The sequence below is a fragment of the Eulemur rufifrons genome, chromosome 5 (assembly GCF_041146395.1).
Source record: "Eulemur rufifrons isolate Redbay chromosome 5, OSU_ERuf_1, whole genome shotgun sequence".
NCBI classification, from domain to species: Eukaryota; Metazoa; Chordata; class Mammalia; order Primates; family Lemuridae; genus Eulemur; species Eulemur rufifrons.
The window spans coordinates 6,081,340-6,658,055 of record NC_090987.1 but is presented as its reverse complement, the minus strand read 5'-3'; the positions used below and the strand labels follow the sequence as shown (position 1 = coordinate 6,658,055).

The 576,716-nt window shown below is 36.6% G+C and overlaps 2 protein-coding genes and 1 non-coding gene across 3 annotated transcripts; 2 read left to right on the top strand and 1 right to left on the bottom strand.

Moving 5' to 3' along the window:
• The first annotated feature begins 165,516 nt into the window (after positions 1–165,516).
• DOK6 (docking protein 6) lies at positions 165,517–479,515 on the top strand. Its single transcript, XM_069467878.1, has 8 exons — positions 165,517–165,582; positions 254,982–255,089; positions 273,164–273,278; positions 340,764–340,883; positions 350,674–350,863; positions 387,564–387,702; positions 409,979–410,096; positions 479,376–479,515. The coding sequence occupies exons 1-8, from the start codon at positions 165,517–165,519 to the stop codon at positions 479,513–479,515; spliced, it is 996 nt and encodes a 331-aa protein (XP_069323979.1).
• Positions 276,361–276,467, top strand: LOC138383594 (U6 spliceosomal RNA). The gene has a single exon (XR_011233649.1). It is a non-coding gene; the product is annotated as a U6 spliceosomal RNA (small nuclear RNA).
• A 19,766-nt stretch (positions 479,516–499,281) lies between the features above and the next one.
• CD226 (CD226 molecule) lies at positions 499,282–560,913 on the bottom strand. Its single transcript, XM_069467877.1, has 6 exons — positions 560,868–560,913; positions 560,226–560,564; positions 522,126–522,473; positions 506,128–506,230; positions 501,890–501,947; positions 499,282–499,395 (listed from the first exon to the last, which is right to left on the bottom strand). Exons 1-6 carry the CDS (start codon positions 560,911–560,913, stop codon positions 499,282–499,284), a joined length of 1,008 nt encoding a protein of 335 aa, XP_069323978.1.
• Positions 560,914–576,716: the final 15,803 nt, after the last annotated feature.

The window sequence follows — 576,716 nt, the reverse complement described above, 5'->3', positions numbered from 1 at the left end:
AGGATGATAATAGAACAAACTAAGCCAAATCCTGGAGAAGTTATCGGTAGCCAAGAGGTATCACTTGCTTGAAAAATGAAGCTCTATCTAATTCTTGATTAATGATATTTGTAGCACTCCAGTGAGGCTCAAGTAGGAACACAGGGACTCTCACCATAGCCCACCCTTCCGCACACCTCAGTGGCAATCTTGCTATAAGGTGTCAAGAAAAAAAATAAGTTGTGGTGAAGCCACCAAGTGTACTTCCCACCCTTATCTAACTGGCAATGCAACACTAAGAACTATCCAGCATAGAGAATGATGTGACAGTAATATACCTGTCTAGCAGTAGGTACATAAAAATGCTTGATTACCAAATTAATATCATTCCATCAGGATTTACCTGTGACTTAAAGATAAATTGATGGTAGATACCTGGTAAAATAAGTATTTATTAAATTATTTAGAGATTATTGGGTTGCTTTAACAATTTCTAAGGACAATGTATTTGTTTCTTTAAACCTTGTACCCATGAGTGGAAATCTGCTTATTTGTAAAATGAAGGTCTCTCAAAATGTTCCTTCATTTGTTAAATTACAGTGTTCTATCAACTCCCTGCTCTTATATGCTATAATACCAAATAATCTTTTTGAAAGCAGTAAAAACAAAACAAAACAAAAAGCCTGGATGTCTTCAGGCATCATCATTGAGGTGCCCTGACCCTGTTCAGAAGGGTCACAAGGAAAGAAGAGGACCCCAAAAATTCAGAGAACTTTCACTCAGGCAGGCAAGAGGCTGAGGTTCAGAGGCGACACATCACTGCTGGTATTAGTGGCTTGATCACTCTCGGTACAATCAGAGACTTCCGTGTATTCTAGCTGAAATGGACCTTAGGGGCCATTTGTTCCTCTCCATTTAAGGTTTATCAATAAGAAAACAAAGGCCCAGAGAAATTAAATGACTTGTGCCACAGTCAAGCATTTTGCAGTATTGCCTCTTCACTTAAACGGGGCTTTTGTGCTCACTCTCTCTGTCTCTAAATTATCGACTTTAGAAGTCATCTAACTTCTCATTGAAAGCAAAACAAAAGGAAGCAAAACTGAGGACCTTCGTATGAGTGACCTTTTTACCATTACACGTCTTTTCTATAATATAGCTGGACTTTGATGGAGGGATATTTTTCCAAAGAAGGAAAATAGCTCACCTCTCTAAGACTTGGGAAACTAAACACCACAGAACATTCTATAAACCAATAGTGGAATTATAATAGATGATGGATATTTAAATTTGTATTTGAAAAAGACAGAAAAGCAAAAATAGAATGTGAAATCACCCATGATTTTGCAAAATTAAAAAATATTATATGAACTTGAAAGTGAAAGCTCTTATTGCAATCAAAGCTATCAGAAGTCACCCCTTTTAGCCTTTTAATAAAATATTATGTATGTTTCTTAATAAAATAATAATGCCTACATCATCAAGGCAATCTTTTAACTATTCAAAGTTTCTTACATGTATCTTGGTTTTTTTGCTTTATTTTAATATTTTGAAGCATGAGTGTCAGAAATCTTGAAAAGAAGGTGACTCTAAAAGTAAAAAAATAAAAAGCTATTTTTTGTGCTTATATACATCAATCCTTGAAATGACCTGATACAATTAAACTTGTTGAGGAAAATTTCAATATTTCCAGTTTCAGTCTGAATGTTCTTGCATGTGAGAGTATGAACAGATATGTGTGTATGTGTGCACTTGCATGTGTTGAGAGGTAAATAAATGGAAATTGAGGAAATAGAGTCCACTTTTCACCTATAAGCTGATATTTTTCTCACTGCTAGAAATATAGCTTTAAAATGCATAAAAGGTAAACAAACCTAAAAGTCTCATTAAATGTTTTTTGTCTTTGTTTGATATTTACATTTCAATGCTTTATTTGTACGTCCCTGTTACTGTCCTAACCTGGAGGAACATGTAGCCTCCACTCTCCAAACTCCTTACAAGACAAAACAGAAGCATAAGTAAAGGCTACATTAATTCTAATGAGTACTGATTTCATTCTTGTATTCACTTAATAAATCATTTATAGTGCAACCATTTCTTTGGAAAGTTATTAGGACTAGGTCACTATTAACAGCTTTAGTCTAGCTTTCAAAATTCAGCAAGTGGAAAAAAGACTTCCTGTGAATCTAAAGTGAATTAATTTGCATAATGAACTTTTTCTGTTCATCCATGGACAGGGCAAGAGAATTCTCTGAAAACTGTTAAATTATGTTTCTGCTTTGTTTCAATGCACCTGAAAAGCACAAAATTATAAATCTCATCTGGTAGAAAGGATACTAGCTATTCAACCTTGCTAAGATCCTTACATCTTTTGATAAAGTTGCTCTGTCAAAACTAGCTATATCATTGGCAAAATTAACATAGGTGAAAGCAAGGATAATGTCAAAATTTGACTTTTATTCAGAGAGAAGTGAATAGCTAGAGTGGCAAGATTTTGAGCAGAGCAGTAACATGACCTGGCATATTTTAGAAGGGCCGTTCTAACCAAGAACAAAGAACGGAGAACAGACACAGAAACAAGGATACTAGTCAGGAGGCTATGTAGTAATGCAGGAGATAGAGTGTGCCGTGCAGAGACTGAGAAGTAGTCAGGCATGGGATATTTTAATTATTTAGAAAGTAGAGCCAACAGACTGGCTGTATGGTGTGAGAGAAAGAAATGAGTTCACACTGACTCTTTCCTGCAGGATGAACATGGCGTCAGTTGAGACGAGAAAGGCAGTAGAGGGAGGAAGTTATGGGTAGAGAGCAGGAGTTCAGCTTTGGATCCGGACATCTTGAATTTAAGAGGTACATTTGATTCAGGTAGAGAGTTTGAAAAGTCAATATGAATTTTGAAGTATAAACATGAAGTAGGTTGAGAAACCAACATGAATCTGAAGGTCAGAAACAAGGTCAGGGATAAAGATATGAATTTGGTATTAATATACATTTAGATAAAATCTGAAGTCATAAGACTAGATTCAATCATAAAGAGTAAATCCAGGCATAGTATGGCTATATAAGAGCATAAAATTCAAGTTTTACAAACTTTTTAACATTCTGTAAATATCGTTTTGTAACATATTTTTTCTCACAGAAAAAAATACATAACTGTACCAATGTATACTCTAATATAGTCTTTTAAAATTTATTTCTATAAATTTAAGGGGTACAAGTGCAGTTTTGTTATATGTACATATCAGGTAGTGGTGAAGTCTGAGCCTTTAGTGTAACCATTGTCTGAATAATGTACGTTGTATCCATTAAGTAATTGGAAGTATTTTTGAAATAATATAAAGTCTATCCATGTCAGGTATAAATCCAGTGATTTTCATAACTTTTCAGAGGGCACAGACATCACAATAAATCAGTTTTTGAACATGTTCATCTCCCCAATAACATCCCTCATGTCTATTTAAATCCTCATTCCTGTAGTGGCTATTAGTACAAAGATTCTGTGATATGGATATACCACAATTTATTCGGTCTTCAGTTATTGGACATCTAGAATGTTTCCTTGCTTTCATAATTCAAAATAAACTTTAATGAATATTTTTGTAGCTAAATCTCTGAAAATAATATTAATTCTTAGAAATACAATAATTGCAAAATTGTTCCCAACTTGAGGGTTTTGGTAAATATGAAGAAAGGGATTTCAAGAAAAAAATTCTGGGAGGCCGAGGCGGGTGGATCGCTCGAGGTCTGGATTTCGAGACCAGCCTGAGCAAGAGCGAGACCCCGTCTCTACTAAAAATAGAAAGAAATGATCTGGCCAACTAAAATATATACAGAAAAAATTAGCTGGGCATGGTGGTGCATGCCTGTAGTCCCAGCTACCTGGGAGGCTGAGGCAGTAGGATCACTTAAGCCCAGGAGTTTGAGGTTGCTGTGAGCTAGGCTGACGCCACGGCACTCACTCTAGCCCGGGCAACAGAGCGAGACTCTGTCTCAAAAAAAAAAAAAAGAAAAAAATTATACAGTTTTATATTCTTACTATAATATGAAAGTACTTTCTCTCTAAATATTTTCTAAATATTTATAACTTAATTCATGAACTGTTGTATTTGGTACTGTGTTGATTTACATTACATTGGTTGGGAGTGAGGTTAATCATTTTTCACTTATATTTCTCCATTTTAATTTATTATTTTGGCAATTGACTATTAATATAGAAGATTTTACACAGACAGTAATATGTCCATTTGTGTATATTCTGATTTCATATTTTTCCCTTTCCTTATACATATATATGAGTTCATTATGTCTATAATTGTCACATAAGTTACAAATATTTTCTTCACCTGATATTTGACTTTTAAATTTATGTATTTTTAACATATAGAATTTTTTTTAAGTGTATATAGTCAAAACTATAAACTTTTTTCTAAGTTATTTCTAGTATTCTTGTTATGTTAGAAAAACACTTTTCCAACTGAAAATGTTTACATGTTTTCTATATTTCTTAGTGGTATTTGTTTTTAAGGTTTCCTCTAATTTGGTTAACAGATAAATGTTAATTATTTTTAAAATTCAGATCTATAATTTATATGGAATTTATTATTTTTATGGTATAAGATTGGGTTCTAGCATTATTTTCTCTCCAAACCAATAAACACAATATTACTTATCGAAGGACCCATCATTTCTTCATTTTTACGTACTCTAGGAGGGTTTCATTCAGGGCTATTTCCTAATACATATTTAATTTTTTTCCTCTACCTTTTGTTAGATTCCATTTCCATGGTCATCCATTAGTCATGTGTTATATGGATGTTTATTCTTCAAAGTTTGTTCAAATCTCTAATTATTTTACTATCTTTTTTTCTATGTTCTCACTGTGTTTATCTTAAGCCTATTGTCTATATTAATAAGTTTGTCAGTTGACTTCATTCCGTCTTTTGTGGGGTATGTACTCTACTTATTCATTCTATAATGGTATGCTTTTGTACCTCAATGTGCTTCCTGTACTATCCAGAATGCAGGATGGCCCCCAGTGATCCGATCTCCTGCTATTCACATATTGTACTGGGGTTGGACCATACAACCAGGGGGGTACAACAGCAGTAATAGTGTGCTATTTAAATAATGGAGTTGGGAAGGACTGCAGCTTCCAGCACGTGTCTTTCCTCTCTCTCTCTCATCCCTTCCCCGTGAGGAAGCAGCTGCTTTGTCATGAGTACACCTTGGCGGCTTAACCCCCACGTGGTGAGGAAGGGAGGACTGGTGAATAGGTAGGGAGGAATAAGACCTGTTGCCAGCCATGTGAGCAGAGGTGCCCCAGCCCCAGCCCGGCCTGCAGGACTGCAGGTGCAGCCCACGGCTAGGTGGACTAACTTTCTGCTGCCTTTGTTGTGGGTCTCTCTTTTCCTTTTGGTAAAAATGGAAGGTTAGTGTTCATGGTGACTATTATTCCAGATTTAGATGTACTGAAAATTGGGAAGTACTTTCAATCTTTCTAAATTATCTCCCCCTTTATAGCTCCTCTATCCCCCGCCTGCCATGAATTAATAACCTTGGCAACAGGGCACTGAAGGAATTATTATTTACTCCAGGAATGAAACATATTCATGAAATGTGTGAATTTTCTTTGACGTATACTTGTGAAGTCTTTCCTATAATTAAGAAAATTACTGCTTTCTCTCCCTTTAAAGGAACTTTTTCTCCATAGGTAACAGGGTAACTTTTCCAGCTAAGAAAGCTAAAATGATATGATGCCAAACCTACCCATAACAGTTAAACTAGTTTCACAATTTAGATGCCTGTCTAAAGGAACCATAAAATGTCCTTTAATACTTTTGCCTTTCATACTATAAATACGATTAGATGAGTCTGAGATATATTTTACAAGTAAGTATCAGTTAATATCTGTGTAATATCAGATCACACATATCATTGATCTTCAGATAATATTTTCTATATAGGAAACATCTAGTCATTTAGCATCCTGCTTCATAATTTGGTAAAAAAAAAAAAAAAAAAAAAGAGAGATGAAAGATTGCCTGTGTCTAAAGCAAGTATTTCCATATGGATTAATAATGTGTAAAAGTATTATTTACTTCTGAATTACCATTATCAGTAGGATAAAAATTAATAAGTATATAAAATGGATACATTGGTGTTTAAAATGATGCCCTGTTTAAGCCAAAAAGGAAGCTATACACACTTTTTATTATCAGCAAGCATCTCTGATCTTTAATTACACATGAACATCTTTCCCATATCTCAAGAAGCAATTTTGAGTTATTTCTGACTGAAACATATGGGAGATGACATATGAACAACAGTTTTCCCTAAATATCTATTTTGTTCATTGTTTTGTTTGTTTTTGTTTATTTGTAAAATACATTTCAGGGTCTAAAACTTCAGACAAAATATGCATTATTTTTATACATATCACATTTATTTTAACTGTGGTCAAATAATTTACTCAACAGTTTACAATGTTTTTTGTTGTTTTGTTTTTATCTGAATCCTAGACACAGTCCATTGGAATCCTCTGAGGTAAATTCTGTGACCTGCATGGTGATAGGGCCACTAAGTTAAAATTTATCTTTAGGCAAATATAAAATATAGGGGAGACTTTAGACACACATATCATGTTCCTAAGCAATATTCATCTGTATTTTTTTTTTCTGTCAAGCACTCTTCAGGTTAGGTTTTGAGAGTTAGATTGGCCTCTCTAAACAAGTTATGAAGTAGTCTCTCATCCATGTATTCTGAAAACAGTTGCGGAAATTTAGTATTATTTGTTTCTTCATTTTAATTTCAGAATTTACCAGTGAAGCCATCTGGATGGGTAAAGGAGTTGTAATTACAGTCTCAATTTCTTCAATAGTTTTAGGAGTATTTAGATCTTTTAATGCTTTTTAAATTGTATATGGCTGGAATTTGTTTCACATAGCATAAGCAGATATTTACCTTTTTCTAGTGAGTCGAGACCTTTTTTTAAAATTTTGTGACATATGTATTTGGATTTTTGCACAACTTTAGTTTTTTGTTTTCATTCGCCTCATTTTTGTATATATTTTCTCTTTTTCTATCTGTTTATATAACAGCTGTGTTTTTAAATTTTTATTAATTTCTTGTATTTTTCTTATTCATCTTTCATTCTTTTGAAAATATGTATCTTTTGATTATTTCATTAGCTACTTGTGAAATCATTCCATGAGTATTTAACTTAACAAAGTCCAGGATATTGCAGTGATAATAGTCGTTTGCCTTAAGAAAAACATGGCTCATTCTCTCTGGCCACAGTTGCCAGCTTTCAGATTGGTCTCCCCTCGTTTCAGAGGAGGGGAGATGATGGCAGGAGATGTATATGGAATCCATCCCTCATGTCATAGACGACTAGCAATGCATTGAAAAGTTTGCCTTATCCAGGATCTGTTTTTTCTACAGCAAGACAGTCCCTCAGAATATCCAGTCTGCCGTAGCAGCAGAAGTAGAAATCTAAAAAAAGTATACTTTGATCTTATTCCTTTCATCTCATTAAAGGAGAATTATATGCAAACTACAGTCTGTGGATTCTGAGTGAATGCTCAAATAATGCTTTTATAAAAATAAGGCACATGGATTATGTAAGTCCACTTTCACCTACCTGAGAATTGTCTTTTTAAATCAGTTTTCCAGAAGCTTTAATCACATGGAGTATTACTACTTAATATTTTGATAATTATAAATAGACTTTCTGTCCTTATATAAAACTGAGGTGAACCATACCAATTTTATTTTGTTTCCTGTGCACTGAACACCTTTGGGGGGGAAAGTGCCATAATTTTTGGTCTGTGCTTCCATAAAATAATGGAAAATGTACTGACATGCTCCCTTCTAATTAGAGGTTTTTTAAAATATAATTACTTGCAAAACTATGTTAATTATTCTATTGTTAAGAAATTTAATAAAAAGTTGACAATTAAGAAAAATATAGAATGGTTTGTAAATCTATCACTTAAAGAGATGCAATTTAAAATAAGAACATACAAATGCATATTTGGTCACTCTATATAAGCATAAATATTCCTTTGGTAGCACTCATTGATTCAAATTATCCAAGATTCTGATATTTAGTTTAGACTGTCAGAGGCCATCTAACACATTAGAAATAGTACACCATGGGAATTTTAAAAAATGCATATGTAACAGCTCTGATACTTTCTTGATAATTTGTATTTAAATACTTTAAGACTCCCTTTTCTTATTTGTAATATTTGCATAATAGAATTTTACTTTAAGAGTATAATATGCTCTTCTTAATACATTGCTTAAATCTATTGATTTGTTTATCTAAGCTCTTAGTCTATTCCGGGGCATAATTGAAGTGGTTACCACCTTTTAAATTGTGTAAATGCATGTGTATCTACATTTAAGGCTTTAACAAAAACTTGGAATGCCTTTGCAATGTCTGCTAGCTTTTCCCAGATATTTCTGCTTATTTTGTTTGAGATACAAATTAACCAGATAATTTTACCATATATAGACTTAGAAGTGACTGGGACAGAGATCCACATTGTTCTTTTTTTATAGTTACCTGCAGTTATGATGATTACCTGTTGCATAGCACAGAAGGCAAAGGAGAAGTCTGAGACATTTAAAAATAACTCATAAGAATCTCTGATTTTAGAGATAAATTTTTTTTCACATACGTTGGCCAATTTCCCTCATGTTTTATGAAAATTTATCACCAAAGATTAGGAGAGATTCTATTCTAGTTTGCGTGTCACTAATTGATAGGTTAATTTAAAAAAAAAAAATTCGTAAAAGAATAAGGAAATCAAGAGGGTTGTATCTGTCAAAAGAAATTTTGAATAAATTGCCTTTCTTTTCTGTCAAGGCAAGAGAAATTAAGTGTCATGTATTAGTAACACTTCTCCTGACTTCTTAGGCCTCTGCTTGCCTTGAAATATTTTTTTTAATTCCTACCAGAGTTGGGAAATTCCTATCCTCCCAAACAAGTCATGTTAAGAGAGAAAGACAGAAATGAATCAGTCTCCCTGTGCATGATCTAATCACAGCTTTCTCATCTCAAAATAACTTGCCTCTCTCTTTTATCTCAAGATTGTTGGTGATGTCATGCAATTACTTTATCTTTTTCAGTGGAGTGAAAAAGAGCACAAGTCATAGAGACTGAAAAATATCTCATCTCTTTGTTCCCACTTTTTTTTTTTGGTAATTATACATGAATTTTCTCTTAGCAACATATGATAGCTTGAAAACATTGTGCAAAATATCTGACCTATCCTTCACAAAGGGATGGAGTCTAATTTTCCTCTCCTTGAACATGGCTGAACTTAGTGCCCCACTTCTCATAAAGAGCATACATTGGAAGTGCCTTTGTATGATGTGTGAGGCTACATCAGAAAAGATGATAATACGGGTTCCACCTGGCTAATCCAGCTACCCATAGACCATCTTGTTGGTGGAATCACCAGACTAGACCACATAAAGACAGATGCTCAAGCAGCCCAGCTGCTCAGCTTCCAGCTGTTTGAGTCTCATCAGCATCAACTGCCAGACGCAAATACTTGAGTGAATGAGCCTTCAGAAGATTCCAACCCTCAGTCTCCATGCATGCCTCTAACTGAGGCATCAGGCACAATGGAGCAGAGATATTCCAACCTTCTGTGACCACCTTGAATTTCTGACCTAGGAAATCTGAGCAAAATAAATAGTTGCTTTATGTCATTCATTTTGTGCTCAGTTGTTTTAGAGCCATGGAAATACAATTGACTCATTCAAACCGTAATAGCATGTTTTGGTGACTAATAAATCCATCATCTCTAGATGGAGAAAAGGTTGTCACATGACAAGGGTCTTTGCTAAACAACCAATATCACAGGGTTCTTAGGCACCCCAGGTTTACAATGGAGGTATCCATATCCTTTAAGGCAGAGCCTCCCAATCTTTTTGGTGCCAGGGTCTGGTTTCATGGAAGAAAATTTTCCATGGACCAGGGTTGGGGGAAGGGATAGTTTCTGGATGGTTCAAGTGCATTACATGTATTGTGCACTTTATTTCTATTATTATTACATTGTCACTTGCCACTCACTGATAGGGTTTTGATATGAGTCTGCAAGCAATTGATTTATTATGGTCTCTGTGCAGTCAAACCTCTCTGTAATGATAATCTGTATTTGCAGCCAGTCCCCACACTAGCATCACTGCCTCAGCTCCACCTCAGATCATCAGGCATTAGCTTCCTCCCATGCACAGTTTATGTAGGGTTTGCACTCCCATGAAAATCTAATGCCCCTACTGGCAGGCGGAGCTTAATTGGTGATGAGCCATGGGGGAGAGCTGTAAATGCAGATGAAGCTTTCCTTGTTTGCCCACCTCTCACCTCCTGCTGTGAGGCTGTTTCCTGTCTGTGGCTGGGGTTGGGGACCGCAGCTTTAACAGTATATAACTTTACTTGTTAACTCAAGAACTTGCAGTCCATCATCTAACACAGTGCTTACTTGCTAACACATTACTTTTTAAACTTTTATGTTCCAATTTGTTCATTTGTTTATTAAAACAAATACCAGAAACTGAGTTCTCATTATTGAAGCAACTGTTTCCAAGCAGTAAAAAAAAAAATCAAGATTTTTGGAAATCATTTATGACAGGCTTTTTTTTTTTTTTTTTTTTTGCTATTGAGCCATACAAAATGATATAGCAATATAAAATAAAATGTTCACCACTTGTACTAATTTATTTATTAAAAAGTACTGACTTTGTTAATATTTTCTAAGTAAAAATATCTTGGCTATACACAACAGATGCTTCAATTCTTCTGTGCAGACTCAAACCACAGGTAGGAACATTTTATTTGAGTTGAATTTTTAGCACTGCTTGTGAGAAATATGAAATATGTTTTGCATATTTTATTATATAATATTTGTTTCTAAATTCATTTAAAAAGTAATTCTCTCTTTTACTAAATTGAACTTGTTGGTCACAGAATATCTGAGAATATATTTTGGCCATCAGTCATCTTCTTTATTACTACATTTCATCAAAGATAGCAGTGGATAACAAAATAGGTTAATTTGAAATCTATCTGCTCTTCCTCCTGTGTATTTGCTTCCATAGTCTTCTTCCCAGTGGGTGTTGGTACTGGCAGCAAGGGACTTACAGGAGGAAATCTGAGAGGAAAGAATTTTGGAATACAGATGAAGCATATAATAAACCTTTAAGTGACTATGACTGTGGCCACTTTTATCCAATCATCTTTTAACCTAAGAAGAGCTGAGCAGGACAGTCCCAGTCAGGGTCTACCCAACAGGACTTCCCTTAGCACTAGCACCTCCTCCTTGTTTAGAGTATGGTCCTCAGCAGCATCTGTCGCACTTGGGTGCTTGTTAGAAATGCAATCCCCGACTACAGGTTTACACAAACGCAATCAAAAATCTGCATTTCAACAAAATCATCAGGTGATTTGTATACTCATTAATATTTAAGAAGTGCTGCTCTAGTACCTACTTCAGTTTCATATCAGGTCTTCATGGTTTGTGTGATTATAGGAATGACAATGTTTCTTCAGATTTACCTTTTAAATAGTAAATCAACAAAGGATTAAGTTCAAATGGTTTCAACCACTCATGATTGATGTTTCTGTATATGTGTGTGTGTGTGTTTCTCCAGCCACAAAATGTTTAACTACAAAAATTGTTTTTTGAAAATCCTCTTCTCAGTGGGACAATCAAAGGAATTAAAAGATTTAAAGATACTTAGTCTTTAATGGTTGATAGAGTCCAAAATCTCTAGTCTCAGGCTTTGTTGACTAACCTGTGCAATTATCCCCATAAGCATAAGTTTTTACAGCAATCAGAGGAATCCTGAATTTCATACATACAGATAAACGGATAGATAGACATAGACATAAATATATAGATAGGTATATACATATATTTATACACACATATATACATACACACATACCATTAAAAATAAACATTCTAAGATAATAAGAATAGAGGCTATCAATTAGTTGTACTCTTTGAGATTATTTTTATTTATGCCATTTGCAATTTTGAAATTACATTTTGTAATAAGAATAAATAAAGTAATAAAAATATTTTATCATTTGAAAAATATACTTGATTCCTGATACCTACTGATTAATCTCCATATAATAAAATACCTAAAGTATGAGAAAGTTTATGTAGATGTTACTTGATAAAAGGTTAAAATACAAAATTTATTTAAAAATGAACTCATCCCAGCCTGAGCAAGAGCGAGACCCCATCTCTACTAAAAATAGAAAGAAATTATATGGACAGCTAAAAATATATATAGAAAAAATTAGCCGGGCATGGTGGTGCATGCCTGTAGTCCCAGCTACTCGGGAGGCTGAGACAGGAGGATCGCTTGAGCTCAGGAGTTTGAGGTTGCTGTGAGCTACGCTGACGCCACGGCACTCACTCTAGCCTGGGCAACAGAGTGAGACTCTGTCTCAAAAAAAAAAAAAAAAAAAAAAAAAAAACAAAAAAAAAAAAAAAAAAAAAATGAACTCATTTATCTAAAAGTCATTAAGGGCATTTCAGAAATTGATTGTTTGATATTTTAATAAGAAAAATAAGTTACATGCAACATTTTATAAGCAATTTATTTATTGAAACTTTAATAAAGGTTCTATAAAAGTATTGCAATCATGGTTCAACACAATAATTAATTCAATGGAAATGATGTAAAGGGTAATAATGAACAAAAATAAATCCTTTTTAATAAATGTTACAAAAAGTTTCAAAATTACAACCTAGTATGAAGTTGAATAGCTGATCAATGCATCTTAAAAATTACACAAAGAATTAAAGAAAACATTGTCAATATTCTGAATATGAATGCATGCCATATATTCTAATATGATAATTTTTAAAAAGCCAAAGAACATCAAAGACTTACGTTTGCCTTGCATATGTATCAACAACCTAAACTGAAATCTGTATAATTCCAATCCAGGAGTAAAGATTGATTATGAAACAAATGGTATTTGAGTAGCTAATAAATAACTAGCATTTTGTTAAGAAATAACTGATCCATTATGCCACAAATATGAAGCTTCGGGATAAATATAATTATGTATTCCTGGTTGACTGCCTCTAGCAAGACCTCTGGGTTTATACATGTTTTCACAAACTCTAAAGTAAGTTGGTAATTGTGTTTATTACTGAAAGATATGTTAGACCTTATGTATAGGGAGCCATTCTTATGCACAGTTACTGAAGGTTTACTACCATTGTGAAGAAGTGGGAACAAATATTCAAGTGTTTGGAGAAGACAGATTGTTCAAAATTCTAGCTGTCAAAAAAAACACAATTGTTCTATCACATGCTCTGTGAAGGCTTTATAACACCAGATGAAGTGTCAAAATGCATACCATCAGAATAAAGTAGAAGACCGACCTATGAAGGCAGGGCAGGACAGACTACTAGGTTAAGTGGCACATTAAACCACAGATTCCTCCAGGGGGTGGATAACAGGTCAGACAGCCCTCAAATAAGCCTACAAAGAAGTGCTTGTGACAAAGACTATTTATTACATAAACACAGACACATCCGTCCATCCGCACCCACACATAAACACAGTTTCTCTTTATTTCTAACTTTAAGATATTTTATGAGAGACTAATGTAGTAAGAAAGAACATATTATGAGTATAAAACAGACTGAGTGGAAACAAAATGTGAAGGAACACCATCTGGTAGTTAACAGAGACACACATTATCACTTTATGTTTCGGCGTCTGGACATGCCAAGCAGTGGAGAACCAGGTGTTTGCACCAAGGGCAGTCAGAAGTAGTGTGGTTCAGATTTGCTTTGGTACCCCTTCCACATCCATGTATTTTACAGTGTTGTAATTTTTTAATGGTTTTTAAAAAATTCTTTATAGATTCTAACAAAGAATTATGCAAAAGAGAGGGTAAAGACTACTTAGCATTTCTTTTTTCCCCAACTAGGACTGAAATTATAAATCAATTTGAGCTAGTGTTCATGCAGAGCGTGCTCAATTCATGCTGAGGTTCTCACTATGAACTGTTCAAAGGCCTGTCTTAATCGTGGCCCCATGCAGTTCACAGTCTAGCAGCAGCTTCTTGTAACTTGAAACATCCTTTAAGAATTTATTGTAAGACTTAAGCCTCTTCATCCTATCCCTTCAGACTTTATCATATTGCTTGTTAAGAATGAATGGATTTGTTTCAAAAATTATGCTTTACCAAGTTGATAGTTGTAGTTCTGTGTGTGTGTGTTTGTGTGTGTGTGATTGTAATGACAAAGTGAGTTACTTCCCTTACTGTGTGACTATGAACATTTCAGCCCTTTACATTCCAATTATACTGAGATAAAGAGAAGATTTAGGGCACAGGGGATGGGCTCCTTCAAATATTCTAAGGGGTGTAATATTAATAGATAGTAAATATATACTCTGTAGCTCCAAAACTCGGAACAAGAAAACCTGGGTGAAAATATCAGAAAAATCTACTTGATACAAAAACATGTTCTCAATGCAGTGCTCAAAATGTGGTGAGCTCAGAACTATCATAAATATTCAAGGTGGGGCAGAAGCAACAACAAAAATTTCAGCTACATAATCACTGCCTGATCAAGACACTGAAAGGATACAACATCCACCACAATTTTGTTGGGCCTCATATACTCATTGTGATGATTTTCCCATGTGTATTGAATTCATTTCCTATAACTTCTATTGCAGTTCTAGGTAGGTTTCTAATGACACAAAATGAGGAGAAAAAGTCACAGTACCAAAAACTGTTGACTTGAAAACAATAGCATTATATTGTTTCGCAGTTGTGGAGGATAGAATTCTGGACTAAAAGTGTCAGCAGGGTTCGTTTCTTCTCTGAAGGCTCTAGAAGAAGAGCCTTCCTTGCTTCACCTTAGCTTCTGGTGGTTACTTGTAATTCTTGGAGTATTTTGACTTGTAGATGCTTCACTCTAATATCTCTCTGTCTTTTTGTGTCTCTTCTCCTTTTCTTCTAAGGACACCAGTAATATTGAATTAAGAATGTCGATGAAAGGCTTTAGAAAATTATTGATGAATTCAATGTAAACAGCAAGATAAAAACAAACACCATCTTAATTCCTTTCTGCTATGCTAAATAACTCTTCCTCTCTTTTAATACAGACTATTTCCATTTGTTATCTAATTGCCATTAGTTGTCATGATTGAAAAAAATACACAAGCATGGAAAAATTCAAAGAATCTTTTAGTTAATCACTACTTACTCATTATAGACTGGGCTCAGCACTCCTCCTACTAGCAGTTTTACTGCTCCTAGGACATTTGATTCAGATTGTGAGGCACCTATATCCTTTAAGTGTGATACCTCATATAAGAAGATTCACTAATCTCCACTGAAACATATCACATTTCACTGATGGCAATTTTTTTCCAATATTAATAGTCCATAGCATTTGTCATTGTATTAGGCAGTCTGAGACTTAAATTTCTCCCTCCAATTTTTTTTACTTGTAATTTTTGTACTAAAGAAATTGAGATTATGTCTTCAAGTAAAGGTAAAAATGCTATTTTTAGTTTTGGAAAAATTATAATTTAATACAGAGAAACTGTAATCATTTATTCATGGTAATTTCTTGCTGCTTATGTTTGTAGGAGGAATCCCTGGAAAGTAGAGTATCCCACGTGGACCTTTCTCAAAATGTGGCGGAGTTCATTTTTATTTTAACAATTGTTGCTATCACTAAACAGACTTAATTGGCTTGTATTTAGTCTTTAACTTGTCTTTTGGTTTTTAATGGTATGCCCAGGCCAATGATAGAATTAAATATTTTTAAAATTAAATTAACATTTAGAATTTAAAATCTTCAATTCACTTAAAAAATCCTTACTAGGAAGTCCCACCTAAATAAATACGCTTCAAAATATAAATCCTTGAAGAGCAACCCAAAATGCCTAAGTGTAAACACAGTATTTACCTCAGTGTCTTTTACAAAATCCTGCAGGAATTAATTACTGCTTTCAGTCATGGAACAATGCCATCAACCACAGTCAACAAAGGAAAATGTGTCCTACTTTTTCACTCTAAACATAAGATAATCATTAACTTTCAAAATATTTCATGTCTAAGTTATCACAAATCATTGATTCTAACATTTTCCTATTAAATGCTGTGCAATTTGATATCAATGATAATATTTTATACAATATGCAATAAAATGTAAATCCACATAGAGAAGTGCCTTAAATGAACCAAAAACTTCCATCCTAAATTCTGTCTATAAAGAATATTCACATTTGGAAATGTTTGATAGTGTTCTCTATTAATTAATCATGTATTCTTTAAAGAAGATTGAGTTAATTGAATATTAAAGAACACTTTTCATTATGATCACATGATTGGTTAATAAAGAAAATTGTTCTTTTTCAATCAATTTAATAGTCTGTTAAAGTATAGTTATGAAACATTTTTTAAAACAAAAATTAAAAAAATAAAAATCCCAGTTTAACAACTAGAAACCTGAAATTAAAGCAACAAACTTTTATAAATATTGATCAAAACTTGTCTAAATTTAAGCTTCTTTATTTTGACTTAGGATTCAAACTATAATAAGAGATGTTTATCTTACAAAAATAATAATTCCAATCTGGGCACAATGAATCTCCTATATACATTTACAGTTGAGATTTAACAAAAATAATGATTATCAATTCTCTATCATTTTGACTTTTCGAATCCATTTTAAGGGTCAGCCAGAATTGGAAAAAGATGAACATTAGATTATTTTTCTTATCCTTTCAGTTTAAATATAGCTGGATATTTTATCTCAGTATCACTATGCCACTTTGTATTTATTTTCAATTAAAAAATATTTTAATCAAAATATTTATCTTTCTTTTGCTTATACTTTTGTTACACTTTTTGCTGCTTAGGTAATCATTTGTTAATATTAATATTTTTAACTGGGAAAATACCACAAATAGAAAAAAACAGAAAATGATAATGCACAGCTTAACAAATGAAAATGAAAATGCACAGCTTAGTAAACAGAAAACATCTTTATCCCACTACCCAAATGGAGAATATAGCTCTGTATCCAGGAGATCACAGCCCAACACTACTAAACGTAGCCCCTAAATTGCAATGGCAGTCCTAACTTTTATGAGTTTTCCTATTTACACTTCCAATAAAAGTAGAAGAAATGCTATGAATCTATTGTCTATGTACATGTATATTATTAGAAACACCTTGATTTTAAACATATTGGCACATCACATTGAGGTTGAAACAAATTTATTTCAAAACTTACAGCAAAATAAATTCAAGCATTTTACTGGCATTCCATTCAATCAAAAGATAGAAACATTGAGAGGTATCATAGTAGTTGGATGGTTAGATAGGCCAGTCATTTTTGAGCTCCTAATTTGGTTAAAATTTTGCAAAGATTGATCTTTTGGATGGCTTCTTCCTCAGCTTAAAGTGTCAGAAGGAAAGATATTCACCATCCTGGTTAAAAAATCTCCAAATCTTAGATTTTTTTGGTAGAAAGGATGATTAGAAAAATATTGTACTTTGACCATGGTCCAAAAAGGACATTTGAGTCTCGTATTTATAATATGTATTCAGATATACCCTTTAGTGATTATACTGGAACCAGAGAACAGTTTCTCCACCATTCTTGCTAACTCCGTCCATATGCATTGTGCTTCATCATAAGAGTTAAGTTTTTATAAAGATCCACAATCTTCTCCTCCTCTCTTGGGAAGTCCTAAGTTAAAACACTAAGAATCAGAGTGTGAGTAAAGAAAAATAACACGATTATATGTGAGTGGATAAGGTGACTCAACTTCCATTAGGACCTAGTAAACTAATATTACGTGGTTTTTCTTTGTGCATGTACCACCTTGTTCAGAGAGTTGTCCATAACATGACAGGGATACCAGGAAGTTCTGTGTAGTCCAAAGTTCCATTACTTGTAAGTATTTTGGTTTAAATAATCTTATCTCTTAAACAATATTTTCATCTTAAAATGAAATAGCTTAATCCAGGATTTATTTTTAAAACTAAGTGGATCAGCTACAGTGCACCACTGGGGGTTTCTATTGTGGGGAGTGAGTAGGAAGGAGGTGGAATCAATTTAGAGCCCTAGGCACATGGCAGAAGGCACACGGGGCCTGGAGCCCACAGTAGGGGCTCTGCAGCACCTGCAAGATTTTCCAGAAAGAAAGCCCATTGGAAAGTAAAGAGAGGTGCAGGAAGGGAAGTAGAAAAGTAAAAGTGTAAAAACCAGAATTTCCCTGTTTAAAGCTAGTGCCAAAACAAAACAAAACAAAACACAACAACAAAAAAAACTCTTCCTGAATGTTGAAAAGGAAAACCTGACCATTAGTTACATAGAATATAAACACATTTGTATGCAAATTTTCAATGAAAATAGAAAATGATATAAACAGTAATAGGAGAAAACTACCTCCAAGTATGCTGACTTGGAAAACAGCAAAGAATTTCTCCCATCATTTTCTGGAGGCCCAGAGTAAGGCTTCTTCCCTACAGTACCCACTCTCTCTGGTGGCCCACTGTGAGTATAGATGTGCAGAAAAGTTTGGTTCAAAGAACCTGCAGCTGTATGTTGAGAAGGTCAAAATTTATATGACTACACTGAATGCTTATTTAGTGCAACCAAGAATGTCACTGATTTCTAAAATTAAAACCTAAGAGAAGCCTCAGTAATGTCACTATGTTTAGCTCCTGGAGCAGTTAAAACAAAACCTGTTTATGTATCTGTAAAGAGAACAAATTCTGTAGTTCATGAACTGAAAAAAAGTAACAGTGATTTTTTTAAAGTTTTAAGAAGTCTTAAAGAAAATCACTTATTTTGTTTCCAATGGACATGTAAAAACAAATCATACCTCCAACCGCAGGTGAGCCCCAGGCAGAGTCACAGTCCTTGTTCAAACTGAGGGGAGTTTCATGCAAGGGGATTCCACACATAATTCTAATAACTTAAGAAATGTTTTTTGGTTAATGAATGATTAAGCAGGTTAATGAAGCTCCTGCTTCTCTATTGAATTCCATGTTCCTTGCAGTTCTGACAATTTCTTTTTTAAGGCTGAGAAAGATAAAAGGGTCCTACTTTTCTGAAGCTATGGAAATAATACTGAAGCCTACACTGTAGATTAAAGTGAATTTCAGTGAAACATTTGACAAAGACTTGATAATGTAATAAACCATGTAAGAATTGAAATGATGAAGCTTCTCTTTTCTCATTTTTAAAATAATTTTTTCCTGCAATTGTTAGTATATCATATAAAGTTTTGATTATTTTCTTATATGAAAAAGGTTTTTGTATTTATCATAAGTACCTCTGTGTCAGTTGTTTCACTGACCTTTACCATTACGTAGAATTTTCTGGAGTTTTTATAGATGAGCTGAAACTATTTTTAATTTATAAAGGAGACAATAGAAGATAATTATACCTTACTTGGAAAATGCCTAATGTAGGCAAGGTATTTTTCATGTGGTATATTTCTGTTCCTGGGGTGAAGTATATGTAGAGATGCTTTAGGATGAGTTTGTAAAAATGTAAGTTAGAGGGACATAGTGAAGAAAAGCCAGAAACTCCGTATTATTCTTTATTTGGGGGTATGATATCAGATTAAAAGGAATGTTGTTTTTACTGACAACAAAATTGTGCACATTAAACTTTAAACATGGCATCTAGTTACTAGGAAATAAAGATCTCCTTTTCCATATATACTAAGTAAAGCATTTCATCTCCACAAGTCATTAGACCTAGCCATTTTTAATGAGAAACTGGCATACTGAAATAAAAATTAATGTTATATACTTTTAGTTTTTCATATCTCCTATGCATTGAACATGTTACAGGGTGTTTTGTACAGGTTTTATCCTAGAATCACACTGACAGAATTGAACAAATCCTAAGAAGCCCAAAGAACAAAGTCAGAGAGCAATTCATGTTGGTACCAAAACAGAGAAAACTATACTAAGTATGAGCCTCCAGAACTTGATCTGAAAATGAAAGCCACACATTCAAACTTGTCTTTCAGTTTGGATTTTAGGCATCATTAAGGAAGATGAAAAGGGACCCATGCATCCTGCTTATTTTAGTTATTTAGCAAACCCATGTATGGTACTTACTATGTCCCAAGAACTACTGTATATACTTTACAAATATGAACTCATTTAATCTATATAGCAAACCTTACAAGCCTGCTATTATTATCCAGCATACTTTACAGATGAGGAAACTTAGGCACCAGAGGTATAACAAGCTTCCCAAGGTCACACAGCCAGCGCGTAGCTGAGGTAAGATTTAAAATCAGGCACTGTGGCTCCACCATTCACGATCTTAACTTTTGCCATGTTATTTCTACAAAGTCATTTGGTAAAAGGTGTCAAGTTGTATTTTTGCACGTTTCCTTCCTTATCAAAACACACACACACACACACACACACACACGGACACATACGGCTAGTATTATTTACCTTTCTTTGATGAGACAAAGTCTACAACTTCATTATGTATCTTTTTCATATGAATTTTCTCTACATTTGAGAAATGGATATATTACTACAAATTCAAAAAGGACCATAAAACAGAATAAAAAATCATGAACTTTCCAAATGTTAAACATTGTCACCATGGATAATTACATGAAATTGAATTCATCCACAATATTTTACATTATCAAGGACTGACAGTCATGAAAGAATAATTGTCCATATTTTATTTCCGGTGGACAGGAAAGGTACAGATTTATAATGTAAGTTTAGCATGAGGAAGTACTGGAGATGAATTGTCATCAAGCTTCCTTCCAATTCTAGGATTCTTTAATTGCAGTGTGCATTAATATTTCCCCTCCTCCTCCTCCTCCTTTTTTTCTTTGCTTTTTGGGAATTACTTCTACTAGAATAGCACTGTCTTACAGAGCATGTAGCTTGCAATATACCCTCTCCCTGAGATAGAGGTTCCTCTTCCATCTTGTATGCATGAAAATTCTTACATGAGGGATAATGGCATAATTTTTACAAGGTTAGATAATAAAACAGCCTCAATTACAGATAAGACTGTCATCTGCATTTTAGTTTTGAAACAGAAGACCAAAACACACTATGCATATCAATGATGCCTTTCTCTTGGTGTCAACATTCATATTTGTTTTTAGAAACTATGGATTTTTAATAAGTAACTTGAAACATTTATTTTTCTGAAACTCTTTCCAATGATGTGTACTGTGTAAAAAAAAATCACCCAAACTGATAATTTCACAGTGATGCATGTGCAGTAGAAGAGTTTTATAATTTAACTCATGTAACCTTGTTGCAGGAAAGTAAGAGAAGTAGACACTTTAGCTGTTAACAGCTGAATTTCATTTTGTGATAAAGCCTTTACCCTTCCTGAGTCACACCTCGCTAGAATGTGAGGCAAGGAGAGGAAAACTTGCTACCCACTTACAGAACAACTGTTATTTTCTATTGCTGCAATAACAAGTTATCACAGTAACAAACTACTCCAAACTTAGCATCTTAAAACAAAATTTTATCATCTCACAGTTCTGGAGGTCAGAATTTAAATGGCTCTCACTGGGCTTAATTCAAGGCTTAGCAGGGCTGCGTTCCTTTCTGGAAGATACAGGGAGAATCTTTTTCCTTCCCTTTCCCAAATTCGCAGCGATCCCTAACCTTTTTGGCACCAGGGAGCATTTTCATGGAAGACAATTTTTCCATAGACCAGGGAGTGGGGGAATGGTTTTGGGATGATTCAAGCACATTGCATTTATTGTGCACTTTATTTCTATCATTATTATATTGTGATACATAATGAAATAATTATACAACTCACCATAAATTGGGGACCCCTGTGAGGCCACCTGCATTCCGTGGTCCATGGCCTCTTTCTTTCATCTTCAAAGCCAATAATGTTGCATCTGTCTGATCCCGTTCCTATTATCACGTCTCTCTCTAACCACAGCTGGAAGAGGTTCTCTGATTTTCAAGGATTCTTGTATTTAGATTGAGCCAACCTAGATAATCCAGAATAATCTCCCCGTATTAAGGTCCTTAACCTTATCCTATCTGCAACACCACTTTTTCCGGGTAAAGTAACATAATCATAGGTTATGGAGATTAGGGTATAGACATCTTGCTGGGTGGGGTGACGAGCATTAATCTGCCTACCACAACAAGAAAGCATTTTAATGTGTTATTTGAGGATTGGAGATTCTTTGAAGACAAATGAACAAATTTATTATGCAATGTTTTCAAATACCATTTGAAGGCAGTATCTAGGCATCAAAGTGTAGAGGGTCAAAGATGGTGGCCAGTTCTCTGTTAACTTCATGGACAATGAACAGGACAACACAAAACTGGTGTTATAATTTGGTGGAAAGGAAAGGCCTTGAGGGTTTGCATTCTTTAGTGTATATTTACTGGTCATGATGTGTTTTGTTTGTCTCCCATAGTGTGAACTCTTTTCATGTATGAGGGATTTCATATCATACAGAGCATTGAGGGAAGAGTTTTCTGCTTTCTGTTCTAGACTGTCTGTCACTTCCTGTTTCTGCTCCCTGGCAGCCACATTGTGGCCATATAATCCACACTCTCCCTGTGCAACCTGCCCATGCCCAATGCCCACTGGCCAGGTTCACTGCAGTGCCACCATGCTGCCATGTCAGCATGTGCCTTCAGACGATTTCTACATCATGAATTGAATGTGATTCCTGTAGCTGTGTGTGTGTGTGTGTGTGTGTGCGTTTGCACGTGCACGGCACGCACGCCTGTGTTTTTCCCATCTTCTGAGCATGGTTTTCCAGCTTTCTGTTGATTCTGTGAGTCTCCTGATATCCTTAAATAAATTTCATCTCTGCTTACATTAGCCAGAAGAGGGATCTGATATTTACAAACAAGAATGAATAGCTGAGTCGATTTCTTCTTATCCCCAAATCCAAGGAAGTAAATAATTGAGCAAGAAATAACAAACTTGGGTCTACTGACACATTTTAGCCTGTCTTGAATATATTTAATATATTCTATGATTCCGATCACCAAAATTCTGGTAATGGAATTTTCTATAATATAGAATGAGAATTTTAAAATAGCTGTGATTTAGAGGTTATGTATGCATAATTTTTTTTTTTAAAAAAAGGTAAAAGCTTGAGTCCAGATATTAAAACACTTTGCATCATGGTGCATTTAATGAAAGGAAAATAAGTATGCTGGTTTTGCTTTCATATATACTAATGAAATGAATAAATGAAAATAACTTAATTTGAAAGTCAGATTGCTATATTTTAGACAACCAGAATAATGGAGACAGGAGTAATGCTGATTTTCTGAACACAATGTAAGTGTAGCATAAGAAATTTGCTTAGAGAGGGATGACATTCAAACTTAATATCATTTTCAATTATTGTACTAGAAAAAATTCATAAAAGGATGCTCTTATTGTTTGCTTGCTATTTAAAAAGGGGTATTTTTTGTTTATTTTTATCTCCACTCCATGGCTTATAAATATTTCCACATAGTTGAGCCTATACTGGCCTATGACCAAGAACTCCTGTTCACCACCGTAGTGGGCCTCTTGGTCTAAAAAAATGTCTTTTTTTTCTTTTTTATTTATTTATTTATTTTTATTTCAGCATATTATGGGGGTACAAAAGTTTAGGTTATGTATATTGCCCTTCTCTCCCCCCGCCCTGAATCAGAGCTTCGAGTGTGTCCACTCATTATGCAGTGCACTCATTATGTGTGTATACACCCATCCCCTCCATCTCCCCACATCTGCCCGATGAGCACATTTAGGAATAAAAAATGTCTTTTTAAAGAAAGTAGTGAGGAAGAGGGAGGGGAGCGGGTGGTAGAATGTTTGGAATTAAAGAACATGACAAGTTCTGGAGAAAAAAACTTATTTGTATGTTTACATTGTTAAAGCAAATGAAAAACACATCTGCTGTTGGAGCCATCAACACTAATCCTTTCAAAGTAGTGTAAGCTTTTCCTCCAGACTTTTAAATGTGTAGCCAAATGCTTTGGTCTCCGTGACAGAATAACAGCCTATACATCAAAATCTGATACTGCTATTTAATTATGCCAACAAATGTAGATGATCGAAGGAAACATGTCCAAAGTAAGGAGGAGTCAAATTAGAAAGATTTAAGTGAAGAGATAGGTCTGTTCAGTATGGTGGTGAGTAGGTGCTCCAGCAAGATGTATAATGTGCCAGTAGAGAGCACAAATGGGTTGGTTTCAAAATCTAGAAGAGTTAATATTCCAAACAGGAATGAAATGGGCAATAATTTGGAAAACACGACTTTCAGAATTAATTGTTAAAAGAAGCATTCCATTTTAAAAAGTAGGAAAGGGTCAATTGACCATTGTGAAGTCAATAGTACTGATAGAAGTTATCTTTCTTTCAATGAGTTTTTCCATTAATCTTTGCTCATTAACCCATTTAAAAGTTGGTCATTTTCTGCATCACAGTACAATGACTCTCAAGCTGTCACTTAAGAGGAAGTAAGTTTCATTATACCAGACATCCAAGCAGAGAATTGATACAGTCTGAATTAAAATATACAATAAAGAGGGTAACTTGAATTTTAAAAAGTAGGCTTGCCTATCTAATTTTGTCAATTTAATGATAAGGAAGAACCCCTCAGGGACATCATCTCTGTGAAATCTTAGGAAATTTAGAATGTCCCAAGTCTCTTCTTAGAGAACCAACTAAAACAGATCAATTTGGTGCCTAATTCCCATGCCTAATGAAGATAATTATTTATCAATCTTTCTCCTGTTAAGAATAATGATATTTTAGTATGCTTTCATACATTAAAATATTTCAAATATGTATTGATGACTAGCATTTCAGCACAGTTATTCCTGGTTGATTTTCTTCTTAAAAGCTATTACTCAATTGTTTTTTAGAACTGAAAGCTGCCATCAATGAATTGTATTCCATTATTCTAGGTCATCATAGCCATGAAGATATAGTCCTGTTAAAGCTGTTCTCCTCTGCCCATCAAATGAGACATTGATGGAGATCTGATGAGATTGAATTCCTTTTTCTGTGTTTTGGTTGAACTGAACCATATAGATCTGTGCTCTTTAAAACCAGTTTTGAAAAGTGTGTTTAAGTTTCCTTTCCATTTATTTCTGCTTCAAAACACATGAGGTAGAAGTCAATAATGTAATCATCTCTTCGTAAAATAGATCAAAACACCATTCTCTCTGTTGAAGTTGAATTAAAAAATAGAGTGAAGGTGTACTTGACTTCCAGTTTGGTCTGGGATAACATTTCTTGAGTATTAATCTTAGTGGAAGGTTACATACTCTGATTTTGAGAAAACATGTAACCCAACATTAAGGTACCTATGTAGCAAGAATCCCTTATGTAATCGCCTCTGTAGTAAAAATGCCTTTAGTCTTAATCAGAGCATTTGCTTACATTATTTAGACTTAGTTTTTGAGTTACACAAGGTCCATTTTTACCGTCCCTTGCTGAAAACAGAGTTCAGATGTTTTTATGTCACCATTGCTTGGGTATTTTCACCAAATACTGATGCTAAAATGTGCTTGTCTACTCTTGTTTTTAACCATTGTTCTTCTCTAGTTTTCTTAAAATTCCATATACCTTAAAATTAAAAGGCACTGGAAAACTGAAGCTACATGTTGTTGTTGCCGTTTTTCTATTCAGGCATCTTACTCATTCCAAGATTATGAAATCTATATTTAGGTAAACTCAGATGAATATAAAGATTCATCCTCTGGTTTGATTTTGTCATTAGGAAAAAAAGGAACACTTCCATCCTTAATAGAAATAGGTAAGCATAGGAGATCATCATTAAGTAAGATACCTGAGATGATATGTTGCTAGTTAGACACACAATTTTCTTGTCTCTATTTTTGTAAGAGATCCAAGATTTTATTCATAAAAAAATAACATACAGATGCCCACGCTAAGAAGAGAGAAAAGCAATTTTACAGCAAGAGAAACTGTCGCATATTTGAGTTCTAATTAAGAAAGGAAGCATGTGAACAGGAGCGATAGCTAAGGCAGGCAGGAGGGCAGGTGGCACCGAGCCCACGCAGCACATCTCTAAAGGAATATGGCAACTGCTGTCTGTCTCGTTCCAATTACAGCACATCAAATAAAGGGCTTGACTCTATGGTGGGATGCAGCAGAATGTAAAGGAAGCCTGTTTACTTTTTTAAACATAATTATATTCATTAGAATGTGATCTGGAAGTCAGTTATTTCTTTAAATTAAAAAAAAAAAAAAAAAAGATTCACCAGTTCAGTCCATCTCAGAAGTGCCAAACACAAAGGTAATTTCAAGGCTAAAATCGTTAAGTAGGGAAAACATTGCCAATGAGACAGATGTTATCCTTGGAAGTCCTCTCTCCTTTTTTGGGTAGCATCTGAGCCTTCTTTAACCTTACCAAATGATGAAAAATAAAAGAAGACAATAGTATTTGTAGTTTCCATGAGAAAAAATGTGTATGGCAACACACGCCTGTGCTCAAGGTCTGCACGTACATAATAAAAAATAAGAGGTGCATTGGTTTCTCTTATATTTTACAAAGGCGTGCTCATTTGCTTGATTGTGTAGATAACGCAGCATTGTTCCATCATCACCTCTTCAATCCCTTATTTATAATGCTTCCTGGAATCCTACTGGGTGACATAGGGATGCAGAATTTGATATTTAAATCACATCCAGGACTAGATATTACAAAACACATTATGAGTCATAGCTAATATCTGTAGAGCTTGTGTCTCTATTAATAGAGATGCATTCTATAATGTCAATTTTGAAAATTCCCTTTACTGATGGAGTTAGGAGGATTTACTTCTCAGTGTCCTTTTATCAAAAAGCTAATGGGAGAGGAGGGATAATATTTAATTCCCTCAAATATTTCTACATGTATGTGTATTAATGTAGTTGTTGATACAAGAGAAAAGCACAAGAATTCCATTTGCCCACACCCATAAATTGTGAGAACTAACTACAAAGTAGATACAAAGGTGTGCATCTGTATGTTTGTGCTTTCTGTGCACAGCTTTTCATGATAATATTGAAAATGAAGGAGTAAACCATAATTAATTAATTGGTTAATTAATGAAATAGTAAACAAAAATTGCTTAAACTAAAAGCAAGTTATTTGGAAACATGGAAATAAATACCAATTGAAAACGCTAAAAAATTAAAACAGTTGTTTCTGGAAAGTAAAAATTGAAAGTGCAGAGGCTGAAGCAGAGCACAGCTTTTAAATAAGAAAACAAGGATTAAAATAATAAGAACATTCAATTAAAGTTAGGAATCAAAATAAATAACCACAAAATTGAAACAAGAACGTAAATAAAATGCATCCTTAAATGCAAAACTGTGTAGCCACTGCAAAAGGAAGATTTACATTATTTTGAATTTTAAAGATATTTCAGGTTTATTATTAATTCAAAAAGTGGCAAATCATGCTATCCATATCTTAAGCATTGAGGAATCACCAGTGAACGAAAGAAAAAACAATTATGTGTCCTCCAGACTTTACATATTATTGAGGGAAAACACAAAAATAAATACAACATTAACTATAATATTTCAAATGATCATCAATTCTATGGAGAAAAACAAAACAAGTTAAGGGATATGGGGTGTAAGGGTGGGGGAGGGAGAAGCTGTGGGTGTTTTCTTTCCCAGCCCTCTATGATAATAATCTATATATATGAAAAGATTAGAAGGAAGGAGCGAACCAAGTCACATGAGTGTATGAGGAAAGGCATTCTAGAACAAGAGAAGTGAATATAATGTGCAAAAGCCCTGCAGCCTTTGTGTGCTAAAGCAGACTAAAAGTGCTCAGTGTTGGACATATTTCAGAAAAACGGGGAAAATGGTAGAAGATGAGATCAAATAGGTAGCTGAAGGCTTTTTAGACTAACATAAGATATTTTATTTTTCCTCTGAATGAGATGAAAAGCCATTAGTGAGTTTTGAAACATACTATTAAAATTCTAATTCTCACTGAAGATTGAACAGATGGGTAGCAAGGATCCCATCAGAGAGGCCAGTCAACAATTAACTGTATACTATAAACCTTGGTAGTTTGGACCAGAAGGGTTATGGTGAAAGTGATGAAATGTGGAAGGTTCTGGATGCCTTTTGAAGTTAAAGCTGAAAGTATTTGCTATTAAATTTAACTTAGGCAAGATGAAGACATTGGTATAGGAAACATCCACCTTTTTTGACCTGAGCAACTAGGGGGTCTACATTTCCTGACGTGAAAAAAACTATTAGAGAAAAGGTTTTTAGTCAGAGGGAATAAAGATAATACATTTTTGGACATTTTAAGTTTGAGATGTGGAGTGGAAATCAAAGTAGGATATTGAATATACAGTTTGATATGCAACTTCAAAATTTGGGGAAGAGATTTGGGAATAAACATAGATCTTTAAAGCATATGACCAAATGATACTACTTTTGAAGTAGAAAAAATAAGTTATCAGGTTATATAACTCTTTAGAATCCAAGGAGGTAAGACAAAAATCAACACAATTATTTCAAAGATATGTTATATGTATCATCTTTTTTTAATATTGTGATAGCAAGAAGCTAGATATCATTCATTTTTTAAAAGGCTGACAGAGGTAACTTATTTTCCTTGAAAAATCAGGGGACTTCAATAGAAATCTTTATCTTAGTCTATTTATGTTGCTATAACAAAATACCTCCGACTGGGTAATTTATAAACAACAGAAATTTATTGCTCACAGTTCTGGAGGCTAGAAAGTCCAAGATCAAGGCTCCAGCAAATTCAGTGTGTGCTGAGGGATTGTTCCTCATAGATGCTGCCTGCTGTGTCCTCACGTGGCAGAGGGTGCCAACAAGCTCCCTCAGGCTGCTTTTATAATGGCACTAATCCTATTCAAAAAGACAGAGCCTTTATAACCTAATCACCTTCCAAAGGTGCCACCTCTTAATACCATTACCTTAGGGATTGGGTTTCAACATATGAATGCTGGTGGGGAGCACAAACTTTCAGACCATAGCAACTGTAACATGTGTGTTTTAGTGCACAATTTTTCATATTTCTTCTATGTTATCCATATGAACAAGATAGAAGAATTAAAGCTAAACAAGAGTGACAGAGAGTTAGTTGATGTCAAACTGGAGAAGGTTTAGTGCAAGTCTCACCTTTTCTAGGGTATTCTTCTTAACTAGACTTTGTAATAGTTTGTATAAGTTTTTAATTATAGGTGCTGACAAATTTTAATGAAATATAACCTGCAATAAATATGTTAAGTCTTATAATGGAATTACTAACATATTTAGCTTAATCCTATATCCTGAGGTATAAATATGACTAAGAACATGTCCTTTCATTTAAAAATATACTTCACAGTGCAGAAGATAAATATACAAACAATCAACAGTAAATAAAAAAGTATAAGTACTATGAAAATAAAAGAAACAAATAAGTACCTTGCCTAGAGAAAATAAGTGTGGCATCACAAAGGGTCTGGAAAAATAATTAAGAACAAATTGATATAAGGTTATTCTACCACAGCGTTTTCAAAGTGATAGAAGCATGAGAAACACCATATATTAAAGGATTAATATATTAATATTAAACTGAGAGAGGGTTTCATGAGGTTAGAACATGTGCTATGTCAGGCAAAGGGTGAAAAGTCAGGGTGGGAAAGAGAGTTAGACCCATCTTGAAGAGCACAGTTTTAAAGAATAGTGAAGGGAAAATTTATAGAAAATAATGGCAAGTTTAGATTAATATTTTTATAGATAAGCTGGCAGCAATGTGTAGGGGACAGATAAAGGATCTAGTGATGCTTAAACAGCTAGTATGTGGAATGAGAAAAATAGTACAAGTATAGCTTTATAGGTTGTGGAAATGTATATGTCACAGAGTTGGGAAGCTTGGAATAAAACTGAGAGACACATAGGTGATACAACTTATTTGACATCTATTTTTCTGCCATAATTTGCTCCATTAGTGGAGGAATAATATATAAAAATAACAATGATTTTATTACTAATACTAGTACTAGTAATACTGCTAATAACAACAACAGTGGCTAATGTTGCTTAAGCTGATTATGTGCCATTAATCATACTTGGAGACTTATATAGATTATTATATTTACTATTTTACATTATTCATAACCTCTTCCTCATTAGTCAAACTTAAATACAAAACAAGAGTTTTCTAATTCTCTTCTTGTATCTTCTGATGTATAAAAATAAAACCGTTATCTGTGACAAATCAATAAATGTTGTTCTTTAACAGAATTCAAGATCATCTTTAAAGATATTCAGTTTTATTATTTTCAATACACATGATAATATAAACCATGCAAAGGAGCATTGTCTAGATTTTTGGGATAATCTGACATTATTAATTTTATTTATAAATATATATACATATTTAAACTGAATACATTATGTATTTATTTTAAATACATTCACTATAGTAATTATATATATGAATTTACTTTAAACACATTTATATATAAAAGTTTGTCTCATAAAGAGAATGGATTCTGTATATTAATAATTTGTAATGAAAGCTAACTCTCCAATGACCTGCTCTGCCATTCATTTATTATTTCATACAATCACATATTTATTTATTTTGTTAAGGTGAATCTTAAATTCTGTAAAGAATATATTATAGAGCATTCCTATGTGAAGACTGCCCCCAAACTTAGCAGCTTTAAAACACAAACATTTATTATTTCACCCAGTTAATGGAGCTGAGGAATCTAGATCCAGGTTATCTGAGTGGGTGCAAATAAGGATCTCTTATGAGGTTGCAGTCAAACCCTAGGTCTGAGCTGTCATGTCTGAACATTTCAGAGTTCTGCTGATGCAGTTGGGTTTCCAAGCTTAGTCACGTGGCTGTTGGCAAGAGGCTTCAGTTCTTTGCCATGTGAATCTGTCAGTAGGTTGCAGATGGCATTAGTTCCTCAGTTAGTGATCCAAGAGAGAGAACGAGAGAGCGCACTTAAGATGGAAGCCATAGTCTATTTATAACCTGATCTTAGAAGTCGCTCACTATCATGTCTGCATTTCTATTTAATAAAAGTAAGTCACTAAGTCCAGTCCACATTAAGAATAAAGAAATTGAGCTCCATCTCTTGAAGGGAGAAGTATCAAAGAATTCGTTGATATCTTAAAAATCATCACCAAGAGTATCTTATCTTCAATTCAGTTCTTATTTTGATTATTTTTTAGATAGTACAAAATCAGCATATTTAGTGTATTTTCCTTTTACTGATGTCACAGTTTAAACAAATACATGTAATATTTAAAATTAGGATGGTACAGTAGAAAGTACATGGACTTTATAAGCAAGAATACCTGAATTTGAATCTCAACTCTTCCCCTTATTAAATGTTACCATGGGCCAGTGTGTTTATACTTGTAAAATAATTATAATAGTAACTAACTCTTACTTTTTTTTCAATTACTCTTAGCTATTATGATTACCTTTACAGTTTTAAAATTTATCAACATATATTTCTATTTATATACCTTAAAATAATTTTATTCTGATGGTCAGTAATAAAATAAGAAATAAAGGATTCATTATATTACTGAGAGTTTAGTTACACAAAAATCCATATTTGCATATACATAAAAGTGGCAATAAAAGTTTATTAGTGGTTTTAGCTGACAGGAGCATCGAGATGCACAGTGCACCAGGAAATGTACCATATGCCATGTTACACCTGGACGCTGTGTGGTTGCTCCTTAATCACCCTTCTAATGTCATTATAGTACCTGAATATTGGAAGACATATGGTATTTTGCCTCCTTAGTGGTGTAATTCCATCCTAGACTTGGTTGACAGTTATATACTATTAATCTTCTGCCAGCTTTAAATATGAAGATGTTAAATATAAAACTTTTCTCTACAGAACTTCCTCTCGGGTATTTTACATGCTCTTCCATTATTGGTGTCTACTTGTATCAGGAGTTCCATTATCTGTGCTTTGTATCTCTTCCTAAACAATTCTTAATAAAAATAGCCTTTGGTATGAGCACAATTTTAAAAAATAAAAGAATAAAGCAATTTAGCTCCTTAATTGCTGTCCATGCTACATTAAAATATAAAGCCCTCTCTCCAATCTTTCGATTCCAAGATGCAAAATGCTAGAAGTTCTTAGGTCAAGCTAATCTGAAAAAAATACCATTTTACAAATTTTCCAGAATGCATGAATTAGTGGAACTCAAAAAAAACATCATTTTTTTTTTATTTGAAAAAGTGACCCGAGGAGGTTTTAACCAATGTCAGAATCAGCTTGAACCTCAATCTTCACCTTATTTGATAGCAGGGTGTGAGGACAAAGGGAATGAAGTAGATAATGCCATGTTTGGTTTTGTAGGCTCAGGATTAACTAGTGACATACTGCATCATCCTTAATTTACTGTATGGGAACAAACTTGCCATTTCCAACATATAGTTTGGGAATCTAATGACCGTGGGGATGAGAGTGAAGGTTTAAAAAATAATTGGTTCTAAGAAGAGCTACTGGCTCTCCCCTCCCTGCACAGAACTTTGAGCACACGGAATTAACTTCTTGAGGTTAAAATTGAGTCAAGATCAGCCTGACATGTAAAATAATGGTAAATCCTGTGCCACCACCAAAAGTACCAGAGAGGGGGGTTTATTTCTGACCGCTGAAGCAGAAAATCTTAGTAACTCTTCCTATTGATAAATTATTGAAGCATAATTGCTAAATCTTAACATCCCATTACTATAGAATTTTATTTCAGGCATACAGTGGATTAAACATAGCGTTGTGGATGGTTATAGACAACTATCAATTAATCACATGTTTCTAGAGAATAAGGCTCATTCTGAGTGGCATGTCACTGGTTTGTAACTGACCATGCAGACCAACCTGAATATAAGATTGATAAAGTTGAATCCATATGAGAAAGAAAGATTTGTTTGTTCATTTTTTTGTGTGAGAGAGTTTCTGAGTAGAGAAATGCAAGGACCATTTAATAAGCAATAAATATAGAAGTTAGCTAATAAACCTTGTCTCCACTTAATCAAATCTTGAAAACCATTGTTTTCAAGGAAAAACCTTTAATTATCCATCTGTATCACTCAGAGAGTGTACAGGCTGGAGATGAAAAAATACACCAGGAATTTGAACAGTGAAAATTTAACATGTAGAACCTGTTAACTAGGTGAAAGGTAGTTATCTAATAAAAGAGGCAAAAGAGAAGTTTAACACAGAAGAGAGATGGCAGCTGTGGAGATCTATAGCCATCCCCACAACTGCAGGAAACATGAGCAAGAAAGATGCTGAGAAACTTAGAGGAGGGCCCACAAGGTGATTTAGATGCCCAAATGTCCTAAATTAGAAGATGATGTGGCTGCTGTAGGAGCACGTCACCCACTGGTTAGCGGGTGGAGGCTGCCCACATAGGGAACACTAAGGGACCAGCAGGACTCAGTGGCTCCTAGGCCACCAGAGGAAGAAACAGAAACAGAAGCCCTTCCTTCCTCCTCCAGCCCCACAGTCTCCCCTCAGCACCCGCTATAAGCAGACACTTACAAGGGGCCAGCAGGCAAAGGAAAAACAGTTTGCAGAATTTGGTCTGGGATCACAAATTTGGACAAAGAATAGAAGGATTTTGAGCTAAGAATGAACAAATAACTGACAAACTAAGTATGACCATAATTGAATTGTTCTTGAGAATTTTTGTTTTGCCAATGTAGTAGTTTATAATCCCTTGAATCTTTACGAGGTACTTCTTTCTATATTAAATTATACTTAATGGAAAAATTTAAAAATATTTTCTACAATCCCATGATCTAAAACAGGGCACACTAAACCTAATGACCATAAATACAAATGATGCAGAGCCAACCCATCCCCTTATGATGGTGGTTTCATGATACTTGTACCATTCTGAGGAACATACGTATGTTTCCTCTGTTCCAACTTGTCCAAAACAGCAATAAGTATATAATTCTACTTATTTACTTACTAACTGCTATTTTTTCTACTATAAGTCGGTCTTCTGCTATGTTATTTTGAAATAAGATCAATCACTATTAAGTGCTTACTTAGCAGTATTACTAACTAAAAGGCACTATGATACGGTTGACCACTTAGGGATCGATTATGAAGTCTCCTTATTAATCTGGTACAGAGTAGCCACCCAGTAAATACAGCATCAAAGGCATTATATTGTTATTAGGGTTTTTTTTTTGTTAATACTAAAATAAAATGATTCCTAACGTGTGTATGTGTGTCAACCTCTCTCTAGAAGTGGTGTGGATTTTTTCACAAAAAGTATGTGCACGTTCCATATTGTTGAAAAGGACAGAAATGTGACTCCTGCATGTACAATGCACTATACTCTTACTGCCTCCCCCAAACAAAGAAAACTAAATAGATTCTCTCAGAGCAGTTTTCCAATAAAATTTCTAATTTTGTATTTATTTGTTTTCATATAACTGAATCTGAAAGCTCATTTAACTGGAACTGCTACACATTTCAAAGATTTCAAGAGTTATTATTTTCTAAATGCCATGTATGCCATTTTCATAAACTTAAAGGTCCATACTGATAATTGACTAAAATTAATTTATATTTCCATTAATCAGGAACACTAAATATATTTTAATCACCACCCATTTCCCAAAGGGCTCATTAACTATAATAACTGAAATTTTAAAACAGAAATACACATTTATTATTAAAAATGTCCGGATGTTAACATTCAAATAGCACGGTTGTTACCAAAAAAAAAAAAAAAAGTGAAATTGCTTTGAAATATATGGACTGTATGTATTCTAGGGAAAATATGGGCCAGGATTTTGAGTTTATTATTTTTATGCAGATTTTCCAGTTGGCTATTCTGTTATTTTCCTGATTTCCTTCATCTCTTGAGACACACAGAATGAGGATTAGTACTGAGTGTTTGTAGTTTTGTTACTTTGGAACCTGAGCTCTGATGTCTTGAAATAAATTTCCATACCAGCACCTGGAACTTATTAGTGTCAGTTAAAATATTAATGCAACTGTAAGCTAAAGCTCTCCTGAAGGTTTTTAGGACATTATTTGATGACTCTATTACATATTCTAAGTAAGCACTGTTAACTATGATTTGTATTAAATAATAGAACACATGAAGTTATATCTAGTCCTTTAGGTAAAAAGACTATGTAATTTACTCAGCTCTACTCATTTTCAAAATTTTACTATATAAAACATGTATAAATTCTAATAAACCTAATTGATTTTTTAATTTAATGTTTTAGTCTACCATTTTGTCTATGTTTTGTAATTAAAATGGCCTTATGTATTTAAATTATTAACCACATGAAGTTATTATTTTCCCATATACTTTGGGGGTAACTATTACATGTTAGTCATAAAAAAGTACCTCTGGAATAGGTCACAGCCTAGAAGGAAAAACAAATGCAAACAATGATAATGCAGAGGAGGAAGTGAGGGGTAGTTCACAACAAACACCAGGTTGAACTCTGAGGTCACCATGCTTGACTTAATTTACATTTCATGGAGAATTCTGGGAATTGATTTTATCTTTTCAAAAGGGGAAAGATTTCACAAACTATACCACAAAATAGACAGTGGTCTTTTCTTTCCATGATGATTTTATAAACTGAATTCAAGAAGCTCAGAGCTGTGAGGGGTAAATGTTCCTTGAAAAGCATCCTAAGTCTAAGTCATTTGGAAAAGTGGGGAGTTGGTCATATAATAATTCTGGAACATTTCAGTACTATAAACCACAAAACTCTCTTAGTTAAATATGGTTATCTTTGGTGATCTGCCACTTCCATGACATGTTACAGGTGAGGAAAATGTGTAAGTGCAGGGAGATAAAATGACACTTAGCCTACGTTAAGTAAAGCATAAATATTTTTTTATTGTACATAAAGTAATCAAAACCTTCTCAGAGGAGGAAATTTTCCAAGGGTCAAATAATCCAGTAATGTACATGGTTGGAAGCTTTGCCTGAAATATAATTCTCATTCAAATAGTATTAACTCCTTTAAGAGCAAAGTGTTCTTATTTATTTGAATTACTTCAGAGCTTTTTTGGTTTATTCTAGATCAGGGCCATTTAGTTTCTTATTCACATTTTTCCTTTTTTTCAGATTAGAAAAGTGACAAAGATCTCTGTTTGAAGTTAAGTGCAAAAGCACCTGTGAGGATTCCACAGAGGTGGAAAATAAAGAGGTGGAATGCAAAATTAGTCCACAGAGCATCTGCAGCTTAGTGTGTGTCGGGGGGATGGATGAAGAGAAATTAATAAAAGTACTAGAGAAGGGCAACATTGAATAACTAAAGTGCACCTCAGAGTTAAGCTGAGTGTAAAACAATATTAATTCTTGGAAAATCTACAAGGAATTTTCATGCTTAGTTGTTTATTAAATTCTTTTTATATCCTCTGTTATAAAGAAAATATCATTTTCTTTTAAAAAAAAAATCTTAATTTCAACCTAGCCCCTCACTTTTACTATCTCAAAGTAAAATTGCAAAAACTGAATGTGTTATTTAAGAGGTAAATAACTGGATTTTTAAATTTATGCCTATGGTGGAAGTAACACTTCAGTTTAACCTCCCTCGCACCGTTCACGTGAGACAGAAGCTGTTTCTTTAAGCATCCCCTATGCCCATGTGTTTTCTAACAGTAACGTTAATGGTAAATAGAAATATTCAAAATACTTTTAACCATGGAAATAAAGTGAACTTTTAGATTATCCTAAAAATAAATGTAAGCAGTGCTAAGTCTTGTTGAAAAGGATCTTCTGGGATGGTCGTGTCACAAAAGATTTTGTGCTGGTATAAAAAATAGATCACCCTACAATCAGCTTATACTGAAATTGGCATCATTTTCATTCTCCTTTCTCATTCAACATGTAGGTTTTTCTAGCTGTCTTTCACTTGTAATTATAATCATTTAAAATCTCTGGGTTATTTGCTATTTTTGCCACTGAATCTGTGTGGTTCATTATTTCACTAATAAGTCTGCCACATAATATTCAAAAGATAAATATTCACAAAGCTCATTCCATTGCAGAAGATTTATGAAATCAGTAGCTTTTGTAAGCACAAGACATTTTTTAAAGTATAGCTATATTTATGAGACTTTAAGGCTAATTAATTTTTCCTCTCACTGAGTTCAATTAAATGTTATATCCATTCCTTTAGCAAAAATTCCAGTGAATGCCTACGTGCAATTGGTGCAGAAGCCTCCAGCAGGCCAGTCAACAGTACTTCTCTTTCTTCATTCTGGACAAATTAAGAAATAAACAAAGAATAGCATACCATGGCTAAAATATTAACATCAGCTCTGTTACTTATAAAGGCTCTGTTAGAAATTGTGGTTTAATGGGAAGAAGGACTGGCAAGTGCATCCTCAAATGAGGCAGTTACCCACTGATGAGTGGCAGAGGAGGTTCTACCGCTGAGGTGGAATGTCCAATTCCTGGGCACACCTTGCTCCTTAGAGGATAGAGAAGGCAGGCCTTGAGTCCAGCATACTTAGTAATGAACCACACAGATTCAGTGGCCACTGAATAAAGGAGTAAACTGAGGGAAGGTTGTGTAGTAATGGAGTTCCCACCAGGGCTAGGGCAAAGCATTTCCCCCAACACTAGGTTTCAGGACAGCAGAGATGAACAAGGCTCTTTGCTTTCATGCGAGCAGCTCACACCCTACAAGGAATGCAGCCAGAAGAGAAAGAGACTGCCTCTGCCTGACAGAGTGGGCTGAAATTGCCTGAGAAGATGATATTATGATTTTGTAGTTCTATTTTTAGTGGTTCTATTTTAGTCAGAGACAGTGAGAGAATCTGGCTAGAAAGAGAATATTTTAGGCAAGCAAATATTCTCAAGTAATAACAGTACATATTTGAATGACCATGCACAGAAGATACCTTCCTTTACTGATGTGAGTATTAACACCCTACAGTTTATTCTGTCTGCATGGATTGCCATGAAAAATACTTTATTTGTATTATTCATAGTGTATGTTTATTGAATGATATGTGCTAAACATTTTGCTTAGGTAATATACATGATCTCATTTAGTCTTCCACTAGGAAATCGTGATTGTTATTAGCCTCATAGCACAGATGGAAACATTGTTGTGTTGATACAGTATAATTAGCTTGCATAAGATTACAAAGATTTTAAATATCAGATGTGAAAAAATAATCCATGCTACCAGAGAATAACATAAAAATATTTCAGGGAACCTTGGAGATCAAATGTGATCAGGTCTCTGCCTACATTTCTAGTTTGCCTCTCATAACCCAGCCTCATTGAGATTCTTTCAGTTACTCAAATGTTGCATTTTCTTTTTTATTAGTGCCTAGAAACAGTACCTTGAAAGGAAAACATTTAAAATACTTATTATTTTTATTTACTTAATATTAAGTATCATATCAGTTATATAGTTATGTCTAAGAGTTACTTAAAATAAAAGCTCTTTAACATCTTTTTTGATAACAGATTTAAATTCATACCTTTAAATTAAAATTCTGGCCCAACACTTTATCTAAACTCAAATGTATCTATCAAATTCACTGAAATGAAAGTCAGATTTCTCATTTACCATGTTTTTTAAACAAAAAGCTTCCTAGTTTTAATTTGAATTAATTTCCAATGATAACTCTGACACACTACATAAATTTAGTGTTCATTATTGAAGTAGATCATCTCTAAGTCCAATATAATAGGTTGTGGTATGTAGCAGTCGTATATTTAGTATCGCCATCTTATCACTAAAACATATGTTCTCATAGTTTACTCAACAAATTCTTCCCATAAACAGATTCAGATTTAAAGTGAGCATTTGCTTAACAACTTAACCAAATCAAGGACTATTTATTCTTCTTTTCACATCTCATACTCTTTGTTTTCCACAAATATTGCTGAGCACTTATTATATTTGAGTTACCATACTATATTCTGGGATTACAAAATGACAAATGACAGGAAAACCATAGAAGCATTTCTATAGTTAGTGACAGAAGTTCAGTGAAAGAAGTAAGAACATTAGGAAAAGTTAAATGAAAAAAGTAGAATGTAAACTGTTTTTTGAAGAAATAGCAGAGTAATAAAAGCGAAGGAAAAGGCAAGCCACTTTGGGTAAGTCAACCTTCAGAGGTAGGAGTTCAAATGATGAGTCCAAATAATCTGATTTTATGAGAGTAGACAGGAAGATGAAATTCTCCCCTAAGGCTGCATGAGACATTTAAGGTTTAGGAAGACAAGAGAGTGACATTTCCGAAGAATCCCGGATCAACATTTCTCAGTAGCAGAGCTAATAGAGACAGTGACCCTGTTCATCTCTTCTACAACAGTCAGCATCTTTTTGCCATTTAGAAAACTATTTTAACTCCTTTCCCAAATCTCCCTGGAGAAGGAAAGCAATGGTTTTCCTTTCAAAGGAGGAGTGTTTTTTGTTTGTTTGGGGTGTTTTTTAGGAAAAGGAAAGGGTGGGACAGAAAAGGCCTGCATTTCTTGCATCCCAGTCATGATCAGATTTCCTGAATACTATGGAACTATTTTTTACAAAGAAATTCTCAGTCTGAGAACTGAGTTCTTAATGATCCTCTGCCTAGAAAATCATCCCCCTTATTACCTTCATCAGAACTGCTAGAATCGGCTTTCTAAAATTCGAACCTTATGAAGAAACTACCCAACTCAGAACCCCTCAACTCCTCTCCCCATGTCACAAGATAGATTCCAGCCTTCAGTGTGGCAGACTGCGCTTACCAGGTGGGGCCTGGCCTCCGTTCTTCCTGCCGAATACCCCAGGTTTGGGAGCCGTGCTGGAAGGCAGTATGCTCTTGATGGGACGCAGTTGATGAAGTGGTGGCCCTGCCACTTTCTGGTCTGATCTCCCGAGAACACATTCCCACTTTACTATAGGTGTGTCACCAACTTCGCTGTCTCTCCTGCCTCTTACTTGTGCTCCCCACTTTTTCCAGAACCCTCTTCCACCTCTCATCTTTAGACTTTCCCTGACCCACAGGCCACCCCTTTTCAAAACTCTACTAAAAGGTTACTTTGTGAATTATTCTTTGATCTCACATGTAATAAAATGTTTCCATAGAAATTCCTACACACTTTAATGACAGCACTTTCCTTATTGCCCTTAATGTATTTGTACATATCTGTCTCCCAATAAAGCTTTTGAGGCCCTAAAAGCAGAACTATGTTATTAATCTTTGTATTCTCAATGAAAAGCATAATTTTTGGAGTAAAACTCCTTTGCACATAAAAGCTTCTATAAATTGTTATTCAACACATTGAAAGAAAACTCTTTTCAGGACTCTCTTCTGTGATTGTTTTTTACTGCTAGAGTCTTGTTATAATACTTTCCTGCTATTACGATTTGACATGAGAACTTTTGTGTCCTTGCTCTATAACAATTACCCCATGAATACTTTATTAATTATTTGGTTTTAATGGAGTTTTATAGTTGGTTTAAACCATGGACATATTTATATTTAACATTCCTTAAGAACATAAACTGTTCAGGTGTTTCAGAATGAACACAAACCAGGGACTTTTCTGATCTTGGCTCCATTGCTAAATAGCTATGACCATTGACTTATTGGGACCTCCATTCCCTCATCTATAAATTGAAGATATGGACAGAGGATCCTGAGGTTCCATCCAAATCTAATATTTTAATCTGAAATTGAGGTAGAATACATTGCAAATACATTATATTGAAAAAGGCTATGTATGATCTGAACTCATGCATAATTTCCTGGTGGTTTTTAACTAAACATGCTATGACTGAAAAAAATACTCTGGCAAAATATGCCGAACTGACTGGGTGAAAAAACATACAATTATGGGTTTATAGTCCATTTATTTTCTTGCATTTGTGCATTCTATTACTCTAATCTGGTGAATCATCTTGTTTAGACAGCAAATACAAATAAATCGTGATGAACAAATTAATTTATATTAGGAAAATAGTCACTTTGATAGCGTTTCTAAATAATTTCTCTTGACTACAAAGAAAATACTTTATTTTCCAATGTTTACACCTTTTTGATGATAACTTGAGCTTTGCTTATTCCATATGATAGTGATAAAAATATACATGAAGCTAGCTTTGGGAATATGTAAATAATTTCACTTTTCGTGTTTTGAATATCTTCTTCAGAAATGGAAACTATTTTTTTATTATGAGCAGCAGAATTATCCTCACCATGTCGACTTATTTGAGATTATATTACTAAATGGAGCATGGGAGATGAAATATGAAGTGGAGCTTGTGTGATTTCTAACTTCCTTTCTGATAAAAGCACCAGGGAACTATTAGGCAATCTTATTTTTAAAGTGTATGTTTGCAGGGGAAATAAGATTTCAATCCTCTCTCTTTATAGGCAACTCTACACAGGCAATCAGGGAGATTGTATCAGTTTCATCACTGCATTTTTTCCAGAATTTGTAGAATTGCACTGTCTTGTAGGTATGCACAAGTGATCTTAAGGGTTCTGCTTCATTTAAAAAAATTTTTTTTAGACCCTGATTTTTTTCCTCAAGATTAAAAACACTCTCTTTATCGTTCTGTGGATTGTAGTATTTATAAGAATAACATAAAACTGTTTCTGATTATATGTGTGATTATTTGAGCCTTAAATAAGGATATCCATTGAATTAAATATTAACATGAACTTGAGTATATTATTGAATGTGCATTTATCACAAATTTGCCATTATTATTCAGTGTAACATACTCAGTTTGTGTCAAAAGTCATATTTGTTTGACTTTAAGATTTTCAAAGAATTTTATTTACCATGGAGCATTCACAGACCTTCTTTTTATAAAGCTTAAGGAGTTTTAATAGGTAAAAAAACAAATTACGTATTTTTCAGGGAGGAGGGAAGGCAGAGTTGATTTAAAATAAAACAGAAGCCTGCTGCTGCTTTACTTTGTGAAAGGTATAATTGGATATAAATATTTATAATTAATAGCTATAACTCTCCCTCCCAGAAGAGCTGCCTGCTATCTCTGCTCCTGTTATCATGTCTTAATACCATCTTTTCTTGTTTTAATTGTGATTTTTCTGGAAAGATAAAAACATATAGAGTTTAATATTGCAGAAAGCCATATAATAGTAACTCAAATTTAACCACTATAATGTATGTTCTCCTATATTTTCCATCTATTAAAAAAAAGCTTTACAGACATACTGCACAAATTCCCTCCCTCTCGTCCATCATATTCCTTCTATCTTTTGCCAGAGATACCGAGTCAATGTGTTTCTATCCATTTGGGATTTTATATATACATTTACATATATATGTCCATAAACAATATATATTGCTACTAGTACTTAGTAATCAGGCACTGCCTGATTTTTCATGTTTTGTATTCACTTAAAATTATATATCTGAAGTGAACTAATTTTGATAAATATACGCTTTATTTATTTTAGTTTAATCTATCATTTGACCACACTAAATTTATTTATCTATTCTTCAATGGATGAATGTTTGGATTGTTTCCACATTTTTTACCCCCCAATACAATGCTGATTGAAGATCTCTATGTAGTTTGAAAACATGTGAACAGTGTTTGCTCAAAGGTAGATTTTTTCTAGTTCTGGAATTCCTGGGTCATAAGGTCATCATTTTCTGCTCCTAAATCTTGTGATAAACAAAAGAGGGCATGCAAATTTTATCTTCATAGTATCATCTCTTCTGTGTCATTAACAAATAAATAAATGAATAATTAATTTCTAAAATCTTACTAGTAGGGAGATAGTAACTTTTCTGAGGCAAATTATAAATTGTTCCATCTTGTGACTGCAGTGATGATTATTTCTCTTTTAAAAATGTCCTTTCTTCTTGACTCATAAATGAATAAAAAGTAGTGAGGTGTTTTGACGTGTAATAGATCCAACCTGCAATCCAGCTAATGAGAATTTCTTCACTGCTTTTAAAATTGCAAAGTTCCTAATGCCTCTTTCTAACATATGACTCTTACAAGCAGTTGCTGCCCTGTATTTATCCTACGTGTGTAAAGTATAAAAGGCATGCAAAGAGAAGAAAAGGTAAATAGCTTTTTCTAAGATTGGTGTTCTCTCTAATAAGAAGTTGTTTGGGCCCTTGACCTGGACATGTCAGAAAATTTGACTTGTGAGAGTTAGAGCTGTCTAAATTATGCTTAACATCTCCAATAATTGGTGTTTGAAGCTATAAAGTTTAAAAGTATAAAAGAAAAACAAATGATTTGAAATTGAAATGTTTTTGAAGATTAAAATCTTAAAAAGGTACTTAATACATAACCAATTAAAATATCATTTTTACCCAATTATACTTTTTATTTGTGTGTCTTTCCTTTCTCAGTGAAGATCCTGCTGATAAGAACACAAGAATAGTGTCTGTATTTATTTATCCATTCCATTGATACTTATGGCTTATATTTATAACTAAAGAAAATAAGAACACCATTGTGATAGTGAATTTTATGTGTCAACATGACTAGGCCATGTGTCCAGTTGTTTAGTCAAACAGTCCAGATGTTGCTGCAAAGGTATTTTTTAGATGTAACTAGCATGTAAATCAGTAGACTTTGAGCAAAACAAACTCCCCTCCAAATGTGGGTAGGACTCACTCACTCAGTTAAACCTGCAGTCACCAGACACCAGTACTGGTCCGTGGCCTGTTAGGAACCTGGCCACACAGCAGGAGAAGAGTGGCAGGCAAGCAAGGGAAGCTTCATTTGTATTTACAGCCACTCCCCATCACTTGCATCACCATCTGAGCGTCACCTCCTGTCAGATCAGCAGCGGCATTAGATTCTCATAGGAGCGCAAACCCTATTGTAAACCGCGCATGTGAGGGATCTAGGTTGCGTGCTCCTTAAGAGAATCTAATGCCTGATGATCTGAGGTGGAGCTGAGGCGGTGAGGCTAGCCCTAGAGAGTGGCTGCAAATGCAGATTATTATTAGCAGAGAGGTTTGACTGCACAGAGACCATAATAAATCAATTGCTTGCAGACTCATATCAAAACCCTATCAGTGAGTGGCAAGTGACAATGTAATAATAATAGAAATAAAGTGCACAATAAATGTCCTTGAATCATCCCAAAACCATGCTCCCCCACCCAGGTTTGTGGGAAAATTGTTTTCCATGAAACCGGCCCCTGGTGCCAAAAAGGTTGGGGACCACTAAGTTGAAGGACTTAAGAGATAAAAATTGAGATTTCCTAAGCAAGAAACAATTCTATTTCAAGACTACAAAGTAGAAACCTTGCCTGAGTTTTCAGGCTACATATTGAGGACTCAAGACTGCAACATCAACTCGTCCCTGAATTTCCAGCCTATTGGTCTGTTTGCTCAATGAGACAGTTCCTTAATATCACATGCTCACTTAAACACGCTCTCTCTCTCTTTACATATATGTGTGTGTGTATACACACACACACACATATATATACACACACACACGTGTGTGTGTGTGTTATACAGGTTCTGTTTCTCCAGGTAATCCTGACTAATGATGTATCATTTAAATACCATTTACACAAATACTTTTGTATATATGTAGTAAAATATTGTATGAAAATATCAAAATTAAGATCAATTTACTGATAGACCTAAAATACAGTGACTTGATTTTTTCTTAATACAGTGACTTTCCAATTAACAAAACCTTGCTTACTTTTTTATTAATCTTTCATGTTTCTATGTGCTTTAATTGTTTTTCTGTTTGCTACACAATGGTGTTCAATTGAATTAAAGAAAATTCTAAAGTATTAAGAAAAATTAAAATTTTGATATTTTGTTTACTATATATTATTGCATTAATTTTAAATGTTGCATTCAATATTATTTATTATTTATATTAACTGCTGAGTTGTTCACACCTTCTAAAACTTTGCTTCCAACCTGAGTACTTTATTTGCCTCTTCACAGTGTCATTCATTCTCAGAGAGGAAGAGGTGCCTCTTTTTATCCTGGTTGCTGTTGCTGTGTTCTAGGATGTTCAATCATTAATGCCCTACAGAGTTTATTTTACCCTGGTGATGCTAAAGACTTTATTGCCATGACCTCAGACTATGGTTGTTCCAAAAACAGACTGGTTTGCTGCTCATTGTTTCTACAGCTGCTACTCTCTCTCTCTAGGCAAAGGCACAAGAAAACATAAAATCACAAAGGGGTATCGCTTTCCTCACAGACCCAACTAAGTCACACATAATGCCATAAGAATTAAGTGTTCCTTGCCAGTGAACATACTATCCACTCATCATCCCCCATAGAAATCAAGCAATCCTTCCTTTCCTCCATTCTAATTTCCTCCCCCAAAGAACAAGTTTAAAGAAAAATGAAAATAGTATTTCTAATTAACTGCATGAAAAAAAATCCTGCTCCAAACTAATAGATGTTGTTTCCAATAGTACCAACAAATAAACTAATAGTCTCAAATATTATGTATAGTCACATCTTTTACTTAACTCTTAAAGACTATGCTAAAATGTTTACTTTTGTAATATTAGTTACAATACAATGGAATGAACTCTCATTTCCTCTATTCCACGATTTCCCTACTTTTCCCCACCACTATACTCTTCACTATTTAAAATTTTATATGTAGACTTAGCATTCAAATGGCTTGTGGAAAAGTATGCTTGTTTAATTATATACTAATATATACATTATATATTTTATGCCTTTATTTGTTGGTCAGTCTATGATTGAAGTCCTAATATACCAGTCTTTGTACCTGTTTTCTTTATTAATTATTTTTCCTCTGATTTCTCTAACTTGGAAATAATAGAATCATATTTTACTGTGGTAAGAAGATTAAATAAAGTAATGTAAGTGATAATACTAGAAACACAGTGAGTGGTCAATTAAAGTTTATTTTCTTCTGACTATACATAACATATAACTCCGTTTTATTTGGAATTTTGTTATTGTTCATTCACCTACTGTGATTCTACCTTTTTCATTACTTACATTATCAAGAGAGTATTTATATTGATAAATTTATCTTTTGAAACCACAGGTAAAATGTTGTATGCCATAGACTAATTTTGACCTTCATAATGTAGCCAGGTTAATTACAAGTTAATGAAAACCATTTATTTTGCTTACAATAAGGTGCTCAACAGGAATTTTCTCACCTAATTAATAGTGACTTGCTATATGAACTTCTGACATTTTACACCCAATTCAAGGCAACTTCAGAAATTAAATATCCACAATATATTTGAGTATGTCTTTGCCAGTAATAACAAATATAGGTAAAGAATATTGCATAAATAAACAGTGCATGGTGGTGATTTTTTCCTTGTCCCTGTTTCTCCAGCATGATGTCAATTAGCCACGAAGCTCAATAAGCAGAATAAAAGGGTTAAAGCTATTGCAGTAAGAAGAAACTTATTTAAAAATTCCTGAAATTTTCTATAAGGATTTATCAATTTGTCAATAGTCTTTGAAAAGTTCCTATTTTCACAAATCAGATCTTGAAATGAAAATAAATAACTTGTTCAGGAGACTGTGCTTATATGACATATGCTCTAAAACTATATATATATGTTTTAAACAAATATGTAAACTAAATATCTATGATTTGAACTATATATTGTTTATACACAAACCAAGTATAAATATATATACTTCTAAACTACAGATATGATTTAAAATATGTGTTTGTGTGTGTATAGTTTTAAAACATTATTTGCCTAGTTTTGACATAATCTAATCTGACACTTCAGAATTTCAAATGACTTTCACATTTAATCAAGTCAACAGTTTGCCATCATATATAACTTGACTTGTCTAAACTTTTGTAATTCTCATAAATAACACTGCCATTCTTCCAGGAAACTCAGCTAAGAAATCTCAGTCACCCTTGACTAATTTCTCTTTCAGAATCCCTACGATAAATCAATCATGGGTAATACTCGGTAATTTGTTTTTAACTGGAAAGGGATTCAAATTAATAATGTGTTTAAACAGAATTTACTGCTTTATAATTCAATCCGAGAAAACCAGTTTTAAACCATGAGATATTCAAAAACTGTTGTGATAACCATCCAAATTCCCCTACCTGAGATTAACATTTTATCATATTGCTCCTAGAAACCTTAGTTTCCCATCGCATAGTAAGACAATTTCCCCTTGAATCAACATTTCCAATCCCTTCCCCCTTCTTCACTCTCTGGAGACCATTGCTCTAGCGAGTCTAGATCATTAAACTAAATTTATTATATTATTCATAATTTTAATATGTTTTTAAAATCTTACATAAATTCTATTATTCTAAAAGATAGTTTTGAAACTGAAAATAGTCATTATAATTTATCTTTTAAAAATATCATTATGTATTCATATAATTATAATTTTTATCTACATTTATATATGAGTGTATGTGTATGCGTGTGTAGCTATATATACACATATAAAAATTCATTTTAACATGCATATAACCAAATCAGTTATACTATACCTATTCTTTAATTGATGACTATCTCTGTTGTTTCTATTTTTTTCACTAGTACAAAAACTGCTTGAATGAACAACCTTGGGCTCTTCTTGTTCATATGTGAGAGTTTTCCTGGATAACATATCTAGGATACATGATAAACTCTTATTTTAATAATGTAAAATACATACAAATGATTCAATGTTGCATATGATAAACATGAGACAATGAAAAGACTAGATTCTTGTGATAGAATTGTGCACAATTCTTTTATTCAAAATAGTCTTTAATACTATTATCTTCTTAGTGACTAATAATAAAAATTAACAGTTAAAATAAAGAATATATAGCTAGGCACATGGCTGACGATATAAAGAAAACATTTTCAACCACTGTGAGAACTAATGTGGCCATATGATTAAGTTTTTAATCAATGGTATGTGAGCAGAAATCATATATGCCAGGTACAGTTCTTGGCTTTCAAATGAATGGGACTGAAGTCCCTTGGTCCCTTTCTCTTTTTCCCAGAAAATGGAAAGATCTATCGCAATAAGCTAAGAAATAGAAGCCATTTTGGAGGAGGTGGAGTTACTCTACAGGGCCTGGTCTACCTCCATCAGATTATTATGTGAACAAACAAAAATTTCCAACTTGTTTCATCCACTCTTATGGTTGATCTCTTTGTCACAGCACTTTAACCTATACCACTCCTGACAGAAACATTCAAACGCGAATTTTCAAAGGCTTAAATTTCAGTGAGGAAGCCAGTTCAACCTGACTGTCTTTCTCAAAAATATACTTGCAGCATGTTATGTTTTATTAATTTACTGAAGAAAGAGAAGACACTAGAGTCTCCTCATGGCCCATATTTTTAAGCTGAAAGTGTACTGTGTTACTTTGTACCTCGTAGAGTCTGCATCTGCCACAATAGTCAATGAATTCTGACTGTCTTGACTGAAATGCAATCAACCAAGAACAATAAAACTGTTAACTATTTTATTTAACAGGGGATATGTTTTGCGATTTTGTTTATTTTATGTATTTTTGTTATTTTTGTTGATGTTGTTGTGATTTCCCCCACAGGCCAGTATCTATTACATAATTTCAGCCCTACCACTTTCTGTCGGTATGCCAAAGCATATTCTCAAATTCATACACAATTCAAAAATATGCAATTCAGAATGCCTTAGTGTCCTATTCTAAATCAGTTCATTCAGCACAAGTGAGCCTGGGTGAGTAACATCAGCTGTGCATAAATAGATGAGAAATATGTTCCTGGTTTGTTTCTAAGGAGGAAGATGCAAACTGCACAGAGTTGCCTGGGTTACCTCCAAAGTGGCAGATGTTCTGACACCAGGAAAATAGCTGAGCCTATCAGTGTATCACAGTGAGATTTCACTTGTCTAATTAATTTATTCATTTTAATAAAAACATCATTGTTAGAATTATTTTTAAATGATAAATTTAAATAATTTTGAATTATTTACTATTTTTAATCAAACATCAGCTCATCAGTGATGACTTTCCTGACTATTCCACCTATAATAATATTCTATAGAAGACTCTATTCTAGCCTCCTTTCTATCTACTTTTATTAGAGTACTTTAATTGTACTTACATTATTAATATCATTTTAAATATATATATGTGTTTCTTAACAAACTATAATACAAGCTCCACCCTTCCCCTTGGAATGCAAGTTCCATAAAGTCAAGAATATGGTATTTACTGCTACAGCCACAGTGACTAACACAGTAGCTTTGATATAAAAACTACCAAATAAATATGTTCTGACTAGACTAATGAACTTTCTGGGTTATTTTTATATTTTTTTTACCTTTGGGGTTAAAACAAGGACAGATTATAATAGGAACAAAGTAATGACTACTAGCTAATTGTAACTTTGATATATTTTAAATTGATGGATATTAAATTTAGCTAAAATTCATTATTTTGTTTGTTTTTAAAATTTTTATCATGTATACCATGGAGTAATACTTAGCCATAAAAAATAATGAACTAATAACCCTTGTACTATCCTGGATGGAGCTGGAGCCCATTTTTCTAAGTGAAGTATCACAAGAATGGAAAAACAATCACCACATGTACTCACCATTAAATTGGTACTAATTGATCAACACTTATGTGCATATGTGGAAGTAACATTCACAGGGCATCAGGCAGGTGGGGGTGGGAGGAGGAGATGGGTAAATTCACACCTAATGGCTACAGTGTGCGATATCTGGGGGTTGGGCATGCTTGTAGCTCTGACTCGGGTGGTGCAAAGGCAATATATGTAACCAAAGCATTTGTACCTCAATGATATTCTAAAATTAAAAAACAAGAATTCATGATATCTTTCTCAGATGTATATAAAGAAAACTAATAAAAACTAAGGATTTAGGAAGATTTGAATAACAAAAAACATCATACACTGTCATCAATTTACAAAAATATTCATTATTTCAAACACTCATGGAACACTCCCAAAGACAGGGCATGTATGAGGCCACAAAGAAAAGCCAGATAAGTATGCAAAGTAGGAATCATACAGGTTAGTCTCTTGCCCCAGAGTGCCACAAAAATATATACTAACCACAAACACCGTATCTTTCCCACCTTGTCTTGTTTTACTCCATCTCCCCATGGAATCTCTATCTTTATTTGAAATCACATAAATGCTAGCAGTCTTTGAACATCTCCATTAAATAAGAAATCAAAACTAAAATTACAGTTACTTAGAAATGAATAAAATTGAGGGCATGATTAAAAAGTTGACTTCTTCATTCTTTCTGTCTCTAATCTACTCAGCTGCTGCATCCAAGTCATGTCTCCATCACCCACACCCGAACTACTTAATCACAGTTAATCACGGTCAACTGTAACTTCTCTCTCCTTCCTGGACCTCAGTCATGGGTAGCCCTGGGTGACTAAAACAAGAAATTGTTCTTAACATTTTTTCCCGTTTCATATTTTTCACTTGTATATCTAATTCCCCTCTATTTAGTGAATAGTCCATCTTTCCCTAATGATTTGGAATACATTCTCATTCTGGAAACTGTTTTTTGTTCAATTGTTATATTATTCCATTCTCATATAGGCACTGCAATTTTTCTAAAAAAATTTTATCTACAATATACGTATGGCATGATTGGATAACAGGTGGGGCAACTGCTTCTTCATTGAGAGAGATGTGACCCAGGAGGTTGTTTGAGAAACAAGTAACTTCCATTGGGTTTTAGAGGTTTAAAAAGAAAAGTCAGTGGGTTTTAAAAAGCTGTTAAAATGATATAACTTCAGTTCATACAGAAAGATTTACTAATTAAATTTAAAGTGCCTTGAAACTATAATTTAAAAGATTTACTAGAAACCATTAAATTCCCAAGACAGCCAAATTTAAATATTTATCCTTAGGTGATTGTGGAAGCAGTATCATTCCTTAGTCCATAATATTTTCAGCAATGTTTCCAAGCAAACCAGCAAATATAGATATATACACACACATACACATAGTTACACAGGGCTTGGAGCTGTTTTATGATATCATTACCTGCAATTCCTTCCTATTTCTACTGGTGAACTAATTAGCTAGATATTCATCAAGCCTTGATTTGGGGAGGGCGATAAGCATATAAACAGCAGAAGATAAATATTTGCATGTAACACATCTGCTTTGTCAGCACTCGGATTCTGGCTCTATTAATTTAGAAATAGTAATGTAGCCCACAGAGGCTATATCAGGATGGTTTATATATTGAGTTTAATGCTCTTGCAAATGAGTGTACATTTACATAGTCTACATTGTGGGAGTGTTAAACCATTCTTATAAAAAATATTAGGTAATAAGTATTGTATATCTCAAAACAGTTAGAAGAGAGGACTTTGAATGTTCCTACCACAAAGAAGTGACAAATATTTGAAGTGATAGATATGCTAATTACACTGATTTGAGCATTACACAATGTATACATATATCAAAACATCACATTGTACTCCATATATATGTACAATTACTATGTGTCAAAATAAAGATAAAATAAAATTCTAAAAATATTGGGTAATAACTAGCATGATGTCATAATATTTGAATTAAAATTATATGAAACATTATACTAATTGTTATGCTAAATTTGTATTTAATCACAGTAACGAGTAAAAGGGTAGGTAACAGAAGTGTAACAAATTATCCACCTAGCCAGAATTTATTTTTATTTAGACAGAATTCTGTTTGGGTACTTCTTACCTGTTCTTATCCATGCTGGACACAGGAAACTTGGCCATATTGTTTAATAAACTATCACCACCTTTCCTTCAGATACATTTTTGAAATTACAGAGGTAGGCTTTGTTTAACTTGTAATTATATGATGATTACAGTAAGTTGAGTTTTCAATAACTAAAGCCAAATTTTAGAAAGAGTTCAATATACAATTTAATTTATACTACATTAAGCCTAAATATAAATAAATATAATTGACAGTATAACAATAATTCAGATAAACATTTCCATTTAATCATCCCTACATAGGTGGTGTTACTATCACTTATAGTCATCAAGACAATTATTTTATGATCCTATCTGGACTGTTCAATTTTTCTTGGTCTACTCACCCCCGATATATTCTGTCCTGAAATGTTTATTCTTGCTTCAAGTCCTTTATTATTCATCTCACAATAATTTTTGTTTGGTAATACACTATTCAAAGAACACTCATTTAGTGCTCCATCTTTTGTTTTCTGCTGAAGGCTTTCCTTCCCCGCAAAGTATTCTGCCAAATGTCCACCATCGACGTTAGAAATGAGTAACAGATGTGAGAGCTCCGTGCTGGTGTTCTCTCTGTTGTGTCTTTCGCTGTTGCTTAGTGGGGCATTTCCTTTCACACAATGATAAGGAGAATTTATAGAATTTGTTTTCTTCATGGGAAGAGTCATTTGCTCACTGAATTGATGCTGAACAAAACCAAGTGTTTTGTGTGGCACAGTCCCACATCCGACTCCTGTGTGACACTCCCTTCCTTATGAGGTGACCACAAGGAGCCACACATTGTTCCTGAAGACACAGCAATAAAGGAAAAGCAAAAACCCTGCCTCCAGCACACTTACAGTCTGGAAGCAATGAAACATTCCTCTGGCAGTGATATTTATAGGACGTTATTGCCTGAATATTTTAATATTTTGGCAATGTGTCAGAAAGATTAAAGAAAGGTCCTCACCATGGGCAAACCAAAATTTTAAATTGTGCAATTAGACTGTACACTTCAAATTCATGGTTGAAATCATGATCATTAGCATCATACCCATCGATTCAACAAAATAGAATCAAATTCCTCTTTTGACTCATTGACAAAGATATCTAAGAACTTCAGAAGAAGAGAGCATAATGTAAAAATTCATGTTTTTATAAGTATTTACAAAGAATTTCACTATACTGTTCACCAAATAGTCCACATATTCATTCTCCATCTATTAATTGTTCACATGGGTGAGATTTCTTTAGTATTTTATTCTTTGTACCGATATTTGCCACTAGGGAGAGGAAAGCTGCTATATTCATTTCTTTCATTGTATATTTGCCTGAGAAATCTCAGAAAGAGTTTCATATTTGTTTCTTTGAATATCTCAAAGAATTAGGTCACAATGAATATCTCCAAGGTGTAAGATAAAAACCATTAGGTTCAGCCCATGCAGCAAAGATGAACTGGGGGGGGAAAAACAGTAACTTTCTTTGTGCTTACTCTTGAATTTTTGTTGTTATTTTTCTCTATAAGAATATTTTCATTTATTTGTTGATGCATGCAACTCAAGCTCTTTTTATTTCTATTTATAATTATAAAGGCTCTAATACTACAGGTAAATGTCGGCTGGCATATTAAAATTAATTTAAAAAGCTCACCTGTCATTTTATTTTTAATCCTTTTCTCCAGGAGCTCTGTGTGTGGCTAAATCTGATGATGTTAATGTCTAGAATGTGAAGGAGGTTAAAAAGACTCATCCAAAGCAAACTGCTGTTCTTAAAATAAGATTATCTTATTTCTATGTGCCATTCCTTTTTTAAAAGAGGCTGCAAAATTTTATATTGATTTTCATAAACAAGTGGACTCCACTGAAATAGCTTGAACAACTTAAGGCAATTGCTATATGGCAATTTCATGATTTTTTGTCAATTTTGTACAAACAGCAATTTGGGGCACTTCTATATTCAATAACGTATTGGAGAAGCTATAATGTTTATTTTGCACCTTCAACTCATATTAATATCCGCTGATAAGAGAATAGATAACTTTTGCTAAGAGAAAACATAGCTATGTAAAAGTGAGAATTAATGCTGAAACCCTTATATGCAAACATGTTGATGAAAAAGCAAATATCCAATACATAGCAGAAATGAAAAATTAAAGATGTTCAGAATCATAAATGCAAAAAGAGTTAGGAAGGTCATAGGTCATTCTTTAGAAAGTTTAGCACCAAATGTGTTTTACCAGATGAAAATTGAGAGAAGATGCTTAGTTTTATATCTTAAACCATAATCTTTCCAAAAATTAGAAAACAAATGCATAATTCTCTTATTTATAGACATCAGTAGCAATGGAGTAGTTATTTATGATTATCAAATACTAAGAAAACATGTGAGCGAACCACCTAATGTAAACTATCTGTTGCTTCTGGGCTACGGTACATGTTTGGACAGGCCAGATGTGAAACATGACAAGGGGACAAAAATCATTTATCAAATAATATCGAGTGACAGATATTTCAAAATAGATTAGAAAGCACCGGGAGTGTTTTCAGGAAACTTCTAATCCAACAAGCCAATCTACAGATATAACTGGACACATTTATAGCTGTAAATGAACAGGTTAAGTAATGGATGTGAAGCACCATGACAGGGTAGTGTGGGACACCGTATGTGCTGGAGATCAGAGAAAGCCCAGAGGGCGGAGATGGTAAAATAGCCTTGAGTGATGAAATGATTGGGTGTGCAAACATGGAGAGGCCTGCGGCAAGGTGAGAGACGAGGCCCTGAGAGGTGAGGACAAGGGAGCTGCAGGACAGTGAACAGTACAATTTGGCTGAAATAGATGATGTGTAAAGAGGTATCATGAAACATAAAGAAATTGAGAAGTTGAACATTGAAGACAAAGCATGGAACATTAAACTAACTGCCAGGTTAATTTTTTTTACTTTATTTTTTAAAACGATGGAAAATTGAGAACAGTTGAAAAATTTGTCAAGAGAGAATCTTCTAGCAGTATAGTATAAAATGTGTTGAAATGGGGAAAAGATCAGGACAGAGGAGGCCTGTTGTGGAGAAGGAGATTTGAAAGCTAAGTGGTTACATAATTTCCAAATAGTTGTTTTGAAAATGTCTACATATTTTACATTGAAGGTAACAGAAGCAATAAAGGAAATTTATGGTATCAGCCATAGTCTTTGAATGTAGAGTATTGTAAACTCAGTGTCACTTATTTGAAAGTGAATGGCAAACTTCAGACATTTGTCTTTTCAAATACAAAGCTAATATGCAAAAAAGTTTGTATAGCTCTGAATGAATTTGTACATTCTATAATTACCTTATTCTAATTAAGATATAGGGAAAATGGAAAAGTGGTCAGTAGTTTAAAGATTAAACATACTTTTAAATTAATTGTAACACATTAACATTCCTCAACCTAAGATAATATGTGCAGTCTAAGATAGAAATAAAACCACCATTATTAAATAATATTTTATTTTCCATTTTATTTTAATTAATTTACCTATTTATTAATTTTGAGTGAGGAAGCTTTGAGAGGGATGAGAAGATGCATGTTTATGAAAACTTAGTAATTTGTAAAGGTTGAGAAGGGAGATCGATAATATATGATAGGTTTCAGCAACATCAACCTTTATTAAATCTGCAGCTAGATCATTTTTGTTTTAACATATCTCCCAAAACTAAAGATACTTTCTAGGCAAGCTCCAGTTTCTGAGTTACATTTCATTATGCTTAAACATTCAAAAATCCTTAAACAAATGTTATCTAGTAACTTATTAGATGACCAACAAACCTATAGGGAGGCATTTTGTCATATTTGCAAAATGTATAGAAATGGTTAAATAATTGGCATGGTTCAGATAAATATAAATTTATATTAATAATTATTTATAACCAATGGAAAATCTTTTCAACACCCTGTAACTATTGGGAACATGTAAGTACACCACCTAAAGTGAAATCAACTGACACCACCAAAAGACCATATGCCTCTGTGTTCACACGGTATTTAAAACTTTACAAAGACAGCTGGCTTTATTTCATAATCTAATTACATATAAAAACATTCAGCTAAATATTGCAATGCTTGCCAAAAATTACTTTAAAATCTTCATCTTCCTTAAGCTCTGTGTTATTGAATTTGCATGTTCCATTTCTCCTATCCTCATACTTAACTTCTTTGTTTCCCAATATTACTGTTTAATAAAACATCATTTACTTCACCTAATATATTTTTCTGCCTAATAAATTAGTATGGATATTATGTAAGTGATCAATAAAATAATATTATGATGGTGGACTATTTATATATACAATATGAGGAAAGAGGAAGTTTCACAGCCTATCACGTCTTTATAATGTAAAAATATAATATTCATTCAACAACAAAACCTCATTTGACAATAAGTGAATGTATGCAATAGAATTTTTATCCTAGTAATGCATAATTTCTTCACAGTACTTATAAAGCATTCTTAAATTTTGGATGAATGGAGATCCCCTTGTTTGATAAATTACCTCTGTCACCCAATTCTTTCTTCATAGTTACATTTCTTTCAGTATGATTTTATGCCCTACTTATTAAAATTTGCAAAATTCAACATTTTCTGTCCATATACTATGCTTCTATGAGTTTTGTTAAAAACTACTTTTTGTTATGGGGGAAAAGATGTTGATTAATAGCAAAATGAATGGTTTTCTTTGTTTTATTCTCTTAAATATTTGAAAACATTTTCATTTTCTCACAAAATTATATTTTAAAACAACCCTGAATCCTTAATACAGTCACATCATAGGAAGAAAAATGCTTTTATACACTAGTCATGCATAATGCATTTATGCTAGAGAAAAGGACCATGAACAGAATTTACAAAATAAATGAAATGTGTTTTAAAGAGACATTAACATGTTGACTTTAGGCCGGGCGCGGTGGCTCACGCCTGTAATCCTAGCACTCTGGGAGGCCGAGGCGGGCGGATCGCTGGAGCTCAGGAGTTCGAGACCAGCCTGAGCAAGAGCGAGACCCCGTCTCTACTAAAAATAGAAAGAAATTATCTGGCCAACTAAAAATATATATAGAAAAAATTAGCCGGGCATGGTGGCGCATGCCTGTAGTCCCAGCTACTCGGGAGGCTGAGGCAGTAGGATCGCTTAAGCCCAGGAGTTTGAGGTTGCTGTGAGCTAGGCTGACGCCACGGCACTCACTCTAACCTGGGCAACAGAGCGAGACTCTGTCTCAAAAAAAAAAAAAAAAACAAAAAACAAAAAAAAAAAAACATGTTGACTTTATAAAAAACAAAACGATATATTCATGATTTGAGGATTGCTCATTTTACATGAATCAATTACAGAGCCTTGAATAGGGTACTCTTTTTTTTCTTATTTCAGAGTATTACAGGGGTACAAACGCTTTGATTACATAAATTGCCTTTGTACCATAGGACACTCTTTTTGGTTGGTGCTATTGTGCATATTTTTTAAAATCTGAAATTGCTTGCTTTAATTTATGGGGGAAGTCTTTACATTTTCAGAATTTAGAGAAAAATGTTCACTCTGTCTTTTTAGAATATTTTTTTCTAAAGTACTCACTCTGATGTTGTTTTATTTTAGTGCCTTGATATTTGACACCAAAAAAAAAGAAAATGCTCTAAATTACCAACAGCATTGTTCTATGGTTGGCCAATGAAGAGAAATACATGCCTTAAAAATGGGCTTAAACAGCTTCTTAAGCATCCATCTCTCCAGTTATTCAACCTTTCCATCCTCAGCTATGGCCCAACTGGGCTACTCACCATTCTTACCATATTCTTTGTACTTTCACAGTACAGTTTTATTTTTAGCCCTGGAATGCTCTCTCATCTTCTTTATTCCAAAACATTGTACATCTGTTTTACCTAATTCAAAATATTTCTCATTTATAAAGCATTTCTTGCGCCATTCGTTTCACCTCCAATAATCTTTCACTTTTCTGAATCCAGCTCTTTTTGTCTATAGCACTCACTTGGGAATTGGTCTTGCTTTATTTGTTATTGTCTGAACTAGATCTTATCTATTAATACTTCACTGCATGTCCTTGAACTGAGGAGCCATATCTAATATTGTCTTTTATTTTCTGTTTTCTAATACAATCTTTTAAGCAGTAAAATTCTATTATTTAATTACTTGATCTAAATTAGAGTGGTAAGCTTTATTGTTCTAATTATACTTAAATGTATAACCCCCTACCTAGATCTCAGGGTTATTAGATATAGGAGAGGATAGTTTAGCTTTTCCACATTTCCTGAGAATGCAATGGACCTGAGGCTGTCTCTTAGGAACTAAGCACCCAGGTTACGCTTCAGAGAAGTGTTCAAGGAAACTTTTGGCCTTATATCTCATATCAATTTGTAAAAGAGATTCATTTTATAAAATACTTATCTGTTAAATTGAGACATATTACTAACATATTTTACATATATATGTAAAATACATATATATCTTTTATAATTACATATATAGCATTACATATGTATGTAAAATAATTTATATAAAAATATACAAAAACATTCTAGGTGGGAAATGGGCTTAGATAGGAAAATCAAACTAATTCGGTGAGGTTTCAGAATCATTTTCCAGAAAATGTTTTATTGTTACCTGAAGTTTAATTGAAGCAGCATTGATCTTGAAAATATCTTAAACCAAAACAAAAACTCAAATAAATTGAACTAGAAAACAATAACATTTAAACTGTAAAGCTATAAGATCTTGTAAACTATATAAATATTATAAACTATGAGAACATTGGTTGTTATTATTCTCTACTTATCTTTTGTCTGAAGGTTAAGTTAGATAGAATGATGATATCACTAGTATGGTAGGAACAATGTGTTCTGTAACAAAAATGGAACTCAAAATATGCATCATATTTTGAATATAGTGTGATTTGTAAGAGGCAAATAATATCTATTTTCTTCTTACAAATAACCTTAGATTCTCATGATTTAGTTTTGACTGAGAGGCTTAGAGAGAAAATCTTAGGATCAGAGAAGATGAGTTTTTGTTTCAAATTCTAATTTTGCTGCTTTTGTCTCGTAAGCAATGTGAACCTAAGTGAGGGAATGGACCTTTACTTGCTACCTCTTCTTGACAACAAACACTGTACAGGTTTGAGTGGCAGACCTGGTTTTGATTGCATCCTATCAGGGACGTGGAGATCAGACAGGTGTACACAGTTCTCCTTTCTTTTGTAGTGTCAGCTGCTGTCATGAAAGCGAGAGGTGCCCTTCCAATATGCCCAGCCAAAAACCTTTGTCAGCGAAGGAGATGGTAAAGCTCATCTACTACGCTGACGTTTGCACATAAATGGAAGTTTTCCTCGGCCACCCCATGCACTGCGAACAAGCAGGAAAGGAGTAAAAATAAAGGAAAAAAAGCTGTGGGTCACAAAAGGATAGGGACAGTTCATATTAGAAATAGTGTAAGACCTTGTCTATCAGTGTTGACAAGGCTTAAACTGAGGAAGGCTTAAAATCATTAAATTCAAGAAGTCAAACAGAAAACCAAAATTACTAGTCACCAAACATTTTTCAGTAAAGTTTAAAATCATAACATATTCTGCTAAATAGGAGAGTTTAGAAATGCAAATATCAATCAAAGAAAAAATATACTGAAAATTGAAAGTAGATTTTTCTTATGTATTTTTCTTATTCCCCACAGGGAAACCCAGGGAGCCCACTTATTTTCAGCTTCTAATATGTTGACATTTGCATTTGAATTATTTTAAGTCATAATTTCACTTTTGTGATTTTATAGTGTTGGTAATATTTCAAGTCCATGTAGGTGGTGCAACTACATTCTTTTTTACTTTTTTTTTTTTTGAGATTTTTGAATAAAGTTTTCTAGTACCCTAAGCCTTTCCTTTTCTTCCTTCTCACGCCTTAATAACTTTAAATATGTATCCACTGCTCTATTATTTTCATAATCTCATCTTCTTTTCAAATACACAGCTCCCTAATAGCATAATACCTAATGAAAGTTTTTAGAATTCTACATTCAGCAGAATGTAGAGTAGGGAGAGCAGGGAGGTACTGCTTTGTTGTTTCCCTGTTCTTAGCTCCTGGCAATGTATTTCAGGTGCAGATATTTATTTCCTGTCTCTCCTCTTTGAAATGTAATAAAGTAGTGATATCAACTTATACTTAGAGTATTTTAATGGCTCCTGAATTTTACTTTAAAACTAAGTATATAATTCCAAATTCTACTCCATGCATTTACCTACAAAGTACCTATGTGGGACCCTTGCACTTATCTTTTAAATCTCTTAGGCAGGAAAAGATTAATGAACCTAACATTTCTCTCATACACAGGGGTGAAATGGACTGTTATAAAATCTTTGTGGGAGCCTCTCTGATTTATGAGAAGAAGGAAAATCCACTCTATTAAAGGCATAAGCCTTGGGAATGCTCTGTTCAAAACCATTTAACCTCTGGGTTATCCCTGCCGTGCAGACCTGGGAGAGCACCAAGGCAGGGCCAACAAGTAGACACTATCCTGAGATTACTGAAAGGGGCACTTACTGGCCTCTTTTCCCCCGGGCCTTGCTTTGAATAGGAAAAGGCAGCTGCTGTCAACATGGTACGAGTCCAAGGGAGCCAGGAGGTCCTCTTGACCAAAAATAACTATCAAAGTCCTGCTTTGTCTTCACAAATTCCAACCTCATTAGCCCTTTTAGTGCCCTTAAGTCTCTTTAGCTTACTTAAGACATTATTTCAGTTTAAAAGGGTAGTGAATTTTCTATCAAATTAGCCGAGATGAGTTTATCCAATTATCTATTACCACCATCGGCAAATGAACCTTGGAGAAATAAGATGAGTAACAGTAGAGGTGATAGAATAAGACAAGCAGTTTCCAGGAGAATTGAAGTTTATCAGATGGGGTTAATGTTCTAATTTCTAATCAGGGGGAAGTTGAGGTGAGAGAGTAAGGTTAGAATGTACTTTAAGAGAAATGGAATGCTGCATTTTGTGGAGAGAGCTGGGTGTTCCAGTTACCTAGTGACAGTTTAGGTTTTGTACCCTTTTTAAAAAGAGGTGAGTGAGTAATACCACAGCATCTCCTTTTCCTTGGAGGAAGAAGAAGTTTTTACATATGCATAATGTGGGGAAAGGGGGGAAAAAAACTTAAATCCTTTCTGCCCCTGGCCCTATGCCCACATTAAATATCACCTGTATATGGCAATGGGCAGCTGTATTCCCCACTGCAACTGGACTTCATTAAAGCAGCAGATATGGGGATGGGAGGGCAGGTGGGCAAGCAGAAGAGGTGCCAAGCAGGTAGAGTAGAAGGCTGAGCCAGAAGAGTCACTAACACTCTCAAAACACATAGAGGCATCTCACTGTTTTTGACCAGTAGCATCTAGGAACAAGTTACCTTCAAGAAAAATTACATCCTGCTCTTTGCTCTGCACGCAGCCATTGTTTATTTTGTGTTAAATCATGTAAGGTAGCTCAATAATACATTTACTGTAGTGAGAACTGAAAAGAATTACTTGTTAAACCAAGGGAATGATTTCTGGAGAAAAACGATAGTGGTTTTCTTAAATTAAATTTTCTATTTGCTGAACAGAACTTTAATGATGTATTTTTAGTCAATAGTCAGCACACTTTCATACAGATTTTTAAGCATAACTTAAAGACAACAGAATACTTATCTCACAGTAGTGAATTTTTGGAAAGCTTGGCTTTACATATATAGATTTTAGGTTAGGTTTGCAGGTAAGGTGATTGATTTCCAGGAGAAAACATGAGCATTCATATTTGGTCTTAATTCGAAGGAGGTATGGTCATGCATGGAATTTGTTACAATGATCTAACGAGTTTGGTTTAAGCTTGCCTTTCTCACTGAGGTACTCATTAGATATGTGGCTATACACACAAAGTGTTATCCCTGTTTCATTATTATTGTGATACTTTTAATTTTGACTAACATTCTTTCATCCATAGACATTGCACTAGGAGTTGGAGGGATAAAATTAAACAAAAGGGCCTCTGTCTTTGAATAACCTCACATTCTAGAAGGAAAGATGAGCATGTAAATATATAATTTTAAGCCAATAATGTAAAGGTCTAATCTGCAAAATGATAGAACTGCTAGAAAATGAAAAGGCTAAATTGTGCCTGAGAGGAATAATATGAAAGCCAAGTGATGTTTATTTTCTGGGCTTATATGAGAGAAGCTTCTTAGACATAGTCAAAATATAGACAAAGACTTAAAAGTGTTACTATTTATTTAAAAGGAGGCCTATGGCCGGGCGCGGTGGCTCACGCCTGTAATCCTAGCACTCTGGGAGGCCGAGGTGGGCGGATCGTTTGAGCTCAGGAGTTCGAGACCAGCCTGAGCAAGAGCGAGACCCCATCTCTACTAAAAATAGAAAGAAATTATATGGACAGCTAAAAATATATATAGAAAAAATTAGCCGGGCATGGTGGTGCATGCCTGTAGTCCCAGCTACTCGGGAGGCTGAGACAGGAGGATTGCTTGAGCTCAGGAGTTTGAGGTTGCTGTGAGCTAGGCTGACGCCACGGCACTCACTGTAGCCTGGGCAACAAAGTGAGACTCTGTCTCAAAAAAAATAAAAAATAAAAAAATAAAATAAAAGGAGGCCTATGACTAAATTAGAAAAAAAAAGAACTCTTTGGTAAAATGAAATCTGTAATCGTTTGACAAATAACTGCAACAGTTATCTCCACAACACAGTTGGAGAGAGAGACAATAGCAGATGCACCATGCAATTTAGAGGCAGCAGATTGTAAGAGGTTTGGAGAAAAACAAATTCCACACAATGTCCCCAACCAAGTCTTGTTGGATGAGTAAGGTTTAAGCTGTGACATGAGTGAAGGCCATCACACCACACTTGGGGTACCAGGCATGAGGTGGAAAGGAGCAGAATGTGTGTTGAGTACTACAAGCAGTTTAGGACCACAAAAGTGTAATGCAAAGCCTAGAATGTCAGGGACAAAGCCCAAAATGCAGAAGGAGCTTGGTTAAGAACTCATGAACTCATGAACTACCTTGTACGCCGTGCCCCAGAACTTTCACTCCATCTGATAAGCAGTGAGGAGCTGTAGGCAAGACTGAAGCAGGCTGTAACCAGTCAGGTGCATCCAAGGTCGATCACTCCAAATAAAGTGTGCTTGGAAATGGGATATAATGCAAAAAAGCACTCAAAGAGGAAGAGTGTTGTTTATGTTTGATTTTAAAAGCACTGTTAAAAGCTTCTGTAAAGGGAAAGATTTACCTTAAAGAATGTTCACATTCTCTGGACTGCCTTACCACTTGTAATTGTTTCTACAGTTGGTGCTTTTTTAATAATTTGGGTCACACATTGTCTTAGATGTAAGTATAAACTGGAAAGTGCTTCTAAAACAAGCTGATTAATGGGCCCTGGCATGGTGTGTCCTTTAAGGAAAATATATCTAAAGATCCCACACTGACCAAAAGCAACAGGATTATGTGTATGTGTATTAGAGAAGAACTCTTATGATAATAAAAAAAAAAAGAACAAAAAAATTTAGAAGTAGGAGCATTTGGACATGAACACAGTCATAGGGGAACTGGAGGTCAACAAAGAAGTGACAAGAGTTTCTACTTATATCCTGGTTTTTAACTAGAATATAGGGTTAAATATCAGTTTTATTAATATTAACAATTTATATTAATATTAATGTTAGTGTCAGTAATACAAATTATGTTAATCATTTAATTTATTGAACTTATGGGCAAAGTGATATGTTACCCTACTCATAGGATGCTCATTTCATACTTCTAGTAATTCAATGAAATGGGGTACTTTTATTCATATTCATTTTTGCAAATGAGGTTATAAAGCTCAGAGAAGTTAAGTAACCCATCTGTAACCACTGAAATAGAAGTGGTCAAGCCTGCTAGGATGACTCTCCAACCTGTACTTTAATCGTGATGGTGGTGCCATTAATTAAGAAGGAAATGCAGAAGGAAGAGCAGGCTTTGGGAAGACTATGACTTCAGTTTGACAAGGAGTGTAGAGTTTGCATTGCTATAGGACCCCCATGTGGCTATGTGGCAGAGAAAGTTGACCGTAAGAGATTGAAGACCAGGGGCAAAGTGTCTACCTTTGACTTCATGTTTCAGCAACTCTGAAGTGCTTGTTCTTCTCTGAAGTCTTGGTGTCATCTATCTGTCTCTGCCTTTGCTTATGTTGCACCCTCTAAATTCCTCACTCTCCGCAAGTCTCTCCTCCCATCCAAATCACTTCTACTCCTTTATGGCTCACTATAGACCTCGTTTCTTCATTGAGCCTTCCTCGATTACTCAGGGCCAAGTGGCATTCCCGTTCTATGGAGTCATTGTACTTGTACATTGCATTCATTTTGCACTCTCTTTCCCACGCTGCAATTGAGGCAGCTTGCTAATGTGTCTGTCTGCCTTTCCTAGTGGACTGTTAACCCCTTGAGGGCAGAAACTGTGCCTTGGATATTTTTGATGCTCCAGCCTGTTTTTCAGCATCTACTAGGGTTAAAAAGAAAATACTTTTCTTGAAAGTAAGGTTGTAGACTAGAATGGTGAAGCCTGGTTATCTATGTTATAGAAATGATTTGGGGCAGAGGCTAGACTAAGAACTCTATTGCTTGAGTTTAAATTACTGAAAGATATAGTAATACTTCAATTCAATACAATAAAAACATACCAATATTAAGGTGAATATATTCACTGTGAGTGAGATATTTTAGACATTTTTAAGGAGAGGCCTAATGACTAATAGTCACAGATATTAAGACAGGAATACTTCAGTGGGTATAAAATAACTATATTTTATTATCTGCTATTTACTCTTCTATCTCAAAAATATCCTGTAATTTTATGTTGGTTTGAATGAGTAGAGTTGAGAGCAGGTCCTTCAAGACATGTCTCTCTAAGAATACCCTTAGCAAACAATTCCACGAAGATGTGGCCTTCTGTGCCATGTGAATAAAACCATAGAGTCTGGCATGACACAAGGATCTGTGGTCAGTCATATGTTGGCCTGTCTCTGTGGGTGGTGATGGTGGGCAGGGCAGAAGTTAGAAGAGAGAGGACTTGTTTATCTTTGACACAAAATGTCCACCCCTGAAAACGGCATGCAAAACCAGGGATAATCTATAGTATATCGACAAGACAGGACAGAACCAAGAGATTCTTGTAACAACAAGCATTTCCTAAAAGGGAATTTTCCCAGAAGACTTTAGTGGAAGAACTGATTATTGACATAATGAAAAGGTTAGTTTCCAAGAAATCTTATAAATATCAGGCAGCATTGTTGCAGTGGAAAGCAACAATGACCTCGATAGGTTAAAAGGGCTGAAGACACGGCTTAAGAAATAACATGTGAGAAATCCCAGAAATAGAACCTTTGTGCATGCAGAAAGGAATTTTGATAGTACTGAACGTTGATATAGACTCCTGGCCTTGCCTTCATATCACACCCAGGCCAAAATCCTGGCCACTGGCAGGACAGCACCGGCCCCCTGCAGGTGGTATATGAGGTCCTCAGTAATAGAAGCAGGAGTAATGGTGCCCAGTCAACAACAGCAATAATTTAGCCCACACTGTAACCTCCAGTCACTCTTCTCATCACTCTATGTTATTATCACAGTCACTCCTCCCAACAATCTTGACTTAATAAATGATATTATCCTCATGCTGTGAGTGAAGAAAGTGAAAATTAAAGAGGCTGAGTAACCATGCTAAGGATGTACACAATTAGTAAAGCTAACTTTAAAACAGGAACTCTGACCCCAAAGCTTGCACTCTTCATCACAACATGCAAATGCTTCTCTACAATTGGGTGGAGAATGACATGTAACTTACTATTACAGCAGACATAACAGGAATGGTGTTGAAAATATTTAACAACACTTGACAATGACCTTTTGCTCAGCAAGCTCCCCCCACTCCTGCCAAGGGCCTTGTCTCTGCCAATGAAGTCCTTCCAGGACTACAAGGGGTCTAGTGGGTGGGCAGTGATGGACACAGTTCCACAGGAGCCCTGATAGTATTTTGGTGAGTTTTATGGTGGCCTCTGTCAGTGCCCACTAGGGGCCACCAGGGCTGAATGGGGAGGAAGGTAGGGAACAGGCAGGTTTCCCTCCAAAGTCACCGTGGAGATTCAACAGAAGTACCCGGGAAGGGAGATTTTTACAGGTCTGATTTACAGAGAGACAATGACCAATCAGAACAGTAGCCAGCAAGGAGTTGGTGTAGGGAAAGGGACTGGCACAGCAAGGGAAACTTTTAGCAGTGGTTGGCTCAGGATAGTAGCTTTTTCCCAACCAGTAAGTATTGTAACAACCAGCACAGCTATCCTGGTTGGTATAGGCTGCCTCTCCAATATGTAGGCTACAGAGGGCAGGTCTAACATTAAAGTCTAGTTAGCCCTTCCTCACTGAGGAATATGTTGAAGCCCTTAGCTAGTCTCTCTTCTGATTGCGTCAAGATTTACTTTCTTCTGTGTTTGGCTGGTTTTCTGCTTTCTGGCCTCTGGACAGGCTAACACCTGATTCTTTTGGTGTTCTTATTCCTGAGTTCTGCTTTTATACTTGCTCCACAGTATAAATTTGATCACACTATAGCTAAGGGTGCTTACCTCTATGTAAGCTATACTAGCTACTGGCTTCTTTTTATATTTATTACTGAGAAACAGCTCTACTCTATGCCTTGGACCTGTAGATTTGTATTTATACGCACTTATCTGGCACTCTTCTTGGCTGCAGATGCAGGGAGATTTAAATTCTGCTCCTTCTGCAGACTGGGGTGGAATTACATTGGGGGAAGGGTAGCTTCTTATTTACAGTACAATCTAAAAACAGATTTCCTCATTACACAGAAACGTGACCAGCTCAAAACTTCCTATATCACAGCTTTAACACACCGGCCTGCCCCCATATTTGCAGCAGCTCAGGGTTTTTCAATTCAAATTAATCACTGCACTCACATTCTGCTATGTGCCACAGTAGCAGGTAATTTACAAGACTGAACCAGCCTCTTGCACAGTGGTTAGAGAACGGCTAAGTTTGTGTTCCTTCTAAGCCATCCACCATACTTGCTTGGGTTGTCTCTGCATTGAACCATTTTTAAACCTCATTCCAGTACTTGGATTGATATAATTTAATTTTCTTGCTTTAATAATAAATGTTCTTTCTGGCCTATGATATAAATAACTAACTTGTTTTGGCTTTGTCTGTTCCTTGGCCAGTTTTAGCTCCCGTTTTGTCTTATGTTCTTCAGCTAACAGTGGTTTTGAACCATAAGTCTCTCCTCTCCCTTTCTTCACCTTGGATATTCTCTTTAGGGCTCTCATTTTACTCTTTTTTCCCATTCCCTCTTTTTAAAAAAAAAAAAAAAAAATTCTCTTTTACTATCTGTGCCTGCTGCCATGTTATTGCAAGTCTCACTTCCAGGAATCCACAGAACTAGTTTTATTAATTCAATCTTACTTAACAAAGTACTTAAGATTCTCCATTGATATTTTAACACAGGCATATCCAGTCTTTTAATCTGAGATTAGGCCATACAATTAGCATCTTATTTTGGATGTGTTTTAATCAAGAGCTGATTGAACATAGATTTGACCCAATTTCAGGGTACCAGGCCAGGAGGAAAAGTAGACAAAAGATATTTCTGTCATCCCCTCACCACTCACCCCTGTACCACCCATATTCCACTCCCTTCAGAAGGATAAATGTACCTATGTCATATGCAAAATTTTAGGAGGCTTTTCGGAACTACTCACAGACTGGGGCTACCTGTCCTTTGATTCTTGGAAGCTGGTTTGTTTACTCCCAATAACCGCTGGAAAATGAGAGAGCCACTTGGAGACAGCTGTGTGGGCAAGGGCAACTCCTCAACCTTCTTCAATGCACCTCCCATGGAGCCTCCCACGTGGCCATGTCCACATGCCAGAGAGTAAAACCAACACTTCTCGTTCAATGCTTCTATGGTTGAACCTTCAACATAGCCATGCTCCAAAAAAGTTAGACCTTTACATGTGAAAAATATTTTGAAAGTTGTAGAGGTATTTAGGTTTTCTAGAACTTACAGAGTCAGCAAGTTATAAAACACTTAGTGTGACAACTAGCCTTAAATCTGACCAAAGAGGGCAGAAAAAGGCAGGCTGCTCTCTAAAAGACAGTTCTTTGGCCAGCAAGACAAAAACCTTCTTCCGACTTCTATTTTGCTGACTGCAATCAATGTTATATTAGTCCCCAACCTCCCAAATGGCTGCATGACAGATGAGAAACTAGGTGGCAGAAAGGAGAAAAAAGACTCCTCACATAGTTGTCGTTGCCTCAACGCAACATGTGGAACGCTCTCTCTCAGCCAGGCAGAGGAATCAGGATACACCCAAGATGGTGGAGCTGAATGAGGTAAACTGAGTCATTTCTGGCTTTCAGCTTTTGAATCCCAGCCTGTTCCCCCCTGAACCACTGGCGTTTATTTCAGCAACAGAGCATCACAGTGGTTCCTGAGGAAGTCATCCTCACCTGGGGACTGTGTGCTCCTAGGAGTAACACCCAGGAGATGGCTTTTGTGTGGGTTTATTATTCAAAGTACTCTGGAACTCTGGATAAATGAGAACTCCCATTAGCCATTGACACTAGATCCCCAGAATTGAACACATCTCTGGAATATGGGTTCCAGTATCAGTCCAGACCTCCTTAGACCTGTGGTTGAAAACTCCCCAGGAATCTCTGAGCCCCTTGGAAGAGTCAGAAAACCAAACCAAACACCACTTAGAAGTTATGATTCATTCATTCAGCTTGGTCAGATGCAACTTATTTGAGGTAATTTAATAGACTAATAGTAGATAAAATGAAACAAATTACAAATCTAATAAATCTAATTCCCATGTAAGACTGTAGCCAGACTCCAAAAATTTTATGAAGGGCACTTTAGTCTGATTTCAAAAGAAAATGTATAATAAGAAGTAACAAAAATGTAAAATGTACTTATTTTGTACTTCACCTTTGATTACTTTCACTTTATGAACACTGGCATATTACAGTTATTGAACATTTTTATGAAAATTGAGCAGGAATATATCAACTTTAATAAAGTCAAAGCCAACAAAAATTTTAATAAATTAAATACAATTATAACCATATTCATTTTTAAAATATAGTTACCATATTAAACATGATTATAAAATTTAATAATTTCATAGATTTTAAGGAATTCTTATGATATATGGGGTAAAACATTTAATTGATTTGAAAAATAAGATCTTTGAGAAATCATAAAAGACAATATAAGACTTCATGTCAGATTTGTAATTTATCATCTAGACAAACGTATTTCTGAGTGACCATTCATGATTTTTTGATTCTGAATTATTCACTTTTGTGAAGTATTTATGTAGGAAATCTCATCTCTGTTTTCATGTCTGACCTAAACCTTTGTGGCTTGGTGATGGTCTTTTAATTGATTATTTAAAGTGTGCCTCTTCTAAATCATTACTCTTTTCTGCCTTTTGTCATGTGCTACAAGATATTTTCAAAAAAAAGTTCTGTACTTTCTTTAAGATAATTGAAAAATATCTTTGTCATCTAATTACATTGTTAACCACATCTTTTTATGTTCTTCTTACCTTTATCTAATGTTTAGCACATACTATTAAAATGCTCAGATGTTATCTTTTGTATATTTTTTCTCATCAATTTCAATCCAGTGACTATGATTAGCATAAATAATTACTTGAACAAGAAAACTGAGCATTTTATGGTGTGATTGTAAGAAAGAATTATTTTACATCATAATTAGCACTGAAAAAAGTCCAGAAACCAGGATTCCTGAAAAAATAAAAGCTCTTTGGAGGATAATGTGTAAAAGAGGGCTGAATAGTCCATAAGCAGTTCCAGAGAAAATCTGTACACTTCACCCACTCATTTTAGGGGAAATGTAATTTTACAGTAAGAAATATATACAATGTTATTTTGTTCCTGGCTCCATTCCCTTGCAGGATCTCTTCATTGATTTCTGTAAAGAGCATTCTCCGTGATAACAAGCATGCCTTTGTATGTGCAGCCATTGATCTTGCAAGCTCTCTTAATGCTCTCTGTAATTTCTGTGATTATAGCAAAGGTCAAGTTCAGTTTGGCAAGCATTAATTAATAGTCCTTTACATGCCCTGCACTACAAAATGTGTTGAGGATACAAATCAGCAAACGAGATCACCTTTTCCTGGAGAGTCTCTCAGTCTACTTACAACTTCCTAAACTGATCATTTCTGTATAATGTGGAAAATGTCATGACAAAGTTTATCCAGGAAAGATAGGCAGAGAATAGAATAGTTCATCCAGCCAGAGTGAATTTTTAGAAAGGGCTTTTTGAAAGAGAGGATGTCTGATATGTGTTCTTCAGAATGAAGAAGATTGTGTCAGTTGAAGAAAGTAACTGTGTCTTGTTAATGACAACAACAAAGATGAAGGGAAAATAATCAATAATTAGATAAGCATAACTTTTAGAAAAGAATGCTTAATGAAATGAATAAATGGCATATCAAATAATAAACCGAGTTATTTCAGTACACAAATTGCCTCTGTGAGTTTTACCTACCATTACCAGACAGTTATCATTTTCAGCAGTGTTCAATATTTTAGTTGCATAGAGAATAACATCAATCAGAGTCAACATTTAAAAGTCAGTACCAAGATATTTATTTAACAGTCCTTTACAAAGATTACCTCAGTAAATCTCACATTACTCCATAAGGTAGATGTTATTATTGTGCTCATTTTATAGCTAAGGTAACTAAGGGATAGAGAGTCTAAGTAAGTTGGCAATAAAGTTAAGTTGCATATCTAGCATGTGTTAGGGGATTGATTCAAACCCCGGGAGTCTGTCTCCAGACCCTCTTACCAAAATATGCCATCCTGTCACTCAAGATCCTGACAGTTTTCTACCTAGTGAGACATTAACTTGAGAACTTGAGATGGAGAGAACAGATGAAGTAACGAGTAGGGGCTTAAACACTATCAATTCCCAAGATTGGATGTGACTCTCACAGGCTGGAAGGAGCAGAACATGGTAAAAGCAGCTAGTCCATGTGCCAAAGAAAATTGATCAGAATTCCAAATGCGCCCAAGCATGTTGGCCTAGATATTAGCAGAGAATAGAATTCAATAAGCAAGTAGTGACAAGTTATGGCCATAAATGACCAAGAAGGGTCACCATCTTTTTTGTGGCCTTTTCAGAGCAAAGGGCCCACACATCCCTCAGGTTTTCTTTGACACCTGGCAACATCCATTTCTGAAGCTATGTCAAATCTATCTTCTATATATTTTTTGGTTTTGCATAAATTAACGATAAAGGCTTTTGTAATCTTGCTTACTTATTTCATGTTTGCACATATTTTCTCTCCAAAGAGCAGACTGTATCTTACATTTCTTTATTTTTCCTCCCTGATTTTAGAATAGTACTATCCATGTTATTTGTACAGTGAAATTATATTATGTGCATACTAAGCTTAAGTAAATTTAGTTATATGTGGAAGAGAGAAAGGAGGGTAGAAATTTGAAGAATGAAGATGTTGCCCACCTTCTAATCCATGATTAGAAGAGAGTCTAAGTAAGTTGTCTAATACAAAGAAAAAATTGAAAAGGTTCGTGAAAATAAGTGAATAATAGAATGAAAGTATTGGAGAATAAAACCCTCTAATAAAAATGAAAGGCATCATTACTAACTAACAATAGCGTGAAGTTAGGTGATTGGTCTCCCTCCTTTTACGATGTGTTTTCCCTTTGTATTTGAACTGTATGGGCCTTTTTGTTGTTGTTGTTGTTGTTGTTGTTGTTGTTGTAAGGCATAGACCTTCATTCAGTTACCTTAGGATCAGGAGCAAAAGGGAGTTTGGGCAAGGGTTCAGGTGAAGAAGTGAGATGGAAGGAAATTCAAAACAGGGACCCCACATCTCACCTATCTGAATCTGTGCATTGGAAATCTGGCGGGAACTCTGCTTCTGAAGGCTCAAAACCCTCTCTTCTTCATGGTGGTTCTCCTTCTTTCTGCACGTCTACTCTGTTACATTTCCATACCAGTCACTTCCTCTTTACCTAAGTTTGCATATGGCTATGAGCACACTTGGCCAACACTAAATAGCCAACCTCTCAATTTTTCTAATTCCCCAAATAGTAACTACATTGACCTAAGTTATCCTTTTTGCAGACACCACAAGTCATTGGTTATAGCCTTTGAATTAGGAGTGCCCCGGTGGCCAGGGCTGGAGAATTCATCTTGTGTGTACCATGACAGCACAGGTGGAAGTGACTATGGGCAAATGGACACAACAGATTAGGGAAGTTACCGCAAACCAGATCCAGTGGATTTCACTTCATCATTCACATAGTTGTTAGTTTAACCCTAACTTTGAAACTTTACAAGGTTGTTGTATTTTATGAAGGGGGGCTCGTGCTTGAAATCATCTACTTACTAAGTTAATTTTTATGTTCATAAACAGATTGGGAAATATCATGAAGTTGCCCAGAGTTTCTAATGGATCAGCAGGTCCCACTTGCTGGGAAACTCCAAGCTTATCTTGGAAGAGTCTATGCATGAACTGAAGTTGAGTCCATTGCTCTGCTTCTCTGCTGTCATCCTCACTGCCCCACAGACAAGGATAAGCCCTCTGATGGCCCTTTGTAGTTCTTACAATGCTGCCTTATGTCTGTCAATATGCAGAAATCCAGAAACTTAAACATAAAATAGTAAATAGCATAAAATACCACTAACTTGCAAGAACCAAAGTTCTTTTCTTTCTATCTTTTATCTAAAGCTTAATTCCCAAAGTGAAAGTGTTGCATTATTCCTTTTGAAGAAATTGATGTCATAATTAAATCCTAAAGCATTAGTTATATAGCTAACATTTCAGTCCTGTGAGCCAACCAAAGCCAATCTCAGAAAAATCCTATCTCAGTCATTGAAATACCATTTTACTGGAAAGACAGATTTTCCATTTTATCCTGGTTCCCAGTTGCCACTCTGTAAAAAGCAATTTGAGTCACTATTTAGACCATAAACATACTTTCTAAGGAGCATTTTTGGCTATGCGTGAGCAGTAATAAACACATAAAGATTCTTTCCTAGGGATTGGATTTGCAATGCATTTCAATTTATATTAATAGATCTGCTTCCTCATTTTTAAAATGAAGAGGTTAGACTCGCTTATGTTTAAGTTCCCTTCCAGAATTAAAATGCCATGATCATATAATTCTGCAATTCAGTTAAACATTCCCTTTTCAAACAAAATGATAAAAACTGAAGTAAAATTTGAATTTGGTAAGAAAGATCACATTTCTTCTCAGTTACCTATTAATTTTCACCTCTACTTTCATGGACCCTATCTTAGATTCACAGAGCTGTTGGTGATCTTTCTCCAACTGCTTTAAATTATTGCTTCCTTCAAAGCTAAGCATTTGTAAGGAGAGCTTGAAAAGAGGAAAGCCTTCAAGATACCAGGTGATCAATTACCAAAAGCGAAATTTCAGGAAATGACAGGTGGTCTTTCAATTGACATAGTGTGCCTTATCTACGCACTCTTTCTGGGCTAAGCTTTGTGTTTTGGAGAGTTAAACTGGCTCTGAAAACAAAGATTTTTCTGTTGTTCTAACTGATAATCAGTTAAGTAAAAGAAGTCAAACAATTATCTCATTTATCAGTCAACATATGGCTTTTTATATTTGTTCTGAAAGCAGACTAGAAAAAAATAATTAAGTACAAATATATAATGAATTCTTATCATGGAATAGAGTATGTTGATGTGCATAGAGTTTGGCAAACAATGAGTTTGGCAAATAATAGCTCGTTTTATGAATAAAGTTGTATTAAAACAGCCACGGACATTTAGTTTTGGATCATTTAAGGCTGCATCTGCACTACTATGGCAGAGCTAAGTAGTTGCAAGAGATTAAATGGCCTCAAAGCCAAAAATATTTACTATCTGTTCCTTACAAAAGAATTTACTGACACCAGAACTACAATGACAATAATTTTACTTTTAAAAATAATTAAATATATGTCATTTAGAGAGAGAAGGATCTCAACTGAAGTAAAATACATCATTTGGGGAAAATGATACATCAAGTGTTTGTGCACCACCCACGCCTCTTATTTCAGACGACAAGTTTTCCTCACGGTGTCCGCAAGAACACAGCAGCACCACTGCCAATGTTACCACTAACCTTTTCCTCCATACTTCTTAGGGCAACACCTCACAACACCTAACCCGGTACTGGAACCAAAAGTTCTACTTGGGGCTGTTCAACACCAAGGGCAGCTAAACTGCTGCCAAGTAGCACCTTTTCAAATCAGATTCTCGGCATTCTCTATCACGGTGACTCAAAGCCCTGACTCTCCCTCCTGCCCATGAGCAGGCTGTTATTTTAGGTACCTATAGCTAGTAAAAAAAAAAAAAAAAAAAAAAAAAAAGGCTTTTTGCCAGCAGCATTCACAGATATTTTGCCAGAAGACATCTCCTTTCACTATATATTCCTAGAGATCATATAATGTAAAATATTAACTATAAAATAAATTTCATGGGTTCTTTAATACTTGACTTTTGATTTTCTTATTAAACAAAGGAAAATATGATAGCAAATCAAGACAGACTATTATTTATACTGAATTGTGTTGATATAAATAAAATAGTCAAGAATATGACTGTATTTATGGGTCATATTTAATTTTGCTTAAAATTAAAATATATTTATAGAACAATCTCTGACCCTACTTGAAGTTTCCTTTACATTGGAAGGTCATTTTTATAATGAATGCCTTTTTTATTTTTTAGAGAATACAATAGTACGTTCTACAGAAGGTTGGGGGGCAATATTAAGATATCATATGGTGGTTAAGATAATACCAAATGTCTGATTATCAAATCACATTCAAAGCAATTACTGATAATTCAAAGTATACAGGCAATTACAAGACATAAGCAACGTATGCAGAAGTTCGAGACCACTGCCAAGGCTCATGGGGTCCATACTTATTACGTTAGGGTGCAATATGCTGGTTCAGACTTCATATTCAAAGTTCTAAGCTATGTATACAGGATATTGTTTTCTTAAAAGGAGCCATTTTGGTTATAAAACATCTCCAATTTATACCTCCATCAATTAAAAGGCCAAGATGACATTTTCCAGGAAGCCATGCCCTGATAAATCAATAAATTCCAGTTTTGTTTACAATAAGCCTCCTAGATACACCAGATTATGTGACTAAATACATTTCATAGATAAAGACTCTGCTTTTTCTGATAGTGAACACCATTAGTGTGTTTGCCAGAAAGTTTCATTAATATAAACACAAGAGAATTTGACCAGATCATTTTTTTTTTTTTGCATCCAAGGAGACAGGAAAGAGGTTAAAGTCCTACTGTAAATATTTTCCTTCGTAATGATTATATATGAATTTCCTAAACTGGGACACTGTTGACAATAGAATTTATGTTTTTAATTATCCGATTTCAACAAGTAAAAACCAGCACTGTCTGAGACATACCAAGGCATGTTCACACTAGACAACTGTAACCAAGTAGCGCTAACGGTAACTTACAGATTAAACACAGAACAGACGTGGGAAATTATTAAAGAACAACATAGGCTAGTAATAAATATTAACCTATAATCTTAAATCATATACTTTGTTTTGCCTTAGCAGGTGGGAGCAAGAGTCATTGTTGAGATAATGAGTTGAGAGATGGCCCCAAACTGTGGGTCTTTTTTGTTGTTTTGTTGTTGCTTTCTGGTTTTGTCTTTCTTTTCTTTTCTTTCTTTTTTTAAAATTTATTTATTTATTTGTTTGTTTGTTTAAAGCTTCCCTTTGCATGACCTAAATAAAATTTCCTATATATTATTTCAAACTTTCAAAAGTTCTATTCAATTTTAGGAACGAAATAGGAAACAAAGTCTTTTCAGCAGTTGGCTTAGACAAAGTCTCTTCTAAATTATGAGTGTAAGGTGAAAACAAGTCTCTAAGATTTGTATTAGTCAAAACATATAGCTTCCAAGTGAAGGCTAGAGGATTGCTCTGCATACTGCCTGGAATATGACGGCCGACTCATAGCATGTCCCAGCCTAGAATCTAGAGGATAGCTCCACACCTTCACCCTTCTGCAAGTTCTGTATTCATGGGGGAGCATGTTACTGCTTGGAAGTTACCCAATCTTATAGGTTTTGCATTTGGAATTATACATTTATCCACTAGGTAGTATCACAGGCACCATGTTGTTTAAGTTAGATTGCTTTTGGACACAGTAACAAAATGCTTGATTAAGATTGGCTTAAACAACATTTATTTTCTCACTTAAACATCGACTGGCAAATCAGTTACAGGAGGCTCTACAAGTTCATCTATTACCTGGGGGCTTTCCATCTTTCTTCAAACTCTAGGATCTTGACTTTCATCCTGAAACTTGCTCTCAGAGGAATTAAAAATAAATCAGCCACCACAATCTCACAGAGTTTATCCCAAGGCAAGTAAGAAGGCAATTTTTTCTCATGGGCCTACTTTTATCACAGAAAAATTCTTTACCAGTAGCCCAACAGACTTATTATTATATTTTCTATAAATTGAAATAAAACGTTTTTAAACAGTATTATAATCTCTCTGCTTACCCTCTTCAGAAGTGAGAAAAATCATACTGAGCATTCTTAATTTCATGGCAATATAATCATTTGCATAAGCTTAACAGGAATATGTCCTCCTTTGCTATCAAGACGTAATTGGCAAAATCGTATATGCAACCAGGGCTTTATTGGAAATTTCATATTTGAGATTGTTTTAGATTTAATTCAATATAACCAGACACTCATATGGTACAGCGCATGGATGCACACAATAAGCACAGTCTTTTACCAAATCATGAAAAGGGGAAAAATACAGGTTTGAAGAGAAAGACCCAACCTGAGTAACTATTTCAGTAGCTATAATAAAAGAGAAATGTTAAGAAAAGAGTCATAAATGACTCAGAGTACAGTTTTAAAAGAAGATAGATTGATCTCTACTTCCAAGTGAGAGGACACCCAAGCCCTAGACGGATCCAGGGCTTTCAGAGAGTGTTCTGAGGAAATGCCGTCCTGCTGCGGACTCAGAACAGGGAGTGTTTTACTTGGTCTCCGATTCCTTACCCTGCCTCAGTCTCTGGGTCTGGGTCTCCCTTCTTCATTGTTCCCCTCTGTCACTCTCCTGACACCACCAAACTCAAGGTGAGCTGCCAGCCTCTAACGCTGAGGGACCTTTACACCCTACTCTTTTATTTGACATTGTTGTCATACCTTTTTTTGTGACACGGTCTTTTCCTTAACTTCTTTGACACCAGCCTCTTCTCTCCTGCAATCGTCTATACATTTTTCTCCTTGTGTTCTTAAATTCTTCCTCTTGTAAGTGCCACATGAATATTGATACTCATGAGGTCTTATTCCCCATTTTTTCTTAGATAATCATATTCAAACTGAAATCTTTAATTTTTACTGGAGCATACTGATAAATTCTGTATCTCCAGTTTCACTTCTCGACTTTAATAATCTGTTGTTTCACAGGTGCCTCAAATTTATGTCTTCCCAAGGGCTCCTTTATATAAAAATTTACTTTTTCCTCAGAAACCTTTCCTCACTGAAAGGCAGCACTGCTCACTCGGTTCACCAGAACAGAAAACTAGAATCTCCCTAATCTACTTTATCTTCTTTATCAATATCATTTGGTCACTTCCTAAGTCATGTTAATTCAATTTTTAAATTCCCTGAAACATATTTCCTTCTCTGTGTACTTATGCCACTATTTCTGTTAAGCCGTACATCATTTCTACGTGTATTGAGATTCCTCTGCACGGTGTTAAAGCAAAAATTGCACCAGACGAAGCTAAATAGGCAAGGAAGACTGTATTCAAAGTAGCTGCAATAGGGGATAGAAACCAGAGTCAGACTGAGCTCAGACTGGAAAGTTTTTAAAAGATTGAGAGATCATGGGCCGTCTGTGTTTGCTAACTGGCTTTACCCCAAGAAGTACATTTAGTACATTTTCTCTCATGTTCACTACATTAGGAAAGGAGGAGAGAGAGAGAGAGAGAGAGAGAGAGATTGAAAAGAGAAAGTAAAAACAATTTTGCCTAGTCAAGGAAAGTTGGAAAAAATAATACCCAATTTGATACTGGAAGGCAAAATAAGAATTATTAGGTTCATAAATGTAAGGAAAGTGTTCCAAACAGAGGGTGCATCAGGAATACACACCTGGAGATATCACAAAATCTACTGTGAATGAAGTATTTTAAGTAAATCAACATTTACTTAAAACATGAAAGTCAAAGTTGTGAGTGGTATGAAATTTGGTGAGGTGGGTAAGCTTCAGCACGGAATATGGATTTCAGAGGAGCCAAGTGGATGTTGATAAGTAGGAGGTGGTTATAATACTCTATGCAATCATGTATCAAGACAAAATCTGAGGATATATATTATCACGGATCTTTGGGAGTTTCAAATATGTAATTTGTGGCTTTAGTTTTGATTATATATTTGAGATCATTGATGACCACCGTATACCCAACCACTGACACGTAATTTCAGCAGCTGCAATTCGGACTGTGATTTAAATGACAAAACTCTTCAAGTGGTAGCACTTTAATTGCCACAAACTATAGAGATAACAAAAGAGGCACAAAAACAGGCAAAATAATATATTTGCTGTAAGTGAAGGTCATATGGGAAGGTACAAGTGAAAGTTTCAAAGAAAATCTACACAAAATAATTGGAAGAATCATGTGACTGCCCTCCTACATGACAAAACAAGTGCAGTGAATCCTAGAGAAACAGGGAACAGCAGTAAAATACAAATCTGAGAGGGGTGATGCAATTTCAGCACAATATAAATCATCAAGTTTAAGTAATACCTTGAATTTCATCTTAATTGATTTATAATTTTATTTCTATTTAATTGGTAACTAAATTTGTATTTTTTTGTTTTATATAAGTCACGTCCATGAAGAATTTATATCTAGATTCATGTTTTTATATTTCTGTGTACTTATGTAACATAGTAAAAATAATTTTATTCAATCTTTTAGTCTGCAAGAGCTTATTTTCCTTTAAGGAGGATTTGGAGCTTGTTGCTTTCCAAGTAGAAGGTTAACATTGTGACTTTCCACTAGAAAGTCACCACTTCAGTTAGCAGGACAAGGAGGGAGAAGGGCATGAAGAAAAGGTCTGGAGGGACACCTCTTACCTGAAGAGACTTCGCAGGGATTGGTGCCCTCATCTCACTACCCTCCCTTCTCTGACCATCTGCTGGGATTTCCATTGGCCAATCGGAGGGAGAGGAAAATCCCTGTTGATGTGGCAATAAGTCAGTGTCCTGGAGTGAGACAAGGTGAGGAAGGACAGATGGATATGGGATGCCAAGCTGGGGATACCCAGCACAGCTGCTTCCCAAAGCACAGTTTTTAGAAAATGGAAAACAAGACATTTTGTTGGTGAAAATATGAAGACTTCTGTTTATGTTCTTTGCCTAAATGTATGTGTTTGTAGCTAAAAAAAACAGAATGGCTGTGAATCATTTTTATGAAGTTAAAAATTTTGAGAATTTAACTTGTTAATCTAAAAATTCTCTCTCTTTTTAAAAGCACCCTCTTATATTTAGAAAGAAATTTAACTAATGGGGTGATAAGGGCAGGCTGCAAGCCAAGAAAGTGATAAAAGGATTAAGTAATCCAAGGCTAAAAGGTCTATATTTTTTCAAGAGTCAGTTTTAAATCTTCTAATAGCAAAAGTTTAGATTTTAGAAAGGTGGGAGGGATCGATATCTCCTCATCCTTCATCCATTTGTTAAATAATTGTTTATGAATCTTTTTGTGTTTCTAAAAAATATTTTCCTAAAACATGTTTTCTACTTTTAAAGGTAACTTTTCAATTCCATTTAAATTTTAAAATGTGATTAAAAACTATACATTATATAATAAAACTAAAAAGTTTATTGTTTTACCTTAATTTTTTTAGAAGAATATTTTGTTTTTCTTCATGGAAATAAGCAGTTACTAGCAATACAAAATTGAGAATTTGGGACATAGCATAATCTAGTTCCCTGCAAATATTTGCTTTTCTTCACTGAAACAAAGTAGATAAAGTCTTATGCAAATGTAACAGGAATTTAGGATTGTCATTGAAATGTTTTAAGGTTTAAATGATTTAGAATTTCACAAACTGACAATACCCTAAAAATTGGAATCTATAAACAGAATCTATAAAATGGCACTTTATTTTACTTAATATTTATATATACTTTGTTAATCTTTCCTAGCATTGTTAATTAATTTTTGGAAGTCAAAATTTACTTTTCACACTAAGGATTCTTATTGTTAAAACAGGAATAAAAACAAAGGCATGTGAGGTAAAATTAGATTTTGTCACATTATTCAAAAGGAGATTTTTGATCAAACCTTACAGCATGTGTCTATGTACCCTGTTTCCTACTAGTCATGCAAAATTCTAAGAGAGGCATCATCTTCTGAATTTCCCTATAGGAAATCTAGAGATTTGGACTGCTATTGGGTCCAGAGGATACCATCTGAGAGACATAGTAAGCACTGGAACAATATAAATATTGTAGTATAAATGGTATAATATACTAAAGAGCTATTTTATATCATAATATAAAAACAAGCTTATGATAAATCCATCTGTCCAAGGTGCATCTGGAACATATGCAGGTGCCAGAAAGAAAATATGTTTCCAAGGTTGATGGAATCATATCAAAGGTACACAGAAAAAGACTCCCATTGAATGAAGTGTTGACAATTTGAGCATCTAAAGATGAATAAATACTTTAGATAATTGAAAAACGTATAATCTATAAAGACATGAGTTCACAAGGATACCTCACAAAAAGAAAAGGTAATGTAAATATTCTAAATAAAATAGGATTATAGTTGTTGGGTCTTTGCCTTCACATGCTTTAGAAACTCATTATAATAACACAATTCTTTGAGGGAGCAGAAAAAGTACATGAAGGACTTTATATAAATCTATGTGTTTAAATGCCTATAGTATATGAAGTAAAAAGAATTTGGCCTTTAAAGTTAACAGCATCATTATTCATATATAAAGATTGAATTGAGAAATTGATTTAGACTTAAGAATTTATGGTGAAATTTTTCAACAGTATTGCAGCCTCTAAGAGAATTTAGGTTCATTGCGTTCATATGAATAATTTATTAAGTTCTAAAAATTATTTAGTATCTAGGAAAGATTTGTTTAAAAAATCAGAGAATTGAAGTACTTTAAAAGGAGATGGAATTTTTAAAACCTAGATTAAGAGATGAAAAGATATTTAATTAGTTAAGTTTGTGAATGGGATCAAAGATGAATGTGATTGCTAGATGTTTGCTAGACATAAATTGAGTGATAACATTTGCAAGTGAAATTAAAACCATTGAAGAGCATATCTATACATCTACAAAGAGAGACTCAAAAACACCAGGGTCAGCTCTAAAGAGCTTCACAGCAATCTTGAGACCAGGGTGTGAAGTGGACCCCTCCCCCAAGGATCTTCCTCCCCTTCCCTCTTCATGTCTCTCTCCCTCAACTCTCTGTTGCTGAGCTGGTTGATGGCAAAGACTGATAGACTAATGATTACATAGGTATAAATATGTGGCTTGTAACACCACAAAACGGAGAGAATGAGAGAAAAAAAAAATTGTCTCCTTCCAGTAACAGAGATACCTACAAGTCATGTAGAGTCAGAGTTAGAGAAAAAAAAAAAAATGAAGTTAAAGTAACTATTAATACAAAATCTTTTCCCGAACAAAATTGAGGCATCTGCCATGTGTACATTATCTGTGTTCCCAGCTGTTTTGAAGTTGGCTTACGTACATCTCTGGATTCCCTGGCCCCGAGTCTGTACCACAAGCTTTCTTTCCACGTAAGTGTGACAGACCCCTGCTCTTCTATAACTAGGCAATTTTTTGAGATGGCTTTCAGTTGCAAATACTAAGCAATATTGAGAAACTGGAGGGGGACACTTGCTTAGATACTGGCCAGAGAATATTCCCTCCTTTTCCTTCCCAGTGTGCAGGTCACAGTAAACAACAGCCTTACTTGAATTCTCAGCCCGTGGTCCTTTTTCCCCTGGCAAGGGGAGGGCACTCTATGCACCTCTGACACCATGATCAGAATGAACTGTGAATTGCAAACCCTGCCTTGTGACCTAGCTGTGTGTCAACCAGAAAATTCGTTCATCTCTCTAAATAACTTTTCTTATCTGATAAATGGTGCTAATAGTGGTTACAATTTCACAAAGTCAACTGAGAAAATACATGGGAAGCACCTAGAATACTGCCTGGATATAATAAGCTGCTGAATATGTAACTATCAGCAATAGTTTTATTAGAATTATCACACTGTATAGTGGTGGTTTTTCCTTTGCTGCATCCTTGCTGACAGTAAGATCGCCAAGGGATGGAATAGTCTGTGTTTTTATTTCTGAATGCCCAGTACTTAATATTGAGGTACTTGATACAATTTATAAGTGAATAAATTAGTACATTAAACAATTAGCTGGTAAAATTATCTTCCAAATACCTTTTAGTGATGGTGTTGTATGACAGAATGGTAAGATGAATACTTTAACTTTGAGAAACAGAAGTTTTGGCATTCAAAGAACGAGCTCAGAAACTTTTAAATCCAAAGTAGCTTGTAGTAGCTTCTATCAAGAGAAAATATTCAGGACACGTTAGTTCTATGTTTAGAATAGAATCAGTTGTAGTAAATAAGGGAATATAATTTTTTGTGGTTAATGAGATAATTTATGTGAAAAAAGAACAAACTGGTATAAAGATGTGGGATACTATCCATATCGATCTATCTCCTACCTACATATCTATCTGTCTAAACATTGTGCTTTAAATAATAAATATGAAGATGATATAAATAGCCAATGCTTTTTATTAGTTTTAAAACAATTTTATTCTCATAGAAAAATATAATTAAGTTTAAAAGAAAAAATATATATACACACATACACAGAGAGAGAGAGATCGAGACAGAATGATATAGATGATAAATATAAATGCAGATAGATAAAAATACACACTGTGAAGAACACTTAAGTGAAGTGCAGATCTTCTGTTGATAAGAAGGTAATGATGCAGGGGGTGGCTGTTCTACCAGGGAGAGGCTACGACCATGAAGAGCAATGTTTCATGTCAGTGTGTACATCAACTGGAAATTGCCTTGGGCCAAAAGAGAAACCTGCAAAAGAGCGGTTTGAGTAAATGTGTTTAATGTGGATTGAGGTGGATTCTGGAACTAGTTTCATTGCTGAAGGATCTCACAGCCAAGGCATCCTGATTGTCCTCACCTTTTCCTCATAGTTGTCTTGGGGTCATAAGATTACTACTTTTCCTCCAGCATCACATACTCATGTTATTCATGAAGAAGACAATTGAAGACAAAAAAAAAAAAAAAAAAAAAAAGGCTACAGATGAGAAAAAACAAAAAAGCATGACTCTTGAGGTGCTGGCTTTTGAGGAGCTTTCGTGTGAGGAATTTCCCCGTGCAACAAATCCCACTTAACAAAGCCTTGGAGCCAGCCAAAGCTGCAAAGGCCATGGGGAAAAGTAGTTTTTTAGCTGGATCCATTACCATTTCCAACAACGTTGTGTTATTGCCAGCAAAGAAAACGCAGTGAATGAATGTTGGACTGATATTTTGCAACCTCTGAAACTATTCATTTTCTTTCTTTGACGTTGTTATGTTTTACTAAGTCATTTACCAAAGTGCCAAATAAAACACATCCATTATTTAAAAATCAACCCTGCTAAGGTCACCAACATTTTTTTATTAAGACTTTTGTTAAAAAAGAAGCTTTAGGCTCACAGTACAATTAAGCAGAAAATACATAGAGTTCCCAAATACCACTATCTCCCCCTCCACACACACAAACACACAGCCGCACACACACACACAGCCTCCCCACCATCAACATCTCTCATCAGTTCATACATTTGTTAACAATCAATCAGTCAATATTGAAACATAATTATCAAGCAAAGTTTATAGTTTTCATTAGGGTTCACTCTTTGTGTTGTACATTCTATTCTATATTGTTTTTCTTTTTCATTTCTTTGTCCTTAAAATAACGATAGCATTTGTCCAAAATATTATTAATTCTAAAAATATCTTCCTATTTCAGTTTTCTTATTCACAATGGGAACCATCACATTTTTCAAAAATTTATTCAAAAGGTAAAGAATAAATTTGAGCAACAGAATTTTCTCTTTTACTCCTTGAATCATCCAAACCTAAAGAATGCCCTAGAGTAGATTCAGGATTCTAAAATGTTCTTATTTGGGGGGAAATGTTAAATCAATTTACATGCTTTTTATGCTTTATTTTATCTTTGGTTACAAAGATATTTCTCAAATGGTTTATGTTCCAAGGGATGCGTTACATGCCACTGTGACAGGTTTCACATTACAGATGATAGGGAGAGGAAAAAAAGCAGAACAAGCCAACACAAATAAAAGCATAAGGGATTTTAAATGCCAGGGGGAAATAAAGTATATATAACCTCTGCATTTCTTTTTAGAAAGAATGTAACTTGGAAATACTGCTTTTGAAAGAGAAACAACTATCAAAATACTGAGTTAAAATTAGATTACACTGCCTTATCCTCAAACTTTTTTAATTCCTTCCCAACATAGAAGAGAAAAGATTAAATAAAGATTTAAGTCATTCATTTAGCACCAAACCTTCAAGTGTCTAACACTACCATTTTTAGGTGTTTACACAATTTTTTTAAAATGATATATATTTCAGTATATATTATGATAACTGTAGAAAGCTGTCAGAAAATAGGCATTATTGTGTTCCCTCTTTTTTCACATTAAGACAAAGAGTTTCAAAGAAAAATTCCCATCGTTAACATTTAATAGTACAAGTCCTATGGGCCAATACATTGTGTTCATATACACTGAGATTTTTTTAAAGGAAAACTTTATGAATATCATTTACAGGTTTTCTTAGCCTAGTGTATACAGTCTTTCAAAGCATGTCAAATGGTTTTAATTCATGTGAAGTTATCTGTAACATGAAAAGAATTATACTACTTAATTTTCCTTTCCATGTCAGAAATTTTTAAAAATGATAAAAAATACAAAGTTTGTTATGTTCATACTCCCTGATGAAATTATTATTTTATGGGGCTCTTTATTTAGAATTTGGTCCATGATGGCACTTAAAAAGAATAAATTGTAATTTCTTTCACTTAATTGTTCCCTAAGGAAAAGGAATAAAAGAATGCGTTTTCCTTTGGTGAAAATGGTAATTGCAAATGCATTTGGACTCAATGATAAGTGTTTTTCACTCATTTAGTAATTTCTATTAATTGAATAATTTAGTCTATTCTGCAATTCAAAGAGCTTTAATTATTTGGAGGTTGAAAGCCAACGGGGTACGTGTGTATGTATGGGATGTATGGTTGTATGTGTTTGTAAAACCACTGGTTTTATATGTTGGTCTTTACAAAACTGAAAAGTATGGGGGTATCATTAAGGTTTCTGTTTGTCTTTCATACAATTCTATTAAAATTTAATTTACATACCATGAAATTCGCCCTTTTAAAGTGTACAATTCCTTGGTGTTTAGTATATTCACAGAGCTTTGAAACTATCATCATAGTCTAATTTTAGAATAATTTTCTCATCCCTGAAAGAAACCGGGAAGAAACCAAGCAGCAGGTTTGCAAGTGCACTGCTTACCAACTTGTCTGCGTCTGGTGAGGCAGAACGCCCCCCACAACAAGTTACATAAGGCAGATTTATTGCTTACAGATATGCAGCAAGAGACAGCAGATGTCTAGGATTCAGGATGAGTAGATCCTCCAAGGCTCAGGAAAGCTGCCAGGGGAGAGGGAGTGCCCTCTGCGCATGCCGCACGTGCACTGCAGCTGAGGGACCCCAGAAAACAGCCCACCCTGGGTTTCACGCCTTGAGAGTCACAAGATATGCTGGGCTAAAGATGTAAAAGAAATCCCATTTCTGGGCGGGACCAGAACAGCGCCTGGGCTGTTCCAAGTAGCTCCTCCTTATCTCAAAATGTTGCATTCCCACTACGTTCTGTAGTTATTCTCCAGAGCTACAAGCAAAAAAGAGAAGAGAACTGGCTCTGTCTCAGGCTGCCCAGAGAGCTGTCCTGCAGTACCCATTAGCAGTCACTCCCCAGCTCCGCCCTAACCCTTCTCCTGACCTCAGTCCTAAGCAGCCACTAATCGATGGGCACATTTATTTTTGCTGCCTACATCCAAGGTCTGGGCTATGTATATTTCATGTATTAAACTCAAAATTTATTTTATCAAAAATCATATTTTGTTAGGATATTAGTTTTCTATTCCTGTCATAACAAATTTCTCCACTTTCAGAAACTTGAAACAACAAAATCTATCTCACACGTCTGTAGGTCATGCATCTCAAAGACTCAGCTGGTTTCTCTACTCCAGGCCTTGTAAGGCCAAAATCAAGGTGTCAGCCAGCGAGCCTGGGCTCATATCTGGAGGCGCTAAGGAAAATCTGTTTCCAGCCTCATTCAGGTTGTTGGCAGAATTCAATCCCAGGCAGCTGAGGGACCAAGGTCAGCATTTCCTTGCTGGCTGTCAGCCAGGACGATTTTCAGCCTCTAGGGGCTGCCTAACCTTCCTGGCCTTAAACCCAGCAACATCCCCCTCTGCAGCACCTCTTTGCTTTCCTTTTGTGACTCCAGCCTGAGAAAGTTCTCCTCTTTTAAGGGCTCAGGTGATTAGATGGGGCCTACCCTGATAATGCAGTCTAATCTCCCCATTTTAAGGTCCCTAATTTAACTAGATCTGCAAAGCCCTTTTTGCTAGGCAACGTATTTGCAGGCTTTGGGGATTACAGTGTGGACATCTCTTGTGGGCCATTCTGCCTCCCCCAGCCAGTAGTTTATAGGAAGATGTCATGCAGTATCGACCACAGAAATTTAAACGTAATGAGACAGCAATACAATAATTGTGGGTTTTTAACAGTCAAAAAAATTGGTTTAAAAAATGCAGCATATTTAATCCTTCAACTGATGTTATTTTCATGTTTGATATCTCTGCCTGTCTTCTTGCAATTAACTGGGAAAACCAAGATGTCTGTGAGCTCCTGGAAAGAGATCAATTGTCTTTAATCCCTAAAAGACCCTAAACTTTTGTGGAGCCTCCTAACTTCTTTCCCTCATTTTCTCGGGACTTACCCTGCAAAGGTCATAAGAACCACAGTGGCAGACAGCTTCTCAATCTTTTCTGTTTGTGTCTCCCCATCCTTCCTGACCCTCAGCAATCTTTACATGGTGGAAGAGACTCAGAATAGAAGTTCTTACTCATTGCACAGTAGCTAAATCCAACAAGACTCATAATAGGGTATGGCCCTTGGAATCGAGTTCAGAGATGGCCCATTGCCTCTACAACATGTGATTAGGTGCAAAGTGAAATATGGTGAGAAGGTGGTCGCTGCAGCCCTACAAGGTAGTGGGGAAAAGGCTTATCTGCTTATATTTTGAAATACTGTAATCTCAACCACCTATAAAATATTTAAATTTAGAAGCTTGTTTTATCTTGTCTATCTTATTTGGAATAATAAACCCTTTCAAAGATGTATGTTATTTATAAATTCATAATTAGTTTTTGTTTAAAATTAGTAAAACAATAGTTATATACACAATGAATAGTCCTGTTGTATCTAACTTAAACTCACATATTTTAATGACAGTTTTTAAAATATTGCTTTTAATCAAAAATAAATGCATACATCCTTTTACTTTCTTACACCTTTCTTTTCCAAAAATTTACTCTGCACAATTCACAATTTTAAGAAAACTTTCTTTATTCTAGCAAAGCATGACCTGAACTTATTCAGGAAAGTTAACATTAGAATATCTATTTTCTCAATTTCCTTTGCTAATTAAAATTCCCATTATACTCTTTTCCAAATACTTCCAAAGTGAATCTACATAATTGCTTTAGGAACTCCTCCAGTCAATCATTGCTGTGTAATCAATGACTCTAAAACTTGGTGGCATAAAAAGCAACCTTTTTAGTATACTCATGGTTCTATGGGTAGGAGTTTGAACATGGAACAACAGGAACCACTTATTTCTGCTGCATGGTGTCTGGTTTGGGGTCGCATACAAAGCTGGAAAGGCTAGACTGACTGCACAGGAGTAATATACCTGACACTTGATTCTTCTCCACCAATGTCAGCTGGGGCACCACCTTTATGCGTAGAGCGTATCCTTGGCTGGATGTCTGCAGCAGCCAATATTGCTCCCTTTCCACAATGCCTTTCCTCATGACTATCTCCGGCTTCCTCAAAACTCTCAGATTTCTTACTGGACACCTGGCTTCCCAGAGGGAGTGTTCCAGAAACCCATCCTAGCCATAGATATTAAACAGCATCACTTCTGCCATATTTCATTGATTTACACATTGCAGGTCAGGATTCAAAGGGAAGAGATTATACCAGGATACGAATAAGAGGAACTGTAGTTCATTTGAGCACAAATGGCTGCCCTAGAAACTAAGAGAGAGTGCTAATTTCTTCTTATTAAATGTTTCAGTTTTATCTGGAATATTGTATGTTCTAACCACACTCATTTTGTTTTATTTGCTTTGTGAATAAAATCACAGAAAAGGAAGTATAATACTCTATGTCTTAGTGGTTGCCTTAAAAAATATCCTCCCATGGTAGAGTTGCAAAAAATAAAATGAAAATTAAAAATAAAACCACACTCAAAAAATATTTGAGTTAATATAGTTAAGTTTAATTGTGCTGTTACTGATAAAAGATTGCAGAGAGAAAGATCAGAAGCAGTACTCACACACTTGGACATGTTAATTCATTCTGTAGTTTCCCACAGAGTATGGCTCATTTAGATTTTATGGTGAAAAAGGGTTGTGGTTATGACAGGTTCAGATTGGAATTGAAGATATCTCTGTGATACAGTCTCTTTTGTTCTTTCCTAAAAATGATAATCCTGAGAAACATGAGTATGTCAAAGCTGAATGGAGGGGTATGGAGTGTGTGGAATTGCATGAATCCCTCTTTGCCCACAAACTATTCCCTCTTAAATTAAAGTTTTAGACACACACTGACTACAGAATTTTTTTCACTGCCATCATAAACATTCTTTCTAGCTGGCCTATATAGGGCCCACTGTGAGACTAGCTTCTTTTACTTACACACATATCTATTGCATATGTAAACATTTCCAACATCCCACTACAGAAAATGCACATATTTAACAATTCACAGTATAGATTGTATTGAGAGACACCGTGCTAACCATTTCCACAATTCTTATCTCGTCTCCAAGGCATCTTCAAAGCTACTGAGTTTTATCTTTGGAAAATTGTGGATCCCTGTATTACATGTTGTTATACTTAGGGCCCATTGGACCTCATGCCTGCAGTATACAAAGGCTACTATGTTCCATGAAGTTATCAGAGAAGTGTTTAGGCAATATCATAACTCATAAAATGGCCTCTGAACCACATTCTTCAAATGTGGGGCACTATAATGATGCTCTTTTCTCTGAGCATGCTGCCAACAGGGATAGTGTTGGTCCATTGTTAAAAAATATTTATTCACTATTGTACAAATACAATAAAATCCCAATTCTTTACGAAGTTCCCAAACCGTGTCTGCAGACCTTCCATACCATTCTTCATCCTATAAATATGCTTTATATTCTAGTCTTGCCCAATTACACTGCATTCTGAATGCACCATATACGTTTCCTTTTTTAATAACTTGGCTTAAATTATTTCTTCACATTTAAATGTCTGGAATACATATTGCCTTATCTTCAATTATCCAAAGCTTACAGCATTCAAATGAAATTAGCCCTTCTATAATTTCCATATTCCATATCAGAACTAATTTTTTTTTCTGGACTCCTTTAGGACTTTTGGTGCCTCTGTTGCCTTTAATTTATTTTAATTTAATATAGTCTATTGTAGTTGCCCACTCTACTATTCTTGAAGTTTCTTATTGTTAGCTAGAGGCCTAGACTCCAGTACCCTAGCACTGATGCCTTGAATCTTTTATATGCTTAATTACTGTTGATACATGAATAAACAAATAAATAAAGAGATATAATGACCAAATGTAGTGTTATATTCACCATTGATTTTTGAGTAAATTAAAACATTCATAACCCTAAAAGAGGGCAGCCATGAAGCAGCATGCAATGAGACCACTGGGAAGAAACTTCAGGGACTCTATCAAATAGCTCACATATAGAGGGGTGATTTTTACACATTTCCATATAGAATCTGCAAACATACTAAAGATAATCTGAAGTGCTCTGTTTGATAAGCATTGTCTTATAACTTTAATTGTATATGCATAGCATTTACTCTAAGCTTAAATGCAAAATAAGTTTCAAACATGAATTTAGTAATTATTTTTCTTTCACTGCCGTTTCACCTATTCTTTTCAAATAGCTGTGAACTGGGATGAGAAGACATGAGAAAATGGAAAAATTCAATGTCAAAATGATTTATTGTAGGACATATTCTCAATGAAAAAAACATAAAAGAATGGAGTTTCAAATGCACATATTCCATGAAAATGAAAAACAATAATACTTAAAATTAAAATGCTTTGTAAGAGAAAATGCTACTAGGTGAGAGTTTTGTGAAGTTTTTATATTGTTTTTCAGTTAGTTTTAGGGAAAGTAGAACAAGTATAACTTTCCCATTTCTATGGCTCAATATAATATTCCCTAAGCTAATTAAAAAGTTGTTATTCAGCCAGGCGCGGTGGCTCACGCCTGTAATCCTAGCACTCTGGGAGGCCGAGGTGGGCGGATTGTTTGAGCTCAGGAGTTCGAGACTAGCCTGAGCAAGAGCGAGACCCCATCTCTACTAAAAATAGAAAGAAATTATATGGACAGCTAAAAATATATATAGAAAAAATTAGCCGGGCATGGTGGTGCATGCTTGTAGTCCCAGCTACTCGGGAGGCTGAGACAGGAGGATCCCTTGAGCTCAGGAGTTTGAGGTTGCTGTGAGCTAGGCTGACGCCACGGCATTCACTCTAGCCTGGGCAACAGAGTGAGACTCTGTCTCCAAAAATAAAAAAATTAAAAAACAAAAAAAAGTTGTTATTCACCAGAAATACTGCTAGTTTGTATACTGGTTGAACAAATATGTATAATTCACATAAGAGCCCCTTTTAAATTTCATTTGCCTTTAAACTGTATTAAAATGTTATTTATTTAATCTGCTATTAGAATATACTTCATATAAAAATGTTAATGGGTACAAAAATATAGTTAGAAGAAATAAGATCTAGTGTTTCATAGCACAATAGAGTAACTATAGTTAATAATTTATTGTATATTTCAAAACAACTAAAAAAGTAGAATTGAAATGTTACTAATGCAAAGAAACGATACATAAGCTCAAGGTGATGGATATCCCAATTACTCTTATTTGATCAATTACACACCATACACTTGTATCAAAATAGCACATGTACCTCACAAATATGTATAATTCTTATGTATCCAAAATAATTTAAATAAATAATTTAAAAAAGAAATATATAAACATATGTAATAGAAAATATATATTCCAATACTAACTTCTATCCAGCTATAATTAAAACTTTTCTAGGCTTTTCATTATTGAAAAGAAAAATGAAAATTTCAAATTAATTTTCGTACAAAAACTGTAGGTGTTTGCTTAGAGATATTCTTCTGATTGTTTCTTTCTATTTTTTAACTCTTTCCTTAATAACCATTTCCTTCCTTCCTTCCTTCCTTCCTAGCATTAGGGGAAAAAACAAAGACTTGGTCTAAATGGGAAAGTAGACTTTTGAAACCCATGCATGTAACACATATTGTGCTAAAGCTGAGAAGTCTCTAGTTCTCACCTATCCTTTGATTTTCAGAATCACGTCTTATTTCCCTCTGGATATTTAAGAGATGTCTCAAATTTGAATTCTCATGTCATGTTTAAAACCAAACTTTTATTTCATCACCTTTTCCACCGATTGCCTCCTCATTCTTTTCTGAACGGCATCCGTGTGATTGTTCAAGCCATAAAACTAGACGTTACCACCAGCCCTCCAATGGATGACCCTGTTAATTGGCAACTGTAGCCTTTGCCCAATTTCCTTTTCTCTGCTTATTCTTCACTCCACAGTCTTGACACCAAGATACCTACATTCCCCTTGCTCTGTGCAGCCAGAAGTTGCCATGTAACCATATTCTGGATGATGAAAAACAGAACTAGAGTTTTGTTTTGTTTTTTTAGAGCTTCCAGGGTGGTTTTATGGTCCTGATCAAAAGCATAGATATAGCTCATGCCATTCAGTCCCTTCACATTTTCCTTCTTTCAACAGGTGAACATGATGCCTAGAGCTGTGATTGGCTATCATGTGACAAAGAGGCAAGAAATAGATGAGTAAAATTTCCTCCAGTGAACGATTCAAGAGCAGAAAAATAGCTTGGATCTTTGATGGCAATAGTAAACAACACAACCATGACCATCAAATGCTTAGTACCAGACTAAGAGAGCAAGATAACCACCATTTGTTAAACCACTAAGGTCAGGCATTGTGTTACTTGCAGCTGAAAGCACTTCTCATTGACGTATCTTTCTCCTTAATTCATGCTCCCCTCCCATCTTCCATATCAATCCACAACTAAATCTTCTAAATTCTACCTTCAAAATATATCTTAAGTACCACAATCTTAATGCAAAATTCTAGTATCTCTGTCCAAAATGACTGGGTTAGCTTCCTAACTGATCTATCTTTCCACTCTTAAATTCTACATATCTGTTCTCTATACAATCTGAAGAATGATATTTCTCAGAGTTATTGTACACCGTGCTTCCTGTTCCCACTACCTAGACTACTCTTTTGTGGGTCTTTACATGTTTGGAGCCTTTTAATTCTTCAGTTATTACAAACATCTACGCTGAAAGGAGTCTTACCTGACCACTTTATCAAAAGCAGCCCTTTACAATCATTAACAGATTATAACATCTTGTTTGCTTCTTTCATAGCACTAAGGTAATCCAAAATTATTTTTTTTCTTTGTTTATTGTTGACTGTTGTCATCTTCTTGCAACTAGTCTAGAAGCTGCCAAATTATCTTATTCAGCATTATATATCCAGTGCTTAGAATAATACTGATTGATAGTAGCCACTCATTATATATTTGATGGATAAATACATTCATGTATGGAAATCCAAAAATATCTGCAAAACTGAAATGTTTTCCTATCTGATGTCTCCTTAATATGTTATCTACTAATATTAAGTTTCTGCCTTTTAGTAAATGTATGCTGAAATTTATACATTAGTTAGAATTAATTGTTAACTTCCTCCTGATAGATCCCTGAGGATAAGTCACTGCCAAGGGGAAATATTATGGAATGATACATTGCTGAGATTTGTCAGGCCTACACTAACACTTTTCAGTAAAAAATTAACACTGGAAAACTAATATGAAAAGGGACCACCGTGGGGAAGGTGTAAGATATACAATGTTAGAATTGCAAAGGCACACACACCCTACTTCGCAGCCTTTTCCACTGTTGACATCCTAGGATATGGTATCACAAGGAAGAGGCCCTAACTGTGTGATTTCTAATTCCCAGTGAATAAAACCCTGTTGAGGGTTGGTTTAACAAACAATGCATTGTGACTGCAAGAAACATCTAGTTTTTCTTGTATTTCCCCAATGTCTGCCTCACCTTCCCTACTTCTCTTAGGCCTGGCCTTCCTGAGTGCAGTGATCTAACCATTCCTTTAGTTTTTAATATAACTTAGAAAAGTTGCATTTTTATTATTGATTATGCTATTAAATACAGAGAATGAAACAATTGCTCAGAGAAAGAAATAACTGTGAATAATTTTAGCTTGTACAGTTTAGAGATCCAACCAAAATATGAAACCTGGTTCAAATGGTTCACACACAATTACTAACTTTTGGTTCTTTTCATTTAGTTTTAAGATTATCACAATTGAGTCTAAGGTCAAAATGATGGGGATTCTTTAATACGAACTGTAAGGAGAGTTTACATGTTTCAGGTCTGTTGGGTAGCATCATGCCTCCCAGAATCTATGTCTAACTCTTACTCCTTGGCATGCTTTTTTGTTAAATACTGCCTTGAATAGTCCACTTTGGCATTGACGTGAATGCTCTGGCCTCTCCCCAGGGCCGTATGCTTCAGAGCTCTCGGTTAGGGAAGGCCAATGCCATGGGGCCTTCTATAGTCTCTAACATATCGACTGATTCCACAGCCATCAGAGACTTCCCTCCGTCTGGAATAATGAACTGAAGACATCAGATAGCACACTGACATTTCTACTCTATGCTGCGTCATCATGATGGAGTAGGAATTTCTCTCTGTGACCTATCTCCCTTTGTCTATATATGGTGTGGAGCACACAGCTGCTTATGCCACTGTTAGGTTCCTCAACCCTTCAAGGTTTATATAACCATATCGCTTCATTCAAGGCTCAGCTCAAAGGGTTGGGCACAAGGTGAAACTTAACACAAATGTCCCCTATGCCAACAGAAAATTCCTTTCCCTCTACTTTCCAAACTCTAGAAATAGAAAAAACAACAACAACAACCAAAAAAAAAACAACCTTAAGAATGTGTTACTGTAACTGTTGATAAGCCTAATAACTCTCCCAGGGCAAATAACAGCCCCCTTTGTTTGCAGTTGTAATAGCTGTGTTTGCAGGGTCTAAGAAAGTACTGTATATGGTAATATCTAAGTCTTTGTTCTACTTCTTCTGTACAAGTAAGATTATTTTGTGCTGAAAGAAAAATGACATACTCATTTTATCTTAGCTGCTGTGTATTTATTATAAGCATATTCTAAAAAGTATGAAATCATAGTATAGCATCCCATCTTATGACCTGTAAAATTCATAGGCCAATCAAAAAGTTCTGGCTGGAATGATAATGCATCATCATTGGGAAGTTATCTTTTCCCCAATCATTTAGAAAAAATGTGTTTCATTGTCAATTGATTATTTGTAAATATCTCAGGACTGGGTTACACATTAACTCATCAATAACCAATAGATCCAGTGCCTTGGAGGCAGGCATCTCCTGTATGCCAAGCCCTGTGACTCTTCCTACTCTTTCTCTTTCCAACCACCTTTTATGATCCCCTCATTGGTTGGTATAATTTTTGATTGCACACTCACTTACTTTCTAAGCAGAATGGACAATCAACATTCTGCTTGAATGTATGTCCAGGATATCATTCCTGAGGTCACCTCTGTGAATGTCCAGTATACTAAAATCTTTCCTTGTAAAGTTTATGAACAAGAGTAAAGTCTTGTTATTTTATGTCAGATAATCATAGGAAACTTTCTTTGAAACCACATAATGTGTCTATTTGATGGACTCAGATATTTAGAACCATAGGTATATTATATGGTGTTTAAGGAACCACATAAATAATTATATGCTAATTTAAGGAACATGTGTTTTCAGTGACACTGGGCATCCAATGTTGTTATATTGTTTTTATTTTATAAGAAGAGCTTTTGGAGGGTATATATAACTTTCTGGAGGCAAATCAACTTTGTTGCAAAACATGTAATTTATCTACCAGTTTAATGTGTGGCTTGGGTTGCAAAATTACCTGGTAATCTGTGATCGAGAATTTAGACTCTACTAGAATCCTACAGCAAGCCAAATTCTATTTTTCAAAATCAGAATTATTTATACACTAAATATAACATGGTTTTCTCCAAATCCCCAAGAGACCTTTCTTGCAATTCTCCTATTAATTTTGTCACAGGCTTCAAATTGCATTCCATCTGCTCCTGATACTTCAAGCGCTGTTGAACCTGTAAAGATTTCCCTTTATTGGAGTAAGCAGCTTTTCTGGTTATATGATTAATGAGTTGGATAAGGTCACCCATTCAGAATTTATAAGTCTTTAAAATCCAAAAATCACACTGATCTTTCTACCACCTTCTGGGTGGAATGATGTTCAAGCCACAGCACCTGGTTCTTCACATTAATGAGGATATATCCCTGTGGACCCTAGATCACTGGATGCACAAAAACTTTAGAAATGTAATGGGTCTTCACAAGGTTTAGTTTGCATTCTCTTCCATGCGTAAAGGATTTATCAGTCTCTACTTGACATAAATTTAACAGACAAGGACAACATCCTAGGAGAGAGTAAATCCATCAAGTTGTCAGTGGACAACTTTGAAGTACAAAACTAGGAACTTTACATAAGCTTAGGGCAGAATCCTGAAGTGTATTATTGCTATTTTTGGGTAAAAATGAAATAGTTTTGGTCATTTAAGTGAAAAAAAAACAACAGATAAGGAATGGCTTCACTATATCCCCAGCCCTGTACCGAGTACCAGGGGAGATATGTTCCAGTAACAGCATCACATGCAGAGTAGCATCTGTAAGTAGAGTTGCTCTTGGCTAGGTTTTGGGTCATATGTATAACAGATATCCTTCAAAGGCAAAGCTGGGAAACTGAACAAGGACTTAGAGAAATTACCATATTTGCATGCCTTTAATCACAGTGTTTACTGAGGTGAACTTAAGAAAGAGATTACTCAATAAGTTAAACTCAGTGTCAGAGGATTTTTTGGTTAGTCTGATTTTTTTTCTTCTCTTAGAATCACATGGAGACAGATTTCTGAAAACATGAATTTTCAAAGATATTACAAAAAAAAAAAAGAATCACTCCCTCCCCCCCCACCCCCCACCCCCACACACATAAATGCATCTACTGGAATGGCTGTCACTACTCTGGTGAAATTGGGTTTTTACAGTGATGAGTTGTAGTGGAATAGAGAGGTGATGAGAGAAGTAATAATATCTTGAAGACTTCCTCCATACAATTAAAGGTATATTTCTTTTTCTCAAGTTAAATGTGCCATAACATATTAAAATGAAGCATAGAAACCAATGGGAAAGAGATAGTCAAAAATGTTCAAGATAAAATTGCTTATTGTTCTGGAAAAACATAATCAAATTAGTCTTACCTTCCTGATAGGCCAAAATAAATTCCAAATGAACTACAGAATTAAATGTAATAACTTAAGAAGAATTTGGCCACTCATTTGGTGCCTTCTAAACTGCCTTAGGGCACTAACATTTTAAAATACAATGACATTTTCTTTCCTATCTAAACCATACAATTCTTGAGCCCTACTATACCTTGCCCACTCCCAGGTTTAATTACAGAATTTTACATAGAAAGACAGCCTTACTTTCAGATTAGTTCGGTGTAAATATAAGTAGTCATAATCTGATCAACCTTGCCCCATTTAAGATTTTCTTTTTGTAAGTACACAGAATACACAACTAACCGAACAAACCCCATCATTTTAAAAGGACATTAATGCAGCATTTAATTCCCAAAGAAATACATTTCAAAAGCATAATGTGTAACCCTGAAATTAAGCAAATCCTGATTCTCATTCTCAAGTTCCCCAAAGAAAAGAGATGAGTCATGTATCATAACATAAATTAGAGGTGAGTAACTGAAAGACTGCCGGTGGAGGAAATAGGATGGCCCGGATGTATCTCAGTGGAGTCATACTGATCGCAAACACTGATTCTACCAGGGCTGAGTAGCCGTAGGAACAACGTAATGGCTGTCCTGTGCATTAGTGCTTTTCTCCTGGTCTAGCCTCCTAGCCTACAGGTGCCTCCTTTCCTTCCTGTGGATGGAGGCTACAATGTTTGGTTGACTAAATAAGCCTTCTTTCTCTATTGCACTGTAAGTAGAGCAAACATTTCCTTTTTAAATTTATGTAGTGTTTTTTTCTCTTCTGGATTTTCAAGGTACATAATTTGCTTTCCATTTTCAACTTTGAGTTGCTAACACTATCCATGGCTTATTCTTTTGGGGAATGTAGAGATATAAAGGAACATGTGGGACATAAAAAGAAATTACTTTTGGACATAGTTTGTATAACTTATGTACATATTTTCAACAAGATTTTTTTGTGTGCATTCCTACTGGAGGTACAGAAAGAGGGGACATTTACCACTCTCATAACTTTTACACTGTACTGAGATTTAGCAGAGTTCTCTATGATTGCATGTGATACATGCCTCTTCAATTTACTATGTATAATATGATAGCTTACATTTTCCAAAAGTTAGATAAAATTTCACATAAAATAAAATCATGATCTCTTTCTTTAATATTTTTTCTGGACATTAAAATTAATGGAAGGGTATCAACTTGAACATACCTGCAGTGAACTATTCTATATAACAGAATACTCCCGACTCATGTTGAAACTGAAACACATCATCACCACTAAAGCATTCTCTAAACTTATACTTGGATAACCTTTTCCAACAATACTATAAAAATAATAATACAAAAAATATCTAGAGCTACTCTTTCCCACTAAAAATCTTCAAATCATTTCTGAGAGTAAAGAACTGATCATACCACTTTTAAACTTCTTGTCACTAAGTTAAAAGCACATTCTTCTACCTATTTCATGTCCATACCTATCCTGTGTCATTTCACCTTAGCAATTAGGCTCTCTGATGTGGAACATGGTTAAATTCATTTTAGAAAATTGAAGTACAGCTCCATCAGTTGAATTGTCCTTATTTATCCTGACAGTACTATCTTCAAAGACTTCCATGAGGCTGGTTAAGCTTCACCTCCATGCAGCCTAAAGTTTCTGTGGTTGGCCTTTATCAAAATTCCTTGCTTATTTTATTTTTCATGTTCTTATACACAGCACACACTGTCTTGCTTTATAATTCTCAAATTTAAAGCATAAATATTAATATCCCACAATTTAAAAGTACTCACAGTTTTGTAGTGCATGGTGGAAATGCATATGGAAACTGAAATATACATACATATCTTGATGCCTACCAAAATTATTATGATTGCTGTAGTTGAAATAATCATTAAAATAATTCTGTCTAATGTATATGCTGTGATTATTAAAAATAGAAGACTCAAATATATGGTACTTTATGTAGATACTGTAAAAATGCTATATTTTTTAATTTTTTATTGATATATAATAACTACATATTTAGGGGGTACATGTGATATTTTGATACATATATATAATGTATACTGATCAAATCAGAGCAATTAGGATAATCATCACCTCAAAATTTATCATTTGTGTTAGGAACATTCTAAATCTTCTCTTTCATATTTTGAAATATACAATAAATATTATATTACAAATATTATAATGAATATATTTTTTCATAGATGCACACTGGAACTTATTCCTTCTATCTAACTGTGTTTTTGTACCCATTAACTGACTTCTTTTCATCCCCCTCTATCCCCTACCCTCCTCAGCCTCTGTTAACCATCATTCTACTTAATACTTCCATGAGATCAACTTTTTTAGCTCCCACATAGAAATGAGAATATGCAATATTTGTCTTTCCATGATTGGCTTATTTCATTTAACATAATGACCTCCAGTTCCATCTACATTGCTACAAATGACAAAATTTTATTCTTTTTTATGAATAAATCAAATGGTAGCTCTATTTTCAGGTTTTAGAGGAATTTCCATACTTTCTTCCATAGTGGCTATACTAATTTACATTCCTACCAATAGTGTACTAGTGTTCCCCTTTTTCCTTCATCCTCACCAGCATCTGTTAATTTTTTGTCTTTTTTAAAATAGCTATTTTAACGGAAGTGAGATATCTCATTATTGAAGTGATTGGCATTTCTCTGATTGGTTATGTTGACCATTTTTCATACACCTGTTGACCATTTGTATGTCTTCTTTCATGAAATGTCTATTCAGATCATTTGTCTATTTTTATTTGGGTTATCTGTATTCTTGCTATTGAGTTGTTTGAGTTCCTTAAGTATTTTGTATATTAACATCTTTTCAGATGTCTGCAAATATGTTCTCCTATTCTTCACGTTGTCTCTACACTCAGTTGATTGTCTCCTGGGCTGCACAGAAGCTTTTTAGCTTCAAGATCAATAATTATCAGATAAATGCAAATCAATACCACAATGAGATAACCCTTCCATCCTGTCAAAACATCTATTATCTCTGAATGTGTTTAAAAAACAAACAAACAAAAAAACCCCAAAAAACATTTTCCTAATCACCAACTCTTAGCCTTTCCATCCTCTTTCATAAGATAACAATATTTGCAGAACCTTTACAAGTCTTACAAAGACATACTATAGGTTGATTCCCATTTTGAAATGCAGAATCTATACTTGTGGGTTTTATCTGAAACTGAAGACTAAAGTAGCTTCATTCTAAAATGCTCTTTTGATAAAAGTGTATTTATTTAAAGTATATCTTAAGGAGTATTTTTCTTCTGGTTATGTGTTTGTTGAGCACTTGAGTACCCTGAAACTAAGGAATTGAAAGAAAGGGACCACTCACTGTTTAGTAGAACTTGCAAAGATAACTAATCAGGCAAAAAATTGACCCATCAAAAATCAATAAGAAAATATGGTAGCTAATAAGTCAAACATTATAAGATTTTCCATTTGTCTATGTGCCCTAAAATGACAATAGTTTGTTTTTTCATTATGACTCACACTAGCCAACTATCATTAGTAAAACATTTGGATATAACTAAATTATAAACAACTCTGTTTCCTTCTCCCTTTCTAGTCTCAATACTACAAATAATTATTTTGGTTTTTAAGATCAGTTATCCCAAGCTTATTTCAAATAGTCCATTGATTTTTTTTTCATATATTGGAAGATGAAATGAATAGTATTAAATAAATAGAATAACTTCTAATTTAACAGTTAAATTTAGAAATGACCCAAAAGAGTGAAGTCTGTATGAAGGTTTTAGGCAATAGAACATTATAAAGGAAAATATCAAGTAATGTGAGGATTTTGCTTATGATATAATATCACATATTCCAGCACTTTCCTAGGCAGTGAATCATTGCTGCCGAAGAGCAGTATAGAAATTGAAAATTTGAAAAATGACAAAACATTATAAAAGAGAATCATGAGGTTAAGTGAACTGGCAAATCTAAAGTGAAATCACCTCAATCTAAATGACAGACACAACTTTGTGAAAATGTGAACATTAATTCTGAACAAGTACTGTTCATCAAGTATGGTTTTTATGACTTGCATTGTAAAACTACTTGCTTTCATGAATTAATTTTATATATTTGCATTATTCTGTCATAAAGCATTTAGCAGCGTCCCCATATACTTCTTCCCTTCCAATATCAAAAGGTATTTTTCTAGATTGTAATATTGATAGAAGGCAAGTAACAAAATATGTTTTTTTATTGGTTTACTAGCATTTTTAAAAGATCTTAGCATGCTTATAAATATACTGATTAAATCTTACAATAATACTCATACTATAAGAAGTACTATAAGAAGGAATTTCATTATAAATCTCATTTTGGGGAAGATATGATACTTTGGAACTTTGCTTATTTTCCCAGAGTCAAGGACACTTCAAGTCCTGAAAATGATGTGCTGAGTAACAGAACAACAGAGTCAGACTCAGAAGGGCACAGAATATGCTGTTGCCTAGGTGAGATTTTAGGCAATTAGATCCCTGCTTCCAAAATATGCTTTCCTGACTTGCTCAATGATGGCTGAAATTCTTCCCAACATGGCCAAATCCTCTCCAGAGAATTAACCAGAGTTAATTGAAAATCTTAAACTGCAGGTAATCCTGCAGTGATAGTGCATTCTTTCTTTGGTTCAGATTTCAGCACAGGAAGAAGTTATGAGGATTCTGAATGCCTTGATGGAAAATGGAGTTTTCATGGTTAAAAAAAAAATAATAATTTCAGAAAGAGACTCTAAGGTACCCATATTGAATAATTTTCATAGTCGTATTGGAATTTTGCCTTCTATTGCTATAACTCTGAGTGAAGGATGGCTAATAGCATGATATGGAAATGGGCCATTAAACCATAGAGGTTATCAATGGCAGCTGTAGATATGAATCATTCAAACACAAACATACTTTCTACGTTGTGGGAGTTAGATAAATCATATAATACTATCATCATAATCATTGTCATCATCCAGCATTTATTCATCTTTTAGAAGGTGCTATGAATGATATAAAAGGCACTAAGGACAAAAAAGAAACAGTCTTACAGCAATCTCATAAATGAGAATTTAAAAAGTGACATTTAGGATAACAGTGAAACTTTTGTTCTCTCTTTAATTCATTACATCTTCTTTGTCTAAACTCATCCTTACTATATTTAAACTAATTTCAAGGTTGCTATTTTTGAACAATAAAGAAGCAAATATTTATAAGAAATATACTGCAGAAGAGATGAAAATGAGTGAATCAGAACTGGTCTATACTGTTAGTATTTATCAGAATAGTTTGGCAAGTGATTGTGACAAATGGACTACTAGCTGCCACATAAAGTTGAATTATCATAAAGTTTTCTATCTACATAATGCTTTCAGTTTAATATTTAATTCCACTGTAACATTCAAATTCATGACCACCAAGAACACAATTTTTATGTATATAAATTAGGAAACTAAAAATCAGAGAAGCTAAAAGTTTTTTCCAAGGCTTAAATGTCTTCTGTCTTAAAGTCCAGGATAATTGTTTTATGTACCATAAAGAACATTATTCACTTGTTCAGTAAAAATTTGGGGCAAAATATGCCATTCCTAACTTATAAATTATAAACATACTTCCTGGCCTAAAATTCATGATCCAAGGAGCACTATGTTAAGTAAGTATTGAAGTATTATTGTTCAACTATATTGTCATAAAATATGAATATCCAAAAGTAGCTTTCCAAATTTTGGAGTAATTGAGTAAAGTATATATTTTTATTTTTGTTCATGAGAGTATATCTTACCAAATTGCTGTAAACTGTAGATAGCTTAAGAGGGAAAAAATGTCCTTAAATCTGGAAAACAAAACATTTAAGTAAAGAATGAACAATGCTTCAAATTAAAGTCATTAAAACATCTTCATCATTCAATCTCACATAACTAATTTTTATTTTACTTGATATTAATTAGCAGTTTCATGCACTCATCAATTTCTACATCACAGCTTTGAAAACGTTTACTTACTCCATTGGTAAGATCTTAAGTCACACCAGGTCATACGTTCGAGTGAATTTTTAAATTTAATGTGTGTGTAATTATTTTTTAACTTTATTTTAAATGGTCTTCATTTTCACAACAGTGTTAAATTTATAGAAAAATTGAGTAGATAGTGCATTTACCCTCCACTCAGTTTTCCCATTATTAACATCTTGCATTAGTATGGTACTTTTATTAAAATTAATCAAGCAATACTGATAAATTACTATTAGCTAAAGTACATGCTTTATTCAGATTTCTCTAGTTTTTGCCTAATGTCCTTTTTCTATTCCAGTTGGGCATCCAGGGTACCCTATTACATTTAGTCATCGTGTCTCCTTAGGCTCATTTTGGCTGTGACCATTTCTCAGATTTCTCTTGTTTTTGGTTTTGATGGTTATGAGCAGTACTGGTCAGGGGTTTTGTAAGATGTCCTTTTGCTGGAATTCATTTGAGTTGTTGCTCATGATTGGACTAGGGTTATCTGTTTTGGAAGGAAGTCCACAAAAGGAAAGTACCATCTTCACCACATCACATCAAGGATATATGTTATCAGCATGATTTGCCACTATTGAGGTTTATCTTGATCAACTGGATGAGGTGATATTTGTCAGATTTCTCCACCATAAAGTTACTCTTCCCCCTGCCCTGCCATAACCATACATTTTAGAAGGAAGTCACTATGCCCAGCCCACACTTAAGAAATGCAGTTAGGCTTCTTTTTCTTAAGGGCTAGGGTATCTACATAAATTATTAGAAATTCTCCTGAGTGGGAAAATTACAAATCACTTCTACATTTATTTATTTATTCAACTATTTATTTATATTATTAAGAACTCATGGATATGTATTTTATACATTGGGTTATAATATAATAATGTTATTTATTTAATTATTTTTTTTAACTCAGGATATTATGGGGGTACAAACATTTTGGTTACATGATGCATTTGCCTCACTCAAGCCAGGACCACAAGCATGTCCTTCCCCCATGCAGTGCACCCCATCTCCATTAGCTGTGGGTTTACCCACCCCACCACCTCTACCCCTGATCCCCCCACCCCCCCCACCTGACCGGCACCCAGTGAGTATTACTACCATGTGAGCACCTTAGTGTTGATCAGTTAGTACCAGTTTGATGGCAAATACATGTGGTGCATGTTTTTCCATACTTGTGATACCTTGCTTCAAAGGATAGCCTCAGTCTCTATAAAGGATAACATAAGAGGTGCTAGATCACCATTGTTTTTTGTAGTTGAGTAGCATCCCATGGTATACATATACCACATTTTATTAATCCATTTATGTATTGATGGTCATTTGGGTTGTTTCTACATCTTTGCAATTGTAAATTGTGCTGCTATAAACATCTGAGTGCAGATGTCTTATTATACAATGTCTTTTTTTCCTTTGGATAGATGCCTAGTAGTGGGATTGCTGGATCAAATGGTATTTCTATTTTTAGCTCTTTGAGGTATCTCCAAATTACTTTCCACAGGGGTTGTACTAATTTGCAGTCCCACCAGCAGTGTAGGAGTGTTCCAATCTTTCCACATCCACGCCAGCATTTGTTATTTTGGGACTTTTTGGTAGAGGCCATTCTCACTGGAGTTAGGTGATATCTCATGTAGTTTTGATTTGCATTTCCCTAATGTTTAGAGACATTGAGCACTTTTTTATATGTTTGCTGGCCATTAGTCTGTCTTCTTGTGAAAAGTTTCTGTTCATGTCCTTTGCCCATTTATTGATGGGGTTGTTTGATTTTTTCTTGTTGATTTTCTTAAGTTCTATATAGATTCTTGTTATCAGCCCTTTATCAGATGTGTAGAAAGCAAATATTTTCTCCCATTCTGTAGGCTCTAAGGACAGTTTCCTTGGCTGTGCAGAAGCTTTTTAATTTGATCAGGACCCATTTGTTTATTTTTGTTGCTGCTGTGATTGTTTTGGGGGTCTTCTTCATAAATTCTTTACCTAATAATGTTTCATTTATATTGTTGCTTCAATCATTCAAATACTTTTTATTACAGGAAGATAATGCTATTAAAAATATTTTAACTAAATTATTAGTAAAGATGTGATACAAAGACTGCATCTATTAGAGTCAGGGGCTATATAAAATTATTTATTTTTCAATTTCAAAAGACTAAGGGAGTACAAAAGTTTTTGTTATATGGATATACTCTATAATGCTGAAGTCAGGGCTTCCAGTGTGCCCAGCACAAGGACAGTGTTCATTGTACCCAACAGGTAAGTTTTTATCCCTCACCCTCCCACCCTCCACCTCTCTTCATTTCTGAGGTCCTTAAAGTCTTTTTGCATCCACGTATACCCATTGTTTGGCTCCCACTTATTAGTGAGAATATGTGGTATTTATTTTCCATTCCTGAGATGCTTCACTTAAGATAATGGTCTCCAGCTTCATCTAAGTTGTTTCAAATGGCATTATTTCATTACTTTTATGACTGAAAAATACTCTGTAGAATATATATATATATATATATATATATACACACCACATTTTCTTTATCCACTCATGTATTGATGGGCACTTAGCTTGATTCCATATATTTGCCATTGTGAATTGTGCTGTGATAAACATTTAAGTGCAGGTGTCAATTTAATAAAATTATTTATTTTCATTTGGGTAGATACCCAGTAGTAGGATTGCTGGATTGAATGGTGGGTGTACTTTTAGTGCTTTGAGAAATCTCCATACCGGTTTGTACAGAAGTTGTACTAATTTAAAGTCTCACCAAGAGTGTATAAATGTACCTTTTCTATCTATCCATGTCAGCATTTACTGTTTTTTTAATTTTTTAATAATGTCATTCTGACAGGGATACAGTGGTATCTCATTGTGGTTTTAATTTGCATTCCCCTGATGATTAGTGATACTGAACATTTTTCATATGTCTGTTGGCCATTTGTCTATCTTCTTTTCAGAAAATTCTGTTTATGTCTTTTGCCAACTTTTTCATGAGGTTGTTTGTTTGTTTCTTGCTGTTTTGTAGCTTCTGGATATTAGTCCTTTGTCAGATGTATAGTTTGAGAATATTTTCTCCCATTCTGTCAGTTGCCTGTTTATTCTTTTAGTTATTTCATTTGCTGTGCAGATGCTTTTCTTTTTTTTCTTCTTTTTTTTATGTCAACATATTATGGGGGTACAAAAATTTCGGTTATGTATATTGCCCTTGCCCCCCCACCCCGAGTCAGAGCTTCAAGCGTGTCCATCCCCCAGATGGTGCACACTGCACCCATCCCCTCCCCCCCAACATCTGCCCGACACCTGATTAATGTCGTTCCTAAATGTGCTCCTAGGTGATGATCAGTGAAACCAATTTGATGGTGAGTACATATGGTGCTTATTTTTCCATTCTTGGGATATTTCAGAAGCTTTTAAGTCCTATTTACTTATTTTTGTTGCTGCTCTATTTGCCTTTGTGGTCTTAGTCATAAATTCTTTGCCTAGACCTATGTCTAAAAGATATTTTACCATGTGTTTGCCTAGAATTTTTATGGTTCCATGCCTTACATTTAAGTCTTTAATCCATCTTCAGTTAATTTTTTTGTATATGGCAATAAGTAGGGGTCCTCTTTCATTTTTCTGCATGTGGCTATCCAATTTTCACAGGACCATTAATTGAATATAGTGTCCTTTCCCCAGTGTATTTTGTTGTCTGCTTTGTTGAAGATCAATTGATCATAGCTATATGGTTTCATTTCTGGGGTTTCAACCCTCATGTTGAGGGTTGTCAACATGAAAGGATGCTGGATTTTATGAAATGCTTTCCTGCATTTATTGAGATGATCATATGGTCTTTTTTTTCTTCTGTTTATGTGGTGAATCACGTTTATTGATTTGCCTATGTTGAACAATCCTTGCATCCCTGGGATGAAACCCACTTTGTCATGGTAGATTATCATTTTGATGTGCTACTGAATTCAGTTTGCTAGTATCTTGTTGAAGATTTTTGCATTATTGTTCATAAGGAATATTGATCTGTAGTTTTTGTTTTTTGTCATGCTCTTTCCTGGCTTTGGTATCAAGGTGATACTGGCTTCGTAGAATGAGTTAGGGAGGATTCCCTCCTTCTCAATATTATGGAATAATTTCCTGGCAAGTGGATCATGCTCTCCTTCACTCTGAGTGCCTCCCATCACCTCTCTGATGATTCACTATGATCTCCCCAAGAGGGTCTATCTGTAGGTGGGCATATACTTGCAACTTTTGATCTTCTCCTTGAGAGAAGTATGTGTGGGGTGCATCCCATTCACCATCTCAGCCTAATCTTGTTCATGTGATTTTTATTTTCTATATTCTATTTTTCTCTGGTTTCCAAAATTTTTATGTGAGTGCCATGATATACTTAATGGCCGGGGAACAAATAAATGCTCTATGATAAGTTTTGAGCTTGGTATACACAAATAAAAGAGTAAATGAATATTCTTGATAGTGAGGAAGTAGCACAACAGTTGCTATGTTTTCCTTTTAAAGCTAGACTTGTCAGTAACTTCAGGACTGCTGCTAAACTTGCCACTTAGCCATTCTTAATACTTCTAAAATTATTTTAATTATGTAAATAAAATTAGATAGTCTGGATGTGTTAGTCCATCCTTAGTCATTACTATTTTAGAATCATAGAAACGTGCACATTCCCTACCAATGACATAGATAGAATATTTATTCAGGGCCACCTTTTTGAATAATAGCAGCTATATTTCTTTCTATATCCTTTATAATTTGACAGCTATTGACTAAATTGATTTAACTAGAGAAGTGTTCTTCATATTTGAACTAAAATACAAAATACTGAACAAGTAATAATAGAATAATTACTTTTAGGGCTCCAAATTCTCTGCAGGCATATTTTGCAGAATACAAATGATATAAAATAAAATTACTCTTACAACAGTGATAACTTGAGTCCACATCTTTGTTCAGGAGCAGTTTGAATATATTAAATATATAGATTATTGTGAACAGAAATGCATATATCTCTTTGCCTGATCTCATTGGTCAAATGTATTATCTAATATTCTGTACAGTTATATAAAGAAGGATTAAGTGCTCAATGCATAATTATTTTAGCTAGTTTCCATCTGTTTGTTGACTTCAGGTCTTTTCTCCAACTTAACACTACAAAGAAATTCTCTAAGTAGGCCTTTTGTGTGATGGATGTTTCTTGCTAACAGTTTAACAGGTTTAGTGTTCACCTTCAAATTCACAGAACCAGCATTTTGGCTGCTATGGTTTGAATGTGTTTCCCAAAAGCTCATATATTGGAAACTTTATCCCCATAATCATATGCTAATGGTATTTGGAGGTGAGGCCTTTGAGAGATAATCAGGATTTGATGAGGTCATGTGGTTGGGCCCCCTATGATGGCATTGGCAGCTTTATAAGAAAAGGAAGAGAGACCTATAAATTACCCAGTTCATGGTATTCAGTTATAGCAATGAAAAACGTACTAAGACACTGGCATTATGTGACCTCCAAATATATGAAGCTGTCTTGATTTCTGTATTCCCTCAGTGTAATGTTGAATAACTTTTTCCGAGTCATACCTTTGTTCAAGGAAATGGAATTTTTAAGATTATGAAACCACAAGCAAATTGAGGTCTGACAAAACCCACATTGTAAAAATCTAGCACCAGTTTGACGAAATAGCACATGTGTACTTGCTACCTGCAGTCTCTGCAAATGATCAGACAGAGCAATGGCAATGAGATGAACGGAAAAACCACTGGCAATACAATAATGTGTGTCCATCAGCCAAAATCTTGACATTCTCAACAGCCTGAGTCAAAGCCAAAATCAAATAGTTGAGAAGACCAATTAAAAAGAATTATTCACTTCCATGAAATTTAAGGCTGGTTCAGCATTATAAAATTTTACATTAAATAAGTTAAAGAGCAAATTAAAGAGGACATTTAATTCATTCCCTTACTTCTAATTAGGAATGTCCCTAGCCCCAGTTAACTTTTCCAAAAGACCCAGAGAATATTAAAAGGTCCCCTTCAAAGAGATCGCTCATTGTTTCTCAATGACCTGTTCCTGTCTTTAACAAGTCATAGGCAAGTAAGAAGTTTATTGGTTTTGGACAAAGGCCATTGCATGATTTGCAAAGCAAAGAATAGACACAATATGATCTTTGAAAACTATTTTAAAGATAAAAACTAAAGGAACAGAGAGAATGATTTTTTTTCTCAGTATAGAAATAACACTAATCTCTCCAAGCTAACCAATTTCTGGTGCAGAAATTCTCATTTACTGCAAGCTACAGCCCCTGTGATTTTGCACTCCCTCCACCAGTCCCCATCCTCTTACCCCTTCTGGCACATGTACCCATTCACCATATTTGTGGGACCCCTGTGTGGATAGTCACAAACCGCATTCACTGCTGGTGGATGCTGTTGCTGAATCACCAAATCTCACACTTTTCATCCATTGGCCCAGAAGGCATGTCTCGCATGGCCAGCTGCCAGTCACCTGTCAGGCACAACAGGTATTGACATTTAATTCTACCTCTACTATTTGGACCCTGCTCACTGACACTGTAGCATCAGTTCAGGTGCCTGGCTATGGCCCCAAAGTGACTCTAGTTTCTGCTATTTTGCTAAAGGCTCCTCAGCCCCATAGGTTTATTGTACATGTTTTATATCCAGATAAGTCTGAATCAGGCTGGAAAACTACATAGGATTATGCAAGATTTTACTTAAAAAAAAGAGATCAATACATCTATGTTCTCTAGAAAGACTAATGAATATAGATAAGTATTAAAATAATCAAAAATATTTTATGAACTTAATGCTATAACAAATAAAGAGATGACAGCATATGATTTTATAAAAAACATATAGCAATTTTATGCTTTGGGGGATTATTACTTTCAGATGAATGTGAGTTTTAATTGAGTAAGAACAATACCTTACTTTAAGTTTTATCTAGCAGGATTCTACCAGGCTGATGTTTGTGTGTATACATGCATTTGCAAATGTACATATAAATACAAATGTACAGCCAGTGTCTTCCTTTTCTCCATTTCCAACTGCTTTTAATTAAGACATTTATTCTTTGACTAAATTATTACACAGCTGCCTATGTCTCCCTTCTTTTAGTCTCCTTGCACTCAGTGTCAGACTGTTTTTATAAAAGTCTTTCTCACTACTTGCTTGCTTTAGTGACTAACCTGAAGCTTTTTAGCACGACATGAAGGCCCTTCTAGATACAGCACTCACCCTTCCTACTGTTCTAGACACACAGAACAAATTTGCTGATTCCAAGATGTGGCAACCTTTTCTACATGTTGTTCTCTATCCTTGCCTGTCCTACCACTTTCCTCTTGCCCTTGTCTGACCTCCACAAATCATTCTAAATTTACCTAAGCTATCACCTTTCTGTACAGTGTTCCTGACCCTTAGTACTGTGCATACTCTTTCTTTCCTGTCTTAGCATCCTCTGACTACTACGACTGCAGCATTTATAAAGTTATTATTAAATCTTTATTTACTTGATTTTCTGTATTTGGAGACCATAAATTCCCTAATAGCTGGCATGTGAAATTGCTCATAAATGTGTTATGTGAATGATAAAATAATTTAAAATTTATTATCTATAATGTTCTCTTCCCAACTCCAAACTTCAATTAAATGATAAATGTGTTTGAACTACATGGAAATATTAGAGGGCTGAAAAATTCAAGTACACCCGAAAGCATGAATCTTTCTTCTCTTAAGTTTGTCAATTAAAGCTTATTTTTTTCTCTTTATTCATTGAGAATAATTATTTTTCCTCATTGAAAACTATAGAGTTCTTCAAAATCATGAAGAATCTATGACAATATTGACTTTACATCCTCAATACATATGGGCAAAGCATTGTACTCATTGTACTCATTGTACTCATTCTGTGACTAAAAATATCTCAAAGAGTTAGTAATTTGTCAATTTTAAATAGCAGGAGAAAACCATTTTTAACAAATTTTTTCCTCATTAAAATGTCATCAATGATGTTAAAAACATGAGTTCTTTATTCATATCTCTTTAGAGAACATAATGGCAATTTCTTTGTTTATAGATAAAAACTCACATATTTTGAGCTCTATGGAGAAGAAATTATTATGACACACGTTTGCATATAGCACAAAATATGAAAAACATGCTCAGCAAATACATTTTCAAAATGGAATAAAAAGATTAATCATTTTGATAAAATTACATTCACATTAGCACCTAAGCATTTAGGATTTCCTGTCATTTAAAACATTTTTAAAGAATCCATTATAAAGTGCATTCTTTGTTCAAGAACCAATCAAAGTATGTGTGTTGGGGGGAAGCTGAAAAGCTTCTATAATACCCTAATTCAAAATGTGACAGTGATATTAAGGGAAATGTAAATCATTTGGTCTCATGAAATCCTCATTATTTTTAAGAGATGTGAAATAAAATATTTGCCTTACTCCATAGGGTTTTTATGTGCATGAGTTTTCATACTTATCAGAGATTACTGCAGAATAATGAAATTCAGCTCCAAAACTCATCTAGAAAAAATAATTTTAAGTTAATAAAACTCTTGTTTGAGTCAGATATGACAATTGAAGAATGAGAGTATATTATGGTACACTTTCTCTGTGCTCTCAGATCAGCAGGGCTTGGGCACATCAAGAATCACAGAGCCACCCCCAGCAGGTTCCTCATCCCCACAGGGCCAGCCAGACTCTCAGAGGGTTGCTGCCTTGATGTTAGCAATTCTCCTTCATTCCAAGCAGCTCCAAACTCTACCGTAGTGAGTACTGTTCTTGTTGAGGGCACAGACCTCAATCACTTTTATCTCAAGGTGAGATGGAAGATGTCACAACATGTAATTCTTGCTCTAAGGGCTCCCAGTGAAGAGCAGGGCTCTGCTCCCGTTGTACCGGGGGCTGCAAATTACATCAGTAATTCATAGGCTTGGCTCTTGTAAAGTTGACATCCATGTGTTGTGACAGCCTAACATTAAAGATTTCTGATATTTATTTATTTAATAAGAGGTGCCTGGGATGAGGGTATATAACTTGATGCTTTTTATCACCCCAATAAGAGGTGAGAACTCATATTCCCCTTTTAATTTTTAAGGCACTGAAGGTGTACTCCACACAGCTTATGCTTCGGCTGCAATAATAATTTACCATGGCTTAACTTTTGTTTGGGTGCACCATCCCACTCTCATAACATTGAACCTATTTTTACCAAACATGTATAATTTGTATTCTGATTTTCACCTGAAGAAAATACCTAGACATCATAGATTATCATTACAATTACTGGTAGTTAAAAAGTTCATATTGTGCAACTAGTATGTATGTGCCAAGCCCATGATAGATGTTATGGAAATCAAGACAAACAACACAAAACACTGGCTCTGAAGGATTTTATAATATTTTTACATGAAATTCAATTATGTTGAAACTACTATGACATAACGTGTTCTAATAGATAAGAGGAGAGGGCAAAGCATTTAACTGAGTAGGACTTTACTAAGTAGAAAATATTAATACTTGACATGAGTGGCATGTTTGTAATGAATCTTAAAGAAATTATATGAATTCAGCAGGTAAAAAAAAAAAAGAAAAGAAAAGATGTCAACTGATGTGAAAATCAAGCACAAAAGCGGGAAGGTTTGACAGAATGTCATGATCTGGTGGGATAAAGAAAAGGGAGCATGGTCTGACCTTGCAAAGACGTTGAGTGTTACTTGAGTCTAGTTACTTAGACTTTCTGAAACTTAGTTTTTATTATTTGTAAAGGGGAGATATGAATTGATAAATACTGATAATTTATCATTGAAATGATCGTTGATAAAGAAAAAATAGAGAAAATTAGTGCAATGTCTGGCAATAATAAGTTCTCAAAATATTAATTGTACTTGTAATAGTGGCCATGAATGTCTGCAGTATGGGCAGCTGTTTTGGTGGTGGTATCAGAAATCCAATATGTTTAGAGTATAGAATACTAGAATATGAGGATATTTAGCAGCATTTGAGGGAGTTGGTTTCCACCAAATTTATGTTTTATGATGATCCCCTTGAGTGATAGAGTGGAGATGTCTACTAATAAATGCATATTTCATGCATTATGTCATGTCCTCATTTCCCTCATCAAATTATCAACATGGCCTTAATCCTGAGAAATGACTTGAATTTCTTCTCTGTCAGCTACCCCTGAAATAAAATAACCTTGAATATCCCTGAGGCTAGAGAAGGAAAGCTGTACACTCTGAAACAATTTCTTTATCCTTTCCTTTCCCCCAACCTGCTTTGTGAGCTAATATAACTGCAACACCTTTTGTTATGTTTATAGAACTGAGTTTCCAGCAAGATATTTAAACATCTTATCACAGAAATGCATTCAAAATCATAGGCATTATTTGAGAGGATATAGAATGAGAAGAAAATTTAATATCAGTCTTTATAATCAATTATCTTAACCTTTTAAAATTTGAAATGTAGTAAATTGTAAGCTCTGAGCTGAAACACTCTGATGAAATGAAATGAATTCATAAACATTTGTACCAAATTTAATAAAGAGAAAGTTTGAAGCCTGAATTAGAGCCAAAATCAATGGAACACAAACACGAATAGCACATTCGTGTAACACATGAGGCCATGAATATTGTGAATATTTACTTTGGCACATAGAGGCTGAAGAGAAAAGAAAAATAGGATTTTATTGCATTTATATATTCAGAAGGAATTCATCTAAACCAAGAACCAGCAGCAATATTGATTCTGTGTGTCTATATGATTCTTTCCTGATTAGTGAAACTCTAGTTTCTTTTAAACCATGATATAAGAAATACAGTTCCATCTGTCTATCATATTCTTGAAAGTCATATATCACTGTTAATGCTGTAAGAAATAAGGAAAGAAAATTTTGGCAAAAGTTATTCCAGATAAATTACTATAGAAAATGTGTATGTTATCTCTAAATTAAAGTTCTTAGGAACCTATAGCACACAAAATTATAGAACAAAGAGAGCTACTTAATTCTTTGCAAGAAAATAAAATTAAATAGCAGTTTGGATTTTGGCAGAATTTTATATGAAATATAGGTTTCAGTCATATTTTTAGTTAGAATAAATATGCTAGATATTTAAATAGTGTGATTTAGTGTTTTAAAGATTAATGTAATTCTAGATCTTAGAAAGAAGCAATTTTGTACAATATACTTAATTGATCTGACTAATAATTTTGGTTATTTTCTCACTCAGAAAAAACAGTAACATTTTTCCATTTGTATAGTTTTCCTTTTAAAGTACACAGATAAGAATGTATCCAAAATCATTTTAAAATGTTTACCTAGAGCTCAGAAATACTTGATAAAACAGATTTTACCTAATTTTTTATTTATATTTATTTAATATAAAATATTGTATAAACTGGTAAAATAGAAAAACTATATTCTGTAGAGATATGTCAGTATTTTAATATTTATATACGTTATCAAAGAAAAAGTGTGTATTTTTACTATTTTTTTAAATATAAGAACATCTAATATTTCATTTACTCTAACATATAGAGAATACTTTATTCTCTAGAATATGGCAAGGTGAAATTACCTTCAAAAAGATAAAATATTTAAAATAATTTGTAAGAAATTCTATGTTTCCCATTTTGCTAGACATTTAATAAATCAAGAAAAATAGCAATTTATAATATATCCATTTATTTTCATGTAAAAATTACAATCACATATGTCACTTTTCTTACTTGAATGAAAATATTTATGCACAGTCTCTTTGCCTATGCTTGGCAATTTCTGTGATTCTTGTTCTATGACCCTTCATCTCAATCATGAACAATGTAGGCCACCTGCACTGAATTAACGTCTGTACTAACTGAGTAGTGGGGAGTATTTTGGAAAAGTGCTGTGGGTTTCTTTTATTCAAGCTCTTTGAATAAGTTTTGTTTTCCACATTTCAGATTTCTCAGTGTTTAAATAATTAAATAACCAATGATTTTTTTTTTTTACCTTTCCCCAGAGGATGTCTTTATGTGTAAAAAATACTTTCTCATCAATAATTTCATGTAACATATATCAGCTTTTTATTTGGAAGTATGATAAGGGTTTATCATATAACCATTATGGATAAGAAGAAAGAATGAAGAAGAATGAAAAGCAATGACTAGAGCTGGGAAAACTGATTTTGCACATGGTTTCCATTGCGGAAACAAAAAGATGCATAGAAATCAGTGTGATAGCTTACTCTTGAACAGAAATCATAGAAAGTCAAAGTAAATAAAATGACTTCTTTAAAATTTCTAAAGAAAAAAAATCCTCTATTTTGAAATGTGTTAAATATATCATTGAAAACTGAAAGAAAAATAAAAGGGATTTAAAGCCAAATAAAAACTGTGAGAATTCTTCATCTGTAAACCTACAATGAAAAATAAATAGATAACACCAGTAAGATATTTAGCCTGCAGGGAAATGATACTAGTTTTAAGAACAAAGTTGAAGAAAGAATTGAAAATCACCAGAAGATTGAGTGTATAAAAATGAGGATAAATCTGCAAGAACACTGACTATTTAAAATAAAAGTAATAATAAAAATAATGAATGTCTAGTGATATCTAAAACAGAGTAAATTATTTTATAACAATGGCTAAAAGGAGATTAGTTGAAATATAGCTGTAATTAATATAAAATGTGCTTGTCTAAATCCATTTTGTGTTTCTATAGCAGAATACCTGAGGCTGAGTAATTTATAAAGAAAAGAAGTTTATTTATTCTAGTTTACAATTCTGGTGGCCAAAAATTCTAAGATTGGGCAGTTGCATCTGGTGAGGACCTTACGCTGCTTCTACTTACAGTAGAAAGCAGAAGGGTAGCCAGCATGTGCAAAGACGTCACATAGCAAGAGAGGAAACAAAAGAAAGAAACCAAGGAAGCCACCCTCTTTTTAACAACCCACTCTTGCAAGAACTAATCCATTCCTGGAAAAGGCAGAACTCACTCATCCCATGGGAAGGTGTGAATCTATTCATGAGGAAATGCCCCCATGACCCAAACGCCTCCCACTAGGCTCCACCTTTCAATATTGCCACATTGGGGGTTAAATTTCAACATGAGTTTTGGTCAGGATGAATCAAACTATTGCAATGCTTGTTCCCATCTTTAGGATAATCATTGAAAAAATAATTCAATGGTACATAAGTTAAAAAAATTCAAAGCTTCCCCACTAGGATCAGGAAAAAGGCAAGGATGCCCCTCTCACTACTGTTTTTCAACATTGCACTGGAAGTCCTAGCTAATGCAATAAGAAAGGAAAGTGATATAAAAGGTGCACAGATTAGAAGGGAAGGAATAAAACTGTCTTTGTTTGCAGATGACATAATTATCTATGAGATAAGTCTGAAAGAATCAACAAAATAACCCCTGGAAATAGTAAATGATTACAACAATGTTGCAGGATATACAAAAGTCAAACACTTCCCTACATACAAGTAAGGAACAATTAGAACTTGAAATTAAAAGCAGAATACCGTTTACATCAGTACAGCCAAGAATAAAACACTTAAGTAAAATAAACAATAAAGGACTGCTATCCAAAATACACAAAAAACTTTTAAAACTCAACAATAAGAAAATGAACCACCCATTTAAAAAATGACAAAAGATCTCGACAGGAGCCTCACCAAAAAAGATATAGGGATGGCAAATAAGCATATGAAAAGATACTCAACATCATATCACATCAGAGAAATGCAAATTAAAACTATGAGATGCACTATCTATTAGAATAGCCAAAATCCAGAACACTGACAATACCAAATTGTAGAGAGGATGTGGAGCAACAAAAATTCTTATTCACAGCTGGTGGAAATGCAAAGTGGTACAGCCATTTTGGAAGACACATTTGTAGCTTTTTACAAGATTAAACATACTCCTACCCTGTGCTCTAGTGATTGTGCTCCTTGGTAGTTACCCAAATGAAATGAAAACTTACATCCACACAAAAACCTGCAAGTGAATGTTTGTAGCAGCTGTATTTATAATTGCCCAAACTCAGAAGCAACCAAGATAATCCTTCGATATGTGAACAGATAAACTGAAGTACATTCAGACAATTGTCTGTTATTCAGAGCTGAAAAGAAATGACTTTCAAGCCATAAAAAAATGGAGGAAACTCAAATGCATATTACTAAGTGAAAGAATACAATTGAAAAGGCATACACATTTTTATGATTCTAAGTATATAACACTGTAGAAAAAGCTAAGCTATGAAAATAGTAAAAAGATCAGTTGTTGCCACAGGTTAGTAGGCGGGGACAGATGAATAGGCAGAGCACAGAGGATTTTTAGGGCAGAAAAACTATTTTGTATGATACTGTAACAGTGGAAACATGACATTATACATTTGTCAAAACCCACTGAATATACACCACCAAGTGTAAATCCTAGTGTAAACTATGGACTTTGGGTGATAATGATGTGTCAATGAAGGTTTATTGATTGTTATAAATGTGTCACTGTAGTAGGGGATGTTAATAGTGAGGGAGGCTGTCATTTCATAGGGTCAGTGTGTATATGGAAACTCTGTACAATTATGCTGTGAACCAAAAATTGTTCTAAAAATTAATTTCTATTGTTAAATAATGCAGTGAAGGATGGCTATGTGAGCAAGAAAAAGAAAGTTATACCTTTTGACTATAGAGTTGCAAAAGAGTCTATAAAACTCATTCAGATTCTTAGTTGTGTATATGTTACATGTCTTCAAATTGAACTTCACTGTTGTTTCAAAATTGGTTAGTTCTTTGAGCTATTCAATTTAGCTTCATAAAAATATTCCTGAAGTGTGCTGTCTTGAGGTAGTACTTAATAAAAGTTTTAATGTTCTAATTCTAAATTTAGGAAACACTGCATCATATAACACCATATCACACACTGACAATCCTTATTACCCTGTGAAAAAACTCTGACTAGTCTGGTGGTAACGTATCCCCTCTTACCTGTTCCAACACAGCCTTTCCTAAGTTTATTTAAGCATGAAACTCAGTTTGGGAAGAGATACTTTGAAAAGCTTAGAAAGGAAAAGCAAATATAGGAAATGGAATGTTTATTTTTGTGTAAAAATATGATAGAAAAATTAAGGAAATTCCCAATTCTTTTGGCGAAGAGCTATCTGCTCGGCTCTTAAGGTTAAAAATAACAGACACAAAGCTTCTGCACAGCCAAAGAAACAGTCACGAGAATAAACAGACCACCTACAGAATGGGAAAAAATTTTTGCATACTACACATCAGATAAAGGACTGATAACAAGAATCTATTTAGAACTCAGGAAAATCAGCAAGAAAAAAATCAAACAACCCTATCAAAAAGTGGGCAAATGACATGAATAGAAATTTCTCAAAAGAAGATATAAGAATGGCTAACAAACATATGAAAAAATGCTCAACATCCCTAATCATCAGAGAAATGCAAATCAAAACCACAATGAGATATCACTTAACCCCAGTGAGAATGGCCTTTATCAAAAAAGGCCTCTCCTGTGGAAAGCATTATGGAGGTATCTTAAACAGATTCAAGTAGACCTGCCATTTGATCCAGCAATCCCATTATTGGGCATATACCCAAAGGAAAAAAGGTCATTCTGTAACGAAGACACATGTACCTGAATGTTTATAGCAGCACAATTCACAATAGCAAAGATGTGGAAACAACCCAAATGCCCATCAATACATGATTGGATTAGTAAGCTGTGGTATATGTATACCATGGAATATTACTCAGCTATAAGAAATAATGAAGATACGACATCTCTATGGTTCTCCTGGAGAGAGCTGGAACCCATTATATTAAGTGAAGTATCCCAAGAATGGAAAAACAAGCATCACATGTACTCACCAGAAAATTGGTTTCACTGATCATCACCTAAATATACATCTGGGAACGACACCAATCGGATATCAGACTGAGGTGGGGGGTGGGGGAGGGGATGGGGGTATGCCTACACAATGAGTGCATTGTGCACCGTTTGGGGAATGGTAACGCTTGAAGGTGCTGACTCGGGAAGGGGGGGTGGGGAAGGGAGGGATATATACCTACATGATGGGTGCAACGCGCACTATCTGGGGAACAGACATGCCTGGAGCTCTGACTTGGGGGGAAAGGCGGTACATGGGCAATGTATGTAACCTGCAATTCTGTATCCCCCATAACAATAAGATGAAATAAAAAAAAAATAAAATAACAGACACTTTTAACCGTCAGTATTGTCAATGTCTGTATCTTCAGCACTCATGATTGCAATTTACCACTCCTGGGTTTGTCATAACAGCTACTGCCAAGCAAGCCGTTTCCAGTACAAACAATGCATTGAAAATTTGGCCTTCAGTGTTTATGTGGGTGTCCCATATATCCTGTGACACATTCATGTCTTTAATTAATGAATGACAAAGAATGCAAAAAGTAGTTTCTCTGCTTCTAAAGAGTACAGTAGGAAAGAGGGGGAAAAAAAGTAAATTTGCAAGTTGAAGAACCCTACAAACACTGCCTGAGCCTGGTGATCAAGGTTACTATCAACAGTAATAAATCATGCTGATAATATGAACCGTTGATATACTGTGATGAGAATAGCACTTTGCCTCACGTGGTAGTCTTCTTTCCAAAAACACATAACCCGTGAGAAAAACATCAAACAAACATCATGAGAAAAACATCAAACAAACCCAAATTGACAGACATTCTACAAAATACCCAACCACTACTTGTCAAAATCGCCACCAAAAACAAGGAAAATCTGAGAAACTCTCACAGATTAGAGGAGGCTAAGGAGACACAACAACTAAATGAAATGTGGTACCTGGAAGGGATTCTGAACAGAAAATGATTTTAGGTACAAAATAAAACAATTCTGAATAAAGTATGGAATATAGTTAACAATACCATGCCAATGTTGGTCCCTTAATTATGGTAAATGCACCACAGTAATGTGTTACTAGTAAGGGACAATGCGTGAGGGGTGTACTGGAACTCTCTGTACTATTTTTGCAACTTTTCTTTAAATCTAAAGCTGCTCAAAAATAAAACTGTGATTATGTTTAAAATCATTTAGCACTTTTGATTGGAGTAGCAATATTCCCTCTAGAGAGAAATGTGTTGAGAGATGTTTTATTCCTTGACGTTTATGGGCAAATAATGCTTTGAAATCTCTCCTTTAGTAACATTTTTTTCAACTTGATTGAAATTGCTTGGATTTCATAACTTTTGAAGAGTGAGTGAGAGTAGCTTTCACTATTATTTCTTCATTTTCCTACTGCTTTTATCAATAGGTGTATTCTCAGAATCACATCTGCTCGTGTCATGGAAAATGCATTGCTCATTGGTTTCCTCCCTGACAACGTTTGAGTAATTACCTCATGTTTTCCGGCAAGTTGTGAGACCAACTCTGAGTAAGGACATATTTCAAAACAGAAGGTAGCAAATGCACTTTAGCAGGGCAACCCGAATAAATGGAGAGAAGTCAGAAAAAGTAAATAGTGATCCCCGTATCTGTGACACTTCAGCCCCAGCTACTTTCCTTTTTACCTCTGGGGGAATCTGTTTCCTTGCCTTTCCCAGCTTTTAGGAGCCACCCACATTCTTTGGCTTGTGGCATCCTTTCCCCCTTGACTAGGTGAGCAACACATCACATCACTGACCTTTCCTCCATAGTCACATTGCCCTCTGACTCTGGCGCCTTCCTCTTCCACTTTTAAGGATCCTTGTGGCTACAGTGGGCCCACCAAGATAATCAGGATAATCTCCCTGTATCAGGTTTTTGACTCAGTCACATTCACAAAGTCAATTTACCATGTAAATAAAGCATATTCATAGGCTCCAGAGATTAGGATGTGGACACTTTGAGGGGCTATAATTCTGATACTACATTCATCTATGGTAACAGGAAGGAAGATACTACAAATATAGGTAGGTTGGCATATTTACTGGGTAAAAATATGAAGCGGTTTTTAGCTTACTGCTTATAATTTATCATTGAATTAAGACTTAATTAGCTACAAGTGATCATGGAAAAAGAAGTACTGAAAGTTTGATGAAAGAAAGAATTAAATACTATTTTGGCAAGCGGCAGAAGTGGGAAAGTGAATTGCCTAGGCTAGTATCAGAATTTGAAAATCTTGCCTGAAATCTGGGATGATAAATTTAAGATGAGACTATTCAATATAGTTGAATATTTTCTCAATTGGATTTCACATGTTCATATCAAGTAGATAGATATTTGGGTCAACCAAGAGAGCAAGACAAGGAACAAGGCACTTGAGGACATATACAGAAGAATGTTTGTTATCATGGACAATTATACCTCAGCTGGACAATAAGAAATGAGAATACATGGGCAATAAGGGTCACTGAAACAGTAGCTTAGAGACCTTAATGTGACTGAAGGGTTTTGAAAGTGGTCAGTTCTAGGATAAATGATCAGTAAAGACAAGAATTAGACAGTAGGGTAATTAGAAATTTAAAAGTGGAACTAGTTTAATTCGTAATAAATGCAAAGGCAAAGGAAGGTATGACCCTGGGAGTAGGTGCTACATCTGGGTAGAAGAAATAGTCAGAAGCTCAGGAGCAAAGAAACGGCGAGGCTGGGTCTGTATTGTCATTTCCCTGTGTCTGTGTGTCCGTATGAACATGCGTGTCTTCTTTCTTTCTTCTCTTTTTCTTCTTTCTTTTTTTCTTTCCTTCTTTCCATTTTTACTTTTAATTGAAAAATAATAATTGTACACATTTCTGGGGCACAATGTGATGTGATAAATGTATACATTGTGTGATGATTAATTAAATCAGGGCAATTAGCATATCTATCTCCTCAAACATTTAGCATATCTTTGTCGGGGGAATATTCAAAATCCTCTCTTCTAGCTATTTGAGATATGCAAGATCTTATTGACTGTAGTCATCCTACTGTGCAACAGAACACCAGAATTTATTCTTCCTTTCTAATTGTAACTTTCTACCCTTTGATCAACCTCTGTCCACCCCGAACTCCCTTACCCTCCCCCCTTACCCTCCCCTCTCTCTTGTAACCACTGTTCTATTCACTATTTCTGTGAGATCAATTTTTTTAGATCCCACGTATGAGTGAGATCATTTGGTATTTGTCTTTCTAAGTCTGACTTATTTTGCTGAACTAAAGTCCTCCAGGTTCATCCACATTGTCACAAATGACAGGATTTCATTCATTTTTATGGCTGAATAGTATTCCATTGTGTATATAGACCACATTTTTTTTATCCATTCATTGATGGACACTTAGGTTGGTTCCGTATCTTGGCTATTGTGAATAGTGCTGCGATAAACATGGAAGTGTAAATACCTTTCTGACATACTGATTTGATCTTCTTTGGATATATACCCAGGAATGGGATTGCTAGACCATATGGTAGTTCTATTATTAAGTTCCATTATTATTTTTTAAAGGAACCTCCATACTGTTTTCCATAGCGGCTATACTAATTTAGATTCCCACCAATAGTGTGTAAAGTTCTCATATGGCCATCTCCTCACTAATACATGTTATCTTTTGTCCTTTTGATAATAGATATTGTAGCTAGAGTGAGGTGAGATCTCATTGTAGTTTTGATTTTCATTTCCCTGATGATTAGTGATGTTTAGCATATTTTTATATACCTGTTGGCCATCTGTATGTTTTCTGCCAAGAAATGTCAGTTAAAGTCTTTTGGCCATTTTTAATCAGATTATTTGTTTTGTGGCTATTGAGTTATTATTTGAGTTCCTTATATATTCTGGATTATTAATTCCTTATCAGATATTAGTTTGCAAATATTTTCTCCCATTCTGTTGTTTGTCTCTTCACTCTGTTGATTGTTTCCTTTGCTGTGTAGAAGCTTTGTGGTTTAATGTATTTTTCTTTTTCTTTCTTTTTTCTTTCATTGTTTTTATAGTTTTTAAGGGAAAGTATTTTAATACAAAATTTGAAATATTATTTAAATTGAGTTGTTAATATCTATCATACTTAAAGAATGGTCTTTAGAATTTGATTTCCAACAATTTTCTCAGTTAACCTTATTGTAGGTATTTTGCAGTAGGGTAGTTATAGAAGTTATGAAATAGGTATATACAGTGAATATACTCATACAAAAAATGTACTAGTCCAAAGAGCTATTATGTTGATGTGAGGCCTTTATTCTGATTTGCTAAATTGTTAAAGACAAAAAGGCTTTTGATATAATTAAATCATATATGAGGATTTTATTCCAAAATGAGGTACTAAACAAGTATAAAATTAATTGTTTGATCATGTCAGCTGACACAGTTGCAGGGTACAAGATGTTAACCTTGTCTATAAGCTCAGCACCCTGCTGAAATGCCTGAGGCCATGCACATAACTGGGTAGAATAACAGGGCTCAGAGGCAAGGACAGCCTGGGGACAAGGAGTCCTCACATAAGACATGACTCATTTCTACAGTCCCACATCCTTTAAACGCCTTACTAATTAACAGTGAGACCGTCATATATCATGATACAACAAGCATCTAGGGAGCAGAGCACCATTTTAAAGAGATACGATTTCTTAGCTCTTATTGAGACATTAAATTCTTTATATTACTCCTTTTTGTTAAATAAAGACATTATTGATATCATACAGAATGATATTTTAAAGTTGAACTCTACTATGAGATTAGGCTCTAACCCTCAGGGATAAATTCCATGATTCTCTAAAATTAATTTATTGTCAAAACTATAATTAATAGCTCACTAAAATCTCTAGAACCATTACAGCAACACAAGAACTCCTAAAGTTCCAACTACATGCTCATAAAATTTTGATTACTTCTTGTCATTGTGCCATCTGGTAGCCTGGTTATAGCTACAGCTTAAAACTTATTGGGGATTGGCTGATTTTTGAAGTTTTCTTCAGTATTCTGATAATTCAACAATTTAGGAATAAAAATATAGTTTTTTCATCTAAAAATATATGAATTAGTTCTTCATGTATTAAAATGATAATTTAGTTGGTTCTCTTAATATCAAGTACTACTATAAGTACTACATTTAACATTTATTAAATCAGTATTGAGATAAAAGGAAATTATACATAAAGGTATAAATAAGGGCATTTGGAATAGTATTAATATTTCTGTCAAATAATGTAATTGTCAATAAACGTAAATCTGTCTTCTTTTAAACAAGCTTAAAATTTTTATACAATCTTTGATATCTTAAAAATAATAATAGAGAAAAGATTGTCTTTCAAGAGAATATGGGATCTATGTACTGTTCTCAAGTAAGGATATTGGTGGAGCTGTCAGGTTTTAGTCTGAAAATGTCAGTTCTTGACACGCTCATGGCCGAAAAATGACCAGACACACCAAAGTAAGGCAAGCAGGAAAATGAGGTGTATTGAGGAGAGAAAGATAGGATTATAGGGCAAGAGTGGATATAGGTTTACAGCACATGGTACATATACCACAGATGATGACTGGACCCTTTGTCACAGCAGGGCAAGCAAAAGGAAGGGCAAAAAGAAGAGCTGGTTATGGTCTGCGTCTTGTTTTATAGTGTCCAGATTGGGACCTCCCTTGTTGTCCAGAGGTCACCATGGAACCATTTTGATTGGACAGTTGGGAGTCACATAATCTGAGTCAGAACTATGCATGTAGGCTGTTCTAAGTCAATATCCAGATTCTGTGGTACCTACACCGCTTGGTCCATGGGCTAGAGAGCCCTCTGCGTTCTTTTGCATCTGGCGTGCCAAGTTCTGACTGGCAGATTCATAGGGTGTTCCCTCCTCCCCCAGGTATGGCAGTTGCTTGAGAGACAGGATTAGGGTGGGGCAGGGCCAAGATGTGGACAACAGCACTCACTTTTGTCCCTAGGAGACCCGGAATCCCCTGCTATCTACCTAACAGAGCTATTAAGCCAACAGGGCTGGATGAATAAAACTCCAGCTACCTTTGAGAGGGCAATTGCAGATCTTTAGATCAGATGAGGATCTAGAAAGCAGCATTTGTGGAAAAAAATGAACTGTGAATCCTGATGAGATAGTTCCCCAGGGATCCATAAAGCCATGACCACCACCCTGGGAAGGAGTATGACATTGTCTGGTCTTCTTGGCCTCTGTCTGCTGGTGGGAGTCAAGACCTGCCTCTCAAGTGTTCCTGAGAGGCAGAGAAACATCCTCATGTTGTTCCAATCTGCCAGCTGCTAAAGGAAGCTCACAGAGAAGACCACATCCTCGTCCATGCATGGGTCTGTCTGACTCATGCCTCAATCATAGGAAAAATGCCTCAATCATAGGAAAAAAATGTAAAGATAAAATAGAAGAAGAAGTAAACACACCTAGAAACAGATAGGCATGGCCTGGTTACCTGGTAATCAAAATTTATCTGGAAAATTTTAACAAAAATATTAAGATAAGAGAATAAAATAACAAATATAGAAGATAAATGAGTTTTTCTAATATTATGATTGCATACTTAAAATTCAAGAAGTGTAAAATTTATTGCATTTAAATATTTTGGTAAAATAACTGGATCTAAAATAGAAAAGAGAAAAATATATTTCATCATAGTAAGAATATAAATTATGATATACTCAGAAACACATTTAACAGAGTCCTATACCTGTATAAAGTAAAAACTACCATTAATTAAAAGATATTCTATTCAAGGCAAAACACTGTCATTTATTTCATAGCCTAAAATGCAAAATAAAAAAAATGTGTACTTTATTTTAAAATAATGCTTTCCTCTTTTGAAAATGATAAAAATATATATTTTTGTCCAAAAGTTATATATTTTTAGAACATTGACTATATTAATGGAAAGATGAGATAAATCATGTTGATAAAAGACTATCATTATAGAACACCCGATCCATTTCAAATAGATTCTACATTAATCATCTACTTAAGTCTGAATGTTCAAGCAATCAAAATTTATCATAATAATTCAGACTAAAAATAAACATCAACAATGTGGGGTTGCATTTTTACAAAAATATAGTCTGGGTTCAGAAACTCCCCCTCACCCCAAAATGGTAAAGCTAGTTTTTCAGAGGTAACCACATTTAATGCAAAGCACATACATTAAATGGCTAAGTAATATTAGTCTTACAAATAGGTTAGTTTTGCTAAAAAAAAAAATGACCAAGTGTTAAGCTTGATTCAAATTACCATGGTAAAATGAACATAACCTAGATCATATGACATGTATGTACGTGTATGTGTGTGTGTGTTTCAAGTCACTATTACATAATTAAATTTCACAATTTAACTGGGAATATTCTATAAAAAGAAGACATAAACAATGCATGCTACCAAGATTTTACAAGCTGGCTGAATAGCTAGGACAAATTTACTCTCTTAGAATTTTCCAACTTTGTTTTCTAGAGTTTTGATATCAACTGCCATGGAGAATGTGTTGAGGGTGAGAACAGAAATAGACCCTCTGGTTTCTTCAATAAATGCAGTTCTATTTTTTTATTTCTTTTATACACCCAGGTTTCATGTGAGATGGCTTTTGTAAAAAAAAAAAAATTGCTGTAAAATAAATAATATAAATTTTGAAAATATTTTCATTGTAAAATAAATAGGTAAGTAAATATAAATAAATTTAAGTATATATGTATATGTTAAAGTCACTGATTGAGCAAGAGATTACTTAAGTGAGGTTTTTATTCTTAAAGAACTACCTTACTTCTATAAGCTATTAGAAAAGAAAAAGTATAAAATATAGTGTGAAATAGGATTAAGGAGAACAATACTTCTTGGAGGAGGTAATTAGACTGCGGATGGAAATAATCAATAAGCAACTGGAAATATAGATTTAAGCCAATGCAAAGCAGGAAAAATTATAATGGGCAAAACTTACATAAGCGATTACTTTAAAATGAAAATGTACTCATCCTATTGCTAATTGAATAAAATCCAAGATTATGTCCAGCTACTGCCACTAGAGGCATTATCATCGCTATTGCCCTCAAATTTTAGGCTTTCTGAATGGATGACGTCTATTCCTTCTTTAACTTAGTTCTGTTAGATACAAGTGTAGCAGATCAAAAAATACATTTAAATATCTCCCATGTCAATGAAATTATTAAAGACAGGATATGAAGAGAAATAATATCTGTTTTGTAAGAGGAAAAGCCTTTCATTGTTCACCTCACTTAGAATCTAAGTCATATCACTGTTACACAGAGATAGAAAGAGGAGGCTACACTTGTATCTAACAGAACTAGGTTAAAGAAGGAATAGACATCATCCACTCAGAAACACCCCTTGAGTGTGTGGGAGGGAATCAAGAACACTTTTGGATGTTACTATAATGGTTAGGTTACCAACTAGTTGACTTTAATCAAAAGGGAGGTTTTCCTGGCTGAGTTTTAAATAATCAATCCATAAAAGAGAGACTGAAGTCTTCCTCAAAGAAGAGCTTCTAAGCAAGAGAAAATGCCCTCATGATGGCCTTGAAGAAGTAAACTGCCATGGTACCGAGAGGGCCTCGTGGCAGGAAATGTTGAGCAATCTCTAGTCTCTGAGAACCTTCATCCTACAACGTCAAGGAACTGAACTCTGCCAAGTATCAATGAGGTTAGGAGAGAACTCAAGCTTCAGATGAGATCACAGTCCCAGCTGACTTCGGGATTTCAGACGCTAGAGACCCTGAGTGAAGGACCCACCAACCTGTGTTGACTTCCTACTCAAATAAACTCTAGGATAATCAATGTGTCTTGTTTTAAGCTGGTAAGGTTTTGACAATTTGTTACACAGCAACAGGAAATATAGGATTGTAGTTTCCTAATCCAAAGTAATCTTCTGATTTCCAGTAATTCGTAAACATTCCTGATTTACCTAGAATCTCTCTTCTTGTTTATGGATAGTTGAATTTTCCCTCCCCTTTGCCCTTTCTAAGTATTTTGGTGAAAGGGGGTGCTAGTGCCTGCCGTCCTGAGGGAGACTCTTTCAAGTGCCAAGGGGAGCTCAAGCCTGGGCCTTTATCATGGGATGATCTTCACGAAGGTGGTGTTTAAACTCTGGAATATCAAAGAAAGATAGAGAGAATATACAGGATAAATTATACGCCTTTTATCTATGTGTGTTCCCTCTTCAGCAATTATAGGTTGGGTTGGCTGCTCTATTCACCAGTTCTTCCTTAAGCAAACTTCCCATTTTGTGGGACTATGTACAGGGCACCAGTGTCCTTCCCATAAGCCTCCCTATAGAGCCTCAATAGGGACTATCTCTGGTAGATAAGATTATCATCTAGAGTACTAAAGGTGATTTGGGAGAAAGTCCTGTTACGTTGTTTTTCTCTCTCATTGACAGGAAAAAAAAAATCATTGCCTCTTCTTCTTCTTTTATTAGTTCCTGAGCTGGGAGAAGCTGGTTGGCTATGCTATGTTTAAAAGTCAGAGACTTAGCCAAAACATTTGCCTTCTGTATCCCGTTTCAAGCCACATCTGATCCATGACTCTTGTAGATATCTTTGCTTCCCAATACTTAGTGAAATTGCATATCTAATTTTCTAATCTCAAGACATAAAGTAAAAACCCTTAATATAGCCTTCTGATAAACGGTTAAAATACTTTAAAGGATCAATGTGTCTCCATTTCTATGAGGATTTCTATGTTGCAGTTTTGAGGCAGAGTTGCTTCTTCCTCAGCAACTTCAGTTATTACGCTTAAGCTGTCAACTGATTGAACGAGGCCCACCACACTAGCAAGGATAATATTTACTTAAAATCAACCGATGGTAAATGTTCCTTAAACATAAGTTACTTACTTTAATCAACAAATCAAATAGTGTGTGTGTGTGTATATATATATATATATATATATAGTATATGTTGGAATACATATACCTTATGAAATGGCTAAATCAAGCTAATTAGCATATGCATTACTTCACATACTTATCATATTTTTTGTTGTGAGAACCCTTAAAATCTACTTGCAATTTTCAAGAATATAATACATTTTTATTAACTATAGTCACCATTATAAATGTTAATCACATCTACAAAATACCTTCACGGCACTAGACTACTAGACCAAACAACTGGGTGCCAATTAGCTTAGCCAAGTCGACACATACAGTGAACAATCAAACGACATAAACACATGCATTCTGAAAGTGCATGCCCACGGTTAACTGAGGCACTGTTCCTTCTGAGGACACATGCCGGTGCTTCAACGTTTAGGTCCATCGACCTCCTTCATTACATATCTACTGTCTCCACTTCTTGGACCATAGTATGGTCAGGCTTATAAAATTTCACTTACCATGTCTTGTCAGCAGCTCTGAATCAAAATTACTTGCATTTTCATTACCGGATGGCTAAAGCAGCAGAATGAGCAGGCTCTCCATTGGACTGTCCGAGTATATTGATCTAATCCTTAGAAGTTTCTTTAACAGTCCTGGTACTGGAATGGGACCAGTTGAACGTGCTGTATCAGCCAAGGACCTGCTTCTATTTTATGAATGTGGCCATCCTTTACGGAAATCCCATATGTGTGGGGCTGACTGGTAGTTGGGTGAATTATTAATATCCATGCTTCTTTTCTAACTCTTTCACTTGTCAACTGGGTCCTTTCCAATCTTGCCTAATCTGCAATCGCCCCTCTCTTGCATAACCATTGTTTTTATTTTATTAAACTATTCCCATTATCTCTTAAACATACTAAAACTGCTCCCATCTTTTAAAAAAATCTCCACTGACCTCTCATCTCCTCTTGGTTACCACTCCAAATCTCAATTCTTCTTCACTGTGAAATCCACTTTCTGCCTCCCCTTTTCTCTTGCGTGCACTCTAATCAGGCTTATATCCCTAACACTTGACTAAAACTGCTCTTGTTAAAGGTCTCACATCATCACTTCCACATGGCCAACTCCAAATCAGACTTTATCTCACCGCGCCTGTCAGCACTGAAGAACACAGGGGGACACACTTTCTTTATTAAAACATTCGCTTCACTTGGCCTCCAGGAAACACTATCTCTTGATTACCCTCCAACCACACTGGCTTTTACTTTTTAGTCCTCTTTGATGACTCCTTATCTTGCAAACCTCTAAATGCTGGGGCACCTTAGAGACTAATCTTTCTACCACTTCTCTTCTTTATTCTTTCTTGCTAGATAATCTTATGTAACACATCACCTTAAATTTCAGATACAGATGAAATACATATTAAATACTCTATGGGAATGAAAGAATTCTGGAAATCTGGGAAACAATATAAGACCTCAATCAAATATTTTTTTCAAACCTACTATAAAAGACCTCTTGGTAAGTAAGGATAGTAATACTATTTACTAGAGGAGTAGTAATGGTAAATTTTTATCTATAATAAGTTTTTAGCAGGATATAGCTGGTCTTAAATTTATTGTATAAGAAAATTGGACTTTATGGATTCATAGAAGAATTTCCAGATGAAGAATGTTAAGTAAACTATATGACTAACAGGTTTGAGATGATGTGTTTAAGATGGGAATGTTCCATAATGAAATTGGCTTTCCTTATGAAAAATAACTTTACATCCATTGCTCACTTTGTCTACTAACCTGGAACTAAATTGCATCCTAATAAGGAAAATTTAGGAAATTATTTTACCGGAAGTGATCTCAGATGGTTTCAGACTTCTCCAAGTAAATGCTTAATTTGTGTATGGTGATTAGCTATGACCGTTTTATTGGTAGCAAAGTTTGATATTAAGTAACCTATGCAAGTTTTCTGAGTCTGATTTAACAAATTTGGTTCCTGCATATTTTCAGCTCAAACAGCTTCGTGGAACTCCATAATCAATCACCTAATTCATTTAATTGAATGTACTGAATTGAAAGTTTTATGAATGGTTTACTCAAGGCAGACACAATGGCATTCAAGAAGCAGGATCCTCTGCATCAGGAAAAAGAAAGAAAAATTCTCCTCAGCCAATGGCTGGACACGATGTGATTGTTAGAAATGTATTTTCATTGGACAAAGTACTGGTTTGTTTATTAGCATAATGAATGTTATAAACAGCCTCTCACTGACAAAAGTTAAAGGTGATCAAATTCTATGATTAGCTAAAATGTTTTAGAGACACTCCTCACCCTAGAAAAAACAGACAACAGAATTTAGGGAGACCTGGGGCATTCATTTTCTGTTATAAATGGTGCCTGAGACTTGGCCACTGTTAGAGTCCTTGCCTCTGCTAAACAGTTTTGTCACTAATCTGCTGCCACTTCCTCCCTTCGGTAAAGTCGTAGAGTGTAGATTAATGTTTAAGCAGTGGTACATCACTTCAAGTTATCATGTTCTGTGTCAGTCAGGATAGGCTATTATGTGTGGTAAAAAAAAAAATTAATTTCAATATCTCAATGGCTTGAAACCGTAATGTTTTATTTCTCATTTGCTCTGCCTGCTCAGCAATAGTCATGTGAAGCATCTGTTCCGATGTATTAAATATCTTCATGGGAACCAGGCTGGATAGAGTAAACCCCATTTGAATTAGATTGCTAGGGCTGCCATCACAAAGTACCACAGCCTGGGTGGCTTGAAACAACAGAGATTTATTATTTCACAGTTCTGGAGGCTATAAATCCAAACTCAAGGTCCCAGCAGGGTCATGCACCCACTGAAACCTGCAGGACAAAAATCCTTCTTTGCTTCTTCTAATTTCTGGTGTTTGCTGACAATCCTTGGTGTTCCTTGGCTTGTAGATGCATCACTCCAAATGATGTCTCCATTGTCACAATACATTCTCCCCTGTTTGTCTGTCTTCTCCTCTTATAAGGACACTCATACAGGATTAGGGGCCCACCCTGCTCTTCCCCAGTATCTCAGAATGTGACCTTATAGCATGGTTTGGAGTGGAATAGTAAGTTACATGACAAGCTAAAATCCCTGTGCAAACATATTGAAGAGAAAAGAGAAGTGAAGCAGGACAAAAGAGAAAATAAATGTGTGTAATGTACATTATAGAACCAGCTACCTCACAAGACACAAGCTGGTTGCTCAATCATTTTGGGCATCTCTCTAAAGCTTTATGAAAACCCTCAACCATAGAAGACCTAGAGAGGGGAAAGGAAAGCATTTGTACCCCAAGCCTGTCATCTTCCCTGCTCCAGTCAATGGGAAGTCAAAGCCTCTCTGGGTCCAATTTGGGGTGACCTGGTCACTGGACCCACCCCAGATCCCTGTCTAGGCTTGTTGCGGGCTGTGAAGAGCCCAGCCCTCAGCTCTTGGGGAGCTGAGAAGTCATGTTTAAAGAGGGAGCCACCTCAGCAGCTAGACTCCGGAGAGGGATAGCAACTCGACCAGGACCCTCCTCCTCGCTGTTACCCCCTCCTCCTCTCATCCTCTCCCATATTTTTAAACTTGAGTTGTACTTTTTTCTGTTTTTCATAATAGTGATTTTGTAGTAATTTATTATAATTAAAATGGATACAATATTGACATTTCTTAAGTACTTGTTATGGGCCAAGTACTTAGCAAGGGACTTTAAAATGTTTTAAAATTAAATTTAAATATAAAAAGTACTATTGTGCTATAGAGATATAACTCTTTTCAGAAATTCACATATATTATTTTACATAAATTCAATAGTATTAAAATAATCATGCCACATATACCACTGGAGGGGTGGTGAATAATCTTTTTATTTTCTTCTTTTTTTAAGCTTCTTTCACTCCTTGATTTTAAATTTTTACCACTGTGTACACAGAAAACAAGTCACCATATCATCATATCCAGCTGTATGTCCTTGGTGATGTGTTTTTGTATATTTTAATGTTTTTATCTAAGTTATAGAATCAGAAACATACAGCTCTGTGTGTTTTTAACACAAATTCATTAATAGTTTTTTTTACCGTTTTTATTTTTCCCACAAAATGGTAGTAATAAAGCTTCTTTGTATTTCACTTTTCTTGCTCAATACAACCTGGTGGAAATCCCTCTTATTGGCTGATTTAGTTTTAATTATTTTTAATGCCTTCATATACTCTTGAGCATATTGTAATTAGTTCAAACATTCCAGGATTGATGGGTATTTACTTGGTTTCTTGCTATAGATCGGCATGAACAAATCTGATACAATCAACTGGATTCATGTATTATACATACACATTCCTATCAGTTCATATTTCATCCAAATATGTTAGAGGATTCCAGCATGGAGCAATTATGCTGGAATAATTGAATAATTCCTGTATAAGTGGAATTGTTCCTAAGGGATAGAACCCTAATAGTGGAATTACAAGGTTGGAAGGAATCTGTGCAGTTAATTTCAACAAAGTTGCCAGGATTGCATTTGAGTAAATAAGCAATCTGAATGCAAACAAAGACCGTTGTGTAGCTGATTCATCAGGTTGAAGCAAGTGCTAATGACAAAGATTTTTTGCTTGGCCAAACTTTAGTCAGGTTTCTTAACCTCCTCCCAGGCTCATCTGTGCATTTTCTTATAAAATCTACCTTTAGCAAAGAACCTTGGTAAGTCAGTTTAGCAAGAACCTCCCCCCCACCCCTCCACTTTCTGGCCTGTGATTATCTTCAATATCTAATCAGGTTCCTCATCCTCCACTATCCTCCTGGCAATGTCTGATCACCCCGTCCTGTCTTTAGCCAGAATCCTCCCCCAACACCCTGTCCCTGGAGTTACCTCTTAGTAATTTCTCATCCGCTGACCCCCAACACTTCTCCGTAGCTATAAATTCCCCCTTGCTCATGCTGTATTCGGAATTGAGCCCAGCCGTTTTCCCCCATCTGTACCTATCACGATGGTGCTGGATAAAGTCTTCCTTATCATGCATTAACAAGCAGCATTGAATAATTTTTCTTTCACACTAAGACGACTCAACCACATTGAGTAGTGTCGTGTCAGTGTGGACTCCGGAGGGTGACTCCCTGGGGCATGATCACAGTGCCCTGCTTCTCATTGTCACCTGGGGCAAGTTGAACGTACTTACTTTCCTTCTTTCTACCCTAGTTTGCTCATCTGTAAAACAAGGATAATACAAGTACCATCTCGCAGGCTTGCTGCAAGGGTCACATGTGTGTACATACAAAGTGCTTAGAAGAGCACCTGGCACCACAAGAGTGTCATATAAGTATTTCACAACCATAGTCATCATCATTATCATCATTTTGTACCCAAATCTCAGGCTTCTTTTTCTGATTTATTTCCATTCCATGTAAAAAGATAACGTTCATCTCAAATCTGAGTTTGTTTTTAGCACCTTCCATGTTCCCATCAATATTGTCCCAGACACTGGGGATTTCCTGCCGTATACCTTGCAGACTTCCCACAAATTTTGCCCACAGCAATGGTGAACTCACAAGCTCTCCTCTCAGTCACCCGCATCCTTCTGTTCTCTGGTTCCAGGAGGGCTGTATCAGCTCAAGCTCTGGGAGTTCCAGAACTGCAAGGGATTTGCCGTCCCCTCAAGAGCAACCCTTAACCACTGAGACAAAAACAAATATGCTTCGGATTCTCTGGCCCTGGGAGGAAAAACTCTGAGGCATTTTCTACGTGGTTCATCAGAAAGATTCCCAGGATGGCTTTCAACTTGCCACCAGAGTAACCGTCTCATTGACACAGCCTCGGTGGCTCTGCAGACCCCGGCCCACCCTCTTCTCACGTTCTGTCCTCCCACACCTGTGCTTTCTGGAATCACCCCCCAAGTAAACAGCCTGTCCGCAAGTCTTTGATTCAGGTCCACTTCTGGATTGCCTGAGGTAAGAAAAACCTCAAGGTTGGAAAAATTGTGTGCAGATAAACTTTTTATTTTTTGTCAGAAAGTAAGTTCTGGATTATATTACTTTTTCCTATGTGTTCCTTTGTTCTTCTGATTTTACATGTGTGTGTTTATATATCTGTATGTGTATATGTATATATGTGTGCACATATGTGTATAGATATGAGTATATGTATACATACGTATTTGTGTGTATATCAATCTGTTCAATATTTTTGCACTGTGCATTAAATAACATTTGCATCTAATCTACCAACCAGCCACTATAGGAGAAAACAGTGACCATACTTGAATTCATCAACCAAATTATTTAGTTGAAAAGTATTTCTTTTTTACTCTCTAGAAATTATTTTTGTGGGTATATGGCTCCATTTAAAGCTCTTGAGGTGTTCTTATTATTTTTCTCAAGTTGCATACTTCTTCTGACAGCTTTAATTTGCTATCTATGGTTTCCTTGTGTTCTGCACTCTGGCTGTCTCAGAGAATCTGTGTTTCTCTGTGGATCCACTGAAGCTGAAGAGAACCCTCAGTGGCAATGGTTCCTCAGTGGCAGGATCCATACAAGATTTTGGGTAAGGCCTATGACTAAGGGTTATCAACTCCCTTTCCTATTTCTGAAGCACCTCCCTGTTCTCAGGCTCTTTGTATTTTCTCAGGCTCAGCTCCCTCAGTGTCTGGGGAACCAAAAAGATCAGACACACACACAATGGATTGACTTTGAACTGCCCTTTTTGCAGGCACAGATCTCTGTGTATCAAACTTTCCCCAAGATCTACAACTTTGTGTTCCCCTCCCATTATCTCCCAGCGCAAGTCTCCAGATACCACGTGTCCTGCAGAGGGACAAACAAAAAGCCCACACCAGCTTTTTCCCAGTAATGCACACAAAGCTCAAAGCTTCACTTACATCCAGCAACCCCTAAGCCTTGGCCAAGGTTTAGCCCAGAAGACGCGACAGATTGAAGTTGAGAGTGAAAGGAAGGAAAGTCTCAGGCAGGGCAGCGTAGACCCATAATGCCCTTCTTGAGCACCCTGGGCTTTTATTCCATTATTATTACTTTTGAGGGGCTGTATTATCACCAAGTAAACTTTCCACAAGGGTGACATAGCATAGTTGCTAAGGATTCAGCCTCTCGACTAGAATTACATGGATTCAAGTCACAGTTTATCCACTTACCATCTGTGTGATCTACACATCATAATTTAAACTCGTGTGTCTGTTTCTTCTTCTTCTTTAAAATGTGGGTAGTGGTATTTACTACTCAAAATCTCCCAGAAAAGACCATAGAGTAAAAATCACACCTCTTTACCAGATTCTAAACAGTTTAGGAATAAATCACAACTATGTATGTCAAACCATCATATATTACTGAAGGTAAATTGAAATGTGTATCTTGATACAAGACAGATGTTAACTAAACCTCAGAATTGTATATAGTTACTATTCATTTACCAGCAAAAGAAAATATGTTCTCACTGTGGGCAGCTGATGCTCAAAAGATAAAAAAAGGCAGAGCTGCACATTGCACATCTAGTTATTCTTCCCAAATTTACCAACTGACAGTGGAGAGAAGAGTATGTGCAGAAGCTCTAAGCTGTTCAGTGAAAATCTCTCTTCATGACAAGAGAAAGCAGGAAAAGGTGTGTCCCCTGTTACACTGAGGTTCACAACTATCGGAGACAGTTTTTATTCTGAAAATTCTTTGTGCCTAGTCCTTATTCATGTTGTAAAACAGGCTGTGGCTCTCCCAGATGTTGAAGGTGAGCCCTGTTTCTACCTTCATGAAGCTGTTCGTCTTACGCCCGATGCAGGTGTTTTGGATACCTTCCTGGGACCCCTGCTGGTCGGGTTAGATTTGGCCCCATCAGGTCTTTAACATGGATCAGAAAAATATATTTCTTAAATCAACTCCTTGTTCATCCCATTTCCATTCTATTTCTTTTAGTATTTAAAATTATGTCCAGCCACAAAGTACTGAGAGTTTAGAAGTCAACAGTAAGACAAAATGCATAAACACGATGCATAGTCTCCAACTAAAAATTTCAACTGAGATATTTCCCGAGTTTTAATCCTATGCAATTATAAATTCCCAATAGTAAATTAAAGTTCAAACATTTAAGCCTTTTCCATGTTAAAATCCAAGGATAAAATATCCAAAATCATTAAAATCAATTATCTTGTTCTTAGAAGTTAAAAATCTAAAATCCAAAATGCTTATGTTAAATTTAAGTAAAAAAAAAAATTGGTCTCCTAAATTTGTTACTCAACTTTATCTCACTAAGAGGCATTCTTGATGACTGCCTGGAGGTGTGTTCCTTTCAGCAGCTAGTGGTATCTCTCCTTCTAATGGGTATTATTCCTTCAGGGCTTGAGAGATTAGATATGCAACAAATCTCTCAAGAGTTTCATTTTCATTGATTCAAAAGTGTTCACGAAATAGAGAATATTATTAATTTGCTGTCCCATCCCCATAAAATTTAGAAAACAAGATAATCATTTGATCTTATAATAGTTATCCCAGGCAAATTTGTATTCCCAGAACCCAGTACTTAATTTTGCCAAAGTCCATAGGAGAAATCAAATAAAAGAGGTTCTGCAAAAATAATCTCCATGGAGTTACCCTGGCCAGAATGACAGTCATTCCATTCCTGCTATTCAGAATCCATGCCCTATAAATTTGCATTTATTTGAAAGCAGTAATCCTGAAAAGCATTATTTTTAGCACTATGCATTTGTAGATTCTGAAGGAAAGGCTCACTTTATGCCTCTATATCCTTTATCATACACTGGCATTGAAATGCATGTAGTTTCTTGGAAGTCTAGAAAATTCCAATGAAAAGGGCACCAATCAATAGGTAATATTTGAACTGTCTTTCTTTTACAATCAAAAGTAGTAATTGCTTTTTATCACCTGACTCCCATATTTCTGACTGAATGTTACACAGAGATTAGTATCTATCTGAAACAGGACCCATGATTTTTCTTAGCAGGCTTTCTCATTCCTGGGCCATAGCGGCTGATTCCACTACCTCTTATGATAGGATAAATTAAAGCCTGTGAAACTGGCCTCCTAGTAATTGGTTCTCCTTCATCCCTTTACTTGTTTCAGTTGGAAAAACACCTTTAGATTCCTAATCTGGAAATGCTATTTGATGCTTTTAAAACCTGTGCCAAAAGAAACCTAATAAAAACTGATACTATTGCACGTTTTCTTTAAGATATGGTCTTTTATCCACTTTTTCAACATTTCAAGTATTGAAAAGCATTACTTTATGTTGCTATTTTTTTTTTCTCTACAATTGTGAAATGTGCTTTTCATGTTTGATTCCCTCTACCATTGCCTTATTCTTTTCAGGAAGGGTCAACTGGACCCACAAGAATTTAAACTTATTTTTTAAATAATGTTTATTTCAAAATATGAGGGGATACAAGTGTTTTTGTTACATGGATTAATTGTATAATACTGACATCAGGGCTTTTAGTGTGCCCGTGGGCAGAATAGTGTACATTGTACCCAACAGGTAAATTTTCATCCCCCGCCCTCCACCCACTTCTCTCTCCCCTTCTTCCTTTCCAATGTCCTTTACACCACTTTATGACCATGTGTGCCCGTCATTTAGCTCCCACTTATTAGAGAGAACATGTGGTATTTTTTTGTTTGTTTTTCCATTCTTGAGATACTTCACTTAGGATGTTCTCCAGTTCCATCCAAGTTGCTGCAAATGACATTGTCTCATTCCTTCCTATGGCTGAGTAGTATTCCATGGTATATATACACCATGTGTTCTTTATCCACTCATAAATTGATGGGTACTTAGGTTGATTCCACATCTTTACAATTGTGAATTGTGCTGTGATAAATATTTGAATCCAGGTGTCTTTTTGATAAAGTAACTTCTTTTCCTTCGGATAGATACCCAGTAGTAGGATTTCTGGATCTAACAGTGGGTCTACTTTCAGCTCTTTGAAGAATCTCCACACTGTTTTCCACAGAGGATAGAGGTTGTACGAGTTTATAGTCCCACCAACAGTATATTAATATATGCATTCCTTTTTCACCATATCCATGCCAACATCTATTGTTTTTTGATTTATTGATAATGGCCATTATGATGAGGGTAAGGTGATACCTTATTGTGGTTTTAATTTTTATTTTCCTATTGATTAGTGATGTTGAGCATTTTTTCATATGTCTATTGGCCATTTGTATATCTTCTTTTGAAAGAACTCTATTCATGTCTTTTGCGCACTTTTTAATGGGGTTATTTGAGGGGTTTTTTCTTGCTGATTTATTTAAGTTTTTTGTAGATTTTGGATATTAGCCCTTTTTTGTCGGTGTAGTTTATGAATATTTTCTCCCATTCTGTAGGTTGTCTATTTACTCTGTTGATTATTTCCTTTACTGAGCAGAAACTTTTTGATTGAATTAAGTCCCATTTGTTTATTTTTGTTGTTGTTATATTTGCCTTTGGGGTCTTAGTCATAAATTCTTTGCCTAGGCCAATGTCAGGGGAATTTTTCCTATGGTTTCTTCCAGAATTTTTATGGTTTCAGATCTTACATTTAGATCTTCAATCCATCTTGAGTTAATTTTCATATATGGCAAGAGATAGAGATCCTATTTCATCCTTCTGCATGTGGCTATCCAATTTTCCCAGCACGATTTATTCAATGGGACATCCTTTCCCCAGTGTATGTTTTTGTCTACTTAGTCAAAAATCCATTGGTCATAGATATATGGTTTTATCTCTGGAGTCTCTATTCTGTTTCATTGTTCTGTGCTCTACCTTTATACCAGTAACCTGTTGCTTTAGTTACAATTAGCCTTGTAGTATAATTTGTAGTCAGGTAACGTGAAGCCTCCAGATTTGTTCTTTTTGCTTAAGATTACTTGGGTTATTCGGGCTCTTTTTTGGTTCCATATGAAGTTTAGGATTATTTTTTACAGATCTGTGAAAAATGACGTTGGTATTTGATGGGACTTGTGTTGAATCTTTGAATCACTCTAGGCAGTATGGACATTTTAACAATGTTGATTCTACCAATCCATGAACATGGGATGTTTTTCCATTTGTTTCTGTTATCTATGAAAAAGAAAAATGCAGCCCTGCCATTAACCAGACGTGGAGATGGACGTAGATAAAGCCAGTGGCAAAGTTCACAGGCAACTGTGTTTCTCCCAAGATCACCCAGCAGCTATGAAATGGCATAACAGCCCTCTCCTGAAGTGACTACACTTTTATATCAGTGATGTTCCCAGACACACTTTGCCATTCCCATTTATTGCCAAAGAGTCTCACCTGGTTAGAATTCTGTCAAACGTGTTATCCTCTTGCTTTGTTTGCATCATATTCATGCAGTTGTCTTCTAAGCATTTCTATTTTGAGAAGTGTAAGTCCTAAATCAAATTATTGAGTCAAAAAAGCTAGTCTCAGAATAGAAGTTAGTGCTTACTATAATTGGCTACACAATTATGTTTGGGCTATTTTGTTATGTGGCTAGAATTTATTGTTAAAACCCTATATTAGTGTATACAACAACATTTCTAATTAAAAGGAAACTTGTCATCTCTCATCTTGAAGTTCTGAAAAACTGCCATGAATAGAGTGGTTATTTCTTAACAATCGCATCAAACCTGCATGTGGAATATACAGTTAGATCCGTAAACATAGATGAGGATGATTTTTGAAAAGTCTAGAGAGAATTGAACTTTTCCAGTTTAAAAATCAGCTGAAGCCTTAGAAAATTGTCTGAACAAATATAGCCAGAGGTTTCTAGTAGCCTCCAAACAGAGCTGACAGAGAACTCTATTGCAGAAATCAGTCTCTCTGAGCCACAATTCTGACGTGATTTTCTAAACAATATGTTGCACCCACAAAAAGTAAGGCTCTGCCAATACCCCTTCCCTTTAATTATCTTCAGAGTTACTATGGTCATCTCCCAAACTCTAATTTTAATCCTAGTAAGCAGCTTGTCGTTATACACACTATCAAATTTAAGGCTGCATAGCCCTTAGCCACAATCACTGGCTGAATGCCCAAAATGAAACTTCATAACAGATATTCAAATCTATGAAGAAAAGAGCAAGTATACTGGCAACATAGCTAATATTTGGGCTAACTATATACTTTTGCATAATCTACCCCCATGCATACTTCCTCTTAACTATGATCCTGGCTTCATTTGGTTATTCATAATTTACTACATAAAAAAAATGTAAAAACCATATTTGACAGTCTTAATAAGCTGTCAAATTTTTGAATTTCTTAATAAGCAATATATTTTCAAACTACTTTGTACCTGCATAAGCATGTCTTTTTTTACTCAATGATTGTTCCTTCTCTGACTCAAGTTATTTCTTATGATTTCACTCTTCCTTTCTTCTTCCTCTCCGCATCTTTTCTTCTTCTTTGCTTCATTTTCCCTTCTTGTCTTAGGACCTCGGGAGCAACTAGCACTACTTTATTGATGCTGACCCTTGAATCAAGGCTACTCTCTCCACTAGCTCAAAGTCAGGTAGGCTAGCATGGAAGTCCTTAGGAAATAGGGAAGGAAAACCATGTTTCTAGTTGGACTGGATCAGCCTGAAAGATACTCTCTCACCTCCAGTGTGACAATTCTAGTCTACCGTTCAGCATCAGATCATTGCCTGGACAAATTCATTCTCAGATACCTACAAGTGCATTCTAAAGTCAATATGAAATACATTTTAATAATTGGTAACACTTGGGTTGTTTCCAAGAACTCACTACTAAATTGGAACTAATCAATCAATACTTTTAAAAATGTGCACATATGGAAATAACACCCATTGGAAATCAAGCTTGGAAATCAAGCAGGTAGTAGAGGGGAGAGGGATGGATAAATTCACACCTAACGGGTACAATGCACACTAACTGGGTGAAGGGCACACTTATAACTTTGACTTAAACTGTACAAAAGCAAATTATGTAACCAAAACCTGTGTACCCCTATAAAATTCTAGAAAAAAAAACAAAAACTCATCTAGGGAAAAAAATAATAATTGATAACCATGGTCTTAGAATAACTCTACAGAATCTTTTACAAACTAATGAACATTTTGATTGTTTTCAGAGTTTCTTTTGTTTCCTTAATTGATTTTTACTACAACAAAGAACTTTTGCATTAAATATTCTTGTACATAGTCTTTATTATCAGTTCTGTTATTTCTACATTTCCATAAATAAAATGATGGGTCAAAGTGATTGTGTGTGTTCAATGTTAACATTCGTGGCCAGATTGTTTTCTCTAAGTGTTACAGTTGATCACATTTCCTCTAGCAGTGTATGAGGGGAAGTGGGGTGGTGTGATTACAGGGAGATAGACCCAAATTATGCAAGAGACTTTGTAGGCCAAAAAAAGGAATTTGGGCTTATTATAAGTTCAATATGAAGCACTGAAAGTCTTTAAGCAGAGGAATGACATGATTTAGAAATATTACAAAAACACTGTGGTTTGATTATGGGGAATGTTTTGAAAATGTAAGGTAGCAGCAGAAACCAGAGTGTAATAAAAATAATATAAAGGTTTTTTTTCAATTATATTTATCATGAAAATATTTTGGAATGAGTTTATAATGTTACAGGGGTCCTCTGAAATTTTTATTTAAAGCAGTTGTTACACTAAAATGTCTGATTTAATCTGTACAAAATATATACCATATACTTGTTTTTAATAAGTGGATTCCAAAATAAATGTCTATAAAATACAAGAATGTTAAGTTGAAATAAGAAAACAAATAGAACGAAATGCATGTAACAGTGCTTTCATGGAGAAATCTCCCCTCATAACCCCATCTGAAATAGATCTCTGTCTCTGTTATGTTCTTTCATATCAAGCATCCTGTTTTTATTTTTTTTTTATTGTGGAGCTTCTCTGATTTTCTAGTTATGTATTCATTTGTGTTTTTATCCATCTTCCTATCAGACCTAACCTCCAGGGCTGTCTGTTCCCAGCATCTACTCAAGATGTAGCATATTGTAAGTGTGTGGCACACAATACACACAAGTAAGCATTTGTTAAATTAATAAGTCAATATTTATATCTAAAAGACCAAAGAGCAAAATCTATTTGTCTTTATTTCCATAACTCTAAGAGAAAGACATTGGTAGACACTTTTCAGATCTAAATGAAAGAAATTACAGAATCCATTGATTTAGAAATCTATTTTATGCAAATAAATGCATCATTCTATTATTTCATATGCTTGTATATGAGTCTGGGAAAATTGCTAATGCAGATCTGTCTTAAACAGGCAACATGTTGATGGTATATAGTCACTTTTTATTATAATTTGAATATAGTTTGTCCATCAAAAACCAATTTATTTTCTAAATGACTTCTGCCTCCAGTCAGTATTCCTCTAAACAGCTTGTCCAAATGGTTATAGGAAGATAGGAAATTATTTATTATTGCATTTGGGAAGTAATTAGAAATTAAAATATGTTGGACATGCATGTGATTGAATGTAAACATGAGGGAAGGGTTCAAGTGAATTTCTGATAAGTAGAGTTAAAATTAAAATAGAAAATTTTGGAGGAGAAACCTTGCCTAATAAGTCTGCAGCTAACAGATTGGAAAAGTTCATAATATCCATGTGCATTAGCTGCTTCTAGATGATTTTAACAGGATTCCATGACATAAACTGAGGTAAGACTTGGTCAGTTACTGAGGAAAATGAAAGAGAACAGAGTTTTACTAAAAGAGGTTCTTTCTTTTCTAAAGAAGCACTTAAAATGACTGTGATTCCAATAATTTGCAGCTTCACAGAATTGGAAAACCCAACTGTAAGTGTAACCCAAGGAACAGGAGATACAATGTGCCATTCCAATCATAACAGTCTAATTAAGGGTGTCTCCTTGCCCAAGTCTATTATTTCACATGACCTCAAGGTATATGCCATTAAATTGGGCGGAGAGGAGGGGAGATGTCCAAACACAAACCCTAAGAGAGGAAATTCATCAGGTTAATCATGTATGATTAACTTCATGTAGAGTTTATTGAAAGAAAATAGGCATTAGCCTGCCAAAGCTTGAGGAAGTTGTATTGCCACAGAAATTTTAAACATTTTTGAAAACTGTGATAGTTTAATTTTTGAAGTTATCTTCTGCCCTATACCTGTGTCAGCCCCATGTGACATCTCTCTACTGTGAGCTTCAGATTAGACCACCAAGGATCACGGATAAGGAAGAAACTCTCACAGTCTATGCAAGACAACAGACAAGTGAGCTATTCACACATAGGAAGGGGAAGGGGGGGGATTAAAAAGGAAGAAAGTGTTTAAAAACCTGCCATGGATTATGGACTTTTATCTCATTCTTTCTGTTTATAAGTAGATGCTGGCTTGTTCCTGTTCCATCACTGTATGAGGGTTGACGTGGTCGGCTATGACACATTGGTGTGAACCTATTATCATTTATCCCTCTTACTGATGAGAACTAAGCACAATAACAAAATATGAACAATCCTAACTGCCTATAGACTCTGAAAAGTAAGCAAAGACAGATTGTCAGGAGGAATCAGAGCTTGGAGAACCAATTGCAAGCATGTAGATTTTCCTGTTAGTTTTTTGTTTTTTCACAGTTTTATCCTGAGCGTGTGTCCCATTAACAGAGCAGCAGGATAGTAGTGATGGCTAGAACTTCTTGAGAAGTTCCACATTCTGGCCAGAGAAACCAGAAAAGAATGACCTTGCATTCCAGAGAGTGCAGGAGAATTCCAGAGCATTGAGAAGCAGAGAAGGGAAACGCTAATTTTGAATATGAATGTGTTCAAGTCTCAATCTCACATTGAGCTAGCTACACATTTACCAGACAGACACAAATCAACACAGCAAAAGCTTTGAGAACTGATGGTTATTTGAAAGTCAGACCTATCAAATTGACCCCTGGATTATGCATGTATAAAACAGATCAAGCCAAAATAGCAAAGCTGTACAGAACTGAGATCTGAACCACTGGCAAAGTCTCAGAATTTTTATTAATGCATTAAACAAACTCAAATGAGCACAGCAAAGATTTTGAGAACTGACCAGAGATTTTACCCACAAAATGCAAGTTAGAAATTGTGGTTCTTAATCTGACTGTGTTGATTTCCTGCTAAAACAAAAACATCAACATTCTCCAGAGGATTCTAACAGGATCTTAACAATGTAGCATTCAAATGTGTGAGATACAATCCAAAATTACTCAACATGCAAAAAGCCAAAAAAATGTGACCAAATCTCAAGGGAAAAGACAATCAACAGATTCCAACTGTGAGTAGATAAAATTATTGACATCATAAGACCAAGATTAAAGATGCTTATAAAACTATGCTCCATGAGGTGAGCAAAAATATATTTGAAAGGAATGACAAAATAAGAATTTTAGCAGAGAAATAGAAATGGTAAAAAAATTGAAAATAATTTAAAAACCAAAAAATACAATGTCTAAAATAAAAAAATACTTGAGGAGATCTTAGTTACACAGAGCTGACAGAGAAAAAAAAAATTAATGAACTTAAGATAGCACAATAGAAATTATCCAAATTGCAAAACAGCATATGAAAAGAGACTTGGGGAGATGTTTGGACAATATCAAAAGATATAACATTTGTGCCATTGTTGACTCAGAAGGAAAAAAGAAGAAGAGTGGGGCAAAAAATCTGATTTAAAAAAATAATGAGGCCGGGCACAGTGGCTCACATTTGTAATCCTAGCACTCTAGGAGGCTGGGGCAGCAGGAGGATCGCTTGAGCCTAGGAGTTTGAGGTTGCAATGAGTTAGGATGACACCACAGCACTCAGAACAACAGAGTGAGATTCCATCTCAAAAAAAAAAAAAAAAAAAAAAAAGACCAAAATTTCACAAATGGAGTAAAACCCATACAATTACTGATCCATGAAGCTCAGTGAATTTCAAAAAAATTCAATTAAAAAAATTACCTGTATACACTATAATCTTACTTCCAAAAATGGAAAATAAACAAAACCATCTTCAAAGCAGCCAGAAAAAAATGGTACTTTGTATGCTTGGCGACTACTATTTGAATGACCACAAATTTCTCATAAAAAGCATGGAGAGGCGGACAGTGGAAGAGCCTTAAGGGAAGAATAAAAAAGAACTTTCAACCCAGATGTCTATATCCAACAAAAATATCCTCCAGGAATTAAGTCAAAATAAAGACATTCTCAGATGAAGGAAAAGTAAGAGAGTTTGACACACGCTGACCCTCTCACACAAGAAATTCTAAAGATCTTTAGGCTGGAGGGGAGCTATCCTAGAGGTAAAAAGGGTTCTCTAGGAATGGAGGGGAAAGAACAGCATCAATAAATATCTGCTTCAGGAAAGAGACTCCTTTTTTCTCGTAAGTCCTTGAAAATGTGTATGAGTTCTGATAACAAAATTACAGCATTGTCTGATGGGGCTTTCAATATATTATAGATGTGACACAAATGACAATTACATCTAGAGGTCAGTGTGATGAGCTATGAGAGAGCGTATGGTTGCAATTTTCTATATATTTAGTAAACTGATAAATTATGAATCCTAAATTTAACTGTGAAAAGTTAGTGTGCATGTTACAATCTTTAGAGCAAGCAAATACAATACAAAAATTTCTTAGAAAACAAAGCCAAACAATAAATTTGAATGAAATACTAAAAATATTCAAATAATATAAAAGCAGGAAGAAAAGGTAAAATAGAGATGTTTTTAAAAACATAAAATGATTAATGAAATAGCAAAACTAAATTTAATCATGTTGGTACTTACAGAATTGTTAATGATAGAAAGAATAAAAGTCAAGAGCTTAATATATGCTGCCTTCAAGGAAAAACACTTTAAATATAATAAGACAGATAGAATGAAAGTAAATGGCTGGGAAAAAAAATGTCCTATGCAAAATATAAGCATAAAATGGCCAAAGTGTGGCCGGGAGCAGTGGCTCACGCCTGTAATCCTAGCACTCTGGGAGGCCGAGGCAAGAGGATGCTCGAGGTCAGGAGTTCGAGACCAGCCTGAGCAAGAGTGAGATCCCATCTCTACTAAAAAAATAGAAATTAGCTGGACAACTAAAAATATATAGAAAAAAATTAGCCGGGCATGGTGGCGAATGCCTGTAGTCCCATCTATTTGGGAGGCTGTGCCAGTAGGATTGCTTGAGCCCAGGAGTTTGAAGTTGCTATGAGATAAGCTGACAACACAGCACTTTAGCCCAGGGAACAGAGCGAGACTCTGTCTCCAAAAAAATAAAAATAAATTAAATAAAGATGGAGTATGTTACTGTCAGTTTCTGTGTTGACTAGATTATGCAGTAGGGAGGGGGGAAGTAACAGTGCCAGAGAGAGGGTTACACTGTTGGGAGTTACATTCCTGAGTAAGTGAAACAGAATGAGACCCATTGCTCAGGCAAGTAGGACTGCTCCTTCACAGTACGAGAAAGGAAGCGGAACACATGAGCTTGATTTCGGGACGGTGGCAGGTGCCGCAGTGGGAGCTTTTGCCAGTTCACTTCTGATTGTTTCTCTTTTCTCAGTGTAATAGAAAATGAGATTATGAGATGAGTGTGAAGAAGAGAGAGAAGATGTGGACTTTTGAGAAGAGAGGAGCTAGTAAATTGTCATCTGGTGAGTGTTAATTAGGCTGGAATTATATAGCATGATTTCTTGGGCAACACTTAAAACTCAATTACCAGTTACAGATTTATGATTAATCCAGTTTTCTATTGCTGCTGTAACAAATTACTGCAATTTTAGTGACTTAATGCAATGCAAATTTATTTCCCAACTCTATAGGTCAGAAGACTAAAATATGACCAAAATCTAGGTGCCATCAGGACTGTGAACCTTTCTGGAGGCTCTCAGGGAGTATGTTTCCTAATTAGTAGAGTTGTTGGAAGAATTCAGTTCTTTCCAGTTGTAGGACTGAAGTCTGTGTTTTCCTGCTGGCTGTAAATAATTCCAGTTTCTACAAGTCCAGCAACTTCCTCCATCTTCAAAGCCAGGAAATGGTCAAATCCATTTTATATCCTTGCATCTCCCTGGCCACAGTTGGAAAGAGTTCTCTGATTTTAGAAACTCATATGATTAGATCAATCCACACTAATCTCCCCATCTCAAGGTCCACAGCTTTAATCCTACCTGCAAAGTACTTTTGCTATGGCACACATTCACAGATTCCTAGAACTAGGACGTGAACATCCTTGAGGGTCCATTATTCTGTCTACTGCATCCTGTCAGGATAATTGTGTGTTGTTCTCAAGCTGCATTCATCTGCACCGGTAGAGCCTCACGGGAGGTAGACATTTGGACTTAAGGATAGGGCAAAGGAGGTGGAGGGTGTATGCAAGGGAGTACTTAAGATGATTTACACTGAGATTATTACTGGGTGGGTGTGTGGCAAGCAGAATGAGTCCTGACAGAAAGTAGATTATATGTTCAAAATTGTTTAGAAGAATGTGTTATTGAAGGGGCTACTTAACAATGTGTAGGTATACAGAAATCTCAAAGTTTGTGGCAGTGGAATAATTTTGCCTGTAACCTGGGAGGATGAAGGGGAGAAACATACCAGCATCTATGTTGCGATAGAGTTGGCACCCTTGAGAGAAGCAGGGGCATTTGCCCCAGGGGTATAACCACCTGAGCATGACATCCCAGGGAGCAAACAGAGATAAATCCCTGACTTCGCTTTGCTCCCTTCTGCTTATGTTCTGTTGGGGTTACCATTGGCTACACTCAACCAGAAGCCAGGGAGTGGCATAACCTGTAGAGATTAGCCTCCCAGGCAGAGAGGGTGGGAAAGGATGGAGAATGGATCATGCTAGACAGGAGGTGGTGTGTGCAAAGGTGAGATGAAGAATATGGGTGGTGTTAGCGGAATGAGGGACATTGAAACTGCCATAGATGTAGAAAATGTAGGTCCTAGTAGGGTTAAGAGATTATTGGAATAAGCTGGAAAGAGAGGCCTTAGTTCTTAAATAATGGGGCCCTTGATGCAGAAATGATGCTGTATTTAACACGGTCATACTTGTGTGACAGCAGCAGAGTGCCATTCTCCCTTAACAGTGGGAAATAATTTTACATTTGAAATAAATTTTACGTTTTGTAAGTGCTAATATAATGTTTCAAAATTAATTCAGATTTTCTACATATTTATATGTAGAAATACAAGTGAATTATTCTTAAATGAGCTTTTAGCTTTTCAAGTACTAAACACATAAAATTTCATCCAAAATACTTTAAAAATTATGATTATAAATTTCGTAAAGCTGCAAGGGCAGCCAATGCATTTTTCAACCTGTAGCTCTTTGCATGCTCTATTTCTGTGCTCAGTTCAAACTCCAGGGTTGCTGTAACAGCTAATCTCTTCCTCCAAGACACAGCAAATCTTATGTTCACTGGCTTCCATTTTCTAGTCCTAATACCTTGGACTTTACATAACTCTACAGACATTTTCTAATAGAGTGATGCTATAATGCCCTTCCCTCTCTTGTCATTAATTACTTTTCTAATCAATTTACAATCCTAGTTTCTTTGCTTGTACTTCCCATTATAATTCTTCCAGATTTTCTTCAGTTTGTCATAAAATTTTCTCCTTTATTCTTTGGAAAATACTCAGAATAGCTTATCCTAAAAAAAATTATTTGCTTGAATAATGTATGTCTTAAAGGATCAAGGTGATATGAAATGCAAATTTATTTCAATTTTTCTCCTGAAGGAAAGACCTAAGACTTTTATTTAACACATATGCCCATCCTTTAAAAATAAATACTTTTGTATGGGTTTATACAAAAATGAATAAAATGAGAAAATAATGTTTGCCATTCAATATGTCAGCCCCATGATTTAGAATCTATTTATGAGGAATGTCCTCCGCTCAAATGTTTTTTCCCACAGTGAATACCTTAACTTGGTTCCACTGCCTATAGGGGAGAGGTGGGCCATTTGTTCTCGTGGATCTTTGATGTGAGAGGCCTTAGACAGACTTGAGATGGATGCAGACACAGGTGGAGACATAATTAGAAATGGGCACATAATATTGAATACTGTTGTGAGTATAAATACCTATTTCACAATTTTGGCCAGATCTGAAAGAGTCAACTTCTTTCAGGACCTTTCCCGAATCCTCAGCTCAATAACCCCACCATCTCCACAACCCCGTCCCTGCACACTTGGTCCAGGGTTCTTTGTCTTAACATGACTCATCTATTTCTTATGGAGCCAGAGTTTCACGAGAAAGTATATGGTGGAAAAAAAATTTTAATCAAGGCAGCATTTAGAATTTATTTTCCACATTGACTCCAGTCAAAGGACAAAGTCTGATTTTCATCATAAAACCAAAAGCTGGAATGTCTTACTCCTTTTTATCATATTTTCATTTGGGAGAACAATAAGGCTAAATGCATCCACAATTTACTGCTCTCTTAAAGAAAGCAGTAATGGGCTTTTGGAAACAACCTTCAGAGAACACTTAAATATTTAGCAACATTAAAGCACTCTGTTTTTTCTACTATAATTTAATGCCCCTAATATAAGGATTATCCACATACAAATGCTTAAACGTTGAGTACCTCTACATTAGTCACTGAATAAAGTTTCAATTAAATAAATGTTTATGGAATCTCTATTATGTGACGGAGTACTCCAGGTGCTAATTAAAAGGTACACAATTCATTTGCAAATATTAAAATACTAAAAAGACAAAAAGTATAACAGCAGGGAAGTATGTCCTTCACCATTATCACCACCAAACTTTCCACTTCTTCTTGTTATCCTAGTTCATTACTCCTCTACTTCTACACCTTGGGTTCTCCAATCTTCATATTTGACAATCTGGACATAACAGTTTTCTGCTCTCTGGTCTGATCACACAACTTTGACCCCATGAGTTGACGCCTGTGTCACAATTAATGTCACTGTTGCTTCTCTGAAGTTTTCCCAAATACATAAATATCAATGCATTTTATTTCCCTTTCCTGGTTTCTAACAGTCATACTACATTTATGATGCTTTTATAATCAAAAATCAAACTTGTTTGAAACAATTAATTGCGACCAGGAGGTCATATCCAGCGAGAATTATGAAGAAGGTTATGGACTTCGTAAGTTCACTACCAGAAAAAAATAAAGGCTATAGGGAAGCACCACAATGAAGTTAAAGATGTCCCTCACCACCGGGGAGGTGTACAGAAGAACCATTTGCATATGCACCAGGAGTCTAGTGGATTTGAGTATCTTATGGGTTATCCACAGACCGGAGAGCAAAAGAAGGTGAAGGATGACACCCCCCCTGCAGTGTCCCTACACCACCCTCTGAATGGCTCTGGACTATGTAATGTGACTATAGAAGCCCCGATGCACCTCCTTTGCCCCGCAGTTAGTGTGCTTGGAAAGGCGGTTTGGCAGCAAGGAAATCATATAGTGCAGAGTAAGATAGACATGTTGAGATCTTGGCCAAGTTCTTTCACTCAAATTCAGCTTTCTGAATTAGTCTGGAATAAAAATACTTGTAAGATTCAGGAATAAGGGAATAAAAAGGCGTATGTGAAGTATCTGTGAAAAGTGGGCACTCAGTGAATGATGGTTTGGTTTCTTTCCCTTTCTCATTTCCTGAGGGAAGTAATGTCAAGCCCACCCCTTGCTCTATTGAATGGACTGAGCTGTCTCTACGCTGGCAGCAAAACTGCAGATGGAGGAAGAGGGAGGAAAATACTGAGACGGGAGCGACAGCTGGAGGCAGCTGCAAAGGCTGCTGGTTAGAGACACAGGCCCCCGCTAAGGTCCTAACAGAGACACAGGGGACAGGGAGTGTGACAACCATAGGGCAACATGTTATGGTTTAGAAACGTGTGCCATTAGCTGAGAATTAGCAATACCAGGGTCACACTGGGGCTGTGGCAAAGACTGTCCTATTGTCAGTGGTGTGACAGCCTCACATTAATAAACACATAAACTGAGCATCAACGCAGAGAGGACAGAGTCGAAACACACAGCAGTAAGAAATAGTGTTTGTGGTGAGCTTTCTCCAAAAGACCAGATGTGATGTTCCAAACCTCTGAGAGTGACAAAAAGTGTTCAATCTTTAACCTATCTAATGAGAACAAAGAGATCTAAGGTTATTAGAAGTCGTTAAAAACCATTTTTGTGACGGCTTTTATTTGGCTTGAAATTTTACTGAGAAAAGACTATAAATTAACTTTTTTGTTTCTGAAGTGGCTTTATCAGTTTTTCCTGATCACCATTCAGTCCTCTTTTATAACAAACCAGTTTTCTGTGATGGAATTAACTGTCCTCTGTCACATGCAAATCAAAGTGCTTCTCGCCCTCTGTAGATGCTGAAGGGGTCCATCTTATACTGGGAAAGGGAAGGGAGCAGGCTGCGGCATAGACATCCGGCGAAACAATGCATCTGGAAATTGCGTTGCTAGAACCAAAGGAAAGGTTTTAACCTGAGGATCGGAGGCTGATGAGCCTGTTCTTACCACAACAGTCATGTGCTTCTAGTCCCTGAACACCTGGTTCCTAGCCATCACCAGGACTCCCAGAATTCAACGCCCTCTCCAGACTTTTCCAATACATTATACTATGCTTGAGTCAGCAAGAAAGAGCTCATGATGCTTCCCTTTAGCAACCCCTCATCTGATGCATCCTCCGGGATGGAAATTGGGGAGAACCCTTACTAGAAGCAGAGACCGGAAAAGAGAGCGTGTGTACATTACCGGAAACACCAATGGCTGGAAAATCACTGCCTCGCGATGCAACCAATTCTATGTCTGGATTTGCCTAATTTTTAAAAATCTCTTCCCAATATTATACTGAATCTTCTTCTCTGTCACATCTTAATCAGCAAGAGATTATAAAAACTGAAGTTAATAGGTCATTTGTGACTTAGGAAAATAGACTTCATTGAACTCCCAGGGCAAGAACTGAATTTGAAAGGGTTGGGTGAGGGAGGGCTGTGGATTTGGGAGGAAGTGAAGCAGCTGATGGAGCAGGGGAGAAATGGAATTCTGATTGGGGGCCGTGGCCAGTCACAGAGAACGTTTTCAAAGGCACGGGAAGCAGGTGTATTTTTAGGTGGACTGGGTGGAGTTGACAGGCATCAGCTGAGGAACAGCAGGAGGAGGAAGAGGATAATGAGGTGCACAGAGAGAAGGAAGCTTTCCTAAGCAGAAGGGACCTGTGCTCAGGGGAAAAGACATGAGGGATAAGATGAATGAAGATGCAAGATAATCAAAGAGATGTGAGAAACCCATGTGAAATGTCTTTCATTTTTGTAAGGTGAGTCATAAGTGTATGGGTCTGTAAGTGATCTTGGAAGCATCTAAAATAACCTGATAACTGTATGCATTTCTTCTTCAACATTCAGCAGAAAGAGTCAGAGAAACTTCTAGTGGTAGGGAAACACCATCTCATGAGATATTATAGACTGTTTCTTAGTAAATTGAGAAAAAAATCCTTGTATATACTATACTTCCATTTATCTCAATTTAATCCTCTAAGACCACAAAAATTCTTATGTATTTTTCAAACATTCACTCCAAATACTTGAGGATAATTATAATGCTTACTTTAGTAAAGAAATTCATCCAAACATATCTTTTAAAATACAGCCTACCATCTGTATTTTAAAACAATCTGTTATCAGAGACATCATCTGTTTTCTCTTCCTCTTTTCCTTTTTCTTTTTTTCCTTTTTCTCTCTCTTTCTCTTCGTCTGTTCCTCCTTCCTTCCTTTTCTCTCTCCCCTGCAATCTCTCTCTCCCTGTATCTATATCTCTTTTTCATTCCTCCTTTCTTCGTTTGTTTCTTAATTTCTCTCGTCTTTGTTTTGTGTTCCTGCCATGCCTGTATCCTTAAGTAGGTGAATGTGTGCGTAGTTCTGTGCCTTTCCTACACAGGGCAATCAGTAACTACCATATCTTCTCTCAGACATGTTCCTTTTGAAACGTGCACTTTTCTATATGCCCATATTTTAGATATCAGGACTTAGTGATATCTATGATTGTGTCTTTCTACTTAGATTTGAATCTCAAGTTCACGTCTCTGATGTTGTGCCATCCAAAGTCATGAACATGATTTCTGACACACTTTACAATACTTTCCCCCAGAAACTGCTAAAACTCCCTTCTATTGATTTTCTTTATCTGTTGACAGAAAAGATTTCCTGCATTCTACCAATATTACAGATATATCAGACCCTTTTTTCTCCCCCTCCTTTTAAGTGTACATTCCTTGTCATGAAATCAATAAAACTCAAGGAAAACAGATATATTTTTAAAATCTTTACAACAGTCATATGGCCTTAGAGAAGAATCCATGTATTCGACACTGGACTATATACCAGAAAGCCAAATCCTATATTGTTCACCTTATATGTAAACTTTGTCAGATCTCAACTTCACATGAAAATAAGTAAAGTCCATTATTTGTCCTTAAAACTTTCCTGGCTTTATCAGGATTTCATAGACATGTTTGATACTTCCTTTTTATCAGTTATTCTCTGACTATAAAATTTATTACCACATTGATTTATTCTATAAATTTTATTGAGGATTTATCTTATTCAAGTCACTATGCTAAGTTGTATATATGAAAAGGCAAATTAGGCATTGTCATTATTTGAATGGACTGCTCAGTATATTACATAGGATATGTAAGTTAATGATTACATTAGAAAATATTAAATCCATCAATAAGAGTGATTATTTTATTATACAGAATAAAAAAATTTTTGATTTTTGCCTAAAGACATAAAGATGTCAAAAACAGCCTCAAGAATATATGTCATTTCATTCGAGATCCTAGGAAGGAATAGTAGTTAGATTTTTTTATAATATTATAGACCTGCCATCTGGGTAGAATGCGTATCTTTGGATTGGACATATCATGTTGACATACAACCATTTTCTATATCTTCAATAATGATTCTTCAGCCATCACAATATAGACTATTTCATTATGCTATAGTTATAAGCAAAATGTCCTTTCCCTAATTATTTGCCTTAAATCTGATAGATGAGGGCTGTCCAGAAACTATCCAGCCATTGTTAATATAACGAGAGCATATTACGTGGCTGGGCCCTTATATTATGGTATAAATGAAGAATATTCATAAATGGCCAGATGCTTCCTCAAATGTTTTTCAATTAATCTATTTTCCTTGCCTTACTTAAATTACTTGTTTTATAATATATCTGTTATTTCTCTGTTCTGATAGAAACCTGTTCCAACTGATACTTAAAATTCAGAAAACATGAGCAAGATAACCTCTGACAACCTTTCTGGCTTTCTTTTAGTTGTTTGAATTGTTGAGAGGATTGAAGAGGGAAGACACTGATGAATCACTGGGGTTTGTGTAACTTGGTGAGAAATTGCCTCTCCGAGTCATGACGGACTCAGGGCCGCCATGGCATTGTCTATAAAATCTCCTATGATGCATTAAGCCAGGTAACCTGTCATTCAGCGGTAGTGTATTTTGGGATATCCTCAAAGGAAAACAAAATTCTACCATCATCTTTCCTATACTCAAGTATAAATTTCCAATAGCTTCTCTCTTCTTTAAAGTCAATGTTCCTTTTATTTTAAAAACATGTTATAAATACTCTCTATAAGTTGCTTTTGCATATTTACATTCAATTCCTATTTTTATTTATTTATATAAATACAAGTGTTCAGGGCCCATACTGAATATGTTAAAATTTTTCCCCCGTATGAACAAGAAACTATCTATGATATTTATCTGAGTCTACTATTAGAAGGTCAAATGCAGACTTTGGTGAAGTGAATGTTCTTTTTCCTTTATCCTCTAAATGTTTTTAAAATAGATTGTAATAATTGAAATTATAGGTAATGCAATTTATATTTGTAATGTGCTTTAAGGTTCTATTGCTTTCATTCAACTGTCACTTGATTATTATACTAGCCATATAGAGCATTTTATTTGTATTTTATTTAATTTTACCAAAGGAACTTAAGATCAAAAAAGATAAATGACTTTCCAAACTGTCCCAGTTCACAGAGTTTATAGGTTGCAGAAATAAGACTCTAAATGAGAGACTGTGACTTCAAATCCTAGAATATTTTACAATTTCAGGCTGGTTCTGCCTCACATAGCATAGCTCCATAATGAATGATGATATTAAAAACCATATTTATTGTACCAATGTTGGTGAATTTTGTATATTTAATATTAAAGGACCTGAGAATAAAATACCTGGGAATCAACTACAATAACAATGTTGACAACAATTAGTAAGTTATAAACTTTGTGTATGAGAGAGAGAGAGAGAGAGAGAGAGATATAGTTTGGTAATTAGATTAAAATAACTAAGCTACTGTTGTAGTAGTTTACCTGTTCTCTGAAGTGAAAAATAATGAGGATAGCTGTGGTATATGTATATGACACCTTTTGTCTGTGATTTAAAATATAATGTTCCAAAAACTTCGGAGAGGAAAAACTACTATTTGTTTTATATTAATATCTACATCATGGGCAAATTGTAGGGATGTCTTATCACCTAATATCAATTGACATCTGAATTTATTGATATTCATCTTCGTTAGCTGGGAAAACTGAGGCTCATGGAAGTTATATTTTGTCATGTTCTGTTCATGCTATTTCCACAAGAAAGACGTTTTCAGAGATGAATTGTGAGTGACAGAGATTAATTATATTTTTGGAAAACAAAGAAGCTGAACATCATAGGTAAAAGTTAGCACCAAAGATTTTTTAAAGAAGCGATTAGAGACACAACACAAATCTTAAAAAGCTTATCATGGACAAGACAGATCTGCAAATACAGTGTCTATCTACCGAGTCCTAATGGGAAGTCAGCCCTCAAAGGCTGTGGGATCCGAGATAGTAGCCTCCTTCATCTATCATTCTCTGTCCGTGTTTTCTGTTCGAAGGGCTCTTGTGCATCCTGCTGCCTCATTGAAAAAGAACTTTTCCTTACTTTAGTTCCAGTATATCTGCTATACTTTAAAATATCAATCCACTATAGAAAAATCTCTAGATTAAAATAAAAGCTCGCAGAGAGTTGAAAACAAACAACAGGCTCTATAAAATTAGACATCTCTTGCTTAAAAAAAAAAAAAAGAAATCTCTGCATCTCCATTTGACTAAATAATTTTTTCTTGAATTACATGTCTCGTATGTCAATCAGGATTATATATGAATGAGTATGCCAATTAATTGACACAGATCTTTTAAATTCCAAATTGAGTTTTACAATTAAACATTACTGTCTAAAACCTTGAACCTAGTTGTTTGTTTTAATGGGAACTAGAAACAAAATTTACAAATATTTTCTTCTATGATTAGAAAAGAATTAATTACTGTATTCAAATTTTAATAATAAATCATATCATAAATTTAAATGAACTATCAAATATATTTTAAAAAATAAAAAATATATTGGAAATAAACAGTCTATCCCAGATTATATTTTAAATCTTGTTTAGATGGAGAGGGAAGAAATTGGTAAAACTTAAATTCTGTCGTAGTCAGAGAAAAGCAAAAACAGTGTTTCAGTTTCTCTCCTTTAATTATTAAAACAAAAATGCTTTTGAAATATTTTAAATAAATTGTAATATTAAAAAGAGATTATATCTCTTCCAAAATACTGATGAGGATAAAAAGGAGGAAAAACTAATCCACCAAACAGCATATTAAAAAAAAAAAAAAATCAGATCTGGGCACAGTGGTTCACACTTGTAATCCCAGCACTTGGGAGGCCAAGGCAGGAATTATCCCTTGAGGCCATGAGTTTGAATCAGGCTGATCAAGAGTGAGACCCTCATCTCTACAAAAAGTAGAAAAATTAGCTGGACTTGGTGGCACGTGCCTGTAGCCCTAGCTTCTTGCAAGGCTGAGGCAGGAGGATCACTTGAACCCAGGAGTTTGAGGTTGCAGTGAGCTATGATGATGTCCCAGCAATAGAGTGAGACCTTGTCTTAAGAAAAAACAAACAAACAAAAAAAGCAAAGAAAATATCATAAAAGAAGAAAACACAGAACGAAAAATACTGATGTAGAAAATAGGAGTCTTAATAACTACATCAGTCACAAAAGGAAAGGATTTTAGGATTAGATTAACAAGAAAAATCCAAAAATGTACCAAAAATGTACTTTTAAAATGCAACAAAAAATGTAACCCACATGCATACAAGAAAAACAGAATAGATTAATTTAGACATCTTTAGTAGTACAAGACAGACGTCTTAATGAAAATATCAAGCAAAAGAGAACTCAAGGCAAAATGTGTTAACACTAAGTAATTTTGTTAACAAGTGTATACTAAAAGTAAGGGCAAAATAGAAAAAAAACTTATGTGTTAAATATTGCATCAAAATGTACATTGCAAAATAAAAGTTAATAAAATAGAAAAAATATACAGGGCATTTATTGAGTGCATACTATGTGATAGGCTTGAAAATAGGATTGTTCTATCATATAGCACTCATAGACAACTCTGTGAGTTATACTCCTTGCATCAAATAAAAATATGTGAGGCTCAGCAAAGTTACATCAATCTCTAACTCCAATGTCATGTTCTCTTCCCTGTAAAAAATCTTATAGGGATAAATTTGTGTGGCAACAGCACAAAGAAAAGTGTCAGAAACAATAGTTGAGGTTAACACATTCAACTTTTTTTGGTCAAAGTAAACAAAACATTTACAAAGATATGGAGAATTAAATAATATAATTAAGATCATTTTACATGTGCACATTTTGAGAGAATTTATTTTCTAAACCCTTGGGAAGATTTTGAAAAATTAGTCATATTCTCCTAAGAGAAAATAACAGTGTTCAGTTTTATAGGATTATGATTATATAGTATTCATTTTCTGATAATAATGCAATAAAATTTGAAGTTAACATAAAATTGTATGTAGGCCTTACATTTGTTTACTAAATAGCTATTGAACCAAAAAATAAATCAAAATCTTCATATCTGATGGTGTAGCAATTACTCTAATCATAATGAAAACATCACATAGTACCACAGTGAATATACTCAAAATTGACCTTAGAGGAAAGTGCATAGCTTTCAATGGTTTCACCATTTAAAAACAAACAAAAGTATGTTATTTAAGCATCTAATTTAAAAGGCAAGAAAGGAAAAATAATAAATTTAGCAAAGAGAAATAGGAAAAAGTACTTCCTTTTAAAATGATGAACTTAACTAATATGTCATCTCCATCCTTTTACTTCTAAAATGAGGGTAAAGAAAAATACTTTTAAAATATATATCCACAATAGTGAAGAGAGCTGGAGGGGAGCCCTCAAGAGATGCTATTTGAGCACCTCTAGACTAAAGAATGTGGGTGGAAAGGAGCTGAGGGGTGACAGAGTGCAGAGACAGTTGCAGTAAAAAATAAACAAAGTGATTGCATTAAGAGGAAAGTCAGCCTGCTGGGCACCACTCCTCAGAGGCTGCAGAGTTAGTGGGTAGAGCAGAATCTACAGTGGAAAAAGGAAACAGAACAGAAAATAATCAAAAGACAACATGGGGCAGTCATCTTCTCACCCGCCTACTAATCTATTTCACTGAACTCTCTGGAAATCTGGCATTTTACCCAGAGCAAAAATTCAGAGGGATCATCCCTAAAGAAACTGAATTAATTGACAGGGAAGAACAAAGACAACCAATGTGAGTGCCTGGGACTGAATAAAGTCTCGTCCTGTCATTAGCGACGTTGCCAACATAAAGGATGGCTCTCCATGCTCTCACCTTAAAGGTAAGGGCTGCTCACACATGTAGGTCTGCCATCTTGCCTTCTTATTCCTTAAATTAAAAAAAAAAAAAAGTGCCCATCAGGTGTCACTAATTAGCTGAAAACTATCTGAAGCATGAACTAGGAAGATCAAGATTAAACAAAAAGACAAAAGTAGAATCAGTTGAAACAGAGAATTTGAAGAGCAGAAGAAAACTTTAAAAATAGAATAAACATCCCCAAGAGTCAGAAAAGTTTGCATCTAAAAGACTAGACTGCTATAAAAAGGAAAAATCAGAACAACAAAACCTCTGGTTAATGAGAAGTATCATGCCCAAATAAAAGTAAAATTATTCAATAATGAAATGGATTAAAGACAAAGTCTAGGACACATTAAATAATAAAGCAAAAAGCAATAGATTTTTAAAAAGCAGACAAAATTGAATTAGTAATTCTAATATTTGAAAATTAGGAATTAAAAATAATTAAAATAACAGAATAAAATACTTAGAGTTGTATAGAAAGATTCTGGTCTTTAAATTTAATGTACTCATAAAGTGCCTGATGAGAAAAATGAAAATAAAATAAAAAACAGAAGATTTTGGCTCTCTCTTTTGCTACTTATTGCCCCAAGCACTTATTAATAATTTCTGAGCCAAGTAGCTAATAAGAGTTTTTAAGAGCTGGGTGCAAGTGGAGAAATTGTACCCTATTGTAGTCTATAAAAATCAACTAGTTGTCATGCTCTTTTCTGAGGTCTGAAAAGCAGCAAAAGGGTAAGACTGGGAAGCCACCGATTCAGGAAAGATCTTGGTCCACAGAGATCCTCAGACTTCCAAAGGGAAAGGCGGTGTAGTCCTCATGTGAATGCAGCAGGCCTCCCTGACTGCAAAAGGACTAACAAACAGCCAAATCTGTGGGCTGAGACTTCCCTGTCCTTGACACTGGAAGACCACAGAGAGACCAAAAGCAAGTCAACTTTTTTCACATTTGTTTTTAGGGTACCGAAAGCCTGCCTGCTTCTACATATCCAGCCCCCAAGGTAGAGAACACTGTATTTTCCTTCACAGCAAGATCTCACCATCTAGACAGAAGCCATTCATAACAAGTGGAAGTGTCCAGAAATCAACGGGATCAGGCAAACGAAACAGAACAAAGCCCATGAAACACAGCTGATGGCAGGGACAGATGGATATGAATAAAATAATACAAAGAGCACATGAGAACACTGAAAGGACAAAAGGCTTCCAAGAAATATAAACATGATTTCCCAATTCAATATTTAAAAGATGAGTTAAAGAGAACGAAATTGCTGTTAATAACACGAGTGCTAGGAATGTCTCAGAGAAGAGACCCAAAGAAATGAGGAGATGGAAAAGAATTAGGGAAAACAAAAAAAGAACCAGATTCTAGGTTCAGGATATAATAAAAATTCCAGAAAGAGAAACAGGATAATATCTGAGTAGCAAGAAATGGAACCAGTAATACAATTCATAGAAAATATTTGAGGCATATTAATAATAAAACAAAACCATTAACACATTCTAGGCCCTCTTAGTTAGAAAGCACACAGGCCTCTGTTGGTATGTTTCTGAAATTTAAGGGTGAAGAGAAAATTTTACAATATGCAAGGCAGAAAGAAAAAAACTTACAAAGAAAAGGTCAAGTTGACACTGCATTTCCTATCTGCACACTCTAAATGGAGGACTACGGAGTAAGACATACGGACCATAGAGACACAGGACTGAAAGCCAAGAGTCTGTACGATAATCAGCCAGTTATCATTCACTTGCTGGGGACGAAGAAACATGTTTAAAGAGACGTGAGAATTCACAGGTATATGGCCCACATACCTATTCAGGAAAATGCTTAAGAACAGACTCTATCCAAAAATAGGGGCAGAGGACCACAAGAAACACTTAAATACCCAGTGATGGGGAGAAGATAAAAATGGTAGAAAAGAATATTGAACACTTTGAGAGAGATATACATGTATAAAAGTGTCTGTTTATGCATGTGTGTATGTATGTAAATGTGTCTTGGAATGTGTCATATAGTGTTAATTAAGGAACAAATTATGAAAAATAATAAATATTAATCTCAAAAAATTATAATTGGAGGAGAGAAAGAGGTAAGGGAAAGAAAAATATTCTAAATCTCTAATGGGAGTAGCAAAAAGGATAAGAAAAGGTGGAAATAAAACTGTTTTATTTCCTTGGAGCTTAAGGAAAAATGGCATATTTTGGTGGGGGAAATGTTAGAGAAATTTAATAAAGAAATTTAAATAACAAAGAAAGGCAGAAAACAGAGAGGAAGGAACAGAAACTGGAGCTATATCACTCAACGTGCCTTGTTTGATAGGTTTGACTTTGGAAACTTGTAAATATTTCACATGATGAAAATCTCAAAGAAAAAAAAGCAATCCTTAAATATGGAATCTGTTAACATTAATTTGAATTGGAAATATCCTTAAAAGCTGAGAATTTTTTTTCTTTAAAAATATATTTCTAAAATAAAATCATTTCCTTGCTTTGTAACTGAAAAGCTTAGAACACCCCTAGCAACCAGATTGTGGGAACTGAATTTCATTTCCCATTAAAACAAACAAAGATTTCAAGAGAAAAAATGAATTCCAGAGCTAGAGATGGAAATGCCCAAGATGAGCATGTGATACTGTGTGATTGATCAAAAGGCTGGTAAGGTTCACGGGGACCTGTTACAAACACAAAAATGTCAATCGAAGCAGCTCCTCTGGTCCAAGATTGGATTATTCACACAACAAAAAGAATAATGACTGTGATGCACTGAAATACAACAAATATGCAAAACTATAATTTTGAAGATGACATTTCCAAGGAAGTAGGGGTTCATTCTGAGTTTGCTAGAATCCACTCAATACTTCTGAAAAATGGCTGATAAGGAATTAAGGGTATACCCTGCCTTGCTTATATAGTATCAGTTTCAGGGCAATCCTCTAGTTTGCAAGGGAAAGTTTTGTTTGTTCGTTTTATTTTGAGTAAGAGAATAACAGTTCAGAAATTCAATAACAAAATCAAATTAGAAAATCACAACTTTGCAATTCCTAAGGAAATAATGGATCTAAGCAATGATCATCAGTGGCTGGAAAAACTATTAGGTGGAATATTGGTGGAAAATTGTATAATTTTATATTTTATATGATTTATATTTTATAAATATTTTATAATGTATGAGTCAGGCTGGGAACACTTTAGTCTTCTAACTGGATAGCCTGACATTTTGTTCCTTTTGACGTGATTCAGTGGAATATACACCTCTCTTAAGAATTATTCTTGCAAAAAACAAAAAGAAATATGTAAATTTGTAAGTCATATTAATAGCTAACAGGAAATGTGGGGCTCGGGGGGAATATATTTAAATGATGGCATGAGGATATAATCAGTCAAAGCCAGAATAGAGAAAATTTTCACGAAAAATAACTTAGTGTGTTTTTTTTTTTTTTTGGAGACAGAGTCTGGCTCTATTGCCTGGGCTAGAGTGCCGTGGCGTCAGCCTAGCTCACAGCAACCTCAAACTCCTGGGCTCAAGCGATCCTCCTGCCTCAGCCTCCTGAGTAGCTGGGATTACAGGCATGTGCCACCATGCATGGCTAATTTTTTCTATATGTTTTTAGTTATCCAGCTAATTTCTTTCTATTTTTAGTAGAGACAGGGTCTTGCTCTTGCTCAGACTGCTCTGGAACTCCTGACCTTGAGCGATCCTCCCGCTTCGGCCTCCCAGAGTGCTAAGATTACAGGCGTGAGCCACCGTGCCTGGCCATAACTTAGTGTTTTCAAGACGTAACCAAACAGCACAAAAAAGAAGGAGACCCATACACACTAATTGTTATATCAGAAATTAAAAAATAAAAAGTAAATATAGAATATTTAAATCATGTTACAGTGTTACAAAAACCTTAATAAACATAGTAGTGTAGGCACAATCATTACATAATCATTAAAAGCCACACTATTACCTGAGCCTTATGTAAGCACTAAAATTGCTGGGGAGACAAAACTAATCCTTGACTTCACAGATCTTACAATTGACTCGTGAAAACAGATTATATAAATGAGGGGGAAAGTCAGCGGCCATGGTAATTACGGGAGACCCAAAACCGATTTTGAAATTGTGGCTCTGCCACTGAACATCTCTGAGCCTCGGTTTCCTCATCTAGTAAATGGCAAGTATCCTTCATTTAACATATATAGTTCCAAAGAGGACTGGATAAGGTAATGTTTTTAAATCACTTGCAAACATAAAGTATCTATATTTTAAAAAATTTAGTCATGCAGTAGTACTAAATGTGAGCAATAGACATGCCCCATTCATTTAAAAGAGGGAATTAACAGAGTTAATTAGGAGTTAACACAAATTTTCTGGGAAGGTCAGAGCTGGAGCCCACTCCAGAATGAGAGCATAAGGAACCTCGCCCTGTTATTCTAAGTATTTGCTCCAGCATCTGGTACTTTGCATGGTGGGTAGTCAAAAAGGAATGGAAAAAAAAGCTTGCTACATAATTGAATGAATAAGAATAATGTGCTGTTAAGGCAAGTTAGGATTTCCATTTCCATTGGGTTACATGGGCCCCACATGGAGACTCTTGGGTGAGGCAAAAAAATTGCCCTTGGGATGCTAATTTGATTGGGATGAAGGACGTACTACCTTGTTCTTCAAGATTTTATATATTTTCTCCCCCCCCCCAAAAAAATCAAGTTCAGTTTCCTTACTCTCTCAATATTATGTTTCAAGTAGTGCTAAGAAATTTTAAATGAGAATCTGGAAAAATACTGCTTGTGTAATAAGCAGAAATAAGCATTATCTTTTGAACTTTTATCAAATATAAACTCTTTATAAATGAAGTCCCTATAAAATTTTCAGTCATATTTTTTCTCAATTAAAATGATCCTTAGCTACTAAGTACTAAATGGTCTAACCTATAGTAAAATCCATATATTGTCTCCATCCAAAATTCAGTACTCCCTTTTTCCTTGAATCTTAAAAAATATTTTTAAAAAATTAAAATGCCTTTACAATGGGGAAAAACCTTTTAAATACCATGTGTTCCTGCATTAAGGGGAGAAAGTTCTTCATTCTTTTGTTTTTCCAGGTGGAACATTTCAATACATCATTTGCATCCACTGATAACAGCTGTGGTTTCCATTGCCCCAGAAGAGCCACGAGCCACTTTCAGTCCTAGTTAACTAAAAGCCATGCACGAATCAACCACGAGTGGTCGGTCTTCTCTGCTTCTTCGGCAGAGGACGCCGGCGACCAGCTGCCTCCCCTGATTGCCTGTCTCTTCGGCAGCAGGAGGATTAGACACATGCGCACGATTGGTCTCTTTGTGTACACCAGGAAGGGTTTGGCGTCGATTTACAGTTCCGAACGGGGCAAAGACCTGTGCTAGGAAGGGCAGCCTGTGCTAGGAATAAAAACGCACTGTAAACACGGCACTGAAATACACAATAGTCTCGCTCCCGTGGGCCTCCTGCGTGGGAAGTCTCCCCGCCGCCCCTTCCCCGGCGTCCGGGTTGGGAGTGCAGATTTAGAGCCCCGAATGGGGAGCCTTGTCCTTAGGAATTCCGCACCCGGGGGAGCGTTGCGGGCAGGGGAGCGGGTGGAGAGCGGTGCCGGGGCGCGGGGAGGCGGGCGCAGCGCCCCGCCCGCGCCGGAGTGATGGAGCGCGTCTTCCGAGCATCTTCGAGCCCAGCCACCCCGCGGGCCGGGGGGAGGGAGCCGGGCAGGCGAATCAGCCCGCCCCCCCGTCCCTCCCCCTCCCCCCGCGCCGGGGAGCCGCGATGGTGCGCTCCGGCCAGCTGTGCGCCGCCGAGTGAGGCGCCAGCCCGTGGGTGCTGCCGGGGGCGGCGGCGTGGAGGGGGCGCCCGCAGCTGGCGGTGGCGCGGGCCGCGGCGCTCGGCTCGCGGCGAGGGGCGAAGGTGAGGACCGGAGCGCGGAGGGCTGGCGCTGCTCGCGGCGCCCGGCCCCGTTCCCCGTCCGCGGCGGCCCTGCCACCGACCCCGGGTCCCTGCCGGCAGGAGCTCGGGGAGGACCGGGCGGCGGCGCTGCTGCTGGCGGCGGCTGGCTGGATGCGAGACCTGCCCGGACCCGGCGGCGGACGGCGGTTCTCGACTCCGGAAAGCGAATCGCGGAGCGGACGAGCCCGGGCGCGCTGGCCATGGCCTCCAACTTTAACGACATAGTCAAGCAGGGCTACGTGAAGATCCGCAGCAGGAAGCTGGGGGTGAGTTGCTCGCTCGGCTTTCTCCTTCCCCTGCGCTCGTCTGGCCCAGCTGGCGGCTGGATGGGGGGCGGGGGGAGGTGGCAGGGAGAGGTGACCCGTGCGGGGACAGGGCAAAGAGGAGCCCGGCCCTCCTGCAGACAGCCCGCTTGTTGCTCAGCCGGCCTGGGGGCCCGCACCTGCCTGGGGGGGCTCTGCAGACAGGGCTGAGGGCTCCGGCAGCGCCACGGTCCCCATCCTTAAGTGCGAGGGGCTGGTTGCGACCATACCGAGAAGTCCGTAGACGAAAAGGATTGTTAGTTCCAAAGAAAAATGTGTCTCGGTGGAGATTTATATACGGTGCAGTCCACAATGGTCTGTTCTCAAAAGTGAGCGCCTTTCGGGCAAACCTGCTCTGTGTGCAGGAGCATGTGCGTCTGTCTCTGTGTGTATGTTTGGAATCACCATTTTCTGGTCCCAGCTTCCCAGGCTCATTTCGAAATTCTTTTCCTGTGCTGCCGGCTACTGCAAACGACTTTAACGCACCCTTAACGGTTGCCCGCTGGCAGGCGCCTTGCCCTGCGTGTGCTCCCCCCATGTGTACCTGCGCCCGTGTGCGGGAGGCAGGTGTGTGCTCACGCACTCGCCCGCTGACACCAGAGAATCCGCCACAGCAAAGTTTATGGAGACCTTTTCCCACTTTCTTTGGAGAGACGCTCTGCCTGAGTTGGGAAAGAAACAGTGTAGACCCCAGGGGTTCAAAACTTCGCTGGTGAACAGTTGAGGTGGAAAGAGGGACGCGCTGAGTAGGGGACTTGGGTGTGGACAGGAGGGGGCGGGAGAGGACGGACCCGCACCTGGGCAGAGAGCTGTCCAGGCTTAGGACGCGGGGGGGGGGGGGGGGGAGGGCGAACCGCAGGTGGACACCCCCGCCCCTCAGGAGCGCGCGATGGGGATGTCAGGCGACAACCGAGACCAGGCCGGTCCAGAGCAGGGAAGGGAGGGAGGGAGAGGGAGGGAGGGAGAGAGACTGTGCTCCAATTCTCCGGTTGTCTCTCTACCTCACTGTCCTCAAAGTTCCAGTTCTACGAAGCTCTGGAATACTGAGGCGAGGAGGCCTTGAGCTAGAACATTCCCTGTGTTCCCTGCTGAATGGATGAATACTTCAACTTGAAGAAGGGAAGAGAAGGAAGGGAGAAATCCGCTAATTTTCACATTAAAAAAAAAAAACCAGAAAACAAAAGGAATGTAGCGCTGGACAAAGGTACAGTAGAGTCCAGAAAAGAGGGACGATCGCCACGCACCCAGAAGGCGCTTGGTCGGGAATCGCAGGTGTGGATCGGAGGAGGGAAGGCAGACTTGCCTCTTTGTGCTGCCTCTGCTGGGTTTCGCAGCACAGGTGCAGACTGTATCCCAGGGACGTAAGGGCCATTCTCAAACTTCAGCAGATCTGTGGAAGGCTGGGAGGCTGCAAGAGGAAGCGCGTACAAAACTGGGTGACAACAACGCCCCCTTCCCCCAGCCCAGAGCTGCTGTGCACCCACCAGGGCCGGAGAGAGGCTCTGGGTGCAGACCCTCAGCCAGGATTCCAGGCCTTTTCTTGGGTAGAAGAAAGCGCCTCATTCTTTTCCAGGGAGATAAGGACGTACCCACGGGAAGAGCTGCGGTTGTCCAGGAGGCCAGTTGTTTCTAGCAGCCGGGACGCAGAGCTCAGATCTGTCACCCGCACAGATGTCAGCCAAGGAAGGTGGAGAGCAAGAGCTGGAGGGGAGAGTCATCTTCCTAACTTTGACCTTTGAAGCCCTTTGCTCTCCCACCAGATGCTTGCTCATCCTTCTCCCCCTTGCGTCTTCCTGAAATCGCAATTATGTCTGACACCTCAGACTGTATAAACTAATGGATGAATTAAGTCCCCAGGCGAGATGTGTCTGCTTTCACAGAGTCACCGTGCACATGAAAATGAAACTGAGGACTACAGCCCTGAGAATCCCCTTCCTGCTGGTGCGCTTGGCCTTGGAGTCTATGGGATTCCTTTCCCATCCAAGCTTTCCAGGATTTCACACCATAAAAACCAAATATGTAACCTAATTATAACATGGGATCCAAGGAAAGTGCATTGAATGCTTCTTGGGTAACTATGGTATTAACAGCCTTTGAAATGTCATTTTAGAACACATTACCTCGTAACGATGTGTGCTAATGTATATTTCTACCTCCAAAGCATCTTTTTCTATACTCACTGTTTAGATTGCCTTTGTAAAGTGCAGCCTTCATACAAAACAATAAAAGTGTGTTTATATATAAATTAGTTGCTTTTGTTTTCCATTTCTGCCTGAGAAATATAAACTTCAAAGTTGCTGTTGAAACACTTTTATTTTAGTATTAAATCAAAATATTAAATTTGCCTTGAGTATTTGGAAAACATTTATTTTTTAAAAATTTAGAGACTTTCCTACTCAGAACATTCTAATATTCAGAAGAATGAATTCAAACGACAAAACTTCATGCAGATGGTTCCTGGAAGCTTAATAAGTTGAGTCCCGTAAAATAGTGATACTAAACAAATATTGTGTGCCTTAAAAAAAGTCATAGTCCAAACATTAAAAATGGGAATTATCCAAACATTAATATTTCCTGTGTATATTTCATAATACATATTCCTAATTTTATGGACTAAAAACTATGAACTTTTCCAAATAAAATATTATTTTTAACTCTACAGAGACAAGCTGATTCTTGTATAATTTATGTCCAAAACTAAATTTCAAAGTATAAATAATGCTTACTGAATATGTATAGATTTTCATTTATTATGGACAAACCTCATACTTTCAAAAATCAAATTCTGTGATATTCCATTGGAAAAACATCCTGGGTATGAGGCTAATTGCATTAGAGATAATTGTGACATGAAACATATTTTATGATGAAATATTCTTATGTGCTCTTTAGTCCTCACAAATTAATGTTTGGTGTAATTCTGAGTAAGGACAGTAAGGCATTTCTTGCCCTCTAGGCAGTGGGCCAACCCTTACAGAGGTGCTTCCAGGGTTCAGTGGTGGAAAGGTCCCTCGCCCTGTGTCTCATTAGAGAATCTAGTCAACCTGTTGAATACTGTCCCTTAGCCCACTGCTAGGGCAAAGCAGTAAGTGTTAAAGAAATTTTGAGTGTTGGCTTTAAAATTTGGCTTGATTCATTAATCAGCTTTTTATTCCATTTAGGAAAATAATTTTGAGAAATAAATAGAATCATTTTTTCTGAATTTTACTATCGCTTTTTAAAATGTTTGTTAACTCATTAAATTTTTATAGGTATTAAGTTGTTAAAAGTATAATGACATGACTTATAAAGAGTCATTTCTTTAAATTCTGTAGTAGATTTTTGTCCTAATGTACCAGTTTCTATGAATATGTTGTTTTCTTTTTGCAAGATTTAGAATTGTCTAGTTTTTCTATCCATTTTATCTGTTGCATGATTGGTACTATAACTCACAGGGTACCATTGTAGTTAGTTTTTGTTTTTTTTTAAGAAAATGGTACCTAAAAACACTAATAAAAATAAAAGCAAGCATATTGGTCAACATTGTTTATCTTTTAGGCTTGTTTATCTGTTTTCTTCTGACCTCTGATTGGTTAAATTTAGTAAGCAAGGAATATATTGCAAAATATCCAATCTGTTCATGGTGTGTGGCCAAACTAAGAACTCAGTCATTGAAAGCATTTATAACCTAATACTTTGCTTATTGACATTATAAGTTTATCAAAAATAAATGCAGCATTACGGAGTGATATCATCATCATCATCATGATCATCTTCACAATCATCATCAACATCATTGTACAAATTCCAGACTGCTAAATTTGACTAATCTAGACTCAGGCCTCCCATCATTGTTATCAAGGAATTCTATTCAAATACATCAATGTGAATATCCACAGACACATTCTACACCGGCAGAATCATATTTTACACAGCCTTTTTTCTATTTCTTACTCAAAATTAGGTGAGAGATTGGTATAGGTATATGGTATTGGTATAATATGTGCTCAAGAAGTGTCTCATGATAAGGTAGGGGGTGTGTGTGTATTCATTTACACATTCAACAGATTGAACTATCCTGGAGTGCCTACTGTTCATCAGGTGGTGTACACTGGTGTGTGTGTGTACGTGTGTGCACGTGCACGCATGGGCACGTATGTGTGTTACAGAGTCATGTAGTATTAAACCCTACATCGTTACTAATTATAGTATATTGGGCCAGTAATCGTCACTTTTTCCAACTTGGTCCTAGGGGAAGGCAGGGAAATGTAGAGAAACACACTTGGAGTTGAACTTTTTGATGAGTGCTAATTTTATGAGCTTAACATCTATTCAGAATTTTATTTTTTGCATATTTTCCATTTGTCTTAATAACTTATTATGGATTCATCTACCTCTTGCCCTTTCTTCCTCCTTGATTAAAACCTTATGACACCTCTATTCCTGGCTTAATGATTATTGATCTCCTTTCTGTAAACACTTTGAGTTTTTCTTTCCTTTTACAAACAGCTTTCATCTGATTGAAAACAGATGGAAGAGAGTAGTTGTTCATGAGAGATGATTATGAAAATTTCAATTATTTGACCTCTTTATTCTAGACCTTTATTCATAGTAACTGTTAATATATATTCCTAGTACTCTGTACCTTTGCCATTTATTTCTGTATCTGTATATATGCCTGCAAATATTACTGGTTCTTAGAATTTTAGAGTAGAAAAAGATCTTTTATATCTAGTATCCAGTCCATATAAATTACATTATTTGCAACCGTATGTGTTTGTGTATGACATTTCAGCTACGCTTAGAAGCTCTACTGTCTGCATTGTTGAATTTTTTCTTTTCTTTTTTAAGTCCCTGTTCATATGAATATGCCTGATGTTCATTGCATTTTAAAAACTTAAAGCCAAAAGAAAAAAAGAAAAGAAAAGAAAAGTAATTCCAAGAGTAAAACCAAACCCAGACATATGGCTGGATTTTGGTTTTAAATGATTGTGCCTATGTCATACCTGGGAGAAGCTGGTAAGTCGGGTGAGATATAAAGATTCACATTTCAGTTTTTATCTTGATGGATTTACAGATGACTGCTGGCAAGGTGAACTTTAAAGATTCCTTTTCTCAAATAACAAAGGTTATACTCAATACTTAGAGAAATCTTTCAAATGACTGAAATTAATAAATTGTGAGCAGGGTAATTATATAGCAGTCACATAGCTTTGAAAAACCTACACTCTCAATTTTCTTAAATGTCTTTCAAAAGTGCACAATCATGGCTGCTATTTTAGATCAGTGTAAAATAGCATAAAGGAATTAGTTTAATCTGAAGCCTATGTATTTGACATAGATGTCATCTTTATAAATTTTTTTATTAGTAACCATTATCCTATTTGCATCATAAGCCACATAAATACAGTTGAATAGGACTGTTAAGTATTTGTATCTTTAGACTGTTTCTATTTACATCAACTTCATTTTGTAAACTGTAGGAGATAAAAGGCAAGCAATACCAACAAAATAAAAATTACCTGTATTTCCACCATTTACAGATAATCTCTAGATTTCACACATTTTGAAGTGCTAGTTTTAAGGAAAATGTAATTTCTGTCAAATGAGAAAAAGAATTAAAAGGGAGCATACTATAGTTTCTTTAGCCTCAACCTTATTACTTTTGCCTCACTGTACTCTCGGTATTTTCTTTTTCTTCAAGATCTCATAACTTTGTCCACAGAGCCCACCAATTCTAGATAGAGAATATTTTCATTAACTTTCTACGTAAATCCCCATTAGTTTTATTTTAAGATACAGAACAGGATTATCCCCTGAGTAATTCATTTTTATATTGTAACACTATTGCTCAATGAGGATATTGCACCTGTCAGTCAAATTGGATGGAATATGAAGTGATATTTTGCTATAGGCAGAGAACAAATTCATTTAATAAATAAAACTATATTTTCATGGTTTTGATATTATTAGTGATGGTTGTAATCTTTGAAAATGTGCAAGATATTTTGTCTGCCATTTTGCTGAATTAATTGCAAAAAAGTCTTGGTTAATATTTTTGGCTTAACAGTAAAATTACTGGGAACACAAACACATTGATGTTTAGTTTGAAACTTCATAATAGAAACATAATTATGCTGCATTTTATGTGTACTATGCATTTTACAACTTACAAACAATTTTCACATATATTATTGTATATAATTCTCCCAGAAGGTTTTTGAATGTGTACTTATTTTTTACCCCAATTTTTCACAATCTAGAATCCAAAAGAAGTAAAATGAATCAACCAGAGTTACAGAGACTCAGGTTGGGTTTGTGTGTTTGTATATCCTCAAACCTTGGTTTATAATTTCAAGTTCTATAATATCTGCTATGCAGCAGCTACCACTTTGCAATATATGTAGACAAGTAGCAACACAGTATGTGTACTCTGCAAAGTAAATGTGTTTTCTTTTATTGGTAACTTGGTATAGAGCTGATATGGTCATTCACTTTACTCAATGTTAAGTTATTTAGATTGCAGATTAAAATGCCATTTAATGAAATAATTTATGTCACAATAGAGCAGTTCTTTACAGGTATTTGTCCCGGCCACTCTGAATGGACACAATTTCATTTTCATTGATACCAGTCCCAAACTCAGCTAAAAAATAGACCAGCTTCCCAAATTCAGCTGAGAGTGTCAAGGTAGAATTTAAAACATTTTTTAACATACTGCAATTTATTTATTATTTCCTTTATTTGTGGAAATGATCTTTTATTTAAGGTGGTTATATAAAAGATTTAGTGTAAATTAACTCAATGAAAAGTGAATTTGTTTAAAGAAAAATATAATTAAAAAAACTGTACAGATTTGCTGGGATCTGGCAAATCAAAAGTTGTTATATGGTGATGCAGTCATGCAGCACATAGTGTGACAGTGTTACCCAAGTGCCTGGGCATTGGGCAGTACCAAACTACACTGTGATCTCTGTCTGAGAGGCTGGGTTTTTGTTTCTCTGTTTCATTGCAGTGTTTCAGACTACTGAAAAATATTAGCAGCTCAGAGCTAATTTTGTATTCTTCATAGGTCTGGGTTCATGGATGGAAAAGACAGTTGCTACAGTGCAACACCTTGCTCCTGATATCTAAGAGGTCTCTTATTTTCTTTCTTTTGTTCTTTGTTCCCTACTTGAGGAAATAGGGCATGGAAGGATGGGTAGAGGGAGAGAAAACTGAGATAATATATAGTACATACCTCCTACGTTCATGCAGATAGTATGTGCTGTTGTGGTTTACAAAGAAAGTCACTACTAAGCTGAGAAATCATGAATGAAGGGGGATTTGTTAAAAGTTCCATGCACAAGAAGTAGCATATCCAAATGAGAATATGTATCTGGGTGGGTGTGGAGTAATGAGATAAAGACACAAAATAAGGGTGCTTGTACTGTTGTAATAACCTAGGAAGTTACTGATATGTTTTGTAAGAGGGGTTAAATATTCATTCTCAGATTTCCAAGATCCCTGAGACTAGGGAGTAGAATAGATTGTAGTGAATAGGACTGTTGGCAAGGTGACCAACTAGAAGTGAGTTTTAGTACCTTGAAATGTGAAATAATGAAAAGCACTGGATAAGGGCTAGCTGGGATTGAGAATCATTGCCATACAAGTGTTTTGTTTTTCTAGCTCTAGGAAGAAATAAGTCTTTTACTTACTATTATTTGTATTGAGAAATCATCTGGCAGTCTTATTTTTGTCTCTTGGAAATGATTAGTCTTTTTTCCTCTGACTTATTTTAACATCTTCATTATCTCTGGTTTTCAGGAGTTTTGCTATGATATGTGGAAATGCAGTTTTCATTCTATTTATCTTTCTTGGGGTTTATAGAGCTTCTTGATTCTGTGGCTTGATGTCGTTCTTCAGTTTTGAGGTGTTATCTACCATTACCTCTTCAAATATCAAATTCTGCTCATTATTTCTCTTCCTTCCTTCCTTGTAAGGAAAAAGAGATATGGTCGGTAATTTCTCTCCACTTTTCTCTTTCATCTTTTTGTCTCTCAAATCTTCAGGATAGGTGCACTTTTCTAACATTTCTTTCAGTTCACTCATTTTCTATCCAGCTGTGAATAATCCACTGTTAAAACTATTCATTGTTATCAATTTTTATTATTTTATTGTCAGGTCTAGAATTGTCATTTGGTCCTCTTTTTTTTTTTTTTGGAAATTTCTTGTAAGAGTAAGTTGTAAATTTTGTCTTTGGTTATCCTTAATGCCTCCAAATAGATGATTTTTATATATGTCCAACGTGTCTGATCATCAGCCTGTGTGCTGTCCTGAATTACCTAGTGCATCATTAACAGAAATGGAACTTTCTCAGCTGGTTGAATATTATGATTTCCTTGTGTGGAGCTAGAAGTTATGTGATCCACCAGAAGTCCACGGAAAATCAAGAGAGTTAATTATAGTGCTCCTCTCATTGTGAGAGCCTCACATTGTGGTAACTTTGTTTTAGAATATTTTCAAAACAAATTATCTAGCTCCATAGTAGAACTAGGGTTTGTGACAATTAAGGTGAAGAATATGAAGATATTTGAGTGATTAAGACTAATCAAAACCATTTTATGTAGTATGTGGGTGTCTGACCTTCTGTATAAAAATAGGTGGGAGGATGAGACAAAAAGCAGGTATAAGCCTGCTAAGCATTTGACAATGAATAGAGCCATAGTCTTACTCCTTAACACAGTGGTTGTTAACCCTGGATGTATACTACGACCACAGGAGAAGATTTTTTGAGGGTTTTTTCCTTCCCTGTTTTTTTGTTTTAGTAAATAGTAATACAAGACCCACTCTCAGAAATTCTAATTTAATTGATCTCTGGGCAAGATAATTATTTGTGTTTGGTTTGGTTTTGGTCTCCCCAAGTGATTCTAGAATAAATGAAGTACTTTTCACCAGAATAATTTTCAAAGCCATTGTTTGTCACCATATATTACCATGGAACTCTAGTGAGCTATAATAGGCTAAGTAGATTAAACTATGTCTCTATAAGTAACAAAACAAATCAATAGTATGAATGGCTGTATTCGCCATTTGTCATCTATTTTTTTAACCCAGTATTTGAGTTTCTTTTTCACACTTGGAGAATACCCTCACATTACAGATGTTGGAGGCAGCAAATAATGCTTTGCGTTATGGAAGATGAAATGTCAAAAATATTTGTCTCCCATTCAGCTAGGTCATGAGAACATAAACTAGGTTTTAGCTAGCTCATGAACCTAGCTCGTGAACCTAGGGCAGACTTTGAGTTAGTGACAAGAGAGGCAACTCAGTGGCGGGATCTTCACAGGGAAGACAGAGTAATCGTTTCTACTGGGTCAATTTATTGATGCAAAAGTAGAAACAATGCAAATTATTACATCTACTGTCTAAAGGCAATATTCTCATCAGCCCACTTTAGTGATTTTAGAGATCATTTATGGTTGCTTAGTCTTGAACCTGATTCTCCAGTTCTCTATTCCTAATTTGAAATAATGAAAGATTTAATAAATTTATTTCTGTCTAAATCTGCTTCTGTTGCTTGCAGTTAATGCATATGACGGATAAAATGGCATTATTGGAAGCAACCTATTTAAATTTTAGCATATCTTAAAATAATTAATGTTTTAGAGTAGTGAATATTAAATAGCTGTCCTTAACAATATGTAGGCAGCAGAATTCATCATCCCTGCTAGTCACTCCTAGCTTTGATATTACAGCATCATTAGTGAATTCTTTCTTTCACTCATGAAGATTTTTAGGAGCTTAGATGTAAGGATACATTCAGATCATACAATTAAGAAAAAGTTTGTGTTAAATAGGGACCCACACAAATATACACAACCAATTTTTGACAAAGGTATAAGGATAACTCAATAAAGAGGGATAACTTTTCAACAAATGTTACAGGAGCAAAAGGATATCCATAGGCAAACCAAATTAAACTCCACATAAACCTCACATCTTATAACTCAAAATAGATCACAGACTTAAGTGTAGAACATAAAACTATAAAACTTTCAGAAAAAACATTAGAAGAAAATCTAGGACTAGGCAAGGAGTTCTTAGACTTGACACCAAAAGCATGATCCATAAAAGGAAAAATTGACAAATTCATCTAATCAAAATTAAAAACTTTTGCTCTGTGAAAGACCCTGTTAAGAGATTGAAAAGACAAGCTATCAACCAGGAGAAAATATTTACAAGCTACATGTCTATGACAAAGGACTAGCATAAAAAAAACAAAAAAAAAAAACCTCTTGAAACTGTATAATAAAATAATAAAAAACAATTCAATTAGAAAATGGGCAAAATACATGAACAAATATTTCACCAAAGTTGATATATGAATAGCAAATAAGTGCATGAACAGATGTTTGACATCGTTAACCATAAGGAAGATGCAAATTAAAACCACCATGAGATATCACTACTGGAAAAGGCTAAGGAAAAAAAAGAGTGGCAACACCAACTGGTGGTGAGAATGCATTGAAGCTAAGAGCTAAGTCACTCATACATTACTACTGGAAATGTAAAATGGTTTGGACACTTTGGAAAACAATTTGGCAGTTTCTTAACAACTTAAATATGCAACTACCATAAGACATAGCAATTGAATTCCTGGACATTTATCCTAGAGAAATGAAAACTATGTTCACACAGAACCTATACATGGATGTTTATAGCTGCTTTCTTTGTAATAGCCCTAGACTGAAAATAAACCAGATGTCTATCTTTGGGTGAATGGTTAAACAGCCTGTAGTCTACCATATCATGCAATATTACCCAGCAATAAAAAGGACCAAACTGTCGATATACACAATAATGATGAATTTCAAAAGAATTATGTAGAGTGAGTGAAAAAACACCAATCCTCAAAGGTTATATACTGTGTGATCTCATTCATATAACATTCTTGAAATAACAAAATTGTAGAAATGAAGATTAGTAGTAGCCAAGGGTTACAGACAGGAGAGAAGGAGTGGTGTTTGTGTGTGAGGTGGAGTATTTATAAAAGTGTAACATGACGGAGTCTTTTGGTGATGAAAATGTTTTGTATATTAACTGTATTAATCTCAATATCTTGGTTACGACATGGACTATAGTCTTATAAGAGGTTATCATACAGGAAAATTAGGTAAAGGGTGTACAGGGTTGTTCTGTATTATTACTCACAACTACATGTATAACTACAATTGTCTCTAAAAAAGATTTAAAAATATAAGAAGGGGCACCAAGATGTAGCCCCATCTTACAAACATTGTAAGCAATCTGTTGGGACACAGTTACAGTGAGAGTAGTGTAGAAAATTGAAAGAGGATAGTCTTTTAGAATCAGTCGGCTGGGAATTAATTCATAACTCTGTCAATAACTATGTAATCCATAGTGAGTTTCAAATACCTCCAAACTTCAGTTTTCATAATTGTAAAATGGAGATAAGAATACCAACCTCACTATGTTTTGTTAACATTGAGTAAAACAGTTTTTACAAGATCTAAAAACAGTGCTTGGTCTGTGATGCTCAAAACCATTGAGAGGTAGAATTCATTGGCAGATACTGCAACCTCCGGGAACAACATTTTCCAAAAGGAACACACATCTTGGCAGCCCTTCTGCACTGGGGTTTCATGAGAGAAGAAAGCCTAATGCCCCAGGGCTACCGATGTATGTAATGAGTTAATTTTTTCCTATATGGAAAATGGTAGTAACTGTGCAATTCTTGTGAATTGAGGAAAATAATTACACAAATCACTTTTTTGTAATTGTTAATTCTTTCATGAAACTCAGGTTGAGAGAAGCTGGATTTTGATCAATGTACTGTTAATTTCCACACATCAAGAACATAGATAAAGAGAAATGGTGCCATTCCGTAATGGTTTGAATAAATAGAATGAGGCCCCCTAGCTTCCAATGTGGCTTTTAAATGGTTATTACTATCATGAAGATAGGCACCAAGTACTTATTTTACCACAATTTTAAGTCAGTAGCTAAACTCAAAGCCTGATACAGTGAGTTCATATAGATAGCCATATTGATACTATGTAATGTTTTAGGTTGCTTTTTAAAAACATCTGTGCAAGCATGCATAATTTCATTTTCAGCACCAGACAGAGTATTTACAAGACCAAATCTGGTTTTTGAAAAAAAAAAATCTAAAAGAGGAAAGCAATATTTTGAGGGTCATACAAAACAGGTCAAAAATATTTACCTCAACTATAAAATTAAGATATTAGATCCAACGTTATTAAACATGTAAAAGATTACTTTAGGGATTACAGAATTTTTAGAGATTTTAGATTAAATTAATATTCACGTAAACATTTCCAATGAATACACTCATAATTTACTGAGCCTATCATGTGGTTAGTGTAATTAACACCTAATCACATTTAATTAACTAATCACATTTCAGAATGCCCTTTCCTGTAGGTACTCTATTTTGTTCCCCCTTCCAGATCTCTAGAAAAGTTTTTCTCAAGAAAAAGTGAAATGAGAAAGAGAGGGAGAGGAAGGAAGGAAGGAAGGAAGAAATAACGAGCAAGGGAGAGAGGGAGGAAGGAAGAAAGGAGACAACTATGTCCTTATAATGAATGAACAGTTTTTACTGAACAGTTTTATTTATTTTATTTTTTTTTTATTTCAGCATATTGTGGGTGTACAAATGTTTAGGTTACATATATTGCTCTTGCCCCTGACCCCATCAGAGCTTCAAGCATGTCCATACCCCAGACCTTCTGCATCACACTCATTATGTATGTGTATACCCATCCCCTCCCCCTCCCCATCTGCCTGAGGCCCGATGAATGTTATTACTATATGTGCACTTAAGTGTTGATCAGTTAAAACTAATTTGTTGGTGAATACATGTGGTGCTTATTTTTCCATTTTTGGGATATTTCACTTAGTAGAAGGGGTTCCAACTCTGTCCAGGATAATACAAGGGGTGCTAGATCACCATTGTTTCTTGTAGCTGAATAGTACTCCATGGTATACATATACCACATTTTCTTAATCTACTCATGTATTGATGGGCACTTGGGTTGTTTCCACACCTTTGTAATTGTGAATTGTGCTGCTATAACCATTCAAGTGAAGATGTCTTTTTATAGAATGTCTTTTTGAACAGTTTTATTGATACAGTAATTATTCTGAAACTCAAGCCATAATGACATAGAAAACATAAATTTGGATTTTGCATGAAATTTAACTATCTGAATAAATGTATGAATATGCAAGTATGATGTAATAGTATAGCTATTTTCATTGCCACATGTGAAAATTGGACAGAAAAATAGCTCTTTTTTTGGAGACAATGAGAATTGTTCCCCTCAAAGTGAAGACTTTTCATCTTCTATTGTTGAGTTTTTCCAATAAATATAGCAGAAAATTGGAGAAACAGCTGCTTTCTCTTCTTAACAACTTAGGGACCTCAGTATGTATGCTCTGTTTCAAAATTTCACCTATTTAAGAACATACTCAAATCTTACTCTCTCCAGACTATCTCACCTATCCTCCCCAACCTAGAATTTTTCTGCTCTCCCTGAGCTCATGGAGTATTTATGTGTAACCTAGGGCCACCACGTAGGGCTGTGAGGGTTGTGCCCAGCACAAATCCAAGTGACTTCATTCACGTGGACTATGATGTGATTGCTCCCTTGAAGTTGTATGTATAACCTTGGCCCTGTTTAACCATGTTGTTTTCAAACTTCCATATGTTTGTCTTTGTTCTCCTAAACCATTTTAGGTTGTTGGAGGGTTAGGGCAAATATGCTATTTTTTACTTTAATTTTTTATGGATACATTAGGGTACATGTGAAATAGTGATACAAGGATACAATGTGTAATGATTAAATCTTGGTAATTGCGATATCTGTCACCTCAAACATTTATCATTTGTTTGTATTGGGAATATTTCAAATCTACTCTTCTAGTTATTTTTAAATATATAATAAATTATTGTTAACTGTAGTCACCCTATTCTGCTACCAAACATGAGATCTTATTCCTTCTATCTAACTGCATTTTTGTACCTATTAACCAACCCCTCTTTATTTTTCCTTGCCACTAAACTTTCCAATCTCTGGTAAACACCATTCTATTTATTACTTCCATGAAATCAATTTTTTCAGCTTCCACATATGAGTGAGAACATACACTATTTGTCTGTCCGTGCCTGGCTCATTTCACTTAACATAATGCCCTCCAGTTTTATCAGTGTTGTTGCAAATGATAGCATTTCATTCTTTTTATGGAGGAATAACATTCCATTGTGTATATGTACCATATTTGCTATCCATTCATCCATTGACAGATACTTAGGTTGCTTCCATATGTTGGCTATTATGAACAGTGCTGCAGTAAACATGGGAGTGCAGATATCTTTTCAGTATGCTTATTTTCTTTCTTTTGGATATATACCCCAAAATGGGATGGCTAGATCATATGGTAGTTCTATTTTCAGTTTCTTGAGGAACCTCCGTACTGTATTCCATAATGGCTGTACTAATTTATATTCCCATCAGCAGGATATAAACATTCCCTTTTCCCCACAGTCTTGTCAGCATCTCTTATTTTTGTCTTTTTGGTGATAGCCATTCTAACTGGAGTAAGACGATATCTCATTGTGGTTTTGATTTGCATTTCCCTGATGATTAATCATGAGCATTTTTTCATATACCTCTTGGCCAATTGTATGTCATCTTTTGAGAAATAGCTAGACAGATCTTTTGCCCATTTTTAATCAGATTGTTTGTTTATATTGCTATTGAATTGTTTCAGTTCTTTATATATTCTGGTTATTAATCCCTTGTCAGTAGAAAAATTCAAAAATATTTTCCCCCATTCTGTAAGAATGTCTCTTCACTTGCTGATTGTTTTCTTTGCTGTGCAGAAGCTTTTTAGTTTTCTATGATCCCATTTGTCCATTTTTGCTTTGGTTGCCTGTGCTTTTGATGTTGTACTCAATAAATCTTTGCCCAGACTGGTGTCCTGAAGTGATTCCGCAATGTTTTATTCCAGCAGTTTCATAGTTCCATGTCTTATATTTAAGTCTTCAATCCATTTTGATTCTATTTTTTATATATTGTGAGAGATAGGGATCTAGTTTCATTCTTCTGCATATGGATCTAGATAAGTTTTGCTGTTTGTTTATGGACTTTTGGTACTATTTCACTTCATTTTATGTTAATGATAAATGGATATTCTTTTAGTACAATATCTGATAAATTTCATATTTTTACCTAAGCCTGATATATTATGACAGTTTTCTCACTGAGTTCTCGGAAATATGTAAAGTAGAACTTGTATTTAAATATTAAAGAGCTTTAAGATAAATATAAGGGAAATAATTTTTTAATGTGAGTCAATAAATGGCTGTTTCCTAAACTTACTATGGAAGTAACAGTAAATTAAGAAATAATAGTGAAGTGAAGCTTTCTTTTGCCTAAGTACATATATGTCAATTCTTAGCTGGAACTTTTCCATGGCTTGTTCTCTCTTTGAATTGAGGAAAATGTAAATGTTAATCATTTTGCAGTTGCAATTTAGTGTTCTCTGTGAAATGAAGTTTATATAAGCTACATTTGCCCATAGAATACCTTAATTACAAGGAGCCAAGTGGTTTGAACACTCCATTGACTCCAGAAACAAACAGTAGTGCAAAACTTCTCTGCCTTTGATGTTGAGTCCTAGAGCCATCTTGGCTAAAATTTTAGAAAACACCATTACTTACAAGAAGATAAAATTCAGTGCCATTCCAATGAAATTCTCTTTTGTACCTCCAGTAAAAGACAGATCACTGAGCTACATTCCCATCCCCAAAATGCGATTAGCTATCTTGATACTCATAGTGATATCTAGTCACAACCCGTTTTTAATGGGCATTAAAAGTTCCCAGAATACAAAGTAATCTCCAGATTTACAAGCCAGATTTATAAAATATTTCCGACTTGATATGCTTATTATATAATTATCTAAATAGAACATATTATTTTTCCTCCTGAATTAGCTACACTGTTCACATATAAACATATATAAGTAGATATTTCCAGTAACAGTGCCACTCTTCCTAAAATTATTCCGTATTAAACCTCAGAGACAAAGCTGACTCTTCTCTTTCTCTCACTCCTCACTTCCAATCGAATGCCGTGTCTCATTGGTGCTGCCTCAGAATGTCTCTGCCTTCTGTGGTCTCTGTCCGGTTGAATATTCTGTTTCTCTAACTTAAAGCACAAGTGTTGGTGTAATTTTCTAATAGTTCTTTTAACTGCCTGCTCAATTATCCTTGTACTCTTGCTAGATTAATTATTCTAAATTACAATCTGAAACATATAATGCTTCCTCTTAAAATTTCCCATGGTTTGTCATTACCTGCACTAATAATTAAACTTGTAATTCAAAGCTAGTCACAAAACCTACCATTGTTCTATTCGTTTTTTTTAATGTATTATTTCAAACATACCAGAAATTATACAGAATCATATTACAAACATCCATGTGTGAACTACTGTATTGTACCAATATTACCAAGTACAATTTTTTTTCTTTAAGATAGAAAAATGTTGAGAGTTGAAGACTTGTTTGAACCTCTTGTTATTTTCACACTCAAAAGTTGTATCTGGTATTTACCTATGTTACTACATGGATCTAGTGTGTTCATTTCAATCATTGTATTGTCCTCTATTGCATAAATGTGTCACTCTTCCTGTATTAATGGACCTTAGGAGGTTTTGTGTTTATGCTATTATACACCACACCTCAACAAACACACATATGATTCTCATTGATCACATATATGCACGTTTCTCCAGGGTATGTGGGTGTAAGCAGAGCTGCTAGTTTTTAAAAGATGTACATTTTCACCCTACTAGATGTTTTCCGATTGCTCATTAGTAATTGTTCTAATTTATAAGCCCAGTACCAGTGAAATAAGAGAAGAACATCTTTTTTCCTCAGCAACAATTGCTATTGCCAGATTTCTTTAAATTATGAAATATTTCAAACATAAACTTTTCTTAAAAAATAATTTGCTATATGTGTTTCATATTTTTTAAAGAAACAAAATGGATAAAATTGAAGCCTGCTATGTCTCCTAATATAGTTACTTCATAAGTAAATTCATGTTTATAATTCTATGCACAGGTTTTCTACATTTATAACATTTTTGTGTGTCTTTAACTATTATATGCTGTTGCTTTATATAGTTTCAACTTTATGTAATTTGAGTTTATGTAATTTGAATACAGCATGTGACTTCCTGGTTTTGCTCAACGTTATGTTTTTGAGATTTAATAGTTGTGATATATAGAGTTGAGGTTCTTACTCATTTTTACTTCTACATACCATTGCTTTGTATAAATACTACACAATTTGTATTTCCTTTGGGTTGCAGAATGGTTGTTGTTTTACCAGGCATCAAAACAACATTAATCTCCTTGTACATCTCCATCAGAGCTCTTAGGTGACCAGGTACATTGTCAATGAGCAGTAATATTTTGAAAGGAATCATTTTCTGAGCAGTAGGTCTCAAGAGTGGGCTTAAAATTTCAGTAAACCATGCTGTAAATAGATAAGCTGTCTTCCAGGCTCTGTTGTTCCATTTATAGAGATTGGTAGACCACATTCAGCATTTTCCCTAAGAGCCCTAGGATTTTTGGAGTGATAAATGAGCGTTGGGTTCCCCTCAAAGTCACCAGCTGCTTTAGCCCCTAACAAGACAGTCAGCCTGTCCTTTGACGCCTTGAAAGTCAGGCACTGATTTCTCTCTAGCTATGAAAGTCCTAGATGGCATATTTTTCCATCTAGCACTGTTTTTTCTACATTGGAAATCTGTTGTTTAGTGTAGCCACCTTCATCAGTGATCTTAGCTGGATTTTCTGGATAACTTGCTGCAGCTGCTGTACCAGCACTTGCAACTTCGCCTTGCCACTTTTATGTTATAGAGATGGTTTCTTTCCTTAAACCTTGGGAACAAACCTCTGCTAACTTCCATTTTTTTCTTCTGTAGCTTTCCCACCTCTCTCAGCCTTCATAGATTGAGCAGAGTTAATTTTCTCTGGATTAGGCTTTGGCTTAAGGGAATGTTGTAGCTGGTTTGATCTTTTATCCAGACCACTAAAACTTACTCCATATCAGCAATAAGGCTGTTTCACTTTCTTATTTATGTGTTCACTGGAGTAGCATTTTCATCTTCTTCAGAAACGTTTCCCTTTCATTCACAACTTGGCTAACTGTTTGGTGCAAGGGGCCTAGTTTTTGGTTTATCTCAGCTTTTGACATCCCTTCCTCACTAAGCTTAATCACTTCTAGCTTTTAATTTGAAGTGAGAGATGTGCGACTCTTCCTTTCACTTGAACACACAGAGGCTACAGTAGGCTTATTAATTGGGCTCATCTCAATACTGCCATGTCTCAGGGACTGGGGGTCTTTAGGAGAGGGAGAGAGATGGGGAACAGGTGGTCAGTGAGGCAGTCAGAACACACACAATGTTTATTGATTAAGTTCGCCATCTTACATGAGCAGGGTTTGTGACACCCCAAAACAATTACAATAATAGCATCAAAGATCACTGATCACAGATCACCACAGCAGATATAATAATAATGAAAAAGTTGAAATATTGTGAGAATTATCAAAATGCAACACAAGACATGAAGTGAGTACATGCTTTTGGAAAAATGCTGCTGATAGACTTGCTCGATGCAGAGTTGCCACAAACCTTTAATTTGTAAAAAAGAAAGAAACAGTAACATCTGAGAAACACAATGAAGTGAAGGGCAATAAAATGAGGTGTTCCTGTAACTGTTTTCAAAAAGGTATTTAGAGTCACCACGAGTCTGTTCTCTGCCTTACCATATGCTTGGGAATATCTCTTGCAGGGTAACTGGAGCCCAAATATATTTCTTCAGTTACAGTCTTTTTCACTGAGACCCCTGTAGACACTGGTCCACTGTCTTCTAGCATTTACCGTTTCTGTGGAGAATTTTGGTCTCTCAGTTGTCTCTCTTTTTTACACAAATGCTTTGCTTCTGGGAGTCTGTTCTTTTAAAAATATATATACCTGTGTTTTCTATGAGAAGCATTGAACATGAAACAAAAAAGATGGACTTGATGTAGAATTATGATCTTTGAAAAGAAAAACTGTACATTGTCTTATTGAAGCTTTGATACCTGTACTGAGTTAGTGGGTAGTGAATTTCAGCAGCTTCCTGAAGTATTTCAGACCCCACTATTTAATTTTTCAATAGGCAAATTAAAAAACTAGTTGACTATTTTAAACTTGTAAAATTATAATAGAAGAAAGAAAGATATTAAAATTAGACTTTTCAAATTAATTATCCATACTATCTCATTTCTGGTAAAGTGTGTGTGTGTGTGTGTGTGTGTATGAATTCAATCTGTCCTCATAGCCAACAAAAAATACTCTTTATATCAATACCAGATGAAGTTAAAGTAACATTTTATTACTGTTACTGTCATCATACTGTGTTATTGTCAAACATGGTATACAGGTATGACAAACATTATAACAATGCTTAGTTTTTGAAATTCAACAATTAGGCTGTGCCTTTCCTATCTTGTTCACAAAGATTGCATATATGTTTTGACAGCCATTTTCCTTTGAGGATCTCAATTCTTTCATGCTTTCTGAAAGATTTTTGCAATTGAAGACATTGGAAGGCTAGAGAATATAAATTCAATAGAACATCTTTGTACATAACATTTGTTTTTCAAAGTATTATGAATTACCTATTTTGAACTATGTTTCTTATAAATAAAAATTTTTTAAAGCTATACTGAATCTACCCCCAGTGATTCATTCAAACGTGGGCAGTAGCATAGGTAACTTAAATTTACAAGGTATTTCTGAATTAGATAATTATATTCTTTGGGCCCACCAGAACATGCATTGGACAATGTAGCAATAAATGTAGATGAAAATGTATTCTTTTTATAATAGACATAGCAACAACTAGGAGATGTACAGAATTCTGAAAGGCACTACAGGTGTTCTGTGATACAAAGGGACCACTCAGCCGCGGAAGTAAAACACTGATATGCATGATGAAACAGAGTGTGATGAGCGCCTTAAGGAAGAGACAATCGGGTATTTTGGATATTGAGAGAAAAGAAAAAAATGTTCAGGCTGAAAGGAAGGCAGAGTTCAGAGAAATACTTCAGCAAAGAGATAATATCTAAGCTGGGGATTAAAATATGGTTACTTTGGAACATGCAGAGATGGAGTAAGAGAAGAAAATAAAGAAGTCAGAGGATTTGGATAATCCCAAATTGTATACAAATCCTGCACAGTTAAGTAGTCTTTATTTTACTTTGTGTTTTTTTAAATCACCTTTAATGTTTTGGATTTGGTTTATTCTCTCTCTCTCTAAAATACAGTTAATTTGCTCATTTTATGAATATTAAAAACATTATTTAAAATTATATTTTATTTCTTTTTATTTTTAAAGTTCTTTAAGGATTTTTACTGTGCTTTGCAAATAATCTTTCAACAATAGAAATTTAATTTCTATTTGCTACTTGGTATACATTGCTTATAGTCTTGAAGACACTTGTATTTTCCCCTTATAACACACATCACAATCTGTGTGGATATTTAATTAGTGTCTCTCTACTCCACTAACTGTGAGTTTCATGAGGTTAGGGGCCATTTCTCTTATTTCTTACTACATTCTCATTGCACAAAGCCGACCCTTAGCAGGTGCTCAATAAATACTTGTTAACTTAATATACAAATGAGTAGGGAAAAATGTCCCTTCACATTCACTTTATATAAAAATAATGAAGATCCCTCAAATTTTTTCATTTGGAATAAGGAGGATATAAATAGGGCAATCTACTTCACAGTGGATGCATCAGTAGATTCAGAGACTGAACTAATGTCCTTCAAAGTAAAAAGTTATGTTTACATAGAACCTATAGATTTCTGAGTATGATTTTTCCATGTTGTTAATTTTAAAAGGTATCTATATTTGTAGAAAGAATTTAGTGTCTGGACATGAAATTTGACTACTTGATGAATGCATAGCTCCCCTCTTAGCAAGCAACTAGAAACAGATTGTTTAAGAGACCTTGCAAGAGTAGCATAGCATAGTGGGTAAGGGTATGGAGCGAGACTGACTCAGTTTAAAACCCAGCTCCAGCACTTCCTGCAGTGCAACCTGGAGAAATTTATCTCCTCTTTGTTTTCTAGTTTTCTATTTTGCAAAATGCTGTTGGGTGATGATTAAATGAATTAGTTATGTAAATAATTTAGAATAATGACACAAGTAAAGTGTTATTATATTATTATAAGCACCAAGGAGCCCACTCTTCTGGCCACAGCTGGTTAGGACGAGGGTTGCTCTTTCTAAGTTGGGAAAACATGACCCCATATCTGCTTCTTGCAGCCTTCAAGAGAGTAACTAATCAGGTGTCATATTTGTTCCATTTGTTTCCAGTTTCTGTTATCTGACATGATTGCACTTGAAACGGTGTAAACTCCTTAGCTTGACTTCGAGACCATTCAGGATCAGTCCCTGACTTGCATCTCCAGCATTTTCCTGTGCTACTTTCTACCTCTTGTACCATACACTCTAGCCACAAGGGATCTTCTCTTGACTCTATCTTGCTGGAGTAAGTTGCTGATATTGCTCTCTAGACATAGATGGGCAGCATTCTTGCTCCTGCATTTTGTCAGGATAAATCCTCAGACATCATCTCCTCTAGTGGTCATGGTCCCCAATTTCGGGGTAGAGATTAAGTCCATGTGCTCCGTTATTTGCTAGTTTTTGTTACTCTTATATAGCTATGTAAAGAGCTCATTGCTAAAAAATTGGTACAAGATAAGCCTACTTTTGATGTAATGCATCTATGAACAATATTTTCCATTCCCACTGAAGAACAATCAAGTTTGAAGAATAATCAAATTTATGGTAGATACTGCATTAGAAACTTTTGCGTCACTATTGTAGAAACGTGATCTAATATGCAGAAATGAGGAATGAAGAGCTTTTCTCTTAGTTATAAACCTTGACATAAATCTATAGAGAAAACCAAAGAAAGAAAACAACCAGGTAATAAATTTATGTTTTAATATTATAAAATATCAAAATACGTTAGCATTTGAAATAAGGAATTTGTCAGTAACTGCTAATTCAATTTATTATCAAACACGTCCTTGTTTCTTAGATAATATGTAACTATGTATGAAAATAGTCATGGAACATTTTCAAGTACATTTAGAGTTCTCCTTTAAGTACTTGTGCTGGGTAGCTACATGAAAACAAAACAAAAATCTAGCTGAAACTCATTAATGTATAAAGGCACAGAATACCATAGAAGAAAGATTAGTAACTCCTAGGTATACTTCTAACAGTAATTGTAATGTCTCCCAGGATTGCAGCACATACTGAAAGCCATTCTTGAAGGTCAAAAGCCACTTGACCTACTTTATTTCTTCAGTCAGCAAAAAACTTTTGTATATTTAAATGTGTGTGCATGTTTAATATACAAAGCGAATATGGACTGTTTTTAATCAGAATACTTATGAATATTCCATTCCAAAATAGTGAATTCTTTTCCTGAGTAACTCTCTCCCTGCCCCCTTTGACATTATATGTGGCATATGCATTAGAATCGTGTGGAGTCACAATTGTATGTTGAGATGTATTTGATCAATGCGGCAGTTAGTTTTTAGATAGGGATGTAAAATAAGATCATAGAGATTCAGGATTTTAACTGATGGCAGATGAGAAGCATAGAACATTTGGGGGGGGTAAACACCACAGCATACAATGTGAAATATTGGCAATCCTTCTCTTTCAGTAAAATTACCTGCAGCTGTATTGGTAAATAATTTGTCATTTAGATTCAAAAAGCTAAATTATGGGCAATTTGAACTCATTTATCTTTTTTAAATCCATGCAAATAATGACAACATTAATCTTTTTTTTCTACAAAAAAGAATGAACTAATTTGAAATGTCAGTTTTCTAAAAAGACTTACACTGACTATACTGACTATAGTGTATCTAGATTAAAAATCAGAATTTAAAGGAGGGATTTAGGACTGCAAGTTTGTTTGAAATAGAGGAGATACAAGACTTCAGATTAGTTTCCACCATATAAAAAGAAACATTTATCATTTGGCCATTGTAGTCAAGAACCATATCTACTACATCAAAATGTGCTCTCTTTTTCATGATATCAAAACATTGTTTTTATTCCAGGAAGGTATTTCAAAAATAAATTCTTTTGCTAGATGCCATTTAACTTATAATTTTCCAAACTCAATAAATTAAATTTTGTAACACCTAAAATTAGCCTTTATACTTTGTAAGACTCATCAGTTTTTCTGAATGGTTTGTACTTTTTTTTCATTTGAAATCTATCATCAATACTGGGTCAAATGATATTATTGTACCCTGAAATGACACAATAATAAGGAGATAATATATGTCAACATCTCAATCATATATCAATAAAAATATACATATATTGATATAATATATTGATATATAGAGATGCCAATAAGTTTTTATGCAAGTATAAGTAAATATATATATATATATATATATCAATTCATTTAAGCTTTATGTAAAATTACTGATTGGGCTTGATCAATGTATTTGTACATGAATATATCTTAATGTTTACATGTACATATTACATATCCCAAAACAATAATTAAATATTGTCATGCATATCTTTCATGAACAGCAAAGAAATTATAGTGAACTTATTGCTATCTCAAAAATTCATTGGCATGAGAAATTTATGTTGTGACTTTTTCTGCTTGTACTATTTCTCAACTATGCCACTGAATCTATTACTTTTTAACTTATAGAGAACTGGTAAAATAGCAGCTTCTATCCTAAAAACTGTGTGGCCCTTTTTCCATATTTCATAAGCATTGTTTTTTGTATTTTTTATTTTTTTTAATATATAATTTTTTTTTTATTTCAGCATATTATGGGTGGCAGGGGAGGCAAGGGCAATATACATAACATAAGCATTGTTTTAAAAGCACACCTGTGTCTTCCCTGAAGTCTCATCTCAAGCCACACCATTCCTACTTTTGAATTTCCAAAGTAGCAACACTTTCTGCTTTACATTTGATATTTATAACCTGTCTTATTTCTCTCTGTGTGTGTGCACATGAACACACGTGTGCAAAATAAAATAGTATTCTGTTTGAGGAAAGCACAGAAAAGCCTTACACTAACTTACATTTCCCAAAGTGCCTTCCTCACGGAGTTGCTCATAGGAAGTACAGAGTATTTCTGGAATGGCGTTGTCATCATCATCATTATTGGTAGAAAAGGTAGTAGTGATATTGTAAAGCAAGCACTTTCTTTTTTGGTTCTGATGAATATATATACTTCAGACACATATTCTCTCTCTCTCTCTCTCTTTCTCACATACACACATACACTTACAAATATTTTATTGGAAATGTTTTTAATCAGAAATGCTTCCCAGAAGTACTTTTATATTTTACTAGTTTGTTTTCTCTTTTTTCCAAGCCTCTTCTATTTTCTTTAGCTTATGAACTGTCATATTCTTCATCACTCAGAGCAAATAACCTCACCTCTTCCTCTGCCATGAGTACATATAACAGGAGTTGGTCAGCTTTCTAATAAACACCCGACAATCTTACTGGTATTTAAATACCTATTTCTTCATCCCATCTGATTATAGTGGAGCACATACCCCTACTTGGTCTAAATTCCTTCCAGCTTTTCTCTGAATCACATCCCCTCTTGGAGGCCCTATTTAATTTATTGTTATATAAAGTGTATTCCCCAATGTTTAAATTATCTCTCTCACCACATGTTCATTCCCAGTGGCATAAACATCTTTTCAAAAAGCTCTATAAAAATAAAATTTAAAACATTTTTGATCTCATAGCCCCTTCCAGTTGTAGCCCTATTTTTTCTTGATAAGCAAATTTTTGAAAGTATTTCACACTTGCCTGTGTATGTCTATGGGTGTCCTAAGAATCTGAAGTAGAAATGGCTATCCAGTTCATCACTGTCTCCTTTAGTCCTCTCTGACCATCTTGAAAATAAGTCATCCTGTAAAATTCCCATCTGTCTTCTCTCTTCTACCCTCAGGAATAGCTCAAAAGCCTTAATCCTTGCTGTGTCCTATAAGATCCTCTCTGATGTGCCTCCCACATCTCTCTGTTTAAGCCACAGTGAACTAACTTTGGCTCTCAGATAGCTTCCTTCTCGTTCTTGTTCATCTCTAGATCCCTACACCTGTCCTTCCTTCTGCCTAGAATATTTAATACTTCTCCTGTACTCTCTCCTTCTCTTGTTTGGTTAGTTACTAATCATTTTTCCAGTAGATAGGGCATCTCTTTTAGAGCATCTTCCTTGACATTCCACAGCGTGTTACATATCCCCTGTGTGCTCAGACACCACTGATTATAATTGTCTATTTATTTGTCTGTGTTCCCCACTACCATACGATTTATGAAGCCATGCATCCTGTGTGTTTTTTTTTAACCATATGCTTTCAAAATCTAGCAGAAGTCCTGTCAGATGGCAGTCATCCACTAACCACTGATTAAATGAAATGATAGTTATTAGGCTTCTTGCATAGACTATATTTTGTATATTTCCCTCTGTGTGTGTCCTCAAACTACTCTTTGGGCTATGAAGGTTAAGAATATTTACAAAATGTATCCTCAGACATCGGCTTTCCATGAATATTTTGATTACATTATTGCTTCATTCCACTTTGGTATTAAAAATTCTAAATGTCATGGGTATTTAAAGGTATATGTATTCAACACATTCTTGTAAATGATAGAAAGCCCCTGTCCTATTTGTGCTAGATTTTTTTGGTCTTTATTTTTATGAAAAGCTTCAGTGAATTGCTTTGGCTTTAAAAATGTTTTTATAGAGCATTCACGGAGGGTATTAACTGATTAATCCTTCTGCTAGAAGATTATGAAACTCTCAAATCTGTGCAGAATTCAAGAAATCCAGATTAATAGCATTTAACCATTGGAAAGGTGGCTTCTCTTGGGAGTTTGAGCAATTATTTTAACTCTATGCCCAAGTAACTTGAGCCATTAAGAAATGTCCTGCTTTTTAAATTCTTTGAGCCATAAGAGATGACTGGTAGGTTTGCCTGTTTTTCATTACCTCCATCTGTGCGTTCTTTTCAGTGTGTTACTTGGAATCTAATCTATGGCTAAGCACTTTGAAATACAGCTAGCCACTGTCTTAGTGCATTTAAACTGCTATAATGAAATAGCTTAAGTTGGGTAGATGATATACAACAGAAATTTGTTTCTCTCAGTTCTGGAGGCTGGGAGGTCCAGCATCAGGGCACCGGTGGTTTTGGTGTCTGGCGAGGTCCTGCTTCCTGCTTCGAGACGGCGCCTTCCTGCCCTGTCCTCACATTGTGGAAGGGATGAGAGGTGTCTCTCAGGCTTCCCCTACAGGGACACTAGTCCCAATCAGGAGGACTCTGTTGTCTTGACCCAATCACTTCCCAACAGCATCACCCTGGGAATTGGAACGTCAACACACCAATCTTGGGGGACACAACAATCAGACCGTAACAGTCACTCTCTGTCCTTGTGAGAGCTCTTCATCCGTGCTTGGTGCTTAGAGATGAACGGCAGGATTCCTTGTATTGCTGTTTATCGCTGGCCTCTCCCACTCCCTCTTTAGGAATGTTTTCTGTCAGATGAAACACAAAGTTTTGTCATTTAACTAACTAACTTATCCCTGAAGCCTATTCACTTGAGAAACAAGTCCACCAGCACTTTCCAGTTCTGTCTGCTATAAGTAAGATGTCTTTCATTATCTTTTGTATTGTGTGTGTGTCAGTGCGTGCGTAAGTGCATGTATGTCTGTATATGTGTTTGTGTGTGCCTGTGTCAATACGTGTCTATGTGTGGCTGCGCATATGTGTGTGTATACGTATGCATGTGTGTTTGTGTTTCAGTGTGCATGTGTGTCTGTGTGCATTTGTGAGTATGTATGTGCATGCACGTGGATACATGTGTGTGCAAGTGTATGCATGCACACGTGTGTGTATGTGAATCTCAGTTTTGTCCTGTTTCTTATTTAGATTTTATGCCTCTATGTCTGTCTTGTCAGGATAGTGCTTAGCATCCCATTGACACCAAATAAAGCTTAAACTGTAATCATTGTAATTACTGCTGCTTTTGTTTGAAAATAATATTTACTATAGACTTTTGTCAATATTTTGTTACTTAAATTGATTCCTCCTGTGTTTCTAGCATTCTGAACTCTGGACTCAAAGGCAGAAAGATCTAGGAGGCCATCTAAAGATTTGGTAATTTTGAAAGTGCACAGTTTGTCCTGGGCTTCCAACATAATTGTAAATTGTAGCACACTTAATGAGTATAATAACCTAACAGCATGAGTGTTGTTTTCATAAACATGTCTGCGTAATGATAGACTCACTTCTGAAAAGAAATCATCTAATCAATGCAGATTCCAGTTATTTGTCACATACCCTGATGTGGGATTGACATCCTGATGTTGGATTTTCCAAAAACCTTTCTAGGCAAAAGCTTGTGTCAAGAGATTGTAAACAAGATATGCATCACAATGCAGAGGGTACGTTCATTTTTCTGTTTAAATTTCAGCTATTATAGTCCACTTTTCTATTCTTGGAGGAAAGATCTATTCCCAGTGTTGTCTACATCTTAATCTTCAGATATGCTGACAGTTTGGTGACAGCAGCTTGATATTTTTTAAAATGGGACTTTAGATTATGAGAACAAGAAGATAATACACAATTGCACTTTTGTTTCATCATCTCCAGTCTAGGGCGGAGATCTTCAGTGAAGATTTTTGCCATGACAAATTAATGAGGGAAGATGATTTATAAAATATTATAGGGACATCATCTATAAAATTCTGTAACTAACACACTAGTGGATATCCTATATTTACCAATGAAATGTTTGCATTTTGCCTAATTGTGAGTGAAGCCAATGTTAATTACAGAACAATGTAAACTACAGAATGCATTTAAAGATATATTATTTTTAATAACATAAAATTAATCAGAGCACTTAAAAGTAGTTTAGAAAAGTATTGGCAGTTGAAGTACTTGGAAGATGTGCTTCCAAGAAGAACAACAAAAACAAAACCTTTATTTTTAAATTTCAAATCACACTTTTTGAAGGAAATGCTCTTCAAATGTACTCAAATTAACTTCTTTTTCAGATTATTTTTTTCCTTACAGAATCTTTATATGACATAATTGGTTATTACATACTAATTGATAAATGAAGTTAAACCTTAGTTCATTCATTCAGTTCCATGTTCTTGAAGTCTAAAATTTGTTGAACTCAATTATGGTGGGTATATAATTGAAAATGAATTTGTTGATTTTCTTGTATGGTATGTTTGATTTCTATTCTGGATTGGAGAAGCTTTAGTTTTATTATAATATACAATAATGGAAAGCAGATATTGATGAATTGGTATCCTCATTTAAGTCAGAAAAAATTGGATTCATTTTTTTGTACTTTTGTGATATAACTATAAAATTAAGCAAAATTTCTAACGAAAGTATCCTATTATCTCTTTTTTAATTTAACTTTTATTAAGGCACAGTTAAAAATTATATATATTTATGGTGTACAACATGATGTTTTGATATATTTATACATTGTGAAATGGTTAAATCAAGCTAATTAACCTATCCATCAACTCACATATTTATCATTTTTTTTTTGTTGTGAGAATGTTTGAGATCTACTCTCTTAGCATTTTTCAAGTGTGCAATGTTATTTTTAGCTGCAGTCACCATGCTGTAGAATAGATCTCCCAGACTGATTCATCCTAACAGGAACTTTGCAGCCTTTTAGCAACATCATCCCATCCCCCACCCCCACCCCTGGCTCCTGGAAACCACTGTTCTATTTTCTGCTTCTGTGAATTTGCCTATTTTAGATAGCTCATAGGTGGGATCATGCAGCCATTTTTTGTTCTTCAGTACCTGGCTTATTTCACTCAGCATAATGTTCTCCAGGTTCATCCATTTTGTCACAGATGACAGGATTTCCTTCTTGTTTAAGGCTCAGTAGTATCCCACCATATAACTGTACCACGCTTTCTTTTTTCATTAATTCCATGTCTTGGTTATTATGAATAATGCTACAATGAATATGGGAGTGCAGATATCTATTTTAGATAGTGATTTTATTTTTTTGAATATGTATGTCCAGAAATGAGATGGCTGGATCATATGGTAGTTATAGTTTTAATTTTTTGCAAAACCTCCATACTCTTTAGTGACTGTTGTATGTTTTTACACACATTTTCTGCATTTAGAAAAGGTTTTCAAAAACAAACAAATAGAAAGAGAAAGCTGAATGAAGGGAGAAGCCCAAACTTATTCAATGATTAGTTAACCACATATGTTATATCTCAGAGATCCTGAGGAAGGGAGGGAGGAAGGAAGGAAGGAGACCCTTTCTCCTCTCTCCGTATGAAATGTTCTTAAAAGGTGAATAATCCAAGTTATTATCATACTGATACTGGGGGAAACTGTAACTTCTTTTTCTTTTCTTTCATTTTTTCACTTTTCTTTTTTTCCTAAATAGGAAAGCAGGAAAGACCATGAAGGCCCTCAGTGGAAGTAATAAATAAATAGTAATAAATAGGTAGCAACATCAAAGAGGTCATAGTGAGTAATTTTAACCTTACTAAATTTTTTTAGTAAGTATCCATTCTGTCTGCATACTTATAATACAAGCAAAATGGTGGCCATTATCTTATTTAATAATATTATAAAATAAAGAGGAGACTAAGATTAAGAAAATAACTGAATGATTAATGAAAACATACAATATTCTATCATACTACCAAGAGAGAAGAGGTCATGTTGCAAACACAGTCCTAAAGTTATTGACAATTCATACGTAAAATCATAGGACCTCGTTTAAATGACAGAAGGTGAATGGAATAAAAACCAAGTGCTTACTCTAACATGAATTAAAAAAATTGATAATGAACTGAATAAGAATTTATTTTGAATCAAAAGTGTGAGATGGCTCTGTTCTATAAGAAATAGAATTCATTGAAACAAGTGATTTCAAACACCATTTTATAGTTATCCAAGGAAATGCAGAGTTTTCTTTCCTAGTCTATATTCAACTAATATTTGGTTTATAATGTTGCATAAAATAATAACTTAGTGCATTTTTCTATAAAGTAATCTAGATATTAGCAAATCAGTTTATTTCATATCTCTTGCATAATAAAAAATTGGTGCTTTTTAATAAAACATTTTCTTCCAACCTATAGAAAGATTACTCAAAAAGTTTGTGTAAATATGCAAATTTCCTGTATCATTTGCATTAATTATTATGAGGTACACACTAAGAATTAGTCTTGGTATTTATACTCACCATTATTGCTGTGATGTCTACATTAGAAATGATAGGCAACATAGTTACCAGAAGGACTTCAAGGGGATATGATAGCTTCTGAGTATGCAGAAACGGTGTGCAGTTTTGAAAAGCACTATGCATGCAATAGGCAATGATTTAACTTTGAAATTATTTTATTACATTTTCAAATGAAATGGAAATCCCTGTTTCTTACTGTGTGCCTCATTATTAATTCATCATTTATCCTCCTTAGGTGATTATCATGATGCATATATCATTTGCGGCTGGTATTATATACGCAGTTGCCATTATATAATGGTGGCAATTTGATATTTCTCATTACAGTAGAATTACTTTCCTTGTAGACCACAAAGGAGGTTTCTGTATTTCAGGAAGCAAATTATGAATACTTATTTAACAAATAGAAACATGTCACTGAGCAGATTCTCCCATTAAATTCTGCTCCACTTAGAATTTGAAACACTTAGAATTTAAAACTCAGTTAAACTCAATACATTAATAACACACACAATAAATTTAACTGCTTACTATGCACCAGGTCCTAGGTGAAGTAATAAACAGTGTCTATACCCTTGAGAAGTGTATGGCTTGATATATGGGTTTCCACATATTCTATCAGTTTATTTGTGCTCCATTTCCTGAGATCTGAGAAGCAGGGACATGGCTGGATATTGAAATAGAAGCTGCTGGACATGGTGGCTCACACCTGTGACCCTAGCACTTCGGGAAGCCTAGGAGGGAGGATCACTTTGAGGCCAGCCTGAGCAACATAGCAAGACCCTGTCTCTGCAAAAAATATAAAGCTTAGCCAGGCATGGCAGCACACACCTGTAGTCCCAGCTACTTGGGAGGCTGAGGCAGGAGGATCCCTTGAGCCTAGGAGTTTGAGCTTGTAGTGAGCTATAATGATGCCACTACACTCCAGCCCATGCTGACAGAGCAAGACCCTGTCTAAAAAAAACAAAGAGAGAGAGAGAAGTAGAAGCTGAAAGACCTTAAATATTTTATAGTTAATGTGATATATAATAAGATCTGGGGTCATTTTAAGTTTCAGATTTAGTGACTGGTGTGATAATAGTCATAGATTTGAACAATTTAATTGTTGCTGCATGCAAGATGGACTATAGCAGACAGAATTCGTAGTACATAGAGACTAGCTTGAATACTACTAGAGTAACACCACTCTGGATAAAAATGGAGAATTTTGGGAAACAAAAGCAAAGAACCTATGGCACACTTCAGAGCAAGCTGCATCAGGATTTTATAACTACTTGGGTATTTAGGACAAAAGAGGTGTGTGAGGAATGGTTTTTGAAGATGACATCTTCTACATCTGAGAGGTCAGAGGATGCCGGTGATGCTACCAAAGGAAGCATGGGTTTGCATACGAGGTTAATGAGCTTGGTATTGTTTATACGCACTTCAGAGTAACAGCAAAAGGAAAAGTGATGTGGAGCAAGAGCCCAATGAGTCAGAGCTAAAAATATAGGTTTATTGATGTCTGGTGTGTGCTGAGTACTGATAATTTCATAAAGTAGGTTTTACTTCATTTCATTTCTTATTAGTTTACTTGATTGTTAGATTTATACAAGTTTAAATAAGAAAGTTTTTATCCTTATCCTTAGTTTAAATAGTAAACTATTTTAAATTGAAATCATTTTAATTTTGTGTTTGCTTTGTAGATTAGGGAAGGTAATTAAAAATTTCATAGAGATGGTAATCTATTTTTTGTTGTTTTTGTTTTTATATGAAAACATATATTATCTATAAACTACTCCACAAAGTTGCATTGGAAAAGATGCCAGTAACAGATTAAAGAACAAAGCATAAGAGATTTTTTATTCATTCAACTAGTAGTTGTCGACTTCGACTTAGGTGCTGGGTATAGAGCGGGCTGGTTCCACAATACAACTTTCATGTTAGAGGAGGAGGAGGATAGAGATTAAACACTTAACACATAAATTAAAAAAACAGATGTAGAGAAATGCTACAGAAGGGTTTTTTAAGTGTGGTGCAATAGAAACGAAAGCTGTCTCTCGTGGAGGGGGTAGTCAACAGTGCCTCGGAGGAGGAGGCTGTCTCTAGGCTCAGGGTGAGGAGGCAGCTGGTGGATCGGGGCAAGTTCGTTCTGAGCTTAGGGAAAGCACGTGGCATATTTGAGGAGCAAGAACGAGGCCAGTATGGTGGGTCACAGGTAGAGCTGAGTAACATGTTAGGAAAGGTCAGCTTGGGAGATTAACCAAGCAGGACTTCGTAAGCCAGGGCATGCATGCTATTTGGATTTTATCTGAAATTCTCTGAGAAGAAACTGGACAGCTTTAAGCAGGGATTTGTCCTTATCTGATTTATGTTTTTTTTTAAAGATCGCTCTGGCTGCTGTGTTGCAGGTGGGTGGGGATTGCGGGCAGAAGAGAGGAAGAAATCGAGGAGATCATTGAAGTTGCTGTTGTGATGCTATAGCTGACAGAAAGTTCTAATCAATAAATGTTGAATGAGTGGGTGAATGAACTGTCTTTTACTTCACAAAAAATTGCCTTTTGCTCAATTCAAATGGTTCTTGGTTAGGCGGGAAATATAGAGAAACTTTCAAATCACCTGCTGAAAGTCGCCTGTGCTCTTACTAATGAATTCTGTTTTACCCTAATTTCCATTGCAAGTTTCAGGGAATCTGGTTTCTAATCCTCTGGTTGATTCCATTTTATCACAGTACTTTATAGTGTTGATTATGGAATAATATTAATAACAATTATTATTGTACTAGTTTACACTTATGTATTCAGCAGGGACTATGATCAGTGCTTTTCATGTATGATCTCATATAATTTCCCCCAGCAGCCCTGTTAGTTAGGAAACATAAATATCCCCATTATACATATAAGAAAACTGAGACATAACTTCGCATAGGAAATGGTTCCTCCAATTCTTATTTAGGAAAAAGCCAGAACTTAATGTTAGAAAACTACGTAAAATATTTGTTCACTTGAGATTAAAGAGATATATCAAAAACAGGTGGACCTACCTAACATTATATTTTAGGCCGGATTCTGAGTGGAAAGAAAATGATCTATTAATAAAAGTTGATTTTAAAAAGTTAATATTATATAACTTAAGACATTCTTCTCTAGGAAATTTATTCATTAACTTTGGCACATTTTCACAAAAAAAGGAAATACCCTTTGCCACCTACGGTCTCAGTCAGAATGGAATTATAATTTCTTCCCATGAGTAGAAAAAAGTATTTAACATTCTTAAGTAGAGATATAAAAATACTTTAGTGAATTGCTTAATATTCCATAAAGTACTTTGAATGAAGGATGACACTAACATGATTAAACATTTCTTTTGCATCTGTTCAGTCTCTTGTGAATATGTGGTAGTGACCTGATTTTAATTTAATTATCAGAAGCATTAATAAATTTAGACATAAATCAAGAGGGAGCAGGTCAATTTCAAAAGTTATTAATAAATTGGCACACTCAAAACTCATTTAATTCTTCAGCATCTAAACTAATGAGATGTTACAGTCTATTTGTTGACATATTAATATAACTGAATGTCTTTTTTATTAAGTATGCACTACTTTAAATGGTAAAATAAATATAATTTAATATAGTAATAATTTACCTAACTTCAAAATAAGTAACTTTTAGTTTTTAAATAATAGCTTATAGATTCTATATCATTTTATATATGCTTGTTGATGTACAATTTATAAAGTTAAAACCAATAACTGATACATGTAGGAAACTGTTTCTTTTTATTTCCCAAATTTCATCTAACTGTTGAGATGGTAAAATGAACGTCAAAGATAAGAACATTAATTGACTATCATAGTGACAAGAACTCAGCAGATTTTTTTATGTGCTAGTTGTAGATCCCTGATTAAGTTATTCTATGGAAGTGATTTATCTAACATTACTAAAACACATCTATAATATTTTAAAATCATGTAAAATTTTGTGTATTCTCTTCCATAATTAATATCCTCTGAACTGATATCAATCTATTTAAAGCTAAAAACTTATTTAATCTATTTGAGTTAAGATATAACTTTAAAATAGGCACAGGCTTATGGACCGAAGGACAGCAACAATCCAGATATGCGGTATTGGGTAGAGCAGGTTTCTCCTTTTCAGGCAGTGGAGACGGGAAGAGGATGCCCCTGTCAGGGAAGTGTGCCTGGGGAAGGCCCTGGAGGACCCTGTGAAGAGCTCACACATAGTCCTGAGGTGGGTGGATGACCAGAGAAGCACAAGTCCTCTCCTTACACAGTGGGAAGTGAAGGAGAGAGATACTTGCCCTTCTTCCCCTACATCCCCTCCTCAAATTCGGCACCAGAGGAGTGAGGCTTTGGTAGAGAGTTTGGAGACCCAGCCCAAACCAGCACACAGCTTTGCCCACCAGGCACTTGAAAGAGAAGGAAGGAAACGGCTTTTTCTCATTCACATCCCAGAGGCTCATACTTGAGAGTGGAGAGCAGGGGAGACGTCAATCACATACGAGGTGAATCATACTTGGCTCAGTCCTTTACAACTGAAAATTATCAGAAAACTTGGGGTTCCCCTAAGTTTTGTAAATGCAGTGGGACACGATAGTTTTAATACACCACATTTGAGGGAAAGAATTGAAGAAAAATTAAATACATTTATGTTTGTATGCCATGGAATTTAGAACATTAAATACACTCATTACATATATGATGGAAAAATGATTCCATTCTTGGACTGAAGCTCTCCATTGTCAAAATGGGAATATATAGGAAAGTTGAAAATGACAATACAAATTAATATCTCATAGCAGCATAAAAATGACCCATTTTAGGAGTTTTAATTTATTTAGCATATTCGTATCTCTGGTAGCCAGGATATTTCTGTTTTAAAATTGTTCTGGAAGATAAGAAACTTTATGAAAAAGGATTATATCAAAGAATTATATAAGAAATATGAATACTGTAATTTAAAATAACCTCTAAATGCAGTATCTAGTTATCAATTGCTGTTCTTTAATGATAGAGGGTCCTGAAGTCCCCTCTGTCTTAGAAGAACTCACATTCTGTACAAAATAAAATCTTAGGAAGCCACTCTCTTGGAAGTTACTTTAGGCGGTTTAAAAGTAATGGTTGTCTATCTTTTCATAGTGTTTGAACAGACTATAAAATAGTCATTTTCCTGCTGATTTCTTCTTCTGATCGTTACTGCTCTTTTCTTCTGAACCCTTGTAACACGAGAGTCTGTAACTCCTTTCTCCTCAGTAACTGCAGGGGCCATTCAAAGCTCAAGAAACTCTTCCCTCCAGAGTACGACAATAAGCGGTGTAGGGCAGACCTGTTTAATTAGAACAGCGCCTTGGCGCTGTTGTGGGCTTTACTTATGTTCGCCTTCGCGAAATTTACAAACGAAAGGCATTAGAAGTACACCAGTCTTTGTGTTTTATTCACATTTGCTGTAGCACCTCCTTTGTTAATTACTTTCCTTTAGTGATTAAAATAATTTTTCTGTCCATTAATCTGCATGTCAAATTGAGTATGTTCACTTGATTGACTTAAACATCTATGTATTTTTATTTTTCAAATTAACAATTTTAACTACTTAACAATCAATCCTAATGTTTTAGTTATCTGCTATATCAGAAACCAGCAGGTTGAGGGAACCTGCTCTTGGCTGACATCCTTGTGACCCTAATACATAGTGAATTGTTGTTGGCTTAATTTACAAATCTTAAGTCCTAAGCCTTACCATAAAATGTGAATTAAATATTCACTAGGTCTCTAAAATCCAAGACTGGCTGAAATATTATTCTCGTAAAGCCCTTTGATCAACTTATTTCTATGTAATATGTATATGTTTTTAAAAGATTCAACACTCCCTATACTTTCAGTAACTGAAGTATTTTATAGAAGAAATCCAAATAAATGTCTGGGCTTTATAAGTATGCAAGGAGATATTCAGTTGATTTATTTTTGTTGTTGGGAACAAAGCCTAAATTTAGAAGCAATCTTTCTTTTCTAACACTCTCCTAAAATACTTTCAGGCATTTTCACTTTTTGTATTTTATATTTGTTCCATGAATTAAAAAATTAATATGGCAAAATCTAGAAGGGTTTGAAGCTCTGTCTGTCATGAAGTAGTGCTGAACCATTGCTCCTGCAGGAGATGCAGAGTTGGGTTCCAAGAGCCTCTGGTCACGACATTCTCATCAACTGATCGATACCTAAACTTGTTTTAAGTGTGTTTCCCTTCGAAGACACCTCATTTAATACATATTCTTGATTCATTAACACTGAACTTGTGGCGACAACACCATAACTCCTGCCTGAGTTAGGCTTATGTGATACGTACTTTCTCCCTAAGACGCGTCACAGCCTTCTCATGCTTAGGAACACCGGACAGCGCTCGGAGTCATTTTAAACAGCGAAATCACCGACAAAAAGCACAAAAATGTGGAAACCGTGGCTAATAAATAGACCTTGGAAAAGGATACTTGTTTATAGCAAGAGAGCTCAAACAGGAAGGCGGGGCATCACCTGTTGGGCGATGCAGATTTCTCCCTGCTCTGCCGTTTCCACAAGTGACAAAGAAAGTACAGTGCAGGTTGAGTTGGGAGTTACAAATAAATCTTAGAAAGGAGGAGAATTTGCAAATACGGAATCCACTAACAATCCTCTAGATCTCACAGTGCATCCTTTCCGCACCTTTGGGGATTGGGTTTGGAATTTACGGAATAGACTGTAGGGACAGACTGTTGTGCTGCGGGGGCGCGACGGGGTCCCCAGGCCACCGGGGCAGGGCAGAGAGTGAGGACGCAGGTGTAAGGCCTGGCTAGGAATTCGATATAGTGATTTTAGTGAATTTTTAAATAATATGTTTTAAATGGGTTTCCATGTTGTCTATATGGGTTTTTCTTAAGAGTCTATTTTTAATGTACTTTATAGACTCTCTTAACAGAAAGGAGATAAAAAAGAAAAAAAAGATTCTTTACCCCAGACAACTGGAGAGGCACCGCTTCATTCAGGTGGCCACTTACCTCTGCCCGTGATAGAGGATATGAAGCAAAAGGGCCATCAGATACCCTAATCCCCTCCTCGTCCACCGGCCCTAGGGCTCCCACTCCTCAAGTCTGTGACCAAGGAGTGAAGACTTTAGCCTTTTTTGCACCATTTTTCCTAAGACCCTTTGGAGGAGTGAAGCAAGGCCTGGTTGATGACTGGCTTATCTGCTTTATTCTTTCGAGGAAGACAGAATTGGGAATGCTCTGGGAATGAAAACATTTATCTGCTCGGGTTTAAGTCACCAGACAAAATGTTCTCTGATTTTACTAAAAATTTTAAAGTGAGATATACTATATATCTTTCCCTAAACGTAGTCAGACTAAGATCCATTATGTTTTTCTCTTCCTTCACCTACTTTCCCACTATAAAGAAAAATAATTCTAGTAATGTAATTTTTGGAAATATTTCCATGAACAGTCTCAGACTTGTTTTTTTTCCTTTACTTCTAGAATGAAATGACAAAAATGAAAATTGTTTTCTATTATATATATATAGATTATATATTACATAATTATACATATTTTTGTTTCACAAGCCCAAAGTCATCTCACAAGCACTAGTACTAGTTAATGTACAATAAACATTTAATGACCACCTTTCACATTTCAGAAATTGCTCAAAACATATTTATACAATGATTTTGCTAATCAATTCTTCAAAGCTGCTTTATAAAATGTTTAAAAATTATTCATAAATTATTCATTTTCTATCAAAGACTATAGTCACTTTATCTGTATCTATCATCTGTGTATCCGAATGATAGAGCATTTGTGCAGCATTTGAAGATCAATGACTTAAATAAATTATTAGTTTAGTCATGTGCTTTAAACGTTCTACCAGAGAGATGGCTGATTATCAATCTATGTGTCACATTGTCAAAAAGTGGTTGCAGAATAGAAGAATGCTGTTAGGAGAGAAGACCATGCCTCTATGTGTTTGAAGAGCTGAAGCAAGTATGTAACACGAACGTCTCGCGGGGCTTAGGGGACCTCCTCCTATATTCAGCTGGGACCAAGCTGATGAAAGTCCCACCATGTTGAGAACAAATGGTTTGAAACACGTGGCCTCCTTGCTTGACATTACTGAAGATTCAGAGACTGTAGGCTCTTACATAGGTCTTTTATTAACTGGGCTAAAGGGGACACTAAGTTGCTGTTAATGCTGTGACCCTTCCTACGTGCAAGAGGCCGGGACATGCGCAGAGCAGAGGGAATGCGCAGTGCGCTCCCGCCACCACAACCAGTGAGTGGTGCTGGGGACTGGGTACGGTTTGGAGCCTGAAAATGTTTTACCGCTGGTACCTAGGTCAGCGTGTGCCCCAGTGACCTGCTTTCAGGCATTATGGACAAGTATAGATGACTTACTTGGGGGGTGGGGGATGACTTTTTGTTTAAATCCATTGTTCACTGCATAAAATACATAGATTTATGACAGTGATCCTACTCACCTAGTACTATGGTTTCTGAATGATGTGCTTGAAACCCTAAACATCTGCAGAGGTGCTTTAGGAACTCTTTCAGCAGGAAAGAGCGAGATCATGCAGGCGTGAATGTGGCCAATCCCCACCCCTAGTTCCCTAGAAAACTGATGTTCTCATCTGCTTCATTCATTGCAATTGTGAGGAACGTTTTGTCACTAAACAAAAAAAAAAAAAAAAAAAAAAAAAGGTTTCTGCTACTGAAGAATTATTTTACAAAAAAATACTTTATATTCATCACTGAATTGACTTTTTAAGATCCATAGTATAAAAAGATGAAATGTGACGTTCTTGACAACCAGTCTCTTTGAAATTTCAACAGAATGTAAAAACATATGTATTTGAAAGGCTCTTCTTAGCAATTGAATCTACTTATGATAAATATCTCATCGTTATGTAAGATGAATAAGACTAGAAATCTAATGAACAGCATGAGAACTGCTATAGTTAAAAATCTCGTATTGTACACTGAAAATTTGCTGAGAGTAGCTGTTAAGTGCTTTTACCACACACACACAAAAGTAATCACATGAGGTGATGAAGAGATTGGTTAATTTGCTTGACTGTAGTAATTATTTTACTATGTGTATGTATATCAAAACATCATTTTGTACACCTTAAATATATACAATAAAAAATAAATTTAAAATGGCTATATATACACATCATAATAACAAAAAAATCTTAATTGTTTACATTTTTTAACTTTTTTTTCTTGAGACAGAGTCTCACTCTGTCGTCTGGGGTAGAATGCAGTGGTGTCATCCTAGCTCACCGCAACTCCACATTCCTGGGATCAAGTTATCCTCCCATCTCAGTCTCCCTAGTAGCTGGGACTATGCCATGCACAGCTAACTTCTATTTTTGGTAGAGATGGAGTCTAGCTTTGTTGCTCTGGCTGGTCTTGAACTCCTGGCCTCAAGTGATCCTCCCCCCCTCGGCCTCCCAAAGTGCTAGGATTACAGGTGTGAGCCACCATACCCAGTCCCTTATTGTTTACTTGACCTTGGAGTATTTTATCATATAATTCTGCTCTTTAAATAAGGGGGTTTTTCAAGAAGTAATCAATGGTAACAAATCAAAGTCTTAATCACTGAAAGCATAAGTTTATAATTTAATAATTTCACAGTAATATAGTGAATACAGATATTATAAAATTATATATATACACTCATGCATTGCTTAACAATGGTGATACTATCTAAGAAATGCATCATTGCACAAACATTGTAAAGTTAAAACCTAAATGGTATAGCCTAGCTGTACAATAGTCTATTGCTCCTGGGCTACAAACCTGTGCAGCATGTTAACATACTGAATACTGTAGGCGATTGTAACACAATGGTAAGTATTTGCATATCTAAATATATCTAAACATAGAAAAGGCACAGTAATATTATGGGTCTGCTGTTGTATATGTTGTTCATCATTGACCAATATGTCGTTACATGACTATATGTATAAAACATCAGAGTAAGTAAATAAATCATAAAATTAGAAACTCTTAAGCAGGAAAATATCAGAAAGTAGAAATGCCTTATAGCAACATGTATCAAAAGAGTTGAAATAATGAAATCTTATAAAAGCATTTATAATAGATTTTGAACAAGCTCTTAAAATGAATTATCCTTTGAAAAATATCACTTCATTCATACTAAATTCATGGCTTTTACTTTCATTTAAACCATGTTATATAAATATTTGACAGTGAAGTCTAAATCGTTGACAGCAATTACTGTAGTGTTCTTTGAACTTTTGACATTTATGTCCCTTGTGAAACACGTTTATTTCAATTATTTAAAATTTAAGATATGCTGGATAAAAATTCTAAATAGGGAAGAAAATCAATTGAGAAATAAATAATACTGCCTCTGGCCTTTGAGGAAAATGGTTTTATATCCTGTATTTATTAGAATTCTCTCATTTTTCTCAGGTATGAATTTAATATATTCAACTACAAAAATATTTAGAAGTAAACTCAAAATCTCTTATTATAATTGTGTATAAGGAGGTAGAATTAATAATTTGGGTAACCACCTAAAGATTCTGGTTTTTAAACATTTTTGTTTCTTTTTTCTTCTGTGTATTGGGGCTAATAAACAATTGGCCAATGCCTTTACTTACCTTAACAAACTTCTTTAAGCTGACTGACGATCTTTTTTGGCAACTAGGAAAGAGGCATATATAGCAGCTGGGCTATGTGCCTTGTAATATTAGCCCTTAAGAATTTGTTTACAAGAGTTTCCTGCCTGGATAAAACAAGCCTCTGAAAATTAAGTTAGCCTCAAACAATATAAAATCATTAGACATAAAGACAGACACTTTAATGCTTTTTTTTTTTTTTTTTAATCTATTGCTTTGATATATAACCCCCAAAACTCAGTGGCTGGAAACCATCCTTTTATCTTATTCAAATTTTGTCAAGACTGGAAAGCTCTCTGCTGAGTGTGTTGTCCGGGATGTGTGGGGTATTAGCAGAAGCGACTGTCTCCTCCCTGCCCCTGGTTCCCTGTCCCTCTCCTCAAGGAGAAGACTCAATCTCCAGGGCTTCTCCCTGTGGCTTAGGCCCCCTCACAGCTTGGTTTTCTTTTCACGTTTTTCATATGCCAGTGGGCTCCGCAGAAACAGGAAGCAGAAACTCTTCATCCAGTTAATTGCTGCACCTGGGACTGAGGTCGCTTCACTCAGTTGCATGTTATTGGTCAAGACAATTCAGAGGGCCACCCCGACTCAGGAAGACAGAGAAATAGAATTAATGAAAGTGTGGCAAGGTCACATGGCAGAAGAACGTGGGACGGGAGAGATTACTGAAGCTGACAATGTAAGATACAACTTGCATAATTCTTGATCCAAAAAAGTAAATATTTTAGAGATTGAAATTCTTTAGATTGATACGTCAAATAATCTATTTTGTCAGCAAAAAAAAAAAAAAACCCACAATTAACCAATAATACTATTTAATGAAACTTTAAGTAACTGCCATATACATTTTTCAATTAACGTGTCCTTAAAGAAATGTGTGCTTGCCATTAAAAATGCAGAAATTCCAGTGACAAACTTTATGATTAGAAAAGAAGGGGTAAAACATCCCAATATTCATCTCAGTTTGAGGAGAGATGATGCTTATGTCTAATGGACCCTAGAATGCAATACAAATTGATAGGAAAGTGTGAGAACAGGTTTTCTAGGAAGAATTTTAGCACAGACATTTCTTGCCCACTCCAATAAGAAGAAAATTCAGTCAAACCCTTTTGCATATAGTTTTCTGTCTTACTGAAGACTTCAGACATTTTAAGGCTCACATTTGTATTCCAGTATCACCTAAAGCTACTTAAGTTTTTCTTATTAATATGTTATTTTTATTAAAATATGCCTGATCTTCCTATAAATATTATTTACTCATCCTCTGTTGGTATAAATGCCACTTCTTGGATAAAAAACAAATGCGAAGCAGAGAAAATGAGATCTTTCAAAGTAAAGAGATTGAGTTCCGATAATAAGTTAGTCTTCTTTTGCAAAGTATAAGACCTTTATTGATGGCTTTAAAGATTAGATTTTGCTAAAAACATATTTTAATTAAGAATAAAGTAACATATAAGTGAACAAGTAAAAAAATCAAAAAGACAGTTGTCTCAATTTAATTTGGATTTTTTCAAATATAAAATTTAAAAATATTATTTTGAAATAAACAGTAAAATTTTGAAATATTTTTGATTATTTAAAGCCGTACATTAGGTTAATTTATATTCAATTTTAAGCAAATTGGATCTGCTCGTTTCCATGTGGGTTGGATTTCACATTTGGGTAATATGTACATGTGCTTATTTCTGTTGTAAATTTTACAAGGGTAACTCGTGTTTCATGGTGAGTAGCCTCAGAAAGCAGCGTGGCCTCCGCCGTGGGCAGTGGAGGAGCGCGGTGTACAGAGCGAAGCCTGCAGTGTGCTCCACACACGCAGCCCGGTGCCGGGTTCTTCCTCATACCTCGCCTTTAAACCCATTACATTTTATTTGAGGAAGGCAAAGTAAACCATATAAAATACGGTTTTTGTGTGTTTGAATTTGGAATGCGATGCCTTCTTGTTTTGGGTAGAGGGAGAGTAGCCTGACCGGCAGTCAGCGGTCTGGCATGCAGGGCCGCAGAGCCAGGGCCGCAGAGCAAGCTCGGTGATGATTTTTGTCAGAACTCGGGATGCTTCAGGGCTTCTACAAGTAACTAAGTGGTCCTCTCAGACCACAGCAATTTGTATACCAGCGGTGTCTGTTCGTTACTTTTATTCGTTTTGGCTTCCAAAAAATATTTTATTTGGAAAAAAAAATTATCGTAAAAAACATTAAAAACCCCTGGAGTTTAATAGATCACCTCCAGCTCAGGGATTCAATGAATATGCTTTGAGCGCTCCGATTTTTTCTGACCATAAATGAAATATATATTTATAGAAAAATAATTGGGAAAGATGGCAATAAATTATACTAAAGAAAATAATCAACAAGGTTGAAAAAATCATGTATTTTGTATATACTTTTTGAACAAATAGCAAAACATCACTCTCAACATTTCTTAGATACCTAATTTAGTGGAAAGTTAATCTATCATATATTTATAATTTTCAGTATTGTAGTTTAATTACATTAAATATTTTAAGTAAATATCTTTTTTCAAAATATGTCTTTGGGAATACTCACAAAATTGATAACAAGCTTATATGCCAATTAAAATAAAATACTGAGGAATATCAGTTGTTTCACTTGATAATATTAACAGATTATATAAGAAGTTTCTCCATAACACGTATGAGAATGCACACTCTAATGTTGAAAGGCTAAAATTTATACACTTACGCATTTTATTGATGATTGTATACATTCCAATAAGCCTTTCAAAATCAGGTAAATAGATGAGACTAAAATTATCTATATGTTTCTCTACTTTTTTGAAGTAAAAGCTTGTTGAAATATAAAATTATCACACATGGGCTATATATTTGTTTCAACTCTAACAGAAAATATTGAGTATTAGACATTTGGATGACAGGAAAATATACTTAATTTAGTCTTCGTGCTGATTATGATTCTTTAGATAGTTATTGACTCATTAAGGCTACTTATTCAAGTATGAGACAAACAATATGGAATAATTTTTTAATAACAGGTTAGAATAATATTTCTGTAGCTACTAGCTATATAATATTTAATATGTTAATTTATAATTATTTAAATTATAATATTTAATATGTTAATTTTTTGCTACCAAACCTCTATTTCCTCATGTTAAATTGACAAATACCATTTAATTGGTTAACACAAATTATGCTACAAAAGGAATAGCATATATTAAACATTCAGTAAATGTTAGCTATTAATAGTAATAATGAACACAATGAAATGGAAATTGTTTAAATTCACTAACCAATGTTATCAGTGCAGAACATCTATCTAGTTCACCTAGATGATTAGGAGATACTTTTATTGGCTAATCTAGAGGAAATGCATAATTTTTGCACTTTTCTATCTTGATTGGCTCAAATGCCCTTCACAAAACAAAGCTAGCTAGCTATTGAAGAATTACATTGCTTCCCACTTTCTGACATAATAAATACATGTTTGTATATATAATAAAATGGATTTTCTATGCATTGTTGAATTCTTCTTGGGAAAATAGCTCTAGGCATTGAAGGTGTTTTCTCAAAAATCAGCAAAACTACATAGGGCTAAATTTGAGATTCTGGAATGTCTCATTGGTCGCATTATTGTATTATAAGTCCTACGTATGATATAATTCTGATCATAAATTGGCAAAATGTTTAGCCTGTTAATGGTGCATTTCCTAAGGAAGAACCAAGAATCTGTGCTGAATATTAATTCCAGTCATGACTGAGGGTTTTCTAAATTGCAGTGGTCATTTACAGGCTGTTATTTTGCATAGAACTATGGCTTTGGAGGTTGTTTGTTGTATCTTTTGACTTTGAATTTGTTTAGAATAGGTTACCCAGGAATGTTTCTGAACATGCTGTCTATAAACATAAAAATCATCTTCTTTTTCTTAACCATGCTATCTAATTATATAAATCATCCCCTTTTTTTGCCAACTGGCTAGACGTTACCACTAAGTAAATGGCAATCAATGTGCAGAAAACAAAAAAATTATTAAATATGAGCATTTCCAAATTGAGAGCTCAGATAGTTTTATCATGGCTGTATTTGTCAGAATGTGTTCATTCCCAAATCTGTCTTTTTATAGAGCTAATCATACGCCAGCAGCAGATAGAAAACTGAAGAGATGAGTGCTGTGAATCTATAATTCCAATTATTATCTTATTTGGAGATAAATACAGCATGTAAAAAGGCGAATATACTGTATTGACCTTATTGAAAATATACAATAGGAAGTATAAAAACCACAATATTGTTTATATGAGAGTATGGTTGGTGTCATGCAATTATTTATTTTAAACTTATGAATATCATACACAATGGAAAATAGTGTGAGACATCACTTTCTTAAACAGCCAAGAGCAATATTGCCCCTGAAGAGACTGCACGCTTTGCATCTGCAAGTTTCAATTCTAATACACCCCTCACGGAATTATTTTATGATATTATAGCTTTGGATTTTTTAAGGCCAGTATGAAAAATGCTCAGAAGGTATGTTTCGGGGGGAGGAAGGGGGGAGAGGTAGGGATAGGCAAAAACCTACCTAACAGGTACAATGGACGCTATCTGGGTGATGGGCACACTTATAGCCCTGACTCAAGCATTACAAAAGCAATCCATGTAACTACAAATATTTGTGCCCCCTTAATATTTTGAAATAAAAAAGGTATGTTTTCCTTTTTTAGACTCTTTTTCTTCAAACCTAGCTCTGTTATTTACTACCTGTGCTTTCTTCTTTTTAAATAAGAATAGTCATAGTACCTACCTTATGGAGGAGTTGAGTGCTAAATGAAAACATAGACCGATTGTCATAGCAAGTGCCCAGGAGATATTAGCTGTCATATAATAGCTATAAAAGCATAATGTCATGATGATGTTGTTATATTACAATCACAAACAATACAAATACAATACTAACAGCACTAAAGATCTTTCCAAAATCTTCCAGGTGAAGTTTATAATCCTTCTATATAAACATAGAAATACAACTTTACACACCTGCAGCATCACTGCGTACTGTGGCTGAGATATTTTTTTCTTTCATAAGGCTATGGTGTGACTCTTGTGCAACCTGTCTCAGGAACTCATAACTGCAGATTAAAAGATTCAGATATAGGAAGAAAAAAAATGAGGAAGAGTGCTATAGACAGAGCCTGGTGGAAAGCTATGGGCTCTCTGTGACTGTTAGGGAGAAAAAGGAAATACTTTTGTCATGATTAAACTAGTCATGGTGTCTTTGTTGCTCTTTAAAAAAAAACTGTATATCTTAATAAAAGTAATTTATATTATTGAATAATAACTAGAAGCATGATGTAGATTCCAAATTTGTAGAGCTAATGTTACGTATTTTAGTAATCCTATTACATCTCTGCCATTTACTCAAGTTTAATGCTGACAAGTGGTTGGGCATAACCCGACCACCTGGTCATGCTGAGTCTCAAGTGTTCTCCCTTCAGCGGAGACCTATCCTTATTTCTGCTCCTCAGAATGACCCAAAACCATGGTTCCCTAAATAATTTGTTCTTTTATTCTTTTTTTCTTTGTATATCCCTTTCTTCAACCTCATTCATGTATGAAACTCAACCATCTTCCAAAGTCTTGGCAAAATATTACATCAATAATGCCAAAATGAAGTAAAAAGTCAGCCGATTTGTACTTCCTGTGGCAGTGAGATTTATTTCTCCTTCCTCCCCATGACATTTTCCCAAATAAATTGTTCACTTAATATTTAAGCTCTGCGTTTGACTGCTCGTATTTAAATAAAGCAGTCTCTACAGACGTTTATACTTGGGTGGACACAACCAAATTGTAATTGTGCCATTGCTGAGATTCTCGGGGTGCTGTGTATTTATGTGAGAGCAAATGGATGTGAAATGCTTTCATTATTTCCAATCTTCAATGCAGAAACAGCAGTGGCAGCAGCAATTTTTTTGCCAACAATGTTCGACTCGATCAAACTGCCCTGTCTGGATGGCAGTTTTATTGAATCAATGTTGCAGCATACAAGTCTAATGGAAGAACGGTGATTAGATGTAATTCTTACCCTGAGATTACTTTCCTAGGAGATTAATGCTCTAATTTGTGTTTCAGGAACTTGTTATTATCTTAGAGTCATTTTGGCTAAAATCTGGAAATTCTTTGAAACAAATGAGTCCTAGCATTCTTATTAAGCACAGAAAGCAATAAAATATAAATTTATTATGCTGAATTGGAGCTGCTGGGTATTGCCTGTTTAATTCTTCATTACTTGTATATTTCTCTGTGGTGCTACTGGAATTGTACAATATTGCTGTTAGTTAATATCAACCATTAAATAATGAAAACATCTTTAATCACTTAACAGGATACCTTACCACTCACTGTTCATGCCATTAATTTTGCTTTTGTAAACATGGCCTGTTTTTATTAACTTTTTTACTAATTGCTTTTAAAACACTCATGCCAAATATTTTTTAAAAGTCTAAATGAAATGAATTGGAATTTTGTTATGTGGCTTATTACATTTAAATACCAAATACAGAGCCAATTATTTTTAAAATTTTTTACGGTTTTCTGAATGGCCATTATTAAAGTGAGTATCATCACATTGTAGTCTATCCAAAGTGATCTATGTATCTGTATGTTGGCCACAATACAAAGCATGAGCAAGGGTGAAATTATCTTTACTACAATGTATAAAAAGTGTTATGATTCTGAACTGGTATTGAAAAGAAAGGAAATCAGATTCAGTTTAGTCAAAGAGTTAGAGACTAGCCTGAGCAATATAGTGATAATCTGTCTCTAAAAAGAATTTTCTTAAAAATTAGCCTAGCGTGCCTGTAGTCCCAGACAGAGGAGGATCCCTTGAGCTCAGGAGTTCAACGTTGGAGTCAGCCATGCCATGCCACCCCAGCTTGGGCAACAGAGGAAGACCTCTTCTCTTAAGGGGGGTAAAAAAAAAAAAGGCTGGCAGAAGAAATGAATTTTGAAGAGAGAGAACATTAGAAAAGATGGCTCCATCTCTGTTGCTATTGTTTTCTTTGCATTAAAAATTACTTCTCTCATATCCTACACACTCTATTTTGCAGCTGTATCTGTTTACAGTTATACAGCTCTTCAAGACCTCGAACCATCTTTCTCCCGTATCATCTGCCGTCTGTGTATCTTGTCTTGGTACGTTGCTCTCATACATTATGATATTCCTTTTCTTTTTTTGGAACATAGTGTATTAAATGTGGCACAAGGTACAGATCCACAATAGTGTGATTAAGTGATTGTTTCTGTTTAACTCTCTCTATAAACCTGAACTTCATTTGGGAGTTAAGGTCTGATGACTACTTGCCTAAGAATTAAGGGTTAATATTTGAAGGACTCAAGTAAAACAAGAAGTTAGAGATCTTCACAATCTATAAAGCCTTTTTTCTATTTTATCATTCATATGCAGCCACTAATTAAAAGAGATGGAGTCTGTTGTATCTGTTGGCACATTGTCATTTTCCCAATTTATTATAGTCATTTTATAGCACAGTAAATAGTAGCAATAATTATTATAGGATTAGGTCTATGGTATCATTATTGATACACGAAAGACTTTTCATTTATTGATCTCATTAATGGTTAATATAGACCAATGTTATCCAATATTTAACATTACAGTTAGTAATATATCCTGCAAAATATTAAACAATTTTTTAGGTATAAAATATAACTACCTTAATATCATCATTAAAACAATAGCTCTTTCATTAAACCTCTCCCAGAATCTGGTTCATTTAACTTCCATTCCAAATAAAGGGTCCAGCAGACTAAAGTCACCTATAATAACTCATATTGGATTATTAGAGAGATGTGAGAAATAGCTGGTTGTTATGATGTGAATGAGGAATGAAAAGAGACCTTCGATTACTGAGAGCAGTTGGTGATGTTTGGGCAGATACTGACAGTCATAGTGATGCTGTTTACAGTGGGCATTTATTTTATGTTCACCCCCTGCTCCCTCCACAGACACTCACAGTCTGCACAGTGAATATAAATGCACTGATCTGCTAAAGTTTAATAACACCACTTGATACTCCTTGCTTTGAGTCTATTCTCATGCATGGGTCTTCAGATAGTATTTTAACAACTCATTCATTCACTGTGTAGACATAAGGCCTGAGTAGACTAAATCTCCATATGACCAGATGAGATCACCTGACTTCTGCCTAAGGAAAAAAAACTATTGTCTTGCTTATATATTTTCTAGATTCTATGCATACTATTAGCTTTTCAATTTGCATGATTTTTTTTCTGACATATGAGGAAAATTCTTGACTATGGTTGTTCAACTTGAGACATTCCTGGCCTCTCTCTGAGTAGCTGAGTGAACTATATAGAGCCATGGGTGTCTCTTTTGCAAGCCACATCTCCAGATGAGTTATATTTTTGTACATATGTGTGTGTACATGCATACATTGATTGTAGCTAGAAGTTGAGTTGTTTTGCTTTTATGTATTTTTTAAAAATTCATCAATTTCAATGGCAACTGAGTATTTAATGACCTTGTCCCTAATTCGTAGGGTATCTCATTTTAGAAGCCCCTGAATTGGGTACAACCTGTATTTGAGAGTTGTGCTATACAGCTTGGGCCTTTTTTTTTTTTTTTTTTTTTTTTTAATTTCCTGGACCCTTTTCTTAGAGGTACTATATTCTGAGCAGTAAATAACATGGATGTGCAGATATCAACCATAGAATTGTATTGATTATGTGGACCTGGGCTGTCCTCTGTCCTAATTTAACTGTGGCAGGTGTTCATGTTGTAGGCAAGATTTTTCCCTACTCCAACTTTGACTTTTTAGAGACTTAGGAACATATTGTTAAAATGTTAGATGTAAAAGACACATTTTTTAAAAGTTTCACAGTTATTAGAAATATATAAATATAGACAATCTGGAAAAAATATATTTAAAAATACTTTAAAAGGCTTCTTTTGAAGTAGAGATTAAAATATATTATTTTATAAGTTTTACTTTTCTAAATTTTCAAAAAGGACATTATATTTTAGAGTTATTAAAAGGTTATCTTCAGTGTTTGAAATAATATAATGACAAGTCCTGTGCAAAATATGGTATAAAAACATGATTATGGGCCCAGCAATAAAAATAATGGTATTAATACTAATAATTATAAACTATTGGCATTGTCAATAAACCCTTAAATTGAAAAGCCAGATACACTTAACATTTGGTATATTTGATTTTTTAATTTCCAGTTTTACAACAAAATTTTATGGTTTGTGGTTATTTTATCACAAAAAATAATATTGCCTAAATGTATCTGGGACACTGCTAGCCTGAATAGCTTGATTTAAAATAATAATAAAGCAATAATAAAAGAAATAAAACTTTCTATTTTCTTTTATGCAGATGAAATAACTTTCAGTACATTGAATTCTAATCTCAATTAACTATAAAAACCTTAATATTTTTAATACTCAAGATTATTTATGTATTTGATAACTGCTTTCAATTTTAGTTACCCTCAATCATATCTATGAAGACTCTTTAAAAATTAATTCCTTTTAAAGAAAATATATTTATTTTAAAGTATACCCCTTATTATTGAACACACTTTATTTCTATTTGATCTGGTTATAAAAATAGATATTACACAATTGGATTTAGATCAGGTGTTACTAATGTAAGCTAAAGCAATTAGATCATATTATTCTCTTTGTGCAATGTTAAATGTACTTGAATATTGTGTATGTGAGTAGGTGCAATGTTTTTAATCTTAGTTTCTTTGTTTCTTTGTATCACTGATAGTTTCACATGATTTTTGCTTCTGTCTTGGAATATAGGTTATACAGCCCTAATCCACAAATCTGAAATCTGAAATGCACCAAAATTTGAAACTTTTTGAATGCCAACATGATGCCACAAGTGGAAAATTCCACACATAAGCACTTATAGCAAACTTTGCTTCATGCACAAAATCATTTAAAATATTGTATTAAATTAACTTCAGGCTATGTGTATAAAGTATATATGAAACATAAATGCATTTTGTGTTTAGACTTGGTTCCTATTCCCAAGATATCTTATTATGTATGTGCAAATTTTCCAAAACCCCCCAAAATTCAAGATCTGAAGCACTTCTTGACCCAAGCCTTCCAGATAATAGTTCCAGCCTGTACTAGATAATAGGTTGGGGTCAGCTTGAAAATTTTTTAATTCAATTCAACTCAGTTCCCTTCACATCTGTGAAATGTGCTAGGCTGTACTAAATTGTTTGAGGTATAATGATAAAAAATAGGACTCTTGATTCACTTGTTTATGTTCTTATAAGTAGGATGGAAAAGTAATTAATGAAATATGGAAAAATGTGAGGCTAATAACAGTAAAGATGCTGATTGCTTAAAAAAGACATCAGTGTATAAATGCTTAGTATTTAACAGAGTGTCCTGGTAGAATATCTACTCTATATATGAGATATCACTATAGTTAGTTACAAACTGATAGTCCAGATTTTTCAGTTTTACTTGAACACTTATACATATTATAGAATTGTACTTGAACATCTAACATTTGTATAAATAGATTATAGACCATGAATCGGAGTTTCTTATTTTACTGTTACATGTTTCAAACAATATACATTTATCTCTCATTCTGTGTTAGGCAGTATATATAATTTAAAATCTCTGTCATCAAGGTTCTTGTATCTTAAAAAACCAATAAAAAAAATCACATAATATTCTTTTGGCAGTACTCCAACTGAGTCCTTTTAGAAAGTATGTTGTATCCAATGTCTTAAATTTTACAGTCATTTTTTAAATCTGTGAATTAAAGTTTATTTCTATCTCTGCAACATTTAAGAAAGGGCATTTTATTTGTTTTAAGTAAAAGGTAGTATTTTAAGCCCATTTTCCATCTTTTCAACATTTAAGAAAGGGTATTTTATTTATTTTAAGTAAAGCATAGTATTTTAAGCCTATTTTAAAAAGACAATGAGAAAAAATATGGATGCTCAAAATTTTCAATAAATGGAGAGTATAGATTTGAGGTGTAAGTTGTTATTAATTCTTTTGGTAGAATAATAGAGACTTACAAAACTCAGTTATTCTTTCCCAGAAAACTACAATTTTAAATGATTTTTCTACATTCTGGGTTTACTTGTTAAAATAGCTTGCCATAATGTAAACATTTTTATGCCAGTAAATGACTAGGGTTGCATAAAAGTAGTGGTTCTCATGCGTAATTTATAGGGACTATTCATCTCGCTTTTGTGATATCCTCTTGTGAGATACAGAATACTATTCCACACTTCTGAACTCTCTTCTAGCTATTCAAAACATATTGAATCATAGTTAAATACATGACAGAGTAAAATAGATCTATTTTTTCCATTCCCCTTGCTGCTTTCAAAGGAGGGTAGATTCTGGTGACTGAAATTTGTATTTTATTCTGAGCCAGGTGATGAGGATGTTCTGTAAGAATAGAGGCATTAAAACGTGGTTCATTCCTGCCAGAGAAAGAGAAAGGGCAGACGCTTGAAAGCCAGATGGAGGAAGTGGGGCTGGAGCAAAGCCGAATTTAAAGGCTTCACAAGGGAGACTTTGGGGTTATCAGAAATGTATTATTTAAATTTGTTACCAAGTTGCTCATTTTGTGGTATGCGACCTGTTTCCCACAGAGGCCTCGGCAATAAGCATATTTCTGAAGACCAATTCAGTAAAGTGCTGCATCTTCCACAGATAACTTGGGGTGAACAACGGAAGCTGCACATGGAGGGGGCCTCCATTTGGATCTCAAAGAACTATTTTATGAAATGAGACAAATTGATAGTACATTGAAATATTTGATTGGAATATTTTTAATTTCAGAATATTACGGGGGTACCAACGCTTTGGTTACATAAATTGCCTTTGCCCCACCCGAGTCAGACTACAAGCAGAGGATGATTCGAATTTTTATATTGACATATTTTAACTTTTATGTCCCATAAGTGGTTCCTAAACCATTTTTTTGGCAAATTAAAAAATAGATATGTATCTTAGTTAAAGAATATAATAATTACCTTATCACCTGAAGAAACAAGTCTGAATTTAAACTCTCTTGAACTGATTCAGTGTAAGGTATGTCATAGAAATGATCTATTGGATTTATCCATTTTTTCTATTTCAATTTCAAAACAAACGTTTTATTCAATGGTTAAAAATATTTTCACTTCAATGGTTTTTTTCAGACACTGTAGATATTGATTTCCCACCAAAGAAAAACAATTCTTTTTTCTCTAGGAAGTTTTTTTTTTTTCTTGTCTCTTTGGTGTTATTTTTTTTGTTTACGTGTTTTTTGTAACTGTTTAGGTCTAGCTCTAGTAGCCAAGAAAATACTGCTTTGTCAGCACCAGAAATGTTTGTCCTGCTGATAACCACACGAAACCTCTTTTACTTAGAGTAATGGTTACCACTCTCTGACCTACGGAGGATGCATGAACATAATCTGCAAATGCGTTAGGTGAACATGATCTAAAAGCTAAATATTGACTTGAAAATTGATCTAAAGCTTTTCCCAGTTCATATGTTTATAATCTCAAATGCTTTCCAACTTCTATCTCAGATTTTCAGCAACTGAATAATGAAGAGATACGTCTGAAACTGTACAGGTGCAGGAGTCTAATTCTATTACAGGAGATTTTTATCCAAGCCTGTGTGCTTTTTGCAGTGACTTTTGTATTCTGGAGTGGATGCGATGCTTGTGTTTATTTTGTGTTTGAGAAACACATTAATTTTGTGGTTCTGTCACTGTTTTAGTCAAATTGGACAATTTTGCATAGGAATTGAAGTTATGGAGTGAATAAATTACTGAAAATTAAGAAAACAGAACTTGAGCATTCTATTAGATTAAGCAACCCAAACATAAAAACAAAATAGACAATACTTTCCAAATGTTTTATAGCATACTTAAAGTATATTTTATTAAACATTCTTCAACTTTCATATGATAATTTGTGCAATTGAAAGCTTTGTTAATAGTAATTCTACTGGGTCTGTTGTGAAATTAGAGTGTCATTTTCATTATACTCACAATCCTTAAACATAGTGGTATGTATAGTGGCTCAACAAACTAAAGGAATGTATGGACAATGGTGTGAAGTGACTTCTAGTTGTCTAATTAGTTGTTCTAATTAGAGTTTAGTTTAGAAAATTATAATAATTGCAAATATATTAACTAAATCTCTGTCATAGCTATTCAGACTATTCAGAGATGTTAGGTTTTTGTTTTATTTTATAAATAACTAAAGTATTTATTTGAAATAGAAACTGTAAAGAAAAAACATCACTTTGAAGCCACCAGAAATAATGTTTTAATTATGTGGATTATGAAGGATTTCAACTTAAATTTTGTAATCAGGCAATTGATCATCCAGTAGCCAGAAATGATTAAACACAGTTTTGAAGATTGAAATTAATTCAATTATTTTGATTATTTATAGAAAAGAAATGGGGATTTTTTTTCTTTCCAATCATGTATTCTTTCCAATTATTAGACCAGCCAACTTTAATTGCTGTGCTTGCAAATTCACTGAAGAGAGGAGAAATGCTTTTTGAATAAATTGAGATATTAGATGAAGATTTTTAGTGGAAAAAGAAACCTTAATTTTCATAGTATATTTGTACATATACTAGCAAATAGAAATATTTTCTAAATTGAGTCAATCAAATTCTGTATTTTACAATTCTTTTTGGCCCACATAAAAAATGGGAAACTATTTGGTTTTGCAAACTAAGCTTTGTTTCTGGTTTTGAGGGCCAATGTGATTTAGATTTTTTTCTTTCTTAGGCACAATAAAATGTAATTTTTTGATGGTTATCATTATCCTCAAATGTTAAATTATTCTATTCTAAAAATTTAGAATCCTTTTATTTCAGTTTAACTTGTATTTTTCTTTATATTTTAATTTTTTAATCTTAAAATATACATAAATATTTTTGAAATGTGTCATGATGATTTTGCATATTTCTAGAGGTTTTTATTTTATATTAAAGGTTTGGGTAATCACTAAAGAAATTGAAGGTAGTGACTATTATAGAAAGTTGATGCAGGCAGTGGTGAAGAGGAGGAGGAGAGAAATGTCAATGAGTATGATATTATCCTAGTGTCCCATTGGACTTCAATCCAACATCTCTCTTTGTCTTCAATACACTTGCCTGAGTTCAGACATACACTACCACACTTGGCTATCTGTTTCCCTGCTTTAAACTACTCTGTCAGTTGGAAATTTGGCAATTCCTTTTTCTGTAAAAAGCCAGAGAGTAAATATTTTAGGCTTTGTGGGTCACAGAGTCTCTTTTACAATTGCTCAACTGTGCTACTGTAGTGTAAAAGCAGCCACAGGTGTTCATAAAAGAATGAGTGTGGCTGTTCCAATAAAATTTTATTTATGGACACCAAAATTTGAATTTCATATAATTTTCACCTGCCGTGAAATATGCTACTTTTATTTTGTTTTCAACCATTTAAAAATGGTAAAACTATTCTTGGTTCTTGAGTCATGCATGAATCTGGGCTGTGGCCTATTTTGTATGGCCCACAATACATGCATAATAAATTTTGGGAAGCACTGATCTATGTAATTTAAAATTTATTCATTACTAAATCAGTATTTACAGAAATATATCATTTAAAGTACATCTACACATGCTCCTACTTTCCTTATTAAATTTGTTTTATTTTTTATTTACTTTTGCATTTCAGAATATTATGGGGGTACAAATATTTTGGTTACATAAATTGATTTTATACCATTTGAGTCAAAGTTTTAAGTGTGCCCATCACCCAGATAGTGTGCATTGTAACCTTTAGATGCAAATTTACCCATCCTTTTCTCTCACTTCCCACCTGCTTGATTTCCAATGAATGTTATTTCCATATGTGCACATAAGTGTTGATAGATTAGTTCCAATTTAGTGGTAAGTACATGTGGTATTTGTTTTTCCATTCTTACGATACTTCACTTAGAAGAGTGGTCTCCAGCTCCATCCAGGTTAATACAAAAGGTATTAGTTCACCTTTCTCATGGCTGGGTAGTACTCCATGGTATACATATACCACATTTTATTAATACACTCATATATTGATGGGCACTTGGATTGTTTCCACATCTTTGCAGTTGTAAATTGTGCTGCTATAAACATGTGAGTGCAGGTGTCTCTTTTATAGAATGACTTTTTTTCCTTTGGGTAAATGCCCAGTAGTGGGATTGCTGGATCAAATGGTAGTTCTACTTTTAGTTCTTTGATGTATCTCCATACTACTTTCCATGGAGATTGATTCTTAAATTTATATCCCAGCTTTATTGAAATATAATTCACATACCATACAATTGGCCCATTTAATGTATATAATTCAGTCATTGTTAGCATATTCACAGAATTGTGCATCCATCACCACAATCAATGTTATAAGATTTTCATCACCATAAAAAGAAATCTTGTGAGTACTCATTCTCCATTTCCCCCGTTGCCCCCAACCCTAGGCAACCAATGGTTAGTGGTTTCTATCGATTTGCCTATTCTGGACATTTCATATCAATAGAATCATAAAATATCTCATCTTTTGTAACTGACTTCTTTCACTTAGCGTAATGTTTTCAAGGTTAATCAATATTACAGCATGTACCTGTACTCTATTCCCTTATGTTGCTGAATAATGTTTCATCGTATGCATATCCTACATCTTAATTACCCATTTACCAAGTGATGGGCATTTGAATTGTTTCTACTTTTTCAGGAGTATGAATAATGCTGCCATAAACATTCACGTATAATACAAGTTTTTGTGTGAACATGTTTTCATTTCTCTTGGATATGTCCCTAAGAGTGGAAGTTTGGGGTCATATAGAAAGTTGCCAATTTTTTTCCTCAGTGATTTCTAATTTCATTCCATTGTGGTCTTAGAACATACTTTGTGTTATTCCAGTTCTTTTAAACACACTGAGATTTGTTGTGTGGCCCAGGACATGGTGTATTCTGGAGAATGTTCCATGTGTACTTGAGAAGAGCTATTTTGTGCAATAAGTTGCTGAGAGAGCAAGGAAATATATGTTTGTATACTACATATATGTTTGTATACTGATCCATGTATACACACATATCTATAAATGTTTCCATATGTGGCCATCTGTATCTATGTTAAGCTAAACCTGAGTTTCTACTGATGTCTCCATTTATCCATCATCACTTGGATCATTCCAGCCTCTTCGGCTGCTTACCTGTAACCTCCCACTCCAACAATGAGAAGAATGGCTCCCACCACCCCCCATCCATACTACTTGTTTAATTTCAGATGCATGTATAGTGGTTCAGAATTGTTAACTCGTACTCTTGTGGAAAGCAAATTTATCAGTTAGATTCAGTGCATGTGCATAGTGACTTTGCCTTTAGTCTTATGGTATCCACTCATTTCCAAAGTTACTGCATTCAGCACCTAATCCTCCACCCACTCGTATGAATTTGTTTCATGTATTTGTAATTCAGTTGGATTATTTGGTCACATTCTGCATTCCATCTTATATAGATTATACATACTTTTCACTAAAATTCATTTAGCTACTCCGATTTCTACAAAAAAGAGAGCCTACTTTACAAGGCAAATGCTGAGCTTTTGTTGATTTCACTTCATACTTATTTAACATAAAAACTATGATTTTGATGGTTTTCTGTAGCTATATAACAGTCACCATTGGTGAACTTTAAACTTGGTTATAAGCACCATCATAAAAGTTACTTTCCAGTATTATAGAAGTGCTTCATCTCACAGATGCAGAAACTAAAGCTGAGATGCATAAAGAAAATTATTAATATCACAGCAAATTAATGATAGAGCCAGACTATCATTCAGGCCACTGTAGAAAGAGTGTTCTTTCCCACATTTTATTAGATACAATTATCATCATAAACATAACAGTAATATTCTCTAATCTTATTCCTTTCAGAATTTAAAATTTTCTGAAGTACCTAAAGTTAGTAAAAAGAGGGAGATAACTTTGAAATAAGCAAGTACTTAACTTCCCAGTAGGTTTTAATAGCATATTACACTCCTGAATCAGGGTGAATTAGCTGAAGGAGAACTTTGGTTTCTGTGTTTGGCATTGATCCAGGAGATTCCCTGGAGTATAGCCTGACTTCCTGCTGGGTCCTTCTCCCAAGGAAAGCTCTAATCTTGCCAGTGTTTACAGTGCCAGGGAACTCTAAATAGTCCTGCATTCCAGCATGTACTTATTTAGGCTTTCTGTTTCAATGTAAGGTATAATAAAATTACATCTCCCTAGACTGAGTATCCATTATTCATACTGTAGCTCTATCTGGGCCTCATTAATTAATATTAAGCACAATCATGACATTACTCAACATCTTTTTTTGGTTGGAAACTATTAAAACAGCATCACTTTAGAACAACCGTCTGCACTTATATTATTATTCAATCTCAATTTTTTCCAAACAAGGAGACAACAAAGTGAATTTCTCTTGTCCAGACAGGTGCATGGGGCAAAATAATACGGATTTATCAGTGCAAGCGGGATCAAGAACTGCATAAATCACCTGAAGGCAGTCGCCTGCATTTCTAGAATTTCAGCTCTTTTGTAGTCAGATCTTGCAATGAGTATGGTCTATTGGCTTAGTATGTATTTAGTATGAGTATGATTATTGGTTTTGAGATTTTTTCCCCCACCCCTCTCTTTGCACGTGCCTGTGTTTGTGTGTGTGGATGTGCACAGACACATGTATCCTTCTTACTACCTGCAGTGAAAGTAAATCATATAGTAACTTAGATTATTTACTGCCTAAGCTGAATCATAGTTGTATGCCAGGCAATATTGAAAACTGCGTTTTATTCCAGTTTTTATTTATAGTGGAACTCCTCTTAGATTTCTCTCTCCATCATTCTATCTAACTAACCAATAATTCTCTTCATTGCGTTATGGCTTTTTGTACTGACTACTTCTTTCAAATTTCCATAGTCAGCACTATTTTATACCTTCATCTCAAATCTTGGAGTCTCTGTTCAATTAAACCCAGAATGGGTTCTTCAAAGAGGGTTCCCTGCCGGTAGCTTCTGCAGTCTTCATTTACCATTTATTTAATAATTGTATCATCCATTTGGAAAGGAATACAAATGTTTGCTGAGTCTCAGCTCCTGCTGTGTAAAACAATAATTGCAAGAGAGCACAATGAGTATCCCATAACATTAAATATACTCTCTACTCTGAATACCTCTTATATTTTCTTTCTTTAAATCTTAGCTCAAGATTTAAACAGAAAATATCTATCTTCCTACTTAGGTTATTAAAATCTAACACATCCATCTTTTAAGGTTTAGTTTTAATGTTCCCCTACTCCATGGAATCTTCAGTGACAATTCAAACTAGAACAACACTCTTATTCTTAAACTTATTACTTAGTTTGGGTATCTATATATTTCATATTTCTTCAAAGTTTATTATAATGTATAATAATGACAGGTTGGGCACTTTACATACATTATTTCGCTTTTGCAGCTGCAGTATACAAAATATGGAATCAGAGTTTTTAGTCTGTGTCTTGTCTCTGATACATTCTAGCTGAGTAGCTTTGGGCAAGTCTGTTAACCATGACTCATCTGTCAAATTAGAATCATTATGGTTCCTCATAATGTTATTTTGAAGATAATAAGATTATGCATGTGATCATATAAAAAACACTCAAAATTATTATTGTTATTATTAATATTATTACTATTTTTCAGAGTACTACATTGAAGCCCAAAAATGTACAATAAACTGAACAAGATCATACCATTAATAAATAGTAGATTCAGATCTTTCATTCCAAAGACACTGCTTCTAAGTACTACACTGTGTTGACTATTATGCATCTTTATTTTTCCATTGACTGAAGGTTTGTCTTTGTATTGCAAGTACTGGGCAGACATTAGCTGCATCGTAATGGCAAAATCACTTTGTATGCCCTGTGTGCTTTATGTGTGTGTAATATCGTACAACCCAAAATAGTGTCTAAGTATGTCTGAATCAAGCTGAGCTTAAACTTTGAACGGTAAAGTGTGGCTGTCAGCAGGGCCTGGACAGTGGATTTTTTTTAAGTGAGTCACCCAGTGTTGGAGAACTAAGAAAGACGGAAGTATCAAAGGAAAACTGCACTGGACTGAGTTCAACAGGCAAGGAAGACTTCGTTCAAGTCTCTTGCAATAGGGGGCAGAGACTGACCTCAAGTCCTCGGAAAAAGACTACGAGAGTTTTTCGGAAAGCTGGAGCGGGGGAGGGGATCCTAGAGAACATTAGGGGTGAGGGTGTTGATGGGATAAGGCCATAGGCTTCTACCCCAGGAGCCTGGGGCACTATCATTGATGATTGCATTTCAAAGCGATAGTTCACAGGTCCTTGAGAAAGACATTCTCCTATTGTAGAACTATCAAGAGGCTGAGAGAAGATCTACACCTCAAAGAGGCAGAGGAAGAATTTGCAATTGAAAGTTTTCTAAAGTAAATTATCTAAGGGAAAGGAGGCCAAGGGCTATAGTCAAGAAGAAGCCTGTCTGAAGTTTAGTCAAGCAGAAAGAAATGTTAATGTCATTTTGGTTCAGAAGCTACACTAGTCCAAACATACCCTGAAATTAGTGCACTCTGTGTGCATCAGAACCACCTTGAGGGCTTGTCAAAACATGCTGCTGGACCTTACCCCTGTAGATTCTGACTTACGGGTTTTTTTACTAACATGTTCCTATGTGATGTTGAAATTGCTAGTCTGTGGGCCACATTTATAGAACCACTACCCTAGAAAATCGTGTCTCATAGCTGATTCACTAGCTTACCTTCCTCATCAGCAATTTCAGAGAGATTCAGCCTAGACTATTAGACCTCACTAACTATTCAGATTTAATGAGAATCGATTGAGAATGTTTTCAATAAAAGATGATAACAAGTAAAAATACTATACCATTTTAATGGGTTCTTATATATAGCTCTAAATTTATGAAAACTATGTATGTATGTTAGCATCTTAATAAGATGTTATCTGAATTGTGACTAAGCAGAAAATTAACATTTAACCATACAATGAAATTTCTGAAAAATACTATAGCTTTTCCTGTGTAATTTTTGCTTAAGAAGTCATAAATAGAAATCTACTACCAAGAGATATTTTACAAATAAATAGATAAGTCCATTGGTTAATTTTGCTACTTGAGAATTTCTTAAATGAAGGACATTAACAGCCATTAAGAGCCAAATCCACCACATGAAGTCCAGGACATACAGAGTATTTGAGTTCACAGTCCCCTTCCACCTGATTGTAGACTCATCCTGCTGTTCTCATGAGATCATTCTACCGTTTCAGATCTGAAGCCCCTGGACATTACCTGTGTATATCTTTTTCTCTCTTTTTTACTGAGGCCATAGTGTTTTAATTCTCCCGTTATGTTGAAACATTTAGATATTCCTTTTTAAAAGATGTCTTGTAGATTTCTATTAAAATTTGAAAATACTGGAGATCCCTGTTATGAACGAAATGTTTGTGTTCCTCAATGGCCATATGTTGAAGCCCTAATCCCCAATATTAGGAATTAGAGGGTGAGGTCTTTGGGAGGTGATTAGTTTAGATGAAGTCATGAGGGTGGAGCCTCCGTGATGGAATTGGTGTCCTTATAAGAAGAGGCAGAGACACCAGAGCTGCTTCCTCCTAGCATGTTGAGGACACAGTGAGATGTGTGTTTGCAAACCAGGAGGAAGGCCCTCACCAAGGGGTCAATCTGCTAGAACTTTGATCTTGGACTTCCCAGCCTCCAGATCTATGAGAAATAAATGTCTCGTGCTTAGGCCACCCAGTCTATGGTATTCTGTGATGGCGGCCTGAGCTAAGATAAGCCCTCTTTTCTACTTGGACAAAGACCTTTAGTCCTTTCTCGAGTTTTGCAGTAAATATTGTGGGAAAGAAGAGAATATATCAAGAAGTATCAATATCATTTTCAGTCTGATTCCGCATAGGACAATATCTGTAAACCAAAGAAAGGTTATTTTCTCATTTTACAGAAAACTGAAAATACAGGTTTTCACTGCCAATTCTCTGTCCATAATGTACTTTCCTAGTTAAAAATCTAACTGAATAAGTTAGGTAATAGTTTTCTACATAATTTACATAATATTTTTCTTTGATGAGTATTTACTGCCAATAGCATTACGATATTTATGGAAGTAAAATAGCTTTAAAATCAAATTTCAGTGGAGATTAAATATTTATTAAAGTAAACACAGTTTTCTCAGAGAACAGCTTTATGGGAGACCATAGACTTCAATGTCTGTTCTTTTGGGAACAGAGATAGTCATTTTGAAAGATGACAATTTGTGATAGTCTGAAAGAAATAAGGAAGAATAACACTAAAGTATGTTCTTAAAAATCACATTTAGTCATGGTAACCCAATATCTTATACTCCTCCAGAAAAAAAAGATTAATTACTGAAACAAAATATTCACTCTTCTTCATTATGTGAAAACTGCTTCAAATTTATTTTAAATTGTAAATTACATATGCTTAAGATGAATTTATGTATAATATTGCTCATTAATAACATAAACTCCAATATTAACTCAAAATTAGTTCTGACAGCTTTTCTCCTTTTTCAGCCATTTCAATTGTGTTCTCATTATCCTCCAAAAATTATTTTTAGTGTGGCATGTCATGTCTTCTATAATACAGAATAAGTCATGTCTAACGTTATGCCAACAGATTTTTATGTTCAGTCAAATTGAATAAAAATAAGCTACTAGGCATTATCTCACTGAAAGTATAAAAATGAAATGATTCATATTACGCAAATACAATTATTAACCTGACAACTGCAGGAAAGGAACTTTAATAATTGTTTTATTTAAATAACTAATATGGGAAACTCCTATTAGAACATATACTATATGGACAAAATTATTTTCAGTATCCAATAGAAAAAATATATATTTAAATTAAGGTACTGTATAATGAATTGTAAATTTTATAAGTTTACATCTCTAGTAAAGCAAACTGCTTTATTTTCTTCTTCTAATTATTAATATTTGCCCCCTGGTTTGAAAACCTAAGAAATTATTCTCTTTGTAATAATTCCTGAATTACTATTTTTTATTCTTTGATAGAATCTGGATCTGGAAGGTTGTTGGAACCACCAGGAAACCCTACTTGTATATGTTTATTTGTATATACGTGTGTGTGTGTGTGTGTGTGTGTTCAAGCAGCAAACAATTGAATCGTACCACTCAACCACTCATCTCCACAGGTCAGCCTTGTTTAGATAGATTAAGTTCTCTAAAGTAAAGGACATCAGCTTTTGACTGTAAATATGACTTGTGGGTATATAAAATGTGAGATATTATTGTAGAGAGATATTTCACTTAAAATCTTAATTCTTCAGTCACTTAACATAAAATAATTGAAAAGAAAAACAATTGACCAAAGTGCAACTGATTATTTGTGGTTTTCTATCTTTCGGTGCATACCTAAAGTACAGCAGTTATAGCATTGCATAGTTAGTTTAGTTGTTCTGTAGAGAGCCTAGACTTCTGTATACACCTTTTAATATCCGATGTCTTTATCTATTTGGTTTTCAATAAATGCTCGTATATTTTAGTACACCACAGTGAAATATGTTTACTTAAGTGTATATCTGCCTAGTCTCTTGTGGGAAAAAAAGGGGTTAGGGTGGGATACAATTTTTAGGACAAATTCTTATTTGTACGCATCAGGACTTTCATATACCAAAACACACAGAATGGTCATGTCTCACTGTATTCAGAGTAGGCTGTAATCCCTTGGAATAGCTAAGGTGTTTAGGAAGATAATTTTAAGTAATATAAAATAAATTACCCACTACGAGTAGCAGATTTATTAAGCCAAGAACTCAAGTCATGGCGGGCCTGTGCAGCATGTGCCTTAACCATTAGGCTCAAATTAAATAGCAGTAGAAGCCCAGGCCTCCCCAGCAACACATACAAGTCAGCATTTCCCGTCATCTTTGCTCTTCAATAAATTGGGAATCTGAGAACCTTTTCTCCGGCTCTGCTTGAGTTCTGCGTTATCTCTCAGCCAGTCCACTGCAATAATCTCTTGAGTATGTGTCTATTACTGTAAGTAGAATTGCGGGTTGTGGAGTATGCTCAACTTCAAAAGGGATGTCCTGTGCATGCTCACGTTCCTTGCAGCATTCTGCACAACAGCCAAGATACGGAAACAGCTAAGGATCCATCGACAGATAAGTGGATAAAGACAATATGATAGACACACGCACTGCAATATTATTCAGTCTTAAAAAAGGAAGAAAAATTCTAACATTTGTTACAACATAGATGAAACTGGAGGACATTATGCTAAATGAAATAAGCCAGACACAGCAAGAAAAATGCTGCATGATCTCATTTATGTGTGGCATCTAAAAAAGACAAAGTCATAAAAGCAGAAAATAGAATGGTCGTTACCAGAGACTGGGAGGAGGGGAAAATAGGGAGATACAGACCAAAAGGTACAAAGTTTCAGTTATGCAGAGTGAATAAGTTGTTGAAATCTGATATGCAGTATGGTGACTGTAGGTTGTAACACTGCATCGTGTACTTGAAGTTTGCTGAGAGAGTAGATTTCAAGTGTTCTTACCCTACCCCCCCCACACAAAAAAACAAAATAATAGTAACTGTGAGGTAATTATTATGCTAAATAGATTGATTGTGGTAATTATTTCACAGTACACACACATATCAAAACATAACGTTTCATACCTTAAATATGTACAATTTCTATTTTTCAATAAAGGTTGAAAAAAGGACAAAAGATAAATGAAAGGGAATTTCAAAAAGTTTTCAGAGTTGATTGTATCATTTTACATTACCTCTAGTTATAAATTAGAGTTCCACCTCTTTTTAAAGATTATGTAACTCTTCTAGGTCCTTTGCTCTTACATATACATTTTATAATCATCTCGTCAATTTCTACTATTAAAAGTCCACTGGAATTTTTATCATGATTGTGTTGAATCTATAGATTAATTTGGAAAGAACTTTCTTTCTAATTCAGGAATATGGTATATCTCTCCATTTATTTAGATCTTCTTTATGCTCTCTCAGACATGTTTTATGGTTTTCATTGTAGACGTCCTTCATGGATTCTGGTTTATTTTTTCAAATTATTTTATGCTGTATCCTATTATAAAGGGTACTTTTTAAAAAATTTTATTGTTTAATTGTTAGGTGCAAATATATAGAAATGCAGTCATTTTGTATATTAACTTTGAAGTCCATACTGCTGACTTATAGGTGCTAGTTGTTTTTTAGAGCTGTCTTAACATTTCTGAATACTTAATTATTCCATCTGCAAGTAAAGATAGTTTTCTTCTTCCTTTCCAATCTTATGCCTTCTACTTACTTTTTTGTCTCATTGTCCAGTGTAGAACCTGTCTTAAATGTGGCGAGAGGATTCATTTTTATCTTGGACCTAATCTTGGGGAGAAAGTGTTCAGTCTTTCACCATTAAATGAGAGTTAGGTCTCCATTTTTCCTTACTACCTTATCAGATTGAAAAGTTTGCTTCTATTTACATCTCTCCTTGAAGTTTTATCCTGAATAGGTATTGAATTTTGATAGGAATTTCTGACAGGAATTCGAGTTGTAAGATTGTAATTACATAAAAATGCTAATTCAATGTTTTAAAAGCTGACAGCTTCAAGTACTGATACTTTTCATAGTCCAGTTTGCGATGACCAGCAACAGAATCTGAAAGCAGCATGATACTGTCCCACTCACCTGCCCTGAGTCCTGGATGCTGCCCTGAGAGAGACTTAGCAAGAGTAAGACAGCCATTTCATTTGCTCTTTTATGAATATTAAATCTCCCCAAATTCCATAGCATATTAATAATGTCAACAATTATTTTTAATTGGGAAACTCCTAATTTTTTACTATTCCTATAAAGCTTATCTAAAATACTTTAAAATTTTAATGTGAAGATATTGAAGTAATTCTATTTCTTGATTCCTGCCCTTTACCATTGAGAAATATCATTGTGCAAAAGGTTAATCCTGTATGTTGTAAATCGGTAGATTGGTGTTTTATAAATAGAAGAACTGAAACAGCTCTAAAAGGAATGTGATATTTTATTATACTTTAGAGACAGTGTTGAAGAGGTGAGCTTGTTATTAATATATTTCCTTCAGCTGAGGTTCCCTTATCTTTCCTTACTTCTAACAGTAGGCTTGACCTCAGATAGATTTGACATAATAGATGATTGTTTTTCTCATCTGTGCATGAAAAATTACCTAATTTTGTTTATTTGTTTCAGTGTGTTGATATGATAAAAATATATTTTAATGTCTAAGTTGAATTATATATTTGCTATATAGATATCTTCTGTATATAAATGTATATATTTTAGATATATATTTTTTCTATAAGAGAAGAATTTCTAAAAGAATTCCCTTTCAAGCCCAATGTAATAAGTCTACTATTCCATATTTTCTTCTAAAAGTTTTAAAACTTTACTTTTTATATTTACAATATTTATCCATAAGAACTGATTCTGTGTATGGTGAGAGGTTGGAATAAAGCTTGTTCTTTATTTTTTTCCATATGAATAGCCAATGTTCCTAGTCCCGTTTACTGAGTAGTTCTTCATGCCATTGTACTACCAATGAAATGCCAGCTCTGTCCTGTGTCAACATCCCATGTGTGTGCCGGTTTAAGAGCTTCATTATAGTTTCCACTTGTCCCTTTACTGCTGCATCAAAACTTGTCTTAATTGTTATACTTTTATTATAAGGCTTCATACCAGAAAGGGCAAAACCTTTACCTCATTCTTATTTAACATCTGCCATGATTTTAGATTTGTAAAGCTGCACAAAATATCTTGTAAGGGTTTTGGTTGAAATTGCATTTATAGATCAGTGTGAGGAGAATCAATGCAAGTCATTATATATTGTATATAATATCACTCCATGTCCTACAGACTTTAATGCCTGTCAAAAAAGTTAGATATTTTCTCCATAATCGTCTTGATAGCTTTTTTTAGATTTATTCCTAAGTTTTATATTTTGGCATCATCATAAAACTTATATTTTTCTCTTGCATTTTTTACATCTTTGTTGCTGGTGAATAGGAAAGCGATTGATTTGTGTATATTCATCTATGGTCGGCTAACTTGCTGAAATCTCTAAAAGTCTAATAATTTGCTATGGATCCAATTGGGTTTTTAAAGTAGACAATATAATTTTTATAAATAATGACAGGTTTAGTTTCTTTTAAACGTTTTTAACCTTTATATATTTTTTTCTTTTTTATGGGTTAATGAACTTGCTAGGAATTTCCATTACATGGTTGAAAATATATATTGCTGACAATGGACATTCTCATCATGTTCCTGATTTTTATATTCATTATTGTTATATCATATTATATATTATTATATTATTAAATATAATATTTTTGATTTTTCTCAAACTATTTTAAAGATAAATATCTAGAATTTTTCATATTTCGAGACAGAAAAGAAAATGACTTAGAGAAGGATGATTCAGATGGTCTCGAATTTTATTATGAAACTTTGGATTCCAGAAAATGGTAGATAAATATCTACAAAGTTCTGAGTGATAGGGAATGTTGTCAAAAAATATTATACTTGGCCAAATTTTCACCCAAATAGGCGTACCTTCCTGAACTTGAAAGATCTTAGTAACACCTAGAAAAGACTCTTGAAAAATAATAATGAAGTACAAAATTCTCCCAAAAAAAGAAAGGAGATAACATCGGGAAAAAACTAGTGCCAGACTCAATGTCTATATAATAATTAATGACACGCTGTCTACAATGTCTCATAGAGTCAAGCATCTAGTGTAATCCAGCCACAGAGTCAATGAGTATGAAGAAGGCACGTGGTCGCACTCAAAGATGTAAGAACGAACTCAGGGATTATACTACAAACCCTTCTTAGAGCAAATGACTCAGCAGTAAAATCAGTTCCACTGAAACATGTACGTGTGTACTTATCTCAGAAATAGAGACCTGTGGTAAAAGAATTTCATAAACACTGAATCCGGTAATATTTAGATAATTTAGTCAATTATGAGCACAATGCAAGGTAAATACCATAGACCTTGATATGTAAAAATATGACTAGAAAAATAGAAACTGCTAAATAGATATTGTTAAAACTGAAAAAATAAAATGGAATGTTTTGTTCTCATTAAGTATAGTTTTTATTAAACATATCTCATCTTTTTTAGAATTAATTCTGACTATCCATTCATTTATCCATGTAGATAAAGAATATAATTATAATAATAGTTATGGTTATTTCTGGGTGGAATTCTCGTGGATCAATTTCCATCTTGTCTGTGCTTCTAAATATTTGAAATTTTTATACTTAGTATAAACACCATTTTTATAAAAATCACTACTTAATTATTCTTAAATTTGAACAATAAAAAATAAAGACGAAGCCTTTGTAGTAACATGTGTTGATATATCCACAATATATCACATTTTTTGTTTCAAAGGGACCTTTAACAGCGATTTAATTCAACTTCCTTATTTCACAAGAGAGAAAAAAGTCACAGTTGTTCAGTAAGCTGTCCGATATCATGTAATGATTAGTGATTGAATGAACAAGGGCTCGTTTCAATATATCTTAAATTAATCAAAATTATGCAGACAAAAAATATATATACATTAATGTATGGACAGAAGATTTAAACCCTATTCATTAAGACAGAAAAAATTATTCATAAGGAATAATCCACTTTTATTTTATTAATATAAAGATTTTTGAACCTTGGACTTACTTCTGCATTCTGCCTCTGATACTGCCTGGATAACTCAATCTCACTCATGTCTTCTCTCCTTCTGGGCAGGGTTCCTTTATTCGGGCTGTTCTGCTCAGGCTGTCCCAGGTGCCCCTCCTTGTCTCAGCGCACCCTGAGAATATCAGTATCATGGCCCTTGCTTCAGTGATTTAAAATTAGCTTTTGTATGCTGGTCTAACCCACTGGACTGCAAGTTCCTTCAATGTGGGATCCATTCATTATCGTATTCCATAGTGCTTAGCACAGTGGCATATATTAAGTGCTGTATGTGTATGTATTTAACTGATTGAATTGCATTTAGAAATCTATACACGCAACTAATTGTTGAGCACTTATTATGAGAAAGACATTGATAGAGCTGGATTATTTTTTGTGTTTAGAAGAGCATGTGAATTTTACACAAACATGCAGACTTCTCCTTTTCCAATTTTATGATTTTAGAACAAGGAATAATTTATGATCTTTGTCTAGCAAACATATTTCAAAGATATCATCAATAGTTACCTGGTCAAAATCCCAATAAAATCTCTTTTTCAGAGGACATTCTCTCTGTTTTTATAAGACTTTTATAACACTATGTCTTAAAAGTACATTGACATTATAGTCCAGCATGTCCAAAATGTATCAGAGATATGACTTCCAGTAAAAATAAGCCCCTTAGAAAGCTTTCAGTATTGCTATTTTTTCTAGAGGAACGATTGAAGGATTTCTAAAAAGGACTTGTATCTAAGCAGAGATTTCAAATAAAACTGTCATGTTCAATTTGATGTTTTATGATTGTGACATATGAAAATATTGTAAAGTTACAGGGCTATCATTATTTTATTGAAATCTAAGGTAAATAAGCTCTTTTCTCACGTATCTTCTTGGTCAGGACAACTGCATTTTGAAAACAGAAATGTTATTTTGAAGTATTTGGAAATATGAGAACTCACATGAAAGATAAATATGAAAAGAGTGAGGGGAAATGTAAGCCTTATAGCAAGTACTGTGGTATTTAGAGTACTGTAACAGAGACCACCTGGGGTCTAATTTTTAGTGTCCTTTTTTACAAAGCATGCTACCCATTGCATTTATTTTCCCCCAAAAAAGAATATTTAAAATGTTTGGGTGGCTTAGATGATCCATTTCTCTTTTTCTATACCAATCTTTATATCCCTACTTCCTTAATCACCTGGATACATCACTCCCTAGTTATCCTGGCTACTCTCTGTCTTCCTCAGAGTCCTCTCTCCTTCGCCCTTTAAATGTCAACCTTCTCTTCCTACTTTCTTCCTCTGCCCCCTTTCCCTTCACATCCCCCCATGCAAAACGCTGTGTTACTCTCGATTTCTTTTCTCTAAAATGGAAATAATAGGAGTAGCTACCACACAGCATTGGTGTGAGGACTGAGTGAGAGAATACTTGACATAAAAAAAATTGTTTAACACATGTCAGGTGTTATTAGAAGAAAAGTCAACGCAGGGATTTCCCTGCCTTAGGCTTTTTCTTGTCAAACTGCTCTACAGTACACTGCCAAAGTTAACCATTCTAAGCTACAAATCTGATCACGGAGTCTTCCATGGCTGCCATATAATTTTTTAAAAAAAACAGCACAAATACCTCTGTCAAGCACTTAGTCTGCCATTCATCATATTTTAATATTTCTTACAGACAGGCAAATCACAGGCACATGATTTGTAAATTAAAAAGTTTCTCTCCTACCTTCATCTTGATAAACGCTACCCCTTAATCCTGTAGTGGGAATTGATTTTTAAAGTTCATTTTGTATAGTTCTAGAGTATCTTTTTGGAGATAAAAGAAAAAGATGGCTATAAATTTTAATTTTGTTTTCTTTCTCAAACAAAAGGCATATAAAACATCTTGGTTTTTTCACACATGAACTTGTCTTGGAGATATTTTCATGACAGTATATAGAAAGCATCCTTGTTCCACTGTGGATGCACCATAGTTTAACAAGCTCATCATTAATGGGTATTGGTGTTATTTCCAATATTTGGCTATTATCAACAATCCTGCAATGTGTAACTTATTCACATAACATTATTATGAATGCAGCTGTATCTATGGTGTAAATTCTAGACTGGGGAAATGATGGTTTGAAGTCACATGTATGTGATTCTGATATTTTTTTTCAAATGAAAAATGTTCATTCTTTCTGCATTGATTTGAGATACCACCTTTATCATCATACACCCTTTCTAGATTTTCTGTTCTGTTCTGATTACTCAGGTGCTCTTACGACATTGTATTATTCTTCCTTATTATGATGTTTTCCACGTTGAAAGGTCTGTTGTTGTTTGGGTTTGTTTGATTGTTTTTGTTTTTTGATCCAAAGAGATACATGACCACATCTGTGCTTTAGGACATTTAATGTGACAATAGTTTATAAACTGGATTGGAGTCAAACAAACGTGAAGGCAGAAGATCAGCTAGGAGGTTCTAGGACATTGTTTCCTAAAGTGAGATTCTATTAGATGTCGCAGTGGAAATGAAAAGAAAGGGTGAGAGTTATGTGTGTAGGTGATTAAATATATTCGTCAACTAAATGGTTATTTTTATGGAGTGGGAAGGAAAAAGTTTCAAAGGCTGTGAGGGAGAAATGAGAGGCAATCTAAGAAATTTTATTATTCCGGCCGGGCGCGGTGGCTCACGCCTGTAATCCTAGCACTCTGGGAGGCCGAGGTGGGCGGATCGTTTGAGCTCAGGAGTTCGAGACCAGCCTGAGCAAGAGCGAGACCCCACCTCTACCAAAAATAGAAAGAAATTATATGGACAGCTAAAAATATATATAGAAAAAATTAGCCGGGCATGGTGGCGCATGCCTGTAGTCCCAGCTACTCGGGAGGCTGAGACAGGAGGATCACTTGAGCTCAGGAGTTTGAGGTTGCTGTGAGCTAGGCTGATGCCACGGCACTCACTCTAGCCTGGGCAACAGAGTGAGACTCTGTCTCAAAAAAAAAAAAAAAAAAAAAGAAATTTTATTATTCCATCACAAAGTAGGAAAGAAGCAAAGCATTAAATGGAGAAAGAGAAAAACAAAAAATGAGATGGTAAAGAGTTCAGATATCTCAGTAACCACATAAATGTAATAAGCATTCCTATGAATAAGCAATTAGAAGTCATAAATTTAGCCATAAAGGAAATAATTGGGAAAAATTGTTAAAAAGTGAAAAGTCTCAAATGAGTGGATTAATAAAATGTGGTATATGTATACCATGGAGTTCTACTCAGCCACAAAAAACAATGGTGATCTAGCACCTCTTGTGTTATCCTGGATAGAGCTGGAACCCATTCTGCTAAGTGAAGTATCACAAGAATGGAAAAACAAGCACCACGTGTACTCACCATCAAGTTGGTAGTAACTGATCAACACCTAAGTGCACATATAGTAGTAACATTCATTGAGTGTCAGGCAGGTGGGAGGGGGCAGAGGGGATGGGTATATTCACACCTAATGGGTGTGGTATGCATCGTCTGGGGGATGGACAAGCTTAAAGCTCTGACTTGGGTGGGGCAAAGGCAATATACATAACCTAAACAGTTGTACCCCCATAATATGCTGAAATAAAAAAGAAAAAAAAGACAACTAAGTGATTTCTTTGAACTTCTTAGTTATATAGAAATCGTTACCCTCCATCTTGAATGTGGAATCAGCTACTAAACAGTGGGGTTGGAAAACCAACAACCTGACAGCAGAAAACTAAATATTCTGAAATATATTAGTGTATTTTTTTTATAATCACTAGTTAAGAATTTAACAAACACATCAAAAAAAAAAAAAACAGGGACTTTTTAAAAAGTGTTAAAATCAATAAATTTCAATTTAGAGAAAGGAGGATTAATATGAATATCCTCAAAAATATTTTGCAGTAATTTGGGAAATTCTTAGAAAACTATGTTCATATAAAGATAGCCAAAACATTATTTTAGCATTTAGAAAATGTATATTACAAATTATTGAATATATGATGATGGGTAGGAGCATACTTAGATATATATTTAACCCCTCTCTCTCCTTTGTTCATTTTGAGGTTATTGTGAACTTCTAAATGTTTCTCTTAATGTTTTTCATCTTGGGCTCATCTTCTCTATTTCCATTGTCTTCAATACTGGGTGAGTGGCGATCGTTATCCGGTGTTAATGTACTACTTGCCAAATGAATTTTTTTTTTCTTACTCCAAAGTCATTGTTAATCCTTCTCCTGATCTAGCATTCTTTAAATGTTATTTCTGTGATATCACTCACTTAATAAAACTGATCATTGACTTTCATTTTCTGCTGAATCAAGTGAAAAATCTCTGATTTTTAAGGTTTCCTACCATTTTTATTTTTATTCTTCATTTCCTTCCTAGAATTTTGTTGTTGTTTAACCCATTCTCACTATATCACAGGGGCTTCTCCCTTTTGGGTTTGCCCATAGATTTTGAGATGATTTAGGCAAAGGATAGGGAGAAGTCAAAAGTGACATCTAGATTTGAAGTTTGTGTCACTAAAAACTGTGGTTAACAAATGGCTCACACCTGTAATCCTAGAACTCTGGGAGGCCGAGATGGGAGGATTGCTTGAGCTCAGAAGTTCAAGACCAGCCTGAGCAAAAGTGAGACCCCATCTCCACTAAACACAGAATAAATTAGTCGGGCATGGTGACACATACCTGTAGTCCCAGCTACTTGGGAGGCTGAGACAGGAGGATCGTTTGAGCCCAGGAGTTTGAGGTTGCTCTGAGCCAGGCTGACGCCATGGCATGCTAGCCTGTGCAACAGAGCAAGACTGTGTCTCAAAAAAAAGAAAAACAAAACAAAACAAATGGGAGGAAACAGGAAGATCAGGAGGAAAAGCAAATGGAAGAGAAAATATTTTGAACTTTGATTTGACCATTTGACTTTTACTTACTGGTCAAGATGTCAGTTGAAACCGTGGTCCTGGAACTCAGTGCTGCAGATATCAATGTCGTATTATCCATGCATTTGCAGTGCTTTAAAACATTTTTCAAGAGAGAAACTGTACACAGGAAATAAGAGATAACTAATGAGAAATGACCAAATTTAAAAGGAAGAAGTTAAAAGAGGATTGAGCAGAGAAAACAGTGAAAAAGTAGTCATTAAAAGGAAGAGAGCCACAAGAATAAAACATTCAACAAAGATTAAGGAAAAGGAATGTGGTTAGTAATTTCAGAAATTCCGTAGTTAGCAGGGGTGCCTCACAGAAGCATCAAGAAATTTTTAAAGAAAATATAGTGACGTTGAGGCCACAACTTCAAACTATAGACTCAGAATCTGCAGAAATTGAGTCTTAGGATGATCAACCCCATACTAAGTACTGGATCCATAAAATAAAAACAAACTGGTTGGACATGGGAATACAGTCTTCACTTACTACTGAGTTCCACCTCTGCACCTGACTGATGAAAAAATAAAACACCATAAATTGCAAAAAGCATAAGTTTGTATAATACCAAAAATACCCTGATTTTGGAAAAATTAAGATGCAGAACAGGACATCAGAAAACATGGATCTTTCCTGGAGATCTTGAGCAAAGAGAAAGAATTTTTTATTCTGCATCATTTCAGTTTTGAGCTGTCGGAAAGCAGGGAGATTGAAGAGTATAATTTTAAGTATCTTTCCAGTGTCTTGATTGTTCTAGAATTTTCCTTCTGCTTGGGGTACTGCTCAGCAGATCTACTCTACAGCTAGTTTTCATTCTCATGATAATGTTGACAATTTCACACTCTTGACCTAAAACTTGCTGCCGCTGTGAAGCATTTCATTTCTGGCTGTGAATTTAAACTCTGTGTGTGTTTTTCTCCTAGTATTTCATTGATGACCTGGTAGACAAATGCAGCAGAAAGAACTATATTTATTCAGGTGAAACACAAAAAGAAACACTTGGCCTCCTCAAAAATTGCCACTAGTTAGAATTTTGGAGTCATCTTTTGCCCTTTATGAATTTCACAATTGTTGTTTTGGGTTATTAATATACAGAGAAAGCAAGATAATAGAAACAGAAAAGACAAACACATTCACTTTGCTCTTTCCAACTACATGAAATAAGAAAAACCGAGATATACATACTGCTCTTTAAGCATTTTTTTCGGTGTAAATGGATGGCAATATTCACATTTTGCATTATATGCAATGGTGAATGATGAAACCTCTTAAGTTACAAAGTTGGTGAGTACTTTCTCTTATAAAAATAAATTATGTTCCAAAGAGAAATTAAATCTAGAAATTTTTTATTTTTTCAATAGATGCATATGTATTTATGTGTATCATTTATATAAATATATAAACTAAAATTTAAAAATTTCAAGATATAAGTATATATACCTGTATATATTAATCTACAAATGGATGGCCATATGTACATAACATGGAAGTGTGCCTCTCTCGTTCTTTTTTTTTTTCTTTTTTCTTTTTTTATTTCAGCATATTATGAGGGTACAAAAGTTTAGGTTACATATATTGCCCTTTCCCGCCCTCCCCCCCAATCAGAGCTTCAAGTATGTCCATCCCCTAGACGGTGCGCATCACACTCATTATGTATGTAGACACCTATGCCCTCCTCCCCCCTCCCATCTGCCCAACACCCAATTAATATTATTCCTAAATGTGCTCTTAGGTGATGATCAGTGAAACCAGTTTGATGGTGAGTACATGTGGTGCTTATATTTCCATTCTTGGGATACTTCACTTAGTAGAATGGGTTCCAGCTCTATCCAGGAAAATACAAGAGGTGCTATATCACCATTGTTTCTTATAGCTGCCTCTCTCGTTCTTACCCTCTCCCTGTCTATGTCTGCTCTTTCTAGTCACAGAGTACGTAACCTCAAATAGAAATGGCCAGCAAAAGTATTTTATAAATACTTAAATTAAAAAAAAAATCAACTTTTAAACCAATTATATAGATTCTTACACTGTGGGAGATACTACCTATTTTTTACTAAATTAAGCTATTAGGTGTAAAAACAAATATATGTAGATTTGCAGGTATTTATGAAAATACATTTACATTCCATAACCCAAGCAGTATGTTCTTTGCCTTTTATCACGGTGGACTGTGTGGTGCCTCTTATATCAAAACATCTTTTTTTTAATTGTTGTACATATTTATGGGGTATTTGTAATGTTTTGTTACATGCATAGAATGTGTAATGATCAATTCAGGGTATTTGGGGTGTCCATCACCTGGAATATTTATCATTTCTGTGTTGGGAACATTTCAAGCCCTCTCATCTAGCTATTTTGAAATATACAATGCATCGTTGTTAACTATGGGCACCCTACTCTGCGATCACGTATTAGAGCTTATTCCTTCTATCTCTTTGTATGTTTATACCCAGTAACCAACCTCTCTTTACCATCCCTTCACCCATAACCGTTTCCCAGCCTCTGGTATCTATAATTCTACTCTGTACCTCCATAAAATAAAATTTTTTTAGCACTTACAAATGAATATGAACATATGATATTTGTCTTTCTGTGCCTGGCTTATTTCACTTGACATAATGACCTCCAGTTCCATCCACGTTGCTGCAAATGACGTGATTTCATTCGTTCTTTTTTTTATGACCAAAGATTATCCTGCTGTGTATATATACCACATTTTCTTTATCCATTCTCCCATTGATGGACACTTACGTTGATTCTATACCTTTGCTACTGTGAATAGGGACACCTTTTTATAGTTATCTTTGACACATCTTTTTCAGTTGCTCTTGTATTCTTAAGTATTTCTAATACATTCATAGATGCAGAAAAACATTCTGGGCTTTACATTTATCAGAGAGCCACAGCATTTATTTCAGAGAATTTAGCAGGCCGTGAACCATATCCTGACTTTCAAGCGTGTACAAAGGAAGACCTATAAATAGATGTATATATTCTAGCCACGTACATTCTCAGTTTGGCTGAGCATTCAGAAGCAACAGAGCCATAGACATTGTCATGACAGCTGCAAGTCTTAAAGTTTAGAGCAGATTTGTAGCTTGAAAAATCTAGGCATTTAATGCAAGTCAACCTGACATACTCAGTCACTCAACTGGTCTGGCGTATCTCTGGCCATATAAGGCTATTTTATAGATTTGATTTTATTTGTGACTTTAAGTATTTTGTTTAATCTAAGAAGCCTAAATTGTTTAGGCTTCAGTTTACTTAAGAACTTCTTCTTCAACATACAGAGAGAGTTGATCTTGGAGTTCTGAACCTGAGTTAAATTTTAATGAATGATTTGCTTCTTAGATGCATTTGGCAATTTGCAAAAATGCATGAGACATCTTGGGAAAAATGCTATATAATGTGAAAATCATTATGGTAGTCACAGTACTTCTTATGGGAGCTGCCATATTTAAAGGAAGTTGTAGAAGAGGCCTTTTCAAATTAGACATGAATTATTTTATTAATTGACTAGTTATAAAAATGAAACATTCTTACTACCATATTGCTGTAATCAGATGCTGAGGAAATGCACAAGGTGGGAAGTTACAGATTCTATGCTCACTCTACAAATTCTTATAATGCAACTTGCATTTTAAGTTTTGTAGTCCAATACTCTGTTTATCTAGTTTTTCCTAGTTCTTGATCTAGTATTTAATTTTAAAAATTAAAGGCTTAATCTGGACATAGTAGTTACATCCACACTTCTTGATGGAAGTTCTCATAAATACAATTTGTATCTTAACTCATTAAGTGGTTTGTTAATGAAATGAGTTTGTTAAAGATACTAAGGAAAATTGGTGTCTGTGTAAGATAGACTTTTCATCTTACAGTCAGGGGATCACTTCTTAAAGCATTCATAGTCTGTATAGCGTAATAAGACAAAGCATTTTTATTTGAATGAATTTTTTTATTAGACTTGTCTAAGAAAATGTGAAGAAGAGATTTTTAAAACTTTTTGCCTATCTTACCTAGAAAATTAATGTTATTGTCTACAATTTATTAGATAGAGAGGAATTAGTAGGTAAAAGCACAACAATGGCAGTCTGTGGTTTAAATCTTCCTCCATGCTGTGAGACTTTGTAAATATTAATTTTATTAAGTCTATAAGGTCTAATCATCTTGCATTTTCAGAATATTGGGATATAACCACTCCAAAATTATATGAACATTTTTGGACAAAAAACAATAATCACTGATTACCTAAGTTATTTATTTCTCTAATGATACATAAAGTGTTGAGATTCAGTCTCTTGCATCTCTAAAATTCTATTGCTAAGAACCAAGATTATATTTCTTATGTATAAGTAGACAGTGACTTTTCAAACATATTCAGATACTAATAATGCCTATATGAAAATATTCATGGAATGTAGCACTGGTGAAAATTTATGATTCTTCCCAATATTAAACAATCCCATGGATAAGATAAAAAGCACCTGTGGGAAAAATGAAGCAAATTAAAACAAAATGCAAAATAAAAACAAAGATATGTGGTTAATTAACTTGAAAAGCAATATATATTTTTCCTCCCTCTTTATATTCTCAATGCATATTTTATTTGTTTGTTTATTTTTGTTTCAGGATATTGTGAGGATACAAACATTTTGGTTACATTTTATGATTTTGCCTCACCCAAGCGAGGATTAGAGGCATGTACTTCCCCTCTGCAGTGCTACCGCATTCACTAGTTGTGAGTTTATCCCCCAAGCCCCTAATCCCTGGAGAATATCACTGCTGTGTGAGCACCATAGTGTTGATCAGTTAGTACCAATTTGACGGCGAGTACACGTGGAGACTATTCCTCTGATCTTGTGATACCTCACTGCAGATAATGGGCTCAAGCTCAATCCAGGAAAATATACGAGATGCTAGATCACTGTCGTTTCTTATAATTGAGTAATATTCCATTGTATACATATACCAAATTTTAATAATCCACTCATGAATTGATGGGCACTTGGGTTGTTTCCACATCCTTGCAATAGTGAATTGTGCTGCCATGAACATTCGGGTGCAGATGTCTTTATTATAGAATGTCTTTTGCTCTTTTTGGGGAGATGCCTAATAGTGCTATTGCTGGATCGAATGGCATTTCTATCAATGCATATTTTAAATGCTTTGAAATTCCCTGAGTAAACAATAACGATTTAACTTTGTTTAATCCAACATTTTGCAGACTCATGTATGCATGGAACTTTGGCTTCTTTCTTCAACTTATATATTGGTATCAAACGGTATGTTATTCCACTACAGAGCACAGCTTGAGAGTGCTTCTTTAGAAAAATGTGAAGAAAATTATAAAGTATATGGAGAACTAAGAATCATTTTACTCCATGTATTTGAGAATGGGTTACGTTATTTTGTTTTCCCTACTGCTATACTTTGGCAGTTTCTTTCATAGTTGCCTCTTTTTTTAATCTTAGCTTAGTTGCAGGAAGTAACATTTAATGTACTTTTTAAAATTGTACTAATTTAATCAAAGCAGTAGAAAGGAAAATCTTTGTTAGTGAAAGGATAAGGTTGAATTTTTGAAGAATTTGTTCCTCTATTGTAAAGATGTGCAGTTAAGTGATCTGGATGGCAAATGACTTCTTGGAGAATGAGTTGAAATTATAAATCCACTTCTCTGAGAAATGAAATAGGTACATAAACAAAAATTATGCATAACATTTCAGGTAGTTCTTAGGCATCGTGGAGCTCGTGCCTGGGCTCCCCAATATCACCGGCCTAAGGGTTTTGTATTTGAATTACAAAGGTGAAGAAAGCAATGCAATGTATTTTTGGAATGTGATGTTTAGCAATCAATGAGATATAGGGGTTTTAATTTTCAACAACTCCCTTTTATTCAATAAATACCTTGATTACCATGCATGCATAAGTCATCGACTTAGAAACAGGGTAGGTAACATTTATACTCTATATCAGGCATTTGAAATACAAGTAATAATTAGAAAAAAATGGACCCATATACAATAGAAAATTCTAAGATTCCCTTGCTAAGGAAATCCAAAAGGATGTGCCAATAAAAAAGACAAGGCCAGACACAGTTACTCACGCCTATAGTCCTAGCACTTAGGGAGGACAAGGCAGGAAGATTGCTTGAGGCCAGGAGTTCAAAACCAGCCTGACTAACATAGTGAAACCCCATTTCTACAAAAATAACAAAAATTAGCTGAGCGTGATAGGGTGCGCCAGTAATCTCAGCTACTTGGTAGGCTGAGTCAGGAGAATCGCTTGAGCCCAAGAGTTTGAGGTTGCAGTGGGCTCTAATGATGCCACCACACTCTAGCCTGGGCAACAGAGGGAGACCCTGTCAACAAATAAATAAATAAATAGATAGATAAATAGATAAACAAAAATATACATGGCTTAGAAGCATTGCACAAAGTAGTGGAAAGTCTTCAACTGCTACATAAAGAAAATCACTGCTATTTTCTATTGGATGCCAATGGTTTTTAGGAAATTCATAAACTCAAACATCAAATCTCCATTGTCAACAAAAGTGTGTGATTTAAGAATATGTTTTTACTCTTTTCAGACAAAGATGTATTTACATTTTGAATTTTCCAAGTTGGTTATTAATGTTTGTATGTTTAGATGATCTCTTCTAGAATGTATTAACGTCTCCATGAAGCAAAAAAAACAACAAAAAAACAAAAACAAATTGCAAAATGCATCATCCCAGTTCAATTAATTATTCAGGAAAGCCCAATCATTTTTAAGAGAGACAAGCAGGTTTCATCTACATTTTGATAATTTCCTAGCTAACTTTTGTTGGATGATTGTTAAATGAATTAAGAGGAGATTTTAAAAATCAATCTCCTGGAACACTGTGAGAATTTAATGGACAAAGATTAAAAGGATACTGTTTCTATACTTGAGAAACTCATTGTCATGTGGCCAAGTCAAGCAGAAAGATACTTATGGATTATTGCATATTAATTAAGATGTGAAGGCTTAAAAATATTTTGGAAAAATAAATCTTCATGTTTTATGAACATAACATATTATGTATTATACTAAATTAATATATATTAAATTTATATTATCTATATTTGCTTTATATTTTATAGAGACAACATCCAAAAATTCATATTTATAAATGCTTTTCCATAGGAACCTGTTTAAGAGTATTTAATACATAAATGCATTTATATTGTTACCATTGACATGACATTTTACATGCATTATTTATTGTTAAGGCATGAAGTTCAGAACATTTGCTATGTGAAAAAGATTATTACTTCCTCCAGAACGTCCACTTCTCATTCTATTTCAATTTTCTTCATACTTTCTTAATACTCTTTATTATACTCTGCAATTTTATTCAATTATTTTGTATTTTGTCTTTGTCCCTTACTGAGAAGTCAACTCCATGAGGACAAGGATGGCAGGTATTTTTGTTTTCTTTGTTCATTGCTGAACACCAAGCAACTGGAAATGTACCTAGTAAATAGCAGATACTCATGAGATATTTCTTGAATGAATGCATTCCAAGAGTGTTACATCTATAAAAACCTGTATGCATATAGAAAAGTGTGTGTGAGAGAGTGTGTGCGTGCGTAAAGAAAAAAAGAGAGAGCGATCTTGTTTTAGAAGGATGTCCATCAAAATGGGAGCAATATTTTTCTCTGAATAGTTATGATATTTTAAGTGATTTTTAAATATCCTCCAATTTGCTTTTTGGTATTACTTATCATTTTAAAAAAGAGAGAAAATAAAAATTAAGATTTAAAAAATTGTGATTTTAAAATATTAGCACAACTAACTGTTCACTATTTTTGCTGCAAGAGGGAAAAAAGTTACTGTTCCTGCTCTTAAGGCAATTAATAGTTTACCAGGAAAGATAATAAAATACTGAATGGAGAACACAATCAAATGTAACAAATTCTATAACAGTTGTGCCTGGCATAAGTATACTCTAGAGCATAATTATTGAAAATTGTTAATTATTTCACACAAGAATAATGAAACATAAATCATGGTCTCCTTTCTGTACATACATTATTTACTTGTATTAATATATTTAATTATACCTGTGCTACATTGCAGTTTAGATTGGAGACAATATGATACGGAAATAAGGCAGACCACAGACATGGGCTAGAAATAGACGTTGAAGCCGAAGGGATACATTAGAGTTTGGGGAGCACCACTTGGTTTGGGATCTCTGCCAGATTACGTGAATTAAATGGATTAGTCGCACGTACCCTTCTGGATCGTGTCCAGGGTTACCTGATCTTGTGTGTGAAGCCTCCAGCAAGGTGTCTCCCTTGTAATAACTGCTCAACAAGTGTTGACTTAACACCTTTCCTTGGTTAGAATCCCACCCTGTCTCCCTTCAGAACAATCACCTTCCTGTTTACACCAGACTCCAGCGAAGTCCAGTCATTGTTTACTTACTTTTTAAGAGGCGAACTAGAGCTGTCAGGACTTTTTAGAAACTTGAGCGCATGAGATGTTAAGTACTTCTGGGATGCCTGACTCTTCGCCAAAAGCTGTTTGGCGTCTGCCACTTCTTACAGTATTCAGTCCAAGAGATGGTTTGTCCTAACACCTCCTCCAGCACATGCAGCGGAGACTGCCTTCTGCTACCCTGCAAAATACGAGATCAGTTCCTGTGTGTCTAGCTGTTGCTCTACCTTGTCTTCTTAGAAAGAGGGAGCAAAAATAAGGAGAAAAGTAAAATGGGTCTCATAATTTCTATGTAAACTTGAACACACGCTAGTTTTTAACTTTTTAAAAAATGTTTCAATTAAACCATAGAGAAAATGACATAAACTCTAAATGGACAGTTTAAAGCAAATACTGGTGTATATGCCACCCAGATCGAGAAAGAGAACATTGTTAGCAAAGAAGAAACCCCAACATATCCCTTCCCATTCATACCACTTCCTGCCACTAACGGAACCTCTGTGCTGAGTAGGGTGGAAGCCACTCTTGTTCTCTGTGCACGTGACACTTAAGTATGCATCCTTTTATGATATGGCTTCATTTTGCAAACTTGGGGAATTTATGTAAATAAACCTTGCTTTATGCATTCTTTTGTACCTGGATTCTTTTATTCAACATCATGTTTTTGAGATGTCTCTGTATGGTTGTGTTTGGCCATAGTTCATATTTTTAGTGCTGCCTAGTGTTCAATTGTATACATAAATCACAGCTTATGCATTTAAGACTCTTATGAATAATGGTATAATGAACATTTTTATGCAGTATGCGAACCTCGATGGTCGGTACATAACCAAGAGTAAAACCACTAGATTCTTTGTGAATTGTTAATAGAACTTCTGGATTCTGGATGGGTGTGTATCTTCCAAAGTTATCCAGTACACACTCCCCCCAGCGGAGTGTGAGGCTTCTGTTGGTTCACATCCTTGCCAACACTTGGTGTTGTCAATATTTTTATTTTTCCTCCATTTGTGGTGATATTTTCCTGAGTGTCAATGAGACTGAGCAGTTTTCATAAGCTTAGCAGTTGGTCGTTTGTACAGACCCTTTTTATAATATGTGCCCACTCAAGTATCTTGTCCTTTTTTTAAAACTGGCTTGTCTGTCATCTTCTTTTCCATTTCTTGGAGTTCTTTACATATTCTGGATATGCACCATTTGGCAGTTATTTATGTGGTAAATATCGTTTAATCAATGCCTTGATTTTTCTCTGAGTTTTCTTTCCTGATATAAAAAAAATTGTATGTTAGCTTTTTATTTTCTCTTACAATCATGTTTTTGTAGCAAAGTTCAGTGGCTACACCTGTAGTCTCAGCTGCTAGGGAGGCGGGGGCGAGATATTTTGAGCTAAAGATCAGCCTGGGCAAAATAGCGAGACCCTGTCTCAAAGGGAAAAAAAATGGTTTGTTTCATGTCCTATTTTTTCCCTACTTTGAGGTCATTGACATATTAATTAGCACACTACATATTTTTAAAAGCTTTAATTTTTGGACCTTTCATATACATGTTAAGAATTTTCCTGATTCCTAAGACCAAAAATATAAGTGTCATCATCTCGGGGGAGGAAAGCAACGTACTTCAGAGAGCAGAAATGCTATTCAGCCAGCATTGCAGCAGTTTGTTCAAATAGGTGTGCTCTTTTTTACGTTAAAGAAAAAAAAAGAAACCACCTGAAACTGATTTGGGAGTATCACGTGAAGAAGTCAATTTTCATTTTATTTTCAGTATGTTTATCGAGTTATCCCAGAGCCATTTATTAGAAAGTCCTTCCCTGTTAGTTTGAAGTGCTCCTGTTGTTATCAATCAAATATTAACATATGTGTTGTGTTTATTGACTGTTCTCTTCTATTGATCTGTCTTTGTCTGATTCTACAGTGTCTTAATTACTGTGTCTTTGTAATTAGTCTTGGTATCCCCTATAGCAAGTTTTTCTGTTGTTGTTCAGTCTTATTTCAGTCCTTTGAATTTTCTCGTTTGTAGCCCAGTAACTTCATGTTCCTTGTGAGGTTGAAAATAGTTTATATTATGCAATCATTGGATGCTGTGTTCTGCATAGGTCTATGTAATCAATTTGATTAATTTTGTTGCTCAAACACTCAGTGTTCTTAGACAGATGTATGATCATTCTAGTACATACCAAGATTTTTTAAGTATTATTGTAGCTATGTCTATTTTTTGTCAATTTTATCTCATAATTTTGAGGCTGCATTCATGAATGTTTACAAATTCATAACATTTACACATTCTGCTGAATTAACCTCTAATCATTCCAAAGTATCTCTATCTCCAATAATATATTTTGCCTTAAAGCATACTTTGATATTAATGTAGTCACATCAGCTTCTTTTTGTTAAGGTTTGTTTTATCATGTGCTGTCACTGCTCAGAACTTTTAACGGCATCAGAGTCAAAGCTAAGATCCTTCCCTGACCCGGCTCTTCCCTCTCTTCTCTCAACTCTAAGCACCTTCCTCTATTCCCTGCCCTCCACGCTGGCCCGTGCAGCTCTTGAAGTAGTTCAGAAGCTCCGGCATCAGGGCACTGGTGCTTGTAATTCTCTCTGACTGAAACCCTCTTTCCTCAGATGTCTGCATCACTCATTCTCTCACTTTCTCTAATGCGACACTTAAAAGTCCCCGTGAGAGGAGCCTCTCCTTACCACACCTGGCCTGCCCTGCTTCATCGCTGCGCTCTAATTCCCCCCACGGCACACAGCACTGTCCAAAAGGCTGTTCACAAATGCATTTACTTATCTGCTAGCATTGAAACAGAAGTTTCATGGGGCAGGAACTTTTTTTCCATAAGGGACAAAACTTGTGTTTTGTTGTTATTTTTTTCATTCTTTTTTGCTCCTGTATCCACAGAATCTAGCACTCTCAAGTACTGTTGGAATGAATTCATGAGAGGGATTCTAGCATTATATGTATATAACAGCAATTATAGTCAGTCTTGGAAGGTAGTAAAACTCAATTCTATATTGAAAAGATATTTAAAACTAAAACTCATCAGTGCATTACATTTAATCTTATGTATTGGCTACTTTTTCAAAAACCAAGTGGCTTTCAGTGCTACCATATATATTTTGTCAGAGGACAAATACCTAAGAGTAAGTAACTGAAATTACTCATAGCGTATGCCCACAAATAACTATTCCTGGGTGAGTTTCGCTTATTTGTTTATTTGTTTGTTGTCTTTATATATTTACTTGATACGCAGTCATAAATTAATAACTGAATCCTATACCCCAAGATGTCATTTATATAATAAACCTGCTTTCAGAAGGGAACACAGATATACTACCTTCTTCTTTATATTTTTCAAAGTCTCCAGAGATAAAGTTTCTAGGACCCCCTGTAGTGCAACGGACTCTCAGGTTTGACAACTCTTATAATCAAAATTCTTCCAAGTTTCTAACCAAAATCCTATTTGAAGTGCAGGGTTCATTAGGTCAACAGCTTGTGATGGAACAGGCCCATTAAATCCGACTTTTGGTTAAGTTAAAGCTTGTGAATGAATCCTAGCTAAATAACGTAATTACGGATGTGAACTGAAGCCAAGAAATCTGCCACCTACTTCAACAGCAAGTCTTAAGTGGAGAAAGGATGTCCTCTGTGTCAAATCACCTTGGAAAGGAGAAGCAGTAAGGCAAAGAGATTGCTGTGCGGCCAAAGGGTTTTCATCAGATGAAGGGGATTAAGAGGGTGCTTGGTTCTGGCACGCTGGCTCGCTGCCTAATGCGGTGGAACACTGAGGGTGTGGACAGCTGGGGATCCTGGGGTTTTCTGGAGTCCTGGCAACCACATGGAATTTTCTACAAGAAGCATCTGAGAGAAACCCAGGAGCCTGTTTGGTGAGACAACTGGCATGTGTAGGAGATAGCTTTGAATAAGAACGTGAAACCAGTTAATCCACCAGGACAGAGTGGTACAGCACCGCGACATCATGGTGGGGCAAGCAGGAATGTCACCCGCTAAGAGACAGACTTTGGGGAAAGTGAATATTCTTGCAAGCAACAAGTTCTGTTGTTATCCAGCCAAATGGTCTCCACACCCTCAGAAGAGCCAGGCGGTGAAGAGACTGCCCCATTTCCCCGCGCCCGCTGCTATGGAGGCATTCATTTAGGGCCCATTCTATTCTCATGGGTTGCAAATAACAATAAGGTAGCTCATCTTATGTATATGGTTCTCTTTCATGCACTCAAAGAATTTGTATCTTTCGTTTATAAGCAAAATGAAACCTATTCCTTTATTATTCTCTCTTTTTTTCCTCTGAGGAGTGATTTCCTGGTCTCAGGCAGTCATTTTTGTTGCTCATCTCTGGAATTTCTCCAGCACACTCACGTAAAGCATCAGTTCTAGGGCCCAGCAGATCATGGTGCACTAATAAAATCTAGTTTGATGAAGAGTACAAAGGGATGATCTCCGCGTGCTTCTGCTTATTTTATATTTCTGGTACAGAGGTGGCTATTAGTATGCTGACTCATGCTTAATTTGATTTCACATTGACACAGACCCACACTTTCAAATTCTCCACACCAGGGCCCTTTTTATTATTTTACTCCTATTAAAAAGCAAAATACTTTTGAAAAACTGTGTCCAAAAGAAAAAAAAAAAAACCTCTGCATTTATTAAATGATGCATTGCTTTAAATTTAAAAATTCAGTCAGATCTGATTAAAATATAACGAGTCCATAGCCATGATGAATTCATATTATTTTCCCAATAAATGTTATATTTTAATCACTTTATTGTGAAATTTTCATTAGACTTTTGAAATATCAAAAATAACCTGAGACAAACAGAAATTGGTACAAGATACCTGACCATTACTTTTGGAGAGAGTAATTTCAGGAAAAGAGTAAATTTGATGTATTTTTTTTCAGCTGTGTAATGGTAAATGTAAATATAAATAGCTAAATAGCTTAACGATATCCAAACCATTGTGAAATTAGCAGGAACTCATATTTGTATTCAATGAAATATTTAGACAATTTAGTCTATTGGTATTATATGTAGCATAATTCCAATAATTATGGGAATCATTTGAAACCTTTAAAAATATATTGGTGCAAGCAATAATTTTTACAATACGTGTAAACATCCATAATGGTTATGAATGTGCTGAACAAGGTCTGTGGCTAAGCCCATTTTATCTGTCTTGTATTAAACTATCCTGTGTTCAGTTAGTGACGCCCCTGTATGCACTGTGCCATGAGCTTTATATACTTAAACTTTTTTTTACTGCCACAATAATGTTTTGATATAGGCATTCTTTTCCCCAAGCTAATTTAAGGACAAAAGCTAGTAAGCGACATAGCCATCATGTAAACCCAAGTCTGTCTGGTTCCAAAGCTTTATTAAATTTCTGCTATGCCAAACTGCTTCCTCTTATGTATTTGCATTTCCTAAATTTGTTACCTCTTAAAATATAAATACTTCTTTTAAGTTTAAATAGCAGAATTCTACAACACGAAATAAATCCATATAGAATTAATCAAGGTTAAACCATATACTGATACCTTATTCTAATCATTTTTTATTTAAATATTGTTTCACTTTGGGGATGGAAATTAGTAATGGGCAAACAAAAAACTACAGCACAATGCGCTCAACACAAGTGTGTAGGAAGAATACCAAGAGCTCTGAAGGAATAATTTAGCTCTTAATTTCCAGGTGCATAGTTAGGAATCATTTGATAGGGAAGGTACAACTGATCCCAGGCAGAGATGAAAAGGCATGTTTGTGTGTGCAGAAGTTCAGGGTTATGTTTTATATGTTTTCAAGGCTATTAGAGAGGATCTAAGACAACAAGAGCAAAGTCAAATTATGTGATTGCATTGTTATTCTGCTTTTATAATGAGAGATCTTTATGTGATTGTTCTAATAGTGTCTTTTAACATAAGAAAGACTATCTTCTAGTGAATAATAAACAATGCACACTTCAAAGGAATTACATTATCTAACCTTTATTTGTAAAAAAAAAAAAAAAAAGGACAGTATGACAACTTTGCAATTTAAATGAAGACATAGAAGAGAAATATAGTGATCTAAGTTTCTGAAGTTTCATTCAATGATTTTCCTCCTGGCTGTAGAGACATTATCCTCCAGCAAAAAATACACTAGATTTTCTAATTTAAAAGTTGTGGCCAATAGGCAATTTTAGACTTCTTTAATTACTGGAAAGAAAGACTGATTTTATTACCTTGTCTTCAAACATATCTTTGTCAGGAGTGTGTTATGGTGAGAATCAGGTGACAAACAATCTAATGGTCTGACATTAATCAGTCCTATAAAATAAGGGAAAGGTCCAGAAATGATGGTTTATGTTATTGTAATTAGTAATCCTGCTTTTTGTTTTTAATCAAAGCTTAAAAGTCATACAGATATGACAGTCAAATCCTGACATTGCCACTAACTTTATCTAAAAATGAAGATAGTATCTATTTCTTCCATACCTCATTTCAATGTAAGGATTAAATGTATATATAAATTCTAAAATGTATTGCACAAAGAAGTATTTAATAAATACTAGTTACTAAGAAAGTATAAAAGAGTAAAACAGATGTACCCATTATAAAAACATATTTGTTGTGGTTTTCTAAATCAATATGTGAGTATCCTAAAAAACTAAAATTCTACAAAATAAGTTAATTTTTAAATGTGATATTTTTTCAAAGATAGAAAATTAAACCACCACTGCACAAGCATGGAAAATGGAGAATTGTCTGTCACTAGGATGGTGAGAATACATATTTAATATGGTACCAACATCCAGATGATTTAATTATATCAAAAACTATTGAAACCAGTCCATTGAAAAACTCATAACAATCTTTTCACAAATAAATTGATTGCATATGAAATGTATTTTCAAAATTTGCTGTGATTTTCATTAAGAACAAGCTTATCACTGAAAAACAAAGTTACTTTCTGTAAAATAAAAGCATTTAAAAAAATTTATTCCCAATGGGTTAATTGAATAGATAAACCCCTGATGCTAGTAAACTGATGTAAAAAGATGGATAATGGGATTCCTTTATTTGCTTTCAGATTTTCAGACGATGCTGGTTGGTTTTTAAGAAGGCCTCTAGCAAGGGACCCAGAAGGTTAGAAAAATTTCCAGATGAAAAGGCAGCTTATTTCAGAAACTTTCATAAGGTAAGTCACAGTCCTGGGAGTCCCTGGGGAATAACTGGACCCTTGACAACTTGTGGGGACATTTCTTTGATAGATGAAATCTGCAGAGTGAAAAAATTCATGGCCGGGATAAAATGCCCCTGTTCTGATAAAATGCAAAAGTTATTTTTCTCCTTTATTTTAATCATCTGTTATAAATGCCAATGGTACCTCTGCAAAATGAAAGACTCATTTTTATTGCTACTTTGCAAAATGAGATGACTCATAACTTGACCAGATCATTTTTCAAGGTACTGAGTAGGCACTTTTCCTCTGTTCAGGTTAATTGTGCATTTGTTACTTTGATTTAAGCTCTAGGCAGTATTTAGGAAATAAAAATTTTGAGGCTGGCTTTAACAGTGCTAATAATGTTGTTAATGTATATGGCATTCGCTGTTTAGTCAGCTCCTTAACAAGGAAATGATCATCAAACATGCTGATGTGTAGAGATACGGCACAAATACTAGGAATGAAATATCAATTTCCTTAGAATTAAAAGACTGTAAAACACAACCCCCAAATGATGCAAAATATGCTGCCTAAATTCATCTTTGGTGATATCAAAACATAGTTAGGTACTTTATAGTAATACAGAGGATTCATGATCGGAACTCAGAGTTATAGAATAGTCTTGCCTGTTGGTAGAATGCCTGAATAAGCTCGGTAAAGATTCTAATTTCTCACTGCTCATAAAGAGTAAGTTGTCCTGGGTAATGTAGTGAATTTGTGGAGTTTTATTTTATGTGATTTATAGTCCTAATTTCTCCTTTTATTGAAAATAAATTATTTGATAGTAATGTGCTAGCTAATTATGTTACACAAATAATCAGCAATTATTTATATTATATTTGAAGCTGGATCAGAGAGCTTCAAGTTGGGAGCTGAAAAATGGGTACACATGGTCATAAAGTGGCGTAAAGGACATTAGAATCTAAGAAGGGAGGTGAGGAATGAAAACGGACCTGTCGGGTATAATGTACTCTATTCCAGTGAGAGGCACACTTAAAGCCCTGACTTCAGCCTTATACAATTCATGCGTGTAACAAGAACACTCATATCCCTTAATATTTTGAAATAAAAATTATGAAAAAAAATTTTGAGTTTCTATAACTCTCTATGAGGTATTCTATATATTAGTACAGATTTACTGCCGGAGAATGCAAGTTCAGTTTCCTGCCCAGTCACTTACTAGCTCATGGGTGTTTGGTTTTCTCATGCATAGATGAATTTTAAAATTGTTATATTGCGTGTTTCTAAAGAGTATTTGACATATAGTAGCATAAAGCAGCTAGCACAATGCTTCCTGTTCTAACTATATGCAAAATTATTTGAATTCTAAAGTCTTACTGATATTTTTATGTTGATTATCATTATGATTTTGGCAATAATGTTAAACCTGACTTAATGAGGAATTGCTAGGTTGTAAAATGTAAGTTTGTGAGTAAAATTCTGATGGGCTGCGTGCATGATGTGTTCCGTGGATTCCTGGTCAGAACCCCTGCCTGCTGGTCAATGACATACTAGCTGGAGCTCTCCAGCCAGTTCTCCTGGGTTTATTTGTACTTATAAATATAACAGGCACAATCCCCGAGAGGAAGTATTACGTGATGTTTGGACCCAGCCATCACAGATATTTCAATTCTAAGTTTATAGAGAATTACAGGTCAAAAAAGTTGACATTTGACTGAAAAATAGCTAATTAAAGAAATGATAGAAAATTGTGAAGAGTACCATTTAAATGAGTAACTGCTATTAAATGTTAAAATAAAATAGAGTTTATGGTAATTATCAAGACTATAAATATACTCCTAAGAAAATAATGTAATAATTCTAAAGAGAGAATATATTTATTTTACCAAAAAGAAAATTATTAAAAATGTTGACATTTTTGCAAAGGGGAAGAAGGAGAAGATGGAATACCGGAGGCTCTGTGTGTCCATCTCTTCCCTGGAGCTGCTCCTCCCTGGGCAAGGGCAGGTGGCTGGGGGCAGTACTGGATGCCATCGCTGGCATCAGGTAGTGTTGCTTTGTCCAAGGACTGGACAACTAGCCATTAAAACAAAAAAGATCACAAATGTTCTTCGTATCTTCATCCTCAAATCTCCTCTTGCAAAATTAAGGACTGACTCATCACCTATCATGGCTTGTTACATGTCTAGCATTGTAGACTCATGAATCCTTTTTTTTTTTTTTTTTTCCAAAAGTGAACATTGCAGAGCTGTGAATTTTTCATAGTTGCCTCTGACAGTCAGGTAAACAAAGGACCATCCTTTTCTGAGAAAAGCTGGCATGTTTGAAACCTATGTATTCTCTTGGGCGATTGATTAATGGCCAGTCCAAATACTGGATCTCCAGAATTGGGAAAAAAACAATCTTCATTTTCAAGATGGCTTTAAGAAATCGACTAGTATAGATTTCTTAAAGTATTCTGTTTGTGATATTTAAATACTTTATACTAGTAATTAATCAGTTATTTTGATATGTCCTAAAATCTGCCATCATGCTCAGTAACAATAAATTAAAATAATCGAATGAAATGTTTCCGCCATAAGTGAGGGGTTTCTGAAAAATAAGCTAAGGACACAATTATTTCTTCACCAACTTTAACTTAGTGTTATGCCTTATCTGGTACATACATATAAGTTTATGAGTATTAATGGTCTCATTTAGACATTTGATATGTTTACTGTGAGGGAGATCTTGCTGCATAAATCAGTTTTTATATGAAACTGCTATAAAATGGTACATACTTTTTTTTTTTTACTTCTTGGTAGAAAGAAATTTGAAATTCAAATCACTAGCTGCTGAAGGAAGTTATTAAAAATGCATTAGAGTTGAAAATGTAGCTGTATATAATTGTCATAACAGATATTCAAAACAAATTTATCCTCAATGAAAACTGAACTAGAGCAATTTACATAGAATCAGCTAATAAATTTTCCTTAATTTTCTAAGAAGATGAAAAAGAAGCAGTTCATAGAAATTTTAATAAAATAAATATGAGTTCTGTCTATAGGGAGGAAAATATAAATAAAACCCCTTAGAAGGGTGAATGAAGACAGAATGATGTGAAGTTTCAGGGATGAAACCGCATAATGCCAGAGAAGTTATGTCTGTATTGGGACCAATCTCATTTCTAAATTCCCTATAACCCAACACTGAAAACATCATTTTATTCTATCTGTTTGGTATTGGCAGTATTTATTTTTATGTAAAGCAAACATCTGAGAGAGCTGGGGAAAAGATAAAGGCATCCTTGTGATAAATAGCCACCTATAAATATAGCATGCCCTTAAAACTAGAAGCAAAATCATTGGTAAAAGCCGAAACAGCGCATGTGCACAATGTTATGTTGAACACTCTCATTTTGATTCCATGAAGAAATGACTCTATTCTGACATGAACACATACTTGATGGGATGTGAAAGGTATTCAAAGGCTTGATGTCTCTTGACATCAATTCCCAAAGTGAACACGGTTTATTTGGAGTAAGGTATCTTATCCATTCATTCATCGATTCATTAACATATTTATCCATCTGTGATCTCTTATCGTGAAGAGATCTCAGTTTCTTGAAGATAAGCACCTATTAACATACACATTGGTTCCTGGGACAGTCACACCTTACTCCATAATCATTTATTGATTGTTTTACTCATATTATCACATTTCTCAGAGAAGATTCAAAGAAATGGAATATGAAAAGTTGGTTTTTACATTGGATGAAACGAAGGGAGAAATGCCCAAGACAGGATGCACCGCCTGTGCAGAGTGTCTTTGATAGGGAGGGGCTGGTTGTGAATGAGCAACTCTAAAGCCAGAGATTAGCAAGAAACAGTAGGTGTTAAGACTTTTGGGTGGAGGAGATGGGCAAAGTTGTGGTCTCAAAACAATAGGGGACTTCCTGAGCTAATCTTCATCTTTGTAATGTTTGTATTAAGGTCAACTAAAATTTTAAAAAATCTTAAATATCACCAGTAAAGTTATTCTGTATGGCTTAAGGATGCCAAGGAAAATAGATAACTCAGTAACTGGGATTTCTGTTTAACCCATTTCTCTAGAGCAGATATGATGCAGACTTTTATAAACATATCTGTATGATTGATCTGGGCTTGACTTAGCAAAATTACTGTCTTTATGCCACTTTTTTATCTGTCCATTTTTTTTTCTTTTGTAAGGCAACTATTCGTAATGGTACTATATCAGAACAAAACATGGTATAATTTAAACGATACATTTTTCTATCTGTAAAGTGCAAATAATAATGTTATAGCACACAAAGTGAGAAGATAATTGCATATAAAATAATAGAAAATGTAAAGCAATTATTGTTTTCAAAGTCATTTCTGCCTCAGATTTTGCATCTTTGAAATCAAGGAATAATTGGGCATGGTGGCTCACACCTGTAATCCCAGCACATTGGGAGGCCGAGGTGGGGGGGATTGCTTGAGCAAGAGCAAGAGCAAGACCCCATCACTACAAAAAGTAGGAAAATTAGACAGGCATGGTGGCATATGCCTGTAGTCCCAGCTACTTGGGAGGCTGAGGCAGGAGGATCGCTTGAGTCCAGGAGTTCAAGGTTGCAGTGAGCTATGATGAGGCCACTGCATTCCAGCCTGGGTGACAGAGTGAGACCCTGCTCTAAAAAAAAAAAAAAAAGAAAGAAAGAAATCAAGCAATAGTTTATGACAACATTGGAAAATTTTTGAGATGAATTTGAATGATAATTTCAAGCAAGTTGTTTTACTTGGTAAGTCAGATAATATGAAAGAGTATTCAGTACAACTCTGTTATGACAGTATTTCCATTATTTCTGAGGAATTTTATATTTATAGCACAGATTTAGATCCAGTGCCTTTAATTACTTCAGAATATCATCAGTGCGTTTTGGGTCTTTAAAAATCTCTTTTTTGTCCATCAAAAAAATTTGCTTAATTGTGCAATATCTGACAGATGCAACAGGAGAAATGTTTATTGCATAATGTTCATTGAGAATTAATTATTCCCTACCGTTAATAGAAAGTTTTATGTTATACCACAAGTAATGAAGACATATTCGTTTAGAACCTATGATTTGAAAAATATTTCAGTGAGAATTCGTTCTTGAATAATACTGTCTGCCTCACTATAACTATCTACCATCTTTTAAAAATAAATAATAATGATTTTAAAATAAATAATAATTGAACAATTCCAGTTTGCAGACCACGAGCAACCACTAAACTGATTTTATTGATTAAAGAGCAGGTCCTTAATTTAGGGCACTGTAGGCTTTGAGACTCAGTAAAGTTACTTGTTTTGATGGTAACTGTTTCATTTTTCTACTTAGAACTATTGTCACAAATAATTTGACCTCCTAAAAAAATGGTTGAATTCCTACTGTACAAAATTGAGGGCAACAAGGTGATTTTTTTTTTCCATTTATTTGGAGACAGGGAGAGGGAGAGAGAAATGCAAATATTTTCCTCTAGTTCTCCTTTTCTATTTGTTTGAATCAAGTTAATCTTATTTAGATAACAAACATAGTATAAAATTGAAATGTAACTTGATTTTCAGTAGCTTGGAATTCTCCTCTAATTCTTTTTATCCTTTCATAGAAGTTTTGTCTTATATACTGGAAATTGTCCTCCTACGAGATATTCTTCTAAGCTTGGGGCTATCATGATAATTTCCCAGTCCTGAAGCAGGTTTAGCTTCTCTGAAAGTGACCCAAAAGAAGTCAACTTTCCTACATTTTATTCCAGTTCCATCTTCAAGCAAACTAATCTGGTCAATCTCATCATTATCCCCAGGAGGTGAATTTTTTATGCAGTTTAAACACTAACAATAATTGGGGACAGTTTTAGTTTTCTATCGCTGCATAATAAATTACCACAAATTCAAAGGCTCAAAAAATACCCCTTTATGAGCTCACAGTTCTGTAGGTCAAAAGCCTGGCTCCACGTGTCTAGGGTTGCAGAAGGCTGACGTCAAGGTGTCAGGTGGACTGAGTTCTCATGTAGTGGCTCGAGAGAAAAATCTTCCCAGCCCCTTCTGTTGTTGGCAAAATTTAGTTCCTTGCAGCTGTAAGACTGAGTTCTTTTTTCCTACTAGCTTTCAACAAGAAGCTGCTCTCAACAACTAGAAACTGTCACAGTCCACGATTCTCCCCCTGTCCAAGCCAGCAGGGCACATCGAGTCCTCCCCATGCCTTGAATCTCTGACTTCCTCTTCCATGACTAACTGAAGAAAACTCTCCATTTAGAAGGCTTGCATGATGAAGCCAGGCATGCCTGAGGGATCTCTCTCTCTTTTTCTTTCTCTTTCTGGTTTTATTATTTTTGTAATTGGCACATAATAATTGTCTACATTTATGGGGTATAGTGAGATATTTCAAAATATGTATACAATGTGTAATGATCAAATCAGGGTAATTCTTAACAGCATATCCATCATTTCAAATATTTATCATTTCTTTGCATTGAAAACATTCAAAATCTGCTCTTTTAGCTATTTGAAAATATGCACTAAATTGTTAATCATAGTCAACCTATAGTGTGCTGTAGAACATTAGAACTTATTCTTCCTATCAAGCCATAATTTTGTATCTATTAACCAACCTCTCACTATCCCCCTCCCCCTTCCCTTCCCGGGCTCTAATAACCACAATTCCCCTGTCTACTTCTATGAGCTCACCATGTTTAGCTTCCACATATGAGTGAGAACATGCAGCATTTTTCTTTCTGTACCTGGCTTATTTCATTTGACATAATGTCCTCCAAGCTCATCCATGTTGCTGCGAATGACAGGTTTGCTTTCTATTTTTATAGCTGAATACTATTCCACTGTGTATATATACCACATTTTCTTTATCCATTCATCTCTTGATGGATATGGGAATCTCTCTTTCTCAAAGTAAACAGTGCCGTGTGATATACTCTAATAAAGGGACTGTACAGCAAGGGTTGGGCAACCTTGGAGGACGTCTTTCAATTTTGCCCAAGACCAGTGTTCATTTGACACCCTTGCAGTGCCCAGGGTTGGTGACATGCTCGCTGTGGCTCAGTGCTCACATCTGCTCAGCACTGTGACAATACTTTCTCTAACTGATGATGGAAAGGTATTAGTCACAGTTAGTACAACTTCATGCAAAATAAATATATATATATATATATATATGTATGTATATGGGCTTGCTTACATTTTTTTAGGCTATTTGTTGAAGGAGACAGTGTTTCTTTAAAGTTCTGCATTGTGATCTAATTCTAGTGACCTACCGTTAAAATTTTAGCTTCAGTTTTCATGTGGGAAGGAATTTTTTAGGCCGACGAAAGTGATGGCGCTGCCTTTCTTTCATGGCCTGTAGAGGGTAGACACATATAGGCATCATATTTGAAGTGAAACATGATGCTACTTTGGCATCAGTCATGGAATTTAATTTAATTAGTTGTGAACTCAGTGCCCATTTGTAACACATTTCTTTCTTTCCCATCTCTGATATAGAGACTGAAAAAGCTGGATAATTGCTTTTTTACACTTTCTACAAATAAGGAGGTACATTTCTGGCAATAAGACATAAGTTGAAGTCTGTTAGAAGCTATTAATAGGGTTTTATATTTTCTAATACAACCAGCAATTCCACTTATTCCTTTTTCCTAAATTGAAAGTGTGATGACGGAAATGCTGCAGCCACTGTGCAGCCATGAGGAGACCAGCATGTAAGACATGCAAGAGGACAGACATATGGGCCAGAGATGCCACCTCCACCATTACCAAACTGCTGAACCAACACCAATAACTGCCTACTTCAGAGTTATTATGTGAAAAAAATAAGCTCCTGTTTGTTTAAATCAGCCCTCAGCAAACTTTTTTTCTGTAAAGGGCCAGATAGTAAAAAAAAAAAAAAAAAAAAAAATCTAAACTAAACAAAAACTATGTTTTGCAGATGATAAGGTCTCAGTTGCAACTCCTCAACTCTGCCCTTGTAGTGCATGAAACAGCCGTAGACAACAGTAAAGAAATGGGCATAGCTGTGTTCCTACATGACGTTAGCTACAAAAACAAGTGGCAGACCAAATTTGGTACATAGGCCGTAGTTTGCCTACCCCACATTTCAATCACTGATAATTGAGTTTTCTATTCTTTGAGGCTAATTACATTTCTAACTACATCTTTAAAAGTGTAAATTAACCTATTTTAATAGGTTTAATTTATTTTATTTTTTGTTAATTATTTATTACTATTCCTAGATGCTAATGGTAAACATTACCTAAAGGTGATTGACAGTTAACTCATAGATCACACCTAGAGCTGGTCTCACAAGCTTAGGAAAGTAATTGCAGTCTCGTTTAGCTTTTTTGTACTCTTTGGAATTGATATATATTAATGATCATATTAATACTCTTTTCCACTTTCCACTCTGTGTCCTTTACTAAAGGAACATGATTGTGCCCATTAGTTATATTAAGAGGTTTCATAAACCAGGCCATAGACAGCTGAGCTAAAGACTAATTCAGAGCATTCCTAAGTGTAATAGGCATGTAATTGTTAATAGTTTTACCTGCTAGAATTTCACACATAATTCACTTGACTTTTCTTTAGGAATTGAATCCTCCTCCCTCTGTCCCTCTCTTCCTCCCTTCTTTCCTTCCGCTTTCATTTTCTGGTGTGGTAGAACTCAGCGGCAAAGGTTGTATTAATCATATAACTCTATTAATGGATGCTGTCACCATTGGTTTCCATATTTGCTTAATCTATTTTGTTTCCACTCCTTAATCCCATTCATCTTTCCTCCTCCTTAGGCAGTCATTGCAGTGAGTTTGATGGGAATCTTTGTATTCGTATGATTCTTATAAATGTGTATCGTTGCTTTATTGTACATTTACTACATTGTTAATTCATGTACGTACTATTGTGTTATAACCCTTATTCTGTTTCTTATTTTTCATCATGCTGCATTATGGCTTTTACAACTTATTTGCACTTCTCTGTGTCCATTTTGCCACTAACTGCTACATGAAATCCCATAGTTTGCACTATATTTTACATTTTCCTAGCAATAGAACTATTAATTTATTGCTGGCAACTTCTCATGGCCTCAAGCAAGGCTGAAATTAAAATTTTTGTACCGTGTCCTTATGACCCAGTGTGAGAAACTTTGGGGGATATATGAAAGGAGTGAGATCATTGTGTTAAAGACATTTTAATACGTAAATACGGCAGCTCCCTTGGACACATCTACCTGGCACGTGAGGATCTCTGTGTTCTCTCATTCTCATTGACACTTTTCCAAATCTGGTGGCTGTAAAGTGATGTTCAATTGTGTCTTAATGTGTATTTTTCTATTCTCAATGAATTTGAGAAATTATTCATATGCATGTTTGCTTTCACATTTTATTCGTCCAGGAATTGCCTGACAATATTATTTGTGTGGTTTTTTTTAATGGAATTCCTACATTTTTCTCTCTGTTTTACAAGATTTACTTGTCTGTTTTAAGGACTAGTTTTACTTTAGTTTTACATTTTGGAAATAACCTCTCACCCGTATAATCTGTCATTAACTCAGAATACGGAGTCCTGCATTAAACGGAAATCTGCAACTCGGATGTGCTCAAATGGGTTGAGCCTTGGTAGTTTTCTTTAAGAAATACTTCCCCAGCCCAAAGACCACAAAGATATCATCCTACATTTTATTCAATTAGCATTTTAGTTTTGCCTTTAATATTTTGTTTTCCATCTGTCTGTTGTACAAATTTGTATACTAAGTTACAAATTCCTTTATTTTAATACTTACAAAGCCAGTTTTTATAAGCCCATTTATTAAACCTTCTGTCCTTTCAATTATGGTGGCGGCACGTATTTTACACACACACAGAGTTTGCTCTGAGTTCTCTATTCTATATTATAAACTGTCTGCCTGTTTGTTCTTATTGCACTAATAATGCCATTCATTTTAAATTACCATGGCATCATACTGTTTTACAACATTTAGTAGGGCAAGTGTTCCTTAAACGCTCAGTTGGCTCTTATTTTCTGAAGTCATCTTATCAGTTTATCTAAGAACCTGGAATGTCTTTGCTTTTATTCAGCTTCTCTTTTAAGGTTTAAATTCCTCTCCAGTAAAATCTCTAGATACTTTATAGTTTTTCTTATTGTGAATGCATTGTTTTATTTTCTAACTAATTGTGGATATAGGGAAATCCTCTTATTAATATTTTTCAAGTTGATTGTGTATCTGACAATATTGTTGAATACTTTCATTGTTTCTAGTAGTTTTTCTATTGACTATGTTAGTGTTCCTTTGTCAGTGGTCATATTGTCTGAAAATATTGATAATTATGTCTCCTCCTTTCTTGGTCTTTTTTCTTTCCTTCTTTATTGTCCTGGGCCTATCTTACACTGAGGCCCTGATGGAGAGCATTCCTGCCATGTTTCCAGAAATAAAGAGAAGGTATCTAATGCTAATTTTTAGCATATAACTTTTTAACTAAAGGAAATTATTTTATTTTCTTGATATAATTTTATTATATCATAGTAAAAGTTTTTCTCATAAAAGGTGTTGAACTTTATCAATGATGTTATTTTCTTATCTGCTGAGAAAATCATGTGATGCTTGTCATTTAGTCTATCAATTTTGAGAAATATATTCTTAGAGTTTCCTGATTTTTAACTAAACTCTTATTCCTGGGATAAACTCTATTTGCATATTAGGATCTTTCTTGTTAAGTAAAATGCTGCCATATAGTCATTAATTAATTTTAATTTATAATCGACATCATAATTGTACATATTTGTGGGGTGCAGTGTGATGTTTCAGTGTATGTATACATTGCAGATGACAAGATCATTTATTTAGAAAACTCTTAGGACTCCACTAGAAAACTATTAGAATAAATGAATTTAGTAAATTTATAACAATATAATTTTTTAAATATTTTTCACATCTTGTTTTGGAATCAATATTAAACCAGACGAAAAGGCAGCTGCTTTGCTTTGTCTTCTGGATTATCTTGCAGAAGATGTGAATTCATTGACCCTTAAAAGTCTGGTAAACCCAATTATGAAATGATCTGAAAATGGGCTTTTGGGACATGAATATATTGTTTTATTCAAGTTTTCTAATTTTTTTCTGCTGACAAGTTTAGTATTTTGTATCTTCCTAAATATATAACTTTTTCATCTATGTTTTTAAATTAATTCGTATACGGTTGTTTATAAGCTTCCTATAAATACTTAGTTTTGTTTGTTCAATTTTCTCCTTTTCATCCTGTGCTTGATTTATTTCTTCTGTCTTCTAACTTGCCAGAGGTCTCTTTCATTAATCATTGCAAATGGAGCTTTTGTTTTGTAAAATTTTATTTTTTCTTGATTTCTGCCCTTATCATCATTATAATCTTTCTTTATGAAAATATTCTGTTGCTTTTTATTTACTTTCTCGGAGGATGTCTAAGTTCTTTGCCATCAACCAGTTTTGTTCATGAAAATATTTTTAAAGCTAAATGTTCCCTTTAAGCATTATATTATCAGCATCTTATTTATTTATTTATGAGACAGGGTCTGTCACTCTGTCACTCAAGTGGGAGTGCAGTGGTGCACCTATAACTCCCTGCAACCTCAAAGTCCTGGGCTGAAGTGATCCTCCTGGCTCAGCCTCCTGAGTAGCTGGTACTACAGGTTCGTGCCACCCAACTCAGCTAATTTTTTATTTGTGTAGAGATGGGAGTCTTGCTATGTTGCTCAGCTGTTCTCAAACTCCTTTATATTTTGAAGAACTTCCATATCTTTGCTTGTGAGAGGTATAGATGTCCTACTTAACTTCCTTGTGAACTGTCAGATAATTTTGGCACTTTGATTGGTTTATAATTTGCCCTTTTCTCTCCCTTCCGTTTGGACTATATAATTTATTGGAGAAAAGGCAATGTGCTTGCAAGATCAGTTAGGATTTGTAGTAAGGATATATTGTACTACTTTTAGCATCTATGTAATCTTGCCTGAGAACCAAGTTTGATGGGTTGTCTATGCAGCCATGATTTGAACTTGGGTACCATGAATAGATTGATACAATGTCATACATGCAAGGAGTTTGTCTCAGACTTTTCTTCTTTCCATTTGTGACACTTTTAAAAATTGATGTATGTCAGCAGTTTGTGCCTAATAATAGCCTTGTATCTTTTGAACAGCTGCAACAACATTTTTACAGCAAGGATCTCTCCAGCTGTTGCCAATTTTTTTTTCATGCCACCAGAACTGATCTTCTTTCTATAATACTTTCTGTCTCATACATAATGGTAGGTCAACAATCCTGGGCAACTCATCCTAGTTCTTCCCAGCTGTCAGATGTGTGAAGTAAACATAGAACTTCTTTATTTCAAGTACCCATTTCTATGTTTCGGTTCCAGAAATGCCAACAAAAAGCAGAGTTACAAAAACTACAACTAGTATAATGACTTTCATAGATATTAGCCAGGTATTTTTTTGAGATCCTTGTGAAACTCACCAAGTCCATGATTATAGACTATAAAAGTATAAATTATTTTACAAAGAAACGTTTCATGTGCTTAAAGAGAACAACCTGGAGACTCGTAATTTTACTACGGGGAAGAGAGTGGTCCCACTGTCTTCTCCAGTGTTCTTTGGACTGGCATTTCAGGTTGATGCTGCTTGTTTGTTACCTGTTAATATGTCCAAATCAGAAAAAGAAAAAAAAAATCAAACAAACAAAAACCTATTATTGGCTACAAACAAGGCAAAGAGCAGAAGAGGGCCAGATGCCTCCAGAACATTCAGACCTTCTCATCTAAACATTTGAATGACTTCTGCAGGTGAATTTCCCCCACTCTAGTGGCCAGTTCCCTAACTGAGAGGAGGTAACTCCAAAGGTGAGGTGAGGAATACCAGCATGGTAACAAGTCAGCCTTGCTGTTGGTCCCCATCCAAGGAAAATAAATGAGTTTTCCAGAAGGCTTTGTGCTCTATTTCCTTATCACTGCATGAAATGAGTGTATTATTATTTTTAAACACATAAATAAATAAATAAAAAATAAATATTTAATAATTTATAATTTATAATATCTCTTATGGTAACCATTAACAGATATAACCCACATGAATAAAGTAGGTGAGAATAAGGTTTGGAATTTGTCTATTTTTTTTTTATTTATTCTTTAAAATCCAAGTGTCATGCCTACAAAGTTGTTGCAGAACTCATAAATTAGGATGGAGATATTCTCCCGCTATGTTCCTTAATTCTGTTTTTTTCTTCTACCATAGGGTTTATCACAGTTATTTCTAATCTTGTTACCCAAACTAAATTATGAAGCCCTACAGAACTTCTTTAATTTCTCTGCACTCAGCACCATGAGTTGCCTAGGGATTGCTCTTTAAAATAAAAATTTAATAGCATCAGTTAGCAATATAATCATTTGGGTAAGTTCATATTTAGACATTAATCGTTTTACTTATCAGACTTTAATATTTTAAATTTTTGATCCTGGCATTTATTGATTTGGACCTGAGCAACCTGAATTTTTTTCAAGCATTTTTTTCTTTAACTCAATTCTGTTAATTTCATATTTATTTAAGATAATTTATTTAAATGCTTTTATTAGACTTTAATCAGTATTTTGTACTTTTATAGCCATGTCAAAAATCAATATTTCAGAAGTATTAATACATACTGAATTTTTTAGTGATGCAATAATTTTCTGGTATTTATTACTGGAAAGCTCTAGGATTTCACAATTTTAATAAATGATAATTATTGTTATGTCATATGACAGGTTTTTAGATAAACAAAAACATTCTTATTTTAAAATATTTTAGAAATTATTTTAAAATTGTCCTCATCTAAGTAAATACAAAGAGTTTCCAATTGGATAGTCAATATATATAGTATTGAGAATGAAAAATGAGGATAGGAGATTCAAATACATTATTAGATCTTGACCTGAATTTTTATGATTCAAAATATTTTTTAAAACTAGAATTTTATACTCCTCATTAGTGTTTTTCTTTCCTGGCATGTCTTTAATTTTCTAGGGTACACACTAAAGTAAATGGCATCACACTGTTAATTAACAACAAAAAGTCTTGCATTATTCTAGAAACCACTGTAACAACGTCTGCTTGAAGAGGATGTCTGCATTTCTAAATGTAAATTTTACAGAAGAGCAAACACTTTGTTTGAACTACATCATCTGTCAGATTGCCTAAGGTGGCACTGAAGGTAAAGAAATCCCTGGTGTTTGCTGCATTTTGCTAAGCTATCCATTAGTTTATTTTGTTGATTTTTGCTATAAGAGGACAAAAACATATAGAAATCACAATATCTCTTCTAATAGTATTTTACATTTGTAAAAGTTTCCCAAAACAGGTTTATAAATGTTTTCATAATATTGTTTGATAAAGCTAGATATTATATATAAGGTAACAACTTACTATATCACTTCTGTGCTCACCTTTTCACATAAATTCTGAAGCAACACATAATTTTCATTATTTTTAGACTCAATTTTGGTAAGATCCTTTGTTCAGTTAAAATTAATAACATTTGAAAATAATATCTATTTTGCAAACATCAATGTGTTATGCTGGAATAAAATTTGGTTTAAATGTCACGAGTTGATTAATCATTTAAAAATTTAAGAGTTAAGCTTTATTTCAGAACGTGCTTTAATGTGTTTAAAATATAACATATGAGTCATTTTTAAAAAACATTCCCATCTTTCTCTCCAGGGTATTAATCCTTAGAAACTATAAGATATTTATGTTAATTTTTCTTTCTTGTTTAAAAAAATTAGTATTTTCAAATAGATAAACAGGTAGATAGACAGAAATACAGATAGATGCATACATACACACACATATATATGTATTTATGTATATAAAGCAAACCTTTTTAAGCTTAAAGGTTTGTTTTATTTAAAATCACTCTCTTACCTATTTTAATTTTTCATGATAATCTTAAGTGAGATTATTACAAATGGAGATAAAAACAATTATAAATAAAAGATACATTAAAACTAATTTTCTAAGCTGAAAGCCTTTCCTCTAAGTGCTGGAACAAGACAGAGGTTCTCACTTTCACCCCTTCTATTCAGCATAGTACTGGAAATCTCAGCCAGAGCAATCAGGCAAGAGAGAGAAATAACAGGCATCCAAATTGAAAAAAATGATATCATATTAACTCTTTTTGCAAATGAGATGATCTTATATGTAGAAAAATCTAGACTCCACCAAAAAACTCTTAGATTGGATAAATTAATTCAGTAAAGTTGCAAGATGCAAAGTCAACATACAGAAATTAGTGGTGTTTCTAAACACCAGTAATGAACTAGCTAACAGAGAAATCAAAATGGCAATCCCATTTACAATAGCTACAATAAGGTAAAATATCTTGGAATTAATCTAGCCAAGGAGGTGAAAGACTTCTACAAGGAAAACCACAAAACACAGATATAAGAAATTGAAGAGGACACAAACAAATTGAAAGATATCCCATGTACATAGATTGGAAGAATTAATATCATTAAAATAACCATACTACCCAAAGCAATCAACAGATTCATTGCAATCCCTATCAAAATACCAAGGCCATTTTTCATAGAATTAGAAAAAATAATCATGCTTCTGATCTAAATGCAACAGTTTTGGCACCTATCAAGCAGAAAGGTTGCTGGACTTTAATATTTTAGTCAGAGTTGTGTAAACTGAACCAGTTGAGGTATCTATGGTGTTGTCTATTGTTTCTGCTGTTAATTATCGGTACTCCTCAGTTAAGATGATGAATTTTTTTCCTCTCAAATTGGTATGGATGGTCTGCTGTTGTGGGTTTCACCTATAACATTGTCTCATCTCTTCTTAGAATGAGTTATCCATTTGTAAACTGCTGATTTCTTTAGAGCATTATCACCATAAATTTTTTTGTAAAGCATCTATGATTTCAGCACTCTTCCAAACTTCTTCATAAATTTGATGTTTGTTCTTACTTCAACTTTAGCAGAATTCATATTACTCTGATAGTGGCTCTTTGCAAACTGATACTTTACCTTTCTTAGTGCCTCAAATTAGATCCTGTTTAGACATGTTATAAAAAGTTAGTATGAGTTTATTTTGGTGCAAAAAAATTTTGAAATCCATGTATACTTTTTTCATAATACACATTTTCCATGAACTTTTTGAAGACCCCTCATATATATTACTGGTTCCATTTCTCTGGAGAACTCTGACTAACACCCATCCCCTCCTCCCCCGTCACCTGCCTGACATTTGATGAATGTTACTAGTGTATGTGCACATAGTGTTGATCAGTTAATACCAGTTTGATGGTGAGTACATGTGGTGCTTGTTTTTCCATTCTTGTGATACTTCACTTAGTAAAATGAGCTCCAGCTCTATCCAGGATAACACAAGAGGTACTAGATCACTATTGTTTTTTTGTGTCTAAGTAGTACTCCATGGTATACATATACGACATTTTATTAATATATTCATGTATTCATGGGCACTTTGGTTGTTGTATATTCACATCTAATGGGTGTGGTGCGCACCGTTTGGGGGATGGACATGCTTCAAGCTCTGACTCGGGTGGGGCAAAGGCAAGATATATAATCTAACCATTTGTACCCCTATAATATGCTGAAATAAATAAATAAATAAAAATACTTGATGAATTGTCTGATTCTTTTGACAAGTAGCTTTTAGCAACTCTCTTTAGTCTCCATTCCACCCTAGGCAATTGCCCATTTCCATGCACATGATAGCTTCCTTGCCTGTGATTTTTGTTGTTTTGTATTTTAACTGATGACCACTGCCTAATTTACATAGTATAATGTTAAATACAGATATAAATGCTTACTAAATTCTTACTACATTAGATGTTAAAGATAATAAAATATTATTTCCTTAGGATATATCTAAATCCACAAATATGTATGTATATATCTACACACATATGTATAAATATGTATTATACAAATATATGGATGTGTATGTGCAGATATATTATGCAGTCAGAAAAGGTAAAATTTAGTATTTATTTAGTGCATGTGTTTATCAAAACATTCATCAGCAGATAAACTTAAGAAGCATTAATGAAAATTCCGTATTTGGAGAGGGAAAATTAAAGCATAGTCAAAAGACAAATTTATCACAGATTATCATAAGACCATAGATATGACATCATAGAATGTCATAAAAAAGATATTAATGGTCTATTATCCCAGTTAATCCTGCCTATTTTCTGCTAACAATATTGATCCAGAAATGAGAAATATTTTAAATTAGAAGGAAAAACAAGATTAAACATGTTGAGAAGTGAATTAGAAAATGCTCATACAACATTATTATTGCAATGTTGTGTTTGCAGAGTTCTTGAAATAAACATTTGCCCATTTCTGTTGATTGTGGGGAAAAAATAAAAGATGCAGAAGAACGTGTACCAATACAGAGTCAAGATCTAAAACACATGAGATTATTGAATATTTTTAATTGTAAAATGAGAAAAGATTTGTTAACCTAGGTTCACAATCTTGGACGGGCCTTGGTGGGAGAAGCAGTACACAGGTCTGTGAATACTATGTGCGTTTTGCTGGAGAACAGGTCCATTGCTTATATTTAATGACTCCAAATATTAGAGTCATTTTGTTGACAGGTGTCAATTGCCTCATGCCTATAGTCCTACCAGGAACTTGCGTGATAAGTGGGAGTCAGGAAAGAGATGAGATATTAAATCCAATCAATATTCAACAGATATCAAATGAGAATCCTCATAGTCCACAACTGCTATTATTTTCTGGGGATAATAATTTTAATAAAAGCACAGAGTCCATGGAGCTCCTCTAAATAATTTTGGACCATTTCTAAATGCAGCAAATAACATAATCTGTGACCAAAATTGAGGGCCTATTAGAAGACATTTGGTTTTGTTCTTTATTGCTTCTGGCTGCAGTTAATTAGAAATGAGTACAAATATCCAGTTGAAAGTGGTTTAAGACAATGGTAACTGATGATTTGTTTCAGCACTCCACTATAGATGATATCTACTGTACACTAACTTAAAAGTATTTTTTTCTTTCAAGGTAACTGAATTGCACAATATCAAAAATATAACCAGACTGCCTCGAGAGACAAAGAAGCATGCAGTGGCAATTATCTTTCATGATGAAACATCGAAGACATTTGCCTGTGAATCAGGTAAGCAATTTTAAGTCCATCTACTGCTTTAGGAAATTGGGCTGCTTCTGAGACAATGGCCCAGACGGATTAAGATACACTGCTGAATAGGACGGCTTATTGTAATGAGAATATGTTGCAGAACGCTTTAGTGAGAGACTCGACATACTGATTTCCGCAGATGTTTTGGGTGCTTGTTATCTGTCTGTGTCTGGATTTTGCTCCCACGTGGTTTGAGGACTCTTGAGGTTTCCATTCAAGCTTTGGGAATTAAGCAAACAATATCTGGCAGATGTTGTTAGGGGGAGCCTGTGACTGGTATTCTGGTTCTTGCCAAGTGTAGCTGTCGGCATCTGGTAGGGCAGTAATAATCCTGGTGTGCAGTGGCATGGCAAAGCACAGCCTGGGTCCCCAGACGTTTCCAAACAGACCTTTGAGCGATTTGTTTCTTTCACGGGTTCTCAGTGTTACCAGTAAATATACTTCAGATTGAATTTTAGTATCCCACTTTGTAAGGCACTGTGACATTATTGAGACACAAGGCAGTTTATAGCTTGAACTTGCAGTATCTTTCATGTTGGAATCCCTGTGCTATGTAATCTATTAGTTGGCGTATTACTTTTTGCTCAATGAAATGGTACGTTTGTTTTATAATGGATGTTAGCAAAAAGTACGAAGGGCTTGAAAGACGTGAATTTATATTAATAGTTGAGTCTTTAGGAGCATGTTTATTGAGTATTTTTGAAAAGGAAAATAATGCTTCTGGTTTTAAATAAAGTACATGAATATAATTAATACCAGCTTATGTTATTCTAAAACTGATACTGTCACTTCCCTAACTAAAATTGTTCATGCCTCCTCACCTACACCTATCTTCGTTTGCTAAACTGAACTGGAATTTATTGGTGTTCCTCTTTCCTTAAATGCCTTTATCCATCTGTTCTGGCATATTTTTCTTCACTTGCCATGTGACCTCATTTCATCATTTAAAATCGACTTTTTGAAGTTGCATATAAGTCTGTTAATTGGTGATATAAATCCCCATTCTGTAATAGAACCTTTCCCAACCTTGCTGGCTAAATATAGTATTATCCAAAGTTATTTCTGCCTTCTTGTGCACTGTCGTAAAACTGTCTAACCACTTTATTTTTCTCTGAGCTCTTAAATAGTGTCCCATATTTAAAACTAATAATAACCAGAAAGATTGATTTTCCTAAAAAGATAAAAGATAATTTTTAGTGTTTACAGTTTTAATTTTTCACTGTTGTTTTACATTTTTGAAATTGGACTGAGCAATGTTTTGTATGTTTAGGAAATACTGGAGTCTATTCTTTTTGAAAAGAATGATATTTAATAATGTCTCTTTATGCAAAAATCTTATTTACGTTGTATTTGAGAAGACAGTGACCTCAAATTCGTGCTTATTCAATAACTTAATAATTCAATATAGTGCTTCTTTCAATCTGCTCACATTCTTGAATCCCATATATCATTAAAAAACATTGTTTAATGCAATTTTCTGCATTTACACAGATGGCTTTTCTGATTGACATCATTATAGTCTACTCTCTATTTAACTTCCTATTCGTTTTAAAATAAACTAGGCTTGCGGATATTATAAAGCTTATGAGACTGCACCCTTTCAAATTTCTATATTCTGGGAAGTTGAGGAAAATACATACACCCAAATTTTGTGTAAATATCTTTGCTGCTCTGTGACACCCTTCTAGCTCATTTATCCTAGTGTCTGTCCTCGCCCTCGTAGGTGGCAGGGTACATACCAGCGAAAGCAAGCAAGCTTCTTGTTTACATGCTGATACTTAGAGGCATTTTAATAGAAAAGATGTCTTATGTAGATACTACATATGAGTTCTATGTTCACGTGCTCCCAAGTGCTTAGTTAGAAATGCTAATGTCTATAACACGTTGAAATTGTTTGATTAATTCAGAAACTTTCACGCACATAACTGCAGTCTAGCAGTTCCAGTGTATAGATGCTATCTGAAAAGTCTAAAGTATGCTTCGGTGAATGTTGTGGAACTACACACAACAGAGGACCCGCGTGTCCCGGAGAGTAAGTGTGGTGACAGGCAAGTGGCACCCAGCTCTTCCAGTCCTGCTGCTACATTCAGCGTCTCACACACAGCTCAGTGTGAGCAAAACATACTCCTCACTGGGTTGACTTAACGGGGCCATTTAAAAATTGTATTCGAAGGCCATAGGATTTAGAATTTTAAAATAAAACTCCTCAGTACGTGTAGTATTTAGATCTTTCTTGGTTTCTAATAACAGGAATCGGCGCTTCTTGGAGAAATGGCTGATTCTAGGATGGGGCACAAAATATACAAAATGAGCCCAGAGCATTGCATCTTGTGGTGCCAGAAAGCAAGGAACTGCTAAAAAGCAAAAAACAACAAAAAACAACCAAAGTTGGCATATGTCAAAGAGACCCCAGAGTTCCCAGTGGCCAGAGCTGGAACAATTTGAATAACAAAATAAACTAGGATTATAACCCAAATTATAAAATAAATATTCATGAGTCTCTGCTGATATAAATGATTGAATAAATAAATAAACAAGAGAGCATAGACAAAGCTCCCATGCAGAAGATAACTCCAAATAATTTCTGTAGATACTCTGCCTGAAGTGTAGGCTGTTCGCAGCGACTTCCTTCCAAGGAGAATAGATAAAAGGCGGGACGAGAGAGGAAGAGTCAGGGTGGGGGAGAACAGCTTTCCGGTGGAGAAAACTGACAGACCCTCCCTCAGACAGGTGACCAAGGTCAACACCAACAATGATAAGTGATGCTGACAAAAAACAGTACTTTACCTCTGTGGTCTTCCTCCCAACAACCCGTAACTCCGTGAGGAAAACATCAGACAAATCCAAATTAAAGAACATTCTACAAAATAGCTGACCAACATTCCTCAAAACTGTCAGTCATTAAAAACAAGGAAGGTCTGAGAAACTGTCACAGCCCAGAGAATCCTAAGGAGACATGATGTGGTCTCCTGGGTGGGATCCCAAAACCAACATACAAACAAAAACTACGTAAAAACTGAGCAAATCTTATAATATTAGGGTCACTAATAAGAATATATCAGTGCTTGCTTCGGCTGCACATATACTAAAATTGGAACGATACAGAGAAGATTAGCATGGCCCCTGCGCAAGGATGACATTTAAAAGAAAAACAATATATCAGTGTTGGTTAATAAATTTTATCGAATGTACCATACTAATGTAAGATGTTAACAATAGGGGAACCTGGGTACAGGCTACATAGGAGCTCTGTATTATCTTTGCAATAATTATTTCAATCTAAAACTACACCAAAATAAGAAGCTTATTTTAAAAAGTTAATGTGGAAGTGACATAAAAATATATCAATGAACTAGATTAGACCAAAGTATAATAGAAATGTAGTATGTTATAAAGGATATATTTAAAATTAGTAAAGACAAATGGGATCTTACAATAAATCATGTTGAAAAGATTAAACTCTTACATGATCATATCATTGTATGCTTTGAGAATGATGCAGTGATACATATTATTTTTTAACAATGGAAGTGGCAATACTAAAATCATTGCCACTGTGCCATGGCTTGATAGGGAATTTTAGATGCTTGCCTAGTATTATAATGGATAATGAAAAACCAGATTTAAGGTTGTGGTGTGAGGGGTCCATGTTTCAGTATAGGCGATTCAGCAAAAGGCTGAGTCTACCACATATTTTTTTTAATGAACTGAGCACCCGCTTCAGGGTCATTCTGTAATATGTTCTATTGCTAACTTTGAACTAATTCTGCAGGCCCTGCTTGCTTTTCTCTGAAATGCTGCCGGTGAACTCATCGCACATTAGTATGGCAAATGCAAAGGTCACACAGATGGCTTACTTCTTGACATTGATTTCACATTGGAAAAACTTAGCCCTGATTCCCTAAACCTACAATTCTGCCTGCCTGCCCTGTAGAGAGTAATGTGTAGACATTTGTTACCAGTGTATGAATCATGTAAAACCTACACCTGATTATGCTACTTTGATCATCACTTGATAACCATCACTGCTATTGCTACCATGTTAGTCTCTCCCATAAAGTGCTATACACCCTAAAATATATACATCTGTGGAGAACTTTACTCAGTTCTTGTTGGGTCAAAAAGTAGGAAATAAGATGGATGTATTTGTGATGCATAACTTTAGAGAAACTATTTTGGATATTTATGTTATTATATAATACTGATTTATCCTCAAAGAAAAACATTTATAGAGCAAGGGAGCCATAATTGTACTTTAGGAAAATTTTGAAATATAAGCATCAAATCTGGGTCAATAATACCATTTGAATCAAAACTGACAAGTAGTGGTCTCACTAAATCACAGTGAGACCTTTGAATTATTTTTAAGATAATCAAAGAATTTTCATATTTCTGACTTTGAATCTTCCTTTTATCAATTATAAGTGAAAAAATGGCTTATTAGAAATGCCAATTAAGGAACTAGGATTGATATAACCACAAAAGGCAAGGTTCTATTGAATTTTTAAAAAATTCTTGGAACACAAAGAATTCTCTTGCTGACAAAAACTGTTTCTTCTCACCTCTGGATTTCACACTTGCGGTAGTAATTCACAGGTCTAGAATTTGAAGAGTTTTTACTTTATGGTGGTTTTATGGGTCATGTAAGACTTTTGAGAAATGAAGGTTCTTCATTAGGAGAAAATGGTCTTAATTTCTGAGAGAAGAATTTCTGACAATGCAGCTAAAACTAGATCCAAATGTAAAAAACAGAAGAATGTTTTTATTCTAATTTCTAGTGAAGAGTTTTCACTAGTTTAAATATGACTTACTTGAAAGGATTATTTGTTTTTTAAAACGACTTTATGTGTAAATGTAACAGTCTGCTTAAGGCTAGTAGTTAAAATGTTTAAGAAACAATGATATGATTTAATTGTCTCAGCTTTATGACACATGCTGATGGAAAAAAGAAAGATCTTAAAACTCACAAACAAGGAATTTTATTATTTTTTCATGCAAATTATGTTTTTAGATGGATTTTTAAGATGCAGTAGTTCATATCTGTTGATTAAATTTTATTTTCTAGGGAAAATGTTGTGTCAAGTAGACATTATATAGATTATTAAATACTCAAAGGAATTGCCAAGGGATGATAAGAAACCAATTTTCTAAAGTTTAATAAAAGGAGTGCTGCTCCTCAGCTGTCTCAGAGAGTTCTGCGCCACTGCCTCGGGATAGAGAATCTCGAAAGTATCTCTGTAGTTTTATGAGACCCGTGTTGGGAGAGATCCTTTTTTTTTCCTTAAAAGTTTCAGAATCAGCTGCGTCATTTTGCAGTATTTAGGAACTGTTTGTCATTCTTCGCATCTCAAACATACGGAGTGATAAAGTTACAGTAGTATTTATTGAAACCTTTCTATAGTTCTGCTGTAAGAGTAATAAATGTATTAATACATAAAGTCCTCACCCTAACCCTATAAGGAACTAGGCTATCCCTAAACAAAAAAGAAACGGAGGTACTTTGATCCCGAGCTCATGCCCTTAACAACGAAGCTACTCGGCCCAGGTTTCTACCTAAGTCCTGATGCGAACTACCAAACCCACATTGATTTCACATAGATCACGGTCATATTGCGTCTTTTCTTTAAGAGGTCTCCCTTAAGTATACATTATAATTAAGCGTAGAATAAAAGTTAAAACACCATTTTATTTAGTGGGCGACTTGAAAAAACGTAATAAAAACAAAAGGTAGTATTAAAATTTTCACTATTTGAAAAACAAATGACCCTTCTAATAGTCTCAAGAAGAAAAATTATATGATCATATCATTTGTGCAGAAAAAGCATTTGACAACATTCAGGCACGGTCATGATAAAAACCATTTCCTCAACTTGATAAAGAACATCCACAGAAACCTACAGCTACGTCACACTTGAGGGTGAAGGGCTGATGCTTCCCCCTAAGATTGGGAGCAAGACAAGCCTACCTGCTTTCCTACGTGCTGTGCCGGATGGTAACTGGAAGCTCTAACTATCACAGTAAGGCAAGAAAGAGAACTAAAATACACAGAGATCGGAAAGCTATAAATAAAACTGTCCCTTTTTGAAGATGACATGATTATCTACGTACAACAATCCCAGTGAATCTCAGAGGGGAAAAAAAAGACAGAGCTCCTAGAAAAAAATCTAAATGTAGCAAGATATTAATACATGTAGGTATATATATGTATACATATATATATATGATTATTCTAAAATCATATGGAAAGAGAAAACTTCCAACAAGATAAGTATACAAGGAACTTACCTCAAGAAAATAATGGCCATTTATGAAAAGCCCACAGCTAACACCATAATCCATGAGTAAAAGTTGAAAGCTTTTCTTGTACGATCTGGTACAAGGCAAGGATGCCTACACTCACCGCTCCTCAACATAGTACAGGAGGTCCTACTCAGGGCAGTTAGACAAGGAAAATAAAAGCATCCAAGTCAGAAAGTAAAAAATAAAATTATCTCTGTTTGCAGATAACATGACCCTATATGTAGAAAACCCGAAAGACTCCATTTAAAAAACCGTAAGAACAAATAAACAAATTCAGTGAAGTTGAGGATATGCGATCAATATAAAAAATCAGTAACATTTCTTTACACTAACAGTGAACTATCTGAAAAGAAAATTTGTAAGAATCCTATCTACAAAGCAGTAAAAAGAATAAAATATTTAGGTGTAAATTTAACCAAGGAGGTAAAAAAAAAAAAATCTGTATACTGAAAACTCTAAAACATTGATGTTTTTATCTGTTACTCTTTCGTGGATTTTAGCAAGTGACAAAAGACTCCTGGGTCAGAGAAAAAAGAAATTTCTTACTCGAGACAGGGAATCAGCAAGAGCCTCCGTGTGTTTGTGTTACTTCCCTTTTTCCCCAGGTCCCAGGGAGGCAATGTGTCCAGCCCAGATGGATGCCTGCTCAGGCAGTGAGTTGATGTCACAGCTGCAAAACTCAGGACCCGGAGGCCCTGTAGTTTTTGAACGAATGGCACACATTGTAACAAGCAGCAAACACGCCAGCCCCCTTAGCTCCAGGAGGAGTGGGCAGGTACCTGGAAGTCACACTTGATCTACTTAGTTGCCTCTGTGACTCCGTGGAGAAACTCACAGTGTGAGCATACAGAGAAGCATCGCTGTCTGGAACTCCCAGCAAGAAAGAGCATTGAGGCTTGGGGACCATGCTTCTCCCAATATGCTAGGTTTTATCTACCCAATTTGTTGGTGTTTCATGTTTGAAATTTTACTTTGTTCTTGTTTTATTTTAACATTGGGATCCTGCCCATCATGTGGTACTTGTTCACTTAATTAATATTTATTGAGGACCGAGTACGTGCCAAGCACTCTTCTATGCCCTGGCTTAGCTTTAAGATTGAAAAGATGATTAAAAATCAATTACTATAAAAAAATAAGGTCAGGATTTTTCATATCTGGATTCTCCTTTAAAAAAAATGTCTCTTTAATATTTGAAACTATTAAAACTCATAAAAAGGATGGGGTCCAATTTATTTTATGAGGCCAGAGAAAAATCTGATGTTTTCCTCACTTTTAATGTATTTTAGTTTTAAATTTAAAAACTAGCAAAAAGTTACAGCAATATGCTCTAGCGGCAAAAGGTTAAAGTATTGAAGAGGTAACTTAACGAGAAGAGTGCTATATAAATGAAACTTAAAAAAAAATCTTATTTAGAAACATAAAACATATCACTTCCTTGGACAGGAAAACATAATAGTAAAACATAAATTTCTCCCATGTTAATAGTACATTTTAATATAGTTCCTATTGGGATGTCAACAAAATTTTACCTTTGGAGTAGAAAAAAATTATTTAAAATTTATATGAAATAATATATATCTATGAATAACCAAAGGAAACACATTAAAATCTGGAAATTTTTTTCAAGAAAATTTGGAGAACTGTGTGCAAAATGTAAGGGTTGATATAGTCTTCTTTGTGAAGATAAAAGATCCAAAGCTGGAAGAGAAAGGGCTGATGTTTCAGACCATACAAAATCAAGCTACTCTCATATAGCAAAAGACTTGCCATCAAATTGGTACTAACAGATCAACACTAAGGTGCTCACGTGGTAGTAATTCTCACTGGGTGCCAGTCAGGTGGGGGATGGAGGGGGTGAGAGGTGACCCACAGCTAATGGAAACGGGGCACACTGTATGGGGAAAAGACATGCTTGTAGCCCTGGCTTGGGCGAGGCAAATGCATTTCATGTAACCAAAATATTTGTACCCCCATAAAATCCTGAATTAAAAAAATAATAACACTAAGGTAACATGAAAAGACACTTGCACTCAAATGTTCATAGTAGTACAACTCACAATTGCAAAGATGTGGAAACAACCCAAATGCCCATCAATACATGAGTGGATTAACAAAATATGGTATATGTATACCATGGAGTACTACACAGCCATAAAAAATGGTGAACTGATACCTTTTGTAACAAGCTGGATGGAACTGGAGACCATTCTTCTAAGTGAAGTATTTCAAGAATGGAGAAACAAACACTACATGTACTCACTACTAAATTGGAACTAAAGGATCAAAACTTGTGTGCACGTATGGAACTAAAACTTAATGGAAATCAAGCAGGTGGGAGGGAGGGGGGAGGGGATAGGCAAATTCACACCTAATGGGTACAATGCACACTATCTGGGCGATGGACACACCCGTAACTTCGACTCAAACTGTACAAAAGCAAATTATGTAACCAAAACCTTTGAACCCCCATAATATTCTGAATAAATAAGTAAATAAATATGTAAATAAATAAGGTTCTATAGTTCATACTCATCCCAGATTATAGAACTCGTCATGTTTGTGGTTAACAAAGCTGATTTAATAAAAGTAAGACAGTAAAACAACTAATAGATTTTAATGATGTTAGATCAATTGTATAGTCAAATATGACTTTAAATTGTTGCAGATATAGTTTATATAACCCAAAATAACAGCTGGTGTATATCCAGGCCAAAGGAGGAAATCAATTTTATTGCATTTAAGAAGCCAATTTAGGGTATAACATTAGAAAAAATACTCACTGCTGCCGCTCAGAGTTAAATGGTCTGTGGGTAAACATAATACCTCAGTTTCAAGTGATGTCAGTCCAGCACTTTTATGGACAGTTCATTACTTTGGGGATAATGGGAAACATTTCTGTTTACTGATTGTTCGATACAAAAGACAACTTGAATGAAGTTGGAACAACTTAAATTTCTAGCTGACTCAGTCACTGTGGAATAGAATTGCTGGTTTATAACCATCTGCTTCTTAGCTCTCCTGCTAAGAGATGTGGAAGAAATCATTAAAAACAGAATACAGTGGCCTTATGTGATCTGAAATGTGTTGAGATTCTGAAGTTAATTCTTTAGAGAAAGTGTAATGCTGTTTAGCAATGACAATGCAATGAGACTTTAAATTTTTAATCCTCTTCACAGATTTACATTGAGGAGAAATACCAAACCTTAAGTTGCAGTCCCTCATAAAAAGTTTAAATTATTTTGATGAAATTTGTACATGGTTTTGTCAGACTGGCATGACAAGCAAATCAGAAATAGAACTGATTGAGTAAAGTTTGGTATGGCTTAGTTATCTCGCACTGTCCAGGCTCTGATCTGTAGGGTGTTGGGACCAAGGGAAAACTTCCCCTTCACCGTCTGAAGGTTCACTGAAAACTCAACTTGGAAAAGGCAGATTAATTGGAAAAAAGGCATACAGATTCATTTACCATGTACACAGGAGCCTTCAGAGTGAAGACCCAAAGATACCAGGGAAACTGTCCATTGTTATGCTTAGGTTAGCAAAGTCTGAACAGCAATGTAGAAATATGATTGGACAAAAAGTGTGTGATCTAATGCTAACAGACTGAGTGGGGAAACCCAGCATGGCCTGTCTTCTTGGCCTCTCTGAGCAGCATTCCCTTATCCTGGGTGTTGAGCAGAACCTTCTCTGGAATAGAGGTCTTATGACCTACGCTCAAACAAGGTAGGTCAAATAATTTCTTCATGGCCAGTTTTCCACTGAGAGGCAGAGGGAAAGTCAGAGTAATAATGTTAGGTTTTATGGCTGGCTTTGGGGAAAAGGATTCTGGCTTCTATGACCCGCCTTGAGGAAGAGGGATTCTAGTTTCTATGTCTAGCCTCAGGGGAGAATGGGACTGAGAGACAAGAGGACAGGAGGACATCAGAGAAAAACTTTCGCTTCTGAGGCTGCTTCTGAGGCCTTCATTTTGAGATATTATTTTCTGAGTCCCAACAAGGGGATGTCAGTGAAATGGGTAGATTCAGCTGAGAGCTGTCCCTGTTTGGCACCAAAATCATGACCAAGGTGGACTGACTCCACTTAGGATGAGTGTGACTAATGCATAATTTCTACAAGAGGTTCTTTGATTTGGGACATTGGAAATGAAAAAGGAATTAGTTTCCTGTGAGAGAAAAAAAATGTAGACTGATGAATGTTTTGTTTAAGCATATACAGTACAGTTAAGTGCGATGTGTGAAATACTGATGTATCCTCATTTAGTCACCCACTAAACACTGATAAACTCTAGAAATTCATGGCTTGAGAAAAAAATCTAGCATATAATCTGAGAGAGTTTTCTTCTTGCCCCCAACTCCAATGGTTTTCAGTTCCAGCTTGGTCTTATTTTATTTCCCTGCCTTTGAACTTTGAGAACAGTAAAAAGAGCTGCCACTTAGTGACCACCTGCTCTGTGTTGGCACCACGCATGGCATCCCAGCAGCCCACCCTCACCCCCTCCACGCCGTGCTCGCTGCGGGCTGCCTGTGCGTGGCCTCCTTCCCGCCGCTTCACACGGGCAAGCCCTGGCTGACCCTGTGCCCCTTGTCTGAGCCAAACGAGTACGATCCCTGAAGGGCAACCAAGCTTCAGAAAGCAATTTTAGACCTAACTACTACATGTGCAAGAATTTAGAAACTATTTTTTTGAAATTTTGTGAACAATTAACATAACGGTGTCAGCTGGAAAATGGTCGATGGGGAGGAGTCATTGTCATTCCTTATTTTTGTACATTAAGAAAATGTACTTCTGCTTTATTTGCAGAATTTACATAAAGAATATTACCTTTGATGTGTCACTGTGAAGTTTTACCATATGTTACTCTGTTATGCAGAATTGTGCTCTTCTCGGAAACCAAGCCCTCTATAATTGGGTGCCAGACTTTTTGAAACCTTTGAAGCAGAAAAATGGTTTGAATATTTTTATGCATAAAAAGCTTTCATTTGAAGTGTTGAATGAGGACTTAGAAAATATTAAGTATTTTTCTTACAGTATAGCCACCTGTCTTAAGCAAAACTGACAAGAATATCTAAGGCTTTGTTTAAAATTTCTAGAAAATGTTTTAAACAATTAATATTCAGGAGTACAATAGGCCTCAAGAATGAATTTATTTTTGCCGACTTGACCCTTATATATTCATGTATTTGTAAAAAAATCCACTGCAAACAGATTATGAAGAGATCTTAAAAATGCAAAGTGCTCTAGGAGCACAAAACAGAGCAGTGGGATAAAAAGAATTTGTAGTGGGTTGATTTGTGTCCCCACATTTAACCCCTCTAACCCCTAGCACCTACGAATGTGACCTTATTAAGAAATAGGGTGTTTTTGATGTAATCAAGTCAACATGAGGTTATATCTGATTAGTGTTGGCTCTAAATACAAAAACTGGTATCTTCATGAAAGAAAAGAGAGGGAGATTTCAATACAGAGACACAGAGGAGACGTGGAGAGAAGAAAGCCACGAGGAGAGGGAAGAGGCGGCCACGACCAAGGGATGTCAAGCACTGCCAGCACACGAGAGCCAGGGGACAGGCATGGGGCAGATTCTCCCGCGGAGCCTGCAGAACAAACCAACCCTGCTGGCACTTTGATTTAGAACTTCCATCCTATCACACTGAGAGAGAATACGTTCCCATTGTTTTAAACTACACAGTTTATGATAATTTGTTATGATAACCCTAGGAAACTAATATAGAGCTCTTCCAACACATTTTAAAAGCAGTCATTTGTGAAGGACTAAATGGCTTCCAGCAGATAGACAGAGAAAGGCATCCCGTGTCTAAAGGTAAACAAGAAATAATGAAATTCCTCCGAATTTTCTAAAGACCTAGTTTTGGAAGGAGAAGCAGAAGAGTGGAGACAGCTAAGAAGGGTTCAAGAGTTTGGGTTGAACTTGGTTTTGAACACAAATGGGCCAAATTAAAATTATTTTTTTAAATAAAAATAACATTTTTCTGATTATCAAAGTGATATGGACCATCTACCTCCAAAAATAAGGCCAATGTTATGTACTGAAAAAATTACACAATACAAAATGCCTAAAAGCAAGTCCTAAGTAACATATGACAAACATTTAAATGCATAGTTCAGCTTATGAGAAAGAAAATAGATGTCACAAAAAGCTAAAAGGAAGAGAAAGTTTTCAAGAGGAGTAGATTGGAGCTAAGGCGAGTAAAGCCAAAGAGGGGTAAGGGGGACCTGGGAGCTCATCCTGGTGAACATGGGACATGTGTGTGTTCACGGGCTGTGACTAAGGCCAGCAGAGCGTGCTCTGGGCTGCCATCGGTTGGGGGAAAGGAATTGAAAGCTTTCAGTAAGAATTGGTAAAGAAAAAAAATACAAATACCAGGAAAGCAAAATAACTAGTCTTCCTTTCCGAGGCTAGGCTTCCGTGACCATGCCAATCCCACACGTGCCCTGGTGGGCACTTTTGGGCCACCACACAACCTTCAAGGTCCTGGAAACCATGCTAAGGAATTTATCTAAAATGACCGAGGATTGGCAACTCACCTTCGGCTGCCTGCCTCTCAGAATTCCCACGTACAACTTCTAAAATGTAGATTTACCAGCAAAGATGACCAAATTCATGAGCAACCAAGCACCTTTGGGTAAAAGTCAGAAAAGAGACAAATTCATGTGCAGGGGTTATCACTGCAGTGTTTTTTTACAAAATAGAAAAATGAATGAACTAATTGTCCATCAGTTTGTCATTGATGTAAAACACAAAATAATTTGCATCAATTAAAACTGATGATGTAAATTTGTATTTATTGGCTTGAAAAGAGGCAGATTGTAGATAAGTGAAAAGTGCAGTTTACAAGATGTACCATGAAGTTATCCCAGTATTTTGAACACATGTGTAAACATACACATGCATGCACTTGTACACATATACACACAAACATGTGTGTCATAACGCACAAAGTGTTGAAAATGGGAACATCAAGGAATAAGGAATGTTCCATTTATATTTTTAAAAGTTGTTTAATTGGTATGTTTTGATTCTGTTATTTTGTGTATTATCAAAATAAACATAAATAGCAAACATAATATTAAATACACCTGTGAACTTACCAACCACCTTATGAAATAAATGTAATACAAATATGTGTCGTGTACTTTTCTTATAATTATATCAATCCCTAAAATTATATTATAATGCTTTGCTTGTTTATTTAGTAGACATTTGTTATTTATACTGTCATATTAATATGCATTTCTAAAAAGCATAGTTTATTGTTTTGCATGTTTTGAAATTTATATAACTATATGTTATATACTCCATTCTTTGGTAAGTTGAGCCATTTTCTTCCGGCTCATCTCTGTCAACTTCTACTTTGATAAATGTGGCCCTAGTTTGTTCACTTTATGTCATTACAGAATTATGCCATGCTAAATTATAATCTTAAAATACATCAATTCACTCAAAGTTAACATCTATCAGTATAATTACATGGTCATTTTCTTTTAAGCATTTAATATGATGCATTGTATTAACACGTTTCCTGATATTGAACCATTTAAGAGGCGAGGTCGTGGTTAAGAAAGAGCGTGCTGTGGAGAGAAAGTGTCTGATTCTACTTTCTCCCAGGGCCTCTGATTCCTCCTGTGTAGATGGGGCCAATAACAATTGCACCCCATAGATCTGAAATGAGGATTTGGTATCAATAGAGCAATGCCTGAAACATATTAAGCTTTTGATAAGTGCTAGTTAACATTACCATCTTTACATATCAAGAATGAATCCCAATCGGACATACTGAAACATTATTAATATACTTGTAAATTCAATTTTCTGTAACACAGAATTTTCACAACCATATTCGCAGTTAAGGCATGTCTGTGAACTTTTTGTACTTTCCTAGTCAGGGCTTGACATCAGGATATTGTGTTTTACATGAAAAGAATTTCAAAGTGTTCTTGTTTTTAAGTTCTACAGCAGTTTAAATAACAAGTGAGATGTTATTTTTCATATTGCTTTGAAACCATCTTAGCCGAGTACATTTTTGAGGGGTACTTTGTTTACAAACCTCATGGCCACTCAGGCTTTCTACATCACTTGAATGCATTCTGGTAATTTGATTTTTCTGGAACACTATCCACTTCATCCTGATTTTCAGGTTCCTTTGTATAGTGAAGTGGGCAAGACCATACCTTTGGCACCCAACTGCCTGGGTTCAAATGCGAGCTCCCTACTTACTGGTTATGTTTGGGGAAAAGTTACTTTATTTTCATAAGGCTCGGCCTTGACATTTTTAAAAGGATCATTACGGAAAGTACTAAAATTTTGAATCACTTAGCACAGTGACTGGGGACCTAGTATGCGGCCTGTCAGTGTTAGCTATTGTTATAATAGTATATATCTTATTATTTTTACCTCCTCTTATTTGTATACCGTTTCTCTTCTCCTTAGTAATATTGTGTACTTGTGTTTCCATCTCTTTTTCTTTTTACATTACATAGGATGGGTAGGAATGTTTTTCCAAGCATATATGAGGAAGCAAGTTGGAGGGAGAGTCCAGAAGGTCATGTGAGAGTGATTATAAGGTTGACCATGGAATTTAAACTGGATAAGGAGGGCAGTGAGGATGTCAAGAGGATGATTGGATTTGAAAAGATGAGCGGATCAACAATGAACAGGTGGTCTTGATGGAATTAAAAGACTGTTAATACTGAGACACTTAATGGAGAAAACTGGAAAGACAGGAGGCGCCCCCTGGAGATTAGGGTGTATGAAACTAGTTTAATGAGAGATGTGAACTTTGATTATTTGGATAAAAGATGATGCCTTATACATAACAGACACACAAAAAAATTAGTTGTTACTGATTGTGGTATTTTGAAAGAGAAAAAATGATCTCACAAGGTATTTAAAATAATGTAATTAAAAGATCATTCTAATATATTTCCTGTGCTTGCTTTTTGGGAGGATTTAATTTTCACAAAGAAATATATTAATCTAATTTTGCTACTTTCAAATACTTCACATACTGCAACAGATTTTTTTGTTCATTTCCCTTTTGAATTTTCAGTTTCCACAGATTCAAATGCCAGGAATATTAATATGTACACCCAGTGTGCCTACACCGTGCTGAGAAAGACCACATAGGAAATCTCACTTAATTTCCAGAAAAGGTTCTTTCTGTTTATTGTGTTTTCTAGGCACACATCTTGTTCACTTATAAGTTCATTGCCTTATTTTTATGATTTCCTTCAGCCCCATAAAGAGAGAAAATAGAGCCTAGAGAATTATATATAAGTCCACAGTTTGATAACCTTTGTCTCCTGGGAATTCAAGCTTTGTATTATAGAGGTACATCACATTGACATCTGTAGGATTTATTTGTTTTGATAACTATTATTTCTTGGGCAGAATATATCACAAAGCTGCCTCTTAATGTCTGTAGCCAAAAGCATTTTTCTTTTGTGTGACACAAGAAATGCTATGAAATAAGGGATAGGATTTTGTGTTTAAGTATCCTGTTGCCATTTGCTTCAAGCTATATTTTTCTGTCTTTAAGTATACTACTTCTGATTCACTAAACTGTACTGAATTTGTGTATAAATAGTGAGGCAGATGTCAGTATAAAATTAGATTTAATGCAGGTCAACATGGCCTCCTTACGTAAAGAACTTGAAGGCATGGAATGGAAATTGCAGAATGACAAGAAGAAAATTGAGATTCAGAGATCTGAACCACTGGTAGGTGCAACTATTATTATTGTCTAAGGGATATAAATGTGAAAACTTTTTTAAAAACTATGAATCCACTTAGGAATTTGAGGAAGATAAGAATTTATAGGAGTGTACCTGACGGGACGAGAGAAAAAGTAATCTCTATGCCCACTACTACCACTCCTGAACCACATGGAAGTGAAATAAACCCATCTGAGCTGGAATTGCCATTTCACTGTTCCCACATGTTGTTTTTATACTCTTTGTGGGCCGTCCTTCCATTATATTCATGGAAGTTTTATAGCATATGGAAAAAAAGATGATAAAATCTACCTAAACATAACTAGGAAGGCAAAATTGAACTTCATCTAAATCTTTTATTGGAGATCTGTGTTGTCTAAATTATACTGGCTCACAAGGTGCATAATCACATTTTCAAGAAAAATTCTTTGTCTTCTAAGAAAGCAGGGCCGTGTAGGGCAGTGGGAAGAGCGGATTCTCCTTCAGTCAATTGTTAGCTCCATGATTCTAGGCAAACTTCTAAATCCCTCTAATGATGGTTACTAATATTTATTGAATGCTATTGTGTTTCCAACACTGTGTTCTACTTTGAACTAATTTAAATCTCATAATCATTCCCACAGCACTCTTATCAGGTCATGATTTTCATTTTAGATATGATACAAGAAAGGCACAGCAAGGTCGTGATGCTCATAATCACGTAATTACTAAGAGCTGGAGCCAGGAAGCGAGTCCCAGGCAGTGTTACTCCAGACCTCTCCTTCTACCTGCTGCGCTACAAATGTTCTACTTTCTGTGCTTTTATGTGCAAAAAGGAGTAATCTACAGTGCTGCTAACAATCAGACATGACAGATATAAAGCCCCTGGCTCGTAGCAAAACCCTAGTGAATGGTAACTACCGTTACTACGGCTCCACGTAGCTTCCTCTTTTATCCATTTCTGATGTAGAGGAAGGAATATGGTGTTTCATTATTTGGGGGGTTCTAATGTTTAATCTAAAAACAGTTGAGAAATTACTTCTTTTTCTTGTTGGCCCCTAAAATTCTCTCCCCCTTTCCCAAACCTATTCTTAGTTCAAAGGGTTAGTTTAAAGACATTTCATCATCACCATCATCATCCTCATTTTGAACTGTCTTCCTCAGCTGATGGTGCCAAATAGATTTAGTAAATCATCACAATTTTTATTCTATCAGTTGAAAAAGACATATCTTAAATATTTTTAAAATATAGCAAGTTTTGCAGCCAATTTTATAAAATTACTAGTGGCATGATTGTATTTCAAGTTATATCCTTTCATAGTCTAAAACCAGTTAGTAATCCATTGCTTGCTTGCTTGCTTGCTTGCTTTTTTTTTTTTTTTTTTTTTTTTTTTTTGAGACAGAGTATCGCTTTTTGCCCTGGGTAGAGTGCAGTGGCATCATCATAGCTCACTGCAACCTCAAACTCCTGGGCTCTAGTGATCCTCTTGCCTCAACTTCCTGAGTAGCTGGTACTATAGGTACACACCACCACACCTAGCTAATTTTTCAATTTTTCCATTTTTAGTAGAGACGAGGTCTTGCTCTTTCTTGCTTAGGTGATCTCAAACTCCTGAGGTTAAGCAATCCTCCCACCTCAGCCTCCCAATGTGCTAGGGTTACAGGCATGAGCCATTGTGCCTGGCCTAGTAACCCGCTGCTTTTTTTTCTGTAATCAGAAATCAGTAAACAGTAATCAAAATATTTTTGCTAAAGGTTGTTTGGTGTCACTTCACAAATACAGAGTCTCTCCCTTTAATCATTTGACCATCCCATTTGATCCCTAAACTATATACAATTAGCTGAATAAAAGCTTAGCCAGGGGTGAATTCCATGAGAATATTTCTTTCTGGTTCTTTTTAAGGACCAGATTTAAATTAATTAACTGATTCCTAGGTGTGTTTCTTTCCATTAACAATATCATTTGTATTTGTCATTCGATTTATAATGATTACTGGCTTTTGAATCATTTTATCATACATACTAAAAGCCAGTTCCTAACTTGTATGTGTAAAACAGTGTTTTGTAGATTCTTTACTTTATGTTGCAGGGGTTACACCTAAACTTATTAAATACAGTCTTTTATTTTTCCTTATATGCTTTTCCAAAGATTTTTGAAGGTCAATGCTGTTTTAAAGCTCCTGTACATCCATTCAACTGAATATCACCTATAAATTTTTATTTTTTAAGTATCACTATCAAAGTCATTATTAAAATATATTGAGGGTTGAAACACATTCTAGAACAATTTGACGAGACAACCTAGAGAAGATCTGTAATCTTTTTTCTCATTTTTTTCCTAGCATCTTTCACTTCCTCATGACACAGGTAAATGTTCAAAATGCCATTTGAAAGACTGTAATGCAATGGCATAGGTGACCTAAGAATCTGTAAACTCTTCAGTAGTGTCAAGACCAAGTTAGAATTCATTTTAAGGTCACAGGTTGGAATTGTTTTATTACATTTTCATGAGTTAAAATCCTAAGAGGAGCGTGTTTTAGAGCCAGAGAGTAAGTTTGTTTTATAATTTGTTGGGGAATTAAAATGTGTGGTTTGATCAAGTTCTCAGGCAGTGCATCTGGGGAGGTGACTCATCTTCTATTGCCTTGGGTGAGACTTCCGCTTTTACAGAAAAATTTCCCGGTAGTCCATACACTGCACGAGGGCCTGTCTACATCTGTCTAGCATTGCAGTCAAACTCATTATGTCTATTATTAATAATAAATATTTATCTTTGTTCTGAAGGCCTAAGGTCAGATATCCTCCTTCACATGTGTAAGTTCAAATCCTGAAGTGGTCAAGTCTTCTGAAGTATGTTTTTAAAAGCAAATATCTCAACTGCTTCAGTTAACTATTTCCTATGTCAGCAGCAACATTTATTTATTGTATGCTCTCTTTGGGTCAGACCCAGGACTCAGTATTCATAAAAAACATTAGAACACCATTAGAAAATGTTCGTAGACTCAGGCTGGGTCATTCTGAAATCGGTTTATTATTCGTTTCAAAATTTTAAGTCATAAATATTACATCCATGAAAATAAAGTTACTAAAAGAACAGTTGGTAAGTCAATGTTTTCATGGGTAGAGGTCAGTGAATTCTGAGATATGGAGTGGAGAAATGTGGCTCTATCCTTACGTTCCCGGAACAAAGTGAAAATCAGCTCTGCCTTAACATTCACTTTCCAGATGCAGCTAACACACGTGGCTTTAGACACGGGCAGCTCTGCCCACTCCTGCTCAGAGAGACTCATGGAAGCTGCCTGTGCCCTTCCCTCCCCTTCTCCCCTTACGAATTTAAGCCCCCACTCAATCCAGTCACATTTGGTGGATCATAATTACCAGAGAATAGACTATGTTCGCCTTTCTGCTTTTCTTCCTTTCTTTATTCATCAGTTCAAAAAAATATTTATTGAAGGTCAGCCATGTGAAGGCTTGGTTCAAGATGTTAGGGATATAGCTGTGAACAAGCAGAGAAAAAGCCGTGCTGGCAAAAAGATGCAAACAAAAAGCTAACATCCAGTAGAAGGAGACTAAAGTACAACAAATAAGTAAAGCGTTTAGTAAGTTTGTGGTAACTGCTACCAAGGAAATGGAAGCGAGGGCAGGGGAAGTGGTCTTAACCAAAGAGCAAACGTTCTCTTACCTTCATGACAGGAGGGGTGCGGCATTTCGGAATGAGGAGCCTATCTAAATTGGGCTCTCAACCCTCCTGCAGAGATACTGGACTGTCTTCTTGGATTACTGAATTTCAAAGGGATGGCTCCCAGGTCATGAGAAAGACATTCCCGGGGTATAAAACTGGCAAGAGGTTTTTAAAAAGATTTGCATCTCAAAGGGGGCAATGACACTTACCAGTTTTCTAAAATAAACGCTCCAGGGAAGAGAAGGAGAGGGACCTCTGTGGTTAGGCCCTCTGGATTCTTAAGTGATGGTGAGAGTGAGGTCAGGCTTAGGGGTATGAAGTTTGTCTGAAGTATAGTCAAGCTGAGGAAAAGTTGAGACTCCTAATCACTTTATAGTCCTGGGCGCTAGGCGAGATGGTCCGGCGTCAGAGGGCATGGAGCCTGCACCATCACGGCGTGATTCCTGCCGCAGCAACTGAGGAAAGCAGGGCACAGGAGCAAAAAGGGAGAAAGAGAAAAAGGGTTGGACAAATTGGGGAGAGCGGTGATTGTGCTGGCAGCCAAGGAAGGACATTTCAGTTGGCCGGAAACCAAAACCCAGAGCAACAAACCAAAGAAGGATATAGCCTCTGATGACAGTGCAAACACAGTGGGTGTCAAATCAACCAAGTATAAGAATGAAGAGACTTTGCAAAAGTAGCAGTCCTGGTAACTGAACAAAATTTATCTTTTGTGACAGCATCCTTTGTTCAGTATCATTATCCACCAATTGTGTTTGTATGTAAAATATAGAAGTATCAGTTCATAAAACTGCATAAAATAGAGAAACTAAGATGCTCATTTTGTACTTTAAATGAACTTTATGCATAATGTGCAAAAAACATCGTTTCTTAAAATAATTCCTGTAGAATCTATTTTTAATTTTTATTTCTTTATAAGTAATATTTGGAGAAATTTGTTTTACTATACATTAAAGTATTTCCCCAAATTATCTTCTATATACCATTCATTTCTTGCAAAGTAAAAATAGCTATCACATAAAGAGAGGGTTGTTGAGTGACCAAATGTTTGAGGACTACTGGATTAAACAGTTGAACAATTTTATTTACTATAGAACTCCTCAGAGCATTTAATGTGTTATGGGTAGCTATGCCTCTCCAAGAGGGAGATATGGTATGAAACTTGTCCTAAACATATTTTGACTTATGAATACTTTTTAAAAAATCTCTGAGCATACCCCTGAACTAGAGTTTTGAAGAGACATACAGAAACAATTGTTACATTTATTAGTTTGCAAATGCCTTAGAGCTAGGACTAAGTACAAGAGTAATTCACACCTTCATGTATTAAAAGTTTTTTTCTTGAATGGATTGGAGTAGGTCATATGTACAGCAAAGAGTTAACTTAAGGCTGTGGTGATCTGGGGCCGGTGATGAAATAATATGCAAACCACAAACATCAGGGTTAAGTGCAAACAAATGATGATGGCTATCCCAGTTACTCAGATTTGGTCCTTATACGTTGTGTGCCTGTATCAAAAGATCACATGTACCACATAAATATACACAACTATTATATACCTTTATCAATTAAAGAAAAACTTTTTAAAGGAAAAGAGAGCCCAGTTTATACAAGATACAGAGGTCAACTAGCCCCTGGCTGGAGAGACGATCTATTAACAGTAGTAAAAAGTATCTCAATTTAGTCATAAAGACTGAGATGATTTCAGGTCTCCTGGTTAATTGGAGGCAATGCTGTGGGTCTGCCAGTTTGAGGATCACAGTTCCTGCCAAATTAACCCGGCAACTGTTCTGAGACTATTCAGGCAGCTTCATACCTATGTAGCAGCTTCGTTTTTGTGGTGTTTCTAGCTGGGCATCCCTGGAACAATCCAGAAGACTGTGTGGTCTTTAGAGACACACAGGGGCCATGTTTCTGTAATTTGCTCACTGTCCGAGAGTTCAGGTGGAGGTTTGCTAAGGTTTAGAATCAGATAGCAAATGTGATAGTTGCTTATTGTCTTCAATCATACTAATTGGCCGTATATTGTAGCTGTCACCGACATGTTTCCCATCCCACATATTGTATCTAATTAAAAGAGTGGCAGTCTGACGGCCCTTAGTCCCACACCCTTCTCTCTTCCTGCATCTGTCAATTTTACTGAAAGACAAATTTACAGTATAAATGTACTTTAATGTTAATTTATTTAGAAGTAGAATAAAAACATTATTGAGACTCAGCATTGAGGAACTAGTCAATAAAATAAAAAATAATTGTATATCTCCAATCACAACTTGGAGGACAGATCATTTCCCTCTTGAAGGTCTGACCCGCCCCCAACCCCCAGGGTCGCGGCAAATCATCAGGACTCTGCATCCCAACTCAAATCCTTCTTCAGCACCGTGGTCTTCAGACACTTCAGCACTTCCACACACTTCCAGAGAAACTGTAATACACAATTGACCCTTCATTTGATGGTGATTTTTTAAACAATTTATTCTGAATGAAAACCTATTAGATAATATAAGTTTATCCTGCACACTTAGCCACGCAGCGTAATATACATACAAACCACAAGCACCCAAGAAAGGCCAGAAAGACCTTACCTGATAATTTTAAAGGTGATGTTTCCAAAGCCAGCTGGAAAATAGATCCTCAGTTTTCTGACTCCATTGTCCCTTCCATTATACCATGCGTCCTCGGGATTAAAAAAAAGGGGGGGGGGTGATTTCCCACCTTATCAAATTTTAATTCCCTTAGATTTTTAAAAATATTTAGTGACATCATGTTAAAATGTATTTTACTTTAAAATGTTTTGCATGAGGTGAGGAAAGCTCTATATTTCTTTACTTTCATTGATTCATTATTCATGAAGTCAGAACACAAATAGACTGTCAGAATATAGCCAAAGGGCAGAGTTTAGGGGAAGCAGGTTGCTGTCACCGGGTAAAGTGCAATGACAAATTGAAATCAGAATAATGGTGGGTAGATAGATAATTCTACTTGAGGAAAATGTGCCCCAGTTTTTACAAGGCATTAATCATTATATTAATTTCTATTTCCCAAGCCCCAGGCATTATTTTGGATTTATTTGTTCTCTGTTGAATGGTCAAATTATACTCTGACTGCATGTATTGCATTGTATATTATAAATCTTTATCAAATTCCCATGAAATACTTTTGTAAAATGGTATTGGTATTGCTGAACATTCTTTGGGTTATTCAGAAAAATATAAAGGTATAAGCCTTTTCTTAAGATAGTTTCTTAAGGCTATAAAAAGTAGATGCCCCAAGTGTAACTTTCCATGTTTAGAAATGCAAATAACTGAGAGGTATTTTGGCAATCTGAAGTCGTTAATTCAAATTATTAAATAACCTACATTCGAGATGTTATAATTTTTGTTAAATTAGGACACATTGATTTGCCACGAAATTATTCTTGTTCTAATAAGGTATCTCTAGCTATTTTTGTTTCAAAAAATCAGCTCTCATCTTTTCATTTCAGCACGTTTTTCACTGTTCCCCTGGGATCTGGCCCCAAGGAAATATACACAAAACATAGACAATATGAGAAAACATGCTTGCTAATTGTCTCTTTGTGTGAGGATGTTCTCCAAACTCCACTGAGGGTTTGGAGAAGATATAATTGTTAATTTATAAACACAGTGTCTTCTGAGGCTGCTGGATTCCCTAGAGACTTGCCAGCTAACAAAATCCTAACAGTAATTTGAAAGAATTTGAGACATTGACAGATAGTGTTTGACTGGCTGAGCCCAGGAGACCCTCAGTAGTAGAATGGTAATTCACCCTCCTAACCCGAACACCAGCTTTACTCATCTGTCATGTTCAGCCTCGGTTCGGCCAGCTGGGCCATGTGCGCTGCTTCGTTCTGCAAACCGACTCACCAATCCCTGCTCTCCGGAGCTCTCTAAGCATCACTGGGTGAAGGACTCGCACTAACAATGGACTGGCCAGTTTGAACACATGTCAGCATAGCTAGAACACAGATTGTTCAGGTGCACCTCTCCACAATATTAGCTGTTTGAGACCACAAGTGCAAGCACAAGAAAAAGAAATGGTTCTCCTATACAACCATCTGATTTTAATACCACTGCTAATGATGTAAATGTACATGATCCACTAGACAAATTGTCCAAAAACCAAAGCGCTGTCCTCTGGATTTCACATCCCTCTTTCCTGAAAATACATTCGTCTATGTAAGTCTCCTTATCTTTACCTCTAATCTTTTTTATCACAACTCACATTTACTCTATTTGAAAATCTTTATGTTGATTATATAACTAAACTTTGATTCATTATATACTTTGAGCATTCAGATATTAATATATTTTCTTGACTACATGACTCTTGAACAAACACCATTGTTTACAACCCTAAATATTTATCCTTGAAATTAAATATTTACCATTATTTGGTAATTTAAATAAAATACATTTGCATTTTCCTTAATGATCATGCAATAAAGTATAAAAACTTGGCACTTGGCACATATTTTATCACTGAAAAAACAGATGTGATTCATTTGTCTTAGGAGACATATTGGCTCAGCTAATAGTAGAACCTTTGACAAAGGGAACTTGACTGTACCGTATAATGTGATCAACACTGAGAGTTTCTTGGTGTGTGGAACTTGAAAATACTTTCACACATTTTCTAGTATTTTCATGTACACATACCTCTGCTGTTTTCCATTTGAGACCTATAAAAGTAACTATTTAAAAATATCCAAAAGTCTTATGTTCAAATATCTTTTCCTTTAATATATTATCAAAACTATAATCTAAATTCTAGGATTAAGGTATTCTGTTATCTTGCAGGTAACAACAAAGTATCAGAATACTGTGTGCAGGGTGGAACCCGAGTGCACATCCTCACATAGGTGTATATTATAAAATCAAAGTCACATGGTGGCCTCTGACAACTGAAATGATTTTACTGGTGGAAGGTGCTGGCAAAGGTACTCTTAATTGGTAGCCAGGTGTTTGCAAGTAAGGTCTCCCTGGGTGTATTTCTATATTTAGAAATTCACAATTGCAGTAAGCCACTTTCCAATATTTTGTTTAAAAACATTTGTTGACATATATATATAACTGCATGCATTCTACAAATTCCCATATAATAAATATAAAACAAAGCATAATCTGGAGCAAGGCAAAGCAAATATTAGAATCTGGCTAATTCCAGAAGAAGCAGTAATCTAATGTTTTCTGTCTGATAGTACTTTGTTTTGACACTACTTGTAAATCATAATAGAAACCATTCCGATCAGATACCATCCTCTGTGGCCACCCCCTCCCACCCAGTCCCCAGTTTGGATGTTCTGGGAGTGTCATGGTTTACACTGATGGTGGCCACATCTATCCTTCATCCAACAGCAGTTACTAAGCCAACAGCTGTGAGTCAGAGATTCTCCATGTGTGGTCCATGCATGGACTTTTGGGAATCCATGTATCCCCTGACTTTTTCTCTCAGTTATGTTTCTATTGCTTTCATTGGTTTGTCAAAAACTATTGTTTTAATTAGTAATTTTTTTCCTAGAGTGAGTGCAATACTCTCACAAGAATAATAATAGCTAATAATTATTAAGTATAAACTACTTTGTCAATATGCCTATAAGATTTTGTCTTGAATTAACTTATTTTCCTTTACAATAATCAGTGCAGCAAATACTGTTCACTCCCATTTTACAAATGAGTAAATTGTGATAAAGTACTTTAAGAAATTGCCCAAGTTCATGTATTTCATAAAGGATAGAGCTGGAACTCAAACTTAAAGACTCCTATGCAAAGTCTATACTGTGAGCCAGGAAGCTAACCTTCCTGAATATATAACAGGTTCTATCTTGCAGAACATATCCTACCTGTGGGTTTCCATGAATCTTCTCTTAGGGCACAGACCCTGTAACCAAATTCTAACTTGTAAGTTAATTTGGCCATAATTTAAAATTATATACCAAATTTTTATTAAACAGGGATTTTTAATTTAGTAAAACTAATTGAAATATTTTGATTTTTTTCTTTAAAACCTATTGTAAACTAAGCAGAATCTATCTAAATATGTTTCAACTTATGAAACATCAGTTTATTTACTGGATTAGAGGAAATCATCTAACTAATTACTCAGTGATATCCAAGATGCCATTTCCACTCTCAAATTCTGGCAAAATATGTGCTCAATGGAGGCATGTCACAATGAGTAGTTTATGTTGAAGAGATAATTATAAGACCATTTAACAAATATTTTAACTCAGAACAAAACAATGAAGTCCTGTAATGAGTACTGAGTAAGGGAAAGAGAATTTAAAGTTGCTGTTCTTGGCTCACCAATGGTTTTAGGATTTAGAGGAACAAGGAGAATATAAACATGGAAATGTAATATTGAAAGTCTTGCATGAGAAGGCAGATGAAAAAAATAAACTATTAATTTAGCAGTGACTTTAATCATAACTAGAGGAATATAAGAAAGTTATCTCCAGACTACCCCCCCCAACGTGCAACATGATCTCATATCCTCTTCTCTTAAAAAACAAGTCCAAACACAAAATCTCTGAAAATGAAGTTAATTGACTTGAATTCAATACTGTGTCCAGCACAGAATGGTAGTGTGGTCTTGGGTAGGCCAGTTAGATATCCAGGCTTGTCTCCAAGTGTGAAAATGATAATTCCTCTTTCACTTATATATCATGATGGTCAAATGAAGTTTTCCCTTTTGATAACTCTGAAACACTCTAAAATTTTAATGTACGGTTGTTTCAAAACAACTGCTCTCCCCACCCCCACCAAAAAAAAAAAAAATCAAATGACTGAGCATGCTTTTTGCCATGTTCAAGGAAACAGAGTGGTTGCCAAAATACTTGAATTTTAGTCCCACTGACTTCACAGTCTAAGTTGTGACTTTAGCCTATCCCTTAAGTTTTCACAAGTTCTTCTTTTATAAAATAACCGAAGTCAATAAGGTAGTTTCTAACACACATTCTTTTTCTATGAATTAAGTACTGTGTAATGAGAGGGAGAAATTTTTACTCACCAGAAATAATGTATTTGCTGGTATTTATTCATTCAATAAATATTTTTTGGCTACCTACTCTTTGCTTGGAGTCAGAGAAATCATCAAGAGAAATAAAGCCCAGACCCTGCCAGAACATTCTAGATGAGGAGACAGACAACAAAAAAGTAAACAGATGAATATGTAATTTCAAATAATAAGTGCAATGAACAAAACAAAGGCAGGAGAAGAGGTTGAGAAGTGAGAGTACAGAAACATTTTTCAGTGAACACAGGGAAGCCGTCCCTCAGACGGTGACAACTGAGCAAGGACCTGAGTCCCACGAGGGGGTGAGCTGTGTGAAGAACGGGAGATTGCCGGCAGGGGGCGCTACACACACAACGGCGCGAGCATGCCCGGGGTGGCCGCACCAGAGCGAGCGAAGGGAGGCGTAGCTGGAGGCGCGGACACAGGCTTTCACAGTGGGTCTGTGATCCGCTGCAAGCAAATTGTTGTGTACGGAGAGAGGAATAGGTCGGGTTCCCTATTTCCCACATATATGCAGTCGTTTCAAAACCACGTTTCAAATAGACTTTCTCTATGAAATATATTTGTTATTTTAAAAAAAAACCGTCAATCATTGATGCGTGGGTCCCTTTTGAATTGTCTGTTTTTCTTTCTCAATCTATATATCTGTCCTTATGTCAAAACCACTCTGTCTTACTTACTTATAGCTTTATAATAAGTCTTGAAATTGGATAGTGTAAGCCTATCAACATTCGTGTTTGTTTGTTTTTGTTTTTTGCAAAATTGCTTTAGCTTTTCTAGGTCTTATCTACGACCGTGGTTACAGATGCAAACTCTCTTGCTTCCCTCATCCCTGGCCGTCTACAACGCTTGGGAAACCCCCCTTTCCCACCAACTTTACCTCTGCTCTTCCAAGGGCTTAATGCTGAGAAAGGCCAAAGAATCATGTTAAAGTGACGCTAACTTCAGATCCTTATTGCTGTTTTGCACTCGTTTGACTTATCTTGTTATGATTTCCCCGCACACTCCCCTCGTGAGGTGTTGCAAAGCTGAAATAATCATAATGCTTAAACTAACTGCCCTTACCCAACTGTTGGAAGATCACTTTGCCCAACATAGTACTGGTAAAATTGAACATCTTTCATCTTACATCCATTACATTTTAGTATTTTGGGTTTTTTTTTCCTTCCTTAAAATTTCTTCCCTTCTAAGTAAACCCTCCCCACCTCTATGCTTAATTTTATCCCCCAACTGGCTCCTCTTACTTTCCTCCAGGTTAACTGACGTCTTCCTGTCACAGACTACCCAGGTGCACCTGTCTCTTATTCTAATTCCTGGTGCAGCTGCCAGCCCCAGGTGGGCCCCAGCTGACATGCGCAGGTGCAAACGTACAATGCACACATTTTGTGGCCCTCACTTCTGTCCCATGGCTTTCCTGCTGACACCAGGGCTTCAAGTACTGTGAGACCCCAGTTGGCAGTCATGCACAGGCAACTAGAAAGCGTACGGGGTGTTAGCAACCCGTAGTATAAACCTTTCCCTAATGGGAGGTGGGAACCAGGAATTGTCTTTTTTTCCCCCACATGGATTGGCTTGAGACACATTTTTTGTGGCATTTGTAAGACAACTGTGCAAGACTGAGGAATGCCTTGCTCAGGGGGGTCGCCAGCTCAATCACACAACTTTACATTGGCCTTCCCATTCTCCCTTGTCCCTTACTGCTGCTTCTATGATTGTACTATCTAATAAAGTAGAACCACATATGCCTTTGCTTTGAGCTTTGCATTTTCAAACTACTTATGCTGCCATGGAACCAGGAGTGGCTTTAGACAGACACCCTCGGGATAGATTTGGGAGTTGGATTACTCCCCTATCTGACAGCAGTGACAATCCGATTTCTGGTTGTAAACACATGTTAATAACTCCTGGCATGTGCTAGCATCGCTCTTACCAAGACTTTCTCCCGTGGTTGGCTAGGATGAGGTGCAGGTGGAAGGAGCGGCACTGCCATCTGTGGTGGCTGCATACCTAGACGTCCCTACCCAGAGGACTCGATGTTACCCTTAGCATCTCCAACCACCAGGAGGCGAAGTGTTCAGGGCTTCTTTGGATTTTGGAAATGACATATATCACATTTCAGAATATTTTCTTCAATCCATTTATGGCTTTACTTAGAAGGTGGCCAGTTTTCAGTGGAGTCCAGAGCAAGAAGGGCTCTTCAGCATGTGCTGGCTGTGTTGCCAGCTTCCTGGCCCTGGAGCTCTGTGGCCAGAAGATCTGAGGGTGCTGCTGGTATCTGTGGTGTGTGAGAAGGGTGAGGAGAGGTCCCTGGCAAGCCCCAGTAGGAATTCTGCAGTGCAGACACCTAGCTATCGGGAATGAGTTCATGCCTTTTATGGAGAACTGTTCTCCATGGTAAAAGACCTGTAGCACGATCCTGGTGCCAGCAGGGAATGATTATTGGACCACGGGGTAACAAGTGCCTACATGACTGGCAGGAACCAGCCTTTGTGAGCTGGATATTAGTAAACCTACCAAATGTCAAGTTGGGCTGGACACAGCAGTAATCCACTTGACAATGGAAATATTTAGGGTCAAGCCCTAACAGGTACAGATGACACAAGATATTATAAGAACAGGTGGCACAGACTCCCTTGTCACATCTCCTCAATGCCCTGGCTCCTTTCTTATACACATGGCCTTGGGGAAGATTCCCTGGGAACAATCAAAGGAGAAGAAAACAATCTGGGCATGGCTCACGAATCCGTTCCAAGGTATGCCTGTACCAGCCAAAAGTGGACTTCTGCCGTGTTTACCTTCACTCACGAATGTCCTCGAAGGATAATGGCACAGACAAGTCTTCTAGTGACCAAAGGTTTTTGCCACAGCGCTCTGCTTTCTGGCATTACATTGGCTTGGCACCTTCAAAGCTGTGCATACCTTCCCTGTCCCTTCTACTGGCTGCTGCGTCTTAAAGTTACTTTATCACTCCTTGCAACTGTCAGTATTCGGCTTAAACCTAGGGTCAGGGCTGCCGGAGACACTGTGATCCCAAGTCACATTTTGGGTTCCAGTGCTGCAAAGGACATACACTCATGCAAATGAAGTCTGGTTCAGTGATGTTCAAAGTTAGTTTAAAGGCCAACAAAAAGGTTGAAAAGGCAAAACACAGCCTAGGAAATGAGAGTGTACGTAAGTGAAGTGAATTAACTTTGGTGGATGGTGTGTTCATAGGATGATTGCATGTGCCTTCAAAGAACTTTGTTTTCAGCCCTGAAGGGCAGAGGCTCCTCCCCACCTCCATACCCCTTTCTTCTCCGTACTCCTCCCTTCTGGCACCGGTTCATGACCTGGACCCTTCAGGAGGGAGCCCCCCAAGCACGGCCCCCATCTGTGCAACCTCGGACCTGTCTTGCGGCCACATTATTCTCGCTGTTCATTTGTCATAAATCTACCTAACGACAGCCCGCTGATTGTCATAATGCAAAGCAGGTTTTCAATGGAAAAGAGGTCACAAGAGATGGTCAGGAAAATGAATTTTCATGGTCATATGAGTTTAGGAAATACAATGTAATATGTCTCCTCTTTTGAAAATTTGTCAGGCACATTTGCATATTAAAGGCTTTAAAAAGAAAGCAAAAAGCAATAAAAAGACACTTTCATCCTTGTTTGTTTCAGTAATTACCAAATGTATGAGCCTACATAATTCCATTTTATCTTTGTTTTAAATACCATCTCCCTTCTGCTCCCCTGCAAATGTTCCATCCCTGTCTTACCACTGTTATCATTCAGGGAGAAAGAAAAGAAAAGGCATCAGCATAACAGTGAAGTGTCCATGTGGTACATTTGTGTTCACAGAATTTTAGAGTTGAAGGGACCTTAGAGAATCTCTAATCTCTTGGCTCACAAACATTTTATCACCAAAAGACATTTTACTTAAATCTCTCCCCATATATACAAATTTTAAAGACGTGTTCTACCACTTAGTAAATAATAATGTTTTCCTTTTTTTTTTCTTTTTTTCAGAAAAGGGCTCTATAGCTGCCTTTGAAAGCCTTTGCTTAATGTTGAGTTATATATTTATTTTGGTAGTTTAATAATACTTTAAGCAAAAAAAATCAAAGGACCTTGACACTTTAGTTGGCAGACTTCAATTTTTTTTAATAACTGCTTATTTCCATGATCTCCTAAGCATAGGAGATCTATGTTATGCCCGTCCTCAACTACATACTGATAAGATACCTTGGTTTCAAAAAGTTGAGTGTCTTCCCCTAGGCCTACTGCTGTTTGCTAGAACTCAGAGCTCCCAATTCCCTCATCAATAATCTTTCTGTTGCCCTTGATGTTTCCTTAGAGCAGGAGGTGGCAAACCTTTTCTGTAAAGAGCCAGGTAGTGAATATTTCAGTCCTTATGAATCATAAAGTCTCTGAAACTATTCAACTTTGCTGTTGTAGTGGGAAAGCAGGGATAGGCAATATGTAAACAAACGGGTATGGCCGTGTTCCCATAAAACTCCATTTGCAGAAATGGGCCACAGGCTGGAGCTCCCTGTGAGCCACAGTTGGCCAGGCCTTGCTGTAGAGCACTGTGCCACACCCTCGCCAGGTGTAAGAATTACCAGGTCTGTGGGACAAAATACAGATTCCAGTGTCTTTTATCTGATTCTGACTTAGGATAAGGCCCAAGAAACTGTGTTCTTTTCAAATATATCAGGCGATTTTTTTCAAAGGGAAAAGTTTGTGAAACATTGATCTTGGGTATAGTTATTCTTTGTTTTATAGTATTAGAAAACCACGTTTATTTCCATGCATAACCAACTAATGATAACTTTTCCAGTTTTTACCAGATCAGGGTTGAGTCAAAGAACCTTCATATTCAGGCTTCAGTTTAGTTTAGCAGATTAATTTGACTCAAATCATTGATTTGTGGTTTAGTTTATATTCCTGGTTCTTATATGAACTGTTAAATGATTTATTCCTGGTTCATCAATTAGAATAGTTCAAGGAAGGAAGCATAATCATCCTCTAAAGGATCTGATGCCTGTTTAAGAAAATGTACATTAATATACACACATGTGCACACGTGTGTATATATTTTACATGTATATACATGTATTTATTTTTACATGTATATATATTTTTACATCTATATACACAGATACAGTATAATCTCACAAGAGAAATGATGGTTAGTTAGAAGTGGAGTTTATAAAGCAATTAAAAAATAATGTGATGCTGTATAATTAAAAAGCTCCATTATTCTCATTCGATATTTTTAATCCTAGGAGGTAGGTCTTTTCTCCTCATTTTATAGCTAAAGAAACTGAGGCTCAAATCACACAACTGTAAGTGGAACTGGGACATAAACTCAAGACTTCAAATTTCAAATTCTGTGATCTTTCTGCTACGGTCCAGGAGGGACCAGTAAAAAAAGCATAATAACAGAATCTGGGAAAAGCACATGAACCAAGAAAAAGCTTTTTATCAGTACCCATCTCTCCGATGATCTCTGGTCAGACGAGAATCCTAGACTCTTAAGAGCTACTTCTCCACTGCCTGAAAACAAAGCTTGAAAAAAATCTCTCTAAATGTCTTCCGAGCCTCTGACTCTCTTGGCTAAAACTCTTTACAGCACTGAAGGCCAGTGCGGTGTCTGTTCGGCCCTCTTCAGTGCCTCTTTCCTTGATATGATGTTAAAACCAGGTCGTATGATCGCTCACCTGATTTTTGGTTCTTATGAAGGTGCTTTCTTGTGTGGATAGTTGTTGGGTTGGTGTTTGCGCGGAGCGACAATTGCTGGAGGTTTCTGTTAGACCCTCTTGCTCTGCCCCCTCCCCTGTTAGATCATGTCTATTTCATTCTTATTTCATGAGAGGCACAATTGTGTAAAAAAGAGCACTTTGACGTCTGAAAAATGTAGACTCTTTGCTACAGTCAGCTCCATGCCCTTAGACAAGTTGTGTGGCCATTTGGAGTCTGTGTTTCCAAATCTGTAAAAGAGTTTCAGAGAGCAGAGCTTCAGTCCCTCTTTGCATGGCTGGCAGCAAGTGTAAAACTACCCTGCTGTAGCAGAAATTTAAACTCCAGTTTGCTGAATGACAGAAGTAACAGTATCAAACCACGAGAGCAGAGAGAAGAGGCCAAGGAGTGTGGGGGAAGGGGCGGTTGGATCCAGATGGGCTTGCTTTTGTAGACTGATGATTCTTTATTTGATGATCTGACCAAAAAGGCACTATAAAATATTTCCTTATTCCAAGACCATATAAAGAAATATAAACATTTAGCAATTAGATCTGTCTGTTTCATTAGATAGTGTGAGTATTTCTTGCTTAACAGTGGACCTTTCACTTGGTTTTAACAATGCCAGCATCCCTTAGTAACAAATTAGAGTAATTGTATGCTTTTCCACTTGCTTCAAAATGTGTTTTCTGCTTCTCGTCATAAAATAATGAACTCAAACTTAATGACAGAATAAATATGAGTAGTGCTAATGCTATGCCACATACAAAAAATTTCCACTTAATCATTGACTAAAATGATTACAAAAATATTTAATGGGAAAAGCTAATTGCATGTATTTTTTATATTTGAATAATAGCAATAACATCTTATACCAGTTCTTACAAACGTTAGCTAATTAATGTTATTAGAAGAACTGGATAAAAATTTAGACTCTGAAGCTACCTCCAGAGTTTTTAATTCGTTAAGTCTGGAACAGGGCCTAGGAATTTATATTTTTAAAGAAACGGATGCTTAAACCATGATAATAATTCAAACTTGTTTTCACTGTGGTTTTTTTTTACACCTAACTTAATCATTATTTGACTTGTGAGCTAGATTTCAGCTTCCCATACTAATTATATTGCTCAAGAACTCTGCAATGAGAATACTGCCTCAAAATGACTATTATTTTATAATATGATCTCTCGACTTGAATTTTCAAGTAGCTCCTCAAAGATAACAGTGTCTAATGTTATAGGATCCCAAATCCCCAAACAACCACCTGCCACCACAGCCGTTTTGCTGTGCACAGGCTGCAGTGTGGAAAACATGGAAAGTGTTCTGCAGAACCAATCATATGAGATGTGAAATTGCATGTTCTTTTCTCCTCTCTCTCTTCAGCTACCTTCATTTAGACTATTTGGAGCAAAGATGCCAGTGTATTTTTATTCTTTAGGGGCATTTAATAACCACTATTTTTTTTATTTTGAAAAATTACAAACTTACAGAAAATCTGAAGGAATAGGAGTGTAAAGACCCATTTACACCTAAACTCAGCAGTTAATATTTTACAATATTTACTTTCTCTTTCCTCTCTGTGTCTGTCTACCTAACTGTCCTTTTGTATTGAATCTTTGAAAGTAAGTTGCAGACATCATACCTACCCTATGTATCTCGGTGTCTCTTGTAATGAAAGAACTTTCACTTACACAAATACAATAACGTTATTGCACCCAACTTATTTAATACTGATAAAATAATACAAGCCATATTCAATGTTTGCTTCTCCCAAAACTGCCCTATAGCTATTTTTACTTTTTTACTCCAGATTTCAGCCAAGAACTACTTATTGCACTATTGCATTTGGTTGCCTTATCTCTTTAGTTTCCTTTGATTTAGATTAATCTACCTACCTTGCATTTTTTCATGTTTCTTCTTCCTTTTTTTTTTTTTGTCTTTCAAGATATTGGCATTTTGGAAGAGTACAGAAACATGTTTTACAATCTTCCAACCTCGATAATATGTCATATTTTTTTCCTCAGGTTAACCAGGGCTCTGCCCGTCATATTTCAAACACATTGTCTCCGTTTTTCCCTCAGGGTAGGGCGTCTTCTTTCCGGAAGTGAATTGATGAATGTTCCACATTGTTAAGGATGTTCCTCCATTCTCTCCTTTTCCCACACCATCTCTCTACCTCCCGTCTCTGTCTGTCTGTCTATCATCTATCTCATCTATCCATCCATCCATCTAGATATATATATTTATCTCATCTCTCTCTATCTCCTGTCTTTATTATGGACTCTATAGCTGGTCTTTTAGCTGCAGATTTTTTTTCTGTATATACTTGTAAAGTGAAGTTTACAGTATTTGTTGTTTCATGGTTTTGCTAGAAAAGCACGGGTTATGGGTGGTCTTATTTGCTATTTTGGTTGAGGGTTATGATGTCCAAGGCCATGTGGAGAAACAAGGCAGCCATCCTTATCCTACAGGACTCTGAAAGTCCCAAAATTGCCAGATTCTAAACTGCTATTCAAAGCACATCACTTCAGTAGGTGACTTCATAAGAACATGCAAATGCAAACAGCCATGAGATTTGAAAGTAGATGAATTTCACCAGGCTAAATAAGACAGCTCAGACCTTACAGAGAGATCACTGTTGTGGGTGTGTGTCTGATATGTTTTGCCTTCGTTTCTTCAACACTGTACTCCCCACTCTGCCCAATGACTCCCCACTTCCTGTACTTCCCATCAACTTTTGAGCAGAATGTAGGAAAAGGAGAAATGGAAAGCATTAGAGAGTCTGCAATGACATGGAAACTTATGTGTCCTGCTTCTTTAAAGGCTTTTTTTAAAGTGGAAGTCCCATAGATCAACTCCATGCCACCAAGATTGGGGCAGATGACAGTAGAAATGGTGACATAGCAAATTGGATGAGTGGGCAGAGAAATGCCCGTCTCTGACCGCAGGCAGGGAGAGGTCAAACAGGACCCTGCTAGCGAAGGCTGCAGCTTTAGCTGCCCAGGGGGAGCCAGAAAGAATTCATCTTTATTCATTTGTTTATATACTGCTTCATTTTTTTTTTTTTTTTTTTTTTTTGAGACAGAGTCTCGCTCTGTTGCCCGGGCTAGAGTGCCGTGGCGTCAGCCTAGCTCACAGCAACCTCAAACTCCTGGGCTCAAGCGATCCTCCTGCCTCAGCCTCCCGAGTAGCTGGGACCAAACGCATGTGCCACCATGCCCAGCTAATTTTCTTCTGTATATATTTTTAGTTGGCCAGATAATTTCTTTCTATTTTTTTTGGTAGAGACGGGGTCTCGCTCTTGCTCAGGCTGGTCTCGAACTCCTGACCTTGAGTGATCTACCCGCTTCGGCCTCCCAGAGTGCTAGGATTAGAGGCGTGAGCCACCGTGCCTGGCCAACTGCTTCATTTTAAAATAGGTTTACAGTGACTAAGAGGCTATCAAATACTTGCTTAGGTTCAAGAATAATTGTGAAGGCTGGCGTGTCCTTTTTCATCTTTTTCTTGTTAAAAAGTCTTTTCAAAATTTACCTTTTGCTTTTTACTCCACACACCTAGAAAGCGAAACAATGGGTACGTTCATGTCTTCATTAATATTTTAGCTCCCTACAGTTATTTACTATAATTGCTGAGATGACTATTAAAAAGAAATAAATTCAAAATGCTATTGTGCTGAATTTCAAAATATTTGTAAGTTAAGTGGAAATCAAGGCTATAGTGTATTTGTGTCTGACCAAAAACAAAACAATCAAAACAAAAGCACATTTCCTTTTTCTTTTCCATTGAAAAGGATATGTGCACCATCCCACTATTGAGAGTTTATGTAAATGACCTTTTACCAGGGAATTTAAAAATCATAAGAAATGGCTTATTAATGTCTAGAATAGGGACTACGAATTAGAGGATGTGAAGAAATGAAAGTGTGTGCACCGAATATCCCCTGTTGATTGGTAGGTAGAACAGCAACGCCTTCCACCCAGCAGCCCTGAGCACTCAGGTTTTCTTTGGCTACATGCCTGCACACGTTCTGCTTCCGCCTAGATGGGATTTGTAGAAAATGATCAGAACAGGCCCCTGTTCCCATCAGCAGTAAAAGAGCTGTTCATGCAGTTGGGAATAGTAGTAAATTCTTTTTTATTTCCTAGTTCCTATGCAAAAGGTCAAATCCCTAGCCAATATTACATGTACGTTATGAAAAAAACCCCTATAAATTAGGAGCAAGAACATGAGCTGAATCTTACACAAAAAAGGAGACATGTTTTGTAGTATCAAGCGCATAATCCCCCTGGATACGATATTATTAGAACGCGGCATCCAGATGGCATATTCTTGAGTCCTAATCAGTTCCTGCCAAGGAAGTTTTCTCTGACTCCTCTTACTATCCACACAACTTCCCACTGGAGGAGTCTATGTCTCCTCCATCCCCAAGAACATATCAAACTGCAGGCGTGAGAGGGACACTAGTATTTTTTTCAGAACCTATCACTAATAAAATTTAAAAGGCTCATCTAATTACAGAAAAAGAGTAAGGCCATATTAATTTTTAAAAATAATTACAATAAGACCTCTCTCTCTCTCTCTCTCTTTTATAGAGGTGGGGGTCTTGCTATGTTGCCCAGGCTGGTCTTGAATTCCTGGCCTCAAGGTATCCTCCTGCATCAGCCTCCCAAAGTGCTGGGATTACAGGGGTGAACCACCATACCTGGCCTTAGGATGAAAAAAGGGGTCTGTTGGGTTGCGGTGGGCCCCAGAGTTGCCTCCTTTCACTGTCAGGGATTTGCCTCCTTCTTTTAGGATGAATAAATGTAATTTATCAACTTCAATAGATATTCCTAGAACTTGGCAAATTAATTCCTATTGCTATGCGGAATTTTTTCCTCATACCCTTATTTAAAAATAGTGGAGTCAACTTTATGATTGTATAATTAGAAAGTGCAAAATAAAATCAGCTGAAAATGGATTTGAATTCATGAGTTTGGTAAAGCGGCCTGATATAAGGTCAATATACAGAAATCAAGGGCAAAGAAACTACATATTTAGAAAAGGCAATGAAGTCGATCATACTATCAGCAAATGACACAGCAGATGTGCCCCTATGTATTTACCCAACTGATGTGAGAACCTACGTCCACATAGAAACCAGCAAGGAAATGCATACAGTAGCTTTATGCACTTATAATAAATTTTTGAATCAGGAAAAAAAAAAAAATCAATGAAAACAAATTATTTGTAATGAAAAAAATTCTCATAAAATTCATAACAGTAAACAAGCTGAGAAAGGTGCACAACCTAAATAAAAATTTTATATAAATCTTTGTAAAATATAAAAGATATCATATGTCCTTGTATTCATTGATTCAAGCAATGTAATCACAATAATTAGGATTTTCTTTTAAATGAAAATTGACCCACTAATCCTAAAACAGATGTCTCATGGGACCCCCTCTTCCTTAGCAGAGTTCCCTACATGAAGTTAGACGCCCAGAAACCACCACATACTGACTTTCCTTTCCAAGGGTAGGTACATGGGATTAACACTGTGCTATTGTCTATGATTCTTAGGTAAGGAAGGCCAGTGTGACAGGCAGCATGTCTGACAAGAATATATGTGACAATTCTAGAATTTCCTATAATATTCTTTCTTTAAAAAAAAAAAAAAAACACAGTTGGTTGCTTTTATTGTATCTGTAAAGAGGAATACAGGGAATATTGCTTCTGTGTGGGTTGAAGAACTTAAAATAGTCTTAAGTGAGAGTTTCAGTCTCTGAACTAGAAGTGATGAAAAGCATCAAGATACCTCCCGCCCTGAGCGTGGCACTCGGTTCTGTCCATGGAGGGTCTTCAGTGACATCCCTGGACGTCATTCCCATCACAGGTTGAGCCATGCCGGACCTGAGGTCCTACAAAAGAAGGAAGGTGCAGGAAATGCCTGCATATTGCTTGGCATGCATTTAATAGGAAATAAAAGAAAACCGAAAAGCTTTTCACAAATTTAAGTCTCTTAATTGCTCCAATTTTCAGTGATATTTTGGGGGGGGGGGGGAAGTATCACAAATTATCATATCCGGTGAAAGGAATTGGCCCTTGCTGTTCAACAGGGATAAATTTCAGTTATGCAAGAATAAGTTCTAGAGATCTGCTGTAAAACATTGTGCCTATAGTTAACAGTACTGTGTTGTACACTAAAAATTTTGTTAAGAGGGTAAATCCTATGTAAAGTGTTACCACAGTAAAAAAAAAAAAAAAAGGAAGAAAATATGCAAGAATAAATAAGAACAATTTGAAAAAGAATGGGAAGGAAGGGAGACTTGCCTTATTTGATATCAAAATATACTATAAAACTATGGTTGTTAAAACTATAGTTTGGGAGCACAGGAATAAACAAATAGTGACAAAGAATGAAAAGTTTCATGATTATTTGGGAACTTGGTTAATAACATATGTTAGGAAAATCTGTTGATTTTTCCCATAAACATTAATCCATAATTTATTTAGGCACAGAATTCCATTAAATCGATTGATCATAATTTACTGTGTAATTATGAAGACGTTCCTTCATTGCACTCTTATTTCTAATACTGCAGCTGAGAAAGCTAAAACCATTTTTGATAGGTGACCCTTGTAGGTGGCACAGGCTTTTCTCTCACTGAGAGATTCCTGAATCCTCACTTTATTTTTTATATTCTAAAAGGGCACATGATTCCTGCCCTTCAGTTATGGGAAATTTTAAGATTTTTAATACTATTTGAGAAAGGCTGCCTTCCAACTCAGAATTAGGATAGAAAATACTCATTCAGATGAAGGCTTTCCTCCTCAGGTGAATATTAGGTACCAACATAAACTACTCACCTAACGGAAGAATACCCCCAAGCTAATATTACACTCAAAATTTGTCCGGAATTGCTGACTACTGTAGGGCTTTAAGAAGGCAAAGATGAAACGGTTTTGTTGAGAGGTTTTAAGAATTCTAGGTTCATGAGATTTCCCCAGGAGAGAAAAACCTTCTGCAGATGAACTGACAATAAAACAGCACAAACCACACGAATAAACCACAATTAGGGAAAGTCACCTGGTACCAAAAAAAAAAAAAAAAAGTAAATTAGTATCCCCAAAACTACAAATAGGAAAAGTTTTAAAAGAATATAAAATAATTGTAATTAAAATAAACAAATATAAAAAGATAGAGATCATATTGGAAGGGCTTAATATAAAAAAAGGATACATGCAAAAGAAACCAATAGAGCTTTCAGACATTTTAAAAAGCCACTGAAATGGAAAGGATTTTAAAAAATTAGACTCTCTGAGATCACCAGTTACTTAGAGGATAAATCTGAAGAAATCATCAAGAGTGCAGGACAAAATATGAAGGTAAAAACAACTTAATCTAAATATAAAAAATAAAATAATAAAAGTAAGATATGAAACATAGAATGAGCATGTCCATCCTATGTCCAACATACATCTGGTGGGATTTGCAATGGGAAAAAGGAGTGTGAATAGGAGAGAGGTAAAATTCAAAATAAAAATAGCTGAAAAAAAATCCCAGAATTGCAGAAAGACTTGTGTCTTCAAGTGTTACATCAAAACAACAAATAGACTCATTATGCTGAATGTGCAAAATTAAATATAAAACAAAGAAGCTTAAAAGCAACCCCCCTAAAAAATCAGAGTATTCTTCGAATGAAAGCACAGAATGTACACATGACTCAATTATTAGCAACAATAGATGGAAGACACTGGAAAAATATTTTCAAAATGCTGGAGAAAAATAACTCTCAAGATAAATTAACCTTTGAGAGTAACAGGAGAAAGAAAGAAGTTTTCAGAAATACAAAAATAAAGGAAATTTGGCCAGGTCCAGTGGCTCACACCTGTAAACCCAGCACTCTGGGAGGCTGAGCGGGGAGGATGGCTTGAGGCCAGGAGTTGGAGACCAGCCTGAGTGAGAGCAAGACCCCATCTTTACTAAAAATAGAAAAATTAGCTGGATGTGGTGGGGCATGCCTGTAGTGCCAGCTACTGGGGAGGCTGAGGCAGGAGGAGCACTTGAGCCCAGGAGTTTGAGGTTGCAGTGAGCTGTGATGACACCACTGCACTCTACCCAGGACAACAGAGTGAGATTCTGTCTCAAAAAAAGAAAGAAAAGAAAAGAAGGAAATTTATTAACCTAGGCATTTACAGAAAGGAGGACTAAAAATATATGCTTTACAAAGAGGAAATTAAAACAGAAAGGAAGAGGCTGTAAACGGCAATGATGAGGAATGTATGAGGTTTAGGGTGGAGGTGCTGGAGTCAGCTATGCTGTGCAACTAAAAGTAAATTACCTTGCCTCTCTGTGCCTCAGTTTCCACATCTGTTAAAAGAAAATAGAAATAATAACACCATTTACATCATAGATTTGTTGCTGGCAGATAGTACAAATTCAATAAATGTTGGCTAAAAATAAGTAAATACGTTGCTAATGTAACGTTGATACAAAATGCTAAGACAATTAAGATTTTAAATACAATATACTTTAACCTATAACTATAATGTTGGACAATAATATGGTATAAAAATAAGAGGAAATTTGATTATTCTCTATTTTTCTTATACAAGGGAAAGGGAGATAACAAAGAAAATGCAACCACTACTGCAGCAGAGTGAGTGTGTCTCCGGCGAGCAGCATGGTGTGCCTGGGGCCTTGTTAGCAATGCAAATTCCCGGGCCCGCCCCGACTTTCCAAGTCAGAACCCGCTTTAACCAGTCTCCAGGTGGTTCCAATGCACAATAAAGTCTGAGATGCTCTGGTGGAGAAGACAGCAAAGAAGGTGGACAAAAGTCATGACAAGTGGAAAACACAAAATAAAATGTTCAGTAAAACTCCAAATAAATTTAAATACATACCTGTTTTTCTAAGATATCTCAAATTCGATTTAAAAATCAAACTTATGCTTTTTACAAGATAAATACACATAAGACGAAGGACCAAGTGACAGAAAGTAAAAGGATGGGAATGAATCAGATGCGGTAGCTGTGTTACTGTTTCCAGCTGTTGCCTGCCTTTCTCTGTGCGAGCATCAAACCTCCTCCAGGAACCTGCTTCTGTTGATGGAACCTAGAGCGGTGACATATGCCACATCTGAATTTGAACAGCGTTATGTGGGTCTGCCTTTGCTTTAATCCCTTTGCCCTGAGACTGGGATAGAGTCTACCCCTTCCGCCTGGTCCCAGAATGAGAAAACCTGGAGCGGAGTTGAAGTTGACCTACATCCAACACGGTCAGGAGCAAGAAATAAGCATTTTTGTTACAGAACTCCTCTGAGATTGCAAGGCCGTTTCTTACCGCAGCATAATTTAAGTAAAAGCTGATTGATACAGAAAAATATAACAGACAAAAGCTAACCAAAGAAAGTTGGTATAATAGGATGAGGTTTCTGAAGTTAAAACATTTATTAGAAATAGAGTCTAATAATCCTCTGCCCTTAGAGACCTTACAAAACAGTTTCAAAATAAAAATGATGGAGAAAGTCTGAAGAGGTGGGAGTGGCACTTCAAAATGCATCAAATGATGTGCTGTCTTAGTCCACTCAGGCCACTCGAACTCAAATACCATAGACTGGGTTTATAAACAATGGCATTTATTTCTCACGGTCTGGACGCGAGGAAGTCCAAGACCAAGGCACCTGCAGACTCGTGTCTGGTTCATAGGTGGCCGTCTTTTCTCGGTGTCCTCAGATAGTGGAAGGGCAAGGATCTCTCTGGGTCTCCTTGATGAGAGCACTCATCCCGTTCATGCTGGCAGAGCCCGCACAACCTAATCACCTTCCAAAGGGCCCACGTCTTAATACCACCACCTCGGGAGTTAGGTTTCAACGTATGAATTTGGGGAGGACGGAAACATTCGTCCTTGATTATGCATGAGCACTTAATTAAGGAGCAAAAAGAAGAAACCATTGGCGTATCCTAGAAAAGAAACTGAAGTAGAGACAGTATAAGTGACTCGCTCAGGAGCACCTGTGAGGAGTGGTGGCGCCCCCTTTCTGTTCTACTCCGTGACAGCAATTCAGAGTTCCTTTATGTGTAAGTGTCAGGATAACAGGTCTAAAATTTAGTTCATTCTTTTCAGAGAGTATCAAAATGTGACATGATTCACAATCATCTTGTCAATTTTGGTTTCCCTATCTAAGAATTCTTTATTAAAATATGATTTTAATTTACTCAATTAATTTTAAAAATGGAATAAAAACACAGATGCAATATACAGAAAAATAGGAAGCTTACATAAAATATGTGATATGGACTGTCACCAGTCACCTTCCACTGTAAATACAAACTGGGAATGTTTTCTTACCCATCTCTCTGAATCGGAGACCTGAACTGTGTGTGCCCACTCTGAGAAGCTGTACTTCTGAGTTAGCACAGAAACAAAAGGTAATCAAAAGAGGGTGGCTAACCTATTTTACACCTTAATTATTCTGAATAAACCCAGAATTTCATTTCCCCATGAGTATTTTGATTCAGGACTCCAAGGGATAATCTTTATATTCTTCTATCTCTCTTGTTTCTCCGGTAGTTCTGTCTAGAGATGTTCACATTTTAATCAAGACTTACATTTATCTCAGATGCTTTTAGAAGGCTCACTCCTGACGTAATTTATTGCTCTCTTTACCTCCATTTTTAGTAAAAAGAGCTCTTTCTGGGAACATGTTTTTCTTCTACCCTAACTATATTCTCAGGAGTGTAATATTATTGCTCCAAATTCTAGGCAGTTTCCCTCTTGTTCGTTGTGGTCTTTTCTCTTAAGACTTTTGTTGGTAGATAGATGTTGTCTTTGAACAAATTGAAAATATCTAAACACAGTTTTACATTGATCCATTTTAATCAAACCAAATTTTGCATGAGTGCACAGTAACTGATTTCCAATGAGACTCTTAAAGTCAGCTTTAAAACCTGCACTTCAGGAAAAAATCAACTGTGATCCATAAAGAAGAAAAATGGCAATGATTTGAAGATTAATTTCCTGTGCCACGGCCAATGCAACAGCGTCCCATTTCCAGCTTCGCAATGATGTTTTGCCATACTAAACTTCCTGCTATAAAATTTATCTTCAAGCCAAGTTAAAATAGTTCCTTTCATAGAAATGGTTCCTAGGGACAAATGAATTTAAAGCAATTGGATGGATCCAGCCTTCAAGGTGACATGTCTTCATCTTAGCTCCAAAGCCAATGAAGAAACCCAAGGTTTTTACTTTTTTGAACTATCCTAAGCCATTCAGAAATTATACATGGTATCTCCTTGGAAATTGTTTCAGTTCTCAAGTCCCTTAAGGGATAGTGCAGTTATAAACAAAGCCAAGGAGATAAAAGGCAACAATATACCTGCAGATCTTCTGGATGATGTGTCAATTTTAGAAATATACAATAGTTAACAACTAGAATGGATCTGGCCAATTCCTTTGGTCCCAGGGAAATTCCTAAATGACGCTGTATTCTGAAGGAACTTTCCAGCCACGCTACCTTGCAAGGTCTGCACTGCGTCAGGGTGATGAGTTCTATAGGTTGATTTTAAGAGCTTCCAAGAGAAATCAGAAATCACAAGTAAGTCAGTCACAGAAATCCCTTCAGCCTCAGCTCCACCTGGAATATGAAAACAGGTCCCAATGACAGATAATAATTAAATGACCATAGTTGATTACAATAGCACAAACGCATTGGAGCACTGCTAATAGGAAAATTTCTAGTAAATTCTGGAGATGCATAGTTCTAAGAATAGGGGAATTTTGCTGCTCTTGTCCCTCCAGGAGCAGGAGACACAGCAGAAGTCGTTGCCTCACCAGCTCTTGCCCAGCAGGCAGCTCTCCGGGCCTCAGCAGCATCCACTTGGCACACACTACATTCCTTTATTTTTGCCATCCGCTGCATAAGAATGCAGGCCTCCCTACAAAGCCCACTGTTTGCTCTCTTTCCAGTTCCCCCTCAACCTCATCAAATTACAAGAATGCATGAGCACATCCCCAACCTGTGAGTGAAAATAGTAATCTCCATTTCCGGCAGACAAGCCCAGTCTGTAGTTTTCTACTAACCTCTGCCACAACACACACACACACACACACACACACACACACAGAGACACACATACACCCGCCCTTGGCTTGAGGGCTGGAGAGGAAGGGAGAGTTTCCTGTCTTTTCTTTCAAAATTACAGAGGGGAGAGGCTGTGGGAGTCTCCTAGGATGCCAAATCTGTACTCAGATAATTATCTTTAATTTTTGCTGCTGTTGTTTTTGTTTACTTCAGCATATATATGAGAAGAAATTACAACCAGTGAAGGCAACTAGCCTATCCCCAAACCTCTAATTTTAGAGATCCGTATGAATCTGATGGCTCCCTTTAGAAGGTTTGTAGAATGTGAGAACATTTAGTGCCTGGTGTTCTCAGGTGTTTTGCTGGATGCAAACACAAGAGGACAAATCCCATTCTACTATATTTTACTTTAATATAGCTTACTTTAATAAAATTTCTCTGGCTTGTAATATATAAAAATACATTTCTAATTTATCTCATTTCATAAACCATTAATTTTTAAAAAGGGTGACCGGTAAGCAAATTCATGTTTAAATACAATATTATGTGATGTTTAGATCAGGGCACAGAGAAAATATTAAAAAAGAATGAAAATTAAAAAGTGCTAATGCCTTAAAAATTTATATTAGTTATTTTTAGGATCTAATATTTAAAATTCATATAGTTTTTAACTTAAATAATCAGTTGGCTTATTTACCTAATTTCTGTATTTTGTTTTTAAATCATTACTAAGAAATAATTTCTCAGACCAATTCTAAGTACTTCCCTGCAAATGTATGTTACCTGTATTCCCAATAAATGGAAAATTAATCTGAACACAATATTTATTATATGTTCTTAGTTTGATACTGGCTTTTGAAAAGCCATCTTTATGAGCTGTACAATACTTAGGATCATATAAATAGAACATGTGAATCTTAATGATCATCTTTATGCAAATTATCAGAATAATTATAATTTTTATTCTCTCATTATTTGTATTTCAACATCACTGGAACTTGTGCTTTCTTCTTGTATAGATATATGATTAGAATGAAGGAAGAATTCCAAGTTGTGTAATGGTCAAAACCACCAGTGATATTCTTAGAAATAAACAAAGGTACTTATTACTTTCATCCCATGTACTAGTGTAGGGAATGTTCATGCTTGCAGGCACTCACAGTTTCTCATTCTCATGGAATATTTTTTTCCATTCCTTTGCCTTAAGGCTATAAGAATCTTTATGAGTTAAGTGGGTTTCTTTGAGACAGTATATATTTCAGTTGGATTTTTTTATTATTCATTCCACTAATCTATATCTTGTAAGTGGTATATTAAGACCATTTACATTTAATGTTAGTGTTGATATATGAGATACTGTTCTATTCATCATGTTGATTGTTCCCTAGTTGCTTTGTTTTATCTCTTGTACTACTGTTTTGTAAGACCTGTGAGTTTTAATTTTGGGGTACTTTTAAACTTATGGGTGTCAATTGTTCTGTTCCATTTATAGAGCACTTTTAAGTACATCTTGTAGGTCAGGTCTAGTTGTGACAAATTCTCTTAGTGTTTGCTTGTCTGGGAAAGACTTTATTTCTCTTTCATTTATGAACCTTAGTTTTGAGGGGTTACGAAATTCTTGGCTGGCAGTCATTCTGTTTAAGATGACTAGAAATGGGACCCCCAGTCTCTTCTGACTTGTAAAGTTTCTGTTGAGAAGTCTGACATCAGTCCGATAGGTGTTCCTTTGTAAGTTACTCGCTGCTTTCATCTTACAGCTTGTAGGATTTTCTCCTTCACTTTGACTTTGGCCAGACTGATGAGTATGGGCCTTGGTGATGTCTTATTTGCCATGAATCTTCCAGGTGATCGATGACCTTCTTGTATCTGGATGTCTAAATCTCTAGTGATACCAGGAAGTTTTCCTCAGCCATTCCCCCGAATAGGTTTTCCATGCTTTTTACTTTTTCTTCTTCTCCCTCAGAGATACTTATGATTCTTATATTCGTTTGCTTTACATAGCTCGTATTTCTCAGGGAGATTGTTCATTCTTCCTGATTCTTTTTTCTACATTTTTTACTGACTAGGTTATTTCAACAGCCTTGTCTTCAAGCTCTTAAATTCGTTCTTCTGCTTGGTCTAGTCTTTTCTTAAAATTTTCTATTGTATCTTGAAATTCCCTAAATACCTTTTTTATTTCTAGAAGTTCTGTTGTATTTTTTCTTATATTATCTTCCTCTTTAATGAATTTTTCATTCATGTCCTGAGTTATTTTTTTTTTTTTGGTTTCTTTGTGTTGGTTTTCAACTTTCTCATCAATCTCCTTGATCTTACCTGCCATCCGTATTCTGAATTCCATATCTGACATTTCAACAGTTTCCTTTTCATTGGAATCTGTTGCTCAAAAACTATTGTGATCTCTTGAGGGTGTCAAAACAGCCTGCTTTTTCATATTGCCAGAGTTCGTATGCTGGTTCCTTCTCATCTGAAACCTCTGCTCTCAGTTCAAGACAGCTTTCTGGTGCATCTGTTCTCCTCTGCTGGCAACTCTGTCACTCAGTGAAGGGCAGGAGAGGTCCCTGGATGGTGCTCTTGAGTCGTACTCTGGAAGACTCACCAGGCAGGAGAGTGAGCCCTGAACACTCCTGCTCCCCTGTGCCTCCCCATTCCCCTCCGGTTGTCACGCATGGCTGGCCAGGCCTGGCAGCAGTGACAGTCATCAGCACATGGCAGCATGAGTGCTCACTCCATCCAGGTCCATCGGTGGCAGCAGGGGGCTGGTGCATGGTTTGGTGTGAGCATTTGCCCTGCCCAGGTCCATCAGAGGTGGTGTTACCCAGGCAACAGTGATTGCAGCTACACCACCCAGATAGCAGTGCCAGGTCCCTGGGGCCATGGGCGCTTCCACCATCCAAGTCCTGTGGCAGCTGTGGCTGTGGGTAGCTGTGGGTTGGGCTGTCCTGGCAGCAGCAGCAAGTGCCAAGTGTGTGGGCTGCTGCTCTTCCTGCATCCTTTGGCAGCAGTGGGGGCATGCATTACCTGCCCACAGGGCATGTGAGAGTGCCCAGCCTCCCCAAACCCACCCCAGCCTGGCAGGGGCAATGGGGAGTTGGCAGCAATGGATCCGAATGCTGGGTAGATGCAGCGCTCTGGGGCTGGGACCTCAAAATGGTGCCAACTGCTGTGCCCAGGGTTCGGGAACCAGCAGGACCTTGCTGTGCCTTCTCTCTGGACCAATGCCACTGCACAGCCTCCAGTCAGCTCCCTGTGTCAGTCTAGTGGCTGCTGCAGTGGAGGGGCCTCCCACAGCTCCAATTGCAGTGTCCATAGGGGAAGTGTGGAGCCCGGGGGTTCCTCCTCTGTCCCTTCCCCACATGCATGCATCTTCCCTGTGTACCGCCAGTCCTACTGAGCAGGTCACCCCACCACCCTCTCCTTCACTTTGGAATCATCATCTTTCTGTTGATTCCCAGTGCACTCTCTGAGATGATCCGTCCGAAGGTGAACATCTGCTCACCACTTCTGGTCCGTTCTGTGAGAGCGGCGTGTGCAAGGTGCTTCTAGTCCACCATCTTGGACCCTCCTAGAAAACATTTTATTAATTTTTCAGCCACTCACTGAGTGCCCTCAATATGCCAGGCACATGCCTAAAAGAAGCAGCTCCAGATCTAGTTCAACAAGTAAACTGTGCAAAGGATCCCACCACCCATGCTTCTTGTTCAGTTTACTTCCTTAAAACAAAATGCATTCACCTTTCTCCAAAAGACACAAACCCAGTATCTCATCCAATCCCAACATCCACGATTCCAGGTGATGCGTGGTTGTCCCTTGAGCAAGTCCAGATGTGGCTTTTCGTGATCTGGAAAGCTACGTCCCTCACACACCCAGAGCACCCCGTGGAATGAGATGGAATAAGGAGGCTCCCAGAGACGTGCAATAGGGTCTGTTACGTGACTAGGTACCAGTTAGCACTCTGGGAGAGGGTCGCTGGTCCTTTGTTATCTGAAACCCATGAACTCACTTTCTGGGAGTTTCCTGCTTTTCTCTTACCTGCCTTAAGTTGACATCTGAAGCAAGCAAGGGAGTATATACCTTCTTTAGGAGCTGAGAAAATTTCTCGGATGCTTTCTCCCCTGAAAACTCAAGGGTGGTTTCCAAGCTCCAAAAGCCATTGACATTTTTTAGAGTAGTCTCAGATTTCTTCAGCCATATCACTCTTTTAAAACTTCTCAGTTTTGTCATCTGTTTGATTTTACTTGGTTCCACTTACCAGTAGTTACACACCCACAGTAATTTTCCAGAAATATTTCTCTTGAATTCTAGGCCTCCCACTGTTTCCCTGTCAGACCTTGAGCCCTCAGATTTTTGTGAGAGAACCACCCCCTTGGTTTCTTCTTCCTGAACTATTTCTCATATTGAACAGATATATGAGGCATCATACCCTTGGGTGGACCTTTACTCGGAAGCGCTTTCAACCACTCAGATGCTTTTAAAAAATGGTATGGTGCTCAGAGGTTTATCATTTTTATTTTACTGCTATTGACTTGGAGGTGAGAAGCAGTTGCCTTTTTCAACCTTGAAAGGCTCCAGTGTTCAGAGACACTGGATTTCCTTTTAATCCTATATGCAAGCTGACCAATTCTTTCTCTTAATACCTTGCCAAACGCAGCCTACAGCAACTAACATATGCTGATAATATGCTTATATTCTATCTTCTAACTTCCGGCTTTTTTTCTAGTTCCTATATTTTCTAACCCATTCCACAAGCTGTTGCAGGTGACATTTTAACCAAGTGTTTCACGGCTACATAATACGGATCAGCGTCTTTCCAGCGTCCAGTTAGTTTCCTTGTTCCTTGCTGACTACCAAGATAATGACACATATTTCAAGTTTTTTATGATAGCATCACCCTACTTTTATTCTTTGATATCTTTTTTTTTTTTAATTAGTCAGGAAATGTTAGGTATGTAGCTATAAACTTTTTTCCTCCATTTCACTGTGAGTCTGCAGAATGGCTCTGTTCCTCTCAACGTCAGGAATTTGGACTGACAGAAGCACTGTTTTGTTATTTGCTGTTATATTCACCTTATCCATGACGGTTTTCACATAGTGGGACTCAAAAACTATTTATTGAATGATTGGATGATAGGAGATGGAAGATACGGCGTAAATTAGATGACAGAAGTCAATGAGGACCTCAGAGTTTCTTAGGTTGATTGAGTGAGAAATAACCGCCCGCTGACAACTCAGGGTCTCTTTTGGCGAAAGTCAAGAGCCTGACCCCGTCTGCAAGCTGCCATCAGGAGAGATTCACAGGCTGTCTGTGTACTCCGCATGAGACCACCCAGTGGGACCTTCCTCTGCGGTAATGAGGAAATATATTCTTTTCTTGGAAATAAGTCTGCCTATCTGCAGCCTCTGGCTCTCTCAGCAGGAACCACCAGGGAGGCTGTGTTCCCAGAAAGACCTCACAACTCTCCCTCCTTCCAGTTCTCACGGTGTCACCAGAGTGTCAGCGCTGGGCCATGAGAACAAATTTCAACGTCCCCTTTATCTCTGTCCATGTCAGCTATGGGTTCATACTCCCTGCTCATCTTTCATCTCCAAAATCTCATCTCCATGGGGCTCTCTCCATGGTCTGATTAGCTCCTTCTGACACCCCTGCGCCAGTCCTGATACCCTTTCATTATGCCACTAGAAGTCATTATCACACAAAATTATCACACAAAATCCTTGACCTCACTTCCCCCTCCAGCTATGGTGCCAGATCTCTCTCTTCTTCCCTTTATAAAAAAACAAATAACTTAAGGATTGAGTTGTCTGTATTTAGCTATGTGAACAGAAATCCAATTTCTGTCTCTCCTCTCTCCCATTTTCTCTTGCACCTATTCAAGCATTTTTTTGTTCCTACCAGTCTAACAAAAACTTTCCTTATTAAGGTAACTAATACTCTCCAGCTTGGAAAATCTTACAATCAATTTCTGGAACTCATTTTACTAGAGCTTTGCTAGCATTTAGAATAATCAGCCACTCTGTTCTCCTTGGAATGTTTTTTGTTCTTGGCTTTCAGCATATTGCACTTTTTTTGGTTTCTTCTTTCTCAATGTCTATTACTTCTCAGTTGCCTTTCCTGTTTGTAGTCCAGATCCCTAATTGTGCAAGACCCCAGGTCTTGGCCCTTAAATGTCTTCTTTCTTCTACCTGATCTCATTTGGTTCCCTGGCTTTAAACAGAGTCTGTATGCTGTTGACTCCCACATGTCTAAATCCAATCTGAACTTCTCTCCTGAGCACCAGGCTCAGATATCCACTTCAACAACTAATACACATCTAAAACTTATTTCCAAAACTGAGCTCTTGTTATTTTTTCCTCTAAATTTGCTTCTCTCACAGTTTTCATCATCTCACTACGTGACACATCCGTCTTTCCAGTTGCACAGGCAAAAAACTCTGCATTCATCTTGAATGTCCCTCTTTCCCTCACACCACGTGCAAGTCTTGTAGGCTCTCCTGAATGCATCCCAGATCTAAATGGTTCATCACCACCGTTCCCTGCACTGCTACATGGGACGAAGACACCATTATTCCTGCTCCTGTCCTCTGTCTTCACTATTCTGTCTGGCCCTTTTACCTCTTTTTTAGTGACAACTTTATCTCCATGCTTGTGTCAATGCCTCTTAATAAGTGTTCAATTTGAGTCTGTTCTCCTATAGGCATCTTATAGTTTATTTTTTTATTTCTAGGTTAATTTTGTCTTTTTCTTCCCACTTCATTCCTAAATTCATTCTACTCTTTACATTTCTCCTACATTTGGGGGGTGCATTTCCAGTCTTAGTTTTTGAATTTCTGATTCAAGTTGATATTTTACACTCTCATATGCTTGTTTGAATATATTCAATTATTTTTAGAGTATAATCTTACAGTTTTCTTATGCTTCATGTTATTTTGGGGGAGTGAGGTGGAGTGGGAGGTGATTTTCCTTAATTTATTTGAATTTGTGTGGATTTTCCTGTCTTGAATTTCTGCAATAATTCTCTATGGACTTTTATTGTCTTTGATGATTTTTATCAAATTGGGATATTTTATAATAGTTGTAGTTTGTTAGTTGAATTTGACCATTCCACAATGCATATATGCTTCAAAGCATTATGTTGTACATGATAAATACATGTAATATTGTTAATTTAAAAAAATTAAAAATTTGAAAAAATATTTCAAAACATGACTTCCTGACTACTTAGCCATTAACGGAGTTTGTAATTAAAGGTACTTTGTCAGTGAAAACAAAAAGAGTCCTAGTTAATACTACCCTTTTATGTCATTTTAACAAAGTCCCTGGAGTGTAGTAGGGTTTTGTCTGTTTGCTTTAGTGATGGGGATTGTTAGTTCTCTGATACTGTGGCACCCTTTTTGCTTAGATGACCCTAAATTTTCTACTTTTTCTTCTTTTCCTGTCTACCACCCAGATGCTAAAGGGTGTTTCTTCCTTCCTTTTTGCCTTCTTTTCTTCTCAGAAGCTATGCAACTAGAAAACTCGCTCCTCTAAAGCCAATATGTCCTTTAAATCACAGGTTGGGCCCATTCTAAGATACCCAGTACTTTACACCTATGGTCCCCAACCACCAGGCCGTGTGCCAGTACCAGTCTGTGGCCTGTTAGGAACCTGGCCACACAGCGGAGAGTGAGCGAACGAAGCTTCATCGGTATTTACAGCTGCTCCCCATCACTCTCATCACCACCTGAGCTCCGCCCCCTGTCAGATCAGCAGCGGCCTTAGATTCTCATAGGAATGCAAACCCTACTGTAAACTGTGCCTGCGAGGTATCTACATCGCCCACTCCTTATGAGAATCTAATGCCTGATGATCTGAGGAGGAGCTGAGGCGGTGATGCTAGTGCTGGGGAGCAGCTGCAAATACAGATTATCATTAGCAGATTTGACTGCACAGAGACCATAATAAATCAATTGCTTGCAGACTCATATCAAAACCCTATCAGTGAGTGGCAAGTGACAATCAAGCTGCAACTTGTGGCAGGCTTTATAGTGGCAAGTGAACATCTACTTCAATTGTACAGCTGCATCTGGTGGCCAGCTTTAAGTCAGAATCCGACACTTATTATAGTCTGTGCATGGCCCACCCATTGTTTTATTTACCACTTCCGTCCACGCCTCTTTCCCCTCATTGCACACTTGTCTCAGGCACAGTTTTGGTAAGCCCACAAGCTAACCGTAGCAAAAATGAGGAAAAAACAAATGTTTCTGGGGAGCCTCTTTGAAAAGGGGGAAAGACCCAGTGATGAGACTGCAGAAGACTCTAAGACTGCCAACAAAATGAAGTGTTTTTAAAAGGAAATACCAAGAGTCCTGCTTAAATTATAGGTTCATTGCAACAGGTGATTTACATTCTCCAAGCCCGCTTTGTGTAATATGTGGCAACCAACTATCCAATGAAGCCATGAAACCTTCAAAACTGCTTCACCACATGGAGACCAAGCAACCTGCCTTAAAAGACAAGGCCTTGGAGTTTTTTCAAAAGAAAAAAAAAGTGAACATGAATAGAAGCAATTATGGAAGAACACCACTTCATCAAATGTGTCTGCACTGAAAGCATCATTCTTACTGGGTAACCACATCGCTGCAGCTAAGAAACCCTTTACTATTGGTGAAGAGTTGATCTTGCCTGCTGCTAAGGACATTTGCTGTGAAATTTTAGGAGAGGCTGCAGTTCAAAGATGGCACGTGTTCCTCTCTCAGCTAACAGCATAACTAGATGAACTGATGAAATAGCAGAGGCTATTTAGGCACAATTGTTAGAGAGGATTAGTGAGTCACTGTGGTACACAATCCAGGTTGACGAGTCTACCGATGTTGACAAGGCAACAATGCTTGTTTTTGTGAGATATATTTTTCAGGAAGATGTGCATGAGGATATGTTTTGTTGCCAACCAACACCACAGCTGCAGAACTATTCAAGTCTTTGAATGATTGCACATCAGGAAAACTGAATTGGTCATTTTGTGTCAGTATATGCATGGACAGAGCGGCTGCCATGCCTGGACGGCTTTCTGGTTTCATTACTCTGGTCAAGGAGGTCGCTTCTGAGTATGAGTCTACTACACACTGTGTCATCCATACAGAAATGCTGGCTAGCTGAAAAACGTCACCTGAACTAAACAACGTTTTGCAGGATGTGATTAAAATTATCAACCATATTAAACTACATGCGCTTAACGCACGTCTGTCCATGCAGCTCTGTGAGGAGATGGACGCAGAGCACACACGTCTTCTCTTATGCACAGGAATGAGGTGGCTTTCTAAAGGTCGATCACTGGCCAGAGTTTTTGAGTTACGAGAGCTGCTCCAGAGATTTCTTTTAGAAAACATTCACCGCTGGCAGCACATTTCAGTGACACAGAATGGTTTGCAAAACTTGCTTACTTGTGTGACACATTCAACCTGCTCAATAATCTCAATCTATCCCTTCAGGGGAGAATAACAACTGTGTTCAAGTCGGCAGCTACAGTGTCTGCATTGAAAGCCAAACTAGAATTATGGGGGTGACGAGTTAACATTGGTATTTTTGACATGTTTCAAACATTAGCAGAGATCCTGAAAGAGACTGAGCCAGGGCCTTCTTTCTCCTCTCCTAGCTGGTGCAAGATCACCTATCTCAGCTTTCAGAAGAGTTAGAGCATTACTTCCCAACCACGGAAGACTCCCGAACTGGGAAGGAAAGGATCTACAAGCCATTTGTGAATAAGCCAGGTGAATTGAATTTGTGCTAGAAGAGGATCAACTGTTTTGAGACTGCAAATGACAGTGGCCTTAACAGTATATTTGAGATAACTTCAAATCTCCAGATGTTCTGGATTAAAGTCAAGGTGGAATATCCTGAGATTGCCACAAAAGCACTGAAAAGCCTGCTTCCATTTCCAACATCCTATCTTTATGAAGCAGGGTTCTCTGCAGTGACAGCGACCACAACGGGATTATGGAGTAGACTGGACATAAGCAACACACTTCCGGTATCACTGGCTTCCATCACCCCCCTGGATGGGACTGTCTAGTTACAGAATAAGCTCAGGGCTCCCACAGATTCTGCATTATGGTGAGTTGTATAACTATTTAATTATATATTACAACATAATGATAATAGAAATAAAGTGCACAATAAATGTAATGCGGTTGAATCATCCCGGAAACCATCTCCCCCTCACCCCCAGTCTGTAGAAAAACTGTCTTCCATGAAACCTGTCCCTGGTGCCGAAAAGATTGGGGACCACTGCTTTATACCACATGTCCTTTGAAGTCCCTTCCACATAGATCGTGTGATCTACTCAGTAAATTTTTAGTATTTTCAGATTGCAGGTGGCTCTAATCTTTCTGGTCGCTGCTCCAACTCTTCCTCAGACCCCTTTGCCAGCATCCTTGCTCAGACTCTCCTGCTGCTCTTTCTGGTTGGTCTTTGCCAGTTCAGCATTCTCTGGCTTGGAATTTGTTCCCCCTTCCATGCTAATAATCAGGAAATTCCTGATTATTTAATTTCTTAAGCTTCAAATAGATTTAATTACACCCTGTTCCATATATATATGTGTGTGTGTATATAAATATATATTCATTCCTTATTTTCCTTGTAGATCACATCCCATGCAATTAATTTGCTTGCTAGGAGGTTTTCCTATTACAGAGGAATAGAATATTTGACCTTTGTATTTGTTTTGGTGTTCTATTGCTGACATAACAGATTACCACAAACAGCAGCTGAAAACAATACAAATTTATGATCTTATAGTTCTGAATGGCAAAAGTCCAACATCAGGCCTCACCAGGCAAAAATCAAGGTACTGACAAGGCTGTGGTCCTTTTGCAGGCTCTGAGAACAAATGCGCGCTCAGGCTTGGTGGTGGAGTTGGCCAAATTCAGCTCCATGCTTGATATGAACTCTTATCAAAATGTTTTTGTAATAAATTTGGCTATGTATAGAGGAACAGTTTTAGGGCTCCATGCTATTTTAGACTCTAGGTGTAGATAACCAGGTCCTTGGCAACATTTTCATGTTCCAGTAAGTAGCCCTTCTGCTGTTTGTTTCTCTTTCAACTACCAACCACCACAGGAGGGTAGCACAGAGGGGAACTGTATTCTGGGTCTTGTGAGAACGGGATTAAGATGAAAGCTGTTGATAGCACCTCTTCCTCACGAAGTCACCTGCTTGCTAATTGTAGTCTCGTGAGGAGTCTAGAACTTGTGCAAATTCTCTATTGGCATCTATTAGGAATTCCACAGGTTGTAAAGGATTCTACCCAATGCTGTCTTCCATTCGAAGGGAGCTTTCAAGTTGTTGCAAAGGATCCTTTTTAATCTTGCTTTCTTGTAACATTTTAACATCCTATTCCCACCTCCAAATACACACACACACTCACACACATACTCACACACTACACCATCATTTTCAGACCATTTATAGGCGCTCATTTCTGTTCTTTGTTATTTTCTCTGGATAGTTTTAAGCTCCTGTGTAATTTAATTTACTAACCTTCATATTAAGGTGCTTTGCAATGAATTCTTGTCAAGTCAAAGAGCAGCACATTTGATTGTTCTATCAGTTGCTGCTGTTTTTCACTCGTTACTTTGGAACTTAGGCAGGGGCAATTTTCTGTTTGGCCACGTCTGAAATCCTAATCTCACTCCTCCAGTTCACAAAAGGAGAGATGTAGCAGAATAAGGGTTTCTATACTGAGTCCAAAAATGTGATATATCAACCTGCTGTTAAATCCAGGAAAATAAGTTATGATCATCAGCATAAAAGATGCATTTAGATGGTAACTCATTTCCTCAGCTCTAAGTTGACCTTTTCTAAGATTCCACCGCCATATCTCTATAGAAAATAAAAATTTGTTCAAGTGTTTATCACAAATAGAGTCAAAGAGAACTTATACAAGACTTCCGTGTTGGCATAAATATCCCTGATGAGGTTAAAAGAAAGAGAGAGCTAATAAAACAAGAGACCTTGTTTGAATGGGTGATATTTAATCATGACTGAAGTTCAGTTGAGAACCATGTCTGACATGCACCCTCTCACTTCCTAGTCAGACACCTGGACAGGCCCGCTGTTACCAGCTCCGCTTAAATGGAGACCAATAGAGACCTCAAAACATCCCGCAAGAGACTGCTCACCAAATTATTTGCATTTTGTCCTAGAATTTGCCTCTAATTTCTGGGAATTAACTGCAAATTACATACACATACTTGTTCCACATTTATTTATTGGTTTCCTTGTACAGGTGCTATTCTAGGATTCAGGATGACTAAATCAAGTGAGTTTCCTTCACTCCAGTTTCTTAAGGTATATTGGCTAGGAAAGGCAGAAAAATAACTCAGTGATATTAATGGCTATGATAAAATCATGTACAGTGTGTTATGGAAATGTAGAGAAAAAATGTCGTATCCAAGCATGAGTCTAAAGAACTAAACTATTAATAAGAAGGTCATATCTGAACCCAAGTTTTAAAGGACTATTAGCTGTGAGCAAATTTTGTGGATGGGAACAAGCAAGGGGCATGCCACAGAAAGGAAATAAATGCACTTCTTACTTAGAAAACTCATCGTTCCCCCATCTCTACCCTGATCAGTTCTACAAATATGACTTCAATGGAAAAAGCTTTTTCCTGTGAGCTAAACAGAGATACATCCTTTAGATCTTTGCTGAAGAAAGTGTTTCAGTTTTAACTTGTTTCTTATCTTCCTACTACATAAAAAGCGAGGGAAAAACAAAAGTCCATAAAATACCAGCAAGGTCAATTAAGTAGTCATTGCCAATTTTCAGGAATGAAAGCATCATCAAAATGTCTTATATTTTAATAGCCCTATAAATTTATTTTTTTATTTTTTTATTTCAGCATATTATAGGGGTACAAAAGTTTAGGTTATGTATATTGCCCTTGCCCCCCCCCCCACCAAATCAGAACTTCAAGCGTGTCCATCCCCTAGATGGTGTGCATCACACTCATTATGTATATAGACACCCATCCCCTCCCCTCCCAACATCTGCCTGACACCCGATTAATGTTATTCCCAAATGTGCTCTTAGGTGATGGTCAGTGAAACCAATTTGATGGTGAGTACATGTGGTGCTTATTTTTCCATTCTTGGGATACTTCACTTAGTAGAAGGCTTTCTAGCTCTATCCAGGAAAACATAAGGGATGCTATATCCCCATTATTTCTTATAGCTGAGTAGTACTCCATGGTATATATATACCACATTTTATTAATCCACTCGTGTATTGACGGACACTTGGGTTGTTTCCACATCTTTGCAATTGTGCTGCTATAAACATTTGAGTGCAGATGTCTTTTTTATAGCATGCCTTTTGTTCTTTTGGGTAGATGCCCAATAATGGGATTGCTGGATCAAATGGTAGGTCTACTTGTATCTGTTTAAGGTATCTCCATATCACTTTCCACAGAGGTTGCACTAGTTTGCAGTCCCACCAGCAGTGTGAGTGTTCCTGTCTCTCCGCATCCATGCCAACATGTATTGTTTTGGGACTTTTTGATAAAGGTCATTCTCACTGGAGTTAAGTGATATCTCATTGTGGTTTTGATTTGCATTTCCCTGATGATTAGAGGTGTTGAGCATTTTTTCATATGTTTTTTGGCCATTCTTCTGTCTTCTTTTGAAAAATTTCTATTCATATCCTTTGCCCACGTTTTGATAGGGTTGTTTGATTCTTTCTTGCTGATTTTCCTGAGTTCTAAATAGATTCTAGTTATCAGTCCTTTATCGGATGTGTAGCCTGCGAAAATTTTTTCCCATTCTGTAGGTTGTCTATTTGCTCTCATGTTTCTCTGGCTGTGCAGAAGCTTTTTAATTTAATCAGGTCCCATTTGTTTATTTTTGTTGTTGTTGTGATTGCCTTTGGGGTCTTCCTCATAAATTCTTTGCCTAGGCCAATGTCTGTAAGAGTTTTCCCCTAGAATTTTCTTCTAGAATTTTAATAGTTTATCACCTTAAGTCTGTTATCCACCGTGATTTGATTTTTGTGAGAGGTGAAATGTGCAGGTCCTGTTTCAGTCTTCTACATGTGGCTATCCAGTTTTCCCAGCACCATTTATTGAATAAGGATTCTTTTCCCCAGTGTATGTTTTTGTCTACTTTGTCAAAAATTAGATGGCTATCTGAGGATAGTTTTATATCTGGATTCTCAGTTCTGTTCCACTGGTCTGTGTCCCTGTTTTTGTGGCAATACCAAGCTGTTTTAATAACCACAGCCTTGTAGTATAGTTTGAAGTCTGGTAAATTAATACCTCCCATTTTGTTCTTGTTGCCTAAAATTGCTTTTGCTAAACGGAGTCTTCTGTGGTTCCATACAAAGCATAACATTATTTTTTCTATATCTGTAAAAAAGGATGTTGGTAATTTAATAGGGATTGCATTGAATCTGTAGATCACTTTGGGTAGTACAGACATTTTAACAATGTTGATTCTTCCGATCCACGATCATGTTATGGTTTTCCACCTGTTTATGTACTCTGCTATCTCTTTCCTCAGTGTTTCATAGTTCTCCCTGTAGAGGTCTTTTACCTCCTTAGTTAAATATATTCCTAGGTACTTTATTTTCTTTGTTGCTATTGTGAAGGGTATTGAGTCTTTGATTTGGTTCTCAGTTTGACTGTTATTGGCATATATGAATGCCTCTGATTTGTGTGTATTGATTTTGTATCTTGAGACTTTACTGAATTCATTTATCAGTTCCAAGAGTCTCTTGGTTGAATCCTTGGGGTTTTCTAGATATAACATCATACCATCAGCAAAGAGTCGGAGTTTGATCTCTTCTGTCCCCATTTGGACACCCTTAATTCTGCTCTCTTGCATGATTGCTCTTGCAAGGACTTCCAGCACTATGTTGAATAGCAGTCTATTAAGAGGATCATATGGTCTTTGTTTTTGCTTCTATTTATGTGGTGTATTACATTTATAGATTTGCATATGTGGAACCATCCCTGCATCTCTGGGATGAAGCCCACTTGGTCATGATGGATTATTTTCTTGATAAGCACCTGGATTCGATTTGCTAGGATTTTATTGAGAATTTTTGCATCTATATTCATAAGGGATATTGGTCTGTAGTTTTCTTTTTTTGTTGCATCCTTTCACCATTATATAGTGACCATCTTTGTCTTTCATTACTTTTGTTGACTTAAAAACTAAGTTGTCTGAAATTAAAACTGCCACACCAGCCTTCTTTTGGCTTCCATTTGTTTGAAATATTGATTTCCATCCCTTTATTTTCAGTCTAAATGCATCTTTGCAGGTTAGATGAGTTTCCGGGAGACAGCAGACACTTGGCTTGTATGTTTTCATCCATTGGGCCAGCCTATGTCTCTTGAGTGGGGAGTTGAAGCCATTCACATTTATTGAGAGAACTGATAGGTGGGACAGATTTGTGTTCATTCTGTTGGGTAGAACTTCACTGCTATGTTTTCTCTCTGGAGCCATTGTGGTATCTGGCCTTTGAGCTTTAGCTTTTAAGTATTTTTACATTCGTGAGTGTTTCTTGTGCTGGTCCATGTGCAACTCTGTTTTGAGTACTTCTTGGAGGGTTGGTCTTGTCTTGGTAAATTCCCTCAGTCTTTGTTTATCTGAGAATGTCTTAATTTCTCCTTCGTATATAATATTTAGCTTTGCTGGGTACAGGATTCTAGGCCGAGCATTATTCTGTTTCAGAAGAGTGAGAATGGGGCCCCAGTCTCTTCTTGCTTGTAAGGTCTCAGTTGAGAAACCTGGCATTATTCGGATGTTACTTGTTTCTTTCGCCTTACAGCTTGAGGAAGGGCCTCTTTAGTGGATATTTTGGTCAGTCTGATGACCGTGTGACATGTTGTCTTCCTATTTGCAATGAATCTCCCAGGGGTTCTTTGGGCTTCTTATACATGTATATCTAGATTTTTAGCAAGGCCTGGGAAATTTTCCTCAATTATATCTTCAAATTGCTTATCCAACCCTTGCGTATTATCTTCTTCACCTTCAAGAATGCCCATAACTCTCACATTAGGCTTCTTCACATAATCCCACATTTCTTGCAGACTCAGTCTTTTCTCTTATTTCTTTGCTCTATCTCTGTGACTGACTTATTTAATTAGAAGGTGTTATCTTCAATCTCTGAGATTCTTTCTTCTGTTTGATCTACCCTGCTATTGAGGCTTTCCACTGTGTTTTGTAGTTCCCTGAATAAATTCATTTCCAGGAGTTAGGTTTGATTTTTCTTTAATATTTCGATTTCTTTAGTGAATTTTTCTTCCAAGTCCTGGATTTTTTTTTGTGGTTTCTTTGTGTTGGTTATCCATTTTTTTCTTGCATATCGTTCAGTTTTCTGATGATCCATGTTTAAAATTCTGTCTTTTTGGTGTTTTGAGTTTGGTTAACATCCATTGCTAGAGAGCTGGTGTTTCTCTTTGGGGGTGTGCTTTCCGTTTGATTCTTCATACTTCCAGAGTTGTTTCGCTGCTTCCTTCCCATCTGAATCAGCTGTTGCTTCTTACCTTTAGATTTTCGTTTGGATGATGACACACCCTGTTTAGTCTCTGAGCCAATAGGTGGTGTTGGTGGGTGAGATTTGACCATGCCCTGAATGATGAGTCAGTAGATGCAGTAAAAGGGTGTGCCGAATGACCCTGTGAGTAGGTGGCGCTTGCCAGAAGGGGCAGGCTGCAGTGTTGTTTTTGGGTCCAGTAACCAGTTCTTGTTCCTCTGGAGAGACACTCTAGGGCCTCACGTGGTGGGTGGGGCCCTGGGACTTCCAGGTGTGTCTTTATTCTGCACCTCAGTGGGGGCAGGTCGGGGACTGAGTCTGGGCAAGGCTGGGTTGGATGAGCCTGCCCTCAAGCTCCACAAATGCTATTGGCAGTGGTCAAAGGTCTGTTCTTTGCCTCTGGGCAAGGCTTCCAGGGAGGGGCTGGAATGGCCCCTTTCAGCAGAAAAGTCTGCATGTGGGGGTGGGGCTGTCTGAGACCTACAGTCTAGAGCAGGCCTTGCTCCTTTCTACCCTCCCCTATTCCACAGTTTCTCCAGGACCTCTTTCAGCAGGCAGAACCTCAAGCCAGTGGATCTACCCTGGCTGTCATGCAGGCCAGGAGGTTCCCTGCCCCGGATCCCAGCCTGGGCTGGGCGCACAGCCTTCCTATGGGGGGGAGTTGCCCCTCAGACACGCTGATCTGCCCCTGAAGGCACACACACTCAGTAGGGTCGTTCACAAATATCCCTTCTGTGCCCCAGGGCGATGCGATCGAGGCCTGGGTGTATGGGATCTGGGCTGCAGGCCTGTCCCCTGGGCCCTGGAGATCAATCTGACCCTTCCAGGTAGAGGAGTGCTGGTCTCAAGTTACCCACAGGGTGCCCAGGCTGGATCGGTGTCTCTTCGCCTCAGGATTTGCCCCGCTGTCCTGGAGTCACCAGGCGAGCAGCATCTGGGAGGGTGGGTGGGTAGGGAGCTCACAATCTGAGTACCCCTCAGTCTGCTGTTGGTCCCCAAAAGGAGAGGTCCCATTCCCGGCAGATGCCTCCAGGTGGTGGCTAAATTGTCTTTCTCGGCAGTGCCCGGTAGGCAATGGGGGAGGGGAGAATGAAGCAATATGGCGCCTGCGCATGGGCTGGGGTCTGCGGACCAGGAGGTTCCCTGAGGGAGCTGGGAGCCTGGTGCCCGGTCTGCAAAAGGCTCATGGCTCACTGGCTGTGGCCATCTCTGGGGCGTGTGGGCAGGCCTCTCTGCTCAGGAGCCCACCTGCAGTTCTAACGCAAGGGAGGGGAAATGGAGCTGCTCCCCCTACCCTTGTCGCCGGTCTCCAAGCCTCTCGAGGGCTTTTCTCCTCCTAGTTCTCCCCCACAATTTCTTCCCGTGGAGTCTCCTATAGTTTCAAGCACCCTTCCTTCCTACCCTCATCGGATCTATGTTCGTCTGCTTGTTTATTTTTTTTTTCACTTTCTTCTAAAATCTGTCTTTCTTGCAGAGACACTCTGGCTGGCGGTTCTTCTCATCCGCCATCTTGATTCTCTCCAGCCCTGTAAATTTTAAATGATAATAAGAGAAAGCTTTATATTCTCTAAACAATAGTATTCTATAAGGGAAACAATTTTCCTCACTTTAAAGAAAAGCATGCATTTTAAGACTTAAATAAATATGAAAACAACCTTTATCACCAAATTGCAGCAAATCTACACAGAAGATAATGGTTATGCTAAAGACAAAACAGGATTATTTTACCTACATTTTCCTATTAATAAAAGCTAGATCCAGTGAGGACAAATGACAATGATTTATTATTTTCACACAAAAATAGTCTTGCCTACATCTTACAATAAAGTCATATGAAACTGATGCAGTGCTATTTTTAAGTCTGTTAGGTGATTTTGGTTGATAGCATATCTTCAATATATATGACGAAAACCTTTTCACTCTGTTTTCAAATATAGCTCATTTTGGATCATTTAACTTTGATGTCATTATTCTAAGGACTAAATTTGGTGAAAGCAATAAAGCTTGACTCTATTTAGTCAATAGGCATTTATTAAGGGCTTTCTATGTAAAGCCCTTTTTTCTGATTCAAAGGGAGTTAACCATATTGTCCCCAGAATTATGGGGAGATGGAAAAAACTGAAACCCAGGGAGGAGTCATCCATGTCTGACTATGTTTCTGTTTTGCACTATGCTCGTTTTCCCTCAGTTCAAAACACCCAATTGTCACGTAATTCACTCATTTAATTTAATCTCTTATCTCCATTTATCTTATTTCCAAGTATCTGTCAGTTTTCCTTTTAGAAATTACCAAATTCCTTCATTTACCTAATTTTATGTATAATTAAAATATTATGGGGGTTTCTGTTCTATAGAAAAAGTTATTTACCTAAATTAAGAATTGGAACATAGCTGCAAGCTGTGTGAAAAAGGCATGTTAATGAAAAAGCACTTCCATCATACAGAGAAAACCAGAAAACTTTACATAACATTTTAATGTCTTTATTCCTTCATAAGGAAATTTAATTATTTCCACACTCGGTGTAAAGTTTGAAAGATAAAACAAATGACAAAAGGCACCGAGTCTATGAGAAAATAAATATTTAAAATGCAATGAGTTCTGATTTGCATTTGTATTTAATCTCAGTTCTGTAAAAGACAAAACGAAGGTGCAAAGTAAAAGATAATTCAGAGGAAAACACTAGTTAAATAATGATAGGACAAAAACATTAACATACAATATAACATTAAACAATTTCAATACATAGAGCTTGCTTAAGATAGAACTGGAAAGCATAACTGTAATATTTGAAAGGTGACTATCAAAAACAGCTCTGTAAAACTTTTATAAAACCAAAGCTTTGCGTAATACTCAAATGAATTCAACTCATCTGCAGCAAAACTGTTAGATCAAGTGTACAGACTACAAAGGTTAATACTTTTGAGATGAAAGTTTAGGACTGATTTAATTGAACCAAATACACTAGAAAATGATGAAGAGAATAGGCCGAGTGCTGTCTCTCACATTCTTCTGCTTCAACTCAGAGCTGTCCCTAGCCGTTACCAGAGGTCACTCCTGCTGTCCTGCAAATGCCTTTCCATCTCTGCCCCCAGTCATCTTCTTCTGTCCTCCCAGACTCCAGCACACAGACACAACACACACACGCACACTCATGTGCTCACACATGCTGATGTGCATGCGCACTCACTCACACACCCCCGCCCCCACACACACATCGTCATTTTCTTCCTGCTTGTCCTGCAGGTTCCTGTTCTGATACCTTCCACTCAGCTGAGCCTCTGTCACAGTTCCTCAGCTCCTACCCAGCTAGGCCAGCAGCCTTCCAGAGCACCACACACCGAACTCACTGGCTCATCCCACCAGGCTCTAAGACCAATGAGAGCAGAAAGAGTATGTTTTTCATATAACCTCCTAGCACAGTGCCTGGCATATAGTGAGTTCACAATAAATGTTTGTTTACAAAAAGAAAAAAAGGAATGGGTCCTTGATGATATCTGAATTACAGGAATCTCGCTATCTTTCTCTTTCTCTCTGAAATAGTTTACAATTCAGTCTTTAGTGTGAGTATATATACTCTGTTTTTATGACTCTCAGTAACTTCTATTCTTATATATTACTCCACTACTAAATGCTGAAGCGCTGGGATTCTTAAGAGTGGCTGCAAAAGACATCCTTACCTGTGGGTGGAGGCCCAGGAATACCTCTCACTGCAGTGACGCGAGATCTCCCTGGCTTCTGGCCTTGCAGAAATGCCACGTTTAGTTCTACCTGAGAGCGTCGGCTCCAGTTTCACAGAAGCCTTTGACTGTGTGATTGCTTTCTCTGTCTCATTAAGTCCAAGGACAGAAGAGTTAATACAAAGAAGGACTGAGTGATATATTGAACCTCTGAGAGTGCACTGACTTACTAAAGAGAACACTGGCACCAAGGTGCTTTGGCATATTTAACATTCTTATTTTTACCCCCAAATTGCATTTTAGATATTCTCGTCTCTATCTATAGAGAACTGGAAATACTATTAGGTAGAATTATGTAGATGAGATGTTAATTACATATTACTTATGATTTTAAATTGTGGAATCCTGTGAAAAATTCAAAATATTAAAAAGTAAAAAGATAAAATACAATCATATTGTCTCCCTTAGTAGAAATTTCAAGGATTTCTTGATACATCTCATGGAAATTGGCTTAACCTATAAGATGTTGGTTTGTTGTTAGAAAAGCTTTCAAAATTTTTATAAACTTCATAAGTTAAAATTTATAATCTAATGAAAATTATTTTCAATATATGCTGTTGTTGCTGCTGTAAAATTTTTCCATGAAGGCTGGCATTTTCTCCCTAAATGAAAAAAGGTTTTTTTGGTTTTTGAATTTTATTATTATTTTGTTTTTGAGAAAGCCATGAGCCTCAGCCAGTGTGCATTTATTATATTAGAAGCCTTGTGGTTGGAAAGGATTATTTTATTGGTTCCTAAGGAAATGCTCAGGCAGCCAACATGCTCTGACTCCACCTAAGCAAGGGAGTCAGAGACTCTACCTGATCCTGAACCTGGGTTGAAGGTGTGACCCGCACCACTGAGGGGATGGTCCCTGAAATACGTAAACTGTACCCTTTGTAAACAAAATGCTTTTCATGATTGGAACATCTGAACGATTATTTTTATTAGAATAGTGCCCGGGGTTGAGGGAGGGCTACATGTTCTTTTTTCCTTTATTTTCTAACAGTACTGTTGTGGTCTTGACAAATGTAAAACAAATGACAAATTTGCCTTGACATCTTATTTTTGCTGCTAAAGCAGCATGACTAAGCTCAGGAAGAAAATATTACCCGGACTTGATGGTGTTGACCAGCAAGGAGAGCTGTTGGTATTCAAATCCCAGGAGTTGAGAAAACCTGTCACAGATAACTTTTTATGGGGAGTTTAAAATGCCACAGCAAAGGTTGGAATGTCATCCATGGAGAGCAAGAAGAGATTTTCAGGGAATCTGTTAATATATTAAACTGCTCCTATGCAGATTTATGCTACATGGAAAAGTCAGAAACTTCTCTGGGCAGGTGTCAATGGAAAGTTCTTATCTAATTTCTGTACAGTGATAATGGAGCTTGGCCTAAAATATAAAACCTTTTAAAATATAAAACCTTTTTTCAGATCTCTGTATAGTAAAATAACTAGAAGACCTGGGTTCTGATTCTGTTTTGGTCCTGACCACTGATAAGATATTGGGACAGAGATATAACTTTAACCTTTAGCCCCTCATTCACACAAGGCATATATTAGAGTCAAATTCATTTCTGTTTATGAAAGCCTGTGAAAGTTTTAAAAATTTGTCAATTTAAAAAAGTTGGGAGGTAATCATAATAAAAGGAGTAAGGATCTAATCAATGTCTTAGGTAACTGGAATTTTCCAAAGAGGAAAAATACTTTTAAGATCCCACCCCAGGCCGGGCGCGGTGGCTCACGCCTGTAATCCTAGCACTCTGGGAGGCCGAGGCGGGTGGATCGCTTGAGGTCAGGAGTTCGAGACCAGCCTGAGCAAGAGCGAGACCCCGTCTCTACTAAAAATAGAAAGACATTATATGGACAACTAAAAATATATATAGAAAAAATTAGCCGGGCATGGTGGCGCATGCCTGTAGTCCCAGCTACTCGGGAGGCTGAGGCAGTAGGATCGCTTAAGCCCAGAAGTTTGAGGTTGCTGTGAGCTAGGCTGACGCCACGGCACTCACTCTAGCCTGGGCAACAAAGTGAGACTCTGTCTCAACAAAAAAAAAAAAAAAAAAAAAAAAAAAAAAAAGATCCCACCCCAAACTTTTTAAGGTAAGGATAGCCCACTTTTACAAAAAAAACTATCACATTCTTAAGCTGATGTATGTATGATCCATTGCAATTCAGAGTGGCTTGGGGATCGGAACTTCAATTCTTGTAACCCACGCAAATCTCAGTCACATTCAGGAAAACATTCATTTTCTTAACCTAATCTGACATTTTAAATTATTCATTTATATATTTTTATTTTATATTTATTCTATTTTTTTACATTGACAGATAAAATGGTATGTATTTACTACGTACAACATGATGCTTCTTAAGTATACATACACTGTGGAATAACTAAACCTGGCTAATTTATGTTTCTATGCCATTTTTCTCCAAAAATAAAACCAATCTAAAATATATTAGATAAGAAGCAAATCTCAGACTATGATGTGTAAATAAGGTAAAGTGGCATAGAATAACTTAAATACACTTGAAAATATGTGGCAAACAATGGGAAATAATTTTAGGGACTTTTTTTCGCTTCCTAAATGTAGTATTTTGTTGTTGTTTTAAGGCAGATTTTTAACTCTCACCACTTACCTGGGAACGTAGTTCAGAAGGAGCACTGCTTCTTCTCCATTCCTAGGGAATATTGCTTGACTGTGATGACGTGTGGTTATTTGCAGAGCTGGAGGCCGAGGAGTGGTGCAAGCACCTCTGCATGGAGTGTCTGGGGACCCGGCTCAACGACATCAGCCTCGGGGAGCCCGACCTGCTGGCGGCCGGAGTGCAGCGGGAACAGAATGGTGAGCGTGAGCTTGCTTTCCGTCACTTTAAAGCACACTAATAGTTGTCGAACTTCAGAACTGGAAAGGATCTCAGGAATATTTCAGAGAAATCATTTTTTTAAAAAGAAAATAAACTGATCGATCCAGGTTATTAAGGAACTTTCTTAAGATGGTGTGGCAACTACAGAAAATGCCTAGGTACAACCAAGGGCTCCTGGCTGCTTGCCTGTGACACTGCCATTTATCCAAATAAATAATGAGTGGGTTAACTCGTTGGACATAAGGCTTTTGAATGTATGATAGCATTCCATTTTCTTCTTTGAGAGTTGTTATAGATTTAGAGTTCATATTAACAAATTTGGCTTATCACGTTGTCAGCAGCTTTTAGGGCATTTGGCTAATACTACAAGGAGGAAATTATAGTGGATAAAATCTCAGAGTTTCGCAAAATTGAGGTTTATATAAATAATAATATTTACTTACTACATTGTTCTCCAATTTAACAGGCATTTTTCATGTCTCTTAACACTTTATGCTGCATGTTCTTGACAGCACCTCTAAATATGAAATAATAATGTATTTATTATTCAGTGTATCCATATTAGTTGCTTGTGAGCTCATTTCACTCTATTTTGTAAAATAATTATCATCAGCGCCAGATGATCTAATGTGAAAATAGAAACTTTTCAATGTTGCTAGTTTTTGATGATCTGTGTTTAGAAAGGCTGAAGGACATTGGTGAAACTTGACGCTATTGATTAAAAAGAAATTCTGGAATTATCTTAGATGATAAATTAGATAGTGTAGGTAAAAGTGCACTGTGATAGCACGTGATGGTTATAACCTTGTTATTCCTGATAGCAATGTTGTTAACAACTATTGCTATCTTTTCATAACCCATTAAAGCACTAGTTTCGGTTTGTTGCTAAAATGAAAAAAGTTTTTGTCCAGCTTATTGATCGTGAACATATGTAGGTAACAAACATTGCTCCCATTCGACTTTTTAGAAAGTCACAAAGCGTTTCTGTAGCTCTTTTTCCAGCTTCCGTTTTATATTCCAGTTCCTCTCCCTCACGCTCTCAGATTTCCACCTCTGATCTGTTTTCTGGGAGCCGTGCTAAGCACAGAGCATGGATAATCATGCCACTTAAAGTACATGCTGTTCATCCACAGTTTAGGAAAAGAAGGAAAAAACTCTTACCAATAAGGATTTGTTGAGTACTTCATAAAGAAAATATGAAAAAAGCAAATAAATTAAGCTTGTGGGTAGAAATGTCATGTCTTTTTTTAGTATAGACTCTACACTTTTTACTTGGAGGATTTGGAGTTATACATGTTTTCCATGCAAATGGGTATTGTACTTCCTTGTTTTATTGTAATTGTATTTCTAATTTGATAATAATGTCAATGTAATTTGTCTATAATATAATGGAGAATTTTTAATATGGATTTTTTTAGGATAGGCCAAACAGGGAATTAAATGTCAAAACTACATAAAAAGCACAAGGTTTCTTTAAAAAAAAAAAATACACACGCACAAGTACAAACAAAGAAAACAAAACTTCATGGTTGAGACTTGTTGGCCAGTGTGGACTCTTCTCTCCTCCAGGACTGATCATTGGTGTGGAGCCCACACCTCTTCCCTAGACAGTATGGCCACTTATTTTACTTAAAATGTGTAGGGAAAGCACTCATTGGTTTAGCCAGCTAATTAAAGTCTTCAAAAGTGGCATTGACTTTTAAAGCTGTCATTTCATTGACTTTCACTCTCTATTCCAGACACTTCAAGCATAAAACCTTTAAAAATAAACAAAATCATCAACTTCCTAATACATGTTTGAAGTCATTACTATGTACAGATGGAATAAATCCTTTATTAAAGATTTGTCATTATAGATTCAGTTTTTGCCTTAAGATATTTTAGTATTAAATAATATAATATATTCTTCATAAGAAACATTATTTTATTATTTTGTCAATCATATGCTTGGATTTAGTTTGAACTTTTTCTGTTAAGAGATAAGATGCATATGTGTGCAGAATCAATGTCATAAATTACATTAACGTGGCTTGTGGTGATTTTGTGGTATTATCATTAAAAAAAGTCACACTTGCTCAATCTTAACCACAACATTTTTTGACATTCAAAATTGCTACTTCTCCTCTAGTGTTTTCCTAACTCTTGAGACAGCGTGGTCTTATTTTCTCTGAGACTAGCTAGGAATAGATATTTATGCAAATAATTTTTAAAGGTGAAAGATAATGTGTGTTGCTGAGATAAAAGTGGTTATTGATTAATTATTTTTATCTAGTGCTGTCAGCTGTTTTCATATCCACTTAGAATCCTACATGGTATTAGGGAAAGTTAAGTGAACATAAGCTCATATACACACACAGGAAAAATTATTCTTAAAGTTTAGATGACACTGCCACAAGAAAGGCACATTAGGTAGACATTTCAAACTTTAAATTCTTATAATTTCCAAGATCTCCAGGTATTTCAGTAGTATTTAAGGTAGCCTACATTGGCCTTAGAAAATATTAATGTATGGTATTATAGTCATGATTATTTACAAAGGATTCACAACACATAACAGCAATTCTAGAAAACAAATGTTGCTTATTAATCATTAATAGCAAAAGTTAACATCATAACCAAGAAGTAACTCAGATGTAGGAAATTCCTGCAATTGCAGTTGGAAGGGAACAAAGAGGATACGTCCAATCTGTTATTGATACAAGAGATCTCTATCTGGAACAAAAAAAAAAAATGGAAAAGGAACCTCAGACTTTGCCATCTGGTTAATTCAGAGTCAGATTGAAGGATTTGGTTTTGTCCAGGACCCAGTGGCTCTGCTTATGAGTGGGCTAGAATCATCATAAATTCCTAGTTTTAGCCCAAAAACATGTAACTTTTCTCAAAACCAAAGCAATATCCCAGTGCTATTTCTAAATTATTTACCTGGCTTGCCATCATAAAAATGCTCCCTACATTCAACTCAGAGACCCTTTAATGTCATTCACTCATCATTATTTATCCATCAAACATTTTAGAGGATCTATAATATGCAGGAACTAAACTGAGGAAATATAGAATTGAACAAAGTATGGTTATTACTTTTAAGAAGCTCACAAAGTAGTAAAGCAGACAAACCTATAATCAAAGTATATCAATCAATGTTTTATAAAATAGTGCTGTGTTCCCATTTAACAAAAAAATCTATGCATAGGCAGAATGGCTAACGTTTGGCTGATTTAGACTGGGTTCTGCTGAGATTGGCTCTGAGCTGCAAATGGTGCCCATGTCTGTCCCATGTGTCTCTCATCTTCCTTACACTTGCAGTTACCCAAAGAACATTCTCAAAACAAAAAATAACAGTAATGCAAGAAAGCAAGCCCAAATTTGCAGCACAATTTAAGCCTCTGCATATTTCATGTCCACTAACATTCCATTGGCCAAGTCCAAAATCAAGAAGCAGAAGTACACCCCACCTGTGAGGCCATGCCAGGGATTAGAATGTATAACCTAATAGGGAGAGGAACTGAAGAACTGAGAAAAAAATGATACAATTTACCATCTGAGGCATAATAAAATATATGCTAAAATAAAAACAAAAGGAAAATACTGTGGTATAGATATGATTAATTCTAATTAAAGTAGCCTGTCCTTTTCTCTTTTTTAAATTATTTTTTATTCTTCCAAATAAACTTTCTCTATCATGCAAATCTGAAACTCTTGATGTCCATTAATAGTTAAAGCCAATATTAGCAGAACGCTACTTGTGGAAAATAACCAGTTAATGACAAAACAATGGCAACAGTAACAACAAAGTTCTTTCTAATTTAAAGATTTTCCCCCAATTTCTCCAAAATGATCTGGGGCAAAATGAATGGAAATGTTCTAAATTTCCCATCTGCTATAAGAGAAAAATCTAAGTATTATCTCTTATAGCTTTGGAAAATGAAGTCTAATATGTCATTTACACCTCTGAAGTTCACTGGATGAACAATAATTAAAAGAGAACAAAGGAAACAGGACTCAAACAAAATAGAACTAATGCCTTTTTCCCATAACAAACAAAAGCTGAGGGATTTCATCAACACCAGACCTGTCCTACAAGAAATGCTAAAAAGAGTTCTTCAATATGAAATCAAAGGACATTAATGAACAATAAGAAATCACCTGAAGGTATACAACTCACTGGTAACAGAAAGCACACAAATACAGAATACTCTATTGCTATAATTATGGTGCATAAATCACTTACATCTTGAGTAGAAAAACTAAAAGACAAACCTATCAAAAATAACTACAACAACTTTCTGAGAGATAGACAGTATAAAAAGATATGGATGGAAACAACAAAAAGTAAAAAAGTGCGGGAGGAAATAGAGTTAAATGGTAGAGTTGTATTTGTTTAAAATACTTGGTTTTAAAATGTTTTCTGCAAGCTTCATGGTAACCTCAAATCAAAAAACCTACAACAGACAGACAAAATAGAAAAAGCAAGAAATCAAAACACGATACCAGAGAAAATCACTTTTAACAAAGGAAGCAAAAAGGAAAAGAGAGGACCACAAAACAACCAGAAATCAACTAACAACATGGCAGCCGTAAGTCCTTACCTAGCAATAGTAACACTGAATCTGAATGGACTAAACTCTCCAATCAAGAGACAGAGTGGCTGAGTGGATTTAAAAAACAAGAGCCAACTGTATGTTGTCTGCAAGAAACACACTTCACCTATAAAGACACAAATAGACTGAAAATAAAAGGATGGAAAAAGAGTTTCCCTTTAAATACAAAGGTAGTTTCCAGAACCACCATGTCCGGCAGCATTTAAACTTGTTATAAGGCTATATCCATTTATCAATAATGTACACAATATTCAAAATTAGAAACAATGTAATGACAATTATTTTTAAATTTCAGATTTTCTAACCTTCATGGCCTTGTGTCTTTTGAAGACCTTGGACTCATTATACTTAGAATGAAAAGTATACCTGAACAGATAACTGATACAGAAATAGGAGACTTTCTCAAACTGGTGAAGAATATCAATGAAAAAACTTCAGAAAAGATCATTGTTGAGGGTAAAATATTAGATGCTTTCCCCATAAGATTGTAAATAAAACAAAATATCCTCTCTATTTCTAGTCAACATTTTACTGAAGGTCCTCCTCTGTGATATGACAAGAAAATAAAGTAAATCATAAAAATTGGTAAAGAAGTATAATCTAGCTTGTATACCCAGAAAACCCTAAAAATCATATCAGAGAGCTACTACCACTAACAAATTAATTCAGTGATTGTGCAGGATACAAGGTTGATATTCAAAAATTTAGATATATTTGTATATTTATGTGATGAACAATTACAAAATTAAATATTTAAATACCATTTACAGGCTCGGCGTGGTGGCTCATGCCTGTAATCCCAACACTGGGAGGCCAAGGTGGGAGGATTGCTTGAGGCCAGGAATTCAAGACCAGCCTGAGCAACATAGTGAGACCTGTCTCTACAAAAAGTACAAAATTTAAGCAGGTGTGGTGGCGCACACCTGTAGTCCTAGCTACTCAGGAGGCTGAGGCAGGAGTATTGCTTGATCCTGGAGTTCAAGGCTGTAGTGAGCTACATTTTCACCACTGCACTCCAGCCTGGGCAACAGAGTGAGACCCCCATTTCTAAATAAATCAGCAAATAAATATTTTAAAATAAAATAAAATACCATTTACAAAACCATGAAAAACCATCACATACTGAGGGATAAATCAGCAAAGGCTGCACTAGACCTCTACACAGAAAACTAAATATTGCTGAGAGAAATTAAAAGAGATCTCAATAAATGGAATGATAAACCATGTTCTTAATGGGAGGACTCAATATTGTCAAGATAGCAATTCTTCCCAAATTAATTTGTAGATTCAACATAATTCCAATAAAAGTCTCAGAAGCCAGACCTTTTTTTCTAGAGATTGATATGGTAATTATAAATGAATCTGGAAGGCAAAAGACCAACACTAGCTAAATAATCTTGACAAGGAAGAACCGAGTTGGAATGGGTATGCTTCCCAATGTCAGGACTTACCATATGAGACAGCATCAAGACAAAGGAAAGACATAGAGATCAATGGAACAGAATAGAGAGACGAATTAGATCCACACGTATATGGATGGATAATTTTTGACACGGACAAAGCTCTTTTTTTACATGCTTGTTAGTCATTTCAATGAGAAAAGTAAAACTTCTGAAAATAAACTGTTCTAGAATGACTGATGTCTGTGTAGTAAACAGTAACTCTGGACCCATACTCACACCACACTCAAACATCAATTTCAGATGGATGCAACTTAAAGATACACAAAGAGTTCTTATATAAAACACTGAAAGTGCAAACTATAAAAAGAAATAAGTTGAACTTCACCAAAATTCAAACTTATGCTCATCAAAAAAGCAAAAGCACCATCAAAAATTCAAAAGGAAACAAAAAATAAAAAAGGAAAGCTACAGATGGAATAAACTAGTGATGTGCTGATGTGGGCTCCCCCTCACTTCCTAAGAGCCTTCTAGAATAAGCAAAAATAACCTACCGTGTCAGAAATCAGATCGGTGTTTGCTTCTCAGGGCATGGGCGACAAAAAGTGTCATAAGCGACCTTTCTGGGGTGACTGTAGTGTTGTGGATCTTGATGTGCATCTGTCAAAACTGAAAGAACATTATACATAAGATGTGAGCATTTCAGTATATGTCACAATATAGTGCAATCTTTCAATAATGAAGGACTTATTACAAAATTAAAGAAAATAAAACTATTTTCTACATTCTGAACTTAAATAAATCATGTGAACAAAATTAATGAAAATCTGAGATGAAGTATTTGTCATAAACATGTTATAAATTCTCACAATCAACAGGAGACACAGAACTAATTTTTTATAAATCTGGCAAAAGACATTTATATAAATGACTATATGTAGATATTTGGAATGTTTACGGGTAAGGAATTTCTGGAAGGAAATTTGACAATGTATGATTCTTAAAAGAATTTATAGTATTTGCTCCAATGATTTGGATTTTAGTATCCAATGTAAGTTAATAGTCAAAGATACTAAAAGCTATCTAAAAGTTATATACAAGAAGAGAATTAAGTACAGTAAACACTATGAACCAATATAAAAGGAGTGAATCATTTAGCAAATTGAGCTGAAGGTTGGTTATTTTAGTGTAGGTTAATTTATATTAGATGAATATGGGCTTATCTTTAATATTCATCAAATAGATTATTACATAAATTATAGTATAGCTATATGGTGTAATGTTATGCATTCATTAAAAATTTTACCTTCTACAAATATTTGACAGCATCTGAAAATGCTTATACTACAAGTACAATGTACAAGGTTAAATATTTTCAGTGTAATAACAATTATGTGTCAATATGTTTGTATATTAAGATACACTGTAGCAGGGATTATCTCTGTAAGGTATAACAACATTTGAATTTTAATTTTTTAAAACAATTTTCCGTATTTACTTCAATGAACATGATTTACATGGAAATGCAGATAAAATTCATGCAACAATTTTTGTAAAGAAAAATTCCTGGGGGATTAAAAAGATGCTAGAGTTTTTTTTTTCTAAGTGCTGCTGATTGATTAAAGAAACATAAGTGTTCCAATTCATAGTAGCCAGGTACATCGAGCAGATGGCACCTGGCAACTAAATTTATTACTATTGCCACATTATAGTAAACTAAATTCTGATGAATTTCAGTTCTGTGGTGAAAATGAAGTCACAATTTCTGAAGAGTCCCACAAATTTTGACAAGCACAAATCATGATTAGTTTCACTAATGGTTTAATTACATCATACAGATCTCAAGATGTATCACAATGTGCAAACACCTGCTTTCTCAGTGAGGCTCAGCTTCTAAAGCTGCTGGAATTAAAGACTGACCACTGCAATATCCCTGTATTAGAGAAATTTTGGAGATAAGAATATAAAAAACAGAATGATCTTGAAATGTCTCATTATCTTCTATGTAATATCTGGCTCTATTTAATTCCCTTAGTATTTCATATAACCATTAAAAAACAAAGCAGATTGTATCAAACAATGGGGTGAACCTAGATTCAAAATTGGGAAAAATACTCAGTAATAAATCCCAAGCATATGCTCACTTTTTCTAATACCAGATTCTTGAGGACTTAACAATACTTAATATTAAACCAATATCTCCGGTCTTTTGTCCAGGTAACATTTAGTAAACCATTTATTAGTTTTGTATTCTTATTATAATTTCATGTTTTGAATTTATATGTAACAATTATTAAATAAACAGTATAAAATGGAACTTTCTTGTTGTCACTGCACCGCAGCCCCAGATATTAGAGAATAATTTTGGAAAAAATATGTGCTAGTTTGTTCTAGTGGAACATAGCATCACTTTTCAAAAGCATTCCTCATGCTTTCTCTAACATTGCTACTTTTCTGGCAATATTTTAAAATTTCACAAATCAACAGTTCTCAAAGTGTGGTTCCCAGAGCAGGAGTGTCAACACCCCCTGGGAGTAAGTAGAAATGTAAATTATCTGGTTCCAGCCCAGACCTACAGGTGGAGGAGGCTTAGCAATCTGTTTTTAAACAAGTCGTCCAGGTAGTTTGGATGCACACTAATGTCTGAAAACCAGTACTCTAGGCAATAAAAACCAAATGTAGGTTCTTAAATTTTAAAAGTAGCATGATTAGACACTGATTTAAAATGCCTGCCTGATGAAATTGTTTGACAAAGGTAAGCATTTTTAAATATCATTTAGTGGAGCCAATTTTAACCACTCCAGTTTGAAATGGTCTTTCTAGTAAGAACCTTACCAAATTTTAGTAAAACAATATATTGTATGCTACTAAGGGAATAAAATAATTTATTCATAGCAAAGGCAGAAAGATTCCTTCCTCATTATAATGGAATTCAGTGAATTATGGGAAGGTAACTTGATGTGCTGCCCTCATCTCTACGTACCTAGTTTTCTGCTGGATTAAATTAGTTTACTTTTTAATTGAATCTGAAATCCATTAGGGAAGAATGGATTTTGAATATTTGAAAATTGAAAATAATATTTCTTAGGCTAATTTCTTTCAAGGATTGCAAGAAATAACATCAAAAGTTAAGACTGGAGAGTTCTAAAGTACAACAAGAAGGGTTTACATATTTTTATTTTGCTTACTAATGTCTTAAGTTCTGCAAGAGGCAGTAATGAATATCTGCAATTATCATATGCTGAATTTGACCATGATTACAATTTGTTTTGAGATACAAACTAAATTATCTTTGCTGTGCTTAGTTAGTGAGTCAGTCTGAGTGCACATTAAATACATCATGTCACAAAGGTGAAATTGAGTAAGGTCTTGCTTAAAGAAGACATACATCCCTCACAGGAATTGTATCTGTGATATCCACTTAGACTGTGTGAAAAGGCAGACAGTAAGCACAATCTGGGCAGAGACTCCACTTAGCATTTGCCCTTATTTCCCCATTGTACAATTTAACTACTTATTCCTCACCATAGAGAATGCATGCAATGAAAAGTTATAGAATGAGTGAGTGAATGCGCTAATAATTAAAAATACTTTAATGAACTCCTTTTCTCAAATACAAAATGGGAACAGGTAGTGTTGTGCAATGGATACCAGTATCACCAAGGGACATGATAATGCTTTCTGAATTCTTTAGATATACAAATTGATACAGTATTGCCATAGACAATACTGTTTTCACTTAATTTTCTCCATTCTTTGTTTCTTTGCAGAACGATTCAATGTGTATCTTATGCCTACACCAAATCTGGATATTTATGGTGAATGCACAATGCAGATCACTCACGAGAATATCTATCTCTGGGATATCCACAATGCCAAGGTCAAACTGGTGATGTGGCCTCTCAGCTCACTGAGGAGATATGGTCGGGACTCGACATGGTTCACGTTTGAGTCAGGAAGGTAAGCGACCACGTGCAGGAGGTGTGTATTAGGTAGACCCCTGAGGGAAAGGGTCTGTCCACCCATTGCCCGGGATGACCACAGCTTTTATGAAGGGTAGAAGTTACCAAATACATACTTTCTTCAGGTTCTTGTTGATAATCTAAATAAAATTGTGTTAATTTTATGGCATGTTAATTACTCCATTCAAAATAATTTCAGTCCCTTACATTAGCCTCAAACTAGTTTTGTAATTATGTTAATAATGCAATATATTGTATTATCAATATAATACTGTACTTTTGGTATATACTCATGCCATAGGATTTCTGTAAGGTTAAATACACTATATCCTTGCATTATTTTTGTGAGGTTTTTTATAAATGAACAATATTTTAAAGAATTTCACAAAGATGACTGGATAGACAACTAATATGTTATCACTATGAAACACAGTAAAATGATTAATGTATGATAATTCAGAGCCATTTCTCCTGTGCATGTTTTAAATAAACAGTATTATTAATTGCTGGAAAAAAAAATTCACAAAGAATGATTTAAATTTTGTTTTTAAGGCAAGCATGTTTGTTTCTCGATCACTGCGTTTAGTGGGAAGGCGTCACGGCCTGCACAGTCACTGTTCACAGACATGGATTTAGACACGAGCTACGACTCACCGAATCAATGTCTTTGGGTTATGACCCCTTTGTGTTACTGTTGTCACACACCCAAGACTCAGGTTTAGGGATTCTATATAAGAAAGACATGTGCATTCATTTCTCACAAAGGACACGATTTATCACATTCTTAAGATGAATTCATGGTCTTATAAGGTAAACAGAGTGAGGTTTCACTGCATCTGATATAACAATTTTAAGTTTATAACTTTCTTCTTACAAAACCATTAAATATTTATTCAAGGTCAGATTCTAATAATATCTATCGAGGGTAGGTCATATGTCTCTTAAAATTTTTAAGGAGCCAAAAAAAAAAAAAAAACCCTGAGCCGGAGTAATTTTACCAGTCTGGAGCCCTCTTGCACTAAGGTGATATTGAAGTCTCCACCACTTTGATTTCTCTGAAGAGCCTTGGATCCTATGTTTACTTAGCAGCTATGAGCTTGTTCAACTATTTCTGCCTGCCTAGATATTGACAGTGGAATAGCAATCACACTCTGGGAATTATTGGTAAATAAAAATTCTTGTAAGAAAATGAATATTTTTAGGCATGTACACTATTTTAAAAATTATATAATTTTATGAAAATGGGTTGGTATCTTTTAGAGATTCTCTGACCTGAACCCTATGCTACATTTTTAATGGCCTTAAAAGTTAATTTAATGTATCTAAAGGAACTGCATGGGTTTGTTTGTTTGTTTTTCTCATCACTAAACAACACCACCTCCAGGATCCCCTCTCCTACATCTTTCTCCTGGGTACAACTATTTGTTTTCAATGTAGAACAATTTAACTATGTTGTCTAGTTCATCATTTCAATAGGCTTCTACTCAAAATTGTCAATAGCCAGTAGTTTTCTTTCTGGTTTATATTATTCAGAATTTTCACTCCATTTATACCTGCCCACATAATTTTTTAAGATCTTTCTATTTTGATGGAGAAATTTGGTATCTCCTTATTTTTTTTCCATTTCTTTTCTCTTTTCTTTGTTTCTTTGTCTTTGAAATTGAAGATTTGTCCTTTTGTACAGAGTTCATTTGTTTTTTTTTTTTCCTGCTCTGAATTTTTGGTGTCCTTTGCTTTTTAATGATTGAGATATTAACCATAATTTATGCATCTATCTTGTAAATTCCATATGATCTCACTCTTGTTAAAGCGAGCAAAGGCCAGAGGTATTGTCCATGCTTGATCCAGAAAAATAAAAGGGAGACATTGTGTTCACTGGGTCAGAACTGGTAGTGATACTGGTGATGAGACTGGGGACAATTCAGAGGACAGATTGGTGGTGAGGCACGGCCAGTTATCCTAGCAAACCAAGCCAAAGTTCTATACTTTCCTGGTTTTATTTTACTAACTCACCGCACAAGGTATATCATTTGATATAAAATTTAGCCATTTATTTATATTCTTATGTGCACTGAAAAGTAATACAATTGGATATGTCAAAATACTCTTTTCTCACTGACAGACTTTTTTAAATGCACTGTTAAATTCTAGTGTATCACTAAATTATAGCAATGAATGGTAGGAATGGGTCTAGATCATTTATTCTGGAGGAACATACTTCAGTGTGGTATAATGATATGCCATAAGTCTCAGGGAGCACATACCCAGTGCAAGGACAGAGAATAAGGACCAGGCAGCTGTCAGTGGAATCGTCCTCAGCAGTTCGTGGCCTTGGGAGATGAATTCATAGTGTCACATTAGTTCAGAGCAATTGCTTTTTTATCACTATGATCATAACTTTGCATTTTAAGAGTAAAGAACAACCAATTTGCCATGCAAGCTTATTTTCTCAAAAAAAATCACAAAAGATACTAGATGTGCAGAGAAAGTCATAGAATTCATGATTATGTACAACTTTATCCTGTGAAAGACAAAACTACTTTTTAAACTGCTGATATGGCATTTTCACTTCATATTACCTCATAAATATCGTGAGCAGAAATCAAGATGAGCTCAAACACCTGCATGACAAAATTCAAGTGAGCCCTAAATTCTTATCTTATAAAATTATTGTTCGAAAAATAATCACCAATATTCAGCACAATGCTTAATATTACAAAATTCCTATTTAAAATACATACCTCACTAACTTTGATAATATTGCCTCTATTTAGAAGCCTGGGGAAAATCTGGCTACAGATTTTTAACAACTGGAAATATAAAATAATACTTAAATATTGCAATAGAGTTCCTATGGAAAGATGGTTAATGGAAGGAAATGCTGTTAATATATATTATATGATCAAGGATTCTGAGATGTGGTAGGTAGGCTTGATTTATCCTTAAACATTTCTTGGTCAGGGATACAAAGAGAAAATCTCTCTTCTCTAATGCATAACCATGTAGTTAAAAGGAAAGATAAAGCAGAGAGTTCTTAAATATGATACAAAAGCATGAAAAAATATATACTATATAATACAACTACAGAATACATATAAATTATATAGAAGGTAAAAAGTCGAAGTTAGCTAAGGAACTTCTAAAACATCCTCACATACAGGGTCCAAATGGGAGTTAATCAATGCCCTAGATTATTTTTTTCCACAAATTACTGTTTTATTTGCCATCGAGAGTGTAGTGGCACACATTTCTTCACAAAAGAGTGTACTGCTGTGAATCTAAGATGTTCTTCTGAACTATAGATACCTACCCTGCAAGCTATATGCTGTTTGGTGCATACTCTGGTCTCATCTACCAGGAGTCTCTAGTAGGTTTTTAGACAGCAAGCAGGACTCATGTTCCCTTCTCAAATGGTCCTAGAATGTTTCTTAACTAAAACATTGAGGAGTTGCAATTCATTAAACTAAAATATAATTAAACTCAAGAGGAGATTCACCCACATTGCACATGACTTTACCTGAAGTGAGGAAAATGTGGGCATGTGCACACAGGCAGTAGCAGCTACATCACTACCACCAGCTGGCAGCCACCATTGGATGATGCTACTCAATAGATGTCATAAATAGTAACAAAATATACTCCAATTTCAGGAATACTAAAATGCATAAGTATGTGTATCTGCTGAATGAATGGTTCCATTGTTCTAATGAAGCCAGCTGGGAGTGGTCTCACGAGAGACAAGAGGCGGAAGCGGTGGCCCTCCGCCAATCTCAGGAGGGGATCAAACGAGAACTGCACATCTCTCTCCACTGATTTCATTCCCTTGATTCCAGAAATCATTCCTTGATTTAATGACTATTAATAAAGCTTAGGAACTTTCTGAAAGAGAATTAAAAAGCCTAAGAGGAAGACCAGAACTGTCATTGTGATCCCTGTAGAGTGATGGACCAATTAGCAAAAAGTAATTCTCATTGAAATATGTGTGGATTCCACAAAAATGTATTGAACTTTAAAGTTAATCAAGCAAAAACTAAGATTAGAGCCTCCATTTCTTGATAAGAACAGTTTTCTAAGTCATTTAATTAATGCTTTATCCTAGGGGAAAAATTAGTCCTAGTATTATCATAGGAAGACATTTACCAAATTAGACACAGGGAAAGAAGAAAAGGCACTAAGGTCCTGAAAAGCTTTGTCTTACCATTATTTCTTTAGAATTAAAGGAAGGGTTTATATAGACCCATGATTTTTTAACATCACATACATACATCCCTGATGCAAATTTTCACGGGGGCCTTTCCTATGTCCAGCGGTCCCCAACCTTTTTGGCAACAGGGGCAAGTTTCATGGAAGACAATTTTTCCATGGTGGGGAAGTGGGGAGGGGGAACTTCTGTGGTGATGTGAGTGATGGGGAGCGGCTGTACATACAGATGAAGCTTCGCTCGCTCACCTCTTGCTGTGCACTCCCCCCCAACAGGCCACAGACCAACACCGGTCCGTGGCCTGGGCGTTGGGGACCATAGTCTATACCATCTAATTAAAACTCTATTAGACATTATGATTTAAATCTTTTTGTAATATCAAAAACCCCATTTATTCTCTGGGCTGCTTTTATTCATTTGTCAAACACTACAAGAAGAAATAGAGAAATAAAAATGGGTAACACATAATCCCTGCCCTTCATGAACTCGTAGGGTACCTGGAAAGACAGATCAATGAATGATTACAGGGTAATGCAGGAATTGTAATAAAAGAAATTGCAGGAAGGTTAGGCATTGGGAAAACAGGTTAAGTTGTGCGATGTAATTTAAAAAATAATAATAATGTCAACCCCAAATCTCTGTGGTTAAACATGACAAAGGTTTATTTCTCACTTAAACTGTGTCCGACGCAGGCTGGGACAAATCACCAGAAAGCTAAGCTGTTGTAATGTCATAACTCAGACGTCTTAATACTAGACCACCTCAGTTGCCTCAGTGGGAGAAGAGGATGGGAAAATTCTCCCACGGATGTGTTATGGAATGAACTGTGTCTCTCCAAGATCCATATGTTGTCACCCTAACCCCCAATGTGACTAACAGTTGGAGGTAGGGCCTTTATGGAGGTAATTAAGGTTAAATGAGGTCAAAATGGTGAGGTCCTAATCCAACAGGATTGGTGGCTTTATAGGAAGTGGACGAGAGAGAAATCTCCCCACCCCCCAGTGCCTTTCTCCCCCGCCTCATGCCAAGGAGATAACCCCAAACGAATCCATCCAGCCACTGATTCTAGCTCCAAGTCCAGAGTCTGCAGGTGATTTGTAGCAGTGTCTACATCAGGTCTAGGTAGGACTTCTCTTGGTTCCAAAAGAATGATCAAAAAACCCATTTTTCTGCCTCTACCCACCCCACGGGATGAACAGTGGTTTCAGAGGAACAGGAAGCCCAGCCCTGCAAACGCCCCAGTCGAGAAGGATGGGGAGATAAGCAGCAAACAGGCACCAGGCTGGCAGTTCTCAAACGCTCCTGGATACCCTGAGGGTCTTTACCCCAAGAGCTAAGGAGGATCCCTGACGGGCCCTCACTCTGCCCTTTGGGAGGAACTTGCTTATCCTCTGTTTCGCTAGGCTCTGCCCTCTGCCCCTGGGAGAATGTCCTTTGTCATTGTCCTCCTTGGCCATATTTGAGCGGGACTTTGGGAAAATGTTCTCTTGGAGATGCTACAAGTTTCTGCCCTGAGAAGTGATGTTAGAGATCTAAAGGTTACTGAGTCTTAAAAAGTCATGAACATTTTTGATTTACGGATTTTTTTCCCTGTAAAAGTTTGTCAAAATTTTACTAGACTGCTTGTATATTTAATTCCAGTTGATCATATGTACCAAGGGTAATAACCACTATTTGGAAAGTGTTTGGGGGGACATACTTCTCAGATTGGCTGTTTATTTAAGCAACTCTCTTTTGATGTGAAAGGTATTCCTTGACTTCATCAGGCCTCGGTAGGAGCAGGACTCACTAAATCAACTCTTTGCCCTGGGTCATTTTTATCTAATTAATAGATTAGAATGGGCACCATACCCTTAAACTGCCTGTTACCTTGACATACCTTAATCAATTGACAGGCTTTAGCAATAGATGTGGAGATAACACACTTTATCTGCATTTTTCCTTGAGGCTGTTTTAACTTGCTTTTGTTACTTTTAAAGATTTTCTTTTTTTTTTTTTTTTTTTTTGAGACAGAGTCTCACTTTGTTTCCCCGGGCTAGAGTGAGTGCCATGGCGTCGGTCTAGCTCACAGCAACCTCAAACTCCTGGGCTTAAGCGATTCTACTGCCTCAGCCTCCTGAGTAGCTGGGACTACAGGCATGCGCCACCATACCCGGCTAATTTTTTCTATATATATTTTAGTTGGCCAGATAATTTCTTTCTATTTTTAGTAGAGACGGGGTCTCGCTCTTGCTCAGGCTGGTCTCGAACTCCTGACCTTGAGCAATCCACCCGCCTCGGCCTCCCAGAGTGCTAGGATTACAGGCGTGAGCCACCGCGCCCGGCCTAAAGATTTTCTTAATTTTATCTCCTACTCTTTGGTGTCTCAACCTAGTTATCTCTTCCAGTTTTGCAAGGTTTTGAATTTTTCAAATCCCTTCCATTTTTTGCTTACAAATTTTCAATTTCTTTCTTGAGAGCCTCTTTCTTTGTAGTACCTTGCCAGTCAACAAACATCATTAATGTTTTATTATATACTCTCTACATGTTGTTGGGGAAATAAAATTAAAAACAAAATCTTCCCCCAACCCAGAAATTCTCTCTATGAAGGTAGGAAAGAAAGAAAACACTCTCACTATTGAATGCCATTAAACCACAATGTGATGTGCGCTGCAGGCAATCTGCTAAGAGATTGCAAAGACAGAAGGACAAATCTCACCCTTTGATGTAGCCAAGCAGATACAGCCCATTACATACATGTTTCCAAGATAAACAATAACCGGTCTCAAGTAAGAGAACTTGACAGCACCATTTGTCACACATGGCTCATCCTGGTAATTGGGGTGACCATCTGTGTTAGCTAATTGGCTTTATGCAGAGGAAAAGCAAACTTCTCATGTCTTTATGACAAGAGATAATTTTGCAAGTTGGAGCTAGGTAGCCCTAGAAGTTAGGCACCCACCCTCCCTCAGAAACTAAGAGATAGGGATGCTGCCTCCCTCCAGGTTTACATGTCAACGAGATGGTTCATGGATCCCTGAGAAAGGTATTTTGGAATCTTAAAGCTGAGAAAAGATCTATTTGGTTTTCAAAAGAACTGTATACATTTCAAAGAGAGGAGAAAGTACTCACAAGTTTTCAAAAGTAAATGCCCTAAGAAAAATGGAGGGAAAAGCAATCTTTTTCCCTCCCCATTCTCAACTGGGAGAATTAAACCACTTATGTTTATTTTTTTGCCCCTATCTAGAAGCTCATTCGCCCTGCAGTTGACCTACCAAGTTACCCTAGGTTTTACTAAGAGGCAAGAGTTTCACCGAATGCCTCACCACTGCATAACATCATTTTTCCAGCTTTCATATCACTTTCCTTTATCCCTGGCCCGAGTACTATTTCAGTGTCACTTATTTCAGGAGTATATATTTATTTATTACAGTAGCACTCTTAGGATCAAACAGACTTATCCTTAAATAACGAAATCTCAGTGGTTAATGCCACAGGAATTTATTCCTCACTCAAGCTAGTCCAGTTTGATTCTGGGCAACTATCCTGGGCCATCAGTACAACACTTGCATCAAAAAATAAGTGCTTTGGCTTAAGACACATCCCTTCTGCTCAGCTCTGTGTCAGGAACTAGTCATATGACTCCCAGACTGCACTGGCTGCGAGGAAACATAGGGGAGCATGAGACATTTGGAGAGCAGTACTGTCTAGCAAAAGGGCACCAAATCCAATTTTAGGGACGTAGGAAAGGTTCACTGAAGGAGGCGGTCGGCAAAGAGAATCATAAAAAAATGAGTTGGAATTATTCCAGGTGCAGTGGGAGGCTGGCTGGGGACGGAGGGGCCCAAGGGATGGGAGCACGGGCAGAGCATAGATGTTCCTTGTTAGTGGTTTTCTGCCGCTGGAGGTCAGAGTAAGAAGCAGAAGGTGGGTAGAGAGTTTGTTAGAAAGGCAGATAAGACTCAGAACCAGGAGTGCTTTGTAGATCATGCCAAAAAAACTTGGACTTTATCTTATAGACAGCAGGGAGTTGCTTTTAATGCAGGCAAGTAAACATAGATTTAAATTTTAGATATGTCTATCTGGTGACTTTGTGGATGCTATTTTAATAATGAATCCTTTAACGAGGTTAATAATTTAAAATAAACAGTGTACCTAGGTCATTATTGTCTGAGCTATCCTGGTATAAAACAACGTGGGCGAATGAATCAGACAACTCAGACGTGACTTCTGAGTCCACCAGCGCTTTCCACGTGCCCTCAGTTACACTCTATTAACCTTTCTGAGGCTTCATTTTCTCGTCCACGAGAACTTGATAAAAATATATTCTATGTCCTCCTTCAGTGCTGATATGAGGATCAAATAAAATAATGTGCTTTGAAACAAGGGCTTTAAAGGCCATCAGATATAACACAAATATGAGAGATGATTAAATTCAGCACACACCAATTTTTACATGCACAGCACAGGGCAATCAAGGGAATCAAACAGGATCTTTCTTTTAAGAAATCAACAGTCCTCCTTGAAGAAGCTACAACAACAGAGCATGATTTTGTAGCCTGAGCTGCAGAGTGTAATTACAAAACAGAGTCTGTATTTTAACCAGTGTGCGGAATACGAACACACAGAACGGGCTCTCTCTGGGGAAGGGATCACCTGCAGAGGCGACGCAGGTATCACTGCTTGGTCACAGCTGCTCAGACCACCTTGTGAAACCTTCCTTAAGAGCACTCTTCACAGCAAGTTAATGTGCCCCTCAAGAGGATCAATTGTATGACTCTGGGTTCATTTATTTTAACGGCGGTGATAACCACATGCATTAGCCTCACAATCTGTGAGCTCTAGGAATGAAGTGCTGAAATTATTATTTTTAGTTAAATAGCCTAGTCTTGTCAAAATCTCTTACAAATGAAAATATTTAGTCTTTCATTAGTCAAATGAATTAACTTACCCTTGGCACAAATGTTAATTTTTTACATTTTTCATTGCAGTAGTTTTCTACTTAAAAAAAACAGGTTAATATATGTGTACTCAGTCATCTGCTTTTGATGTTAAAATTTCCACAACAAAATTCTAAAAGAAGGCCGGGTGCAGTAGCTCACGCCTGTAATCCTAGCACTCTGGGAGGCTGAGGTAGGTGGATCGCTCGAGGTCAGGAGTTCAAGACCAGCCTGAGCAAGAGCGAGACCCCGTCTCTACTAAAAATAGAAAGAAATTCTCTGGCCAACTAAAAATATATGTAGAAAAAATTAGCCAGGCACGGTGGCGCATGCCTGTAGTCCCAGCTACTCAGGAGGCTGAGGCAAGAGGATCGCTTAAGCCGAGGAGTGTGACGTTGCTGTGAGCTAGGCTGACACCACAGCACTCACTCTAGCCCGGGCAACAAAGCGAGATTCTGTCTCAAAAAAAAAAAAAAAAAAAAAATCTAAAAGAAGGAAAAGAATTATAATTACTTTTGTCTTTACAACATTATTTTTTTTTTTCTTGGTGGTGAATAACTTTTAGATAAAGATTGTGAATTCACCAGTATCTTTATCCATATCAGACACACATCGTATTATATACACTTGATCATGGTGGTAATTAATTCATGATGTGCATTTTAAGGTCGTCCTATATTTCCCTAAAATTTAAAAAAATAGAATTATCTGGGTTTTTCAGCATCAGCGAAAGAGTAAAGAAAAATAATATTTCTCATGTTGTAAAGAAAATTTAAATTGTGTCAAAATCAGCTCTTCCAAAACTATTTTTTTGCTCTTATATTTCCTTTTAATATTTTTATGGGCTTGGATTTTCATTATTTTGTTATAATTTCCTGACCACTTGATTTTTGTTTAAATTTACACATTTACTTAATTCAATAATATCCATTAGTATAAATGAAGGAGATCAGAAGAGGTTTAAAAAAGGTTAAAAAGGGAAAAAACTACTATTATAAACACAGGTCTAATTCTCACATATATTACAGCACAAAAGTATTTCAAAATAGGTATTCTGGTCCTTATTATCACAAGTGAAGGGAATAAAACTCAAGAACCATAATCGATTTGCCCCAGTACAGAGTAGGACCAGTCCAAATCTAATAGTGCTGCAAAAACACATGTCCTTCTCATTATAATATAGTTTTGCTAATACTTCTCAATTTTCATGAGTATAGGTCAACGGAAGTAATTTATGTAGTGGAAGTTCATGGTTTCCAGCAGCAGTTACTAATAGATGATGAGAAGATGTTGTATCTTTTACTACAAGGAGATGTTAGATTATGAAAAACAAAATAAGTGTTAAATATAGAACAAAAATGTAGTTCAACACTTCCAGACACTAGAATTTTTCATGAATATTTATAATTGGATCATGGATTAATAATTGCCTTAAAAGAATAACATTTTATTTTACATCAGTCCTGTCTTTTTTATGCAAATATATGTGCGTTAATATTAAACATACTGTGAGTTAAAAAAAAAAAAAAAGATAATTCAGTCTCTCATAAGATATTTTTCCTTGAAACCAGAAAGTGTTTAAACCCCAAACGACATTGGGTATTTGTTTTGTTCCCTTTATTTTACTATGAAGAGTTGGCTTAGGTTAAATCTGTAACTTGGTTTATTCCAAACTGGCTCCATTTTCACCTGACGCAAGCTTATCTTGATAGAACACACACAGGCTGTGGGAGCACAAGGCCCCATGTTTGCTGCGGGTCTTACATCTGCCCGTAGCTTTGGTTTTCCCAGTGGGGTTCTTCAAGCTAGATCTACAGTTCCAGGGGGACATTATTAGTTTGTTATAGTTAATTAACCCTGCAAGTAGAAGTGAGAAAAAGCTTCCAAGTTCATTTTCCATATATGGCACCTGGAACACAGGCTTTATAAGACATTTCAAATTGGCATCATTTAAGTGGAACAAAGAAAATGAGCGCACAAAGACCCTGAGTCCATGATACACTTTCCTTCAGGCCTATTTCCAAATAAAGATTTTAATTTACAAGTAGAATTAGTAGGCAGTTAGCACTGTGGAACTCACTGCATATGAAAATAAAATTCTGATGATAGTGGAATCTTTTAATGATCAACCAGGTAATAGAGACTCAAATAAAATCACCGTTTTTAAACTTATGATTAAAAGAACCATCACAATTTCCATACAATTGTTAAAAATAAAGTTGTTTGTAGAACTTTTTTACTAAATTTTAGTTTTCATATTGATAAAAAGTGAACCAATGATCTGGTATATCCTTTGAATCATTTCTTTTGAGAAATAGTGTTAACTTAGACTACAATTATTAGATATGGAAAATACCATTACTCTATTCTTTAGTAGGAAAACATATTTGCTCTTTGAAATTCTGAACGATCTATTTTCCTCTGACATTTGTTTTTCCGAATACTCTTCGAGGCATCACATGTTTACTTTCTCATCCATCACTTGGTATGTTTTAATCATACATCAAAAATGTCAAATAAGGCCGGGCGCGGTGGCTCACGCCTGTAATCCTAGCACTCTGGGAGGCCGAGGCGGGTGGATCGCTCAAGGTCAGGAGTTCGAGACCAGCTTGAGCGAGACCCCGTCTCTACTAAAAATAGAAAGACATTATATGGACAACTAAAAATCTATATAGAAAAAATTAGCCGGGCGTGGTGGCGCATGCCTGTAGTCCCAGCTACTCGGGAGGCTGAGGCAGTAGGATCGCTTAAGCCGAGGAGTCTGAGGTTGCTGTGAGCTAAGCTGACGCCACGGCACTCACTCTAGCCTGGGCAACAAAGTGAGACTCTGTCTCAACGAAAAAAAAAAAAAAAATGTCAAATAAATTAATTTTATCCCATTTTGTAAAGTTACTGTTAAATCAAGTAGGAAAATAGGCAATATTACTTCATGTCAAAAGTAGTAGAAGAAAAAACTTTTCCTGAGTTTTAGTCCTGTCAAGATTCTATGGACTATTCTTGTAGACTACTGAGAGGGCTCCTGTACTCTCTGTTCACATATGTGATCATATATTTTTGTCAGATAGAATATTTATTTTCTATTTCTTCTTATTACAGTTAAAGGGCCTTCAAAATTGTATAAGCCTTGAGCCTCACAAAACTTGCATCTGTACCTGCTCACTCTTGTATCTGTTTAATTACCTCACCCATACGGGTACTGGATTTGTATAACCATCTCATATGCTTTTACACCTCTGCCTTTTCCAATGGAATCAGTAAAACTGACTCCCAAGATGGTAGATCTGCATTGGTGTTACGGTAGATCACCACGACACAGGGTGATGCCTGGATCACATAGGAATTAATACCCCAATCTTAGCCTTAACCCCCTCAGTACTCACAGCAAAGTGATAAAAATAAGTTATGTACTCAATAAGGTATCCCACTATGGTGGAGGAATTTAAGCACCTGATCTGTGATTCATTTCTCTCTTGAGTACCACTAAAGAGACCTCCAAAGGGACAGAAGGTGATCCAGTCTAAGCTCCTTATAAACATGCTGGTGAGTGACCCCCTGGTAAACAGACCAGTGATATTTGCTAGGAAGAGATTCCTTATCGATGGCATGCTCTTAGCAGGATGCTCCTAGGTTAGGATTACCTGTGGTAAACTAAACCTACAATTTATGGACTTAGGGGGCAGAGATCCATGGAGAATGCCTCTTAAACTAAACATTTGGGGTATAAAATAAAAATATTTCCTAACTCAAACACTTCTTGTTGGGTGTATTAGTCACATAGTTCACTTAGGGACCTCATGTAATCTAAGTCAATGCACATCCAAAGCCGGAAGCGAGGTCCCAGGGAGCTGCCTCGGACACCTCAGACCTCCTCCTGCTTTGTCTGTGCCACTTGATTGTTTCTATTCATGGGAAAACTTGATATTTAGTAAAAATCTTTTGATAATTTTACCCTTTTTGTTGGTTCACCCACCATTGTGTCAACCAAAAATGGTTGACAGGGAACATGGCAAATAAATTTAGGACAGAAATTATGGTTCCGTAATGTTGCTTATAAATGAGTAATTCTTAAAAATAAATATTTTTAGCAATACATCTGGTCAGACGATTAAATAGTAAATAAAATAGATGTTGCAAATAGATGTTTACAAATACCAACACACCACAGTAGTTGAGTGAAAAGGGCTTAGAAGGAGATTTTGCAGAGCAATTCACCTTGATTTTGCAATATTTTTATATGATAAATATTTAATTCATGCAGTGACATTCTCCAAAATGTGATGACTGTATTTGTCAATGTATAAAGAATTTCGGTCATTTGAATTATGCTTTCATTGGCTCACAGAATGACTCCAAGAATAGATAAATCAAGAAAGTTTTGGTATAAATAATGTATGTGCACTTAAATCATGCCACAGGAACTTATTTTGTATATTTATTATTATGTGTTATTTTATGTAATAAATATAATACGGGAAACCCATTACCTAGGAAAAATCACTAGAATGAAAAAGCCTTTATATCTGACTAAATTTGGCACTATTGCATTATACATTTCTGACATTAAGGTCAGATTTAAGTGATTTAAACTAGAATATGAAATGTGCAGGCAAACCAGTCTGGATTCAAATTCCCTTGTGCAAGATAGTTAACTACTTGGAGCATCAGTTTTCTCATCTAAAAACTTGAGATTAATTTTGCCCAGGCCATGTGTCTTTAGAATTAAGTGAGCTGATGCACATACAAAGAAATTGTCACAGTGCCTGACAAAAGGTAAGCACACAGTAAATGGGAGCCACATTTATTATTCATGAGACTCATTGATGTCTTCTTTAAAATTTTAAAAGAGTAACTGAACTTAAAGGACACAAGAGCTTTCTATTTAAAAAAAGAAAAAAAGGTAGCAATCAGGTCGCAGGGCAGGGTGCACACGTGCTAAACTAGCATGTGGACTGGCAGCTTTTCAGATTGCAGGAGCTTCGGTTCTCCTCTTCTCACGCACCCTGTTCTGCGTGGCAGAACTGTCAAGTGCAATGTTAGTCAAGTGCAATGTTAACCACAGGCCTGATGGGGATTCAAAAGCACAGCTTTCGACATTTGGCTTTGCGCATGAATGATCTCTTCCAACCTTACAGTCTTTGAAATAACGGACTCTCTCTAAAGTTACATGCGCCTGGCTCATGCTCCATTACTCTGTAAAGGGATTGTGTTTGAAACAAGCAGGATCTGAATCAGTCCTGTTGGCATTGAAGGTCCCCAATGACTTTCTATTTGCTCTCCTACTTCCACTCTGAACCCATTCTACTGGTGCACTTGGTGATTTTTGAGGCTACTATGGTTGCTTTCATTCTATTACTCCTGTATTAAGACAATTGGCAGAAAGTGGTTCATTCAGCAGAAAGCTGGAAAACAAAACGATCAGAAGAAAAAGGAATGCTTTAGCAACATTATTTCAGCAGCCAAGTCTCAAATCTATTCAAATGGATTCATTTATATTTCCTCCAACCATGCTAAGCAGGCTAAGATGCTGAGCTGTCTCTCCTAGGGAGGTCAAAGTGTGATATAGAACTCTCCCAGATAAAACTGTGCCTCATTAAGAAAGTATTCTTTTCTACCTACTAGATTATTGAGGAAATTAAAGTCTGAGACTCATTTAATCCATATTATTCCCTAATGCTATACTTTGAAGAGTTAACAGGAAAAATGTATCTGAGAATGTCACTATACATTGACTACTGTGAGGCAATTTAATATATAACTACTACATTAAGTATAATTATAAATGATCAACTACAAATATATTGCAACAATGTTATAATATGGATATTTCTATTTCCTCTTCACTTTGGAAATAGTGAAAACCTTGATCTGAAATAGCTAGGGTTTTATTTTGTTTTATGTAATTATTTGTACAGGCTTTGCTGATTATATACTGTGTCCATACTGTTCTGTTCCTACGCTAATTTGTCTTAAAATGTCCCTACTTTGTTTCAAGACCCTTATTGCTATTTAAAGAAAATTCTCAGACTACGCCTATAGCTGTTCAAAATTGCTGTAGCTAACAGACTTTCTGCAGAATTGACTAAAATGTCTTCCCCTGGTTACTTATAATCTGGAATTGACTTTTTTTTTTTTCAATTGTACTCCTACCTTAGAATGGTGTTTCAAATTCTCCTTTTGCTAAGAATAATTTCTGAATTATTTCTAATTCCAAAAAATGGACACCCAGGTGAGCAAAACTGTCCACTCCAACTCCTGGGGAGCATTGATTTGATTTTTACCCCTATAGTTTTGCTTTTTTTTTCTAGAATGAAATTTAAATGCGTATCTGGCTACTTTCACTTAGCAAAGTGCTTCTTATATTCTTCCATGTTGTTTCATGTATAGGAGTTCATTCTTTCTTATTATGGTATGAACATATGCATATAGTATAACTCCTTTACCCACTCACCAGTTAAGAATTTTAAACCATATTTCACTTTCCTGATTTATTCTTTCTTATTATGGTAGGAACATATGCATATACTATAATTCCTTTACCCACTCACCAGTTAAGAATTTTAAACCATATTTTAGTTTCTTGATTCATATAAACTCTTGAGTTCTGGTTTTAAGGAATAATTCTCTCTAACCCTTTCTGCACCACAGGCAGAGAGATTGATTCATTTTATTCCATAAATTCCTGGAATCTAATGTATATATATTTCTGGATTTTAATCCCTACATAATGTGATTTTTCATGACAAAAAGCTTTTGTAAAATACAAAGATTATTGTGTAAAAGTATTCATTAAGGTTATTTATATTTCTCAGTGCATAAAACATAAAACTGTAAAAAATGAGAAAAAATTATGAAAATGATAGAAAAAATGAGAAAATACATTTCATATTACACTTAATAAGTCTTAGAAACAAATATAAAGTTACTTAGAGAGCATGCGTAATTGTTTTAATAAGTTTTATTACTATTTAGGTATGATGAGGTCAATAGATTAGTTATTTCCATTGGAAATATGGCTTGTTACAGTTTCCAAGAGGAGGCGCACACCATGGCAAAGGGGACCACACAAGGAAGAACTGGGCAGAGAGAGAGGGAAACTAGGCAAGAGCCTTTGTTGTGGAACTGGTGAGTGAGGTCAACAGATTTAGGATTGTTCAGTCTGAATAATTTCAGCAGGCTCTGGGGCATGGAGGCTGTTCCTAGTGGTCAGATGCCTGGCCCTGGAGTGATTAGGGCAGGTGGGTAGATAGTACCCCAGAGTTTAAGAGCCTGATAAAGGAGGTGGCTGGGGCTGTGGGCCCTGGATTGGCTGGTTTGCACTTTAAAAGCCCACCTTTGGGTGGGTTGTTTGCCATCTCCAGGAATCCTGCAACCCTGGAAGGGGCCGACCCTTCAGTGTCAGGAAGCCACTAGATGTCAAAGAATCAGAATACAGAAAATAAAGAATATGGTTAATACAGTAATGTGTTTTCTAAGTGTATCCCTTTAGGAAGTATTAACTCTTTTAATGCTTTTAAAATCGGTAGAAAGTTGCCTTGTCCAGCCTTATGTGGCAGAACGCCGTATCATGGTAGCTACTGGGAACAAGGACAGAGGAACCTGTGGGGTCCACACCGAGTCTTCGAGACACTGAAGAGTGGATTTGCCTTTTCTTTCATTTGAAATTCCCTGAGGAGCCAAAGCGATTGTGAGTGAGCGGACGAGAAGAGTTGGGCGAGAGCACAGCGTTGACAGAAAGCTGAGGGGAGCATGCAGTTTCCATGCAGCAAGAAGTGGCCCTGACTCATTTAATCCTCTATTCAGAAAGCAGTAAACTCTTCTGTGAGTTGAAAATAACAATAGAGCACATTTTATCAAGAAAGGAATTATGAGGCAAGGGTTGGAAATAACCAGGTAACAAAATTGTTAGAGAAATTGTTTCTCTACTATTACGATGAAGCTGCTATTTAGCTTAAAAAGGGAAGGATATTTTAAGTCATGCCTGTCAAAGAGTGAGTAATCACTTTCTATTGTGTTCATAGGGTTACCTCTCATAAGTGGAGGAGAACTTGCCTAGTCATGAATTCTCTACTCAAATAAGCGCAATAATATTCACTATAAGCACTGACTTCATCTCCAATCGGCGGGTCCTCTATTGGATCCTGATTTTTTAATGGGACTAAAGACAGCACCGACCTGGATGAATACTGGAAGGGAGAACCAGGATAACCCTCCTAATTTATATATGCATATACTAGATTCTGACAAAAAGGAAAATTGGAATCTTTGCTCAAAATCTAAATGAAAGTGAAAACATTGGCAGTACAAATATCATGGTTTAATAATTGCTAGATCTTAATAAGTCTATGAACTTAGAAATGGAAAGAATATAGCTAAAATTGTTGAAAGCAATATGTAATCTATACCTAAAAGTCCTAGGCTCCATGTGGTTGAGGACTGGTTTACAATAGCATTAATTCTCACCAGCAAAGCATGCTTTAAAGATTAAGCTTGGAGCCATGATTTAACCAACACAAGACTTGCATTGATGATATTTAGGCCTACTTTGAACTCATTATATTTACCTTCCAATTTCCCAACTGAAAGGAAAATTTGCTAGGTAATAGGATTATGGTAAGTGGTGCTCATCAGGGAAATTTGTGTTTGCATTTATCTTTGCATTCCCCTTCTGATCCTATATGCTAATTCTAAATTTAAATGTGCTTGCTTAAGACAATGAAGAAATTTTCAAAGAATTGCTCAGGTGATAAATAGAAAATTTTAATCCAAAATGCAGATCATTTAATTTTAAGTTACCATTGGCACAGAATATCAAAATTGATTGATTTCCTAAGGGATACTCAAATCTGAATTCATATAGTTGAAAATCTTTTGTCTAATTTTTTGCTATAATTTACATGGACATGTACTTAATCAACCCATTTGTCTCATCAAATAGTCACAAAATTTTATGGTTCTTGCACTCTGGTTTTTGTAATAAGGTTAGCATGGTGATTGTATGACTTTGTTTCCTTAAAAATTATTTCTTAAAATCAAAACCAACTTTAAAATATTATCGGTAAGGCAATTCAAAAGTGACTATTTTAATCAAATGTAGATACTTTAAAACCTATAGAGGTGAAATATGTGGATGCCTATATATAGGACTAAATACAACCAGAATGGAGGGAAATTTTTCTTGTGCTCCTAGACATACCCTATATACAGTCCGCCCAAAAAGTGTATTTGTAGGTTGCACTTTGGCTTTCTTATCATTTTTATTGTTAAAGTTGCTTGTGTTCACTAGCAAAAAAAGTGCATATAAATTTCAGAGCTTGCCTTCTTCAGGCCTTAAAAAAGAAGAACCTAGCCCCATGTACCTGTGATATTATACAAATATCTAGATTTAAAAGTTCCCTCCTGTGTTATTTTCAGGAGTTTGTTTTAGTAAATGTTATAGAATATACACCTCAAATCCTTCTCTAAAAGTTATTTTCTCCAACAAGCGTATGTATTCCTGGCACATACTAGGCACTCAGGAAGTGTTTGCTTAATTGTTTGAAGCTGTGTGTAGCCTAAGTCAAATATTTGCTTGAAGAGTGAGAAGTTTTTATTTTGGTTTACCTCCTCTTCAAGCGGCAGGTACTTCACGAAGTACTCAGGAGAGGTTCCAAGGTAACTAGCTATAGATCCGACCAAAACTTTAAAAGGAAATAAATATAAACTTTTCAATGAAAATATGTTTAATACAATATAAATCATAAAAGTAGGACCAATGATGCTTTGGCTGTATGAAACAAAAAAATAAGCTTAATTTATTTTCCTCAATCACATTGTGCTGTTGTTTGCAGAACACGTTCAGGTGCCTTCTTTAACTGCAATAAGCACTTTCATCTCTGTGTCCTGACACTAGCCATCCATCAAAAACTGCTAACTATGTTAGTTCTTCCTTAAGCTTTCTCCCTTGGAGGGAATTTTTTAAATGCAACAGAGGCATTATTATGAATTTACTTAAAGTATGTATTTTATACATTTATTAAGAACAAAAAAATAGAAAAAATAACCACTAAAGAATTATTTTTCTTGCAGTTACAAAAGACAACTTAAATACATATATACAAATATATATATAAACACAATATAAACAGTGCTGCCCTCTTAAATAGAATGAAGCTAAAGGATCATTGAAAGTTTATTCTCTGTAATACAAACTATGAATATACTGCATCAAACCTGTCTGATCTGTCCTTAAACAAAGAGGCTTAATTGGCGAGAGGAGTCCTAGACTGCAAAGCATCAGTTCCAGGGTACCTATGGATTTGGAATATTACGGTAACTCAGGAAACTGAAACCTCCCTCAATAAAAATATGGAGTTATTTCAAATCTCTTTTCAATGGAGATCTTAATTTGATTCCATATTATAAAATGAAATCATATGTTTGGGTCTATGTGTCACTTTTGATCACTGTTGAAGAGATTTGATATTCTTAATATGTTCTTCAGGGAGGGAAATGATGCTAATACTGTTCACATTTACACCTTTGAACTTCTGGTTCATATTTATAAAAGAGGGTATCATCCAAGTATGTTATTATTCTTATCTTGAAATGAGTGCCTTCAAACAACCTAGCAACCCTTTTAGTGAGTAAGACATCAGCAGTGAATATAAGCCTCCTGTTTCAGCCTGGGCAATTCTTTCCTTTGATCTAAAACTAGGAGGACATTAATGACCGCGTTCTAGAGACATCTACTATGCCGTCTCCCCCAAATGCTCGTTTCTTTGGTACCTGTCTCAGAGAGACTTGAAGAAGTCAGCTCTCCAGGGCACAGTGCCAGCAAGACAAGACAAGGAAGGATAGAGAACAGATACTAGGGTACAAACAGGGAGCAACTAATATGTCCAGGGTCACCTAAGTCATTATCAGCACAACCCAGAATAGAAACCCCTGTCTATGGAGACAATCCAAACTCTTTTGTTCAACTAGAAAATTTAAATTATAAATAATAGATTACTTTTTTAGCATGCCTTTATATATTAACAGCAAAATGCTTCATATCTCTAAAGTTAAATTCAAGCACATTTATGCTAACTTAAAATATTAATAACAAATATTCATCAGGAAAATCTAAAATGACAGCACAAGATCCTGAGAAAACATATATCATTGCTCTCTTTACTAGTAAAACTGGTTAAAAATGAACCTTGCAATAATATTTAAAAAATACTAAAGAAATAAGAAATATTCCCTAAAAGAAATTGTTTTCTTACTCTTTGTGGCAAGGAAAATTGACATGTTTTAAAGAGAACTCCAGAGAAAAAAACATATGAAGTCACCCAAATCCAAAGTCAGGAACTAAAGCCTTTTTCATTTATTCCAATCCTAATCAACTATAAATATTTTTATAGCACATTTCTATTAAATATGCAGAAAGCTGACAATAGGTTTAGTAATGAGTTATTTTGCCTGCAATTCTGACTACATCATCTGCATGCTCTGCCGGAATAAATATAATGAAACTTGCTATAGGGGAAAAGTGGCACAACCCCTGAGAACAAAAATGAATTCAAAAAGGCAACATTACTAGAGCTATATAATCAACACCTTCCACTGCAAGAGAAACCGGTTGAAAAATGACCTTTACATGAGCTGGTGAAATGGCAAAATTTTTTGTTCGCTTCTCAAATGTTGTCCTGTGTTGGTGGAAGCAGAGGCCGATTTCCCCCGTGGAAAGCTGCCACTTTGCCAGGGGAAGCAGTTTTTCACAGGCAAATTCTCTGACGGGGACAATTGGTAGTTTGATAGAACACACGCTAGGGTGTGATTGGGCCTGTCAGAGGTATTGTGGGTCACAGTTTGAGAACAGGAAATGCCATCTCTAAACATAGAAAATGCACCATCATCGGGGGATGTAGCAGAGGCTGGGGATATTCAAAAGCACAGCAAGAAAATATTTGTGAAGCAGGATGTTTTAGCTCGCCAGTTAGGTGGTGTAATGCTCTTGTGAAACCATCTCTCATAATCACACTAATAATATCACTTCGTAGTGCTTGACAAATGCATTCAAAATGCATTCATATTTTGATCATCACAGCAATCTTCTAAGGTGTGTAAGGCAAATAATTTTAGAGGTGATCGGCCACAGACTTGGAGGTCAGGTGACTTTTCCAAGGCATCCGAGCTGGGCTCAAGCCCTCTGGCTCCTCTGTGCATTTCCCCGGGATGCTCCATGCCTTCTGAAGGCATCATTTTAACTTTGTAAGTTTTCCTTCCCGCAGCTCTGTGTACTCCAGTGAAGCTCAACCTCTTACGCCTGATCTCAAAACCTTTACCGCATCCATTGACATACTAATTGAAAAGAAACACAGGAGATTTGCTTTTTAGTTCTCTCTTGTTTTCTACCTTACTAATTCCTTCTCCCCTTCAATTTGTAGGAAAGCCTAATGAAAATAGCAAGAGAAATAATCATTGGGAATTGAAATGTGTAATCAATCCCTGGATGGAAAAAATAGTATGAATTGTATAAATAATAGATAATTTTATAGCTCAAGCATTTAATATCATAGACAAAAGAGCAATATAAAACTTTATATAATTGAATTTCTATAATCCATCCTTATATACAATGAGGAAAATGAAATCCTATAGGTGTTACTTAGCAGCAAACGATCTTTTGTTCATAGAGAAGATGGCATTTAAAACAAACATTTCGTGGAGCTTTAGCAACTAGCAAAGCTGAAAGAAATATTGTTCACGAAGATTGCTTTGATCCATGATAGGTATTTACAATATGCAGCCAAGGGCTTTGACCATTAAGAAAAATAAAATAAAATGTATATTCCCATTAGGTCTCAAGGGTAAAAGAGTAAATTTCTCTCAGCTACTTTCCTTATGGCATTTTTATTCCATTCTTTACAACAGTTGGTGCTGGGCTGAGAACAGCAGAAAAGATTCCAGTAAACTCCCACCTCCTTCATGCTTCCAGAGAATTTCATCTCGGGCTGGGATGGAGAGGGAGTGAGGCAGCCAGCTCACTCTTTCTCCCAGTCTTAACCTACCCACTCCAGAAGGAGGTGTCTGGAGTCCGGAGGGGATCTGGCTGTTAGATTAGCTGCATGAGCTGCTTTAACCAGCTCTCTCCAAAATCATATGGAATGTTCCGTCGGTATTGTCTGCTACTTAGGATTGCTATGTCTCCTTTCCTCCTCCCGACTCACCAGACACTGATGTTTTCATACAGCTCGGCGGCTTACAAAACAAATATTATAATGGCTGTCACTTCCGGATACTTGACATTGGCCTCTCCAGAAAATCGAACCTCTTATTTCTATAAATACTTCCCAGTTACGTGATTCATTCATTCCTACCAGGAGTCCCTCAACTCTCTTAAAGGTGTTTTAATTAATAACTGAAGATATTTCTGGAAACATGAAAGAAATTAATTTGGTCCAGTCATGGTGATGCGGCAAGCTGGAGGTGGCAGATGGAATATAAACGACTCCAAATAAGCTCCAGACTCTTACTCATTCCGGGAGCTTTCCCGATCACCATCAGCCTGTGGCCCGTACCTGGCTGGACAGAGTGTCCTGCACATGAGGGACGCGATGGATGAACGTCTGTGGAACGAGAACAAGCAGAAGGAGACTCTGGTCCTGTGAGAAGGCTCCCTGCAGCCCTTGGTTCTCTCCTCTGCTTGAGAAGAGCAGGAAACCCTCCTGGGCTTACTCGAAAAGCACTAGTTTCAAACTTAAATATGGAGCAATTACATCAAGTGTTTGTTTAAAATATGGATCAGTCCGTGTTATCAGAAACCGCACAGAATCCAAACACATGAAACAAAGTATGCCTGGTGTCGGGCACAATGGAGTTCAGGAAGAGGCCGCACACCCTCCCCGAGGCCTTCCTCCCCGTCTTCCGCAACTGGCCACCTGACATTGGTGTCATTACCCCCGTGTCTCGTAGCTCACGTCACTCATCTGACTGTCTCCCCAGCCAGCAGCTCAAGCTGTCAGGACGCTCGGCCAGGACCGTGCGCAGGATGGACGACGAGAGGTCTAGGCTACTCTGTGAGGATGGGACTGTGAAAATAATTTTTATATTTTAAATTTTAACTCTGTTTCCTCGGCTGGTTCTGATCTTCACTCCCTTCTTTCTTGCTCCCATGCCCTTTTCTGTCCCCACGATATAGCAACTTAGTTCACTGAAAAGTGCTCTGTTTGAGTAATCACATTTTGGCCTTCCTCCTCGTTGATTTTTATCACCATTTGACTCACTGACCTCCCCCATTCGTTTTTTTGTTCTTCAACCTTTTGCATATTTGCTGCTGTTGCTTCTTCTGTCTCTCTCCTCCCATACTGTTCCTCCAGTTTCTTAACAAGCATGAATCTCACCTGAGAGATCGTTGTTAGCCTACTAATTCATACTCTCCTCGTTTCACGTACGAACGACCACAGCAGAAAGGATTCTAGTACCTAACTATGCCTTGTCCTGGTGACCTTTTCTTTAATGTTAGACTCTGTCTTAGTCCATTTGGACTGCTCTAAAAAATTCTATAAACTGGGTGGCTTATAAACAACAAATATTTCTTTCTCATTCAAAGCTGGAAAGTTCAAGATCAAGGTGCCATCAAATTTGATGCCTGGTAGGAGTCCACTCCTCTTAGATTGGAGCTTCACACTGTGTCCTCACATGGTAGGAGGACAGACAAGCTCACTTGGGCTTCTTTTATAAGGACCCTGAGCCCATTCATGAGGGCAGAGCCTCCCAAAGGCCCCACCTCTTAATACCATCACATGAGGGTCAGATTTCAACACATGGATTCGGGGGAAACATAAAACATTCAGGCTGTAACAGATTCTTTTTTAAGTGGCTGAAATCTAGGTCACTGGAACCCATTCTAGCGTAAAACATCCTTCATGCTCAATATCTAAGAATGCATTTCTGGTTTTGGCTTTTTCTGTGGCTTTCTAACAATGACAAGAGACTCTTTAGTGACAATACTATATCAAAATATATTCAGTTCATTCCACACCCCCAAGTGGTAGCAGAGGCCAGGAACGATATAGTGGAAGAATTAGAAAGAGGCATAGGCAGAAATAGGAAAAATACTTTCCCTCCAAATTCATGGAAAGACTGCAGATCTGACCTGAAAAATGTGAGATCACAGTAAATGAAAACTTTTGCCAATTAATTTTCATACACAAAGGAGTGAAGGTGTTACTATTTGAAATTTCAAATGTTTTTACAACTGTAGCAGGCTCAAATGTTTAACACAACTCAGTAGAATCAACAAAGTATTAACTTTTTAATTTCTATTTAATATTTCTCATGCATCCCCTCTCACTGGGAAGGAGGTGATTTTAACTTTTTATTTTTAATTGCTCTTTTAAAGATGATTCATCTTGGTATTGTACTGTTTTCTGCCCCTTCTTCCCAGTTTTATGTAGTTTGATGTTTGAACACACAAAAATCTTACATGGCCCTACAGAATAAAAATAACCTCAGATCCAAGCATAGTCTGGTCTGTCTGTCTCAGCCTAGCATCGGCTGAAATCTAGCTGTGCTCATTTAGGCTTTGTGGGGCTGTGCCATCACTCTCTACTGGAACCACAGATCTTAGCCAGTTGTTTAATCCTCGAGTTCCCACAACCTTCTCTTCTTGACTCCAGTCCTGCACAGAGGAATTTCCGGAGCCAAACTTAGGCACTGGGGAGTCAGGAGTACAGGCTTTAACTCACCTACCTAGACACCAATTTATTAAACATTCCTGCCTTCTCCTGAATTTCCACTCAGATAAAAGACATCAGGATATACAAGCCTCACCCAGTGCTTCCTAACTCGTTGTCCCTTCTCTTTTCCCACAACCACCCAGGTCCAGACAGAACGGGGTCTCCTCTTAAGTTGTGTTCTAATCTCTCTCTAGCTATGATTTACAGTAAAACTGATTTAATCATCTATACTTGGCTTTCGCACATTCATCAAAGTCTGCCTGGCTAGTCACTCAAATCTCACTTTGAATTTCAGAAACAAAAGACTGACTTCATATTTCTTTTGCTGTACTGATAATCCTCAAGGCAAATAAAAACCCTTGGAAGATTAGGGAAAAAATATCCATAATGCTTTCTCAGTAGAGAAAAGCACTTAGTATACTGAAAAAAGAAAAGTTAGCCATTACATTAAAGTAATCTTCTCCTGCCCTCATTATCCAAGTCCTGCTGGGTCTACAGCTGTCTGGGGAAGAGAAAATGCTTCCTTGGGTCTAGCGGGCAGTATTTTTCTTATCTTCTCACTACAAGCTGACTCAGAGGGCAAAAGTCCATGTGGATCTCAGCAGAAAGAGAACTTGAAGACAATGTCTATAGTGAAGCAACCATGAAAACAGAAAGAAATTCTTCATTTGAAGTCTTTCTTTCTTCATTCTTTGATCCTTCAACCACCAACAAAATAATATTTGTGACATCAAGGACAGCAAATGCAGTGGATCCCACTCAACACTCTCAAACTCCCTGGAGTTGGGATGTCAGGTTTCCACTGGCTTAGAGGACGGCTGGAGAAGGCAGAAGGCAAAAATACACCTGCTGTGTTAGTCAGGGATCTCTAGAAACACGGACCAATAGAAGATACTGGTCTGTTGTGTATATATTATACACACACACACACACACACACACACACGCGCGCGCGCGCGCATATTTCATCTGAGTATGAAAGGATGATCTCAAAGGCAGAAAAGGTCTGGAGCCAGTTTCCTGACAGAGAACAGCAGGAGCAAGGTCGTGAAGACACATGACATTAAGAGAATGTGCATTAAGTTCGTTAAGAGAAGGCCAAATGCTTTAGGAAGGCTGAAGCATAGAAGCCTGTGCCGGAGCAGGGCAGAAGCTGATACTTTGTGAGATAAAAAGGTATTTATGATGATTCCCACATATTTTCCTTGGGTAATGGGAAAAATTATTCATCAATTTACAAAATAAAATGGAAACAGGCAGCCTTGATACAAAGTCAATGCTATCAGTTTTGGATATTTTTACTTTCACTTACTTTAGGATACACAATAGTTGGAAATAAGGCATAGAAAATCAGAAGAAATGCCACTCAGCATATAGTGGTAGTTAAACTCATGATGATGGATAAGAGTGACCAGAAAAAATTATGTATAGAAAGATGGAAAATTGACCAATGATAGAACACTAGAACACAATGCAATTCATTGGTTTAACACAATAGCAAAAATACTGAATTAGGTAGATTCACTTCAACCAAAGATTCTATATTTTCTATGTCAAATCCAACTTTGTTATTTAAGTTTTCCTTATTCTATTAAAGGACTCAAGTTTTGCATCATTTTTGATTTTTTTACCATTACATGAATTTGTGTCAATTAAGAAATTATTTTCATTTATTATGTCTGTCCCAGTTGTTGTTCTTTTCTACCAAAATATTTGTCTCTTTAGCCAGAAGGTTTTATGTTCAAAATATTAACCAAGATAGGCTTGATCATACTTTGCTATTTTTTTCTTTTATAATTAGAACCATAAGGTCTGACAGGAAGTAGGAAACTATCTTAATTCAGTTCCCAAAATGATGTAGATGGGCACCGGTAAGAAACGAGGGTTGGGATTGAATCTGTACATGTTGGTCTAGACTCCAACTGTGGATGGAAGAGTATGAATTGGCCATCACCCAAGGGAAGAATGTGCTCAGCCAAGGGAAAGTCCCACATACGATCTGCTCAAATACTAAACCTAGAAGCATGCCTCCAAATGTGAGGACAAATAAAAATGTAAAAATGGGGTCTATGAAGCAATACATCAGGAAGTAGATACAGAAGACACGCCATCCTCAAATGTCAGAAGAACAGAGTGGCTCTAAAAGTTTAATTGCAAAATCTAATAAAAGCTTTCGAAAAGAAGAATCCTTCAAAGTCAAGAAAAGAAGTCACAGGAAGAAATGAGGGTAAAATGTTAATAAATATATGCTAAGATAATGGAAAGAACACATCTGATACAGTTTTTCAGGAAGCTTAGAGAAAAGATAAATCAATGTGGAAGGAAAAGAAGGAAGACAATCGATTGGGAAGATATGCAACACAAGAATAGCAGATATATCCAAGTAAAAAGCCAAAACAACTGGAGCAAAAGTAACAATGAGGAATATTCTTGGAATTCCAGCTCAGCTATCTGGCCGTCTAAGTTCTGCAGGGTCCTGGGTGGAAACCCCACCCTCAGTATCAAATAGCAACATCCCCTTTCATGGATTGGGTGGCCAAGCCTCTATGGATTTGTTCTAAATTTCTTTTCAACCCCACCCACCTCTGCTTTTAGGGAATAAGTCTGGTTGGGCAAAAGGCATGTAAAAGTAAAGGTGCTGAGATATCAGAAGAACTGTAATACAAATTTATACCTGATTCGGCAGGGGAAACACAGAGATGATTGGTCAGTTCTTAAACTAAGATACATTAGTAAGAAACCCGTGAGCACTACAATCTTATATCTAAGATCAAAGATATCAAGGAATAATATAAAATGATTGATACTTTTATTTTTAATGGGGAAATATTTATTTCATTTCTTAGCTTCTACTTTGAAGTCAATTCAGACTATCAGTACACTAATTTTTTCAATTCAAATTTTTTTTAAGTAATACAATTTAAAGTTTTAGATGAAGTTAAAAATTTAAGCTTTAGAATTTAGTAAATGGGAATCACATTTGAAATTATAAAACATCTAGGTAATCGCATTTGAAATTCTTTAATTTTTTAAAACTTAAGTAGATTCATTTTTCCACCATCAGTAAATTTTGATTTCTATTTAAAAACAAATTAAAAAGTTATAGCTTAAATATATGTCTGTATCTTTTGTAATATCAATCAGTATTTGTCCCCAGGGTCTTTGAATGATTTGTGTTGTGCCATTTTACTAGGTGGCTTGTTTTGATAATGCCAATAAAAAAAACTGTACTCCACCCATGATCTGTCAAATAAGACTCTCTAGAGAAAACTTTAACATAATAATAACCAATCCAATGGTTTTTAATCCCCAAAAGGTGTTATCATATCATTGTATATTTCATATAATCATCTACTTAGTTTCTAATTAAAAAATTAAAATGTGTGTATATCAGAGCAAATGCAACCCATGAATTCATGTTTACTTATTTCTTTAAAAACATGATTTTAAAAAACAATGTACCTGTCATATAAAAAAGTAATACAGTTATCTCTGAAAATCGAAAATTTAATACAATGCCTGACAAGTGGTTAGTGTCCAAAAAAATATTGATGAATGAATAAATATAACCTAAGAAGAAAAGGCAAGCCTTAGTCAATGTAAAATCAAATACAGTTTTAAATTTCTTTTCTATTTGGCTATAATACTTTGACTTTCCTTTATCTTAACTGTGATACTGAAAGTATCTTTCACATAATTCTAAAATTACTTTTAACTACATTTAAAGCAAAAGGGGAATAAATATATAATTTTTAAACCCTGATCGCATGCTCCTTTGCTCTGAGGGAATATAATGATCGTATTTTTAGGTTCCCCTCAAAATGGTGAGGAAAAGCATGATTATTCTTCTGTAATTAATTGACTAAATACTGGTAAATTGCATGTTAAACGTTAAAAATTTTCCAACCATAACTTGGCAGTTAAATTCACTTTAAAAGGAAAGTATAATTTGTAAATGACAGAATTCAAGCTTCTGCTTGACTTGCTTTGTAAAGCTCTTCCCCCAGAAAAACTGTTTTGAGTGCGTATCTGTAGCTACTCCACACGATGGACACACAGGCCCCTCAAACAATTTTAAAATAGAACAAGTGTACGTCAGCAGGGAGCACATGAACTTGTCAGTCCTCAGTTGGTATTTTAACTGTTTTGTCTGCTCCATTCAGAAGAACACACCAGCACCACGGGACCATTCTTCAAAAAGAAAAAAGAAATGTTTCTCTTGCATTTTGTTTTCTATCAGAAACTATAAAATCAGTACTTGCAGCCATCATATTGATAATTTTCAAGTCACTTTGGTCAAGCAACATTTATGGAGGACATTGGATGCTTTCTGTGATTGACACTGAGGGTTAAAAATGTTAAAATTCCTAATATTTAAGGAATATCCAATGTTTTTATAATGAAACCTCCAGGAGGTATGTATACAGGATGAATATAAAATTATCTGTAAATCTGTTAAAATGTTTTTTTCTACTAAACCCTCATTAATGTAACCATATAATAATAATGATGATGGTAATAATTTGTGATAATTAATTGAGGTAATCAAATGGCAACTACAGCCTTATGGCTTACTTTACATCTTTACATAATGAATTTTTCAATTCTGAATTTTCAAGGCATAAAGTAAGGTAAATAGAAGAGCATCTCATATGTATATCTTTTCAAAGATTTACTAAGACGAGAACTCCAGATTGTTTCAGGGAGACTAAACTGGCTTTCTTATTGAGTTAAAAAACCAAAAGAGAAAACTTGAAAGTAAAAAAAAAAGCAAATAGAATAGGATTAAATTAAAACTTTGGAAATATGTGAAAAGATAGAGATATCTTAATTAATGTGACTTTAATTATGCCATCACTGAGTACACAGGTGAAGGAATTGTTGAGTTTGGGCACAAATTTGTACCTTAGAAACCATTTAAGTTGATTCCTTCATTTAAAACGTAATTTTATGGAGGATCAAATGTCATTTCACAAAGCAAATTTGCAGCAGAGCCTGGACTAAAACCAAGATTTTCTTGTAGGCACAGGTTTCTCAACTTTTTGGGGTGAAATCAGCAAAGAACTGCCACCACACACAGTGAATGCATGAGGCAAACAGTCGTCCAGTCAAGGGGCAGGAGAAGATGGCAAATGCTCTGCTAAACCTTCCTCCTTATAAAGGACTTGACACGAAGTACAGGGAGGGTTTTATTCCAATTCAGGAGTTTGATAGATTAATTTACTTTAATGTGCATTTTTACTGATGCGTCCATTTAGGTGTATGTCTTGGGAACCTGATTTAACAGAAAAGGAACAGCAAGGAGGGAGAGAGCCTTCAAGATATTTTTATCCCAGCTGCTGTCCAGTGTTCTCTCTCCGCTACAAGAAGTTCCATGATGGAAGAACTACGCATGCATCTCATCTTGAATAAATGCAATCTAGCTTAGAGACAATGAGCTTACCCTCCAAAATCACAAAATCATAGTGGCTAGGTTGGGATCACAGCTCAGCTACATAAATGTTAATGACTTTGGGCAAATTCTTTAACTTCCTTTAAAGTGTCTTCTGTAAAATGGGCAGCCATGTTGTCCTTGTAGGGAGTTGTGAGGCTCAGTGAGGTAATCAGTGTGGCTGGCACAAGTGCCTGCTCCATGAGCACTAGCTACGGTTGTTGTTTCAGTGCATTACAAACCAGAACTCTTTGCAAAGCTGGTCCTTTTGAAAATCAGACCAGATGTCAGTGCCACACCAGAAAGAGATTAAATGTACATACAAATGTTTACATAGTGTTGGTGGGTGGGTGTTTAAATCATAAGAGGGGCCCTCATGGTCAGTACAGTATTTTGTAAGTTTAATAGTAAAAGTGTTTTTGCTAAGTGACAGAGACTGAACTGGGCATATGAGAAACATTACGTCTTTACAATGGCCCTGCCAGAGTCCTGCAAAACCATGCTGTATAACTTAAATTCATTTAATGAATCAATAACATTTCTGTATTTAATTCGATCAATTGTATAAAGAGGTATCAATGAAGATATTCCTCCCATACTTATACCCCGTCTGTTTCACTTCACCCCCAATCGATAACACTGTTACTAGTTTTTTTGTGCATTCTTCCAGAATTCAATATATATACAAGTAAAGATGCATAGAAAATTCTTCTCCCACATACTTTGTTTTTACATTGACAGATAAAATTGTACGTATTTATAGTGTACAACCTGATGTTTTAAAGTCTATATACATTGTGGAATTACTAAATCTAGTTAATTAACATATGCATTAACTCACATAGTTATTGTTTTGTGGTGAGAACACTTACCCACTGTCCTAGTATTTTTAAAGAATACAACATGTTGCTATTGACGATAGTCACCATGTTGTACAATAGATCTCTTGAACTTATTTCTCCCAATTAACTGCAATTTTGTCCCACATACTTTTTTACATAAATGTTAGCATGCTATTCATATTATTTTCACCTTATCTTTTCGTTTAGGAACATATTTTAGTGTATTTTACTATTTCAGTAGTAGTGGTAATAGTGGTAATGCTAGTAGTAGTCAGTGAATAATAATAATAAATTACAGGCATTGCTGTAGGATTTATATACATTAATTCATTTAATGCTCAACTCCATGTTTGACATCAAAGTACTAACATCATACCTATTTTATAGATGAGAAATTATCAGTTTTGTGAGTTTCAAATATATTTCCAGTTTTTATTTGCCATAGGATATCTTACGATTTCTTTCTTTTTTAAATATTTTCACAGGCAGATTCATCCAACTTTTTTTGGTGACTCTTTGATTTGAATGCTAGCTTAAAATCCCTTCTCCATTCTGAGTTTATATAGAAATTTTTCGATAATTTCTTCTAGTACTTTTTTCATTTGCTTTGTCTGGAATTTATATCAGTGGAGTTGGAAACCTGGATTCACACGTTTTTTCCCAAATGGCTAGCATCCAGCACAGTTTCTTGAAGAGTCTACTTTTCCCTCACTGATTTGAGATTCTCCTTTGATCACATATTTAACTCTCATATGAATTGTGTCTATTTCTTGACTTTCTATACTGTTGCTTTAGTCTGTCCATTTTTCTCAGAGTTTCTCAGCACAGATCAAAGTCTGACTCACCAGAGTAACCAATCTTTTCATAGCAGCTAAAAAAGTAAAATGCTAACATCGTTAAATGACAATGAAGATTAAACTGTTAACAGAATTAAAGTGTTAATTGGTTTTAACTGCTCTGCAGAAAAGCTGTGCTTTAAAGAATTTCATTACTTTCTATAATTAAACATTAAATTTTAAATACTGAATAGAAACACCACTGGGTTTTCAGGAACATGCTCCTGCTCACTCCATTGCTGAGAGTTTAAAATTTCTGTGTGCATGAAGGATAAATATTCTGTTATTAAATATGTACACAGTATTGCAAAACATAGAGTGAGAATGAAAGTATACAGCTGTGAAGATGGATAAAATTGCCAGAGGTCAACTAATTCATCTGCAACAAAATTTTATCTAGAGACCTACAACGAATTCTTTTAAAGTATCTATGCTTACTTTTTAAAAGTAAAGTGTCTCCTTAATTTTTGACTTGGTAGAGTTCTTGTGTGTGTCGTTTGGAAGACAGACTCATTTTGAAGTAGTTCCATAGAGAGCCAAGTTTTGTAGAGATTTACAGGCAGAAAAAGGAAGGTGTGGGCTAATAGTAACATGCTAGGGACTTTGCTCCAGGAAAATTCCTCCAGGGCACCATATGTCAGGGCTGTTTGTCCCTCGGAAGGAAACTATGGGGTGCCTCACTTGGAGTTCAGTTTCCTACGAATGCTTACATCTCCCCAGGATTTCCAGCTCTCCATTATTTATTAGAACACAGCAGAGACAAGACTAACAGTACTGTTATTTCAAGTGATTCTGGATGCGAGGGGTGAGGTGGGATAAAGAGAGGATCCTCTCTTAGATTCCCTAGAAGAATATAATGTGAAAAACAGCCATTTAGAGAAAAGACTAGGATTTTTAGATTCTTACTGTATTTAAATATATTGACAACCTCCCACCTGCTGGCTGTCTCAGAGGAAGGCGTTCCCAAGACCAGCCTCTGGACCAGGGACTCTCTAAAAGACTCCTAAGACTAAGAAAAGATACCATACTCACAGTATGGTTTACTGCAGCAAGAGACAAGGATTAAAATCAACAAAGGGAAAAGGCACAAGAGATGAAGACCAGGCAAAGCTTCCAGCCGCCCCCTCCCCACGCCCAGCGGTGCTGCATGAGGACACACCTAACTCTCCCCGCAATGCTGTGTGACAACACATGAAGTGCAGTCAGCCAGGGAAGCTCCCCTGAGCCTTGGTGTCCAGGGTTTTTATTGGGGGTCTGACATGTAGGCATGCAGCACCCCCAGGACTGACCTCAGCTATTTAAGATTCCAGCCTCCATCAGAGTAAAAACAGGCATTTATCCTCAAGTCGCATTGTTAGAATAAATTGATCTGGTCACACTGGTACCTCATGGCCCCAGGCCTACGACTTACAGAAATAGGCAGAATATTCCAAAAGCGCAGAGGTTATATCCCAGAAACCAGCAAAGGATCCATCCTGAAAACAGGATTCTTTGGAATGTGCAGGGTTTGAGTAACACAGACCTGCTAAATTAACCCTTTCCTGACCACTATCACATACATACTTCATTTAATTAAACAAACAAACAAATAAACAAAAACCTGTGACAAAAACCCTGTTGTCCTATTGTATAGATGAGGAGTCAATAGGTAAAATAACTCTCCCAGGTCAATCCCACGTTGCCTTCTTCATGGCCCTTTGCTCCTCCCCAGCAGCACATACTATAGTAACGTGTGATTCTTTGACCAATGCTTTTCTTCCCCCACTACTTGAAAAGCCTCAGAGGCAATGGACCTTGTGTATTTTTCCCTCATATTCACCCCCAAGCCCAAGACAGTGCCTGGCTTAGAGTACCCACTTGAAAACTCCGTGATAAATTTTTACAGCAGCTCATGCCATGATGGTAGAAATCTGTGTCCTAGTATTTTGAGTCTTATACTGTAATAATTTCCCTATATCACAATGTCAAAAAAAAAAAAAACCCTGAAAATCAGTATGTCAGTCCTATTTACCTCTTAGAATTTTTATGAGGCCCTAGACTATTCCTCAGAGCTGGAAGAATTATATTTTTCATCATTTTATTTTAGATAAGAAAAAATATTAACTTTGTACCAATAAGTTTCATATGAATAGCAAAAACATTTGTAATACAGACATCAATAGGATTCTAGTTTGGAGTCAGGACAAACAAACATCATTTATGTTTTCACTTTTTCCGAAAATGAATGCAACTAAGGAATGTGTATGTTGGTGGCCCCAGAGTTAGGAGATGCAAGTGTGACTAAACACCTCTGTTTTTGCTTTTCCCAAATGAAGGACAAAATTCTTTGGAGTTGTTTGCCCTTTTTGTCATATTTCTTCCTTTCTAACCTTCAGTTTTATATATCACAGTCTGAAAGAGCTGTAAAATATGGCCTCTAATATGTCCTCATTTGGGTCCCTCATGTCATCTTCCACTCTTCTTCAATGAAATGTTGGCCTGCTGAAAGAGTCTGTAGGCCAGTGAGTGTTAAACTGTAATGTGCATGTGAATCACCCGGGGAATTGTTACAATGCAGATTCGGGCTTGGCAGTCAGGCAGATGCTGCTGGTCTGGGGACCATGGCTCGAGGACCAAGTCAAAAGCCATCTAAATTATTTCATGCTTCTCCTCATCATCTCCTCCGGTATTGGCTTGCTGCCACGAAACCATTTAGACAGATATGAAAAAGTCTCTGTATCTGTTCCCTAACAGCCCCCCAAAACCACATTTTAAACAATATCCAGGGAAACCTAAGCTATTCCAGCAAGGCTGACAAAAGTCATGAACATGACCTTCAGCTTGGCTTAAGTACAAACATTGAAGAAAGAGCATCTTCTACTTAAAGTTTCTTTACTTTTTATGTTAATATTTTAAGTGACTTATTTCTTGAACAAAGGATGAAGTTTACAGTAGTTTTTATTTCAGAGACTAAAAAAAAAATAAAACCCTCCTGTAAGCATTCAAACTCCCCTACTGGGCAGAGTTAGGTCCCCAAAAATGGACAGGCATTAGAGCCTTACATCTCAATCACTGAATATGAAATAACAATTTGTTTCTTCATTAGCTCATTTCCAAAGGCTAAAAAGCAGTGGTTTTCAGATGCCAGTGAACAAAACCCAACTTCAAACAAGATGCACCCACTACTTATCAATGGTTTTGCTGCTGCCGCTGTTGGATTTCCTTACTCCTCTGAATCAACAAAGAAAGCTCATTTGTTTCACTTTGTGAAAACTCTTCATTTTTCCCTCTAGACTTTCCATTTCACGCTGTGTGGATTTTATTAAGAGCTCTTTCAGAGAAGCTAAGTGCTGGCTCTATGAGGCCCTAAGGGATCACAGTTGCAGCCTCTGTAATGTCTAAAGCCTCTTGAGACATTTCTTTTCTATTAAAAATTCCTTGGAGAATAGTAGATAAGAATCTAAAATCTTTTTGGTGCTTGAAGAAATAGTTTGTCCTCATGAATATTTTGATGTTACAACCTGAAAACCAACAGCACAGACATCCAGTTAATATCCAATATATGAATATTAACATCATATTGACACCGGGTGCATCTTTTTGAAGTCCTTCAATTATTTTCAAAATATTTTTTCATTTCAGAATTATTTTTGTTAATAAAATGTACCTATAATCCTACTGACTGACAACTTGTCAGTGAGTTTTTTCCAGTGAAAAATTATAATTTAAAAAGATAATTAGATAATTGAAAAAGAATTTGTATTCTCATTGTTTTCAGCATTTAAGAATTTTAATGCTATTATAGACTTTCAGAAATAACAGTAATAGCTGCATAATATCCTGTCCACAATATTGTATCATAATAGCATAATAGTCTGTATCACAATAGCAAATAAAAATACTATAATTAATCCAGCCATTTCTTTATGGCAGATATTTAGATTAGTTAAAAATTTTCTCTATAATGAAAGTAGTAATAGCTAATATTTTTATTAGCTATTTATTAGCACCTAATATGTGCTAATCAGTGCTATAAATATTTTTTGTGTCAACTCTTTTAACCTTTGTAAGAATCTTATGAGATGCGTCCTATTATTATTTCTTTTTTAGAGGAGTAGAAAGTGGGTATAGGTAAGTTGAATAACTTGCCCAAGATCACACTGCTGGTAAGTGGCAGAGACAAAGTTCAACCCAAATATTCTCATATTCAAATTGAGTCTCCTTTATGCTGTGTTGTGCCCTAGGCTATACCAAGATTTGCTTACGAATTACTCAGTTTTAATAAAAGATTCAGCCCAAGTATGCAAATCCATAAACTAAAAAAATGCATAAAACTAAAAATGTATTTAAAAATGTATCGTCTTCTCCTTGGTTCCACTGAGAAAAAACTGCAGATTTTTCTTAAGTTCTTTAAATTCAGTCAACTCATAGCTGATAGTGCTATATTATATCACAAACTTGAAAATCCTTAAAGAAAATAACGATTGGCATTTATTCTTTAAATATTAAGGCATGCACTGCCATTGCCTAAAACACTTTTTACCTGTTCCTTTACAATATTGTGAACACTTCATCTTTAAAGATCCAAATATCATTGTCACCCTTAGTTCTATTCTCCTGCCCCATTTAAAGAAGCGCGTTTTGGTTGGTTTGGTCGAGGAGAAATCTGCTTCACTAACTCCCGTGAAAGTTAAGGAGGAGGAGGTAACACAAGGGCAAGGGCATCTTGGACGTGGAAAACTGTTTCACATGGAGACCCATCTCTTTCCCTATCTCTGTTCTCACAGAATGTGTGACACAGGAGAAGGACTGTTCACTTTTCAAACAAGGGAAGGAGAAATGATCTATCAGAAGGTCCATTCTGCGACACTGGCCATAGCTGAGCAACATGAAAGATTAATGCTAGAGATGGAGCAGAAGGCCCGGGTAAGGCTCCCTCCTCGGTAACCTCACAGCTTGGAAACGAATGTCACTGAGGTCTGATGTGCACCGCGTGTGTGTGGGTCTATTCGTGGCAGTGCCTCGGTGTCTACCCCTGCCCTGGTCCCAAGGGCTCACCCCAGTCACCAAACCTGCGAGGCCCAAATCTCATCTCTCCTAATACACTACTTAGTAGGTCACAAAAGAAGTTACTTGTGGCCGCTAACTGCGAGCTCTGCACTCCAGGTATCTACCTGTGTGTGACCTGTTGCCTTGGTTACCTGGGCGGGTGGACGCGTAGAGAATGAAATGAGAAGCAATGCTGTCTGCATGTCTCCACATACGGCTGGACAGTCCGAGGTTCTCATGTGGGCTCAAAACAACTAGGAAAATTGAGTTACTACCAGAAAGTAACTTTTCTTTTCACTTTTATCTTTATCTTAGGCGCTCTTAAACTTCTAGCTTTTTCTGTGTATCTTTCAGAGCCAATAATAAAATGTTTGCAGAAGGAACTTATACTGTTTACCAACAGAATAATTTGCCTATTGTCTTGTCCTAAAACTGTACTATGGTTTTAGGGTCCAGCTAAAAAATAATTTAGTAAAGAATCTGAAGTAGTATATTTTACAACTAGCTGAAAAAAGTGATAAGCCGCAGTACTAACTTGTTTGCAAAGCAGACAATGAGATGATTACTGGCTATAACCTGAAGAGATGAATACCCTGTCTTTCTGCAGGATTTCTGAAGACGCCTTAGACTTCAACTCTGAGGGGACGGGTGGTGCCTGGGAACATCCCTCATTCTCTTTGGGAAACATAAATAAGTCTATTCTGGTTTAAGACAATGAAGTTTTATGTGTGGGATTATATTAGCTTTAATTTTTAAAATTATACATAATATTTTGAATTATAAAAGAAAATTCTTTTTTAAAGAAAGAAAACAAAGAAGTCACTTAACAAATGATCATATGCTATTCTTAATTCATAGTCCTAGTGCATTTCTAATTTCCTCAATACTACATACACATTTTTATCTCTCCATCCTGGATATGGTTAAAAGAGCCCAACACCTGAGGGGGACATGGACAAGTCAGGCTGATCCAGGACGTTCACCCCACCATGGGAAGGGACGAGTAGCTCGTGTGTTAGATTATTAACATGTGAGTGTGGGGTTGACTGAAGAATCATCTATAGTGGACAATTAAGATTTAATTTTCTAGAAAGATTTGGGTTAACTTTAACCCATTGTAAAATTACCTAATTAACATGACATTTTTCTAGTGGTTTAAATCGGGCGGAAAAATATAACTACCAAATTTTAAATTATTTCAGAGTCTTGCACGTTCATTATCAGCCCATATTTGCAATTTGCTAATGCTCATTTTCAACCAGGATTAACCATTGTGATGCCACTTGTTATTGGTTAATAGTTGTAGTTCTTCTATACTTACAGTTTTTCTAACAGGCAATGGCTCATAAGTAGGATGATTTAAATTATATTTTCATGATGGAAATTCCAAGAGCTCTTTCATGCAACCATAATTATCTGCCATAAAGAAGAGTCCCCAGTCTGTGTCCTGGGCTTGCATCCCAACACCACCACTTACTGGTTAGTAATCTTGGACTAGTTTTTAACTGCTCAGTGTCGTGTTTTCCTTTTTCTGTAACAAGGGGATAAAACCCACTCATTTTAGTTTCAGTGCATTAGTCTATATAAAGTAGTGAGGATTGGACCAAGCACATAGACGTACCAAGAAAGTATTCATTATTAAGATGGTGAGGTAAGAATGATTTTGAATAATTATAAGACTTGCAATATTTGTGAAGACACTAAATTGTTATTGCTAATTGTTGCTATAATATCTTTCACACCCTTCCAAGTATGCCTACCAATCTTGTGCCAAAATATTTGCTAAACACAATTCAATTCCCTTTTGTTGTTGATACTTTCGTGTGTTTATCATGTCCTGTGCCACCGAGAAGCAAGTCCAGGGAGTCGAACCAAGCAATTGCTGTTAAGGGCTTAGAGATGAGATGATGGATCCACTTACTGCAATCTCAGACGGTCTGAAAGTGGGGCGTACACCACGGATGTGGGTGCCGATGCTCGGAGATAGAAGGGAAAGTGCAGCAGATGTTCAAACAGCAAAGTCTGAACACAGAAACCAAATGTTTCTAGAAATCACAACATCAGTGACTCCATCACTTGGTGCATACATGTAAACAGTGTGTTTTGTTTAATTCCAAAAATGATTTCACAACTATGCTTTTCTCTGAAGGTTAATGCTAGTAAAAATTGCTCCCTATCTAGTCCATTCTTCAGAGTAAGCTGAACTAATGTTTTCAGAGGGCATCCTACCTCAACTTATAATGGACCAAATTCCCAGAATTCTATGACCACAGGCAAAGGTTTCCAGTTCTCCCAGACACGATTTTTTTCTTTTAAAATACCTCCCCTACATTCACAAAATCTTTTAAAAAAAAGAAGTTTCAACAAGTATGCAAGAGTGCTCAAGTACCTAATTCTTCATTTGCTATTTAAAATAAAATGAAGGCCCATGGTATAAACTAGGCAAAAGTGTAACATGGGTGTTGGAATGGTACCCCAAAACCTATCTAAGATGGAAAAATGTTGCACTGCACTTATTATATATCTATTACAAAATAAGATGACACGACTAATTGGCTGTCCAGTTTTAAAACTGGGCCATGTGACATTAACATTGATCAGATAGAAATTGTTTCTATGTTTTAATGTGATTTAAAAGATTTTATAAGGTTACATTACAAAAGAGTTATGTAAGCAATGAATGTCCCAGACATAGTTGTTCAGGCAACTGAAGCATTTACTTTCATCCTTTTAAAGAGAGATAATTTAAGATTGTTACTGGCTTTATAGATAAACAAACTTGAATAAGAAATAATGTCTCAACCATTTCTTACTTTAAGAGAAAGAATTAGATAGGATCTTTTGACATCATATGTTTATAAAACCTTCTTTTGCCCTTGTTTACAACCTTCCTTCTTGGGGGCCATGTGAATAAACATATTTTGATGTATCTTCATAGTCTAAATTAGGCCACATTTCTATTCTCACTTGAAGAACTTGTTATCTAGAAAAATTTCTCAGTATTGTGCATGAAACATCTCATTTGCCACTAAACAGAGGACTGAACAAAAGAACCACTAAATTGGTAAGACAGTTACTGTATTTTGGTTTCCTTCAACTGAGAAAAATATTGAAAAAATTAATAATAACTGACTGAATTAAATGTTTTCAGTAGAGGTTAGCCAGGCGTCAGCCACTCCCAAGTTTGTAAAGTATGGTGCCGCAGGGGAATGAATACAAGAGAAAGTAAGAAAGCTCCTTCTCTCAAGCAGCCCCGAATTTTGTGGAATCAAACAGTTTGTACTACCCAGAACAAGATTGTCTTCTGTCCTTCAACTCCTTGAAATATCAGAAGTTCTCCATACCTTAATGTAATTATGGGTACGACATCATCAGCACAAAGTTTTGATACACAATAATAAAAACACACCACCACTAGGGCTTGTTCATATCGTCATGACGCTGGAACCCAACTGATTTCTCAGATAAGCAACTCATGGGAAGCTCCTCAGTCCACCCTTCACAGAGAATGATTTCTTTAGTACAAGAAGACGTCCTTCCCATTTTGCACTGGGATGTATAGCTACAGCTTCTCACTCCCACCTCCAAGTGAGAACTAGACAGTGTTCATGGTAGAAAAGAGGATAGCAGTCTTAATTAATCTCTACATTGTCTTCATTTTTTAACCTCAAACTATTTTTTTTTTTTTTTTTGAGGCAGAGACTTACTCTGTCTCCCAGGCTGGAATGCGGTGGCGTGACCATCGCTCACTGCAAACTCCAACACCCAAGGTCCAGCGATCCTCCTGGCTCAGCGTCCTGAGTACCTGGGACTAGGGGTGCCCGCCACCACGCCTGGCTAGGGTTTTTCTTTTTTATAGAGATGGGTCTTGTGATGTTGCCCAGGCTGGTCATGAATTCCTGACCTCAAGTGATCCTTCTACCTTGGCCTCCCAAAGTGCTGGAATTACACCACGCCCAGGCCCAAACCATTTTAAAAGAAAGTTTAAGAATACCTGGGAGAATTAAACCAGGGTAATGCATTTTAAGCTCTATTTTTGAGAGATTACTAATATACAGATATTTGAAGAAATTATTAAAGCTTGATATTTGAACAGTATATCTTCATCTTTGGTATGTGTTTCCATTTCACAGAGATCGTTCTTCTTAGAACGGGCAAAGCTCCTTAGATTCTCTCCCCGAAAGCCTCCTGCATGCTCTGCCCTGCACGTGCGGCATTGTCAAAGGAAGCTTTGACTTTCTTTGTGACAGGTGCCATTCATCAGAAACTACATCACAAACGCGCCCATGTGATTTCGCCCGCTGAGGTTGAGTATAGGATGAAATCATAGGCAACAGGCTTTAAATGCCTTGAAATAATTTAATTTTGGATTTGCATGGATCTGTTTTACACACACACAATTTGTTTAAAAAAATTGCTTTTTACATTGTTAAGCAAATTATTTTAAAATGCTATAGGTAAACAACAACAGAAGATATGAGTGAAAGAAAAGAAAAAAAACATTATTTTTATCACTTCTCAGCCTTTTGGCTAAGATCAAGTGTAGCTTTTTTTATTCCGATATCTTACCAAAATGAGTAAATTAAAAAAGGAGGGATTGTCATTAGTAATTTCTAACCTTCTAACATTGCAAATAATTTAAAAACATATTTGTAGATAAACACCCTCACATAATAAGAATTACAGTATATCCTTTTTTTAAAAAAAGTAGCACATAGGATGCTCCTATTCTCCTGCAATTTCCATCTCCTGGTCAGAAGATGGGCTCCAGAAAGCCCTGTAAACAATGTAAGGACAAATAGCTGGAAATGCCATCAAGATGTCCGGACTTCATCTAATGCCTTAGAAATACCATCAACAGCATGGGCTGCTCCCCAGAGTTGTCAATCCTGTAATTTTCCCAAGCTCTAGTGGATAGAAAAAAGGAATAACAGAGTCTTACATAAAACTTCCTTCTTTGAAAACAAATAAGTATTTTCCTTGTCTATTATTTGCCATTTTAAAGTTATATTTCTTAGAAATATAAGGAATAAAAGTAAGTCAAATTTACGCATTTAACAAACTATAAACAAAATATTGCTGTTTCAACAACCTTAAACATTTTGAGCAATTATTTTGAGCAATAATTATTTAAAATAAATTCTTATTTCCTTTTATAACATAAGATTAAGGGACATTTCTGATCAAGAAGCAGCACTGTTTTACCCTTACCAACCACCCCACTGGCATATAGAAAAGTGTCAGAGGACGCATGTGCCTAAGAGGAAGACAGAAGAGGAGAGAAGTGTAGGGAGTCCAGGACGAAAGAGGACGAAGCTGGCTTTGTATACAATTCATTTAAATAGTGACTAGAAATTAAATGAACTTGCCTATCTACAGTTATACTTTATCATAAAACCCACCCAACTATTGATCACTCAGCCTATGAAATAATTTTTTGTCTAAATATTAACAGTTGCAAGAACTGGAACATACTACCGTATTACATCAATTCCAATATACACATTTTTTTTCACATTTTAACATCTCTCAGGTCAAATGTGAATTACAGTTAAATCAGCAGCACTAATCTTTTGTAGTGTTATGTAAAATAATGTTTTGTCTCACAACTGATGGCATCTTAGAGTGTATAAAATATAGCAATACGTTTTGTAGCCAGAGAACATATGCTTATTTATAATTTTTAATTATAATAAAACACACAAGCTCAATTAGAATGAATTATTATGGTTGATAATGAAAATGGACCTGTGATCCTCATTTCCTAATTAATCAATTCACTTACTGTTGTTCAGTTTCAGAACACTAAAGAAAATTTAGGCCGAGCGCAGTGGCTCACGCCTGTAATCCTAGCACTCTGGGAGGCCGAGGCGGGTGGATCGCTCGAGGTCAGGAGTTCGAGACCAGCCTGAGCAAGAGCGAGACCCCGTCTCTACTAAAAATAGAAAGAAATTATATGGACAACTAAAATATACATATACAAAAAATTAGCCGGGCATGGTGGCGCATGCCTGTAGTCCCAGCTACTCGGGAGGCTGAGGCGGTAGGATCACTTAAGCCCAGGAGTTTGAGGTTGCTGTGAGCTAGGCTGACGCCATGGCACTCACTCTAGCCCGGGCAACAGAGTGAGACTCTGTCTCAAAAAAAAAAAAAAAAAAAAAGAAAATTTAGTCTTTAAAATAAAAAAAAAAAACTCACACATACACAAGAAAACACATGTTTCTGCACAAATACACAAATAAGATGGAAATGGTAAGGAGGTAATGTATAATTTGTCTGATCAGTAGTGCTGTCACACAATGTAACGGTAAAAATTAGATTTGTATCATGTTCTTTTTTTCTTAAAATTTGTTTTTCCTTAAAAGTTGCTCATTCTAGATGTCACTTCAGAAAATGCATTTCACATGTATATTTCTCAAATTGTATCAACTAGAGTTGATTCTGTATAAGAAAAATGACTGCCTAACATAAAAGGGTGTAATTTCCAGGTTAAAAAAATATGGTTTTGTTTCTTTTATGTGTATTGCTGGAGCTGAACGATAAAAAGAAAGCTCTACAAGGATGTTTTCCTTAAATGAAAACAACAGATTTCAAAGGTTAATCAAAATGACTCAGCATACAAACCTGTCATGACAACATACACACATACAACCCGAGGACCCAGACTTTCTTTTCTTTGGGACAGAGCTGTAAAACAGAAAATATTTTTAAATGTAGGCAACTATAATCTAAGAAGTTGCTGTAAAGCTAGCATGGGTGAATAATTAAGGCTACTTTCAATGAATGTGAACGTAGGGAAAGACTCTAACAGAGCCGTGTGCCTTTGGCAAGTCACTTAGGTTCTCTGTGCTTAGTTACCTCTTCTTAAAAGAATTTTAGGAGGACACAAAAATATCAGAGTGTCAGAATACCACCTGGTCTTTAGTAAAGGCTCAGTAATTATTAGCTAATTCACAAACTGGCTGGCAAGAAAATAATTGAGCTTTATTTTTAAATGGGAAAAATTGTTTTAACCACTACTAAAAATTCATACCAGATCTCATCATGTCAGATATTGAAAATAAATTATATACACTTAACAATAGCTTCTAGATATTTATATATTTAAAATCAAGAAAGGGCCAAAAATTTGATTTAAAACTATCAAATTTAATGTTTTAATATGTATTTACCATGTTCCTTATATTCAAACAGCAGCTCTGCAAATGCACCTACTTACAGATAGACAGAAATGGACACAGATTAAGAAATTGTAGAGAGGGGACAAGACGGCTGACCAGAGACACCAGCTGCTAGATCATCTCACAAAGAAGGAAAAGTTTTAGATGAAAAAGAAACAAACAAACATAGGTTGGGTGTAATTCCAAGGGAAAAGTGCCAGAACCTACCAGAGATTCCATGGGAAGAAGTTGAGGAGCAGAACAAGAAGGAGCAAGATATCAGCAGAGGTCAACCCCCGAGAGGCCTGGAGTCCAGGAAAAGGGGTGGGTGGACTGGGTGGTTTCTCCCTCCCTCACATCTCTGGCAGTCAGCAGGCTCCTGAGCGGCTGGAGAGCCTCTCCACCCTCATCAGCCCAGAAGGTGCTACTGCCAGTGAACTGGGAGCTTCTTGGGGACAGAGCACCAGGCTGCCAACCCCCTTCAGGTCGCTTCCTGTGGCCACAGACCCAAGCTGAGAAGCGCCATATTGCTTCCCCATCCACTGCATACCATTGTCTACCCCAGGGGGCTTTAGTCCCTCAGTTGTTGTCTTGCTGGTTCCCACACAAACATTTCCCAACGCTGGCCCAGACTGTGGGAGCCACCGGGGGCTGCTGGTTCCTGGGGGATCTGTGTTATCTCACAGTCTGGACATTCCAGGCAGGCTGCCTTCCAGAGAGAGCGACAGAGATGACCAAGGTGCTAGTTTTCCTCCATCCAGACTCTTTTTCTCCCTTTCTCCCCAACCTGTGGCTGCTGAGAGTGAAGATTGAGCAGGAGCTCTCAGGAACGGCTGCCTCCCCTCTGTTGGTGCATCCACCACACCAAGGCTTCCAGAGAGAATGGGCCCCAAGCCTTTCCTCTCAAAGACATGCAGCAGACTAAGGGGTGCTCAGATTGGGAGCTCCCTACTCACCAACCCTGCCTGGTGCTGCTTGCCTGGCTGCTCCATCAGAACATGGCGCACCTCAAAGCAGAGGGAAATTAAACCTGCTTGAGCACCCCATAGGCAATTTCGGACCAGCAAACTTCTGCTTGGCATAGTCAGGGATTGATCTTCAGGGACTCAGGGACAGGCCCACAGGCCACATAAGATTGACTGTATTGCTTATGGGCATGGAGGGAAGGGAGCCCACACGGGCAAAACTGAAGAGCACAGTGTGGGTCCCAGCTGCAGCACACTTGCAGAGCACCACTCCCCCCCTCCCCCCAGTGGAAGGACACGCTTTCAGCCCAGGGCAGGATCCTAGACAGGGAAGCTCCCAGCCCACAGTGCCATTGTGGGGGGGCTCAGCTGGTTTGAGCTCCTGACTGCCAGCAAATGCTGAAGGGAGACTGCTGAGCAGGGGAGGGGGAGAAGAGTGAAACTCACTCCTGACAGCCAGATTGTGAATTTCAGATGGCCCCACCTCCACAAGCAGACTTTCTGGCCAGGTAGGGCCACTTCAGCCCCTCCCTGGTAGCTTTCCCCAGAAGCCTACAGCAGACCTTTGACCCCTGCTGAAACAGCTACCCTATGAGCTTTTATGGAGGCTTAGGGCAGGCTCACCCAAGCCAGCCCCACCCAGCCTCACTCCACAACCCACCTCTGCTGTGGTGGTGAATAAGGACTCACCTAGAAGTTCAAGGGCCCTGCTCACCACTTGGGCCATTTGAGTGCTTCTCCTGAGGGGCTAGAGTTGGTCACAGGTCCCAAAAATAACACTGTAGCTTGTTCCTTCTAGCAAGTGCCACCTACTGACAGGAGGATCAAATTGCACAGCCCTTTAGAGCATTTACTGACTCACTCATACAGAGTGTGGATGATTCTAACCCACAAACACCACCTACTGTCTCAGAGGTTAAACTGGATGTGCCAATACAATTCACACTGTTGAGAAAACCATAGGGCTGGGGAAAGAGAAAGGATTTCAAAGACTTCTACCCTCCATCATCAACAAGAGACAGGAAATCGGACCACACATAGCTCACCACTGCTATAGCCTGCAAACAACTGGCAACTGAGAAAGCCAGCACATTAAGAATATCTATAACCAAAGCATCCATCCAGAACCTAGGCTGCCATCAAAGCACTCACAAGCTAGAAGTCCTAGCCAGAGAAATCAGGCAAGAGAAAGAAATAAAGGGTATCCAAACTGGGAAAGAGGAGGTCAAACTACTGATTTTTGCTGATGATATGATCTTTTTTTTTTTTTTGAGACAGAGTCTAGCTCACAGCAACCTCAAACTCCTGGGCTCTTGCAATCCTACTGCCTCAGCCTCCCAAGTAGCTGGGACTGACTACAGGCATGCACCACCATGCCTGGCTAATTTTTTCTATGTGTTTTTAGTTGTCCAGCTAATTTCTATTTTTTTTTTTTTTTTAGTAGAGACGGGGTCTCGCTCTTGCTCAGGCTGTTCTTGAACTCCTGAGCTCAAACGATCTGCCCACCTTGGCCTCCCAGAGTGCTAGGATTACAGGCATGAGCCACCATGCCTGGCCTGATATGATCTTATATCTAGAAAACCCCAAAGACTCCACCAAGAGACTACTGGGATTAATAAATAAATTCAGCAAAGTCTCAGGTTACAAAATGAATGTACACAGATTAGTAGCACTCCTACACACCAAAAATCGGCAAGCTGAGTCAAATCAAAGGTTCAATACTATTGACAATAGCTACAAAGAAAATGAAATACCTAGGAATATACTTAACCAAGGAAGTTAACACCTCTACAAAGAGAACTATGAAACACTGAGGAAAGAAATCACAAATGACACAAACAAATGGAAAAATATATCATGCTCATGGATTGGTAGAATCAACACTGTTAAAATGTCCATACTACCCAAAGTGATTTACAGATTCAATAAAATCTCCATCAAAATACCATCACATTTCACAGATCTAGAAAAAAAATCTAGATTTTTTTTTCCAGGTTTGGAACCAGAAAAGAGCCTGAATAACCAAAGCAATCTTAAGCAAAAAGAACAAATTTGGAGGCATTATATTACCAGACTTCAAACTATAGTACAGGGCTATAGTAACCAAAACAGTATAGTATTGGCACAAAAATAGAGCCATAGGCCAATGAAACAGAACAGAGAACCCAGATATAAAACCATCCAAATTCACCCCACTGATCTTTGACAAAGCAGACAACACTATACACTGGGGAAAAGAAGTCCTATTCAATAAATGGTGCCAGGAAAATTGGATAGCCACATGCAGAAGAATAAAACAGTATCCATATATCTCAACATTCACAAAAATTAATTCAAGATGGATAAAAAATTTAAATGTAAGGCATGAAACCATAAGAATTCTAGAAGAAAATGTTGGAAAAACTCTTCTAGATATTGGCCTAGGCAAAAAAATTTACGAAAAAGGCCCCAATGGTAATCACAGCAACAACAAAAGTTAATAAATGGGACTTGACTAAATTAAAAAGCTTCTGCACAGCTAAGGAAATAATCAACAGAGCAAACAGACAACCTATAGAATGGGAGAAAATATTCGCAAGCTATGCTTCTGATAAAGGACCAATAACCAGAATCTATGAAGAATTCAAGCAAATCAAGAGACAAACAACCCTATTAAAAAGTGGGCAAAAGACATTAACAGAAGCTTTTCAAAAGAAGATACACAAATGGCCAAGAAACATATGAAAAAATTCTCAATGTCACTAATCAGGGAAATGCAAATTAAAATCATCTTACCCCAGTTAGAATACCTTTTATTAAAAATTCCAAAAACAATAGATGCTGGCATGGATGTAGAGAGAAAGGAACATTTATACACTGTTGGTGGAACTGCAAATTAGTACAATCTTTATGGAAAACAGTATGGAGATTCCTCAGAGAACTAAAAGTAGAACTACCATTCTATGGAGCAATCCCCGTACTATTTACCCCAAAGAAAAGAAGTCATTTTATCCAAAAGACACCTGCACTTGAATGTTTATTTAAGTACAATTCACAATTGCAAAGATGTGGAATCAACCCAAGTGCCCACCAATTCATGAATGAATTAACAAAATGTGGTGTATGTATACCTTAGGATACTACTCAGCCATAAAAAAGGATGAATTAATGCCTTTTGAAACAATTTGGATGAAACTGGAAACCATTATCCTAAGTGAAGTATCTAATGAATGGAAAAACAAACACCACATGCACTTACTATTAATTAGAACTAGCCGATGAGCACACATGTGCACAGACGGAAGAAAAACTCAATGGAAATGAAGCAGAGGGAGGGGAAAGGAGGAGACAGGCGAAAACCTACCTAACGGGTACAGTGAACACTATGTGGGTGATGGGCACACTTACAACCTTGTCTCAGTCACTACAAAAGCGATCCATGTAACCAAAAATATATGTACCCCCATCATATTTTGAAATTTAAAAAAGTCTTCAGAAAAAAGAATATGTACATTCTTAAAAGCATTACTTATTGCAGATAAGAATGGTGTTAAAGTTTTTATTTAGATGCTTATAATGATTTCTGGTGTTAGTCCAATGCTCAGCATTTTTTATACTTCCTGAAAGTATTTTGGTCAATACATGATTTAAAATATACAATAATAACATCCATTTTTTTCAAGTTTAATGAAAACAAAATTCTGCAAAGTCCATTAAATGACATCTAGCAACTTCCATTAAATGAATATGTAAATGTTACATTTTATTTGTTATCCTGATACAAACTCAGCAAGGTATCTTCTAATTCTTTTCCATTTATCTTAAATAAAATGGAAGATTAAGTATGAGATGTCCCCTATTGAAAATTAAGCCCAGTCTGTGAGAAAGCAATTGCCCATAAACCCTCAAACTTCAAAGGACTGTTTTAACAAATGCAAACAGTGCCTTAAGCGTGGCTGGCTTAAGGTCTCTGGCGTCTCTGTACCCACACAGTTTTCAAGTTTCATAAGCCCTTTTCCAAGAACAAATAAAAGTCAATGTTCTCAACTGGAAGCACATTTGTAGGCAGCATTTTCCTTATGAAGCAGCATATTTTTTTTTTTTTTTTTACAATGACATACACTCCATATGTCACATTAGCATGTTTTCTGGCCACTTGTACTTTTGCAGAACTTCTTATTTATAGTATGTTTGCTCACCCTCTTTTCTGTCATACCAGAGATCACGCTGGCATATGCAACAGGAGGCATTTCTTACTCTCCTCGTCATCTAGAGAAAGCTGTTACTCTCCTTACCTAGCTTACATTGTACACGTGTGCTCGCATGCACACACATGCCTGCTACAGCATTGCTCACTTGTCTCTCATCTGTCTCCCACCTCTCCCCACCTGCCCACATAGGCCAGTTATTCCTCATGTTCATATTTAGGGGGTTTGTACTTATATTTAGATCTAAGCCTAATCGCTTAATACATGTCTCTGTCTTCATTACCATTCCTTTGGTAGCCCAATTTGGGCAAATGTCTGTGTCTTGACCACATATACACATAGATACCTTTGGTCTATGCCACCTCTTCCATGCAGTAGTCACAACATTGCGGCAGTCTTTACCGAGCACTTTGGATGTGACAAACACTATGATTTTTCACTCTAAAAGCACATGTTACTTAATATTCATAACGCTTAACGTAGATAAGAAAAAACTGATTTTTTTAAAAGCTTATATGCCTTCCTGACTGGGTAGCTGCAGAGTCGATATTTGATAGCAGATTAGCTGAAAGCACCACTCATGTGCTCAGCTACCCCATGATTCTGCCACACAGACTGTGGTGTTCTGTTTTAAACACGAGAAAGAGGCACTCACATTCCTGCCCTGGTCCTGTGACATGTACCCAATTGGTGTAATTCTCATCTCATCCGCTCCAATAACTTATTTTACAGTGAGTCATGGTGAAGAGAGAACATCAGAGCCCTGAAGCCTCAGAGACATCACTCACTGGCTGTGTCACCATGAACAAATTATATTATCCCTCTGTGCCTCATTGTCCTTGTCTGTAAAGTTCAGATGGCATATTTGTTGACAATTTATGTGAATATTCAATGGGATAACATATGAAACCAATTTGCACGTTGCCAGGCACATAGAGAATGGCTCATAAATGTCAATTCATAATTGCTAGATTTCTTCCCTCTCAGTTGTATATAGATTTGTGTCTCAACTGCTAATCCAATTTTAAAATTTCTAGGCCATCACTCGAGAGATACAAAGCAAAAGGAAAATTACTTAGTTAACAGTTTTTCATACAAATGAATTTAATGTAAGTGAACACAAATGAGCATTAATATTCATCACAGGGGCAGGCAAAGCCTCAAAACAGCAAAGGAAGAAATCCAAAAAGCAGAAAGGTAACACAGATCATTCTTTTGGTAAAAACGTGAAGAGGTTTTCATAAAAATCCCAACAGTTGTCAGGCCCCACCTGCTGTTTGAAGCTCAGGTCCTCTCAAAGGACAAGGCTGGGTTGTCCCACATTGCAACATATTGAGGAAGAAGCTCATTTTTCCCAGGAGAGATGAGCATGGGAGTCTAAAGAGCAATGGACTCAGAGTCCAGAGAGCTATTTTCTACAAGAGTCTCTGTAATTGAGATTTTTACCTTGAGCAAATGCCTGAATTTTTCTGAATGTTGATATTCCATCTGTAAAAGAATTGCTAGATTCTCTAAGAAGGATTTAAGCCTTGAACTACATGGCCTGTCCTCATTCCATGGCAGCCTTACATGTAGTCAGACTTACATGGTGACTCAGCACAAGTGGAGGGAAGAAGGAACCTCCTTAAAGGTCTCACAGGTCATGCCCACAGCAGACGTGATGTCTTGTCTACCATGTGTTACTGGTCAAACAAACATCGGCCAGCCCAGATTTAAGGGCAGGAAATGTAGACTATTCCTGAATGCAAGCTTTTTAAAGAATTTGCAGCTATCTTCAATCTTTTCACAACAATAATGCAATATTTAATACTATTTATGATGCAAGTTTATTTGAAAGACATTACACAGAATGTCTCGATGGTCAAAAAAAGCACAGAAGTACAGAGGACAATCACGATTCTTGTCTCAACCTTCCACAGGATATAAGGCCTTAGGAACGTCAATTAATGTCTCAAAGTCTCAGCCTCCTCTCATTTTAAAAAGGGATCCCTTTCCTAGTTTCCAGGAATTTTATGAGGATTTTAAGTAGATAAAATCAATGATTTCTGAATCAAATGCCAGATAAAATGACTAAAATAATATAAAAATATAGAATACTTGAAATGGGCTGAAAATAAGGAAGAGGTATTATGTATGTGTTGGAACTACCCAGTGATTTCTACTAGACCAACTGCAGATAAAACAAAGATATTAATGGATGATGAACAATACTATTTCTTGAAAAAGCAGCCCAGACTTCCTAGGAGAAAGTAGAGGGGATTATTAACCTATTTATTTGGAAGAGTGGGAGCTAAAAGATGGAGATGAGGTTGAATCTTGGGCCTGGGGAGAACTTTTATAAGTGGAGTTTAACAACATATCTAAGTTATAAAACAATAAAACAGGAAGCTTTATGTGTCAAATAAAACACCATTTAATGTATACAATAGTACTTAAATAAAAAATGGGCAAGGGACATGAGTAGACATTTCCCAAAAGACATACCAATGGCCAACAGGTTCATGAAAAAATGTTCTACATTGCTGGTCATTAGGGAATGCTAATTAAAACCACAATGGGATATCTTCTCACACCATCAGAATAGCTATTATCAAAAAGATGAACAATAACAAGTACTGGTGAAGACATGGAGAAAAGGGAACCCTTGTACACTGCTGGTGGGAATGCAAATTAGTACAGCCATTATGGAAAACAGTATAGAGGTTCCTCAAAAAATTAAAAATAATACTATCATATTATCCAGAAATCCCACTGTGGGTATTTACCCAGGAGATTTGAAATTGGTAAGTTGAAGAGATGTCTACACTCCTATATTCATTGCAACATATTTCACAATAGTCAAGTTACGGAATCAACCTAAGTGCCCATCAGTGGATGAATGGACAAAGAAAATGTGGAATATGTGCACAGTGGAATACTATTCACCCTTAAAAAAGAAAAAAATCCTGTCATTTGCAACAGCATAGATGGAATTAGAGAACATGCTGAGTGAAATGAACCAGGCACAGAAAGACATATACCACGTGTTTTCACTTACAGATGGAATCTAAAACAAATTCTTAGGAGCAGAAAGTAGAAATGTGGTTACAGAGGCTGGGGGTGGGGGAGACAGAGATGAGGGTCAAAGGGCACAATATCTCAGACTGGAGAAATTTGTTTTGGGGCGTTCTATTGTGGTAAATATAGTTAATAATCGTGTATTGTACATTTCAAAATTGCTAAGAGTAAATTTCAAATGTTCTCACCACAAAAAATAAGTATTTGAGGAGATGGTTATGTTAATTAGCTTGATTTAATTTTCACATTATATTCATAAATCATACCCCATAAATATATACAACTATAAACTGTCAAGTTGTAATAAAATAAAAAATACAAAAATATACAAGAGGAAATGGGCAGAAATAGTGCTAATTAGTCATTTAAAATTAATGCTTTCATATCTTGATAAAGTACATTAAAAATTTAAACAAATTTATATAGAGAAGGAAATACAGAGTGAATAGTGTTTACATGCATGTGTATATGTCTGTGTAGAGAAAGAGAAACTCTACATCAATGCAAATATCTCTTTAAGTACTTATAAAACATGTACAGAAATTGGTTATATATTGGATAAAAATGAAAAATACACTTCAGGATTTGAAACTAATCAGTCCATGTTCTCTAATTACAATATATTATTAAGTAAAAATTAATAATAAAATGTGCACAGAAAAGCAATACCTTAACAAAATATATACAACCAATACTTTATATAAAAAAGGAAAAAAGCTACAGTTATATAATTTTAGGAAAGAATGATTTCTATTCTACTTATCAGAAACAAATGCTTTCATTAAACCAATAAGATTATATTGCAAATACTTAAGAAGGTTATAAAAGACCAACAAAACAATCTAAGAAAAATAGGAGGTGGAAATTAGTTAGAACAAGAGCAAAATATAATACATAAGAAAAACTGAAAAATATATATTATTTGCATAAATAAAAATACAAGTCTCTCTAAAAGATAAAAGTAAAAATATAGAAAAACTATTTGAAGTGAAACGCAATTACATAAATTCAACGTTTGAAAGAACTTATAAAAACAGGCAAAATTATTTCTAAGAGAATTTGATGCTTCTTTATAAAAATGTAAACAGCAAATAACCTTAGGAGAATTAATGACTCTTTGAGAAACAATGTTCATAATTCTACTTATACATATATAAGCCAAAATCCCTAGATGGAATACTGACCTAATTTTCTTTTTATTTTCTCAAAATTCTTTAGTATTGGGATTTGTTAGTTTTAGTATCAAAAGAGCAGAAATAACTTTAAAGCCTTTCAATGTGGATATATTGAATAAATTTGGGACATAGCAAGATAGCTCCTTGTATTAGTCAGGGTCCACTTAAGTAAATAAAGCCTATGCCAAACAGTTCAATAGAGGAAATTCAATAAGGTAATTTGGATTCAAGGTGTAGGAAGAGCAGAGACAACTCAGAGATTAACAAAGGTGGGAAAGATGCTACCACCCCTACCTCCCTTGCTTGCCACAGTTTCAAGGAAGCTGGGAGAAAACACAGAACTCCTGGGGCAGAGACAAGGGATTTTATTACTATGGCACCAGCGAGCATCATGAGTTTCATGTTCCCAGAAGTTTCCCTGTTCCCCAAGTCCCCTGGGGCCATGGAGTACAGCCCGGGTGGATGCTGCGTATTGCCACAGCTGAGGAACCTGAGTTTGGGGAAGATCGGATCTTATAACGTGGCTGCCAGCAGAGCTGCCCAGCCTTTGCCCGGGAAGAAGACATCATCTGCATTGTCCTGATCAAGAAACAAATCTTCCCTGGAGGAAGATACTATATCTTCTCAGCCTGTTTGCTACAGAAACATACTTGAAAAGATAGTAAGGAGCCAAAGTTCTCACAAGAATGCAAAACCAGAGTAACCCGGGAAGAAATGTTTCCTAAAAAACGACCCTTTCAACCAAATGTGTTCAAAAGAGTCTTCCAAAGTTTAGGGGAGGAGAGAGATGGAGGTTGGAATCTCTGTCTTATATCATCTGTAAATCTCAAATGTTTACAAATAAAAAATATTATTGCCTAAATGGGAAAGAGCAAGAGCAATCCCCTTGATTATATCTTTACAAGAGTCTTCTAAATCTGTGGTCTCCAACGCCTGGCCACGGATGAGTACCAGGAACCAGGCTACACAGCAGGTGAGTGGCAGGCAGGGTAGCAAAGCTTCGTCTGCATTTACGGGCCGCTCCCCATCGCTCACATCACCACATAAGCTCTGCTTCCTGTCAGATCAGCAGTGGCATTAGATTCTCATAGCAGCACAAACCCTACTGTAAATGGTGCATGTGAGGGATCTAGGTCACGCTCCTTATGAGAATCTGATGCCTGATGGTCTGTGGTGGAGCTGAGGCAGTGATGCCAGCACAGGGGAGCAGCCGCAAATACAGATTATCATTAGCAGAGAGGTTTCACTGCACAATAAATGTAATGCGCTTAAATCATCCTGAAACCATCGCCCACCCTGTCTGTGGAAAAATTGTCTTCCATGAAACCCATCCCTGGTGCCAAAAAGGATGGGGACCACTGCTCTAAATATAAGGTTCTTTTCTTTTGGTTTTCCTTTCTCATCAGTAGGAGGACAGCATAATCTTAATCTGTGTCATACTCAAATAAAAGTATTAACTTAATCTCCATATGGCACACTTTGGGCCTACATCATTCTCGGGGGCTGTGGCTTTTTGAGATGTGTCAGTTGCAGGCAGCTCTCAAGTAGAACTCAGATGTGTGAACTACTCTCCGGACTTGGTTAAGCTGTGACCATGACTCTTTCCAGATATTTAATAAGTGGTTTCTGATTCATTGCTCATAGCCCAGGGAACTGACTGCTGCTTCAAGAGAATGGGATCAAGAGAGGGCTAGAGCCCCAAATGGCAAAAAGTCATGGGAAGAGTATCAAGAACTGAATGAACTGCTTGTGTCTAGCTGATTTCTGCATCTATGCTGAAGCATCCTTTCCCAATCCTGACCCTACACAAAAGGAGAAGCAGAGGAGTGTCGCCTGCAGGAAAGAGTATGTAGTTCAATACTGAGGGAGCCCTGGCACAAGGGGTTGCAGAATTTTTAGCTCCTAGAGACATTTTTTACTAAGGCTACCAAAAAAATCCACACACAGCAGATCCTCACAAAGAAGGAACAAAAGAACCTTGAAGACATGTATCCATCATGTTTAATTTTTTAAAATGCAGTCATTGCTTAGAAATTATCTCACAATGTAATAGATATTTATTTGCAATATAAATATAAATTGCCTTTTTTATATATACACAATTTTATGGTCCTAAAAAATCCTCTAGGCCAAATTGATGCATTGTTCTTTCAATTAAGAAATTATTTGAGCTGTGTTGAATCTACTAAGAATTAAGAAAAAAATAATAAAAAAACAAATTACTATAGCATTTTAAGCTTTATTTTTTATCACAATGCTTTTAATTAAAGCATTATAATTTTATTTAATTAAGGATAATTTTTAGTTAAAAATAGTTAAGGATGTATGTTCTCTTGTTAAACCCTCTCAGTAAAGGAAATTGTATCAAGAGTTTAAAATTAGAATCAATAAAATTCTCTAATAAAAATGCTTGAAATATTGTCATACTGTCTTGGTCATTGTGCAGATCAAAAAGGCCAATTTATAATACGTTGCTTAAAGTTCATAACAATATTAAAAATTGCTAGATAAATCAGATTCTACAACGTCTCTTATCGTGCCCATGGCACAGAATACTTGCATCAGTTTGCTAGGGCTGCCATAACAAAATACCAAAGACTGGGAGGCTTAAACAACGGAAACTTATTTTCTAGTAGTTCCTGGACTTCTGGAAGTCCAAGATCAAGATACTGGCAGGACTGGTTTCCTCCGAGGCCTGTCTCCTTAGCTTGCAGACACTTTCTAGTGTCTTTAAAGGGCCTTTTCTTTGTACACATTCATCCCTGGTGTCTCCTCCTCTTCTTATAAGGACACCAGTCCTGTTTGATTAGGGTTCCAGCTTCATGTCCTTCTTTAACTTTAATTAACCTCTTTAAAGACCCTCTCTCCAAATACAGTCACACTGGGGGACGGCACTTCAACCTATGAGTTTGTGGGGGGAGCACAATTCAGTGCGCGGCAGTACTCGATGTACGAATGGTGAACGGAGGCTCCGGTGTCCAGGCGAACACTCAGACAGCAGAGATACAGTGAGGAAGATTCGTATCTTTGGCAAAGATCCTGAGAAAATCTATAATCAAGTTTTTAAAGAGAAATTTTCCATTTTCAGCAATTTAAATATGGAAGTAGAATAAAGAGGAACCAAAGGAACAAATGAAGAACTAGAATATTGTTAAAAGCATTCTAGAGCTTGACAACAATGGAGAGTGAGACCTAGAGAAGCATGAGGTGAAACACAGTACAGGCGATTCAGATGGGAATTGCGCGGAGGAAATTAGCGTCTCCGGTGGTTTCCAGCAAACAAAATATGTTTACTGTGTTTCCATGACGCTTAAGACTGATCCTTTGGGAAGAAAAATGTTTCCCAGAATAAAAAAAGTGAAAGGAAAAGCACTTTCATCAAATTTCGGAAAGATGAATTTATCACTGACAATCTATTGTATGCTAAGTAATAAACAAATTATAATATAGTAGAAAAAAGAATAGACAGTAGACAGAACTGTGATTCATATGAGATTGAATTTATGGATTAATTGATGTTATTAATGGGTATTGCTGACATGAATTGAAGATTTGTGTGTTTAATTAAGTTTATGTCTCATATAGGAAATTGGCTCTAAAGGCAAAAGCCCTTCCTTTTCCCCCAATAACACTTTCATACAACAATCCTTGCCTCTATTGCCTTACAGTAGTGGGTGACGGACTTCAGACTTTAATAAAGGGATTTGTTCTGTGAAATTTGGATTCAGTTGCAGGTTCCCCATCCCAACTGGAAATGCGCATTGTTAACAAGCACCCCGAAGATTCTGAAAGTGCAGCTCTGTGACAAGTCAGAAATTTGTCTTCTCCTTTGCACCCCCAACACCCACACACCCTCCCCACATGTGGATGTGGACAATATACCTACTTTGGCAACACGGAAGAAAACTTTGAAATATATCAATACCAAATTTTGAAAAATATAGGTTGGTTGCAATGTTACTATTTGGGGCTGAGTCATCTTCTTTATTAAAAAAAAAAAAAAAGCAAAAGAAAAGATACCTTCAACAATGCCAGATTTTTTAAATATACTGAGTGTGGCAACTTTTTTTGTTTGTTTGTTTGTTTTGAGACAGGATCTCACTCTGCCAACCCAGAATGGAGCGCAGTGGCAAGATCACAGCTCACTGCAACCTCCAACTCCTGGGTCCAAGTGATCCTCCCAGCTCAGCTTCCCGAGTAGCTAGGACTACAGGTGTGCACCACCACGCCCTATGTTTTTTTTTTTTTTTTTTTTTTTTTTTTTAGAAACAAAGTCTTGCTATGTTGCCCAGGCTGGTCTCAAACTCCTAACCTCAAATGATGAGTATGGCACTTTTGTGACAAGACATAGCACTTCTAGAGATGCTTCACTACTAAAAAGTAAAATCAGATAAATATATTCAAGCTCTTTGACTATACTTTCCATTAAAGTGTAAAAACCTCTTAGTTTTATGTGGATTTAAACGACCTGTTAAACCATATCCGGTACTTTCCTGAGAGCATCTTCTACGAGGGCTGGTGAGAGTCAAATCCAGTGCTGGATGCAGAAGTGTGGGACGTGTGGAGAAATTGGGGTTCTGGGGGCACAGTAGGAAAATGCACACCACAGGGAGCAGACAGGAACTCGAAGGCTAGATCTGACAGAGACAATCTTTCCAATTCCCAGTTTTGCTAAGAGTCAGGCATTAAATAAGGGAAAAATGTGAGATTTTATTAATTAGAGGATTGTCCGTTGTCTGTCAAAAAGTAAATGCTTTCTCACATTGTGTCAGAGAAATGTGCACTAAGACCAAATAAAACCACCTCTGTATGTTTCTTGAACCCTGTTGTCTAGCAATAAAAATAAGTTTATTTCTTGAAAATGCAATGCAAACTATTTTTGTTCTTTGAACTAATCATCTGCCTGAGCAAGTGATGTGATACCACGTGGGTCTCCTCAGCTAAACTTAAAATATATGTTTCAAATAAGAAAATGCACAATTTTATCAAAGAGCTTCTCAGAGAAAACACTTTTTCAGTATATACAAGTCCTATCACAGGAGCAAGCAAACAGATCTACTGGAGAATATAGATCATTGGGTAAGGGTGTCAGGAGATGTCAGGAAAAATTTTAAGAGACTGAAATGGGTAAAAAAGATTAATGAGTATCCTGTGTTTGGCACCTTTCTGGGATATCTGTTTCTGACCGGGCCTGCACTTTCATTTTTTGAGTTATTTTACAATTCTGTAAATTGTTGAAAGCTGAGTAATGCACATAATTCTCGTCCATAGAAATGCAAATAAATTTGTCTGAAGGAATGCAATTGATTAGTGCCTGGGTATTTGCCAGTATTCCTGGTTGGCTTTAAGCCATTTGCATTCTCCTTGGAATCAGTTGTACCATCTTAATGTTCTCTTCTTAATTAATGACTTGGATTAAATTGTTTACAATTTCCTATTTTTGAGTAATGATTTTGCTTTTTAAAAAGTTGTCCTTAAACAGAGGATTATGCAGGTGTCTAATGACAGATTCTATCATGTCATTCACATTCAACCCTCGACATTTAAAAGAGCAGATTTTGGTTTAATATTTTAAATAAAGCCTAAAATACATTTTCTTTTTCTTTTAGCTTCAGACAAGCTTGACTGAACCAATGACATTATCCAAATCAATATCTCTTCCTCGTAGTGCATACTGGCATCACATCACTCGTCAGAACAGCGTTGGAGAAATCTACAGTTTGCAAGGCAAGTGATTTTAAAACAGTAAAGTGGCGCCTCCCTTAGCTTCCTTGGGTGGGCTGAGTCATGCAAATTGCCTTGTATTTGCATTCCTTGTTTTTCTCCAATTCCATTTATCAGCTGTCACTGGCCACCATGGGAGCTCTGAGATTTACAGTGGCTTTTAAAAAGCTATCATTTTGTACACTCTTGGTAAAAATTATTTCAAAAATTACTGTGAGGGCTAAGGACCCAATTTGGCACAAGAACTTGACTAACACATCATACAGAGCACATTATCAGAAGCTAAATGCTAATGCTGAGGTCTGTTTCATGCTGTGTTTTACAAAGGATTTCTTTCTTAGCATCTTTTTTCCTTGAAAGGATTAAATATCAGTGCAGGAGGCTGACTTCAGGCTCTGTAATGAAATGCTACATAAACCTACTCACGCAAGTTTTAAGGTTTAGCCAAAGCCTTGACATAGAAACCATTTGGAAAGGGTGCAGGCTAGAAGGGGCCAGGTGTAAATACTTTGCTTTTATATTTTTTTCTAATGATGAATGGTCAATTAACTAGCATGGGCATGGCTTGCCAGATGAATCAAATTAGTAGATAGCAGGTGTTTGATGAACAACAGCAGACACCCTAGTTTCCTCAGTTGCCTTCCTTTTCCTTCCCTTTTGTTTTAAAATGAATAATCTTATCCTTCAAATAAAATATTCGGCTATAAGCAATTGACTAGCAGCTGGCCAATACTGGAGGAAGCAAGAAACTAAGAAAAATAAGGCTGAAACACACACAGCTGAAAACATTTACTCATCCAACATTTGTTGAGCACCACGGGCTTGAATGTAATAAGCATCCAACAAATAGCTGGTGAAGGAATGACCAAGTATGACCCTCAGCATAGTTAGGCATTCAAAATATGTTTTCCTTTCATATTTAGCTTTTGCTCATGTTAGCAACGGGACATTTGACAAAAAGAAATATTTCTGTTGCAAGAAAACTGAAATAATGTAGGTATTTTTATTGCAGCATTTACTCGCCAGGGTTTCAAACCTAGACTAATGCAATTTGATCCGTGGAAAATAATGGTTAAAGATCTGTTCTGCAAGGCAAAGCAGCCGAATGATTTTCATCGCTTACTGAAAGCAATTGCATTTTGTATTTTAAATGAATTCTCTTATAGCCAGCATGACTACCTGTATTTAAGAGTTAGTTATTATCTTTCTGTATTATTTACATGAGAAAATACATACTAGAATAAGGATGAGAGGGTTGAGAAAAGCAAGGGTGACTGGTTTGGCCATTTCAAGAACCAGAAAGAGGAGACGTATTTCCCACACTTTTACTTCCCTCCACAAATGCCAGCAGCCACACGTGAACATTGCCCCTTCCTGTGATGAGGAATAATTGGAAAATAGGCTTGTAATATAAGGTTACTTTTATTTAAAAGTATAAATATATATGTAAATACTGATATCTGCTTAAAAAACTAAGTAAAAACCATCAAATATCTAAGCAAAAAAAAAGTGAATATGTTAATTTAATAATATGGGAATAGGTTGGAAAAAAATGTAATGATAATTTTGGTTTTTGGCAAGGGTTTGGCCTATAATTCCAGAAAATAAAAGACTGTTGTTGGCCGGGCGCTGTAATCCTAGCACTCTGGGAGGCCGAGGCGGGAGGATCGCTCAAGGACAGGAGTTTGAGACCAGCCTGAGCAAGAGCGAGACCCCGTCTCTACTAAAAATAGAAAGAAATGATCTGGACAGTTAAAAATATATAGAAAAAATTAGCCGGGCATGGTGGCGCATGCCTGTAATCCCAGCTACTCAGGAGGTTGAGGCAGAAGGATTGCTTGAGCCCAGGAGTTAGAGGTTGCTGTGAGCTAGGCTGACACCACGGCACTCTAGCCTGGGCAACAGAGCGAGACTCTGTCTCAAAAAAAAAAAAAAAAAGACTGTTGTTTCATGAAATAGTTTCAAGGAAACATTTCTCTGAAGGGAGAGCTAAGATTTAGACTGAAGCATAATTTCAGAAATAATTTTATATGCATCCAACAAAAAACATTAGAATACATTGAAATATCTTAAAACATTGCCAAAGACTCATTGAAGGACAATGTTGATTTATATAATAAAATAGATCCAGTAACTGATTGGAATAGTGATTTATCTCACTAATATTAATTTCCAGCAAAGTGAAGGGCTTGAAATGCCTTATCAATTACCACAAATAATTTACTTATATGGTCTCAATATTTTATTCTTCCCTGTTTGGTTGGTAGTGGTTGTTCTTTTTGTGTAACAGAAAAAAATATATAGGCATTGACAAAGGTAATTACTTTACATCAAATATATATGGAATGTGTTCAATGTAACTTAACTACACTGTGGGTTTACTTTTTGTACTGTATACTTCTTAGAGCAATATATTTTAGCAGTTTATAGACCCCTTGATTTATTATTATATGCATAGATATAGACATAAATATTTAGATAACTAGATAGATAGCAGATAGGTAGACAATATACAGGTAGATAAATAGATATAGATATAAACTTATTAGGGATGTTTTGACAATGGTGATTTGTTTTATTCTCCTTTTGTGGCAGTCAAAATAAGCAGAGGACAAGGAGACTCAGTAGTTCTTTACTGAGGCTGTGCCCTGGTGGCATCAGGGCAGACTACGACTACTGAAAGAAGAAATAAAAATAGAAACACAGAACCTCAGCACCCTTCCATGCACATCCACATTTTTTTGGTTCACAAAACTACATTTAAAAGTGTGGCTATCTGTAGTCTTACCTCTTCAATCATGCTCCCTGAAGTGGCATCGCCTCTTCTTTACAAAGAGGAGAATGTAGTCAGCCAACCACAGAGTCATGGTAAAAATCTGATGATGTGAGAATACAGGTAGCCTTGAGGAGTAAAATATATCTTTAGAATTTTCTCATATTTTTATGTGAAGCTTAGATCACTATGAATTAAATTCAGCATGCATTCATTCAGAAGATAAAGGGAGTAACGTTTTTATGTATTTACAGTTTAATAGATCAATATTCATTAATAAGCAGCACATGTACTCAAATTGAAAAAAAAATCATGGTGTGAAAACAAACCCATTCTAGGTATATTAAGTCTCCCTGTAACTTCAGTTGCTTGTCACCCTCACAGCTTTGACTTAGCTCAGTTTGGCTGTATTCATGTATGGCATCCTTTGCTCAAGACTGACATATCAATATTGTGATCCTGCGTCTACTGTAATGTTTGGAGAATTAAGTGCAATAGAATCTGCCTAATCTTCCCATGCTACTCCCAGAGGGGTACTGTGAAACAGTAAGTTACTGTGGTTTCCCTATTGTACTCTAGTAGTCTGGAATCAAGAGTGAGAAAAGGAATAATTAGCTTCTAACAAGTACAAGTTGCTCTAAGTACTAGGCAGCTACTGTTTAAAATCTCTACCCCTAAGTGGCTTGAAATAGGTTGAATTATGTCACCTCTTCTTGGAGAAGTGGTGCATAAAGACTTTCCTTTTTCTCTCTTTTTGTCAGGTAAGAATGATTGTTTTGTATTATAAGGCAATGTTCTTGTACTCACCATCAAATTGGTTTCACTGATCATCACCTAAGAGCACATTTAGGAATAACATTAATCGGGTGTTGGGCAGATGTGGGGGGGGAGGGGATGGGTGTATACATACATAATGAGTGCGATGCGCATCATCTAGGGGACAGACACACTTGAAGCTCTGATTTGGCGGGGCGGGGCAAGGGCAATATACATAACCTAAACTTTTGTACCCCCATAATCCCATAATATGCCGAAAAAAAAAAAAAAGAGCATGATGAATCCCCATGTTCCCATCACTCTGATTTAATAACCATTGGCCCAAGGCCAATTCTGTTTCATATCTACCCTTCTCCTGTACTAGCGCAAACCCCAAGTATCATACGATTTCATTCACCAACATTTCATATGAATGCCTGCAAAGAAAAGACCCTGCTATTTATCTAACCACAGTATCATTACATTTAAATATTTAGATTTAACATTTAGCTGTTAAAATAAGATCTAAAAAATGTGGAAACCATCTTTCAATATCATCAAATATTAAAATCTTGACAGCTAAAAAAAAGGCAATGTTCTGTTTATATTTCTCTAACTTTCTCTGCATTTATGAAAAATGTTTATGTTATGCTCATAATAGAGATGTTATCTCTAGACTTAGGGAAACTTAAACAGCTAAAGGCAAGAAAATATTCTTCCAATCCATGAGCACAGAATATCTACTTTTTTGTGTGTCCTCTTCCCTTTCTTTCATCAGAGTTTTATAGTTTTCCTTGTATAGATCTTTCACTGTGATTAGATTGATTCCAAGGTATTATATATTTTTGTACCTATTATAAATGGTACTGCTTTCTTGATTTCTATTTCGCTAGATCATTGCTGGTGTATAGAAATGCTACTGCTTTTTGTGTGTTGATTTTGTATCCTGCAACTTTACTGAATTTATCAGTTCTAACAGCTTTTCGGTGGAATCTTTAGATTTTTCTAAATATAAGATCATGTCATCTGTGAACAAGGCTAACTTGACTTCTTCCTTTCCAATTTGGATGCCCTTTCATTCTCTTGCCTAGCACTGGCCAGGACTATCAGGGTTATGTTAAATAAGAGCAATTAGAATTGCCAAGTATGAGCACCCTTGTCTCTTTCCAGTCTTTAGAGGAAAAGCCTTCACTCCTTCCTCATTCCGTATGTGTTAGCAATGGGTTTGTCATAGACGGCCTTTATTGTGTTGAGATATGTTCATTCTATATCCATTTTGATAAGAGTTTTTATAACAAATGGATGTTAAATTTTATCAAATGCTTTTTTGGCATCTATTGAAATAATTATACGGTTTTTGTTCTTGATGCTGTTAATGTGACATATCATGTTTATGGATTTGTTTAACCATCCTTGCATCCCTGGGATGAATCCCACTTGATCATGATAAATTATCTTTTTAATGTGCTGTTGAATTCAGTTTGCTTGTATTTTGTTGAGGATGTTTGCATCTGTGTTCATCAGTGATTTGGACCTGTAGTTTTCTCTTTTTGTTGTGACTTTGGTTTTGATATCAGAGTAATGCTGGCCTTGTAGAATGGGTTTGGAAGTATTCTCTCCTCTTCAACTTTTTGAAGAACTTAAATAGTATTGGTATTAGTTCTTCTTTATACATTTGGTAGATTTTACCAGTGACTCTATCAGGTCCTAAGGCTTTTTTTTGATGGGAGAATTTTTATTACTGCTTTTATCTCATTACTTGTTATTGGTTTGTTGAGGTTTTCTATTTATACATGGTTCAATCTCGATAGGTTATATGTGTCAGGAATTTATTTATTTCTCCTAAGTTTTCTAATTTGTTGGCATATAGTTATTCATAATAGTCTTTAATGATTCTTTGTATTTCTGAGGTCTCAGTTGTTATGTCTCCTTTTTCATTCTGATTTTATTTATTTCTCTTTTTTTCCTTTTCTCTTTTTTTCCTTAGTCTAGCTAAAGCTGTGTCAATTTTATCTTTCAAAAAACCAACTTTTTTTTCATTGATCTTCTGTATTTTTTCAGTCTCAATTTATTTCTGCTCTGATCTTTATCACGTTCCTTCTACTAATTTGGGGTTTAGTTTTTTAAGGTGCATCACTAGTTTGTTTATTTGAAGGCTTTCTACTTCTCTGTTATAGCCATTTATTGCTATAAAATTCGCTCTTAGTATTGCTTTTGTTTTATCCCATAGATTTCGTATATTGTATTTTCCCCTTTCATTTGTTTCAAGAAATTTTTAAATTTTCTTCTTAATTTCTTCCCATTGGTCAACCAGAGCATGTTCATTTCCACTTGTTTGTGCATTTTCTGAGGTTTCTCTTGTTATTGATTTCTAGTTTTATTATGGTCGGAAAAGATACTTGATATGATTTCTACATTTCTGAATTGATTGAGAATTGTTTTGTGGCCTAAGATACGGTCTATTCTGGAAAATGTTCTGTGTGCTGATGAGAACAATGTTTATTCTGCAGCAGTCGGGTGAAACGTTCTGTAAATGCCAATTATGCCTATTAGGGCTAGCGTGTAGTTTAACTACCATGTTTCTGTGTTGATGTTCTTTCTGGGTGATCTGCCCATTACTGAGAGTGGGAGGTTAAAGTCCCCTGTTATTATTCTTGTGTTGCAATCTATCTCTCCCTCTAGATCTATTAATGTTTGCATTATATAGTTGGGAACGCTGGTGTTGGATGCATAGATATTTATAATTGTTATATCCTCTTGCTGAATCATTATATAATGACTCTCTTTGTCTTTTTTTAGAGTCTTTGATTTGTAGTCTATTTTATCTACTATAAGAATAGCCACTCTCATTCTTGTTCGATTTCCAGTTACATAGAACATCTTTTTCCACCCCTTGACTTTCAGTCCATGTGTGTCTTTGTAAGTAAAGTGGGTTTTGTGAAGGCAGCATATAATGATGTCTTGTTTCTTTATCCATCAGCCACTCTTTGCCTTTTAATCGGAGAACTGAGACCATTTACATTCAGTGTGATTGGTGGGTGAGCAAGAACTCAGTGGCGTTTTGTTGCTTGTTTTCTGGTTGTTTTGAGACTGTGCTTCTCCGTTCTTCCTCTTTTACTGGCTTCCTTTGTGGTTAAATGATTATCTCTGGTAATATATTTTAGTTTGTTGCTTTTTATTTTTAGTGAATCTATTACAGATTTTTGCACTGTGGTTACCATGAGGCTTACAAAAAACATCTTATAAATTTAAGAAGTTATTGTAAAGAGATGACAACTTATCTTAGATCACAAATAAAAGAATAGAAACAAAGGCAAAAAAAAAAATTCTACACTTTAATTGGATCTCCCCCTAATTGGACTTTTGTCTCAATTTATATATTTTTATATTACTATATTACTTGTCCCCTAGTGGGCTGCTATAGTAGCTTTGTTGTTTTTGATAGACTTGTCTTTTGGGCTTCATACGAGAGTTACGAGTGGATTGCACACCACGATTTCAGTATTAGGGTATTCTGGGTTTGTCCTTGTACCTAATTTTACCCAGAGGGTTTTATACCTTGAAAAGTTTTTTGTGTGCATGTGGTACGTTAATTTTTCTCTTTCCAACTGCAGAAATCCCTTCAGCATTTCTTGCAAGAGGAGTCCGGTGGCAGTGAATTCTCTCAGCTTTTGTTTGTCTGAGAGGCTTTATCTCTACTTCATATTTGAATGATAATCTTCCTGGGTACAATATTCTTGGATTGCTGTTTTTTTTCTTTGAGCACTTTGAAAATATCATTCCACTCCTTCCTGGCCTGTACAGTTTCTGTTAAGAAGTCTATAGCCAAACGCATTGGAGCTCCTTTATGTGTCATTTGCTTCTTATCTCCTGCCACTTTTAGGATTCTCTCTTTGTCCTTAACCTTTGAGAGTTTGATTATTATATGCCTTTGGGGTCATCTTAATTAGGTTGAATCTATTAGGTGTTCTAATACCTTTCTGTACCTGGATGTTTATATCTTTCTCAAGTTTTGGGAAGTTTTCTGTTATTATTTCTTCAAATGAGCTTTCAACCCCTTGCTCTTGCTCAGCTTCCCCTTGGGCGCCAATAATTCTTGATGTGGTCTTTTGTGAGGTAATTTTCTGGCTTGTATGTGGTCTTCTTTTCTTCTTGTTCTTTTTTCTTTTTTCTCCTTGTCTGCATTTTCAAATAGCTGGTCTTCAAGCTCCCTGATTCATTCCTCGGCTTGGTTCATTCTGCTGTCGGAGTCTCTAAAGAGTTCTTCAGTTCAGCAAATGCATTTTTCAGTCCAAGCATTCAGTATGATTTTTTTTTTTATTTCAATCTCTTTGTCAAATGTCTTCAGTAAATTTCTGAATTGCTTCCCTGTGTTATCTTGGAGCTCACTGAGTTTCTGTGAAACGGTTATTTTGTATTCTTGGTTAGAGAACTGACAAACTGCTGCCTCGTTAGGGTCAGTCACTAGATTTTTGCTTTGTCCTTTTAGGGAGATCATGGTTCCCTGTTTTCTATTGTTTCTTGTGTGCATATGTCTGTATCTTTGCATAGAAGGATTAGTTATTTATTCCAATTTTCTCTATACAGCTAATTTTGTTTTTTATTGGATATATCTGTTTAGCAAACTTTTACTGCTAGGTTGCTGCCTACTTTTTGGCTCTAGCTGGTGCCTTAAGCCCAGGTTCACCTCGGCTCTAGTAAATGTCAGAGCACTGCCTGTCCCAGATGCGGGGGTTGGGGGGGTCCCAAAGGGATTATCTCAGCAATGTGGGAAGGCTGACCAGGGGGTTGTGCCCAAGGGACTTGGGGGATGTACCTCCTAGTGCATGGTGTGCTGAACAGCCACTCTGATTGGGCATCTCCTTTGGCAGAGTTCCAGAGCAGGGTTTCCAGGGCTGAGGATGGTGGTCCTGCCTCCCCTGCATGTCTCTGCCTATTCTTCCTCAACGCTCCCCACAGTTAAGGCAAGGACAGGCGGTGTGGACGCTGGTTGACCACCTCAATTTTATTATTACTTTTTCCAGTATAAGAAACCATGAGGGAGGGGGCGATTTTCCTAGTGCCAGGTAGGGTGGAAAGAGGGGCCTCGTGGATGTGGAAGTCCATTCTCCTACTGCCTGCTCGGAATTATCCCACTTCTCTGTGGCCCTGGGAAGCGTCTCATCCTTATACTTGAGCTGGGTGGTTGCCAGCGTATATCTTGGCACTATATATTTGGTTTTGGTTTTCTGCGGGGGAAGAGTGAAGCCAGCTTGCCTCTATGCCACCATTTTGGAACCAAAAGTCTGTTTTGATATTGATACAATTGTGATTTTAGTTCCAAGCCTTGGGAAATGTGTTGGTAGCATAAAGAACACTCAAAAAAATATATATAAGAGAATGAATGAATGAATAAAGGAGGGAGAAGGGGGAGAAAGGAAAAATAAGAAACAAAAATACAACAATATCAGATTACCAAGTTTTTCTTAGTTTAGGGCTCTCACCTTGGCTTTTGATCACCATTGAACATATTTACGTGACAGGCTGTATAGTGGGTCTTTAAGTCAGGATTGGTGAAGATAACAAAAGCATTTACTGAAAATGACGAAGCATACTAGAACAAAACCATTGGTGATATCTGGTGCATTGCAGGCACTCAGTAAATCTTTGTTGAATGAAAAATGAATTAGCAATCAATAGACTATAAAGGATGAGTGGAGGTGAGAACATCAATACCACGTCCTCCTCCACGAGGGGGATCTGAGAAAAATTCTCTACTAGTAACGGAATAGTGTCTAGTCCCACGTGTGGCCTCCTCTGGGCAGCCCATGTTCTTCCCTGCTGCATAGCTCGGTCTTTGTGGCACATCTGCTTCTTGCTTTGGGCTCCTTTTCACTGAGCACAGACACTTGCTGTCGCTGATCTTTATTTTGGTAAGTGCAGAAAGCAGTGTGAAACACCGCAGGTCTGTCTCCTTACCCTGACAGCTTGATTTCTGTGTCTCTCCACTTGGTACTTTCCCTCTGGGATTCGTTCTCCTACTTCCTCCTCTTCTTCAATAAACCATAATGGTGAGAAGGGGAGCTGAGAATGTGAGCTGAAAACGGTGCCCAATGGGCAGGTTTAGGGACTGCGTGCTATTCTGAAACTTTCTCTGATACATGTAATCACTTATTTTCACACAAAATTATGTGGGATATACTTTGACTCAGTTTTGAACAGCTCATACAGCTTCACTCTTTGAATCAAGAATGAATAGGTACGCCTTTTATAAAGGTGGTGGCGTTAGGACGTCTGCTTTCAGTAACACCGATTAATATCCAAATGCCAGCTCTGAAATGTCTCCCTCCCTCTGCCCTCTGTATGTCTGCGATGAAGCTACAGCCCACCGGTGTCAGCACCGAAGCATACCTAATTACACAGAAGGCATTTCATGCTCACAGAAAAGCATCTTTGGCTCCAATTTCTCAGAAGGACAGGATGCAAACAGGCAATTAGAATTAGAGATAACCTTCAGAAAATGGTAAATAGAGTTCTGCGGTAGATCAAGGAGGTAAATCAAAGGATTTGTTTTCTTTCTGCTCAGCTATGACCTGCTGTCCTTCGTGACTGCCCAGTTTCAAGTCTGCATTGTATACGAATTGCTTCCATTGAGGTTTTCTATTTAAATTTTCATTATATGGTATTTTCCAAATTGCAAAGTTAACAAAAGATATAGAAATCTGCAACAGAAGTAAAAGGAAGCCTTGTGGTGATTTGGCAACAGCTTTTAAAACATGAGCCATTTTCTAGAAGCAACACTTTCTGTCTATTAAACCTTATTTATGAACATTTATTGCATGTCTGTATCTTAAGAAAGGTAAGTCAGAAACAGGAAATGTCTCCCTGGATATCAGTTTTTAGAGATAAATGAATCAGTTGCTCCCCAAAGTAGACATCATAAAAATGCTTCAAATATTCCCACTGTGAAATGTTCCTCACATCCTGCAGTCGTAATTAATCACTCCCTTTTCCTTTCTCCCACAGACATTTATGCATAACTTTATTATATCAATGTATTATATTTGTTTACAAACCTGCTTCTTCCACTGGATTGTGAGGTAGTAACTTTGTGAAAGATTTTTTATCAAATTTTGGGGCCCCATCATCATGAAGAGATGCTGTCGGTCGAGATTAAAATCTTGAGTTTGAGAGTCAAATAATCCTGAGATGGAATATTAACTTTTCCAATGCTGAGTTGTGTGACTTTGGGCAATTTATGTAACCTTTCTAAGCCTCATTTCATTCCTCTCTAAATGAAGATAGTTACCTATCGTGGTAATTAAATGAGATCAGCCACATAAAGTATAAACATTCAAAAACTATTAACCATGGTTATTTTATTAAAGTACAGTTGATCCTTGAACAATTTGGGGGTTGGGGCACTGACCCTCCCCCTTGCACAGTCAGAAATCAAAAACTCAACATATAACTTTTGACTCCCCAAAGCTTAATTACTAATAACAGCCTACTGTTGACCAAAAGCTTTACTGATAACACAGTTGATGAACACATATTTTGTATGGTATATGTATTATATACTGTATTCTTACAATAAAGTAAGCTAGAGAAAAGAAAATGTTATTAAGAAAATTATAAGGGAGAGAAAATATATTTACTATTCATTAAGTGAAAAGTGGATCATTATAAAAATCTTCATCTTTGTCATCTTCGTGTTGAGTAGGCTGAGGAGCAGGAAGAAGGGGTTGGTCTTTCTGTCTCAGGGATAGCAGAGGGGGAAGAAAATCTGTGTATAGATGGACCCCTGATGTTCAAATCTGTATTATTTAAGGGTCAACTGTACGTTAAATTCCTACTAAGAGGTTTCTTTTTCTGGCAAAGACAGGTATACTCTCCTACTCCAATTTATTCTAGTATTTACTTTAAGATATTATTACAGAGTTTCTGCTATGCTTGAGGAATTTTGTTTGGTTCTAAGGACTTTAAAACAATCTAGCTTTAAGAAATGTGTCTAATTTTTAAATTTCTAGAAATACAAAATCAAGCCTCACCCTTAGTTTTGCATTTTTTTTTCCTAATTTCAAAACTTATTACTAAGGTTTTGTTTTGTTTTGTTTTCAGAATATTACGGGGGTACAAATATTGCCTTTGCCCCACCAGAGTCAGAACTACAAGCATGCCCATCCCCCAGACAGTGCGCACCGCACCCATTAGGTGTGACCGTACCCATCCCCTCCTCCACCCTCCCACCTGCCTGACACCTGAGGAATGTTACTACCATTTAATGCAAGGAAAAAATTCTGTCTTAAGTCTTCATTTATTTATTTTTCTTTCTACTAATGAATGTAAACAAGACATTGCACCTTAAACCACTTCTCCCAAACTTTATATCACTCAGTCCAAGTAGGCTTAGGGAATCTAAACCACTTTTTCAGACCCAAGAGTTGCAAAACTCCTAAAAGGACTTTATTCATCTCAGCTTGGTACAAAGGAGGTTCCCCCACCCTCACTCCACTCACCCACCTGCCCAGAGTCCAGTCCTGCTGATGAGCTCACCCTAAGTGTTGAGAAGCCTTTCAGATAATTTTCTTCCTCCACTAGGCCCCACCTTCTCTCCTAATGTGGACTAGCTTTGCTTGAGCCAGTTAACTAAATTTATTCTCTCATCTGGTGCATTCTACTGGCTGGAACCGAGGTGAACGACGAGATTTAAGTTGCTAATGGAGCTCTCCTGACACCGCACTAAGCAATATCTGGAGATGACTCACCGGATGCAATGTACCAAGTTAGCCGTTTAATCATTTTTTACCAGATGTGTAAAAGTAATTACTAAAAGATAAAAGATTAAGAGTTTCCAGATGTTACATTGGATTAGTATAATCCACCAGTGGTTTTATTAAAATGAATTGCTTCACTCTCTTTAATTCAAATCTGAAATTAAAATTTCTGTTTGGTCTCTATATTTGATTTTTCTCCATCAAGCTTCTCCCACCCAATTTTTCAAATATTAGGGGTAAGATATTGATTTCTATATTAATCAAATTTATGGAAAAATATACATATGTTCCATTTTATTCGGAAGGGAATAAACATAGTACATAATATTAGTTCAAGGAAACGTTACTACGACCAGATTAATTAATAGACAGATGTTAATAGAAATAGATGTTAACACACACAGATGCTCAGCTGTCGTTGTGTGTATGTTTACGTGCACACACGCAAACACATGCAGAGAGGGCATTTGATTCTCCATATATTACTTCTCACCATATAGATTTTCTCAGAAACATACCTGTTAGGCAAAGCTTCACAAACTATAAACTATGTAGAAGAACCTAGAGGGAAAAATGTTCAATTGTCTTTTTTCTCCCTGACCTCTGTTTCCTATTCTATTTCCTTTTCTATTTTTCCTAATATCTCCTCCATCTCTGGCCTTTCCAATAAATGCACTCTATCCCTAGTTATAGGTTTAGTAAATGTATTTTTTATCATTTTTCTTTTCTTTTTCTCTGTCTGTCAAATAGAGCACAAAGCATCCAGAGACTTGATAATGATTGGAGGATAAGAAAAGATGAGAAATGTCAGGAAACTAGCATCATTACAATTATACTTGGCAGGGAGTATACTGCAGAGTGGATGTAGATTTAAGCCTGAATGTATCTTTCAAAGATGTTCTAATACCTACCCCACTGCCCTACAATCAATAGCTAATTGAAAATTGGCTGCTTCAAACTTCCCAATATTTTAAAACTTATGAGCATAGTTATATAAATTTATATAAGAGGAATTTAAGAATTGAAGCCATGTGCATATGTGTTGAATACGTGTGTTTAATTTAGGAATAATGTTATAGTTTGGGAGTGCTAGAAATTTTTGGTTACCATTGCTATATTAAGTTGGTTTGCTAGGGCATATAGAACATTTGTTTTATATTTTTAACATTCATAATATAAGAAAGGGAGGTTTGATATCAAACTTTCAGTAACATAGTATGTCTTTTACATATATGTTCAATGATAAAAGATACGTGATTTTATAACAAAATTTCTTACTGAAAACACAACTCTATATACTTCTTATCCTTCCATTCATCAGAAAATCCTATTCTTCCAAATAAATTTGGAAAGTTGCTTCTATAGTGTATATCTGAGGAATAGCCATTGTCTATATGGCCCTGTAATACCCATTTTAGAATTCTGTAAGTGCTCAAAAAAGATGTTGACTAAGATACATCATGTGCTTCTATCTGTAACTCTAATAAGCACCATCCTGATTAGTTGAAACTTTTCTTTGAGAGTAGTTTACCATTTATGAATTTCTTTTTAAAATATTTTAAAAGTTGTCAAAAATTGTGACAGTAAAATTTAGCATTATTCTTAAATTCACCAAAAAAAACCCAGTTTTTGCAAAAACAAAACAGTAAATTATACAGCGTGATCAGTATTACTATTGGAGCATGTCTGTACATTAATGTTACAGCTTCTTTAGAGACATGTTAAATAAATTAAGATATGCAAAAGGAAAAGAACAATGTGTTATTCATTTTCTAATCTACTACTTATTTCCTGGATCTCAGGGCTGAATCCATCCTTCTGAAGGCAAGGAGACATTAATGAGATCTAGTGTATAATAAGAGATCTCATCCTCGGTCAGTAATTTAATAGCCACCCCACATTCATCTAACCACACGTAACTTCTCCAGTCAGTAAACGGGTGGGTGAACCACTTACCTGGTTTCAGAGATATGCATGGTCTGAATAGCAATTGAGGAAGTGTAACTAACATGTTTGAAAATTCCTTATAGGAAGGAGAAGGAATTTTATTGAGCAATTTACTATGAACAAGACAGTATGCTAGGTAATATCACAAATACAATCACATATAAACCACACAAACTTCTGAAAAGGCAGGGAGTTATGGGTGCAGTTTTTATAGATGGAGAAAGGTGGTATCATTGTTACCGTAGTTCACATTTACTGAGCACTTTACACTGTTTCATGACAATCTTCCCAACAACTCTTTGAGGTAGGTGCTATTATTGTCTCCATTTTACAAATAAGAAAACTGAGGCTCAGAAATATAAAATAACTTGCCTAAGGCCAAAGAGCAGGATTGTCAACCCAAGCAGTGTTGATTTTCTAGCTAGATTGCCAATCAGGTAGAAAAGTTATGTAACTACAGGGTGACAGAGTTTAAGCAGGGTGGAATAAAACATTTATAATTGTCAGGTTTTAGTCTGAATGTCGGTTCTCAGTGTGCTCATGGCCAAAGAATGACCAGACGCACCAAAGTAAGGCAAGCACGAGGTGAAGTTTATTGAGGGGGAACAAGATAGCACTATAGAGCAAGAGCAAGACGTAGGTTTGCAAAGCATGATACACACGCCATGGATGACAACTGGACCCCTTGCTGCAGCAGAACTTGGTTAGGGTCTGGGTCTTGTTTTATGGTGTCCAGATAGGGACCTCCCCGTGGTTCAAACGTCACCATAGAACCTGTCCACTTTGATTGGACAGGTGGGGAGCTGCATGACCTGAGTCTTACTGCGCATGTGGGTTCTAGGTCACCTTCTGGACTTTATGGTACCCATGTGGCTTGGCTGTGGGCTAGAGAGTCCTCTGCATTCTTTTGCAGCTGGCACGCCAAGTTCTGACCAACAGATTAGTGGGGTGTTCCCTCCTCCCCCAGGTACGGAGAACTAGGGTTGGGCAGGACCAAATGGGGGCAACAGCACCCACCTTCGTCCCTAGGAGATCCAGAATCCCTCACTATCTACCTAACATAATCTCTACCCTTCTGCCCAGCCACATTCTCTCTGAACTATAATCAAGGTTTACAAGAATTATTCCTCTGAAAAGCAGGCAGCAGCTATTCTTGAATGTGCTTTAAATGAGGCAACCCAGAGGGAAGCCATCTAAACAATTTGTGGAAAATCCAGTGTTCAAAGATAAGTTCTATAAGGTTTGGGCACTGCTTTTAAAACTTTCACAGAACAGCTTTGCTCTTTTTATGGGACAATTTACAGCACACTGCATATGTAAATTGGTGGGTTTAACTCTTGAGGGTTGCCATTACTTTTCATGATTACTTTTCAAGCTTCTTAACTAAGCTTTACAGCAAGTTCAAATGTGTTCCTCCCTCATTCCAACTTCTTTGAAAGTGTCTTATTTTGGGGATGTTAAAATCACTTTCCCAGGAGCAAATCCCTTTTATTTCATCCACTTTCCCCTCTCCTAAATATTCTCTTCTCCTTTCTGTAGGCATCAATGCTGACATACACAGCCTCCTATTCTTATTCACTGTCCTTAATTCATGTGGCTTCCATAGCAAAAGTGGGAATGCCTTCTGAACTTTAGTTTCCTTAAATAATTTCTGTGTCTTCCATTGAAAAGTAATTTTTTTAACTTAAGGTAATATGATTTCTGAAAATCTGACAAAATTCTGAGGGATACATATAGGAAATTTAACTAAAATTGATAATCAAATTTATAGACTACAAAAATGAATATACCCTAGTTGAAAAAACTCAAGACATGAAGAAATATGTGAATAAAAAAGTGAAAATAAACATTTATTCTACCATGTATTGTTAACATTTTAGAATACGAGTATAAATGTATATTACAGGTAAAATAAAGCTCAAGATATTATAAAAATCATATATATTTATAAAATCAAGATCACATTTTCTATGTATTTATGTTTTTAAGTTGTATATTATAATGGCAACAAAGCCTAATTATGTGGCAGTTAAGGGTTGCATAATATTCTACTGTAAAATTCTAATTCTCCTTTGCTCTATTGTTGAGCATGATGTGCGTTATCCCCTGTGTTTTATTATAAGCAGGGCTGCAATAAGCACCTTTGCGTATAATCTTTGATCACAATAACATTTTTAGAAGTGAAATTGATTTTTTTTCAATCAAAGTTGATTGAGCTATGTTGGGTCTTAGGGTTGTGTCTCATGTATAGAGTACAGAACTGATGCGGTCTCCATCTCTACGCACGTTACCGTCTCATAAGAAACACAGCTAATTATGGCACATTTATTAATTTGTTCATTTATTCATTCATTCAACAGCTGTGCATTGAATTGCTTAAAGTGCTGATTTCTAGGTAGTTGGGGACAGAGAGATGAACAAGAGAAACTAGGTATTTACTCACATGAAAGTAAATACCAAAAACATCAAGAAAAAATAATAAGCAGGGTCACTGTAGACATTGATGAATGTTATGAAGAAAGTGTATCAAAATGATGACAAAGAGAGTAACTTGGCCATTTAGGTATTCTTTAAGAAGTGGTATTTGAGTTCAGGTTCCAATGGCAAGAGAAGGTCAGCTTGCAAAATGTTAAGGAAGAAACTACAGGCACGGACAACTGCACCAGACAGAAGCGATCCCGGCACAGCAGAGGGAAGACAGGTGTGGCCTGAATGTAGAGAGACCCAGAACGCCAGCCGCGGACAGCGGGAGTGAGCAGGACTAGATAACGAGGGGGCCCGTAGGCCATGGCAGAGTTGAAACCTTATTCTAGTGTCATGGAAATCCATTCAAAAGTTTTAGGCTCTATGGTGGCATTATCATTTTTTTTAAGATCACTCTGGAGACTGGGTGGATACTGAACTGTAGAGGAACAATTCACAAAGTAAAGGGCATTTAGGAAGTTATTGCAGCAAAAGGTAGATGGTGACTTGGCTTTACAAAGACTTCACAGAAATGCTAAGTTAGTGGTTTAGGAAGAGAATTAACAGTCCTATTTTAGGCCTTTATAGGTGGAGATGTCAGGTAGATGATTGTTTGCCAGAAAAGGCAGAGAAACAGGATATTCCTCGATGTCTTCAGGTAGAAATGGACATGACTGAACTCAGCTTCCCCTGGGACTGGAGCCGGAAGGTTTCTAGCAATGAGGAGCTGGCTTTTCCCAGGGGCCCACAAGTAGCAGCACCTGAGGTCGGACCCTGGCATCCGGATCTCCTTATCCCTGGGCCCTACAGGGCTGCACGTGTGCCTGAGCCTTTAACAAAAGAACAGTATGGGGACCGTTTTCCCCTGCTGGAGTCTCACTAGTGGAGTCTGAGTCCCACCAGTGTACAGCTGTCCCCAACTGGAACACACCTCGCTGCCCAGCACTCAGAGAACAAGGACACGGAGCAGCTTGGATGCTGTGAGCCAGTACCCTATAACATGACCTTTAACAAGAGCAGTTCAGTGATACAGGATGAGGAGAGATTCTGAGATAAAGCTAGACAAGAGACAGTGAAGATAACCAATAAAGTTATTGGAGTGGCAGGAAGTATAATGAATGATTCTTATCACTCAGTTTGCTAAAGAATGAAAATATTTTTTGGGCCAGTGATCCCAGCTATCAGCATCTTCTTAACTATTGGCTCTTTTCACTGACATTCAAAATCCTCCCCTTGATTCTATGTGCCCCTTCCACCAAGCCTAATGTCCAGCCTCCTCTTCGTACCCAAACTTGTTGAAAGAGTGGTCTGCCAATTATTGCCACAATAAAACTGTTAGACAAATAGGCAAATTCTGTAAAGTTGCAAGATACAATCAACATGCAAAAAAATCAGTCGTGTTTCTAAACACTAAAAATGAACTGCCAAAAAGGGAATTAGGAAAACCATCACATTGATAATAGCATCAAAAAGAAAAAAAAATACTTATGAATAAATTTAACACATTACATGCCACGAGAGTTGTATTTAACTCTAGTTTTGACCCCTAGGCCATGTGAAGCATATATAAAACCTTACTTGATGTTCTTATTGTTACAATTAATATTGACAATTTAATTCTAAAAATGAGGATTAAATGAAGTCAATAAATTTTATTTTTCTATTTATGTTTACCTTTAAATTACACTTGAAGTTTTTATTCTATTTTCATAATAAAACACTGTGGCCCCAAGGAAAAATTTTTGTCTTTTTGTGTGTAGTGGTCAATGTGTTAACTAAGGAGGTGAAAGACTGGTCCACTGAAAACAACGGATGAAATATATTGAAATGGACACCAACAAATGGAAAGATATTTTGTATTCATGTGTTGGAAGACAATATTGTTAAAATGTCCATACTACCCAAAGGAACCTGTAGAGTGGGGATGAGGCAATATTTAAATAAATAATAACTGACAGTTGTCCAGAATAGATGAATGGCTTGATTTAGATTGAAGAAGTATATCGAGTTCCAGCAAGAAGAAATAAAAAGCAATTCATAGTCTGAAACATGAGAGTAAAATTGTCCAATTCCAAATGTAAAAAGAACATTTTAAAAGTAGATAATAGGCAGATAACCCACAAAAGAACAACAGATTGACATCAGACATCTCAACAGCAATGAGCTGACTGTGCCAGCCAATACAATCACGATTGCCACATGTAGCTATTGAGCACTTGAGATCTAACTAGTCCAAACAGACATGTATTGTAAGTGTCATACACATACCAGATATGAAGATTTAGCCTGAAGAAATATATAAGAACTCATAAATAATTTTTATATGGATTGCATGTTGAACTGATAATATTTTGGATACATTGGGTTAAAAGATGTTATCAAAATTAATTCCACCTCTTGCTTTTTAATGTGGCTATTAGTAAATTTAACATTTCATTTGTGGCTCATCACTGTTTGTATTGGGCAACACTGTTCTTGAGTAAATCAAATGCTGATGATGACGTTCTTGAGGGGCCAAATAACCAACTCTGAATTTTACCTGATCTCTGCATTTTCTAGAGACAATTGTCAAGATATTTATTTTTTAAATCACTTGGGGTCTGTATTTTTGGTTATTTACAATCAAAAGCATTCAAATCAATACTCTATAATTTTATATTCAAGCACTTAATTTATTTGTAGATTTATTTGGAAAATGTGAAGGCCTGCACTAAATTTTCTATTTAAACTATTATAATTTTCAATTAATATTAAATATTTACTATGAAAGAGCATAAAATTTTAGTGCAATTATGCTTTTAAATTTGTATTTGAAATATCAAATGTTTAGCAAGTGGTATTTACAAAAACTTCTTCTATCCTTTTGTTAATATCATTACTATTGACAAATTACAAGTTAATTTTTCATATAAAAATGACATAAATGTATGTGAGCATAATAAAATTTATATTCTTAAGAATTTTATGATTCTTATACACAAAATATAGATTTATCTTTAATTGAATTGTTAGCTTTAACCTAGACAAAACATCACGCATTTTGCATGAGTTTTTGTATGTAAATAAATTACTATCAAAACATTACAATGTCAAAAAAGCATATTTATCTTAACAATTTAATATAAAGTATTGTGATGCATTTGTAACTTATGCAAGTAAAATTGTGATTAATTTTTTTTAAAAATTGCATAAGATTATGTGAAAATGGCTACCATCATCACTTTATGTTGGATTACATTTGATTCTCATCAAAAAAATTCATTAATGCATTTAATTGAATTCATAAGATATTCCTGAGCACCTATCAAATATGGCAACATAATTATTCCATAGAGGGAAAATAATCTATTTCCAAAAGATAGATGATTCTTGTTTATATAAGATTTCACATAGTGTTTTTGAAAAGTTAATGGGAGATTCATCAGATTTCCCATTTTCTTGGTCATGGATCATTGGCCTTAAAGAAATGCAGGTAAAATTGACTTTACTATTGCTTTTGTATAATTACAAATCCCAAAGTCATAGAGACTGTTTATCAACCATGCTGGTGCTGAAAATGCAATTCAAAACTTGATTCTATAAACACTTGGCAAAACTTTAAACTGAAAAGCATAATCTCATCTTACACACTATAATTAAAGTACACTCAATGTCCTTTTGATGGGATGGCAAATGACAGGCTTTCTTTTCCCATTATTGCTGTCACATAGTATGTGTAACTCAGCAAGTACTTCCATTTCTCAAAACTTGTATGCATGTAATGACAGCACAACATCAGCAATGTTTTGTTGACATATTAAAGGATATAAGATTACCTCTTTGGAGCTGAAAACTAAAAAGGTTATCTTACTGAGTATCTCACTCATCAAATCTGGAATTTAATTCTAAGGTATGCATCTGCAATTATTCATTTTGGTACAACAAAAGTATTTTTATATACTGGACACTGAAATAATATTTATTCTATTTTTCCTAGTCATCTATAAATAGTTCCACAGACTATGTAACTATAGTGGTTTCTGTTTAGACTTTAATAAAAACTTCAGTGACCCTCATTCTGCAGCAAAGACCCCTGTGGTTTAACAAAGACATATATATACACACACACATATACACACATATATGTATATATATTTTCAAGTAAAAAATATGGAAGAGCATCAAGACATTCAATCGAAGGCAGATTTTTTCCCCCTAAATTGTACCAGTTACTGGGAATCTTCTTTTAAGAACACATTTGCCATTAGGGCATGGGTATGTAGATCCTAGCAACCTCTAGAATTCTTCTCTTTGCTCGGTTGCCAAATTTGAAACTCGGTCACATCCTTTTTATCACAATGCTCATTGTTGCCATATTTCTGGTGTTTCTCTCCTCATTCCTGACATTACTTTATTCATTACGTTATGCATTTCTCAACTGCCTCATTTTTTTATGATTATGCTATAAGTTACCTCAAATAATTTGTAGAAAGAGGCTTGGCATACAGTTGCTAAATATGAATGTTAATCAAATATGATTTAAATGTTCTTCTAACTCTCTTGGTTAGAAAGCTAACACTCTCCCAGAGTGAAACCCTCAATTTAAGTCATATAATACTCAGCTAGTCTAAATGCCAATTAAAATATCATCAGGATAATAGAATTGAGGAAGTTATACCTCTTAGCTCCAAGATTTCCCTTACAAATTGGAATAGAAAAAAAAGTTTAGTAGGTTGAATTATCTCTGGGCACTTTAATATTTTCTAATGTTTTTATATCTCTGGTGATTGTAAAAATTACCCTTGAATGCATAATTTAAGTACAGGTATAACATATTTTAGTCAATTCAAATTTTAAGTATTTGCACTAAAAAATAAAGTAGCTTTAACTTTCCAAATTCTTTCTCCTTTAAATGTGAAGAATAAAATCCTCTGAAAAGTTTTATGGGTATTGGAGACTCTCTATAGCTAATATGAATATAGAGAAACAGTTAACATACACTATAGTTTAATTGTACTTTTTTCTGAGAAATATATCCTGAAATATTTAAAACTTACATTATAACATACTTAAAACTTACATTCTCTTCTATGACAACTTTGTAAGAAAAGCTTTCAAATTGTAATTTTTGGCATATTATCTCATATATGGGAATATTTTCCAATGATTTTGATTGTTTTTATGCAATTAGGATGGTGCATCATTGAGGAAATATATATTTGTACTATATTATATGACATATGGAATACTAAAATTTACAGTAAAAAGGAAAAATTACACCCAAAAAGAAATCAAAAATATGTTTTCATATTAGAAAGAGAGAAAGAATTCTAATTCTACCACTCCCGTGACTTTAGAAGCACATAAAATTATCATTATGCCATCTTGGAAGCAATCTAATGCATACCATGGCAGTTCATTTTTGGTCTGTAAAACTATTCCCCATGAAAAGGAATAATTTTTCCTAAGAGAGCAATAGACTCCAGTTTTTGGAAATGAGAAAAGCAAGTTAATCCCAGTATATTTTATAAATTTTAGAAATGACAATGCTTACAGAAACACTTAGAACAGTACTAAATAGGGTAGAAGCCAGCCTGGGGAGGAGCTGATGGTGGGCAATAGCGCCAATTCAAGCATCAAAGGTGGAAATAATGATGGTAGTTAGTTGAGAAAAATTTAGGGTATTGGACATCATGAATCCATGATAAAGCTTTAAGAAGGAGAGGGCTACAAAAAAAAATACATCAAGCAGAGGTTATAATGCATACATCAGTTTTCCAGTATTTTTGCCAAAAATGTTATATATTGATCAATTCAAATTATGTAAGTTTATAGTGGAGTTTTAGCCAACCATTGGGTGATCAAATGTAAATATTGAATAAAATTCCTGCAGATCATATAAAAATTGAATAAAATAGGAAAATATGCTCTTAGCTTTGATAGGAAGATAAGAGATAGTATAAATTAGGGGAAAATGTGAAATATGTAGAAATAGACTTCCTTTCATATGGAAATACAAAAAATTAGAAAAATGTATATAAAAGAAAGAAGAATCTTAGATCCTGTGTATGGACCTTGCTATGTTTTCTCTTACTGGTGGTTCATTATTGAGGGATATGGTAAAGTCTATTTGGGTTATATGGAGGGCCAAATTATCGTCCCAGCTAAGGCCTGATGTTCTATAGAATGTCACACAATGACATTGGTCACACGCTGGGTACATAGAAAGAAAATGTTGTTATACAGGCAAGTAAACCAAAGATAAACTCTGCAGTTATGTGGGTCTGGAGGTCAAGATCCAACCAGTTTTGAGTACAGTTATTAGAGATGTGTGCCTATGATTTTTTATCCTTTTGAGAGGAAAGGATGTTTTCCTCACATCTTTTTGGGGACACAGAAGGGTGACTGGGAAGAACTGAACTAATAAGTTCCCATTTGGAGGGGCATAAATGTGCACTATGCAAAATGCAACCACAGATTTCTATGGTTGAGATTTCTTCTCAAGCTGGTGTATGAAAAAAATTATAATACAAAAACTTGGTCCCAGTCCTCAACTAATTGAATAAGAAATTCTGGGACTAATTATTAGTAATTCTTTTTTGTAAATTGTATCAAAGTATAATACAGATACAGAAAAGTGAACAACCCTGAAATGTAGCTCAGTGAATTTACACAAACAGCACCTAAAGTCAAGAAACAAAATATAGCAAGGAACCCAGAAGTCCCTGCAGGCCCCTTTCCAATAACTGCCCCCCACAATACTCTGTTACAGGAGTAACTTCTACCCTGAAATTTAATGTCATACTGTAGTTTGCCCTGTTTTTGAACTGTACATAAATGGAAACATAAAGTATGTAATTTTTTGTACCTGGGCTCTTTTGCTCAATACAGATATTTCTTACATGTTTGCATGTAGATGCAGTTTGTTTATTCTAATTTCTGTATAGTATTCTAGTGTACAAACATGCCACGTTTATTCATCCATTGTACTATAAGTGAACATTTGGGTTATGTACAGTTCAGGGCTACTATGACTAGTTCTGCCAGGAATGTTCTTTATATATCTTGAATATATGTACAAATTTCTGTTGAATATTATACCTGGGAATGGAACTTCTGCATAATAGAGAATGCATGTGGTCAGCCTTAGTTAGTAGATACTATGAAAGTTTTTCCCAAGTGGTTTTATCAATTTCTACTCCATAAAGCAGACTATGAGAGTTTCAGTTGCTACATCTTTGCCAATAGTTGATACTATTTTTCTTACGTTTTCTATTCTGATGAGTCCGGTTGGTTTGGTTTATGATTCTAATGAACATCCGGGGTTGAGAATGCAGATGGGTATCCCCATCATTGAGCTCCTCCTGACAGTAAATTAGAGTGACTTGCGAAGAAGAAATAAAAGGGAAATGGGATATAACTAACCATGCCATATGTTGGTGCCTTCCCTCTACCTCCCTAAAAAAGTAGAAGTATATCAGAAACCTAATGGATCAGAAAGTTTTTAAATCGTAGGTTATTCCTGTTTCTACTCACCAACAAGATGCTTTTACATTGCCCTGAATTTTATTCCTGACAAACTAGAATGCTCTGAAATGTAGAAGATACAAGGAGATTTGATTTCAAGCTGCAGAAAGCTAAGTTTAAAAAAAAAAAGTTTACATTGATAGTTTACACAGCACTTTAAAAAACACATCAGACATGTCAAGAGGAACTGGAAATCCCTAGAATGATGGGACAAAAACTTGTATCAAACTTATCTGTGCCTTTGCTCATTTGCTTAGACACCAAAGCAAAAGTCTTTTGCATGTTTGGTTTTGTTTATCAATTATGCTTTCCTGTTGTATGTGTTTGATATTTAAAATATTCATATGATGAAAAGAAAAAAACAGCTACATATGTTTTTAGTGGTTTCTACATGCTTTAACCAGACCATGACATTGAGACAATATAAAAATCTATTAAGTATAGAATCTGACGCCTATATTCTCAGAAAACAACCAAAGCACATATTAATCTAGCAAAAAAAAATCCTATATTTGATTTTTTAAATATGTGTTGACCTTAAAAAGGGGAAGTGCTGTGTTTAACAAATGAGGCTTTCAACGAGCTACTGAGAAATATTTAATGCTGTATTTGAAAAAAGTACTACTCCATAGCATCTTGTAATATTCTTTTAGCTCCCATATCATGAAGTTATAATTAGCTGTATTCATTATTTCTTCCTCACTGGACAGCACTTTCTTGAAACCCTTGTCCATTTTTTATTCCTGATGGTGTTTCCAGTATTTAGTGTAATGTCCAATGTATTGGAAAACCCAAAAAGTATTTGCTGAATAAATGACTAAATTTCAGATTTTTAATATGCCACTTATTTGAAAAATATTTTATTTACCATTATTTTAGGAACCTTCTCAAAATTTCATAGAATATTCTTTGTTCCTCTAATGTATCTTTGACAAGTAGCTGGAAATATAGCCATTTAAGTATCAATCCTCTATTATAATCAACCAAAAATCAGATAATTCTACAGAAAAAATCTTAACAGAAATTTGTCTATTTCACCATGCCATATATTTTTAATATAGGCTAACTTTGGAGATGTCTTTCTGGATTCAGCTACTACTATTTTGTAAAATACAGGCTGAATAATTTCAGCCCTGGTAAAAAATTGAGAATCTCTGCTCTTTGGCTATGGCACTAGTTTAATTTGTAAGGATCACTTGCAGTTTAACCTGATTCCTGTTATGAATATAATCTTTAATATAAATAGTCAGCCTTATGAAAAAAAGAAATTTATGTACATTTAAAATAATAATGTTAATTTATTCAGAAAAATTGATGGGGAAGATTTGAGTGGTGAGATAATTACTTTTTCTCATAGCTTAAACACAATAGAATCTTGCACATTTAAGTATTATTTCCTACCAGTACCAAACATCCATTTTCTTGCTTTGACACACAATCTGTAGTTTCAAAAATACTCAGAAATCATAGAATTAGTATGATACCTGCAACAGCTGCAAGTGGCGTCTGAGAAATATTTTGCAGTATAATCAGTAAAACACTGAGTCATGAACAATAAGAAATTAAATTCAGCAAATTCTGATATTTTGCATAGTTTTGTCATATAAAACCCATAGGTACACATATATTATGTTGAACTACACAATTTCTATTTTCGTAGACCAAAAGTGGTTAAATACCAGCAATTTCAGATCGTTCAACCTAATTAGAAAACTACACAGATCCTAAGTATACAACGTGATGAATTTTCTCAAACTTAAAATACCTGTGTAACCAGCATCAAGATCAATACACTTTTTTTTGTCACAATGATGTATCTTTGTCAAAGTAGGAGGATAAAACATACTTCTTTTTCTATTTGTAACATTTCGATATTCAGACAGGTTGGATGTGGACCTCCATTCAAATTCTTGCCCTCTCTGGCAGTGGGAGAAAAAAATGCAATCAATACAGAAGGAGAATTATGAAAGGCATTTCATTTGTTTTTCTTCTGTCAAGGGTCACAGTCTTGTGCTGCCTACTGTCCAATGTCTGAAATTAATTGCTTTACATATTGACACAGGATTTTTAGTTGTTTACAATTAAAAGGTAAAGCCAGCCCATCCCTACTTTACTCCATCATGGCCAGAAGGGAAATCTAAGGCACACTATTAAGCAACCTCAAGGTGAAAAGCTGCTCTAATGTGATACAGGACCCGTTTTCAAACTCTATGGCTAAGGTAGAATATAAGCAGAAGTGAAAGAATATGTGCCCCTACAGTGATAGACTATAAAGATGTAAGATAGACTATAAAGACTATCTTTATAGTCTCACTTAAAATGTGGTAACTGATCTGCATTCTCCTCCGTGCTCGATCCACACGCATTTTAGACTGAATACATTCAGCCTTGGCACTAAACTTACTTCTGAGGGTATCCATACCTTTATTCTAGTTTATTTATTGATTTAACAAATGCTTAGCACTCATACGAGTAGTTCTGAAGAAGTTACTGAGTCACCAGCACCTCTAAGACATTATGGAATGCTCCAGTGGATTCTTGGAGCCACTTGCGGGACATGGGTTTTCGTTGGGAAACTTTGCTTAGAATCCTCAAGTCTCAAAACATCTACACCTTGTCTAGCACTGCTATTTTCTCCACTGTAAAGTGCCAACAGGATTGTAGAATAACAGAGGTTGATCTAGGGGTCTTCTAGATTGAACTGGGTGCCCTAAAGCTCTCACAAAGTGGGATAAATGCCCAGCAAGGTACCAGAACTGGCACACTGCCAGCTGTGTGTGCTAATATCATCAAGAATCTAGAAATCTCCTACGTCTTCCTCTGACTCATGTTCCCAAACTAAACTGGGGTCTGCTCACCCGGTGCAGCAAGCCAGGTACCCAGAAGCCCAGAGGTGCAGCAGAACGAGGCATTTTTATTGTGAGGCGCCAGGCAAGGAGAACAGGTAGCTGGCACTTAAGACCTAACGCCCCGGTGACTCACAGCCAGGGTTTTTTAAGCCAAGGGTACGTTTCAGGCAGGCAAATTGTAAATCAGTATATGGAGGTTATACATTGGCCTGGCCCCAAGAGGAATCCTGACATGGGGGCTCTGGGCCCAGGTGGATTCCGGGATTCTTGGATTAACAGAAAGGAATGCTAAGATGCGTGTGGCTCTCTCTGGGCCCCTCAGGGAGAAATTTGGAACAAGGAATAGTTAGTCAGAGTCCAATTCCTCAGTTCCCCTTTATCTGCATTTTCCATCCAGTGGGGTTTCTGAAAAACAACTCAACAGCATGTGTTACGATGCCATCTTTTAGTTTCCATAGTGAACCAAAACATCCCGTGCTTCTGCCTTGCTTGGAGGGCCACTGTTATTCCCATTCACTTTTCCAGGCCAGCTAAATGCCCGGAACTTCCCCTGAAGGGACTCAAGATTTTCCTTTATTTCTGTGCTTGGAGGACCGGCAGGCCCTTAAGAGGGGTCCCTGCTCCACTTCACTCACCAAACACTCGCGTGGTTCACAAACACAGTCATGACTGATTTCCTATAGAGCGTAGTCACAACTCATAAGCATAAACTAGATCCTTCTAATGAGAAGAAATTAGAGGGCTAGGTTCCATTTTCATGGTGTAGAGTCGAAGTTTTTAATGTTATGTAACAAAGAAAAATTTAGGAGTAGGTGGAGATTCCAACATTAAGGTAATATTAAGCATATGATTCATCTGAACTTGGCACTTAACAAACAATGAGTAAAGCTATCCAAGGGGTCCTAAGTGATCATTTGGAACGCTGGCAAAAGTGGTTGGCATGAAACAACATGCATTAGTGCAGTCAGAATGTATGAGCTGCAACCCTAATGCCTCTTAAACGGACCCATGTCAGTAACAGCAGCGCTACCAGGTAATGAAGACAGACTACTTGATGAGAAATAGCTGTCTCATTTACTTCTTTAATATGTCCCAATCCATAAATTAGGAGCATAAAAAATTGGTCCAGCTGCCCTGTGTTTTCACTTTCAGCAAGGCTGCCTCATGGAATAATGGAAATGTTTTCCTATGAATAACCAAAGTACAGAAATAGGATGATCATTATAATACAAGAGAGTACATCACTTCAACAAGGATGGCATTCCCAATAAACATTTCCTTAAAATGTGAAATCAGTGACATTTATTGCAGTTCTTTAAAGATAAATAATGCCTTGCTGATACTCTTTTAAAACTTCTGTCAAATAATAACTAAAACCATATATTTGCATTACAAACATGAGTCCAAGTGAATATGACAATTGTGAAATAGGAAGGTAGTACAATTTTGACTCCCTAATTCTGAATCCTTTCTTCTAGAGTGACCAGTACTTATCCATAAGGTTTACAGAAATTATTCAATAGTTGTCAAATAAAATACATGGAATATGTGCATATGTGTGTGTGCATGCGTGTGTGTATAAAATCTGGCCTTACAAATAAACTAAGTGCTCCTTAAAGGATTCATCTTTTATTTTTTAGTTCTATTTTGCTTTTTTCACAGCAAAAATTAATGCTTATATTACAGTGGTAAATCTCCCTAAATGTTCACAGAGCAACTATGCTCTAACTAGGGTAGATGTGTGACCATGACATTTCATCAGGGGTGTCTGTGTGAGAGAGCTGTAACAAGAATCACAAAAAAAAACTAATCATTATCTCTATATCTTACAACAACTCAACACAAGAAACTGCTGTGTTTTATTTTAACTATACCCCTATTTTGTATTGTGGTAAACAACTGAATACATGGAATTATTCATGTTGCCAAAAATAAATATTTGAAAATAAACTTTTTACAAACATACTTGCCAATATTTCTTTTGCCAAAGTTTGTATCAATTTACTAATCAATTCAAACAATTAAATGTATTAAACTTAGTTTTTTCCAAACCTATCTATGGCTAACCACTAAGATTTCAGCTGGAACTATTTGAATCTCATGTTCGGAATACATTTTTAAACACTTTTTCTTCTTTGATTATCCAGCAAGTTCTGCCAAGTCCTCCACACAACAGTGAGCACGTTAGAGGAGGCTGCAGTATGAGACTGTGGAGATATTCCACTATTTCTAAAACACAAAGACACTTTTCATCTCCTGTGACTTCACAGCCATAGTATCGAAAAGGGAGCACTGACTTCCTTTTGTTGCTACAGTGGAGTAACATGATCAAGGTCCTCAGAGTTGAACAAGAAGTACAGATTAAACCCCAAGTTCTTTTTATCTGTGATCAGAGATTTTCTAAAAGGAGAGGATGTCTCCTAATTCAGCAGAAGAAGAACCAGACACCCCTGCAATTTAAAAATTTGCTGTGTTTTTGAGAAACACTAAATTATAAAATCTAAAAAGTGTTTATAATTGATTGCGCTATCTAATTAAAGCATACTCTGTGTAAGAATTTTTAAATTCCTAAAATATGATATGGTAAATATTTGGATCTTGGTTTTCTACGTTTAGCAGTATATGCAGTCATGGAGGGCTGCATGGCTGTTGTGAACCAGATCCCAGGACATAAGAGAATCTCACCCATGAAGGATAAGAACACTAAATCCTTGGAGTCTTGTAATTACAACGTGTTGCATGTTTTTCAAGGTTTTTTGTCATCAATCAACTTGGTAAATAATCCCTCAGGAAATAATAAAAAATTATGCAAATCATAGAAAAACAAGAAATAACAGTCTTCATTGAAAAATTAGTATGGCCTATTAAAACAAAGAATGAAAATGAAAAACAACATAATGGCAAAATATATTCAACTTTATAGCCACTCATCTTCTAAGAAATAAGTAAATATCCAACATATTAGTAACAATTACCTGTAGTATCATTTTACTTTTATTGTGTTAAATCCCCTATTTTGATAAAAATTAAATAGTACTAGAGGATCAAGAAATTGTATCGTTTGTAAACTATTTCACAGACGGAAAGCTGAGTACAATAATTCAAGAGGTTGACTTATAGTTCTCAGGTGAGTTTTCAAGCTTTGACCATGATCCTCAGGTTATAGTATTTTGGAAGAGTAACACAAACACAGAGATATCCATTTAATTTAAAATAGGATTCACAAATAATTACCTACAAATACAAGGCACCGACCTAGCCATACAATATTTTTACCTAACTTCAAAGAATTTATGTCCAATAGATGGTCCAAACATAAAGAAAATGGCAAATGGTGAAACCAAAATGTTGACAGCAAAGGCCAGTTTGTTGATTACCGCACAAAAGTTCTCATAAAATGTCAATGCAATAGTTCCACATAACTCTAGTGCCGCTTGAAATGAGTGATTATGATTGCATTGACACCTAATGATCACAAAATAATGTTTTATTTTAAATACAGTCTTTCTTTTAAAAGAGCACTTAAGACTTCTAGGAATTTGAGGAGTTCAAGGTCAAAATTTTCTCACCTTTAAGAAACACTGAATTAAATGGTATAACTGGCAAATGACAAAGCCAGAATTTAAACCCAAAGTTTCCCAAGTTCTTTCCCCTACCGGAGAGAAAGGAAAGATTTCTTAGAATATGTAGCACTTTCCCAATATCTTTTTCATAACTGGGGAGAATCAAATAAGATCTCATGGGGAAAAAATGGCATTTTCATTTTTCCTGAAGCGGGGGAAAACATCTACACTAAGAATTATAGGACTAAAGCCCAGAGGAATAGAAAAGTAAAAGGCACACAAAATGAAATTGAGGAATCTTCTCTTGTTTTGTTGAGAAGCTGTGAAATCATACAAATTCAATTTAGTTAAAACTCTCATCCTTGTTTTTTCTTATTTATTAACATCCCTGACAAATGGTCAGGAAGCTTCAGTTGAATACTCACAGTGACAAATGGAATATTCACCCAACACCTCTGGATAGGAAGTTTTCTTTTTGCTCAGGAAACTTAAGGAAATGGCCTATTATGTGTCTCATGGTAGTCATCACTTGGATCCTGCCTACTTTTCATATCATTGGGGTCCCATCTTCATGTCTAAACTCCTAAATGTGGCCAGTACTATTCAATCGTAAATAATTCTATCAAATATTCCAATACCTTTCACCTGGGTTGCCCACAGAAGTATCTACTTTTTGTAGTGTTTTAAGGTAAGGAAGCTCAGCCTCCCCAGCATAGGTCTGCATTGATGTCATTAGCCATAAGAGAAGGTAATTAAATTGGAAAATGGAAAATTTTACACATGGGGAATTTAGGACAGATATGTCAAGTAATTTAAGTAAGATTTTACTCTTCACATTTATCACATCCTGTTGACAGATATGATGGAAAGTGCATTACTCTGGGTACCAGGACACCTGGGTTTTCCACCCAGTTTGGCCATCAACCTCTTGAACAACTCGGGACAAGCTGATTACCCTCTCTGGGCTACACAGGTCTCATGTAAGGTGATAGCAGATGATAGCAAAGGTCCTTTAAGCTTAAAAATGCTTAGCCCTTCAACTTTTTTCATTCAAAATGTGTTTTACAATGATTGTAAAAATTTTCCAGTCTTTTTAAACATGTGGTGAAGGATATGAGGATATTTTGAACTATCAAACAATGTTTAGGAACTTTCCATAAAACCTAATAGCGACACCCTTGAAAGACCCAGTTGCCAGAGAAAGCAGAAATAAAGATGACAAAAATCTTGGAACAACATTGTTTAACGTGAGAACAAGGTTCCAATTTTCTAATGCTTGTATTCATTTAACAAATGTTCACAGAGCACCGACTGTGTGCTAGGCAAAATGCCAGATCTTCTTCATAACAAAGTTTGTTCATTATACAAACTGATTCGTTTAATGACAGCCCGTTTGGGAATTTAATCCATTTGGCAGACAGGATAAATAGGATGTCTTGCTGCACTCAAAGTAAAGATCTTTAATGAGAAGCTTTATCTGATTTTAACCACCTCCTAACAAGTGGCAAAGAAGAGAGAAACAACTCTATGTATCTGCGCAGGTTTATTTTTCCTCTGAGTAAACAAACTGTGCAAAGCAGCCCTTGACCACGTAGGGAAAGCACTAGTCACTGAACTGTGAACTGCAATCTTCCTGTAACTGAGGGCCTGGGGCGCTTTCTAGAAGAATGAGCTTTCTGCCTGAGTGTTTCTTTCGGAGAAGAGAGAAATGAAATGTCACAGCAATTATCTGAGCAGTGGACAGTGCGGGGAGAGCTGGCTGTGGCCAGAGCTCCAATTACTGGATTAGGCAGAGATGGATCCCAGCAACTCCTGTCACTGTAAGGTGAGCTTAGTAACAGTATGATGGGAGGCATGAAAATTCCAAAGGTTCTGGAAACACACACGAGCCTGGTTTGCTTTGTAGACATGCTTTGGGATCCACTTTCACAAACAGTTGCTCTAATCCCCAATTCTGCCATTCTCCGTAATACAAACTGTTGCTGAGAACTTGTCTGCAATGATATCAGCAGAGTGCCCTGCTGGCTCCTTCTCCTCAATTCTAATTAATTTCTTATTAATATATGTAAGCCTAACACATGGATCTGGCAAAAATGACTGCAATTTTTATTTGCTTTCACCTGGGTACCAGCCTTCTATGAACATGAGACTGTACCATCTATGACAGGCCCCTGTCAGTCTGAGAGGCCGGGTAGGTAATTCACACACATATCCTTAAAAGCAGGATTTGTGCACAATACATGGCACAAATCAATTTCAAGAGAGATCAATCTTGCTTCTGGAATAAAGTTTATGGAAGGATTAAAGTCCCTGGAAACTCCCCATCAGGAATGAATGTAGAAAGTATACGTGTCAGATTAGTGCACGTACTGAGCAAGGTGACGTGTCTGGGAGAGGAAGTCACTGTCGGAATCCTCACACTGTGAACCTGACACCACGCTCCAGGTAGCACTGGCTTGTCCTTCTCATACCCTTGTTTTCTGAAGTGCTCGGAGTATTGAAGCTATTCGAGGCTGCATAACTCCTAAGGGTGACGTCCGGAGTAGAGAGTCAAGTATGGATTAAAAGCATCATGAGTCTAGTAAATGTTTTTCTTTAGTAAGATTCTTGAAAACGGGTCATATGTGATGATGTGACTCAGCTAGTCTATGGTGATTACTCTTTCTGGAAATTGCACCTGTTGATCTAGTAATTTCATAGAAATTAATCCATTATTTCCTATTATTAGCATATTTCCTGATAGATAAAATTGCCTGTATTTCTCAGGAAATAATTCAAAACCAGTCATTTATACCTGCACAAAACCTACCCCAAGTCATAGCGCTTCTCACCAACTGAAAGGAAGAAGATAAATGGTTTAAAAAATAATTATTTGTCGGCATTAGTAAGACATAATTCTTCTAAGATTCTTTGAGAAAGGAGTTGTATCTTTTTATGGGGATGAAATGCCACCGTAACTGTAGTCAGATAATTTTACCTACTGAAAATGCATATTAAATGTGAAAAATACAAAACAGACAATCTAGGGGAGTACATATTATCACTTGCTCTTTACTTTCATTTTTTTAACATTTTTGTTCCATTTGTTTGAAATAACCACATGCTATATAAGCCATGTCTCATTTATTGGCTTGCTTCTTAAAAAGTAGCTTTTTTATTTTCATTCATGAAATCTATAAAGTTGTTAGAATGTTGCCTCAGGAAGTTAGCATCTTGCAATGATATTAACCTTTACAAAGTACCCTTTTTACAGTAAGGCAGAATATAAACAAAATACAGGCAGGAATCTTCTATTTTGTTAGCGATAGGATAAATAATCGCTCGAATGTTAATATACTGATTTTTAAAAGGTATACAGAATAAACTTTATATAGGTATCCATTATTGCAAATGTCTGTGAATAGGTTTTCTACTTCTTCTGTTAAGACTTTATCTACCACTGGTTTCCCCAGTGAGCTGTAATTTTTTCCTCTTTTGAACTGCCATAAGATTTATTGCTTCTTTTCTTACATGGCATTTACTGTTTTCTAGTCGGTATTACAAATAATATTACACAGAGTTTATTCTCCCTAGTAGTTAGGATTGAGTATCTTTTTACTGCCTCACAGTGCCTATCACTAAGTATTACGTGGTATTCATTTCTTCTTTTTGTTCATTCTTTCATCAAATGCTTGTTAAGGCAGGCAATTGTGCACCTAAAAAACGTGACTGTTGCCTCTATGCAATTTTTGTCTCTAAACCTAAAAATGATTCTTGATTTAGATTTTAATCAACACACTCTGAAGTTTTATGTAGATTCATATAACAGGCTAACTTGATTAACCTATTTATTTTTATTTGTTTTCCCCTACAATTTATTTTTATTGAACCATAATTACATACAATAAAACTCACAGATCTTTAGTTCAGATCTTTCATTTTTGAAGATGTATTCATTAAACTACCCCGTAGAACAAGATACAGAATGTTCTGTTTACCCCCACCAAGTTCATTTGTGTCTCTCTGTGGTCAAATTTCCCCACTACCCAAACAACCACTCCCTGATTTCTATCACTGTAGAATCTGTTTAATATGTTCTTGGACTTCTATAAATGTAATAAGACACTGCATATTATTTTGTGTTTGATTTCCTTCACTCAACAAGTTTTTGAGATTTATTTATATTGTTAGTACTGTTTCATTTTATTGAATTCTGTTTCATAATATTGACTATTATTTCATGGCATGAATACACCACAATTTGTTAATTCTTTCTCTTTTCAGTCATCATGTGGATTAGTCCCAGTTTTCATTATCATGATAACACTGCTAAAAATAATCTCATGCAAGTCTTTTTGTAGACATATATTGTCATTTCTCTTGGGTAACTGGAGAGGTAGTAAGTTAGATGGATGTTTAACTTTATAGGACACTCCCAGACATTATTATTTGACATTCCTACCAACAATCTATAAGAGTTCCAGATGCTTCTTCAGTGTTTGGTTTTGTCGTTTAGCTCTTCAAATGGAATGTAGTTCCAGTTGTTTCACATCCTAGTCAATATTTGGAATTGAGAATTAGTAATTTTAGAAATTCTAGTGTGCTGTTATGTCTCACTTTGTTTTTCATTTTCACTGATGTGATGGATGATAATATTGAACATCCTTCCGAGTTCTCATTAGCCATTGTCTGTCTTACTTTCTAAAGTGTCTGTTCAAGCTTTTTGCTCTTTTCAAAGTTAGGTTTTGGGTCTTGATATTTTTGTTTTGTAGGCATTCTTTAAATTTTCTTGATACAAGTTGTTTCTCAAATATATATATTACAAATTGTTTCCCTCACTGTGGTTTTCCTCTACACTTTCTTTTGGGGAGCAGAAATTTTTATTCTCAAAAAATTGCAATTTCACAGTTTTTTCTTTTATGCTTTGTGCTCTATAAAGTGCTAAGAAAAAGTTTCTTACTTCTATAACACAAAGATGACAGTCTCCCATGCTGTTTTCTAGAAGCTCTATGGTCCTCACTGTTACATGTAGGTTTTTGATCCACCTCAAAATATTTTTTCTATATAGAGTAAAATAGGGATAGAAGCTAATTTTTTATCAGTATAAATATTAAATTGTTCCAGATAATTTGTTTAAAAATTTTAATTATAAGGGTTGTAAAGGCTTAAAAGGATTCATTCAGCTATACTTTTGTTTTATGTAGTTTTCAGTATCTTTGTTTTATTAATATTTTACAATAAAATGATTAAACTGTTATGTGTGTAACACTAAATTATACATACAACAGTTTAACTATTTAAAATTTTTTTTATGTGTAAATTCTCTGTATTCATTGTGTAACATTTGTGCATTAGAATATGTTTTTAAATCTCTGTGAAAATTAAGGTTATTTAAAATGCCAGAAGTTAATCTTACCAGATTTTAGGAGAAAAAAAAGTTTTTGTTTTTGTTTTGTGAGATTTTGGAATCTCTTAAATAAATTAAAGTGAGTAGGATATCATATGTTATTTTTATTACTGTTATAAATTTAGAAATAAATATTCTGCTTATTGCCATTTAAAAGTTTTTAGGTTATAGAGATAAGCACTTTCACTTTATGATATATTGTTTAGCTTCAACTCATTCCCATTGCTATTCTTCCTAGCAGACTGGACGGTCTTGAGACAAGACCAACTTTGTTGGAATCCTCTGCCACGTGCTGACTACTTAACTGTGGGCGGACTGTGGGCGGGGAGCTCAACAGCTGTATTGTCTCTGTTTCTTAATGTACAAAATAGAGGTAAAAACTTTCTAGCAAGTCACTGGCTTGTAAACCGAATTTAATGTAATTATCGAAAACATGGACCCTAGGACATAGTACACTTACATTCAGTGTTAACTGTCATTGTTTTTGCTATTGTTATGGCCAAGTATTACCATTATTAGTATTAATAAAACACTGACCTATAAGCAAAAAATTGGAGCTGTCAGCCAAAAAGAAATACTTCTTCACTTGACATTCTAAATGTTTTTATATTGTTTTTCCATAATCCGTTGAGATGTCACAAAATTAGAAATTCTTATTTTTTTAAGAAGTTTGTCAGAAGAAATATGCTGAAGGCTAGCTAAATAAATAAATAAATATTTGGAATTTAGGAGCACCTAACTTCGTTTTGTAAATAAATGAGGTCACTAAACCTGACTTACCTTTGACATTAAAAACAACGGAATGGGCTAAGAAAAGCACCTGTCATTCTGAAATCAACTTCCAAATGAAAAGGAAGATACGTGTACTTCTTTAGCATTGCTTATCGTCAGTATTTTCCCGACGAGCATTCAAGATTATGAAATGACTCTAGCAAGACAGCAAACTATAAAGCTGTGGTCTCCAACCCCGGGCTGCAAACCAGTACCAGTCTGTGGCCTGTTAGGAATCGGGCCGCACAGCAGGAGGTGAGCGGTGGGGACGGTGATCGAGCTGAAGCTTCATCTGTATTTACAGCTGCCCCCATCGCTCACCATCCCCTCTCCCCGCAGTCCATGGAAAAATTGTCTTCCTTGAAACTGGTCTCTGGTGCCAAAAAGGTTGCGGACTGCTGCAAAGGAAACTACTCTAACAAAAAGTTTTGGCCATGGCATATAAATTAATGGCTTTATCACGCAGAATCAATGTCCTGAGTAATCAGACTGCTTCAGTCATTTGCGGAAGATACAGCATAATAAATCTCAGGTGTGGTTCTATTCTGAGACTAAATCATTTCCAGGGTGCTCTCCATGACCCGGCCTTCCTGTTACAGGTATCTCACACTTCAGCGGCTTCAGTCCCAGACACCATGGGCTGAGAAACCCTCCAGACAACCACACAACTTGATTCTCTAAGCCATTTGACTTTAATATAAAACCAAATAAAGGTAATTATAATAGCCGTCTTTCAAGGGGTGGGAATCAGTTCCCAGCATATACCATTTTAAGGCAACAAATTGAAATCAGCAGGAAAGAAACATTCGCAGTTCAGCTTATCTTTATGCAGTTATTTTCATTATTTTTAGTTTTTCTTTATTTCAGTATGCTCTATAAAGACACAAAAATAGAGGCCATTCAATTTGGCTTCCTTTTCCTATTGCACTGAAACAGTAAATGAAATCTAAAGCCACTAATCTATGAATTTCCCTAATTTCAAAGTACTTTAACATTTTCCTTTTGATACCCTACTTGCCAAATGGCTTCTCATTAAATGGGATTTTAAAATTTTTCTATATTAAAATTAATTTCTGCTCTACCCATTATATTTTCAAATGGCTTATAACAAAGAAGCTAAATCATTCTACATTTATTTTGCCTCTGTTTAGTTCTTCTTTTCAGAAATCACTCATGCTTCAGAAATTACCCATTATGTTTCTGGGAAAGATATTAAGTGCTATTATTAAACATGACTCATTCAGTGTACTTTATCTGTATACGTGTCTAATAGGATTGCTCTAACACAAAAAGCTTTGTTACTTTATTTTGTCAGAACTGATATTTTGGGGGAAAGGGGTTCATGCGAATATTTTGTCTTCTCCAGACCTTTTCTACTTTGGTTCAATTGTGAACTAAAATAAAATCTTAAGGCTCCCCCCAACCCACTGGCTGACTAAATGAGTAAATTCAATTCCCTCCAGATTGCAGGTAACAAATTTGTTTTAAGACACTAAGCTGGGATAATTTCTTAGAGTGGCAATATGAAACTAATACAGTCATCCAACTAGAGATCGAATTTTCCAGAATTATCACCTCATCTCTGACTCCCTGGATGTTGGTTATGATTACAGTTTGGGATAATCCCCACAGGAACTCCTGCTCATGTGGGGTTCCCCTCTGTGATAGGGAATACTGGACTCTCGCTGAACGGGTTTGTAGTTGCTACAGAGTTGGGAATTTTTTAATTGTCAGGAAACTATCAAAGATACATATTTATTCATAGTTTGAAGTAGGCCACTTAAGTTTTACTTTTAATTCTTTCCAAATATGTATTTGCAGTATTCATTTTAGTTGAAAGTTCCAGCCTGGGAGAAGGCGGGCAGCAAATCAGAGCGTCACAGATGGGCAGCGCCCACGTGCGGATGGCCGGTTTCGCCCACAAGGCCCACCAGCCCCCTTGCAAAGATACGATAGCCCTCAAGTTTGTTTCATCTCAAGGAAAACAGCATTTCAGGAATCATTATCAGGAAATAGAACCTACTCCTATCTGTATTATAACAAGTAAATTGTCTAAGATATTCCTCTCTTCTCAAACACATTTTGACAAATGACTTATAAAGGGAGTTCTTATGTTACCAAAAGAAAATTATGGTTACAATCCCACCATCTAATTTCGCTGGTAGGCCTCATTTGATAATTAAGGATGTTTTTTGCTACAAGTAAATAAAAAGCCAACTGACAGTGGCTTATACCAGTAGGAGTTTCTTTTTCCCCCCTCATATGAAAAAGCCTAATCAATTAGCTATTCTTATTGGTTTAGCTGCTCAGAAACACTGTTGAGAATCCAGGGTCTTTCTATATCTCCGTTCTACTATCCCCAGCATGTTTCCTTTCCATCTCCATGCGTGTCAGCTAATGTATACAATATAGCTGCTGTGGCTCCAGGCATCACATTTGCTTTCAAAACAAAAAGCAAGAAAAAAAGAAAAAAAAGTTTTTTTTCATTATGAAGCTTATTTATTTTTTTTAATCAGTGAAGGAAATCTTTCCAGCATTTCTGCAATAGACTTTTCTGTTTCATGGACCATAATTTTGACATGTGGCCATCCCTGTCTGCAAGGGAACTGGGAAAATAATTGGCAAAAAGGAAAGGAATTATTGTGATGAGCTTACTAGTCATTACTTATCACTTTAGCTAAGGGAGTTTTAATTTATAATATTGTAATAATGATTGATATAAGCCAGATAAATATAGATTGAGCTCTTTGAGGTCCTCAGATTTTATTGTTTTATTTATTTATTTACTTAAGAAAGTAGGGCTTATCTCTGTTAGCTGTAAATACATACTATAAATAACACTGGGGAAAGAAGGGGGTAAAATTCAAATTTCAGGCCTCTTCTTGAAAACCATCACTTTCTCCCCAAGGCCTTTTAGGACACACTAGTTCTGGGTACCCTTTTCCTCCACCCTATGCCCGCACCATGGCCCAGCCACACCAAGGGCTCTCTCATGTCATCTGGAACTCTCCCCATCGTAAGACACATTGTGCTCTGTAGGAATATGTGTTTAAGTGTGCAATTGTCTGTTTCCACAGGAGATCACACGCTCCCTGAGAATACGAAGAAGGTCCTTTTCCTCCCCTATGAAAAGTGCAAACAACAAATAAATACATGCAGCTTCCTATTTACCGTGGTTCAACTTAGTTTTAATAGTTTTGACTTTATGATGGTGAGAAAGCCATATGCATTCAGTATTCTCCTTGACTTACAATGGAGTTACATTTCCAGATTTATCCAGACATAATCCCATCAAAAGCCAAGGAGCATTTGTACTTGATATGGAAATGAACCTTACCAAAAATTTCCCAAAAGAATTATGTCTTCCTTATTAAAATTAAAATAAAATATAATCCAAATATTTTCCATAAAAATTTAAGCCAAAGAAAGTAGGAATTTATACAAAGCTAACTCCTTTATCTCTTATTATTAATAACATGAAGAAGGAAGATATGATAATTAGTAGCTGTCAAGAGAAATGTATGATAGAGTAAAAGTCCATATTAAGAGTTTGTTTGGCTTTGTTATATATAATATTTTTGTATTGATTTATCTGACTATAAGGCCTTCCTATCACTTAACACTTCCCAGCAGCATTTTACTATATCGTTAAATAATTGTTGACCATTAAGTAAGTACATTGCCAAATTAAAATTTCTGGAGATTTCCATTTAAGTTTGGTAGTTATGATAATGATTTTATGAAGTGCTCTTTTGTTAACATCATAATTCCTAACAATATTACAGACATGTGATAATGGTTTCCCAACAATTACATGGGGAAAAGAGAAAATGTATTTTATACAGCACTGAGAAAATTCCCCATGAATAAAATGAAAAACCACCTGCAGTAAGAGGATAATATATCAAACACAAGAGAACTATATAAAGATTTACCAAGCGGGAAAATAAGTTGACTCACCACATTACGAATCTGCTTACTCTTGATAATATAATGAAAAAAAATTCCAAAAGAAGGATTTAGTGAGTAACCGAAATTTATTTTTAAAAAAATAGCTATGACCCATATTGTAGAAGAAATAGAGTGCAGAAAAGCTTGAAGAAAGATATAGAAAGGCATTTGGTTTTAAATTATCCAAAGTTCTTCACTTCACATGAGTTTGGGTTATATGTAAAACCAAAATCATCCAGGCAAATGAAAACACAGGTAATTCAATTATCTAGAAATTTCAGAAAAAATTATTTTTCTCAATACAATTTTTTTAATTTCAAAGTATTAATTAAGGGGTTACAGTGTTTTTGTTACATAGATATCTTGTATAATGCTTAAGTAAAGGCTTTTGGCGTGCCCATCACCAGAATAGTGTTCACTGTACCTAGTAGGTAAGTTTTTAGCCCACATACCCCGGCCCACCCTCCCCTTTATATCATGTCCTTTATATCACTTTGTGCCCATGTGTATCCATCTATTAGCCCCTACTTATTAATGGGAACATATGGTGTTTGGTTTTCCATTCCTGAGATACTTCACTTAGAATAATGGTCTCCAGTTTCATCCAAGTTGCTACAAATGACATTATTTCATTCCTTTTTATGTCTGAGTAGTACTCCATGGTGTGTGTATTTCACATTTTCTTTATCCACTCATGGATTGATGGGCACTTAGGTTCATTCCATATCTTTGCAATTGTGAATTGTGCTGTGATAAACATTTGAGTGAAGGTGTCTTTTTGATATAATGAAATGACTTCATTTCCTATAGGTAGATACCCAGCAGTGGGACTGCTGGATCAAATGGTAGGTCTACATTTATTTCTTTGAGGAACCTCTATACCATTTTCCATAGAGACTGTACTATGTTGCAGTCCCACCAACAGTGTATAAGCTTTCCTTTCTCTCTGCATCCATGACAGCATCTATTGTTTTTTGACTATTTAATAATGGCCATTTTCATAGGGGTAAGGTGGTATCTCATTGTAGTTTTTATTTGCATTTCCCTGATGATTAGTCATGTTGAGCATCTTTTCATATGTTTGCTGGCCATTTGTCTATCTTCTTTCGAAAAACTTTTGTTCATGTCTTTTGCCCGCTTTTTGATGGGGTTATTTTTTTTTCTTGCTGATTTGAGTTCTTTGTAGATTCTGGATATTAGTCCTTTCTTAGATGTAGAGTTTGTGAATATTTTCTCCCATTCTGTAGGTTGGATGTTCACTCTGTCGATTATTTCCTTTGCTGGGCAGAAGTCTTTTACTTTAATTAAGTCCCATTTATTTATTTTTGTTGTTGCTATATTTGCCTTTTGGATCTTTGTCATAAATTCTTTGCCTAGGTTGATGTCTAGAAGAGTTTTTCCTACATTTTCTTCTAGAATTTTTATGGTTTCATACCTTACGTTTAAGTCTTTAATCCATCTTGAATTAATTTTTGTATATGGTGGGAGATAGGGGTCCTGTTTCATTCTTCTGCATGTGGCTATCCAATTTTCCCAGCACTATTTATTGACTAGGGCTTTCTTTCCCTAGTGTATGTTATTGTCTGCTTTCTCGAAGATCAGTTGGTTATAGGTAGATGGTTTTATTTCTGTGTTCTCTATTCTGTTCCATTGGTCTGTGTCTCTACTTTTATACCAATACCATGCTGTTCGGGTTACTATAGCCTTGTAGTCTAATTCGAAGCCAGGTAATGTGAGGCCTCCAGATTTGTTCTTTTTGCTTGAGATTGCTTTGGTTATTTGGCCTCTTTTTTGGTTATAAATGAAGCTTAGAATTATTTTTTCTACATCTGTGAAATATGACACTGGCTAATACAAAAATTTTGAGGTTGATGTCTGGAGTGGTGCCTCCTCAAAAGAGAGCAATCCGAAGAGAACAATTCCCTGGGGGAGACCATGTTTGTCTGTTGCTTTAGCTCTGTGAATGAAGGTGTAGGTTCAGAGGACTTGATAAGTCTCATTAAAAAGTTGTTTTCATGAAGACAATGAAAAAACAAGAATTTTAATTTCCTAATTCATTATCCCAAAATGGGCCTGTGATTTCTAAGCAGGTAAATTGTTCAAAAAAAATAAGTTAAATTTTGTGCTGTTGAGATTTTTAGAAAATTTCTTTTCAATTATATTGACAAATCGTTAAATTCTTCAGTTTGTTATGTGATAATAGGGCTTTTATAATCTATATACAATTGTAAATTATCCCTTTTAACTCTGATTTTGATTAAAAACAGAGAGACTTTTTAAGGAGATGCTATGATAAATTGATACACATTGTATGAGCTCTCCGTATTTTCTAAGTCTGTTCTCTGGAAAATTAGTGGCATGTATTAATAATCACAAAATTGTTATGTATCTGTGTTTATGCATGAACATGTGAACACTTTCGGACAAGGATTTTTGTTGTTGTTATTTCTGTCTTCAACCTATGACCACAAATATGCCATAGAGGATGAGATTCTGGTCAAACCAGTTCAACCTCCAACGAAACTCCTTCTTAAGCTGCCTCTGAAAATCTTAAACCAAACGTTTTTCATATGAACATATATATGCTTGCTCTACAGTGACAGATACCGACACACACTGCCAGTTGGTATCGGTGTTGTGTGTAAATAAAATTTCCTCTGACTTTGACTTTAGTTAGGAGTATCTACCATAGGGAGTACCTGCAAGGCTGGATAAAAATAAAGTGTGAAGGAGTTTAGCGACAGGGGAAGGATCAAAATAAATTCCTACTCAGAGAGTAAGGTGGAGTCCTTGTACTGTGGAAGCAAGGGCAACACTTCCCAGCAAGCTGTGTTTTATATCATTCCATTGCCCAAATGGAGGCTTGTGAAGGAGAGGTTTGGAACCCACTCACTTAATGATTATTATGATTAAGTGCCATCAATAAGTCAAGGATTGCACAGCACATAAAGAGACACAGTTCCTGTGCTTGTGGTTTATTACCTAACAGAGGCATACATAGTGCAGAGACATTAAACTCATCATTGAAGAAAGTGGTTTCATCTCAAGGGTGAAAGTTCATGAGTACTTATGTGGGTGGTTTTATTTCACCTGCCGTGTTCTTTTATGGAGAGTAGAGACAGGAGGACAAGGTTATGAAGATGCTCTTGAACGCCCTTGAGAGGTTTCATGAAAGAAGTGAGTTATGAGAAATAATGACCCAAGAGATAAGACATCGATGAAATAATCCATGCAAAATAAAATAGAGTCCTTTTAAAAATATACATAGCCCCATGCAAAATAGGTGGTGCCATAATTTTGATTGAACCTGTTTCTACAGTTCCCTGTTCTTTATTCAATTTCCATAAAACCATAACACTATTCAGAGACCTCTTATACACATATAAGGAAACCAAAGAAAAAAAGCCAATAGGCACAGTATTTCCAAATAGATATTCTCCAAAATAAATCCTGATCTAATATAAAGCATACATATTATAATGTTTGAGAATTGTCAATTAACAAGCAATGCACATTTTCTTAAAATATTGACTTGAGGTTTGCAGGCTTAACTGAAACTTCTTAGGGAACAAGTATATGAATCTACCATTTAAAAAAGCAATATTAATGGTGCCTGTTCATTAAAAAACTTTTTCATTTTATTATTAAGGAAAAGGATATCATCATAATTTATCTTGATTATTAATTACATGGTTTTTGGAAATAAGATTATGTGTGCATGTTGGAGGTGGCACATATATATTTAAATTACTCCTTAAAAGAAAATAGATAGGTTGTGTGCTTTACTATTAACTTTTTCTTCAAACTTTCTTGGATGCATTTCAAAGTTTTAAACTGAAATTTTTATTGTACCCATTTAAATGTCATTCTTTTCTGGGCTCATTTTTAGTCCTATAGCCTAGTATAGCTCAAGCCAAAGAGAATTACTTGGTCTATTTTAATTAGTATAATAAATGATATCATTAATAGTATCCACACAGTTTAGCAAATTAGTTTTATTTATGTTTTCTTAGATGGTTTTGCTACTCAGAAATTCTTATTGGAAGATAGCTGAACACAATATAAAAATTTTCAGGAGCATGCTAATTCTATTTTTAGATTTGTAGTGTCTGGCAAATTTTGGCCCATTTCAACTTTTAATAATGTAAAAGGTCAAAAACTTAATGCAAATGTACTTTAGAGTGTCTACACTAAATGCCACATTAATCTCAGTGTAATTAACGAGCTTCCCTGTATTTATTAAGCAAGAAAATAGGATTATTTCCCTCGGAACTCATGAACCTTGCAAAATAATAGATAAGAAACATAAATTTTGCAGCTGCTACCATGACTAGAAACAAACTATACAGTCCATAAACACGTTTTGGTTTAATGTTCTAAGATCAGAATTATAGCATAAATCTTATTTATCCATCACTATAGTCCCATTATCATCAGCCTTAAGGATCAATATTTTACAAGGCAGGCTAGGTAATCAGAGACTCACACCACTGGGCAGGTTATAATATAACATCATTATATTAAATGACAAGCTCATTCAGAAACCGGATTGCATGCAAATTAACTGTTATGTCTACAGATTTCTAAAATGAAAACACTAGCCAATCAAGTCCATCGTGTATTCAAATGGAAACTAGAATAAATATTAGATTTACATCAAGCTTTATACTGACCTGGTCAGGAAATTCTGGTGGATATATTATAGGAAAGCTACATCTTAGATGCTTATTATCAAAAATATCAAGTTACATACTTTTATTGGCAATTTGTTGATAGTGACCACTATCTGTTACTTTCAATCACAAAATGTCAAAACTTATAGAAATTTAGAAAATTTTTAGGTCAGTAGTTCTCAAAGTGTGGTCCCCAAATTAGTTCTGTCACCATCATCAGGGAACTTGTTAGAAATGCAAGTCCTCAGTGTATTTTTTTTTTACATAATCAAAATTAAGTTGTTATCAGCTTAATATAGCCTATTATAACTATAGGATGTTTTACATAAGCCTCATGACAGCCACAAAGCAAAAACTTATAGTAGATACACAAAAGATAAAAAGTAAAGAATCAAAGCATATCACTCGAGAAAATCACCTAATCACAAAGGAAGACAGTCAGAGAGGAAGAAAGGAAAAAAGGAGTCTCAAAACAACCAGAAAACAATTAACAAAATGGCAGTAGTAAATCCTTACCTATCAATAATTACTTTGAATGTAAATGGATTAAAATTTCTAATCAAAAGACATGAAGTGACTGAATGGGTACCAAAAAAAAAAAAAAACCAGACCCAACTATTTGTTGCCTAAAAGAGACTTACATCACCTTTAAGAGCACACACAGACTGAAAGTAAAAAGTTGGAAGAAGATATTCTATAAAAATGAAGACTAAAAGAGAATGGGGGTCATTATACATATATCAGATAAAATACACTGTAAGTCAGAAATTGCAAAACAAGACAAAGGTGATCATTACATAATGATAAAGGGGTTAATTCATCAAAAGGATATACCAATTATAAATATATACGAACCCAACATTGGAGCACCTAAACATATAAAGCAAATATTAATAGAGCTGAAGGAAGAGACAGACTATAATATAATAATAGGTGCACACTGTTTCTAATCCACCATCTCAGCCACCTCTGGAAACCTGGATGGGCATTTTCTTTAGAAGATTGCATCTTTTTAATGGCTGGGTTGGGCTTCATCTTGGGGGGTAAGTGGTGGGAGGGTAGACCTAAGAAAAGCTTGTCTTGGGCTTTTGGTGTTCCAGTCGCCATGAAGCAGAGCACAGAAGACACCTAGAGTGTGATGAAGGGGAGCAAATACACGACCCTGAACCGGGCAATCTGGGTTTCGGACCTCACTTGGACCTAAGAAATCCGAGCAAAGTCATGCAAACTCCTCCGGGTTCAGTTTTTCCAAGTGCTAAATGGAAACAGTACTTACATTCTTTTATTTCTCAATGCTATTTTGAGAATTAGATGAAGTAATTATATGTGAAAATATCATGAAGCCTAAAAGCAATATGCATACGTACTCCCACTTTGACCAAACACGGGATCTGCCACCAAGGGGGTGCGTCGCAGGAGGAGGAGCCGCTGGCAGAAGCGGGCCAGGAGTGGCAGGTCCTAGGGGAGGGCTCTGGGAGCCAGAGGAGGGACAGGAGAGACAGAGAGAGAAAGGCCGGGAAAGAGCGTGGCCTAGAGCCATGTGACCTTGAGAAAATCAACAAAAATAGAAAATCAGAGGCCGGCAGTCAGCCATGAGACAACTGGGAAGAGAAGTGAAAGAGGTGGCCGGCCCAGACGCTCCTGACCTCTGACTCGTGTGCTTCGCAGGATGTGTTGGTCCCGACTGAGTGCAGGGGACACAAAGAGTGACGCTGTGTTACGTGGAGGAAAATCCCCTTCAGGCAGCGCGAGACTAGCAGGGGCTGAGTGTCCGGACAGGAGAAAAAAGTTGTAAAACGGAGGAGCGGGGAAGTAATCCATCTTCTCTAATATGTTTTCTGAACTCACTGTAGTCAAATCTACTCCCGTAAGAATGACAGGGGACACGCTCACGCCATTCCCTCCGTGCCACCAGAGCAAAGACGTGCTGCGCAGGGAGTCAAGGGAGTCATCGCACCGGGAAAAGCAAGGCGAAGGTTCGTGGGAGATGGAAAACAACCCGAGGAAGAGGGAAGGGGGATGAGGCCGGAGGTCAGCACAGGAGCCCGGAGTGCCCAAGGGAAAACCACAGAGAGGCGCAGACATGCCCTAGGGGTGAGATCGGGGAAGGCAGACAAGGAGAGAAGAACTTTGTCTTTCCCCACCTTTATGTATTGTCTAGCTTGCTGCAACAAATGTGCATTCCTTGTGTGATTTGAAACTCACAAAAAAAAATGTACACAAAAGACAATAATATATGATAGAGATATGTGCGAAATTTCTCATTGAAGCAATTAACTGGGGCTGTGAATACGGTTTGACACATCTGCAGTGTTAACACAATTAGTGCTGCAACTCTTTATATATTAAGTCAGTCAGGCTTTGACATAAGAATGTAGCTACAGGAATAAATCATTTCAATAAAAGTTAATGAAGTAACAGGTGACAGAAAGCCTTAAAAAATATATTTTTCTTTAATATCTCTCTCTCTCTCTATATATATATATATACACACACACATATGTATTTTTAGGTTGAACTCTATGAAATTTCTGATATTTTACAATGTGTGACCTATAAAACTGCAATTTCATTCAATCTTACCTTTCTTTCTAGATAGACAGATGGGTAGAGATAGATATATATCTACATACATATATAAACATATATGTGTAATTTGAGGCCTTCAATATTTGGTTAAAATTGTTTTAGTCTCATTTTCCATTTCATTGATTAAATACATTCACATAAGAAACAATATTCACAGTTGTAAGCTTACCCATTTGTATTTCTAGCCTACATTTTATATCCTTTAGGATTTATGGAAAATATTAGTTCCTGTGGATATAATTATGATTTCCAAAAATAAAACACCATGATTTAAAGAGAAAAGTAATAGGACCAAGTATATTGATAAGAATGGCAATATTAGAGACACACCAAACATCTTAATTCACCCTCCATTCAGTGATATTTCTCAAGCATAAAACAGGCTCATGAATCCATCAGGAGCCTTCCTCACTCCTACTGCCCCTCAATTGTATTGTTGAAGAATCAAATTCCAGACACGCAAGGCCTACGGCACTGCCACGCTCCTGTCCAAATCTCCTGATCTACTGGACATTGAACGACAGCAGCTGCTCCTGTATTTCTCTCTGCCAATAGAATTTACCCTTTATATCTCTTGTGCAATGTGTTCCTCTTCCAAATAATCGGAACTGTGCATAATGAAAGCTGTGACCACACATATGATTATACATAGAGCACAGGCCCTATGAGCAAATTAATGAATTAACCACACGGCCTTAAAACAGATTAGCAGTGAAGGGAGTAAGTTTTGTGACCAGAAAGGTTGGAGATCTGTTACTTTGGGTTATCTTCCTCCATGGTGATAAACGTAAGCAACTAATATGTATGCAACATTTACAGGAGTAAATACTCTGCAAAAGACATCACATGCATTACCCTTTTTAAAATACTTATTTACTTAGCTTAAGCCATGAGATAGGTATTATTATGAGGTAGGTATTATTATTATAATTATTTTATCATCATGATCATCATGCTCTGTTTTAAAAATACAAAAGTTGGGGCCTTTCAGTGACTTCCCATTCAAGGCAAACAGGACGTAAACCCAGATCTGTCTACACAGGAACCCTGGACTCCATTTTAGACTTTCTTTGAGGTCAACTTTGGAGCCACTGGTGTTGGAACAGTTCCTGACCATTGAATGCATGGCAAGTAGGACAGGGAAGGAGCAGTCCAAATCTACAGCAAAGTCTATTAGCACAAACCTCAGAAAGGTCTCTCAGCAAAAATTACAGCAATGTTTACCAGTAGGAACTTGGAGAAAACCCCAAAGGGAAAACACTCTGCATTTGGTGCTTTAACTGCAGAGGAAAGCAGAATTCTCACACACTTCTTTTTGTCCATGTAAGTAGACGCATAGCCTCAATAAACACCAAAGGACGTGCACATTGAACTGCTAAAGGTGTTATCTTTTAACTGTTCTTGCCTAGTGGGTTTTATTCTTTGAGTATCGAGCACAATTCATCCCCTTTCTTTCTTATTCTTTCATGAAACACCTTATACAACTGCAGCAGCCGTTCAGTAAACGTTTATGTCTTGAACTAACTATTCATTGGTGATCAGTATTGTTGATGATTTCAGATGTGTTCCACCTTTATTTAGTGAAAAAGTTCCATTTTATTCTTAATTAAAAATAGGCAATAATAAAAATAATCCTTAAGGGTGTTTGGCCCTAAAAGCATGGCTCCAATGTCTACCAAAGTCAGTGCTTGTCTTGGTCTCCTAGGACTGCCATAACAAGATACCACAGACTGGGTGACAAAACAGAAATTTATTTTCTCACAGTTCTGGAAGCTGGAAGCCTGAGGTCAGGCTGCCTGCATGGTCAGGTTCTTGGTGAGAGCTCTGCTTCTGGCTTGCAGTCGGCCGCTTTCTCCATGGGCCCTCATGTGGCTGTTCCTTTGTGTGTGTGTGTCGCCTTCTTATGAAGCCACCAGGCCTATAGGATTAGGACTCCCCTTATGACCTCACTTAACCTTAATTACTTCCTAAAGGCCCTATCTCCAACTACTGTCACATTGGGAGTTAGGGCTTCAACATCTGAATTTTGGAAGGGGCACCACTGAGTCCAGAGCAGTCCTGGACTGCAGTTGAGTCCAGTCCAAGATCCCAGTAGTCACGTGCTGGATGCAACATGAGCACCCAGTGGCCAGTCCACCACCAATGGCCACATCTTAGAGAAACTCACTAGCTACCCTGAATCCAATTTATGAATTTTATGTCCTGACCAAAGCAAAGGCACATTTAAACTGAGAAAAATTTTGCCAAAAAATTTTACCAAAATCAAAATTCTGAGGTTTGTAGCTTTCTTAGAGAACCGAGTGACTCAGAAAGAGTCCCTGGCACTCAAAACCAAATACCATGTGCCCCCTTGCCCTACAAATACTCATGGAAGAACTCCCTTCAGGTTTAGAACCTAGGAATTGGTACCTTATAAAACCACCTGACTCCTGACACTGCCCAAGATATGGAGCGTCCCTGGCCTGGGAACAGGGCCATGACTGCAGCTGTGGCTGTCCCAGACTCAGTCCCGTTTGCACATCCAATGCAGCGCAGTCCCAGTGTGTTCCTGGGACATCTCAAGGGGCGGCAGTGGCGAGAGGGCTGTGCTCCGAGATGGACGAGTTTGTTAGCAGTGGATACTCCGGGGCATCCGTCAAGGGTTCAGGCAGAGAAGCAGAACCAGTAGGAGATAAATATTAAGAGACTCACTTCAAGGAACTGGTTTCAGTGACTGTGGAGGTGTGCTGGACGAGTCTAAAATCCATGGGGCAGGACATTAGGGTGCAGGCTGGACCCTAGGATGTGGCCTGAAACTGCTGTCCACTGAAAGAATTTCTTCTTCACCAGGAAGTCCTCCACACTACTCTTGAGGCCTTTCAACTGAATGACTCAGGCCCACTCAGAGTAGCTTGGATAATCATCTACTTTAATGTCCTACAAAATCCCTTCGGAGCAACACCTGCATTCGTGTTTGAGTGAATAACAGGGGCTGTAGCCTTGCCCAGTTTACACATCGAAAGGCCATGATAGCCTGTGTGCAGTCCCCTTGCACTGCTGAGGGCTACCGGGCATCAGGGCAAAACCTGGAGCCACTTCATGGCCAGAAGGTTAAAGGACCCCTGGTGACCTTCCAAGGAAGCAATGACAAAAGCCAGAGTCATAACCCTGGGGTCTGGCATAGCCAGTGGCTGTCACGTAAGCCTCCGACTGTCACCAGCAGGACCTGAAGGACACTTCTCAGATGACCTACGTTTACAGGCTATTGGAAGGTTCAAATGAAATAAATTTATAAAAATACGTCGAAAACTAAAATTTTGCACACATGTAACAGAATTTTGTTTTTATTTTTATTATTATTGTTATCAGAGAATGTCTGCCTTTTACCTACAAGCAAGGAATATTCTCACAAGTACACAAGGGCATTAGGCAGCATCAGTTCCCGAACTGTAAACTCTCTAAGTTTGCTTTTGTTGAGGTCCATATATTTCTTTCTTTTAACCAGTCTTGCTCAGTCTAATCCATATCATTATTTTAGTCTTAGGATAACAGCCATTTATTTTAGCACATATTTTTCTCAATGGGTAAAGAGTATGCACACACTCAAGAAAAAAGCCTGGAGAAAAATATCTCACTGATGCAGATTTTTCAAACCCAAAACGTTCTGCTGCTCATCAAACCATTCTGTGATCCGGCTGTGAGAATGTGTGAACTGTCTCTCCCCGGGAGCTCCCTGACACTTGCCCAAGAGCCATTTTCATTCCCGCGTGTACAATCCCAGAGATTTAGTGGGATTTCAGACAATGATTTTTTTTAAAAAATTGTGATAAGAACACTTAACATGAAAGCCCTCTTAAGAAGGCTTTAAGTGCACAATACAGTATTGTTAAGTATAGGCACAATGTTGTACAACAGACCTCTAGAATGCATTTATCTTGCATAATTGAAACTTCATACCTGTTAAACAGCAACTCCCCACTTCTCAGTCCCCCCGGCCCCCAGCAAGCACCATTTTCCTCTCTGCTTCTAAGAGTTTATCTGTTTTAGGTACCTCATATAAGTGGAATCATGCAATATTTGCTCTTCTGTGTCAGACTGCTCCACTTAACATAAAGTCCTCAAGATTTATCCATGTCATAGCAAATGGCAGGATTTCCTTCCTTTTTAAGGCTGAATCATATTCCACTGTATGTATATATCACATTTTCTTAGGTTGTTTCCGTATCTTGACTACTGTGAATAATGGTCAGGACATGACCTTAACCACCAGCTAGTATCCTACACTAATACCCACGCTAACACCCCAAATCACAAGTCCCTGAATGAACAGAAGTTATTGTTCTTTGTAGTTTCTGCTACTTAGATTTTTATATATTCAGATTTAATGAATATTTCTGAAATAGTAATTGTCAGCAGAAAGCAAAAGACAGAATACCATGCATAGTTAATGCAAGTCACTGATGAAGCTTTCCTGGTAACACACACTTCTGTGCACGTCTAGCAAGAGCTGAGCTGCCTCTATGAATGGGATTATCTCCCCAGGAAGCACAGATTAGCACAAAGAATAAAGAGTAGGAGAGACGTTTAACCTTTAACTTATTATTTTTATATCACATATCTTTAAAGTGATATTAAAGTCGTATTAAATTATAAATTTAAACATACACACGCACTATGAAAACATCGGAACCTATTATTATTAAACTAAAAAGTAAATCATTCAAAAGTTTCTAAATATCAAAATAACATAATCATTGACCATTCATTTATTACATTATCATATTTTTGCCAATAGAATCATGTCAATCATGCTGCGAAAATTATATGCAGTGGTTAAAATGGTCTAGAATCATTAGGTAAGTCAATAACTGAAAGTTACCAATAGGACGTGCATATCCCATTCTCAACTTGCTGCTCAAACTCCCTGTATCACACTTCCTAAGTAGGCCACATTTCTCTACCTTTCCATCACACTTCCGAACAGGCAGAAACAGGATAATCTAAAATATATTACTTGGGAGTCTTTTCAGTTCAGTTCAACTGTCTATTAAGGGAGGGACAAAAAGAAACTATCTTAACAAAAGAACTCTGATAAGAGCTATATTTACTAGTGAATCATCCTCTGAATGTTAACCATCAAAGCTTGTAGGCTATTTACCCTGTAATTTCTTTATTTTCCATCTCTAAAAGTACCCCATTGTGGTGCAGAGATAGTCTCTTAGAGCAATTTTAAGGGACAGCAAATCTTTGAGAACAATTTTCCATATTCAGAATTAAAACATGCTTCACTCTTTTTAACAATGGCTCTAACAGGATAAAAGCTTGATTCTAAAACCACAGGAATCATTCATTTTCTCTGCTTTGTGTTTATCCTAAAATAAATGCTTTTTCTTTCCTGTGAAAATCACAGCTCTCTGATTTTTTTTTCCATTTCATCTTGATGTTGATAGCATGCTATTGTTTTTTATTTTTTTAAAAAAAACTTTGAAGAAGAGACTCTTCCCTGTCAAAACAATTGCAACAATAAAAATCTGTACATCTTATGAGAAAAAATTTAAACAACTCAGGTGACTGAACTGTCTTTACTGGAAATTAATCACAATTAATAGTCTATTTCAATCCTATGAATTTTAGAGGCAAGAGGGCCACTTACCTAACTTTCTATTCTCTAGTGAAAACATTGTCCTTATTCATTCTTTCTTTCCTATATATCATAGAGTTATTCCACTCTCCCTATGAACCTATCCCAGTTGGTCACTGTTATGTAACTTATTTCATTGTGACATGATGTGTATTTCAGATCAAGGAAGGATTTCACTGAAACTTAGCAGTCTTACTAAAAATGGGTAAATATAAAATCCAACAAAAATTTGAAGGCATTACCCTTAGCATGGGAATCATTAAATATCACTATTTATTAACACTGTCAAGAACTCTGAAGGGTCTGAGATTTTACCCTCCATGCAGGCTAAAAAGTCGGCCTGCCACAGTTTCCTGGATGCGGGCAGAAGACATGAGACTCTGGGGTCAGAGACGCGGCAGTTCATTCCTCACAACATTAGCATTAACCAGAGCATCAGCACTAGTGATGTTCCCACAGGATGGCGCAAAGAGGGTCAGGTGGCACCTGCACATGAAATAGGTTGTAATACAGGAGAGGAGCCACAAGTTTGGGGAACCCCAATATTTATAATGGGCAATAATCCAGCCTGACCTTTGCCCCATAAGGAGACATCTTTTTTGTACTAAAATAAACAAATCTTTCTTTTGCTTCAGAGGCAGACATTCTAAGGCCTATGGTTCTTCAAATATCCTTGAAAAGATAATCCAGAACAAAAGCAGGCAGGGCCTTTGCTCACAAAATATGCCGAAATGCAAGAGACTCATGGAGAACGGTTTACCAACAAACTTTCACAGCATAGGTCTTATTTCCTCACTTTCTCACCAAATCCACATCTTTTTAGAGTTTTTAAAAAATCTTGTAAATTGTTACACTTGTATTATACTTTATAATACGAGCTAGAATGAAGCTAGAAATAATTATTTCCTTGTCCTCACATTTATACCTATAGCATACATTTGACAATCATATTTAGCTTTATAATATTTTTAAATTTTCATTTTAAAAAGGATTTTCATTTCACCATTAGTCATGACCAGGCCACATAATTAAATTCTTTTGAGTCAACAGGTAACGACTGACAAACACACGCAAGGCAAGAGCTGAGACAGCTGCACTTCTATGCTCTCCTCTATCTGAGCACAGGAGTGAGCTGCGGCATCCATTTTTCATAGTTTATTCATTAATATTTATTGAGTGCCTGCTGTGTGCCTGGCATCTTACAAGGCTCCAAAGACTCAAAGGTAAATAAGCTTCCTCTCCTCAAGCTCAGTATAACCTCACAGAGGAGACACAAAAGTAAGAAGATGAGAGAAATGATAGCGGTCGGTATGCAGGCCGTGCTAAGAGAGCATGGTGGAGTGGCTCCTAACTCAGGCTGGGTGGGGTGTTGGGGAAGAGTGTGTACACCTTTCTAGATAAATTCTTGAAGAAAATGTGTGGGTTAGCCTGGCAACAGTTGAAGTTCAAGCGAGCGTGAGGGTGGGCATTCCTAATAGAGGAGGAAGCCCGTGCCATGGTTGAGAGAGCTGCTTTCTCTGGGAACGAGACGCAGTTTCTAAGAGGGTCGTCAGAGCAGAGGGTGTGAGGGAGGGACTGAAAAGATGAGGCTGGAGAAGGAAGCACATTTCAAGCCACAAAGAGTTCTGCACATATATATGCACATATATAGAGAAAATGAAATAAAAATGTATGAAAGAGTTGGTTAAAGGTAACAATCTGGCTAAAAGAGAGCCCTGGAAGATTTGTCTTGAAGCCATTATTTGCATAGCAGAAACAATGTTTTTACATAGGTTTTTACCGGAGAAACTAAAGAACCCCAAAGTCATGTCTTTGGTGGCACCATTAAGAACCTTAAAGACTATGCTAGAGAGGTAGCTTTATCCTAAAAAGGTATGGGAAGAGAGATCACCAGATGTCCATAATCACTTTGGCAAAGAACAGATTAGGGGAAGATGGACACTGTTGGCAGGAAGGGCAGTGGGTGTCTGTAGCCATAACGATCCCAGCTAGAGTAGTGAGCATGAAGCAAACGGATGGGTCCAAGAGGTATTAAGGACGTAGCATCTACAGGACGTGATGACTGATGGCGTGCGGAGATGACAGAAAGGTAAAAGAGTCCAGAAAGCCTCCCAGTTCTTCACATGAGCTATTAGGTTGACGGGCGCCATTCACCAGAATAGTAAGCACAGGGGGAAAGGGAAGTTGCACAGGGAAGAATGATGGGTTCAGCTTTGAAATACTATACAACTTCTTGGTAAAATAGCCAAGTTTTTGTTTCCTGGTTGTGCCTGTTCAATTGATGAATGCCAATTTGGAGAGGCACAAAGGTTTTCTTTGTTTCAAAAGCCCCTCATTCTTTGTCAACAGGTGACAGAGGATGTTACAGCTGTAAGATTTCCAGCTACGGGGCTTGCCCAATCAGGGACCCTGAAGCAGCTCACCTTTGCCCCACCTCCATTTCTGGAGAAAAATTTTTCTTCAATCTATCAAAACATAGTTGTTAGTAAATTAAATATTCAGACACATTTAAAATAAAAGGTAAGCAAGTGGCAGTTATTGATACAATATACCGGGCTTTCCTCTATCCACTGGTTTATTTATATTGTCTCACTTAACCCTCACTGAATCCTCTGGGGTAGTTGCTGGCATTACTCCCATTTACAGATAAAGAGGAACCGCAGGCTTAAGTTACACAGTCAGGACTCAAACTCAAGTCGATCACACCCCAAATTATGTTCTGTATCATTTGTCTGTGTTTTCCTTAGTTTCTCTTTAAAACATCTAACAGTTATAGGATTTTGCCATCTTTGTCCTGTTCCTAAACCCACCTGGAACCATTTAAATGTTTTACACTATAGCTCAGCTCAGGCTGTAAGCCTGTCAGTGTCAGCAGCACTCAGGGTCCCCCTCTGGTCTACCAGGCGTTTCTTTCACAATTGCAGCCAAACTTCTCTCTTCAACAGACTGACTGCCACACTAGAAAAAAAAAAAAATTTCCCTGGGGCCACCGTTTTTTATTATTATAAAACAAAATGATCCTTTCTAATTTGTTATTGTTTTCTGTGCACGAGCTATATGCAACGCACCCCACATTTTTAGAATTAAATTGTCAATATTAATTGTGACACTAAGAACATCAACAAGTAAGATTTTCATGAACCAACTGCAGGGTTTTGCTTCCCACGGCCCTGGGCTCAAAACTAGCCTGGGTTAAATACAGCTCCCATGGCGGTCAATGTATTAATTTTCTTTCTAAGAATTACATTTGTAATCCCTCCATCCTGGAGAAAATGAGACGGCCAAACTCATGTAATAATAGTATTTCATTCATTAAGCACCTACTAAATATGATATCCTATAGTAGGAACTTTAAATACACCATCTTTCTAAACTCTCAGACGTCAGGTGTCACTAACTCATAGATGAGAAAGCTGAGGTTCGTGTGGCAAGAAGAACTCGTCACGGGGCACGATGCTAGAGAGCAGCTCACGCTGCCTCTAAGCCGAACCTGTCTGACTCCAAAGCCACCAGTGCGGGCCACTCTAAGTGACTTACAATTCAGCTTTATTTTCTTATAGCTATTACACATATACTTGAAAATACAATAAAGAAACTGGAGAATACTAAGTACTTAAAAATATAATAAATTTAAAACCAACCCTTTTTATCGTTAGTGCCAAGAATTGATTTTCAGCAATTCATTTGAAAAATGCTATGAAAGAAGGTGGCAAAGGGAGAAAGGAAAGTGAAAGGAGGAGGAAGGAATTAATGTGAAGCAGGAGTGTTCTCCTCTCTCTTGCATCAATGTCTTCCCGGTACCTTCCTCCTGGAACTTCATACTGTTAGCTCCCACAAGACACCTGTTTGTCTTAGTTGCTACACTCTTCTCTACCAACAGGTTCTTTCATTATCATTACACAGGATTTATGTTTAGAATGAGCTGTCTACAAAACAAATGACATTTATTTGAAAACTGCAATTTGTGTTTCAATTTCACAAGTCAAAAACTTGTATGACTGCAGACGAAAAGTTAGAATCATTAGATGGCAGTGCTACCAGCCTGAACTGTACGTGCATACGTACCCAACAAAGGCAAAGGAAACATAAAACTTACATCAGACAGCCTTGTTATGGTATTATTTCTTTCAATTTTTTTAAACAAAAATAGTTTTCTGACCACTTCAAACACACCCACCAACACCGTCATTATCCCTTAGCGAATCCAGGCTGAAGTATCAACTAACACCCGAAAGGCAGCTAAGAAACGATGTTGGTGTGGCCCTTTCCTAAGAAAACCACATTAAAATTGAGGCTCCACAGGACTGAATGAATTCAAGTTTTAGAGGAATAACACTCAGGATTTTATTCTTTAGGAGTCTTGAAAAGTGACAAATGACCATTCATTTTAACTTCAACTGCTTTTACACTTAGAAAAATCTCACAATTCACACTATTTTCCTAAATTTCTTTCTAGTATTTTTAATTCATAGTTTTTCACTTATTTCTCAAGGTCTCTGTAACTTCTTTTCATCTACAGTGTACAGAAGAAAATAAACTAATATATTTCTCTAAAGAGCTAGCCAAACTTCCCAGTACCAGAATTTTTTTTAATTGACAGAGACTTGTGTGCAGGCATGCAGTCATTAAGACTCAAGCAAATATAAACTGTTTCTGTCTTTGACTTAGTTAAGATTTAGGAAAATTTAATTTATATGCTTTACCAATTTGCATTGTCAATGCTATTAATTATGTAAACATAAATGGTTTGCATTAAAATATTATCTCCCACTGCAGTAGTGAGCACAGAGTGAATTTAGAAACATTAGCCAACTCATTGTCATAGACAGAATCCAAGAACATTGCAAACAGTTTATTAATCATAACCTTCTAAGATTTAGCATTCTATTCAGTTAAATGATTGTTACATATAAAAACAAATAAAAGAGAAAAACTAATGTTTCTGACTTCCACAAGTATGGGAGTAAAACACAGAATGAGATACAGACCTCTGGAAAAAGCATTCTCACTGTCAAGTAGGTATGAAATATAAATAATTCAGATTATGCTGTACTCTTTGAAAAATCTTATAACCGTGTGGCATTAAAAGAAAAAAAGTTACGACATCTGCCTTGCACCTTTGCCTGTAAAATATGCTTTCATTTGCAAAATCAGGCCCTTTGCTTTGGCCATTGTGCTATGTGGCAGAGTTAAACTTTTGGGGGTCAGTGGAGAGTTCTGACCCTGGTAGCTTGAGTTCCAAGGTTAACGTCTGTGCACCTCAGCGGCCTCATCTAAGGATGAGGATAGGAGCACCTGTCCTGTAGGGCTATCAAGTGGGTTAAGTAAATCAAAATAAGTGAAACATTTGACACTTCCTGGAACATTGTTAGTGCTCAGTTTTAACAATCAGGATCACCACAAGCCCAGAACGCTGCTACTAAATATACGACTATGGCTGACCCAAAGTGAGCTGCTAAGTGCTAGGACTGGCCTTAGGATCTGTACTCCCAATCTCTTTTCTGTCCTGCAGGTTTTCAATGCCAGGAGTACAGGTAACACGATGTCGTAAACTGACAGTTATTCTAAGCATACATTTTTTCTAGCCTTTTTGCATTAGTAGCTAATATGAAAAACAACTGATAAAAATATATATCAAATATATTTATTCTCCTGTAGAGTGGGAGTAAAATAAAAATAATTAATTAAAACTTAAAGACTAACAAGTAGTTAAGATGAGGATTTTCACTGCTGCCTGCTGGGTACAGTGGTATCATGCCTAATGATTGCTTAACTTGCCTAGGAAAGTATTCTCATAAAACATAAGAAATGTCAAGAGAATTCTCCTTTGTCCTACATTCCCTGACTCCCTTTTCATGAATCTCAGATCTATTGCTCTGTCCCTGGATGTTTACAGGACTGCTGGAAGCACATTGCAATATCTACTCTCCAGTAAGCACTACCAACCAGAAAACTGTTTTGGTTTCAGAATCCTGGACTCCGAAATTACTGCAGAGTTTATTAATTGTACAATTCAGACCTTAGAATAGTGAATTTAATTACAATAAATACTTGTAGATCTTTCTCGGTGAGGATAAACTTTCTCAACTCCCCACAATACTCAACTCTTCTGGTCCCATTCTTGTCTAGACCTGTACCAGCAATTCTCAACTCTCCTATTGGATGCTGGAGGATTACTGATTAGCTGGAGAAAGGGAGAAGAATTATGAGCAATCTGGAGGAAATGCACATAAAACCAGAAGCTTCTTTTTATTTCTTCAATAGTCTTGCATAAAAAGTTGTTCTATCTGGGGCTAAATTGTGTCCATTAGATACAATATGGTAGAAAAGGAGTTGAAAACAGCTACTCTATAGTCCCACTGAGTGAGCTTTCAAACCATAAATTTGATCCAATTAGCCACCTTCTTAAAATCATTCAAAATCTTCCTGTCATCTACTAGAAAAAATTATCCAGTCTTCCCAGTGGGGTATAACAAATGCTCCATGACTTCTCTCTCCATTTCTCTAAATCTCATCTGCTACCACTTGCCATTTAGATTTTTATGTTTCATTGTTAACATAATGGTTATTTTCACTCATAATGAGGGCGTAATTCATAATGGTGGGAGATAGTTTGAAAGCCATGACCATTTAGGCATTGTGGCCTTATAGGACTTACAAAGGAAATATTTATAAATATGAGAAGTCAAAATTTTGTTTGTGATGGTCAGAATGCTTGCCAGAACTCTGAAATATCAATCTAATCAGTTATGAGAAGGAAAAGCCCTAGGCAAACTTCTACTTTGATAATCATATCTCAAACTTAGAAAATGTAATATGAAAAACAGATCTTTGTCAAGTTAAGCAAATTTTTTGATACATATCCTCAAAGCTATTTCAGAAGTTCTTAGACTAAATGCAAGCTTAATCTTGTATCTATTGAAGAATAAAACTATACTATCTTACACAAAAACCTGAGAGTAAATTTTAAATAATTTCATAATATTCCTCATATTTAATCTGAACTTTCTGCAAACTGCTATTTAAATGTAACACTCAATAATTTCATCTACAATATTTCTGTTGTAACAAATCTCTAAGTATCTATTGTATAGAGAAGTCCCATTCTCATGGAAATGTGGGGTTATTTTGCATTAGCTTATATTTTTTAGAAAAGAATTGTATCATATAAAATGTTCTAATTTTTCCTTAATACTTCATTTTAAGAACCATCAGCTTTTATGTATTCTTCCTGTTATTGATTTGTAGGACAACATGATGTTTCAGTAAATTTGTTAAGTAGCTCCATTTATAAATCAGATCTCTATCTGAACTAGGAATACGGTACTACATGATCCTAAATAGTTCCTTGTTGCTAAAACTCTCTAATAATATGTTCAAAAATGGAAACAAAGATATACCAATATGCAACATTGTTTCTAGTAACATTGTATTCAAATTTTATAGCTGAGCCTTTTAATATAGCAATGAAATATTTATAATTTAAAAAAATGAATACCTGAATTTTTCATTATAGAATATTTTCCCATTCCTCTTTGTAATCAATATTAATGAATTTGTATTTCCTATATTCTCTACTCCTAATATTATGTTTCCAATTAAGTTATGCCACTTTAATATTTACCATTTTATTGTCTGTCACGGATTGTTTATAAACTCCAGAATTATTCAAATAAATTCTCTGTCTGCTAATAGTAAGTTCAGCTAAGTTTCACAAAGAGATCACAGTTGCAGAAAATTAATATCCCACTAGGTAATTACAAGAATTAAAATACAAGAGAAATTAAATGCAAGCAACAGGAATAAATAAATGTTACATCAACTAGAATAATGGATATGACTATTTTTATTATAGAGAATTTATAGAATGGGTATTAAAATATAATTCTGTCTGAATTAAATTAAAACATCTTCAAGGCAAATAAAATTATTATATGTGATATTTTTCTATGTCTGAATATTATTATTAATCCACCAGTCTCTTTGTAACTGTGGGCTGAATACCATATAAAATTAAATGATCTGCAGCTTTCTCATTCAAAAATTTCTATCTAATTTTTAAAGATATGAGTAAAAACTATTTAGATGTCCACTTATGAGATAAACAAGAAAGGACCATTCTTTTGGGGATAAAAGTCCCAAATATTAAAGCTATTAATAGCAATAAACATATGTACGTATATTATGTCTGTATGTTTCTATGTCAGAGAAGGGAGAGAGAAGGGAGAAGGGGAGTAAAAGCTTTATCAAATTAGAACTAGAGCAGAATATCTTTAGCTCTGTAAGTCTCCAAGGTAAGGGTAAGGAAATTACAAATCTCTCACAAAGTATCAGGAAAGAGAGTGAAAATAGAGAAGATTAGAAAATTATGTTAGTCCAGCAGCAGAACATATAAATAATTGATGGTCCAGAAAAAGAGAACAGAGGTGGAAGAAAGAGAGAACAGAGAAAACAGAAGGGAATTAACAGAAAATTAGAATAATGATTCAGAAATATTTCTCAGCAATGAGAGACCTTGGCTCCATGATTGAACAAAATTTGTAAAGTATGAAAAGCTACTCACACCAAGACATATATCATGAAGCTTACAACACTAGGAACAAAGAGAAGTTCCTGAAAATTCCAAAAAGAACAGACAGGTTATATTCGAAGTATCAGTGCTACGTACTATTACAAACACTTTATTTCTACCTTGACAGCAGGTTGTGTGAAGATTAAAGTAGATGATAAGGGGGGGTGTGTGTGTGTGTGTGTCACAAGGTAGGACCTCTGCTCTTAATATAACACTATCGTAACACACTATTATACTACACTGTTATGGTTATGTATCAACTCAATTAATACTTGGCTTTATTAGTATAAGCTATTATGACTGCCACTGTGCAGTTGAGGAACTTGAGGGACAGAGTAGTTAAAGAAGTTTCTGGATGTCACCCAGCTCATAAGTGGTAGAGCTGGAATTCAAACCAAGTAGTCTTCTTTCAGAGTTTATGCTATTAACCATTACACAATATAGGGATCCTTAAATTAGGGCATGAATCAAGATGAATTCTCAACGAATTAAAGAGCTAAAGATAGCAGAGAAAATCTGTGAAAATATAAAAAGAAAGTAAGAGAAAATATTTTAATATTCTTATGATGGGGAAAGAAACACAAAGGTAGATTTGCCTACAAAAATTTTAGATAATTTACATAGCAAACAGAAATTAACTAAACAATGAGATACAATTTTTATACTTCCACTTAAAAATAAAAAGATTTAAGAAATCTAATAATATCCATATCTATCTAATGTTATGAAAGAAAGTAGTTTGATACCCTCTAGGTTGGAATATAAATTAGTGCAATGCAATTTGACACTTTATATAAAAAAACCTGGTAGCATAAAACAGCCATTAAATTTTTTAATTCTTTTTTAGATAAAGAATAAAAAATTACATGTCATATTTAATCATTGTATTGTAACCCAAATTGTATAATTTCACAAACAAGTACAAATACTTCCCAGAGAAAAGGTCAAGAAAGTAATTATTCCTAAGTCCAAACTCACAAAATTGAATACATTAATTATGTTAAGTTTTTCGTATACCAATTATACCTCAATAAATCTGAGAAATAAAATAATTCCTAGCAAAAGAAAAAGTGTCATAAGTTAATGTTTCCTGATTCATTTTATTTTTGTAGCTTGTTATAGACCAAATTGTGTCCCCCTAAAAATAAATCAGTTGACTCCCCAGTCCCCAATGTGACTGTATTTGAAGTTAGGATCTTTAAAGAGGTAATTAAGGTAAAATGAGGTCATATGGCTGGGACCTCATCCAATACAAATGGTGTCCTTCTAAGGAGAGCGATTAGGACACAGACATGTACACACACAGAGGAAAGGTCACGTGAAGACAAAGCAAGAAGACGGCCATCGGTAACCCGAGGAGAGAAGCCTCAGAAGAAACTGACCCTGCCAATACCTTGGTTTTGGACTTCCAGCATAGGGAACTGTGAGAAAATAAATGTCTGTGGTTTAAGCCATCCAGTCTGGGTTATTTAGTTAAGCAGCCCTAACAGACTAAGACAGAGCCTTACTTGTTTGAGTTGTTTTTTGTTCTTCAGCAACACACTTTGCCATTTCACAGGTACTTCACTAAGTCTTTAGGAATTGAGTTGTGAAAACAGGCATTACTCCTTCTCTGAAGCTGTGCTATCTTCTAAAGTGAGCCGTGAGTTTAAAAAGCTTCTAAAAGGAAAGGTAGCAAATCATCAAGGGCAATGCTTTGGCTTCCATTTCCCAGAGACCTAGATCTCACTCCTTCTCCACGATCTAGCTTGGCAAGTTATTAAACACCTCTAGGTGTCAAATTTATTTTTTCCAAATGAAAAATGAGGATATATGTATAAGCAAGGGTTCTCCAGAGAAACAGAACCGACAGAATACATTTAGATATATAAAAGGAGATTTATTACAAGAATTGGCTCACCCAATTATGGACACTGGAAAGTTCCTTGACCATCTGCAAGCTGGAGCCCCAGAAAAGCCAATGGTGTAATTTGGTCCAACTCTGGAGGCCTGAGAATCAGGGGAGCCAATGGTGTAAGTCCTGGAGTCCCACGATTTGAGAACCAAGAGCTCTGACGTCTAAGGGCAGAAGAATATGGATGTTCCAGCTCAAACAGAGAAAATTCGCCCTTCCTCCTCCTTTTGTCCTATTCGAATGCATTGGATGACACCCGCCCACAGTGGTGAGGGCAGACATCTTTACTTAGTCTACTGATCCACATTCCAGCCTCTTCTAGACACATCCTCACAGACACACCCAGAAATACTGTATCACCAGCTATCTGGGCATCCATTAGCCCAGTCAGGTTGGCACCTAAAATTATCACAATCTCACCTTAGAGTTGATATGAGGATTTTTAAAAATAATATTTCTAAGGTATTTAGCACAGGATCTGCATGAAGTATGTGCTTAGAGAACAGTGGTTATTATATTATGGTTTTTTTCTAAATCATGCTTTTTATGACCTAAAACCAGTGATCTTCATTCCCATTGGCTCAAATGTGCTGAACTTGAGCCTTGACAACCCCCATAAACCTGTTCAAGAGGATGAAGCTGAGATCCTGAGATCTCCAAAGGAATGTCAGAAGCACCCTGGGAAAACACAAAGATCAAACCTTAACACGGTCTGAACTGTAATTAAAATGTGGAACTCATGGAAGTGGAGAGTAGAATGGTAGTTACCTGAGACGGGGAAGGGTGGAGGGGGGATGAAGGGTAGTTGGCTAATGGGTACAAAAATACAGTTATTTAGAAGGAATGAGTCCTAGTATTCAATAGTACAGTAAGGAAATTTTAGTTAACAATAATTTACTGTATATTTCAAAATAGCTAGAAAAGAAGAATTGTAATGTTCCCAACACAAAGATAAATATTTGAGGTGATGAATATCCCAAATACCCTGACTTGATCATTACACATTGTATACACATAGCAAACTATTAATATCACATGTACCCCCAAAATATGCACAACTATATCAATTAAAAGTTTACATATATATATATATATATATATATGTATATATATAAAAAATAGGCTATTACTAAGATATTGTAGACAGCCCTGGGTCCCTTCTACTTCTAGTTCAGTTTCAACTTTTACCTAACTGCAAGGTTAGCGTACATGTATTAAACACTCCCTAAAAACCTTTTGGCCCCCAATTCACTGCAGTGAGAGCCCTTAGAGATCTCTGTTCTGCACCCCAAGTCCTTCCTTCCATTCCATCCTCCACCATTCATGCCTGAATCTGCAGCCTGCCCCCTCCATTTTCCCCTAGTGGTTAGAAGCTACTTGTTGAAGGGAGACAGCATCTCCCCTGTGTTTATCTAGACCCAATTGTTGTTAATGCTTTTACTCCAGGCTGCCCCCTTCCTCCTGAGACCTTATTTTTTACATTGTTTTTTCTTTTGTTTTGTTATTTAAAGGGACAATACCCTTTCATCTCCCCCAGATTCTAACAACTAATAAAGCGCATAAATTCAAATCATTAAAGAGCTTTACTGGGCCCATGGTCTCTTACCAATTAATACCACAAGTTTTATGCTTTGGGATCCTTCTGACTTCCTACAAAAAACTAATTTCCTTTATGTTGTATATCAAGAAAAAAATCAGTGTTAGTAAGAATAGAAAAGCAGAGGCTAGCCAAAAGGGAATACTCAGTGGTAAGTCTGTACCAGCAACAATGTACTTCTTAATTCCTGAGGAAAGAGAGAATATTCATAATGAGCTGTCATTCTCCTATTTTTCTCCTATGCATGATGTGAACCTCTGGTCGTGCATTCCAATTTGGTTGTTACTTTCAACTGCATTTGTGTTCCTTCTAGTTCATTACTCATTTGGATTTTTTATGATACAGCAGGAAAGTTTCTTTTTAAGACTAAAGTGGTTTTGCCTTCATTGCTGTGCGAAACTCTTGAGCTCCCAGAGTGGGGGAGGGGTCATATAATTTTGGGGGGCTAAAGCAAATGTTTTAGATGTCTCTATAGCCAATATATTTCCTTATTTTTGTAATGGGACTGTGATTCTGGGGCATGTATATATACCATGGGGAGAAGGTGATGGGACGGTGGTACGAGTGTCATTTCAGAGTATACTTGAATGAACCACAAGGTAAATATAATATGTTTTTTCCAAGATTGTCAACATTACCTGAATGAATATGTGGGTAGAAAATATTATTTTCTACTAAAACAAACATGAGTACACATAGATTAGAAATCAAAATTCAAGAGGACATTTACAATATACTAATAGCGATTAACATATGTATTGCTTTTAAATTGCAGCCTCCCCCAGACCCCCAGGGTACAAGTGGGCTTATCTGTCTCTAGGGGGTGATCTGGAGGAAAAGTTTAGGAAGCATTTTACTAGAGTCCTTGACTAATGGGATGAACAGGTCTGTTCCATCAGGGTTTGTTTTGCTTTCATCAACAGTGCCTAAGGGCGTAATTCAAATGAATGTTGAGAAAATGCTTAATTATTTTTCTTTTTTTCCTCACACTCATTATTGCCAAAATCAAACAGCACTTATAAAGCCTTCATATATACAGTTCTGAGGTATGTTATATTTGTGATAAGCATTTAATAGCATCACTTATAAACTGTCTGCAAAGAATTGGTTGCAGTAAGAAAAATCATGATTTAATTTCTAATTAGACTAGAAATTATTCATAGAGGAGGTGAAGAAAATCATGTTGACCTTGAAAGAGAAAAATATTCAAAACATGTCATATGAGTGTCTTAGTCCTTTTTGTGTTGCTATAACAGGATCCCACAGACTGGGTAATTAATAAGAAAATAACTATATTTCTCTCAGTTCTGGAGACTGGGCCATCTGAGGCTGATGGGCCTTCTTGCTGTGTCATCCCATGGTGGCAGGGCAAGAGAGTACGAGAGAGTAAGAGGGTACAGAACTTGCTTTTATAACTAAGCCACTTTCATGATAATTTTTTTTTAATTTCAGAGTATTATGGGGGTACAAATGTTTTGGTTACATGGATTACTTTTGTACAATTTGAGTCATATTTTCATAACTGACCTGCTCACATGGTAATGACATTATTCCATCCATGAGGGCAGAGCCCTCATGACCTAATCACCTCTTAGGAGGCCCTGTCTCCCAACACTGCTGCCTCGTGAGTTAAGTTTCCAACACATGAAATTTGGGAAATGCATTCAAACCATACCAGTAGTGACAGGCAGCATATTGAGAGAATGGAGAAAGTATAAGCACTGAACAAAAAGAACAGAAAGAATATGGACCCAATCAGTGTAGAAAGAAAGAATAAAACTCACATTTATTGCGTACCTATCATCCCAAGTGTCTTCCTACGTGTTGTTTCCTACCATCCTCAAAGCCCCTAGGGAAAGCATGTTCTCCTCATGCAGAAAAGTGAGGCTCAAAGGGTATGGCAGGACTCCAGTCTGTCTGTTTCAAAAGTCCCTGGTACTGGTGGGGTTTGCACACTCAGCAGAGGGAAAGTTACTTGTGAGCGTTGAAGTACAACGCAGCTCTCTAGGCCCCGCTAGCTTTCTCCTCAGATCCTGTAAGGCACCGGCTGTGTGGACCCTTCATGTGGTGCGTATTGCTGTCTGGCTTTGTCTGATCATCATTCCCCAAACCACACAGAACTCTGTCCAGCCAGGGACCATACCTTCCACACTTTGTCTTTCCTGGGGAGTCTGGGACTGTCTCAGTAGGTGATTGGCAAATACTAGTTGCATGGCTGACTTTTTATACCCAAGATAAAGAATTGTGTTCATACGCAAAGTCTATTTTGAATTCTCAAGCCTCAGCTTTCAGCCCATAGTAATGCAAATTAAAGGTGTGCTCCAGCACTGCTCTTTTAGATATGTCTTGAGTTTTAAAAAAATAACAGGATAAAACCAAGGCTGAAAACATGGTCTTAATGTTAGACTTTCCAGATGGTTTATGCTGATAAATGCCAGTATCCTCAATTATAGGAACCAGGAATTGTCATCTAGAGTCAATGGTAAGATAAGTAGACAAAATCATTAAAAACTGTAAAAGGTTTCCTCATATCAGATCAGTGTATGGCAAAATGCCACCTCCTTAGGGAGGCCTTCGCCTCCCTAGTTAACGCTCCTGCTTGGAGATGACCGTGACATCGTATCTCTTTACTAAGGTGACAGCACTTAGCATGGATTAACTCATTGTTTTAATACTCAAAAGAACTACATTATGCTAAGTGCCATTATTTTCATCCAGAATTTACATATAAGGAAACCAAGAAACCCAGAGACAAAGTAAGCCCCTCGAGGTGGAGTACAAGCTAGTAAGTAGCAGAGGCAGCATCTATACCTGCTGTTCTAGCTCCAGAGTTTCCACCTCTAACCTCTGACCACTCCCCTGACCCCTTCTTCAGCCCCTGCTCTAACCCTCCCTCTAACTCTCTAACTTCTCCCCTCCTCTGCCCCTCTCCAGTTTTTCTTCATTGTATCATCAGGGCCTTGCAGGAAAGAGAAGACACACTCAGCTGAAGTTTTTAAGAAGACTTAATGAAGGGACTATTGAGAGCCATGGAAACCAATAAGACATTGCGGACGATGCACAACAGCTGGAAGCATTGCCAGCCTCAGGCTTGAGGGCCAGAGCGAGGAAATGGGATTACAGGACTCTGGGAGAAAGGGGGAATGCCTCCAGCATTGTAAAGCTTTTTCCCGATAGTCGATGGTTACTGGTTAGGGACAAGTGTGGTTCCCTGTTCACAGAGGTCTGAAGAAAGTGTGTAATTTGCTTTCGTACACTGAAATTGAGCACAAAAGAACAGAAAGCCACCCACAGGCTCTCCATCAAAAACAGCTTTTTTGGAAAAAGCTTTTCAGCTTTTATTCCAAAAGTTGAAGGATCATACAAGTTTGAGATCCCTAAAATATCCACCTAGCTCTCTGGCATCCAGAATTTTTGGCAAGGTGCACTTGGGGGAAATATTGAGCTTTAAATACAACCTTGTTAACTCACCAAGGATCACGGCACGGACGCTGCTCAGGTTTTACCGACTTACCTTGAGCTCCACGGTGAGCACGTGAAGGCTTCTTCTGCTTTGCGTAGTTTGTTTGCTTGACACTCCCATGTCTTAGCACTGCTCTCCTTTCCTCCTCTCCAGGCCACGGGTTTGGCCCGTCCAAGATGTCTCGAGCGCAGACGTTCCCCAGCTACGCGCCGGAGCAGAGCGAGGAGGCGCCGCAGCCCCTGTCGCGCTCCAGCAGCTACGGGTTCAGCTACAGCTCCAGCCTCATCCAATGACACGCGCCGAGCCGCCGCTGACCAGAGAGACAGTCCGTCCTGGACCCGCCTGCGGGGTCGCTGCGCCCTCTGCCTCCTGGAAGACCAACTGCAGGACACATTGAAATGGGTCGGGTCTAGAGCCCCAGTCCCATCGGAAGGTTAAAAACTGGAGTTCCGCTTCCTTGATTCAGTGGCTAAGTCCTTTATTTATTGAATTTCTTTGGGGGAAATCTATGTTTTACAAAAATAGAATCCAAATCGTACGAACAGTCATTTAAATAAACAAAATTCTTTGGGTCTGACAGTAGCAGAAGCCTTGGCACCGAGAGAAGTTGCCCACACCGGGTTGGGGTTGTGCTTGGGTGGGGGGCACGTCCCCCTGACCCTACAGCTCGGTCCTCCCGTCTGAGCACAGGGTCTGTCCTCAAGACATAATAATGGTGACCCCACCACAAGCTCTGTGGCTTTTAAAGTTTTGACGGGAACAAATCCAGTAAGTTCTACAAATGGCATCATAACTTCATATAAATAAGCCCAGTGACAATTAAGGGAACATGAAATTCAGAACACACTATTAAGCAGGGTCCTGTAGCTCTACTCCGTGTGTGTGTGTGTGTGTGTGTGTGTGTGTAGACAAATATAGATGTGGATATTGCCGTATCCATCTATATATAACAAGTATATATCAAACATGTGCTGAGGGTGACGATATGCTCACTTAAATTGTTGAAAACTGTAATTTGGTGCATTAAAATTAAGATTGTTATGTTGAATAGCTATTTTTAAAATAGTGCTGTAAAAAAAAAGGCTTCTTATTAGCAAAAGTATTTATATAATCCAGTCTGCTCCTATGACAAGTATAAGCGAAAATGTGAGAAGGGGAACATTTGGAAGCAAAGGAACCAGTCGAACTGTCCTACATGTCACATCGTCATCACACTGTGTTTCTGGTTAGTGTTCCCTTCATGCTGACAATGTTGCCCCTTCGGCCACCCATCTGAGCTACATGAGGAAGATTGAGTGTGATCACTGATAAGCTTCCATTTAACCTCGAGAAAAAAGAGAGGCTCTAAATGAGAAACTGTTTAAGGAAGAAATAAAAATACAATTTAAAAGAACTCAGCGATTTTGCAGTCAGGAGAAGAACAAATGGGCACAAGATCGTAGATATCAATATTTAAAATTTCACAGATGCCATTCTCAGAGAGCCATTAGGGGCTTGTACTTTACTGTGTAACTAGAACTTTCTGAGATTTATTTTTTTCTTTTACTGGACCTGGGCTGTCTGGGATTATAAGAAAAAAATGGATCAACTATAATTTTTTTCATCCCTGACACCAATGACAAACCTACAAGGTTTAAAAGGAAGTGGTGATTTCCATGTGAACTGAGGAAGTTTGGTTAATTCAGATCAACATAGATATGTTTGCTCTTAATTTTAGAGTTTACCCAAGTAAAAATAAAAATTATCCTGCCTGAATCATCTGATGCCACATGCCTAAGATGGTTATCTCTCAAATAGTTTAGGGTGGGGTTTAAAGAACAATGAGCCCAGGTCACACAAGATGAAAACCTGATTTTTTTTTTCTTAATAGCAAAATTTTTTAAATTGTCAAAGTTAGTCTGTTGAAAGGGTAGCTTTTTTGCTGATCTCTGATAAGGTTTTTTTCCATCCCTATACATAGCTTGAGTGCAGATTGACAATATATTTCAGTGAATTACTACTAAATAAAAATGGTTCTGGGTCCCTCCTTGATAAATGTGCACTTATAGCAACTACCTAGACTCTCTGAATCACTCAGATAGGTATGAAAACCCCATCAAGATACTAATCATAAGAGTTAATGTGGCTGCAAAAAATAATTATCCTAAGCTTTCAGGGATAAAAAGAAAATTACCCAAACTCTCTGCACTGTGAATTTTGCTGACACAGCAGAGGAGGACATGACTGGTTCCTTACAACTACACAGCTTACCCTGAAATCCCAGCTTTCAGGGTTAAACACCTCTGAATTTCTTCAGCACATGGCATTTGCTTTTGAAATGCCATTAGCCAAACACACCAGAGCAACTCCCAGCTGAGACCGTTTGAGCACAGTTCCTAGTGGGGCCACGTTCAGAGCGAGCCTCTGGCCGGCTCACTCAGTCGAGCTGTTGCTTAAACACCACAAGTTTCTACAAGGGACTTATGGGGAGAGGCCCTCAGGGGTCCTGGTTCACATCTCAGCTTTATTAATGTGCCAGAAGCACAGACAGCGAGTCCAGGGGGGATTCTGCTAATTAGATGAGTCTGCTCTTGTGTCTATTCGGTAGGAGACAAATATCTGCATGCAACTGCTTCAAGAACACCATTTGGTTCTGATCATTACCAGTGAGCATAACCGAGGAACACCAAAGATCAAGTATGACCTTGGGCCAGTTCATTCTGAAAATAGTATCATAAAAAGAGTGTGTGAGAGAGAAATTAGCTTCCCAAGTCTTTAACCCAATCTCATCACAATGAGAATAATGCTATGAAATATTCCATGATAAATTTTTGGAACTTTATTCTAGCATACTCCTCCCAAGTATACTTACAATTGTAGCTAAGTCAAAACTGCTAAATAAACAGACAGGAGAATTTGTATTAATAATCTAATGTGGTTGACATGAGGCAGTGTTTGTTGTAATAAAAATGAGAAGGAGATAAATCTTCTACAAAAACCAAAGATAGAAAGTTACTACTGTACCAGTCTCCTGGAACTTCATGAAATCAATTCCATTGGAGCAACTAAAATGGTCGTGGATATGAATTCAACTCACTTTGGGCTTGCAGGTTTTTGACTGAAGATGCCTTCACACTTTGCAAGTCATTTCTCTCTTCAGAGATTGTATTATATCTTTAATATATATGTGACTTTTTCATTGTGAAGAGGCATTGCTATGAACCAAAGACATCTTTTGGCTCCTTCTGAAATTGATTCAGTGGGGGTTCCATCTAGATTTGTACAGATAAATGAAGATGGTCACCATTTCTATATCAGGTTTGGAGAGACCAATGCTGAAGGAACCCAACATAAGTAATAATGGCTCTTCAGACAGCAGAGAAAGCCTGGAGGATGTACACATTTCACAGAAAGATTACATGAGGGGATTGATTTTTTTATGTCCCCAGTTTTTTCTTCTGACAATAGTAATTAATGTACACGTGACCAACACATGACATTATATTTAAAGTGCAGAAAAGTACAAAATAACCTCAATCCAATAGTTAACTATTCCAGTGGTGGGAAAGAAAACACATCTTTCACTTTTTGAGCAAACAATAGGCACTCAGAACTAATTTATTTAGGCAAGTTGCAAATATTTATGAATCAATAGGTTCTTGCCACTGCCACAATTTGAATTTAATAAAATAAGAAATATATATTTACTTATATATTAGGGAAGAAGCTGTTTGATAGAGCATGTGACATAAAGTAAAACCTATTTATTAAAAGTAAACCTCACCTTTTTCACCAAATAGTAACTAGAGTACTAGTCCTAGTATCTTGTACGATTCTTCTCTGTCTTCATTGGGCAATTATGTTTGAAAATCATTCATCACCTATAAAATGATATCTTCTATCCAACATAGAAACAGTGGACTGATAAATGACTTTACATTGTTAGTAGTAGTTTCTACAGATCCAATTTATTGCATGTGGTATCTTTATAGTCAATATTTACAAATGCATCATAGAAATTGATGTCTGCCCCTCGTTCTTTGGCCAATACCTCAGAAAACTTTGGGAAAAAAAAAAAAAAGCATGGATACCCTACTTCCTAGATTATTTGAGCCATTTACCAAGATTGACCATTAGTGCTACAATGAAAACAAGCCAAATAAATTATATTCTTATAAAAAATTGTAGTCCAGTTTTAACTATTATAACCAACACAATACATAGGAAATACACATTCAGTGGAGCTGAGCTATAGGCCTTTAACAATTCATGGTTTATAAAAAATATCATACTAAAAACTGCTCAAGGTGAAAATTATACATTTTTTCCAGTTCTATTAACATGTCTATCAATATCTTGCAATTGCAAATTACTTTCTCAATCATTAACTATACTTCACAATCTCCCAACCACAGCCTTCTCAAAATAGATACAAATTTGCCACTGGGTGTACATTAATAGTTACAACAATTGGTGAGATGCCACACAAATTTAGTGTGTGAAATTTATGGAGTATGTATTTGTAGACTATGAAATTGATGGAGTGAAATTTCCCATGGAGGGGATAGAGAAGGAGGTTAACAACTAGCCAGGAAGACGGCAATTTAGATAAAATGGTAAAGAATCCAATGAATTGTCCAGAGTAACTCTTGGACTCCACTTTCCTAAGATTCTAACCCTAGTCCTGTGTCATGGACTTAGCCTTCTTTACGAGGGCCACGTCATACTAAGTTATTACAAGAAGACAACACATTATCAACAAATATGCTTCTTTCAGTTTAGTGAAAAATTTTTGACGCAAAAGAATGTATAACAAAGTCCCCATAGTAAAATGTATCTTCAGGAATACGATAATTGCATTTATATGGTCAACCTCTTTTGAATTTCATCATGAAGATATATGATCAGTGAGACTGACCAGGGGTGAATCTGTGGGAAGAGATCAATCTCATGTGTGCATTCTCTACAAACGCATTTGAAAGATTGCCCACATTTTCTCTGTGGAATTACCACAAATCCTTATTTTCTTACTCAAGACTGTGAGTCTTGTATCACTTTTGCAATTATTCTAACAGTGGAGGCACTAGATAGTTCATAGACGCTCATGGAAATATCATGAGATCTTGGACACGTTTTCTAGACAGGTGGGATGCTAGCTCGATCTGGAAGCAATCTTAAAGGTCATGTAGAAGAAAGGTCCCACTTTATGTTTCCCCCAGGAGAAAACTGAAACCTATGGATGCTGTCATTTGTTCAAAGGCAAAGAAACAGCCAGGAATAGGTTTGCCTCCTTCCGGCTTCCTGGTCCAGGAATGTTTCTCTGGCTCCATCTTGTCTCCCAGGTAGATGTAGTGGAAGCTGAGAAATGCCACATGGCCTCGAAATAAATAAGCCCTTGTACATGTAAGTGTTTCCCCCCTTTTTCCAGATGCTCCTACTCTTCCTGGACTCATCACCAACTGTATCAATAGAGAGACTTCATGGGGCAATTCATTAGATTTGTTGTAGGTCATGAATGATTGATATAAGCATTATTGCTCTTATATTCTCGTTCTTTGTTTGAAATTCCCTTATTTATCCTAAAGTGATAGTTAAACTGAAAAAAAAAAAACTTTAAGTAGGTGTGTGTGTTTTGTAGTCTTCCTAATTCATCATATTGTAATCACAGTTATTATTTTTGGGATCTTTATCACTCCGTAGCACTTTATGGTGTTATTATTTATGGTGTTTGTCACAACTTGGTGAGATAATTGACGACAGCAGGGCTACATTTTTTCATGTGAACTTTGAAAAACTTCCATTGTCAGCAGAAATTTGGGAAATAACTTTTTTATGTTGAAATACTTTATACATCTTTTCCTTATAGACTCTAGTAGGCAATTATTTAAATTAACTGAAGGTTAGACAAATAAGACATAAGTTAAAATTACTAAATAATATGGCAAACACATTTTACTTGAAATTTTCAGACATTTTTCCCCTATTTTAAGATTTTAACATCTTGTAAATAGTTGAAGGAGAGGAAAAATACATTTGTAGTAGAAATATTTCTTCTAATAATTCTGTTTAACTACTAAGATTTTTATTTTAACTTACCTTCTACGTCTGCTTCCCTAGCCTGTATTCCATGTCCTGGTTGTCAGAAGAATGAATAGATTTAAATTTTCTAATTGTTATTTTGGGCCAATTTTAATGGTTGGTATAATTAATTTCTTCAATCTGTTTCCTGTATTTAGGATGATTTTAGATTTAGAGTGTAAGATTGAGCCTTTCTGTAGACACAGAAGTGTCCGTAGAATGGACAGAGGTCTATACCCTCACCCTATAGTGCTAATGTCAGAATTTAACTGCTATATTAATTCACTCAAGAGACCCACAGCCTTAAAATAGTTGCATATTATCAGGTATCCAAAACTGAAGAACCCAAAATCAGAGAAAGAAGGAGATTGAGATCATGATTTAAATTGTTTTTTAAAAGTCGCTGCAGGATTTCTGTCAAAGAAAACATCTTGGGAGGGTTTTTATGGTGGTTTATTTGACAGCAGGTCTGAATGCTAAGGAAAATGAAGAGTACAATGATAGTAGTCTCTAGATATTAAATAGCCATCAGAAATTAACAAAATATAGGTCAATATGAAATTATAATTTGATTAATCAAATTCAAATTCACATATCTATTGCATAGTCCAATAAACAATGCTTACTCTTGTCAGAAAAATATATATCAGTGAGTGGAGTGGGTGGAGCTACAAATTTTTTGTGAAGGCCTATAATGAACTACAATGCTTTCTAATTGTAAGACACTATTATTTTATTAATAGCTATAGCAGGTGGTGCATAAATGACATCAACAAATCAGGCTGCTCCCTGACATGCAGACTAGTGTCATCTTTACTGCAGACTACAGAAGACCTCCCAGGACCTGCAGAGGTTCCTCCACCCCAACCTTGTCACACTCATGTGTGCGCGCACACAAACACACACACACACACACACACACACACACAATTTTTGGCTTTCTCCCATTCTATATGTTCTACTAAAGTTCCTTTTTCTTTTTAGAACCACACAGAATTACCCCATCTTGCAAAATCCTTATCCCTATGAATCTCTAAAATATATTAAATTATGTGCTATATGTTTGCTTTTTGTAAATCTTTATTTAATTAATTTATATATACTTTGTGAAGTCTTATACTGTACATTATAAAGGGATATCATTTGTAGTTGATTAAAAAAATGTTTATGGTCATTTTGATAAAAATAACTTTGGGCAACTTTGGGCATAGGCTCTTGTTAAGAAATAAAACACCCATTATACATTTGCTTCTACTGGAAGATATATAATCTGGCATACTTTATTTTACTTACAATCTATTCCAGATAATAGCCTCGGGACATCTGTACTTAAAATCTAGTTGAACCACTTTTGGAAACAAAATGCAAAGGAACAGCTGTCCCTGGAACAAAAATGTGAATTTCTGGCAGAACAGAAAATATTATAATAATGAGGCAATAAAATTAGGAAATTAAATTATTTTTTAAATCTGTTTGTGTGATTTTTCCCCTTGGTAAAAATATATAGTTGAAGAATTACCTTCTTATGAATTCATAGTTATTATATTTCAATCCTTAATCGATGAACCTAATCTATTGTTACCAATGTCTTATTCATAATTCTAAGAAATTTACAAATGATATTGCTACAAAGAATATAATTTATAGTTGTGCAATATTAAAATTTGCTCCATCACTTAAAGAAAAGGTGAAGCAGTTCAAAAATACTACTTTACACCACAACCTTGCATGATTGAGATTTTGAACTAAATTGGTGGTTTTACCCACAAGTTATTTATTATTGCTAGCACTGTAATATTATATGATTTCCTTATATTTTTGTTATGTGATGAAATGTAACTATGTAATTCAACAAAATTCTGACAATCATATTCTGCTAACCTTTAAAATGTTACTTATTCCTTTACTTCTTAGCTTGCTATTTTCAAAATAAAGTGAAAGAAGGCCCTTTATTAAATGTAAGGTTACTGAGAATTTATTATGTATTTCCAGTGTTTTCCTAACCCTAACTTTTAATAGAATTTAATTTTTATTAGGTTCACTCTGGTTTGGTGGAATCATAGGATATTAAAATGGAAAAGCACATTAGAGATCAACATTTTTGTTTTCTATTAAAAAGACATCCAGAGATCTTAAGTGGCTTGCACGATGTCACACAGCTAGATAATGGCTTTGCCTCTAGCACTCTGCTCACTCTCTAATAACCAAAGAAAACTATTGAAAATGAACATTTGGTAGACAAAGACTTAACATCAAAAGTGCAATGCATGCAGTTATGACTATGGCATTCCTGGCTTCCTTTACTATCTCCCATCCCATGATACAGCAGCCTTCATCACTTGGATTTAGATCTGTCTACAAACACATTTACAGAGTTTGTTTTTCAAACTTAATCTTTAGATGTTAGCTGAGCATTTCTTGTTGGTTTACTAGATTCATTTGTTATGAATTGGATTTTTTTAGAGATGAATGCTTTTAATATCAAAGAAATCAAAAGGGGTGAGAGACCCTGGGTTGAGCAGTCCATAGTGTTAAAATGTCCTTCTATGGGTAGATCTGGCCAGAGTCATGAAACTGAAGAAAGCAATGAAAAACCATATGAGACCTTTCAGTTCTATGCAGCCAGTGAAAGTGTGAAAAATGTTCATTAGCAGCAATGATGATGAAAGCACTCATCCTTTCTAAATGCTGAATGAAATACAGCATATACTGAATATAAATTGTTGGTGCCACTTTTACAACATAATGGTGGTGTGAACTCAATGGATTTTCTTTCCTTTTTTGTCATGATTAAAATCATGGAGACTAGATTTACCGGGGAAAGTGTCTTTACAAAGAATGTAAAGGTTTACATAGGCTTAGAGCTAACGTCAAAAAAGATACTTAATAAATACATGTCACAGGGCACAGCCCAATAACAATGACTCTGCTATTTTTATAATGTACAAATAAGGCAAACCTGCTCTCCTTATTTCCAAGTTAGTCAAGAAATATATTAGACAAATTTCCAATACTCTTCTGAATATTTGCAAACTTTGGCTATAAGAAAGCCAAATGGAAAAATACTTTTTCAAAACTCAATTTAAAAACATGAACTGAATCTTCTAATAGCTGGGATTTCAAAAGTGAGTAAGATTTGTTCTCTCTGATAAGGGATTCACCATCTAAGGAAGAAGCAGGTATATGTAGTATGGTCTTGTTCACTGCCATTTGATTTAAGAAATTACTTTCTTGTTCCGATACCTATTAGAAGTTATGTTTTAGGTAGCCTGCTGTTTTGAAGTTTATAGTTTTTCAACAAATCTAATTACATTTCAGAGAGCTAAATATGGAGATAGAGTTTGGTGCTGCCCCTCCAAAAAAATACTAAGGTCATTACCCAGAAATAACCTATTTCACTCGCTCTACGTAGTCACCTCACTCTCAGCAGTATAAAGAAAAATGTTACAAGAAATATATTATGAATGTTCTACTCAGCTCCACCCCCCGGCTCTCCTTCTCCCCTGTATCTGACCCTCCTTCTCATGGAAAGGCGATGGCACTCTGAATTCAAAGTTGCATGGACCATCAAGAGACCTGACTAGGAAATGTAGCTAAAATGAAATTGTTGTCAGTTTAGAATTTGTAAATGGGGTGACTAGGTCTTAAATGGAGAATAATGCCCACTGCTACTTTTAATACTGTACACAACTTACACTAATTTGGTGTGATAATATGTGATATCTCAGGTAAAATCGCCATTGCATATAGTACAAAATGTTCACTATATTCATGAACAAAATGTAACTCCATCTTTCATGTGACATTTGTACCTAACTCTTTAACAGACATGTTGAATGCATAGGCATATAAAAGACACTATACCCTAAGGGATGTTTGTTATGCTATTCGACATTGTAAACAATAACATTTTGATGCTATATTTAATCACACATTTAATTTGGGTTTACGAGTGGGGTTTGGAACATTATTTTTGATATATCAGCACACTATGATCTCTCAACTAGTTTCAGATCCTTACTGTTGACTACTGAGTAAAAGAGGTCACATGTGTCTTTCTTTTCCTACCTAGACATAATATTCTCCCTGCAGCTTGAATGACATGTGATTCCTACTGCTTGGTTATTATGAATGCCTTTTCCTAGCCTGGAAGAGACAGTAACATGTTTTGGGTGGTAGAGGTTTTTTGTTTGCTTGCTTGTAGTTAGTCTAAACTAATAGAAATGTTCAACTCAACACTACTTCCACTAACATGTAAAAAGGAAGAGGACACGGCTTGAAAAGAAATTCTTAAATCATCTATTTATAAAAGTTTGCAGTGTATTGATATATGTCCATATGTAGAGAACTAACTATGAGGCAAGTCTATAGACTTGGGTCTTTATTTCATGTTAAAATGATTCTTTCACACATTCTTAAAAAAACATTCCACTAGCCAACATTGTGTAAAGGGCCACAGGACGTGTAGACCTTCTGCCTCATGTTGTGTTTATCTTCCCTTCTGTTGTGTTTTCTTCTTTAGAAGTCTAGTATTTAAATATACAGACATATATAATTCTTGACCATGCTGTTACTTTGGCTCCTCTTACCCAAGGAGTCTTCTAATTCTCATTTACCTTTTGTGCAACTAAACCTGAAAATAAATTAATATTGAATACATATGATGAGTGAAACACTTCCCTGGGACTGGTATTTCATTTTATTTTAGCAGAATTCCAAAAAAAAGTTTATGATATCTGATGTCTCAGACTGAGCTGTGTGATAAGTGAGTAATACTGACAGTTCATCTTCAGTTTTTGCTAATTGAGTAGACTTGACACATTATCTTCTTGTGGCTTGAGACAAAATTTTTCTGTATTACCTCTTGCTTCTATTTGGACTTGAAAAATTTTATGAGGCCCGATGTTGACCTGAGTACAAACAGGGAAATTGAGTATGATCTCATACTAATCTTCAGATTGTCTTCTATATTTCATTTGTTTTTTAAAATAAACATGTGCCAATTTTCATACACCATAAATATATTTTCAGCTGAATCAGTAGTTCATAAAAATGGGCCAAAGACGAGCATAAACCAGAGTGAGTCAGATGGAACAGAGTCCAGTTAGGCTACCTTAGCAAAGCAGCAGAAAGTCAGTATAAAGAAACGGGTCAGAAACCAAGGTAGCCCAAAACATATGTATCAAGTACATGGAGAATGCCTTTTGTCTTCAGTGCCAACATGCAAAGAGTTTGGAAGATGTCATTGCCATGCTTACACCAAGAAAAAGCTGGACAGCTGAAAATCAATGACTTTTCATGGACTTATCGGAGAACTGAGGTGCCAGGGAAAAATCTGGAGACACAGACATTTCCAGGGAGATACAGCAACCAATAGCTGTTTGCCTGAACCTGAAGCAACAGAGCCATGAACTAGTAGGGACACTTAAATGGTAAGTCGGACGAATTGCTAGCATTTGTTTGTGAACCAGTATGAGTGAGAAATGCATGGGGGATGGGGGCATAGTCTTAGTGCTCCACACTTTCATAGGCTTTCTGTCTAGGAAACCCACCAGGTTCTCATGAGGATCCAAGAAAAATCCCCTCATCCAATGTGAAAAAACAGAGTCTTCTCAACAACAAAGGTGGAAAGGACCATGACAAAGCACAATTCTCAAACCTAGTCCCAGCCTCTGCACTGTTCTTGTCTCACTTAAGGAAGGAAAAAAAATAACATAGTCAATAGGGGTCAGGCCTTCAGAGAAATAAATTGGGAATGCTGCAGCCAGGAAAGGGAGTAGAGGACAGAGGGAAATGCTATACCACTGGAGAAATTCTGTGAATGCTACAGCACAGGCTCACTGAAAGACTGAGATTTAATTATAAAATTACAGAACACTCCCTCTTCCTATAACTTACCACCATACCAACAAGACTGCAGTATAATAACAGTGAATTGCAGATGAAAGAGTTGTAAGACAGAAAGTCTCTCTGAGGAGCACTACTTAGGGTGCCTTGAAGTCAATAGGGAGTAAACAAACAAACTAACTAAAAACAAGCACACTAGAGGAATTTTAAGGAATTTAGCACCTACACCTATAATAGACTTCAAACATAGTTCAATACCTAGTCAAATTAAGATAAATCTGCACACTAAAGACTTACTTACCATAGTTTCGATTACATGATACACCAGATCTGGCTTTCAGTAAACAAAGTTACAAAGCATACCGGAAGGAACGAAAAGACATAGTCTAAAGAGACAAAGCAATTATCAGAACCAGATAGAGATATGACACACACATCAGAATTATTAATATCAGACAGGGAAATTATATTAATATATTAAGGACTCTAATGGAAAATGAGACAACAGGCAAGAACATATGGATAATGTAAGCAGAAAGATGGACACTCTAACAAAGAATCAAAAAGAAATGCTAGAAACAAAAGCACAGTAACAGAAATGAAGACTATCTTTGATGGGATTATCAGTAGACCTGGCACAGCAGAAGAAAAAAAATCAATGAATGTAAAGATTGGTCAATAGAAACTTCCCAAACTAAAATGCAAAGAGAAAAAAACAGAATATCCAAGAACTGTGGAATAATTTCAAAATATGTAACACACACATAATTAGAATCCCAGAAGAAGAAGAGGAAGAAGAGAGAATGGAACAAAACTGTCTTTAAAGTCATAATGTTTGAGAACTTGCCAAAATTAGCGATAGACACAAAACCATAGGACAAGGAAGTTCAGAGAAAACTAAATAGAATAAATACCAAAAAGAAAAAAAAAGAGAGAAAACAACAAATCTAGAACAACCTATAAATGATATGGTAAGAGAGAAAATGGAATCATATAAAAATCTCTAATTAAAATTGAGAAGGCAAAAAAAGAAAGGAAGATAAAAAAAGAACAAAGAATAAGTGCAAGAGCAGTTAAAGAGTAAGTTACAAACATGGTAGGTATTAATCCAACTATGTCAATAGTCACTTAAATTTGAATGGTCTAAATATACTAATTAAAAGTGGTGGATTTAAACACAAAAAAGATAAATGTCTGCTGTGATTGCTATCCCAATTACATTGTATACAGGTGTCAAAATATTATGTGTACCCCAAAAATATGTAAAACTATTATATATCAATAAAATTTTTAAAACATAAAAAAGTGATGGCTTTTTTAAAAAGACCGAACTGTATGTCATCTGTAGGAAACTCACATTAAACACAAAGACTCAGATAATTTAAAATTAAAGGGCTAGAAAAATGGCATGTTAACATTAATCAAAGAAAACTGGAACAGCTCTGTTAATTTCAGAAAAAGCAGACCTCAGAACAAGAATTATCAGGGATGAAAGGGGCATTACACGTGGTACAGGGGTAAATTGTCCAAGAAAACCTAACAGTCATGAAAGTATATGTGCCTAACAACAGAGTATCAAAATGCATGAGACAAAAACTAATAAAACTACAAGAAGAAATAGACAAATCCACTATCATATATGACATATCTCTGTCAGCATGTGATAGACCAAGAAGAGGGAAAATCAGAAAGGATATAGATGATCTGAACAGCATTGTCAATTGAGTAGATCTCATGGACAATTATAGAATATTATATTCAAGAGCAGAAAGCACATTCTTCTCAAGATCAATGAAGCATTCTACAATATAGACCACATTCTGGGCCATAAAACACATCCTAACAATTTTTTAAAAATAGAAATCATGCAAAGAATGTTTTTAAACCAAAATAGAATTAAATTAGAAATCTATGAGAAATAAAGTAGAAAAATCCCAAAATATATAGAGATTAAACAACATACTTGTAAATAATTAATGGCTCAAAGAAGTCTCAAGAGAAATTTTAAAATATTTTAGACTAAATAAAAATGAAAATAGAGTTTACCAGGATTTGTGGGACACGGTGAAATTTACAGCATTAAGTGACAATATTGGAAAAGAAGAAACACATAAAATCAATAATTTAACCTTCCACCTTAGGAAACTAGAGAAAGAAGAGCAAAATAAATCTAATGAAAGCAAAAGGAAGGAAATAATAAAAATTAGAGTAGAAATCAATGTAATTGAAAAAAAATAGAGAAAAACCAATGAAACCAAAAGCTGGTTCTTTGAAAAGATCAAAAAGATTCACAAGGTCTAGCAAGGGTAACCAATAAAAATGAAAGAAGACACAAATACAAATATCAGAAATGAAAGAGAGGTCATTATTACTGACCCCATACGTGTCAAAAAGGTAATAAGGGAATATTAGGAACAACTCTATGCCAACAAATTTGACAACTTAGATTATATGGATCAATTTCTTGAAAGACTCAAATACCAAAATTTATACAAGGAGAAATACATAAACTGAATGGTCCTATAGCTATTAAAGAAATTGAATCTATAAGTGATAACATTCCAAAAATAAGTACCATTCGACCAAACCCCTTTAAGGAAGAAATAATACCAAGTCTTTCTTTTAGAAAACAGATGCAGAGGAACACATCCTAACTCACTCTATTAGGTCAGCATCATCCTAATACAAAAGCCAGATAAAAATATTTCAATAAAAGAAAACTACAGACAAATATTAATATATCTCATAATCTTAGATGAAAAAATCCTCAACAAAATATTAGTAAACTAAATATAATAATGTATAAAATTCTAGACCATGATCAAGTAGGATCTATTCTGGTTATATAAGCCTTGTTCAATATTTCAAAAATCAGTAAAGTAATCCTGTGGTCCCCAACCCCCCCAGAGTCGCAGGACCCATACCAGTCGGTGGCCTGTTAGGAACTGGGCTTCACAGCAGGAAGTGAGTGGCTGGTGAGCCAGTGAAGCTTCATCCATATTTACAGCCGCTCCCCATCACTCACACGACCACATAAGCCCCACCTCCTGTCAGATCAGCAGCAGCATTAGATCCTCATAGGAGCACAAACCCTACTGTAAACTGCGCATGTGAGGGATCTGGGTTGCGGCTCCTTATGAGAACCTAATGCCTGATGATCTGGGGTGCAGCTGAGGCGGTGATGCTAGCGCTGGGGAGCGGCTGCAAATGTAATAAACGTAATGTGCTTGAATCATTCTGAAACCATCCCCCACTCCTTACCAGAGCAAGTGAAGGTTCTAGAGCAGCCTTTCTTAGGAAGTTGAAATTGTTGGAATTCCTGCCACATCACAGAAGAGTTTGGAATACATTTATGGTAAATACAGAAAAAGTAAGCCAGAAAGAGACAATTATTAACTTTAAGGGGAAAAAAAAAACCTATGTAGGAGAGAGAGCACAATCACTTTTACCATGTGGTTTAACTGAGAGAGTGTTGGCAAGATCATAAAAAATAAACACCAAATATTGATATTTAATATAATCAAAATTTTAATACAAATATTTTAGAAGGATGTAGACATGAGAAGAGTGTGTATGTGTGGTGAGTTTGGGGAGAAGAGGACGTCTAAATAAATAAAGAATGTTTAAAACTGGAAAAAATGTAGTAGTGTTATAAGCATGCTATTCAGAAAAGTAGAAAGAAATAAAATAATGAGTTAGAAGATGAGAAATGTTTTGTCTCAAGGGAAAAAAATGGTAAAGTTCAGGGGACTGCTATTTTTTTCACAAAAAACTATTAATATATAGCCATTTGGCCCTTTGGACTACATGCACTTATAAAATACACAGAATGTTGCACTGAGATAGAAGTCACAAAGTGTGATTGGTTTGATTTTTTTTCTGCATTTAATTCATCATGCTAATTTTATTCTGTAGAAATGTTTCCCTACTATTCTCTGATGGCAAATGAAACTAACGTCATGGAGAAGTACATTTTATTCACTCAAAACAACAGAATACAGTAGAAGGAAAACATTTGTACGCCCTACAAAAACAAAAAATCAAAAATTACACACGAAAACTGGAAAAAGTATTCTAAATAGGGTGACCATATAACTTCAACAGAGACAATAGGCAATAAACCAAGATTATCTCAGACATTTATCACACATATTTCCAAATAAGACCTTTTCTTACAATGTAGTTAGTGCTTTTAATCTGGAAAAATATAATATGTAAACTGACTTTGAAGGTTTATAAAATTTTCTTAGAAAACATTGCAGTTAATTCTAGAAGCCACTACTCTGCTTATTGAATCATAGCAATAGAGAAGTTTAAAAAACACAAACTTATTTTTAGTTTTCAGATAAATGTACAAGAGCCCATAGACTTGGCTAGGATAATTCCAATGAATAGACCAATGAAAAAATATACGAAGTTATGCAAAAGCCTGAATGTGAAGGTCAACACTTTCCAGATACTACATTTTAATGGTAGCCAAACCAATGATAAAACAACTATGTCATGTGTTTAGATTGTTTCATGTTTTTCGAAGATATTTTCTTATTACTATTGTGGAAAGAAGCTTAACTTTGGTACTCACAATTTAGTATCTCCATTTATACTTTATAAGCATCTTTATTCCATAATATCTTCAATCTTGCTGAAATTTCACACAAGCAGTACAAAAAACAGCATATTATTATAAATCATGGAGAAACATTTTGGTTATAGTGATCTCTAATTATAATGGGGACTCTCCTAATTCAGAAAATTTCTGTAATACAGCTGTAATTTTTACTTAATATAGTTCCATAACATAATTTGGATGTTGACAATAAAAGCAAACCTACTAAAATTATTTTTATTTTATCTTTTAAATTGATAGTTTATATATTTTAAATTTATATGTATAGTATTTTAGTATTACAATAAACTGAATTACATAAAACATTTATAAATTTGAATTTTTACTACCTAAAAATTATATCCTCACCCATCTGCCTCCCATTTATAAGCATAATTACAAGTTAATGAAATTTCTATTTCCTCAATACACATAAAGTCCTTTAAATAAAATCCAAAGGTCTCTGTGATGATAATATAGTCAATGCATAGTCATTGTAGGATAATAAGATGTGCTCTTTCCCTGACAAAACTGTGTACTATACAATGACGTTTAACAAACTCATCTATCTTATTATCGCAAAGTAATATCCTTTAATTGGTTGCTTTAATGTAAATATTAAAAAATGGCATCCAAAGGAAGCATAGATTCTTATTTAATGTTGTATAATGTATCAATATAAATTACATATGCAAAAAAAATTTTAAGAAGAATCTTGCTTCCAAAGCAGCACCTTGCAAAAAAAAAAAAAAAAAAAAAAATTTAAAACATAATTTATTACAATTCTGATATTGTATTCTGTGGATCTGTTTTGATCCAGATTTTGAAACAGATTTCCTAAGTAACAACCAGAATAGTAGGCACAAAAGATTAGATTATATAGTAGGTAGAGTTCCAAAACTCTAGTGAGTTAGGCATAATATCAAAGAGACTAAATGAAAGTGTTTTGTTAAGTAAAGATGTTCAAAGAAAGAAAACATATGAACAGAATTTCATCAGCATTTAACAGCTGAGAGCAAAATAGGAGAAGCAGGGAAGGTCAGAAAATTTTCAGCAGGACTTAGGATGGTTCCAAATTCTTGAAAAAGTCCTAAACTCTTCAGAGGAAGAATATATAGAAAAGAAAAAGGGACAGAGAGAATAGCTATTAATATAAATGTTTTGAGAGAGTAAAAAAGAAAATTAAAACACTCATGGAAAAAGAGAAAAGTTCCAAATGTTCCAGAGGCTTTGTGACACAAGTGGTTTGCTACAGAAGTCCACCATGACACTCCCCGGAAGGGCCACCAGGACAATGGCAGCTGGTTGCACTGTTCACACCGCCGGTAATTATTTTTTCTCAAAATGGGATTTATGTTTCCCCACATCGCAATTGTAGAAATGTTTTCCTTCTCATGTATATTAATCATTGAGAATTTGGTTATCAGACTCTTTCAGAAAGTAGTTTTGATTGACTTTGACTTTTAAGAAAAAGTAGTTTTTCTTTTAAATGATGCTAAGGTTGCTTCACCATGCAAACTGATAGATGCAGCCATGGAATCTTTGATGGATCTGACAGTAGATGTTTTCTTATAAACTGCCTTCCAACTTTGTAACACTAATATCTTTGTGGAAACACTTTATGAAACCAGATATAAAGATCTTTAAGCAGACATAACAAAAACAAGAGTTAGCTTCTCTTGCATATACATAAGTATAGTTGGGAAATGTTCATTTTTACCATTTCTGAAAGAGATTTTTAAAAAAACCCTCACAATTTTTGTAATTCACAGAAATATGGGCACTCATAATTTCTATAATTCACACAGTAATTGCACTATTTGGCATGCCTGTTATTTAAGGCTAAAATCATAAAATATTCACTGATTAGTTTAAAACTAAATTATAACTTAGAATCTGTTTAGGCAACACGAGAATTTTGCTTTGTTTTATTTAAGATGATCATGAAGTCTACAACTTTGATATTTAAATATAGCCTTTGTAATGAACCTTTAAAGATGATAGTATTATAGAGACCTTTAGAGATAAGTAATGAATCTTTTAGACATGAATGGTCACTGTATTTGATAGTGACTACTGTGGTTTCAAGGTGACCATGAAGGTTTTATTTAGTTTCACAAATACTTTTTCATTATTTGCCTACATCTAGAATTTAGACAGTATCAGGTATGTCTCTAATTGCTTTCACTGTCAATGATGTCACTAGGGCTGTCTTTGTACAAATTGTGCGGCAGGAGAAGCGTTCCTTTCTATCTTCCTATGCTTTGATCCCTTTCCCTCCTTGCCTATGCCCTCCCAATACCCTTTCCCCTCTCAAATTTCTACCCTACTAGCCTATGCCACCACTTCCAACTATCATTCTTTTTGTGTCTTCAAGTTTCACATAATTCTTCTTATTATTTCAAAATATTACGGGGGTACAAATGTTTTTGGTTACATGGATCACTTTTCTCATGCTTGAGTCAGGATTATAAGTGTGCCCATCACCCAGATAGTGTTCATTGTACCCGTTAGGTAGGTTTTTGCCATCTTAATGCCCAGAGGCCTGAGCCTTTTGAGAGAATTTAGATATCAGAAATAATTCTCAAAAGTGGACAAAATTAATGTCAAAAACATTAAGTTATTTATTATTGGACCACCTAGTACGCTTTCTCATGAGGCTAGGCCTGGGATGGTGGCAAGAATTCTATACAGAATCAGAGATGAATATATTTGAGATTAGTAAGGGAAGAGATTTCCCTGCCACTTTTATCTTCTCTTGACTATTCATTTCGTCTACTGCCAGGTACTCTTCTGGACTATGCTGAGATAGCAGATTTGAGAAGTGGGAACAGAGATCCCCAACTTCTAGAGTCCATCTCACATTCACGGTTTACTTGATTACCAGGAGATGTTTTGGAACATCATTGCATTCAGCATCTGTTGCTAACCTCCCCAGCTCCAAGGCTGCCCTTCCCTCTTCTGACGACACCTCTCTGTGCTTTGATCCGCCCCCCAGCTCTAGAGGAGAACCCTTTATTGACTTAAGCCATTTTATCCTTTCTGGCCATGATACCTGTTTAATGATAGAAAAATAACCAAATTTGTTTGCTCCGTTAGAAAAGCAATCTCTCTACCAGACAGAAACAAGGATGTACGAATTCCCAAGAGTTACTGGCAGCCGTCTTGACGTGAGGGAAAGCCTGCATGAGAGTTAGACCAACACCAGGGAAGTATCCAACACTGTGGAAGGGGATCCAGAAACCAGTTTATGCCCATACTTAATTCTGGACACAACATTTAAGCCCTGGGGGGGAAAAACCCTCGTCTAATGCTTAATCTCCTCTGGATTGTTCCATTTAAGTTTCCTTTTCTGTATAAGCTAATTAGAGTCAGGTTTTTCTGAAACATTTCTGTCAAGAATGTTCTCTAGGTATTACAGTATTTTTCCTACCAAATGAAATAAATTCAGTCAACCAGTATCTAAAGGTAGACACTGGGTAGTGGGAAGAAATTGTATAAAGACTCATGTATGTAATAGTCATTAATTTGCTCACATCAAGGGAAAGCTTAGACTCTAGCCTTTGGTCTGCGAGAGAAGGCTGGGTAGTTGACATAAATATCCTCTCTTGCATCATCTGTGGGTGGATCGGCAGAGGTGGGACTTCTAGAGTTGTTGGGTGCCTAGAAAAACAAACAGCAGAGGATGTCAATAATTCACTACATTTCAGCAGTTAATAAAGACATTCAAAACATACACCTCTCCTCAACTCAACCATGATAGAGGTCAAATTTCTATCATAATTTCATAAAACATTCTCTTCATTGAACTTTCATTAGAAACCACATTCTTAATTTGCAGGACTCTGAGTGAGATGCAATAGAAATCTAATCTAGATTATCACTTGCTGTATTGTGCTATGAATTACCTTTTTCAATGTAGAACTCTCTCTCCCAATTAGCCTATTAGCCTATTTTGATAAGAACAATTATTTTCATTTTTTAATATGGAAACTCCAGTATTTCCCTATAGTGTGTACTCATTGGTGTCTGTTGAATGAATGACGTAATAAGTATTTTTAAGGTACATAGTGTCCTAGGTTTAAAAAACAAGCAACTGAACAAAATAAAAGAAATTAACAAAACTGACATTCACTTTCAAGATGATTGAAATTCAAGTGCCATTATTACATAGACTACCTTAAAAAAAAAAAAAAAAGAATCAAGTAGGTCTAACTTCTTTGACAGTCCAATTTACTATCTTTTAAAATCATCCTTCACAACATCATTATTCTACAAAAGCCTAAAAAAGTTGGATACTAATATATATAGTTGCAAAGCTCCCTTCCTCCCCCCAAATTCACAACAAAAAATTTGGCTTTGGATTAGACAAAGGGCTACGGATTAAGAATCTCCAAATCGTATGTGAAAGAGCCCCGTTTCATTGCTTGCTGAGGTGACTGATGAAACAACACAAGCCACCTTGGTTCTGCAGCTAGGTCAAGAAGCAAGCCATGGGTTAGCCAAAAAAAAAAAGAAAAGTTTTCTAAGAGTACTTAATTAAAAAAAAAAAAAAAAAATTAAACTGACAGATTATTAAGAGGTCTGAAACAAATATATTGGATTATCAGAAACTTTTTAGTACTTGACGTTTTGACCATGTAGAATTCAATTGCAAATAATTGAAGAGAACTTGATGAGTTTTTGAATAGCATTTGAGGAAATGTTTGTCTTAGTTTGAGCTGCTATAACAGAGCACCATAGACTGAGTGACCTAAACAACAAACATGTCATCCTCACAGTTCTGGAGTCTGGGAAACACATGATCAAGAGTCTGGTGGGGGCCTGCTTCTCGGGATGCAGATGGCTGACTTCTGGTTGTATCCTTGCATGGCAGGGAGCAGAGAGCAGAAACAAGCTCTCCTGTCTCTTACTAATCAATCACATTCATGAGGGCTCCACCTGCCTGATCTAATCACCTCCCAAGGTTCCCACTTCCTAATACCATCACATGGCGGGGTTAGGATTTCAACATATGAATTTTGGGAAGACACAAAAATTCAATCCATAGAAACATTTTATTGTAAAATTTTATAAACAGAATATGCGTTGGAGAGGTTTGACCTACAGTGGGGATAATGAGCATGAATATAAGCATCTCTCTTACATGCAAACCCTGAAGGAAGTCTCTACTCTTTTAATTAAACAACAGAGGGCAGAGCGAGGTAGAATGAGGAGGAAAATTTTACACTTCCTCAAACTCATACAGCCCATAAGAACGTTCTTTAGCTTTATAATCTAATTTTAGCATCCATTAATTAATAAATTAGTTTCAAATGTAATAATAATGATGAATATCATGTATTGTATCCTTCTATGTGCTTGCTGTGCTTTGGGGTCTTTTATGTAGTCTAATTTAATTTAGCCTTTCACAATAATCTTATGACATAAAAATATTATTGTTCATTGTACTGTGTTGGATAGTTTCCCTCCAAAATTCATGTCCTTCCCAGAACTTCATAATGTGACCTTCTTTGGAAATAGGATCCTTGTAGAGGAAATTAGTTAGGATGAGGTTGTACTGGAGTAAGGGGGGCCTTTAGTCCAATATGACTGGTGACCTTGTAAGAAAAGAAGGCACACAGATGCTGCACGCAGGGGAGGGCGCCATGTGAAGACAGACCCAGAGACTGGAGCGATGTGTCTATAGGCCAAGGATCGTCAGCAACTACCAGACGCTCGGACACAAGCATGGAATGGATTCCCATCCCAAGAAGGAACCAAGCCTTCTAACACCTTTTTGTGGACTTATAACTCCCAGATTGTGACAGAATAGATTTCTGTTGTTTTAAACTGCTCAGTGTGTGGTAATTTCTCATGGCAGTCCTAGGAAATGAATATAGATTTTGGGAAGGCATGGGGTTGATTGTTTTTATAACAGTGTAACTGCTCTTTTATTTATATCAATATAAAAATCTTAGTTTCAAAGGATATTACAAATAGGAGAATAGTTGAGAAAATAACTTTCACAGCTGATATTTGAATTCCAGGCCAACCGCATGGCCATTTTATTGAAAGGAGGATAAAAAATAAGATTGCTAACTGCAAAACAGACTGATTTTACAAGACATTTACAGGTCATCAAAGGGAAAAAAATGACAATTCTGAGCAAACTCACCTTTTTCTGTGTATCCCAGAAGTCTTTACATAGGTCTCTTTTCTGTCTCCTTCTCCATCTGGAAGGCATCAATAGAGGATGTGAAGACACGATACTCCAGCACTAGTATCATTTCAAATGCTCTATACTTCACCCTACCCCCAGCCCACACGCACGGACTAAATACGTTGAAGCAGCTATCCACCACCGCTTTCCGCACACTTATCCAAAATTCTATTGACCTGACTTTTTTCATTTTCCCTACCTTTTCCAGTGTGCTCACAGACAGTGAGGGCAACTAAATGAGCATTCAACCAGCGTGCATTAGTAATTCCTCTCAGTGATTTCACTGAAGAATGGTTTATAGCAGGTTATTACACACGTGGTTTGCAGCCTTCTCCAAATAACCTGGGACTTAGAAATTCTCCACAATTAAAACTTCTTAGAAATGCCAACAGTGTAATTTCTTGGATGACAACGATAATATAATTAAGTTTATAAAATCTTCCAGGTGTTATTCTAAATCACCTGCATGGATTGTTTTATTTAGATTTCATCAAACTCTATATCTAACAGAGCAGGAAACTGAGGTGTAAAGCAGAAGAATAACTTGCCCAAAATCACATGGTTAGTGGTAGCGTCGGGATTTAAAGCCACAGCCCTCCCTCTTGACTGTCAAACTCCACGACTTCTGGAGTCTCTTCACTGTCGCTAAAGGGACCACCTGGAACCGTGTTGCTCAATAAACTCTCCACGGTTCCAGCAAAACCCATAAACACCCGACTTCAGGAGAACTCAGAAGAGAAAATACAAGAGAAGAAGAAAAGTGGCTGCTGTAACTGAACGCAGTAGATAAAATAACTATATCCAAGTACATAAACATAGTTATCACGGGGAGATGGTGACTCTTTTTTATGTTCCGAAAGAAAAGATTCTTATGAACAACAGAGGAGATGGGTTAGATCCAAACATGTAGGGGTTTTTTTTGTTGTCGTTAAGATAAGGTCGACAGGAAACATTCCTCTGCTCAAGGACAGAGTATGCAGGTGGTGGATATTGACTCTAGCAGTCTCTTCTCATCACTTTGAAATCCTCCTGCCATATCAACATGTTACCTCATTCTATGTGCATTTATTTGCTTTATTTATTAGTATTTAAACCAATTATTCCTTAACTTATTTACCTATTCTATGTGTAAATTTACTATGTGCAAGGCATGTTTCTAGGTGTTTTATGTAAGTTAAGTAATTTGTTCTTCAAAAGAAATCTATGATATAGATGCTATTATTATCCTCTTTTTACAGATGAGGAAATTAGGACAAAGACCTATGATTTTTGACCTTTTGTTAAATCGTGGTTCACAAGGCTTGCTATCTCATAATACAATTAACATTTTCTCAAATGTGTCCAAATTCTCACACACACACACACAGGCCTAGAGTACAGTGTGATGAAGAAAAGAGAACGTGGAGCTTAGAGTCAGATGATCTCTGTATAATTTTTGCTCTGAAATGTAGTAGCTGAGTTATTTACATCTCTAAAGTTCAGTCCTTGCATCTGTAAGATAAAAATGGTAAACATATCATTGATTGTTCTAGGTTGACCAGCTGTTCTGGTTTGCCTGGGACTATGGAGTTTCCCAGGATGAGGGATTTTCAATGCTGAAACCTGCAAAGTCCAGGTAAACCAAGGCATTCTATTTACTGTGAACGTCAACATTGACAACAAATGTAAAAATAAGTATCTAACACTTTTGTCACTAAATGTTAAATTTCTTCCTACATACACAGATGTCAATGAATAGAATATATCCCTAATATTTTGGGTCTTGCATGCTTACTAGTGCTACCCCCTCCCCAGCCCTGTTCACTTACTAATGTTACCGTTCTTATCTCTACATGAAAACCACACAAACCAGGAGCAGAGAAACTACTTCCAATCCCCCTGGACACACAAGCTGCTAGACACTGAGTGTGAAGAATTCAGTTTCATTCAGACACACAGTCTGATTTGTGTTGGCTTCTATCCAAGTCAGTACATCTGAAGTGGCAGGATTACTTTAAACAGCAGGTAAAACAGAGTTCAGGAGAGGTCATTGTGGAAGTCTTTGGGTCATTTCTCAAAGCATTTCTATTTGAAATAACATCCACAAACTTATACAAGCAACAAGGTAGAAAGAACAAGTGCTTTTTCCTTTGTGGTTCTTCCATGATTATGAATTCAAGTCCACTAATCTTCTTTTATCACATTTAACCAAGTGGGACAATATATTCTACAGTTCAATTTAGCTATTCATGTAAAAGCGATACATTTTCATGAAGCAAAATCCATCATGTCCAACATCTGTGACCCTCCAGAGATCAGTTTGGTCACTTGCTCTGAGCCACATTGCCGGTCCCAGTGCGCTCGCGCTGCCAGCTCCGCCCTGGGTGCGTTTTCTATCGCCAAGGTGAGGCGGTAGAGAAGTCCTTGGTGCCACTAACACATGGGGCCCTTGCCTCAATTTGCTAATTTCTGGTCAGGGAAAGACTTGAGGGCAGCCCGTGATGGAGAAGGTAAAACCACTTCTCATGTTTCCATTTAATTAGACAAATGCTTATTGAACATCCATTATTTAGACAGATTAGTGTTAAATGCTATCAAACACTAAAAAATGAATAAAACACAAACCCTTTCATTATGAATAGAAGGGAATACAAACATGAAAATGATTAAAATACGAAGCAGGATGCTAGGATAGCAGAGAAGAAGTACAAGATGATCCCAGATGGTGACATCATGTCTATTTCGGGGACAGAGAAAAGAACAGATCTCACCGAGGGGACAGTCCCGCACCTTGAATGATGCCCAGGGTTAAGGCAAAATTATGGGGAAACAGCATTTTAGTAGCATACCAAATGGGAAGAGAGCTGGGTGTGTTGCAGTTTTAACAAAATTTGTCAACATTGGGGGGAGCAAATGAAGTAGAAAATATGAAGGAAAATTAGACTTCAGTCAGAACGTACAGCATCTTTGATGACAGGGTTAATGAGTTTTAACCTTATTCTGGAAGCAACAGGAAGACAAGAAAAGGTATTAAACAGGAGGATGACATGCCAACCCAGCTTTTAGAATAGGAACCAGGAAAACTTGACGGATTAGAGACACAGGATGAAACTGAGACTAGACTGCAGGGTAGTACCAAAATCAAGTGAGCTGACATGACAGCCTCCAAAAGGAGGAAGAGGTCAAGGATACAGAGACATAGAGATGGAGAAACCTACCGGAAATTCTATGAACAAGCCACTGGGGTAGTGATACCAGCAGAGTAATGGAGATGGATATATCCATTCACCCAGAAAACACACATTAAGTGTCAGACATGCAAAATATAGATGTCACAAGTATGGTTCTTTCCTCCCTTTAGGAGATAACACTTTAGTTGGAACCCATTATAAGGAGTAATCCCAACCCACTGTGACTACAGCTAAGAAGTAAAACACACACCTAGACAAGTGGGTTGGTAAACACGGGAGAGCTAGAAGGGGAAGGAAGCATCAACCAAGAATATCCTAGAAAATTCCTAACTGTGCCACAAGACAGTAAAAGGTAAAAGAACAAAACAAAACAAAACAAAAAAAAACCCACACTTTTGTAGAGGTCAAATGGCTCCCTGTTCTCTCTAAGGTAGCGCCCTCCAATCCCTTCTTCCTCAGCACTTATTAATAATAGCACCTAGGTTGCTTGGCTCAGAGGATACACAGCTATTTGAAATTATGTTGTCTGCTTATCAGAATGTGAGCTTCATTATGTCTTATTCACTGCTGTGCACAATAAATATTTAAGGAATGAATAAATTAAGGCTTTGTCACTGTTAAACCTTGTTCTTTCCCATCTCAGAATCCCAGTCTCTCTCTCTCTCCCTCCCTCTCTCCTTCTCTCTCTCTCTCTCTCTCTCTCACAAACACACACACACCCCACCCCCTCACTGATAGCTTTTCCTTGGAGGAAGAGGAAGATAGGGTGGGAGACAGAGCAGGGGTAACAGGCAGAACAAGAAAAGGAGGGACAACAAACGTCTACTCATTTTCAGATGAACTACTCTAGCTTTCCCTTCTAATATTACCACAATTTCTTCTCCTCCTTCGGGTAAGAACAATACTCAAAAAAATCCATATGTGGATGCTGAGACAGTGTGACAAATTACGAGGTTAGTGATGGAGATCCTCTGACATCAGAATTGTGCAGGGTGAATAAGCAGGATCAGTCGTACTACTCACCTGTTATAGGAAATGACAATGACGGTGGTAATTAGGATAACAAACAGCAACAATAAAGCTGTCCCTCCAGCCATGAAGAGGATATATTGGTTATCGGTTTTACCTAGGAGGAAAAAAAAAATTATAGTAGGAATTAGGAATTCAACCAAAGGCAGAAAAAAAGAAAGGTAGAAAAATGAAGAGTAACAGTTAAAAATAACAAAGACTCCAATAAAAAAATAGAATGAACTAAAGAAAAAAGACAATTTTGGAGTCTCCTAAATATTTCTCACCCTGCACAGATTTTTATTTGTCCCCTGATTAAGCTGGATTTAACACCTTAAGAAGAACAAGAATATCAAGGGCATACATCCACCAAAGACATCACTTCATTCTAACAAGCTCCCGATCACACTCACAAAATCTTTTGTAGAAAAAAATAACTATTGAAATAGTAAACAAATGAAGATTTCTTTTTATATCTGATATATTAAGTACATTCAACACACACCAGTATGTGATTTTGATGTTTATAGTAGAATTTTGTTTTAAAAATATTTTGACTCAATTTGTTAATGATTAAAAATAATCAGAAAAAATATGTTATTCCAACTCAGTGTTTAATTGGAAATTCACAACGGTCCAGGAATCTGAAATCCTCATCCTGGGTCTTTTACCGTTTAGCTGACTGACCTCCAGAAAATTCCTTCACCTCCTCTGTATGTGTCTCTTCATCTGCCAAGGGATAGCAAGGACGGCCGTTCTAATTACATCACAGAATTGTGGTAAGACTCTAATGAGTCAACAGTCAAATGAGCAATGAACTACTACTAGAGAAATGTCCCCTCTGGAGTGTGATTGCAGTGAGGTCGGAGACCATTTTATCTTTTTATTGCATCCTCCTGCCCAGGACAGAGGTCACATGGCCCCACCTGCGGAGCACCATGTGACATTTCACACAGAGAAGCCCATCAGTATCTGCTGCTGGTGGGAATGGGATTGCATTGAAACCTAGCAGTTGTCTTTATCACCATCTCTCTTTGGGACAGTACATCTCCCAATCCCCTACACACACACACACACACACACACACACACACACGCACGCACAGAAAGGGGCCAGGCTAGCAGGGGACAGCACAACTTTCCTCCCTTTTGAAACTGAAGCTCAGATGCTTGTACCGCAATTCCCAGGCTGTTTGGAATCCTACTGCAATCTGAAAATCATGCTTTTCAACCAACTCTCCCCATATTTTCCTCAGGTTATTTCTTCCATCATACTCCACTATTTAGCCACAACTTTTTTTCATGATAAGAACTCAAAGTCTAGACCCACTCATTCTTTTACAAGCTTCACTGCAAAGCGAAACTAAGACAAATAATAAATGTTTTATTGTTTAAATTTGTTTAACCTAGATTTCACATATAAGCAAGATCCTACAGTATTGTTCTTTCTGTGTCTGGCTTATTTCACTTAGCATGATGTTCTTAAGTTTCATCTGTGTTGTCACACATGACAAGATTTCCTTCTTTTTTAAGGGTGAATAGTATTCCACTGTGTATATATACCAGATTTTCTTTGTCCATTCATCTGTTGATGGACACTTAGGTTGTTTTCATATCTTGTCTCTTGTGGGTAATACTGCAATGAACATGTGAGTGCAGATATCGCTTGGAGATACTGATTTCATTTCCTTTGTGTACATACCCAAGAGCGAGATTGATGGGTCATATGATAGTTCTATTTTTAAGTTCTTGAGGAATCTCCATACTGTATCAATAATGGCTGCACCAAAATTTACATTCCAACCCACAGTGTACAAGGTTTCCCTTTTCTACACATCCTTGCCAGCACGTGTTATCTCTTGCGTTTTTGATAGTAGACATTTTAACAGGTATGAGGCGACATCTCACTGTGGTTTTGATTTGCATTTCCCTGATGATTAGTGATGTCGAGCATCTTTCCATAAATCTCTAGGCCAGTTTTCAGTCTTCTTTGGAAAAACATCTATTTGGGTCCTTTGCCCATTTTTTCATTGGGTTATTTGGTTTTTTGCCATGAAATCCTGTCATTTGCCATAGCATGGATGAATCCTGAGGATATTACACTATGTGAAACAAGCCAGACCCAGAAAAACAAATACCGTATGATCTCAGTTACATGTGGAATCGAAAAAAGTCTAACTCATACAAGCAGAGAGGAACATGGTGGCTGCCAGGAGCTGGGGAGGCAGAAAATGGGGAGATGTTGGGTAAAGGTACCAACTTTTGGTTACAAGATGCGCAAGTTCTGGGGGACCTAATGTACAGTACGGAGGGTGATAGGTGAGTTAATTTGATTATGGTGATCATCGCACAATGTTTACATACACCAGATCGTCACATTGTACACTTTGAATGTATTCAACCTTTATTTGACAACTAAACCTTTCAAAAAATCTTATAAGCAATTGTGTTCTTTGGGGTTTTTTTGTACTTTCAAGATTTTCTAAATAATGTGTTGCTCTTGTAATCAGAAAAAAAAGTATAAAAATGTAAAGGTCTGCAAGCTTAAAACAGAATATCCTACCAAGTTTTAGTGGGTATATTTAAAGTGAAGGATATAGAGACCTTCTTTTTAGAATTAGACTGAGAATACTTAATAATTAAAATGGCATTCTTTATTAAGCTCTAGAGTATATGAATTTAGAGATAGAGTTCTTGAAAGTATGGCCATTTGTGTCACACTGCTCAATCATAAATACAAATTTCAAATGCATTCTTTAATATGAAATTTTTCACCTATTTTTAACCTCTTCTAGTAAAGCGTGACCTGTTGGAGTCAGATCCATTTATTCATTCAGCCTTTAAGCACATGGGACTTCAGGGTGTACTGCGTACCTGGTACTATAGATAAAGTGGTGGGTAAAACAAAGCTGATACCTGATTTAATGGAGCTTATATTGTTTTGACAAGTGCTGGACCATTTAAAAACAGTCAGGGAACAAACACTTTCCCTTAAGAAACAGGGTAAGAGCACAGGGGTCAGGCAGGTGTTCTGTCCCACCTCGGAGACGTTTCAATCTAGAGAGCCCCAGCCTGCAGCCAACACTGCTTACTCTTCGCCCCTTTCCCTGCCCTCTGTGGCTCTCGTGTGAATGACCGCTGCTCAGAACCAGGCTGGTGTAAACACGCAACTTGCTGGGCCCTGTATGTCTAGGGGGGAAAAAAATGAAAAGCAAATGGGTGTGGATGCTTTGGGGAGTTAATCGATAGTTCATGACATTCCCTTTTTTCCTTAAGTTTTCCTAATAGATCTTAGGTTGAATAATGCCAGCCCTCAAGCCCTTCTCTTTAAAAAAGAAAGAATTATTGTCTGTTTTCAGCAGCCACTTTTTTGCTGACGTTTTTCACTTACATCCCGATGCTGCGTTGATTCATAGGAGGACAGAAGTGTCTTGAACCATGAAGCCATTATTTTTCCTTCCATCACAAAAGATAAATACAGTTAAAACAATTTAAAGCAAGTCAGTGAAATATATAAATGAATAATTTACTCCAGGACTGTGACCCTCCAGGCTAAGTTTCTGCCAGTGACAAGTATTTATGGCTGAGTTATAAACCCTTAGAAAAGGCTCATGATAGAAGTGCTGCCAGATCCTTCCCTCAGAGCCGGGGGACAAGAGCAGCCATTAGTGTCTATTGTTTATCCTTTATTGGGGTGTGGGGTGGAGCGAGAGAGTGAAGAAACCAAGTAACTTAGAACCTTAATAACTGGACCAAAAAACAAGCCACGGGGAAAACTCACAGATCCTGACCCTCTAATCTCTGGGGCTGGGGGGAGGGGGATGACAATTAAAGCCACAGTGAGATATCACTTGGCACCTGAGATAATGGCTTTTAGCAAAAGATGAAAGATAACAAATGTTGGTGAGGGTGTGAAGAAAAGAACACCCATGTATCCTTCTGAAAGACAAATACCTCGTGATCTCATTTACATGTGGAATCTAGAAAACTCTATTTCACAGAAGTAGAGAGTAGAATGATTTTTACCAGAGGCCAGGCAGAAGCGTGGGGAGGGAGAAAACGGGACTGTTGGTCAAAGGGCACAAAATGTCAGCCGTACAGGTGGAATAAGTTTTGGGAGCTATCATACAGCAAGGTGACCACAGTCATAATAACACATTATATATTTCAAAATAACAAAGAGTAAATTTCAAATGTCTCACCATAAAATGATAGGTAAATGAGGTAATAGGTATGTCAAGTAGCTTCAATCACTTATTTTACACAAAAGATAATCAAAACATCACATTGTACCCCATAAATATATACAAATATGGTTTATCCATTTAAAATATCAATTTTAATTTTTTTGATTGTAAAGAGAGAAGCCCACATATGAGATCTCATTCTATGTACGGATGGAATGTACACAGTGAGTGAGCTCACACAGAAGAGGCGTGTGTGAGCGGACACGTTCAGCGTTGTCGGGTCATTCCAAGTTTGACTCACTATGGGATGTCCACAACTACCCAACCTTTGTCTCCCATTAGACACTGGTTTGCTGAAAACACAGAGATTTAAGAGAGAAGCTTGGGGCCTAGGTCTAATTCTTCTCCCTGGAAGACCTCACATAGGACACAATGGTTCAGACACTTTTTTGTGTCAACTGTAAAATGATGATAAAATTAACTATTGTACCTATAGAACTTTAATAAAGCATGAAGAGGTGCTTTAATATTTTAAGCACCACATAATATAGTTATTAAAAGTTCATATTCTGTGTACACTTATATTTTATGTATACACTTTCCAAATTAGGGTTAAATAAATAACTCATTTCTATTCTTTTCACGTTGAAATGTCATGCTGAAGTAGCCATGTATAGCAGACGATGCTTGCTCCTGGAGCCAAAGCCAAGCTCCCCTTCCTGGGGAAGGGCAGAGACAGTGTTGATAAACACACACACAGCAATCCTAGCGTTGGAGGACCACTGGAAATAATGGTAGCCCAAAGTTTGTTGAACTTTCCTGTATGCCTGAAATATGCATCAAGTAGATATTGATATGGTAATGTTATTCCAGGCTTTCAAAGGTCAACTTTCTCTGTGCAAATCAGTTTTATACTCTTTCTATTTCAGAAATCTTCCCCTGCTTTATAGCAAGAAGATCCTAGAGAATAAATTATTTTCAGAGAATTAAAGGGCCATGACATCAACCTCTAATCCTTCTGAGTAAATAGCAACTGCTCTTCCTCAAAATAAAAGTATCAGATTTCAACCGAGAAACATAAAGCCCAGAGAATCTAAACAATTTTTGTGTCACTACAGAGCAAACCAGCGAGCAAAGCCAAGTTTCCAACCTAATGTATAAATTTTGTTATAATCTTTTCCTCCTGATGAAGAATAGTTTCACAAATGGCTTAAGCAGTGTAAAACTTCATGTCAGTTGAGAAACATATAGCTTAAGATAGGCTGTAAGTGTCGCCTACATACATAGCATGACTGCATCAGCCACATTCTCTGGTACCAGAATGGGGCATCATGCAGTACAAAGGGCCTTGTACCCTACAGCTGCCAGTGTACGGCAAAGGGATCTAAGTCAGCATATGAGCACAAACGGTGGTGAACATCTTCAAATTCGTACATTTATTGAGAAAAGTTTCAAGGCTAACTCCATTATATTAGATATCTCATCTTTTTACCTGAATATTTCTTAGTCTTATACTTCGTGTGCACTTGCCTCAATTTTATGAATGTATGTTTTTTAAAGGGGACTGTATACGTGCATCAAGTCAGATAGTCGAGAAATGCACCCATCTTGCTCACTTTCTTAGTGAACTAGTGTGAAAAAAGAGTTAATATGTCAGGCCCGAGACTGCAGTTTCTAGGATGGCTTGCATACAACGTTGGCCCTCAGCTGGTGCGTGGGAACTTGGATTTTCAGAGCCTTCCTATCATTCCCTAACTGACAGAGTGGTTTATTGTGTCTACACTGTTTACACAAACCATGTGGTTTATGCTAAACACTTGCTTTTCTTCTGGGATATCCTTCTAAGTTAGTACCAGGAACACAACTACAGGCTAAACGCCGTGAGTTCTGCTAGCGAATCCCAGACCCTGGAGAGGGAGGACCCCAAACACAACTGAGAAATGCCATTTGGTCATTTCTTAATACTGGTGGCTCATGTTAAAATGATGTTTCCATCATATTATTGTAAGAACATACGCATTCTTATAGATATTTTATTTGAAATATAGTTTACATATATAATAAGCCTTATTTATATAGGTGATAAGTAATGAGATGTTTTATATATGTGAATCTTCTAAATTAGTAAAGCTTATTCCTTTCACATATCAAGTTTTTAAATTATCATTTTTAGATGGAAATAATTCTAAGCTCGATAGCATATTTCCAAGCCTTACTAAACAGAGAATAATTAGCCAACATATGGGTGTCCTGAGCCATCACGCTGAGCACCAAGTCTTGTAGGATGGGTAACATCTACTCCAAATTGCCTTTGTCTCACTACACATATTAATAATAGGTTCTTTTTATTATTATGTTGGTCTCCGGACTCACTTTAAACTGTTAGCAACCTCAATTTTTTTTCTCTCAGTACTCCACAGTCTAGCATTTCTTAGCCACTTTTATAATTATTATATTTACTGTTAGTTTGTTACAACAGGAAGCCAGATACCTGAAAGTAAATGATCCCGACCAGGATTGAGAGACATTTTGAGTCTAAGCTGAGAGTGGCTACATGATAATATTACTATCATGCTTATCTAAAGCATAGAACTTGTTGCATCTGCTTTGTTTTCTTTTTTATGTTTTTGTTATTTAATTTCTGGGGGCAGGTCCCAGCAATCCGTGTGTTCAGCAAGCTCACCACGGGATTCCCACGCTGGCTCCCCAGGGCAGCTCGGAGGAGCCCCTTCCCGGCGAGCACCCCGGCAGCCCCGGCCCTCTCTCTGTTTTCTCCTCCCTCCCCTTCCTTAGGGCACTGACTTCAGAAAACTTATCATTGTAAGTTCTGTCTCTTTGAAAGGTATGTAAATCTTCTTAAAAGCTAAATAAACCCCTTGTCAGCTTTATGATGGAGAAATGTCTTTCTCAAGGACCTGGGAGCCATCCCTTTGAAATGTAACCACGGGGAAGACAGAAGCCCATCTCCCAGCCTCTGTGGGAGGGTAGGAGCCTAACCTCCACAGGTGCCTCAATCAAGGTGCAAAATTACCTCCTGTCATAAGATGTAAGAAGTTTATTTTTCCTTTGAATAAAGCCACTTAGCTAACACAGATGTCACCCCAATTACCAGGTGGATCTAGGATGAGCTGTGTATGACAAATGGTGCCGACAAGTCTCCTACCTGAAGACTAGCTATCATTTATCTTCAGAACATGTATGTGATGTGCTGTTTCTACTTGGTATGTGAGGCAGTGAGATTTCTTTCTGTCTTTGCAATCTCTTAGCAGGTTGCCTGTGCTAGGCATCACATTCTGATTTAATGTTTATTCAGTAATAAAATTGTTTTCTTTCTCTTCTACCTTTATGGAGCAGTTTCCTGGGGAGGGAGGAGATTTTGTTTCTTACCATATTTTGCCTGCACATTGTTATTTTTATCATTGTTTAATCAGGTGTAATGCTGCATTACAGTGTTACTATTATGCTTATCCTCTGGATTACAGTGTTAATAAGACATTTTTTCAAATACTCTATTGAAATCAAGATAAACAACCTGTCTGTAGTTTGCCTTAAGATACACAATTGGCACACCCTATCATTTAAATATTTTACATATTTAGCTGTACAATATAAAGTTACACAAATATGAGAGAATATAAGTATTCAGAATGTTTACTGTAGAAAATAAGCTGGGTGTGGTGGCAGGTGCCCATAATCCTAGTACTCAGGAGGCTGAGGAGGGAGAATCTCTTGAGCCGAGGAGTTCAAGACTAGCCTGGGCAACATAGTGAGACTCCATTTCAAAATACATAAATAAATAAAAATTTTAAAAATAAACTTTTGGTTTCGGGAGAAAGATTTTGGAGGTTAATCCCTTGCTGTCCCAAAAAGTAGAGAAACTATTTTTACTTTCCTATGACTCCAACTCTGGTTTCAATAGTTATTAAGCCATTAAGGTCTACGTACAAGAGCGAGAGAGCAAGATTTGAAAGAAAGAGAAGGAAGGAGGAAGCTACAAAGGAAGGAGGGGGTGTGCTTGGGAACCTTCAGCAGATTCCTGGGAAGTCGCTCGAGGAAGCCCAGCGTGTGGCCCTGGTGAGGCCCCGGGGGCAGGTGCCGTGCAAGGCCCAGAAGCCACGTGAGAGCCCAGCTATCACCAGGTCTCCGATAAGAACCGATTCTGCTTTGCCCAGAGGCTGCTCCTAAAATTCCCCTAATCTGTTCCCGGTGTGGACCTGACTTCATTGGCAGCCAGCACCTTCCCTCCGGACCCCAGCACCTGCTGGCTGACTTTGCCTGTTCCTCCTATGTGTGGAAAGCCTGCCTCGCACGACTCCACCGTGTGCACACGCCCCAAAAAGAGGACAAGTAGGAAGAGGAGAACGCCCCCACTCAGCCTCTCAGTCAGCTGGAGCACCCCGAGCTGGAATAAAACAGTGGGAGATCACCCCCCATTCCTTTGCCTATGCTTGTTCTATATGTCGGTCCTGTTTGAAGCCTATGGTTTGTAAAAACCTCCTAAAAGGAAGGAAATGCTCTGTAACTCTACAATCATCAGCTCCTGTTGTGTTGTGTCTGTTGATGATGGTAATTTTTTTCTTCCACTTTGAGCAGAAATACAGTGCTGTGTTACAAATGAGAAAGCCGAAGCCAGTCTGCCCGGCTCTGAATCCCAGCTTCTCACCTACTGGCTAGAAAGCCTTGAATGAGTTACTTTAGACTATCCAGGCCTCACTCACCTCATCTGTAAAATGCGGATAACCATAGAGTTATTGTGACAAGTAGAAGAGTAATTACCAGTAAATTCTTAGAATAGCAACTGGCACACATAGAAATAGGATATGTCTGTTTATTGTTTAGTGCCAAGAGAAAGCCCCATGTCACTTAACTCTTATAACTGCTGCTTACAACTTTTTCCTCGGGCCCTTAAAAAACTTCAAAACTCAAACTACATGGCATGTATAAAGACCTATATATAAATGTATTATAAATGTCATACAGATCTTTTCCGAATATGAAATTCAGCAAGCTTTCAGATGAATATTTGCCTTCAAATATCCTACCCATTTTAAACTATTTTATGAAAAAAAAAAATTCACTAAGTGCACTAGAAAACATGAAAATCAATGCCTGGTGTAAGAAACAAGGACTCTAGTAATAATTTCAAAACCTGCAGCTTTATGCTCTAGAGTTTAATTACCCATCTAATCCCTCTTTTTTTTAAAAAAAAAAAAAAGCCAGTAATTTAAAAAAGAATTACAAGATTAGAATTCAAAACTAGTACTTTCATTTATTGGATTAGGAAGAAAAAATAGTAGTCAATATAAAAGCAAAATGACTTGTTCTAATTAAAGTATTTGGGATCTGGCATTTGTACATATGTTAAGTATGGTTGTAAAACTGCCCCCACAATCACGTGTATTTATTGAATGTTTATCATATGACATGTGCAATAATAAACTTCTTGCTCCTCCTAACAAATGATCACAGATATATTATTAATAATTCACGTGACTATACACACACACACATGCACAAATTAAAAGAGTGAATAATCTCTCCTTACGCTCCATGTAAGATATGAAAAACTGAAGACACAGTGACATCAGGACAACTGTAATTTGTGAGCCTGTATTTTTCGATATTTGTAAATTTGCCTCCTCTGTGGCCCTGATTTGGGAGCTTCTTTGAAGAGAAGACACAGAAAACACAGCACCCTTTGTTAATGCAGTCTTCTCATCTCAACATCTACTTTGTGCTTGGCCCAAATCCATCATCATCATGATAAGGCTTTTTTCATTTCACTCACTATTCAACGCAGCTAAAGCCATTTCTCACTTTACACCAATTCAATTGGCAGCATTAACATTGCAACTTTATACCTGTGGAAGGAAGAATCTCTTCTTTTGAGTTAATCAAATAAAATGTCACTCATATCGAAAAGATTATGAACACCGTGGCTATTTTTCAGTTCTAAAAAAGGTAAATACGTTGAATTGATTCTGAAAATAAATTTCAGAGCGGCCAATGAAGATTGCAAAATATTCATTTCATAAAAGTTGTACCAAAAAAAAACGTGTTTCCCTGTTGAATAAATGTCTTTTTTAAATCTCTGAATCATTTCAGTGTAAATAACTTTAAGATACAAATTGGGGTTCAAAGATATATTAATATCTCTACAAATTACAGATCTATATTTATTATTCATTTCCTGTCCTTTTAACTAACATAGTCCTCTGCAAATCTACTACGTCATCCTTGAGTATTTGTCAGTAGTCAAGGTAGCACATGTTTGAAATACTTCGGAAGAAGTTAAAAATATAAGTCTGATTAATTGAGTTGCAATACTTAAAACAAGGATTTCTACTAATAATGAAATGCCATTAATCTTATATGAAGAACTAATTTTTTAAATTTTAGGTAATTTTCTACTTGTCTTTGGAGAAAGCTTTGCACAACCATCTTTGTTCAGTTTCTAAAAAGGTTCCAAGAGACAATCACAAGCTGTTAACAATTCCCAGGTGCTCTTAGAATGAAACTTCCACCCATGACAAGAAAGTATAAATGGTTATTTTACAGTTGGAGTCATTAGGAAGATCTCTTAAATAAATGTGGCCATGCCTAGATTTCAAGTGGGAAGAAAATCAGTACATTTGTCTGAATTTGAATTCCTACCTATTGTCTAAATCCCTAGGGAAAGAAAAACTTCATGGAAAGTTTCAAATTCAATCTGGGGATAAACGACCAACTTTAGAATAGCAGTTCCTAGGATCAACTGTTTTCTAATTCTGCCAACTTGCATTGTTTGCAATGGTGTTCAATTAGAACTTGCTTTATGTACATGAGGTAGCAATATACACTCAATAATATTCCTTATATGACAGTGACTTCAAATCAATTTAACGTGTGACCTTTCAGAATTTCCTTCTCTCTGATAATAATTTGTCACTATTATTCAATGCAATGTCTTATTTATCTATACAAATACGGTATGTATAAAAAATGACTGCAGACAAACATCCTAGAATTTTGTGTGTTAGAAAAAAAATGAATAAATCAATATGTAGGGCTTACAAAACAAATTAACTGACCAGTTGCATTTTTTAAATGCAATGTTCTCATAAAAGAACTGATTTGGGCAGAGGCAACTATAAAGTAAAGATGCAACGACATAATAAGCCATGATTGAGTAATCAACTCACTTGTGCTGTTGGAAACTATGTTTCATCTGGATACCCAGTTATCCCCCAGAATTTTAAAAACAAAACTAAATTGGGCTGAAAATTGTGGTTGATCTGTTTCAGTGGAGGCTGTTTTAACTTGTGAGCAGTGGCACCGGTGCCCTGGGATTCTGGTCGTCTGGTCCTGTCGTTTCAAGGAACTGTCATGGACCTTTTAATTTCCACGTAGGTACAGATAATAAAAGGCTGAGGTTCCTCCCACTACATCATGTAAATGGACATATCTGTCAGCCCAGGCCAGGCCGGCTCACAATCCCTATGTCTGCGATCTTCATATCTGTTCTAAATTCACAGGAGTGGGACAGAGGCTCCGGATTAACAAAATCCGCTATAAAAAACCATCTTATCTACAACCTGAAAGAGTTCTAGAATCCAGATCAACTGGGAACAAACTGGTTGAATTTCGGCAGAAACTAAAGGTCACAGAAATAAATAAAATGTATTTCTCTTCTTCAATAGTCTTATAATCCAACCCAGGAACACAAAGTCTCAAAGTCAGTAATCGTCACCGAGCCATATGTAGGCAAAACTTCATAATCTATTCTTTTATCCTCCACAGAAGCAATACCTGGGAAGGTTCTCTTGACTATGGCACTGTGATTTCCCAGTAAACACTTTTATAATCCTAATTTACAAACCCCATCCTCCTGTTCTAGTGACCAGCAATTATGCACCATTTGTATTTAAAAATGCAAAATAAGAAAATGAAAGTTAAAAAAGGAAATAGACCTTTCTGAAAGTAACATATGTAAACAAAAGTTCATGAAAATTTTCTCCCCAAACATTGCATTTGATCTTCTGAAAGTTCAGTTTCTTTGATCAGCAATCACTAAACCTCAAATGTTAATCATTGACGAAGAAAACCTAGAAATAATCTAACTAGAAGACTTGAAACTACAACGAGCATAGTCCCTACTAGGATAAATGGAAATACTAACATATAATCAGTCAAGAACACTTGCGGAGCACACCCTGGAAAGACTTGGACAGCTTTAAACAGAGATGCCATAATCCCTAATCACAAGTAATTGCTGACAATAAGAGTTTGAGCCATTACAAATGGTTGCAGTTACTAAGTCATTCGAGGGTAGCAATTTTCAAGTTATAAAAGTTTGAGAAATTCAAGATACTTACTGGCTCAATGCTAAGAAAGCAGTCCGAACTAATGTGGAAAAAACATGAAGACGTTGAGACCTGAAACTCTACAGGAAAGGAGGTGGAAGTAGTGAAACTTAGGTTGGTTAAGAAAAGAAGAAGGTAGGAAAGTGTGAGTGGCTGTCTCAAGACGCCGGAAAGCACAAATGGAGATTCAGATCACACTGACAACGTCTCTCTCCCGTGTAGGCCACCTTTGTGCCCAGGAAGAAGTAAAATTGTCTCTGTTCGCAGATGACGTGATCACATATGTATAAAACCCTAAAAACTCCACCAAAAAAAAAATGGTTAGAACCAATAAATGAATTCAGTAAAGTGGCAGAATACAAAATCAATGTATGAAAATCAATTGTTTTTCTGTACACAAACTATCCAAAAAGGAAATTAAGAAAACAGTCCCACTGACAATAGCAAAAAAAGAATAAAATACTTAGAAATAAACTTAACCAAGGAGGTGAAAGACTTGTACTGAAAATTATAAAGCAACTTACTGTTTCTTCAATACTGCCTTGCCACCTTTGCTCAAGAATCAGCAGTGGCTTTCCTTGAGTGTTATACGAGATCCAGAATTCCCACAAGTTATCACTTAAATTAACCTATCTCATGCCATACGAATCCGTAACTCAGACTCTGCCCCAGCCCAGCTGTTTGATTGCAGCCACCTCCCCAGCCCTGCAAATCCTGTGTTACTCCAACAACCTGCCTTATCCTGACTCCTCAGCTCTCATCACCGATGCCTCATACAAAACTTGATGGTCCAGCTGAGTGGCCTCGTGGCTGGAAGAAGATTGTACAAGGACCTGAGTAAACATACTCATCAGTGGCAAACACAAGTTTGTTCAAAACTAATCTCCTCCAGAACTTTCTGTGCAAACTGATTTCATTTATTTTGTCTATGTTCTTTTTATCATCAATAAGCTCACTTTAAACAAGAGTAGTCTGCACATCATTTCGTTAATAGTAAAAGACTTCTTCATAAATTCTTTGGGTGGCACCTAAAATACTTCTTTCATGACTGATGAAAATCTAGAGGATACCGAGGGCCAAAAATTATTTTGGTCACTATCAATGGACACACATTGTCCCCTGTTCCTTGCCCTGGCATCCAGACAAGTTTCAAATTCAGGAAAGTCAATCTAGAACTACTTCAAAAGTTGGGGGAAGACCTCCTATGTGTATGTCCACATGTGTGTATGAATATGAGAGCCCTAAAAATCTTTCTTTTAGATCCAGTACTATGTCCTATAAAAGAAGTTGATGGGAACTAACAAAAGCATGCACAGCCGTTTATAAAATCTGTGTCACAATCGCCTTTCCCTTGACAGTTGAACTAAATTAAATCTGCTCCACATCTCATACCTGTCTCTCTGCTTTAACATCTGCATTGATTTTTGACCAAACAGCCTCAAGACTTGAAATAATCAAATGGCCCCAGAGAAAGCACAAATGATCTATTTTGTTCTATGTCTAATTTTTTATATTCAATCTTTCACTTATAGTAATTGAAAAAAGGAATTAAACCAAAACATCCAGTCAATGGCTGTCATCTTCTGTCAATTATAACTTTTTACTAATGGATGTAAGGCCCAGTTGATATTCTTTCAATTTGTCAACTGAATGTCAAAAAGCCATTTGCAACTGTTCAAAAACACATGGACACTAACAATACTAACCATTAAATTCAATCATCTTCATTTCATTGGCAGATGTTTGACACGGTTTATAATTTATGTACAAAGACATAGTTTTGTGCAAGAAACTTAGTCATGTTTGGACGAATGCATGACATTTTTATTAATTAGTGAGAGTTAAATAATTACACCTCGTAAAAATCTATTACCTTCATTTTCTCTGTGATTGAAGATGTTTATAATTACTTTTTCAGCATATAATTGATAAGGTCTTAATTTCAAATGTCTTTGAAAATGATTCTTGATGACATTTTTCTGAATAGAACGTTTTCTGGTCTTGGTCTCTAAGAAAAGGTTAGTGTCTGTTTTCACTCTTTCTCCTGGCTAGGTTAAAAAAACACTCTGTCCTGCAAGGTTTTTTTTTAGGTAAAAAATATTTCCTGTCTATGTTTGAAGGAATGGAATCAACATTTAAAATGAGGACTCTCTGCTAATTCTTCCTCCCCCAAATATTCCATCGACTGCTCTTTTGCATTAGCTTCTAGGTCCCCTGTGTGTCCCACTCACAGTTCCTACTGTCATTCAGAGGAACAAAGAAGGCTTGATGTGGTAAAGGTGATTGTTCATTAAAAAAAAAAAAAAAAAAACTGCCATCCTCTGGCAAACGTCCCCCTTGTTACACACAGCTGCTGCCACAGGGGCAGCAGTAGAGGCTGCTGTTTAGACGAAACCTTTTCTTCTTCATTCTCAATGCAGGAAGAAATATCAGTCTGCCATGTAAGCGGAGTCTGTGGTGGGCAGCCCAGGCCTAAGAAGCCTTGGCTCTAAAAGTCTAAACACAAGTCAAGGTAAATGAACTGGTTGATGGCATATGAAGGAAAGAGAGAGAGAGAGGGAGGGAGGAAGGAAGGAAGGAAAAAGGGAAGAAAAGGAGGAAGAAAGAAAGAGAAAAAGGAAGAACAAAGTGAAATAAAATCCCTACCACCAGTGAAAGGAGGAAGCTTGCCCAGAGGCAGAAGGGAGAGTCTGAAATTGCTTTCCTCCCACTCGACTGCAATACAGGCCTCTACAAAGACCTCTATAAGGGCCTGTCTATACTTGCACTTTTGTAAGTGAAAAAAAAAAAAAAAATCACTTTTTTTAGGTAAGAAATATTTTTCTCACTCTCATACAAGGGTGGATCTAGGTCTTGTGAGGCCTCACGTTCACGAAATTTAGGGCTTTATTATTGCAAAGGAGACAAACTACTAATACAAAAGTAGTGACATGCCTTGGGCGGGGCCTGCCCAGGTGGAAACCCTAGACGTAGGGTTAGTCTGCTTCTGTGCCCAAGCTTGGAAACGGCGGAGATAAACAAGGCTCGGATCAGGCAAACTGGCAACCACATTATCAAACACCCACCAAATCCCACTCAACTCGACACTGCCACGGCACATACCGATCTAGGACACCTGGGCATTCCAACACCTCGTCAGCGCCAGCAACAATGTTAATGCAATTGAGAAGATAGGAGTTATACAGCTGAAACATGTAGGCTGCTGATACCGTGTGTTTTTCAGACTTCTACTGAATTTTTTTTCAAATTTCAAGAATGTGGCAGGTAAGGAAACAGGGAAGATGTTTATTGTTATATTTGTGACCAATAGATTTGTAAGATAAAGGAATGCTAAATACTAAAACTTAATAATGGCCAACTCACCTAAATTCAACAACAAAAAAAAATGCTGAACACTAGTCACATTCAATGGACATGTTTACCACCAATGAGAAGAACAACAGAAGCCAGTGGGCAGTGGCTGGCGATTTCTGTTAGGCACTCACCGTCAGTTACGGTCAACCTCATAACGAAGGTTTCGTTCTCTCCTGTGCTGGCCTGGAAGCAGCAGCGGTAAAGTCCCGAGTCAGAGGCGGTGACGTTCGGAATGATGATGAAACTCCTCCTGCTTCCCTGGGTGCAGGTGGTCAAGATTTGTCTTTGGTATTTTGAGGTGTAGTTTCTGCCTTGGAACAAATTGCAGCAAGTTAAGAGGTCGATCTGATGGGGCTGGATCTTCTCCCACGTAACCTGTTGCACTGGCCACTTCGTTTGAAGCTGACAGAGGAGTGTGACATTTTTTCCAGGTTCTGAGACCATGTGGCTATTTGATGGCATGGCTATCTCAAAACTATCTGAAAAGAAGAAGTAAATGATTAGATATAGTTTGTCAGATTTTTGGACACAGAAGTGGAAACTACCCAGAAAGGTCTATCAAAACGATCGGCGATGCCAGTTAGCTTAGTTTCATTGATTGTAAATGATAACTTTATACCACATTTTTGTAAGTGAAAGGATTTTTTTTTTTTACAGCTGGGAGATAACTAGAAAAGAGGATGCTATTGTTCACACCTAATGTCTTCAGTGTTACTTGGTTAACCATGTAATGAGAAACATAACCAAAACCCCTGGTGCTTTTTCTTGGTAGTGATCGTACCAAGAGGCTGAATGTCACGAGGAGACTCTTGTGCAATAATGCTGGGCAGGTGACTCAAACACTGGCTTTGAGCATCAAATGCCAGGTTATAATCACACTGAATAAGATTTGAATGGTCATACAAAGATGCCAAATCATTTCCATTGAATACGTGCATAAACTCATTTTTCAGATGTACAAGACTGTCTTATGCCCAGGTAAAGTAGCGACCAACATGTGGTATGAATTCCTGGTGCCAGGAAAATCCTCCAATATTCTCCCACCTTCCCGACAACATTTCTGGGGTTCCCAGCACAAAGCGCTCAGTAAACTATCACCAAATATCTAAGGCAGCCATTCTTACAGTGCGTGTGGAGGACCCAGGAGATTCCCGTGTCCCTTTCAGGGATCTGCATGGTCAAATCTATTTTCACAGTAATATTAAGAAATATTATAATTTAACTTCATCACTCTCATTCTCTCACAAGTACTCAGAAAATATTTCCAGAGGCTCTGATGGCTAACGGAATGTGTGCTTGAAAATTTTTGCATTTTAAATTTTGCTTGGTATTAATTTCTAATATAGTAAATATTAATATGACAGATATAACCTATACTCCTTGGGGTCCTCAATAATTTGTGAGTATAAAGGGGTCCTGAGATCGAAAAGTTGGGAACCTGATCGAGAATCTTCAGGAATTATTTCTCAAAATTAAGATTGCCCAAAAGTGTAATGCACGGATCTATATACTAGTGGTTAACATCTCCTTTTATCTTCTGTCTTTACTGCTGCCAGCAAAGAATTCTGACCTACTGCTTATGTAGAGAAGGAGTCTGGGGCGGTGATGATGTCACAAAGCTCACTGGCACTAGAGGAGGAACGCAAAAAGTGACAAAACATATGTCATTTTATCTACATGACAGTTTCGCTCAGGGTTGGCCCAGGAGCCACTGTCTTTGCTACAAGAAAAAATATAAGAAAGAGAGAAGGGGAGGAGGGAGCAAAAGAGAGCAATAGAGGGAGGAAAAGAGAGAGAGAAAGGAAGGAGGGAGAGAAGTGAGAAAGGCAGGAAGGACAGAAGAAAGGAAGGGAGAGAGGGAGGAAGGAAAAGAAGTGAAAAAAGAAGGTACCACATTTGAAAAAAAGAGTGAACTCATGTCTAAAATACAATAGGATGTTCGACCTATCACATATTAAACTGGGACACTATGTCTATGAGAGTTTCCTCGCCACCGGAAACGAGCTTCAGCAGGTGGTTCCAAGTGTCAAAACGCTGTCAAGAGAAACCCATGGCACTCAGGTTTTTTGTCTGCAACCAAACAGCTGCTTACCAAAGTAACACTTTAGCCACATAACAGGCAGACAGAAAACATTTCATCTCTAAGTAAGAAACCAACACAATAGAGAAGGAAAAGAAGGAAAGGGAGGAAATTCATAAGAAATGGAAAAAGTAAGAAAATAAAAGCTTAAATGAAACAAAAGGCAAATGAAAATAAAAATTAAGACAAAGAAAAGAAGGAAATGAGGGACAATATAAAGAAAAAGTAACTCAGATACTCTTTCCAACACTGTGCTGGAAAAATGAAATAACATAAAAGCAATGGGAAAAAAAGAAAGAAAAAAAAAACAAATTTTTACTCGAGCCATTCTGGACCCTGGAAGTGAGAGACAGGCTGGCCCTCGCACAGGGTGGATGTGTGTCTTCAGGGCTCACGCTCACAACTCTTCTGTTTTCTTCTTCTCTCGGGATGCCTCCCTCCTCCAATCTCAGGGGTTTTCTTTATCTGCCCGTGTAACCACACCTGCTCTCGGGAAGCAGCCCCACATACCTGCTGACTGAGGTGCAGAGTAGCGTGATGGGGAGAGTCTCCGGCGGTGAGTGGCCAGGCTCAGGGCCATGGGTGGAGCTGTCTTTGGAGGAGCAGAGTGCAGGGAGTTTGGGGCAGAGGCTCCATGTAAGGACCAGACCCACCTCCAACAGCCTCAGACGAGAACTGGAAGCAGCAGGACCCCATCCCCAGAGGCAGGTGGTTCAGAAGCACAAAGTAGTCCCCAACTAACCCTTCCTGATCAGAGTAGCTGGCTGGTGTCAGATGAAAACTGAGCCTCACACGAGGTCTGCAGAACCTTCCTTGCCTCAGATGTTGCCTGCGGCTGTTCGGATGCCCAGGTCCTCTGCACAGGCTGACGGAAGGGTGCCCAAAGTGACCTCGAAAACAGCAACTAGGCAGAGCCCGTGCAAACAAGAAAACCCCAGCATCCAGACAAGCTTAGAATTGGAAAGTGAATCCATGTAAACAGGGACCGAGATGTCACAGTTAATTGGGAAGAAAAAAAGGCTGACTTGAATTTAATCCTAAAATAGAAACAAAAGTAATAAAAGCCAATTTATTCTATATTTATATTTAGCTATATATTAATTCTTAAAATAAACATAGAATAGACTGGGTTGTTTTTGCATGATTTGTACCGCAGGATATCACGATGAAATATTCTGTATCTTGTGTCTGACTTTTCTGGCAAGATAATAGATCATTCTTGAAAATTATTTCAGTGTTTCATCACCTTCTCCAAGCATCATTTGGTCCTAAACATTGCTGGCCACATCACTGCACACAAGGCCCTTGCATGCCGACCCATCCCCAGCTGCTCACCTGTCCACCTTGCTGTCCTCACCGGCCAACCGCTCTGCAAAATCCGTTTCCAACTGCACAAAACCCTGCACCTTTTTACTACTAGCTTATAAGCCCAAACTTCCGTATAGATAGACCTTTGTATGATACACCACTTAGAACCATGTTTGGCATAGAGTAGTCAATCAATATTTTTTGAACAAAAAACTATTTACAATTTCACCTTGCAGTCAATATGCAATGTATTTTTATTGATTTGAGGGGTATTTATGTCTATAATAACCTGATATTAAGAAATGGATTTAAAATGATATTTGTAATGCCTAGGCAACAATCATCAGCGTCTGCAAATTCACAAAAACACACTGATGTTTCCACAATACAGCCTTAGAAGTGGCAGCCTTGCCAAAGTAATCAAACCTGATGTTGATCAAGCCTCCAGATGTAACTACCAATTTACAGAACTACAGAGAGCAGAGAAACGTGCTAAGTGACACCAGGGGAAACAATCCGTGGGAATGCAATAAACTCAAAGTAACAACAAAACAACTGAGAAGGAGAGAAAGAACCAGGAAGGAACCCACAGGGTAGAAGAGATGCAAGAGACACATTAAACAGTTACAATACGTGGAACTTGGAAAAGGGCATATTCACAGAACAACTGGAGAAATCTGAAGTAGACATTTAATAATTTTAAGGAATTATTGCTGTTTTTCTGGTGGTGAGAGAATGATGGTATCATGTTTATGTTAAAAAATGGACTCTTCATCTTTAGAGATTCAGGCTGAAATATTTACAGATGAGATCATAGAACAGCTGGAATTTGCTTCAAAATAACCAAGGAGAAGAGCGAGTGTGAGAAAATATAAAACAATAACATCAACCCGAACTTGATAGTCGGTGAAGCTACATGATGGTCACGTGGCAATTCATTATACAACTCTTCGTATTCGTATATACGTTAGAAATGTCCATATTAAAAGGTTTAAAAATATTTGTACAAGATTTGAGAAGTGAGAGAACTACCCTAACTGGAATTACCTGCTTTGTGAAAGGCACTTCACACACCCAATCTCTAATCTCCATAGCAATATAAGGTGATGGGTATTAATGTGCCTGTTTCATTGATGAAAAAAAAAAATGCTTAAGTAGCTTTCCCAAAGAGCTGTGCTGGCAACAGCAGAAGCAGAAATCAAACCAATTCCTTTCTCCCACCCCTGAAGACCAACTTTGGGTGGATGCTGGGTGCCATCCAATCCCTGTTTCTTCCTCCCTGCTCATTCAGAATTGGGGAAGCTGCGTCTCCATCCTGACTCTGCCTCCCCATGTCTCATGAGTGCTTCAAGACAACCAAGCATCCATTTCCACTGTTCACCCGAGACTAAAAATGTCACCAACGTTCCTGACCTTGGACACTAGATGTCCAGCCCTCCGGGAAGCACTCTGCCCCTTGACTTCTGTGACATGGCACCTTCCTGCTTCTCCTCTCTCTTTTCTAACCTCCCCCCACTGTCTCCTTCGGGGCTTCTCTTCCTCTGTTGGTCCTTCTAAAATGTGGTTGTGCCCCGGGATTCCACCGCTCTTCCCTCTCTACTCTCCATCCCTGGGTGGCTGCCCACTCTCACTAATCAACCATCCTTTATCTCCTGCTCAACCAGACCTCTCCCCAGGGCTGCTGAGGCACTAAACAAAAACTCATTCTCACGATGTTTAAAACAGACGAAAAGTTAAACAGCCCAGGATTGCCCTGAGCCACCTGCAGGAGCACTGTGGTTACACCAGCTAATTAGACGTGACGGCAGCAGTAGCTTCACATAGTCCCAACTGTGCCTAGACTACGAATATGCTTAGCTGAGAACTTTTCTAAAAACTCTTAATAGTGACCCACATGAAAATAAGGTGTTGACTACATGAGGACTAAGGAGGTATTCTAAAGTAGCCTGACATACAGCTCTCAAAAACAGGCAAGCAAAAGAAACAGACACACTAATTCCCAGTTGCAAGGAGGCAACAAAGTGCAGACGGTGGAGAAATAGCACCGTGACGCGCCCCGGGCATGCGGTGTGGGAGGACTACCGAGGGCGAGGGAGGAGCACCGAGGGCGAGGGAGGAGCACCGAGGGCGAGGGAGGAGCACCGAGGGCGAGGGAGGAGCACAGACCCAAAAGGCGCAGTTTCCCCAGAGGAGCTTTGCCACCTCGTAGTTCTGCCTGTGACGGACAAAAAGTGAGAAGGACAGTCATGCTAGACCCTGAACTGAGGGGTCAAGTGGCTTCAAGCAGAACAGAAACCGGAGCCAACAGGGGCGTTTAGCCTAGAACTCGTCAGCCTTCGTGGGAAGCTGCACCGGGCAGACTCCTGCCCACCGAGAAACCCGCTGTGGTGTGTTCACTGCAAACGTAGACAGCAGTCAAAGTATCAGATGGCACTTCTCTAAAACGTTGCAATGTTCCCTGATGACCAAGTCTGGGGGTGTAAAGGGCTGAATTGTGTCCCCCCAAATTCCTGTGGTGAAGCCCTACCCTGCAGTAGCTCCGAACGTGATGTGATTTGGCAATAGAGTTGTTGCAGGTGTGGTCAGCCGAGACGAGGGCGTCCTGGACGGAGGCGGGCCCTCATCCAGTATGACCGGCGTCCTCACCAAAAGGGGAAATTCGGACACAGACAGGCACACGGGGGAGAACTCATGTGAGGGTGAAGGCAGAGGTGCTGCTTCCACGAGACAAGCAATGCCGAAGATCGCCAGAAACAGCCAGAAGCCAGGAGAGAGGCCCAGAACAGACCTTTCCTCGCAGACCTCAGAAGGAACCAACCCAGCCCACACCTTCACCTCGGACTTCCAGCCTCCAGAACTGCAAGACAATAAATTTTTGTTGTTTAAGCCACCCAGATTTGGGGAACCTTGTTCTAGCTGCTCTAGGATCCTAAGACAGGCATAGGGACCATGAGGACCCTATTTCGAGTACAGTCTAGGCTTCATCAGAACCTTCCAGAAGCAGCCAGGCCGCCCTGCCAGGGAAACCCGCAGTCTTCGCAAGGCCCCTCCCCACACGCTGCCATGTGCTGTCTTTCATCTGAAGTGCAGACAAACGGTAAAGGAACCAAACAAGATAAGAGAAAATAAGCTAAAAGGCTGCTTGACTGAAAGGCAGATAAGGTGGGAAGAACAAGAGCTACAGTAAAAAGATAAAAACACAACCTGACAAAGCCATGGTGAAGGCAGCCCGGACAAGGCTATTTGTTTAAACGAAAAGAAAAAAAGGAAAAAAAAAAAAAATAGTGGCTAAAATCAGGCAGGTGTGTCCTGGATGGAAAATCAGAGATTTAGCCCAGAAAATACATATTAAGAGATGTGCAGTACGTCCAAAATGTGATTCCCCTGTCTGAGCATGGAAGAGCTTACCGTGCAGGCCTGGGCAGATCTGTGATGGAAATCACCTGGGTCAAAGTACCTGCTGCGGCCCCCAGCCCAGCCCCAGCCCAGCCCCAGACACCCAGGCGGCCCCCAGCCCACCCCCAGCCCAGGCCCAGACACCCAGGCGGCCCCCAGCCCACCCCCAGCCTAGCCCCAGACACCCAGGCGGCCCCCAGCCCACCCCCAGCCCAGGCCCAGACACCCAGGCGGCCCCCAGCCCACCCCCAGCCTAGCCCCAGACACCCAGGCGGCCCCCAGCCCACCCCCAGCCCAGCCCCAGACACCCAGGCGGCCCCCAGCCCACCCCCAGCCCAGCCCCAGACACTCAGGCGGCCCCCAGCCCACCCTCAGCCCAGCCCCAGACACCCAGGCGGCCCCCAGCCCACCCCCAGCCCAGCCCCAGACACCCAGGCGGCCCCCAGCCCACCCCCAGCCCAGCCCCAGACACCCAGGCGGCCCCCAGCCCACCCTCAGCCCAGCCCCAGACACCCAGGCGGCCCCCAGCCCACCCCCAGCCCAGCCCCAGACACTCAGGCGGCCCCCAGCCCACCCTCAGCCCAGCCCCAGACACCCAGGTGGCCCCCAGAGCAGTTTCGCCTCCCCAAGCTCCAGACGGCTGTGGAAAGGGTAATCGTGGAGTCTCACATTGTTACTTTTGTTCAGGTTCTAATTATTTAAAACAATTTTCAATCTCTGCACCATGGTGCAATGAGAAAGATACTTTTTATTCAGTTAGTATCACAAAATTTGCTAAAACACATGGAAGAGTCTAACTTTTCAGCATTTCTGCAGTTTCTTTCAACCAGAAAAATAACTAATGGGTTATAAAAATTTTAAACACAGGTAGTACATTTCTGAGGTCTTGTAAAATCAAAAGATGGCAATACAGTGCAAGAGCAGTGGTTTGTTTTCTACAAAATGTTCCCAGTTGGCCTTTCAGATTAGGAAATGTAATGTAGCCTTTCTGCACAGTAGATTTTTAACAGAAAAAGACATCAAGAGATTAGCACTGTCTCTAATCATTCTCTCCTAGAGAACAGATGATGTTGGCGAACTGTCCCTGGAGACTACATTAAACATTTTGTCTCATATACTTAAAAAATATTTTTAGTACATTTTAAAAACAAAATAACAAGCCTTGAATAAGTCCTCACTATGTGCCAGCATTAAATGCACCACACATGCCAACATACTTAGTCCCCTACAGATAAGTCTCCCAGCCTGTGAAGGGCAGAGACATCGCCACCTGGGTTGGGGGGAGGGGCAGGGAGCCCCACCCAAACCAGCCCCACAAAGGGACTGCAGCAACACCTAGAGTTTTCTTTTCTACCCTGCAAGAGGGCTGGACTTCACAGAGGCAAAATAGGCTCCAAGGAAGCCCCTGCTCCTAGATATCTTGTTTTCTGATGCCTTAAATCCTATAATTAGAAATCAATTTCCGTACTTGTCCTTGTTAAAATGCATATAAAATTTTCAATTCCTGGCAGGCACCAACAGATTAGTGTGAAATCGTCCATTAGATTGTTTTCCAGGTGGAAGGAAAGGCAACAGTTTCCCACAGGAGAGTGCCCGGAGTAGACCTGCCGTGGCAAAGGAGAGCGAGGAGAAGCAGAGGCAGGGCTGGGCAGAGCACGGAGGGCTGGGCACAGCACGGAGGGTGCGCCGCCGGGCAGGGGCAGAAGGCAGAGACGTAGAGTGAGGGCCTGCAAGGGCAGGGTCCAGGGGAGACCTATACAGGAAAATGAATTACAAACAGGAGACAATGAAATTTTACTTCCTCTGTTTTCCTTCCTTCATTCTTTCAACATTCATTATGCATTCGATAAGAATTATGGAACATAGAGGCTTTAGAGATTCTCCAAAGAGGCCCCAGTGGCATCTACAGGGACCCTGGGACAGAGAGTCTGGTTAGGCAGCTGTTGCCTGACTCTGGGCTCACCAAGGTCTGTCAAAGGTTCTCTAATCAAACACAAGGGTATTTGCCAGAAGAAAATCGGCTCAGGACCCCAACACAAGACGTCCGATTGCCCATGTGTGTTGCATTTAGAGCGCCTGCTCCAGTTCACTTTCCTTCCTCTTCTCGAGATTTCTGTCCAAGTCACTATTTATTTCAGTATCTACTTCAGCACATTTCTTTGATATTTCCAGTTGGGTTTGTGGAGAACAAATAAGTAGCATTTCTGATGCATGATGTATGAAAAATGACAAAGAGGCAATTGACATAATGTTAAAAATGGGAAAAGAAGAAATGGCACGTGCACACCCTCACCACATACTACACACATGCACACATAGATGTGGACTTACACGCTGCAACTTCCATTGAAACAAAAGATTTAGTAAAATTAAGTGAATCACAAAACCAAGTTTTTAAACACACTGCTCAAGCAGGAAAAACGATTTGTTTTTCTTTTTTGGCTTGTATTTCACAGGATGGTGAATATAGTTAATAATAGGGTGTTACCCATTTCAAAATTACAAAGAGAGTAAATTTCAAATGTTCTTACCACAAAAAATGTTAAATATTTGAGGTGATGGATATATTAACTAGCTTGATTTGATTATTCCACATTGAATTCATAAGTTATAACATTCCTTGGTACCCCATAAATTTATATGATTATAAATTATCAATTTATAGTTATAAATTAACAATTAAAAAAATAAATAGCTTTCTGTTTGACCCTGTCTCTCTCTCTCAAGGCCCACTTGGGCGTCCCTCTCTCACGGGACCTGCCCACAGCAATCTCTGGGCCACTGAATCGTACAGCCCTCTCTTTTCACACTTGTGTATGATTGTGTACAACAGATTACTACAGTTGCAAAATATAAACTGTTGTGTTTTCTATGGTTGTGGATACATACGTCTTGCTTTTCTCAATTATGCTGAGCTCCTGAGAGGTAAAAATCATTTCTAAAATACTTGCTGCTTGTTACGCCACCGTGTTCCAAAAGTTTTCACAGTAATTGTACAGTGAATTGTACTTATTTTAGTCTCAGGAAAAACCTTGCGTAATGCTTCATATATATTTGATAATTGATAAATACTTGAAAATTCATTGATTACATCTGTAGGAGTTAAACACAATATCAAAGAAATCTGTACAACAGAAAGAAGGGCTGCGAAACCAGAGACAGCAAACGTGGTTTGTGAACCCAACAGAATGAAAATATGAGATTCAGTTACTAGAGGTTACCCTAGGTTTTTCCAACTGGACTGTTAAAATAGTCATCTAAATGAACTCTAATTCTAGCCCCTTTTTGCTCTAATCCACATCGCATCCCAAACTGTGGAGATAAAATACAAACAGGATCAAGCTACAGCTGTACTTTAAAGGATTCAGATGTTTACTGTCACTACTACAGGACAAAGCACACATTTGTCAGCAAACTCCTTTATGAGTTTACCCTACCTTTGTCTCCAGTTTCATGTCCACCTAGAATCTGACACATACTCTAGTTTTCCCCAGAACAGTGTTAGTCACCTTTATGTACCTGCATCAGCCGTGTCAGCTCCTGGAAGCTCTTCACGTACCCTTCCGCTCCATTCCAGGGAAATCGCTATGTACCCTGCAAAACTTAACTGTGGTACCATGTACTTCAAGGAAATACCTTCTTCCTCATCTGAAGATGAGGAAGAAACTACCTCGTCCTCTGATCCACATCTATCCCTTCTACTGTGTTGTCTTTTAATTGTCATTTCTCCCTGTCCTAAGAAACTGTCAACTCCTTAGAGACAGCATAGCTCCACTACCTCTACTCTTAGCAAATGCCAGGCACGTTAAGTTGCCTAATAAATTTTGTGGAATAAATGGATGAGAAACCATTTCTGAAGATGACAACATGTTGTAAATGTAGTGAATGGTGCCAGGAACCCAAAGCTGTGTTTTCCAGTCGGGGTCCTGCACGAGCTTGGGTCTTTGCTCCCATGTGCGCCAAGCGGAAACATGGCAGGAGCCTGCCCCGGCCCCCCAGCCCCCCCGGGCTTCAGCCGGCACCACAGTATTTATGGTTTTAATACCTTCTCTCCCAAGAGCTCCAGGTGCTTTTCAAACCACAGAAAGATCGACCATATTTCTCACAATCCTCTGAGGCAGGAAAGGCTGAAATTATTCAGTTCATACTATAGTGAAGTTAAAATGAAAAATATAACAATATTGAAAAAGCAGTGTGAGTGTGACTGTTCGCAGGGACAGCTGTAATCATCGGATCTGTCCAGAAAAGCCAACAGTCCAGGAAAGGGACTGGCAGTGAGAGGGAAATAGGAGTGTCCGTGTCATCTATTTCATATCTAAAATGAGATTTGAAATAGGATGACAGTTAATAATAATAAATACTTATTCAGCATTCAATTTGTGCTCTTTATATGTCAGCAGAAATGTCTACAAATCAATCCTAGGAAACAATGATTTTTAAAAGGCATTATATATGTGAGGATGGCTACCGAGTATTAGTCAAAATAGTGAAGATCAGAAATAAGCTAAATGTGTACAAACTTAATAGGGTTAAGTGAATTATGAAAAATAAAGATGTCGGTATGTCAACATTGGAAATGTTTATGATACAATGTGCAGGAAAAAATTATCAATGATACCTACATTTCGTTAACAGTCAAAAAATAGATGTGCTATGCACAGGAGCTGAACAGGAAACGGGAAGATGAAATGGGAGAATGGGGTCCTGAGCTTTTCCCATTTATTTATTTTACATACTTTAAATTCTCTCTCAGTGTTGCTTTGATATTCTTGGGCTTTGTGTTAGTAATTTTCCGAAGGGGAAGCAGCCCCTGTAAGAGTGAGCCAACCTTGGTGATTCTAGTCCAAAGACGAGAGTACAGAAAGGAAACATAGTAACTTCACAGTGGAGAAACGTGGCAAACACGCCTTAAGCAAGGGACGGACGTCAACATTCCCAGCGATGTTGTGCGGACATGAGATACCCCCTGACGTGCTGTGATGAGAGAGGCTTTACCCCCACGGTTCTTTCCGAAGTCCCATATTCCCAGTCTAACCGTGAGAAAAACATCAGACAAACCGCAGTTGGGGACACGCTCCAGGGTGCCGGGCTACTGTCCCTCAGGGCTCTCGGGATCACACAAACAAAGAGAGACAGAAACTGCCACAGACCAGAGGAGACGGGGAGAGAACTCAATGCCAGGTGGTGGACCTGGAACAGGAAGAGGACAATAATGCAAAAACTGGTGAGGTCCACATAAAGTCTAGAGCTTAGTTATTAATAATATAGGATACAATTACATAATTTCAGTTCCTTCGTTTTAACAAATATACTGCAATAACTGTGAGATGTTAACAATGGGGAAACGGGGTAAGGGGGACATGGGGACTCTTTGTGCTGTCTTTTCCACTTTTCTCTAAATCTAAAAATATTCCAAAATTTGAAGTTTCTTAGAAATAGTGGGGAGGAGGGGCAGGATTTGGGAGCCTATAAGAGAAAAGGGAAACAAGACAGATGGCAAAGCAGAAGGAATGTTTTTGCTGTACCATCTTGAGTGCTACAAGGAACACTGAGGACTTACCACGGTGTGGGGACCACACTGTAGTCAGTTAGGAAAGAGGGGCAACAGGGAGTTATCACCAGTGGAACTAAGGCCATAAATATCAAACCAGGTGTTGGTGAAGTGAGCTAGCTCACCGTACTGGTGAACATGAAACAATGTTCATTGAAACTGTCCAACATTCTGTTAGGTAAAAATTACAAGCTTCTTTGTCTCTCTTGAAACTGGTCCACATCGACAAGCATAGGTTAATCCTATTTTTTTATGTGAGTGTTAAATGTCATAAAATTCAGACAAAGCTTCAGTGAGATGGGTTTGGGACGCTGGGGATTGCTGCAGAGTTCGCAGTCTTTCCCTCGAGCGAAGAAGAAAGGACAGAGTGGATTAGCAGAAAGTTATCGTGCTCCAGTATCCTTTCTCCAAATGCTGACATTTACCCAACTAGAACGTCGAGCTATTAAATTCAGTTCTGGGGACTGCCTTCTTTTTGGAAGTTGGGACCAAAACAAATTGAAAATGCCCCCTAAATCGATGTTGTTCCAAACTCTGTACAAAGAACAACTTTAAAGTCAATGCCCACAGAACAGGCCCAACTGGCTGGGCCGATCACTCACAACCTCACTTACTCCTTCAAGCCACCCCGCTCCTCGTACAGATGGGAACACTGATGTCCACAGAGGTTTGGGAAATCATCCAGCGCCAGGGTTCTCAACTCTTATCCAAAGCACCTGCTCTTTTCACCACACCTATCCGCCCCAAATATTACCTTTTTGTATATCTTCTAATCACTTGACTGAAAAAAAAGAGGTAACTACTTGGACATAATTTTTTTAATCTGTTTTAAATTCTTTTCTCAAAATACAATGGTATATGCTCTACAAATATATTGTTATTACTCATGAATATACTGAACAAAGACTCCTTGCCTACAAAAAGACATTCTAATTATATTGCTTGGCTGTGAACTTAACTTTTTGTTCAGTTGAGTACAGGAAATCCTTCATTTTTTATATCTACTCAAAGTATGCACTTCAACATAAAACGGTCAAAGCTTACTACGGGAGACAGTTGTGCAAATCCAGGAGACGCCCAAATCAGCAGTGCAGTCGTGAAGGGAGAGACTACTTTTAAAATGGTGCCCATTTTATGCTTTTTGTTTGTGTTTGTTTGTTTATATCCACATGTCTCTTTCTTCCTTAGTTCTAAGAAAGAATATATAAAACTCCATAAATTTTGAGACTGAGATGTGTAGACTACAAAATTCTTTAAATTTTTAGACATAAAATTCCTCCCCAGTGAGGGCTAGAACAAACGTGACTTCTGATTTGCTGAGGGTTTTGGCTACATTTCACGTTCCTCATTAAGAAAGATGATAATAATCTAATCGGTAGGTCTGACCTAATAATAATAACAATACCAAGAGTTTCTTGAACATTTATTATCTACTTGTCACTATACTAAATACTGTGTATATACAGTACTATTTCATGCTAGTATTTACAACAATCCAGTGGGGTATGTATTATCACATCATGTTATAGGTGATGAAACTCAGGCCAGAGAAGTAGAGAGAAGAGCCAGTCTTTGAACCTCATCAGCTGTAACAGACACCATCTATTTCCATCTCTTCTCAGCTGTAGGTGGGAGATAACAGCACAACAAGCAGCTTGTGGATCACAACAAATAGTTTGATCCACTGGTTCCTTGTTACTACACAAAGGTGCTCCAAGGCATAAAGAACACTGTTCAGTAAGAGCAGAGACAGAAGAAGAGATCACTTCTGATGGGCAGATTCCTCTAGCAGCAGCAACCAGACAGTGACGGAAGCCGTCCCTGGAGATGCGCCACCATGCTCGCCGCCCCGCATCCACTGGCAGCATCTTCCCTGTCTCCACCCCCCGACCTTTTCAAAAATCCTTGGAGAAGAGGGACAGGCATCTCGAGACTATCAAAGTTATCACAGAAAGAAAAATGAACATGGGAACATCTTAGAAAATAGATTGGCAGAGCTTTAAAAAAAAAAAAAGTCCTTGATTGAGGAGATAAATGAGCCTAAAGGATTTGTTATTATCACAGATCAGAGATCAAATTATTTTGCCATTTAAGTTTCTCATTTCTCAAAGTGGGAAAAGGACTGGTTTGACTATAATTAGAAAACAGAATAAACTTTCTATCTTCTAAACATCTACTTTTATCTAAGTGAAAAACTGCCTGAAACAACTCCAGGGTTTCATTAATCTATGTTTATGCACTTAAGTGTGCATATTCAAAGCAAGTAGATCACCTTAGAGCCTATATCCTACTCTTAGTGACAACCTTTTTCTACCGCTATTTAAATTACACGCATTGGGGAGGTGCCAAGAGCAGTTGAGAAGGAGGCGGTGGAAGTCCCTTTCTTTGCAAGTACAGACCTCAGGAGCAGGCAGGGGCTGCTAGGGACAGAGAACCCCTCCCCCAGGGCTCAGGTGTCCCAGTCAAATGCTCAGCCTGCGTGTTACCAAGCAAGAGACCAGCCCAAGAGAAACAGGAGAAATCTCACATGGGCTAAGAGAACTGGAGAATTATAGACCTCCGCATTGGAAAAGGAGGACAGGAAAGAAGATGTTTCTTAATAAAGTGTGGGAGTAAAAAAATGGCATTCCAAGCCTCCTCTATCATTTCTATTGTTCTTAAGGAGGTTTCAATAAACAGAGGTGGTGGAAATGCATCACCTCTATTAGAGACATTTCCAAACTTTGGGAAGCTGCCTCATTGTGATCATATTTTCTTACCATTATTTCAGAGCAATGATCTAAAATGTCCAGTATTTATAATACTAAGAATTTGGTTTGTACATATCATGTCAGGATGTGAAAAACCTCTGGCTCTGAAATTCTGCCTTTCTATCCAGTATTCCATGTGACATATACAAAACAGCTCTGTGACTCTTAGCATGTCTGATGAGTTTGATGAGACCTTCTTTGATTAGTTCCAGTCAGCCACCTCATATTAGTACCATCAGCTATGCAAGGAAGAAAAGGACTTAGTTCAAGTTCATTAGCACTAGCAGAAGAGAAACTCACGATGCACACCATACATCAGTAAATCCACTGTGTTCACAAACCAAGGGCAGAATATTTCTTTTCAAATTTTGACTTGAACCTGTGGTTCGCAATTTCTTGAGCTTGTTCTGCTCGTTTCCAATTTTCTCACTAGAGAGTTCAGCGTCTGTGCCAGGTCCTATATGTTGCTCTTTTAGAAAAGCATTTCTACTAAAAGAAATTGGAAAAAGAAGGAAGGGCAAGATAGACTAGACTTTTGGCCCTTCTTCTAATTGAGAATGACAACCAAAACCACTTCAATTGCATTCAGCTGTCGCTCTGTTACTCTCAATAAAATAGTAATGTCCATGCTCTGAAGTAACTAACATACAAATAACCATCAATCGAAAACCTACTATGTTTAAGACAATGTTCTGAGTTCTGGGCCAATCCTAACAACTCTCAAAGGCATTACAATTAATAATACAAGAGGTTCTGACTCATCTGAAAGTAAGTTGGTACAAGAAAAACATCCATGAAACATAGTTTTGAACTATATTAGCATACTCTGATTTTCTAAAAATTCTACTCTTGTTCAGTTTAAATTGAGAGAAGATTTCAGTTTGAAGTACTGGAACTTTACCAGGAGTTGTTCATTTTGGAAACAGTATCACTGATGACAATACCATTCAGGGTAATCGAGTCTTGTAGTCATAGTTCACGGTGATTCTAAACGGAGGTGAACATTTCACCACTTCACCTTGTCTTCTCACATAATAGTGCTGAGCGTTTATATATTTAAACACAAACTACCTTATTACAAATTACTTTCATGTTATATCATCCTCATATGCACTTAGAGCATGTATTGACTCTTGTGAAATTATGCATGTAGATAGCTTTCATTATCTATGAATATGATTGCAAAATAGTTGACAATTTGTAAAGTACTTGTGAAAAGGAACATTGGATCTGATGGTGTTTAGAATCATTGCTACTTGCTTTGATTTATTAGTAGCAGAATAAGTGGAAATATACAGAAATAAATAAGCATTTTAGTAAATAACCAAAGATTCTGGATGATGTATTTTTAATCTAATAGACGAATGCAATGTGAAGGTAACACACCAAAGATCCCTAGATGCTTTTCACTGTGCTGTGGCTCTCCATTTGTTAGAATTCATCTAACAGCCACATTAAAATTATAAACAGTAGAAGCAGAGATGAAAGAGAAAAAACAAACAATTATTTTCCAGATTACAGTTAGTTCTCAAATACGCTGTTTAAAGCTGGGTCACAAAGAGCTTAGACAAATACGCCTCCTATGAATTTGTATGTCCCATTGCTGTGTGCCCTTTTATAAACACAGAAACTAATTGAAATGGTTACTTCTGAAATATTTAAACTTGGTGTTTGCCATTCTCCTTGGCTCTTTTATCTCACTACAAACTCTTTCTCTAAATTAGGGATGACTTCCATTTCCCTTGCACAGTACACACTCCTCTCCCCAAAGTCTGCAATTTAATTTCCACCTCCATAATTTTAAATATTTTAAAGTCATCATTTCACACTCTCAATTTTCCCCTGGAATTGCCTTCAGTAATGGCTTCCTAACTCCATTATCTTAGAATTACATTTTTCACATTTATGGGTTTGCCTTTTAAAAGCAAAACAAAACAAAAAGCCATAAAATTTGGGGATCAGAGTCAAATCACAAGACGTGCCAGAGCCAGTGGTAGCAATTACAAATACACCCTAATGTGCTTCAGTCAAGGTGAAGCTCATTGCAGTTGTGCTATTTCATTTCAGGGGTATATTGCTGCACAGTCACAGTTAGAATAAAGCATCTTTTTTTCCCTGTCAATAGATTCAATTCAATATTTAACAACAAAAATAATTTACTCACAGGCTTAAATTAGGCATCTAAGTGATGCATATAAATAAATCACTGATGACTTAAGCAACCAAACATAACTACCCAGATGGTGATTTGTGATTTCTTTGTGATATGCCACACACAAAACTAAAAACCTCACTGTATATTTTGGGAAAAGATTAATTTGGTACCTAGTGACTTATAAAATCATATAAGATAAAAAAGATAACACCAAATGTCAATAATAGAATTTAAGAATACTCTAGTCCTAAGGAATGATTTAGTATGACATTGACCACCTATCTCCCCATCCCTCCTTCCTCTCTCCTGGAATGCAGTTTGGACCCTGAAAATGAAACATGTCTTCCTAAAAGAATTAAAAACAAAAGGGAAAAAAATAGACTGTCAGACTAATCTGTATGAAATAAAATGTTTTCCAGAAAGCCATGACTCAAAACATTTATCATCTCAACAGGAAACAATGATGTCTTTGATTCATAAAGTAAAACAAAAAGTATATTTTCTTGATGTATAGACAAGAGGTGAACCACGAAATAATATTTTCTGATGAGTCATTGGACTGGAGATCTTAGCTTCATCTTCCATAGTGAATAAATAAATGGTTCATATACTAGAGTATAAACCTACTAAGGGCATAAACTATATTTTTTATGCATTTTATATATAAGAGAAACTTCTCTGGTGAGAAGATTTTTGTGCTCAATATGTGTGCCCCAAAATGAACATTCTCATATGTTCTCATCCATTTTGCTCTAAGGGATGTTGAGAGAGCAGCACAACACTCTGCATATAAGCTCTGAACCTTTGTGGCCTGGCGTCCTTCTGACGATCTCTGTCTTGGTAAACGGCATCCCATCTTCCCAGATCAGACACCAGCCTTCACCTCTTTTTCTGCCCACCCCTCTCATTTCACTCGCCCCCAAATTCTGTTACTTCTTCCTCCCTAATAGGCTTAAATCTGCCTACCTCTCTGCTTTCCCACCTGAACAGGTTCTGGTCATCTTGTCTCCCCGGGGGGATGATTACAACAGCCCTGTTATTATTCTCCCTATACCTTAAATCATACAGCCAGAGCAATGTTTGTAAAACAACTCTGGCGCTATTCATCCCTACCTTAAAATTCTCTGTATCCCCAAAGCCTTTGGGAAATAATTCAAACATCGTGGCATATATTATACGGCCTACTTGGACTAGCCATGGTTTCTCCGAGTTTCAATTCTGGTCCACCACTCACCTCGCCCCTCGACTTACTCTCAGACCCTCCATTCACCACACAGTCGGCCTCACCGTGGGAGTCTAGAGTAGGCAGCTCCCTCCCCCAGAACCATCTTTCCCTCCATCCTTCCCCTGCTTCCCGCCTCTGGCCTTTGCAGTCAGGTGTTGCCTCTTCCATTAAGCTTTTCTAGATCACTCCGCCTCCTCAGACTAGGTCAGACACTTCATGCTCATATTTTTTTTTTTATTTCAGAATATTATGGGGGTAAAAATGGTTTGGTTACATGGATTGATTTTGTACTACTTGAGTCAAAGTTATAAATGTGCCCATCACCCAGATAGTGTGCATTGTACCTGTTAGGTGTGATTTCACCCATCCCCTCTCCCCCCTCCCATGTGCACAATTTCCGTTGAGTTTTACCTCCATCTGTGCACATGAGTGCTGATTGCTTAGTTCCAATTTAATAGTACAGGTGGTGTTTGTTTTTCCATTCTTGTGGTACTTCACTTTGGAGAATGGTCTCCAGTTCCATCCAGGTTGTTGCAAAACATAGTAATTCATTTTTTTAATGGCTGAGTAGTACTCCATGGTATGCATTTACCACATTTTATTAACTTACTCAGGTATTGATGGGCAATTGGGTTGATTCCACATCTTTGCAATTATGAATTGTGCTGCAATAAACATTCTAGCACAGGTGTCTTTTTGATAAAATGACTTTTTTTCTTTTGGGTAAATACCCAGTAGTGGGATTGCTGAATCAAATGGTAGGTCTACTTTTAGCTTTTTGAAGTATCTCCATATTACTTTCCATAGAGGTTGTACTAGTCTGCAGTCCCACCAACAGTGTACAATGTTCCTATCTCTCCGCATCCAGCCAGCATCTATTGTTTTGTGACTTTTTGATAAAAGCCATTCTCACTGGAGTTAGGTGATATCTTATTGTGGTTTTGATTTGTATTTCTCTGGTGATTAGTGATGTTGAACATTTTTTCACATGTTTCTGGGTCATTAGAGTCTATCTTCTTTTGAAAAGCTCCTGTTCATGTCTTTTGCCCACTTTTTACTGGATTGTTTGATTTTTTTCTTGCTGATTTACTTGAGTTCTCTATAGATTCTGGTTGTTAGCCCTTTATCAGATGTACAGAATGCAAACGTTCTCTCCTATTCTGTAGGTTGTTTATTTTAAGCTACATTCACCTCTCCATTCACAGTGAGGTGCTGAAGATATGCTCTCATCTAATGGTTGATTTTTTTTTTAATAAAGCAGAGAAATGTACATGTTTTCCTACCCTATTTTAGTGTGTTAGTATCATTAGTTTAGTTTAGTTGTTGGCCTTGTTAGTTGAAGTTCACTTTCACAAATGGTTACTTTCATCTCTCTTTTGCCTTCCAGAACATCAGGTATGCCCTGTGTTATGTGTACAAACATATCCTTAATTCCTCATACAACTTGTTAGGGAAAACAATGTCATTGAAAAGGGTCAAAGATTGAGTCTCCAGTCCAATAATTAATCCACTGATAACTATGCTTTGAGATAACAAGGGGAAGATTTGGAGACGGTAAATATGAGTAGTTTGTATTTACTGTGGAGAGGAGTGAAAAAGCTTTACAATTGCCAAGAGGCCCCGAATTCAAACCTTGAGAACGAGTCAGATGCTCGCTGAGCCTGATCCTCCAGGGCGACATCAGAAGAAATCTATGTCACAACGAGCCACACCAAGCCTGGAGAAGGGCACAGCCAAGCAGTCCCCGTGTTACATAGCACCCAGTCTTCAACAACGAGGTGAGTTCATCTCAATTAAACAAACCAGCGCTTACGAGTCTATTGCAGAAAGATGTGCGAGGCAGCGTTTGTGGGATATAAAGTTGAGCAAGACCGATCACTGCCCTTCAGGAAAGCTCCCTCCGGAGCTCACAAAAAGAATCACTTGCTTCGATCACTAATGCAACTTAAAAATATTTAGTAAGGGCCTAATACATAAGAGGGACTCAAGAAGATATTACGGAGAGAGTGGATAATAACACAGACATGGTCCCCATCTGCACAGGGCTCAGAAACTAGTAAGGAAGCCATGAAACTAACAGGAAATCCCAGCACACACTGTGATGGGAGCCTGTGAGAGGGGAGCACTCTGGGAGGAGGTGCAGCCCGGGCAGAGGAGCACCCCAGACGTGGAGCAAAGCGAGCATCAGGCGCACTTACGGACAGCCCGGTGCGCACAGGGGACATACTAAAAATACAGATGGAGAGTGGCGGGCTTGGAACATCGGCCACTACGCGTCTGCTTAATTTCATGGACAGAATGTGCAGGGCCAGAGAGCGACACTCCGGGAAGAGTGAGCTGGTCGCCGCACTCTATGTGGACGCAGGATGCAATCGGAAGACACAAGAGACCACGGGAAGCCTACCCAGAGCCTAGAAAGGAAAGATGCAGGAGTGTTTGAAAAATAATGTAGGATCTGGCAGCCAAAACAAGAGAAGAGAGCAAAAGGGAAAGCAATGTCAAACACAGAAAAAGGTTAAAGCTTTGAACAGAAAATGTTTGCACAGTTGAGGCTTCAAGGACTGCATCAAATGAGTATTAGATATTATCTCAGCTAATTTGCCGCTTCATTTCTCAAGGATAACCAAAAACCGGTTGTGGCCCCTCTGTTTCCATTATGCTCAAAGTGAGGAAAAATATTGGAGAAACAGACAATTCAAACATTCCAGAAAAGCTGTCAGGGAGCTTTTTTTCAAACAAAGGAGAAAAAAAAAACTGACCTTTTATAAAGCTACAAAAAATATCTAAAATATTATAGAAGAAGCCTTGAACTAGGGAATTTTATCACATAAGACAAAACATTTCATTTTCACCATAATATTTAAAGGATCTTCGGGGAAGGAGATAAAACCCTTCAAACAATGCCTAATATCAAAAGAAAGCTAATGGTCCTGCTTTTTGAAAGAACTGGAGGCAAGAAGATTATCTAAATTTTAAGAATAAATAAATGCTGAAGAGACAAAGCATATTATCTCTGTGTGAAATAAATGGCACTGGGCAAAGCATGTTTTCATCTTATTGTGCTGAACAATGCAGGGCAGGGTTATTAAGTCTGGCAAAACAAATTATTTATCATGCCTGATTCATAACTACTAGGGACAAGATATGTAATGTACTGAACAGTACCAAATACTGAATGAGGATTTTAAAAATGAAATTCTAAAAAAAAAAAAAAAAAAAAGTCAGCTACTGTAGAGCTGTCCTCTTACCTTCCTCACTTTTGTTCTCACTCTTTCTACATAGGCTCAAACCCAAAACCGGAAACAGGAGAGACAAGATTTTCTTAACTATTTTACTTCCTTAGGAAAGATGCTACAAATGAACTTATTTCTCTACCTCCACTTGTTCCAATAAAAAGTAGACTAGTGGTCTCTTTGTTCTTCACTTCTATAAACTGGCACTTGATCGTTCGAAACACAGGAATTTCCCATAGAAAACACATCTACTACAACCTTCAAATGTCCACTCAGATACAAGAGAAAAGTAACACTCCATGCAGTTTACCATATATAATCACTTATTTGTCTCCCTTTCTTCATGTTTATATTATTTGAAAAATCTTTTTTTTTTCTTTTGTTTTTTTCTGAAACAGGGTCTCACTCTGTCACCCAGGCTGGAGTGCAGTAGTGCAATGGCACAATCATAGCTCACTGCAGCCTTGAACTCCTGGGTTCAAGCCATCTTCCTGCCTCAGCCTCCTGAGTAGCTGGGACTACAGGCACCATGCCTGATTAACCTTTTCTTTCTTTCTTTTTTTTTTTTTTTTTGTAGCAACAGGAGTCTCACTATGTCGCTCAGGCTGGTCTAAAATTCCTGGCCTCAAGCAGTCCTCTTACCTTGGCCTCCCAAAGTGTTGGGATTACAGGCATGAGCCGCTGCTCCTGGCCTATTTGAGAAATCTTGATACTTTTCGTTTTAATTTCATGAAAACTCTGTCCTCTGTATTTCTCTCTCTATCCAGTGCTACTCATAATCCTTCTTCAAAAGTAAAACAGCTTTAGTTCAGTCTTCTCTTTGTTGTTATTTTGGCCAATTAATAATAATAAATTTTAATATATATTAAGTATTTATGATGTGGTAGAGGTACAACAGACACTTCCCAGGGAATGTTTCATTGAATCTCACCCTACATTTACTCTCATTTTAAAGCTATTATATCAAAGCTTGTGGCTAGGAGAGTCACAAGCTAGAGTCGGTATTTGAACCCCCAAATCTGATTCAATTTCTTAATACAATAAAAGCAAAGGTTATTATGTACCAGAACAGCAGATGTATATCCTATAGCACATCATGGCTCCTAAAGTGACAACTATAAACTATTAATTCTAGAGTCTTTTATATAAAAATATAATCTCACTCATGCAGCATAACTCAGTCTTGCACTTTCTTTCTTTCTCTATGTGGGTACAACTGGTCGCTGCAACCTTAGAATGCAACTGCTCAGGTTTTCACGCTGAAGCAATGGAAATTTATATCCAATCTTTTGTCTGAGAGAGCATTGCTTCCCAAATGTAAATCTGATCATGGCCCTTCCTGCTTGCAAACTTCGAATTTCAATACTTCTACTTCTTGGACTCACACATGCACATCTGACTCTCATCTTCTGTCTCTCTCTCTCTCTCTCTCTCCCTCTCTCTTTTTGCCCTGGTCTCTCACGGCATCTGACCATAGCCCATAATCACTGTCATTACGAGGCCACTCAAGGCCCTCACGTGGCCACCTCCCTTGTCCAATCACTTGTGCAGGCTGTTACGTCTGTGGAAATCCTCAAACCTTACATTCCTCTGAAAGCCTCCTCCAACGCAATCTGCAGTGAAGCTGTCTCCAACTTTGAGGGTGCAGTTTTTGCAGTATCTCACTCTGGCCACCCTCAAACAGCTTTAAGGTGGTGAGAGCAGATAAAACTTGGCAGGAGAGCAGATTTGAAAAGGAAATATGGTAACAAAATAGCAGAATACAACACAGTGTTGGAGAGGACGGGGCGTGTTGCAGGAAGACAAGACTGGGGGATTGGGTGGGGCCAACTCTGGAGGACTGAAGCTTGGCTGGTCGGAATCCTGTCCCTCTCCCCGCGCATGACTTCTCAGGTCCCAGCACCAACTGCTACAAAGTTCTCCTCCCTTTATCCCCGCCTTACCCCTTCAGCTCTGGCCCTTTTTTAAAAAAATTGCTGTTCCCTAGTGAAGTCTCTATCACCCTCTTTATCTGGGAACTGACTAATAGAAATTCATAACTTTATCTCCACAAATCCTGGAGGCCTAAAAAAATTAAGAGGATTAATAGGAAACTTACAAGAAAGGGACAACCTCAATATAAGTGACACAACTGATTTAGGATGGCAAAAGGTTGATCAATAAAAATCAATGGTATATTATGCCTTTAGACTTTGAGAAAAATGATTCACCGTCACTTATAGAGGACAGTTTATGCAGAAATCCTATCTAAATAGCAACTGCTATAGACGCCTCAAAATTTTACAAGATGGAAACTAGCTTCTTGTGTTATACCATAGACCACCTAGCCAATACCACAAAACTAGGAGGAAATACGTAAAATGGGGCAGACTGAAAACTTAAACTGGGAAAGGCTGATGGACTACTTAAATTATCGACATTCTATCTTGAATTTCACCGCTGAAAAAGTTATGAACCCACTACATTTGGATTATACATATGACTAGTTCCTGAATCCACAGAAATAAAAATAAAAAATTGAAATAAAATTTCAATTTGAAATAAAAATTGAAATTGATATTGCACCATGGAATGGAATAGATACATACAGTGTGCACTTTGAAGCACCTGTATGATCAGATGACTGAAGGCAATTCTGACTAGAAAGGCAAAGTCAAAAAAGTTCTTTGGAAATTTTTGCATCATTACAAATGGAAACTATAATAAAATGCAAATAATCTGGTTTAAAAAAATAAAAGGTATAGTTGAAAAGGTAAAAATCCCAAAAGAAACCCCCAAACTACTGAAAAACATATTTTTGAAAGTCCAGGGGAAATATATACTAACAGCTCTAAAGGGTTAGGTGCTTAAAATAAAACCCCCTATGGCTAAACAGGCAAAGTCAAAGAGCAACAGTAGGATGAAGGTAGCACCAAAAAAACAAAAAGGCCATTCAACTCTGGAGAATTATGAAGCCCAGAGGTACCAATAAGTAATGAGGCCAAAAGAGTATTTGAAAAATAACTTGCAAAAGACTCCCAGATAAATGCCAAAAAGTTTTTCAATACATCAAAGAGAAAAAGTGAGAAAAACTTCACAGCATTTGAAAACAGAGTACACAGCACAAGTTCTTCCATGAATAAAGAGAGATGACAAGGATGCTAAAGGAATCATTTGGTTCCACCTTTATGGAGGAGACAATTAGAGAATTCCTAAATTTCCCATTAGAACCATATTAGAATACAGGTGACATATGTTACTTTAAAGGAATGATAAACTCTTGACCTAACTCATGAACTGAACACAATTTTCTATCCAGGAATAGGAAACCTCCATTCACCTTGTTCTGCAGGTGCTACAAGCCAACCTGTTGGATAAAATGCACTTCTGGTATTCGTGAATGGCTGCCATGCTTCAGACCAAGTATTTTTTGTAGGGGTACCATAGATTGGTCATGAAATTAAAGCCAGGAAGTCTCACTGCTATGTCTGGAAAACTGGGCGAGTGCCCCGATACAAGTACTTAGTGCCCAACTTAGTGCACAAACTAGGATGGGAAATGCAGTATGATCTCTGCAAAGAAAAAGAAAGCCAAACTTTCCTCCTAGAATCTCCTGAGTAGATAAACCATGTGGCAAAGGAGAGCCAAAGGACACAACTTTAAATTTTCAAACTTTTTTTCTCCATTTTCTATTCACAGATATGCCCTAAAGCCAGATCCCCCTCTCCAAACTGGCTTCTTCCCATTCCCCCTACTGTTCAGAAATTGGGTGTCATTCTTAACATCTCTTGCCTTACCCACTCATCCACTCAATTGCTCGAATGTGCCTACTCTCTAAATATCTCTCACACATGGGCCCTGCTCTGTCCCCGTCACCCTATTCTAGTCCAAGTTGCTGTTCCCTCCCACATATGACTAGGACAGGCTGCCACCCAGCCCCTTCACTCCAGTCTTGCTCCCATAGGGATGACTCTCCCTAATACCATCCACCTGATATTTCTCTCAAACACATCAGAACCCTTCAATAAACCCTCAGTCCCCTTGAGCTAAGTGTACATTTCTGCACACGGCATATAGACCCACTGAGATTTGGCCCCTCCTACCTCTCTGCATGTATCTCTAGCCGCATTCGCACCTCGTGGGTTACATTTCTGGGCAGTAGGCTCCTGTCCAGCCTCGTCTACCCACTGTTCTCGCTTTATTTGTTCTCTGGACCTTTACACATCCTGTCCCTGCTACAGAGGACGCACCTACCCTGCTCTTTCTTTAACTCCTCCTTCTCCACCAATTGTCCCGTGTGCCCCTGACAACGCAACCTGAGTTGAACAATGAGGATGACAATGGTCATCCCGAGGATGCTGAGAGCCCCTTGACGGCACCGTCCCCACCAGAGCATTTTTCACACGGTGATACCTCTGCCCGTCTCCCCTCCTGCAATGTGACCAGGATGAGGGCCGGAGCTGTATCGTCTCATTCAGACAGTACATCTAGTCCCTGAGAGAACGCCTGGAACGTCCGTGGGAGCAGATGCATCCTGAATACGCCCAGCTGCTTTCTCCCCACCTGCGCTGCCTTAGTCTGATTCTTGGTCAGCTCTTGTCTGACCGACTGCCACAGCCTCTGTGTTCGTTTCCCGGGGCTGCCACAACAGAGCCCCGCAGGCTGCAAGGCTCAAACAACAGAAACTTACTTGCCAGCAGGGCTGATTCCTTTTCAGGCCTCTCTCCTTGGCCGGCAGACGACCCTCTGTGTCCTAATCTCTTCTTATATGGACACCAGTCACATTGGATTAGAGCCCAACCTAATGACCTCATTTTAACTCAATTACCTCTTTACAAACCCAATCTCCAAATACAGTCACCTTCTGAGATACTGGGAGTTAGGACTTCAACACAGGAATTTGTGGGGGACACCCTACAGCCCATCATAGCCTCCCGATTAATCTTCCCTTCTTTCTCCCTTGCTTACAATCTCCCTTCTAGAATCCTGTCTGAGCCTCTTTCTAAATTGCAAACCACTCACCTAATCAAAATTCCTAGTGGCTCCCCATTGCCTAAAGAATAACTCAAAATGTCCTAGCATAGTGTACATCTGTAACACAGAGAGGTAACTAGAGGGAAGTATAGCTCCTGCTCCCACCCTGCCCTGCCGCAAAGAGGCACCTAAGCAAGACTGTAGGCTTGTTATGCAAACGCAGCTCCAAATCGAGTGTTCTGAACCCACTTCCAAGCAAAACTCCGGAGCTCCTGCTGACAGCACATCGGATTTCTCCACCTCCGCTACCCAGCCCTGCAAGCTCACCACCCGGCACCACTCCCCACTTACACTACCTTGGATTTGGGCTTCAGGAAGCACCTGCCATTCTCAGGCACACCAGCCTCGCTTTGCTTCTGTGCCATTAGCACGATGTCCCTCCAGTGGGAATGCCATCCTGCTAACAGCATGGCCATTCCTCCCCAGGAAGTTCGAATCTTCCCTCATGAGTAAGCTCAAGCGTCTTTGGCTCTCTGAAGCTTCCTGAATGACCCTCCTGCCAACACACACACACACACACACACACACACACACACACACTGCTGCTGCCCCTCCCAGTCCCACCTACACCAGACCTCTGCACCCACACTCTAGCAAGCACCAAATCACACTGTACTGGAGCCTTGCGCTTGAGGTCAGGGACTGGGACGTTTCTCCTGCGTACCTCTAGCCTCACACAGCCCCCAGTGCATGAGAGATACTCAGTAAATATTTGTGGGATGAAAGCGGGGAGGAAATAGGAAGAAGGAACTTGAGGGGCAGCTTCCTTGGCCTATGATTGGTGACGGTTGTGTTGGTGGCCACCTGAGGCAGCGTCCTGCTCTCTGCAGGCCCGCGGGCCTCCCTCTTCCTTGCCGGCTTCCCACCCCTGCATTACCCTACACACTGTTGCTGGGGTAAAGGCTCCAAGTCATGGCCAACATGTGACTTCCACTATCTGGTAACTTCACTAACCACCAAATGAAGTCCAAAATCTAGCCTTGCACCCTTTGGCCTGCCCCTAAGCCTATGACCAGATGTGTTTTTTGTATGCCCCAAACACAAAGAGCATTTCCCTTGTACGAGATGTTTCTTGTGATGTGTCTTCCTGTGGGAGCTCCCTGCCTCTTCCCACCAGCCCTCATCTCCACCCATCCAAATCATGCCCGGATTTCTAGGAGATCCGTCCCCCAAACCAGAAGTAAGCTCTGCCACCTTGCGACTCCCAAAACCTCGTGGTGCGCTATTTACCACGTCCCAGCCTGCACTATGGCTACGGGGCCCACGTGTCTGCAGGTATACAGGGGCACACCTCCCCTCTTAGACCATAGACTTCTCAAAACAAAGACCTTCTCACTCATTTCTTCTTTGCCTCACAGCAAAGAATAAGTATCTATTCACCAGATTTAGAAAGGTTTTACACACATTTTAAAATTACTGTTATTCATCCAATAAAACAGACTTGAATACCTCAAAGTGTCATTTGAGCAACAAGGTTTAACAATTTTCCCTTTGGTTCAATTCTGCCATTTTCACTGAAAATGTAATAGACCGTGTGAAGAATAAAAATTCAAACACTGTGTCAGCTTCAAGAAGCACAATGCCAGTAGCTGGAAACATTTCCATCTTACTTAATGTTCATTGTTTTAGGAACCATTTCTAGGATTTAAGAAAAACAGAGGGAAGAAGTTATAAGCCTTATGTTAAATAAATGTTATTTTTATTTTACTTAAATGAACAACTATGTTTCCTGAAAGACAATAAAAAGATCTTTTGAGAAATCTGATGTCATAGGCTAATGGGGCAGGAAAAAGACGGTCTCATTTGGGGACATACGCTAACATTACCAAGCTCTATCTCAGAGACAGTGATTGAATTCCCTGGCTGTTTCTCAGATGACAAATGGTATACATCCAATTATAGCATCCAGTTTCTAAAGAGAAATAAATATTTCCGCTAGTGGGTGATGTAAAATGTTCTACAGTTGTGGGTTCTTTGTATGTCATGAAGGAAATTACCCTATCCACACAGAGTACACACACTCACACACCCCTTCACTATGCAATTCTGGAAATGTCAGTGTTAGTAACATACAGAATTTCACGTAGCCTGCCAAGAAATGGGACAAATAGGTTTTTAAGAGCTAGTCTGCTGAAACAAGAATGTTAAATTTCTTAAGTATTCTGGTGGTAAACCGTGCACTTAAATGCTCACAGAATTCATGCCACACTTCATTCTTATTGGCCACAGTCATCACCCCACTGATGTCAGCAGGTGTGATGCACGCAAACACTTAAAGTGCTGGTCAATGTGACTATTGCACATTACTTCTCCATCCTTGGAAACCTTCTCATATCAATATTCTGTGAAACAGGGCCTTTCTCTTGAGACAGATTACGAAGAACACTTTTTTTAAAAATGTAAGTTGGTTAAATAGCTGAAGTCAGGAAAAATTTTCTCACACTGAGATTTATTGGATTGTGAATAATCTCTCAAGGGAAGTGCCAGAAGCCCCATCAGCTGAGTTATTTAATTAAAACTATTCAGGAGTAAGTAGAGGAGATGCTGCCTGGGGGAATAATTTCGCATTGATCCCTGAAGGATTGACTTGATGGTCTTGAAATTCTTAACAGTTTCAAAATCGTAAATGTCTTCAGAAACAGTCTTCTACCATTTTCTCAAAGGAAAGGAAAAGCCATCCTCCCTGCGACCTCCACACCCCATAAAACTGAACAAAAACAAAACCACCAACAAAAAGCATAGCTTAGAAACCAAACCTTTTTATTGATGCTAAATAAACTGTCACAAGACAGCATTAACTCAAAGAGAAAGCCACAGAGGAGCCCAAGTATTGGTAAACAGAGTTTTACAAGCCAAGAGCTTCATGCTTTCCTCCTGTCTTCAGTTACTTGTTTTCTTTTCTGTTTGTTTGTTTGGACATCCAAAATCCAGCATTTTTATCTTATAAAATGCCAACTATGATCGTACGTTCAGCCAGTAAGGTGATCTGTCAGTGGGTAAATTCCTGTAAGGTTTCGCTGAAAGTCGCTCACATCTACCCGCTAATCCTACCCTGAAGTTTCCCAGAGCAAGTGCTGGAGAGCGATGCCCACTCTCTGTAGCTTTCAGCCTTTGATGAGAGGAATTTGTTTAAAAAGATCACAGAAGCCTAGATGGTCCAGTGGGCTGAACATGTTCCACAGCTATCCGGACAGGCACCGAGGGTGGGAGGACGCCAGCTCTTACTCATACCTGAAGCCGCAATCCACACCCTACACCGACGCCCACTCTGAAGAGGAAGCGTGTTCCTGATGTTGTGGCTGACAGCCTTGCACTGCTGGGCCGAGAGCAGCCGTGGTGAAGACACAGTGGAGGAGGCGTGAGCTGTCTCGACCACTGAGAACAGAAGGAGGGAAAACGAAGAGGTGCATTGTCCCCAGCTAGACTAACGCAATGTTCAGGGGCCATGGGAGAATCGTTGTTCAAAAGCTTCAGCTGCAGCCCAGCCTCTAGTGATTCAGCTAAGCATGCCCCTACCCTACAGTCATTTTGGAAATAAAAATGTTGCATCAAAGAAGGGTAGAGTTTGTGTAAACAGAACAGTTGCACACAAAGATTGCAGCCAATTCCACCCCTGCCCTGGGTTGCCTGAGTGCATTTTTGAACAAGGCTAAAGTAAAGGTTTCCTTCTGTATTTTGCTACAGCTAATAAGTGTAAAAGATTGAGTTGTCTTACAGGGCGAAAATGTAGGTAGAGTAAGTGGAGAGAGGCCTAAGCATAGAGACAGACAGACAATATTACTCCCCCCAAGCATTAGCTGTGCTTGTACATTAATTCAATTTTGTCAGCGATTCAATTGTTGAATTCAACTGTGTATATACATCTAGTATGATCTTGTTTTACAGAGGGTTTTTTTTTTTAATTTCTCTTCTTTAAAAATGTTTTACCATGGAGCTTTACCCCAAAGCCTGAGGGTTGAGTCCCACCAGGATGTGCGCTCTCGAGCCTGCTCCTCCCAGGGCTCAGCGAAGGGAAAGCAAGTCCACGACAACAACCTCGACACAGGTTTCGGAAACTCTCCCACGTCCAGCCTCCCATTTACTTCGCCCTTGAGAAATGCAGTGACCACAATCTTGCTTTCCACAAGTCTTAAAGTGCTTTTTATCATCTGCCTTCTTTATATACTATTTTATTTCATTAAGGAGTGAGATTTCTAAGCCTTTAAAATGTTTCTGTTTCATCCATTGACTCTTTCTTATAGGTACTACTTAATATCTTTTTCTTTAAATGAAAAACTGCTGAAATGTGACATTTTACGGAATGACTGTTTTAGTCGTGTGTGCGTGTGTGTGTGTGTGTGTGTGTACACACACGTGCATAAACACACACAGATATATAAAACCTTTATGAATTATTTCTGAGCTTGCTAGAATGGGCCTGGAGAGAGAGTTTATAGCTTCATTCTGTTTTATTTTTATTATTTCAGAATATTACAGGGGTACAAAGGCTTTGGTTACATATATTGCCTTTGCCCCGCCCAAGTCAGAGCTACATGGCTTCATTCTTTAAATAGTAGATTTGAAATAATTTTTTTCTTATTTCTCCATCTCATCTTTAGTGCTAGAGATGCATATGATGAGGAAAGCTGAAAGAATCCACACCAGGACAAAACAAGCTGGCATGTACTACTGACCCTTGTAACAGGAGAGTAAGAAAGACTCTTTATCCGTGGCCTTCTTAACCCTGTTTGGAATTTCCTTTGACAGGCAAAAGCCTTTCAGACCAAGTCTCCCCCATCACTTTCACCTGTCACTAATATATAAGGTAGTGTCATTCTCATGTTTTCTTCCTTCTTTTTGAATTTGAGATGTGCAAAAAAAAAGCTGAAATGAAGTGTGCAAATATCTTAAGATAGGTTATAAATATGACTGCATAATATATCTGGCTTCCTATGCCTTTTGAAGCAGTAAGTCAACATGTAGACCAAGTCATGAATTATAAAACCTGTATTAATTTATTGAGCAATCCTATGCGTTGGTACAATTTTAGAAGTTTTTGTGGCTGCTATTCTTGGAGTCTTTTTTAAAAAAATGAAAATGATCTTCCAAAGTAGGTTAAACTAGAGCCAAAGCTAGCTATTTTCTAGATAATTTTCTAAAGCAATTCTCATTGAATGGTGCTCTGCTAATCTCAGTGCCCAAATCCTCTGACTTGCCTCCTTCAAGGTTAAGCTCAAATTCCATTTTGTCAGGGACTCTATCCTGAATTTCCGAGTTAAAAGTAAATTCTATCCTCTGACTACAATAGTACTTACTACTTTTTGCCTGAAATTATAATTTGAGATATACAACTTTTATCGTCCCTAATACTCTGCATACTATTTAGAGCTAAAATCTGTGTCTTTCTATCTTCTAAACCACTGAACATTACCGCAAACACTGTAGGTTCTCAGTGAAGACTTGATGAGTGAATTAATGGATAAGTGAATTCAGCTCCTGCAAATCAGCACACCCATTTATACAAGCCACATCTGGGACACTTCCTCTTCCCAGCTTTAAATCAAATTTAAATACTGACATCACCCCAGCATTAGAAAAAAATGCTGATCACGCTGGCCCCAATCGGTATATAGATCAGCAAGATCTTGAGAATCCCTTTCATTATGAGATTCCTCAGAACTGCTGTCAGTGCTGGGGCCCCCAATATTAAAGGGATCTCTCTGGTGCCACTAAGCAGCAACACATATGTGAGAACGACTTTAGCTGCTTTGTCAGCTGCTGGGAGCCCGGGCAGCCAACACCTGACCTGGAAGTGCATAGAGATAAGAGGCTGTCTAAGATCGAGTTGTGGATGACACACAGGAGCCTCATGCAACCAGAAGAGAATGAAACCCTTCAAGGGAGAAAGGGAGGAATGTCTCTGTGCCTGAGTTGGGTGGGATAAGTGGACTGGAATATGGAAGATCACAAAGTCAGAGAACATGTGATACAGCCATTATTAATAATAAATGTGTGCAGCAAGAACACACGACCCTCCACTGTAAACGTGAATCCAACACTTCTTCTGCTCCCACGTCAATCATTCGCCTCTTCTGCGTCTCCCTCACCCTCCTCTCCCTGCACCCTCTGTATTCTTTAACATGGACGTGACCATTGCCAAGGCCTCAGACTTCTGCCCCTACCTGTTAGCACTTGCTTAGTTGCCATCTTGTTCACATACGGCTGGGTGACCATTCAGATCACTTCCAAATTGGCATCTTTGATCCTGAGCTTTCTTCTGGTTTGCTATTCCACCATTTCAGCAGTCAAAGGCTACTTTGCAACTCAATACATCTGAAACAGACTTGTTTCCTCTCTTCCAAGCCAGGTGGGCCTCCTCATTTCCCATCTTTTTAAATGAAATCACCATTTTTCAGTCCCTAGATCATAAAAATTTGGAATCATTGTTGAAGCTGCCCTCAGCCTAACCCCCACGCCAAATCAGAATGAAGATCTCATTCTTGACTTGGATAATTATCTTTGAATTGCTCAAAAATTGCAATTGCATCTCTTTTCACCATTTGTAATAGAAATCAGTAGATTTGAAAACAAATTTCTAAAACATTTTGAGACAAATGGGAAATAAAACCCCCTGTATAAGAAAAACATCTTGACTATGAAGTTTGAAGGCCCTTGTAGCCCTTCCTAATTCTATTCTATCTCCCACCTATGTTTCAGAACTTTGATTTTCTTTAAAGTTTTACTACATATTTGTATCCATAAATAACATATTGGCTAATTTTTCAAGTTTCTAAAAACCTTGAAAGAAAGGAATCATACCCCACCTATTTTTTTGTAATTTTCTCTTTTCTTTCAACATGATCTTCCTGAGGTTCATCCTCATTGGTGAGCACAGTGATCATTCACTCATTTTTAGTGACGCAGAATATCCTATTGTATGAGCAGACCCCAAAGTATTTGTCCATTCTGCTGCTGATGGGTATTTGGGTTGCTACCAATTTTTTGCTATTGCAATCACTGTTCCTGTAAACATTGTTGGGAATTTTTCTGATATATGAACAATCTTTGGGATATCAAACAGAGTGGAATTATTGTATCGTAGTATTTGGGGTTCTATAGCTAACGCAATATCATTTTCCAAAACAGATGTGATGGTTAATTTTATGTGTTGAATTGGATGGTATTTCAGGACAAGAATAACATTTAAATTGGTGAATTTTGAATAAGCAGATTGTTCTCCATCACATAGGTGAGCCTCATCCACTCAGGTGAAGGCCTGAAGGAACAAAAAGACTGGCCTCCCCAAACAGGAGGGGATTCCTCAGCAGCCTCACCTGCACCAGCCAGTCTCCTAGGTCTCCAGCCTGCCTGCCCACACTGCAAATCTGGACTAACCAGTCTCCACAACTGCCTGAGCCAATTCCTTATGATAACTCTCTCCATATCTACACATACATCCCATCGGTTCTGTTTCTCTGACTAACATAACAGCTATACCAATTTATAGTCCTGGTAGCAGTGCATAACCGTTCCAGACTATGTAATCCTATTTGATCACCCTGCCCTTGAACTCCTCCCCTCCTATAAAGCTGCAGCTAGTTTAATCTTCCAGGTGGTGAAAGAAAAAAAAAATGGTTTATTAGGTGTTTCTCTCTAAAAAATATTCAGAGATGTCCCATGGTCTACATTATAGATTCAAGTTCAAACTCCACTAGGCACATAAAGATCTGGGCCATACTAACTTTCTAGGTTTGTCCCCAACATTCTGCTGCCCTGGTGGGCTGCAAAATTCTTTTCTTTAACATAGAACCTACTGTACCAAAGCTAAGCTTACCTGAGACCCCAAAGTATCATACGTTGAGCCCCGTTGATGGTGCAGGCAGGCAGAGGGTCCCACCCTCGCAGTGTCTTCCTCACCCCTGAGGCCACCTCTTAGGCCACCTCTGTGGGAACGAAGGGCCTCAGAGCCCAGTGTGAGAACCACATCCTAACCGAGGTCAGTGTCCTAGTCAAAGAGGGCCATGCTCTGTCTCCTGTGTGAACTTTACACTTCTGCTGTGTCCTGCTTCACGACATCAGTACCCCTCTAAGATGCCCTTCTCCATCTTCTCTCCTTCCCTCACCCCAATCTCTCTATCTTAAAAAATTCCTTCCGATTCCTCAAGGTCCAGTGCGAGTTTTCTGTACCTTGAGCCTCCCTGATTCATTCTGCTGGAGTCAACCTCTCCTTCATCTCATTTCTGGCACTTCAGAAACATCGACTGGGTTACCCTTGGTGCTGTGACCTGGCAGCTCTGCAAACTTGGGCAAGTTACTCAACAGCCCTGAATCTCAGCGTCTTCTGTTGTGTCATGGGAAAACATCCCTTCCCCATGGTGTTTCGTATGGATTAAAATGAGACCATGTTTAGTCGCTTCATACAGAGGAGGTACCCTATAAAAGGTAAGTAGCAGGGTGTTTTGAGTGGGTTACCCATTTGGGGGAGAATTTCCGTAGTATGACTATGTTTGCTTTAACTTCCTGGTAAGGCCAGGGACCCACAGGTGGCAGAAATTTTCCCCTCGACCCCACACATGCTGCAGTGAAAGGGCTGCCTTTGAAATGTGGCCTCCCGAGTCGCCTCAGCATATTGTCCCACGAAGCAGGTAAAAATCAATGCAACAATTTTTACCATTAAGTTCTCTAAATTAGTTGCTAATGAAGAAATGCCTATCCTGCAGCAAGCACACATTTTTAAGTAATTTTGTATTAGCAGTCCCACGTGTCCAGAATAAGACATCCAATCTGCTCATGTAGGCTGAAAGCTCTGGGGGGTGAGCACTGACAGGAGGTACAATCGCCGATGTCCCCTCCTTTCAGGGACCCAGGGCACTCCCACGTCCCCCAGGTGACCCCCACATCACCCACGTCAATAATTGCTTCTCCGTTTTGAAGTTCTTAACAATCTATTATACAGATTAGGATTGCTGGATTCCAAGTCTGATTTTTAAAATTATTAAATAAGATTGTCAACTCCCCCTTTACAGTACACAAAAACACACTATTTATAGATCCTGGTATGTTGCTATTATAATAAAGCACCTAAGGAAAAATTTAAGTATATTTTAGGTTAATTTTTAAATACAACTAATATATTTTTTAAACTATCATTCTTGGTTCAAAAAACTGTAGCCCTTCAAAGCTTGAAATAGGGTAGAGCACTCTCACTGGCCCATAACATCAAGCTATTCTTTAAAAATATAAATGATCAAAAACAACAGCAACAAAACATGACTAAGGATACTATTGTGAAGAATTTAAACAAGATGGAGATCCAGGCACCCCCTTCTCTGACTGGCCACTGGCTGAAAATCTCACCATTGTTTTTACTTATTTATTTTGTTTTAATTTAGAATATTACAGGGGGTACAAACACTTTGGTTGCATATATTGCTTTTGCACCACCTGAGTCAGAGCTACAAACATGCCCATCCCCCAGCCAGTGTGCACTGCACCCATTATTTGTAAGTTTACCCATCCCCTTCCTCCCCTTGACCTGCCTGACACCTATTGAACGTTACTTCCATATGTGCACATAGGTGTTGATCAGTTGGTACCAATTTGATGGTGAGCACATGTGGTGCTTGTTTTTCCATTCTCATGATACTTCACTTAGTAGAATGGGTTCCAGCTCCATCCAGGATAACACAAGAGGTGCTAGATCACCATTGTTCTTTTCTGGCTGAGTAGAACTCCATGATATACATATACCACATTTTATTAATCCACTCATGTATTGATGGGCACTTGGGTTGTTTCCACATCTTTGCAATTGTGAATTATGCTGCTATAAACATTCAAGTGCAGATTGTCTTTATCACAGAATGTCTTTTTTCCCTTTGGGTAAAATTGTTTTTTTAAAAACCCAAGACAGGGGAGAGCTCTCTTTTCCTAACCTCAAAAATAGCAGGAGCAATAAATCTGCATGATAAAAATAGAAAATATTTCCAAAACTGTTCATACATGATGCTAAACATCCTACCTTGGTGTGGCAACCTTCATTTAGTTCTCTACAGTTTAGCTCCATTTCTATCCTAACTTGAAGAAAAGGTGGAGCTACCTGTTTTTAATTGGTTGTCCTTTGACCTAATCTGGGACCCAAACTGCAAAGGCTCGCCACATAAGGCAGGGAGGGTCAGCCCAACTTGCTCTGGCCTTGGTGGCTCAGTGTAGGTGTTAAAGGGCTCATTCTGTCTAAGACCCTTGCGAATTCTCTCCTTCACTTGCATGACTGATCGAATGTAGACTGTACACTAAAAACTTGCAAACAGCATTTAACAGATGTCTGCACACCACAACACATGAGAACTTGAGTCTTTAAAAAATAAGCATTTAACTAAAGAGGTTTTGCTAACTGACACCCTGTAAGACTCAGCCACATGCACAAAATTAGTCTTGAGCTTAGCTACACCTAAAGAGAAAGGGAAAGCTAAACACATGGAAATTTTTCTTACCCCCTGACCGTTTGATATTCCTCATACAATACTGGAACTGTTCTTTTAGAATATGGTTCCATTAAAAATAAACCACTATACCAGATGTCCTATAATGTTCTCCTCTCTATGACCATAGGGCATAATTTGAAAGAAACCATACAAAAAATACACAGTCCCAAAATATTTTCTTCTTTAGACTATAAGTGATAGTTAAAAATTTCATCATTAGTCATTTTGTATCAAAAGCATAGGAAATAATAACAATAGTCATGAGAATACCGATCACTCTCCGACTGCCATGAGCCAAGTTCTTTAAATATATTATCCCTAAACCATTCAACAGGTAGAATGGCATTACTAACTCAATTTACCATTCAGGAACCTGAGATTTGGAGGAATCAAGCAACGAACACTAGGTTGTGTGGAAAGTACTGTCTATAAAACCCAAGTTTTTCCACTACACTATTCCCACTCTATGTGGCCATTACTAGAAAGACCAAACTGGCAGAGCAGAAAACACTCCAAGAAATCATTAGATTCTTTCCGACACGACAGCTAGCAATTCCTGAATAAAGTGTCCTCTCTCGCTAAACTGGGATGAGGCAAAAGATGGAGCCAGGGTTTGAACTCTGCCCAGGATTCACTGTAATAATAAGCTGAGATTCATGCTTCAGAAAGGATCCTCAACATCCAGGGACTGAAGTTAGTGCTGAGTGCCTGGCAAAGGGAATGGCACAGCCTCGCTGGGAGGGACGTGGCTCCTGAACCCACATGTTGCCAACATCAATGTAATCTAGGCTCAGGTTAGCATTAAGACAACATAAAACCTGTGCTTTCTCCCACTACATGCAAATTTGTGAGACATCTGCTCAGAAATGACAGCACATTAAGAAAAAAATGAAATTGATTCACAGTATCACCCCTCTGAAACAATAATATTATGGCATTTAGAAATGGAATTGGGAAATGCCGCTGAAATAGGATAAAGTATTCTGTAGCTTCTACTTGGGCTTTATAGAATCGAATGTGGTAGGTGGATAAAAAGGAAAATAAAACTTGCCCTTACCTGGCTGAACCACCTGTATCACCTTTTCCCAAGTTCCCTGTGGGAAAGTGTGAACGAAGCAGGAATAGTAGCCAACATCAGCTTCGGAGGTGTTGTGAAAAGAAAGGGTTATATCATTGGGAGCCATCGTGGAATTCAAAAAGGAAACCCTATCAGCGTAAGGCTCCCTTATGATCACACCGTGAGTAGGGCTGAAAATGGCTATGGGCTCTTTCTCCATCGAGTTGATCTTGAACCACTCCATCTGCGTCAAGATGTCCATGGATGGATACACGCATTCCAGAGTCATATTCTCTGCAAGTTTAATGGTTGTGTCCCAAAATATCTCTTCACAGAGAGCTGAAATATACAACATCACATTAGCTCAGTTAGGCTTAATGATGGAGACACCAAACACACACCTTAGGCTTTCTAATGACCTAGCAAGATTGCAAATTGAGATAATGGTAACAGCTGACAGTTTCTACCTTGGTCTAAAAAGGTTTACACCGCTGATAATTGGCAATTGTGACTTTTAGTTTTTCTGCACAAGTGAGAAATTATCTAAGCTACTTAAAGAGCATTATAAGTTCTGAACATGTCATGCTGTAAGACCAAAAAAGGAGCAAATTTTAAAAATGAACACATAAAGATTATCTTTACCTTCGTATACATGAAGAATAGCCAAAAGGAAAGCAAAATAATCCATCTCTGGAAATCGTTTGAAAGGCTGGTCTATAAAAAAATTAATTTTTATAATGTTACATGCAGAGGCCCAGCACGATGCACTGTTTCCTTCCTCTCAGATATTATCAGTCGTGTCTTCTTTTTCTGAAGTATGAACACAGGAAAAAGGTCTTAGCTTCAAAGATAGGTTTGTTCTCATATAAGGATGGGCAGATTTGAGTTACTTCTCTCTCGGGGAAATAGTCAGCTTATTGTCAAGGTTTCGTTTTCTACAAAGAGTCATTCATTCATTCAACAAGCGTTTGCTGAGTGTGTTCTCTGTGCCAAATTCTGCTTTAGACGATAAGGATACAAAAACACATTAAAAAAAAAATCTTGCCATTATAGAACTTACTTTCTACTGGGAAGAGACAAAAACTAAAAGTAAAAAAATATATAGTAAGTTAAAGGTGGTAAGTGCACGAGGAAAAATAAAGCCGGCAAGGGGAGATGGGGAAAGGCGGGTAGTGTTTCCCTTTTAGATGGCAAGACCCAGGAGGTACTGACTCCCTGAGACGCAGACTGGGGCACTGAGGGGCTTAGGGGACGGGCCTCGTGGCCCTGGGGGCGGAGTCTCCACCCAGCGCTGACAGCCGGTGGGCGTGGCTTCCTTCCACCTCTGCTTCTTTGCTGACCCCAGGCACTTGCTTTCGTGGTGACGAATCAAACTCCCAAGGTGCTCCAGGCACAAAAGTGTGGGGGCCCAGGACACATGCAAACCTACCATTGTGAATGATTTTTTTAAAAAAGCTTTTTATTTGGAAATTAAAATAATTATAGAGTTCCAAGAAGTTGCAAAGACAGTACAGAGAAGTCCCATGTACCCTTCACCCAGTTTCCCCCAGTTGTGACACCGTATGCAGTTACAGTCCAATATCAAAATTGATTGATTTCTTAGGTTCATCATTGTGCTCTTCTTTCTCTTACAAAATAAAACTTTAAGTTCTTATAAACTTTTTAGGGACATACTAGAATGTCAGTATAAAAATTATACATCTATAAAAAGAGGAATTGTAGCAACAACATGGATGGAACTGGAGAACGTTATGTTAAGAGAAATAAGCCAAGCACAGAAAGATGAATCTCGCACGTTCTCACTCATATGTGGGAGCTAAACATTAAAAACAATTGATCTCATGGAGACAGAGAGTAGAATGACAGTTTGCAGAGGCTGAGAAGTATAGCAGGGAGCGAGGATAAAGTGGGGATGGCTAATGGGTGCAAAAATATAGTTAGATAGAATGAGCAATATTTGATAGCACAACAATGTGACTATAGTCAACAGTAAGTTAGGATATAATTTAAAGCAACTAAAAGAGTGGAATTGGGATGTTCCTAAAACAAAGAAATGATAAATGCCTGAGGAGATGGATACCCCAATTACCCTGATTTGATTAATTCACATTGTATGCCTGTATCAAAACTTCACTTGTACCCTAGAGCTATACAACTATTATGTGCCCATAAGAATTAAAAAAAATTTTTAAATGTTCAAATTAAAAAAGAGGAATTGTATAAATGCATCTGACTCTGGTAAGAGTCAAAATAAAAGGTGAGTAAAAATTGGACTAAGAAGGAACAGGAATCACTGCAGACAATGCTGCCTAATGGCAACTCTAAACTTTATGTGAGACTCGGTCCTGAAGTTTGTCAGCAGGTGTCAACCACTCCACAGCAGTAGCTAACGTGGGATCTGTTCCAGGGAACATGAAATCAACAATGTAATGATAATCAGAACAAAACTGTAACATGTACATATAATCACGTATAGTGTCACCTTATGTTTACATGGCATTATATAATATTTTCTACACACTTTCATACCTATGATATTATTTGTGCCTCTGATTGTTTTGTGATATAGTCAAAAGAGGTATCCGTTTTCTCTGTTTTGTAAGTCAGTCAATGCAACAATCGCCCCAGATCTTACTGAGTTATGCCGGGCACCCTGCTCAGCCCCTTGGAAATCCAAGCGTGAGTAGGACATGGCCTTTACCCTTGAGTCATACAGAATATAGTGGGTTGGATGGATTAAAGAAGCAACTTATAATAAAATGTGATAATTCCTATACAAATTATTTGACTAAATTTTACGACAGCCAGAAAGGAATAATTCATTCTAATGGATCTGGGAAAAGATGGGTAGAAAAAGTGGAAGGTAAGGGTTTGGCAATAGGCAGCATTTTCAGAAAACAGTGACTACGGTCTAGGGAGTGGGAAGTGACCCAAAAGGAGGCTGAGCCTGGATTGAAAGGTGCTTGAATGATACATATGAAGGAACTGAAACCTGACAATCAGAAACCAGGGTGTCTTGCCCACATCTGTGACTCCAGCACGGAGCCCAGGTCCTGGCGTGAAGAAGGCTCTCGGTGACGCCAACGGCACGAATACATCTCTGACAGCAACTCAGCCACTGAGTATCTTCTAGAGGCAAGTGGTGTGGACAGTTTTGCATTTTTGAAAGATAATTTTAGTCACTGTGGAGAATGGACTGGGGTGGCAAGGACATCAAGGATTCATATGTGAGGTGGAAAAATCCATTTCATCCACTAAGTCTTAATTATGAGACTTTCTCTTAACAGGTACCAACAAAAATAAAACTACCAAACCTGGTTTAGGCTGAGTCCCAAGAAATCTGGACATCCTCAAGACAGTGACCCCCTAAATGCCCCCTTCTCCCACTATGTCTTGTCTCAGACCTGCATCCCTTCATACACACACACACACACACACACACACGCTCACACAGGCATGCACTCACGCACTCACACATGCTCTTTCACACAGCCACACATGCATGTACCCACACACACATACTGTCACACACTAACACATATACATGTGTTCATGCACACATTCACACATGCATGCACTCACACACACTTTCACACACACACTTACGTACACTGCACCTGCAATGATCTTGTAACAGAGATGGGACGGCCCACAATGCTAAAATACTATCTGACTTTTTACAGAAAAAGTTTTCCAACCCCTGCTTTACTTAGAAAGACAGACATTAAACAAATGAACACGAAAATAAATGTGTAGTTATAAAATGCTTTTCACATTATGAAAAGAAAGGAATACATGTTGGCATAGGAGAGAATAACTGGGTCCGGTGGTTGGGAAAGGCTCTCTCGGGAGGTGAGGTGTGTGCTGAAATCGGCACCACCAGGGAGCTGCAGCCAGATGCAGAGTGAAGCTAGGTGCGAGGACAAGCCATCCAGGCAGGTAGGAGAGCAGGTGCACAAAGCCAGAGACTCTTTGGGAGTTTTTCAAAGTGGTTGTAGCTGGAGCAACTGAGGGCAGATGCAGACAGAAAATGACCAATTAGCCTGGAGAGAGAGAGGAGGTGAGATCACCTTTGCCTTGCAGACTTCCTGCCATGATTCTAAGAGCAACAGAAAATTAGCAGAGCTTTTAAGCACCAGAAGGATATGATCTGATTTAAATTCTTAGAAAGATAACAGACCATCACCCGCTTCACTTTCCGCACTCAACAGAAATCTGACTTAGCGTGGGTATCCACACCTTTCCCAACGCCACAGAGACAGGGTGACGCATCTGAGCTATTACACTGAAAACTACGATTGATTTGAGAAGTTGGAGGAGCCAGCCATGGCCTGAGTTGACCCAGAGTGAAGGAAATTATTTACATTCCATGCCAGAAAAACCGGTTTTCCTTCTCTCCTTCTCCCTACACCCATCTCTACCTCTAGCTCCTCTCACTGTGTGTGAACAAGAAAGGAGTTGCCCCAGTCACCACAGATGGCCGTCCCCATCCCAAAGGAAATCAGCCTCAGGACAACAGGATGGCCAGGAGTAAACATGGCTCTGGATGGCATCACTGAAGAGTCTGAGCATATTGTGATACAATAAATTTCCATATTTTAGAAGACAGAAAATTTCTGTTACCTGGACCCATTTACACCTGGACAGGTACAATTGTTCTGGCTGCTGTATGAAGACAACATTGGAAAGGAGCAAGAAGGGATACTGAACTATTCGGACACTGTTACCGTGATCTGAGCGAGACTAGGGTGATTCCCATGGCGATGAAGAGAAGTGGACTGACAGTCCGGATATGATCTGTCATTAGATAGAGATACAACAATAGGATCCTTCATTCCATGTGTCCTAGGCAGAGTCCAAGCAGGAAAACAGTCCACACCTAATGATTCAGTAGAGGATCTTTCATAAGATAAACTACTATAAAAGGTCATGGGAAAGCAAAAAACCCCAAACAGGGATGGAGAGACAACTCCAAGAGGGGCTTCAGGAGGAATCCGTTTCTGACTTTAGGGGTAGAGGGTCCAGGAAGAGCCTGGACTGCCCACTGTGGAGGCCTCCTGACTAAGGCTGGTACCTGGGATGAAATGCAGCCCCTCCTGAGATGCTGGGAAAGGTCAAGGAATGGATCTGTCAGGGGGGAAAAAAAGGCAAATGACAGACAAGGAAACTGATGCTCAGAGAACTTAAATTACTGCTGGTGAATGAACAGCTTTTATGAAAAACCCACAGCTAACATTACACTCCACGGTGAAAGTCCCCCTACGATGAGAAACAAGAGGAGGATGCCTGCTTTCACCACCACTATCCACACTGCAGTGAGGTTTCAGTCAGAGCAACTAAGCAAGAAAGAGGAGTAAAAATAAAAGGCATCCAAATTGCAAAGAAGTAAAACTATCGCTATGTGCTGATAAAACTCCTTTAAAACTCACAAAAAAAACTATCATAACTAATAAATTTGACAAAGTTGCAGGATAGAAGATCAACACATGAAAATCTGTTGTGTTTCACTATACAGCAGATACTAACAATAAGCAATCTGGAAGGAAAATTAAAAAACAATTCCGTCTATAACAGCATCCAAAATAATAAAATACCTGTGAATAAATGTAACCAAGGAGGTGAAAGACTTTACACTGAAAAATGACAAAACATTGCTGAAAGAAATTCAAGAAGACCTCTAAACACATGTTTAGAAAATATGTCTAAAAGACAGCTCACGTTCACGAATTGGAAAATTCAGTGTTGCTCAGATGGCAATACTACTAAATCCTCGGGTCCTAAAAGAGGTTAGATGTAACATAGCATCCTCCACTCTCGGCAGCTCCTACAACCAGGTCCTAAGCAAACCTCCTTAGGTGTGTGGGAGGAGTATTGAAAAGAGGATAGTAATTGATAATAACTTGCAGGAACCCCTTAATTCCCAAGGCTTCCAAGTTGACTTCGTCAAGGGATGAAGAGAACTTCAGTGCACTTGAATTCCGGACTCCGGGGACCTAAGAGGTCACGGATTCGAATGAAAGGTGCAGAAAGACTTGTGGCTGAAGATAAAGTTCAGCTACTACAACTTCGCTAAGGATGAGCTCTATTTATCAACATCTAACCAAAGACAAATAGAGACTGCACCTGAGCTATTTTTGTTGTGTCGGCAGCCATTTTTTGCATGATTTATGAAGGGGTTTTGGCTTGAGGTTTTTTTTCTAATAGAGTTGTCTGTATAAAAGAGCTCTGTCCTCAAGGAAGTCATTAATCAAAATATTACTGGATTTCTCTACTGTTAAAAACGCGTCAGCCAGCCACACGAGTCCGAAATCCATCTCACAGGCTTGTCCCCGAATGCAGACTCCCCGGGGCGAGCTGGGCAACGGGCTTCAGACACGCGTCTCCCTTCCCCCAGGCCGTCCGCACGGGGAGAAGCTTCTCTGTCCCCCGGTTTCACTGCTTCCACTATCCGTAATGTGTTCTGCTTTCCCAGACGTCGCTACCGTTCCTGAATATTGGGAGGATTCTAGTCTCTACTCAATTACCTGAACTCCACCTTCCCAGCTCTTGCGACAACACGTGACATGTGTGACAGGGACTCTGTTCCTGCCCTGATGCCTTTCCACACGTGCTCCAGCAACTAGCCACACGCTGGGGACCAGACAGCCCGTGCTCAACTCTGAGAGCAAGTGACTGGGGCGGGGAGATCACAGACGTGAGGTCGTCCGTGGTTGGGTGCCAGGGTTCAACTGTGTGCCAGCTGCCGGGACACCTGAGCTGTGAGGAGGCTCGTGCCCCAAGTAAGATTTCAACAGCAGCCTGGGTTTCTGCTCCACCCTCAATGAATCTCACTACGAGAATCTTTCCAGTGAGGGACATGTGGCTTCCTCTGGACCATGATACCCTTAGAACTCTGGTAAGTCATGCGCCTGTCCCCAGAGGTTAGACGACTCCAAGTGAAGGATAAAAACCTACTTCTATTCAAAGCAGAGACTTCAGTTTGGGTTCAGCAGGATCCTCTAGGACAGGGTTCTGTAAACCACGGCCCTGGGCCGAACCCAGCCCCTGCCTGACTTCTGTAGGCAGTTCAGCTGGAACACAGCCACGCTCATTTGTTTACATGTTGTCGAGGGCTGTTTTTGTGCCACAGTGGCCAAGTTGAGCGGTGTTGAGTTGTGGCAGACGCCATATGGCCCACAAAGCTGTAGGTATTAACTATCTGACCTTTACAGAAAAAGTGTCCCAACCCTTGAGTAGGATAATAAATCTTTAGTGGACATTTATTATATAAGTTCATCCTTGCTTGTTCTCAAGAGAAGGAAAGTTTAGCTTGATAGCCCAGATGCTAGTAAAATTAGCTCAATTTTCTTATCCTCAAGAACTATACTATCGGATCTATCATAAATACTATTCTAGAAGCAGACTGAGAAGTATTTAAAGTGCACCTTCCCACTAAACCTGTGCCCATCGCCAAACATAACAAGGTCTGTAGAGCATCACCCATGGAACTCATTACGGCTTTTCCTGCAGCTCTTTCCCTGCTACATCTCCTTGTCATGCAGTTTTACTGGCAGCCCCCACCCTTGCGCACACGATTAAGTTAAAAGTGTGAACTCGGACACATCTGGTCTTTTTTTCTGAGAAGGTTACTAACCTTGAGATGTGAGTGCTGTGCGCTCTAACTCCTCTTCCCGTCTGTGTCTTGGTTAAGGGCTTTTATCTTGTTCTGTTTATCGCGGCCTCTTAGCCTCACCCCCTCGTGGTCACTGCAGGCTCCCTTAATTAGCGCTGCCGGAGCAGCAGAGAGCTTTCGTCCCACTCAGCAGCTGACTCTTCCTGTGCTTGTGAGCTCTTCTCTCCACCACAGCTTCTCAGGGTAGCAGCCGAAGTAAAGCACTAATATTTCATGAAGCAATGTTTTTTGAAGTCAAGAAGCCTACCTGCTTCTGGAAACATCTTTACCATTTCAGCTGCTCAGACTCATTCCAAACTCAGAATTCTGTTCCCCTTTTTCCCCTAAGATTCTACAATTCAAAAAGATGCACTTCTTATTCTCTGTTCTAACTCTAAATGGAAACCACATGCAAAAACTTAAAATTGGTTTCTTTGCCTTTTCTTCCCTATTTTTTTTTCTGCAAATCAAAGCACGTCATACTCAGTAGCGTCTTAAAGTCAGGAAGCTTTCTGATCTCTGCCCATATCTAAGCATGTTTCGGTCCTACTTTCTAGATACTTTCTCCTTTTTTCTTTGCCTCTCATTCTTAAGAACTGTCTTCACATGGTTAGCAGCTTCTATGTCTTAGAAACACGACAGTTTCTTAGCTGTAGCAGAGGATGGCAAAGTTAGTTTTATTTATTCTTTTGATTTATTAGGTCATGGAGGCTTCCTATTGGTTAAACCACCACGAAGGACTGTGGCTGAGGTCACAGTTTTTAAAATTCATAGACACACTGGGAAGGAAGGATCATCTGGCAGAGGAGAAGGCGCTTACAGTGCCCTACGCTTACTTGAGCATGGCGGCTGCTAGACCACTGTGTGTCTGAAAGGGTGGAAGGAGAGAGCCCAGCGCTGCCTTTCGCTACACAGGCGCGGGCCAGGAGTGGTCTTCTAAAACACCTGCCTCACTCCCGTCACTCCCTTCAGTGCCTCACTGTCCTCAAGAGGGTATCCAAACTTCTTCCTGACCTGCAAGGCCTGTGTGACTGACCTCTGCCACTCTCTCCACGCTCATGTCTCACAACTCTTCTGCTCACTTGCAGCCGACACTCCAGACCCACCTAACATTTTATCATTGGAGGACAATGCTCTGATAGGGCAGGGCCTGTGCACGTGGGCTCCCCTTGCCCTGACTTCTCTTATCCCTCTCCCAGCCAGCAGTTCTCAGCTCAGATGTACCTCCTGAGGTCCTCTCTCCCTGGTGCCCCCAAGAGTGGGTTAGTTGTTTGTCCTGGGAGTTCCCTGAAAACGCCAAATACGTCCTTACTGAAACACTCAACACATCCTATTGTGTTGCCTGTATACTTGCTGCAATTCTTACTAAACCTTATAAACCCCTCTGGACAAGGCCCAAAGTCCCAGCGCCTCGCACGGTGCCCTGCACATGGTGGGTATCAACCAATATTTGTTGAATGAGGATGAAGCAATGCAGTGACTTCATCTGTTAGGTTTCACGGCATGGACTCTACACTCTAGTTGCAATCCCAATTCCATCTTGTTTCTAATCTGCTGTTATTGGGTTTTGGTGGGTTTTTTTTGCCTCAACTTTCTATTTTCCCAATGAATAAGACAAAAGCAGCCTTGATCCAAAATACACACTGATTTTGCAGGACAAACCCAAAGACAAACTTTATTGACTTGAGTCAACTAGTCCTCAGAATGATTCAATGGGCCATCAACTGAACTTCAAACATTGGCTGAAACAGTCACCATCTACTCACACGATGCACAATGGGTGGAATGTTGGTGCCTATTGTTACAGTAGATGATATGTACATCTATGGGGTCTAGGCTTGACAGTTTCTTTTGCCTACTCCCTGACTCACAAAATCCACATTGATATAGGCTAGGCAGTTTTCCCAAATTACTCTCTCTTTTATAATCACTCCCTAACTCAGTGTCCATATGCAAACACGCAGACACATCTTCCTCCTCATTATTGCCCATATCCCATAATAAAGTTGTTGTGATTATTAAGGGGGGAAGAGTGGAAACAGCTTTTGTTGTTTCTCTGTAGAGGTGATCTTGTCTGGTTTTTTCAGCTTGTTCTTAGAGGCTCTTGAAATCTTATAACACAAATAACAATTCGCTTTGTATAGTTCCCAAAAGAACGCAGGCATCCCAGAACCTTGGTCCCAGGGAGGCAACATTGCTCTCCCCAACAGGAAGCTACGTAATTTTACTCAGCACATGGGGGAAATGTTAAAAAATCACATGGTCAATAACAAGTCACACAAAACAAACAGTAAAAATAACCAGACCAGTGAAATTGCCTTACACCACAAGAGAACAGGTGCACTAAATCTTCCAACCAGGATGACCAACAGAGGTGTAGAGGGGATAATTAGTGAGGCAGAATGAAGATTACCACTCACAGAGAGAGGTGAACAAGGTTCCTCCCTCCAACATTTTTTCGTGACCCTTACAGGAGGCTTTTTCAACAATTTAAAAGTAAAAATATTCTTTAACCTTACCAGTAGTTGGAAGAAATAGGAAACACAGCAAAGTCATCACCTCACTGGTGGAGCATCACATTAACTACCTCCTGCCTCTTTTTCTCTAAGGTCACCAAGGCACCAACTCACTCTTCTAACAAAGGGTAAAGACAGAGAAAGAATTAAGCATTTATCCTGCCCTTCCTGTATAAACTGTAATTCAAGGTGACCCAAGTTTTTCTTTATAGAAAAAATCAGCTCCCAAGTGAAAAAAAAGAAAAACAATCATAGTTATTTTTTGTCACCATTTTGCAATCCCTATTAAAATAATAGGTCGGGACAATTGTTAATAGATGCTAAAACCATTAGGTGAAAGGTTAATGGGGAAGCTTATAATGAAAGGTAATGCTAACTGACAATACCTGAGCCCTCGGATCAACCGTAATCTCACTAAAAATGGTGCAAACATGTACTCACCAGAAAATTGGTTTCCCTGATCATCACCTAAATACAAATCTGGGAACGACACCAATTGGATATCAGACTGAGGTGAGGGGTGGGGGAGGGGATGGGGGTATGCCTACACAATGAGTGCATTGCGCACCGTTTGGGGAATGGTAACACTTGAAGGTGCTGACTCGGGAAGGGGGGGTGGGGAAGGGAGGGATATATACCTACATGATGGGTGCAACCGCACAACCTGGGGAACGGACACGCCTGGAGCTCTGACTTGGGGGGAAAGGTGGTACAGGAGCAACGTATGTAACCTGCAATTCTGTATCCCCCATAACAAGATGAAATAAAAAAAAAAAATGGTACAAATGGACGTCAGGGGGGTTCCAATGTGATGCAGTGGGAAGAAAACAGCGCCACCTAGAAAGTTCTCTCCCCAAGGTAGCTCCTAAGCCTGAACCCAGCCTCGCCTCTAAAAGTAACTAGTAATGCACAGAAAACACAGGCAACACGAGACTGAGTCGAAGGACAGCATGAGGAAGCAAAGAAGTAAACACAGAAAGCAAGAGCTGCTACAGGACAAATGTCTCAGGTTCTTCAATAAACAAATGGCGGTTACGATTAATGTAAGAAAATAGCACTTGATCCAGTAAATGCCAAAAAGGCACTTGATGATTTTAAATAAACACTCAAGGCAATTTTGGAATTTCATTAGCTTGATAAAAAGAATTGATTAGAAACTAACAGCAAGCTTGATGGTGAGACCCTAGAGGAACCTCAATTCAATTCCCAAGTAAGAGGAGGATGATTACAATCACTGCCGATATTTAACATATTCTGGCAGTTTTCATCAAATGTAATAAGTTGAAAAAGGAATAGGAACTGTAAATCTTAAAAATTACTTAAAAATTTATTATTTGTAGACACTCATCCTAGAGAACACAAAGAATCAAGTAAAAAATAAAAGAAATAAGGCATCTAGCAAAATAATTTTACAAGATTCAACAGTTTTATTGCATGTCATACCCGAAAGAACAGCAAAAATTATACATACATGCATATATGTAGGTATAAATGTGTGTGTGTAAATATATATAGGAAGGTCCCTCAAGAATTTGTAGGAATTAAACAAAAAAAATTGTGAATTCTATCAAAGGAAATAAAAGAAGTTTTAAATAATGATGGTACATGCTATGTTCTTCTATGGAAAGACCCTATTTGGGGAACATATCAAAAACATTTTTTTAATTTACCTGGAATTTTATAATCTTTTACATTTTCAAGCAGGTTGGGCTGTGAAAGGCTGATCACGAGGCATTGTTGACTACACTCTGTGATGATCAGGCCTTCAAAAGAAGTTGGTTGGGGATATTTATTAATATTAACATTTATCCTCTGTACTCAGTGTGTTTTATGTCTGTGAATGTTCACATAATAAAAATGTCTTAATTAGCAAGAGCTCTGTCTAAATGCATAAGAATAGCAAAGTACTTTTTTAAAAAGAAGAAAAGCAGAGTTGGGTATCTGTCACCACCAGACATTAAAATGTATTATAAAGCTACAATGTTAAGGCATAAGAATTGAGATTTCAGAAACAGACCGGAAGAATTATAGATCTTCAGTATATAATAAGGGTGACATTTCAGTTTAGTAGGGAAAGAGCTGATGTCCTAACACACAGTGTTAGAGAAGCTAACTTGCCCTGTGGAAAATCTTAGGGCAGCCCCTTGGGCGGCACGACCTCTGCGTGCCCAGCGTGGGCCAGATACTCGCTTTTCCAGCCTTCCTTACAGCTGGGGCCGGGGCGCAGGACGCAGGCTCTGCCAAATACATCTGTGCCCTCACAATTTGAATCAAAAGCTTGCTGACTCCAAGCAGGGAGGAAGCAAAGCCACAGGGGGCCACTCTGGCCAGAGGGCTGCAGGGGCTGCAGCTCCGTGGAGCCCCCAGATGCAGCCCACCAGGAGCAGGAGACTCAAGCACTCAGGGGCCAGCTGCAGTGATGTCCTCCCCAGACCCCCGGGGCGCGGTGCTGGGGACATGGCTGAAGGCTGAATTACCTCAAGCAAGCTTCTCCCCCTCCCCCGCACTCCCCCCACCGCTGCCATTCATTCTGTGACCTATCCCCTATCCTGCCTCCTGCATCTTTTTAATGTCACTTCCTTCCCAAGTTAGAATTACTTGGAAATGTTATAATTAAGAACCCTGATTAATACACTCACTTGTTATATCAGCATAAATTTCAAATGTATTAATAATATGAATGAGAAGGAGAATATGTTGTATAAACTTGAGGGTAGAAATGACGTTTTCGTTTTGAGATATATATGTATATTTGGGTTTTGTCAACCAAAAGCAGAGAAAATGTGATAGCTTTTTCTGCATAAAAACTTAGAACTCTGGCATACATTCGCAAGGCAAAAAGGTAGGAGAATTGGGAGAGGGATATATGAAAGTTATGAGAGACAGCAGTATAATGCAAAGTGCTTAAGTATCAAAGACAAAAAAAATTAAAAACCCACAAATACCCCAATACAAAAACTTGAGCCAGGCGTGGTGGCTCATGCCTGTAATCCTAGCACTCTGGGAGGCCGAGGCGGGTGGTTCGGTTGAGCTCAGGAGTTCGAGACCAGCCTGAGCAAGAGCGAGACCCCATCTCTACTAAAAAAACAGAAAGAAATTATATGGACAACTAAAAATATATATAGAAAAAATTAGCTGGGCATGGTGGCGCATGCCTGCAGTCCCAGCCACTTGGGAGGCTGAGGCAGAAGGATCGCTTGAGCCCAGGAGTTTGAGGTTTTGTGAGCTAGGCTGACACCATGGCACTCTAGCCCGGGCAACAGAGTGAGACTCTGTCTCAAAAAAATAAATAAATAAATAAATAAAAACAGGCAGAAGACAGTGAACATCAGTTCACAAAGAAGGAATATAAATAGAAAAATGTAAAAGGGCATTTACTTTTACCAATTATAATCAGTAAAAATTAAAACAATGATGTACCAATTTTTGCATTTCAAACTTGCAAATGTATAAACAAAAAGAACGATAATGCCCATTGTTTGTTAGAGTGAGTGAAGACATAGATTCCCAAATGCTGTTAGTCCAAGTATAAACAAGTATACATTTTCCATATGTATTAATATATAGGGTTAAGCCATGTGTATTTCTATATGTATTACTATAGAGAGTGAAGCCATGGAAAGTACAGACTTGTTATATCCTTGAACCCAGCAAAGCAACCTCAAGATATTTATCCTAAGGAAGAGTAAATTTAGCAAATTTAGCAAAGATGTAAGTTTAAAAACATGTAAATGTTCTACAGTATTTTTTATGAATAAAAACTGGAAATAATCTTCATGCCCATCTCTAGTGGGCTGGTTGAATTAATTGTGACAAATCTATATAATGGGATAGGATGCTGCTCTTCAATGATTTTGCAGGTCTATATTTAGGGATGTGACGCTTCTATAATATAGTAAGTGAAGAACTTCTTGCAACACACGTCCCCATAAAAATAACACAATGCATGAACCCTTGTCAAAAATACTACCTACTATAGACATCCAACCCAGCTTCTCACCTGGTTTTAGCCTTGCCAACGGCCCAGTAAGCTTCACCCACGACTCCCTTGGCCACTGTCCTTAATTTTCCCTCTTGTGATGCTCTCCAAGTTTCAAGGAAATACATACTTGTACACACATTTTAAGGACTCCAGACCTTGAGTATCAAGCCTGGGTAGGTCCTAAGTTCTTCTCTGGGAATTTTTTCTAGTTGACACCAGGAAGCCACAGTCAGCACGATTATATGGACAAACAGGGACTTGCAGATATCGACTATCTCTTCCCCCCAGCCCCAGTCCCCTGACAAAGCTCATTCCTTTCTCCTCTATTTCCCTGTCCCTCCGTACTGTGTCTATCTGATAACACTGTACTCTGCATGATGGCTACGCAGTGAGAGCAAGCAAGAGTTGCCATCCTGTAAGCAAGAGAGTGTGGGCTTTGCAGAGAAACTCAAGTGCAACTCCCCATCCCCATCTGGCCAGCAGTGGGACCCTTCCCCCCGCCTCCCCCCCCCCCGTCCTCAGTGCACTGATGCAGCACACAGCCCTGCTGGGCCCGGGCGCTCAGCACCTCAGACCCTCTTTACCCTCCTCTCCAGGACGGCGGTGACAGCTCTAGGAGGGCATCCTCAGGACAAGGTCTAGTGGCAGAAAAGCATGACCTGTTCCTTCCTGTGAGTGTCCTTCACCCGTGAGAACAACCTCTGACTGCAGACACCTCCATGCCGCCCTGGCCAGAACCGGGGCTCATCTACCAACCTCTCTGTTGCTGAATTGCCAACTACCCCAAAGCTTAGTAGCTTAAACAGCGTCTGCTCGTTATTTCCCATCATTCTGTGGGTTGGCTCTCTGGGCACTTCTGCTGCTCTGGTCTCTTATCTCTTTATTTCTGTCTTATCTTGTGGTGTCTGGGTTTCTCTCTTTGCTACCTCTCACTTTGTGCACTCACTCTCTGTCTCCCTCTCTCTCTCTCTGTGTGTGTGTGTCAGGGCATAATTTAGGTGTTTATAGCTGCTGTATTTGTTCTCTATGTGCCACTGTAACAAATTACCACAGATTTAGCAGTTTAAAACAACGTAAATCTTAGGTCTGAAGTTCAGCACAGGTCTCACTGAGCTAACGTCGCAATATCAGCAGGGCTGCACGCCCTTCTGGAAGCTCTAGGCGCGGGTCTGCTTCCCGGCCCTTGCCAGCTTCTGGAGGCAGCTGCTCTCCTTGGCTCTCCGCCCCTTGCTCCACCTTTGAAGTCAGCAAGGGCCAGGTGTGGTGGCTCACGCCTGTAATCCTAGCACTTTGGGAGGCCTAGGTGGGAGGATGGCTTGAGCCCAGGAGTTTGAGACCAGACTGGGCAATATAGTGAGATGCCATCTCTACAAAAAAAATAAGAAAAATTAGCCATACTTTAGTCCCAGCTACTGGGGAGGTTGAGGCAGGACAATCGCTTGAGCCCAGGAGTTCGAGGCCACAGTGAGCTATAATCACACCACTGCAGTCTACCCAGCCAACAAAGCAAGACTCTGTCTCAAAAAATAGAAATTAAAAATAAAGTCAGCAGCGTCACACCCTCTGATCATTATTTCCGAGTCCCATCTCCTTCTGACTTTCCTGTCTGCCTCCCTCTTCCACTTTCAAGGACTTTTGTGATGACATGGGGCCCACTCGAGTAATCCAGGGTGACCTCCCCACCTCAGAGTCCTGAACCTTCATCACATGTGCAAAGTCCCTTTGTCATGAAAGGTCACATAGTTACAGGTTCCAGGGACTGGATGTGAACATCGTTGGGGGGTCATTATTCTGGGTACTACACCAGCCAAACACAAATTAGTTTCCTTCCTTCTTCCCGAAAGTGTTGATTGTGGCTTATTCAAAGCCCTGGTGCTTGGAACAGAAATAAGCAGAATCATCTGGGAAAATCCGCCCGTCCCTGGCGCTCGGCATGTGGCTGGGTGTCCTGAGGGCTGCTGGAAAAGATGATCTCGAGGAAGAGATCATGCAAAACGGAGACAGAAAGAAGAAAAAATTTTCACTGGAGTTAAGCAATACACACACATTTAATATGCTATTAACTAAAGATACCAATTCATTAAAATATTCTTTGTTCAAATGTTGTCAGACTTATTACTTTCTGATTCTGGGCTCCTGCGGGTTCCTGAAGGTTAGGATCTAAAGGCACCGTATAAGAAAATGAGGAATGAGATGAAAACAAAATTGGGTTAAAGTCCATGATTATGTATTCAGAGTGTGTTAAATTTTATACATTGGCTTATTCTAAGTCATTTTACTGAGATCCCATTTACTTAAATTCTCTCTGCTATTGCAACTACACTTTCCTCTTCTCCCATCCT

What these genes read in the sequence shown, in the direction of transcription:
- DOK6 (XM_069467878.1), top strand. Translation starts at nt 165,517, where the DNA reads ATGGCCTCCAACTTTAACGACATAGTCAAGCAGGGCTACGTGAAGATC. An exon ending in AGTGCAGCGGGAACAGAATG is followed by an intron (nt 340,884 to 350,673) that starts GTGAGCGTGAGC and finishes GTTTCTTTGCAG; the next exon opens with AACGATTCAATGTGTATCTT. An exon ending in TTCACGTTTGAGTCAGGAAG is followed by an intron (nt 350,864 to 387,563) that starts GTAAGCGACCAC and finishes CTGTTCTCACAG; the next exon opens with AATGTGTGACACAGGAGAAG.
- CD226 (XM_069467877.1), bottom strand. Translation starts at nt 560,913, where the DNA reads ATGGATTATTTTGCTTTCCTTTTGGCTATTCTTCATGTATACGAAG. An exon ending in ATTGTCATTTCCTATAACAG is followed by an intron (nt 501,948 to 506,127) that starts GTGAGTAGTACG and finishes GATGCCTTCCAG; the next exon opens with ATGGAGAAGGAGACAGAAAA. An exon ending in TCTGGGATACACAGAAAAAG is followed by an intron (nt 499,396 to 501,889) that starts GTGAGTTTGCTC and finishes TTGTTTTTCTAG; the next exon opens with GCACCCAACAACTCTAGAAG.